General features: G+C 29.7%; 4 protein-coding genes and 1 long non-coding RNA gene across 8 annotated transcripts; 2 read left to right on the forward strand and 3 right to left on the reverse strand.

Annotated features, from left to right (window-relative positions):
- Nucleotides 1–955: 955 nt before the first annotated feature.
- LOC139425126 (uncharacterized) lies at nucleotides 956–54,519 on the reverse strand. The gene is made up of 2 exons (XM_087166180.1): nucleotides 54,264–54,519; nucleotides 956–2,062 (listed from the first exon to the last, which is right to left on the reverse strand). Exon 2 carries the CDS (start codon nucleotides 2,042–2,044, stop codon nucleotides 1,712–1,714), a length of 333 nt encoding a protein of 110 aa, XP_087022306.1. The 5' UTR covers nucleotides 2,045–2,062; nucleotides 54,264–54,519; the 3' UTR covers nucleotides 956–1,711.
- A 42,015-nt stretch (nucleotides 54,520–96,534) lies between these two features.
- LOC107449918 (CB1 cannabinoid receptor-interacting protein 1) lies at nucleotides 96,535–107,228 on the reverse strand. 2 transcript variants are annotated; one of them, XM_087166183.1, is made up of 5 exons: nucleotides 107,081–107,228; nucleotides 104,012–104,109; nucleotides 103,518–103,662; nucleotides 101,395–101,524; nucleotides 96,535–98,498 (listed from the first exon to the last, which is right to left on the reverse strand). In XM_087166183.1, exons 1-5 carry the CDS (start codon nucleotides 107,141–107,143, stop codon nucleotides 98,482–98,484), a joined length of 453 nt encoding a protein of 150 aa, XP_087022309.1. In that variant the 5' UTR covers nucleotides 107,144–107,228; the 3' UTR covers nucleotides 96,535–98,481. The 2 variants fall into 2 exon arrangements, with proteins under 2 accessions (XP_087022309.1, XP_015921081.1); XM_016065595.5 differs by lacking the exon at nucleotides 96,535–98,498 and having other exon boundaries at nucleotides 100,606–101,524.
- A 69-nt stretch (nucleotides 107,229–107,297) lies between these two features.
- On the forward strand, nucleotides 107,298–133,958 carry NC2alpha (negative cofactor 2 alpha). Of its 3 annotated transcripts, none has more exons than XM_087166182.1 (7): nucleotides 107,298–107,416; nucleotides 113,973–114,045; nucleotides 115,722–115,815; nucleotides 122,410–122,553; nucleotides 124,613–124,727; nucleotides 126,874–126,977; nucleotides 127,600–127,792. In XM_087166182.1, exons 2-7 carry the CDS (start codon nucleotides 113,991–113,993, stop codon nucleotides 127,775–127,777), a joined length of 690 nt encoding a protein of 229 aa, XP_087022308.1. In that variant the 5' UTR covers nucleotides 107,298–107,416; nucleotides 113,973–113,990; the 3' UTR covers nucleotides 127,778–127,792. The 3 variants fall into 3 exon arrangements, with proteins under 3 accessions (XP_087022308.1, XP_042905249.1, XP_087022307.1); XM_043049315.3 differs by lacking the exons at nucleotides 107,298–107,416; nucleotides 127,600–127,792 and adding exons at nucleotides 107,743–107,883; nucleotides 132,956–133,958; XM_087166181.1 differs by lacking the exon at nucleotides 107,298–107,416 and adding an exon at nucleotides 107,743–107,883.
- Nucleotides 133,959–157,814: 23,856 nt separating this feature from the next.
- Nucleotides 157,815–388,449, forward strand: LOC107456001 (leukocyte tyrosine kinase receptor). Its single transcript, XM_087166185.1, has 29 exons — nucleotides 157,815–158,512; nucleotides 213,393–213,603; nucleotides 231,446–231,579; nucleotides 232,922–233,050; nucleotides 237,591–237,746; nucleotides 239,479–239,612; nucleotides 240,779–240,951; nucleotides 243,750–243,841; nucleotides 243,958–243,990; nucleotides 252,972–253,013; nucleotides 254,496–254,655; nucleotides 262,069–262,216; nucleotides 263,906–264,025; nucleotides 270,484–270,649; nucleotides 298,116–298,289; nucleotides 327,172–327,423; nucleotides 332,085–332,183; nucleotides 334,179–334,374; nucleotides 337,851–337,938; nucleotides 343,500–343,564; nucleotides 346,230–346,359; nucleotides 350,890–350,987; nucleotides 363,287–363,379; nucleotides 364,997–365,098; nucleotides 365,451–365,585; nucleotides 371,197–371,287; nucleotides 378,883–378,993; nucleotides 381,326–381,655; nucleotides 384,704–388,449. The coding sequence occupies exons 1-29, from the start codon at nucleotides 158,314–158,316 to the stop codon at nucleotides 385,115–385,117; spliced, it is 4,275 nt and encodes a 1,424-aa protein (XP_087022311.1). The 5' UTR covers nucleotides 157,815–158,313; the 3' UTR covers nucleotides 385,118–388,449.
- Nucleotides 388,450–421,675: 33,226 nt separating this feature from the next.
- On the reverse strand, nucleotides 421,676–426,663 carry LOC122270225 (uncharacterized). Its single transcript, XR_015434958.1, has 3 exons — nucleotides 426,648–426,663; nucleotides 424,904–425,131; nucleotides 421,676–421,893 (listed from the first exon to the last, which is right to left on the reverse strand). It is a non-coding gene; the product is annotated as an uncharacterized LOC122270225 (long non-coding RNA).
- Between the last annotated feature and the right edge of the window lie 12,363 nt (nucleotides 426,664–439,026).

Here is a 439,026-nt window from a genome sequence, read left to right on the forward strand (position 1 = left end):
AAATATAATTCCAATAATCTATCAGATTTTTTTAATAACTATTAAAAAATATCAAAATATATTTTTGCTTCCAATTAGAACGTCAGAAAAAACATATATTAAAGGGACACCGGGGCCCCATCTGCGTCAAAGGGTATTTTCGTTTAATAAGTTGATTAAAATTAAGAAAAAAAAATAATCTGCTCGTATCAGCAGATAAAAAAGCTAACAAAATACTGTTTTTAACTCACTTAAAAAATTTATATAATAGAATTGCATTCAAATATATTTTTATTCTGTTAAATTGCAATATAATGTATAATTAGATTGCAATTTGATATATGTATATATATATATTGGTCGGGAAAGGGTCCTGATTTTGAGAAACGCCATAAAAATTAGTTTTCAGCTCAGGTTTTTGTGTTAAGTCCGTTTTCGTGAAGTTGTTCACATAATTTTACAATTATGTAAAAATAAGGAACTGTTTCTTTTAAAGGAAAAATAGCACAAAGAATATGTTTTTCAAGGAGTTTCAGTTTAAAAATTATGAATAAAAGATATCACTGACTCATTTTTCTTAAGTAAAAGTATCGTGAGTAGTTTATTTTACGTAAATTATTTTGTGAATGGTTCGTTTTAAGTTAAATTTTTTGTGAAGGGTCCGCTTTAACGATAAAAAATATTATTGAGGGTTCGTTTTAACAAAGATTATTGTTAGGGGTCCGTTTTAACGATAATAATTTTTGCGAATGGTTCGTTAAGGAACCTAAACTTCTCCCCTGCTTACGATAGCTATAATTGAAAAAAAGATTTTTTTTGTCATTTTCTGATTATTACTCTCAATGGACTAAAGCATTACCTAAAAGGGAGTTTTTGTCAGAGTTGTGTACGGAAAAGCATGATTTTCGTAAAACCTAGAACTTGCACTGTCTTCTGCTGAGAAAACTCTTTAGCCAGTGAAGCTTAATGGGTTAAGTTTTTAGTAGATATTTCATCTGCAGTTTTGCTCAAGTTGACTAAAAACTTCGAAAAAAAAATATTTTTGACTTGTTGGATTATAAGATAACAATTATTATTATTTTTTTAGTTTTCAAAGCCCAAATAACCATTTAATCTGTAGCTGAGATCAAAACTGAGCAGATATAATTTGAGTTGATTACTAAAATTGCAAAAATGCTTCTGTTCCTAACATATCTTCATTCTGGAGCGAATCTCAGACTGATGCCCTAACACTTTTTCAAATTTGTAAATAATCCGTTAGAAGAAATAAATTATCAACTAACCATTTGAATACTTTAAAAAAAAAAAATTCCACCTAATTTGGCTTGGAAATGAAGAGAATCGGATAAAATTACTGTTCAAAATAGGTGATAGGCGAAATTTATACAAGTGCTCTAATTTCAAAACTGTGACATATGAGTTTTTTGAGTAATTCCAATTTGGTTATTTATTTTTAAAACACGATTTGGAATACATATTAAGTTAGTTCTCAAAGAGTTAAAAGGGTTATTATATTGCATTTAAACAATACTTAATGCCAAACATAACTTAACTAAATCAAACTGAAACGCTACACAACATTCAATATTATTTTCTCATTGTCACCTCACAGAACATAGCTGGTCACTTAAGCGTGACATTAACATGAATAGACAAGCTTTCTCACGACATTGAATTGCACCAAAACATTGATCACGATTGGAATAACTTGATTGGTTGGATAAAAAAACAACTAAGACTTAGTGAAAGACGTGTTGAACTTCGACTTCGAAAAGCTGGATTGCTTTCCGCAATCGCCGAGTTTGAGCTTCTGAGGGCTGAAAGTGAGCAATCTTTCCTCTTCTCCAGGACCTCCTTTGACTGGTGGCTTCAGGGAGGGTATGACAGGAGCTGCCGATACCCTATCCGGATCTTTCTCAGAAGGAGTCATTGGGGGTGGACTGTCCCTAGAAGGTTGTTGAGCCTTTCTCGCACGTTGTTGACGCTGTCGGCTCACTTGATGAGCTGTCAAGTGACTTCCATGGTAAGAAGTGAGTGTCTTGAAAAAGGAGAAGACGCAGCCCATTTTTAAATGCAGAAGAACCTGCAAAACGCAAAAATATCCATTCAATAATACTTTTGCACAGGATGTTCTAGTAGGCGCACAGTAAACAATATATAAACATTTTTAGGAAAATTAGTACAACACTAAAACATTCCCGATCAAATTGCGGTAAAAAGTGTCTGCACTTAGTGCTGGTACTTTTCACCTTAAAATCCATTTTTACCAGAACATGTTATGGAACTAAAAATCTGATATATCGTTCTTTTTACAGTAATAGCTACCATAAAATCTCTGAATCTTTCTAATTAAATAAAAATTACTGTTTACAGTAAAAATTGATTTTATGGTAAAATGGATTTTACAAATGAGTACGAATATATGGAATGGATTTTACAAGTGCCGGTATTTTATACAGTAATTTGATGAGGATTTTTTTAGAGTGTGCACTGAACTCTAATATCGGTATCGTGATCCATAATACCGAACAAATTTGCTGTAACCATAACAAGAGATTCAATTGAACATCGTGCCACTCAAATAGAATGATAGCATAGTATAATTAAGTCTATGAAAAATAATGTACTCCTTCGCACGACATGGAAACGCATGAAGTCAGCTGTAAATTTAAAAATTATTATGGTTTAACAAATTAAAAAATTCTTAAAAGTGATATTCTTTATTTGATGAAATGAGTTTGGGTCCTGGGAGTTTTGGAACATTATTTTACAGGATAATAATGCTGTTAAAGATACCATGTTGTACCCTGAGCATGAACAAAATTGCTGCACCTATAATGAGTTGAGAAGTATTGTAGTGATAACTAACTTTTCAAAATTATTACACGATGATAATAATGTTTAACTTGAGACTTCATTAAGGGTTGGAGAAAATTTGCACAATTAAATAATTATAAGTATCAATTTTGATTATTAATCAAGGCGGAAGGACACAAGAGATAGAGTGGTCAGGATTCGAACCTAGGTTATCTGGGATCAATTGGAATACGGTCCAGGTTCGAATCCCGTCAATGAATGGTCAATTTGTCTACAGTTCATGGCCAAATCAATGATCAAATGCTGACCTAAATTATCTCCAATGGTAGATAAATAATATTTTAGAGCATATTTTCCATCGGGCCGCCATTTTCCATTTCCTGTAACGCAAATTTGTTTCAAAAGTTTCTCCACGATAGCAATCCTGTCCCAATGTTTGATCCATGAGTTCCCTCGTCTTCTGTGACTGGTTCAAAACTACTGAGCTGAGCTACAATTACTTATATGGGTAAAGTATTATGCAAATTCAAAATCAAATGAGGCTGTTTATGATAAATTGAGCTTCTTAAAATTGATTTTTGTATTTATATTTTCTATCATTTCATAGCCATTTTAAAATTTATAGGCCAAGCTTTTAGTTTGAAAATTTAAACGTTAAAAATAAAACTAATTATTCGAAATGAATAATTAAATTTAAATAAAGTATTTGAAAAACGCACTAATTCCATTTAGTAAATAAACGTGACCTGACTTGATAAATGACTTTTTCTTAAAGCACTTAACTCAGAAGTAGACACACCTGTAAGATTAAATTGAGTTTGCTATACTAACTAGAGTAATCTTCCAGATATGACAGCTAACTATATAATCAATGTATCTCTGAAAAGGCATTCGAATTCAAATCGGATTATATCTTCTAGTATACAAATAATCAATATTTAATGTTCACTCAGAATTTCTGAAATTACGACGAAATGTAAAGGAATTGAAAAAGAACATTACTGGTCAATGTTAGACTTATAGATGATTTATAAACATTCTAATATTTAGTTAATTTGTTAAATAACTGTGCTTGAGTATCATTTTAACACGAAACAATCTATGCTAGGCTGAATTCATTAACGCAAATAGAATAGAATGTTTGATACTCTTGTAATAAAGATGTTAAAACTTTATTTAAAATGCAATGTTATTAAAGTTTTGTATATAAGAGAAATGACAAACGATTTTATATTACATCATGCAGTAAAAGAGTATCATTAAAATTCTTGCTATGTTTTTTTAATATCTTGATGGAATTTTTAGTTTTTGTTTTCATCTATTCTATTTTTCTTCTGAAATAATTTTTAAATTATAATTGTGCTGCAATTGCAAAGAAAATTTAAAGAAATATTTAACTTCTAAAATTTAAATTTTATTCACTGCAAGTTTTAGGATGACAAAGAAATGTATTATAATCAATAAGATAACAATGTAAACTAATGTTTATCTATTGGGTCTATCACACGATGAAAATTATTGGCAACGAAATCAGCAAGTCAACCATTTTTAAATTAGTTGAAAGACCGTAAACATATTCCATCAACGACAAAAATGCTATGGTTCAATATTATTATTGTTTCTGAAATGTGAATGAAATTCTGTTTACACAGAAGTTTTTGTAAGCTTTTGTTTTGAGAAAAATAAAATCTCTATAATTGCAAAAAAAAACCTCTCAATTTCAGCTAGTAGAAAATAAAATCGCAAACTTCATTTTCGATTTACTGAAATTGCTTGTTATACATAAGATCGAAAAACAATAAATTATAAAAAGACCTAAAGCTGCAAGAAAGTATAAAAGTTATCAAAGCTAATCATTATTAATTTTAAGAACTGTCTTTATAATTAATTACATCACGAACATGTATTAAGAATAGAACTAAGGCGAACTTGAAATTTTAAATCACAAATCAAATTATAAAGATGCGAAGTATTCATATACAGCTTTCAAGTTCTTAAATAAACAATATCCTTCGCTTTGTACTTGTGACGTCAGCAACTTCATCTTTTGGGATTTTTGGGAGAAATACTTCGTGACGTCATAAATAAGAATTACCAGAAATGGAATTGTTAGACAAATTGGCTCACTACCTAAATATTTTATAAATAAAAGAATGATACGAAATATTAAAAACAAACACTTGATTAAGGAGTTTTGAAGAGATATCTAATTTTCTGTTGGTTATTATAAATTTATGTCTATTTTTGTATAGTTACGGCATTAAATTTCTAGTTAAGTTGGTATATAGTTAGAGTGTAAGAATAATTAGAAAGCAGAAAAATGCACGAGGTAATTACTAAAATTATAACATCTGGATTTATTTTTGATTAATAAATTGAATTCGATACTGCCTTGATTATTTTGAGTTCTTAATACACTGAAGGATTAATAAAATATTTTTGCAACAAAATTTAAAACAAAGTCTCGGATCTTTGAATTTTTTTTAAACTTTTCTAATTTTAAGCGTGATTATAAATTTAATCCAATATCACATATCTTATTCTATTAATTTTATTATTTAGTTTAAAAAATGCGAACCAAGATATATTATTTTACCTAATTATAGAAGAGCATTTTTTTCTTCAGAAAATGCCAGGAGTGCTCTCGTTTAAACATCAAAAATTATAAATTGTGTTAGAGAGAATCTTATGTGCAACGCAAACTACATTTATAATACCCAGACTGTTAAAGTTTAAGAAAATCGTTTGATAATTAAAAAAGTCATTTAGCTCGAGGTTCGCGAATATTAATGCTTTGCGATAACGCAATTGGGTATACTATAGCCTACGTCACAAGTTGTGTTATTCCTACTAAATTTAACCCATGAATGGCATTTTCTGCGAGCCTAACTTCAAGCCACAAATAAACAAACGAAGTGTTTGATCGTTTAAATAGCTGCTCGCCAGATTTTATTGCATTATAAAGAAAAGTAATTGATATTCGATTTTTGATTAATAATTGATTTATGTGGATAGTGGCATAGAATTTAGCATTGCGTCATGGTAAATGTTATTCCTACTAAGTGGAAGTAGTTGTGTTTTTTTTATATTATACCCAATTTAAATTTTGGAAATGATTCCAAAAACATGAGTATTAATGCAAAAGTTTAAATTCATTTTGAGGACGTAGAATTTTTAAAAGTATTTATTTTCATCTGACTTAAAACATAACGCATACTCATTATTTTTGAACGACATTTTTGTATTTGATGATACAATAAGTATTAAATTTAATTGCAGACGATTTCATACAACACTATACGATTTTTTGAAGTCATCTAGTAAAACTTAGGTGGCATTTACTTTCTCTAAAGCATTTAGCACTTATATAATTATTTCTCCCGTGTTATTATTATAAACTCAATGTAAATATTTCATTATAAATTATATTTCTATTTCAATTATAATCTTTATTTTATTTGTGTGCGAAATGATTTATTTTTTTTAACATTATAATCTATAAATGGCAACACATTCTTTCAAATGCAAGCGGTTCTGTCACCTCATTTTAAATTTTGAAAATAAATTTGTTCCACAATTTGCATTAAAATTAACGTTGCAAATATAAGTTATAGCTATTGATTTCATTTAAAGTTCTAATTCTGGTAAAGAAGAATTCTACACTGTCAAGATAAATCACAAACTCTGGTTTAATATTGTCAAATCATCATCTTAATTATGTAAGTAGAATAGTTTTAAAAAAATTTATTTGTTCTCGAGAGCAAAATGTACTGTTTTTAATTTTATTTCTTGTGGAGTTTAAAATTGTTCTTATTTAGAAAATACATATTTTAAATTGTCTTTTTTTTTTTTTTTTTTTTTTTTTTTTTTTTTTTTTTTTACATAACTTAAGTCATAATGATTAATTCAAAGTATAAAAACTTTAAAAAAAATATTATATCTATGATCTTAAAATCTATGATTTTAACAAAATTGCAGTTAATTTTACTTTTTAGATGGAAAAGCAAGGAAAAAGTATAAACATAAAATCTTAAAAGTATTTCGAAAAATTCATTACGTATTATTAGTGTTTTATATTTTAGTATTTTTTGTTGATTACTGCTGGTGATTATATGTTATATTAAACATATATGTTCAAGTAATAACAGAAAATAAAAGTGCAGACGGAATTTTCCTTACTAAGAAATTCATTTCACTTTTATTCAAAATTTAATTATAACTGAAGTTTTTTAAAACTTTTATAAAGATATATAAATTTTTAAATGAAAATCTGCTGGAATTAAAAAAAAGTATTTAAAAAAAATTCTGTTGCTTTATATTAATGTATCATATTTGACTGATGCATTAAAAGTTATGTGTTATATTATTAGGACGTTTTTCGATAATAAGGGGGATTTTCGAAGCTCTTTCGCAAAAGGAAAATAAACAAGATATAATTTAACCCTTTAATGGTCGCATAATTTTGATGAAATCAGTCATAAAAATTTTTATTTTTTATTTAAGAAAAGTAACAATATCTACATTCAGTTTTACTTTTTGGGTTAATTTTTAACTTACAAGTTTGATGGGTGCTGATATCTAGTTTAAAATAAACTAACACTCCAAACACGTGACAAATAGTCTGACACTATCATCTGGTGTATAGATAAAGAAATAAAGCATGATATCGGTCATAAGAAATAGTTTTCTTTAATAGTTGGAACACTCCAGCTCGGAAATATTACGGGCACGAGAAATAAAAGGCGAAACTTCACCCTGTCGTTTTGACGGGAGTAAGTGGGAAAAGGTTAAGTACCATAAACACGAAACAAAGCGTCGACAAACAACAGAAATATTTCAAACTCTTTAAAAAAATCGAAAAATAGCATCACACTAATAACAAATAGAAAGAGTATCTTCTAACTTCACACCTTACGGTACTTCAGACATGTTTCAAGACTACTAAAACTACTAAGACAACTCGAGACTGCTAACATCGCAGACTACTAAACTTTCTTTTTAATCATATTCATTACAGAAACATTATTAGAGGCTTTATAGAAGTTACATTAAGTTTTTGGAAAGTTAAAACTATTTCTAAAACTATAAGACTCTTAGGTTAATCTTGGTGGGAGTATCATTTTTTAAATCTTTGTGGTAAACCATTTTGTGAAATAAAAATTCTTGTGAAGTAAAACTTTTCGCAGTGTTTTCATTGAAACAAAATTCGGAGTGCAAGTTAAGTTAAGATCAGGATAGAGAGTTATAAAGTGAAATTGCATACCATTATGAGTTCCACATTACAAATCTTTAAAAACTTTTATATAGTGAATATACTTGCAAAGAAAATATTTTCAAAAAAATATTAAGATACGATTCACTACAAAATGAAGAAAATTGTGATCGCCGCAAGGGGATCACAGGTTACCCATTGACAAAATGGTTGTTGCCTAATTTTTTTTGGAAAAGAAACTGTATTGTTTTTTAATCTTGGACATCTTTAACTGTTAATCTTGAACTGCTCGGTACGCAATTTCGCAGACACATTTAAATGCAACTCAGACATATTCTGTGTAAATTTCAGATTGGTACAATGGTGTTTGATGGAGATTGTAAGCTGCATCCTACACCCGTTTCGGATTCACAAGTTCATATATGAAATATGATTTGAAAGCTAGGCTTCTTTTTCAATTTTACATGAATTCTACATTCATTTTTACAAAAATATAGTGAATTAATCATTTATATTGCGTGGAAGACAGTCTACGGTCCTGTGCAAGTTATTGGGTACGTTGACAATGCATGCTTTTATCCCTAACTGGTAATCGACACCCACTTCTCGTATTTGCATGAAAGGGATTCGGAGAGTTACCATTCGCTCTTCGGCAGGGTTCAATTTTCTCAACCACTTTGGTACTTTTGTGAGGGATGGGCTTCATGCTTGCGTTTGCGAACGGAATCCTTTCGTTTTTCCGTTTGTGTATAACGCTTAAGGTATTCCCGTCTAAGTTCTTTGGCTTTTTCAGTCTCGATAAGTTTAGGCCTTGACGTCGTTTTTTTCTTGGTTCAACTCTAACTTTTGGGACCGTGTCAATCAGTTTAGACCCTCTTTATTTATGATATTCACCTGAATTAGTATTGAAAACGATCCTTTTGAACTATAGGTTAGAATTTCTGATTCTTAATTAAGACAATAAAAACAAAAACATCGTTCAAGTGATGAAATTCTCTTTTATTCACTACTCAAGAAGTATTTTATGGGATCTCTCTGGTCCCATATCTGAAAAATAAACTTACCAACTTAATGCATAACAAAATTGAGGTGAAAAAAAGAAATCGAAAACAATTATCAAACAGCAGCGGTCGCCATAGCAACGCCTGCAATGACGACGCATGCGCACTGTTTACTATTGCTCTTGATTATTGTAGTTGAAAGTGAGGGCGCATGAAATCCAAACAAAGACCAATTTTACCGATGGGTAATAAAAGATTGATTATTCAATCTTCAAAAAACCATTTCCTACTTGCAATTTTACACATTGAATTTTAAACAATTATAATATTTTTTAATCACTGCAGGCTAGCGGTAAACATTTGTGTTCCATGCCAGTAAAGGGTAATTGTTAGATAAACAAGTTATGTTTGTGAAAAATATTTGATTCACTTCATTATTTTCGAAGAAAAGCAAAATACACAAAAAAGTAAAATGGACATTAAAGCGCCCACACTTTTGACATTTGACCTGCCTAAACTATTAAAACCACATTTTTCAGATTGCGGCTAATTTTCATATTTGAAGGTTAAAGAATACAAATCTATTGAAAAAAAAGGCAATTTTAATCAAAGAAAGTACGTACATATGTATGATTTTGTAGTTTAAAATATCGTATGTACAAATTTGCACATTTAAGTTTAGGACCTCAAATCATAAAGATTGAGACCTGGTACGTGAAAATGCAATCATTAGATCAAAAGTTATTTAGATTATTCGTTCTTTTCTCTTTTTTTAGGCGTACCGTAAATTTTTTAAATTCTAGCTACAACTTTAAAAAATTTTCGAGCTTACTATTTATTTATTTTTTGAAATATATCAGATTTAAAGAGGTTAAAGTAGATACTGGTTATAGATAAAGAAAAAAATATATTCCCCTATATCTTTGAAAATGTTGTGTACTCAAATCCAAATAACATTCGATGAACTTTAAATTGAAAGTTTTATTTTTTTTTCCATTATTTCTTCAAAACACGTTTACTTGGATGCTAAAAATAGAACTCAATTTATATAACTACATTTGAAAACTTCAATGGAAGTGTTCAAGAAGTACGAAGACATTTCGCTCCTCTTTGTTCACGGTTTGCTGGTTGGCAAAATAAACAAAACGGCCTTAGAGATGTTGACTTTAGGAAAGTATTTTTCGATGTAGCTTGTTTATTCTCACAAACGAAGAAGTTTTATTTTCTGTAGGAAAGTAAAATTAAATTTTGCGAAAAAGTCTTGCTCAATATTCGTCTTTCTATAATTTAGTTGTATGCCTGTCAGGTTAAAGATAAAAATAACTTGGAGCTATAAGATTTCATGAATTTTTAATGAAAAATGCTAGTCAAACAAAGAGTCCTCACGCAATTTTAATGCGTTATTTTTATCTTAGATTTTTCAAAAGTGAGTTAACGTTTCAGAACCAGCAGTGACTTATCCTGTTTAATAATGTTAATGCCTTTTTTTGGGCATTTTTTAAAAAAAAAAAAAATCTTTTTTGGGGGACAACGATGAGGTAGGTATTATTTGTTATGACTTTCATCGAAATAATACTGTTATGATGGAATAGTTCTCATTGACATGAATTTTTTAGGATGATTAAGATTTTTATTGTCACGTTAAATATTTCATTTTATAAATGGTGTTGAACAGCTGCCCCTTTCACCAGTAGTGTGGTAATTTTGAATTCAGCTCAGAAGACAAAAAAACTCCTAAAGTGAATAAGCTTTCATCCAGGAATTTTTGCTGAAACTAACTTTTATTTGCTTTGACATGGAGTGTAAAAGCACAAAAACTTTCAGCGGTCAACCCGATGGCAAGGGTATTGTAACCCAAGATCCATGAGCCACTGGGATGTTTTACTTCACTACTGTGGTCGGTAGGAGCTGGAAGTAGTATCCGAAAGGAACAGTTTCTGGATTCAAACCTAAGTCGTCTCAGTAGGAGGGAAACTATCTAGTTAAAATAAATAAATTAGGGGATTCACAAAAAGTATAAATCAGTAAACTGAAATTTGCATTGTTGAAAGCCTAACCTAAATCAACTTTTAAACATTTAGAGAAAATGAATATTTTTATGAAAGGCAATTTCTTTATTCCATAATTTACGTCATAGAAAAAAAAACATGAAATAACCAAATTTAGGAGAAGAAAAGAAAAAATTAAACTTGAAAATTTAGTTAAAAACTTCTATCACAGCTTTAAGCATTAAACTAAAAAAACTATAAAATAAATTAAGTTTTAAATAATTAAAACAGCGATACACTAAGAAAATTACATTATTTTAAATAACAATTTGATCAGAATTTATGACGCAGTTATCTAAAAAAAAAGGCGTTTAAATGTTTTTGAGGAAATCCTACTAAAAGTTGGAATTAATTAAAAATTATTTCTTAATTTAATTTGATGTTTTTAATTTTCGGAATTATACTTAGTTATTTACTTAGCTTTTTCTAATGGGAGGTAGTTTCTCTTTTTTCATCAATGTCATAACTTAATTATACCCCCATACTATGTTATTGACGTAAAAACGACAACATAAAATTCTATTTTGAGGTTAATTTAATTATTCTTTGCTAGAATAAACTACATAAGGTTTGCAATAAAATGCGTTTTGTTTCAGAATTTTGATAGCCGTTACGTACTTTTATGTTTGTTCGCTCACAAAGGAAGTCGATAATAAAATTAACTGTTTAGAGAGGGGAATGTTTTTGTTTTTATTATGTTATTTCTGATAGTACACTCTCGATTATCCGTGCGCGGATTATCCGGTTTGCGGATTATCCGTGCGGATTATCCATTCCGGAGTCACACAAAAAATATAAAGAGAAACATTTTCAAGATTAAAAAAATTTGATTCATGAAGTTATAACACTACCAAATTTTTGGAAGCAATATTCGTTATTGGATTGCAGTATATGGAACATCAGCAGAATGATCAAAGATAAAATCGTCTTCGTTATCGCGATCTTGGAGAAAGATGATACCGCTTGATGAACAATCCTCTTCAGATGTTCAAGAAAAATATGATAACAGTATTCTCGAACAAGCAAAAGAAATCGAAGGTTTTGAGATTCTTGATGAAGAAAATTTAGAAGATTGGTTTCAAAGTGATGCATGTGAGCCTGGCTTCCAGTATTTGACTGATGAAGGCATCGTTATGTTGTTAAATCAAATAGTGATGATAGTAATTGATGCAGAAGTTGTAGTAAATGAATGAAATACAATTTCTCATTCTGCTGCTCTGTTGAAACTTTATTAGATTATACGGGAGGATTTGATTACGGTGACATTACTGCGATTCGTAAAATATGTGCATCGATATATGGCGAAGACGCATTACACATTTTTTAATAAGGAAAATTCCTAGTTGGATGTTATGCATGCAAATGTCAGTAATTTTTATATTTTTTGTACTGATATTGAATTTTTCTTTAATAAAAGGAGTTTTCGGATTATCCGTGTTTTTCGATTGTCCGTGCGACCTGTCCCGGTGATTAACCCGGATAATCGGGAGTGCAATATATTATTCGTTATTGCAGCAACGGCTAAAATACCTAATAGGCTGTATTTAAATATATTTCATTAAAAAAATACAATGTAATCTATAAAAAGCAGAGATTCGATTTTCTTTAGGAGTTGCTTTATTTAACACTACTTCTAATAAATAATATGGTGCCAAATGCATTGAATAACGAATAAAATAAATACATAAATAATAATCAATTATTGTAAAAGATAAATAGTAATAAATGAGGTAAACAATAATAGCATGGAGTCTTAAGATATCTAAAAATATATAGCTGACACAACCATGAATTAAGAAAATATAAAACGAGATTAAAAAAAGTAAATAAATGAGACAATTTTTGAAATTAGTGGATTAGTTAGATTTTTGCTAAGAATAGTTTTTGTTTTTGTTCAAGGTTCATACCGAGTATTTGAATTTATTTTTGCAAAATTTATACTAACCCTTTACGGGTATTTGAATTTGTGTTGTTTTGTTACTGAGTGGTTGCGTCGAATAAATGTGTTTTTATATAAAAAAAAACTGTTTGTTCAATATCTTGATTCGTTACAATAGTAATAAATGAAATAAACAATAATATTACTAATAATCAGAGATGAAATGAATAATAATTCTGAGATGAATAATTAAAAAAAAAATAATGGAAGGATTTATTGTTAGACTAATAATATCGCATCCATATTCGCGACAATTATTGTAGCAATTTATTGCTAGAAAAAGTTGAAACTTCCTTCATATGGGTTTTTAAAATCGAAATGGTTGATAAAACTAGAAACTGTACACTTTGCTAATTTATTTGATACTAATTTAAATAATTATACCTATTTTTCACTAAACATATTTTCTTTTATTTCGTATGGTTTGTTTTTATTTCACAGTAAAATAATTAAATATTGATAAATATGAATTGTGGTTATAAACTGAATATATATATATATATATATATATATATATATATATATATATATATATATATATATATATATATATATATATATATATATATATATATATATATATATATATATATATATATATATATATATATATATATATATATATATATATATATATATATATATATATATATATATATATATATATATATATATATATATATATATATATATACACAAATTAACATGAAAAACATGAATAAAATAAATAGAGAAACAAGAATGGTAAAAGCAAATAGTCGTTATCAAGACACATCTATTGCTATAAATGCGATATTTCTGAATAAAGAATAATTATCCTAAGATAAAAATTATTCTTTATATGTGTCGATATCGCAAAAACCTTATGTTGTAAAAAATATCATGAAATAAAAGAAAAATGTAAAAAGAAATCAAACTTACCGGCGTGAATTAATATATATATATATATATATATATATATATATATATATATATATATATATATATATATATATATATATATATATATATATATATATATATATATATTTTGACATATGATGCACTATTTTATCAAAATTTTTTTTTTTTGTTCTGGACCATGTTTGTGATTAAGTTTCAATGTGTAAATAAAAAAAAATTAGTGCACATTTTCTTTAATTTCTTTTTTTATTTTCTACATTTGTACGCTACCAAATTAGATTCAGAAAACAGATCTTAACTTCTGGAAGACAGTGTAATGCACCTCAAATTCATTTATGCAACATGGCAAAAGTATTTACTCATAAAATTATTTAAGCAACTTTCACACAATGACACATAATGTAAATAAAAGTTCGATGAAAATGAATATCATCCATTTAAACTTGTAAGTTTTCACATACTTTCGTTGTAGCGCTCCTGCGGTTCGGTAAAACAGGATCATCACTTTGCTATTTCATGCTCGATTATTTATTGAATGTTTTAATTAAAAAAAAGTCTCTTTCTTACTAAGCCATATCCAAGAAACAGAACTAATCTTATTTATTCCATGTGTAATTAACAGTCAAAGTTGACATTAAAATTAATTTTCATTAACATTGTACTTTGGTAGCTTGTTAGTATATTTTTTTACTTGAAATGAACGACGTTTATTAAAATTAAAAGAGAATACTTAAATAATTTTTAATTATATACAGAGTTAAAACTTCATTTATTTTCAATTAGTTTTACTTCCGCTTAAAATTTTTTTAGTTCAGCCCTTCAAAAATTTTTTTCAGAAACAATTTCGTCCAGACGTTTGTTTACCAAACTAATTAATCCTCTCTAAGGGAAATTAATCTCTTTTAATTTCTTCTTCTTTTCTGTTTTAATCACTGTTTTTCCTTCGTTTCTTGAAAGGAGATAATTCTCTTACTTCACTCAGACAGGAAAAAAGATATTCTAAATAACAAAAGGATGTTTACATGTCTCAAAACAAAAGTATCTTAACTATCAGAAATTTTTTCAAACATTTTTAACGAATGAAACAAGGCATGATTAGAAAAAATTTATGAAGTATATTAAAAGGTACTGATAATTTAAGTACTCAAACTTCAATTTTTCAAAAATATTTTTTTTCTTGAATGAAGATTTAAATTTATACCGTCTCTATTTACTTAAACCACAGCACTTAATACGTATTTTAAGAATATTTTAATTAATATTTGTGTAACATTTAAGCTAGTGAAAACGATCTATAACGAAACCAGAAGAATTATTAGGATAAAAAACCAAGTTTTAAAGCTTCAAAACCTGAATGATAGCTGGAAGAAACTAAAAGGAGGTAAAAGACAATTATTAAACCCCTTATAATCCTACCTAAGAATTAGAATCATACAGCAGTCAAACTAGTTATGGTGTTTTTAATCTCGCCTTCCTGAACATTGATTCTTCGGAATATGAGAAAATTTTTTTTCTCGTTTTAAATTAGTACGATTTCTTAATGGGCATTTAACTATGTTTCTTAAAAGCATATCAAAAGTGATCATTACAGAACACCCTGTACATAAAATGGAAAGTCTGTCTCACTCTGAATAACGTGGCACTGATTTTCAATTGCGTTTTTGTTGTTATTATTCTTTTGCACTTTATAAATAGAAGGGCGTGTTGATGAAAAAAGTATGCAACGCAATTTTTTTTTTGTTGAGATGATTGACTTTAAAGTCCTTCAAACCGTAGCCAATTTACGGTACTACTTTTGTCAATCAAGTATTTACAGCGATTCCATAAATGTTTTAAAGCAGGGCTAATTCATATGGGAATAGGAATAATTATAAAGAAAATTAAATTGTTCCTACAATAAAAAAACTTTTTAAACTTTTTAAAAATCTTTTTTTAAAACTTTTTAAAATTTTTGTTAAAACTTTTTAATTTTCTTTGAGACGATTGAGTTTAAAGTCTTTCAAACCGTAACCAATTTACGGTACTATTTTTGTCAATCAACTGTTTTCAGCGATTCTATCAATATTTTAAAACAATTCATATTCTTTTTACCTAAATATAGCAAAAAATAAATTGTTCCTACAATAAAAAATGTTTATATCCATATAAGCCTCAAATATTCTAAGGATAATTTTTATACATCACCGTAGCATTCATAAGTTAGCATACATCTCAAAGTTTCGAGTTGAAAAATTAAACACCCAGTGGCGTAAACAATGCTCCAACCTACAAGATTTATAAGCGCGTCTTATCCTATATAAAAAAGAAATAGCAGAAAAAGTTTTGGAGAAATAGCCTCCTGTCTACATAAGTTAATTTTGAAATTATATGTTCAAATAATAAAAACATTGATTTGCAATTTATTTGCATAAAATTATTATTATAAATGTTTGCATACTATACATTGGTAAGTTATTAATTTGGATATTTAACTATTATATATAGGGTTAAAAGTTTTTAGATTAATCAAGCGTTCTTGGCTAGAAGAAGTCAATTAAATATTCAGAATGTAAACAAATTTTAAAATTCAAAAAAATAAATAGATAAATGAAAAATAAAATTAAAGTAAAAAAGTTGGTGAAAAAGTAAAAAAGTTAGAAGGACGAAATGTGTAAAAATACTCTCGTAAAGTTTTTAATGTTCCAATGCAACAGGATTCATAGTTTAAAAAAATTAAAGGCGCCATAAAATTAAAAAAAATGAGGGAGAATTAAATTTAGTTAAGAATGAAAAATATAATGCAAAGAAAAAAATAAAATAAAAGCTCGAAAGAGAATCTTCATCAATATAATACTTTTTTTTTTTCATTTTATTTTGTCATCTAAAAGTTATTCAACATATTTCTTAATGTGATTTAAAATGCTTTCGAATTTACTTAGATTTCAGATAAAACCTACATACATATTCAGTCCAATTTAACTATATGCTTAGTTCTCAAAATATTTTTGCCTAAATAATATTTAAAAAAATTCAAAAAATATAATAAAATGAGACGTCTTCTGGTACCAGCATCTTTTATATCGTCGTTCAATTCAAATACATGCAAGATTTTAAATTTGTTTATCATGTTGAATAAATACTCCAATGCTTAAATTCATAAGTCTTTTTTTAAAAAAAATAAAATAATGAATGAAGAATCGAATGAGTCGCATACGACAAATATTAGAAAATGATGAATAGTAAAACTAATAGGACTAAGTAAAATATCGATAGACCTATGCAAACATTCAGAATATTTTGAGTAATAATTTCCTTTATGCGCTTGAAAAATTTCATTATAAAATTTTCTTGAGTTCATAAATTTAACAAGGTTATTAAATATTATATTATATATTTAAATATCGTCATCACAGTAAATGGAAATTATTATATTTTTAGACAAAATATTTTCATTCATTAATAATTTCATTTATTTCTGGGAATTTAAAAAAAATAATAAGAACAATTTTTTCACATAGGCAATTTTAAAAATTGCAAAATTAATATTTTTACATATATTTTTAGTCACATTTGAAATATCTGAAATTGAAAACTGCAAGGAAAAGGATTAAAGCGTTATGAATATAATATATTCATAACGCTAAACAAAATAAAATACAATAGATAGTAATATATTATATTACTATCTATTGTATTTTATTTTGTTTTCTTGCAAACTGATAAATGATCAATGTATGCAATCTCAAATTTTAAGATTAATAAAAAAATAATAAATACTAGTCGAATAACGAATTAAAGAAAACAGTAGTAAATACAGAATTCGTAAAAATTACATTTGAGTAATCAAGAAAAAAATTATATTTTAATAGTGGAAGTAGCTTAATTTAGTTAAGCAGATAAGCCGATTATTTTATAACTGTCACTGAACAGCTAACTCAACTTTTGAGTGTACGATTATCAATTTTCAACTCCACTGTCTCGTAATTTTGAGCCAATCCCGAAGACAAGGGAACCCCTGGATCAAGTATTGGTAGAAATTCGTCTTCTTAAGGAGTTTTTCATGGAACTAACCCGCATTATTGTTACATTTAGAGGAAAACCTCCTACGGTTAGTCTGACAGCAAGAACACTCTAACTTTAGATCCGTCTACCACTAAGGATATTTTGCGTCTGCACTGCACTGTAATCGGTGCTAGCCAGGTGCAGAATTCGTATCGATCAGCCATCGTAGGGATTCGAGCCTGGATCACCTTAGTGGGAAATGAGCACTCTATTTCCTAAGCCAGCACGGCTCAACACATAAGGGTTGTCCAAGTGAAGAAGATTTACTTTGTGCTAACCTTGAATAAATCGAAGGAACGTGAATAAAGGATAAATATTGTCACAAAAATGAGCATACTGTAGATTCTGTTGTATGAGCAAAAATCTTTCTCGGAGTCGATAAAAAATTAAATAAATAGATAAATAATTTTTTTTTTGCCCTGAAGAAGGTTAATTGAAGCGAAACTATACCTCAGCAACAACAATTTTACTTTGACCCCAGTTGCGCTCAAAATTAGCTCAATATAGGTCCTATAAGAACATCCTCTAAATATTGTCCTATAGGATAATATATTCTAATAGGTAATATATCCCATAGGATAATATATCTAAATATTGGTCCTATAGGACCAATATTGGGACATCAATATTTTTTAATATTGATCCTAGATGGCTTTAAGTATTAGACAATAACAATTCTATAGGGCCGATATTGATGAAAAAGTGGCTGTAGTGAAATAGGGTGAAATGGACAATTCTATATAGGGCAGATATTGGCATGAATAATGGATATAAAATATTAGGCTAATCTACAATTCTATAAGAGGCCATTTCTGGAAAAATATCGGTGCTTTTTATCCTTATTGAGTCAAGATTATTGAATATTGGTCCAATGTTATTTTGCTGATGGGGTAGATTGTTCATTTTTGTGCTATTGTTTGTGTTTCATTCCAGCTGTTTCGATTTATGCACATAGGTACACGCAAAAGTTTTCTCACGTTTTGTAAGATAAGAAACAGGAATTTTCACGAACGAACTATTTATTCACTGAGCAATGTTGAGTGCATTTTATGATGTCATAATCTAATGTACAGCGTGTATAATTAATAATGAAGGTTAAATGACCTATTTATGGTGAAATTACCGTTTTGAAAGTGAATGTAAAAATTATATATTTTATATAATATGTTTTTCAGAGGTTTTCTATATTTTGAGATGCCTGAACTTTTCAAAGAAAGCATCAGTTTAATTTTCTTAAAAAAATAAATGAATTAAAAGGATTATATTATTAAAATATAAATATATAAGTATTTTTTCAAAATATGCAGAGCGACCAACACTTTAATTTGGATTTATTCTGGTGGTATGTATTTACTTAACGGTTAAATTGTAGAATTTGGCAAACATCTTTTTTAAAAAATTGAAAAATCTGTTTGAAAAATCTCTAAAATTAATACAGTACTTTTAATGAAAAATTAAATTTTTATATTTAACTATAAAATCAGACATATTAAAATATTAAAGAGTTTAAAGATGAGATGAGTTTTATATTTAATTAATTTAAGAAGATTCCTTTTAGATATGCTTTTGGAAAGTTTTGGCTTTCTGACAGATTTTTGGCAGAGAAAAAGAGAATAAATAAAATTTAAACTTATTAGACATATTTCGTAAGATTTTTAAAAATTTAAATTAATGAATTATCCGATTATGTTTTGATTTTGAGAGATGCTGTTGGATGTTTTTGAGCGGTTTCTGAGGGACCACTTGAAAGGGAAAAAGTGAACAAAAAATAAATATCAACTTATTACCAAACATTACCATTATACTGCGCATGATTTTTAAAAATTTTAATTAATAAATTATCGGAATACTCGAAAATTTATCTCGTTGATATTAATTTTCAATTCGCGATCGCAACGCTCGAGTACGCCGTCTAGCGGGAGCCTGTAAATATCAGACATTAATTTATCCCGTTTTCATTTAGTTCCATCGAAATCGTTGACAGAATCAGACGCCATTTTTTAGCAGCAAATAAGAAACAAAATTTCCCTAAGGAAAAGGCCGAAGAACTTGAAAAAAATCTCCAGAATATTAGTAAATCTTTCAGGAACAGAACACGCCAAACATTTGAAGAAAAATTCCTCAATAATTTTTAATTTCTATTATCAACAAACTTGCAACTGATGACTTCCGATTTCGGATACTGTTACAGATGTGTGTATTAAGGTAAAATGCATTTCTTCTGTCTTCAATTCATTACGAATTAAAGTGAAGTCAACATTGCTTTCGTCATTACAGTGAATAAATATGAATTCAGAACATACAGAATTGTAATAGTTATAGCATATTCTTCTTCGTTATAGAATAGTATATATTTCTGTATCCATATAATTCGGAAAACAACAATAAAAAATTATCCAAGTTACTTGAAATAGTGCCATTTGTGCTGATTCTTAATTAATTTTAATCGTTTTCTTGGTAAGTATTTTTTAGTTTTGAAAGAATAAGTTCAACTAGAATTCAGCTATTCTGTTTTTAGCTACATATTCAAATTCATATCAATTATAAAATTTTGCTGTGTAGTATGTTATCTAAAAGTAATGAAGAGATAAACTATGTATCTATTATTTGAGAATAAAGTTTTCAAACAAGGAACTTATCATTTTGGAATTCTCCGGGAATTATAAATCAGGTAAGTGCAATGATTTTAACAATAAAAAATTTGCTTGTAAATAATTTTTTTTCATTTGATGATGGTTGTCTACAGAATGGTTTTTTACGTCTGATTAAGAACTATAAGAATAATAAAAAAAGAAACAATATGAAAGTTTTTATTTAAATATAAAGAATTCTTAAAATCGTTTTTTTATCCTAAGAATTCTTTATTTTCCGTTTTTTAGTTTATAATTTTTTGATAAAAATTTTTCTCAAAATACTTTTTTTGAAAAATTAAATGGTATAACATTATGTGTTTATGTATACTTCTTGTATATTCCAATGTTTTAAGTAATATGATTCAGAAAAGTATGGAATAAAAATTCGGTACTTACGTATTAACGCCACCGCCGCTACAGATTTGGTGGTTTTTAAGTGCCGCCAATCTACACTTAAAATTTTTGCGACGATTCATAAAATAGAACACTTTATTTAAAATCAAAATAGTCAATCGGATTTCGCTGGAAAATGAACCGAGATAGAGTTTACCATAGATTCAAAACAATCATATCGCCATATGAACTCTGATAAATAAGATTCCAAATGAAATAACATTTCCAAAACGTACGTTTACCAAGATAAAGTTTCATGTTGTGGGAATTGGTACATTTTCGTTTTTTCGGTAAAATATTTCCCTCCTGAAAAAATAAAATTGCATCTTGTTTTGTTTTTGGCAAATCCCAAAGACGAATTTTCGTAGCACTAAAAATGGCGACAAAAAAGAATTGTTTTTTTGTTTTTGTTTCGTCAGCATTCTTTATTTTACGTTTCTTAGTTTCTAAATAATGATTTTTATTGAAACTTGAAATTTTTTGATAAAAATTGCTGTCAAAAAACTTTGTTTACAGAATTAAATTTCATAAAATTATGAGGCTTATGTATACTTTTTGTTCATTTTAATTTTTGAAGTAATATGATTCTTAAAACTATAGAATGTAAAGTTCAAATGGGCCTTTCATGTTATAGCATTAAAACTATTTCTCAGGCATTAGGTTTTAACTCTTATAAGAATATACATATTTTTTTCTGTTAATGTACAAATATTTTTCAGATGTGTTTTGGATATTCCTTCTCTAATAAAAAGAGATACCATTTTGTTTTCGTTTGCATAAGAAAGAATATCAAGCATTTTTCTTTTTTAAATTTAATTAGCCACAATAAAGAAGGAACGTTGCAATGCTACGTGCTACGTTAACGACGTCTCTAGAGTAACTGAATGACTGTTCATATTAGAAATCGCAGGTATTAGTCTCATACAAGAACGCCCCCTATAGTTCGTTGCGATCGCGAATATCAATATTATTTTATAAAAAAAAATAGTGATCCAAAAAATATACAAATATGAATTATGTCGTTATAGAAAAAAAAAAGAAATGTTCGAAATGATTTTAAGTAAAAAAATAAATGATACTAATTTAACTAATTATTATAGTCATGGTGTAGTGATTTTGAATTCAGGTTAATTTCAGATAAAAAAAAACTATGCGCAAAGGTGGGTTTATCAAATTTATATAAAAATAGGTTTTATAAATACACTCGTATTTTTTATTAAACAAACAACAGAGTTTAAAAGGTGAAAAAATCCCCAGCGAAATTTCTTTTTTTGGCTTGAACAATACAAATTTTCCAGTCTTATTGTGCTCATTTTTCAAGACATAAACTTTAAAAACATCCTAGAATTATTTTTATGGGTGTAAAAAAAAGAGGAAAATATAAAAACAAAAGTTAAGATCCAATTTTTATTTGTCGCCGATGATTTTAAAGCTTAATGACGTCAACAATGCGTTCTCGAGAGACACAATTTCATGACGTCATCAAGAAACAAAACTGAACACGAGAAGAAAATATGTGTCTGGTTAAAAGTCAGTACATGAATAAGTTATGTGGAAATTAAAAACTTTCATTAGTTCTTCGAATAAACTTTTAAAGTAATCAAGAAAAGTACAAAAAAATAGTTTTGGGGAAATTAACAATAAAATTATAAGTGTTGTAAGTAATACTTTATCATTTAAATGTAGATTTAAATAGGTTTAAATACACATTTTAATATTTTGGGCTATACCAAAAAAAGACATTTATTTGAAAAAAGATTATTGTCTTAGTTTACTAAGAGTTTCTCAAAAGAAAAAAAAAAAATTTTGGATTCATGAATAGCGTAGTTAATAGAAACATCTTTTTCGCCGTCTGTATAATTAAGAATATATATATAATGTATAAGACAATGAAGTAGCTAATAATTAATGCATAAAAATTTAAAGTATAAGTCAGATGGAAAATCAAATATTTAAGTGATTAAAAATATCATTGATCTTCTTGAATGTTTCAATAGAATTGTTTTCAATTAAATTATTTGTAAGAGTGTCTAAAAAATTGGTAACCATTCTACTTAATATTTTTAGCAATTGAATAACCAGTATGCTTGGACTTTTTTGCAATGTTTTTTAATATATTTCAGAATTGTAAAATTAAAGAATTTAAATATAATTTTAGAAAATCGGATTGTTTGAAAAAAAAGCCTCTGTAGGTATTTCTAAACATCTTTGTGTTCTGCGTATTGTATTCTACGTTTTTGGAATTATTTGTATTGTATGGTATATGATATACTAAAAAAATAATCATTTTGTTTCGTTTAAAGGAAACAAACATAATGTAAACTGTTATACTATCGCAAAATACATAAAACATGAAGGAAATATCACTGAAAGTTGTGTTTGCATAAACCCCGTGTTGAAAAAGTTTTTTTTTTTGTTTTTAAAGTAGGAGATGCGGAGAAAAAAAAAGTTTGAACTTCGTTCAGTTTCGAAGAAATTTTTGTCAAACTTCTTGAAAGAATAAATTTATTGAGAAATATAAGCAAAGTCTTTGAATATTTAACCATTAAATATTTTAAATCTTACTTCTTTCCGTTGCTTAAAATTTTCTTTGCAAAATAAACTAAATTAATCTTTTTTTTTTATAGAAAATTAATTTTCCTTTTAAAAAATTTAAAGAAACACTCATAATTAAATTTGTAACATAAAATTTTAAATGGTCTACTCTCTTTAAAATAGTTCTTAACTAAAAACAAATGTATAACTGTTGTTAAAATTGAAGGATTTATAAAATTAAATATAAAAAAATGTGTTTAAGTTTTTAAAAAATAAATCTCGTTCACCATTTCATAAAGGGAAAAGTGGGGTAAGACCGGATAGCTAGGATTTGAAAACCTGTTGAAGCTAAATTGTTCGACCTAGAAAAAGTCAGATTTTATCAAGATATTTACTATTTTGCTGTGTACAATATATCGTTATGTTGTGTTCAATATATAATGGGGTAGAACAGGCGCTCATGATAACTCTATGGGAAATTTAAAAATACTAGAATTTTAGTAAAAAGAGTAGCTGCCATTTCTATTTTCTATGACAATTTAAGAAAATTACGCATATAACTTACATGTGATGTAGTCAAAGCCGTACTCAAAGAAGGGGTGGGGAGAGGGACGAACGTCCCGGAGTCTGGCACTGCTGTAGGCTTGATAAAAATTTCTTCAGTGCTTAATTAATTGGTTTTATAAAAAAAAATTTCAGGGAATATCTTTATTTTTATATAAAAACTACAATATTATAAAAGAGATCTTCAAAAATTCTACAAAATATGAAAATAAGGCTCTGTTCTTTGAGGAAGGGGCCCGTAATAAATTTTGTCCTAGGGCTCGTAAAACCTTTATTGTCTTGTGTGTAGTATATTCTTCCTCTGCTGCACTGCAGCTTTTGTGAGTCCAGCAAGCCCAGTATCAACTCACATCAAGGGGATGGTGGCAAAACTAAGTAGTACACGGTACCCCGAGAGTAGAGGATATCAAAACGTAACAGTACAAGTTCTGCTATAGTACGAAATTTTTGTTTGTTAAGGAATGAGTCTGTAGTGAACACATAATAAGCTGGGCAAAAAATATTTTTTTGAAACTGTAATGACCAATAGACAGTAATGAATTCTAGAAAGTTTACTAAAATTATCTACTCAGACTCCGTAAATCAATCAAAAAAAGAAGCCAATATGGTAAGTCCTTCTTCTTGACTAGTAAAGCGTAATTCAGAGTTCGTAATTCAGAACTAATTTCGACACAATCGAGGTAGCAGGTCTCACACTACTATCCCGTTTCTACCTAACTAATATTTATGAGTTATACAATGCGGTAACATTTAAGTAATGTGGTTGTGGTCAATAACAACAAATTAATGACATTATTAATTAATTATCATATGAATAAATGTAACTAAAGAAATTAAAAGAAAAAAATTCATTTGTAACAAAATAGCAAGTCGAATAAAAATTTTGAAATTTACGCATTGCAAACTAAATGAATCAGAATGCATTAGAAACTTCTTCAATTTTTCATGGAATCTACAAGATATCAGTAAATTTAATTTAAGTTCTTTAAACAAATAGTAATGGTAGTTATTTTAAGTAAACAAATAGTAAACTAAATCATCTATAACAGGGTTGGATTTCTGGAGACTTCAAATACTCGATAAAATATTCAAATTTTCTACTATGATTTATTTCTGTAAAAAAATCTCCAAATTTAATAGAATAAAAGAGAATCTAATTATGTGGTTTCGTTAATGACACAAAATTAATTTTGTTAATCAACTATTAATAAATAAAATAATAAAACAATAAAAACATTCCTTTATTTATCGCTAAAATTACGATGAATCTATTGTTTTTTTTATATAGTTAAACAATTAGCTAAATATCAAAATCATGCATTAGGTGATAAAAGTCACTATGACAAAAATTAATATAGATAATTTTTTTTCTTGATTCCTTATCTTCTTCTTTTCTTTTCTTTCTTATTTATTTATTTTAACAAACATTCTTAAACTGTACCATTTCTAATATTTTAGCAATAATATCGTTATACAAATTGAAACTAGAGATTATTACTTCTTATTTTTTATCTTCAAGTTTGTGATATTGGGATGTCTAGACTTTTAATATTGATCCTAAAATGGCCTATATAGGGTCTGTATTGGCTGAATAATGAATATAAAGTATCGGGTGAGTCTGAGAGTTTTATATATGGCCAATATTGGTCGTAAAGGCGATGTAGAATATCGGGTGAATCTGAAAATGGCTGATATTGTTATATATAGGGCTGATATTGTTTATAAAGTGGCTGTAAAATATCGGGTGAATCTAAAAATGCTACATTGGGCTGCTATCTATATATATATTTCTCTTACACGGCGACAAAAAAAAGCCTCATTACAACTCCCCGAATGGCAACGGTATAGAAAATCGACTAATGATTGCCGCTAAAAATGTCACATGCCAAATCTAGCTGAGGTGGCTCAACGTATAGCGTTTTTAAGAACGGAAACTGAAATAACCTTAAGCTAGGAAGAAGTGAGTAGTCTTTGTCGATAGATCTCTATTTTAGTATTTGGTCGAAAACGATTTTTTTCACGAATTTATATATTACGAATTTATTTGACGATTTTTGATTTATATCACGAATTTATTTGTTTTATTATTGTTATTAGTTATTCATTGAATAATGAGTCTCAGTCATGCTGTTACGCTTTAAGATTTTATACTATAGCGCATTTCTAATAGGTTTAACGAATTACATGTCATTTATTTGAATTCAAATTTATTTTAATGACTTAGTATTTACTAAAAAGATGTAATTTTTTTTAAAAAAAAGTTTTAATATGGATTTAAATGATTGTTTTGAATTCTTAGAATTTTGTGTATTTGCAATGTACCTAAGTTAGTAGCGAGCGAAGCGAGCTTGGTTTGCGAAGCAAACTACATAGGGCTGATATTGTTTATAAAGTTTCTGTAAAATATCGGGTGAATCTGAAAATGCTACATAGGGCTGATATTGTTTATAAAGTGGCTGTAAAATATCGAATGAATCGGACAATTTTATATAGGGCTACTATTGGAAAAATAACGGCCCTTTGAACACTTATTGAGCCAAGATTCATGAATATTGGTACAATGAGTTCTAAAGTTACTTTGCTGATAAGGGTAGTTTTCTCTCTGTTCCATTGATTTGAAGTGAAGTGGATATATTAAATGGTAGAAAACTTTTACATAAAAAAAACTACAGGAAGTCAAGTGTTTTCCTTTTCACTGAGTTTTTAAAAAAAGTTTTTTAGATTAAAAAATCGCAAGGAAACCATTAATTTCAAACTGAAATCCATAAAAAATATAGTGTCCTTTTTTTAAAAAATCTTCCAAAAATTTGAAGAAAAAAAAAGAAAAGGTGAAAAAGAAAACGGCATTTTTGTTTTTTACTTAAATATGTATTACTTCAAATGATGTTAGCAACAACAGCCTTTCTGTTGTTAAACTTTACGTTGCATTTTGTTTTACTGCGCAGAAACTATAAAATTCAAAAGCTTAAAATTAAAACGTTGAGTATAAAATTTACAGGGAATACGATGGAAAAAAAAATTCGATTTATAATTATTCGAATTAATTTGTTCAAGAATTACTGACTATTAAACTTGTAGTAAAAATTACTTCGTAGACCACTCATCAGCTCACAGAAATGCAGAGGAGGAATTTAAGTTTGATTTTCTATAAAGGCAATTTTTATTCTTAAGCTTAACATGAACTTCTTTTATAATTCCAATTTACTCGAAAATTAATGAGATGAAATAATCAGTGAAATAATTTTAAAATTCCAATTTTTAACACTTTTTTTCAAATATTTTTTTAATTTCGTTTGATTTGCAGAACTTGACGTCACATTTTTTTTCCTGCGAAAACACTATAAGTCTCAAAAACTTAAATCTATATAGGATTGTTGAAATATCTATAGAAAGTATTATGAAATTTAAAAAAATTGAAAATTTGATAACTAGTTAAAGAACTATTAGCTGTTAAATTGTAGTAAAAAATACTGAGGATAATAGAAATAGGAATCCTTTACTAAATCTCTCCCGAAATCATTATTTTATAAACTCGTGCTTGTGATGAGTTGATCTAGGATATTGACTTAAGAGAGAGATTATATGTTGTATCCAAATGTAAATCTTAATAGGTATACTAATATATATGTATATAAAAAAATCTTAATTCATGACAGATGACTTCATTACTTAATTCATGACTTCGCATTTATTTCTCTTTCTTATGTTACACTTTTTGTAGATCTAAGTTTAAATTTTCTTCAAGTACAGTTGGTAATTTTTCAAACACAATCAATCATTCATTTAGTTACAATTAACGTATCAACAAAGCGCTGTAATGATTATATGTTTTATTAAGAAAATGTTCACTATTTTTGGGAAATAATCGACTTTTAAGGAAAAAAAATGAATACGAAGCAATCATACGGGGGTTGGTGAGCAAAACGAACAGGGGAGGAACACTCTAGCATATTAATTTTTTTTTAAATTTGTTATGGTAGTTATAAATACTTATTAAGCGTGAACTATTCCTTTGCTTTTTTTAAATTTATTTTTCAAGCACGCATATAATTTTAATTTACTTTAAAAACACAATGTTTCTAAAAATAACTAAGAACATACAAAATATTAATTAATTCTAACAAGCTCTAAATTCTATCATAATTTCTTAAAACGTGAAAATTATCTAAAAAACAAATTATAGTTTAAATACTTTAAACAGGGAACATACACTTTAAACTGTCAAATTTTTTTAATCATCGCCTACCAAATATTAAAAAAAACTGTTCTTAAACAATTTATTTTACTTTCATAAAACTAAATTTTTAAATAAATCAACGAGAATGATGTACTTGATGACGGTTGGCTGGATTATCAATGATTGGCACGAAATTTCAATTTTAAATCTCTTCGGAACTCCACATTCAATTTGTTTCTCTTTGTTAAATCAGAATTTACATAAATGAAGCCGAATTCAACCATATTTAAGCTTGGGAAGGCAATTACTAGGGAAGCGCTGCATTAAAAAGATTGTTATATTTGCATAATATATATATTCGCCCGAAATTTACTCACAGTTAAATTATTAAAGAGAATCTTCGCTTCAAGGTAAACTAATTCTAGGATGCCCATATTTTCAATATCTCAAAAACGTAATTTTAAATCATCGTTTTAACTTTTAGAGATGATTTGCATTTATTTTCAGTTCTTCGTCGGTTATGTCCAATCATCTTGAAATTGAAAAGTGCTTTACATACTTGTTTAATTTAACTAAAAATATGTGCTTGAATTAAGGCAATGTATGGATTGATATTCATTGTATTCATAGGTTTCTATTCATCCACCCTCAGATTGGATCGAGCCGTTATTATGCTAACTCCAATGAATCGATATAAATTACTTTGCCAGCCTCTGCTTTAAACTAAATAGTACTTTCATACCTCACTAATTGTGATGTTGCTACATCACACGTACGTTGTTATTCTACTCCTCAATAGTTTTTTCCGTTTTTGTTCATTTAACTACAATAGCCTTCCGCTAAATTCAACTTAATCAATTGATCAAGTTAAATTTAGTGGAAGGCTATTGTGGTTAAATGAACAAAAACTGAAAAAACTATTGAGGAGTAGAATAACAACGCTCGTGTGATGTAGCAGCATCACACTAATACTTTCACACATCTAGTTTTTTGTGACAAAGGAAGCATCACGCATTGAAGGATTAATAATATTTTAATGCCATAAAAAGTGTATTGAAAATTAATGAGAGTTTGAAAATAAATTCGATTGTAATTTTTTGAAATATTCAAGATTAATAGTAATTGTTTAATTGTGCATCACAAAGAAGCTATTTTATATCATAATATTTACGTTGCATTTAAATTGTTATGTTTCAATGTCGCAGACTCTGTTTGGGATATAACATAAAATTTACTGTCTGCAAAATATTTTTTAAATTTACACATAATGAAAATCAAAGACATCTAATTGGCTTAACTACACCTTTAAAGAAGCATTTTAATGTTTTTCAGATTAATTAAATACAAACAATGGAATTAGCATTCATTGCTTTTAAATACATATTTTCTTAAATAAACATTAAGTTTTATACATTTAGCAAAAAAGAAATTTCAAATTATTCTTTTATCTGAGATAGTAAGCATGTTTTTAGTTAAATACACATTTTATTGGTATATTTAGAATATTTTTTTGTACTACTATTAATGAAATATTAGCAACAAAATGAGAGATAACTTAGTACCTAATAAATAATGTATATTTTTCTTCTTTATTCTCATTTTTTTCTCATCGTGAAATGTCAAAGCAGTTTTTTTAAAAATTGCTGCAGTCCAAATTTTGAAAAAAATAAGCATTTATGCAAATGGCGAAAGTCTTACTCGAATGCTTGGAGGAAAATTTATTCTTTCCTTTTTTAGGCATGTTTTTATCTGAGAATGAGAAGGAAGCATTAAATTTAGTGTTTTTGAATGGATAGAATAAACAACTTCTGTGTCAACCTTTTTTTCACAAACTTCTTTTTTAAAAGAATGAATTTTATTTTTATGTGAAGTTGTTTTTGTGCATGCATTATTTTATTATAAAGTCACTAAAGAGATTTTAAACAATAGTATTTTATCACGTAATTTGCCCTTTTTCATTTGAAATTCAAAAAGACTTTATCCTCTTGAATTTCTGATTTGAATCTTCTGAGCTTTACACCATTTTAGAATTTTTCCATTTTACTTGGTTAGCAAATTTCAATATACTGTCTGCAGGCAATTTTCTATTCATCACGAACATATATGGTCAACAGTGGAAAACGATTGTGTTGCTATAATATTTATTTACAGAGATTTAGTGTAGGTCCTTGGAATTCAGCAATTCTGTAAGTAGTAAGTAGTAGTTCTGTAGTAGAGTTTTAAAGGAAAGCAAAGTTGATAATGAAAAAAAAAATGATACCGTAAACCGGGGCGAGTCTACCCATTTTTTCAGTTTGTCAACTTTCAAGTGGTCAAACTTTTGTAAAAATTAAAGAAAAAAGGCTTTTAATAGGTGTTTCGGAATCGCTATTTATCCCTCTTTAAAGCTGTGAAATTGATTTTAGAAAATATTAACAGTTACGCTGTTACTGTATATTTTTATAGAACTGTTGACAAATATCTCGTATGGGGCGAGTCTACCCATTCTACTAAAATGAATGTTAACATTGTAAATAATCAAATTTTACTATTAAATTGTTATTTTAGTTACTATATAGGATATTTATGAAGTAAAATTCATAACTTTATTATATATTCCACTTTTTTATTCATAAAATAACACAAATTGAGTATTTGATCGATTATCACATTTTGATCACAGTTTTGTTTTTATAATCATTAACATTATAAAATAACATTTTTTTCTGATTGTTGTTGATAAAAATAAATTTAAATTAATAAAAATTTACAATTATCTTGAATTGTTATTTGTTTGGCTTTTATCCTTTGGATAGCTTTTTCCATCTCAGGTGGTTTTTTTTGTAACATTTAAATCCATTTGTTTTGCGAATATAATTTCGAACCATCTGTAATAATAAATAATAATTTATTTAACTTGCATTAAATAAAAAAAGTTAATTTTGTAAAATAAAAATTGAAAAAATAGGTAAAATAAACATATTTTATATTTACATTTATATTTAACCTATAAATTTTCTCATTAATGATAAATTTATCAATGCAGAATTAAAATAATATACTCAAATTCATTTAAAATGACTTAATTTTAATATAAGCAAATTTCTAAATTATATTATTATGCTTTATTAAAACTAAATACGAATGGGTAGACTCGCCCCGCGAATTCTTGCTTTTTGTTTACAACAGCAAAACTTACATTCTTTTTGGGTTTTTTCATATAAAATTAATGTAATCTTAGTCTTAGATAAGTTTATCACTTAACCAAAGAGAAAATAGTAATAATAATAATATACTTAAGGAGCACCAACTAAAAGTTTGCTGATTTTCAAAACAAATCTCTCAAAAGACGTTTGAACAGGTCGGTTAAAAAGGCACCAAATAAATAAAAACGGATCAAACTACTACAGCGCCATCTTCCTTAGAGTCTGAACTAAGTCCTCCGTCGGTAAAAAAATTTTTATTTGCAATTTAAAATAGTGAAAATTAAATAAAACTTAAATGGGTAGACTCGCCTCTGGATGGGTAGACTCGCCCCGGTTTACGGTATAATACTCCTACTAATGATTTGAGCCTAGCATAATAATTAAAATCAATTTAAATATTGCAAGTAACAACTTTTGTATGACTATAAAAATAAATTCCACGTGCGAGATAATATACCATAAGTCTTATAAGCTATGAGTAAAGCTGCTCAAGAAATATTTGTGTTTCATATGTAACAGTTAAAAAAATTCAAAATTCCTGATTTTTTGTGAAAGCTTTGTTTTGGTGATATTGATGAAAATTCACTCATATTTTTGTGAAATTTGAGTCCTGATTTTGTGAGAAGTCTATTTATAATTTTCTGAATTAAGAACTTTCACACTGTAAAAAACCTCCGTGTATCTAAACTCTAAAAAGGATTGCAACTATACTTTACATTAAAATAGTGTTCCATTACACCAAAGCCCAAATATAGTTTCTGGTGCTATGAAACACCTTTAAACTCTAAAAATGATTGCAACTTCTTTATAACAAAATAGTGTATGACAAAATATCCTACTACACCAAAACCCAAGGATAAATCCTGATGCTGCAAAACACATAGAATGTTCTTTTACACTACTTGGAGTAAAATAGCAGCCACCATGTTTGCTATTTAGTAATACTATAATTTATAATTACATCAAAATATGGTACTCATGAGAATCAGTAAAGTTATTTAGTTATTATCATAACCAAAGGCCTTCTGTAAAAATTGCCGAGCTTTCTGGCATTCCCCTAGAGCAGGGGTCGCCAAACTTTTTTGATCATCGACCCCTATATAATTTTTTGAAGTGTCCATCGACCCCCACAAAAGTAATTTTCTGTTAATTAAAATAAAACTCTATTAGATACTGTGTTTGTACATTTATTTTATGATTTTAAACATTTATTAAAGTAATAGTACATTGTGTAACAATAGTTTTATGAAAAATATATTAATATTGAAATTTGAATACCTTATTATTAAATAATAAGTAATTATGCATAAGTAGATATAATAAGTAAAGTAACTAAAGATTTACTGCTTCTTGATCAATGAGATGGGTGTGCATGGTGTTTTTTTTGCAAGGTTTGCTATATCGGGTTCAAAATTGGTCAATTTTAATTTTCGTCAAAATTGGTCAATTTTGAAATTTTCGTAAAAAAATAATAAGTGTGCTATATTTTTGTCGCGGGCTGTACTAATCCATATTATTAATGCTTACCTTCTTTTTTGTGCATTGATAATTAAAATTGATATCTAAACTAAACGAATGGTTTTATCGAAACAATAACAAATTATCCAAAACTATAAAAGTTTTAATAATGGCACTGCAAATATTCAACACAGTTTGCAAAGATAGCTGAAACTGCGTATGATATTTGCATTTGTAACGTCAATGCTTGTCACACGTGACATTTGGACAAGCGCACATATGCATATGATTTATAAACTGCGCTGAGTTCGTGCCACTGCTCGGTGGTACGTAAATACTTGTTTCGCCCCAATAAATATAAGTTCATTAATTTATGTTTTATAAAGAAACTGATATTGTGTCGATTATAAAAAAAATTCACAAATTTTACATACTTAATTAGGTATATGTGATTTGCGTATTGAGAACTGTTTTTTTTTTCGACCCACAATCGACCCTTCCGATTCAGATCGACCCCCATTCGCCCCCCTGTCTCAGATCGACCCCCGCTTTTGTTAAATGGACCCCTGGGGGTCTATATAGACCACTTTGGCGACCTCTGCCCTAGAGCAAAACAACACAGTAAATTTTACCATATTCCAGTAGTTTTGACCATATTTTTTTTTTTTATTGTAAGAATATGTATGCTTTTACTATTAAGTGTATCTACGTAGACATAATGAATAATTTCATTTAAATATGTATAAGGATAAAACAGAGCTTGATAGCCGTTGTTGTATGTTTTGTAGCATGCAGCGGAAACATAAAGGATGATTTTTATGCAATGTTTCGGATTTTTGTTTATTATAATAGCTTTTTTCTTACCATTTGATATCACTTTAATACGTTTTAGTGATATAACGCACTTTAGATTTCAATTGTAAATAAAAAATATATTGGCACTGGATCGATCAACAAGTGAATTCCAGAAAAATGCAGAAAAGAATGATAAGTATACAAATTCAGAGAAATAAAATGGTGGTTCTCATAGCAACGCAGTGAAAACGATTTCTACGTAATGGTTTAAAATGATACATTTGCAATTATATCATTCTGTACATAAGGATTTTTTTATTTGACTTGAAAATTAAAAAGTATTCAAGTACTAGGTACTTCCGTTACAGGATCAAAAGACTTGGCTCCAGGCATGCCTAGAGAAAAAGAAATCGATCTGAATTAAATTAAATTTGAAAAGATTATGCTTTAACGTGAAATTTAAAAACAGTCAGTAAATACTGAGACCTATACGTTGATGTCGTATTATTTGAAAGTCGGCTTTAATCTTATCGAAAATTAAAATTTCAAGAAAATTATCTATATAAAGACAATTAGAAGTCACAAATATATTAGAAGTCGCAAATTAATGTTAAACGTGGAAAGATTAAAAAGTTATTTAAAATATGACGAATTACAACTAAAGAAAAAAAGATCACTAAGGCGATTATTCGAAACCTATTCAAATTTCCTCAGGCATTCAAACTGGTTTTGATGTTTTTATGCAAAATCATTCACCCCCATAAGAAACAATTGCTCAAAAGAGCTTTCTTATTCTTACTATGCGTATTAAATTAAAGTATAACATAATTGAAAACGCACGAAAAATTTTGTCCTTATTATTCATGCATAGTGTATCATAAAATTAAAATTTAGATTTCTTTTATTACTTTATTGTTCTCAGAATCTTCTTTATAATATTAGAAAAGACTTCAGCCATGGATACTTGCTTTAAAACAAACGAAAAAAGGAAAAGAGATCGTGCATCCGATACATAACGAACGTAACTACATCGTTATCTCGAAAGAAAGTTCGAATATCATTTTTCGTTAAAGGATCTATTATTTCTCAAGCGTTAAAATATCCAATTTCAAAAATTTTTATTTTTTAGCATTCTCTTTTCCGAATTCTTTAGGTATGCGAAAAAAGAAATTCTAAAGTTCCAGGATAAGAAATTTCTTCACTTCGTGAATAATGATGTGGTAAAAAAGAAAGTATTTTAAATTAGATTTTTCAAGGAGAACAAAAACTCAAATTTCAATGATAAATTTAAAATAACGGAGCGTCTACTTTAGAGAATAGTTGTAGCATTGTCAACAAAATTACATATTTTAACTGGCTTTTATATAATTTTTTGTCGAAGTGATAAAAATAATAACAAGTATAAATTGAATTTTGTAAAGAAAAAAACCCACCTTTAATAGTTAGTATTAACTTACTTAAATTCCCACTTACTTAAGAGCTAAAAATTATCAATGAACATCCACTTAAATATAAATGTATTATACTTTTTTTTTTTTAGCTAACCTTAATCTTTTTGTATCATATGAATCTTACATTTGTATCTTTCTTAAAAATTAAAAGTTCAATATTTGTAATTGCTCTGAGAAAAAAAATATGGTCTAAACTACCAGAATATGATATAATTTAATGAGTTTCCGGCTCAATGGGAACGCCAAAAATCTCGGTAATTTTTTCCGGGGGGTCTTTGGCTTTGATTTTTCTAAAATTAACAATAAAAGATGGCTTTACAATATGTGATAAGATTTGGTAAATATAGTAAAATGAGGTAGTTTTATCATGATACCTTAGATCATGGAATAAAAATCATTTATTGGGTTAAGTTTGCCTTCAGTTTTGTATTTTTTGTATGTAAAAATTAACAAATGAACGGTTTAACTATCGTACTTTTGATTTTATTAACCAGAATTATGTCTTTTTTTAATAGAGTATACTAATCATACAGTATACTAATTCTATCAGATTTGTTTCTCCGTGTGCTACACTTTCGATAATAAAGTGCCATTATTTGTTATTCTTTAATTTCAAAAGTTATCCTTTAAAAAACTGTATTCAATGAAGTACATAATTAGTAATTTTAAATAAAGAAAATAACTAATGTTTAGAAAAATGCAGAATGCTTTTAAAATTAATTCAGTAATAATAACAGACTTAATTTATAAATTAAAAAAACTTTTTTTTAAATTAGAAAGCTGAAGCTGCGAAACTCTACCGAAATAAAATAAAGTTTCAAAATATCAAATCTAAACTACTAATAATATCGACGTAGACTAACAATTTTTTCGTCATTTTTTTTAACAATTTTTACTTCATATTTTTTTAGCAATTAAAATTTTCGCATATAGAATTTTTTTAAAGTAAATTTTCCTCCTAAAAACATTTTCTACCTCTTTTGCTATTTAGAAGAAATATAAGATTTATATTTTCCTGTCTTCTTTACTAATCCCTTACAAAAAGGGGAAAAAAATCTCGTTTAATTTCCGCTTACATCGTTTTTTCTTTTTTTCCTTTTTTTTTAACATCTGCTAACATTATTTTATTTTAATTCTTTCTGCTGATAAGATGCTTTTCCGAAACTGCATGAGAAAAAATGAACAATAATGTTAAGAGTTCTTTATAAAGAAAGAAGTTCTTTAGAAGAGTTTAAGTGTGTATAATGCTAGCGACGATAAGAAGGAATAAAGAGCGTCGACTTTGTTTAAGAAAGTATAAATACTTTGAAAACAAATAAAGGAATCAAAATATTATCTACTGATGATCATTCAATAAATTGCAGATAAGAAAAAAATGTTTGCTAATAAATAGAAATAATTCAAGGACGTATATATTTGTATTATAACGCTAGCGTCACCTTTGGTGCGTTGTCTATCCACCCTCATGAACTCACAGCGTCGCAACTCCACATGATGTACTAGACAGGGGTTTGAATAGCAACTCTGAATGGCCATATTCAAGTTCACAAATTTAAGTATTGAATGCTATAGAACAAATATATAGTTTTGTCAATATATAAAAAAATCATACTCATAAAAAATTTATATGAGGTCCCCTAACACTGGAAATAACTTACCCATGACCAATTTTCTACAAACATAACTTTCATGCTAATCAATGCATACATAACTTTCATGGTCAAATCGTAAGTTGATATTTGAAAGTCTAATATTAACTAATAAGTCTATGAATTAATAAAAGCCTAATTATTATCTAGCTTTTATAAAAAAATTATTTTAATTATACATTATCAGAAAAGTGAAAAACAGTAAAATAGATTTTAAAATAGAAAAGTGTAGTCATCCACAACAAAACTGCTGATCACACTAACAGCATACAAACAGACTATTTTTTCTTCCTTATAGTGGAGATAGCAACACAAAGCAAAATAACCTATGTTTTTAATCTTCTTTTATTGATAGCAGCTAAGAAAAAAAATTTAATCCAAGACACCTCATTCGATAATGTTTGCATTCCGAATTTTTTAACTTTACAAAGCTTAAAGATTTCATTTTTAAATTTGTTTAAACATACCTGAATAGAGCTAAATTTACTCAAATAATTACCCATGACTACTCTTTTTTAATTTATCACAATTGTTTTTAATATTTGCAAAGCATGCGCAATGTATTTTTTTATTTGTTTTAATAATTGCTTTATTAAATAAATGCAATTAAAGGAATTTAATTAATTTTTAAAAGAACTTGAAAATAATCAGTTGGTGAAAGTGAGAAAATAATAGTGGAGAAAAAAAATCCTGAAAATAAGATTAATCTTGTTTTAATGACATTTAGGGTTTTATTTAGTTTATTTTAAATTTGCAAAGATCCAACGAATATAATTTAAATTCCATCAGTTTAACTTGACGTAAATGTAGTTAAACAAAAGAGTGAATTACCGTGCTTCATAGTGTAGAAAGAAAATGAAAATAAATTTTAAAAAAATCAAGTCTTTAGAATAGCGTGTTTGTTTAGAGTTTTATGTCATGCAATTTCATAGAGCATAACTAACTACACATCACGCTTTTGTCATGGAGCAGTTTCTTTATAGATTCAACACAAGATTTGCTTTCAAATTATTTCTAACTAAATTAAACAAACGGTAGGAAATGTATAGGTTGTTTCAAATATTTAAATTAACCCCCTAGATGAAAAGAAAGTGCATAGAGTTAAAAAAAAATTGCATTAAAAAGAAGACATTTATTTAAATAGTTTTCGAAAAAGTAATAAATTAATTTCATGAAATATTGCAAAAAAAATTTCATCCAGTCCGAGCTTAATAATAAGAGAGCCATTTCTATTAAGTTGCATGGGGATTCAATTTTAGCAGATTAAAATAATAGAGCTATCCCAAACATTTCAAATTAAAAGATTTAAGTTGCGCAATAATTTTATTATTGAATTGTGAAATGAAATAGAAAAATAATGAAATGGAATAGTAAAAGAATGAAAAAGATGTTAAAACTAAAAAAACCTTTTGAACTAAAATATAAATAAATAAATAATGAATAAATTAATTAATAAATAAATATAAAATAATTCTCAACGGAAAAATACGAACATTGCGTTTTCAGTTACAAAAATAAATTAACGAAATCAAATGCTTCCGAATAACAATAATAAATCCAAATAAACCACCATCTGCTTTCTATGAAAGTTTTACAGGTAATTTTTGTTTGCGCATTTTAAGATAAACTTAATTTAAAATGAACGTAATACTTGTAGAATTAAGAGAAACTATATTTAAACAGGGTTACAGCCAATATTTCGTTTATTACTTTTTCACTCAATCCCATAAAAAAGCTATTGTTTTTCAAAAATTTTAAGCTATTTTATTTATAAAAATATGTAGAAACCTATGTCTGAAGAGAGGAAGTAGTCAAACAATTCATTTTAACACTATATTTTCGATAAAAATACTCAAACAAATAATTTTTCTATGTGAACTCTTAAAAGGGATGCTATTAAAAGTGAAAACATCACTTGCAAACAATACTGAAAACAATTAAAGCGTTGTTTTGTGCGCAGGAACGTGTATCCTTGAAAACGTATTATAATCTCGTAGCGTCTAAAAAAACTATTAACACTAGAAAGACAGATGCGGCCAATTTTACATCTTTCGTTTTTTTTTTTGTTGCTCTATAATTCGAAAAATAACTTATTGTATGTACATGTCAGTATTTCTGACTTACCCATAATTTGATAAATTTTAAGAGCTTATATAAACATTCATGTTAGTCTTATAGAAACGAATAAATAGAATCATATGACAAGAATAACGGGAGGGCCAAAGTGATCCCTTAGGTATTTTGGTACTTATCTTTCAAACCAAGATAGCTTTAGATATCCTTTAGTAGGTAGCCCAGTTTTATTAAAAAACAAGTGTATTTCAACACAGAATTATTATTTTTAGAGAAAACGAAACTCGATTATCTAAGAAACTAATGTATACACCGGCAAAGTATGAAATCCGGCATTGTATAGAATGACTAGGCATTGTATAGAATACCTAAAATCAGCCGGCAAAGTATGAAATTATTTATATTTCACACATTAACTAGGCATTCTATAGAATGCCAAATGAGAAACCGGCAAAGTATAAAATACATCTCCGATTCGTCAAAATGTCATTCAAAAATGACGAATTTGAAACGTCATCCGATTTTATATTACTTTATTCGTTGATATAATTACATTTATTCGTTATTTTAATACTTATTGACGATAGATTACATTTATTCGATATTTTAATACTTACTGACGATAGATTAGAAGAAACATGAGTGTTTGGAGTATCGGGCAAATATATACCGGGCAAGGGCACTTGATCTTAAAAAAATATCAGTGTAGGGTATACCGGGCAAATCTATACAGGGCAGTGGCACTGAACCTTTAAAAAACCCTCAGTGTAGGGTAAAACGGGCAAATGTATACCGGGCAATTGCACTGAACCTTAAAAAAACATTCGTGTAAGGTATACCGAACAAATGTATACCGGGCAGTGACACTCGACCTTAAAAAAACATCAGTGTAGGGTATATCGGGCAGTGGCACTCAACTAGACCTAGTATATATTTCGGACATTTACCAAAGGCCTAGTCATACTAGGTCTAGTTAAGTGCCATTGCCCGGTATACATTTGCCCGGTATACCCTACACTGATGTTTTTTAAGATCAAGTGCCATTGGCCGGCCAAACATTGATGTTTCTTCTAATCTATCGTCAGTAAGTATTAAAATATCGAAAAAATGTAATTATATCCACGAATAAATTAATATGAAATCGGATGTAATAAATATTTCAGACATTCACCAAAGCGACTAAGCGATTGTCAACATTCACCGGTGAAAGTCAACAATCACAGATTTCGCTCATTCACAGTAACATGCACATCATTTACATAATAACCTCATCAGGACGTTTATTTCATACTTTGCCTAAATAGCATCCGGCATTGTATAGAATGCCTAGGCATTCTATATTCAATGCCTAGGCAGAGTATGTAATACTTCTCACATTTCATACTTTGCCTGAAAACGTCAGGCATTCTATACAATGCCTAGTCATTCGATACAATGCCGGCGTTTCATACTTTGCCGGTAACATATACATATAATGGAAAAGCTAGTGTTCTGTTTAATTAAATAGTATTTTTGCTAACCGAATGGATTACAGTACCATGGAATTTAGATGATCAAGTCTATATTATGTTTTTAATAAATTGATTATGACTGTATGCTAAGATTTTGGATGTCTAATTGATCCTTGTACATACAGTCTGGGAAGAGTTAAACAAGCCCTTTCAGTCTTTCTAGTGTAGTTAAGATAAACTTCATGCCATTTATAAAAGTAAAATATTCACCAATAGTTGGATTTTTTTTCTTCTCATAATGTAAGAGATGTAAAAAAATCGTAATGTAAGAAAAATTATTCAACAATTGGTGAATATTTATTTCAAAGAGAAATACAATTAAATACATTATAATTTTCTTTAACAGTTGTGTATGAATCTACTCTTTATTTACCTAATATTTTAAGCAATAGAAAAATAATATTTAAACTTAAAAAAGACCTGTAGGCTCATATCCAGAAATTATTAACATCATTTACGTTAAAGTTAGACATACTTTTAATCTTCTATTAAAAAACGATGTAAACCACAAAACAGTTTATTTTTAAATTCTTCTTATTTTTTTCTTTTCCAACAAATCCAATAGTAAATTAATACTATTGAATATATTGGAAAAGTTAAGATCTTTTAAAGAACTCAAGGGAGTTAAAAGTGCTTCTTTCCAGCTCCGATTTAACCTTAAATACTCGTAAATGGTATTTTTGTTCCAGTGAAAGCCACATTTCTCCTTTAGTTTCGAAAAGCCAGTTTCTATTAGCAATTAAATTACGAATGGGTTTGTTCAGAATTAAATAACCAGTTAGAAAATCGCAAATAAGAATCTTGTGGCAACTAAGTTTATTTCCGTTCCGCGTACTGCACCAAAATAAATGAAATTTAATTCTAGAGACGGTATTTAGTTCAGTGATTAACATTTTAAAATGTTTAAACTTCCTTTGATCTGGTATTTGAGTTACTAACTTTAATTTACAAATTATTGTGAAAGAATCAGTGAGGATTCATGCAATCTAGCTTTAATTATCATTTAGCGAGTTCAAATTTATAAAGCAATTTTTTACTTATTTTTCACAAATAATGCTTAATTTACTATAATGAACTTTAATTTCCAAATTGTTGTAACAGAATTAGTGGATATTTATACAATTCAGCTTCAGTTATAAAATGAAATTATATTTTGATTTTTTGATCATGTATTAATTCGTAATTTATTGTCGGTCTCTAAAATCTTTGAAAGCTTTAAACCTCACTGCTGAGCATGAAAAATCGCATTATTTAAACAATTCTTAAGTTACAAAATAATCCTTTAAGTATTTTTGAGAAATTTAGAAAAAAATGTCAAAAACTAAAAGTGCCTCTTCCATTATTGTAGGATAGTGTATATTCGATGTTTAACTTATCTACAATACACCCATAAAAGTAAATTTAAAGTTATAACGTTAACTTCCGCTTTCAACAGCTCAAACCCTTCTTTTGAAATGAGCAAAAGTATATGTCAGGGGTGGCCAACCTGCGGCTCGCGAGCCACATGCGGCTCTTTAAGGGATTATTTGTGGCTCTCGATAAATGTACCCGAGTTCCCTTTTCATTTCTGTGCTAAAATGTTTTAAGAAATTATTATTGTTCCGTATGTGTTTCAAAATGTTGTTTAAGTTACTGAGAATGAATATGAAAGACTAAGTGCAACGTTGTTCAATTCAAGGTGATTTTTCCATTTCCAATGACGCAAAAAGCATCTGGAGAATTAGAATTAATAGAGATGCAAGAAGATCAAGCTCTACAATTAAAATATAAGTCGACGTCGATTACTGAATTATAGAAATTTGTACCATAATCGAAGTATATCCTGAATTAAAAAAGGCTGCTTGTCGAATTATTTCAATATTCGGAATAACGTACTTATGTAAATCCTTTTATTCCACTTTAAAATTCGTAAAATCCAAGTACCGATCAGTATTAACTAACCAGCATTTCAAAGAATTACTGAGAAGTGCTGTCTCCAATCATTCACCAAATTTTAAAGAATTATCAAGAGCAGTAAAATAAATGTGTTTAATTTTTAATATTTAAATTCAGTACACATATTTTGTACTTTTACTTATATGTTCTCAATAAATATAATTTATGTAAAAAAAAATTTTAATACCTTTTTTGCATACCTTTTAAATACGTATTTAATTGCGGCTCGCTAAAAATTTCAAATTTTGAAAAATGGCTCGACTATCAAGGAGCTTGGCCACCCCTAGTATATGTTATTATAGTTTTCCTTTCTTTCAAATTTCTACGTTCATAAAGATATTTTGTTATATTTTATCGCTGAACACCTAATACGTTATCAAAAGTTCGAATCATAATATTCAACTTTTTGATCTTATGATACTGACCTAAGTAGGCAAAATAAAATTGTGCTTCTGAAAAGCTTGACTACCTCGGAAAATTCAAGCTTCGAATAAATGAGTAAAATCCCGTTAAATAGTAAGGTAAACTGCGAAACCTTTTTATTATTATCCTGGAAATAAACAATTCGTCAATCAATAAGTATATTTTTTGTTAGCACTACAAACACATTATAGAACATAACACATTCTTAAAAAAATCAACACATATATCAACAAGTCATTAACGCGGCTTCTTACAGAGTCACCTATGTTTTTTTTTTAATTATAATATTTGCTTAAGTTCGCAACGATGATAAATTTCAATATTTTTTTAAGAATCTGTTGAACGGTTAAATATTCGTGGGTCCCAGTGAAACTATTTGTATTCATTTGGGCAGCGAGACTGTTCTAATAAATCTCTAACTCAGTTCCCCTGCTACAAGAGTTATTGAGTTCTGTTTTATATATAGACAATATTTCATGTACCCTGTTATGCTAGTTTTACACATGTGGAAATTATTTGGATTGGAAAATGTCTTTTTTTAAATATGAATAAAAATATGATTATTATTTTTCAGTTTTGTTAATTTAATACGCGAAATTTTTGCAATACGTATAAATCGTCTTTAAGGTTATTTAGAACAAGTATTCATAGATCTGAGCTGATTGCAAACTGATTAAAATAAAATAGGCTTATTGGATAAAAAATTATACATTTTCTAATTAGCTTCAAGATATGTAGGCTCGATGCAATAATCATGAAAAGGAATAGATTTATGTATTAGAAAATACTGAGACTTTTTAAATCAGCCTGGAGCAATGAAAAATTATGTCGACTTTGTGCCGAATTATTAAAATGTTGTCAGCAATTATTACCGGCAATTTGCAAAGTGCTTTTTCGTAAAACAAAATTTTTATTTTAATTTTAATTAATGAACTATGTTACTTTTATTATTAAAAAGGATTTTATTACAAATTTTTGATAAATTTCATCGCAAAAAAATTTAATTAAAATAGGAATAGTAAGACTATTATATAAGGCTGTATTAATGCCGCACAGTTTCTATTGAACTTTCAAAATAATTTTTTAGACTATGAAATTAAAATAGCATTGTAAATCAACGTTTTCTTTGTAATAATTTTGCAATATATACCTTAATATATCATAAATTTTATCATAAAAGTTCTAAAAAAAATTTAATAATTAGCTGTATTCGCGAAATTTTGGAAACTTAAAATGTAAACAAAAAAACAACAAAAAGAATTCAGAAGAAATAAAATAAAAGAGAAATATAATATGCCAAGAAAACTTTTGTAAAGTTGAAAGAACACTTAAGGAATGCAATCTGACATTTGATTAATGCATTCCGATTTAACTATGACATGAATTATTTAATCGGGATATCACGTTTATTCGGTTACCTGGGTGACAAAACTAGGGCTTAAGTATTCACGGAATTTCAATTACATTTCCGACTCTTTGGACACGAAATCCGTTAAGTGTTAATTACGTAAATACTTTTTTATTCCTATACTTTCAAGAATGTGCGAGGAAATAAATACTTAATTGTCTCTAGTTGAACTTAAATGTAAGCGGATTGTTGGCATTTATTGAATTAATGTCTGATTTTGTTCTTTCCCAGTTCTTAGAATATATTTCGAGAAATTTTTTTTTGAAATGGCATTGACAGCATTAGAATAAAACCGGAAGAATTATTTGAGAGAAGTAGAAAGAATTTTAAAAACTGCAGAATCAAGTGAATTTTATTCGAATTTTATTTTTTGGTGCTGAGGTGTTGTGCATTTTTACATTTGAATATTATTCTAAAAAGTGTCGCAATAATTTTGCTTGGATCTATTTTGAAAATGTAAAAATTTATAAAAAAAATGCAAGTTGTCTGTATAAAAGTATTCCAAACTCAAAATTACTACTGCAAAGAGTAAAATTCAAGAACTGCCGACCTGGTGGCCGAGTGGTTAGCGTGCTTGACTGCGGAGCCGCTGGTCGCGGGTTCGAATCCTACTCAGGACATGGAAGTTTCTTTCTCTCTGTGTTCTATGTCCTTTGTGTGTGATTGTGAATGTGACCAGCCCTGTTGTGTGACGTGGGCGACGCTGCTCCACCGCCGTGGCTTCGCTACAGGTGCCCACTGGGTAACGAGAAGAGAGTAGCAGTTCAGACATTTCTGTGGCCAATGGGGCAACCCCCAAGTGCCTGCCATTAAAAAAAATATGCAAGAACCATTATTTATACCAAACAAATGATTCCTATAAGGTGATTTTTTTCATGTAAGAAAAAGATACCACCGATATTGGGAGCACGAATGTGATGTAAGCTATTTGGAGTTTCGCTTACTGATTTTGTACGGATCCATTTCTATTTGTATGTATTCATTGCTAAATTAGAACGCACGGATCAGAAAACGAACGAAAATATTTTACAGAAAATAATTATTCTTAAAACTAGCATAGTAGAAAAAAATCACAAAATCATGTCTAAAAAAATGAATGTACTGCCTCCAGGAAGTTTACTATTTGATAAATTACGAGTTGCAGTATCCAATCCATATTTAAGAAAATAAGCTATTTATTCAAACAAAAGATATTACATTTTAAAAATTAGCATCAGTTCCGCTACGTTATTTCAATTACTCAAATATAATTTAAGTAAAGAGAAAACTAAAATTATTTTTATTCAGTTACGACAAGGTGACAGGAAAGCTTAGCAGACGAGTTCACTTTTTCATAGATGGGGAAAGTTATAGAGCGCGAAATTTAAGTGTATTTCGTTTGTTGAAAATCCCATACCATTTCAATTCTTTTATTTCAGTGCGATAGAAAATTTCTTATATAAATTAGATTTCTATTCAAATCTTGCTTAAAATATGCGAAATACAGAGCCGTGGTGGCTCAAAAAATAGGGCACTCGCCTTCCAATAAAGTAGCCTAGTTCATATTCCAGCGATGGCCGGTAGATACGAATTCTGCTCTCAGCTTGCACCGACCACAGTGCTTACAGAAAATATACTCAGTGGTTGACGGATGATGAGGTATAGCCCCCTGGGCGTCGGGCTTACAAAGAGAGGTTTTCGTGGCTTTCTTCTCCATGTAACGCAAATGCAGGTCAGTTTCATCAAACAAGTCCTAATTTCTTCCTATACTTGATCCAGGACTACTCTCATCTTCTGGATTGAGTTCAAAATTACAAGGCTACGGATGATGTACATTAGTAGTCGCAAACACAAAATTGGGTACGCTGTTCAACTACGGTAATAAAATAAAATAGAGATTTTATGTTCCCTTTCCCCTGAAACTTCCGCTGAAGTCTCTTTCGCTTCGACTTTTTTTTACCTTTTTCTCTGAATTGCTGGAATAAACCCTACCGGTTCGCTTTAGTCTCACTTTGCACTCACCAATTTGTAATGGGATATCTATACGACATCATTAGCTTATTAAATAACTTCGTGAATTATTTGGGGGACATTAGTAAAATTTAGCTCACTAACTTAATTAACGTAATTTAGATAATAACTTAATTTAGATAATTTAGGTGAAGTCCTTCACTATTGCAATTTTAAGCATTTGAATATGAAACGTTGAGGAACGAAGTAATTTTGGTATATCTTGGAAACTGTGCACCAAGTTTTATAAAAATCGGAGCAGGTGATGGGGGAAGTACTAGCTTAGTTTTTGTAGTAAATGAATAATTTCCATTCAAAAGACCTTCTTAAAAATCTCTAAACAGCTTGCAACAGCTGCTAATTTGTAATTTACAAAATAAAACACTAAAAGAACAAAACTGCGAAATTTTCAAACATACGCTTTGTTTTAATGCATAAGCTCACCGGCCAAAGCTTTTGGTTAATGTGATGTTTTGGTTAATTGGTATTAGGTTATGTAAATAGGTTTCTTAATGGGTATTGGGCATGCTCACTAAGGTAATCACTGATATGAACCAGTATTTTTTATTTTAACATTTCAGTTGATTAAGTGCTTAATTTTCAGTTAGTATTTTCAGGATAAGTGTTCTGTTAATGCGCCATTTTCAAAACGTTAACAGGAGAGGAATAGAGTACGTTTACTGCATTTAACTTATCTTATTACACATCGATTGGTCAGCAAAATCACCGCACTTGAACCCCATAGAAATACTGAGGAACATATTTTAACTGTTTTGGTTTATCGGTTATGTTTGCCTCATAAGTAAGGCGATATCCGAATAGGTTCAATCGGACATAATGAGCTTTGTTTTGTGTATTCATGAGGAAGGGAAAAGCCTCTTCGAACGTTTCAAAACCTGCTTTCGTTTACATTCAGAGCGAAGAAGTGGCTCTTGTAAGGAAAATATTTAGCTTTAAGCTCGGTTAACAGTTAACTTAGCTACGTTACTCAATTAAAATTTAATTAGTTGTCCATTTGAGAGATTTGCGTGATGATTCCTTCAGAGAGTGGTTAGTTTGGAAACTTGTTGATCTACTTACTTGTTGATTCCCTTCCTAATCGAATCCAGGCGGTTATTAAGCTTAGAGGTGGAGTTACACGGTATAAAATGCTTTTCATGATTTCTGTCGGGGTGATTTATTTTTTGTCCATTTCGTAGTAGTAGCAGATTTACAAGTCTACGGAGTCGAACATAAATAGTCGTGAACCCCTCCAGAAAATTGGATCGGGTGTTCAACGACTGTTATAAAATAAAATAATAGCAGATAGAGCCGAGGTGACTCAGGGGACAGAGCATCCGTCGTCCAGTGAGGTGCACTGGGTTCGAATCCCAGCAATGGCTGATAGATATGAATTCCGATCCCGGATTGCATCGACCACAGTGCTGACATAAAAATATCCTCAGTGATAAACGGATCATGGGTTAGAGTCCCCTTGCAGTCAGACTAACCGTTTTTCTCTCCATGTAACGCAAGTGCGGGTAAGTTCCATCAAAAAGTCCTCCACGAAGGTAAATTTCTCCCAATACTTGATCCAGGAGTTCCCTTGTCTTCTGGATTGGAATAAAAATTACACAGCTACGGAGTTGAACATTGGTAGTCGTAAACCCAAAATCGGGTCGGCTGTTCACCGACGGTTCTGTTATAAAATGTAAAATAATAGCATATTTCAGAACTTAGTAGTATGAATGTAAGTTGAAATTCATATAAATATCCAATAACATATGTGTAATATGCATTCGGAAGCTTTGGTATGTCGTTCTTATAAAAATTGTCTTTGGTACTCACAGCCACGATGATCCCAATTTTCATTCGTTTACTTCAACTTTTAAAAAGTACACAAAACTAATGTGTGTTTCGTTGATCATAAGTTTGATTTTATTATCTTTAGTTTTTGATTATTTAAACAATAATCTCTAACTTTTATTTGATTGTTTAGTATAGCAGAGGGACTTTGAATACAATGGAAGTGGGAAGAGAAACAAGAACTTAAATACTGATTAAAAATTAATATAGCAATACATTTGATTACTGTCAATAAAATCAAAATTTACAGAACAAATTAAGTACGAAGAAACACTTTTTTGTAGAAAACTCGGATGCCCTTTTCAAAAATAATTTACCTTACAGGAATCACTATTTTTTTAACACTATGTATTTTATCTGGCTATGGAAACCTTTGAGCCTTATGATAATTCTTCTAAGTTAATCAGCAATTAATTATATTTCTTTCTTACTTTCCGCAAACAGGAAACTTGATTATTAATGCTTCGAATGACAGGAAATTGCTAATTATAAGCGTTTCTCTTTGTTATTTTCATTCATACCAATTTGAAAATGAAACAAACTTTCGGAACTTCTAAAAAGATTTATCAAATTCTGGGACTTCCTTTTGTAAAGGTTTAATAAAGTTTATTTTTTCGTTTAATGTTTTAATAATGTCTAGGATATTAAAAAAATTATCTTTTATTTTTGATAATTATGCGCCTTATGACATTCAACGTGTTAACCTTTGCTTACGGCTGGTACAACATGTGGACCGCATGTAATGGTATAACTGGTACACCGTAAGCAAAAGGTTACGTTGATAACTCAAACATTGAGGTTCACATGAGTACCAGGCAAGGAGGATTAACTCCAGGGCTCGAAAAACCGCCCGTCCTCGGGGTCAAAAATTCCCTGCTGACAACGAATTTCTCGAATCCGACATCCGCGCGGACAGCCATTTTCCCGTTAATGTTCGGGATGCATTTTCAATTTTTGTTATCTTACAAGATTCTAGCTCCTCAATTCTAAAATGACTCTTTAATCTAGAAATACAGCAACATACTGCGTATGGTGGAATTGATGTTTTTTCTATCTGGGAGTACTGTAGCGGTTGAAAGGGGCTTGAACTTACAAAACAATGAACTTACAAAAAAACACATTCCGTACTGGTCTTTAAGAAGCGTTAAACGCAATTATGAACATCTACCTAAATGCAAATCCCCTATCAAATTTCTGTGCAGAAACCTCTGTAAATCATTGGAACTGGCAAACGTCATATTTGATTCATTTAAAAAAACGCATTACCCTCGGATAAATTGACATTCCAGATAACTTGGCTTTTGTCATTTAAATTATTTCATAAAATAAATACTAGGTTACTAATAGTAACCTAGTATTTCTCTTATTACTGTATAATGTAATCCTAGTTACTACAAATTCATTGTGCAATTTATGCAATAAATGTTTGTAATAGATGTTTGTAATAAATAAGACAAAATTATTTTTTTATTTATTTAGAAGCTACGGGTTAGTTTCAAATGAGGACGGGTACATTGTTGTCCTCGGGGACGGGTAAAAGTTCTGAGTTTTTTCGAACCCTGATTAACTCTATATGACGTTTTACACGGAACACGTGATATTATTCGGTGCTTTAAAAAAAAAAAAGAAAATATACGCTTTGTTTTGGATTAAAAATGGGATACCTGCAAGTGACGTAGTGTGGGTATCTCGATCCTGATTGGTTACAGAAGAGTGGCATTTGTTTACGTTAGCAACTGTTCTTTCCATTCCATTTTGAGTAAGCCAAGCCCGTCAATTATCAATTATCTTAATTGACTCATTCTAAATTCTTCCACAAAGATTCTTTTTCAAAGCTTTCAATTCCTTCCACTCTATATTTACACGGAAACTTAACACAAAGACAGGCACGAGGCCACGTGGAACATAAAAAAACTAATTTTGCACCGAAGTTGAAATAATAAATGTCGTGTTGTGCTGCCTCCTAGCTATGCTCACTTCATTATGAATCACACAACATAAAATGTTTTGAAATAACGTGAAAAAGAAGAAAAATCGTATTACAACCTGACGTGAATTTTGTATCCAAAACAAAACGTATATTTTAATAGTTTATTTTTTTTCCTTTTCATTTTCTTAAAAAAAATATCGAACAATCTCTCGCATTTCATGCAAAATGTCAAATAAAGTTAATATTAATTATCTGGTACAAATGTGAGCCTCTATTTCTGGTTCTCAACACTCAGCATATCTTGTTCTTTTTACATATCTAAACTTTTGACCAGAACCTTTTTGTTTCTCTCGCCATTTTGGATAGTTTTAAAATTTATTTTAACTGGTAATAAAGCTTTTACACAACATAACCGGTTTTCTTAATTTATGCAATGGGCATGTTGTTTATAAAGGAAAATATTCCAATTAGGTTTGTTTAGATGTGTAACATGGAAATAAACATTTTGTAATGCTATAATCTTTGTAAGTAAAACAAAGCACTGAGATTTTCTCTTGAAAAAGCATCCCACAAGTGAAATAAGGAACTATTGAAAATGTTACCTCGAATCCTGATTTCTATTTTATTTCTATTCGATATCTAATTAAATTCCGGATATCTATTTGCAAAATTTTGCAGTTAGAATATTTTTTTTTGGTGCAAACTTCACAGCAGCTGCATGATTTGAGTATATGAAGTCGTTCACATTTAACGCTGAATAGTCGATTTCATCTTTTTTAATAATTAATTCTGCATTGAACTCAAGTTAGAAGTCAAGAACACTGATAGCAATCTTGACGATTGGCGAAGTGAGTGTTATTTTGTGAAAAATTTGTCTTCATTTACTGTAAAGCTATACGAAAAATAAAAGAATATCTTGAAAAAATTATATTCTAAATACAATAATAATCGTAAGTCACACTGTAATAAATTTTGACATCCACATCCAAACACCAGCCCACTAAAAATAATAATGGCAGGAGGAAAAAAGTGCCTGTGAGTACTATTTTAGGCAAAGTTATCAATAATATTATGTAATTAATCGACTTGCAACCATTTCGTACTGTCGTGCAATTGAAAAATCAAAGTAAGCGATAAGAAATTTGAAAGTGAGGTTCTTATATATTTGACACCCGTTGCACGGTAAGCTACCTATTAGCGCAAATTTTTTTTTCCAAAAATAAAATTTGTTTTTATCAGTTTTTTAAAATTCTATTTTAGCGTTTATTAGCAATAGAAGTAAAATAGTTGTCAAGCCTCTGTTCGTGGAATCAATCTTAAAGCACTTACGTTGTTTTTTTTTCCCAATTGAACGGCAATGCAACCTTTCAGGGAAAGCGAAAAAAGAATTTTCTGAAAATGGATTGAGACTAATGATTGTTTAATTACAATAAGCATCAGTGCAAATTATGCAAAAAACATAATTTTCCGAAGGAAAAAAAAACTATTTTTAGTTCATTTTTGTGTAATTAGCATTGATTTCTTATAAAATGTTTTTTTTCCCTTCACGAACGTCGGATTGTTGCAGTGGAAAATATTTCAGGGACAACCTGTTGAATCGATCAGAGAAATTTTAAGGGCACGCTAATGTTTTGATTTAATTCACAAAATTACCGTTCGTTTAAGTTATTAAACAGTTTTTCCTTAACCTCCCAGCGCGTAAGATAGAGATTATATTTTTAAGTTTTATACTTATATTTTTATACTAAGTTTTATATTTTTATACAAAGTTTTATATTTTTAATGATAATAAATTTCTTTAAACCCTTACATTGTGAAACATTTTTCTAATTATGAATGGCTATCTGAGAGTCTAGTACTACTGAAATTGATACTTTTTTTACTATATATTGATAAAAATGTTGTAATAAATCAAGATTTTATCCAAAACAATTTGATTGAGTCGCGATGGCTCTGGGGATAGAGCGTTCGTCTTCCAATGAGGTGAACCGGGTTCGAATCCCGGCGATGGCCGGTTGATATGAATTCCGCAGTACTGACGTAAAATATCTTCAGTGGTACACGGATAATGGGATAGAGATGTTTTGCCGTTAGGCTAACCGTGGAAGGTTCTCGTGATCTTCCTCTCCATGTAACGCAAATGTGGGTTAGAAACATCAAAAAGTCCTCCACGAAACCAAATTTATCCCAATACTTGATCTAGGAGTTCCCTTATCTTCTGGATTGGGTTCAAAATGACAAGACTACGGAGTTGAACATTAGTAAACGTAAACCCAAAAATTGGGTCAGCTGTTCAACGACGGTCATAAAATATTAAAAAAATTTAATTTGGGAGTAATTTTTACCTTGAAGTGAATATAAATTAGCATAACTTAAACAGATACTAAATTGGAAATGTAGTCTTATATTATTGTTTATTCAATTCTTTCTTATGTTCTCAAATTTTGTTTTTAGAGAATAACTTCCTATTAGGTCTAAGTAACCATATTTTTTATTATTTCGAGGAACATCATTACGCATAGCAAATAACAAAGTATATTAAACAAATAACTTCAAAAAAAAAATCCACGCGAAATATGTTACTATAGATTCTGTGTAAAAACAAAACTCAGAACTTCGAAATATTTTTTGGGCTGTAATAATATTTCTCGGAATAATAAAAAAATACTGTTACTAACATATGCTGAAAAAGAAAAGTATAGCCTAAAGAATATCGTAAAATTTACAGTTTTTCTTACTATATAGGCACACCAAAAAGCTCAGTAACTTTTACCGAAGCACTTTGGAAATGATTTTGGTAAAATTAACAATAAAATATGGCTTTATAATCTGTGATAAAATTTGCTGAATGGTGTAAAATTTGGTAATTTTATCATCATACTTTAAATCATGGCATGCAATTAATTTATTCGGTAATATTTACTTTTCATTTTTTTCTTCTTTACTATAAATGTGAAGAAATAAGAACTATAGTTTTGAAAGTTTCCAGTAAGTCGTTACCATATGAATGGAAAAATTACCAAATAAATGGTTTAATTACAATGTATTTTGGTTTTATCAAACAAAATTATAGTTTTTTTTATTTATTTATTTGAAATGTCATTACCATTCTGTACGGTAATTTTACGAGAATATTTCTCCTTATGAAGGTAATTGTTGACGAAATTATATTACTGATTTTTCTTTTTTGAAAAAAGTATGTATTTAAAATGAGGTTAGGTAAAAATTTGTTTAAATCAGTAGTAATCATTATGTATTCTAAGCTAATTATAATGAGGTTCAGATATTTATGCTCTTAAAGATTCATATTTGACAAGACAGTATGTAATTTGAATGAAAACTGAGCTTGCTGGAAGGCTAATGACAGAATTCTTTGTGTTGTGCTTTTAAAAGTTAATTTTATCTAATTGGAAAGTGAACGCGATATCAAGAATTTATGAATCTTTTTTAAACTCCCTGTATATTACGATTTCAAATACTATAAAATTACGCTTGACTGTTGACTTCAAGCAATTATTAATTTAAAAATTGAATAAATAATTTTATTGAAAAAAAGTGAAAAAAATACTATTAATTTGTCTATTATTTTTAAACATCTAGTTTATTTAAAGTTTCTAATTTGTACATTAAAATTTTTCTTTTAACGTTTTAAAAGATGTATAATATAAATAAAATCTTCACATTGTATCTAAACTTTCAAAGAGCTGTCAGAATTTATTTTATTTATTTGTTTGATTTTTTTCTAATTAAGTTCCGTTAAAATTAAGTTCTGTTAAAATAAATTGCATCATGAATCATATTTTAAAATCGCTTTTTTCTTTAAAAATACAACATTAATTTTTTATTCAAAATTTATTAATGCTACAAATTGTTTTAAATGCTTTATTTATATTAGAATATTATGGATATTCTAAAACCTTGCTTGTTCATTTTAAAGAATAATTTTTTTTTTAAAAAAGTTCCATTTATTAATAAAAAAATTTTACACTTTTAAAATAGATATGCTTTTAATTTTATTTCATGAAAGTGTCAATTTTAATTATGTAAAAACAGTTTTTTTTTACATTTAACATTATTTAAAGTATTATACTAAAAATAATTATTACTTTTTCCCGTTCTTCTAATCACTTTAAAAATAATTTTATGAAGAGAAAATACAAAGCTCATTGTTCATATTTCACATTTTACATTATTATATTTGTAGCATTTTTTATTCTTGTCAATTTCTTGCAAAAAATTGCAATTATACAAATAAGTTCAAAATAAAATTTAAGCACACTTGCATAAAAGTGAAACACATGCTTCCATAAATCAAAACTAATAAATTTTGCTAATAATACAATATCAAATTTCATAAACAATAACTTACCGTTAAACTGGTGTTTTAAAATGTTAATTTCTTTAACTTTCAGTTTGAAAATTGACGGAACATTAAAAAAATTGTGACATGCTTTAATTATTAGTGTTTATATTATTTACATATGTGCGTTAAAAATGAAATATAAGAAAACAAAGACGATAAGGAAGATCTCAAAACGTAATCGATTTCGTCACTACGTCTACCTTCCGCGCGCCTGGAACTCTTTTCTTCCGCGTGTTGTGCTGTGCAAGACCTGGATACTTGTGGGACAGATGTGTCAAAGGGATGTTGGGAGGGCTTCATATGCGGGCGCCTGCGCAGTAGAGTCCAGTATGCCTGTTGTGAAAATGAGCTTAGTCAAGGGTTAAATATTAACCAATGAAATAATTGATTATTGGTGTGCAGAAAATAATTAGTAAGACCCGGATTTGTTGCTTATTTTAGAAGTTTTATTTTTAAATTTTCCCTTAGAGGAAGATTAATGAATTTGGGGATTACTATACCGTATCGCTAAATGTAAAATCGTTTGGCTATAACTTGAATAATTGATGAGTTTAACTTTTAATAAACATATTTACAAAAGAACCCCCTCGCAAATTCGGGAGAAAATGTGATAAATGATTCTGTTTTGTACAACCATTTTAGCATGTTGTTAAAAATAAGTCAATAACGAGAAGAGAAAAAAGTTTCTCGTTCTTTTAAAAAGCATATTTTTAAAGAATTCAAATAAAGTTAAGCTTAGTAAATATATAGTGCTGCATGAAGTTACCTTCAAAAATTCTCTAATTTTTATTTAGTTTTAAATGAAAAAGTTTTACCGATATTTTCTATTTTAGATCTTTAATCTTTTACTGTTATGTGATTTTTTTTTTTTTTTTTTTTTTTTTTTTAATTTTTTTTTATTTATTTATTAATTTTTTTTTTTTAATTTTATAATCTCAGTTTGCGACTATCAATGTTCAACTCCGAAACGTTGTAATTTTGAACCAAATCCAGACGACTCCTGGATCAAGCACTGGGAAAATTTAACTTTAATAAAGGACTGTTTGGTAGAACTAACCCGCATTTGCGTTACATGGAGAGGAAAATCACGAAAACCACTCACGGATAGTCCTATAACAGGGAGATTCTTACCCATGATCTGTCCATCACTGAGAATATTTTACGTTAGTACAGTGGTCGATGCGAACCGAGAGCAGAATACGTATCAAACAGCCGTCGCTTGGATTCGAACTTAGGTCATCAGATTGAGAGATGAACGCGCTATCCCCTGAGCCACCGCGGCTCATTCATATATATTATAAGATCTAATAATATGTGTTTTGCGTTTTAAGTATATATTATGACAAATACAGTAAAGATGGGCCGGGATAGCCTGGTTGGTAGGGCACTGGGCCCATGTCTAAGAAGTCGTGTGTTCGACCCCCCCCCGGCCGATGACATCCGTATAGTAAGTGGTGACTGATGTACGCTAAATTTGTCAAGTCACAAAGTCCTCCATGTTCCCATAACAAATCTTACCTCTGGGGTACTGAACAAGGAGTTCCCTCGTCTTCTGGAGTGCTTCAAAATTACAAGGCTGCGGAGTTGAACATTAGTAGTCGTAAACCCAAAATTGGGTCGGCTGTTTCAACGATGGTTATAAAATAAAATACAGTAAAGTTATGAAAAAAAAGTAAAATATTCGTGCCACTAATTTAGCTTAACGCTCCTGTTCCTTTAAGATCTTGTTACTTTCGAGAAAACCATCATAAAAGTTCATATTTTTTATTAAAGAATATTACAATGAATAAGGTGCATGTACAACATGTGTAGCCATTTTTTATTCTTGGAATTTCTTTTTATCTTGGAATTTAAAATTCTATACATTTTCCATATATCCATATATTCCATATATCCATATATATTTTATCATCGAACACAAGACACGTATATTCACAAAGAGCATAAGTAACTGAACTAAGATTTCAAAATACATATCATAACTACATATATTTGGATAGTGTTGACATCTAGTTTAAAATAAACTGTCGCTAGTTACAGTAAAGATAGTCTGGTGCAGCCATCTAGTGCATAAAATAAGAAATAAAAAAGATATGAGAGGGATATATTGAAACCTTTTTGATGCATTTCCTTTGAACACTCTAGCCCGAAAACATCACGGGCACGAGTAATAGTATACAAAAGCTCATATTGTGATTTTGACGGGAGCGAGAGGGGAAGGGTTAAATGAGATAATTTTATTTTTTAATTTAAATAAAAGTTTAAATCATGACTCAAATCATATTTCCCTTGTTATGAATAAATTCAAAAGTGCAAATTAACATACTATAGACAAAATAAATTTTGTCTTCTTTCTTTAAGGAGTCTCAAGTTTCCTGAATGAATTGGTTGTGGGGATTTTCCTAAGACACTCGAAGAATAAAGTACCTGAAACATTTTCTATGGTCTGAAAATTTGGCCATGGATTTGAGTTATCCATCACTGTAAATTAATGAGCATTTTATCAATCTTTTGTACTGATTACATTGTTATTCCTAAATGTAAGTTGGTTATTTTTAGCAAAATCTTCTAGAAAAGTCTCACAGCGCTCAAAGATATTTTTAAACTATTAAAAATTACCAAGACTTGATGTCTTCCATTATAAATGTTTTAGATCTTAGATTTCTAAAAGCTTATATATATAAATATATATATATATATATATATATATATATATATATATATATATATATATATATATATATATATATATATATATATATATATATATATATATATATATATATATATATATATATATATATAATACAAAAATTATAAAAATATTTTTGTATTAATAAAAGCATTGAAACTCTTTCGTTTTCATATAATGCAGATATTCTATTTTAGGACTCCAAGGTTGAAAACATACCAATGAATAATAATTGGCCTCTTCTGGCAATGAATAATAATTGGCCTCTTCTGGCATTCTGACTGGCCTCTTCACGCATTTTAATTATCGTATAAAACAGAGGAGCAATGGTTTTTGCGTGGCTTTTTGGTGTTTCATACTTACCAACTAAACTCCGTCGGATCTGACTGAAACTGATCTGTCGGATCTGACTGAACTCTCTCCCCCTTTCCAGCTGGGAGAGCGGGGATGAGATTACTGCTTCACCATCGATTACTAAATAAAAGCTTGTGCACAACATGGCCTCATTATTCCTGTTATTTTGACTAATATCAGGGTTGTTGCCCTGATATTATATATACATATATATATTATTATATATACATATATATATTATTATATATACATATATATATTATTATATATTACATATATATATATATATATATATATATATATATATATATATATATATATATATATATATATATATATATATATATATATATATATATATATATATATATATTCAGCAGAATAAATAAATACAAAAAAAAACACGAAGAAAATAAAAAAAACAATAAATTTCATTAAGTGCGCATAAGTTGCAAGTAAACAGAACTCATAAAATAAATTCAAAATGAATGAAATTACAGCGTATGAAAAAAGGGAGAAAAATAAAATAAAAAATGACAAGCTACTGGGGTGAAAAAATTAAAAAATATAATAATAAAAAAATCCGAAAAAAAAAATTATAAATTTTTTTTAAAAAATCCGGAAAATAAAAGATATATTCCCTCCCCCCCCCTTCAGTTGTTTGTTATTTTTTATTTTATTTTTATTTTTCTCCCTTTTTTTCATATGTCGTAATTTTCCTTTGTTTTATCTGCATTTCTCTTTTCACCTTAAAAATAAAATCTTTCCATGAATAATGAAATTTGAGCTCATCTTAAAAGATATTTCGCATTGAACATGTTCATGTTAAAAGTGTTTTTGGATTTTATATCGGATAAAGATTCTCACTCTAAGCGTGTTTACGTAATTCGTTTCGGCTGTCTATTTACAAATATATATATATATATATATATATATATATATATATATATATATATATATATATATATATATATATATATATATATATATATATATATATATATATATATATATATATAAAATTTGATATATATATATATATATATATATATATATATATATATATATATATATATATATATATATATATATATATATATGTAAGGTTGTATGAATGAAGAATAAAACCTATAAACGGTTTTCTATTCCTGTATGCAGGCTCTGATTTTTAAATAAGTCACCCTATGAAAGATGGATATGTGTATTCTGTAATATTATATTCTGTTAGATTTTATGAATGAAGGATAAGTCTATAAACGGCTTTCTATCCTGACAGACTGACTTTTAAATTAATTTCCCTATTAATGATTTTTTTTTTTTTTTTTTTTTAAGACTGCTAATTTATTCAATCCGTTAAACATTTTTATTATTATTTCTATTTTATTACCTTTTTACCAATTGTTTCTCATAGATGGCAGCACTAATATTTTACCTAAACATTTTTTTTCTTCTTCTTCGATCAAATGTTTTTTTAATTTTATTATATTCGATTCAAGCTATAAGCAATATTTTTCATCTTCGCGACTTTTGTTAACTGTTTTATTATTGTACTTTTAAACCTAAACCGCGTTTTAATTCACGCCGGTAAGTTTGATTTCCTTTTACATTTTTCTTTTATTTCATGATTTTTCACTACATTAGGTTTTTGCGATATCGACACATATAAAGAATAATTTTTATCTTAGGATAATTATTCTTTATTCAGAAATATCGCATTATTCATGGCAATTAGATGTGTCTTGACAACGACTATTTGCCTTTACCATTCTTGTTTCTCTACCATTTAGTTTTTTATTTTTATTTTATTCATGTTTTTCATGTTAATTTGTGTTTATATATATATATATATATATATATATATATATATATATATATATATATATATATTTCGGTTTTGTTTATTTTTTTGTTTGGTTACTAGGTGATATTTCTAACTTATTTAGGAATTTGATGTTATAGTAACAGATTTGTTTGATGACAAAAATTATATATACCATAAAAAATTATATATACCAAAATACCATAAAATGCAATAAATTTTGAAAATATATTTTTAAACTCCTAAAATTCAAAAAAAATAATTAAATTTTTTTTTTTTAAATTTTCGAAGCTTAATTTTCTTTTTTCATATTTATCGATCGGTTAATCACATTTTTTACTAACTTGGCAGCAAAAAAGCAGCTAAAAAGCGTTATTTCGTTGACGATAGAGCCTTCAATAAACAGCAGTAATTAACATATTTAGGATCTACATCTTTAACCACAGCGATAAAAATGTTAGTATGTGCAAATCCGATCATTATATCACAAGTTAATCAAATTGCTCGTTTTTCCCCCGCCCATTTTACATTAAATAGAACAAAACTAAATCAGGGATATTGTGGAAGATCACTACAAAAATACTAATAATACTTAATTCGCTACTATTTTTTGTCTATCACTTTTTCATATTAGAATTTTATTTCTAAGAAAGTTATTAAAAGTAAAAAAATAAAAAGGTTTATTTCCTCTACTATGAATCCAATATTCTATAAAATGGAAGGAAAAAAAAAACTAATTTATCAGTAAAAAAAAAGTACATTTTTCGTTAACATGTGCTTACAAAAATTATTCGTACAATATTGAATAAAATTTCCAACCAATTTTGGATCATTCTTAATCTAAGAAGCTTATGTAAAGATTGTTCATGAAAGCTTAACAGCAATAAAAAGAGGATATAAATGAAAATTCGATTTGGAAAACCAAAATGGACAGTAAGATAGGTTTTGAGATTGCAAAATCAATTTAAAAAAAGAATCGTTCTTAAAGAAAGAGAATTAGATTTTTGAGCATGAATTGCGATGAGAACAAAGATGAGATAAAAGCGTTTTTCGAAATGCGATAGAAATCCCATTTCCCTTGCGGTTTAATCGCATCAAATATAAACTGATTTCATTTCTATTTGAAACATATGAATGTTATTCAAAAGACGAAACTGCAAAAATCTTTCAAAATTCATTGAAATTATTTTTATATTTACTTGCAAAAAACAATGCTTTGCATGCATAATTTAAATGTGAAGAATAAATTGAAAAGTTTAATATCAGTATTTTGTTAAACTTAGAAAATTAAAGGTTTAATAAACATTTAATATTCAGCAAAGCAAACTGTAATTCATTATAGATGAAGTTAAACTTGTTTGAAGATTATTAATATTTAAAGAAACACTAAAATAATGAAGCAAAAGCTTTCTAAAAAAACTAAACCAGGAAGATTAATTAAAACATGAAGTTAAATTTTTTTACATTGATTTAAGATAAAAATTATATTATAGAGAAAATTAATCATGGATTAGGAAGTCCTCGTAATGGCTATGTAAAGGTTTGAATTATTCTATTCTATAAGGGGGGGGGGCAAGCTTTGATGAGGGATTATTTGTTTACAAGGTACAAATAAATGATGAGCTGTAAGTAAACAAATAATCACAGAATAATGTTTAAATATTTGAAATGTTTAAGCTGACACAAATACAGAACTGAAACTAAATTTTGAGTATAGTTCTTAGAGCACAATTTCTTAAGATCTTAGTATTGAATTAATGCGAAGGGATTATTTTAAAAGTATGCCTATCGCGCAAACATTGAGATAAAGAATCTGACCATTAATTAGACACCCTTATGTTTTGCAAGCACACTGGAAGATTTATCATTTCTCGGATGAAAAATAAGGTTGCGTGTACATATGAAACCATGATTGCAGAAAATTGTTTTTCATTTAATTTATTAAGTAATGTGATAAAAATTGTTCTATTTCTGGTGTTAAACAATTCCTTTAGCGGAAACGTTCAACTTCATAACCTTTGGGTTTTTAATCGGATTCAGACTGGAGCAAGCATTGGTAAACGTCGTGGAACAAAGAGAAAATATGCAGTAAAAAAATTTTTTTGAAAAAAGTGGACTTCTGTTTCAAACGTTGGTAAATACTATAGAACAATAAGAAAAGATTTCGCAAAATAAAATTTCGTTAATACAATCCAGAAGAAAAGGGGACTTACTGGATTAAATATTGGTAAACACAATGGAATAGTAAGAAATAAGGTAGTGAAATAAAATAGAATTTTGCTTACACAATCCAGAAGACAAGGAGACTTCTAGAACTAATATTGATGCAAACCATGGAACAAAGAGAAAAGATGTAGTAAAATAAAAAAATTAAATCTTAAAATAATCGTTGACTCAGTTTAGAAAAAAGGCAACTTCTGGATAAAGCATATATGAAACAAAAATAAATATGTATTAAAAAAATAATAATCCAGAAGATAAGAGGACTTCTAGATCAAGTATTTATCGAACATGGAACAAAAAAGAAATTAATACGGTTAGCGGAGTGAATATATTCTTTGTAGAATAAAAATGAAAAGAAAGAAGAAAAAAAAAAGCGAGATATGCAGATATGTTTTAAAAGAAAAAAAAATTCACATAGGGGAGAGTAAATATTACTCTACGAGCCATGATAAATCTTTCTTCACAGGAATATTTCAGTTTTAGCAGTCGTAAATCTAAATCTTGTATTTCGAAATATTATGTGTATTCTGTTTGAACCATTTTAAATAATAGTTATAAAAAAGGCGAAAAATAATAATAAATATAAGAAAATACGGAATGCACTTAGGACATATTTTTGTGTCTTTCGCAGAGACGAATGGGCAAAACTTTATCTCAATTTTTCTGCTTTTGAAAACATTTGAAATAAATTCTTAGAATAAGAAAATGAAACAAAATCTTGATGTAGCATGGTTAGGGCTAAGTCAATGTAATGGAATTCAGTAAGACAATGAAATAAATCAAAATTAAATAGACAAAATTAAAAGACAATGAAGTAAAAAAAAAAAAATTATTATCGAACTAATCGCTATAAAGGAAGGCGGAATATAACTATAAAAAGCTTATTTGCCCAGAGAAGCAGAGAGAAACTGATAAATGATTATTAGAAACTGGTTTAGTCTTTTCCCTACGCCTTCTTCATTAGTGATTCGACAGGCTGAATACGAAGAATTGTTGCTGCAACAAATTGTGCTAACGACGAATTGTCTCATGATAAATTGTGGGCGATAAATTGTCTTACGACAAATTGTGGGCAACTAATTGAAGCAGAACCGTCTTCCATCACGAGATGACGGGAGTAAAATAAGAGTTATGATCACCAGTAGAGTTTATTCCTGCAATTAGTGATTGAGGGGAAGAAGATAAAGAATAATGGAGAGAAAGAGAAACGGAGAATCGGAGGAAAGTGACTCCTTATTTAGCGTATTAAAGATGAGAAATGTATAAAATCTCTCTTAATATTTAATTTCTTCCTTCTCGCTCCCATCAAAATGACGGGGGAAAAATTCGCCCTCTATTTCTCGTGCCCTTGATATTTCCGGGCTGGCAAGTTCATTAGAAAAGCTCAAATATATTAAAACAATCTATTTCTTGTTTCCATAATCATGTTTATTTATCACTCTATTCACCAGGTGGCAGTACTAGATTATTTGTAACGTGATTAGTGATACATAGTTTATTTTAAATAAGATTTCAGCATCAAACATGTATAATTACGAATAATTCGAAAATTAAAAATTAATACATATAGTTTACATACACTTAGTTTTACATAATTTTCTTAAAAAAAAAACGAAGAATTTTTATGAATATTTTCTTTAAAATTTAGCGATCATTAAGGAATTGAGATCGTAGAAAATCCAGTAATCGGAATAGTAGGCCAGTTTGGAATTTTATTTTTATTATATAACCGTTGTTGAACATCCGATCCAATTTTGAGCTTACGATTACCAATGTTCAACTCCGCGTTGCCTTGTAATTTTGACCCCTATTCAGAAGACAAGGAAGTTCCAAAATGAAGTATTGAGAGAAATTTTTCTTTCATTGAGAACTTTTTGGTGGACCTAACCCACATTAGCGCTACATGGAGATGAAAAACACGAAAATCTACCATGGCTGGTCTGACAGCAAGGGGACTCTAACCCATCATCCGTCTATCACTGAAGATATTTTACGTCAGCACTGTGGTCGGTGAGAGTCGGGTGCGGAAGTCGTATTGATCAGCCTTCACTGGGATTCGAACCCGGCTCATACTGCTCGAAAAAGGTAAGCTGCATCACCAATTATTGGTATGTAAGCATGCGTCATCATAGCACCGCTTACATCAAAAATTTCTATAGCCATTTTAAAAAGGATCAAATATAAATCTAAATAATTATTTTGTAACTAAGTTTTTTCCTGTACGCTAGTCGTTGAAAAGTCGAAAACCACAAGCACGAGTTGTTTAATTGTTATATTATGGTAAAAACTAAAATAAATATATATTAGCCCTAGGGCTTGGACGAAAAATGTAGAGCAACCCTATTTTTTAATAAACTTTTGAAAATGTTCCTGTCATCCGAAAGTGATGAGATCCTTGTTTCGAGTTTTAGGCCTAAATCTGACCTTTCTTTTTTCATTTTGAATATATTATTTCTAATAAATCCAAAATATCCTTAAATAATATTAACTCTCAGAGAAACATTGGCTGAAATATTTATTCAAATGAAGAAGCATACAATCATTTTAATAAACAAAGATTGAAAACATTCAGAATTTTAATTAAAAAAAATTAAAAACGACAGTAATTCTTCCAGCATTGTAACTAATCAAAACTAATTACGCATAGTTTTGATGTTCGTAGCTATTAGTCGGAAGAAATTAATTATTGATGTCAAAATAATGTCTTGCCAAGTTTGCGAAACAAGCAACTTTCGAAGAAACTGACATAGTTTATTCATAACTTTTATTTAATTTGCGATTTCGTAAACACGACGAAATTAGTTTTCTTTAAAAGCTTCGATGCTCCCATTTTTAAAGTTTTATTTTAAAAAAGACTGAACAACGAGGAAATATGCTTCTTTTAATATGTAAGAAATATTTTAATATTTGAATTTTCTTTTCTTATTTTTAATTTTTAAATTATCTCTGCAGTATTTATTCAAAATTTATTTGTTTTAACCCTTCCAGAATCCCCTCACACTTTTACCATAAAATGCTACATATTGAAATTCATATTTTTTGGTCAAAACAATTGCAAAATATTTCGTAAAAATTTTTGTCTGAAAATTTTTGGTAACATTAATAAATCTAAAAAATTATCGGAACCCGTGCATCAAAAAATGTTCCGTTAAGCACCCTCCTATTAGAAAAAGGTAAAAAGTAGCCCGACCAATCTCACGGGTCGGGCAATGGCGGGAGGGGGAAAGGGGAAGCAATGTAAATATTACCATTTACACTAATCTTGTATTGTTTCAAATTAAGTGTTTTACAACCAAACACGAGTTTAGAAATCATAAGGATTTTCGACACAAAAAAAAAAGTTTTTAGTTGTACCTATTTACGAGTAATAATAATCAAATGCTGAAAATATTTATGTAAATTTTCCTTTTTGGGGAAATATTATTGCAAATTTTGAGGGAAATAACAGGGAAATAACTTTACAGGGAAATAACTTTTACCACCTAATTTTTTTTCTGACTATCTTAAGTATAATACAATTCCGCGTGAATAAAAAATCAAGAGTTTTTTTTTTTTTTTTGTTCCCGTTCATTTAAAAAACAAAAAGTTATTTTTAGTCAAAATATTTCAAGATTTTTTATAGTACAATAACAAAATATCCTGTACACATTTTTTTTTCATCGCAATGTTAAATGTCATATTTCTCGATATAAAAAAAAATCAAAAAGGTGTTTCTTCTGTTTGGTCAATAAAAAAGTAAATAATTTGGTCAAGAAAAAGCAGTTTTTAATCAAAGCACTTCAAGATTTTCTTACGACAAAAAAAGTTCTCGAACTAAATTGTTTTTCTTCATGATATTAAATGTCATATTTTCCAATAACAAATCAAAAAGCTATCATAGGTGAATAAAAAATGGTGTTTTAGCCGAAATACTGCAAGATTTTTTTATAGCCCCAAAACAAAAGGCTTGTTTTTCAGGGATAATGTTAAATGTTATATTTTTCAATATTAAAAAAGAATAAGATGGAGTTTTTCCTTGTTTTTATCTTTAAAAAAATAAGAGTGGCTTTTAACCAAAATACTTCAAGATTTTTTTTATAGCATAAAAACAAACTTTCTTGACCTAAAAATTTTTTTGTATAATTTTAAATGTTACATTTTTAATCTAAAAGCTTAAAAAAGCTATTTTATTTTTCGCCAAAAAGTGGCTTCTAGCCAAAATTATTCAAGTTTATAGTTTTATAGAACAAAAACAAAGCTTATTAACTTTTTTTTTCTCCATATAACATTAAACGTCATATTTTTTGATACAAAAAATGGAAAAATTTTGTTGTGTTTTGGTTTTGGCCATGAAAAAAGTGGATTTTAGCCCAAATTCTTCAAGATTATTCATAATAAAAAAACAAGCTTGACGTCAATTTTTTTCACATAATGTTGAATGTTATACTTTTCAACATAAAAAACATGAAAAAAGCATTTTTTCGTTTTTGGTCATTGGAAAAAAAAAGATTTTTAGCCCATATATTTTGAAAAAAAAATTTGGTGAAATAACTAAATTCTTCGATTTCAATAAAAAAAAAAAAAATAGCTCTTTATATTGAAAAATATAGCATTTAATATTATTCGAAAATAATGAGGCTAAGTATTGATTAAAAACAATTTTTTTATTTTTTAATGACCAAAAACAAAAAACTTCGTTTTGAACTTTTATTTTTGCGTCGTATTGAGAATAGGAGGACTTAGTATTATAAGGAAAAAATTTACATTAAAAATCTTTTTTTACGTGATGCAAAAAATTCCGTGATGTATTTTGGCGAAAACCCACTTTTCACATTTTTAATGATTGAAAATTAAAGAAAAAAACCTCTTGATTTTTTTTAATATTGAAAAACACGACACTTAACAAAACAAGAAAAATAAATTTAGATCAGGAAATTTTGTTTATGTTCAATAAAACTGTTGAAGCATTTCGGCAAAAAACAACTTATTTACTTTTATTTTTTGATGACCAACAAACAAAATATCTTCTTGAATTTTTTTAATAAAAACTATATTTAACATTATGAGGCAAAAAATTTAAAAAGTAATGTATATATATATATATATATATATATATATATATATATATATATATATATATATATATATATATATATATATATATATATATATATATATATATATATATATATATATATATATATATATATATATATATATATATATATATATATATATATATATATATATATATATAGCACACAATAAAGACAAGAGGATTTTTAATAAGGAAAAGGAATTTAATAAACACTATTATGTTAGATTAATGAAAGATTTCGTTTTCTCCCTTAAGAATAATGTTGTATATAAGCTTCAAGATCTTATTAGTAACTCTTCTTTTATTAATTTAGCCTTCAAATTCTTTGTTTCGATCTCATAAAAGCTAAAATGAATAAAATTTCTCCAAATAAAAAAGAAAAATTTCGATAATTTATATTTCGCTATTAGCTTTCAAAATCCTATTTTTGATAAGCTTAAATTTCATAATATTTTTGGAAATTTAAAAAAAATTGTTTCCATTGAAAGATTTTAACATAATTAAGACCTTCAAATATAATAAATCTCTTGGTAGAACTATTTTTAATTATAGTGATATTAGCAAAAATTTAGGAAAAATAAATATATCCAATTATGAATGTCACTGTGAAGAAGAGAAGTATTTTGAGTTTGAGAGAGAAATATTTTGAATTTGTTAATAAACATCGTAAACATATTATTACTCATGCAATTTTATTAAATATTATAGAAAACTGAGAACTTAGGACTTAAATGATAAAGGACATAAAATTTAGGCACATATACCATGTATCAATTAATAAAATTCTAAAATACTTTCTTAATGATCTCAATAATATTTGCTTATTAATAGATTCTTTTAACCTTTAGGTATGCTAACAGAATGGAAAAGAACTGTTTATTACTGCTTTAAAAACTTTGTTTTCAATAATAAGAAAAATTATAATAACAGTAACAATTCAACAAATTTTTCTAAAATTGTTCGATCAATTAAACAACTACAGAATTTTTTTTTAATTACTCCCATAGACAAAGCTAACAACAATTACGCAATCTTCTGTAAAAATATTCTATGTTGAACTTTTAAATACGAAGTTAAAAAAATTTTAAAAATTTTAAGCATAGTAATTTAAATAATAATATTATCATTTAAAAGAATTAGCAAAATAGAATTAGCAAAATACAATTTCCTTACTCAATTATCAGTCCAAAATGTCATAAATGTCCTACAAAATTTAGAACAATCACATGTGGGTCTAATACTTACCTAATTAAACCTGGCGCCATTTTCTCTAATTAGTTAAATAAAATTACTAACAATATTATTCAAGAAAGTTTTTCTCGGATTATCACTAATAATCAACCGATTTTAAAATTTATAAAACAAAATAAAATTAATTCTATTACGACTTCTGATTTCCAGGATCTTTTCAATGGCATTTCCCTTTCTAAACTAAAAGATGTCCCTTTCAGTTATTACTATGATTTTAAAAATATCCTTAATTGCGATTTTGATTATTGGGAAATTCTAATTCATTTTTGGCTTTTTAATAATTATCTTTGCAACGGAAAACACATTTTTATTCAAATTGATGAAATACCACAAGGGTCTAATTTTTCATCTCTTTAAGCTAACTTATTTTTACACTATTATGAAAAAATGATACTCTTAATATTAAATTTGTTTTTTAGACTTTTTGATGATTTAATTGTCTTTAATTTTCAAGCTTATGCAATTTTATTAAATAATATTTATCGAGGAATTATGATGATAATTTAAATTTTTTTGGATTTGGGTATTAAAAAAGAAGAAAATATCTGCTTCGTCGATTTAAACGATAAAATAAATGAATTTTTATTTTAATATAAATAAACTAATTACTTGGAACTGTAATGCATCTAAAAACATCTATTTAAATACAATTTTTAATCAAATGAATAGAATTAAAAGAATATGTAGAAATGTTTATTTATCAAGGAAAAGAAAGAAAGAATATAGACAAACTCAACAAATAGAAATTTGATAAAAAACAAAACAAAAAAACAAAGGATACCCAACTAAAGTGATTAAATTCTATATAAAATTATTAAGTTAATTGTATGTTATTAATAATAAATTTACTAAAAACTTCTTTGTTAATTTATATTTTTACCATGTGGAAATCCAATTCAAGCAAATCCGTAACTAAAAATCTGCGAAGAACCGGCAAATCATGTTTCTTTCTCTCTCTCTCTCCCTCATTTTTAATTGTATAATTAAATATCAACCTTATTAATCATAAACTTCTTTAAATTATCCAGCACACATCCATTTTCCGGCCAATCCTTGGTAATTAACAAATCAAACGAGCTTCAGTACTGCAATAAGAACACGTCATAAAACAAAATCCTTCTATTCGCGCTTTTAATTCCATTCGCTCTTCTGCTTTCAGATTTTGTAATCTAGCAATCTTATTACGCAAATATTTTAAATCGTTCAAGAAAGATTCCCGTACATGTAAGTATATATATATATATATATATATATATATATATATATATATATATATATATATATATATATATATATATATATATATATATATATATATATATATATATATATATATATATATATATATATATATATATATCTTAATCTTCAGAAAATTTTTTAGATTTGACTCTTAATATTAATGCAGATAAAAATATTACATTTAAACTTTTTGACAAAAGAAATGATTTTAAATTTCCAGTTAAAAAATGCATAGATTTCAACTCTAACTTAGCCAATAAGGTTTTTTCTAATATTATTGCCAATCAAATTCATAGATTTTACAGGAATAATTCTAACTATAACGAGTTTTTATTAGATACTGATATGTATAAAAACGATTTAATTAATAGCCATTTTCCTAGTTCATTTCTTAATTTCTATTTTAAAAAAATCTTAAAAAACTTGGTACATTAATTTTTAATTTTTATTTAATTTTTCTGTTTTAAGAATAAGCTCTGATTTTTTCAAGGTAGGAACTAACTATGATAAACTATTCCTAAAGCCACTGGACGGAATAGTTTGGATGTATGACCTTTTATACTGGATTAGTTAAATATTTTTTAGTTACTTTTTAATATTTGTAGCCTCTTAAAATTAATTTAATTTTAATTGTCAAGTATAATAAACAGTTTATTTATTTATTTATTTATTTATTTATTTATTTATTTATTTATTTATTTATTTATTTAATTATTTATTATTTTTGTATAAGTGGAATGGGCTCTGGTTCGTAAAGAACCACCCCAAATGAATGCAGGTGATACGTGTATACTTTAAAATTATATAAGGTTGTATGAATGAAGAATAAAACCTATAAACGGTTTTCTATTCCTGTATGCAGGCTCTGATTCTTAAATAAGTCACCCTATGAAAGATGGATATGTGTATTCTGTAAAATTATGTTAGAATTTATGAATGAAGGATAAGTCTATAAACGGCTTTCTATCCTGACAGACTGACTTTTAAATTAATTTCCCTATAAATGATTTTTTTTTTAAGACTGCTAATTTATTCAATCCGTTAAACATTTTTATTATTATTTCAATTTTATTACCTTTTTACTAATTGTTTCTCATAGATGGCAGCACTAATATTTTACCTAAACATTTTTTTTCTTCTTCTTCGATCAAATGTTTTTTTAATTTTATTATATTCGATTCAAGCTATAAGCAATTTTTTACATCTTCGCTATTTTTGTTAACTGTTTTATTATTGTACTTTTAAACCTAAACCGCGTTTTAATTCACGCCGGTAAGTTTGATTTCCTTTAACATTTTTCTTTTATTTCATGATTTTTTACAACATAAGGTTTTTTGCGATATCGACACATATAAAGAATAATTTTTATCTTAGGATAATTATTCTTTATTCAGAAATATCGCATTTATAGCAATAGATGTGTCTTGACAACGACTATTTGCTTTTACCATTCTTGTTTCTCTACCATTTAGTTTTTTATTTTATTCATGTTTTTCATGTTAATTTGTGTTTATATATATATATATATATATATATATATATATATATATATATATATATATATATATATATATATATATATATATATATATATATATATATATATATATATATATATATATATATATATATATATATATGATTTATTTCCCCTCTGACAGGTAAGAAAGCTGATCATTCATAGTTCTATATCTAAAAGAGTAGGTGTTTTTAATGCTTTGTTTGATGTTTTCAATTGCAAAACTTGCAGCAATCAAATGAAAGTTCTCGCTTGAATTGTTGAGATGAGATGGGTATTGACAAATTAAAGATGCATTGGGATTTACGAAAACAGATATTTATTTAACAAATAATGAGCAACACCTGCATGGTAGGGTTATGCCACAGAATTAAAACTGTCCAGGGAAACAGAGTTAAAGGAAACAACCTTAACCCTTTACGTACTCTAATGTCTTTCACCTCATGGGCAGGCCCGTCCTCAACGGGGGGGGTGAGAGGGGTGTCTCACCCCCCCCCCCAGCGATATCACCCAGTCGGCAAATTCAGGTTGAGTCGGCATTTTTTTTTACAAGCCGAAATCCGGACTTTGCCGAAATTCCTCCCTAGTCGGTATTTTCATCGGTGATGAGATTTAAATGGATTTCAATGTTATCAGAATTTCGTTTCGGGATCCCAGACCCGACTCGGCAAATCTTGTTGTGAAATGTGTTTTTAAATTTAGTTTTTTTTTGTCCTCCTCCAAGAGTAACCATTTATGATAATTCAAAGCAAGATGACCGATAATCCAGCTCAAAATCCCGACTTTGCAGAAATTCTTTCATTATCGGATATTTCATCGGTGATGAGATTTAAACGGATTTCAATGTTATCTGAATTTCGTTTCGGGTTCCCAGAACCAACTCTGCAAATCTTGTTGTGAAATGTGTTTTTAAATTTAGTTTTTTTTTCCCTCCTCCAAGAGTAACCATTTATGATAATTCAAAGCAAGATGACCGATAATCCAGGCCAAAATCCCGACTTTGCATAAATTCTTTCATTATCGGTTATTTCATCGGTGATGAGATTTAAACGGATTTCAATGTTATCTGAATTTCGTTTCGGGATCCCAGACCCGACTCGGCAAATCTTGTTGTGAAATGTGTTTTTAAATGTAGTTTTTTTTTCCCTCCTCCAAGAGAAACCATTTATGATAATTCAAAGCAAGATGACCGATAATCCAGCTCAAAATCCCGACTTTGCAGAAATTCTTTCATTATCGGATATTTCATCGGTGATGAGATTTAAACGGATTTCAATGTTATCTGAATTTCGTTTCGGGATCCCAGACCCGACTCGGCAAATCTTGTTGTGAAATGTGTTTTTAAATTTAGTTTTTTTGTCCTCCTCCAAGAGTAACCATTTATGATAATTCAAAGCAAGATGACCGATAATCCAGCTCAAAATCCCGACTTTGCAGAAATTCTTTCATTATCGGATATTTCATCGGTGATGAGATTTAAACGGATTTCAATGTTATCTGAATTTCGTTTCGGGATCCCAGACCCGACTCGGCAAATCTTGTTGTGAAATGTGTTTTTAAATTTAGTTTTTTTTTGTCCTCCTCCAAGAGTAACCATTTATGATAATTCAAAGCAAGATGACCGATAATCCAGCTCAAAATCCCGACTTTGCAGAAATTCTTTCATTATCGGATATTTCATCGGTGATGAGATTTAAACGGATTTCAATGTTATCTGAATTTCGTTTCGGGATCCCAGACCCGACTCGGCAAATCTTGTTGTGAAATGTGTTTTTAAATTTAGTTTTTTTTTGTCCTCCTCCAAGAGTAACCATTTATGATAATTCAAAGCAAGATGACCGATAATCCAGCTCAAAATCCCGACTTTGCAGAAATTCTTTCATTATCGGATATTTCATCGGTGATGAGATTTAAACGGATTTCAATGTTATCTGAATTTCGTTTCGGGATCCCAGACCCGACTCGGCAAATCTTGTTGTGAAATGTGTTTTTAAATTTAGTTTTTTTTTGTCCTCCTCCAAGAGTAACCATTTATGATAATTCAAAGCAAGATGACCGATAATCCAGCTCAAAATCCCGACTTTGCAGAAATTCTTTCATTATCGGATATTTCATCGGTGATGAGATTTAAACGGATTTCAATGTTATCTGAATTTCGTTTCGGGATCCCAGACCCGACTCGGCAAATCTTGTTGTGAAATGTGTTTTTAAATTTAGTTTTTTTTTGTCCTCCTCCAAGAGTAACCATTTATGATAATTCAAAGCAAGATGACCGATAATCCAGCTCAAAATCCCGACTTTGCAGAAATTCTTTCATTATCGGATATTTCATCGGTGATGAGATTTAAACGGATTTCAATGTTATCTGAATTTCGTTTCGGGTTCCCAGACCCAACTCTGCAAATCTTGTTGTGAAATGTGTTTTTAAATTTAGTTTTTTTTTCCCTCCTCCAAGAGTAACCATTTATGATAATTCAAAGCAAGATGACCGATAATCCAGCTCAAAATCCCGACTTTGCAGAAATTCTTTCATTATCGGATATTTCATCGGTGATGAGATTTAAACGGATTTCAATGTTATCTGAATTTCGTTTCGGGATCCCAGACCCGACTCGGCAAATCTTGTTGTGAAATGTGTTTTTAAATTTAGTTTTTTTTTGTCCTCCTCCAAGAGTAACCATTTATGATAATTCAAAGCAAGATGACCGATAATCCAGCTCAAAATCCCGACTTTGCAGAAATTCTTTCATTATCGGATATTTCATCGGTGATGAGATTTAAACGGATTTCAATGTTATCTGAATTTCGTTTCGGGTTCCCAGACCCAACTCTGCAAATCTTGTTGTGAAATGTGTTTTTAAATTTAGTTTTTTTTTCCCTCCTCCAAGAGTAACCATTTATGATAATTCAAAGCAAGATGACCGATAATCCAGCTCAAAATCCCGACTTTGCAGAAATTCTTTCATTATCGGATATTTCATCGGTGATGAGATTTAAACGGATTTCAATGTTATCTGAATTTCGTTTCGGGATCCCAGACCCGACTCGGCAAATCTTGTTGTGAAATGTGTTTTTAAATTTAGTTTTTTTTTGTCCTCCTCCAAGAGTAACCATTTATGATAATTCAAAGCAAGATGACCGATAATCCAGCTCAAAATCCCGACTTTGCAGAAATTCTTTCATTATCGGATATTTCATCGGTGATGAGATTTAAACGGATTTCAATGTTATCTGAATTTCGTTTCGGGATCCCAGACCCGACTCGGCAAATCTTGTTGTGAAATGTGTTTTTAAATTTAGTTTTTTTTTGTCCTCCTCCAAGAGTAACCATTTATGATAATTCAAAGCAAGATGACCGATAATCCAGCTCAAAATCCCGACTTTGCAGAAATTCTTTCATTATCGGATATTTCATCGGTGATGAGATTTAAACGGATTTCAATGTTATCTGAATTTCGTTTCGGGATCCCAGACCCGACTCGGCAAATCTTGTTGTGAAATGTGTTTTTAAATTTAGTTTTTTTTTGTCCTCCTCCAAGAGTAACCATTTATGATAATTCAAAGCAAGATGACCGATAATCCAGCTCAAAATCCCGACTTTGCAGAAATTCTTTCATTATCGGATATTTCATCGGTGATGAGATTTAAACGGATTTCAATGTTATCTGAATTTCGTTTCGGGATCCCAGACCCAACTCTGCAAATCTTGTTGTGAAATGTGTTTTTAAATTTAGTTTTTTTTCCCCTCCTCCAAGAGAAACCATTTATGATAATTCAAAGCAAGATGACCGATAATCCAGCTCAAAATCCCGACTTTGCAGAAATTCTTTCATTATCGGATATTTCATCGGTGATGAGATTTAAACGGATTTCAATGTTATCTGAATTTCGTTTCGGGTTCCCAGACCCAACTCTGCAAATCTTGTTGTGAAATGTGTTTTTAAATTTAGTTTTTTTTTCCCTCCTCCAAGAGTAACCATTTATGATAATTCAAAGCAAGATGACCGATAATCCAGGCCAAAATCCCGACTTTGCATAAATTCTTTCATTATCGGTTATTTCATCGGTGATGAGATTTAAACGGATTTCAATGTTATCTGAATTTCGTTTCGGGATCCCAGACCCGACTCGGCAAATCTTGTTGTGAAATGTGTTTTTAAATGTAGTTTTTTTTTCCCTCCTCCAAGAGAAACCATTTATGATAATTCAAAGCAAGATGACCGATAATCCAGCTCAAAATCCCGACTTTGCAGAAATTCTTTCATTATCGGATATTTCATCGGTGATGAGATTTAAACGGATTTCAATGTTATCTGAATTTCGTTTCGGGTTCCCAGACCCAACTCTGCAAATCTTGTTGTGAAATGTGTTTTTAAATTTAGTTTTTTTTGTCCTCCTCCAAGAGTAACCATTTATGATAATTCAAAGCAAGATGACCGATAATCCAGCTCAAAATCCCGACTTTGCAGAAATTCTTTCATTATCGGATATTTCATCGGTGATGAGATTTAAACGGATTTCAATGTTATCTGAATTTCGTTTCGGGTTCCCAGACCCAACTCTGCAAATCTTGTTGTGAAATGTGTTTTTAAATTTAGTTTTTTTTTCCCTCCTCCAAGAGTAACCATTTATGATAATTCAAAGCAAGATGACCGATAATCCAGGCCAAAATCCCGACTTTGCATAAATTCTTTCATTATCGGTTATTTCATCGGTGATGAGATTTAAACGGATTTCAATGTTATCTGAATTTCGTTTCGGGATCCCAGACCCGACTCGGCAAATCTTGTTGTGAAATGTGTTTTTAAATGTAGTTTTTTTTTCCCTCCTCCAAGAGAAACCATTTATGATAATTCAAAGCAAGATGACCGATAATCCAGCTCAAAATCCCGACTTTGCAGAAATTCTTTCATTATCGGATATTTCATCGGTGATGAGATTTAAACGGATTTCAATGTTATCTGAATTTCGTTTCGGGATCCCAGACCCGACTCGGCAAATCTTGTTGTGAAATGTGATTTTGAATTTAGTTTTTTTTTCTCCTCCAAGAGTAACCATTTATGATAATTCAAAGCAAGATGTCCGACATTATATGCCAAAATCTCGGAAACCATTTCTCTTGTATTATTATTTCAACGACACATTCTTAAATTTAATAAAATTTTAGCGACCTTAATTTTTAGTTCGCTAATAATGTATCATAAAATTCAGATATTATTTATCTGAATTATTTTCACTCTTTATTAGAGGTTTAAGTAATTTTTTTTAAAGGAATTGATGAACTTACATGATTTTTTTTGCTGAAGAATTATAAATTTTATATGAAATAATCGTACCGGTGATGCAACCTATTATTTTTTTTTTTTTTACTTTCAAAATATAGGGAAAAAATTACAAATAAGAGTACCTATTACATAGGATACTTTATTATTCAAAATATCTTATTTAAATTGTTAAATTCTGTTTAAATAACACAAATTATTAAATAATTTATATTTTCATTTAGTAAACGCTATTTTTCTATCATGAAGAATTTTACTAACACCAAAGGACTCCTAACTCCAAAAAAGAAAATAAAAACATTTAATTTGTTAACTACCATTCAGTTCATAACTTTTAAAATTCTATGATGATTGGATTATTACTTGAGTTAAAAATTTTTTAACCTAAAATAAAGTGTTCAGGGACCAATTCATATCTTTAGAACAATTAATCATGACAACAAAATTTGATATTCTCTATGGAAAATAGTTAACATATATGTGATCCTCAATTCACCTTTATAAAAGTCTCTGTTTTGAAAATAAAATATTGTGTTTTGCTTTTAATATTTTTTTCAAGAATCCTAAGAATTCTGAAACATTAAATTGAGTTACACTCAATCGAATCGACACTTCGATCATTTCACACAATTTGAGAATGGTTGCCGAGTTCAAATTATTAAATGTTGTAATTTTGGATTGATTAATTATTTCAATAAAAATATGGTGAAAATAGAGAATTCCGAATATCCACGGAGAAGTGGCAATTCTGTTTGATCAAGCCGCTACGGGCACTATGAAAAGGCGCAAAGGAAGGATGGCTCCTGCGACTCCGATCTTGTGAAGCAGCAGACAAAACCCCGGATATTTCTGTCAACTTGAAAAATCGAGGGTCTTTTAAAAGTGGTTAGCTAGAAATGCCCTAAGCTATATTTTCTCTTACTCTTTCTGAGAATAAAGACAATATCTTTGTCCATGTGGTTAAGAAGGGGAAGGAGTTGGTTATTGCCCATGCACATGTGTTGGCTCAATGCATATGCAGCTGTGGTAGCAATTACTTCACTGACCTGTCTTTAACAGTCTAGTACGGATACTTAGTTACTCAAAGCGTATTTTATAAATTCATATTATTATTGAATAAAATAGAAAAAAACGCTCACATGCCAACGATCATCCTATCTACCACAGTCTAAGTTTTGAATGTAAGTATAATTTTTTTTATGAATACATATTTATTATTTGCAGTCTTATTGTTTAAATATTAAGTTTAATTAAATTGCATTAAATGTGTTATTACTTTCCAATTAAATTATTTAGGGTAAAAGTTGATTTTTATGAAGCAGATAAAATTATTTTTTTAATCTTTTTTGTGCAGTTAAATAATTAAAAGAAAGAAAAAAGAGCAATTAAAAATGCTATGTTATTTATATTCATTAGTAGGAGCTAGGGATAGAAAAAGATAAATCACATTTGAATTCTGAAAATTGGAATTCTTTTTCCGTTTTTTACTTTTTACTAAGATTCTATTTTGTGCTTGAAATAGTATTTTTTTTTTCTTCTATAGATTTTTTCAGCTGAAATTATTTTTCATAGATCTTATTTAATTGAAATTTCAAATTCTATATTTCTTCGTAGGCCTTGTTTTTATAAGTCCAAACTGCAATCCTTTATGAACAAAAATGTACTAATGCTAATTTTATTGAAAATATGACGTGTTTAAAAATAGAAAGTTTCAGTTTTTTTTATAAATAATTCTTTTTAGTTATTTTGTTGTACTGCCGTCCCCACTTAATCGCATATCGGATAATCGAATTACCCGCTTATACGAATAAAATTTAATGGAACCAAATCATTTTAGAGAAGAAACTAACTGTTTAAACGGTTATTTGTTTTTTGCCCCCGCCTAATTGCATAAAGAAGTGGTACTGAAATGAAAAAAATATTGTTTATTTTTGAGAAATGTTTCACCAGCTAAAATGGAATTTCCCTTTTTCAGTTAAGATAAAGATAAAATAGGTGGTCACTCCAATAGGGACTTCTTATTCATTAGTAGGTAGGTGTTTGGGGTAGGTAAAGTTGAAAAATTAATCAAATCTTGCTGCCAGTTTTATACATTGAAGTAAACGAAGAAGTTTTTACCCCTCTTTGACTTACCTCACACACACATCATTTAGAAAGTAAAAAAGGGATAGAGTGATTTGTCTTGTGATCCCCTGTTGATGCACTATTAACTTTGATAAGAAAAAGTTTCAAAAACCTAACACACTAGTGTATATAGAGTCTTTCTCTTAAATAGAATAATTGATGCTTAACCCAGTTAATGGCTTTGAGTTGAGTGCAAGTTGAGAGCGAAAAGGAATGATTTAAATTAATCGGAAAAAAGCAAAACAATGAATCTTAGAAGAAATAAAATTCCAGAAAACCCTTAACTAAAATAGCACATTAATTTAAATAGAGCATTAATTAAAATTTCTGAAGTTTCGAAGATTAAAAAAAAATAAATAAGTAAAAAAAAATTTCTGAATGTGTTTGAAAGGAATACACGCAAGTCATGAAATTTTTAGTAGAAACTAAAAGGGAATATCTAATTTTGATGAATTCAACGGGTATAAAAAACAGTCTTCAATTATCGATTTTTTCGGAAGGGATCAATTAATATTTTAGTACCTACATTATAATTTTTACGAATATTGATTTATTTTTATGTAATTTTAAATGACATTTATATTTTATGATACTAACGCATACATACAGTTTTAATTATAATTGTTTATTGATCATAAAACTGAGCTTATTTAATCAAAATGCTATACTATGCATTAAATACCATTAAAAAGTAAAATTTCGTAAAAATTCAGAATTTTGGATTAAATATTGTTTTCCCCTTTAAATCGAATAACCCGTTTAATTGCATAGATTTGGCTGGAACCGAAGGTATTCCTTTAAGCGGGGTTGACGTATTTCTTATGTATTTAATTATTTAATGTTTTTATATTATCTTCTTGACTAAAGTTAACAGTTTTTCATTTAAGTTAATTATTAGTAAAAAAAAACTTAATAATTTTGTAATTATGTAAAAATTCAATTCACAGTTTTGTATTAAAAATGCAGAATCATACATTTTAGCATAAATGCTTTCATAAGTTTTTATTGTTAAATCTATTAGCGTTAACTGCACCAATGACAGTTGCGACAAACAAATGAAAGAATTTTCAGCATGATGAAATTGATTAAAACTATCTTCGAACAACAATGACCACTGAACGCCTTTTCTTCATTTATAATTTAAATGGCAAATATTTTAAATGTTTTTCTACATTTTTTTCTTATTTTTAAAAATGAAAGGTCAATTTACTTTTGAATGAATTTTTTTTTGAATCAATATCTTATAGAAGTCTGTATTTGCTGATTATGACTTACTTTCTCATCTTCAAACAGTTGCTGTAATTAGCTTATGATAACAACGTTTAAATGAAACGAAAGATACATTTTAATTACTAAGTGATTTTTCAGAAAATATTTAAACATAAAGTAAAAAGTATTTCAAAGTTGCATTGAAAAACATTTAAATTTACAACTTAATTTTTTAAAATTGTTTCCCCAAATAATTATTGCTTAATATTACTGAAAACTTATTTTAATTGAATAAGTTTCAGTTTATTTAAAAATAGTTTTTTTTCTTTAATATTTTGTTACTATTTTAATAATTAAAATTAATAGAAATGTAAAAAGTATATTTTCTTTGCACTATTTTGAATAATTACTGGTACTATTTAGTTATCAATAATACCATTTTTTTCATCTATGGCTGTTACATTTTTAAGTGCTGTAAAAATTATTTCGATGAATAGCATTATGTTTATAACTAGTCGAAACGATTTCAAAATAAACTTTTTCAGCTCAAGTTTTTTGGCGCATTTGAACTCTTTTATTTGTTTTGTTTTACCTTTGATTATCAAGCTTTAGCCATATACAAATTGTGTGTGTATATATATATATATATATATATAATAAATAAATAAATACAGGAAAACACTAAGAAAGTTAAGAAAAACAATAAGTAACACCGATTCGAGAGGGGGGGTGTTGAAGTTTATTTTGCCGACTGTCATATATATATATATATATATATATATATATATATATATATATATATATATATATATATATATATATATATATATGTGACAGTCGGCAAAATAAACTTCAACACCCCCCCTCTCGAATCGGTTAGGGACGGGCCACGGGCCTGCTCATGGGAATGTCTCATTAGAGTGAATGTAATGAGAAGCACTTTTTTTTAAGAAATGATCATCCATATTGATCCTTTGTTCAATGATTTCTCCCACACTCTCTCAGGTTGTTCTATGAAATTGATAGAGCTGAATATCATTTCTACAGATAAAATCTTCGGAAGCTAAAATTTTTCTTAAATTTCACTAACGAAAACTTTGGTTTGCTTGGATGCTTACGAAGCAGTGAATTATTTTGTAATGCGGGAAAAAAATCGTATCATTTTTTGGATACGGTTGAAAAGTTAGAAATCTTTTTGGAAAGCATGTGAGAATAATAAACTAAACAGAAAGCTACTATCAATTATTTTGTTAATAATCCTCTTTAATTTGTGCAATAAATCAGTTTACTATGTTTAGTTAATTTTCACTAATTTTTATTTGCTTCTACAGATTTTAAAAAAAAATAGAGCAGAAAATAGATAGTCCACTTTTTAAACTTCGTGGGAGTTATATTTATTATTTCTTTACAACTTTTAATGGATATGGTTGAAAAGTTTGAAGACTTTTGGAAATCATGTGCGAATAAGAAACCAAACAGCAAGCTATTATCAATTATTTTGTTAGTAATCAATTCTAATTTGTGCAATTAATCAGATTACTCCCATTAGTTAATGTTCTCTAATTTTTCATTTGCTTCTACAGAATGAAAAAGAAAGAAATAGAAAAAAAAAAATTTAAAGTAAATCTACTTTTAAAGCTTCGTGTGAACTACATTTTTCTTTCATTATAACTTTTATTTTTTAAAGTAATTGATTGCATTTATTACGAGATGAATGAAGGTTATTAATTTAATATAAAGCGCAAAACAGAAACATTTATTGAAATAAAACATATATTAATTTACAGATTAATAATCGAAATTTAAAATAAGAAAACGTAGTGTATGATTTTCATCAATAAAAATTTTGAATTGATAACATGAACTATTTTTAACGTGAACAAATTTTCTGCACCCCCCCCCTCGAGTTAACAAGGTTCGTAAATAGCGTTTTCGTTATTTACGTTCAAAATGGGTCCGCTATTTAAATGGACACCTTGTAATTTTTTTTTTGTAGTTAAAAACTTGCTGTAATATTTTGATATATTTTAAACTTTATGAACTAAGCATAATATCAAATTAGGTTTTTTTAACCTTTTTTCTTCCTTTCGTAATAAGGATTAGAACCTCTGCTTCCTTTCCTGGTTCAAATAATCTAAATACACAAAACCTTTTTAGAGTCTTAAGATAATACAATTAGATGCATAAAGCTTTAAAAGCACCGAGTTTCGCAAGCTTACTTCTTTCTTTGTAGTAGTAAAAAGCTTCTGATAGAATTCTCGGCAATAAAGGAAGGGAAAAAAGATCAAAGATATTTTACGATAATTGAAAGGTTTTTCTTTGATGGGATTTCTTCGAAAAAAATTTCTTCTTTTCTCGATCTTCACTCAAAATTAGTAAATATTAGCATAATGAAAAAAAATAATTGAAACAAAACAGTGTTATTATTTTTAACAGTTCATACAGGTAAAGGAAGAAAAAAAATTTAATACGTAATTTGGTAAAACATGTTGAACTAAATTTTTATAAAAAAAATGATTAAATTCAGAAAATAATAAAACAAAAATAATTTAATGTAAAAAAATTACAATTAAATAAAAGAAAACATAGTTGCGTAAAAAAAAAACCTAGCAGCATAGCTTTTTCTGTTGTTTGTAAATGCCTAATTAATTTTGTTTGAATTAAAGGGTATGGAGCACTGTAGTGATAAGTCATACCTCAAAGTCAAAAGCGACATTTTTACACAAAACTGCTTCGGAATTTTTTTCTTCTTCTGATAAGTAGTTTAACAGTTCTTGGACAACTCCCTAGATAACAACACATTGCACAGAATATCATATAATTGTTAAAAGAGAAAAATGTTTTAAATAGTCTCTCCAGAACAAGTTTGAAAATGTGGCTTGTCAGTAAATTGTTTTATGCCCTTCAATTGAAAATGACAATATCATTATTTTTAGGGCGTTGAATGCTTGTTTAAACCAATAGCGAAAATTTAAGATTGTATAAATATGTATACAGTCAAAACCCTCTATAGTGAACTCCCGGATATAGTGAACGAAATGTTCGGTCACGTGCATTGCTATACACGTATAATGTTATTTTTTGTGGATATAGTGAACTAAAAAAGTGAGGAAGTTGGATATTATGAACTTTTTTCTGTCTTCGACTGATTTTTCTTCTTCATTTTTTTAAAAATAATTTTGAAATGGCTACTTCAAAATAATTACTTATACTGATTTTTAAAACCACCTATAGAGTGGAATAAGCATTTTCTCTTGTTTGCTTCTTTTATCACACTTTTCCACCCCTACCCAGGCAGATGTGTGAACAAATTTTTCCCTGCATCAGCTAAAGATTACAAGTTTTTTTTGTACGCAAGACGAAGAGTAATAAAAATAAAAGCAAATTAACACATTTTTTGTTACTACATATTATTTAAATAATGTGCAATAATAAGGAGTTTGGAATCATTAGTTACAATTGTTTGTGGAGCGGATATAGTGAACTACCGGTTATAGTGAACAGAAATTTCGGTCCCTTGAAGGTTCACTGTAGCGGGGTTTGAATGTATAAAGATGTGGGATGGCAATAGGCAAATATTCAAGTGTCATTAGTATCGCATGCAGAATGTATATATGTGTAATGCACTGACAGGACTTTTATTATATGTGTTAATGTTCATCTGAGAATATTTCTTACGTAATTATGACCGCACGACGAGAATTAACGAACTTTGAACACATCAATGTGGAACGGGAAATGGAAGTATCCGTTAGGACAGTGCGGCAAAATTTAGTAGCAATGGTATGGTGGATTGAAGAAGATCGAGTCGAGTTACTAACAGCACGTACAGTGTCTCTCGTGGGTTCGTGACCATATTGGTTGGATCCTAAACGACTGGTAAACTGTCGCTTGGTTAGATGAGTCACAATTTCAGCTGGTCAGAGCTGTGATTATTAATTAAAATAAAAAGATGTTGGATTTAAAAACTATATTTTTCCTATTCTTCGATTCGAATAGATTATTTTGAATTCCTCGTTTACTTTGGTAGAAAAATGTGGTCTTCTGAACGTGCGCAAAATTCGGGAATATCAAAGCAAAAGGCCAGGAAAAATCACGATAGATCTTATTTAGCAGAAAGTCTGGGATATCAGGATAACTACAAACCCTGCAATAGAGGAAGAATTTCATGCTAGGCACAATATTTTTTTCGGCGTTCTCGGAAAAAGTATAGTAAAAATGTATTTAAATTTGAAATTAACTAAAATCCAGGAGTTCGCACTTCAAAAATCTATTCATAACAATACATTACCCACTTAGGCACAATTATGGATCATATCTATTGTTATGACTTCAACCCCACCTGCCGGATGGAATTTTCATAAGGACAGGCTTGAACCCAAGTTCTCAACAAGGCATTGTGCAATCTAGTGGTGGCTCCATAGTTGTGTGGGTTGCTTTTTCATGACATGGACTGGGTCTTTTAGTCCGATTGCAGTAATCATGAATTGGAGACCGCTTGTATCCATGAATTTCATGTATTCAAACAATAGAATTATTCTTTGATGAGAATGCGCAATTTCACCAGGGCGTAATTGTTTACGATGGGGTTTGAAGAACATTCTGGATAGTTCCAGCAAACTATTTGGCCACCTAGATTGGCTGAATCCTATCGAACATTTAGGGGATACAATCGAGAGATCAGTACGTGCACAACATCTTGCATCCGCAACACTTTCAGAACTATGTACAGTCCGCAAAAAAAAAAAGATATCACCCTGAATAACTTTCGTTCTAATGATCCGATTTTCACGAACTAAGTGTCAATCTTAATGGTTCCTGGGAGTGACCTCAAATATGCTAATTAATTAGTGCTAACTATTAATTAAGTTACGAAATCAGACACAAAAACGTACTTTCTCTGAATAAACATATATTTTTTTTTACATATTTGGAATCTAGACACTTGAATTAGGGGGGGTAGACAAAATTTTAAAACAATTGGGTCGTAAATTGGGTTGCAATAAAGGTTTATATATTTGGCGATAGTCCAGAAAACCGCCAAAAAAAGTCGCCTGCGCAAATAAATATTTTAAGATAACCCTTGACTGATTCAAAAGAGAAACGCTTAATTTTACTAGGTTGCTAGGCAACCAATTTCTGACTGTAAAAAAATTGAAATAATGTTTTGTGATTGTTCTGAGAGGTTTAATTAATAGTTAATAGAAAACACCTCGAAGTTTCTAGGCAATAGACAATTTTTAAGTTCATTTATGTCCAAAAAGCAAAAAAAAATAAATAAATAAATAAAATAAAAAATTATTTTAATCTCCTTTGAAAAGAAAATTTGAATCGATTTATAAGTTTTCAGAATTTAAATACATGAACTTTTTATCTGATATTATTTAGATTATGCTATTTTTGCTATGTTTATTCGTGGATTTCATACTAAAATCAAATTAACATAACTTATAATAGCTATATACAAAATTTTAGGGATAATGATTTTTACAGCTTTAATCGAGTCTTCTAGGCATGAAAGTTTGAAGGAAAAAAAAGTGCATGAAAAATAAAATGTAGATTGTATAGTAATTCTAATGCACATTCACAAGGTTTTCTGTAATTTACGATTTCTTTTTTCTATAACTCAATGAATTGCTGAATGTTTAGTGGCATTTTAAAAACATTGAAATATGTTATGTTTAAGAATAAGATATAGAAATAATATGTTGCATATTGTATGATTCATTGTTTAAAAAATTGCTTCATTTTGCTAGATATTTACGTTACATGGTTTTCTTTGGATAAAGATGATTAGCAAATAGCATCCACATGTTTCGATACATTCTGAAACTTACGTTCGCAAATTCACCATAAAATGTCGCACAGCATATTCTTCAATTACGATAAGCTACATTTACCACCAAATACTGCTACTATGATTATTTTTGTTATATATATATCAGATATATATATATATATATATATATATATATATATATATATATATATATATATATATATATATATATATATATATATATATATATATATATATATATATATATATATATATATATATATATATAATATATATATATATATATATATATATAATATATATATATATATATATATATATATATATATATATATATATATATATATATATATATAATATATATATATATATATATATATATATATATATATATATATAATATATATATATATATATATATATATATATATATATATATATATATATATATATATATATATATATATATAACGTCGTTGCCGAGTGGAAGGATTAAAACAGGTCATAGGTCGGGAAGGAGGGTACAAAATTTATTTATTAATTATTAGACAAGAGCAGTCATGAGAATGAGTGAAAGAGCACATGAAAAGTTGCGCTCCTTGGTTATATGTTAGGGAAAATCTTGCAAAGTAAAATCCGTAATATGTCTTAATTTAGGGAAAGAGGGAACTCTTAGTAGTTGCTATTGGTTTATGAAATAGATCGAACGTTTCCCACACAAGAGCAAAGGGAAAAATGTCCTGCTCTTAATTAAATGCATACTTGAGCCAAAAATAGATTTAAGAACAGGATGTGGTTTTTAAAAGTGTGAGAAAGTATTTCGTTTAGAATAATTAATTAGGATGAAGTTTTATAGCAAAGAAACTAACATAAAAAGATTAATTGAAGCTTTTTATGTTACATATATATATATATATATATATATATATATATCTGATATGATACTCTCTTTTTAAACAGAGCTCGTAAGGCCCTTAAGATACTGAAATGGGGGCACGAAAACTTAAAAGATTTTTTTTTTCCTAATGCCCGCCTGTGTTAACATCAGTCAATTCAGGCATCTACAGGGCGACAGATATCTGTGTGGCCTAAGGATTCCTAACGAGCATCAAACATTCTCAAAATTAAGTGTTCATTCACTGGAAAATTTAGTGTTTATTCAATTTAAGAACTGTTCCTTCACTTGGTTATCTTACTACTTATTATTTAAACCACCAAAAGCTTAAAACAATATTATGTAAGTTATCAAAATTTTTTTTACATAATTTGCATTTAATAACAAATATGTCGACATGCATTTAATAACAAATACGTCATTTAGCTAAAATTACAAATTTTGAAATTTTTATGATTTTTTTAAAAGGCAAGCTAAGCTAAAGTATTCCTTCACTGGTTAGTTTACCCTATAAGATTTTGAGAAATTTGCGATGTTGTGAGAGATGCTTAAAAATGTTGACTGCGTATTTTTATTAATATTTATAAAATATATATTCAAGAAATTGATGAATATTTTATTCCAAATTTATTCATTCGTATGTATATTATTGAAATTTTATCAGTTATTGAGAAAAAAAAAATCACATTAAAGAAGCACAATCTGTTGTATAATCATATTCTATCAGAAGCATGCTTTTATAAAACTCCACATTCTCTGAATAAAATGTATTTTATTCAATAAAATGTTTTGTTCAAATTTCTTTACTAAATTGCAAATAGAATTTTAGACGACTAAAGAAGAAACATCGTATTTTATAGCTTAAAAAAATAAAAATGAAAAGATAAGCAAACGATTATTAGCGAAAAAAATATGAATGAAATTTTATGCTAAGCGCGCGAAGTCAAGTTCCTCGCAAGTTTATCACATTTTAATATTAATCGTCCCATTTAATCATTTCTTCATTGTCGCCAAATTATTTTTTTAAAAATAATTAATTTTAATTTTTCTCAGCTTCTAATAAATAAAAACAGTTGAAACTTTAGATTTTTCAATTGAAAAATATGTAGATTAATATGGTATAAAAAAATTCATACCTTATAATTCAAAAAGTTTTCATCCTTAATTTAATTAAATAATAAAAAATAATTAACAATTATTAAAAATTATTTTTTTCGTGAAATTATCTTTGGGTAAATGAGTTTTATAACTGGGTGAAATTTTCTTCGAATTGCTTTATTAGTTTTTAAAATATGACTAAAAACGTAAAAAGTGAAATTAACATTAAGGGGTACGAACTTTGAATCGCTCTCCTGACCAAACTATGGGGACCATATTTCCCGGATTGCGGCTACCCCCTATATTTTGAAGGTTAAGAATCCAAATATGTAAGAAAAAATATATGTTTATTCAGAGAAAGTACGTTTTTGTGTCTGATTTCGTAACTTAATTAATAGTTAGCACTAATTAATTAGCATATTTGAGGTCACCCCCAGGAACCATTAAGATTAACACTTAGTTCGTGAAAATCCGATCATTAGAACGAAAATTATTCAGGGTGATATCTTTTTTTTTTTGCCGACTGTACGTCTATTGAAGCTGCATAACTGAATATGCCTGCAAGAGATTTCAAATTACTTGTTGAGTCCAGGCCACGTCGAGTTACTGCTAGAGCTAGAGAAGGTCCGAAACGATATCAAGCGGTATACCATGACGTTTGTCACCCCATTGTATATCTATATCATTTGACGTAAAAATAGCAGTGGAAATAAATACTCAGCACTAGTCGGATTCGTTGACGATCAGCCTGCAGACGATTCTTAAAACTTACTTCAACAAAACGCGTGTCTCAGAAGAAAGACTATTGGACCATATCTAATTTTCTGAGTACAAACATTGAAAAAACGATGTTTTTAATTTTACCGTGGTGTCTTCCCGTAATGCGATTACGTAGTTTATATCAAATTATTTACACAAAGGACACCAGAACAAAAAATAATAAACTTTGTATTAGCTTTTATTTTCTTAGTATACACAGAACATTCATCAGAGAAAAAGAAAGTTAAATATATCACATAGTTAAATTGAAAACAAACACGGAATTAGTAATTCAATAGAGATGAATAAATAGAATCATTTACAGAATGTAATAAAGTTTTTAAATAGAAAAACATTAAATGATTGTTCAATTGAATAAAAAATATATTAATAATTCATACTCAATACATAAAGCGTATTTATTCCTTAAAATATTTGTAAATACTTGAGATAATTATAAAGAAATATGCTGGGTGTGCAAGAGAGTGATTTTTAAAATTTTAATCAAAGCATTTATTTGTTTGATTAATCTAACAGTAAATATTGTATAGTTTATCTATTGAAAGAACTCTCCTCGACACTAAGTCTAAGGCCGTCTGTTGCTATGGAAACAAGAAATAGAGTATTTCGAAGAGGGGAGCTCTCTCTAACCTCAACCTCATTGACTTAGATAGTTAAACCTCAAACATAGTCACCGACACTGCTCCAGACCGAAGGGAGTTCTTTCCTTAGACAGACTATACACTGAGGTAAGTATATCTGATTTTTACCCAGGCATGTATAGTAATTAAGTCAATATTAATAGCAATTAGGTCAATCTAAGCGTTATTGTAGCGGCCATATTGTCAATTTATTTATTAATGTATTTTATTTAAACACACATATAAAATAAAAGTTTGAAAATATAATGGAAAGAAAACGATCTTATTTTATTTCTAGACACAATATTCTGCTTAAACTAATTCAATAAGTTCCTACAACTATTTAGTTTTATCCAATTTCAAAACTTAATTTATAAATTATACTATGTTGGAGAAAAACGAAGAACAAAAAATTAAATAAGTATCTTTCTAGGTTAAAAATAAAAAGTTTGGTGCAGTTTTCGTTCAGAAAATTTTCGATGCGCTTTTTAAGTCATAATGCAAAAATGAATGGGAAAAAAACATGAAATAGATATGTTTCTAGAATACTCTACTATGAAAATAATAATGTTATAAGAACACCAGTTTTTGAGTTATTTTTATGTCTATATTTAATTTTTTTTTCCGTCACGTAATTCAATTATTTGAAAACTAAGAGCAACTCTATTTTGCAGATCGCTGTTCTTATGCACATAGACATTTAATTTGCTGCTAATAGCAAGATCAAATTATCCTGATTGATTACGATAAATCATAACTTAATTTCCCAAATGAAAAATAATATGCAGAAATGATCACAAAAATATCGTAAGATTTAAAAACTATAACAGTACATAATTTTTTTAATTCTAAAACAAACATACACGTATTTTCAGTTTCTAGAGTAACATTAAGTTCTAAACTAATCCATATTATATTTTTTTAAACACTCATGCTCTTTCACAAGTAAGCTAATCATTTTGTTAAAATTCTAAATTTCTTCTAACGCTTCAGCAGACGCAATAACAACAAACAATGTCGCTCTTAATTTTTTTTTTTTTTTTTACTTTATAAATTCGATGCTAAGATCAGAGATAATAACAATTGGCTTGCAACCCTTGAAGTAGTTCATAATTATGAAGTATAATAAAAATATTTAAGTTTTGTAATAGAGATTTCATTTCAGAATAAATTCAGATTTCGATAATTTTTTTCGGGAAAACTAATAAAAAAATTTTCTTATTTAGGCTTAGATTCATAAAATAAAATTTTACTAACCTTCTTTTGAAATAATAAGGCCACATTTTTTTGTTTAGGTACATAGTAGTTTTAAAGAAACTTTTAAAGTAACTATGCTGAACAAAATGTTATACTTTTTTGCTCTAAATAGAAGTCAATAAAATTTTATTTTAAGAATTTAAGCTTGAATAAAAGAGTATTAATTGATAAAAAAATATATCTATTAATTATTTTGGTAATTATAATTTTTTTCATTTTAACTATTCAAATAAAATTTATTCAAACTTAGATTGATAAAAAAAAATTTCAGTAACTTAATATAGAAATTCCATATCAAGTGAATTGTAATTTTAAAGAAACTATACTAAACAAAATATTATGCTTTTTATACTAAATACAGGTTAATAAAATTTTAAAGAATAACAGCGTGGATAAATTTGTTATATTTATGTTACTTGAATATGTTTAGTTTATATGAAAAACAAATTTTTTTAAAAAATTTATTTACCTATTAAATTTTAAATAATTTAGAAACTATTTTAGGAGTCAATTTATGAAATTAGGTTCAATAATAAGATTTTTTCCTATTAAATCCAGTATAAACATTTTACAGAAAAAAACTTTCTTTTTAAAGTAAATTGGTATTTTTTTCAAACATCTATTCAATAATCTACGCTTGAAATTAAAACTAACAATAATTTTTTTTATACATAAATATTGAGTTTCAAATATTTATTTTCCAAAGTTATATATTCTAAAACGTGACTAATTAACTACAGAAAAATATTTAGACACAAATTAAAAATTGATGGACAACTCTAAAAATACATTTAGTATTGCTATTAAAGAGTCCTAAAACTACAAATACACGTATTTTTTGGTACTTCTTTAAAGTAAGCAATACCAAAAGAAAACAATTTCTCACATTGATTTTAAATTATCTTAAATAGCATTATGGTATACAAATCTAATAGTATGTGCGATACACTTTATTTCATAATATCATTTTTTTATATAAATTTGTATTACGGCAATAAAAAATTTACAAACAATATCACATTTCTTCTATGTACATATTAATGCTTATTATTTTATAAATTTGTTGTATTATAAAAGCAGCAGGGATGTTTGTATTTTGCTCATTTCTCTGTCAAAGAACAAAAGCAGTTTAAGAATCCTCAATAAATAATGACTGGATAATGTTTGCAGCTTTTAATTTAAATAATAATTAAAAGAGACTGAAGATGTAACATTAATGTATTAACTGTAATAAATAATTCACAGATATATAAATTGGAGGATATTTTTGTTCGTTTAAATTTTGCTAGTGGAAGTCGCAATTGAAGAAAAAAAAAAAGATCAATTTTTTGACAACAAAAATCTATTGATGTGATCTTGAAAATGTATGAAGTTTCCTTTTGGTAACTTAATTTTTGATTTCTTTGAAACAAGCGTGCAAAGCAAAAAAGAATGGGCCAGAACAAAAGTTATATCTTCACAAGCTGAAACTGCATTTTGGATCTTAAAAGCCAGTTTCATTTGGTATTATTCATTCTCAATTTCAGCCCCCCCCCAAAAAAAAAATTTCATTTTCTCTATGTATTTGAAAAATAAATGATTTGATGTATGTCTACTAAGGATATCACAATTTACACGTGTCACCAACACGTGTCTTCACCAATCATGAATAACGAGCTAAGCCTTACTAGTGTGAGAAAAGGGAGTACATATACCTTCACGGTAAATTACAATATCAAACTGGAAAATCTGGGGATAAAATGGGATTAATTAATGGGGAAAAAAATATCTGAAGTAAAATGCTTACCATATCTGTATGGTAAGCAAAAGTTTGTGGAGGATAGCGGTTAAGATAATCTAAGTTCTTCTGTACTAACTTAAACATAAGTTGGAAGTAATTCATTTTTTCTAGGATGTGCTACAAATTAAATTTTTTTTTTTTTTTTAGAGTGTGATTAAAACCTCTGATATGAAAGATGTTGAATAGAATAAATACATCCTTCAGTTAGTAAAAAGCACAAAAAAATTCTAGAAATAATTCAAATATTTATAAATTATGTTTTGAATTTGATAAGTAACAAATAAATCTTTATAATTTTAGTAAAGGTAGGTATTTTATTTACGTGTCATTAAAGTTGCACACTGGGCTATTGGCGACGGTCTGGGAAACATCCCCAAGAACGATACGAAGAGGAAGACATGCCAGCACAATTTTGATCCTCTTCAGAGGGGATGGCTCCTCTGCTGAGAGTGAAGTTGGGAACTTTACGGTAGAACAGTTTAACGAGGACAGATGCCGCACATCCTCCGTCCCAATGTAGGCAGATCAAATCGGTCACCCACCCGCTTACGCTTGGCTTCAGTGTTCGACTGGGAAGTGTCCTTACAATCAGTCCACTGCGGGACTGATTTTAATAAAGATTTAATGGTTTAAAAGAAAAAGAATCAGAAAATAAATATGTAAACAGAAAGTATATAGTAATTTTTACTGGACAAATCGAAAAACAAGTAAACAAACAATACAATTACAGGAAAACAAAAATATATTAATTTAAAGTTAATTAATTTTTTTTATTTATTTATTCTTGCAAATTATAGGTTTTTAACTGGACTTAAAAACCACAAATCACGATGGATCCCTAATATTGACTATTTATTAACAAAGAAGGCCTTTTAAAAAGTTCACTTTAAGTTGCCTTCGGTAACACTTCACCAAATGCAAAAGTTAGCTTTCAAAACACTTGTTTCATACAGTTTAAAGCTTAGCTCAGATGGACTGGATCAGGTTTACAGCAATTTTTTTCTTAAAAAAAAGGCACGTTTTTCAGTAAAAAATGTAGAGGAAACAATTTGGAACGATCACAACACAGATCTCTTCATAACAGGGAAGTTTTTGTAAATGCAAGATAGGAAAAGAAAAAAAAAAAGACTTTTGAACTTTGGAAAATTAAAAAAATAATTTAGCGTTTAAGAAGAGTTACAATGATGCAAACAGCCCTGCAGCTTCATAAAAAAATGTCCCGAATAAAAGTACGAGCCAAAAAAGCTCGTTTTTTTAAGGCAATAAAAAGGTGACTAAGAGTCCTAAGGCAAAAAGGATCTATCATTAAATGCTTATCAAATAGACTCTACACACAAAAAATGTATACAAAAGTCGAATATATTTCTAAAATCACAAACAAGTTGCAGTAACAAGTACATTGAACTCTAACGTCGCTTTACACATTCAACTACGAACATGTAATCTAACATATTCTGACTAGTTTTCAATGTACTACAGTGGGTGATCGGTTAACGAACATAATCCGTTCCAAGACTATGTTCGCTATCCGAATTGTTCGTTAACTGATCATCGATTTACCATAGACTTCTATGTGAAATCGATTAATTCGTTCTGGAGACCCTAAAAATTAAATTTTAAAAAATGTATAATTTCTTAATAAGTTTTTAAAAAAATTATACATACATATAGTCTTGCATATTAATCAATCCATTTCATTTTATGCTTATGGGGCGGTCCAATGTCGATTGCTTTTCTCTCTTTTTTAGGATTTTTCCGGAAGTAACTAATAGCATTGTCGTTGTAAAGATCCCCAAACCTATTGACATCAGCTTGGTTTGGGTGCCATTCTAAGACCATTGCTCTGACATCCTCCCACTTTTTCAAAATATCTTTAATGGCAGATGTCGGCATTGGTCCTCTTTCATCATTAGTACATCAAGAGTAGGAGACACATTTCGCTGTGTTTCTTGGTGTTCTTCATTCAAAATTTCTTGGAGTTCTTCTGTCGTTAGTTCATCTTCTTTAAACATTTCTCCTCTCAGTGATCTTATTTCGTATGCAAAATGATCACAAATGTTTAATATAAATTTTTTTCAGGCCGAGAAGTGTTCGTTAGAATTCGTTTCGTTCATTAACCGAATATGTTTTCGTTGTCCGAACACAAAAAATCTTTTTTGAAATTGTTCGTTATCCGAATATGTGTTCGTTATCCGAACACAAAAATCTTTCGTGAAAGTGTTCGTTAACCGATTTGTTCGTTAACCGATCAGTTCGTTAACCGATCACCCACTGTATAGGAATGAATCAGTCACAATAATGTAGTATTATGTGACCTATAGTTGCCGTGCATGATGTTGGAAAATGTGCGAAGCATTTACAAGGTGTAGCAAAACAGCTTAGACATTTTCTATAAATATTTATACACAAAGAAATCTTCGATTGCGAAAATAATCTGTTTCAAAATCTTGCAAACATTTGCATACATCTAATTGTTTTATTGGGCAAGTTATTTTGCCAAACCTTGCAATGGTAAACAGTTTAATAGATTCAAAATTCACAAGATTGTAAAATTGGCAACCTTCATATATATATATTTATTTAATAAACAATTACTTGTAAGTATGTTAGCACAGATAATTAGTTATATTAAACTCTTATGAAATAATAATTTTCCAGTGAAATAGAAGAAACATCTATTTTGATTTAAGTGACATCTGTTAAATTAAGTTATTGATAATAAGAAGTACAGTACAGAACCAGTTATCCGGAAATCAGTAAACCGGAAAACCAAAAAACCAGAACGAAATTCGATAAATTTTCCCGCCATTTTTTTTAAAAAAAATGTTTTTTTCCTCATAAGATTTTAGGATTTTTCTTTCTTTTTTGAAAGATGTTTACCTTACCATCATTTTGGAAATAATCATTAGTGTATTACTTTGTTTTTTCAAGATTATTTCCAAATATTTCTTTTTTTAGTTGGGTTTAACAATAAAAAATACAGCTTTTTGTAGCGATTCAGAAAACCGGAAAAATCAGTTTTCCGGAATAGCGATGGTCCCGATCGTTCTGGATAATTGGTTTCCTACTGTATTTCAAAATTTTAATAAAAGGATCTTTAATTTTAAAACTTTAATAAATCGCAGTATTACTATCATATGTGTTATAATTTTGATTAAGTTCTAAACTTATGATTGATTACTTTTAAAAAAAATGTCAACGATCGAAAATTCATTGTATATTCCACATTTTGAACCAAAAAAAAAAAAACTTTTTTAGGCTATTGCAAAATGTTAAAATATTAGCAGAACAGAATGAAATATACTGCTATTAAAGTTTTAGATATGAGTTGATTGATTGAAAAATTCAGATAAGAATAATTATATAGCCTTAATACAGTACATAAATAAGCACTGCAAATGACAAAAGCAGTGAAATCATCAGAGCTTATATTTAATGTTTTTTTCTCCTAAAACAAAAAATTAGAAGAACGAATCCCTTTAACTATTTACTACTAATTTTTCAGTAGACACTGGTATACAATCAAACAATGTTTTCAAAATCTTCAACATTGTAATAATTTAAAACATTAAATAGAACTTTACTGACATCAAGATAAGTGTAAAAATATTTTAAATACTTTAAAATCAGAAACGTGAATTTTAAAGAGTATAAAAAAAATCATTCTTTAAAGTTTTAAATCAGATCATTGAAATAGATTTACAATTACAATAACACTGGCCAACTTGCTAAGCAAAATATTATAAAATAAATTAGAAAGTTTATTTATCTCAGCAAGTGAACTTTCGACATATGTAATGACAGGAACAAAGTTTGATACAATAACACTAGCAGCTTAACACCAAAAAAAAACCTAGTTCAAAGGCTATAGAATAAAATGAATTTTGGAGGAATTCATTTAAAATTTAGTCTAATGTAAATTTTGCTATTCTTATTAAAATTTAAAATAGGAAAAATCTTCAGATCAATAATTTCAGAAATATAAGGTAATGGTTTCAAAAGTTATAATAAAAAACTTATCTAACTTTTCTATAAATTATATATTCCCTTGAAAAGTATTTTTTAAGCATCTTGGTTATTAAGTCTTTTTAAATGAAGATGGAACAAATTTTGCTCACTGCTTCAATAAGGAAAATAATCAATATTAAATGCACTTACATCTGAATGCAATACTTAATACAAATTGAAATAATTGTTTTTATTAATGATACAGTAGAACTCCACTAATTTGAATTAAAATGAAACCATTGTTAGCTTAATAGGAAAAGATAAGATTATTCAAAAATTTTTACTCATAGAAAATAAATTCAACAGGAAAATTCATAAGGAAAATAATTGGTAACTCTTTGGCATAGAAGTCCTACAAACTTTTAAGTTTTTGACAACTTATCTCAAAATGTATTAAAATTATAATATTTAGCCAATCAGTGTGCGTAGCAAAGTTTTTCAGCAAAAAAATAAGTGCTTTTAAACACAAAAATATTTTCAAGAATTTCAGAAAAAAGTTATGCACCAATAAAAAAACTCTCCTATTTTTGAAAATTGTTCATATTTATACATAAATTAACAAATTGCAGAAACTTTTCAAAGTTTTTACATAATCATGATAATTAAACAACTTGTTTCCTGTAAGATGCTGTTTTTAATTTTAGTAACCCCATAAAAACATTTTATGCATAGTTTTAAAAATGTTCATTGTGGAATTACATACACTATTTTTTAAATTAATTAATTGAATAATTTTAATTTAAAATAATCAATTCCCCATTAATTTAAACAAAAATTATTTTTTAGAATTAAATAAAAATTATTTATAAATGTATACTAAACAAGAGAATTTATAAGATTAATATTTTTTATTATACAGAACTTATAATACGGATGCATAGACAGCTAACCAGACAAAGAAAACCTAATTGATAAAAAAATAAAGAATTGTGGTACTGATTTAAAAATAAGACAATGCAAGAACTTAATGAGTTTCTTATGACATAAACAATAAAGCCTAAAATTATTAAAAAAAAAAAAGAAAAAAAAGATAGCAAAATTTTAATTTGGTATAAGGGGAAATATTAAGTAATGTTATTCAAGAGATTTTCGGTGCGACTTCAAAGGCTAGGAAATGAAACCTGAAATCAGGAGTCTCTTGTGCAGTAAATTGCAGGTTTGAGTGCACAAATCCTTAAAAAAAAGTTTTGTTTATTGTGCACACAAGTGCATCTGCGAGTTATCAGTTTATTAAACATGTAATATGATTAGTGCTTTCGAATGATCCTTATGAAACGGAATAATAATAAAAGAAATAAGGATATAATGGATGGTAATTGAATGACACATCAAAAACCACACGTTTTACGTAATTCATGGTGATAATCATCATGCCAAAGAAATACTTTTTCTGGTAAAAAACTAAATACTTTTTTACTAACAATGAAAAATAAGCACCGATCAAAATGATTTAAACCCTATAAGCGAGAAACAAAGCTACATAGTCTGAAATTAAGACTATCATTTGCCATTTTGGGATTCAGACATAGAGTTTAAAAGTGGGATTTTTGACATATTATGATTAAAAAACAGATATCGCAATTTTCAATACATAAAAATAAGTGATCTTCAAATCATATATTTTGAAGTTTTTATTTTCAACGCTTTATCATTATACGGATTCTAGCTTATTGTCTTAGAAAGTTATAAATTTTTGGCATTACATTAGCCATTACATCTAAATATGGCTTATGTAATGCTCTAATGTAAAGTTCCTATTTACGATACAGATTACAGACCACATTGAATGTGAATTCTTGTGTTAACTATATCATAGTAATTTTGTGTTGAGTTTATACTATCAAAATTTTGTCACCAGTTGTTCAAACTAATCATGAATTAAACATTGGGACAATAGCTTTTGCATCATTACAATACAAATTCAATTTGAATTAGTTGAGTTCTACAGTACACTGTTGACTAGTGAGATTATAGAATACAAGACATTTGATTTTAATAAAACACATTTAAGACTAGAACATTAAACATTAATTTTTTACCACATGCTCATTAAAAAATACAGCACAACAACATTAAGAATGAAATGTTATCATAGCCAGTATACAAACCAAATTTTATATAAGCAAGTTCTAACAGCATATAACAATTGTGAATACAGATTAAAATAAAATTTTAAACCTCTATTACAAAAGTATCACAGAAAAATACTAGTGAAAAAATCACATAGCTATATGTCATGTTTTGTTGGATCAGTGAACACAAAAAACACAGTGAAAATATATTCTTAAAACACAAATATAGTGACACTATATAACAACATGCTGGAAAATGTATTTATACGCATTCACATGGTAAAAACATACAAAAGAGAAAAGAAAAAAATATATATAATTTTAAATAACTAATGAAAGATAATACTGTAACAGTTCATTTCATTTTTAAATTACAATATTTCTTTTAAAATCTCCTTAAAAATAAGGAAATTAAAAAGTTAAATAATACTAATCTTTTATAAATAACGTTAAGAATGGAAATACATTCATAAATATGGCACAGATTAAAATATTTTGATTTATTCTCAAAGAATTAAAAAGTAGGTGGTTTATATTATGGCATTTCAGCAAACACGTCTACTACACACTTAATAATTTTTTCTCATTGTAATCTGTTTAAAATAAGGATATATATCGAGAAGTAAACCAGACTTAAAGTAAAATAAGTTTTTTTTGGGGGGGAACCAAGAATACAATGACTAATGAAAAGAGTAAACTGTAAGTAATAAGAGGAGAATTAACTAATTTCGGAGTAAATGAAAGGAAAAGTGACTGGTATCTGGCAAACTTATTTGATGAGTTTGAAAATTTGCTTCTTTTAATTATAACAGTCTGAGTTTAACATCAGCCATTTCTTGTTTTCATTCACTTTGTATTAATTAAACCCCCAGGTGTTGAGCTCTCAGGCAAAATAATATGGAAACTTCCCTGCTATGCACTACTCATTCAGTCTTTCTCTCTTTTTCGTAGCAGAAAAGAAACCATTTTAACTTTAGAAAAAGTGTCGCGACTAGTGGTTAACCAAGTAATTTCCTGCCAAAAGCAGTTTTATGGTTGATTGCTCAACTTTCCCCTTTGTCTGCAAGGTTGTAATTACCAAAAATATGCAAATGCTACTTCTTTCTGCTGGTTCCACAGTTTTTAGCAAAATACAAGATCTTAAAAAAGAAAAGAAAAAAAGATTGATTCTCCTGAATTTTGAATTTTATTTCTTCTCATCTCTATATTATTGACTAAAATACATAAACAATTAATTTCAGCAAAATAGAAAAACTGCATATGATTGCTTACATTAGATATAATCGAAAGGAGTGTATAGCAGGGATATTAAATGAGGCATGTATATATAGTAAATTTTCAGAAATAGTGAAAATTAAATGAGGATTAATCAATCGAGATCCTTTTTCCAAAAAATAAAATAAAAATTACAAGGTGGAAGAAGGTATGTAAAAGGAATCTTAAAGTATTCTCTTATGTATTTCCTAAAACTTAAATGCAAAAATACAGAACCCTACTCTTCTAGCACCAGTAAGATGAGCTACTAAAGGACCAGCACCTAACATCTATATATTGAATTACAGTAATCTATATCAAGTTTTAAAAAAATGAAATTAGAATGTAAGTTTAGATAAAACAAGGTACTATACTGTTAAGTTCACCACAATTCTGATTCATTTAGATTTTTCTCTTATTTTTAAGATACTAGATATTCTGTTTGTAATATGACATAAAGTCTTTGATTGAAAATTAATGCATTTTTTTCTTCATTTAAATTCTGGTGTGAAAAAAATGACACTTAAACAACTTTGATGTAATGAGCAATGATGCTCAAAAAATACAAAATGTCTCAAAGTACAAATGTCTCAAAAACATGAACTCGGAAATTGCGTTTACGTGCAGATAAGGCAAGTTATTCCTCAAATTAGAATATTTTGTGTATAAAATTATTTAAGTTAAGGAATATGAAATAAGCATCCATTAAGATTTGAATGCAGAGTTTAATTGATGATTTTGACATATAACAAAGCTTTTATTTTTAAATATAAATTTACATTACATTGAAAACTTAACCTATGAATATAATTCTTATTAACAAAATCAATTTATATTGATATTTGAAGAAATATATGAAATCAGTATAAAATATTTTTGATTTAAACAAATTGAAGTTAGCAAAGCCATACTTTTCATTAAATATTAGATGAATTTTAATGAGGCAGTAGCTTTTCATTCCACGAAACATTAAAAAAGTTTCATGAAAATTGCATAACATTGGAGAAATGTGGTCGTGAGTTTTTATTAAAAAACAAATTGTATTCAACAAGTTACTAATAATTCAGTCTCAAAATGCGTTGAACATAATAAAATTTTAAAAATTTTATTTTGTCTAGAGTTAATAATCCTAAATCAGATGTCTCTCGATTTATTGATCGTTTTCAAAAAAACAGGATTTTTAAACTAAAAAATGAAAAAGAAATTGAGAGTTTTCTAGTTAAAATTTGCTTATTTATTAATTATTTTATAATAAATATATAAATTTTCATGCAAGTGAAACAGACAAAGTTTAGATGAAGATTCTAAAAAACACAAATTCTTACAAGTGCAAAATATAAATAAAATGCACAATTTTTGTACTAAGAAAATATAAGTATACATGATTTTTTTTTCATTAAGTGAAGCCATAAAAAATGGAGCATTTAACATAAAATGAATTGGTGTTCTATAAGTATAGATATTAAATATTAAAAAAAAGTTATGCAGCAAGATTTGAAGAAAAATAGATCAAACTTGAAAATGACTTAGATTATGAGATCCAAGTTACTTGAATTGGCAAGTAACTGATAAATAGAAGATAAACTTTGAAAAAAAGGTACAAGGCAGTGCAATATCATGAAAAATGTGAGTAAGCTTATTAAAAGTGTTGTGAAAGAAGTAGAATAAATTCTAAATTTAAGAAAAATCTCATGTAATTTACATATGATATTTTATATTTTAAAAACCTAAACACTAAGCTCAAGATTATATAAAATTTGAAGACTAAATGCAGATACTAATAAGTGCAAATATATAATAGTTATAGAAATAAAATAAAAAATGCTTGGATGCAAATATATGCTAGTAAATTAATATAGTGCTTACATAGTAAGAAAAAAAAAAGAAATTGTATACATATTATAAAATTAAGTGTAATGTCCATTAAAGAAATTTCATGAATTTGTACAAACAGCTCCACAAATAACTGTTATAAATCCAACCAATTTCACATTAGTGTTATATCTTTAGAAAATACAGCTATCGGAAAGACAAAACACATAAAGTAGGGGCCAATATAAAGAGTGATTAGTTTTCATACACTTCTATTAGCAGTTGAAGAACTTAACAATTCTTCAATAAATTTAAATCTTTAAAAAAAAAATTACTTAAGCATTAAGTGCTAAATTTTCATTTGCACTGTAAGTAAAGTAATATTTTTATTAAAAATCTGTAATTTAAAAACCAGCTTTGAATTATGCCCAAAACTTGCAAAATTACTGATAATAAAGTTTTTTCTTTCAAAAAACTAATTTCAATTCTAAGTATAGAAAAAAATAACAATGAAGAGATAAAACTATTAATTACTTTTAAAGATGCACACCCCTGTAATAGGGATCATAATATATCAATATTGACGATGCAAAATTTAGAGAAAAACAAAGCAATATCAATATAAAAATTTTAAGACATCCAAGGTAAGTTACTTGAAAAAGCAAGCAATTAATAAAGTGTTTACCCAGAATGTTTTAAATAGAAAATATATATAATTCTCTCTAAAATTGTGGATATAGATAATTACTGAAATATAAATGCAATTTTTCAATAAAATAATATTAACTAAAAAATAAATGATGTTGCAATGTAAATAAATGCAATTATCTAAAAAGGTTTAAGTTAAATAAAAAATTTCATATTGCTTGAATGCAGTGAAATGAATGAAAAATAATCTCAAACAAGCAGAAATATTTAGGAGGAAAAAAGCCAATCATCTGAAAACTTCTTTTCCTATTTCAAAGATACCACTTTCATCTTTATAACTGCATTCATATTCAATGTGATGTAAATCGTTGCCCCAAACTGAATGGCTCTTATCATTTGATTTATAAAACTTGAACTGCAATGGTATTTCCAAACTTCCCAAGCCTTGAATCTAAAAATAAATTAATTCATTAACGTGGTATAATAAATTATTTTATCAAAAAATAGAAAGGACAATAATTAAAAAAAATGTTTGTTTAAAAATTATTAAGTCAACTAGCCTAAGTATTAAAAGAATTAGCCCAGTAAAAAAAGAAAGAAAAGAGACCTTCATAGGATAATTTTTTTAATTGTGTAAGCTATAATTGTATTAGAATTGAGCTAACAACTCTGTCTTTTTTAAATAAATAATTCACTAATAATTCAATGAATTTTTGTATTTCAGTCTTAAAGCTTTTTTCATTAATTTCAAAATTTTTTTTTATTTATTTATCAGGCCATGTGATCTTCAATATTTTACTGATAATTTTTTTGCTACAGATATAAAGTCATCTGATCATTATTATAGAAAAAAAAAAAGCACCCAAGGTAGAATAAGAATAAAATTTTTGAATGCATTGGTCACATTTTGTTATTTTTCATTTAAAATAAATTTGACTTTTTTAGATAAAAAAAATATATTCACTTCAACATTAAGTGAAAATTTTAATTTTATTGTACATTCAATAAAATACTATTTCCTCTTTAATTTAAGCTTGAAAACCATTTAACTAATATTCTGATATTCAGTGCAGGGTTTGGTTTAACATCATTGCTCATTTGCATAATAATTTTTTTTATTATTCAACAGAGAAATTTTTATACAAAAATCTTTAAGTAGCTTTATAAAATTTCACAATTTAAAAAAAAAGAAGGAAAAAAAGTTTTTGATCAATGAATTTATTTTTGAAAGTTGTTGTAAGACTTCAATTACTATTAAAATAAATTAATCGGGTAAAAAATTGTTATACACAAAAGCAACCAAATTCTTAAGTAGTAATAGTTACAAATGAGAATCCTTATATAAATCTCTCTCTATATATATATATTCAAATTTTTAAAAAATTTAATTAGCATTGCATTTTTAGTTGAATGTTTTTTTAGTTTAATTTTCTTACATTAAAGCTCCTTTCTGAACTTTTTTAAAGGATTTTAACTTTAGTATCCAATTTTTTAGTGTTTTTTGGTATGTAAAAAAATATTAGAAGAAGTCATCATAAAATATTATTCTTATGTATTAAAGTCAAAAAGTAGAATTAGCAAGGTTTAATCACATTATCTACAGTTACACATTTTCCAATGAGGCTATCGACTTATTTTTGATAGTTTATTTTGTGTAGAGAAATAAAGCAACAAGCTTTAATCAAAAATGAAATTAAAAAAATACTGTTGATATGAAAAGATAAAATATGTTAATCAAATAAAATAATTTTATAGCTAAGTACAAGTTACATGAGTCACCCATCATATATATGTAATATTATATATATGCATATTGTATCTTCTAAAAATGCATTTTTATAAAATATTATCATGATCAATTAAAATCAAAATTACCAAGGTATAATCACATCAGCAACAATAAAGCATTTAGCTCCATTAGAATCAATAGTTTATTTAGTAAAATGAATTTAAGAAGCAAGTTTGAACGAAAGATAATAAATAAATTAAAATCATTAATAGATTAAATAAAAAAAACAAACATTGCTATGAAAGGATTATAAAAATATTAGTCGAATAAAACAATTTATTTTCTTAAAATTTTCAAAAATTAAAAAATTTAGAATACAGTGTATATGCATTATATACATAACATTAAATGACCATGATGACTATATGCTGGAGCAGTAAGACTTATAAAGCAAGGGACAACTCTCAAGATCTGGAAATTTTTACCATTTAACCAATTAGTTTTTTTCACAGTGTTTAATTAGAAAAAGTTGCATAGTGGAAAAACCAGGTATATTCTGCAGTAACGTTACAAATATATTCAGCAGTAACCTTTAAAAAGAGATGTTGAAATTTTTTTTTCATATTAAAAACTAAAACAATTTGTTTTAAAATATGAAGAACTATTAGCAAATAAACTAAATTGAAGGAAGGAACAATAAAATTCTCTTACTCACAGTAAGATTAAGAGAAAAATGATCTCGAACATTTTTCTTCGAAACACAGACATCATTAGTCGTCCATAACAGTGCATAAGTAGATGATTCTGGTGTAAATTCTTCTTCTCTTACATCTAATATAGAATTTTTTATAGTTGCAGACCTAAAAATGAAAAAAGACATTCAGCTTTGCTTAGCAATTTAAAAATCTTCATTATATTTTTAATAAATAGTAATTCTCTGATCATTAGTTAATAGACTTTTTCTGAACTAAAATCTGGTGTCTTTTCTGAATTTATTTTTCCTTGATATTATTCAACAGGAAAGTAGAGCTTAGGAATTAAATTTCAATACAGTTTTGCCTTAAGGTTGAAGAGTTAGTCTACAGCCAGGATAGGTAAGCATTTGAAAATTAAAATAGCACTGGCCATTTAAACAGGTCTAAAAAGATTATTTTTCAATTAACAAATTGCTGCATAATAAATTGATTTGTTAAAAAAATTGCACCTTACTTGACTTGAATAGGTGGGCGAAAGTTGACGGAAAATTTATAAGTAGTCTCTACATTCATCTTGATTGTACAATTGTATAAAAATCTCTGCCCATCTTGCTGCAATAAAGACGACAAGTTTAATTAAGATCACACCAATATTTTAAGTAAAAATTACTTTTCAGAAAGAACAAAAAATTTCTTTAATAAAATGGAAAGACATACGAAGGAGCGCATGAAAGACGTTAACGGCCCACGTGGATTAAACCAGAAACTTTTGGGTCCTTAGTTAAATGCACTATGAACAGGATGCACAGTTCTCACTAAAGATTGTTAGGATTGATGTTGTAAATTATTTACGTCGCACCAGAGTTGCACAATGGGCTATTGGGGACGGTCTGGGAAACATCCCTTAGGATGATCCGAAGACATGTCATCACAATTTAGGTCCTCTGCAGATGAGATGGCACTCCCGCTTCAGTAGCTGCCGACCTGCACGTGAAGTCGAGCTCATTACGGTAGAACAGTTTAACGAAGACCAATACCGCATACCCTCGGTCCCTACGTAGACTAATCCAACTGATCACCCACCAGCACACTGACCGCAGTCAGTGTGCTGGTGGGTGACCACTTGACTACGGTGATCTGCTGGGAACCGTGTCTTAACGATCAGTCCACTGCGGGACAAGAGTGCTAGGAAGTTTCTATGCAGATACCTCTGCAGGCATATAAAATTGGTCAAAACAAGATATTCACATTTTTCACACGTTATTCATTTGATATAAAAATCACAATCAGCCAATATGCACATCTGCCTCCATCATCATACAAACCTCTTCAAACCAAATATCTCAAAAAATAAACCTCCAAATCTTATTTCAATTTCAAAACTCAGTCTAAATCATTTTAATCTGATAGGCAAAATTTAGTTCTAACTGTAATTTCAAAGTGAAACTTTTCCTTCTTTATGTATAAGGACAGGCACAACACAGTTTTAGAAAGAAAAAAATCCCGATTCCCATATAAAATTTCAGATTTTTTATACAGTACAGAACCCGTTATCCGGAAATCAGAAAACCAAAAAACCGGAACGAAATTCAATACATTTTCCCGCCATTTAAAAAAAAAAATTTTTTTTTTCCTCATAAGATTTTAGGATTTTTCTTTCTTTTTGAAAGATGTTTACCTTACCATCATTTTGGAAATAATCATTAGTGTATTACTTTGTTTTTTCAAGATTATTTCCAAATATTTCTTTTTTTAGTTGGGTTTAACAATAAAAAATACAGCTTTTTGTAGCCATTTAGAAAATCGGAAAAATCAGTTATCCGGAATAGCGATGATCCCGATCGTTCTGGATAATCGGTTCCCCACTATATTATGCAAAAAACTTTATGCATAAAAATTAAGAAACAACATATCGGGTAGAATAGTTAAGATACCTTCAATTACTTTTACACAATTTGTGGATGAACCCTTGGTTCACCATACAAAATTTTTGCATTTTTAGAACTTTTAAGTTTGTAATGGAAATCAGGAAAGAAAAAAAAAACTAGAATTCCGCACATTTACAGAAAAGTGGCACACCTAAATAGTATAATTTAACTCAATTTTCAGGATTGATCAATGAAAATGAATGCTTAAAATAGATCATCCAAAATGTTCATTTTAATTATCTTATTTTATTTATTATTATAATAATATAACCCCAATCTACAATCTCATTTTAATTATTTAAATATTTTTGATTATCTTAAAACACTGCATTTTTTCCCCTTCATTTGTTCGCCACTAAACTAGATCTAAAAAGATCTGTCGGCTACAAGATTACAATTAACTCACATAGACTGCAAAACTGTAATAAATTGTGAAGTGTCAAGTGTAACTGAAAATTTAACTAACTATGAAATTGAATTATTAATGTCTTTTTTTAAAAATTGCTTTTATAAGATAAGAACTAACAAAATATAATTAACAGTAAAATATTTCAGAAGTTTTCGTTGAAAGAATATCATTTGAAAAACATTTTACAGAATTTTAATTTATTTTACTTTACATTTTCCCTTGGCCTCCACACACACTCACAAACCGGCAATAGTTGAAATTTTTAATACAATTAATTTAAATGACATAAAAGTTGAAAGTGGACAAAAAGTTCCATGTTATTTTAAAAATTACACCACTGATATAAAGGAACGTTAACAGAAATGAAATTGGAAACTTTTAAAAATATAAATTTTAATAACTCCTATGATTTATATATTCAAAGAAAAGTAAAAATATATTCAAAATTTAGCAAAGGTAAAGAAAAACTTGTAATAAAACTATAAATCAATCCAGAATTTTTGGCAGCCCAAGGCGGTCGCCCAGTTTACTTATCCTGTAATGTTTGTATTTTGATAGGTAATCGGAAACTGAGATATAATGAAAAAGAGAATTATTTTTGTGCTGGAGTACAAAAAGTATAAGGAGTCTGACTATAAGTATCTTTTGAGCTCATTACATTGCTTTCTAAATTAGGAGAAGCTGAAAGCTAGCATAATTTAAAAACTGTATAAATATTTTTTTCACACACAAATTATCAGCCATTCTAAACTAAATGTTTTTATTTACAAAGTTATATAGTTTAAAACAATATTTTTCTTGATTCAAACATGTTGCACTAAACAAATGATTGGCAGTGAGGCTGTTTGGTAAACAAAAACAATTTTATATCAAACAAAATATAAACCAGTATCACAAAATTTAATTTTACTAATTTCTTTTTAACCAAGTGCATTATTATCCTTCACTAATAGATATATTTTTAGAAATCAAATCACAAAGATTTTCATATTACTATCCCACACAAATATATTTATTTAATTTAAACTAAGTAAAAAAATTTACTAATATTCAAAATATTTTACAAACATTATTTTGATAATTAAAACACAAAAGATATTTTTGATCATTATAAATCTAGCTTTACAAGGGATATGTAACATAAATCTTAGCAGTGTCAACATTTGTATTAGTTACATAATTGTAATTTAAACTTCATAAGCAATAAAAAGTTCAAATTCTGTTAATAATAATAATAAAATCTCACTTTGTAATATACGACTGAGTTATCATCATCCCTTTTAACGCCTAGTGTCAAATTGTATTTCATGTTTGAAGCGGTCAGGATACACCCCCAAATTCAATCAATCAAATCAAAGTTATAAATCCCCTTCTTCACCGCTTTAGTGACACTTTCAAAGCATATTAACACGCTTTTACACACATATCAGGTTTCAATCACTTGTTTCTGCTTGATTCAATTTCGCGCACACTGTGGTAAAATCGGAAGCTTACTCAGATTCAAACAAATTTAAACTAACAAAAAGTTAGTAGGTTTTCTTCAAAGCATGTAATCAATATAGCAGCAGACAGATGAGAATTGGTAATTGCTTATACTCCTGTACATTTTTTTTGCTAATTGTGTTGATGTCACTAATAAGGTTTGAGTATAAAAGCAATGTGACACGTAACACAGCCCTCTAACAACTCAAAAGTGAAACAGTGAGCGCGCGCGGCACTTTCACCTCCTAATATATGCGTATTTTATTAATTAATCGAGTCACTGCATTTAATTTAATTGTTTTAACATAGTGATTATTATGGAATGAAGCTTTTAATTGAGATACATTTTATTTAAATATGTGTCTTTAATTTAGCATTCAGTACTTTTTAACGTGATTGATGTGTATAAAAGGATGGCGGAATATACAACGGAAATAAGTGTATAAAAGTGGATTAAGTCATTATAAAAACAAGCTACATTTGTGTTAAATAGCAACGTTTTGAGCTGATTAATTGGTGAAAATTATGCCTAGTAAAAAGAAGAAATATAATGCAAGATTTCCACCTGTAAGTAAAAAATAAACGTATTGTTTACTTTTCTTAATGATATTCTAATGTTTATTTTGCAAGTTATTTTTTTTTCGTATTATTTACCAGTAAAAAGTGTTTAGTATTTAATATAAAGGTGACTATTAGAATTATTTATCGAAGTGTTGGCTGATTTATTAATTAAAAAATTTATAACCCTAATCTCTTTCAAAGGTATTTGTTTTTATTCCACGTTGTAGTAAATTTTATTTTTTAATTCATTTTCGACATTGATTTTTCTTGTTATTCACTGTATTTATCGAGAATCTACTATCTATTAATTATACTATATAGTAATAAAGATTTTTATTTAAATGGAATATTAAGAGTCACGTTAATTGTTAGTTTTAAGATTTCGCAACACTGTATTGCTTATTTTACATACAACGATGTCTATGTATTATAACTGCTTAGTTTGAAGTTTATATTAAGGAATGAATTGCATAAACATAATACAATATTTAATTTTTTTTAATCCTTCATTCTTGATACCTAAAGAGAAGGGGGGGGGGCTTAAAAAATTTTATTGTGTTTTTTGCTATAGTTTTAATGTAGGAGTTTTACCAACTTGCCTTTTTTTTTAACTTATAAAAATTATTGTGATAATCAACTTTGTCATTGACTTTATACTTATTATTTCAATGTTTTTATCTTTATTTACAGTACTTTAGATTCACCATTACTTCTGAAATAAATGGCTAATAACAGTATACATTTCATATTTGACTTATCAAACATCACTAGTGAAAAAAAGTTGCCATTGTATTTGAAAAAATGGGGACATTTCTGTATTGGTATTTATTTACTCGAACTACAATCACCAAGGCAGGGGAAATTTGTGTATTGTGATCTGCAGCAGAATAGTCGCCAAGTCTTACCTACTTCCAGGCAGCAGCCCACACGAAAGTGAAAAAAAACCCCCCCATCAAATAAGGGGACATGTTCAAAGGGTATAACTCGTAGCCCCCCTCCCTTGGGCAAACTTCTGCATGTCTATTTCAAAACATTGCATGTTTAAAATCTTAGCGAGTATTAAGATTCACATATATATTGTTTACTTTATGGTTTTGCAACAATTTATTGCTTATTTTTATTTACAACGACGCTTATTTATTATAGCAGCTTAGCCTAAAGTTTATATTAGGAGTGAATTACATAATAGCAATATAATCTTAAAACTTTTTAATCCTTTATTTTTGATACTTAGAGAGATAGAGATGGGGGCTTAAGTATTATATTTATATGAATTATTTGCGGTAGTGGGGATCTTTCCGTATCGCGATCTGCCAAGCCAACTGCAATCGTCAAGGAGCCAAATTGATTTTAAAAGGAAGAATTGTTTTAAAAAATAGCATGTAGATGTTTACCTGGGGGAAGCTACGAGTTATACCTTTAGGGTTGGTCCCTTTCTGTGACGAGTTTTTTAGTTTCACGATTATTCTGTCGCAGATCACAATACGGAAATCTCTTTACAATGGGATTTTTTAATGTAAGAGTTTTACTGATTTTTTTGTGTATTTATTTTCATAATTATATACTATTGGCCTAAATATTTTGGTAATTATTTAAGCCTTTCAAAAATTAAATAGTACCTAAATCAGTGTCTTCACTACCGCGCGAGAATGTGAGAATCTTGCATTAAAAAATTATTACCACGAGAAATTCGCTCATTCTATAAATCAATTTCAAAATTCCCGAATTTCTCGCATTTTGAAAAAAGTTTAGAATAACGCCATTTAGATTAAAATCTGTTTCACTTTTCTTCCTGGATCTTTCATTATTTTCAACATCTGCCCCGTTATCTAGCTTCCCTATTTAAAAGTATTGTTCAGAACCTTTTCGAACAACAGAACACAACCCCTCCGAACCACGGAATCTCTTTCAGAACACATTTCTCTGCAACCACGTGTTTACCGTAGGTTTATTGCAGGGTTCGTTGATTTAAATCAGCTTGATTTAAATCTTGATTAAAATCAAATGATTTTTTTAAAAAAATCATTGATTTAAATCAACTGATTTATATATATATATTATATTGATTTTAAAAGTTAAAAAACGGTGCTTTAAATTATTGATACTTTTATTATTTTCTTTTCTTAGTTTTAAAATTTATTTTAAATAAATTGCTGCATTAATTAATTTTAGCTACCGAAATTACTTTCTTTCTTGGTGTGTGTTAAACACATTTGAAATTACATGTTTAAAAATCTTTTGATTCTTAACATTGAAAGTACAGATTAAAGTAAATATTTAATGCTGTCTTAATATAGACTTGCATAGCTGTAGAAAGTGATTTTTTTTCAAAAAGAAAAAAGAAAAACATGATTTTTTTTCAAAAAGAAAAAAAGCAAATGTTAATTAAAATTCTACCTTTTGATTAAAAAAGCATAGAATTCAAATCTACATTATAGTTTATTGATGGAAATTTCTATATTTCTGAAGCTTGAGGTTATATTAAAAAGAAATTACCTTAATATGCCAAAAATAGAAAGAAAAAAAAAAGCTGAGTATGAGATATTTTTTTCCTGATATAGTGTCATTCTTCCCTTTCAAAGCCTATTTGAAGCAGTAGGGTTATTAACTGGTATTTTTCTTCTTCTCATAATATGTTTACGGTATCTTTGAAATTATCAGATTTTCTTTTGTGGAAAAAAATTCCAATGAGTACATAGATTTTTTTAGAAATGTCTTTAGCTTTACTTATGTATTTTGATATAGGATTAAAAATGAATATTTTAACATAAAAATATCTAGATTGAATATTTATTTTTTGATGAATGACAACATTTATAAACACAATCTGTTGAATTTATTTTGCCATTTTATGAATCATGAGAAAAAAAAAGAGATCACAATTTTAAATTAAAATTATGGTGTGCTAATTGAAACTTTGTGTTACTAGTTAAAGTAGTATATTCTTTAAATTATCTATTTTATCTTGTCTTTTAATTTCAATCATGCCTTTGTATCAAAATGGTCGCTATGCATTATAATAAAAAATTATTTTAGTAAGTTAGAGCTTCTGAAATATTGTTATAATATAGTTTTAATATTAATTTAATTTTGATTAAACATTTATAAAGTTTTTTTAATCATAATTTAAAGCTCTTATAGTGTATTTGAATAAAAATCAAGAAAATCTGATTTAAATAAAAAAAATCCGATTTAAATAAAAATAATCAGATTTTTTTTTATTTTTTTAAAAAAAATCACGAACCCTGGTTTATTGTAAGACGTTCAAATTTTTTATGCACTAATGTAAGATGGACTAATACCTAGTAAAGGCAAAATCTTCTATGATGATGCACCAAAAATATTCAATGCTTTAAAAATTAGAAGACATTAAAAATGTATTATAATTAAAGAATTTTTTTTTCTTCAAGAGATTGTCTTTTTAGTTTTTAGAAATATCACTTAACTTTTTGAAATCTAACCCTGTTTTTGAGAAAGGGTGAGAAATCCTAACCCATTTTTTTTCTATGATGAAAACACTGTTAAATATTATATAATTGGGTTATTTTATAATAAAACTCCTAGTTTTTGATTAAAATATAAAGCATCAGATATTAAAATTATTAAACTTATAATTATTTTTATTGAGGTATTTACTTTTATTTGCTTTTTAAATTTATTTTTATGACTGGTTGTTATTAGTTGGTTGTTATTTTCTTTTTCATTAAAATAATATTTAAATAAGAAAGGTCATTATTTTTGCTTCAGTTGTTGAATCTTAATATTGCTATTTGTTCTCAGATACAGCGTAAAATTTTTTATACTATAAAGCAATTTTTTTTAAAAATTTATCTATTATCGCCAAAAGATTTTGCAAGGTTTTTTGCTGAAAAAAGTAGACCTTCTACAGGGTATGTGATTTTGTAACTTTCCACCATCTATACATTTGCATATTGTGAATTTCACCTACTTACTAATACACTCATTTATTCTTAATTAAATTTTAATAACCCCTTTATTCTCTAATTTGTTAGATTTTCCATGCTAATTCAGAAGAAAAGCTTTAAAAATAATGCTTGTAATCTTATTTCTTTTAGTGCAATAAAATATTCGTGGATGGCAGCACAAGAGAAATAAAATTTAAAAAAATATTATTTAATTTTTTTTGTAACATAATTTCTATAATTATTAGTATGCTAATAGGAAGCAATCAGATTAAAATAATATATTAATAAATAAATTAAAAGAATTTTTTAAAATTCCAATTAAGATTTTTTTTCTTAAATCAGATTTAAATATTTATTAATTGCTTAAACGAAATAATTTTACCATTAATATTTTAATTATTGCAATTTCATGTGATAAAAAATCTTGCTTAATAAAGAATAAATTTCTTTTTTCCTGTTGGTTCCTTTTTTTAAACAGCTAATTCTAATAATGAAATGTGTAATAGCATACCTGCCAACTCTCCTGTTTTTTAGGGAAGCAATTTAAAAAAAAAAAAAAAAGACTGATAATATATGCACTGATGGCAAAAATACTTCTCTTATTCCTCAACAGATGGTGCTAATGCCATCACTGCAGTATGTGGACTCTTAATTGCTTAACTCGAGCTGTGATGGCTCAGGGGATAGAGCGTTCACCTTCCAATGAAGTAAACCCAGGTTCAAATCCCAATGACGATTAGTCGATATGCATTCCGCATGCGGCTTGCATCAACCTCATTGTTGAAATGAAATATCCTCAGTGGTAGACGGATGACAGTTTAAGCCCCTTGTTGTCAAGCAAACCGTGGGAAGTTTTTGTGGTTTTCCTCTCTATGTAACTTAAATGTATATTAGCTCCAACAAAAGGGCCTCCATAAAGACAAATTTCTCTCAATACTTGGTCCAGGAGTTCCCTTGTCTTCTAGATTCGGTTTAAAATTACAAGGCTACGAAGTTGAACATTAGTAGTCTTAAACCCAAAATTGGGATGGTTTGTATCACTATTATTTTATTTCTCCAATCAGGGGTCTGTCCAGGCCGAATTTACTACCGTTTAGCGGTACCTTCACAAATTCAATTTTAGGTAAAACAGTAGTTTCACAAATTCAACTTTAAGAAAAACGGTAGTTTCACAAAATACTTTTTCTTAACATTTTATTTATTTATCCCTTAAGAAACGATAAATCTATATTTTAACCATGTTTTTGTATTGATTTTTTTAAAAGAATTTTTAATTTTTCACAAATTATGTTCAAATTTTCGCAAAATAGGTACCTTTCACAAAAACCTAGACAGACCCCTGCCAATGTTGCCAGGTATGTAATAGCGACAATATAGCTTTACTTTGTGTGAAATCATCTTGTAAATTGATATTTAAAATTAAGTAAAAAGTTAAGATATTAAATGAGTTCTTGCTCAGATTGCAAAGCTATCTGAAATTATTTCATACACAGCTTTGTAGAACATTGAGCAGGGAGGAAGGTTCCCTATCCTATTTAAATGATTAAGAGTTAAATCAAATGTTAACATTCAGAACATATCAGAGTTTTTATGTTCATTCTTGTAACTAATATTATCATCATAAATTTTCTGTCTCGTGAAAGATTAGATTTTATGATGCCCTTAAGTTTCTGGTAAGCGTAGATTTTGTGACTCGGTGCCCTAGTAATTTTTTATCCCTCTCTCTTTTTCTTCTTCATGAGACTAGATTTTATGCATGATTTGATGTCTATCGGGGAACTTCTTCCAAATTAAAAGTTGGCTACTGCTGAGTAAATGAGAGTAAAGCCATTTGTAATGATGAAGAATTAAATAAACAATATAACCAATGTAAAATCACTAACTTTATTCAAAGTTAAGTATCTTCGTTACCACAACAACTGCGAACATGCTGTTCCAATGTCTGGAGGTGTTTTCGTGATAGCCGAACAGTAAATTTGAGTTGATCATACCTCTTGTGCAATTTATTAATTTTTATATTTAATTAAATTAAATTTCTGATGTTTTAGGATGGATATTAAATAAATAAAAACAAAACAATTTTATGAGGTATATATATTTAAATTATACTGTGTAAAAAAACATTTAATCATTATTAAAATTTACTTAAGTGTTGTGTTTGTTTTGTAGGCTCGCATCAAAAAGATAATGCAAACAGATGAAGATATAGGAAAAGTTGCTGCTCCTGTCCCTGTGATCATTTGTATCCTTATTGTGTTCGATTATGGGATATATTTTTTTATTTTATTTGTGTAAGGTATTACTAAAAATTCCTTAAGAATTCTCTTATGAATAACAGGGATGAGATTCTTCCGCGGATTCGCGGATTTCCGCTTTTTTTAAGATTTTTCCATTTTTCCCGCTAATTTCCGCTGAAATTTTTTTTGCCCAAGTTAAAATGTTTTATGAGGAATTTATTTTTCCGCGGAGGGAAATTGTTGAAGTCCCTTTTCCTCCCTCTGAAGTTTCTCTAAAAATCATTTCCTTGGGATAAAACTGGTTGACCTTTATACGGGGATGAGATTTTTTTTGTCTTTCGAATTTCAGCCTTTTTATCAAAAACTCCGATTCTCTAAAAGTTTCGTTTTTTTAAAATAAATATCCCGTTTTTTTAAAATTCAGTCATTGAAGTAAAATAATTATATTTATTTACGATTTTCAAAGATAAACAGAAAATTCAATCTACGCCCTAGCTGCTAACCCTTCCGCATTTTTACTTATTTTAGCAATTTTCTCCGATTTCACGCACAGAAAATAAGATTTTCCGTATTTTTTATCCGTCGGCTGGATAGCTCGTATTTTCGTAATTCAGATCTCGATTTTTATTCACGCGATTTTAATATCTATCATCGATTTTCGTATTTACCTGATTTAAAAGTTGCACATTGCGATTCTTATTTACGCTATTTAAATATCGTATATTATGATTCTTATTTACGACATTTAAAAATCCAATATCGTGTTTTGTATTTATGCATTTTTAAAATCTCGATTTTATTATCAAATCTCGATTTTCGTATTTACCTGATTTAAAAGTTGAACGTTGCGATTCTTATTCAGGCGATTTAAATATTGTACAGTGCGATTCTTACTTACGAGATTTAAAAAATCAATATCGCGATTTGTATTTACGAGCTTTTAAAGCCCTATGTAGCAATTTGTATTCACGTGAGCTTAAAATCCAATATCGTGATTCGTTTTTGTGGTTGTAATATCGCACGATTTAAAAATTATGCATCGTGATCAAAAAATTAAAAAATCATGATTTGTATTTTCGCATTTTTTAAATTCGATGTAGAGTTTCATATTTACGTGATTTAAAAGTCTCATATCGGGATTTATATTCACATGGTTTACAAGCTTAAAAATCGCACTTTTTTGTCAAATTTTTGTTTATATATATATATATATATATATATATATATTTTTTTTCTTTCTTTTTTTTTGTTTTTTGGATTTCCTCTTTTTTACTTTCTGACTACTCTCATCCCTGGGATAAGAATTTACTGTTAGCCTTCTTACAAATTTTTTTTTACTTAAAATGTACTGTTTTGTGGCATTCAGTTCTTGCACGTGAATCTGCTGTCGTACACATATTTTACCTGTACATGGTACTTAGATTAGGATCTAAATGCAATTTGCTCCTGTTTTTTTTGCCTTTTTTGTTTTTACGTGAAATTTTTTATTTTTTGTAGCCTATCAAAAGAAAGTTGTTCATCCTTAATATAAGTGCATTGTTCTTAAAAATTCCTTTTCTTCTTGTAAAACTTATTCATTTCAATTGTTCTACTTTTGTAATAGATATAATTAATTATTTTTGTGATAAGTATTGAACTGAAGTTATTACAAGTTGGTGTATATCTCCTTAACTTAATATAGCTCGAGCTTTAGAGCTTTTTGTTGAATCATTGGTTACAAAGACAAGTCTTATAACTAAAAGTCGTAACGCCAAAACATTAACCTCATCTCATCTGTAAGTGTCTGGATTAACATTAATGTACCACATATTGCATGTTTATTACATTAACTTGTTTTAGTTTATGATGATTATGTTACAAGCTCTATTTATGCAAGGAGATTGTAATACAAACAAAAAATTGCTGAAACTTATTAGAACAAAATGTTTTTTTTCTCCTAGTTGTGCAATTTACTTGTTAAAACATTTCATCAGTTATCTTTTTTGTGATTTATTCTTTTGACAGTTTTCCTGAATGCAGTTGAAGTTTAATAAAAATTAAAGATCGTCTTCATTTTGAGCTTTAACTGGACTAATTAAATGAAGTTTAACTGAAATTTTCTTTTTAGATCTATGATAATTGAATATGTTAATGTTCTGATTATCAATTATAATTTGGAAATGGTATGCATGTGAATTTCTGTATGTTAAAGAATTACTAAATTACTCTACGCATTATATTATATAAACTCTAATATTTATAAATGTATGAATTCAGAAACATCCGAAATTTTTTTCTTTTTGCATTTGCAACAAAGGAGTTGAGAAAAATGGAAATATAAGTTGGATACATATGAAAAGTTTAAAGCAAATTGTACTACTAAATAATCTTCTTAACTTTTGTACTTCTATATATTTTTCTTAATTATGCTTCTTAATTTATACATGTTGTATTAATTTAACTAACAGTCTCGATGGAAATATTACATTAAAGTAAATGATTTTACTTGGATTTCAAAAATAATCTTATGATAATTCCTAATTTTTGACAACATATTAAAATTAGAAATATAACAATTATATTTAAATAACACATTATATTAAAATATAATATATCAGAGTAGATAACTTTAATCAGAGGTGATTGTGGCTTAATGAAAATTACTTGAAATTTTAGACAGAAAAAAATTATATGTAGGAATTATTCTGAGTTAAGAGTAAATTATAAATTTTCGTTATAATTATAATGAGAAGAAATTGATTTTTTTAAAACCCCATTTTATGAAATTTTAATACTTACGTATTAAAATATAAATGTATAAAAATCGTCAAAATTGTAAGCCATATTATTATTTTTTTTATTAAAAACTACATTTTATAACTAACTATTAAATTTGTTAGATACAGATTACTTGGACATGCAGATTTGTACAGTGGCGTACGCAGAATTTTTTTCAAGGGGGGTGTTCATAATTTTCTGAAATTACCAAAAGAAATTCGAGTATATAATAAAGCATTATTATTTCCCTAATTTAGACAGCTAACAATTGTAATTTTTTATTTCGACAGCATTGTTTAGTTAAATTTTGATTTGATTTTTCAGTTTAAGAACATAGTGTAATATCTTCTCGCATGTAACATATCTTCTGAAAAAAGTCCAATGTCCTATGGGTGGGAAGTAACACTTAGAGGACCACTTTCACATTCATCAGATTTTGTTATGCTAGAAACGTTTTCTTCAATGGATGTATAACATTTCTGTTCAATAGAAAAACTTACATTGGCACCAGATGCTGTCACCACACTAATTTCAGGTCGTGATTTTTTCTCAAAATGATTAAAAATTGTTTAATTCTTGCGTTTTGGCATCCTAAAGATCCAAGAACATCAAATATATACATATATTTATTGGCATAGAAATATCCGCTATGCTACGATCTCAAAGTTTCGAACTGGAATGAATAACTTCAACGAGCACAGTATCTCCAATGGTATTGTTACTGATTTCTTCACTAGTCAAAATAGTGGCGACAACGGGTTCGGCGATTGAATTAACTTTTAGTTAAGACAAAACGAAGCAGATTTAGCGATGAGCTCCGAAAGACAAGCGGCAGTGATAACTCTTAGTCTGACTAACTAACTCCACTGTACTCTGTTCCCCCTTTTATATAATTTTTCACCGCATCTCCAAAATTTTCGAATTGTCTCTAAGACGACAGAACGTCTAGGATTCCAGAATCATCGCATAAAGACCTCGCGAAAGACTGACTGCCAATCTCGAAAACTATCGCGACTGGCAGGACAGAAAGGAACCAGCCTGTAACAGTATCACGCAAATTTGGTTTCAAAAGTACAACTCTATTATAGTAAATGTTTTTTCAGTGAGAAATACCGTGAGAAAAAAAAATAAGCATAAGGCAAATAAAAAATATACTAGGAGGCTTCGCCCCCTGCTCGCTGGGGCTCTCCAACCCCCGGAACTGCTTTCGCAGTTCATTTCGGATTCCTTCCCAATCCGATTCTCGCTTTGCTCGCGCATTGGATACGTTCTTAACGTCAAGCTTTTGTATACTTTTTTGAACACTGAAATTCCGAAAACTTTAACTGTGGAAAATTGTAAACCTGTGCATTTCAATATTAATTTGAAATTGCAAACATATTTTTCTTAATCACACTATTCTAAATTTCAGTTGTTGAGAAAAGTAACAGTTGTAAGTTTTGTTTTAAAGTCTTTCCCACCAGAGGGCTAAAACCATGTGTTGTAAAACAATATGAAATAGTACTGAACACCGGATGTAAAGCATCGACTTCGATAAAGATAATTTTGTGAGAATTTTTTTGATAATTCGGTGAGAATTCACCCGATTAGACATGATATGCTCACTACGTACTCTTGCTCACCGAAGCCTATCAATTAAAAATGAAAACTGTTGCCAACGCGAGAAAAGAAATATTATCGGTTTTATTGATACATACGTATTAGCGTTTTATATAATATAGATAGTCTTAAAAAATAATAGCCCGCATAATTTCTACTAAAATTTTTATTTTTGCCATTTTGTCTGAGCTCAAGGGGGGTGTTTAAACCCCTAAACCCCTCCCTTGCATATGCCCCTGGATTTGTATCATTCTTGTAATAAAAATAACTTCATGAAAAGGTTTTTAAATTATTATTTGCTTGAACATAGAATTTATATGTTTTGAGTAAATGGGATACAAAATTTGAATTATAAGTAGGATACAAAACTTATTCTTTCTTTGCTTTTAATCAATAGAATTAGTTCGGTAAACTTTTAAAAGTGAGTTCATGAATACAAATTGAAATGATTGAATTTAAAATTGCTTGAATGCGAATCTGAATAATGGATTTTAAAAAGGTGTAAATACCAGTTGCAATGTGTAATTTTTAAACTGCATAAATAGGAATTGTAACGTTTGATTTTTTTAAAAATTGTGCGGTTTTTAATCGTAATTGGCGATTTTTAAACCTTGTGAATATGAATTTAATGCATGACTTTTATTCATGCAATTCCAAAAGTCAATGTTATAAAAATCTTATGAATTTGAATCGTGATGTTCAGGGATGAGATTTTTCCACTTTTTAGTTGATTTCCGCTTTTTTAACTTTTATCTCTTGAATTTCAGCTTTTTTTTATCAAAAATTCAGATTTTTCTAAAAATTTCACTTTTTTTTTATAAGTATTCCGCTTTTTCAGAAAATTCACCCATTTTCAAAGAGAAACACAAAATTCAAACTACATAGCTACCAATCCTTTCTCATTTTTACTTATTTTAGCTATTTTCTCCCCTTTTACTCGCAGCAAATAAGATTTTCGAATTTTTTACCCACCCTCCAGATAGATCCGATTTTTGTAGTTCAAACGACGCTGTTTCTGATAAGCCTTATAGAGGTCCCAAGCCTGGAGTCTGCCAATATCTCGATTCTAATTCACACGATTTTAATATCAAACATAGCTTTTCATATTTGCGTGTTGAGATTCTTATTCACGCGATTTGAATATTGTACGTTGTGCTTCGTATTTACGCCTTTTTAAAAACCTATGAAGCGATTCGTATTCCCGCAAGTTTAAAATTCAATGTCTTGATTTGCTCATGCTGTTTATAATATCAAACATTGATTTTCATTTATACGTGATTTTAAAATAAGGCATTGGGATTCGCATTCACGCATTCTAAAAATTATGCACCATAATTCTTATTTATGCAATCTAAAAATTACGCATCATGATTCGTATTTACGCGATCCAAAAATTATGAATCGTGATTTGTATTTACGCGTTTTAAAAATTCTATATCCCAGTTTGTATTTTCTCATTTTCAAAATCGTATATCTAGTTTAATATTCATGTGATTTCAAAATCCATAATTGTTATTCATATTCACGCAATTTTAAGATCAACTCTCGCGATTCCTGTAAGAAGTAAATTTTTTACAAAAATTAATTACTATAAAGGTGACTGTTTTTCTAACGACGATTATTAGTATGTATATGTAAGTGTTACAACATCAGAGAAACTGGAAGGGAATATATTCAAAACTTACATTCTGTGCTTGCAAAGAAGAAAAAATAGGATTTGTCACAAGATGTTTGAAAATGGACTAACGACTAAATATAGCAAACATAAAAGATATAGGAAACAAAAGCAATAACTTAAAAAGGGATTCAATTTAATTGTTTTTTTGTTGGAAAGAGTTAATTAACTCATCATCAAAATTTTATTTGTAATTGCTGTTATTTATGCTATAAAATGCAAAATTCTTATCAAATCAAAAACAATTATCTAAACAGTTGCTGGTTGTCATTAATTTTTCAAACTAAAATACCAATTTTTGTATGTTAAGGAGTTACTATATTTCTACTTCACTGTTATTGATATGTTTCAAAGGGCTGTAGTTAGATTAGACTCTAACATGAACATAACGATTTGGTCCATTGTTAAAGTTTTTTTTTCCCAATATAATTTAAAAAGTAATATTACTGATATATTTGCTATAAATCACAACAGTATTTATTAAAAAAAATGAAATATTAATGTATATTCTCAGTAGTTTTAATTTGCTAAACCAAGTAGTTTTTCAAGTAATAATTGTCTCTTATGTGAACTGAGGAAAAATATAATTTCCAGCTTTATTTTTTCAATTGGTGATTTTTATTTTCACTAAATGTTAAGTATCAATGTAGTAGTTTTTATTATAATAGGTTAGTACGCAATTGTATGTCAACACATTATTTATTACCTTAAACTGTCTGGAATTTATTAATAAAGGGCTGCGCTTGCGTAAAATTTACTATCGTGGAAATTCAGCTTTTTTGCCTTTTGGCTAATCTCATCCCTGGATGTTAAACTTTGAAAACTTACTGATACTTATAATGATATTTAATTTTTAAATCTTGTGCATACTAATTGCAGTATAAGATTTTTAAACTGCGTGAATACAAATCATGATGTTTGATTTTGAAATCATGTGAATTTTAATTGCAATTTTCAAATCAAGGGGATACAAATCTTGGTATTTGATGAATCAGGACTTGCAAATAGTGATAATTTGCCAACTGTAATTTGTAAATCAGTTGAATATGGATAGTGAAAGCATGATTCAAAAAATTTGGGTTGTGAATTACATGAGTTGAAGATTCCATCAGTGATTTAAATTACTTTAATGTTATATCTGTTTCATAAACTGCTTTACAGAAATCACGATGTCAATTTTATTAGTTATTTTACAATTTTACTCATCGTTGGCATCAAGAAATCTGGTTTGTCAAATATGAGAAAAATCTCTACTGAGGAGAAAGCTGAATTTATGATTTTTCATAAAAAGGCAGGAATTATGCAAAAGCACCATCTAGTAAATTTTGAAATATTATCCACAAAATTTGTGAATTTCTGTGGTTGTGTGTGAGTGCACAACATATTAACTCAGCCTTTGATCTTTTCTATTTTCTTCTGATTGCAATATGCTGACATTATCTATTCATATTTATTATCTATTTTTTTTCTTTTCAATAATTGTAGTAGAAAACTATTTTTGCCGTAATTCACAAAAAATTCACATTTTTATGTTTACAAAAATTCCCTTCGAGTTGTAACTGAAGGCATATTATTTAACATATCTTTATAGATCTTTGTGTAAAGTTTGTTTAAGCAGTTCTGAATTTTTGAAAAATCCGTTTTTTTTTTCAGAAAGAATTTTGTGAAGTGTCTGTTTTTAAGAATCTGAATTTTGTAAAAGGTCTATAAATGGATCTAATTTCTTCCTAAAGTGACCCCCTGTAAATCGAAATGTTTGCTATTCCAACTCTTTTGAATATTATATCAATTTTATCTGCATGCACAAGTTTAATCCATACCCTACATTGGCATTTATTATTGTAGATACTGGCAAGAAAAAAAACCTTGTAAAGCAGCGAAAACATAATAAGTCATAGATATATAATTCTTTTATTCATTTATCAGTTTTGCTGCATTTTTTTTTTACATTCCAAAATTTTAGTTAGAAAAGTCTGAACAATTAACTTACTAAAGATAAGTCTATCAGTTATTTTACTTTTCACTTAAGAAATTATTAATGAAATGGTTAGAAAAACATTTTTGTCTATTTTTTTTTAAATACTGCCTTTTATGTATTTTTTTGTTATTAGTTAATCAATTATTTAATTACTATTTTGTTGTTAAATTAAGTCATCAATATTAAAATGTGCAAACAATTAGTCCTTTTTTTAAGCAAAAAATTTAGCACAAAATATTTTCAATGAACCCTTTTAATGAAATACCATGTCTCTAAAATTTTATCTTTTCTATTGTTTCATTGTAATTTTAAAATTCAAAATATTATTTGTGAAAAATAATATTTAATGAACTTTTTTAGGAAAGCATGTGTTTTAGCTGATAACAACTTCAAATTCTTAAGGGATTTAGTATCATCGGTTCCTGATGTTCAAGGGGAAGAAGAGCAAATGAATCCTTGCATTACAGATGACAATATTCTCTCTGGCAATGATCATGAAGTTCGGTAAGTGTTTATGTATGATACTGTTGTTAATATGTTGTTATACATTGTTTTTCTTTAGTCCATAGTTGTTGTATAATTGGAAATATATTTTATATATTGTAGAGTTCTGAACATATATTATATAACATATGGTGTTTATTGAATAAGCATTGTCTCCTTGAAGCTCTGTGATTTATCAGACATGCTATCAAAAGTTAAATTTGGAACAGAATGGGGCAGAAACAGAACAGTGCATTTTATGGATCTGGAAAAGTCAGGGAAGTTCGTAAAATTATCAATGTGTGGGAAAAGTAGCAACAATAACATTTCATGCTAATCTTGACCCACTATTGGCGATTTTGAGCTATTTCTTTAATCCAAAGCTTGATGTTGATATGATGCTTGATGTTGCTATAAATAGCAGCCCACCTGAGAATAGGCAGACAAAGGTTTCAAGTTACATCAAGTCTAAAGAACAGTTCTCAATTCCTGCCTATTTTTTTCCGCATGTAAAAAAAAAATGCATATCAAAAAGAAGAAAGCAAGTTTTTCACTGGTGAAAATATTTACCAATCTGATTCTCTTTTGCATGGCGTACAAATTTTTTGCATGGACTGAGAACTGCCTCTAAGTCTTGAGACGAGACATGATTGCATTCATTTTTATTGCTTGCTGATACTTCTGAATGAAAAAATAAATGACTAAGCTTGTAGCAATTTAAATATAAAAATAGATACTCTATTTTTATATTCATAATGCAATATGTTATTTTAGTGCTATGCAACGAGCACTAATTAGTGAACTAATCTAATCCCATTCATTGCATTCATTTTTATTGCTTGCTGATACTTCTGAATGAAAAAAAAAAATGACTAAGCTTGTAGCAATTTAAATATAAAAATAGATACTCTATTTTTATATTCATAATGCAATATGTTATTTTAGTGCTATGCAACGAGCACTAATTAGTGAACTAATCTAATCCCGGCCGAGTGTTCAGTATGCTTGGCTTCGAAGCCAATGGTTGGGAGTTCGAATTCCGCTCAGGACATGGATGTTTCTCTTTATGTTGTTCTTTGTCGTGTGAATGTGGCCCACCCTATGAACATGGGCCTGTGGCAATGTGGCGTGGGTAATGCTGCTCTCCTCTGTGACTTAGGTTCTCGGGTACCCACCGGGTAAAGTTAAAGGGCAGCATCTTCTGAGGAGAAAAACAAGTCTTCAGTGCTTGCTATTAAAAAATAAAATTACTGAACTGCTTTAAAATTTTCAACAGAGTTTAAATTTCTGTTGCTTATTTTATAAGATTTTGTGTGTGTTTTTCGTATTTAAGACAGGTAATGCTCTCTTTTTATTATATTTTCTGTGTTTTAAGATTTAAAAAGTTAAATTTAAAAATAATTTAAATATTTTTTTAATTACTTGTTTTAATCAAATAACTAAACAAAGTTTTATAGACTTATGATTAGTGACCACTGTGAATCCAAAAAATTATAAGCATTGTCTGTACACAGTTTCTGCCACCATAAACTAAAAGTTGGCTAAGTTATTTTGAAAAAAAAAAAAAAATTCTGAATAATTTAAGCATGTTTGTAGATGTTTTTCTTATAAATGTTTATTTTAATTTAAACTCCTCAATGTTAACATTATATATAAGAACCAAGATTGAATTGCAACAAAGATTCAAAAGAAAATAAAGCTCATGTATGTGCAGGGCTGCCAACTTAGTATGCTTTTTTGAAAATGTTGTAGCGCAGACTAAATGTTGCAGCATATGATTCTTTGTTTTGTTAATTTTAATAAAGTTATTTTCCACATCTCTGCATGTAAATAATTTGAAAGTTTATATTAAACACCATTCTGTTCCAGCGGCGAAACTGTCAGAGGTAAATACTAACTTCATATTGGATTGTTTTCTTGTATAAAGCATGATTTTTATATAAAATTATTCATTTGTTCGATTAAAAATTCGAAACATCCTTTTTCCTAAGTGAAATTTTAATTTTTTTAATATTTTCTTTAAAATTTGAACTTTTGTAAAAATTTTCTTTTTATTCAATTTTTTAAACATATTTTGTAGCTCAGTTAGGGGAAGACGACCGAAAGATAAAGGCACAAGTGAAGATAGTGCGGGACCCAGCCATTCTACTGCTGATGAGTCTGAAACGTGGAGTGCAGAAGAAGATGGAGAAGAAGTAGATTTGCATTTTATAATCCTAGTTACTAATATATTAATTTCATTTGACTCATAACGAAAGTTTTTTTGTTACTAGAATTCTCACAGAACCACTTTTGTTTTATGGAAAGTATTTTTTAATGTTTTCTAACATTTTGATTAGAAATTTTGATTTTGGAGGAGATTTGCTATAAATAAACTAGATTGTAAAATGACTTTTTATGCTTAGTTACTAATTCTAAAGCAAAACATGCAATAACTATTTCCAATAATATTGCAATATGCTAAATTAGTATTTAAGTATTTTTTCAAAGATTTTAGATATAGTGAACCATAGTGGACTTGTTGCTGGTTCCACTGATGGTTCACTACAGCAGGGATGGTATTATTGTAACTATTATAAGTATTAGTCTTCTTGTATGCCTAAATTTAGTTCTTATTAATTTTATATTCATAATCAGTGTAATAACACGAACCAAGTTTGCATAGTTAAGCAGTCTGTATAAAACATTCCACTTGTCATAAATTTTTTATGTTTGGATTCTTGTAATTTTTATTAAAATGTTGCATATTCAATGTTGCCTCAACAGTTTTGACATATAAAATCAGGGGTCTGTCCAGGCCAAATTTACTACCGTTTAGCGGTACCTTCACAAATTCAACTTTAGAAAAAGCGGTAGTTTCGCAAATTCAATTTTAGGAAAACGATAGTTTCACAAAATACTTTTTCTCTAAAATTTTATTTTTGTATCCCTTAAGAAACGATAAATCCATATTTTTGTGTTGATTTTTTTAATATAATTTTTAATTTTTCTCAAATGATGTCTAAATTTTCACAAAATAAGTACCCCTCAGAAAATCCTAGACAGACCCCTGAAAATATACTGAAGAGGGTCAGAAAACCTTTCAAATGGCTGGAAGCATTGTGAATTGTGAAATTCTTATTTATGTAGTTCTGGTTGAAGTACAAATTAAAAAAGCTAAAAAAATAATTGTTAATGTAGGGATGATATTAAATGTTTTTTTGTTTTGTTATGTTGTTCTTTCTATTATAGAATTTCCATATATATTAGATCTGTTATAATCATTTTTTAATTTTTATAAAATTTAAAAATTTTCAAAGTTGATAAAATTTGGAGTACGTACAAAAGACAATAAGAGTTATTTAAAAACAAATACATTATTAAAACTACTTAATTTTTTTTTTTACTTGTGATTTATGCACTTTAAGTCTGCAAATATGACATACGTTTAAGGTGGTATTGCCCTGTAGTAGCATTTGTTCATCTCAGCAATAAAAAAAAAATTCAAATATTCAATTATTTGAAGCTCTTTATTAAAGAATTTTGTGAATTTGAGAAAAAATAAGCATTAAAAAGCTGCATGTATAATACATTTTGGACTGAATTTGCACTGTGCACATTTTTTTTTTTTTTTTTGCCATAACATTTTTGTCTTGAAAGGGTCAATAACACAGGGCTTGATCTAGATGGATTTAAATTCCTATCGATCCTTTGAAAAAGAGCAAAAATTAAATCCTTCACAAAAATCTTAACCCGAAAAAAAATATCCATTATAAAAGTTTAAATTTCAGCATGTAAAAGCCTTTATTTTGTAAAATGATTGATTTTTATATTTTTATTTCAGTTAACAAAAAAATTTTAAATCTTTGAAAAAAAAAAAGATTATTAATTTATATTTTGATTTCTGTACAAATAATGATTAAATCATTTTTATATACAGAAATCTGATTGCCAAAATATTTTTGCTTATAGTTTGTTTTCCTTTTAGATTTTACTTTTTTAGACTTGCTAAAACAAAACAAATTTGTTGTTTATCATTGGATTTGATGAATATTACATTATATTTTGAATAAAATGAAATATTTTTTTTAAAAAAAATACTATAAATAGCTTGCTTCTAATATTAAAAAATTTTATTTCTTATTTATATGTACTTTTTTCTAATGATCACAATTGCTAAAAGTCAAATATTTCATTCCACAACATTACATACTCCTGTTCAACAAAGTAGTTAATGTAATGCAAAGTGTAGATTGCACATGAAACTAATTTTGCAAACTCGATTGTGTAATTAATATAAATTTATTTATCATTATTATTTCTGCATTTATTTGTGTATTAATATCTGTTTTCTTTGTTTAGGATACTGACTGCAGTACAGATTCTGCTCCATCTCATTCTGTTATTTCTTCACTGCCATCAGCACCCATTCCTCCTTTACCTTGTAATGTCGCTTTTGCAGCAAGGTAAAGTATAATTTCTGATTCAAGTATTAATGTAATTAGGAAATAATTTCTGAAAAATTTCCTATTTGTATATATTTTGACATCTGTGGTAACTTTTTATACTAAATTCTTGTTTTTATAACAAATGTTGCACCGAGTGTTTTAGTTTTTCTTAGGTGTGAAAAATATAATTAACCAGCCCAGAAATGCCCGAGGTGCGTAGCGTTTTTAAAAAGTACTTAAAAGTGTCCATTTTTGGTTTTCAATTTTTAAAAGCCCTTAAAGGTGCTCTTTTCATTGGGTGTTTTTAAAAGGTCCTTAATAATGTTCCCTTTTCCGAATCGATATCTTTTTTTTAATCATGTTTGTTTTTGTCACAAATTAAAAGCATTGTTTTCATTCAATGTTCAAAAGCATTGTTTCTATTCAATATTTTCACAATGCATTCACAACCATAATAATATTATCAGGATATGCAGACCAATAAAAAAATTTTCTTCCTATTATTGAAAGTTCATATGTATGGATTTTTTAATGGATCTTAGAAACTTCTATATTGTTACTTTCCAAAACGTATGTGTTTAATATTTTATATATATCCTAATTATATTTGGGGTGATTTCCGTATCGTTATCTGCCTTAGAATAATCTCCAAGTCTTGCCAACTTCCGAGCAGCGACCAACGAGAAACTAAAAAAAAAAACCTCACAGAAACTCGAATCATGGCTACCACCAGGCAAACATCTACATATTTTTTAGTTTTTTTAAAAATATTTACAAGTTTAAAATCTATTTGTCACCTTGGCAATTTTAGTTGGTGAGATCATGATATGGAAGTATCCCTTTATATATTTTTTAAAAAACTAAAGAGTTAAAGAATATTTTTTGAGTGCTTGAAAAGTGCTTAAGAGGTTCGTATTTTTTGTTCAAAAATTTGGCTTGCACCCTGTTGCATTTTTAATGGTTTTGGTAAAAGTGAATATGGATAAAATCTACTTGATAAGAATACTCAAGACATAAAATGCACCCTATCCTTTCTTTTTATTTATTTCATATTCTTGTAAATCATTGGTTATATAAAACCTATTGTCAAGCCCTAAATAATAATGTTCTAAAATTCCTAACAAAATAAATTAATGCCAAACAGAATATATTCTGAATAAGCGACTTAATTTTTTCAGCGCTAATATTACAAGGGGGATATTCTCAGGGGAATATATTCAGTGGGAATTTTTCTAAATTACATTTTATGAAATTTTTAAAGATAGACATTCGAACTACTGGGGAAATTGCTGTCTATTTATCACTTTAAAGTAAAAATATTTTTAGAACACTGCTCTTAAATGATATAGTAAATTGTGATTTTAAATTTATTAAAATTTTTAACTCCTTCTGAAGTTCAAAGTTTTTTTTTTTTTAAATATCAAAATGTAGAATTTCTTGAATATAACCGTATGAGGTATTCAAATGAGTGAAGCTTCTGTAATCAAGTTCCATTCATGGTGCGTAGCATTTTTCAAAAGTGCTTATTTTCCATTTTCGTTTTTTAAAAGTCCTCAAAGGTGCTTTTTTCATTGGGTATTTTTAAAAGGTGCTTGCTTTTTCCTTTTCAAAAATGAGATTCTTTCCTTTACCATGTCGATTTTCGACGCTTATTATGCAAAAGCATGCTTTTCACATTGTTCTACTCAACTTTTTCACAATTCATTGAACCGCAACCCATTTCTGCTTTCCTTTGGTACATAGCGTATGAAAGAGACAATCATTTTACATGTTTGATGAAATACTTGCGAGCCAACATGTGCATCTACTGCGCTGAGTTCAGTGAGATTCTAGCACTCTCATGTGTAACTCTGCTGCATTTTGCAAGATATTCTCAATTTCAGGCTTCATTTTTCATCCCCCCCCCCCATTTTTCAAACTGAAAAATCTCTCTATTTTTTTATGGTGGCTAATATAATCAAGAACAGAGTTCTTTGTCAGAAACTAGTTATTTTATCTTGATCCTATAAAGTCTTTGAAAATTATTCTGCATTTTGTTAATGTATATAGTGCTTAAAATATTTTTTGAGTGCTTAAAAAGTACTTAAAAGGTGCTTATTTTTTGTTGAAAGATTTAGCCACGCACCCTGCTATTATATTAATCAAGATTTTGCCAACTTAATCCTTTGTGTGTGTCACTTAGAATATCAGGATAAAGCCTTCTATTTTGATCCATTTGTTGTACCAGCCATAAGCAGAAGGTAGACTTATTAAACAGCAGGAAGTTTTCAGTGAAATTGATTTCACTTTAATTTAACAAATGCCTTAAATTTTATCTAAAGCAGATTTCATCACTCAATTTTTTATAGTTATTAATTCTGTGATAAAGTTATAATGATGTGGGAAATACAATAATTAAAAAATACTTGGTATAGTAAATATAGGAAGTAGATGATTAAGATATTATTAAATGTGATTATATCCAGAAAATATTAGCTAATGGCTTTTGATATCTCAGTTATATGACTGATATTAATTAAGTCTAGGTTGCTATTCCATGCACACAATGTTATTTTTAAACCCATTAAAACTAAGTTATGACCAGAATTTAATTTCATTATTTTATATTTTGATTTCTATGAAAATCCTTTTACAAAAACATGCATTTACAATTTTTGTTTGTTTATTTGATAGCAATATGCTTCCATTTACAATCAGTCATTTGTGAGCTAAATTTTCTAAGAAATTATTTAAATGACTATTACTTTTGAATGTTAGTGTCTGTATTATGTTTGTTTGTGATTTTGATCTATAGTCATGGTGGGAATTCTAGCATTGAATTGAAAAATAACACTTTAAAACCTGAAATTTTGAGAGAAATTCATACTATTTCTGGAAATTCTTGGAGTATTGATGAAAAGCAGCATAATGATCGCATAAAATTTAATTGTTACTGTGCTTTAATCTTTCATTAAGCATTACAACTTTTTTTATACAATTAATCAGATCTTATGAAAACTTATTAGTTAATTCCATATGGAGGCGTATGTATGTAATGCATTAATAGCATTATGATAGATGTTGTAGTCGTGTAGAATTAGTCAATAAAACCAAAAAATTATTAATTAACAAATAACTATTAATACAGTTTTAAATATTGTAATGTAAGAAATAATTAATTCTCAAAAATTTAAAATATTAAGCATCATTATTTGAAAAGAAGTTATTTTTTACAAATATATTTTATTTCTAATTTGTAATCATGTACAAGTTTCTTCTCAGAAATGGTATATCATTCAATATAATTAATTCATGATTTATCATGGTTGGTATCAAGAAATTTAACGACTTTAAACTCTAATAAATTTTTCTTCTATTCTTATAAGACATTTAAAAGGGATTTATTTATCAGTTCTCAAGATTTTCTCTTTCAATTTTTGAACGTCCTAGTAAGATGCAACACCAAGCCTGGCTCCCGTCTTAATCTAAAATAAAACTGTATTTAATAGTTTTTCGTTTTTTATGATTTAACAAGACTACAAAATAGTCTCTAAATTTTAATATTTTGACTAAAATTGTATTATTAGTAATTGTATGTAGTATATATTAATAATTTTACAGGGTTCCCACGGTCCTTAAAAGTACTTAATTTTGGTTCAAGGCTTTTAAAAGTCCTTAGTTTTTTAACATCACTATGGTTGACAGGAACAATTTTCCAGCTCAATTTTTTCAATTTCAATGAAATCATTTAAAATGGAATGCATATTAGTTTCATACATTAACTTTTACAATCTGAATGGCTTTAGCTTTTAAATATCTGAAAATGTTTTAAATAAAACCCAACCTTGATTTGCAAAAATTGCCTGGTACTTCTTTGGTGAGCCATGTTAAATTCATACAATTATATCAGTGTTTACATTATAATAAAATTGTTTTTTATGATTTTTTTATTTATTGATTTTTTTAGAATGGTAAATAATTTGCACTGTCACTGGAGACATGTATATTCAATGAACAATCATACTATTTTTAAAGTCCTTAATTTTTCAAAAAAGTACTTAATTTTTTCAAAAAAAGTCCTTAAAAGTACTTAATTTTTGCTTCGTTGAAAGAGTGGGAACTCTGTTTTAGTGTTCTGTAGTAGGATATATTAATATTTATCGGTTCTAGAGATTAAATCTTTCTCTTAGAATCTTGACGTCCTAGTAAGATGCAACACCAAGTGGGGCTCCCATCACAATCTGAAATAAAACTGTATTTAATAATTTTTCGTTTTTATTGACGTAGCACAAATACAAATAATTCTAAATTTTTATATTATGACTGAAACTATACCAAATTAAATTAAGAAAATGCAGAATTTTTTTAATTTGAAAATGGAAATCTCATTAATTGGCTTTTGTCCAAAAAGTGGTTAAAATGAATAGTTCAAAAATTAATATTTTGGTTACTTTTACCTTATTAATATCACATGAAAAGAAATTTCACTGTTGTAAGAAAATTAACATGCATTTAGTAGGCCAAAAATAATGCATTAAAGTATAGCATAGTATATTTATTTATTAGTTATTGTACTTAGTATTTATTAATATTCTGTTATTTGTTGGGATAGTATTTTTATACTTATGACATTATTAGTTTAACGTAGATAAAAAGTTATTTTTTGAACTCCCAGTTCGAGTTTAATAGAGTTAGTTTTGAACTGGTGTAAGGTTTTGCTTAGAAGACAGGTAGTTATCTCGATTATCGAATGTACGTTACATTGTTCTTATAATGGCTTAGCAGAAAAAGAGAAAAAAAAACTTGTTTACATTCATTATTTATTGCAAAGATCTGCCTAGAAATTAAAAAAAAAAAGGTAGGGCGCTTTTTCAAAAACAAGGACCTCTTCTGTGTTGAAGAGCATTAATCTTGCTAAACATTTTAATTATATCTATCTAGATTAGTGCCCTTCAAAACAGAATCAAAAATACTGAAATATATATGAAAAATTAAAGTATTTTTGTGACTTAGCCTAAAAATAATTTCCACTGGTTATGGGAATCTGAAGTTCATGTTTTCTGCTACTATCTTTATTCTTAAAATTAAAAAAAGAACATTTTCTCATTTTAAAAAAAAGAGACAACATTTTTACAAAAAGGGTAAAGAGGATGCATTTACCTCTGTAAAAGGGCAAGCAGGGTGGGCTAAGTGAGAACACTGTGATAGATTAATGATGAAAAAAATTATCTTGTTTGCTTTTTATATTGTACATACATGGTGCACAGCGTTTTTAAAAAGTGCTTAAATGTGCTTATTTTCGATTTGCGTTTTTTAAAAGCCCTTAACGGTGCTTTTATCATTGGATGTGCTTGATTTTTCCCTTTTCGAAAATGAGATTTTTTTCTTTATCATGTCGATTTTTGACATATATTATGCAAAAGCGTGCTTTTTACATTGTTCTATTCAGCGTTTTTACAATTCATTCAACCACAATCTATTTCAATGTACCGTCGGTCCATAGTGTATGAAATCTCCAATCATTTTACAAGTTAGAGGAAATACTTGCGAGTCTGCATGTGCGTATAGTGAGCTGGCTTCGGTGCACTCTCATGTGCAATTCTGTTGCATTTTGCAAGATATTCTCAATTTCAAGTTTCATTTTCCACCCTCTGGAATAGAACTGAAAAATCTCTTGGTCATTTTTTAATGGCTAATATAATCAAGAAAAGGATACTTTGTCAAAAACTAGTTATTTTATCATGATAATATAAAGTCTTTGAAAATTATTTTGCATTTTGTTAATGTATATAGACTTAAAAATGTTTTTTGAGTGCTTAAAAAGTACTTAAAAGGTGCTTATTTTTTGTTGAAAGATTTGGCTACGCACCCTGAAGCTGGATTTACTGCTATGAAAGGGCAAGGAGGGTGGGCTACCCTGCTGAAAATTCTAAAGGGAAAACACTGTTATTGATTAATGATTGAAAAAATTATTTTGCTTGTTTGCTTTTTATTTTATAATTTGTATATTTTTTCAGTGCGTCTCATCATTATGTTCCTCACCTGCAACCTGTCTCTAATAACAGTACATCCAACAATATTGATGATGATTATGACTCTTGACATTCTTGAGCAGATTATTTTTATTTCTCTCTCTCTCTAGTAGCATTTGTAGAACCAACAACACAACTGCTGCCAGTCTGCCAACTGATTGAACTGACTTTGTTAGATTGAATTTAAAAGACATTTACATGCATACAATATGCATCACCCATTGTTTTAAAAATAATTCATTGTTCATGCACATTTTTTTAAAAAAAATATATTGTTTTCTTCTTGGAGAACCACAAATTATGCCTGAGAAACTATTTCTGTAAATATTTTGTTTCAGGCTTTTGCTTTTTGTTTTGTAATTGTTTAATTATTAATTTTTAACAATATAAGACAATCAGGTAAAATAATTATAAATCCTTGCATTTTTATGCATAGAGATATTTTATAAGTGATGATGCATGTTCTTAAATAAACCTGGTCAATTTTTATAGCTAGTATGCACTTAGATTTAAAACGAATTTTTTTTTTCATATTTTCATTTTTTTTTTCTTTTTTTTTTTTGAATAAAGCATTGGAAGTAATTTTTTTTTGTTGACACATTTTCAAAAAAAATATGCTATGCATTTTTAAATGATGCATAACCAATAAATTATCAGTCAATTTTAAATGTAATGTAAATGCTATTACATTACATTTTCATAATATCTGGGGATAAAAACTTAGTATTTTAGGGATTTCCACTTTTTTTTAATTTTTTTTAAATAATTCAAGACTGTGGGTTGAAAGAATGTTTTAAAATTAAAAAAGTAATAATTAATAATAGGAGCTCATAAAAAATGCTTATCAGCTTTAAAAAATTAGATATTTTATTAGATTAGAAAAATTAGATTATTTATTTAAAATTAGATAAAAAATAGATAAACAAAATATTTTTTTTCTTAGTTAAATGATAATTAAATTTTAAAAATTGAATGAGTTAAAAAAAAAGCTGAAACTTTAATCGGGGAGAAGCTCATATTGATAATTTAGGTTTCGTTTACATATATGTGTTGAAAGAGCAAACTAATGATAGGATATTTTGTTAAATAAAGTAAAGTTGTTTATAATTTTGCAATAGTTTTTAGTAAATCTATTTATTTTTCTGTTTTTAACCAGACTTAATACACTATTTTTTTAGATTGATTTTTGTTTTTAATATATTGTACGATCTCAATTTTATAACACTCTTTGAACTGTATTAAAACATCATAGTCGTTATAGTGGAGGCATAGAAAAGTCAGAGATCTGCTGTAATAAATATGCATCTGATTTTTTTGTGTTTATACATTCGAAAACTTCAAACACATCTTCTATTTACTTTTAAAATTTCAGTCTTTAGAACTTTTTCAGCTCTTACCCTGTATATATCCTTAAAATTATTTCATCGAAGAAGTGGAATTATTTAAAGGTCACTTAGCTATTCATTAGGCTTTTTTTCTGTGATATGATAGGCCTTTTTTATTTTGCATTATTAAAGTTGCCATTATCGTTTGCTCAATATATTTTTCACATTGATATTTTCTAGCATTATCTTTTTCGTTGCAACTGTATTGCAGCATCAGCTAGTTTTTGCTTTCTTATTACAATGTTGGAGCGCACTTGCCTTTATTTAAGTATTATGTTGTACTTAAAACAGTTTAGTTATTTCTTTCCTTGTTATTCTAAAATATATTGGAGTAATCATGTAAGATTTATATGGAAACACTTTGAAAAACAAATTTGGCATAATATTGTTCTTTTATGCATAATTAAAATATATTTATATTTGTGCTAGCAATATGTGTGATTCTTTGCACTATTGCATATGTGTAATCTATTTAATTTTTTTGTTGTTGCACTTTTGATTATATAAGCACCTTTTATATTTATTAATGAGGTATGATTAAAGTGAGCATTAGTTGTCAAAGTAGTTTTTTAGACTAAAATAAATTAAGTTGGATACTGATGATTGTCTTAGGCAATCTCTTTTGTATTGTCTTAAGACTAATTTTCTTGTGAAATATATTTTAGAACCTTAAAATTATTTTAAAAAGAATAATAAAACTTCTTAATTTTATTCGTTACAAAGCCCAGCTCTTTGCTTGCTTATTCCGAATGCTATGTTATTTTCGTGACATTTTTGAAAATTTTTGAATCAATTTGTTAAAATTTAACACAATAGAATTCTTGCTTTTAAACTTATGGATATATCGATAAGCATCTTTTTAAGATATATTTTTAGATATATTGATCGGCTTCATTTTATTTACATATTGGCAATTTTTAGCTAAAAATTAATTGTAAAAGTAACTATGTTTAAAAAAATGTTTGTACAAAGTAAGATGTTTTTACTTAAAAATTTTTTTTTTAAATTTAAATAATTTTTAATACCAAGAATTTACAAATTCTTTTTTTTTTCCTTCTATATTCTCAAATATTTGTATATAAATTTATCCAAAAGTTTTTCAATTAAAACAGATATCCAAAATAAATTACTAAAATCGTTATACCATTACATTATGTATATTAGGTAGTATTAAACTTACTATTGGAAGTTTTATTTGTATTTTGGGGGAACTCCACTTTTGGGGTAAGCCTCATTTTCAACTCTTATCTGTTTTAAAACTAGCCCACCTCCAGTTTTATTTCTGCTGCCTTTAAATATTTAAGCTAATTGTACATTTTAAAGTTGATGCAATTTTTTTCTCCATCGGTCAGGCATATATTGTTTAATATTAAAACTCTGCTTAAATTTAAAGTACTCAAACTTCAGCGTTTGTTACTGAACTTGTGTTTAGAGCTGGGAAAAATACCTTAAGGCTGAACACAACCACCTCTTTTAAGCTTGAAGTTTGCAGTTACAAATGTTATCTGACATAGCATTTTTTTTTATTAACTGTAAACAAATGACTAACTACCTTTTTCTGTTCTAATGTGCTTATTTAACAGGGTTGCCACTCCACAGAGAGAACAGGAAAACCTGGAAAATATAGAGAATTTAAAAATCTCTTGAAATAACAGGAAAAATGCAGGGAATTTTTATTTTTTCTTCACAAACTGGGAAAATACGGGAAATTTTGTTTCTTATTTTCGCCTTTTAAAAAATGGTGACCACTCTATGGGATATTTAAGGATGATATTTCAGTTACTCTAAAAATATTTCATTTACTGTAGCATTATTTATGTATGTTCAGCAGTTCCTTTTTTCTTCTATAGTTTTTCCTTCAATTTAAATTAGTTTAGTACCCCAATATAGCTGACACAAAATCACAATAATTGTGTTTCCTCTTAATATATTGTGTATAATATGTACAGGAAAAACATGGGGAACGTTTTTTCCAGTTTTGAGTTGCAACCCTGTTTAAGAAGCAGAACTCTGGTGCGTCCCAGGAAAGTTGAGACGGTTTATAATTTTGATACTATATGTCAGGTGATGTACACTTTTCAAAAAGAATAATTAAAAAAAAAAAGGCTCTTGTTTTTGGCCTCATGCATACTTTCTGTATGGCAGTTAATTTATAACTCAAGCTAATATTTGTAATTTGAGAAACTAGCCACCAAAATCATGATCGTTATTGTCGTATGATAACTTTATTCATCCCCATTTGTATATTGTAATTAGGAAACTAATTTATGTATTCATACAAAAATTAATGATAGTAAAAATTTCAAAGTGTGTTGAAGGATTTAGAGAAAAAAAAGTTTTTAGTTTTAAATGTGCCCTTGCATATTTAATGTAATTCTTGATTTGTGGTTCTCCTTGTCTGTACAAAAATTCCAAATGTGTTTCATTTGTCACAAATTTTAAATGTGACAAAAAAGTTTGTCACTATTACACTATGAGTAAGTTACATTTAAAAATCATTTAGCTGTAAAATTTATTCATTACATTTCATTTTTTGTAAAAAAAAAATATTAAAAAAAAGTGTGTAAATTTTTGTTTTAAGTAACTGTGCATTAGATTTCATTAATAAATTTTTCATTTTTTTTCATCTCTCTGTGTTCACTTTTATATCTTATTTAATAAATTTTCTTGCTGTGCAAAATGTTTCAATCCTCATAGAGAAATGGTTATGATATATTCTGTAAATTATGTATAGCTTTTATGTTTTGTTGTTATCCTAGGAATTATTTTTACAAATAAATTTTTTCAGGGGCAAATGTGTGAACTCGAATTTTGGGTTCACTAATTTATTTGAAATTATGATAGTGTTTTTAATCGTTGAAAGATTAGGTACTTTAACTCGTTAGTGGTAATAAGAAAGACCCAAAAAAATTCTGATGAATTCGGCACTTTGGAGCTGCTTTTTCAGGGTGAGTAGCGTTTTTGAAAAGTGCTTATTTTTGATGTACGTTTTTTAAAAGCCCTTATGGGTGCTTTTTTATTCAGTTTGTAAAAAGTCCTTAATTTTGTATCTTTTAAAAGAAATTTTTTTTCTTTGCCGCGTCAATTGTTGTTCTAAATTACAAAAAATGCATTCTTTTCATAATTTTCTTTGCAATATTTATCAGAAAGTCGTTATTTTATCATGATTATGTAAAGTTTTTCAAAATGTTTTTGAATTTAATGTTTATAAATTAAGAACTTAAAACAATAGAAAAAAATTATTTATAACTGCACAGATCGAAATAATGATTCTTTTTTGGAAAGTGATTAAAAATATTTTTTGAGTACTTAAAAGGTGCTTATTTTTTATTTTTTTTTTGAAAAATCTGGCTACGCACACCCTGTTCTTTCTTTTTTGCAAAACCATTCAAGATCTCTTCAAAACAGCACAAATAAAGAAGTTAAAAAACATCCTAATTTACAATTACAACATAAGGGTGCAAGCGTGATAATTACGTCAAATACAAGACGACTAAACACTAAATGTATCAAATAGTAACTGTACTGTTTTCCAGAATTCTCTTCGTAAACGATAGATGTGATTTTTAAAAAGAAACAATCTTTGTTTTAATTGTTTAAAGTATTATTATGTTAGAAGTTACTTCATATTGAGAATGGCAAACAAAATCGTCGTGATGATGCCAGATTCGAATCTAATTTCTCGAGTCCAGAAGTCTCCAAAACCGAAGTTAAAGTGCCAGCAAATCTTAACTCGAATGCAACCAGTTTTTAATCGTCTGGCGATCGGCATATTTCCACAGGTGCAGCTCTATCAGGTAATTTAGAAAAAAAGTCTCTTAAAAAAACAGCACTTCTTTCTACTGCGAACATTTTTATTAAAGCTTATTTTGGAGAGTTAGCTAGAGAGCATTAAACCAGCTAGATCATTATTAGTTGTAGAATCAATGTTTTCATTCATCACAACTGAGTTATATGATTTATTGAAAAATAAGACTGAGAAAATTTCTGTCGCGGTTTCTGGTTTGAACAAAGCAGAAAATAAATAAATTGTGGATTAAAAAAAATTATTCAATAGTTTCAAATAATGCTAATCTTTAAAAGCATATGTGTCTGGAATTTCAGATGCAATAGAAGTGCCAATTGAGTACTTTCCTCAAAATATCAAACTTGCTGATCCCCATTTTTATGAGCTTGGAAGAGTCAATTTCTTATTAGGGACGAGTATTTTACCAGCTCTTAAAATTTGGTTAGGTTGAAATAAAAAACTGAAAATTCTATAACTCAGTTTTTGTATTCATAGCCACTGGAAGTATCTAAAGTTCAATTCACCATTCTCAGCAGAAAGTTCATTGCGGATTAATTTATGATTGCTGTGAAATAGAAAAGTATATTTAAATTTCTTGCAATTAGTATCTCTCGGCACTGAAGATGACCACACTTACAATGAGACAGACCAAACTTTAGCACAGTTTGAAAATACTGTACACTACAAGATAACCGCTATGAAGTTAAAATGAAAACGACATTGGAGTGAGCTTAGTGATAATTATACAAAAAGCTAAAAAGAGATGAGATGCGTTAGTGCACAGATTCAACAGGGATCCAAATTTATTCTCAATATCGGGAAACATTAAAGGACTATGTAAATAAGAGCATAACAGTGTCTAATCCTAAAGAAAATCAAAGATAAACCGGTATTTTATTTACCACATCAACCAGTGTTTAAAGAAACTTTTGCTACAAAAATAAGGATAATGTTTGACGAAAGCTCAAGTCTTAATTTGCACCAGTCGAGCCTAAATGACTGTCTCTGGCAAGGGCCAAATCTGAATTCAAACATTTTTGATGTGTTTGTAAATTGTTGGCTCAACAAAATCGCTTTCATGCCTCTTGTAAAGTAAGCCTTCTCGCAGATATCAGTAGCTGAGAAAGACTGAGATGCTATGCATTTCTTATAGTAAGAAAATGGCGATACTCAAGTTAACAGTTTTAATCGAATGCCATCTAACTCAAGTTCACTGAAGTGTCGTTCAAAACCATCATCAAATCGGCTTCTTTATTATTAATTTATTTCCCAAAAATATTTTAAAAAAATAGTGCGTGGAGTCCCTCCGCGCGGAAGAAGTTAAACTTCGCAACCTGCGACGTTAATTGTAGAAGAATCAGCAGTCGTAGAAGGATCACTAGTTCTATTCAACGACTCTTTTTCCTGCTCCGCTCGTTTTCGTGCTCTGTAATCACGGTAATATTGTGCATTTTTCCCTCGTGGACCTCTTGAACCAGTGGAAGTGCTTGTGGTTGCCTCATCGTCTCGCCCTGGAAAATGTATTTGTATTAATAATGTATGTGAATGCGTCATAATGTAATTTCAGAACAGAAAACCTAACAATCAATTGATATTCACAGGAGACGTACCTTGACATAACCTTAAATCCGTCGCATTGTCCGTGGGATTGTTTTCACTCATTTTTTACAATTGTTATTCACTAAATTTGAAAATAAAAAATACTACCCTATTAAATTATATGTGTATCATAACAAACTAAAAAAATATTTATAGAAAAACAATACTTTTATTATTTTTATGCTAGTGAGAACCAAAACAATATGGAAATGAATGAGGGAAAACTGGATCCTACCACGTGATTTCCCGGCCAATAAAAATGTAGCGTTAAACGTTAAACGCAACCTTGTTGGAAGTCGACTAAGAAGTACAACTTCAAAAAATAAAAACTGATTTTTAAAATTGTATGACAAAAACTTTGATTCTTGCAAATAGAGTTCGAAGGTTAATGGTGAAATTCTCATCAGATGAAAATGATATGGGACGACACTAACTTGTGACCGTTCTTCTGACTGAAATATTGGAATCATACATATCAAATTATGTCTTTCTAACTCATTTTTTGGATCGAAAATTTGAATTTGTAAGAAAGAAAGTATGTTTATATCAGCGCCTTCCTGGCATTTTATTTTGCAACTTAGATTATCGTCTGCACAAGGATCAAAACCAGAAAAAGTAGAGGTATGCTCATTTTATTACGTTTACGTTACTTGATTTTGAAACTAAAAATATTCTCCTTTTGAGGAAACGAAACATAGGTTCAAGTAACTCTGCCTAATGGCTACTTAAAGTCAAAATATGGTGGTAAAAACAGTCATAAACTGAGAAGAGAATCGTTGAAGATAAAGGGGAAGAATGGATATGACTACCACATTGATTTTAGTTTTAAATAGAAACGCATCAGAACCTATAAAAAGTGGGTCAGGGTTTACAGTCCTTACATATTTATTTCTTGGTTTTTAGAGTAATTTTATTTAGATTTGTATATACACTTAGACAAAATAAAATGTAACTATATTATAAATTTTTGATACGACAAAAAATATATTTATTTATCTACACTTACATATGTAGGCTTATGTATTCACAATACGATCCCCTCCGCAGAGGAACAAAATTGTGATGGCATGTCTTCGGATCATCCCCAGGGATGTTTCCCAGACCGTCGCCAATAGTCCATAGTACATCTCTAGTACGACGTAAATGAACTACAACTACAACATTCACAATACGAAAAATAACTTTCTAAGCTGACAGGTCCCGCAGTGGACTGATCGTTAAGACGCGGTTTCCAGCAGATCACTGAAGTCAAGCATCACTGGCTGCGGTCAGCGTGCGGGCAGGTGACCACTTGGACCAGTCTGCGTAGGGACCGAGGGTGTGCGGTATTGGTCCTCGTTAAACTGTGCTACCGTAAAGTGCTCGACTTCGAGCGCAGGTCGTGGGGCTACCGAAGCGGGGGTGCCATCCCCTCCGCAGAGGATCAAAATTGTGATGGCATGTCTTCGGATCATCCTCCGGGATGTTTCCCAGACCGTCGCCAATGGTCCATTGTGCAGCTCTAGTGCGACGTAAATTAACAACAACAACAACTAAGCTGACAAATCCAAAAAAAAAATAGTAGCATAGGATAAAGGCGGGATTTTGAACCCGCTACCTACATGCCTCAGAGCGTTTAGCGGAAGCTAGGATAGGACCCTCTGCACGAAGCATCCCCCTGGAAATATTTATTTATTGTTACGCACATATGCAGGTTTGAGTGCCTATCGCAAAAACGACTAATAATAAGTTTTCGTCAAGCTGATGAGGAGATAGCATAAATTAGAAAAGAACATCACAAGGATATATCTAGTATTCGACCCCACTACCTCCACGTTACAGAGCGTTTGATGGAGCGGTGAGATTGCTCAGTCAGGATTGCTCATAAGTTCTGACCCAAAAATGAAAGTCAATGACTTGCAGAAGTAGTAAGTAGCACATTATTTACGTCGCACTCGAGCTTCGCAATGGGCTATTTCATTTATAACCGTCTTTAAACAGACGACCCAATTTTGAGTTTTTGGCTACTGATGTTCAACTCCGTAGCCTTGTAATTTCGAACCCAACCCAGAAGACAAGGGAACTCCTGGATCAAGTATTGGGAGAAATTTTGCTTCCGTGGAGGACTTGACGGAACTTACCCGCATCGATTTAGCACATTTCAAGTAGAGTTCGCGAAATTTGGTATCGTTATGATACCAAATTGGAATATTGGATACAAATTGGAATAATATCTACATAATATATTGGGAATAAAAAAGAATTGTACAACACATTCTAACACATATCACTAGAAAAAAATGCCAATTAGTTTAATAACGCTTTTAAAGTGTACCAGAACAAATAACGTTATGTTGATAATTTAAACGACCACTTGCAAGGCATCGAATCCCACAGTGGACTGATCATAAGACCCGATTTCCAGTAGATTACTTAACTACTTGTTAAGCATCACTTACTGCGGTCAATGAGTGGGTGGGTGACCATACTATTCTCATTAAACTCTTCTACCTTAAAGTACTGACTTCGCTCGCAGGATCGTCGGGCTACCAAAGCGGGGGAGACAACTCTTCCGCAGAGGATCAAAACTGTGATGGCATGTCTTCGATCATCTTCAACGATGTTTCCCAGTCCACCACCAATAGCCCATTGCTAGAGCCATGGTGGCTCAGGGGATAGAGCGTTTGCCTTCCAATAAGGTAAACCGGGTTCAAATCCCAGTGATGGCTGGTCGATACGAATACCACACCCAGCTCGCACCAACGACAGTGCTGACGTAATAATATCCTCAGTGGTAGACGGATCATGTGACAGAGTCCCGTTGCCGTCAGGCTAACGGTGGGAGGTTTTCCTGTTGAAATTTTCATTAGATTTTTTTGTGAAAATGTACAAGTTTAAAAACGTTATACATAGAAGCGCGTCGCACGAATGTTGCGAAAACTTCTAGGTATAATAAGGCACGTCATCAGGATTAAAAGTCCCGCAGTGGACTGATCGTTAAGACTCGGTTCCCAGCAGATCACCGAAGTCAAGCATTACTGGCTGCGGTCAGTGTGCGGGTGGGTGACCACTTGGATCAGTCTGTGTAGGGACCGAGGGTGTGCGGTATTGGTCTTCGTTAAACTGTTCAACCGTAAAGTGCTCAACTGCGCGTGTAGGTCGTCGGGTTACCGAATCAGGGGTGCCATCCCCTCTGCAGAGGATCAAAATTGTGATGGCATGTCTTCGGATCATCCTAAGGGATGTTTCCCAGACAGTCGCCAATAGCCCAATGTGCAACTCTAGTGTAACGTAAATAAACTACAACAACAACAACAGGATTAAAATATCACGGGAACCAATTTTTAAAAATGTCGTTGTACGCGGCTAGAGGCACGTTCCTTATTATGACCATTTGAGAAACATGCGAAAAAACAATTCATAATTACGTAGCATCCCTAGCAGCGTACAACGACATTTCCGGGCATGGATTCCTATGCAACTTGCATTCCGATAATATGCCCTTACTCTCTTTGAAGTTTGTCGCACCATTTAGCTTATTCCCTGTTATATATAGCGCTTTTAAACTTTTACATTTCGACAAAAAATGACTAAAAATGTTATTTAAAAAGAAACTTTAGCTTGGGGGAAAGAAACTAATTGCATATTTGAAATAAATCAGAGACGTGAAAATATCCAAGATCCGTTAAAAATATCTTATGCAACTGAAAACAAAAATAAAATTTGTACCCTCTATAACAGTTTAGTTAAGCTAAATATATGCTAAGAATTTTAAAAAATTATTCATTATGCATATATTTAGTTACTGGAGGAATTTTTTTTCCTATATTTGAAATTGTGAGAACTATTATTGTACATTTTAATTTCGTTCCCCTCAAAAATTGGATACTTAAGACGCTCTTGGTCTGACAATTATGACAGCAGGCAGTGTCATCCTCTTTAGTTGAGCTCCGAGAAGCGATTGACACCAAACTTAATCCACAGTACGTCATACGTAAAAAGATTTTCTCTTTATTATTAAACTACTTCCTGGAAAACGAATCTCTGCCTCCGCATCATACGGATCGATCCTAGGTAAGAATTCGATTGCTTTATTTGAAGTTTCTTTGAATTCTGCTGCTTTTTTATTTGAAACCTTATATTCTTCAGACACTGTAAGTAAGTTTTCAATGTAGCATTTCAAGATCGTGTTTGATTTCAATTTCATTCTCTGGGTTTTATACAAAATCTTCTCAAAGCATGAGATCAGATAATTTCAATCAGATAATTTATAAATGATCTGTTTTTTTTTCTCCTCTTGAATTTATTTTTTTAAGAAACTTTTCTAAGTTTAAAAAAAAATATTTAAAGTAAACTCTATTGGATTACTAAATTTCCAAGATAATACCTCGGAAGAGGAGAATATTGCCGTTTTGCATTTGAAGACGGCTACGCATTTTAGGTTTCAAATTTTCTCAATATTTAATGTTTTTTTTCCCCTTTCTTTTTTTTAATGTTTCTAGCTCATTTACAGCGAAGTACTCGCCAAGTTTTAGGCTACAGTTTTGCAGAGATTACAGATACGGATACGGAAATTTTTTCCCGGATTAGCACCTAGATTTTAAACTAAAGAGGATTACAGGGGATAGAGCGTTCGCTTTCCAATAAGGTGAACAGGGTTCGAATCCCAGCGATGGCTGGTCGATAAGAATTCCGCACCCGGCTTGCACCGACCACAATGCTGACGTGAAATGTCCTTAGTGGTAGACGGATCATGAGTTGGAGTCCTCTTGTTGTCAGGCTAACCATGGGAGGTTTTAGTGGATTTCCTCTTCATGTAAAGTAATGTTATTAAATATTTTTTCAAAATTATTATTAGAGTGCTCATTGCGACAAAATGTTTTAAATATATTTGATCTATGGTTGCTAAAAGTTGGGTGAGGTAAGGATAGTAGTAGCCAAATCCATAGATTGCGAAATTAAGCAAAAACTTTAAAATAGGATGATTTCAAACAAACATTTATACCCTATGTTATCTCCTTGAAAGTTGATTCTCCAAAAGTGTTGAACTACATATTTCTTTTTTTACTGACCGAAAAGTTAAATACCAGTTTTCAAAGTGATTACTTCAAAATAGGCGAATTTTCAAATAACTTTTCAACCTCTATTTAGATAGAATATATATATATATATATATATATATATATATATATATATATATATATATATATATATATATATATATATATATATATATATATATATATATATATATATATATATATATATAACTTTTATAGCCATACCTCAAAAGCTGATAATATCGCGGCAATATATGAAACTTTAACAATGTCTCGAATATAGACCTACTGTGGCTCAGGGGATTCCAATGAGGTGACCGGGTTAGAATCCCAGCGATGGCTGGTTGATGCGAATTCCGCAACCGGCTCGTACCGACCACAATGCTGATGTTAAATATCCCCTGTGGTGACGGATCATGGGTTGCCCTTTGCCATCAGGCTTCCCGTGAGAGTTTTTCATGGTCTTCCTCCCCATGTAGCGCAAATGCTGGTTAGTTCCACCTAAAAATGCTTCTACGATGGCAAAATTTCACACATACTTGATCCAGGAATTCTCTTGTCTTCTGGATTGGGTTCAAAATTACAAGGCTCCGGAGTTGAACATTGGTACTTGTAAACCCTAAAAATTGAGTTGGCGGTTATAAAATAAAATTATTTCGAATATCTCTTGAAAATTGCTCAAAATCAATCAAAGTACTTCTTCTTGGGCAAAGCAGCGGGCAACAGCTAGAAAAATCTATAATTGTTATAATTTTATGAAGGAAAGTTTTAATATGTTTATCATTATAACATGAATGCAAATGAATAGTTACAAAATGAATTGGCGACTGAACAAGAAGCAAAAAATGAGGATTAATTTCACTTGATAACAAGAATTATATTTTATAACAGTTCAAATAGGGAACGATTTTTATCCCTCGGTTTATAATTCTTGAACTAATTATCGAATGTTAAATTTTTTATACCACTGTAATCTTGTACTCCCTGTACAATTTTTTATGCACCGTAAATTTAGTTTCGAGCAGCGAACCTAAATGCTGCTTTCAGTTGAAGGCCTAAAACAGCAACAGGGGCTCATATGTGCTCCGTTAGATATTTAAAATCATAAGTCTACGAATATTTGAGCAACTTTCATCAAAGCCGATCTCGGTCTTATTTATTTGCTAATGGTTGTGGATTTGAGATGCAAATTAATTTATCAAAAACAATTCCTTTTTTTCTGATTAAAACATATTTGAAGTAGGTCTTCTTTATTGGAAATTACTTTTAGCTCTCTACAAATGATAATTTCTAGAAACAGATAAATCACGAGTAGTGTTAGTTTTAGGTAAACCATGCGAGGTGTTTGGTGTACCCTATCCCAGAGAGCATGTAACCTTGAGTGAATTTTCTTTTTATTGTACTGTAGGCCAGAAGACCATGATCTTTGGCCAAAAATCAAAAATTAAATTTTCAACTAAAATATGTGTAGGCAGTTTTAATATAGCCCAAATTAAGTATTCCTAATCATTCCAAACATTATAATTTACTTTTTGAACCGACGAGAGTACAATGTAATGAAATATATGTTAAAAAAAATTTTTTTTTTAAATGTACCTTTTAAATTTTTATTTCAGAAATATATATAGGAATTTCACCTTACTGTTACATTTTTATCAGAGTAATTAGTCTGAAATTATAGTAGTACAATTTTTCAATTTGTTGGATTAGTTAATACTCTTGAGAAACTTATAGTTTATATCTTATCATTTGGCATTTTACAATGTTTGAATGACTTTCGAAACTTAGTTCCAAAAAGTTCCACGAGGTAATTAGCAAAACTTTTTTTTGTTGTCTTCTTTGGTATTTCTTCTTTCGAAAAAACCTGCCCCATTTTGCCCGTATTGCAAAGGTGGACTAAATATAACGAAAAACAAAATTTTTTTTTCTTCATGCTTTCGCGTTATTTTGTAATGTTACTTCGGAAATATCATTTGCTTTTCATTTTTAATATAAAATTACGAAAATTATTATATTTTCATCGCTATATTTAATTATTTAAACGTACTATATTATTTTTTTTATTTTTGCTCGCCATATTTCAGCCGCCATTTTGGTTTCTTGTGTATTTTTAGTGTATTTTAAAATTTCAACTATGAATTCACTTTACCTGCACATAAAAACCCCTAAATAAAAACCTCCAAATTTAGAAACAAATTTTATAGAAATACTAATTTTGGCCACGAAACCTTAGATGCTGGTCCACTGTGTATTGTCACGAAAATGTTTCTTCTCAAAACCTTTTTTCAAGTAAAGCAAAAAATATTGCAGTTTCATACCTTTCATTGTGAAAGGATTAAAAATGATTTTTTAAAGCTTTTTTTTAAAAAGTATTGTCACTTACGTAAAATGGTCGCTTTGGTCCGTAATGACGTTTTAGATGACGTCACACTAGTCACTTTAGCTGACGTCATTTGACGTCACACGTTCAAATTGCATTGGCCATTAAAATTCCAAGACAAGGTGGATTTTAAGCTGAACATACAAGATGTTGTGATGGGAAACCTTATAATTACCTAGATTTAAGATTATTTCCACCTTGAGACTGCCTTTATTCAAGGATTTTCTCACGCTAAGACAACCTCGATGTAAGGTTTTCATATAGAAGGTTGTTTTCCAAGGTTTTGGATTAGGATAATGTGCGTAGAGTAGAGCAGATTGTGACCAATTTCGTTTTAAGATTAGAAGGTTTACACGTAAACCGCAGAGAAAACCTTTTTAGGTTTACATTTAAGGGTTTTTGCTGAGTGAAAATAAACGTTATTGCTGTCTGGGTAATGTGTTTTTTTCTCTCTGTGTAGGGGTTAAACTCACAAAGCTGCAGTGGTAAATGTTAAAATACACAAAATATTTCATGCAAATTTTCAAACTTTGTTTTACCTTTGAAACCCAGCAAATGAAAAACATACACCCTTGCGCAAATTAATTGAAACAAACTTTTTTTCTTCGTGGTTTTTAAAGAAGATGTTTTGGGGTTGTTACGGTTACAATGGGGTTGGACCTTTGCAGCCTATTGACGGTATGATGCGTTCTGAGCAGTACATTACTATTCTGGGTAAAAATGTTGTTCCAGAGTTGAAGAAACGATACCCTGATGGAACAGGGATTGTTCAACAGGATTTAGCTCCTTGCCATACGTCCAAAATTGTCAAGAAATTCATGTCTGAGAATCAAATTGAGACATTGGAATGGCCAGGGAACTCTCCGGATCTCAACCCAATTGAGAATCTCTGGGCCATATGCAAGAATCGCCTATTAAATATGGACTGTACAACTATGGAGAAGCTAATCACGGCGTTAATTCATGTGTGGTACAAGGACACAAATATTGTAAATGACTGTAAAAAATTAGTGGAATCCATGCCGAATAGTGTCCAAATGTAAATAAAGTGTCGTGGAGATCATATTATGTACTAAAAATTTTTGAGTTTGTATAAATTCAAATAAAATAGCAATTTCTCTTAGTTTTCTAAATTTATTGAGTTTGTTTCAATTAATTTGCACAAGGGTGTATATGCAATTAGGATAAGTTACAACCCTGGTGAAAGGAAGATCTTATTCCAAAAACAAATTAGCTTACGCCAAGAAAAAAAAAAAAAAATACGCGGCAACTTGTCTGATCTTTCCAACCAAAACAACTGTTGTTGTGTTTGATGCGGTAGGCAACAGTCCAAGGAAAAATCTACGTCAAACTTTCCTAGGTTGAAACCTTGCATCGAAGAAGCAACCACAGATGTTCCCAACATCTAATGAGGTTTCCTTCCCCCCTCCCCCCATTTTCCCTTCAAAAAGTACGGTTGGATCAGATCCAGGACTTTTTCTGGGGAAAGAGTTAAAAAGTCATACACCGCACACACACACATGTTCCCTAAATATTCATTCCCGTGACTTTGACAAACTGAGTCTGCAAAGTTCACTGGGTTGAAAGAAGTATTGGATGTTTCTTTGTAGAGAACTGGAGCTATAAAAACGCTTTCGTACGAATTTTTTGTTCGGAAGTTATCAATCGTAAGCATGTGCAATGAAACCTGTGTTAGTTGACAACTTACGGTGCATTGTTTTAGTGGTCAACTTATAGAAGAGTCATTGTTTTAAGTAATTTTAGGGTAATATATCTATATATATGTATATACAGAGATGCAAACTGCTCCGGACATGCCAAAATAATTAAAAAACGGTAAATAACTACCAAGTAAATTTTGCAAACATTTGGCTATTTTTGCTTGCGTTTTAAAAGGTATAGCATGACATATGTATTATAAAGTGGTGGATAAAAATCTACTAAATTGAATTTATTAAACCAAGAATCACAATTGATAAACTACCACTTTAAAATATATATTTGCTGTCCGGAGCAAGTTGGCATCTCTGTATATATATATAAATATACAGAGATACCAATAGCTCCGGACATGCCAAAATAATTTTAAAAAAAACGGTAAATAACTACAAAGTAAATTTTGCAAATATTTGACCATTTTTGCTTGCGTTTTAAAAGGTACATATGTATTATAAAGTGGTAGATTATATAAGCCTACGAGTTATTTAGAAATAGTGGTGGATAAAAATCTACCAAATTGAATTTATTAAACCAAGAATCATAATTGATAAACTACCACTTTCAAATATAAATTTGCTGTTCGGAGCAAGTTGGCATCTCTCTCTCTATATATAGAAGAAAAGCGGAATTCCTAATTTTCGAATATAAAATGACCTTCTTTTAAGTCGTATGCCTAAAGAATTATTGTTTCTCTATTTTCCTTTTATTATTATTTCCAATGCATTGATATTATCAATAATAATTAATAAGTATTTACCTTTTGTAGAATAAATTCATTATTTTTTGCATTTTCATTGCTGTTGAATAAAGCATTTTAATTTATAGTTATTTCAAAGATCTGTTGACCTCAGAAAAGAAAAAAGCTTTTGAATGTAGCCTACATCATAATACCAAATTTATATTTAATTGACTTGCATATCGATTATTTATTACGAGCTTCGGAAAGAAAGCCATAATGAAATTGAGAGAAATTCAAATTTTAAAGATACAAGAAGCAGTTTGAGAATTTTTAAAATTTTATGTTTTAGTATTTTTGCTCATTCTTTGAAGAAGGGTTGTATATATTCATCTGCTCGAACTCATCGTCTCTTGGATCCAAGCATGCTGACAGTCTGATAATTGATGTTGGTATATAAAGTGCAAATTGGAGAGTTAGCAATCTATCTTGAATTTGCCTGCTGTGGCTAGTTGATCCACTTAGAGAAACTCACCACTTCGCGATTTTTCGTGATCGCTCACTTGCACCAATTAAATTTTTCGTAGTTTAAAAACACAAAGGCCTGAACCAGGTATGTTGTCCCAAATACTTTGGTAGTAGTTCGTGGGAATATATGTTATTTAGCATTATTATAAATTAGGCTAATTACTCTGATGCTTATAAACTGGAAAATTGGAGTTATTTTTTTTCTTTCTTTCTCATAAAGATACACTGTCTAATCTTGGAACTTCGATCTTGATCAAAGCCTGAAATTTATCAATGCTATAAATTTTGAGCTTTCTATTTACCCCGATAATTAATAGTAAAATAAAACTTTTCTTTATTTAATTTGATAAGGTAACATGGCCAAAATTTGAGATTTCTATTTTGGTAAAAGCAATATTTAGTAAGACTGTCAATTTGGCTAACTATCCCCTATTGTCTTGGTAAACTTCGATAATTACAAAATATTGAACTGAAACGTTTTGATAAACTTCGATAGTTACAAAATATTGAAATGAAACTTTTTTAGTTTTACTTTTTTTTATCTTATAAAGAATGCAGGGCTCAAATTTGAGACTTCTGTTTTTGTAAAAACGCATTATTAAGCATAACTATATATAAGACTAATTATCCCGATGATTACAAAATATTGAAATGAAACCTTCTTAGTTTTATTTTTATCTCATAAAGAATACAGGGTTCAAATTTAAGACTTCTGTTTTCGTAAAAACGTGTCATTTAGCATAACTATTTACTAGACTAATTATTCCGATAATTGCAAAATACTGAAATGAAACCTTTTTAGTTTTACTTTTTATCTCATAAACAATACAGGGTTAAAATTTGAGACTTCTGTTTTGTAAGAACGTATTATTTAGCAGAACTATATATTGGACTAATTATCCCGATAATTACAAAATATTGAAATGAAACCTTTCTAGTTTTAGTTTTTATCCTATAAAGAATGCAGGGTTCAAATTAGAGGCTTCTGTTTCTGTAATAACGTATTATTTAGCATAACTCTATATTAGACTAATTATTCCGATAATTACAAAATACTGAAATTAAATCTTTTTAGTTTTATTTTTTATCTTATAAAGAATACAGGGTTGAAATTTGAGACTTCTTTTTTTGGTAAAAGCGTGTCAATTAGCAAAAATTATTTAGTAGACATATTATCCCGGTAATTACAAAATGTCGAAAATAAACTTTTTTAGCTTTTCTATTTTTTTTTATAAAGAATACATGGTTCAAATTTGAGACATCCATTTCGGAAATTTTTTTTTATTTAGCTTAACTATATATTAGACTAATTATCCCGATCATTACAAAAATCAAAATGTAACTTTTTTAGTTTTTCTTTTCATCTAATAGAGAAAAATGGTTTCAAATTTGAGATTTCTGTTTTTGTACAAACGTGAAACGTGTTATTTAGAACAACTATCAGACTAACTACCCAGATAATTACAAAATATATCGAAGTCAGACATTTTTAGTTTTTTCTGATTATTTCATAAAGATAACATGTCTCAAATTGTAGCTTTCTAACTTCATGGGAAATGGGAAAATTAGTGACGTGCTAGTGAGTGTGGGTTTTGTCTTTTACAAATAGAAATAAATTGAAAAAAAAAAGTAATTTTTTAAAAGAAAACAGCAAACTTTAACATTATTTAAAAATGCAGATTATTACTTTGCAAAATATTTTAATACTGCTTATTTAAAAAAAAAAATTAAATTAAATATTTATGGTAAATTCAGTTAATAAACATTATTTTAGACGTTTTATTTTATTTATAGAAATTTTTGTTTTAAATGAATGCTTAAATTGTCTAAAATTAATTTTTAAAATTTCATCAAACATAATTTATTCTTAGAAATTTCGATATCCATCTTATATTTCCTTTAAGGTTACCCGAGTTATCCTATTCAAAGAAAGAATTTACCTATTTTGCGTGGGCGGATAGTGATGTGCGTGGGTGTTGGAGTTTCCCACCTAAAATCCTCCTAATCTCAGTTTACAAAATTCAATCTTTGGTATTTCAGTCCAGCGGACAGCGGTGTTGATACATTTGTATGCATCGCTCGAAACCATAAATCCGATCAACCGTGCTTTGTGGTACGTCATTTTACGATTGCTTTGCTCAGAAGATTTGCAAACTTCACCCATGTATGACAATAGTTTAAAAAAGTAATTTCGGGAATGTCGATCCTTTTTAAAAAGTTTTGACTTTCTTCGAAAGATTTTATGGTTGTTGTTTACAAACAATTTGAACTTTCTTTTCTTCCTTTTGTAGTGTACGGGTTGATTGTTCCTTAAGAGTAGTTTTTTTTAACACGTTGATGTCATAAGAATGCAAAATAATTTTCTGAAAATCGTGACAAAAATTTCTAGTTTTTTTTTTTTTTTTTTTTTTTGTAGTTTATAGGTCGTTTGTTCCTAAAGAGTAGTTTTTTTTAACACGTTGACTTCATAAGAATGCGAAGTAATTTTCTGAAAATCGTGAAAAAAATTTCTGGTTTTTTTCAAAAAATTCTTTTTTACCTTTTGTAGTTTATAGGTCGTTCGTTCCTTAAGAGTAGTTTTTTTTAACACGTTGATGTTATAAGAATGCAAAGTAATTTCCTGAAAATCGTGACAAAAATTTCTAGTTTTTATTATTTATTTTTTTACCTTTTGTAGTTTATAGGTCGTTTGTTCCCTAAGAGTAGTTTTTTTTAACACGTTGACATCATGAGACTGCAAAATAACTTTCTGAAACTCGTGACAAAAATTTCAAGTTTTTTTAAAATTTTTTTTTGTTTACCTTTTGTAGTTTAAAAGTCGTTTGTTCCTTACGAGAAGTTTTTTTAACACGTTGACATCATAAGAATGCGAAGTAATTTTCAGAAAATCGTGATAAAAATTTCTAGTTTTTTAAACTTTTTTTCACTTTATAGGTCGTTTGTTCCTAAAGAGTAGTTTTTTTAAACACGTTGACATTATAAGAATGGAAAATAATTTTCTGAAAATTGTGATAAAAATTTCTAGTTTTTTTTTTAACCTTTTATAGTTTAAAGGTGACTTGTTCCTAAAGAGTAGTTTTTTATTACGTTGATATCATAAGAAACGTAAATAAACTGTAAGAAATAGTTACTGAACATAAGTGTTTAACGAAAAACTTTCTACCTATACTTAATCCGAAAACATGATCTTCGAAGGATTAAAACAAATTCAGTGAATAGAGAAATTGTAAAAAATAGTTACTGAACATACCTGTTTAGCGAAAAACCTTCTACCTATACTTAATCTGAAAACATGATCTTAAAAGGATTAAAATGACTAAGAAAAAAAATCAGTAAATAGAGAAACTGTAAGAAATAGTTACTGAACATAAGGTTTAACAAAAAACTTTTTACCTATATTTAATCCGAAAACATGATCTTCGAAGGATTAAAAAAAATCAGTGAATAGAGAAACTGTAAGAAATAATTAGTGAACATAAGTGTTTAACAAAAACTTTCTACCGATACTCGATCTGAAAACATGATCTACAAAGGATTAAAAAAAAAAAAATTCAGTGAATAGAGAAACTGTAAAAAATAGTTACTGAACATAAGTGTTTAACGAAAAACCTTCTACCTATACTTAATCTGAAAATATGATCTTCGAAGGATTAAAAAAAAATCAGTGAATACAGAAACTGTCAGAAGTAATTACTAAGCATAAGTGTTTAACAAAAACCTTCTACCTATACTCAATCTGAAAACATAATCTTCAAAGGATTAAAAAAAAAAAAAAGAAAAAGAAATTCAGTGAATAGAGAAACTGTAAAAAATAGTTACTGAACATAAGTGTTTAACGAAAAACCTTCTACCTATACTTAATCTGAAAATATGATCTTCGAAGGATTAAAAAAAAATCAGTGAATAGAGAAACTGTAAGAAATAATTACTAAGCATAAGTGTTTAACAAAAATTTTCTACCTATACTCAATCTGAAAACATAATCTTCAAAGGATTAAAAAAAAAAAAAGAAAAAGAAATTCAGTGAATAGAGAAACTGTAAAAAATAGTTACTGAACATAAGTGTTTAACGAAAAACCTTCTACCTATACTTAATCTGAAAATATGATCTTCGAAGGATTAAAAAAAAATCAGTGAATAGAGAAACTGTAAGAAATAATTATTAAACATAAGTGTTCAACAAAAACTTTCTACCTATACTCAATCTGAAAACATAATCTTCAAATGATTAAAAAGAAAGAAAAAAAAATAATTCAGTGAATAGAGAAACTGTAAAAAAAAATTACTGAACATAAGTGTTTAACGAAAAATTTTCTACCTATACTCAATCTGAAAACGTGATCTTCAAAGGATTAAAAAAAAAAAAAAATCAGTGTATAGAGAAACGAATTTCTTTTTAAAATATAAATGAAACTGTTTTATGTAGTAATAGTTTCAAGTGTATTACTGTAGTTAAATTTTAATAATGTTTCAATATTTATTTTTAAAGTTTAGCTTTTTGTAAACATAATTTCTTAAGTCTACTGTTCAATTTTTTTAAAAAAGCTTTTGATGATCACACGCTTCACTGTTTCCTACTGTTAAGTTTAATAAAAGCCAAGTTTGAAAGTTATATCGAACAGTAAAATCTATAGGGGAAAAATTTAAATTACTACACTGTCACCTTGCCCGCTGAAACGTTATTTGCTCGTTGTTGTGGTAAATAACATTTAAGTAATTCATAAATAATTTTAATGATTATAGTTTTTGTATCTTCATAAAGATAATTTCATATGTACTATAGTAAGAGAAAAATAACTCAAAAATATCGTTTTATATAATGTGTATATATTTATTTTGAGATAACCCGCAATGGGGCCCCTGAGTTTCTAAATCGGGCCCTGTCTTTTCTCTTAGGATTGAATAATCACATGTAACATAAATCCAAAACTCCATTAATGCTATTATCTCCTTTTAAATAGCAGGTTAATATTAAAGGAAAGGTATTAGACTAGATGTCTTAGACACATTGTAGCTCCTCTTGGCGATCTCCTTGGTTCCCGAGGGTGCCATTAGGCCTTTATCCTAAGCAAAATTAACTCCTTATGTATACGGAGAAAGTTAATTTTCGTAAATACGGTATAAAATTCTGAGAACAGTCGCCAAATTTTATAACTGTATGACGTAATTGAGTATTTCATATGTCTCTATTTTCAGAGAAACAAAACATGATTTCTAAGGAAAATTTTGTTCCAGCTATTGGGTCTTATATAGAGATCTTTTTATTTATCACGCTCATTATTAATTAAATTTATTATTAATTAAACTTATTATTAATTACTGTAATAAAAGATAATACTTTGTAAGTACAGCAAGAAAAATATTTTTTATATAGCAGAAATTTTTTGTTTTAAAAAAATGACGTTTTATTAACGTAATAGTTTAATTAACTTCATTCAAATATTAAGAATCAGTTCTCCAAAAATAAGCTCCTAGGTTTAGTAATATTTTCTCTCTATAGTTATTGTTAAATATTTTATTTAGTTATAATTTTAAATTGCCAAGAAAAAAAACAGTTGGGGGATTTTTTTATAGATAAAAATAAAACTACCATTTACAAAATCTAAATATCTTTTTATATTTTCGAAAGATAAAAAGAATAAACTTCTGAAAAAACTACGAGAAAAATAAATAAATAAAAGTGCATTAAATAAATAATATTGAAAAGAGAAAGTAGTCCATAGATTTCAGCTTATTAAGCGATGTTATCTCATGCAATTATTTAAAGTCAGGCAGTTCTTTTGTTGGCTACTTATGTTCAAACTTCTTTCTTTTAAATGTTCGAATCGTCTCCATACGGAAAATCGGCAGTAAAGTAACATAACGAGTTTTAAAAATGTTGTTTGCTTTCCCATTTTGCTAATATATCTTTTTGTGCCATTATAAATATACTTTTTTATTATTGCTTGAGATAGCCTTTATTTTTTTATGACTCTAAAACCACAAAAGTCACAACTATATCTTTGGATAAATGAATTTTTTAATTGTGTTCGAAAATTGTTCATTTTCAGGAATCCAAAACCTTCAGAAAAAAAGTTTGTTTATTCAGGAAAAAGTACGTTTTTGTGTATGATTTTGCAACTTAATATAATTTGTACAGCATATTTGAGGTCACCCCACAAGCGTGTTGTACAAGTAATTTTCAAAATATTATACAGCATTCATAGTAATTCCATATTTATTAAGAGAAATAGTAATAAAATGCTTATGGGGTGCTTTTTTGATGAAAAATGTGGCAACTTGCAGAAAATTTGCCGCAACTTTAGGAATATACCAGTTAGATTTTCCTATGAACTTCGGGCTAATTTTGTTATTTTTATTTTTAAAAAAAATACTCTCTTTATTAAAAGCGCAATTATTTATCCTAAAAATACGAGAACATCATAATGACTCGAGTCCTCTACAAAGGCTACTTTGTCCCAATGATTGACCCAGGAGTTCCCTTGTCTTCTGAGTAGGGCTCTAAATTACACGGTTACGGAGTTAAAAATTCCTAGTCGTAAATCAAGAATTGAGTCGGCTGTTCAACTTCGATTATAAAATAAAATAAAATACTTGACTCGAAAGTCACGGTAGCTCAAGGGATAGAGCATTCGCTTTCAAATGAGGTGACAGAAGTTCGAATCCCAGCGGTGACTCGCTGATACGAATTTTGCTCCTGGTTCGCACAGACCACAGTATTGAATTAAAATATTCTCAATATTAGAGGGATCATATCCCCTTGCCGTCGGGTTAACTGTATAATGTTTTTGTGTTTTTCTTCTACATGTAACGAAATGCGGGTGAATTCCATCAAAAAGTCCTCCACGAATGTGGTTTGTTCCAATGTTCGATCCAGGGGAGTTCTGTTTACTGGGTTAGATTCGACTAAGACTGCGGAGTTAAACATTGCTAGTCGTAAACTCAGAATTAAAAAATACATGACTAGAGCCTGTATGCCTCAGGGGATACAGTACTTGCCTACCAATTAAGCGACCGACCGAGGTTCGAATCATAGTAACAGCTGGTCAATTCATGTATTGCTTTCAGCGTGCACTGACCACAGTGCTAAAGTAAAATACCCCTAAGTAGTAATGATTAAAGGATGGAAGCGTAACAGAAGTGTCTGTGATTTTTATCTCACTGCAAACGCAAATGTATGTTAGTTTCCTCAAATCGTTCTTCAAGAAGGTAAGTTTGTTTCAATACTTGATTCGGGAGTTTCTTTTTTTTCCTGGACTGGGTTCAAATTTGTAAAGGAAGTCGAATATTACCTGTGGAAAATACGATGTTGATCGACTGCTCAATGTTCGTAATAAATAAATAATTAAGTTCCTTTGTCTTCTGAGTGGAGCCCAAAACTACAATGCTACAAAGTAAGGATTTAGTAAATTGATCTGTTGCTTAACGCGAGAAGTGAAATAAACTAAGCATAAAATTATGAAAAAAATATTTGCAAAAGTAAGATAGATAAAAAAAGATAAAAATAAGAGAGATAAATAATAAAGAGATTAAAAGCAACATAAAGTCGAAGTGGTTTTTCAAAGGCGAAGTTGAACAACAAAAATCAATAATTACTTTATTAATCCCCTTTTATTTACGACCAACTAAAAATTCAGCGAGAACGAAAAAAAAAAAAAAAAAAAGCTGTGAGTTATTAGCCATCACTCCAAAAAAGCTCTATGCATAGAGAGAAAACTTGTCAAATTTCTCATTCCCATTTGGCATTGAGCCTGAAACAGCTGCAGCGCCTTCTATCGCCGGCGCAACGCAATACCTCAACACTCTTTTGGAGCATCGGATACCGAGAGCTGCAAAGGAATGTTTTCACTGCCTCGCAAACATCCTCTGGAAGTTCGCAGATGATTAGCCGCAGTCCATCTTTTGCTCCCGGGCATCCTTTTTGCATGCACCCTAAGCATCTCCTCTATACCTTCGAGGCAAAAAGCATCATCAACCATTAGAAATTACTCAGTGCGTGTATGTTTTACTCCTCACCATCCTATCCTCGGTCCCGTTACCATGGATACGAACTGACATCACCCTAAAAAAGATGTGGAGATGGCGAAGGATCATGGTTGTTATTGCATCTCTACTTTATGAATCTGGAACTAAAGATTGAAGTTTCTTTTTTGATATTTTGATTCAACTACTTTGAGGTGCTCAGCCGGATTGACCAGTTTGACTTTATTGGCCATTTACCCACCGGACCATGGCCGTGGCGCCCGGCCGGATCCTGGTGCTGTTGCTCCTTGGGGTGGCCACGGGGGGTTCCATGGCGTTTGACTGTGAGTTTCCGGACAAGGAATGTGGGTGGTCCTGGTCCGAAGCATGGACACTACTTTCTGCCGAAAACAGGACGGTCCTGGGTCCGACAGCACCTCATGCAGATGCTGACAATAATGTCAAAGGTCAGTTACTATTTTATCTAATCTTATTCTTTCATTACATCAATGCATTATCTGTTGTTAATTAATTCAATCTGTTGATGTATTTTCTGGACGTTGATGTTATTTAAAAAAAAACTATTTTATAACATTAGATTTTCAAATAAATTACTGGATAACAACAATAATTTTAATTTGGTTTTAGGTTTTTATTACTAGCACTCAAATAACATTTTTTTTTATCCTAGAAATTTTGTGTTTTAAACTTTCAAAAAAGTATCATTAGATTTTTTTTGTTTACATAAACTTTGCATTTATAAATTGAAATATTTAGAAAATTTAATACAAATATAATTGAAAAATGTATAAATAGTTTTAAAATATTACTTCAGGTTTATTTTTTTATTGGGAAAACCTGTTTTTAAAAACTAAAACTGACTTTTGAAGTTGGTTATGGGCGATAATTTTAATTTGGATTTGAGTTTCTATAACTAGTACTTAATTTCAAAATTTAATTGACATAGTTTTAGATGCAAGACATTTGTATCGAAAATTTAAATTAATAATATAAAATAAAAATAATTATTGTACTTTTTTATCCGCAAAAATGTATACTTTTAATTCTAAATTTAAATAATTTGACACAAAAATAAACAATTGAGTATTTCTTTAAGTTTACTTCGTTGTTATCAGTGGCAATTTCGATAATTTAAATGCCTAGTTTGGAAACTGAAACTGACTTTTGAAATAAATAATTGGATATAAGCTATAATTTTGTTGAGGGTTTAACTTAAATACGTTTACACGTTTTTAATTTTTTATTCCAGAAATTTGGAATTTTTTTTTTTTTAAAATTCCTTATTATGCTTTTACTTTTAACATAATGTTTCGTATTATCTTATACTTTTCAGTTTAAAATATTTGAATAGCACAAAAAGAAATGATCATAAATTAATTCTTCAATTTTATTTGTATTGATCAAAGATTATTGTACCAAAATTTCGTTAATTATCTAACAAAAATTACACTTGCATGTACTTGAATTATTAAATATGAAGAATACACTTAGTAGATAAAAATGTTAATAAAGATGAGAATGTTTTTTTCTACTTCGTGAAACTATGTTTATTATTATTTATAAATGTTTATATGACTTTAACCAACAATTTGGGAATTCAGACTTACCTTGTTTTAACATCAAGCTGCTCAATCCTTAAAGTTTTATACAGAATTTAGCTTGATAATAAATTATGAATTAATAAATTTACCTTGAGGCGTGGTGGCTCAGGGGGTAGAGCTCTCTTCTTTCAATGAAGGTAACCAGGTTCGAATCTGAGTGACGGCTGGTCGTTAATAATTCCGCTCCCGGTTCGCACTGATTACAGTGCTGACGTAAAATATCCCCAGTGGTAGATGGATCAGAGTCCTTTGCCGTCAGGTTAACCATGGGAGGCCTTTATAGTTTGCTTCTCCATGTAACGCAAATGCGGATTAGTTCCATCAAAAAAGTGTTCCACGAAGGCGAATTTCTCCCAATACTTGATCCAAAAGTTCCCTCGCCTTCTGGATTGGATTCAAAATTACAAGGCTACGGAATTGAACATTAGTAGCCGCAGGTTAGCAGGGTTATAATATTATACTGGATAATTTAAAGCTTATAATTAATAAGGTTGATGCTTAATTTTTTTAACTTTAATGATTTAAAAAAAAAACATTTGTTTTTTAAAAAAAGAAATATGATTTGCCTGGTTTGCAGAAATATAAATTTATTTACAAGAAATGTTTAATAAATTTATTAATAATAATATCAAGTAACTCAATGATTTTATATCGAACTTAAAAATACATTAGTTGGGCGTCCATTGTTTTCTTTAATCAAATTTCGAAAGAGTTTGTCGATTTGTTATTTGGATAAATAAACATTATTATATATATTAATTTAATTCTATTCATTTGATTAAAAATGGTATTTAAATAAATGTTTTTAGAAGAATTAGAATTTTAAGTGATTAGTTTATTTATATTAAAACTGAAAGATTGTAGATTGTAGATATTTTCTTCTTTTTTAATTCCTAAATCCAAAAAATTTAAATTAATATTATTATCATGAATAAGAAGCAAGATTAATTTTTCGGGTTAAATATTATTTAGCAAAATTGTATAATCTTGAAAATTAAAGATGAAGTTTTCAATCATCAATAACTCTATAAACAGAGTTAATATTAAGAGTATAATTCTTTTCATAATAGTGTAAAAATGAGTTACCTAAGAGAGATAAAAAAAAAATTAGATCCTTGTGGTATTCCACAAATTTGAATAAAAATGTGTTTTCCATTGGAAAAATAATTATTAAAAAGACAAAAATTAATTAGAATTTTCCAATAATCATAATCGCAATTAAGGATATCTTTAAAGTCATAGTAATAACTCAAAAGAACATCTTTTAGTTTAGAAAGGATAAGGCTATTGAAGAGATTCCGGAAATCAAAAGTCGCGATAGAATTAATTTTATTTTGTTTAATAAATTCTAAAATCGGTTGATTATTAGTGATAATCCAAATAAAACTTTCTTCAGTAATATTGTTAACTATTTTATTTAAGTAGTTAGAGAAAATGGTGCCAGGTTTAGTTAGGTGAGTATTAGACCCACATGTGATCATTTGGAATTTTATAGGACTTTTATGAAATTTTGGACTGATGATTGAGTAAGGAAATTATATAATGCTAATTTTGAATTTTAACTTCTTATATAAGGCTAAATTTTTTTTTATTGACAATATTAATATTTAAATTACTAAGTTTAAAATTTTTAAAATTTTTTAACTCTTTATTTAAAAGTTGAAGATGGAATTTTTTTTTGCAGAAGATTGCATAATTATTGTTAGCTTTGTCTATGGGGGTAATAACAGTTAATAATAGTTGCTTAATTGATGGATCAATTTTAGAAAAATTCGTTGAATTGTTACTGTTATTTAAACTTTCCTTATTGAAAACAAAGTTTTCAAAGCAGTAATAAACAGCCCATTTCCATTCTGCTAACATACCTAATGGTAAAGAGAGTTTATTTGACATCTTTAAACAAAAATTATTGAGATCATTAAGAAAGTATTTTAGAATTTTATCAATTGATATATGGTAAGTGGGTTTAAAATTTCGTGTCTTTTATCATGAAATTTCTAAGTTTTCTGTAATATTTAAATTACTTGCAATAATATGTTTATGATGCTCATCAACAAAATCAAAATATTTCTCTTCTTCACAGTGACATTCATAATTGGATATATTTATTTTCCCTAAATTTTTGCTAATATCATTAAAATTAAAAGCTTTTAATTGTGTTAAAATCTTTTAATGGAAACAATTTTTTTAAGTTTTAAAAAATATTAAGAAATTTAATCTAATCGAAAATAGGGTTTCGAAAACTAATGACACAATATAAATTATCTAAATTTTTTTAATTACATTTTTCTTAAAATATTTTTAAAAAATATTTTTTAAAAATATTTTATTTTAATAATTTTTCTTCTTCTCTTTCCTAATCTTTATTATTTTCCATGTTTTCTTCATATTTTAAACTTATTTTATGAGTTCTATATACTTGCTTATATACTAGCTTATGCACAGTAAATAAAACTTAAGAGGGTCAACTGTGCCCATCTCAGTCTTCTTGACCTTGGGCCCTGGGGTGCAGGAGGAGATGTTCCGGTTAGGTGGTCAGCCGAAAGCGAAACCCCCTCCTGTGTTTAGCTCCCAAGCATTTGGTACTCTTTATCGACCCACGGAAGGGATGAATGGCTGAGTCAACCGTGCCCGACCCGAGGATCGAACCCAGGACCTGTGGCACGGGAGCGCGAAGCCACCGGGCTTCATATGGCTTAACAGCAGGTTTTAAAATTTTAAATTATTACTAAAATTCAACATATAAAGAGCTTGAACAATATCGACGACTATCCTTGAAAATAGTTAAAATTCAAATCAAAGTACTTCCACGCGGGAAACAGCTAGAGGGTGCAAAAAGTGAAACTCATATTTCTATCAGACGAAATGCAGGAAAGATTCAATCTTAATTAGTTAGAAAGTAATTGGAATTCGGATTGACGAAAATTGTGTTTGTGGCACTCAGGAAACAACTGAAACGTATGTTTCTATGAGACAAAGCCCAGATGTCGTTTAAGCACTCTAATTAGTCGGAAAGGGGTTGGAATTTTAATTAAAGAATTGTGTTTGTAGTGGCTAAAAAGCGATCTGATTTTAAGAGAGATCCAGATAAGATTTAAGCACTATAATTAGTCAGAAAGGGGTTGGAATTTTAATTAACAAAAATTGTGCTTGTAGTGGTCGAAAAACGATCATAATTTGAAAGAGATCTAGATTAGATTTAAGCACTATAGTTAGTCGAAAAGTGGTTAAAATTGTGATTGATGAAAATGCTGCTTGTAGCAGTCGAGAAACGGTTGCAGTTTATGTACATATTTGACCTAGAGCTTCAGATGAAGCATTTTAATTAATTAGAAAGTGGTTGAAGTTTGATTAAGGAAAATACTACGTGTGGCGGTCCAGAAGCAGTTGAAATTTATATTTCTGTTAGACATAGCGCTCCAGATGAGATTTAAGCACTTTAATTTATCAGAAAGCGGTTGGAGTTCGGATTGATGAAAATGCTGCTTGCAACAATCAAGAAACGATTGAAACTCTTATTATCATCAGTCACAGAACTCCATTAAAGATTTAAGTGACCATAATTTCAAAATGGTGAAACTTATTTTTCACTTTGTCTCCGGTTTTTTGTTTATTTTTAAAGCTTTTCTGATTTCTAAGTATGTGTGAAAAACTTTGTTGCATATTGAATCTATCAAAGTTTCTGCAACTCTGATAAAAAATGAATTTAAAAAAAAAAGACATTTTAAGTAACTTAAAACAACTTTAACGAAAAACCTCCCTAGCTATAGAACTGTTTCATTCATTTCTTTTTTTGGGTTTTTGAGCAAAACTTGAAACAAGAACAATGTTTTTAGAAATATTATCTTATTTCCTTTTTTACAATTCCAACTTCATCATGGATAATTTTAAATGTTATAACTCCCACCTGCTACCGTTATTTTACTCCATTCGAGCACATCATGTAGCTCATAGTTCATCCGCCCCCTTAATATAGTTGGGAGAAAGATGATGAACTCCTACAAGGGAATAGTAATGAAGTTTGATGGGGTATGTTTAACGCCCACTCTCGCTGTCTAATGGGATTTGTTTAAACAGAAGAAACAATGTTCCAACAATTAAAATTAGTACATGAGCACATTACATTAGAAATTTATAAATATTAATTTTTTGTGGGTGAGTTTTTTTTTTCTTCTCGTGCATATAACAAAATGCGTGACAGAGAAAATGAGCGCATCTGGAAATGCGTGTTTGTAAAAAAAAATGGAAGCAGCTCGAAATAAAGCCACCTTAATCCCTATATGCGAGATTTCGTTCTGTATCGATTATGGCACTGTTTATAAAAAAGAAAACGAAATTCCAAGTTAATTTGGATTAGCTGTTGAAATTTCTTAACTATCACAGGAATATTTTTTGTTGTCAACTTTTTTGCGCACGCATTTTGTACCGTGTCCCTTAGTTTAAACACGCATTTTGTTCTGAGTTCATTTTGTTTTATGTCCATTTCATAAACTCGTATTTTGTTCTGTATTCTATCTTTCAAACAAGAATTTTGTGCTATGTTGTTTTTTAGACTCGCATTTTGCTCTGTATTCTATCTATCAGACATGCCTTTTGCGCTATGTTCGTTTTTTAAATTAGCATTTTGTTCTGCATTCTATCCTTCAAACAGGACTTTTGTGCTTTGTCCATTTTTTAAACTCGCATTTTGTTCCGTAGTCTATCTTTAAAACGCGTATTTTGTGCTGTGCCCATATTTTAAATTGGCTCCATATAAGCAATGTCAAGCTCTATTCGATTCGATATCATTTCGACGATATTAGTTTAAAAAAATAATCGAATCACTCATTGTTTTTACAATAAATTGAAGATTCTAGTGCAGTATAGTGATAATGGACACTTTTTCCAGACTACATTCAACAAGGAAACCTTTTCTTAATATTGTCTCTAGATAGGTACTTAATTAATTTTCAGAATATTTACTAGGTAACAGAACAATAAACAGAAGATTAACAACATCTTTGAAAACAGTTATAAATGCGTTAGATAATTAATTGAATAATTTTACAAGGTCAAAATGTCAGCACGTAATAGTCTCTTAACACAAAAACCAAACAACACATTGTTATAGAAAATTTATGTATATATTTTTTCTCATCAATCAGCTAAAATGTCAGAGAAACATGGGAGGTTATTAGTTTTGCCATATTTATCTCTGCTTTTATATTATTTTTTAAAAAAAAACAATGAGATCCAAGTGGTTATTGTTTAATAGCTTCTAACGTCTGACATGGTTTTGCATTTTTATTTTTCACTCTCAGGGTATTCAGACGGAGCAAAATTTCTGTACTAGAGGGTACTTTTACCAATTTTGAGGGAAATTGGGCCAAAGGAAAAGAAATGATTTTGCCCATAGAGCAATAATGAAATGATTTAGAAATTTGTTACAGCCAATAATTCTATCTAAACAAATAAAAAAAATAAAAAACTAGTCATCCCCGTTCGATGACGTGCTCCAACTTCCGAAGTTGGCTACGCAGCCTTTGTAAACCTTGCTCTCTCACTAAGTTAAACCTATTTGAACTGCGTTCTTGCACAAAATATTAAGAATTTAAATTAATATTTATGAACTTTAAAACTAATTCAACTTTTAAAAATCAAACTTTGTAATCAATGCTAAGCTTAGAAAATTTTTTTTAAATAAATTAAATGACATACAATAGGAAAACTTGCAGATACAAAACGATAATTATGCTTTTAAAAAAACAAGTAATCTTTACAAATTTCTGACAACTGAAGCACTAATGCTCAATTTTCAATGAATAACAATAACGGAGCATGAAATTATTATCATCGATCTTGCAGAAGTATAATTAAAGCATATTTATTATAGAACCTCTTTGTTTGTCGGTATGAACTATTCACTTTTTACCTTTCTATTTATCTCAAGTTATATCACATTTTGTTTCAGTTTTTCGTTGTCCAAACGAGAAAAGAATTCTCAATCAGAAAATTGTAAAAATGTATAGTGAGCAAAAAAAAAAAGAAAAAAAAAATCTAAGAATCATTTTTAATGGTTCGTGGGGGTGACCTCAATTATGCTAAATAATTAGTACAGACGATATTTTAAGTTGCGAAATCAGGCACAAAAACGTACTTTGTCTGAATAAACATAGCCTTTTTTTCCAACGGATTCAGATTTCTGTTTCCCAAAATATAGGTGGTAGCCGTAATCTTGGAAGTATGGTCCCCATCGATTGATCAAGAGACAGGCTCAAAGTTTGAAGTTGCGTATTTCGTCATATCTCGAGAACTTTTTTAACGAATTAAAACATTTTGTACACACTTATAAAATTCGTTTACCCAAAGAACATTCTATGCAAAAAATGAATTTTACTATATATTTTTTATGTTTATTATTTTATTTAATAATAGTCGAGGAAATGTTTAACTGTATACACACAGTTTTTTTTACATCATTTTAAAATATCTAATTTTTACTTGGCAAAATATAAAATAAACTGAAAATTGATAACATCCTTAAAATTCTATTTCTCAGGAAGTATCTGACGATTTTTGCTCAAATTTTGTATTCTGCAATAAAAATTTATTTACATACTTTGAAATGATGTAAGAAATTATCTACCTTACCACTCAAAATTTTTTCAACTTAAATAAAAAAGTAAAAAATAATAATTGTATGCCAACATTTAATTTTTGCAATCTTCGGATAAACGAATTTTTAAGGTCATGCGAAAATTTTTCAATTCGCTTTTTTCACATAATATCAGCCTTTAAAATTAAATTTCCAACTTCTTCCAAATCATATTTCATAATACATTTAGATAAACACACAACTGAAAAAGGAAATTAAAACTTTACGCTGCTTTTTTGCTAATTAAATCATTTCCACTAATTCATTTAACACTACAAATAAAAATTAAGAACAACAAGATTTCTGGATTATTTTATCAGCTCGCGAACTCACGTCATTCGTAAATGTTCATTTTTACAAAAAATCCCATTATTCCAAATCTCAGTTTTTTCCCATATCAAAATGATAAATTACTCTCCCAAATATGTCTTAATGTTATATTCAAAGCGAGCATGCAAGCGAAATGCGAAATAGCGTATTAGTTTTTTCCCCTACCATCAGAAATACAGCAATTAGTGAAATTAAAAAGTAAAGTTGAGAAGTAACATTCCTGTTGCAGGAAACGCAAACGATTAAATTATTACTCACAGTATAATTCTCAGACGATTTTTCCAGGTATCTGTATTGAATACCGCAGAAACTAATTTACGCAAACTAATAGGTGATGGGAAATCCCCAGGTGTATAAACGTAGGCTAAGTTGCCACCAAATTCTTTCACTGAGTTAATGAAAAAATACTCTAGAAAGTTTCTTGGTTCAGTTTCCTTACTTCACTACTAATTTCAATCCTTAGGCAATTTATTTGGCAAGATATTAAAAGATCGTTTAATGCTTATGAGTTTGGTAAACGAGTTTGGTAGTTTAAAGCTAAGGTGTGTATAGTTAATGCGTGATATTAACTGAACTTTCCGCAATTTTTTGAGTTTAATTTTTTTATTTAATCAATGTATCAGAGATCGAAAGGCTTCGAGCACTAAGAGGTTAAGAGATTTTATTAATTTTCTTTCTAGAAGAGCGATTTTTAATAAAAGGCATAACGATTTATATCATTACAATATCTGTTTTTTTTTGTGGTGTTAACGGAATTATGAAAAAGTTTTAAAGCACTTATCTGGAAACAATACTGAGAAACAGTTTGTTGTAGAAGTTTATCTTTGAAAAAAGTGTTGCTAATCACTATATCGTGAACGGAGAAATGGTGAAAATATACAAAATGGTACTCTCCGCCGCGTTCATAAGACATGAGTTACAAAAAATAAATAAATAAAAAAATAAATAAATTAATAAAATTTTTTTTTAATAAAATGCATTGCGAAAATAAAAAACAAATCACCCTGATCGACTATTTGAGTTAATGATCGGATTTTTACACATCAGGTCTCAATCTTATTGGTTCGTTTGCTTGGTCTCAAATATATTAATTAATTACAGCAGACGACGTTTTGAGTTACGAAATCACAAGACACAAAAACGTACTTTCTTTGAATAAACATTCCTTTTTTTTCGACGTATTCGAATTTCTGAACTCTTAAAATATAAGGGGTGGGGTAGTCGCAACCAGGAGAATATGGTTCTAATTATTCTATCAGTAGGGCAGTTGAAAATTTGGAACCCTTAGTGTTAATTTTGCTTTTTGCTTTTGCATATCTCGAGAATACTTTGAGCGAACCGAAACATTTTTACTCACAATCATAAATTTATTTTTATCCAAAGGTAATTCTATGCAAAAAAGTATTTAGAATTTTTTAATAATTTGTTTCATTATAGTTCAAAAAATTTTCTACTGTATGGCACACAATTTTTTTACATCTTTATCAAATTTTAAATATTTGAGTGATTTTAAATTTTATAACTCATTTTACCAATTGTGCTCAAAATTTGTAGTTTTCCATTTAAAATTACATTCTTTAAAAATATGTTAAAGTTTTCTACCTTAAAATTTAAATGTTTTTGACCATAAAGCATCAAAAAAATTATAAATAATTATTAAAGAGTATTTCTTTGAATAAACGAAATTTGTAATTGCGTGCAAAAAGTTTTCCAATCGCTTAAAAAGTTCTCGAGATGCTTAAAAAGTAAAATTAGCTTTAAGAGTTCCAAAGTTTCATCGCTATCCTGACCAAGCTTTTGGGACTATATTTCACAGATTGCGGCTTATCCATACTTAAGATTAAAACTTGAATCAGTCGGGAAAAAAAGCATACGTTTACTAAAAGAAAGTACGTTTTTATGTCTGATTTTGTAACTTCATACCATCTGCACTAATCAATTCGCATATTTTAGGTCACCCCTTCAGACCATTAAGATTGAGTTCTAGAATTTGAAGAACAGATCATTAGATCAAAATCTACTTAAGGTGGTAATTTTTGCGCTCTGTATCATAATGAACTATTTGATAAATTAAAATAAATTTTGTTAAACAAGATTTCATGTTTCAAGAAAAATCGGGTAAAATTTCTTTTTCTCAGATTTGATTTGACCTGTTCACTACTGATGTACAAAGGAATATGGCAAAAAAATACTTCCAAATTTCTATTTTACTACTATAAGTCATAATAAGATAATAAAAATATGAATTATGCTACTGGGGGGCTAGTAGTTCTTAGTGCCCATGCGAGGACCTCGGGTTTTAACTAAGTAAAAGGATATAAATATGTCGAATGTCAAGTTGCATCAAGTGGGAACAGACATGCATATTGTTATATTATGGTCTATTTAAGTACAATGATCAATATATTAAGTAATTATTTAGAATAAATAAATAATTTTTTTAAAAAAAATACGAAGTTTTATTAAAGTACAATGCAATACTGCATTGAATCTCAGTTTCAAAACTATTTTAATTAAGCAAACCCTGCAAATGAAATAATTATTGAAAATTAGATAACATTAATTTATGAAAAAAATGTTTAATACTTGGTAAAATTTATGAAAAAAAAAACACAAAAAGTTGAAGTTATTAAATCGCTCATGGGCTGCAATAGAAGCTGCAATTCAAAAAATCATGTTTTGAGATAAGTGGGTTTAAAGTTTTCATTGCTAAGCAAAATGCATAAGAAATGCTTCAGTTTGCTTAAACGAAGATAACCTTTAAGTTGAATTAGGAGTTGTGCACGTACTGCTGCTGAAAAGAATGTTTATTTTCATATTTACACCTGTTCTTAGTCCAAAACGCGTGTTTTTTTAGTTATGCCACTATTGCAGCCCATGGGCAAAATGTATGTATCTACCTCAATGCGATACAATTAATTGATTTAATTTCTATGTAATTAAAATACGCTTAAAATATTATTAAATTGATATAAAATTACATACATATAATGCTATGAGATTTCACTTGACTACTACGCTGTCATACATTTCGCCATACGTACCAAGGTACACATACGTCGATCTGTATGTTCTTGACTGTATAATTTTTAAATATTAAGTAAATGTAAATTTAAAATATTAATACAGATCACAGAACTACCAAGTCCGAAGAACGAAACTTATTCTCAGAACAACTAAATTATATAATATTTGAAATTGCCTACTGTTTCGAGCACATTGATTTGTTGTCATTTTTCGAAAATCACTTCTGTGTGAGTGGAATTTTTCCTAAATAAATTACACGTTCTGCTTCCATTGAAATCTCCAGAAAACTTAAATGTCGATGAATGTATTCCGGTGAGGTACTGAGGTATTGAAGGGGTAGGTTAAAGCATGGGACTAAACACGACGGATTTGGAATTATTGAAAATGTACCAAATTGAAATATAGGCCTTTCCTAAATAGAACAATTTGAAAAAGGAATATAATCGGAATGTTATTCGATAGTACACAACTATGTAATATTTATTCAATATTTTATAGAGAACACTTCAGTAGCAAGATTTAAAGTCCCCCCCCCCCAAAAAAAAAATTTGGTTTAATCTGTTTCTCTAAGATTTAATTTAAAACCGTGAGACTGGGGAAACCTGGAAATAGGAATTATTGAAAATATATCAAATATTGAAAATATATCAAATTAAAATATAAGCTTTTTTATGTTAAAACACTTTGTAAAAATGAAGGCTATTTCAGTTTTTTCAATAATACACAACTAGGTAATACCAATTCAATATTTTATTGAGAACATTACTGTTGCAGTATTTCAGGTTTCCCAAAAATTCATGTATGATCTCTTTTGTTCATATTTGATTTAAAACTTGAAATTACGGACTGGAAATATTGAAAATATACAAAATTAAAATATAGTCCCTTTCTATGGTTGATTACTTTGCAAAATAAAGACACATTTTAATTTTTTCAATAATACGCAACTGTATGATTTTCAGTAAATATTTTATTGAGAATATTTCTGCGGCAGGATATCAGGTTTCACAAAAAATTATGTATCCTTCTCTCTTTAGAAATGTGATTTAATACATGAGACTATGGACATCCTGCAAATTGAGAAAAATTGAAAATACACTACTGTACGTGCTTTTCCCATGTTGAAGCCCTTTGCAAGAAAGAAGAATAATATATTTGTTTTCCCTTATAAACAGCAGCATGATATATATATATATATATATATATATATATATATATATATATATATATATATATATATATTATTATTTATATATATATATATATATAAATGTATACATACATATATATATATATATATATATATATATATATATATATATATATATATATATATATATATATATATATATATATATATATATATATATATATATATATATATATATATATATATATATATATATATATATATATATCAGGTTTCACTGGGTATATCATCAGGTATATGTATATATGTGCATGTAATATTATGTTGTACAACTGTGTGATGTAAAACAAAATGATATTGATGCAAATATTTTATTGTAAGCATTTTTGGAGTTATATTTTTGGTTTCCCCAAAACAAGGTGTAATCACTATCTTTAATTTTGATTTAAAGCTTGAAATTGTGGGTATGTGTGAATTGGAAATTTTGAAATCGTATAAAATTGTACAAGAAGCCTTTCCCCTGGTAAAATACATGCAAAAAAGATATAAGCTTAATTTTTTTCAACTATATGATTTACATGTAATGTGATATGCAACCACATGATATGCATGCAATATTACGATTTACAACTAGATGATATACAAGAAATGTTTTACTGAAAGCATTTCTGAAGCAAGAGTTTTGGCTTTCCGAAATTCGAGTATAATCTTTGTCTCTGAAATTTCATTCGAAGCTTGATGCCGTGAATATCTGAGAATTAGAAACATTGAAAGTATATCTAATTGTACAAGATGCCTTTCCTTGCATAAAATATTTAAAAAAAGGAAACATATTTTATTTTCCCCTACATTTTATACATGTAATCTTATGTCCTACAATTACAAATTTTTTTTTTTTATATACATGCAATATTTTAGTGAAAGCATTTCTGAAGCAAGAGTTTTGATTTTCCAAAAATCGAGTATAATCTTCATTAAAATATTCTTTCATTAAAATATTGCACATATGGCAAATATCATAACAACTATTTGCTATATATACAATATTTTTGGTATAGTATAAATTGATATATAATCTATAATTTTTTATTTTGATATATTATATATATTTGTAATTTGATACATTATATATAATTTTGATATACTATAGTTTCGATTTCCCAAAAATTGAATATAATCTTCATTAAAATATTGCATATATAGCAAATAGCATAAGAAACAACTATTTGCTATATATGCAATATTTTAGTGAAAGCATTTCTGAAGCAAGATTTCTGATTTCCCCCAAACAAGGTGCAATCTTTATCTTTAAAATTTGATTTGAAGCTTGAAATTGTGGGTATCTGAGAATTGAAAACATCGAAAGTACATATAATTGTACAAGATGTCTTTCTAAGAATAAAATATTCACAGAAAAGAAACGTATTTGATTTTTCCGCTATATGCTATACCTGCAATATTATGTCATGCAAACATAAGAAACAACCATTTAATATGCAATATTTTAATGAAAGCATTTCTGAAGCAAGATTTCTGATTTCCACAAACCAAGGTGTAATCTTTACCTTTAAAATTTGATTTGAAGCTTGAAATTTTGGGTATCTGAGAATTGAAAACATCGAAAGTACATATAATTGTACAAGATGTCTTTCCAAGGATAAAATATTCACAGAAAAGAAACGTATTTGATTTTTCCGCTATATGCTATACATGCAATATTATGTCATGCAAACATAAGAAACAACCATTTAATATGCATGCAATATTTTAATGAAAGCATTTCTGAAGCAAGATTTCTGCTTTCCCAAAAATAGAGTATAATCTCTATTTCTAAAATTTGAATTGAAGCTTGATACTATGGACAACTCCGAATCGGGCTATATAGAAAACATACAAAATTGTATTATCCGCCTTTTCTATGTTAAAAAAGGAAACATATTGGATATTTTTTTCAATAACCTGCGACTATAAAATATGGTATGTGATGCCCATAACCATATTTTATTGAGAAATATTGCTATGCCAGATTTCAGACTTAGCGAAAAATCGGGTATACATATTCCCCGTCTCTCTGAAATTGGACTTGAAGCGTGAGATTGTGGACATCTGCGAGTGAGGAGACGAAGAAACTGCCCGAGTTTTGTCTGTACCCGAGTATTTTTAGTTGTTCTCTCTCTCTTTAGTCGATCAATAAAAAGGGCAGAATTTCTGGCGTCTACCCCAATTCCGAGAAAGAGCCGTTCGTCAAGTTTAAAGCTAAAATTTAATAAACTGACGACAGTTTGGATGAGAATCGAATGTAGCTTTTTTTTCCTCTCCTTTTTCCCGGAAATTTCGAACTCAGCTGTAATGATGATGTAAGATGTGCAATTATTTGAGCAGGAAAAGGGTAGTTAAAAGCGCTTATTATGCATTTCGTTCGAAAAGTTTAAACAGTTTGATACGAAACTTTATTGTTTGAGAATTCCAAAAGTTTATTTTTTTCAAGCAAACAACGTTTTATGCATCTGTTATATTTTTTTTTATTACAATGAAATGCTCTATTGATAACTAAGCTTCATAGTGTCCTCTTATATAAAATATACAGTTCTCCAGTCCTATGAAATAAAAGTACTTGAGTTTAAGAGCACTTGAATTAAAGAATGTGTAATCTTCTTTACCTATGAATATTAGTACTTGATGCTACGAGCACTTAAATTCTAGAGTTTACTGTCTTTTTCTGTTTAACACTCTAATACTAAGATAGTTGAGGTCTTAAAATATGCGATCCTCTTAACCTATGAAATATTAGTACTTGATTTTAAGAGCACTTGATTCATAGAACATACGGTCTTCTTGTGCTTAACACTCTAAGAGGATTAAAGTCTTAGAATATGTAATCCTCTTAGCCTATTAAATATTAGTACTTGATTTCAAGAGCCCTTGAATTATAGAACATACGGTCTTCTTCTGCTTAACACTCTAAGATGATAAAATGTCATAGAATATGCAGTTTTCTTGATCTATTAAATATAAGTGCTCGTGTAGAAGAGTACTTGAATTATAGAATATACGGTCTTTTCTTGCTTAACACTCTAATACTAAGATAATTGCGGTCTTAAAATATGCGGTCCTCTTAACCTATGAAATATTAGTACTTGATTTTAAGAGTACTTGATTTATAGAACATACGGTCTTCTTCTGCTTAACACTCTAAGAGGATTAAAGTCTTAGAATATGTAATCCTCTTAACGTATTAAATATTAGTACTTGATTTCAAGAGCACTTGAATTATAGAACGTACGGTCTTCTTCTGCTTAACACTCTAAGATGATAAAGTGTCATAGAATATGCAGTTTTCTTGATCTATTAAATATAAGTGCTCGTGTTGAAGAGTACTTGAATTATAGAATATACGGTCTTGTTTTGCTTAACACTCTAATACTAAGATAGTTGAGGTCTTAAAATATGCGATCCTCTTAACCTATGAAATATTAGTACTTGATTTTAAGAGCACTTGATTCATAGAACATACGGTCTTCTTGTGCTTAACACTCTAAGAGGATTAAAGTCTTAGAATATGTAATCCTCTTAGCCTATTAAATATTAGTACTTGATTTCAAGAGCCCTTGAATTATAGAACATACGGTCTTCTTCTGCTTAACACTCTAAGATGATAAAATGTCATAGAATATGCAGTTTTCTTGATCTATTAAATATAAGTGCTCGTGTAGAAGAGTACTTGAATTATAGAATATACGGTCTTTTCTTGCTTAACACTCTAATACTAAGATAATTGCGGTCTTAAAATATGCGGTCCTCTTAACCTATGAAATATTAGTACTTGATTTTAAGAGTACTTGATTTATAGAACATACGGTCTTCTTCTGCTTAACACTCTAAGAGGATTAAAGTCTTAGAATATGCAGTCCTCTTAACCTATGAAATATTAGTACTTGATTTTAAGAGTACTTGAATTATAGAATATACGATCTTCTGCTTAACACTCTAATACTATGAGGATTAAAGTCATAGAATATGCAGTTCTCCTAAACAATGAAATATTTTAAAAGTTATAATAATTAAAGGCGTTCTTGTCACAGCACTTTAAGGCTGATTTTAGAATGCCCTGTCGTTGCATGAAGTAATGATTTTTTTTTGGAGAAAAATGTGTTAATTTTATTACTGCTGTGAAAATGTAACAGTTATTTTTGACAGTTAGGTTAAGTGTTGCTCATCTAATTATGAAAATGGCGTAAATGAAAAAAAAAAAGAAAAGCGAACGGAATCTAATTTTTAGTTTTATATTTGAATCTAATTTTTATTTTTATTTTTATATTGAAGTTACTTCAATGCTGTAACATCTAGGCTTATAAATATTTGCGAAATTGAGAATTATTTATTCATTTTAATTTTCATTTAGTTGGAAAAATATAGTTAAAGATGATTTTTAAAAAACTTTATAGCTTTTAATGATTAAAACTATTTGTCTACTTTAAATCCTAAATAAATCTTCAAGGCAAGATGACATTTATGTCGTAGGTTGATTTAAAAATATAACTCTTTGCAAAGTTCTAATTTTAATTTGCAATACCCTTGCAAGATCCACTGCAATAAGCCTGAGAAATGACGTCGGCAGTTTGCAAAGAGTCGAATTTTCCATCTGAACTATAGATGTTTCATTTACCTTGGCGAACGATCTTTGAAACTCCTTAATAACCACCCTTTTGATTGTACTGATATCATGGAATATATAGTCCTAACTATGTGTAACAATTTAAGGCCGAGATAAGTGCATATTCTGAAAGAAAGGTTAAATGTTCATCCCTCCTTTCACTTGTTTACTTTCTGTGTGTATGACCCGCGTCTTTTTGCGCAGCAACAGCTTTGCAAATTTCTGCCTAACTTTAGTTATTGCTTGTAAAATCTCATAACTCTGACTAATTGTTTTTTCAAATAAGAAAAAAAAAAGTCGTGACCTCAATTATGAAACTTTTGTATCCCAAAATGCTATGTTGAATACAAAAAAGTAATTTTTAATATTTTTCAAAAGTTATCTTATATTAATTACTACTAATATTATTATACAGTTATTTTATATTAATAATTAATATTATTAATTAATAATATAGTTATTTTATATTAATTAATATTTTATGTTATTATTATTTCCAAAACATCATGGTTTTCTTTTTATTTTTATAAATCTTAATGCCAAAAATCTAAAGAGGGAATAGTATTTGTTAATAGCTTCACAGAAATTTATAGTTTTAAAAAAATGCATTTTTAAGTTAACAGCTAAGCATAAAACGATCTTGAGACCTCTCCTCCTTGCGTTTAGTCACGTGCGTATTTTACTGGGTATTGTATGAAGAGCTGAATTCTACCCAAGTTTAAATTTCTGTTCAAAATGCTAAAATTTAAAGCCCCAATACTGAATACGAAAAATTCTAATCTTTAATGCTAAAATTTGATACAGAGCCAAAATTTCTTAACTGAAACAGAAAGTAACTTAAGTTAATTAATTTTAAATTAAAAAGTTCTCTTTGAAATACGCTATTATTTTACTTTCAACTTTCAGTAGCTCTTATATTTTCTTTTAAGGACATTTATGACCATTCCTTTTGATTCTTGAAATTTTTGTTTAATTACCTTTAATTATTCTCAAGATATTTTTTTTAAATAAATTAATGCAAAAGAAATTCGAGCGCATGTAACTGACTGGAATAATAATTATCTTTACCCCATGAACAAAAATTATTGAAATAATAATGAATAGTTATTTCAAGCCATGAATAAAACCTCAATAGCCTATTTCTCTCACATAGTTTCATAAAAATATAGTAACATTTTTTCTGATTCAGTAAAGAAATTTTGACCCAAAGCAAGAACTGATTATTTAGCAGTGCTTTATCAAACTTTAAAATACTGTCTAAATGCTTGAACTTAATAACAGAATAATATTTGAATAGTAAAAAAATATAAGTTAAAAAAGCTGCAACTTTTCAAATAAAAGTGAAATGTTTATAAGAAAGTATTCATCTACCCCGTTGTATTTAATCGTGTGTATAGGTGACTCTGATTCGTGTGTATAGGTGACGTGTGACTCTGAAAAAGGATACGAATTTGTATATACGAATTTGTTTGGCACGAATTTTTCACTTTAGCTACATTTTACCCAATTTTAAAATATTGTCCAAGAGTTCGGTTGTCCCCTGTATTTAGAAACTTTATGAAGTAATTAATTTGCTTAATAAACTTACTTTTAAATAACAAAGTCTTTTTATAGTTTAAAAAATAATATTATCACTTAAAGAGGTGCCAAGTGCAAAGATTTATAATAATGTATAGACATGGATAGCCGAAACAAAACTACTGAAAGCATTTTCGGAATACTTCTTTGTCTAAGTCTTAAAACAATACTTTTACTATTAATGGCCCGTGTTCTTCAAGAACTTGATTAGCTAAATTTCACATTCTTATTCATTAGACTCTTATGCTTCTATGTAAGATTTTTTAAAATTTTAAAATTTCTATACATATTTTAATAAAAATTAAGTCAATTATATTTTATAAATATTTGACATAGTTTGTGTTTTTTAAAGAGGTTTACAGAACACCTGAACTTCTCAGATAAAAATATAATTGTTCATGAATTTTCTCGTTTGAAATTATAGAATTCCTTGTTGCAAAATACAGTGCCAGCTGGATACGAAGCAGGGTACATGAAAAGCAATAAGGCAATTGAATTTTTTTTCTAGAAGAAACTCTTTCTTACCAGGATGCCGTATACAAACTATAGATTGTTTAAAAATCTTGTAAATATCAAATTATATGCACTAACTGCAATTTTTTAAATAAAAAAATTCTTGAAATTATTTTTAATTATAAAAAGAATACTGATAAAAAGAATAATGATAAAAAAATAACGATAAAAGGAACATGGATAGACGGAATAATGATAAAAAAGAATAATCATAAAAGGAATAACAATAAAAAGAATAATGATAAAAAGACTAACGATAAAAAGAATAATCATAAAAATAATTATTAAAAGAATATTTATAAAAAGAATGATGATAAAAGAAAAAAATGTTAAAGAGAAATGATGAAAAGAGAATAATTATTAAATAATTATAAAAAGGGTAATGGAAGGAATAGTCATAAAAATTATTGTAAAAAGAATATTTTCAAAAAGAATGATATTAAAATAAATAATGATAATAAAAAGAAAAATGATAAAAGAAATAATTATAAAAAGAATAATTACAGAAAGAAAAATAATAAAAAGAATAATTATTGAAAGAATAATTATAAAAGAGAATGATAAAGAGAGATGATAAAGAGTAATGATAAAGAGAATAATACGAAGAAACATCATAAAAAAACATATTTTAGCGTTAAAATGTAGATTCTTACAGTCATTGTATGCAAATTGGGCCTATTGAACGCTTTCTATATATAGCCTTGGCAAGTGAATTTATTTCTTCATATTATATGCATAATTTGTTATATTAAAGAAATGTAATCAAATGTTTGCATTCATATCTATAAATAAAAAGTCTATTGGTTTCAATGAAATAAAATAATGCATGGTTTGCCCGGAAAGCGGCGCAGCAGCTTCACGTGGTGTTTCTAATCTAAGGTCTAATGAAATAGCGTTCTACCAGCGATGTAGTAAATAGAGACAGTTGACAAGTTATTTTCGTGTGTTTGTTATTCATAATGAGGGTAAATTTAAAAGAAAAATTGAAATTCTTTACCCAAACATTTTGTTGACACCCTTTATTTTGTTTAGAGTCCAACTCTTATAACGTTTTAATTCTTTCAAGAATCAATTAAATTTAATCGTGCATCTTTCTTAAGGATCATACTTTAAAGGATCACGTAAAAAATCACATAAAATAACGTAGCTCTAAAAGTGTCTAAGTGAATAAATTAACATGTATTTAAAGTGTTTTGATCATAATTATAAATAAAAGAGATTGTAAATGGAGCTTTACGCATACTTGATTTTCTTTTATTAAAAAAAACAAACAAAAAAAAAAAAACGAAAAAGCATTCGAGCAACAGCCCGTTGTAGGACAGAGGGTCATGGAGGTTAAAGCTCCACAATTTTGTGACCAATGACATGATTGTGGCAATGGTTTCAGCCCTGCGCACAAACCGCCTTTACTCCCCAGACTGGTATTTTACTCATCGATCTGAAGCTGCATGGGGATCAAGCCGCAAATGGGATCGAACCTCAGTTCTTCATAATGATAGTTCAGTGCCTTAACTATTGAGCCACTGCGGCTCTTTTCTTTATTAATAGTTATTAATAACAGGCATAATTTCAGCGGACAGCAACGTTTCTGAATAATATATATCAGCAAGATATATTAATCAGATAGCTGTTACATAAGCAAGATATATTTATTCGTAAAGAATAGCATTTGTAGAAAAAATAAATGCAAAGTTGATTGATAGCTGACAGATGTAAGGAACTATTTTCCCCATCAAAGTATGCATCCATATTCCCATTATACTTCTGTTGTGAAAATAGCAGGCTGTTCAGGCAAGTGTCGAATATCAATGAATTCCTAGAAGTTCATATTTACAGCATTTTGGAAAATTATTTTCTTGTAAAATGCAAATTTAGTGAAGAGAGTGGGGGCTAGGTCTAGTGGATTTGCAAGATGAAGAGGTTACAATTCCTGTACCATAGTCATTTGTGTGGTTTTGATATGACATCCAATAAGACGATCTGTTAGGCTATTTCTCTTAAAGCTTTTGCAGCATTTCATCTAATTAGTTGCAGTATATTTCTAATGTGGCCAATATTTCATAAGGCCATTATGGATTGCTTGATCACAAAAATTCACAGCGCAAGCAATTTTTAGTAAATATTATACCTTGGTGATTCATCTTTGTTTAACCAACACTAAAGGTAAAAAACACTATTAATTTTTTGCATAGTCTGCGATTTTGTAGTTCCTAGTAAAAACTCCATACTTAATAGGACGAATTTTCAGCTGTTCCCTTTCCACTAAGATTAATTTAAAAGAAATGTTTTTAATAATGTTTTAAAGAGCTTTAAGGAAATGAGATCTGTAATTTTACAACTAAAGAAAAAAAACTGTGAAATATTTGACCAATGCAAAATAATAAGCTGTTGACAGATGCAACTTGTTGTTGTTGGATTTCATCCTTAACACGTTGAATGCCACGCTAATTTTACATGGCTTGCCCGTCTGGCCACAAAGGTAAATAACTACAAACTGAATTTGCAAATTTGACAGATTTTGCTAGTTTTTTAAAAGGTTTAGCGAGACATATCTGAAAAAAGTGGTGAATTATAGAATTGTTTAGAAATAATTGTGGATAAAAATACACTAAACTGAATTTATTAAACCAAGAATCACATTGAATAAACTAAAACTTGAAAAATATTTATTAGCTGTCCGGAACAAGTTGGCATCTCTGTGTACATAAATAAAACTATTTTTGCGTGTTCTATATTTCTTTAATTCTTCAAACCAAGTTAGTAACAATAATGATATAAAAAAATCGAATTATCTGTTTCTAATAATCTTGGTTTCGCCGATCACCGGTGACCTCCGTGGCACTACGAACAAACCCAGTACCGGTCACCGGTGACCTCAATGGCATTCAACGTGTTAAAAAGATGTTAAAATCGATACGATCGATAAAACCATAATAATATAAAAAAGATTAAAAATTTACTCGAATTATGTGTTTCTAATAATCTTGGCTTCGCCGGTCACCGGTGACCCCCATGGCACTACGAACAAACTCAGTGCCGACCACCAGTGACCCCCATGGCATTCAACGTGTTAACAATTTACTGTATTTTGATGAATAGCCTTTCTTTTTTCAGTAAAAAATTTCCTTGTCATTGCAGTTCCGTGTCATTCCACTTTTTAATATAAAACAGACCGTACTCAACCTACAAATAAACATTCTATATGGAAAATGCTTTTGGTGCAAGCAGGCACGCATCTCCATTTTATATGCTTACATATTCGGATTGTGAGGCACAAATCAACCGAGAAATGTTTTGCGGTAAACGGAAACTAAATATACTATAAATCTAGACGCGGAGTGACTAAAATATTGCTGGAGAAATCGTTGCAGAATAAGATTGCTATAAAAGTAAAATCGGCACCCTCGTGGGGAATAAAAGATGCATTACGCTTCCTATGCGTCTCCAGAAATTGGAAGGTGTTTATGCTTCCTCCGAGGCGATCACGTGATCTCGGATTATTTAAGAGTCGCAGCACCTAGCTATTTATATAGAAGAAAGGATTTGCACATTTAATGTAATATTTTGTTCGCACTTGTTTTGCAGAGCAGCGATCCGACGTTTAGGGATAATAAATTTGTTTTTAATTGGCAAATAGCGGAAAATTTTAATCTTTTTCAAGATAGATAGTTGCAGAGCTGAGTGGATGAAGGTTTAGAGTGGTCACCTTCAGGAATATAATTGAATAAGTTTCAAAGTTTATACGTTTAACTTTTTAGTTACACTGTGAATCTAGGTATAAAAAAGTATTTGTTTGTCTTTATTTGCAGAGTTGAAACTTCGATAGTTTGGGAAAATAGATTTTGTTAATTGGATAATCGCTGGGGCATTCGAACCCTTTTCAAAATAGATAGTAGAAAATCTGAGTGGATAAAGGTTCATAGTGGTCACCTTAAGGAACATGATTGAACAAGATTCAAAGTTTATACGTTAAACTTTTTAGTTACGCTGATGTGAATCTAGGTTTAAAATAAAATTTGCTTGTCTTTATTTGCAGAGTTGAAACTTCGATAGTTTGGGAAAATAGATTTTTTAAAAATTTTCTAATAGCTGGACATTTTAATCCTTTTCGAAATAGATAGTTGAAGATCTGAGTGGCTGAACGTTCTCAGTGGCATCGTAATGGCTTAGAGTGAATTAAATTTAAAGTTTATATTCTACTCCTTTTTTTTGTTGCATTGAAGTGGATCTATGTTTAAAATGATATTTATATGCCTTTTTTTAGCCGAGTTGAGATTCTGATTTTTTAAAATCAAAATAGAAGTTTTTTTTAATCGGCAAATAGCTGGACATTTAAATCCTTAACAAGATAGATAGTTACAGAGCTGAGTGGATGAAGGTTTTCAGTAACATCGTAATGAATTTGAGTGAATCAGATTGGATGTTTATATGCATCTTTTTTTGTTGCATTGATCTGAATCTAGGTTTAACGTTTCATTGCACCCTTTTGCAAAGCTAAGTTTGAATTTTATTTTCTCTGCTGGCCTCTACAATTTAACAATGAAAACAGCTTTGAACATCTGCAAAGGTACATTGCAGATGTACCGCAATTGACTTATTATGGGGCCGCAGAGTTGACCACTAGTCTCTGCTGGTTTCAACGTTGAAGGACATGCCGCGTTTTTACCCGCGTCTAGTTTCGTTAGTTTGACGCCTATTGACATTTCTGTAAGAGGCATAATTGCCGCTTGATGCTTTGGTGTTTATTATTATTGCAACTTGAATCTTCAGTCATTTCATTTCTTATATTTCAGTTTTTATTTGATTATTGACGATTTTGTCCCCATTATTACAGAGATTCCATTGTTTACGTTTACGTTGGATATCAGTGAATTTATAACACAGTAAACGCAACCTATATATCAGTGAATTTATAACACAGTAAACGCAACCTATATATCAGTGAATTTATTACACAGTAAACGCAACATATATATCAGTGAATTTATAATATAGTAAAAGCAAGTTTGCTGACATCCAAATCGACAAAAAATGTCCCCCTTTCAAAGAATTTTAACTGTTTTTTTTCCTGTATTCCTTGACTAATCCTGCATAAGAAAATTATTATTATTATTCACCTTTAAAAAAACATGGAGTGAAGACTTAAAGTGATATTTGTTTGTCTTATTTGGCAGAGCTGTGACGCCGAAGTTTTTTGAAAATCAGATTAAGCCTTAAGAAGGCAGATATTTAAAGAGCTGAGTAGATGAAGGTGCTCAGAGTCATCCTAAGGAATTTGATTGAATTAGATTTAAAATTTATATGCTGCTCTTTTTAGTTGCATTGTTGTAAATCTTGGTTTATAATTTTTTATGAGAACATCGACTCTATCATTTTTACTAAACTAGAATTAATTTTTTAATTGGGTATAATATAGCCTACGTCACAGGTTGTGTTGTTCCTACTAAATTTAACCCATGAACGGCGTTTTCTGCTAGCCTAACTTCAAGCCACAAATAAACAAACGAAGTGTTCGATCGTTTAAATAGCTGCTCGCCAGATTTTATTGCATTATAAAGAAAAGTTATTGAAACTAAATACAACTAAATAAACAACAACAACTGAAACAAATAACAACAACTACTAATAACAATAACTAAATAAACAACAACTAAATTCCATTCGTTTAGCATTGCGTCATATGTTGTTCCTACTAAATCGAAGTAGTTGTGTTTTTTTCATATTATACCCAATTGACAAACAACTGAACGTTTAATCCTTTGAATTGTAGATAGTTTGAAAAATTTAGTGCATGAAGTTTTTAAATGAATTCTTTATCAATTTAATTATCTTTAATTATTCTTTATCAACTAGTTTTAAAATTATTCCTTTTTTTTTTGAAGTGATACTTCATATGCGACTTACAACAAAGTTGCGTTAAACGTTTAACGCTAAATTTTTATTGGCCGGGAAATCACGTGGTAGGATCCAGTTTTCCCTAATTCATTTCCATGTTTCTCACTAGCATAAAAATAATAAAAAGTCATAAAAGTATTGTTTTTCTATAAATATTTTAGTTTGATTTGATACAAATATAATTTAATAGGGTAGTATTTCGTATTTTCAAACTTAGTGGATAACAATTGTAAAAAATGGGTGAAAACAATCCCACGGACAATGCGACGGATTTAAGGTTATGTCAAGGTACATCTCTTGTGAATATCAATTGATTGTTAGGTTTTCTCTTTTCTAATTGCCATTTATATTTCACCAAATGCAGCCATGAGGTATATTAAATTATTTATTGCAAAATCTTTATTGCCACTATCCACTGCAAGTTCACAAGCTCTGCCAGACGTTACTGATGGTGAAGAAATTGATTATTGTGAGCGGCCTGTGACCCTTGCAGGAGATTTTAATGTGAATTTCTCGTTACCTGAAGCTGAAACAATATTAACCTTCCTTAAAGACAAATTTGGATGGGAAATGATTAATGGTAGGAATGATCTTACAACCAAAGGGGTAACTACCATTGATGCAGTTTTTGCAAGAAATATTGAAAAAATAGAACTCAAACATTTCGTATCTTACTTTAGTTATCATAATCCCATTGTAAATGTTATAGATTTGGATATTTCTCCACTCGAAAATGATAATTAAAAGATGCGATCAATTGTGAATTGTAAGCAATGTTAATAAAGTTTGTCTTAAAGAAACAATATGATTTCACTAAAAATCAATTTCTACCCCTTCCTATTTTCATTTCCACATTACGAAGTTTCACTTCTTCCGCGCGGAGGGACTCCACGCACTATTTTTTTATTTTTATTACTTCATTGAATTTCTGTGTATTTTTTACGATTTAATTATAGGATCTTCATATATTGTGTTATACAGTACATGACATGATGCAACCACTAAATACATTTTAGTCAATTTGTGTTGCTCACTAATAGAAAATCTGTCACAGAACGATACATTGATAAAATAAATGCGCACATAATTTTCAAAAGTTCTGATTATCTTCCATATCGTTGGTTCAAAACTAAAACGACACATCTGCAAGCATAATACGTTTGCAGATGTGTCGGTTTAGTTTTGGACCAGCGATATGTGAACGAAAAAAAAAAAGATATTTTAAGAATTCCTCTTTGCGTTTTCTCAAACTGGAGCATGGGAAAATTCAAAAATTATACCACGTCAAAAAAGAAAAAAAAAAAAGAAACTGAGGCGATCTTTAATTTCTGACACTTGTTTAAACTGTTCGCGGCGTAGCTGTCATACCTTGTCTTGTCATCTTATACTGCCAAACGAGAGGCTTTCTTCGGCCGTTATGTACTGTTCTTTGTGTCAAATGTACTTCGAACCATGGGCATCGTTGGAGAGGGGGTATATGTCCCTCTCAATGGTTAGAAATCTTTTAAAGTCCCTCTCAATATTTCAGACCAATAAAGAAAACTTTCGTGAATTATCATCGATTTAAATTCTTTAAAGTGAAAAACACTAAAGATAAAAAAATGTTGTTGTTGCTGGTATTAAGAAATTTTAAGAATTTTGTTTCTTACGTGCGAGAACTAATACAACTGTTAAAATTAGTTTCTTCCTCCTCAAAAATTTGGGCCTTGAGACACTTATGTTTATTTCACTCACAAAATTTCAAAGATATCTTCTAAATTTCTTTAAAACTAAAGACTTGATAAAAAAATGAATGATCTTCAATCTTTCAATCTTTGGTACGCATTTCCACCAAATAAAGCAACACTATGGAAAAACATATTAAGTTATATTGGGACTTACGTATTATCGCAACCAGGTTGGCGGGATTTGTAAGTTTGAGTAAGAAAGTATGAATAGAAAGAAAATGTACATTTATTAATTACAGATAATTTTAAACGCAGTTTTTTATATTATTTTGTTTTAAAATTATTTAAAACAGAATTATTATTATTAAAACAAATTATCATTATTAAAACAAAATTATTATTAATTAATTATTATTAAAATTATCAAATTATTATTAAAACAAAATTATTATTAATTAATTATTATTAAAATTATCAAATTATTATTAAAACAAAATGATTTATTATTATTTTGTTTCTTTACGAAAAACCACGTATAACACGTAGGGTTGCCGTAAGTAGGGTCACCAAATTTGGCGTAAGTAGGGTCGCCAAATTTGGCGATTTATGCGAATTTTGGCCTGGTTGCGTTAATACGTAAGTACCGTTATATTTTAGTTAAATTTAACAGAATCAGGAAAGAATCACTATGAATCTGTTTATAATACAACTAGTTGCACTGAAGATTACCTAATTTGAAAGCAAAAAATATTATTGTTATACAAAAGGTGTTTCATAAGTACCACCCTTAATTTGTAATTTAAGTGTCCTTGTCATAAATGAGCTAAAAAAACTGAGTTAACTACGGGTTTTAGATTATCATTAAGCAGAGAAAGAAAACCAACAACGATATTCAAATCAAACGAATCGCTGAAATCAAACGAATCGAGGAAAGTGGAATTGAAATCATCAGAACCTGTTAAATTGATAGAAGAAAGTTTTCTGTTAGTTTTATCTCTCTTATAAAGTTTAAATTGATTACTAAAAGCATATTTCTTGTTATGCTTACTTATTTCAATTTGTACTCAGATTTAAAACACAAAACTTAGAACGTTTGGACAGTAAAAAAAATTTCCTTGATTTTCATTTGTTGCATTTACCAACTTTTGATTTTATTTTTAACACGAAGAAATGAACTTTAGTGAACGTTTGAATAGTAACAAGAATTTACTTGATTTCCAAATGTGTTTACCTATTTTAATTTGCATTCAATTAATCACGCACAAAAATATTAGCATTAGAAGATATTTCAATTATAACGAGAGTTTACTTGATTTCCAAAAGTTATGTTTACTTATTTTAAGTTGTACTCTATTTAATCACACACAAAAAGATTAGTTTCTGGAAACGTCTGAATTGTAGCAAGAGTTTACTTAATTTCCAATTGCCATGTTTACCTGTTTTAATTTGCATTCCATTTAATTACGCACAAACAGATTACCTTTGGAAGACGTTTGAATTATATCAGTTTACTTGATTTTCAGTCGCCATGTTTACTTATTTTAAATTGTATTATAATGAATCATGCAAAAAAGGATTAGCTTTAGAAGAAGTTTGAATTTTAACAAGGGTTTGCATAATTTTCATTGGCTGCATACTTTAATTTTTATTACAATTAACAATATACAAAATAATAGCTTTAGTGAATTAAAGTACAATAGAGTAAAAATAATAGAATTAACATTAAGCCACCTCATAAGAAATTTCAATACTTTATAACCGCCATTGAGCAGCCGACCCAATTTTCGGGTTTACGACTACCTCCGAACACTCTTAATTTAGAAACCAATCCAGAAGACAAGGGAACTCCTGGATCAAGCATTGAAAGAAATTTGCCTTCGTAGAGTATTTTTTGATGGAACTAACCCGCATTTGTGTTACATGGCGAGAAAAACCACGAATACCACCCGCGGTTAGCCCGATGGCAAAAGGAACTTTAACCCATGATCCATCTACCATTGAGGATATTTTACGTCAGCACTGTGGTATGTGCAAGCCGGATGCAGAATTCTTATCAACTGGGATCCTAACCCGGTTCGCCTCATTGGAAGGCGAACACTTTATCCACTGAGCATGGCTCCCCTTAAGGCATTTTATTTTATAACCGTCGTTGAACAATCAACCCAATTTAATGGGTTAACGACTACTAATGTTCAACTCCGTGCCTTGTAATTTTGAACCCAATCCAGAAGACAAAGGAACTCCTGGATCGAGTATTGGGAGACATTTGTCTTCGTGGAGGACTTTTTGAAGGAGCTAACCCGCATTTGTGTTACATGGAGAGGAAGATCACAAAAACCTCCCACGGTTAGCCTGACGGCAAGGGGACTCTAACCCATGATCCGTCCACCACTGAGGATATTTCACGTCAGCGCTGTTATCGGTGCAAGCCGGATACGGAATTCGTATCGACTGGGATTCAAAACCGGTTCTCCTCATTGGAAGGCGAGCGTTCTATCCCCTGAGCCATCGCTGCTTCTCCTTAAGACATTGAAAAAAAATCTGATCACATAAAAGAATGAGTTTGTTTCAGAACCAAACACCTTAAATTTATTATAAAACAATATGGGCGTAAGAATGCCAGAAAAATGGCGAAAAGAAGCAGCATCTCAGCGAACATAAAATTTCCTTTTACTAGCTGCAAGCATAGAATATGTATCCAAACAAATCGGGTGTACAACAGTATTCCTATAAATAGAACACATTATTTTGTTCTTTTTTATCACTATTGCGTAGAAAGGTGAAACGAAAATGGCAACATGGCGTAATGAAAAGGTAGTTGGCTGAAAAAGGAATAGAGAAACAATCATTTCATATTACCGCTTTACTTGCCTCATGTCTGCTTCAATCATTCGAGCGGAAATTCGCGAGGAAAATGTTCGAGGCTCCCGAAAATACTGTTTTAAGTCACGAAAATTGTAACTTATTTCTCCATTCACGAGAATTGTAACTTAAGAAGATTTTTGTTTTCGTTTATTTTATTTTTCAAATATTTTTTATATGTTAGGTTTCGAAATAAAAAATATTCTATGCTGTTCCATACAATGTATCGTGCACAAAAAAATAAACAAACCATCATGAGATTTAATGATCGGATCTTCGCGTTTTAGGACTCAATCTTAATAGTTCGAGGGGGTGACTTCGAATCTGCTAATTAATTAGTGCAGAGGATATTTAAAAGTACGAAATCAGACATAAAAACGTACTTTCTTTGAATAAACATGCCTTTTTTTCTACTGATTCAAATTTCTGACCCCCAAAGACTCAGGAGAAGTTTGGATTCATTAATGTTAATTTCAAATTTTTCGCATTTCACCATATATCGAGAAATTTTTGAGTGAGTTGAAAAATTTTTGCACACAATTCTAAATTTTGTTGATCTAAAATTTGTTGATTTTCTAAAATTGAAAGATGATTCCATACAAAAAATAACTTTTAGTATATATCTGTTATTTTATTTAATAATGGTCGAAAATTTTATTTAATAATGGTTGAATTATAAGGTAAGCACTTTTTTTACATCATTTTAAAAAGGGTAATTTTATATCGCAAAATACAAAATTCATGCAAAACTGGTCAAATAGCTCCGGAGAACTCGAATTTTAAAAATATGCCTTTATCAAAATTTCGATCTCTTAAGAACGATCGATCTATTGGATCGATTTCGTTCGCATTTTGTATTTTGCCGTTTAAAATTACATTTTTTTTGAAATAATGTAAAAATCCTTGCATATAGTAATTTTTCGACTATTATTGGAAAATAATAAATTGTAATAAATATTTACTAAAAGTTATGTTTTTCATGGAATTCTATTTGGATAAACGAATTTTATAATTGTGTGAAAATGCTTTTTAATTTGCTTAATAAGTTTTCAAGATATGGTGAAATACACAAAAAATAAAATTAACATTAAGGGTCCCAAACATTGAACCATTCTCCTGATCAAACTATTGGAACCATATTTCCCACATTGCGGCTACTCCCTACATTTTGAGAGGTCAGAAATCCGAATTCTTCGAAAAAAAGTATGTTTATTCAGTGAAAGTGCATTTTGTATCTGATTTCGTAACTTAAAATAAAATCTGCACTAATTAATTAGCGTGTTTGCGGTCACCTCTTTAAATCATTAAAATTGAGTTCTAGAACATGAAAATCCGACCATAAGATCAGAAGTTATTCAGTGTGATCCGTTTTTTTTTGCGGCGCAGCACAATGTTTTTAAGAAGTTTTTTAATAGACCAACATAAATTTATAGAAAAAAATATGTATGTACCGTACACAAAAAAATAACACCCTTAGTTACTTTTGATCTAATGATCAGGTTTTCACTTACTAAGACTCCTTCTTAAAATGTGCCAATTAATTAGTGTAGACGATATTAAAATTTACGATACAAAACTATTGATGATTACGATACTATTTATGATTGACCTCGTGTCGTTCGATGGGCTGGCTTTGTTTTCAATTCCAACCAGTATACGTTTGTTAGGACATCACAAAACTCTCATCCATCTTCAGTATTCATATTTATGTTAAAATCGCCGGTTAAGACCGCGTTGTATTCTTCACAATTGTCTCCTACAGCCTCGTCTACAGCGTTTATGAACAGAATCCTTTAGTTTTTCCGTTTGTGTGTAACGCTTAATGTATTCCCGTCTACGTTTTTTAACTTTTTCAGCCTCCGTAAGTTTAGACCTTGCAGTCGTTTTTTTTCCTTGCTGGCAACTCTAACCTTTGGGACCTGGTCAATCAGTTTGGGACCCTCTTTATGTGTGATATTCACCTGAATTAGTATTCAAAACGACCCAGATTTAACTGTAGGTTAGAATTTCTGATTATTAATTAAAACAATAAAAACAAAAGTATCGTTCCAATGATGAAATTCTCTTTTATTCCCAACTCAAGAAGTATTTATTGGATCTCTCTGGTCTCATATCTGAAAAATAAACTCATCAACTTAAAATAACAAAATTAAAAATGAAAAAAAGAATTCTAAAAAAATTATCAATATGCAGCGGTCGCCATAGCAACGCATGCTATGACGACGCATGCGCACTGTTTACTATTACTCTTGAACACAGTTGGAAAGTGTGATGACGTCCAAATAAGGTGCGCACTCTATCAAACCCAAAACATCACTCATTTTGCCAATGGGTAAAAAGGACTGTTTAAAATATTGAACGTCCAAATTTAGTTCAAGACAACATTCGCAAAACTTTTGAGGCTTTCTTCACATCTTTACCATTTCCTTTCTTTTTCCTTCCTTTCACCTTGGTAATACTTTTTATGGCTTCATATGTTAGAGAAATTAAAATTAAAAAAAAAAGAAAAGAAAAAAAAAAAGAAAAAATAAGCATCTGTCTCAATTTTATTACTTTATTTATAGATTTGATTAAATGTATAAATAGAACGAAGAGTGAGGCATGTTTGTAAATGGAATAGTTGCCGTTTTGACTTTAGTGCCAACACATGGTTACGTGGGTGCTGCGGATATATGATAATAAATTTTTTCTGTAGTAATGTGAATCAATTACCAACGCATAAATTACTGTACTATTTATTTACGAAATTGGATTTATTTTGTAAAGTTATTCATTAATTTACAATAGGGTAATGTGTAAACTAAAACTGTGCGCAAACTAAAAAATAATTTTTTAAAAATAATGATCGGATTCTTACTCAATCTTAAAAGTTCGAAAAGGTGACCTCAGATATGCTAATTAATTAGTGCAGACTATATTTTAAGTTAAATCAGACCCAAAAATGTAATTTCTCTGAAAAAACACACCTTTTACCGACGGATTCAAATTTCCGATTATCAGTAGCCACACTCTGGGAAATATAGTCCTAATAGTTTTGTCAAATCCAATAGTTTTGCTATTCCTAATTTTGGACTCATTAATGTTAATTTATACTTTTTGAGTATTTTACTATATCTTGAGATTTTTTAAGCAAACTGAAAATATTTTACGCATAATTATGAAATTCGTTTAGTCAAATACAATTTCATGCAAAACATAACTTTTAGTAAATATTTCTTATTTTTTTATTACTTTATTTAATATTAATTGAAAAACTTTTGAAATATAAGGTATACAATGTTTTACATCACTTTAAAGAATTCAATTGTAAATGACAAGCTGCAAAATTTGAGCAAAATCAGTCGAATAGTTTTTGGGAAACCAAATTTTAAAAATACAACTTTTTAACAAAAAAATTAATCAAAAACTATTTGACTGATTTTGCTCAAATTTAATTTACAATGGGCCAAAATTTCAGAAACCAAATTTTAAAAATACAAGTAACGCAAAAGATCTCTAATAAATCATATGGATCACAAGTATATTAAATAAACGAGATTTGCCTCATATTCGCTTTACTTCTCAAATTTTCAAAGACACCTTGATTACGCTTTCTGTGACACAGTGGGTTAAGTAGTACTTATTATATACACCAGTTATTTGAGTGTTTATTTACGAAAATATTTAATTTATTTATTCCTTCTTAATAATGTTTTGAATTGAGGAAATTGTTAAATTGCTTCAGTTTCTTACTGGATATTGGATACAGAATTTTCAAACAATTCTACGAAACATGCACCAAATGCACATTTAACTGATAAAAAAAATTTATTCCATGAAATAAATATTAAAAATATTTGTTTAATGCTGTTACCTGTCTTCGAAAGATTTTTTTACAACGTTGAAATATAGTTTAACAATGAATTATAAATTAATATTTACACTTTATATTATTTTCTTTGCATGGAAAAGAAAACCTCTCACGATTAGTCCGATTTCTAGGGGATTCTAACTCATGATTCGTCTACCACAGATGATATTTTTACGTCGGCACTGTGGTCGGTGAGAGTAAGGTTTTATTTCATTTTATAACCGGTGTTGAACAGCCGACTCTTTTTAGGGCTTACGACTATCGAATGCTCAACTTCGTAACCTTGTAATTTCGAACCTAACCCATAAGACAAGGGAACTTCTGGATCAAGGACAGCCTTCGTAGAAAACTTTTTGATGAATCTAATCCGCACTTGTGTTGCATGGAGAGGAAGACATCGAAACTCATATACGTTTATTCCGATGGCAAGGGGACTCCAACCCGCGGTCCATCTACCACTGAAGATATTTTGCTGCAGTTTTGTGGTCAGTGCGAATCGGGAGCAAAATTCAAATAAACTAGCCATCGCTGGAATTTGGACCTAGGTCAGTTGATTGGAAGGTGAGAGCTTTATTCCTGAAGCCACGAACATGCCTACAGTACTTAAAATGATCGACTAAAAACAAAGTAAGCTAAGTTTTTTTTAAATTTTGCCAGTAAGGCTTCACCGAATAAAATCATTGTTTATGAAATTTATTAATTTAAAATCAAATGGTAATCCTTTTAAAGATTCAAAAAATAACTAAATGAATAAAATTTGAAAAAAAAAAATCTCTTATTTAAACGGAAGAATTTATTTCTTGATTCATTTCAGAAAATAGATTTATTTTGTAAAACTTAGGAAATAATAACACATAGATTTTCTGTACCAGAATCTTCTGAACCACAGGGAGAATATAATTCAAAGAAAAAATAAATAAAAACAGGAAAATCATTCCATCCGACAAATGGATTTTATAACGAATTGCAGCCATTACTTCCCGCCCATTTCCCTAGCTCACTGTGATTGGTTGCGGGAAAATCCTGAAATATCCTTTTATCCTGCTGAGAGAGTCCAGAAGGAAAAATTAAAACAGCTTTACGAACCGAATTATTAAAAAACGAAATGATCGTTAATCAAAATGTTTATAATCCAAAGAATACATAAGTAATTTAAACAGATTGTAAAATAATCGAATTTAATCAATGAAATAAATACTTAAAGAGCTAAAAGATGTATTTAAACAGATGTTTACAAAGCAAGATGGTTCACGGCAAATTAAGCTATTAGGAAACACTGTTCCTTAGACATTAATGGACGGAGTAATATATTGCTATAAGTGTTAGAGATTGCCTTCATTTTTCATTGAAGATATATTTAAAATTTAATTTTGTTTACAGTTGAATTTGTGTTTGTTTATAGTGGAAGAAGGTTATTGGCGTTCTTTTTTTCAATGATATTTTTCTGGAAAAGAGCTTGCAACACCATTCAACATGCCGTATCAGATTATTTTATAATATATAAGTTCCGTATTATTTTCTATTATAATAAGGAGCTGAAATACTTATTTAAACAGATGTCAACAAAGCAAGACTGTTATTGGCTATTAGGAAACACTTCATTAGCAATCGGGGAAGATATTAGAGATTAGTTTCATCTTACCTTTATATTTGTAGTGTCTAGATTTAAAATTCACACTTGTTTACAATTGAAGTGTGTGTTTGTTTATAGTGGAAGAAGGTTATTAGTGGCGTTTTTGAGAAACTTGATATTTGCCTGAGAAAGATCTCTTTTTTATTCAACTAAACACTATTGGATTATTTTTTAATAAATATGCACTATATTAATTTCTATTATAATAAAGAGTTGAAATACATATTTAAAAGATGTAAACAAAGCAAGACAGCTATTGGCTAATTAAGCTATTAAGTAACACTGTTCATTAACAATCAGGGAAGAGATTAATTTCATTTTTTGTAATAGATAGATTTAAAATTAATGTTTGCTTAGAATTGAAGTGTTTACTTACAGTGGATGAAGGCTCTGTGTGGCGCTCATGAAAAAATTGAGATTTCTCTGGAAAAGATTTTTTTTCTAGTCAGATTTAGCAGTGCAATATTAATTTATTTCGCAAAGTGTTTGAATTCCGCTTGTTTTTGAGGATGAAGGTTTAAATGTTAGAGTTTTTGTTGGTTGAAGGTTCCAAGTGTATTTGGCAACTAAAAATCGATGTGAATTCTTAGAAAAAATACTAATTTTAATGAAATTGAGTAAATATTAATTTACTCGTTTTCATTAAAATTAATTAGCTTTTATCCACTTAACACTACAATTAAAGAGCTGGGGAAATGAAGGTTCTAAGCAACATTTTAATAAATTTGTGTTAGTTATGTTAGTAAATTTGTGTTGGAACGCTATAACACTATCAGTTTAAATCAGTTTTAAGGATTTATATATTTCACTATTTAGAAAATTGCAGAGAATAAATAAAAGTAAGGCAGACTATTTAATTCCTATTAATGACGAAAGATTTTAAATTGAACAAACACAAATTTACTAAAATGTTGCTTAGAGCCTTCATCCACCCAGATCTTTAATTGTAGTGTTAAGTGGATAAAAGTTAATTAATTTAAAGAAATTGAGTAAATTAGTATTACAGTTTAAACATTTTTTATTTTTTGTTATTCTATAAAATCTTCGCGTACTTGGTATACTTGTGAAGGGGTAGCATACGAAGTTCTGAATGTATAATGATTCGAGCCAAACTCCATTAACTAGAAGGGAGCATATTATTTTATATAATATATTCGTATATTTACCTAACGGTAATCTAACGATTTTTTCAGTGTGTTAAGCGCAATTTTGATATCTACCATCGACAAAATACAAACCACACAGCCTGAATCATTTATTTATCCACATATCGTAATTTTGACCTTAGCTAGGAAACGATCATCTCCAAATCAGTACCCCCAGAGGTATTGATTTGTTATGGGATCTTGGAGGATTCTTTGACCCAGACAGATTTAACGTGAAACAGTCATTATTTAATACATGGGAATTCTTCGGTCGGCAGAATTCAAACTCACGATCTCGAGAACATGAGCCAAGCGTCCGACCACCCAGGCAATCCTAGGCAAGATATTTTTTTCCCAGTTCTTTATCAAATTGCATATTTGACAGAAAATCTTTTTCACCATAATCTAATAGCGCGAATCTATTTGTTTTAAATCGAGGTTTTTTAAATCGAGGTTTTGAATTATCGATTCTTTGATGCAGAGATTATTCAGCTAAGCTAATTTATGTATTTAATGAAATGAGCTTTTAAATGATCACAGTTCGGTGACAAATCTCAAAAGTCACAGGAAAATCTCCGTAACGCGTTCTTCCGATTGTTAATTGACACGCAAGCTGGAACATGTTCACAAAGAAATCTATAAGCAAGTTCTTTCGACCAGCGATTCTTAATTTGTTTCAGCTATGGAATCGGCTGTGGTTTACGAATCTAGTAAGTCGAGAGAAACTCATCGATACGCTTTCTTTTTTTTTTGTTTTTGTTTATTGAATCGAAAGCTGGAGCATGTTCACAAAATGTATAAGCACATTCTTTCGACCAGCGGTTCTTAATTTGCTTCAGCTATGGAATCGGCTATGGTTTACGAATCTCGTAAGTCGAGAGAAATTCATCGATACGCTTTCTTTTTTTTTTGTTTATTGAATCGAAAGCTGGAGCATGTTCACAAAGAAATGTATAAGCACATTCTTTCGACCAGCGGTTCTTAATTTGTTTCAGCTATGGAATCATGGAATCGGCTATGGTTTACGAATCTCGTAAGTCGAGAGAAATTCATCAATACGCTCTCTTTTTTTTGTTTATTGAATCGCAAGATAGAATATTGCTCAAAAAGAAATGTACAAGCACATTCTTTCGACCAGCGGTTCTTAATTTGTTTCAGCTATGGAATCGACTATGGTTTACGAATCTCGTAAGTCGAGAGAAATTTATCGATACGCTTTCTTTTTTTAATTGTTTGTTGAATAGCAAAATAGAATATTATTCAACAAGAAATGTATAAGCACAGTCTTAGAACTGATGTTCCTAATTCTTTCAGTTATCGCGTATGAATCTCGTAAGTCGAAAGAAATTCAATGTTATACATTCTTCGCGAACTAGAAAACATTCTTGAAGAAATAAGCAAATTCTTTGGACCAGCAGTTACTAATCTTTTTCAGCTATGGAATCGGTAATGGCTTACGAATCTCTTAAGTTGAGAGAAATTCACCGCTGCACGTTCTTCTTTTCATTGTTTTTTAAATCGCTAGAACAATATCAAAAAAGAAATGTATACGCTAGTTCTTTAGATTAGCGTTTTCCAATTTTTTTCTCCTAAGGAACCCTTTATGATCATAACCCTTTGTACCCTTTTTAGCTGAAGTTCATACTTCTAACCTATTACCAGTTCAGAATACATTAATCAAATGTTCTACAAACTAGTTTAAAGGAACTACTGATTATTTTGATAATACAGTCGAACCCCGCTATAGTGAACCGTCTGCGGACTCAGTAATGTGCCCACTATAACCGATGGTTCACTATATCCAAATTTTTTGAAAAATATTTTTTGCATAAGACAGTTGAATGATTGAAAATTGGCTTTGCAATTTTGCATAAGTTATTTAAAAAATTATTAACTAATTAACAGATAATAAAGCAAAAATTGATGGAAAAAGTAATTACGTCGCTAAATATTAGTTTTATTTTCACTTTTTATGAAAAAAATTTGTGATTTTTGATTGAACACAATTTGATTTTAAATTGAGTTCATCAATTTTCTTATCTACAATGTGCAAAGAATGTAAGATTTTTACATTTTGAACAAGATTTCGAACCATCCTAACAAAGCATCTTCTACGTTTTCTCTTTTAGCTCCACGCAGTTTTTTCGATGAAACCATGTTTTTGTCGTATGCCGCAAGAATTGCACTTCGATTTTTCCAAATGTTTGAAACTGTAGATTTTGACAAGGAGAATTCCTTACACAGTGTCAATTGATTGGTTCCATCATCAATACGCTTTACAATTTTAACTTTGTCGTCTATCGAAAACGCTTTTCTCTTTAGAGAATTTGCCATTTTCACTGCTTTTGAAATAAAAATCTTGTCTCAAATAGATAATGTAAGAATATGAAGAGAGCAGCTGTAGAATGAGTTAAATTGTTCCCCTTTTTGATTGTCAAGGGGTGATTTGTAAAGAATATGGTTTGAACATATAAGAAAATTCCAAAAATTCAGCAGGTGGCCAAGTTAACTAGTTGTAGAGCAAGCTTGGGGAAAAGAGAGAAAGCGAGACTTGTCAGGGAGGGGGGAGTATAAGATAAATGATCTGTTTGACATTTATTACAGTATAGTTAAAAGTGATAAGCATAAAGGAGAGTAATATGACACATTTTATAGGAATGCATTCATTTTCAGTCCCAACACCTACAAGTTTAAAGATGGAGGACTGAAAAAGATATTTAAAGAAATGAAATTTGAGTCCACTATAACCGAGTTTCTAAGTTCTAAGCTGTTCACTATAAGCGTTAAAAATAACATTATTTAAATAGGAATACGGGCGGGACCGCTAAAAAAGTTCACTACATCCGAGTGTTCACTATATCCCAGGTTCACTATAGCGGGGTTCGACTGTATTTAATTGGAAGAAATGAGTTTTTTCGTCGTTTTATCAATTTTTTCGTCAGACAATTAAATTTGCACGGCTTAAGCTTCATCTCGTCTAGTTCAGAATTAGTATTTTCGTATATGCATGAACTGAAAATGAATAAACAAACTGGATTATGGTTTCTATTGCAATGACTACAAAAAGAACAGGTATAAACGTTGATAATGGGATACCTGCAAGTGACGTAACGTGTGTATCTCGATCCTGATTGGTTGTTGAAACGTGGCATTTGCTTACGTTAACAACTGCTCTTTTCATTCTATTTCAAGTAAGCCAAGCACTTCAAGTATCAATTCCCACAAGAAGTGGCACATTCTAGATTCTTTCTGAAATATTTCAATTCCTTCACTCTATGTTTAACAACACAGAGACTTAACACAAAGACTGTCACGAAGCCTTGTGGAACATAAACAAACTAATTTTGCATCGAAGTTGCCTGGCACACAAAACAAAAGTACATCACGGTTACAGTTAAAAACAGAAAGAAATAATAAATCTAAGTTAAGTAAAAGACGTAGACGAGACAGAACTATGTTTCAACTAATTCGATGCGTGATACGGCTCTATATTTAATTAACTTATTGTTAATTAATATTCTAACTTATGTAAAGAAACTTAGCTCAACTTTAATACCCCATTTTGATGATAAACATTAGCTGGCGCTGACATCACAGGTCACGTGTGTGGGTATGGGAGGTCTTCTTCCATTTCTTAAAGTGCAAGTACCCAATTGTTATCAGGAAAACATATTTCTAATATGTTGATATTGATGAATTTAGATGATTTATTTTGAGTTGAAAAGTTTAAAGGGAAATATTATTGCAATTTTTCACAAATGCATATCTTTTTCATAATTCTATTGCTTCTCCTTTCTTTTCTTTTCTATTATTCTTTTATTTTTTTTCTTCCCTTTTTTGAAATGAAATTTTAATTATTTCTTTCATTTTGATGCAATTAAATTTTGATCTTAAATCGGTTTCTTTCGTACTCACTGTCAAGTGATGCGAACACATTAAATTGGTATCCCGTTCAGAAAATAATTGAAATCAATGAAAAATCTCTTTTCCAAAAGTTATTAGGTTAATTAACTTTGTTCGCAGACTCAAAGTCATTTTCGTATGTCAAAAAGAAACTTTTTTTTTTAAACGAAAAGAACAAATCGATTATGGTTTGTTCTATTTCATCGATTATCGTTACTTGAGAAACCAATGTATCGTGAAATTTATTTAATCTCTTCTGCAGTGGAAAGTTTCTTCTATTTTTTAATATTAGGAAATACAGAGAAAATATTTTTTTATGAGATATTATTTATTAATTTAGTTAAAAAAATTTTGACTCACTTTTAATTTCGTAAAAAGTATTCACGTGAATTCAACGTTAATAATAGTACAAATAGTTTTTGTAGTTTTCAATTTCATTTAAGGTTTTTCATATTATTCAAAATGTGTTGTTCTGAAAATATTTCTTCATAATATAAGTAAGTATATTATCCCAAGTAGCAGAGAAAAACCAAAACTTATATTTAAAAAATTCTCCAAATTCTTGTGCCAGGGTACAACACATGCATAGTTTTTAATAGTTTAAATATATTTTTTGCTGTAAAACGAGGCGTCTTTATTTGTCACTGTTTTTTAATACTCTAAACGTTATATCCTATAAGTATATCTTAGTTAAAGGCATTATTAAAAATTTATTTTAATATATTTATTTAGCTGAATACCTGTTCTTTCTTAAAAAGGTTTTACAAAAAGTAAATAATCAAAAAGGGGCAAAATTTGCAAGCATATACCGACTAAATTGTTAAAGCTAAAATAATTTCAGGAATTTCAAAGCTGGAATAATGTTTCTTTTATATTTGCTATGTGTTACTCTTCCTAGTGACTTTACGTCATTGGATTAAACAAATAACCGTTTTTAGAAGTTCATCCCCTCAAAATGATAGTTATCTGTGTTCATTATTATTTGGCATGATGTTATTGCTCAAAACTAACTCGTGATAGTCGTAATTTACCTCTATTGAGCAGTTTTCACCAGGAGATCCTAAAAATCCTATTACCATTGTACCTATAATTGGTACTAGGGTACCAGTATTAAATATCTCTATTACATCCGATACCTACTAAAACCGCGTCTATTACCACAATACCATTAGTGTCTATAGCCAAAATTAAGTACCAATTACAGTATGGTGAGTTTTTACAAAAAATAACCGGATCGCATAAAGCTTCATGGTGGGGAAGTATATTTTATGGTTTAGCCCGAGTCCCTTAGTTCCTGTGGTTGGAATTTCAAGATGTGGCTATTCTGGACAAGGCTACTCGCACAACTCTATGGTAGTAATAATTTTGGGGAGACCCATTACTCTTTAAGCGGGATAACTGCTCCATTGATTGGACACTTGCACAGCCATGTCCGAACCATGTTGACCACCATGGTTTGACGAAAGGATTGTTTAAAAACAGGTCAGGCTCTTTCAGAGCCCGGATTTAAATCGCATAAGTTACCTTTGCGAAGAACTAGAACGCAGTATCCTACCAAATAGACCATCTTCACAGCCAGTAGTCGTTTAAGCTGTGATGGGTGCCTTGAGATCAATTCCTATATAGTCACCTATCAAAAAAATTCCGGAAACTTTCCCCCAGAAATGTGCAGGCTGTTATCGACGCCAAAGAAAGACCCATATCATATGAATACAGGTCTGTGGTATTCATGCCGCTAGGTGTACGGATAATGTACATGCTTTCTTATATTATGAGTTCTGCATGCCCATTTTATCCCATTTATTGCTATTCTACAAAGGTTGATTTTTTTTAAATTCTAGATTTTAACTGGGAACCTCCATGAAGAAATCCAAGCCAGAGGCTGAACTGTATACTTGAGTAGAATATTGACTTAATTTTGTGGTTGTGAATGGCAATCAAGTAATCAATTGACTTAAGTAATTAAATCAATAATCAATTGATTAAGTAATCAATTGACTTAATTTTGTGGTTGTGAATGGCAACCAGTTGCTTGCACTATTCCCATTGGATCATTCCTATTTCAATAGAAACGTACTCGTTGCTGATTGATCATTGATGAATTTCCGGTGGACAGGTATATGAAGTGACGACAGCTTAGACATCTCCGATCTTCGTATAATAATACATCCGTACATAATAATATGAAATTTTTTTTTTAGTTTAGAGCCTCAAAAAATAACTGCTTGCTTATTAGTTAGAGTATAATGATTCAGATGTATTTTTGTTTCAAGTATGAAGTATGTCACAAAATAAAAATTTCCGCTATGAGTGCTGATGTAAAGTATCTTCAGTGGTAGAAAAATCATGGGCTGGAACCCCCGTGCCATCGGACTAACTGTGGGAGTTCTTCGTGGTTTCCCACTCCATGTAACGCAAATATGTGTTAGTTACATCAAAAAAATCCTCCACGAAGGCTGGTTAGTCCCAAAGCCTGATCCGAAAATTCCCTCGTCTTAAGGGCTAGGTTCAAAATTACAGGGCTACGGAGTTGAACATGCAAAATGTATTAGAGAAAAAAAACTTTTTTTTTGCTTTAAGTTTTTCTCTTGATGTTGATTTGTAGTATTTAAATGTTTAAATCTGACTGTCAATTATTAGAGTTTAAAGCAGAGGAGGGAAAACTGCTCCAGATACATTATCTCCGTTATATTAAAATATTAGAAATATAAAGAAAAATACTTTAAATAATTTCCATTCATGTCCTCTAAACTTAAAAAGAACAGTAATTTATTTTTAATTGTTACAAAATGTGCATTAAGTCCTTCATAAATATTATTTAAAACTTCCAGTGAAGTCTGAAACCTCTATAAGCATAACCATATACATACCCTTTTGCGAATGTAAATTAATTATTAAAATCCCACGTAAGCTTGCAACTTATTTTTACTAACTGATAGATTCCTAAGTTCAGCCGAGTAATATTTTACATTGTACTTAATGAACAAACTTATTTGCGTTAAGTTAAGCAAAGAAAAATATTATTTCAAACGAGAAAACTTTGTGTAATGTTTTAAATACATATAGTTATAGCATTAGCTTAAATGGGCAAACGCAAGACAGATGCTAATTGCTAAAATTTCACATAAACTTTAATTTAAAACAACTCATTTTCACTAACATGAAGATTCTTTATTTCGAGTGAGTAATATTTTAAAATAAAAGATAAACTTGTTTCAAATTATGTAAATAATAAGTAAAGATCTTATTACGTACGAGAGAAGTTAGCATGAAGCTTTAAAAATATATGCATAACAAAGGATATAGTATTCTGTTAGAAAAGAAGTTAATTGGTAATAAAGAAAAATCTTACGCATGTAAACATGCAGCTTATTTTTATTAACAGGAACATTCTTTAGTACGAGCGAGTAACATTTTAAACTAAAAGAGCAAATTTTTCTGATCAAATTATGCAAATAATAACTAAAAAATTTTCATTACGTGCGAGAGAAGTAAGTTAATTGGTAAAAAAAAAACGTAAGCATGTAGCATATTTTTACTAACTGGAACATTCTTTACTACGAGCGAGTAACATTTTAAATAACAAACTTAATTGTATCAAAATAATACGTGAAAATCTTATTTCGTACGCGATAAAATAGCATGAAGTTTTAGAAATATATGCGTAAGATTGAATATAGTATTTGGCAAACTTAAGACAGAATTTAATTGGTAAAAAATGACGTACAGAATCTAAACATGTAACTTACATTTACTAACAATATGAAATTCTCTTCTACGAGCGAGTAACATTTTGCACTAAAAAATTAATCTTATCTGCATCTTATGCAAATGACAAATAAAAATCTTATTTCGTAAGCGATAAGTTAGCGTGAAGTTTTAGTAATTTATGCATAAAAATGGAAATAGCATTCGGTAAAAGTAAAACGGAAGTTAATTGTTAAAAAAATCACGAGCAGCATCTAAACATGTAAACTTATTTTTACAGACAGGAAAATTGTTCACTGCGGTCGAGTATCATCTTTATACTTACTATAAGAGCAAACTTATTTCTCCCCAAAGAAACTTCTCCGTACCGTTCTGCTCCGGAACGGAACGGATCAATGTTTGGTGGTAGTGCTCCTCGATTCGTCAAGTTTCCCCGGGAATTCCTCGACTAGACGACCTTGCTGCCTTGACCTTTACCTCATTTCTCGCCCCTTCTCTCTTTCTCTGTTGCAAAAATATTATATCTTTATGTGCAACAATATTATGCGCGATGACAGATATTACTAAAATTACATCACAAATGGGAGAATTGATCTAATTATTTGGTGAAAAAAGCTTTTCTGAAATTTTTTTCTTTTGCATTCAAATCAGATACCCTTGCATAATTTTTATTTATTATTATAATCAATAATATTATTTTTTTTAAATTTAAATTTAATATTATAATTAATAATAATAATTTTAACACTATAAACATATCAGAAATTTAATCAAAGTATTTTTTAAAAAAAAATTTCGTAAAAATCGTAAAAATTCTTGGAAAAACCTGTAATTCCTCCTTTTACCATCAAATTAGGTATTTTACATAAACTTAATTTACTATTAAAATTAACAATATAAATAATTAATCAGTGATTATAATTTAAATTAAAAATATTTATTATTAATTAATTATTAATGATTATAATTATTAATTATAATTAATTAATAATTTAATACTATTAATGCTTAAAGAATGAATGATATTAGAAATTTAAGTAATATATAGAATTAAAATATTTTTTAAAATATGTATGTGATGTATGTATGTATGAAATTAAAATATGTATGTATGTATGAAAATAAATGCGATAATTTTTAAGAATTCGCAAAGATAAAAATTTGTGCCTTACATGCTCTAGGGTAAAGAAATTCTTGCAATAACACTTAAGACTCTTTTGATTCAAAAAATAATATTAATGATTATGATTTGTTTCTATATGCTATATTTTATATCATATATGTGTCACATGTATGTGTAAGATACATTTTTCTTCCCCTTTGAGGTTTCGAGCTTATAATTTTAAAAATATTATTTTATCTTAGTAAACTAATTTAATAATTTTAATTTTTTAAATGATTTTTACATTTTAATTAATTTAATTTTTTTTAATCAATTTTTTGAAATTCATTTTGAATTCAATTCATTGAATTAACAGATATACATTATGAATGAAATTGTATAAATCTGAAAGTAATTTTAATTGCTACAATTTTTCTCATTTGGTATTAAATTATATAATTTAGCGAAATATTTTTAAAATAGCGAAATATTTTATTTTCTCTTAAAAATACATTGCAAATCAATCTTATTAATTACCTAAAATCAGTTATATAACATTATTTATTGTACACAATTAAATAATTTTCAATTATCTCTGTATCAAATAATCGCAAGAGTCAAAGAATCTTAACATTGTAAATCAATCTTATTAATTATATGAAATTATTTATAGGATACTATTTATTGTGTACAATTAAATAATTTTTAATTATCTCTGAATTAAAAAGTCGTAAGGGCCACCGAATCTTGAAAATACATTGTAAATCAATCTTATATAATATATGAAATTAATTATATGATATTATTTATTGTATCCAATTAAATAACATTCACTTTTCTCTGAATTAAATGTTCGCAAGGGCCGCCGAATCTTAAAAATACATTGAATAGCAATCTTATTAATTATATATTATTTGTTGTGTATAATTAAAAAATCATTTTTAATTTTCTCGGTATTAAATATTCGTAAGGGCCACCAAACCTGCTGTTAGGTCTTTTTTTTTTTTTTTTTTTTTTTTTTTTTTTTTTTTTTTTGGTGTTCAAGTTCATCTTAATATTACATTTTAGTTTGCTTCGCAAAAACTGTAAAAACTCGCAAATTATTAGAAAATTGAAATTATGAAGGTGTGTTGAGAAAATTGTACAGGGAGTACAGTGGAATAAAAAATATTCAACTGTAAATAATTAGTCCAAAAATTATTAACTGTAAGATTTGCAACAAAAAATAACATTCGGGACACTCTACAGGCTGTAGAAATGTTGAGATCTGATATGAAGAAGATCTCATTTCTACAGAGTTGAAATCTGATATGCTGAAAGGTCCATATTTGTTTATGAGCTTAATACAGAGATTTTTTTCGAAATTCTAATTCTTTTTCTAACGATATTGCTGTTTTAAATGCTTTTTGCGAGATTTTGTTTTACTTTTTTTTACGTTACTCTATGCTTTGCTACACAAAATCTATATAATTTAGAGACTTGAAAAGACGGAAGTAGGTAGAAAATACGATTAAAAATTAGTTCGATAATTATTATTGTTTAAACTTGTAGGAATTATTTTAGAAAGTTCGCAAATATATGCTTGACTTCATTCTTTTAAAATTGTTATTCCAAATATGTTTTGACAAGGATTCTGTGAAGGTGGATATGGAACGCTCAGTTAAATGTAAAAAAAAGTTCAAATTCAAATTTATAGCTGCAAAATAAGAAATATATTTTTGTACGATACTTATTTTGGTGAAATAAAGGAAGGTTTAAATTAATAAAACCGGCTTGACGCATTAAATTTGATGCTTTCTCCTCATTTACTATTAATTAAGTCAATCATCATTTATCATTCTCGAGTGTGTAAAGCCATGATGGAGTTTCTTCGAAAACTTTTTTAGCACAAGAAAGAACAAAAATTTCAATCTAGAACTTATACATTATGTTTCAGTATTCATTAAATATGTTACATTTTAATATATTGGGTGCTCCGTATAGACCACCTTTAATATGTATTTTCAGAAACTTTATCGAAACGGAAAACTAAGAAGATAAATAAAGATTTCAAATTATTGATAAATAAAGATAAATCAAATAAAGATTTCATTGAGGAAAAAACAAAAACGCTATAAAATCTGAATTATAAAATGCAGTTGAAATAACAATAAAAACAAGTATAATTGAAGGTTAAAACTTTTAATTTATTTCTAATAATCGTCCTTCAATTGCTTTCTATTTTCATCCGCCATCAAACCTGTCCTGTTGTTTATTAAACTCGCCTTCTTGTACTGCGATCAGGGTTCGTGATATTTCCGATTTTTTTAAAAAAAATAAAAAAAATCAGATCTTTTTGATTTAAATCGGATTTTTTTAAATTTAAATCAGATTTGTTTGATTTTTATTCAAACACATTGTAAGAACTTTAGTTTATGATTAAAAATACTTTATAAATGTTTAATCGAAATTAAATTAATATTAAACAATATTATAATAATATTTTAGAAGCTCTAACTTACTAATATAATTTTTCATTACAATACATAGCTTTGAATGCATAGCAACCATTTTGAAGCAAATGCATAAATGAAATTTGAAGATTAGCTTACTAATATAATTTTTCATTACAATACATAGCTTTGAATGCATAGAAACCATTTTGAAACAAATGCATAATTGAAATTTGAGGACTAGAAGAAATAGTGAATTAAATGAAAGTGGTCTGTCTAGGTTTTTCTGAAAGGTATTTATTTTGTGAAAATTTAGACATAATTTGTGAAAATTAAAAATAATATTAAAAAATCAACATAAAAATATGGATTTATTCATTTCTTACGAAACACAGAAATAAAATTTAAAAGAAAAGTTCTTTGTTTCCTTTGTTGATTTCCAAAGTTGAATTTGTGAATTTACCCTAAGCAGTAGAAAATTTGGCTTGGACAGACTCTTTAACTATTAAATTAAAGTTTCAATTAGCAAACCATAATTTTAATTTAAAATTGTGTTTTTTTTCTCTTGATTTTTAATATGACAAAATAAATGTAACAGATTGTGTTTATAAATGAAGTCATTCATTAAAAAATAAATAAATATTTAATCTATGTATTTTTACATTAAAATATTCATTTTTAATTCTATATCAAAATAGATCAGCTAAAAAAATTTTTAAAAAAAATCTATGCACTCATTGGAATTTTTTTTCACAAAATTTCTTAATAGAAAATCTGATAATGTCAAAGATACTGTAAGCATATGAGAAAAAATACCAGTTACCAGTTAATAACTCTACTGCCTCAAATAGACTTTGAAAGTAAAGAATGACACTATATCAGGAAAAAATATCTGAATTCATTAGCCTTTTTTTTTCTCTTTAATATAAACTCAAGCTTTAAAAATATACATTTCTCACTAATGAAATATAATGCAGATTTTAATTCCATGCTGTTTCAATCAAAAGGTAGAATTTTAATTAGGATTATTTGAATTTTTTTTTCGAAATTCATGTCTATTAATTACTTTCTACAGCTATGCAAGTCTATAATAAGACAGCATTAAATGTGTACTTTAATCTGTACTTTCAATCTCAAGAATCAAAAGATTTTTAAAAATGTAATTTCAAATGTGTTGGAATTTAACACACAACAAGAAAGAAAGTAATTTTGCTAACTGAAATTAATTAACACAGCAATTTTTTTAAAATAAATTTTAAAACAAAGAAAAGAAAATAATAAAAGTATCAATAATTTAAAACACTGTTTTTTAACTTTTAAAATCAATATATATATATATATATTGATTTTAAAATTGATATAAATCAGTTGGTTTAAATCAATTAATTTAAAAAAAATCATTTGATTTAAATCAATGAATTTTTAAAAAAAATCATTTCATTTAAATCATTTAAATCATGATTTAAATTGTGATTTAAAACAAGCTGATTTAAATCAACGAACCCTGACTGTGATTGGTCAGTTTTCGAGAACGTTTTAGTTTTTTTCCCATTACTTAAATATTTATACGTGACCTGCAATGCGCATACTTTTTAATAGGATTCTAAAAATACATAATTAGGGTGGTCTTTAAGGACATCCTGTGTTACAAAAATTGTAGCCTTTGAATCATAAAGTCGGGTAATTAAAATATAATATCTTTATAATTTATAACAGATTTTGAAGTGAAATCTTAAATGAAGGGAAATAAAAACAATGATTCTGACACAAACGCAATTTCTATCTATTTGAAATCTCGACTTCTTAAGCATTTCATTCCCGTTTGAATTAAGTTAATGTTGAGGAAATTAAAAAAAAACTAGAGTATGTGACTTTTGAATAAATTATTATTTGTGTATTTGTTAGAGATGCAAAAAGAGTAATAAAATAAACAGTTCAGCAAATAAAAAGCGAAACATCTTCATAAAATAATTTTTTTAATACTATATCTGCCAAGGTATACAGAAAATCATTTCAGTTACGGTTTTGTTTAAAGCATAATGCGTTAAAAAACATTTCACAGAAACATTTCAATGGTTTTCGAGACTGTACAGCAATAAAATTTTTATAGTTTTTTGGAGGATAATTTTGCTGCTGACTTATAAGCTCGTGAGTTTATGTTTAAAATTTTTGCATTGCGTTTTTTTTTAAAGATTACAAAATTTTTTTTAAATATACAATTGGGTATAATATGAAAAAAAACACAACTACTTCGATTTAGTAGGAACAACATATGACGCAATGCTAAACGAATGGAATTCAGTTGTTGTTTATTTAGTTATTGTTATTAGTAGTTGTTGTTATTTGTTTTAGTTGTTGTTGTTTATTTAGTTGTATTTAGTTTCAATAACTTTTCTTTATAATGCAATAAAATCTGGCGAGCAGCTATTTAAACGATCGAACACTTCGTTTGTTTATTTGTGGCTTGAAGTTAGGCTCGCAGAAAATGCCGTTCATGGGTTAAATTTAGTAGGAACAACACAACCTGTGACGTAGGCTATATTATACCCAATTATGTTTTAAGAAATAAACTGTGATTATTAGAATGCCATCTATCGTTAACATTATTCATAATTTTTAGATTTAATAAATTTTAACAATTACTCAAAATTGTTTAGAGAAAATGAAATTCCCAGCTTTAGATAGATTTATCGGAATTTTCCAATGTATACAAATCTATATTCTGAAATATTTTGTGTATATATATATATATATATATATATGTATATATGTATATATATATATATATATTTTATGTATATATATATATATATTTTATGTATATATATATATATATATATATATATATATATATATATATACAGTGATACCTCGAGATACGAGTTTAATTCGTTCCGTAACCTTGCTCGTATGTCAATTTGCTCGTATCTCAAAGCAATTTTCCCCATTGAAATTAATTGAAATGCCATTAATCCGTTCCAGCCCCAAAAATGCTACCCCCAATTGTTTTTGTTACGTGTTTTTGAATAAGAAAAATGTATTTATAAATGACAAATATTGTATAAAAACATAATAAAAGAAAATGTAAAGCAAAAAAAAAAAAAAAAACTGGTTTTATAAAGTGTGCATACATATTTGTATTTTGATCACTTAAATGCAAGTTTCACACATCTTAAATGCTACTGTATGCTTAATTTTAGTCACTGCTTTTCTCTTCACCGGTCTTTGCTTTTTTAGCTGGATTAAAAAAAAATTTTCCAAGGAGGTTTGTTTCTTCCTCCTTCTCAGAATGCTGCAGAAATGAGTTAGGCGAGTGTCATGAAATAGTTCCGATGCACGACCAGATGCAACTTTTTCGGGATGTTTCCTTGCACGAACTGTGAAATTCTTGCCCACATTCCCAAGAACACTTTTATCTCACTTGTAGAGATAACCTCCTCCACCTCTGGCTCTTCCTCGAAACCAATTTCTTGCAGAACCCCCGAATGCTGCTGCGACGGTAACTCTTGTAATTCCTCTGTCGTCAGTTCCTAAGAGTACTCCTCGATGAGCTCGTTCACGTCTCTCTCACCCATCACCAGGTCCATGGATTTTCCCAGAGACCCAATATCCTCCTCCACTGGCACTTTGGGTTCGAATCCTTCGAAGCTATAGACTCAGGTCACAGCACAATTTTCGGCTACAGACTCACTCTGGCCACAGCTTCTTCCATGCAGAGGTCAAGGTCCTCGTTGCAACGCTCAGCCAGGCCTGATCAATAATTCTGAGGCATATCACGATGTTAAAGTTGTCCTCCCAGTACTCTCGAAGGGTGAGGTTTCTGTTTTCTGTCACCTCAAAGCAGCGCCGGAACAGGTGCTTAGTGTACAGCTTTTTAAAATTAGAAATCACCTGCTGATCCATGGGCTGCAGGATAGGAGTGGTGGTAGATAGAGAACCTTTATAAACTTGAACTCTTCGAGGATGTCATGTTCGAGGTTCGGTGGGTGAGCAGGAGCATTGTCGAGGATGAGAAGGACTTGCCTGGCCGTTCCTCGTATCTCAAATGTCACTCGTATCTCAAAACAAAACTTCGCTCGCTCGACAGCTCGTATCTCAAATAACTCGTATGTTAGGGCACTCGTATCTCGAGGTACCACTGTATATATCTATAGAAAGATTTCAAATCGGAAAATATTGGAACGTATGTTTACTGCAAAAATAAATAAGAAAGTAAAATAGTTAAATTGAAAAATGAAGTAAATTCTGATCGATACAAAAAATAAATAAACAATTAAAGTTGAAATATGAAGTTAAATATAATTAATAAATGAAATGAACGAAAAAATGAATATGTAAAACAAAATAAAACGCGCTCCCACAACATTAAGTTGTTGATCACTTCGAGACTAACAGCATGAATGGCGGCACTGTTGACGCATTGCGCGTGGAGCACTTTTACTTCACAAACAAGATGATACCCAGGAATTATAAGTTGAATTGGAATGAAACATATATTTCTGTTTTTATTAATTGTAATTTTAAAGTTATATCTAATGAAAACACGGGGAAAGAAATTTTTTGTCGCAATGATATGAATACTTGATCTTGCCCAATTCAGGTGTGGGGATTTTAAATCTGAAATTAGTTTTGCTCTTGAAGCTACAGAGTTTCTTTTAAATGTCAATTTTAATGTATTTTTTTCAAAACGTAAAAGTTTAAAAACGTTGTATGAAACAGAGGGTCGCATGAATGATGTGCCAAACTTTTAGGGGAGTTAAGGCACATCATCAGGATTGGAAATGCATAGGGGCCAATGCCTGGAAATGTAGCCGTAACTGCTAGGGTCATCCTCCTATTATGAGCTTTTCAGAAAAATACGGAGAAACAGTTCCTAGCAATTAAGTGCCTCCTAGCGGCGTATGACGACATTTCCGGGCTTGAGCTGCTAGGCAGTTTTAATTCTGATAGAGTACCCTAACTCCCCTAGAAGTTTTTCACAACATTTACGTGACCTCCTGTTATTTATAACGTTTTTAAACTTGTACATTTCTAAAAATGCCATTTTAAAAAATAAATAAATAAATAAATAGTTACTCATTGTAATCATTTAAGGGGATCATCTTCTTTCAAAAATGGATTTTACAAGTTCGTAGTTTTAAGCCTTCTATTTGTCCTCCCGCTTTTGTTTCGCGTCATACTTAGTTCATAACACCACTTAATATCGTTACATTGGTTACAACATCTAATATCGTTTATATTTGGCACAGCTGCGCTGATTCCAAATATTAAGCCGATTCTATCGAACCCGTCAATTCATTCAATCCCAATGATAACATTATTAACGATAGACTTAGTAACATAATTTGATGGATGAAATGAATTATTAGTTTTTCGAATGGATTAATGAAGTAATAGTGATTCAGGATAATAAAGATTCAGAAGTAGTTTTACTATTTTTATTATATTTATTTATTTTCTTTTACGGAAATGTACAGATAATTTAAATTTTTTCTAACAATTCTATGGAACATTTTCAAATAATTTAAATTTTATCTAAACATTACCTTATAAGCCTTATAACATTTCTAACATTCCTTCTAAACATTTAATAATTTTTGATATTTTTAAAGTAAATTTTTTAGTAGTTCATTTTTAATAAAAGTGTGTCGGTCTTATAGCTATTACTTTAATAAAATCTAAAAAAAAATCGTGAACCAACAATAACATAGATGTAATACGCAAGTCAGAATTTTCATGTTGTGATTTTACGATTACTGATTGCATGATTGCCGTTACACAAGTTTAAGAAGTTAGTTATTTAAAGAAACATCATAATTTAATTCATTATTCATAAATGATCAGAAAAATTATAATTCAATGGTTTATTTCAAAACAAATTTATCTCAAGTTTAAGATAGTTTAAGCTCTACAATGCTCAAAATAAAATAAAATAAAATAAAAACACCCTCAATAAGTTTTGAGCTAATGATTGGATTTTCACGTCATTTTACCCAGAAAATATTCGACCGATTTCGTTTGAATTTCATATTTTGTTAATTATAAAATAATATATTAAAATGATGTAAAAATTTGTACATCTTACAATTTGAAAAAAAATGCCAACCGTTACTAAATAAAATTATGGAAAACAATAAAAAATTATGAAATTTTTTTTTGCGTGCAATTATTTTATATAAACTAATTTTATAGTTGTGTGCAAACGTTTTTGGATTCGCTGAAAAATTTCGCGATATTTTCTCGGAGAAAGAGCTTCGTAAGACATTTTGAAAGATGCTATTTATTTTCACCTTTTAATTTAGATGTTAAACGTCGATATTTTATGAGAATTCCAACGAATTCAATTAATTCCTTTTCTTTTTAGCGAAACATACATTTTCATAAGTCTTTTCCAGCGCATTTTATGTAGTTAAATGCCTTAACATTAGAAAGACTGAATCTTGCTATATACCTAAAAAGTTTGAAGGGGCGATTAATGTGATTCTTCCCAGATTGTTTGTAATCAATTAGACATCCGAAATCTTAAAATATAATTATAATTAATTTAATAAAATATATATTAGAAACTTGATCATCGAAATTTATGGTATTTGAATTAATTTGATTAGCAAAAGTATTTGGTTAAACGGAAGACTTTTCAACTATACGTTAGTTTGTTTGATATTGGGATACCGGCAAGTGACGTAGTGAGGGTATCTCGATCCTGATTGGCTGTTGAAAGGTGGCATTTGTTTACGCTAGCAAATGCTTTTTCCATTGTATTTCGAGGAAACCAAGCCCGTCAAGTATCAATTCTCTTAAGTGACACATTCTATATTCTTACACAAAGATTCTTTCAGAAGGATTTCAATTCTTTAATGATATATTTCTTACTTAACACAGCTGCAAGCACGAAGACACGTAGAACATAAAAAATTAATTATTCATCAAAGTTGTCAGGTGCACAAAGCAAAAATATATATATCACGGTTACAATAAATACATAAACAAATAATAAATCTAAGTTAAATAAAGGAAGTGGGCGAGACAGAATTACATTTCAAAAAATTTGATGTGCGATACGGCACTGTACTTAATTAACTTCACGTTAATTAACATTCTAACTTATGTGGAGAAATTTAGCACGCCATTTTGCTTATAAATGATCAGCTGACTCTTACGTCATAGGTCACATGTGATCTTCTTCTTCTTGAAGTGCAGGGGCGTATAAATATATTGATATGAATTGCAAGTACATATAGTCTTTGATATAGATAATGATTATAAATATGCTAAAATAAACTCATTTTTAATGCAACTAGGGTACCGTATACCTACTAAAGAGTACCTTATTCCCAAACCTACCTGGGGTTATGGGGTACCTACCAAAATGCCTAACGGGTCGCTCTGGCATCAACCGTCATTCTTGGTATAAGGTTCTATAGATATATATGTTACTATAAGACTAACAGATGAATGATTACATAAGGACTAAAATTGGATCAAATTATGAAAAGTCAGAAATACTCAATACTATTATTTTTTTAATTTCAGAGCAACAAAAAAAGTGAGTGAGGTCAAAAAGTCCCCCTTCGTCTTTCTAGTATTAAATGTTAACTATTTCATGACACTTTAAATAAAGTACATGTATTGTGTTTTACAGGTCTGATGCTGTATTACAGCGTGGATGTATCGACAGAAGAACCACTTATAAAAGTAGTGAGTCCAGTGTTTGAGCCCAATACTTTGCCAACGTGTGCTATTCAGTTTGCCCTGCATATGTACCAAATGGATCCGGCCAGCTTCAAAATGGTCATAAAAACGAACAGTACAACATGGGAAAGTGCTTCATTCAAAGGAAACAGTGCTCATAAGTAAGTACTACTGTAATGCATTCCACGAGACATAATAGAAAAAGAGTCTAGTGGAAATTTTAATTGAGACTCATTTAAATTAACATTTATTTTGAAACTTATTGAATTTGGAATCTATTGGTTATTGGATCCCTCTTTAGGCGATTGCTCTTTCTGAGTTGTCGCCAACACGAATATTGGACCCAATAATTGATTGAGTTGTCGCCAACATAAGTATCTGTCCCAATGGTTCATTGAGTTGTCTCCAACACGAATATTAGTTCCAATAATTGATTGAGTTATCGCCAACACGAATATTGGTCCCAATAATTGATTGAGTTGTCGCCAACATAAGTATCTGTCCCAATAATTGATTGAGTTGTCTCCAACGCGAATAATTAGTTCCAATAATTGATTGAGTTATCGCCAACACGAATATTGGTCCCAATAATTGATTGAGTTGTCGCCAACATAAATATCTGTCCCAATAAAAGTATTTTAAATATTGCAATATATTTTAAAAAGTATCCACATTTAACTATATTTCGCGATTTTTTTTCCCGAATCAACTCATTTATATTATTATATTCTTTTGGTAAATATTTTCATCACCCCAATAAAATTAATCAACACTCATAATAATGTAGTATTCCATAATAAACGTTATGCGTTACAATCGTGATAAAAGCATTTTGGTATGTTTTATTATCGATTTAAATGTCTCAGAAAAAGGAATTTGTTGTGATATATAATTTTGCAACTCACTTTTTGGTGACTAAGTATTTCTATCAGTCATGAAAACATTTTCATTACTTCTCTGGAGAAAAAATATATAATTTAAAACGAAGGGGTAATCCATATTGTAAGCCACAAAGTGAAAGGCAAGTCAAAAACTACATTATATTTAACACTCTGATCGAGTAATCGTGAAACATAATGTCATGTGATCGTGAACTATTACACGATAAGTTCGCAGAAATTTTAAATTGAGCAGAGTTTCCTATCAAGTTGAACCCTGATATTGTGTTATGGAAGCTTAAAATGTACAATAAACTTGCTCAGTTAGCAACATATTACTGTTGTAACAAATTTGAACCTTATTTTGATGGCCAAAATTGCTCTAAAGTTTTGAACAACGCACTTTGGTTTACTGAGCTTGTTAAAAGTTAAATTACGAATAAAACTTTTACCTTAGTTGTTTTAAATAAACAATTAAGAGATATCTATTATAAAAAAGAAATATATATTATGGATATAAACAAAAGCTGACATTGAAGGCGATGTAAAACAAAATGAAAGCTCACCTTGTGTGCGGTAGAACAAAATAAAAACTGAGCTAAATCCATTTTTTTATCTAGAATTCCATGAAAGATAAAATAAAAAAAATAATGCAAACGATTTGATAATCGATATAAAAAATGCTAAAGAATAATTATGTTTAAAATGTGCAAACGTTAGCTTTCTGATTCAAAACTTCACAGAGCTTATCTTCGCTGTAAGAAATTTCAAAGCGTGTTGAATGGTAAAAGTTTTTCTACGAACTTAAGATGGTTTTAAGTTGAATTAGGGTAAACTAACCAGTGAAGGAACACTTAAGCTTCGCTCGCTTTTTAAAAATTCATATTAATTTCAAAATTCGTAATTTTAGTTAAATGACAGTGACAACATATTTGTTACTAATTGCAAATTATGTAAAAAAATTTTTAGAGAACTTACATAACATTGATTTAAAGTTTTGGAGGTTCAAATAACAAGTAGTAAGAAGACCAAGTGAAGGAACAGCTCTTACCAGTGAATGAACATCCAGTAAAGGAACACTTAATTTTCGTTATTTTTTAATGCTCTTTATGAATTTTTAAGCCATACAAATATTTGAAAACAAGCCTATTCTTGAAATTATAACATATAAATACTTGGAAAATTTTAACTTTTTTTTGTAATCATGAATTGAAAATTAAAGTGTCAACATATTAAAGAAGTTGTTAGAAGTTGTTTGTCTGGTTAGAAGTTGTTTTTCGTATTTTTAACATACTTTTGATGTGGAACATCACTAAAGGTCCAAGAAAATTAAAGTTTATCTTTTATTTTCATTAACGTAGAAAAAAAGCCAGTAAAGGAACACTTGTTCCTTCACTGGTTTTTCATCGTTTGGTGATCCAGTGAATAAACGCCCCCTTATCTCAGTACTTTATTATGCTATGATGCTTAAAAAAATAAAACGTAACTTCAATAACTATATTTTGAATTCACTTTTTCAAAGTGAGAAAAATAAAACTATTACATGCAATTAATTCCTCTTCAAACATATAAATACAAACACTCATCTTATAATTTTTTCAAAGAAACAAGGTGTTGCAGAGATAATAACAAAATCAAAATTTTTTCCAGAGAAGTGTATGTGACCAGGTAATCCAAAACATTGCTAGATGACTTCCTATTGTTTGGCAGTAAGCTATTTTTACCAATCAATCTAAAGAAAAACTTTCAAACTCTTATTTTTAATCAATATATATGAAATGTTCCTTCACTGGGTAGTGTTCCTTCACTGGTTGGTTTACCCTACATTATTGTACTTTATGAAGCTTCTTACATGATAGTATGGTCCAACTTGAACCAGAAACTTGATTCAATTTTGCACCTTACTAACGTTGCAGAAAATTTGCACCATGGTGAACTGATATTTCTAGGCATATATTATGAATGCACGCTGTGTGTGTGTGCGCGCTACAGTTAAACTAATGAATAAAGACTGTGTAAGTGACGTTTTAGGAAAAGAAATTGAGATTTATCGGGGAAGTTTTTATTTTTGACTTATTTAGCTACATAATTTCCCTGTGTATCTCTACTCCGAAGATCTTAAAGTATAAATTATCTAAATGACAGCCTCTAAGTTAATTAAAAGTTCGAAAATAATAGTTTGAATTTTGAAAAGAAAAAAAAAGTCATCTCAAACTTCCTAGAGTAAAACTTTTTTGTATGAAACATCATGCTAAGCTTCGTGTTCATACTAAAATTGGTTGGTAGTTTTTCCCTCAATAAATTGCTGAATTAATAAGTACTTTAATAACATGTAATTTATAAAGAGTTTAATAAGAATTGGTTTTTCAATGCAAAATAAAATTTAATTTTTATGTGTACTCGATATTTAAACTTTTCCTCTATATGTAAATTCTTACACTTCCTATAGAAAATCTCACCGCCCTCCAATAAGTTTTCAACTGCCCACTGGGGGGGGGGGGGGCAATGGAGCCCGCATTGGGAACCTATGAGGTTTAGCAGTGGCTCCCAAATGTTGTTCCGTGGAACCCTAGGGTTTCGCGAAAGGGTAGCAGAGGTTCCGAGAGTCAAGAATTGTTTTTAACTAGTAATGTTTTTCGAAATTTATTATTAAATTTATGCCCATTTAATAACCCGTTACTTATTTAATATTTCCGTTATTTTTATGTAATTATTTAATTGAAATTCTTACGAAGAAAGAACTTCAACAAAATATTTTTTCTAATAACAATCTAATTATGAATCTGAATTATGAAAAGGATATTCATCTATGAAAAATTTCATTGGTGTTTCAAATTGAATAAAAATACCCAAATTCGACAAAGAAAAAGTATGTTTCTTTCATAACCATTCTCAACGTTCATTTTCTTCTTTTTTCAATTTTATGTTATATAAACCATATTTCAGCTAATTTCTCTTTCAGTTTATGCATGCATCAAAATAATATTAGGAACTCAACTAGATGCCGCTCCAGATCTGTGAATTCTGGACACAGATCTGAGAATGACATAAAAACCAATTTTAAGACTAATTTTGATGAAATGATAGAATGGAAAATTTTAAATTTTCTCTCATTCACCAAACATTTTCAAAATTTAGATCAATACATATTTTCAAAATAATTAATGCTCTTTTGTTAATTAATATATTCACATTTGCTAATGAAGATTATTCATCAAGTCTCGAAGCTCCGCTAAAAGTAACTCGATCATTTAGGGCTCCACAGCAGCAAAAAATTGGGAACAGCTGATCTATATGGAAAAATATCACGATATTCGATGAAACATCTTGATATCAGATAAAATATCACGATTTTTCTTTGAAAAATTTAACTTCTTTTTTATATGCATACTTGAGCTATTTGTTCATTTTAAAAACCATACATTTCTAATCAACAAGATCTTCTTCCTCTTCTTCTTATTCAGCACGACAGCTCCTTACAGGTCTTGGCTGCCTCAACCACGCGTAGCCTCCTATCCATGGCGACTTTTTTCCAGTTGTTAATCTTTATTACTTTGAGATCTTTAGTAGTGTCGTCCAGCCATCTAGTTGGAGGTCTTCCTCTGGCCCGAGATCCAGAAGGATTTTTAAAGGTGGCTATTCGGACTGCATTGTTTTCTGGATCTCTCCAGATATGGCCAAGCCATCTTAATCTATTGCTTCGGATGAGCTGCACTATCTGTGGCTGTCCATAGAGTCTATATAATTCAAAGTTATACCTGATTCGCCAACGGCCTCTTTCCTGTACTAGGCCAAAAATATTTCTAAGGATTTTCCTTTCAAAAACACCAAGAGTACACTGAGTGTCTGCGTTTAGTGTCCATGTTTCACTTGCATAGAGCAATACAGGTAGAATAAGAGTCTTATAAATTATCCAAAAATCAAAAAAAAACCTTAAAAAAAACTATAATAGTGTGTTTGAAATAAATTTAATTCATTTTAGTTTCAAATCAATTTAGTGGGCTTTATTTTAAACTAAAACTTATCGTGGAACTTAATAGAATATCAGGGTTTTTTTATTTGCTTTTCTTGGAAAAAAAACTTCAAATCAAGTTTTCAATAACAAATTATTCACGCTTTTTATATCATGTGTTTTTATTCATTAACAGAGAGTTTGATACACGCAGGCGATAACAGCTAGTGCCTAACACCATCTTAAATTTCAAGAAATTCTTCTCTATTTTTAGTTTAAACCAAATAAAGGGGAAAAGATTAACGTGTAATGAAGAACGTGATGAAGTCTCATTAAAGCATTTTGACAAGTTTCGGTGATGATTACATCAGCTTGCACGCAAAGAGCTTGATTATTAAACTGCAAATGATGCAAGGAATTGCGATATTAAATAAAGAAAAAGAATTAAAATTTATCACCCAATCAGAGGAATTAAAATTTATGCCAACGCGATGTATAAAACACGCTGCGAATTAATTAAAATTGACCGGAAAATCAGCAGTTAATTTCGTCTTTCAGAAAGAGTTTATGATGGAGCCATTTTTTAGAATTTGAGTTAAATTTCTTTTTTTCTTGTTAAAATTTGTTTTCCGTGTTCCTACATATTTTCTGAAATGTCAAATGATCTCGGTCATTGTTTTTAATGGAAAAAAAATGAAATTCTGGTATACGAGATATTTCAGGACATATTTAAATGTAAAAATACTAAATTATTTTAAAAACTGAAGCTGAAATAATTTAAATGATAAAATTAAATTTTAAAATATTTATTCATTTAAAAACTACATTTTTTAATAAAAATTTTAAAGAAGAAAAGATTATTATTAATTTTGTTTCGCCCAAAAGTCGTGCTAGAATTTTCGATACACATTTATAACGAAATTGAAGCCCGTACGCTGGTATGAGCAACAATGTAATTTTTTTCTTCTTTTTAGTCTTTTTGAGAAACGTAGCTTTTTAAATTTTGCTATTTCTATTCATTATCTACTTCCTTTCCTTTTTGTGTCTGTTAATTTGTTAATGTCGGTAAGTGTTCCGAAATTCGGTTACGGAGAAATCAAAGATACATTTTTGCTGTAAAATTTACGAAATTTTTTAACTTGCATTGTCATTAGAAACAGCATTTTGAAATTTGGGTTCTCTAACTGGCCAGAAAGTGGGCACAATTTTAACCGACGATAAATTGAATTTAGAGATAAGTATGCCTGGTCGATAGGGCCTTGGGCCCATGTCCAAAAGATCGTGAGTATGTTCCCCATTTGCTAAAGACTCCCCGAGTTATAAATGCTGACTGGAGTGCTTTAAATCTGCCGGGTCACAAAGTCCTCTATGTTCCAATAACAAACCAATACCTCTCGGGGTACTGAATTGGAGATCGATCGTGCCTTAGTTGAGATCCAAGTTACGATTAATGGGTTTACCATATAAAAGGGCTATGACGTATGTGTGTGGCTTAAGTCGTATTCTTGGCCATAGATGGCGCCTCTGAAAAACAAGAAATGCACCCTCTGCCTTAAATTTGCTTGGTTTCACCAAGCAGACTTGCTGATATGGGCAAGAGGCATTAGAAGCAACAGCAACAGAGATAAGTTCCCCTCGTAGCGGTCAGGAAATGATTGAAACTTACATTTTCAGTAATGGGGGGGGGCGGGCTTTATTAGACTTGTAAATTTTCTTGCTAACTAGAAAATCATAAAAATTTCGTTAACAAGATTCCATCTTCGCAAGCATAAAAGCGAGTATTGCATGAAAACGTAATTTTATATATATATATATATATATATTTTGTATACATAACGAATGGTCAAAAATGCCGAAATTTTTATTTTTATAACACTATAGTGCGGTAACGAAAAAAAATTTTTATAAAATGAATAAAACTAATTCATATTTTCTGGTCGCCCAACTCACTTGAAATTTTTAAAAACTGAAAAAAAATTAACATTACGGACTTATAACTTCGTAATGACCGCAGTTAGCCATCTATAAAGCAGCAGCCAATGATTATTTAGTACAGATGATTGGAATCGCTTGCTCTTTTGAATCAATTTATTTTTCTTACTTTATAAATGCAGTTTTGAGTTAATTACAAGTGGTAAAAAAATTTAGTGTACATCATCCCTAAAAATGGTGGCAACTACTTTAAGCCAAAATTGTGTAGGGGAATGCCGTACATAACTATTCGATCTAGTGCTTCTCTACACCGACCATGATCTTTTACAATATTTACTGTTAGGTACACGCCGTCATTTTTGTTATTCCGTAATATTAAAATTTATAATTACTAGGAGGCTTCGCCCCCTGCTCACTTGCGCTCGCCAACCCCCGGAACTGCTTTCGCAGCTCATTTCGGATTGCTTCGCAATCCGATGCTCGCTTTGCTCGCTCATTGGATACGTTCTTAACGTCTAGCTTTTGTATACTTTTTTGAACACTGAAGTTCCGAAAACCTTTCACTGTTTCACTGTAGAAAATTCTAAACCTGTGCATTTCAATATTAATTTGAAATTGCAAACAGTTCACATATTTTTCTTAATCACACTATTCTAAATTTCAGTTGTTGAGAAAAGTAACTGTTGTAAGTTTTGTTTTAAAGTCTTTCCCACCAGAGGGCTAAAACCATGTGCTGTAAAACAACATGAAATAGTACTGAACGCCGGATGTAAAGCATCGGCTTCGATGAAGATAATTTTGTAAGAATTGTTTTGATAATTCGGTGAGAATTCACCCGATTAGACACATGATGCTCACTACGTGCTCTTGCGCGCCGAATCCTATCAATTAAAAATGAAAACTGTTGCCAACGCGAGAAAAGAACTATCATCGGTTTTATTGGAATCGGAAATATCAAATCGGAAATATCAAATAATCGGTTTTCTTGAACGTACGTATTAGTGTTTTATATAATACAGATAGATAGTTGGGTACGATACACATAAGTGTCAGTAAAGTTAGTATGAAGTAAGAGTCATTAATTTAGGATGCAAATATACATGTATTCCTAAAATAAAATTAGTTAGTAAATCAAATATCATAGCATCATATGGAGATTCTAAAGACGAAGTCGAATTAGGCTTAACAGAACTAAACGGACCGAAATTATACTTTATAATTGTAATTATATTTATAATCAATCATAATTATACTTAAATTTTTTTTTACACTTAAAAATATATTAGAAACATTTAAAAAAAGATAAATGAGCTTGCTTGCTTTAAATATTTTTAAAGGATACATCAATTTGACTATTTATATTACAACATTGACTAAGCCACCCAGAGTTAACGGTTTTAGCTCGTATTTTTTTGATATTTGATAGAAATAATTGGATAAATTCTGAATAATTGAACTTCAAAGAATTTAAGACAAAAATGCTCAGATTTTGAAATTATTGTTAGTATCCAGTAGCCATGAATTTACATCGTACACTGAGAAAAAACAATTGGTCGAAATTAGCAAAATATGGCAAATTTACCGTGTTTCAAGCCCTTTTGGAAAACAAAAACAGCTTGTGATTTTTAATGAAGCGCTTTGGCATGACTTTGGTAAAATTAACTATAAAATATAGTTTAATAATGTGTGATAAAATTTGGTAAATGTGGTAAAATTGGCTAAGTTTATTATGTATATATATATATATATATATATATATATATATATATATATATATATATATATATATATATATATATATAGAGAGAGAGAGAGAGAGAGAGAGCATAATATATCATTCTACTTATGTTTATATCATTTCCAGTATTACACCTTACACCTACCGATCATATCATGTTCATATATTCAAAAGAAATTGGAAACTGGTTGCAAAGGGTTAAAGACAATATTGATCATATTTTGAAGACATTCTCAGTATTCTTGTGTGCTTTAATATACATCGAAAATTAAGACTAATGCATTGCTAGGGATTTTTATTTTTTAATCAGATTTCGTAAATCAATATAAAGTTTGAACTAATAAGAACTGCCTTACGTTGATTGGAATTCAAATTAATTAGAATAATAAACAATTAGTATTATTTTTTATTTTGGAGTTTCCCTTATCTTTAATAATTGAAAGCTATTTAAGAAAATTGAATTAATTAAAATTCCCTTATTTAGTTCAACATTATTAGTGAGCTGTACTGTACTGTACAGTTCAGTTCACGGTACAGTATTTCCTTAACTGTATAATGCATAAATGAAATATAAAATTCATAACGTTAACAAATTTCAAAATTTACATTGAAAAAAAAAATTAAAAAGGATGACATACCTCTTTTTTTTATTATCAAAAAAAAATTACCGAAATGCTTGTTTTAAATGCATTTATTTTTAACCCCAAATGTTTTCAATATTAACGAGACATTTTTAAAGATAACATTTAAAAATTTTTAAATTTTTACTACAATTATTATCATTTCTGTAGATTTCCACTGCGTTGTTCATGTTCAATTAACAGCTAAATTTTCCAACAAATTCTGGCTCAAGGAATTAACAATTCGTAGCCAAACTGAAGAGATGAGTTATTAACACGAATTTGATGAAAATTTAATTATGAGTGCGAATCGATATATCGACAATCTTCCGACGTCGTTGTTAAAATTAAGTCAAAAGCTTGCCACCGATGTATTAAATAGTGGTTGGCGGCTTTAATTTCGAATCCACGGATAACTTGAACATCTACAACAAATTTTCCATCAGATCCATGGAAAGAAAATTAAAACAATTAATCAGGCTGCTCAAAATATGTCATTAGAATTTTTAAATCTGAAGGAATGCGCCGGAAATATTTAACTGCAAACCGTAAATGTGGGGTGATTTATTTCCCTTTTAATCATGGTGAAGTTTTTCACTTAGTATTCAAACTCTTTAAAATTTTGAGTATTAAAACATTATTTGTGGAGTTAAAAATGATGTTAATTAAAGTAATATTTTGTTCTTTGCATTATTAATCACTAACTTTAAAAAAGGAATATATCAAAAATATAAAAGTTATCCAAATTATTTAAATAAGTAAGGAGAAATTAATCATGTGCAGTTATAGCAGCGTCAAAGTATCATGAAATAATTTGTTCAAAATTAATTTTGATTTATGTGATGTAGAATTTTCAGAGAGGAAAGTTGAATTATGTGACTTTGAATTTTATTAAAAAGATCTAGCAGCAGGCATGCCATATATACCCACGGGAAAGGTAAAGCACGAATTTAATAGTTATGTTACAGTAAGATATTAAAATTTAGAGAATGTCGACTTTCGTTTGTGAATGTCAACAATCATAAAGTCGCTCTGGTGTTATGTCTGATTTGATGCTGATTATTCATTGCTATTTTAATTTTTTTTCGATATTTCAATTTCAGATTAGGAAAAACTTGTTGTTGAGATGACTGGACAAATATATATCGGACAGTGGTAGTTAACCTTAAAAAAACATCAGTGTAGGGAATATCGGACAATGAAACTTAGCATTAATAAAAACTAGTGTAGGGAATACCGAACAAGTGTATACCGGGAGAAATGCTTAATTTAAAACATAAGATGGGGTTGAATAATTGTATTATTCCTAAATATGTCTAGTATTCCCTACATCGATGTTTTTCTTAATGTATCCTAATTGTGTATTAAAATATTGAATAAATATTTAAATATCGATGAATTAAGTATTATCAAATTAAATCTAGCATAGATTTCGGACATTTACTGGTGAAAGTCAACAGATCAATTTCGTTCTTTCACAATTGCACGAATATTATTTTCAAGTTCTAAGAGTGTGAATGTTAAATTGTTTATTTAATTGCGTGAGTTGTAATCAACTTAAGGTTAATAATTAGTTTGACTGGTAAGATGTATGCATACATCTCAACAACAATATATTTATTACTGATATTTGCTGAAATGATTTCAATAAATGAAATTGCGGATATTTTGACTGAAATGCGGTCATTGATAATCATACATGGCAGTACTTTTACTTTCGTTACTTGTACCGCCGGTACAAGTAAAAAGTACGTACTTTTACTTGTACTTCGTTACTTTTTAAATTTAGTACTTTTACTTGAACTTTCGTTACTTTTTTAGGGAAAAGTAAAAGTATTTGTAACGGAAATATCGAATGAAATCGTTACTTTTTTCTAAAACTCGGTAAGCATTCGTAAAAAAAAAAAAAAAATTGTGATTGCAATATATATGCATTTACAGCTTACTTCGTGTTTAAATACCTTCTGTTTCAACTTATACTGCACATTCAATTATTTTTTACTAGCTCAAAGATCACAAAGCTATCTGAAACCCCGTGTTTGCTTTGTTTATGCTTTGTTAAAACGCGTTTCTAAAGAGTAAAACAATTTTAAATCAATGGTAATTTAAATAATAAACTGAAAATTAAAAACAATAGATAAAATTCCTTTTTCGTGCAAATCCATAAAAAGTTTAATATAAAATTATATTTGATTTTAAAATTATATTATACGATTATATTATTAAATTATCCTATGATATTCTTCCGAATTTAAAAATAAATTAATGTCCATAACTTTCAAAATTAAAAATAATTAAATAAATAACAACAATTTTGCAAAAACATTAAAGAACATAAGAATATTATTCAATAAAATTTTAGGTTACTTTGAATTTTCGATTTCCTAGAAATGTACTTTTAAATCGTTCCTTTTTTTGTTTAGTACTTGTACTTTTGTTTGTACTTTTTACTCGTTACTTTTTAAAATAAGAACTTTTTACTTTTTACTCATTACTTTTTTTAAAAATACTTGTACTTTTACTCGTTACTTTTTAAAAGTAACGTTGCCATATATGTTGATAATATTGGATTAATGTGCAAATGGAAATACTTCAACAAAAGTATAATTAAACATATAGCAAGAAAGAATATTTTTTAAGAAAGTTAATTTTTTCAATAGTTGTAAAATTTCTAATCGGCGTAAAAGTGTTTACAGTAATTTGGAGGAATAGCAAAAAACAACTAATTTCAGCCATACATTAATTTCCAAATAAGCAGCAAAGTTTAAATTCTTATTAACTGGGAACATTACAGAAGCTAAATTTAATTTATTGTTATGGATTTCAACAGTATGCAGATTTTAAAACAGTGTTTCAAAAATATAAAATTAAGCTTATGTAAATCAGAAAGATACTGTGCTATCAACGTGAATGGATGAAATAAGCTTTTGTAAGTTTTAAAATGACGTTCTTTAAATTTTTTTCTTCCTGTTTTTAACTTTTATGAGATTTGCTTAAAATTTTAACAAAATTCATATTGCTAATGTAGTTTCTGATGTACATTAAACTATTTGATTAATATTACAAAATTCAATAATATTCAAAGTAGCAAGAGTCTAAGAAATATTCAAATTTTTCGCTGCGGATTTGTTTCCCTTTTCTCAGGCGATTTAACTGTTACTAGTTATTATAACCAAGCACTTCTCAATATCACAAAATTTGTAGATATACTCAATTCTTTTCTTAGGGAAACTACTCTTAACTATTTTAAGCTTTTTTATACGTTTATTTCTTCCATTTTTTGTGTTTCTTATTTAATTCTGCTTGCAATTTGAAAGAAATTCCATTTCGCTTTTTAAAAATATTGCCGAGTAAGAACTATCGACTTCCCAGACAGAAAATATAGAAGAATAATCCTACAAAACTTTTAAATATTTCGCAGAAAATATTGCAAACGAAACAATTTTCGAATCTCTTGTAAATGTTGTTTCTGTGTTTGCAAACTTCAATATAATCCTGAGAGAAATTTGTAGCAAAAAGTTTAAAAAGTTGTAAAAGTTTTAAATGAAGATAGACTTCTTCTTTGTTTTATCATGTTACTGAGAGTATAGGTTTATTGCTGCAAATAGTTTTAAAAAAGTTCTTTTTAAGTAATTAGGATTTTAAAAGGCATCTATTAAAATCTTCCCTTGGGTTTTCATGAGGTGAGTTAGCTCATGGGATACAGCGTTCGCCTCTCAAAGAAATTCGAATACCGACGGTGGTTGATTTATTTAAAGACTGCTCCTAGCAGTACACTAACCACAGTGCTGACAGTAATGTGTACCGAATGAAAGACAGATTGTAAGTTAGAATTCTCGTAGGAGTAGTCGTGGAAGAATTTCTTCCAACGATTTCTTCCATGAAGCTTGTTCCCTTGTCTTTGTTCGCCTGTGTTGTCTTCAATAGTGCAGGAATAGTGCAACTTACTCAATGAATTGAGGCATTATTAATTCAGTTAAAAATTAAGATTGCCTTTTAAAATACGAGTTCAGCATCACATAAACGTAATTAATAAAATATAAGTGAGTGAGCTAGTACTTTTAAAAAGATGGTGGATAGATGTATCGCGAAGTAACAGCGCCATCCAGTGGCTGAAACAACAAACAGTGAATCACTGAAATGGAAGATAGTGAAGAAATATCTATTTTATAACATTTTCAGAGTATAACTGACTTCAAATAAATCAGCAAAATTTTCAATAGCATCCAAATTTAAAAGAAAAAAATACTTTTTTTTTCTCTGACAATACTCTTCTTGAGAAATGGAAAAATAGCCAAAAACTCCCGACAAACAACACGCTTGGAATCTTTTGATGTGGAACTAAACACATTTTAATATTAATGATCCAGAAGTACGCCATTATCTGTACCTAATTGGAGTATAATAGCCCTGAAGAGCTGTAAATGCTGCTGAGAAAGTAAAGCTCCATAGTTTCATGCAGAAAACGCCCTCCAGTTGGCAATGTGACAGCGAAATGGTAGAAAATGAGGTACAAGAGCATAACACTGATGAAAATGTTTTCGAATCTGAGTTATTCTTTAAAAAGAACGATCATCATCATTTAACTAATTACGCCATAACCTTAATTAATGGTTAATACTTGAAAAGCATGCTGCAGCCAAAATAATGCATTTAAGTTATTAACGAATTATTTAGTGAGCTTTTACGTCTCAATTATTAGTCATGGTACTGATTGCTAATTTCGATCCTAAAGCGCTTCGTTGGGTTCAGTTACGGATAAACATACTAATTAGATTCTTAGCATGCATGTAATTTTAGTTTAAAAAAATCCGAATCCTGTTTTTTATGTTTGTTTTTTTCTAGTTAATTTTTATTTTAAATAACTGTATCAATTTTGATTGCATATTGAACTAAAACACCTTCACGTTATTAAAGCATTTGTAAAAGAAATAATATGTAAAACTTAATGGCTAAAAGTTTGTATTCTGCTCCAAACTTCAGAGATTTAATTTACTGTATAGTTAAGAGTAGGACTGGGCTATAAATCGATATATCGCGACATATCGATTTAATGCCTGTATCGCAGGCCGATACAGCGACTTTCGTTCCAGGCGATGCATCAGAAATCTGATTTAAGCCGTCGAGTAAAGAAGACGAACGATATAGCGATATACGATATAGCGATACAAGACACGCAAGGATTTCTTACGTTCCGATGCCAACTCGCGCTGGGGAAGACGATGTTCGTATCGTTATATTGAAACGGCCTTGATTGATGAGCGGTAGAATCAGAATCAGTTTTGAGAACATATATCGTGTTCCGCCATCTCTTAGTTTTTTTTTTTTCTTCCTTGTCGCGACTTGATATCGTTCCTTGTAGATTATTTTCAGTGGGACTGACTTTGTGAACGCCGCCGTTACCTTGTTCTGAACGTAATCTATTATTGAAAAGAATATATAATGAAGTGTTTCTTATTTAATGAGTAAATTTTTTTTTTGAAACAAAACTTTCTTTTTTATTTTTAAATGAGGTACGAACTTGCTTTTTAAATTTTCTTTCCACATTGTTAGGTAAATATATGGATAAATTTCAATTTTATTTATTTTTTTATTATATATTTTTAAACTAAGAAATCTTTCGTTATTTGAAAGATCATTTTTAGTAAATATAACATTAATATCTTTCTTAAGCAAAACATATACATCAAATTCATAAATTGATTTAAATCAATCTGAGTATGAAGTTTTGATAGATATCCGACTTTCTGCGCCTTACAAATAAATGAATTTCAAAAATACTATATCGCGATACATCGCTATATCGCGATGCAAAACTGACGATACATCACGATATAAAATTTCTTATATCGCCCAGTCCTAAAGAGACACAAGAGCCAGAATGAGCTATACTGCGATAAGTGAAAAGTGGTTAAATTTTGATTGCTTATTGAACTAAAAACGTCTTCCCAATTTTAAATCATTTGTAAGGGAGAGAAGATGTAGACTTTAATGATAAAAACGTTGGATTCTTCTCTAAACTTAAGAGATTTAATTGTCTGTAGTTAAAAGACACATGAGCCAGAAGAGACACTACAATAAATGTAAAGTGGTTCAATTTTGATCGCATATTGAAGTAAACACACCCTCTCGTTATTAAAGCATTTGTAAAGGAAAGAATATGCAGAACTTAAGGGCTAAAATGTTGGATTCTTCTCCAAACTTTAGAGATTCAATTTACTGTAGTTAAAAGACACAAGATCCAGGATAGGCTATTCTGCGTTAAATGTAAAGTGGTTAAATTATGATTGTTTATTGAACTAAAAACGTAAAATTTTTTTGACATTTGGCGAAAATCAGGCACGACATAAACCATTGTTGTTTATTTAATATCTTTTTTAAATTTTACTTATAACTTGTATAAAGTTACTGTAAAATAAAATAATTCACAACATTTGTAGAATGATAAATTACATGATAAACGCATGATGAACTATTTAGTAGTTCATCATGTATTGTGTTTCTCTTGAATTAGAGAAAATTCGTTCACTATTTAACCTTTTTGAAATTAAAAAAAGTTCATTATGAATTATAAATTAACTCAACCTTTAACAAAACCTTTTTGATTTAATGTTTAATTTAATGTCCTGTATCACACCAGCATTTTCTACAGATTTTTTGAGGATAGGATTGCGATTGTGATTGACTTGATGGGTTCTTTGCAAATAATTTTCATCTGTGATATACCTATTACTCACCATATTTAAACAATTGATCGCCAATATCGAGCTGGACAGAGTAGAAATTTCATGCACTCATTTAATCTGTTACAAAAATAAACTTTTGCTCATTTAATTATTGTTCGCACACATTTAGCTACATATTTTATAATATAATTGTACTGTAGCTAGTTGCATATTATTTGTCATTACAAGTGGGAAAACATGTTCATCTTTTGTTCATTTTATTATTTTTCACAAACTTTTAGCCACATATTTTATAATATAAAGGTTTTGTAGCTGCGTAATTTTTCTCATTGCAAGCATTAAAACATGTTTATCTTTTGTTCATTTTATTATTTTTCACAAACTTTTTGCCACATATTTTATAATATAAAGGTTTTGTAGCTGCGTAATTTTTCTCATTGCAAGCATTAAAACATGTTTATCTTTTGTTCATTTTATTATTTTTCACAAACTTTTAGCTATATATTTCAAGATATAATAGTCGGGTAGATGCATATTATTTCTCATTGCAAGTTGGAAAACGTGTTTTTGTTCATTTTATTATTTTTCAAAAACATTTAGCTACATATTTCATAATATAATTATCTCGTAGCTGTATATTATACCTTATTAAAAATGGGAAAACATTTTTTTTGATTATTTAATTATTTTTCTCAAGCTTTCAGCTGCATATTTTATAATATAATTGTCTTGTAGCTGCATATTATTTCTCATTACAGGTTGGACAACATGTTTTTTTGTTCATTCAATTATTTTTCACAAACTCTTAGCCACATATTTCATAGTATAATTGTCTTGTAGCTGCATATTATTTCTCGTTGCAAGTGGGAAAATATGATTTTTCTTCATTTAATTATTTTTTACAAGCTTTTAACTACATATATCATTATATAATTGTCTTGTAGCTGCATATTATTTCTCATTACAGGTTGGAAATCATGCTTTCTGTTCTTTTAGTTGTTTTTCACCAACTTTTAGTTACATATTTCACAATATAATTGTCTTGCAGCTGCATATTATTTCTTATTTCAAGTCGGAAAACATGTTTTTTGTTCATTTAATTATTTTTCCCAATCTTTTAAATACATATTTCATAATATAATTGTCCTGTAGCTGCATATTATTTTTCATTACAGGTTCGAAAATATGTTTTTTTTTTTGTTGTATTTTCACAAACTTTTAGCTGCGTATTTCATAATATAATTGTCTTGTAGTTGCATATTATTTCTCATTACAGGTTGGAAATCATGTTTTCTGTTCTTTTAATTGCTCTTTGCAAACTTTTAGCTACATATTTTACAATATAATTGTCTTGTAGCTGCATATTATTTATCAATACAAATGGGAAAACATGTTTTTTTGATTATTTAATTATTTTTCACGAACATTAAGCTGCGTATTTCATAATATAATTGTCTTGTAGTGGCATATTATTTCTCATTAAAGGTTGGAAATTATGTTTTTGTTCATTTAATTATTTTGTACAAACTTTTAGTTACATATTTCACAATATAATTATCTTGCAGTTGCATATTGTTTCTCATTACAGGTTGGAAATCACGTTTTCTGCTCTTTTAATTATTTTTCCCAATCTTTTAAATACATATTTCATAATATAATTGTCTTGTAGCTGCATATTATTTTTCATTACTGGTTCGAAAACATGTTTTTTTTTTGTATTTTTTACAAACTTTTAGCTGCGTATTTTATAATATAATTGTCTTGTAGTAGCATATTATTTCTCATTGCAGGCTGGAAATCATGTTTTCTGTTCTTTCAATTGCTTTTTACAAACTTTTAGCTACATATTTCACAATACAATTGTCTTGTAGCGCTGCATATTATTTCTTACTTCAAGTCGGAAAACATGTTTCTTGTTCATTTAATTATTTTCCCCAAACTTTCAGCTACATATTTCATAATATAATTGTCTTATTGCTGCATATTACTCCTCATTACAGGTTGGAAAACATATTTTTTGTTCATTTAATTGTTTTTCAAAAACATTTAGCTACATATTTCATGGTATAATGATTTTGCAGCCGTTATTTTATTTCTTATTACAAATGGAAAAGCATGTTTTTTGATCATTTAATCATTTTTCACAAAAATTAAGCTGCGTATTTCATAACATAATTGATGCCACTTCTCTTTTCAGGTGGGAAAACGTGTCTCAACCGATTGGAAGGCTTACCCAGCCTTTCCGAGTCGTACTGGAGATTCTCAATCCTGATCCTGTCATACCATCCCACGTAGCCATCGACAATATCCGGCCTTTTGACTGTTATGACAGTAAGTAATTGATGCCACAATCCACCTCATCACTCAATGAGCTTTTCTGAAAAGTAATATTTTGCATGATATCGGGTGAAAAGTTTGTGAAATTGTCAATAACATCTCCAGTGATAAATTGCACTTGTAAAACAGTGAGAGTTTACTTTGGGAGAGTATTGATTACTTTTAGGGTTCTATCGAGTGTTTTAATAAGTTTTGATAGATATCTGATGTTTAATTTGCATTGTTCGTTGCCGGTTTGGTCATGCATTGATTGCATTAGATTTACAGAGATATTTATAATTAATAACATAAAACTTACGAATGCCCGTTTCGTATTTTTAACATCGATGATTGAATGAAACAATATTTATAGTTTAATTCTTAGAGTGATAGTATGTTTAAAGTTGGGATAAATTTATTTTCGAAAATTTAATATTAATGAGTTTATTGAAGGAATGAAACTGCCATTCCGTTATTCATGGAGTGTACTTGATAGATATTTGATGTGGTGTTTTTTACAAATGCGGAAACAGTGTTAAATTAAAATTGATTTTAAGAATTTCAAAAAATTATTTATAAAAATATGCTTGTAAATTGTCAATTAAAACAAATAAGGTATTTAATAAAAAACACAATTTATAAATTATTCTCTTAAATATATAACATATATATTTTTACGCATTTTTTTTAAGTACATAATTTTTAAACTATTATATTACATAAATTATACCGGGGAACACTTTTTTGGGGGGGGGTTTCTGTTGCATTTTTTTTTATGTAAAGAAAAAACAAATCTTAGATACTTTCGTATCACTGTTTCTAAATCTGCAGCCTGTTTCTCTTTGCAGTCAACTTTTTTTAAATAACATTTTTATTGTTGGAAGATACAAGTTTAACAAACTGATGCGTCAAACTACTGGGAGATGTAAAGTACGTGATCAGAATTAAAATTGTACAGGAATTTATGCCAGGAAATGGCGTCATACGCCACTAGAGGCATTTCCCCTATTATGAACGGTTTCTTCTCGTTCTTCTGAATATGTCTTAATATAGAATCGCTTTTAGCCGCTTACGGTAACTGTTCCTGTTCAATTTTAATCCTGACGATGCAGATCTCTAGAAGTTTGTCACAACCCTTAGTTATGAATAACATTTTCAAACTTGTACATTTCTACGGAAAATAGACTAAAAATTTTGCGAAACAAATTTCAAATATGAAATCCCTACACCAGAATTAGAAAAGATCGAGTATTTCTATTAATGCAACAAAATATTTATTCCCATGTGTTATTTACAAGCTATATATTCTTTTGTATACACAAATTATTTCACATTCTTTTTTTCTTTTTTAAATCAGAGAGATCAGTATCAACAGACTGTGGTCCACGCCAATTCCAGTGTTATGATCTGATTTGCATAGATGCTTCTCAAGTGTGTGATACGGTTAGTGATTGTATAGATGGTGAGGATGAAGATCAAGGATGCGGTGAGATACATTTCAATATCATCCTCATTATGTACTTACCTGTTTTAAGGGGGGAGTGTATAAAATGAGCGCCACTTATGCCTAATTAATTGTGGAAATGGGATACCTGTAAGTGACGTAGTTTGGGTATTTTGATCCTGATTGGTTGTTGAAACGTGTCATTTGTTTACGTTAGCAACTGTTCTTTCCATTCTGTTTCGAGTAAGCCAAGCCCGTCAAGTATCAATTCTCTTAAGTGTCGCGTTCTATATTCTGTCACAAAGATTCTTTCACAAAAATTTTCTTTACTATATGTTTACATAGAGACTTAACACAAAGACAGGCACGGGGCCACGTGGAACATGAAGAAACTAATTATGCATCGAAGTTGCCAGGTTCACAAAACAAAAATATATCACGGTAACTATAAAATACATAAACAAATAATAATTGTAAGTTAAGTTAAAGACGTATACGAGAAAGAATTATATTTCAACTAATATCTATGGATTAAGGAACGCGTCCGCTCTAGAGACGGGCAGTGACGTGTTTGTGGATAAAGTTATATTCTTTGTCATATATATCGTCACCGAAAAACAAGAAACGCACCCTCTGCATTAAATTAGATTGGTTTCACCAAACAGGCTTTCTAGCTATGGCAAGCGACATTAGAAACAACAGCACAAGAACTGTGATTTTTCTTTGTTCTGTATTACATCTTTTTTTCTCTCTCGATTTCTGCGGCTTTACTAGTTTTGTTTCGCATCTTTATTTTTCCTTTTTGAGCTGTCAACTTGACATTTATTTATTTCAAATCATTTTTGTTTTCCTTATTTTCACGTCTGGCAAGTCTTGAAAATGCGCGCCTATTTTTGAAATGCTTGAAATTTGACGAATATTATATCTTATTTGTGTTTAATTTTGAAGCGAATGAAATTTCCAATCAGGTAAGAACCAAACCTAATTCGAGACAGTGTCTTTAGTATTGAAAAATTAGCACTAAGAAAATGCTGGTCGAATAGAAATAAATACAAAAAGATATGTAACAGCATCCCTTTCAATGGCCTCATTTCATAGAATTTACCTTTTATTAATTTCATTTCAATTGAAATGCTTCTAATAAGTTTAGTCAATAAGTTAGTAAATAAATTGCCAAAAGAATTCTTGCAATGGCAAAACTATCGTTAGGTTCATGGAGATGAAATAGCTTAATTTCTACTATCTCGATTTAGAAGCAACATAATTTAGAGCAATTAAACAGAGTCATCAAACTTACAAAACGTAAACACGTACTTTCTTTCAATAAACATATCACATAGTTTTTGTATGATGAATTTGGATGCATCAAGTTAAAAGAAAGAGGTATTCTTTAATAAATAGATGAAACACTGGGGCAATTCCACCATTTACGGATGTCATATTTGTGGACTTTAAATGTAGTAATTCAGTTGGAAAAGAAATCTAGCAGTTCTAAGAGTTTTCGCTAAAAACAACTCTTGGTGTAACATTTACTCCAATTTTTATTACATTTTAAAAATTTTTTAACATTTTTCTAAAACAATTGAAAATGTTGTTGTTTTGAAAATAATATACTGTTATACATCCATTACACCTCATTTTTTGTTTTTAAATTTTTTTTTAAATCCATGAAAGTTATTAAAAATTGCTATGAATTCAAATGAAACCAAGAGTGACTTTAGCAAAATCATTAAACGGTTTAACAATTTCTAATTGAGTTACATGTTTTTAAAGCCTGTAAATATGACAATTGTAAATGATGGAATTGCCCATTAACATCATGAAATTGCGCAAAATAGTTTCTTTTCTTAAAATTATTTTTCAAGCATATGAACGATACTCAATGAATACTTAATTTATTTTATAAAACTCATTATGCCTTTCTACTAACGCTTTTAATTGTTTTTTGTAAATTTTACATTTTAAATGCATATTAAAGTTGGCAAAAACCACAAATAACGAAAAACTGTTACCTTTAAGGGTTTGTCGCATTTCAAAAAGGTATTTTTTGCTATTTTATTTTCCTTAAAATCGAACTTTTAAAATATAATCATACACTTTTAATACATTAAATACCAGTTTTTTTATGTTTTTATAACATTTTTAAACCAGACTTCTTTTCTTTTTTTTTTAAAAAAAAAGAAAGAAATTCTTCCTCTAAGCACTTTTTGGATCTTCAAGGATTTTTTCTTTTAAATCCTTGGTGAAGATACGAGTTAATCATCATACTCACCTCCGAGCGATATTATTGGACGATCTCTTGGAAAGCATTAGCACTATCATAATAGTAACAAAACTGTTTGAAAAAGATTAGAAACATCTGTCACAAATACGATTTTGATCATTTTGCTACGCTTTTATCTCATCTTGCTTGAGATCGTAAAAAGTATAATGTTTGGCAAGACATTGTAATGCGAGCTGTAGACATTTGTAAAAAATGTAATCTCTTGCAAATGCTGTTTCTTCAAAACATATGGAACTACTTTTGATTCTATAGTTTGATCAAAAACTAATATCTATAATAAAAAAATTAAGAGTTTGACCGTCTTATGACACCAGAACCGTTTGTGCTGGTGGGGATAGCCGAGTCGGTTGGACGCTGGACTTGCGTTCGTGAGAACTGGATTTCGAATACAGCTGGCCAAAGGGCAGTAAATGGTGACTGGTGCACGTTAAACCAGTTGGGTCACAATTTCTTCTCTGTTTCCATAACAAATCATACTTCTGGGGGTACTGGATTGAAGATTGATCGTTTTGTGTTTCAGGTCACGATCTGTGGATGAATGAATAGATGTATGAATGGGCCCGCTTTACAAACGGGTATGACGTAAGGGTGTGGCAAAAGTCGAATTCTTGGCCATAGGAGAAAAACAAGAACATGCACCCCCAGTGCATTGATGGTCGACGACAACAACAACAACCGATTGTGCTAGCGCTCTGAAATGTGGACAGTGGACGAAAAGGGCTATTTTAATCCCCGATCCTAAAAATCGTTCGAAAATTTCATTTAGATCACACAGTTGAGACGTTTGAAAACGAAATTTTTTCGTTGATTTTGCCATTGATATTAATTAAACTGCAGGCGATTCTGTTTTATTAAATAGTTTAAAGATAACATCAGTAATGGCTGCTGTTTATAGCTATCATTAAACAAAAAAATGAGATCATTGAATGTTCTATTTTAAATATTGCATGTTTATATTTAATTATTTTTAATTCGTTATGTAAGGTAAACTTAAAGGTCAAAGAGAACGCGTGATGGCACATGCAACGTCATGCGTATGATAGCTACGTCTCCAAATTAGTATTCCAAAAATTATCTGAAACCACCTTTTATTTTGCTTAAAGTTATGCTTTTAAACCAAGCTTCTATCAAACTAAATAATTTAAAGTCAACGATAGTTGAAATAAAAAAGAATTTATATCCTGATAGGCAAAATTAATGTTGAAATAGTACTAATTCGTTCAGGAGAAACTTTAGAAAATCGTCATACTGACGCGAATGATGTTCGATTAATTTTGATAATATTTTCTAATCGAAACTATAAAAAAAAAGTTAGATATTAACTAGCAAAATTAATGGAGAAATGCTTTCTTGATTTACCAAAAGAATTATTTTTAAAGAGATGTTTTAAGGAAAGAAACTTAAATATTTGGTTTTTATGGAAAATTGCAGTTGAGTTGGACTTGAAAATTAGAAAGACCTTATTGTTAACTGAACTCCAAGTAAATGGCAGCTTTGACACTATATAAAAGTAAAAAAATACTCTTGAATAAATCGTGTCAAAGTGTTTCAAAGTATTTTTGTGTGTGTTGTCAGGAGTTTTAAGGACCGTTTTCAAAAACATTCCGTTTCAAATTTTCGTGATGAGATGCTGTTGTAGTGTACTAAACGCATTTAAGTGACTTTTATAGACTTTAATTGATTAGAAAAAAAATAATTAAAATATAATAACATATTCTAGAGACTAAAGTTTTTTTAGAAAGTTAGAACTATAGAATAAGTTTAGCTTTTTAGAATAAAAACTAAGTCTTTAAAAGTGTTACTCTAAAGAAAATTTACAGCCAGTAAATGGTGCTCCATTTTTAAAATCCATTCTAAAAAGTAAAATATATACATCTCGAATCAAAAATTAGTATTTCAATAAAATAAAAATGCAAAAATGTTATCAAAATCCAACGAATAATTATTGAGGAACGTAGGATTTAAATCATTCAAATTAATTCAATTGATGGGAGAAACTGAAAGAGAGCTAAACGTAATTATTAGAAAAACTACAATTTCGCAGGCAATAGAAAAGGTTTTGATGATTTTTGTTTCAATTCCCCATTCCCTATAATGATTTGTCAGCCATATTTTTTTATGAAACATATTTTTCTTAATCAAATATGAATTTGCACCACAAATTTTTACTTAATGATTGAAAGATATTCTATGAAAGATATTCCAGTATGAGATATTTTATATAAATTATTGCATACAGTATCAATTTCCTCAATAAAGTTATTGAAAATCGTTTACTTCTTGTATTTTTTCCTGTAGATAAAATTCCGAAGAGTGGTTATTGTACTTTTGAAAATGATATGTGTGGGTGGACTACTACTTATACAGAAAACAGTGAATGGATTAGAAGAAAAGGTGAATCACCCAGTGACAGAACAGGACCCTCTTTTGATCATACTTTTCAAAATTCTACAGGTGAGACGCACAAATAATCTTATCTCGAAATTAAAAGTTTCATGTAAAATATACAATCAATTCCTTAACGTGAAAAATAGTACCTTCTTGTGATCATAATTTTCAAAAATCAACAGGTGAGACGCACAAATAATCCTATCTCGAAATTAAAAGTTTCATGTAAAATATACAATCAATTCCTTAACGTGAAAAATAGTACCTTCTTATGATCATACTTTTCAAAAATCAACAGGTGAGACGCACAAATAATCCTATTTCAAAATTAGAAGTTTCATGTAAATATAAATCAATTCCTTAATTCCAATGAAAAATAGTACCTTCTTATGATGATACCTTTCAAAATTCAACAGGTGAGGTACAAAAATAATCCTATCTCGAAATTAAAAGTTTCATGTAAAATATAAAATCAATTCCTAAACATGAAAAATAGTACCTTCTTATGATTTAATTTTCAAAAATCAACAGGTGAGACGCACAAATAATCCTATCTCAAAATAAGAAGTTTCATGTAAAGTATAAAATCAATTCCTTAACGTGAAAAATAGTACCTTCTTGTGATCATACTTTTCAAAAATCAACAGGTGAGACGCACAAATAATCCTATCTCAAAATTAGAAGTTTCATGTAAAGTATAAAATCAATCCCTAACGTGAAAAATAGTTCCTTCTTATGATCATACTTTTCAAAATTCAACAGGTGAGGCTTACAAATAATCCTATCTCAATATTAGAAGTTTCATGCAAAATATAAAAAATATATAAAATCAACTCCTTAATATGAAAAATGATGCCTTCTTATGATCACACTTTACAAAATTCAACAGGTGAAGCGCCCAACTTATCCAATCTCAGAAATAACAATTTCAAATAAAGTTTTAAATTAATTCATTAACATTAAAAATAGTTATTAATAATATTTTTATTGATCACAATTTTTTAAGTAAATTAAAAAAATAAAATAAAAAATTTAATCGGATAAAAATTAATTTGGATTTCAGAAGGACTTTTTTAATAGCATATTTTATGTACTATAAGGATTAAAATTAAAAAATAAAATTTAAAATCTGAAAGAAAACTACGGTGTTACAGTTTCGCTGCATTGTTTTTAAAAATAAGATTTAATTAGGATTTCCTAACTTTTTTTTAAGTCACTTAAAAAAATCAAAATAAAACTTAATAAACAACCAACTTTTTTAAGTTGGTTGTTTATTAAGTTTTATTTTGAGCAGGTCAAATAATTTTTAAAGAATAGACAGTTGAAAATTTTTTAATTTAATATAAAATGCTATTTATCATAATTATTTTGAAACCATTCAAGCTTACATATGAAAGTTAAAATTAATCAAACTGATTAAAAAGGATAATTTTTAGATTAAGAGAATTCTCAAATTTCTCAACTTATGAAATAAGTTAGAAGAAGGAAAATAAAAAAATAAATCACATAAAATTGAGAGTTCCAAATGTCTTTTTTAAAATAGTTAAACTTTAATTAAACCATTTTTGTAGTTCTTCTTCAAAAGGGACTATTCTTCATAATTTAGTGTCCATGGAGATTGTATTTTGTCATTTCATGGAAATAAATCTTAAAAAAATCTAAATTTAATTGGGATATGTTGCCTTTTTTTATTTGATTTAACTTAATAATTCTAACTAACTTAAAAAGTAGTTTAAATAAGCGGAAAAAAATCAAAAATATTATTTGAAATAACGCATAATTTGTTATTCTTTTGCAGGCACATATCTTGTCAGCAAATTTCCCGCAGGAAAAACAGAATTTGGTGCTCAAACAACACTTCAAAGTCCATGGTTTTCGCCACCACCATACTATCATCGAAATGTACATTCTCAATTCTACAACAGTTGTCAAGTGAGTATTCGGATTATGATAATAACAATAAATTATGATTAAAATAAAATACAATAATAATAAGAGAATATTATGATAATAACAAATAGGGATTATAATGAAATGATAATAATTAGTGAGGATTATGGTAATAACTATAAATGAGAATTAGAATAAAATATGATAAAAATAAGTGAAGATTATGATAATAAATAATAACTGAAGATTATGATAGTAAGTGAGGATTATGATTATAATAAGCGAGAATTATGAAAATAACAGATGAGTATTACAATAAAATATGATAATAAAAAGAGAGGATTATGACAGTAGCAATAATAAATAGTTGAATAGTAAATTTTAATTATTATAAGTGGATAGACAAAAGAAAATATCGAAGTTCATAGTTTTCTGAAAAAAAAAGGTTAAAGATTCAGTTGAAAACACATTAATTTATCGATATGAAACAAAACCAACTTTTACTCGTGAACTAAACTTTAAGTGATTGACAAGATATTTTTATCTGGTAGAATCTCAAAATTATATGTTTGTATACTTATATTTTGCTTATTTTTAAATTAATCTTAACTATTAATTGTATCTATTACACACAAATATAATGCCAAAAATCTCTTATTTTTTTGAAATATTTAAATTTAACGAAATATTTAAAGGTTATTGAATAATATGAAGGTAATTGAATGAAATATTTAGAGGTTTTTTAAATTAAATGAAATATTTAAAAAAATCTCTTATTTTTTGATATACTTAAATTTGAAAAATTATTATGACTCTACTTCTAACTTTCATCAAATTATTTACGTTTTGATTATCCGAATAAATGGTTAGTTTTTTGAGTGAAAAAAGTTATTTTTCGTGCTAAGATATTATTTCTAGTTTTAAATAAACTAAAAATAATTTTTAAAAAAATAAGAAATAAATTTATGTTCTTATATTTGAAGAACTTAATCTGTAAAACAACAATTTGGTTGGGAAAAGAACTTTTGGTTGGGAAAAGAAAAACATGACGTAACAAAGTATTGGATAAATACCGGGAACTCTAAATCCTTAAGCTTTTAATTATCAAAGCTAAGCTAAAGATGCCATGTTTTGTATTCCCTTTAATTGAGAAAAAAGACACAATTAAATAGAATTGATTTCTTTAATCACAATTCTTTCCAATTTAGGTTCGATTTTTCTTTCACAAATTTGGCAACAACATTGGACAACTGAGAGTTTTTGCCGAAGAAGCTTACCCCAGCAAAACAGCGACAAGGAGTACTGAAATACTTAGAAGTTACGGCAACAAAGGCAACCTTTGGAAAAAAGCCAATGTTTTTTTACCCAACATATCGAACGAGTAAGAAATTATTTTATGGCTTGAATTAATATTGAATTTAAGAGTAAGCTAGTTCAAAATAAAACTTTGCCCAAGTTCAAATTTAAGAAATAAATGAGTCATATCTCAACAACAATTATTTTGCTCTGAATAAAATCAATGATACAAATATATGGTACATTAAAAAATATAAAAAAACTTATAAACTCAAACAATCATTTTATCTTATCAATTTGTCTTATCTAAGTAGTAGACATGAGGAAATGCGAAAGAAAAACTAAGGTTAAGGTTTGGGAGCAACCCTTCTTCATTGAGAAATCAGTTAAAGATACTACATTGATTAAAAACTTTATTCCTTTCAAAACTATACAACTTGGAAAAAACAGTCGATATGTTTCAAGTGCTCAAAAATGGGCGCAAATTTTCATGACATGATTTGCCAGTTGTAAATGAGAGGAAAAAGTGATTTAAAATAAGTGATTTGAAATGTAAAACTTAAAGTTGGCAAACAAAGAATTGAAAAGTAAAGGTGAGAAACAATTCTGGAAAAACGAAGCCAAAAGAGAAAAAAAAGATGAGGTTGTTGTAGCTGTAGTTGATTTACGTCGCGCTAGAGCTGCACAATGGGCTATTGGCGACGGTCTGGGAAACATCCCTGAGGATGATCCGAAGACATGCCATCACAATTTTGATCCTCTGCAGAAGGGATGGCACCCCTGCTACGGTAGTCTGATGACCTGCACGCGAAGTCGAGCCCATTACAGTAGAACGGTTTAACGAAGACCAATACCGCACACCTTCGGTCCCTACGCAGACTGATCTAAATGGTCACCCTCCCGCACACTGACCGCAACCAGTGATGCTTGACTTCGGTGATCTGCTGGGAACCGTGTCTCAACTATCAGTCCACTGCAGGATAGAAAAAAGATGAAAAGCAGAACAAGAATAACCACAAAGGCCGAGAGGGTAAACTGCATTTTCCCACTCAATGGAGAATATGAATGTTCATTCCCGTATTAGCGACATTAGATCCACGCTCCATAACGCGTAGAAAGGCATTTTACCCTGATTTGACCTTCTCTGCCGCTATGGTTTCTCTTGTTCTATTTTCATCTTTCTTTCCTTCGGTTATGGCGATTTTTCTAGTTTTGTTTCTCACATTCATTTTTCAATTTTTCATTGGCAACTTTACGATTTTCATTCTAAATTGTTTTGTATCTTCACTTTCACGTCTGGCAAGTCTTGATAATGGTTGCCTATTTCTGAAGTACTTGAAACATGTTGACTAAAGTTTCACTCTTATATATGACATATGACAATAAATGCTGTTGGAATCAGGCCAGTTAAACAGTTCCTTGAGAAATATTCTTAGAAAATAAGTTCATTGAGAATAATAATAATAATAACAACAGCGTGAAAAACAATCTTAACACTTATTACTTCCAAAAAAAATTATTTTATTTTAATTTTCAATTCTTGGAAATTAGAAACCGATATTTTATTCGAATTGAGTGTTGTAGAAAGAAATTGGAGTAGCTGAATTGATTGTTGAAAGTTTTGTAAAGTAATGTTTTATTGTTATGTATTAATTTTAAGCAGTAAACAAGATAATGGAAAAGGCAATATAATTTTCTACTTTCACGGTATGTAGAAATGGAATCCGGCCAATTATACCCAGACACCCAGTGATATTTATTTCTAATGTCCTGAGGCGTGTATTAATATGTTGATCTCCCTTTTATATTGATGATAGCCTGCATCCACCTGATCAGACCGTACAACTGTTTTGGAAGTGTGAACATAGGAGTTAGCTTCCAGGCATCCTGCACAGGTAAAGTGAGTGCTGTAAGTGAGAATGGTCGATTTAGCTGACAACGTAATTTTCGTTCCAATTCGTTCTAAATGTGCTCTATGAAATTTAGATCGGGACTCTGAGAAAGCTTGCCCAGTTTTTCAACATCCATACTTCCGACAATGACTGCACAAGTCTCCGTGCATGAATGGATCAGTTATACAACTTGAAAGGAAAGTTTGTAGAATTCATATCGGGGCTCTCATCATAAATTTCTTCAAACCATGGCTGAGAAAGTCTCGTTGCTTGAATGAGGCTGTAGTTTATTTACGTCGTACTAGAGCTACACAATGACTACAGGCGACGGTCTGGGAAACATCCCTCAGCATGTTCCGAAGACATGCCATCACAATTTCGATCCTCTGCAGAGGAGATGGTACCCCCGCTTCGGTAGCCCGACGACTAGCGCGCGAAGTCGAGCACTTTACGGTGGAACAGTTTAATGAGAACCAATGCCGTACACCCTCGGTCCCTGCGTAGACTGAGCCAAGTGATCCCCCCACACACACGCACTGACCGCAGTCAGTAATACTTCGGCATTCTACTGTGAATCATATCTTAATTATCAGTCCACTGCTGGACTGATCGTCTGTGTTTGAATAAAGCAGATATCCTGTCTTGAAAGGAAGTTGGGATTCAAATCGGGACTCTGAGAGGACCAGTCCAGTTTTAAGCACCTATTTCATCAAACCACAGCTACAATACGCAAGTCTGAATGTGAGAATGAAGCAGATGTCTTGCTTTGAAGTAGATGTCTTGCTTTGAAGACACACCATGATGTTTTAGCTGGGTGTCCATATACTATTGGTCAAATAATGTATGCTTGTGTAACATGAATCGTAAAAAAATTAAAACACTTCGTATGAAGGCTTTTCCAAATTTTGTAAAGATTTAAAATGCAACTAAAACACTTTTCAAGTATTTTGTGAAATGCTCATTTCAACGAATGTATCTTATTTACTTTCAGATTTCAACTACAATTTGTTGCCAGTCGTGGCATTGGAAATGGCGATATAGCTATTGATGATATTACACTGAGTCCTGAATGTTTTGGAATCGGTAAGAGTTTTTATTTAACGTTAAAGCAAGTGTCCTCCTTTGCTTTACAAAATGCTATCATTATTCGCTCTTATAATAAAGATGGAAACTCATTGCATTTAAAATTTTTGTTTCAGGAGTTCCAGAAAACGAATCAATCGTCCCATCCAGTAAGTACCATTTTAGTTTTTTTATGCATTAAAAAAAGGATAACTATTGTTTTTCCATATTAAAAATTCGTACAGCGGTTGCTCAACTTTAGTCAACACGTTGTTTTGCTTGACAAAAACTATAACGGTTGGAATCGTGGAGAAGGTGTACAGAAACGTACGAAGCATTACATTAAAGGATTTTGAACTTGTATAATTAGCTTAAGAATAATTAAACCAAAAGCTTGTAGTAAGAATGATACTACGATGGCCATTCTTCAATCTCGAAAAATGAAGCCACAAAGTAAAAATTCAACGTGATAAAAAAGCAATTTTAGAGGAGGATTTTGATGCCAAGTATTTAAAATATTTCGATTTGTTCAAAAGTTACTGCATAAGTTGATTCTTTCTCATCATTTACTTTAAACCATTGTTTATTAAGTCGATTTACTCGAAGGACCAGAGAAACATTTCAGTGTTTTATCGCGAACCGGTAAGATTAGTTATTTGGACTATTGGCACAATTTTTATCTATGCAAAATTGTAGCACTTAAACAATTTCCTGACTCGTTTGTTTCTGATCATATTTCCCACATTCTCTACAGGGAAAAATATTTTGTGCCCATACTTATTTAAATATGAATAAAATTTATACTTATCTAACTTATACTTATCTAACACAAATATTAATCCACGGATCGGCACTGGTTTAAAAAATAACAATAGATCCGGTGTATATAGAGCCGCGATGGCTCAGGGGATAGAGCGTTAGGCGAACCGGGTGCAGATCCCAGTCGATGCGAATTCCGCACCATACTTAAACCGACCACAGTGCTGACGTGAGATATCCTCAGTGGTAGACGGATCATGGGTTAGAGTCCCCTTGCCGTCAGGCTAACCGTGGGAGGTTCTCGTAGTCTTCCTCTCCATGTAACGCAAATGCTGGTTAGATCCTTCCTCCACGAAGGCAAATTTCTCCCAATACTCAATCCAGGAGTTCCCTTGTCTTCTGGATTGGGTTCAAAATTACAAGGCTACGGAGTTGAATATTAGTAGTCGTGAACCCATAAAATTGGGTCGGCTGTTCAATGACGGTTATAAAATTAAATAGATCCAGTGTTACTACAGATGTTGGTAAAATCTATTTTTTTAAGTTATATATTTTTTATCTAATTATATAATTTCCTATCTACTATTATTTTATCAACTTTTATCTTGTCTTATTACTTATTTAATTATATATTTTTTTTCTTATGTGGCACAATAAACTCAGATATCTCTCATTCTATTGGAGCAATTATTGTTATTATTAAATTTGGTTAGCTTGTTTTAAGTATTAATTTAATTAGTATTAGAATAGTTAGTGATACGTTAAGTATTTATTTAGATAAATTTTTTTTAGGTTGTCTTAAATGATAATTTAATAAGTTTCTGAATAGTCAGTTACTTGTTTAATTTTCTAGACACATTTTGTATTTTTATAGAGATAAAAACTTAGTTGCGAAGTAATTCATATTTATTTTTGGTTCTTTTTTAAAATGGCTATAGAAATTTTAAACATTAATGGTGGTATGGTAACTCGTCATACCAATTATTGGTGACGAAGCTTGCCTTTTTCGAGCATTTGTACCTCACTCAAGTTATTGATCGAGAGGTGGGTGAGGAAGTAGTACAGCACGTAATGGAACATTGAGATGAGTTTTTTTATCTTATCTCATGACAGAGATGAAAATAATTTAATTATTTCTCGTGCATATTATACAGAAATGTCCCTAACTCATACTTATTGTGGGTTGCGTAATTTAATAACTGCGGGATTGATTTAAAATTGTTATTAAAATTCAATACATAAAGAACTTAGACAATATCACGGACATCTCTTGAAAATAGTTGAAATTAAAATTAAAGCATTTCCGTAAAGGCAAAATAGCGGGCAACAACCAGACGTTGAAAATGCTTGATTATGCTTAAAACTAATTAAGGAGTTAGGAGAAGGGGTTGAAGAATTAAAATATCTAAAAAGCATAGACCAGCATAGCCTGGGTACTGGGCCCATGTCCAAAAATTCGTGGGTTCGATCACCGCCTGCCGAAGACTCCCCGTGTAGTTAATGGTGACTGATGCACGTTAAATCTGTCGAGTCGCTAAGTCCTCCATGTTCCCATAACAAATACCTCTGGGGGTACTGATCCAGGAGTGGTCATCTGGATTGGGTTCAAAATGGCTACTGAGTTGAACATTAGTAGTCGTAAACACAAAATTGGGTCGGGCGTTCAAGATAATTTTGAAAGGTGGTCAATCTGGTCTCCAAAAGCCACTAAAACGATTATAATTATATCTAATTGAAAAAAAAAGAACTTAATTCATAATGGCTCTATATTTGATAATAATAAATATTTAAGTGATTAGTTTATTAAGTTTGCAGTATGATAATCTGTTAATCTAAAATAGCCCTATTTAAAAAAAATATCAATATTTAATTTTAATTAAATATGAATAATCTTACAATTATTTTGCTAGAAGTAAACACACTAGAAATTTTAAATAAATAAGTGTATTTTTAAAAACAAATTTTAAATCCTCCCAATATACTATTTCAATTAAATTGAATTAATTTTACATTCATTCTGCAAAATAATATAAATAAATAATATGAAAACTTTTTTAAAAACTCCATTTTAAAACTTTCGAGTTTTCGAAAGTAAATGTTTGCAAATAATTCTATTCTGTAATAATTCGATTTCTTACTTGTAAAATTTATACAAAATAGTTACAATCTCAACTCTTTACACAAATTTTTCTCTTACATTTTTACAGTAATAACCAAAGATAGGTTTCTGCTAGTTAATGATAATTCCTCGAATCACCAATATTCCTTTTTTTTGAAAACTAATTAAACAAATGATTAAACTATGTTTGCAAAGATTAATATATGCCTTGATTGTTCGCATTTAACTAATTTTTTCAGATTGTTTAAAATGCATTGTTTTATTATATTTTTATTCAGTTACTTTCTTTCGCTCAACTAGCATCAATTAATAGAACATCTACATTTATTGCATTTTCAATTTAAAGTGAGTAAATATGCAACTAAAATATTTGTGCTATAAGTGAAATAATTAATACAATATCAGAGTAACATATGTTTTTATGAGAGATTCTAATATATATCTTTGTCAAATGAATATGAATGACAGAACATGTGCTTGCATTCCGTTTTGGAATATTTTCTATATTTTTCTAGAATCAACGTAATAATATGACAGAAAACTAAAACCATGCCTCAAACTTTCTCGTAAAATAAAGCACACGTGTTTAAATGTTTAATTGACGATTAATTCGTTTTTAACTTAAAAAAATATTTATATAATTTTATCAGTTTGTGTTTCATATTTTGGATTTTTTTTTTTTTAGAAATTTCATTACTGAGTGATTTTCAATGTAACCATTACATTTCCTAATTTTGTTTTCCTTGAAACTTCTTAATAGGTATATTAAAGTTATGTGCTAAACAGGTAGACCAAAACTTCTCTCAGATTTGACTGTTTTTCGAGTAATATGATTAGTAATATAAGATCAAAATAATTTATTAAATTAAAGAAGAAGGGATGAACTTTATGCTAATTAAATATGCACATTTAATTAGAAAGTGTGGTGTATAATTAATTGAATGATATGCAATAGCACCAAGTAGCACCTATATTGTAATCTGTTGTAAAATATCAATTTTTATGGCTGGGGATCACAAGCATTTCTATGCATATAATTAAATTTCTTTTTAATGTTTATAGTGGCAAAAAGAATAATTTACAAAATCAAAACAACGACTAACGTAAAGTGAAAAGATTTTTTCTTTGAAAACATTGTAAGTAAAAGAAGTAGGGATGAAATTTATGCTATTAAGTTAAGGACATTGATTTATGGACTGTGGTGCATAATTGAATGATATATCATAACACTAAGTAGTTTACTTATTTTATTTTATAAATGTCCTTATTTAATTATATTTTATAACAGCCGACCCAATTTTTGAGTTTACGGCTACCAATATTCAATTCCCTAGCCTTTAATTTCGAAATAAATCCAGAAAACAAAGGGTCACCTTAATCAAGTATTAGTAGAAATTAGCCTTCGTGGATGACTTTTTGATGGAATTAACCCTCATTTGCTTTCATTGTTGAGGAGAACCACGGTCAGCCTGACGGCAAACGGACTCAATCCTATGATCCGTCTAAAACTGAGGATATTTTACGTAAGCACCGTGGTAGGTGCGAACCGGGATTGGAATTCGTATCGACAGCCATCGCTGAGATTCAAACCTAGTTCACCCAATTGGACAGCAAGCGCTCTATCCCCGGAGCCACCATGGCTTCTCTAGCTTATATATTTTATTTTATAAACGGCGTTGCACAGCGGCCTGATTCAGACTTTACGACAACTCCACCGCCTTTTAATTTTGAACCCAATCCAGAAGACAAGGGAACTCCTGAATCAAGTATTGCGAGAAACTTTCGTGGAGGATTTTTTGATGGAACTAATTCGCATTTGCTTTACGTAGAGAGGAAAACCCTGAAAATTTCCTGTAATAATCTTTACGGCAATGGAACTCTAACCCTTGATCTGTCTACTACTGAGGACAGTTTACGTCAGCACTGTGGTCGGTGCGAGCCGGGTGCGGAACTCGTATTGACCAGTCATCGCTGGGATCGAACACGGTTCACCTCATTGGAAGGTGAATGCTCTATCCCCTGAGCCACTTATTATATTGCAAAATATTAATTTTGACAGCTGGAAAGCACAAGGATTTTTACGCATTTTTGAAAAACATTTTTCGGTGGCACAACGAATCTTTACAAAATTAATACAATAACTAGCGTAAAGTGTAAAGATTATTTTTTACAACACTGTAAGTAAAAGAAGAAGGAATGAACTTTGTGTTGCTTTAAATAAACGCAATAATTTATGGACTTCGCATAATTGAATGATGTACCATAGCATTAAAGTAGCTTAATTTCAAACACCACAACAGAAGTGGGAATCATAAATCAGGTGATTATTCAATATGGCTATCGAATCATATTTAGCCAACTGAAACCGCCAATCCCGATAACTAATGCACGGGTAATCTCTTGTCTATAAAATAATGAATTGCTGCTGGATGCCGATTTCATCACTAGATATGAAACACATCAAAATTTAGACTCGATTTTAAATGTTTTGAAATTCCTAGACATAGATTTCAAGCAACATGGGATTTCATAAACACATTCGATAATATCTTTGATACTATATTCGATACTATCTGTATTATCAATTCAATATAGAATTCCATGTATTCATTAAAACAGTTTTGAGTAATGGTATTACATTATGAAAGATGATCCGATTGCATGATTAAGTACGGGAGTCAGGTTACCTAGGATTCGACAAAGGATATGAAACGAATTCTGCTCTTAACCACAATGGTAGGCAAATCAGTGGTCAGAATCCCCTTGCCGTCGAGATAACCGAGGGAAGTTTTCGGAGTTTTTCATTCCATGTAACGCAAATGCGGTTAGTTCAATAAAAAAAGTTCTCCTTGAAGCCTAGTTTGTCATAATGTTTGATACAGGAGTTCCTTTAACTTCAGGATTGGGTTCAAAATTATAAGCACACGGAGTTGAACATTGATAGTCATTAACTCAAAATTTGCCCAGCTGTTCTACACCGTTTATAAAATAAAACTCTATATTTCAAGCTGAGATAAATTTTACTAATTATGTAGAAAGTATGAAAAACTATGACTAACTATATATATATATAGCCGACCAGTCTGTGTAGGGGGCAGAGAACTGTCCTTGCATCGGAAGGGTTCTGGGTTCGAATCCCGGGCAAGGCATGGATGTTTCTTTCTCTCTATCTATGTTCTATGTCCTTTCTTCTTTGTGTGTGAATGTGTGAATGTGACCCGCCCTATAAACGGGTTGTGGTAGTGAGACGTGGGCGACGCTGTTCCACCGCCGTGGCTTCGCCTCAGGTGCCCACTGGGTAACGAAAAGAGAATTAGCAGGCACTTTCTGTGGCCAATGGACAATAGCTCCAAGTGCCCGCCATTTAAAATATATATATATATATATATATATATATATATATATATATATATATATATATACAATATTCGTCGCAAATTCCTCAAAAGTATTGGTTGTTTCGTAATCATCGTTAATATCTACGATATCACAAATGTTTTTAAATTATAAAAAAAATGAAGCAAAGAAACTAAACACTTAACATGATCGCAAATTTATATTTAAGTGAGTTAAAAAAACAAAAATACTCTTTGCGTCGTCAGTAATTAGCAGGGAATAGAGCACATGTAGCGTGCACATGGTCACAGTGGGCTTGTGTGATGTTTTCCGACGAGTCCAGATTATCTTGCAGTCTGATTCACTTTGGACTTTCATATGGAAAACGCCAGATACCCATTACAAGCAAGACATCATTCAAATTTATCGGGCTTCATTCTTCGGCAACGTGTGTGTTTGCTTAGGGGAGTCATGAACGCAGAATTTGTATTTATGGATGACAACACACACTAATTGTAAACGAAAATCTTCTATCTGAAGATATCACCCTTATGGAATGGCCAGCAGTCTCACCTGACTTGAATCCGATAGAGGATATCTAGTACATGCTTGATCAGTTTGATAATTTGATATTCAGAATGACTAGGCGTTACATGAACTTATACACTCATGGACAAAAAAATTAGCGCACCAAGAAGGAGTCATCAGAATGAAACGAAATTTTACAAACGTAATGACTACTTTGATATAACTAAATGATTAGAAAATCAAAGAAAAAGGATAATTTGCTATAGAGAAAAAGGCAAAAGAACGGAGGAGTTAATACCCCGTTGGACCCTTTCTAGCACGAATGCACGATGCGATGCGATCGTTCATTGAGGCATACAAGTTCTCTATGATGTCTTGAGACATTTCGTTCCATATTTGCTGCAACCTTGCCTCTAGTTCGTTCAAACTCGTGGGATGCCTAACTCGCCGTCCCAAATGATCCCAGATATGCTCGACTGGAGACAAATCTGGGGATTGGGCAGGCCAAGGAAGGGCAGTAACAGTACGGAGACAGTCTTGTGACACCCTTGCCGTATAAGGCCTAGCATTGTCTTGTTGAAAAATGGCTCCTGGGAGCTGTTGCATGAGTGGCAACACATGTGGTTGCAGGATTCCATGGACATAACGCTGGGCTGGCATGGTGTCACGGAACAATACTAGGGGTGACCGTGTATTGCAGGCAATGGCACCCCATACCATCACACCAGCTGTGGGGGCGATGTGTCGCTGTGCAGCAAAAGCAGGATTGAGGCGTTCAGCACGGGGTCTCCACACTGGAACACAATTGTCATCACTGCTTAGATTGAATCTGGATTCGTCGCTAAAGACGACCTGGTTCCATTCCGCTGCAGTCCAGGTTCCTCGTGCACGGTAAAACTCCAAACGGAGGCATCGATGGGTGGGCGTCATGGGCAGCACACGTAATGAGCGCAGCGATACCAACTGTTCTTCAGACAGTCGCCTTCGTATGGTTCGAGAAGACACAGGGGCCTCTAGTGAAGGTGATACCTGTGCCTGGATGGCGGCCGATGAAGCACTTAGCTGAACGCGTGCATTTCATACGATGTGGCGGTCTTCTCGACGACTGGTCTGTCGAGGGCGTCCTGAACCTGGTCTTCGTGTACATGAGATCTCTCGGATCCACTGATCCCAACACCTCCTCACAACACAATCAGAGCGGCCTAATTGGCGAGCTACTCGCCTAGCTGACCACCCAGCTTCCATCATCCCGACGATTCTTCCCCTCTCAAACTGCGACAACTGCCCATATTGTATTCGAACACGGCGTCTACCTCAGCTCTTCATTTGTAAATGATTCAGCACACTCTAATAAGCTTTGGTTACCTGTTTTATACTCCACAGAGTACGACGTTCAACGCCCTCTACCGGCTATATGCATTGCGCAATCACGCTGCTTTTCTAATCATTTGCATATCTCCCCGACATGTACCTTCATTGCAAGTTTCGTTACGATCCCGCAATTATTTCTTGGTGCACTAATTTTTTTGTCCACGAGTGTATTTCATCGCATAAGTAACATTGCATTATCATATCAACCATGTAGTATAAAGTTTTTGTAAGGAGAATGTTTTTTAAAATTACTCCAGGGTGAAAAAGTCATAGTTTTTATGAATATTATCACTCATACACCTTTTTTTTGTTCTTTATCTTTTGTTTAATAAGTGAGCTTTATGCATAAGTCACGTTTGTTTTGTTTCTGAACCTTTTTTTGTCAGAGCTGTCTTTTTGAACATGAATTTAAAAGGCATGAATTTATGAACATGAACTTAAAAGGCAAAAAATGAAGTCTAAATAACAAATAATTTTTTTTTTGTAAAATTTTAGTATTAAGGTAAACTAAATGCATTTTATAGTACAAAATTTTAATTATTAGGCAAAAAATTATATGAAATTTACAAAATAACAATTGTTTGAAAGAATTAACACGAATATTTTACTAAAACTCCGTTTTTAAATTACATAAAATTTACGTACTTAAGCATCTTAATTGACCTTTTAATTATTTAAAATTGACTACTTAATTATGAAAAATTTACAAAAAATTAATTGTTTAAAAGAATTAATGTGAATATTTTACTAAAACTTTGCTTTCTTTTTAAGCGAAACGCTTTTGCATTGAAGCCATTAAATTTATTCTAATGTGCTTTTATTAATAGCTATTAAAATTTGTGTTGTTAATAAACAAGCAAACAAACAAAAAATGAATGAATGCACTGTAAGAAATATTAGTTTACTTCAACACCAAAAGTAGTGGCAACTACGCACCAGAATTTTTTACAGTGTAGTTAAAGACAAAAAATAAATAATAAAGAATTGATTTTACTACATGTTTTTTGCTACAACATGTATTTTTTGTTTTAATTTCAGCTACGATGGAAAGTTCTACAAAAGAAGCTTTCTACGTCAGAAGTAAGTACTTTTCCTGTTTACGGCAATCTTTTAAAAAAAGTTATTATCACTTGCAAACTCCTACTTTATAAATCCTTTGAGACGAGTAGAGAATCTTTGCTTTATATATTTGTTTGCTATACTTTTTGATAAAACAAAAGTATTTCCACCACTGATTTCTTCTTTATTTTTTGTAGTAAAAGTTGCGAGACTTGGAAATATTTGAAAAAAAGTTTATCCTGAAGCTTTAATCCTACTAAAAAAAAGGAAACAAATGAAATATTACTGCTAAAACCACGTCTCTTAAAATTGACGGAAATGATTGAGCATAAGGGAATTTTTATAGGCATTATTTGTTCTCTCAAATGTATTTCGCTAATAAAAAGTTTTCGCCAAACTCATTTTTCAGAAAAATCTTTTGATTATTGTTTGATGTATTCGAATGTTATTAATTGCATGGTTTGTATAAATTTGAAGGGAACATTTAAAATGTGCTACATTGTTAATATTGATAATACGTTATTAAAACACATTGTTAATACGAAAACGTGATTGGCTGTTAAAAATGTGTCAAATTGTAACATTGTTATGAGGCAGCTAAAAGAATATTTGATAAAGCCATGGCTATATTTTGAAAAATGCAAATGATTTAGAATATGTTAGCGGTGGCTTTAGGAACAACTTGTATTATGAATTAAAACGATTTAGAAAAGGCGAGTTTTGTGACACGGAGACAGAGGAGCACTCACCAACTTTTAAAATGAAAATAATCTTTTGATTTTCTACTTATATTAAACGATTTATTTCATGATTTTCAAGCATTATTTCCACCTAATATTCTTAATAAATAATTCAGCATGAAAAGAAGTTATATAACATAAAAGATTTAAAATCTTACCAAAAAATCAGATTCGTTCATGATTACCCAGAACTTAGGGAACGTTCTTGCTGTATTTGGTTTGATCGTTTTGCCTACATTTCACCAATCAGATTCTCATGTTCCAAATGCATGCTTAATAAAAAATTTCATTTAAATGAAGAAGTTATAGTAAAAAGAACAGTTCGCCAAAGCGCTAGAAAATAATTTAAAATTTATTCTTAAAACATTTTCCTACACATCTAATCATTTGTTTACAAAAATATATAAATTAAATTAAATTAAAACTAAAAGGAAAATTTTAAATATCGTCATTTTCCTGTCTAAGAATAAACTGATTAAACTTTTTAACTCTTTTTAAGCACGATAATTGTTGTGACTGTATCAACAATTTGGAGCTCTCTCCTTTAGTTTCGTGTTAGGGAACTCGTCTAATATATTTCCCTTATTAAGGAATTTTTTTAATGCGTTCAGCGTGCATATGAATGTAAATTACAAAATTAGTTCTGCACAATATGCTTCGATATATAGATGAATAAAATTTTCACTTGGCCAATGTTTCTAAGAATTTTTATCCCTTATGTGAACATCATTTAATGAGCGTTACATAACACTTCAATTCTTAGAATATATGTTGAACACTTGTGGAGCACAGGGACGATTAGGACCAAATGAAACACTCTGCTTGAACGCCTATCACAGATCAACGACTAAAGTAACAGTGATGTCAGAAACAACGCTGGACGGTATTCAGAAATGGATTGTGCCTGAAAGTGGAATATATACGTAAGCAAACTTTAGAATTTATTTTTGTTTAGTTTTTTTCGTATTATTTTAATAAGTTGAAGGAACTATAACTTTGAAAGGTATAATTAAGCCTTATATAAGGTATCAAATGATATTTTTTTTTTAAAAATCACGTTTTTGAAGAGATCCAAAAAGAAGAAATTAATTATATTTTTTTGTCACTCCTCAAACAAACGACTTCTCAGAATGAAATATATGCGTAAACAATCTTTAGAATATATTTTCGTTCAGTTTCATTAAAGCTCTTTTAATAAGCCTGAAAACTATATTTTTGAAAGGCACTATTGAGCCTAATATAAATTAGGAAATAAAAAATAATTACGTTTTTTAATTGGATAAAGAAGAGAAAATAATTACTTTTTTGTCACTCTTCAAACGAAAATTTCCTGATAATAGAATATATACGTAAGCAATCTTTAGAATTCGTTATTCTCTAGTTTCATTTGTATTTTTTAATGAGTTTACGAAACAATCACTTTGAGCGACATAATTAAGCCTTATATAAATCATCAAATGAAATTAAAAATAAATAAAAATAAATAAAATAGCGTTTTAGAAGTAGACCAAGTAGGAAAAAATAATTTTATTTTTGTTATTTCTCAAACGAAAATCTCCTGACATTGGAATATATACGGAAACATTCTTTAGAAATTATTTTTGCTTAGTATCATGCTAGTTCTTCTAATGAGTTTAAAAAACTGTAACTTTGAGATCCGTAACTAAGCATTATATAAATTATCAAATGAAACTAAAAGTGAAGAAATATTTTAAAAATTATCGATTATTATAAAATATTATTTTATTATTAAATATTATTTTATTATTAAATATTATTTTATTATTAAATATTATTTTATTATTAAATATTATTTTATTATTAAGCATTAATAAATTTTATCAAATACAATTAAAAGTAAATAAATAAAATCATGTTTCTAAAGTCGACCAAAAACAAATAATTATATTTTTATCACTCCCTAAACAAAACAACTCTTGAGAATGGAATATAGACGTAAGCAATCTTTATAACATGCGTTTGTTTAGTTTCATTCGGATTATTTTAAGGAGTTTAAAAAAACATTCATTTTGAGAGGCATAAATAAGACTTAAATAAATTATCAAATATAATTACAAGCAAATAAATAAAATTACGTTTTTGAAGTGGACTAAAATGAAGAAAATAATTACATTTTAGTCATTCCTCAAATAAAAATTCCTGAGATAGGATTATATACGTAAGCAATCTTTAGAAATTATTTCTGATTAGTATCATTCGAATTCTTTTCATGACTTTAAAAAAAAACGATTAGTTTGAGTGGGATATTTAATTCTTATATACGTTACCAACTAAAATTAGAAGAAAATAAATAAACGAAATTACGTTTTTGAAGTGGACCAAAAGGAAGAAAATAATTACATTTTTGTCGTTCCTCAACCGAAAAATTCTTGAGTTAAGATTATGATTATGTACGTATGCAATCTTTAGAAACTATTTTTGATTAGTATCAGTCAAATTCTTTTATAATGAGTTTAAGAAACTAGAACTTCGATATCCATAATTATGCCTTAAATAAATTATCAAATAAAATTGAAATTAAATAAATTAATTAATTAATAAGCGTTTTTTAAAGTAGACTCAAAAGGAATAAAAGGAACAAAAATATAATTATATTTTTGTTATAGCTCAAACAAAAAACGAAGTTTGAAGCGTGGTAGGAATTTTATGTATACTGATAGCAGATAATGTCAGAAAGTAGTCGGAATTTTGATTTGCGATACTGTGAAATCTGCTAGCAGGTGTCTTGAAACAATTCAAGCTTGCATTGTCACACCTCCGGATCGAGCTCCCTGTACAGGAGATATCAGTAAATATTAACAATAGCAAAGCAAAATCTATACTTATGAATAACTAATCCATTTTTTTAAATAATATAATTTGTTCATAAGTTGACTTACAACATAGAAAAACAAAATCTGTACTTAAATGTAATCATTTAAGTTTGAAAAATAATCTTAGCTTATAAGATAATTAACAGAAGGTCATTTTCAAATCATTGTATAAACACCATTGTAAGCTTTTCGAAAAGTTTTACGGAAATAAATTTTCCGAAAGTCATGAGCAGAAAAAATCAGATTTAAGGACAATTTATCCGTATTTAAAAAATTATTTTGCTTATAAAATAATTAGCAGTAAGACTATTTATAAATCATCACTTAAAATAATATGTAATAATAATTCAAAGTAATAAGCATTCAAAATAATTTATAATTATCATACGAACACAATTGTTATAGTTTTTGTGAGTTTTAATGAAATTTAATTTCATTAAGATAATAGAAAAAAAATATACAAAACAAACTCTACTTAAAAGTAGTTTTTTTATTAATTGTTTTTTATTTTCTTATAAAATTATTAACCGTAAGGTTATTTTTAAATTTTCAAACGAAATTATTAATAATGTTACTGCGTCAATTTGTCATAGTGACAATTCGTAGTGCATAATTTTTCGTGGGGCAATCTGCCGTGAGCACAATTTATCGTAGCAGCAATTTTTCGTGGGCCCAATTCATTGCAACAATAATTCATCGCAAGCACAATTGTGTTCACGATGAATTATCGTTGGACGAATTGTTGGATAGCTTGGGACAAATTGTTCTCAAGACGAATTGTACTTGGAACGAATTGTTCCCACGACCGATTGGAACTGAATTGTCGTCACGACGAATTGTGTCTACGACGAACCCGATAAATTGTGCGCAACGAGTTGCCCCGCGACGAATTGACACGATACGGTTGATAATCGTCATGCAAAGTATTCAACATACGAAATCATTCACCATTATCATTCAAATACCATTGTGAATTTTTAACGAAATAATCAACATTTAAAATCATTTATAATTATCATACAAACAATATATAAAGTTTTAGTTAGTTTTAATGAAATCGATAATAAAATTACCGAATTAAAACCAATACTTAAAAATATTTAATCCATATTTTAAAAAAAATAGTGATTGCTTAAAGGCTGATTAACTGTAAAGTTATTTTTTACTTTGATAGAATTTAAATATTTTTATATAAAATGTATGTTTTTAATCTTCTAGTCAAAGGAAAAGGAAAATACATTTTTATTTTCTCCTTTTTTGCTCTATTGTAAATATTTAAAAAAAGCAATATTTTATTCATGGTTGTATGCGCTTATCTTTAAACAAATATAAACAAAACCATGTGTATATATTTATGAAAAGAAACAGTTTTTAAGTCGAAACGTATCTCAGAGGATTTGCTTTTACGGAAAGTTTCGAGGAAAATTACTAATGGCTAGTTTTTATTCTTATAATCCTAAATAAATTAATTATGATTTAATTTATTTTAAAAGAAAAAATTAAATAGACCTTTCCGCAACCTTTGTCTAATTCGTTATAATTAACGATAGATTTTTTTGTTTTTGAACTGAAAATTAATAATAAATAATGGACAATGATAATTACTGTTGTATTATTTATTTAAGCTAGAGAATGACTTTGTTATTTTATTATTTTTCTTTTTCGTTTAAAATTTTTCTGCTTGATTATTTTTTTTTGATGAATTTTCATGAGACATTAAATAGCATAAAAAATGCAAAGTTTTAATGCAATATTGAGTAAATAAATACAATATTTATTTGAATTATAAAAATGTTAAAAGCATAGTCTATATAAATGAAACCAAGAAGATTATGACACTAAAAACTTTGATAATGAAACTAAATTTCCATAATAATAAGACTGAACTTAAGTTAACTAAATACTGATGACAATAAAACAGTTATTTTCTAAACTAAATACTCCAAACAAAGAAAATGTAACTTCAATTAAGATAAATAACTACAAAAACTAAATTTTTTATTTAAAAACTTGATAATCAAAGCAAAAATTTTCATTCGCAAAACTAAATAACCATAACAATGACATCCTTATTTAAAAAACTAAATAACCATAACAATGAAATTTTGATTTAGAAAGCTTAATAAAGATAGATATAACATTTTAATTAGCAAAACCAAATAATCATAACAATGAAGCAATTAATACTTAAACCAATTAAACAATTGCAGGTCAAAAAACAATACAACTTTAACTTATCTAATTGAATACATATAACAATTAAACTATCGTTTGTTTAACTAAAAAATAAATATAACTAGTTCTACTTTTAAAAAAATACGCATCAATTAACAATGTTTTATATTTGTCAAAATGCTTAACGTTAATTAAATTTTTATTTGCTGAACTAAATAACCACAACAATGAAGCAATTAATACTTAAAACAATGAAATTATTCAGCTCAAACAACGATGCAAATACAACTTTAACTTGTTTAATTGAATAAATATAACAATATAACTATAGTTTAGGTAACTAAAAAATAAATTTAAATAGTTCTACTTTTAAAAAATTACGTATTAATTACCATTGCTTTATATTAGTCAAATTGCTTAACGTTATTCAAATTTTTATTTGCTAAACTAAATAATCGCAGCAATGAAACAATTAATACTTAAAACAATGAAACAATTGCAGCTTAAAAAACAATACAACTTGAACTTGTCTAATTGAATGCATATAACAATTAAATTATCGTTTGTTAAACTAAAAAATAAATGTAATTAGTTCTACTTTAAGAAACTACGTATCAATTAACAATGCTTTATTCTAGTCAAAATGCTTAACGTTAATTAAATTTTTATTTGCTGAACTAAATAATCGCAACAATGAAACAATTAATACTTAAAACAATGAAACTATTGCAGCTCAAAAAACAATATAACTTTAACTTGTTAAATTGAATACATATTACAATAAAACTATCGTTTGATTAACTAAAAAATAAACTTAAATAGTTCTACTTTTAAAAAAAATTACATATTAATTACCATTGCTTTACATTAGTCAAAATGCTTAACGTTAGTCAAATTTTTATTTGCTAAACTAAATTACCACATCAATGAAGAAATTAAAACTCAAAACAATGAAACTATTGCAGCTCAAAAAACTATACAACTTTAGCTTATTTAATTGAATACATATAACAATAAAACTATCGTTTGGTTAACGGAAAAATAAATGTGACTTGTTCTACTTTAAAGAAACTACGCATTAATTACCATTGCTTTACAAAATAATAAAGCTATCAGAATATAAAAGCACGAATTGCCCAGTGGTTTTTATTGAATTTAATATTGCAAGAAATAAAAAAAAACTATATCATTCTTAACGAATTATTATAAAAAATATGGCGGAAATAATAATTTATGAAGTATTTCTCTCCTTAAATTTCGAAATTTTTTGTAACACGTTTTATTATGCTAATTTAAGTTTTTGTTACATACATCTTAAGGAGAAAGTCTAATTCCTAATTATTTCTTCCTTCTTATAACCAACCACCTCTTCCCAACTACAGTTACATACCCTCGAGACATTCGAAAGAGGTGGTTTCTGTGAATTTTAATTAGCTTATAGCTTCAAAGTTTCGTGGGTGAGGCGCTTTTAAATTCGAAGGGAAAATGCTATATACTATGATAACAGATGAGTTATTAAGGTCATTAAAATGCGAGGAAGTGTACTTTCACTTCCTCCTTTTCACATTTATTTCCCATTTAAAATTTTTCTCTTTTCTCTGCGTCTCTTCACAGCTTTCTCCTTTGGGTTATGTAGTCGAAATCACAATTCGACAGGGGAAAATGTATTTGAAAAGGATGGTAATGAGATAACTGCATAATGTACATACAATTGCTGTTAATAGTTTATATTTTAGTTGCATGATAGCTATTAATAATTTAGTTAATTAATTTTTTTTCTGTTGCGCTATTTGATTAGGATTGATAACGGATAGGATTGAAAATGAGAAACTAAATTAATTAGCATAGTTCCAATAAATGTAATTCCGAGTTTCTAGCATTAATGGTTGAAAAGAAATTGTAAATTTTCTAAATTACCCTTACAAACATTTATGGCGTTTTTGAGGTTTATTTGAGTTCGTTTTGAAATGTCAAGGTTGATTTAAGGTTTATTTAAAGTTGACTTTAAAAATAACCTTAAAAGATCTACCTCTAAAGGTGAATAATCAAGGTGTATGAAGTTGTTTTATTCACTCTTGAGGTAGTTGGAAATCTAGTTTATAAAAACCAGCTTAGAGAGATTATTTCTGAGGTGGACAGGCTACCTTTTCTACATTTCAAGAGAATAAGTATTTTTGAGGAGTGAAAACTTTTCCTCAATCTCAACTAACAGTATTGCCGAGTTATATATGAGGATAATTTTATGAGGTGTAAATGAGTGTGAAATTGAGGTTTATTAATGAGGCTATTTTTGGTTCAAAACATTACCTCATTTTCTTCCATACGTGTATTTTCTTACCTCTGTCTACCTCTAAACACCTTATTTTTATGTAAGGGTACAGCACTATCTACACATTGCAACTTTAGTATGGTTTAACCTCTTCAAATCTGTGACCATCATATGTGATCGCATAATCATCCTTTCATGGCCCACGATATCATAGATAAAACAAGGCTTCCTGACTCTTGCGGCTCATGTGATCTCAATGCTGGTTGATCACACAGATGAGATCTCAATACGGTACTCTAGTATACTATAGTACTATGTATTCTTTAGTACGTACATACTTGCGGTGTATGCGGGCCTGGGAAAGCATTTCTTTCTTAATCTGCCGGTCGTGAAGGTGTTCACCCTTACAAAAAAGTAAGGTGTTATTGAGGTTGTTTTGATGCGTTAAAGTTGATTTCAGATTTATTTGAAGTTGACTTAAAAATCAACCTCCCAATGTTTATCATCAATGAAATTGTTTTATTCACATATGAGGTTGTTTTGAGGTTGATAGAAATCTTCCTTAGAGCAACCAGCTTAGAGAGGTTGTTTTCGCTGACAGTGATGGAAAGGTTTTTCTTTTTTCGATTGTTCTACTCTTCCCACCAGTAAGTACAGTATATGAGGTGTGAATAATTTCACCCGATTTCCATTGAAAGTATTATTGAGATACATATGAAATTGATTTTATGAAGTACAAACGAGTTTGTGGTTTATTGATGAAGTTAATTTATCAACCAAAGAGAACCTCATTTTCTATCTACCTCAGTTGTATTCTTTTACATCCGAAAACAGCAGAAACGCCTTATTTTCTTCTAAGGAAAATTATTTACTTTCTTTCAGAATTATTTTTTAGTAATTCATGTAAAATATTAGTTAGTGTAATAATGTCTGTTTGTTGAGAATTAACATTCACCCCGTGTTTTTATAAACCGCTTCTGCGTTAAAAATTACTCATCTTATTATTACTTAATATGAAATTTCAGTAAGATTATATTTATTTTTTATAAAATTTTTAGGCTGTTTGTCAGAGGGGCAGGTGGAGGTCAAGGCATTGCCAACTCAGGTAAGAGCCTAGGCGCTTCGTTAAGAGCTGGATTTGATTGGGAGAAAGGAGATCTCATCTACTTTCTTGTAGGCCAAAAAGGAATCGATGCTTGTGGAAATGTAAGTGTAGTTTAGATTCTTCACAAACACATATGACGATGTAACTTGTGTATCGCCTAATTAGTTATTACAGGGGATAGAACGTTCGCCTTCCAATAAGGGGAACCGGGTTCGAATCCCAGTGATGACTGGTCGAAACGAATTCCGCATCCGGCTTACACCGACCACAGTGCTGACGGAAAGTATCATCAGTGGTAGACAGATCATGGGTTATAGTTTCCTTGCAGTCAGACTAACCGTGGGAGGTTCTCGTGGTCTTCCTTTCCATGTAACATTTGCCCCAGCATTTGTGCTTGATTGAGATAAAAACCACGAAAACCTCCAACAGTTAGCCTGATGACAAGGGGACTCTAACCCGTGATCTGTCTACCTCTGAGGATATTTTACGTCAGCACTGTGATCGGTGCGAGCCGGGTGCAAAATTCGAATCAACCAGCCATTGCCGGGATTCGAACCTAGTTCACCTCATTGGGAGGAGAGTGTTCTATGTCATAAGTATAGACCAAAAATATCCAGTATTGCTTACTTGGCCCTTTTTCTCTCCCTTTCTTCGTTGCACACTCGTATACGATATTAAACACCACGTCTATGATGTGTAATAAAAGGAACTATAGTGGTAGATAAGAGTAATAGTAGAAGATATAATGATAGCTATACAGTGGGAGTAATATTTGGAGTTATAGTTGCAGCTAAAGTAGAAGTTATAGTGGGAGCAATAGTAGGATTACAGTGTTAACTATAGTGGGGCTATAGAGTGATTAATAGCCTGAGCTATAGTGGTAACTATAGTGGGAGTTATAGAAGAAGCTATATAGGGAATAAAAGACGCTAAAATGGAAATTATGTGGAAGATTATATAACATACTTAAAATTTGTAAAACGAGCTATATTCTTTAAAATAGATGGACACCTATGTCCCTTTATATATATATATATATATATATATATATATATATATATATATATATATATATATATATATATATATATATATATATATATATATATATATATATATATATATATATATATATATATATATATATATATATATATATATATATATATATATATATATATATATATATATATTGGCATTTTAATTGCAGGCAAAAGTATTTTTTAGTATTTTTCAATTGTATAAGACCGTCGAATAGTTACTACAAATTCTGTTTAATCGTCGGTATTATATTTGTATTAAAATATGAAATCCAAATAGAGTAGTTTGAATTTTTTTTTCGTTCATATTCAAAACTTTATCAATAATTGATTTTTAAAATTAAAAAAAAAGTTAATGATAGATAACTGCTTCTCTTATATCTTAATAATGGCAAATAAGTACAAATTTGTGAAGTTATTGTTGAGAAGTGAGACATGTTAGGAAGAGTTTACTTTTAACGCAGAAAAATACACCCGTGTTCCAGGCTGTATTTCGTGACCATAAATTATTAGAATGGAAAATATAATATTTTATAATTATTTTGAGCTAAATTAATATAAAATATGAAAAAAATTTGAAAAATATGTTTAATTAAAGTTTTTTCATCTTTCTCAAGAGCATAAACAATTTAATAATAACCGCAAAAGTTTGTTATCAGTTGTAAAATATACCCCGTGTTTCTATGCATCCTTTTTTTCATTTGTAATTTGTGTTTACCAATACTTATTAGCAAATATTTTTATTTTCAGGTTCGAGGAGGTTGTGACACAAGGTTAATGAGGAGAAGTATTTCCAAACTGAGGGACATGAACAATAAGAGAAGAGAGGGAGGTGGGGGTGGTGGAGGTGGCGCCACCTACATTTTTAAGGTTAGTTATTTTAATAGAACTTTAACTACTGTTGGTTTTGGTTTCTATTATATCGTCTGAAGATGCCATACCACCTACTGTAGTTTTAATGTGATGGCATCTTCCAAAGTAAAATGGCAACAAAATTTGTGATTTCCTGCCATTTGAAAAGCAATTTTTAATTTATTTAGTTTATAGAAGTTGTGTTATTCTGTGAAACCATAAACAAATTAAAGCGTCTTAGAAACAAAATTCAGTGATTCAGCTTGGCACTGAACTTACATATAGTTGGTACATATAGATCATCGGTACATATAGTTGTTACATCGTTGTTACATCGGTACATATAGTTGTTATCGACAATCATCGATTATTAACGGAAATTATAATCTGAAAATTTTTTTATGTGAAACCGTTTTCCTCTCAGTGTAATTCCATAGGGTTATCAAGTATATTTTATTAAATTTTAAAACTGTTCGTATCATGTGAAAGAATGGTATATGGGTTCATTTGTCAAGCCCAAATTCAATTCTGCTTAATTTAATTTCTGAGGATATTTACACTTCTTTTGTTCTGAAATTTTTAAAATCAATTGTGTCAATTGTCACATAGTAGTAAGTTAAGCTTCTTATAAAATTCGTATTCTGTATTGGGCCGATATTGGCTGAATAATAGTTATAAAATACCGGGTGAATCTGGCAATAGGGTCAAAAATGCGAGTTCTCAATCATTTGATTTTGATTAAAAGGCCGCCTCACCCGTGTGTTTTTTAAAGTGTTGATCTGTTTTAAAACTGTTTGCACAGTATGATGGAATGGTACAGGGGTTAGTGCATTCTAAGATTAAGTGCTACTTTTTGAATCCGAATTTTGGTGATGATAGAAAACTCTTTCGTTTATACTTATTATGCTTTAATTTAAATTTGCTAAATAATTATGTTAATTGACATATAGCATTTATGCTAATACTTCGTACACTTAAACTTCTAATTTCCTCAATTTAACAAAATATTACCCCGGAGATTTTGAACGAAGCAGTTTCGTCAAAAACTGAAGAAAATTTCGAAATTTTTTTTTCTTTACAGTATAGATTACACTAGGGAGCACATCTTGCAAAAACTTGATATTGTTTTATTCGGGAGAAGAGATTTCAAATCTGAAACTAATTTCGCTCTTAAAGCTGCAGATTAGAATGATATTTTTAGTCTATTTCTTGTCTAAATGTACAAATTTAAAAACGTAGTATATAACAAGAGATTACGTAAATGTCACGACAAATTTCCAGGAGAGTTGGGGCACATCATGTGGATAAAAACTGCATAGGAAATCATGTGCCAGGAAATATCTTCGTAGGCGACAAGGGATCTTTCTTCTTATGACCTGTTCAAAAAAGCACACGAAAAACAATTAAGAATAGGGAAACGTCCTTATCTAGCGACGTGTGACGACATTTCCAAGCAAATACATGCACACACACACACACACATATATATATATATATACCGCAGAGCCATTGCGTTATGACCACCCTCCATCTATAACAATGAGCTCTCCCAGGAACAATGTTTTCATGAGGCACATTAGCACCCATAATCCTCATAGAACAATCCCTGACGTCTGTAAGCTACTTGGACATTGTTGCAGACCAGGTTCACCCATTCATGGCAACAGTTTCTCCTGCGGGGGATGGTGTTTACCAACAGGATAATGGAACAGGAGTCATAAGGATCGAATCGTCGAGGAACATTCCAGTGACTTTCAAGTCATGTCTTGGCCCCCAAATTCACCTGACCTTAATCCAATAGAGCATTTGTGGTCCTACTTGGAAAACCAAATTCGTGCTGCCACGCTACCCCCTCGCAATGTGAGGGAATTGCAGGACCAGTTGGTGAGCGCTTGGTACCAGATACCTCAGACTACCTACAGCACCTTGTGGAATCAATGCCACGGCGGGTGCTAGCAGTTTTGAGGGCTAAAGGTGGTCCTACATGTTATTAGCAGGGTGGTCATAATGTAATGGCTCTTCGGTGTATATATATGATAACGTTTTTAAACTCGTACATTTTGACAAAAAAAAAACGAGTAAAAATGCCATTAAGAAGAAAAGAAGCTGGAGCTTAAAGAGAGAAAACGATTTCAAATTTGAAATTAACGATACAAAAGTTTTTAAGATCTGTAAAAAAAACTCAAGCAACAGAATGCAAAGGAACTTTTCTGAGTGTAATTCATATTTGTTTTATTAATGAAAGAAACTAAAACCAATGCTAGCTAATTCTGTTTTTATTTAGATAAACCTATCATTCTCCAATGTAAAACGCATACGTTTTTTATAAAAGAAAAATAATTACACGCACATTTTATAAATGAAAGATAAATTGACGTTAGATTCGGTAATTGAATTCTATAAAGTGAATGAAATCTAATGAAGCTAAGCATCGTCTCTGAAATTGCGTACAGTTGTAATTTACATCTTTCAAGCAACAAATTAAGAGTATGAAATAATACGAGGAAATAATAGTCAAAGAGAACGAAAGGAAATAGTTGTAAAAGTGCCAAATGAAATATATGAAACGAAATCGTTTTCTATTGTCGCGCTAATAGCTTATTCGGTTATTAAATCTTGTAGAACTAGTAAATAAACCTAATTGCATATTTCGCTCTGGAGTTATTATAATGAGTATTGATTTCTCATTTAGAGTTTGATAAAGTCACTTGTATTTACAATTTAATTTAATTATTTAACAAATGGTAATAACGTTCCTTTCTCCGATAGTTGGCTTAGCCATTTTGGCATCTTTTTAAGTATTTTTTTTTTCACGTAATAAATTTGTTAACTGTATGGAAGATTGATTGTAAAAGTGTAAGTTTTTTGTGATGCGTCTTTTTCCGGTACTTAATTCTATTTTAATCTTTTCCTTGGCAACCGGGATTATAAATGCAAAGTCAGATTAGAGGAACTTAAGTCGAAGGCAATTTTGTGGGGAGTCTAATTTTGGAAAAAACTTTCTTTGGTTCTTATTTCGGTTTGTGTTCTAGGTTCTTTGGCTTGTGTTTTGTTAAGAGAAGTCTTTGATTTTATAAAAATTATTTGGACAAATATTTATAATTATGTGAACAAAAATTATTATTTGTACGGATACTATTACATTCATACAAACAACAACTTATTACAAAATTAATTTATTAAATTTAACATTTTTGATTGCTTGTTTGATTTAAACCATTGAAAAATCGTCGTTAATTAATGAATTACATTGGAGAACAAAATTTTCATTGCATTAATACAAATGCTTATCTAATTCGGGTATGAGAATTTCCAATCTGAAATTAGTTTTGCTACAAAAGCCACAGATCATCTGTTAAATTACATGTTTCGTCTTTTTTTTTCTGTCGGAAAGTACAAGTTTAAAAAAGTTCTATTTCACCGGGGATTGTCTAAATCTTGCGAATAACTTCTAGGAGAGTTAGAATACATCATCAGGATCCAAATTGCGCATGAATTCATGCCCAAAAATGTCGTCATACGCCACTAGAGACACTTCTCTATTATGAACTGTCCCTTCGTTTGCTTCTGAACAGGTCAAAATAGTAAGTGCCCATAGCCTCATACGAGGACATTTCAGGAAATGAGTTCTTATGTAATTTTAATCCTGATAACGTGCCTTTACTACCCTAGAAGTTTATTGCAGCATTTATGCGACTCTCTGTTGTATACAACGTTCTTAAACTTGTTCATTTTGTCAAAAAATTTGACTAAAAATGTCCTTTTGAAACAAAACTGTAGCATGGAAGTAGATACTGATTGCAGATTTGAAATCGGTGACGTCAAAATATCCAAGATCTGTTACAAAATCTCACGCAAGAGAAAATAAAACAAAGAGAGTTTTGTTCTTCTGTGTTATCAAATTATATTTTGAGCGAAAGCGAAATGATTTAGCTAAGATGATTTTGACGGAACGATTTTTTTTTGGAAAAGTGAAAAGTAAATTGAAAAAATAACGCAAAAGTATGTAATTTATCAATTGCAATAGTTCCCTATAGTTCGTGAGTACTAATTTTAAAAAAAAATCCCGTATTTAGAGGTTTATGAACGAGGGTGCGTGTTGTATTTTGATATCTAATGAATTATTAAGTGATTATGCTAACTTTGAGCATTTTGTAGCCATATATAAATGTTGAATTTTTTTCTTTAACTTTTATGTTTTAATATAAAACTTTTTAGTACTTATAAAATACTTTAAAATATCCACGGATTTTAAAAAAGAAGTAATAATATTAACTAGGAGGCTCCGCCCCCTGCTCGCTAACGCTCGCCAACCCCCGATAATTGCTACGCAATCCTATGTGGTTCACGCCGTGAACCATGGCTCGCTGCGCTCGCTCGCCAATGAACACAATGTTCTAGCACAAAGACATAGTATATTATCATCAAAGACATAGTATTGTACTTATGTAGAAGAATTCTATCAATGTTCTTGTTGGCTTTTAAAAAAGTATATTAGCTATTTCGATTGTGCATGGTGAAAAAACCAAAGCATTTGCTAAATGAAAAACAGATTAGCAAAATAAATTATCAAATATTGCAGTTACTCACCTAAATTCAACTAAATGTGTATAATAAATTAGTTAATGCTAGAAATTCTGAAAGTTTTAGAAAAAAATTTATTATTTAAAAATATAAACTTCAAACACTAACTTTTCCTTGTGAGATAATAACCCTCAAAAAGTCTTTCATTTTCAAGAACACAAAAATTTGTTTTATCGCCAAATGAAATATTTTTTGGTGATCAGCATTATTGAAATCAATTTCTGTATTAATTAACATTTGTGATAAAGTACATAACATTTAAGAACAAAATAAGGATGTTTTACATACAATAAATTAAAATGCATGCCTTTTAGCATTACCCGAGAAATACCACGTGGAGGTCGCCATGTTGCATTTCTAATCGGGGAGTTTTGATTTTGGCAGTTCCCCTTGCCTACTGCCAATAGAAGTTTCAATTAAATTTTTTCCAAAAAACATTTTTTTCTGCAAAGCTCTAAGAAATTAACACTAAGCATTTAGAATTTCTTTGAAAACACAATTATAGATTTGGCATCTTTAAGCAATTAAAAACTTGTTTAGTCAATACTAAACTGATTTTCTCAAAAGTCTGACCTTGTGACTTATTTATAGTCATGGAGAAGGCCAGCCTAATTAATTCCTAATTGAGTTTAAATTAAATATTATCATGTTTTTAGGGCAGGAATCTGAATTGAACAACCTGATAATGCTCACTCTGGTTATTGTTTCCGTTTTTAAAAGCGCTATATGTTGAGCCACCTCATGTGACCTTTGCCATGTGACATTTTTAACAGCAATCATTGGTCGATTTTCTAACGTTGCCATTCGGGGAGTTGTAATGAGGCTTTTTTTTGGTGCCGTGTAAGAGAAATATATATATAGATGCTTTTGGGATTCGGTGGAAAGTTCAATAGATTATGAGGAGTCATAGCTGGGCTTTACAAAAATCCAGAGTCGGAGTTGAATGTGGAATCAATCTAATAAAAAATAGAGTGACGTGGAGTTTGTGTCCATGGCTCTGTTTGCAATACTAAAATAAAATAATTTGTGTTTGTTGTAGTGTTTTAACATTTAATAACGAATGCACGAAAATTTATACCGAATAAATTTGAAAGGTGTCAGTTTTAATACCTTCATATGTTTATAAAAAGAAATAATTCAAACAAAGCATCTTACACTCTTTGAAAGTTTAAATTCAGATTTCAGAGGAAATTCGAAATTAATATTCAGTATTACAACATGGCCCTATATCTCACCGTAATATTGACCCATAGTATTCTAACTGGGCCAAGTATTATAATACCGGGAACTAGTGTACCCTACCAAAGGAAATAATTATAGGCTTAATGGAGGGCTCACAATGAGGCACTATAGGTTACTATGTATGTATATATATAATAGTGAGTTGAATAGTGTTAAAATGAGGAAATTTGAAGTCAATATTCTGTGCTACAATATAGCTCTATATCTCCCCCTAATATTGTCCCATAATATTTAAACTGGACTACGTATTATATTACCGGGCAGTTGTGTACCCTATCGGAGGAAATAATTGTAGGCCTAATAGGGGTCATACAATGTGGCTATTAGTTTTATCTAAGTTTATTTTAGTTTATTAAAATATAATTAACTATTAGTCTATTATTTAATTTATTATGTTATTTAATTTATTATAACTCTAGAAACGAAATACTTATTTTTAAGATGAATTTGAGTAGCAACAATGTTTACCTTATAGGAATATACGAAACGAAAAAAAGTAGTACATACCAGTTATTAATTAATTTTTTTAAAACATCGTTTTAAGTAACATCTCTCCAACTAGATTAAGTGATATTTTTAAGTGAAGTTATATGGCAACTCATAAATTATGTTTTCCTCCATACAATATTTCAATCATGTAATGTTTTCAGATTGACGATATGACAAATCAGAGAATTCCATTGGCCATTGCTGCAGGGGGTGGAGGCTTGTCTTCTAAATTGCCAATGGATGATAATACTGCAAATATCTCACCACATGGTCTGATGCCCAATAGTTCTATTTTACCCATCAACGGCTATACTGGATCAGGAGCGGGTAAATTTATCATTTTTATTTTAAAATTTGCTACATTTTTACAAGTGTTATTCGATTATACGTAAATGGACCACAACCTTAAGACTGACTTTCAAAAGGCCCCGTCGTCATTTGAAATTATACTTTTTGCGATTATGCTTTTTTTTAATAACTGCTGTGAGTTTGCAACTGTTACTCATGTCCGTTAGGTAAATTTTAGCCTATCGAAGGAGCGCAAAACGTTAATATGGAGAAAAGCCACAGTTTTGAGAAAATGAAAAACGTTTGTGGTATATTTTTTTCGAATATTTTTTATAAACTTACCCTAATATTACCCCAATTAGGATCTAAGCCATTACACAAGATCTAATTTATAGAGAAACTTTAGCCTACTTTTCATTAGGATGTAAGCTTTGAGTACATAAGCAATACATGCGATTATCCAATTTTCTGAAAAATTTCAGCCATGGTTCGAGTAGAACTTTTAAAATGAAATTTAAAGCTTATATCCTAATTTTTTGCAAGGTAAAGAGAACAATTCTTACGAAATATTACTTTAATTCCTGCGTTTAAACTCAACGAAATCTTCTTTTTATGAAACAAAATGTTTAGCTTAATCTTTTTTACGGTAAAAAGAGTTCTGTTTTTAAAAAAGAAATGGAGTGAGCTTTAATAAAACAAATTCTTTGAAATAAAATTTAAAGTAACTTTCATCTTAGAACAAGAAAACATTCTCAAAATTCCACTTAAATAAATGTGCATTTAAATTTTTGCGTTGCGATTACTTTAAAAGTGTAAAGAAAACTACTTTACGAACTAGTTCCACTAGAAGTGTGAAAGAAAAAATATCTGCGCATATCTAAATGAACACAACGGAAGCGTTTTTTAAAAAACAAGAATTTTAACTGCCCCGCTGACTGTAACTTGAAATAAACTGAAACAGAATCAAAAATTTGTTTCCAAATGTAAATGTGTTCATTTCATCGTAAGTGGAGATGCTTTTGTTATAATTTTAGAACGAAAATACAAAAAATGAAATGTTTTATAAAGGCCTGTTGGGTTTTTCGTTCGAAACTGATTTTAAAAAAGAGTTAACATATTTTAACTGTATTGGATACTTCAATTTTGGTTACATAAAAGTTTTTGTTTTTTCTATTTTCAAAATTTATTTATGATTTTTTTTTCCTCTAAAAGCTTTATTTTGTCGAAGCATTTTTTAACTATTACAAGAACAATTTTATTTTATATTAACTAATTGGAATAATAATTGTTGATTGCAAATTTTGGAAACACCTGGCATTATTTTTGTTTTATTTGAACAGTTTTTAACTATTACAAAAACGATTTCATTTTATATGAACTAATTAGAATAATAATTGTAGATTACAATTGGCGTTATTTTTGTTTTATTTGAACAGTTTACAAGAACAATTTCATTTTATATTAACTAATTAGAATAATGATTGTTGATTTGAAATTTTGAAAACACTTGGCATTATTTTCGTTTCATTTGATTATTTATTATTTAATAACTTAAGTAAATAAACTATTTAGTTTTTTAAAGAGCGGCTAAGCAAGTAAATTTAACTGAAAAATAAAATAAAATGTTTAAAGACCATTTTTTTCTAGTACAATAAAATGGAGAAAATAATTCAATTTTCGCTTAACCAAATAAACGGGGCGTATAATGATATATATCATGACAAATGTGGTCCCATTTTAGATATTACTTTTTTTATGTACATCATATATCATATATATGTGGTCCCATATAGGTATCATATACTTCAATTATTTCATAAATTTATAATTATTTCTAATCATTCCAAATTCTGTTCTAATTAAATTAAATTAGCTATTGAATTTTCATCCCATTTCATAGAAAACAAATAATAAATACTTCAATTCTTTTAACAATAAAGGCAACATTAACTTTTTATTCAATACAAGTTTATAATTAATTGTGATTCAATGCCACGGCAAAACGAACATCAAAATCTATTTTTAATCTTACATTTTTTTCTCTGCTATATATTTTTAACCACAAAAATATTATGCTTGCAGGGTTATATTAAATCCAAATTATCTTTTTTTGATTAATTTGTAAGCCAGATAATTTAAAATTTAATGTTAGGAATGCGGTGTTGGCTTAATTTTTGGCAGTATAAATTCTCGATAATTCGCCAATAATGGATCGCTTTTCACGCTTCTAAATGTTGGTTTGGAATCACACATGAACTTGGATTTTAAAAATGTTGGCGAAGGGATTTGGGGTTTCTGAATTTCTCATGATCCTTCAGTCCGACAGTTAAAAATGTTACAAAATTAATAAGAATGAATGTTAGGAACTGTCTTCCTCTCCCTAAGAAGAATTGCCTGATGATTTACTAGCATAATATTTTTTAAGTTTGCAGCTGTGGCCATATTTATGATCTTTTAAAATAATTTCTTTATATTTTGATCATCTCTCATCTATATAATGCCAAAGCAATGCATGGGATTACGTTATCTGACACAATAGAATGGCTCCTTCATATTTGGTTTGACAAAAATCAAATATTTTGCTCTTCTTTAGTTTAGAAAATGTTATTTTATTTAATTATTTTCTTTCCTTAGTTTATGGAAAGTATGGAATTTCGATAGGAGATAAAAATAGCTAAATAATTTGCTTGGAACATATAAAAAAAAACAAATGTAACTTCTATTGGCACTTGTTAAAATTTGATCACTTAATCGAAATAGATCTGAATCGATCGAAAAAAGTCATAATTTTCCTATAATGAAAATATCTAGATGGCGATAATATAGTCAGAAATCTCTTCTGTACCTGTCACAAAACGGTAGAAGCTTTTATACTCGGAAAAAAACAGAAGTGTTATTTGGACATATTTGTTACTTAGCAAGTTTGACGGAATGCCGATTAGCAATAAATTCCTTTTGGCGATAATAATGTGATAAATTCTGCTAGTAGCGATCAGGAAATTTAGGAAACTAGTATCGTCTTGCAGAACAAAGCTGTAGTTGAAATTTGAGAGCTATGGCTCATCTTAAAGCTCTCGGAATAAATAATTGATTATAAGTTGATTTGGTGACGAAAGAACGATAAAATTTTCTTGTATCGCTCAGGGAAAGATTGAAGCATGCATTTTCATAAAGGCACAGAGCACAAAAAAGATTTAAGTGCCTTAGCTAATTGAAAAGTAATCGAAATTTCTGTTTCAAGATTCCATAGATACAAACTCAAAAGCGGGGTAATAAAACTGTTAAATGAGTGAACAAGAGCAACATTTGCCGAAAATGTTGAAATAGAAGTACTGTTTTCTTTTTTATTTTTATAAACCAAGGCTGAACTTGATTGTAACAGATTGTATACAGGCTTGCTCATTATCTAAATTTAAACTGGCGACTGATCCAGTGGCCGCTACTAACCTAAGAAATCAACCTAATTGTTTGCGCCACACAACATATAAAATATTGACATTTCAGAGATGTTTTCTTGTTGCCTTGGCAACAAAAGAATAAAAGAAATCATATTTAGTAGTTTAACTTAATTGGTACATTAATGCTCTGAAGACTTGTTTTTATTGTACGAGTCAGTGGAAAAAAAAAAGGTCTGTTATTTATTTTGGAAGTACGATATACTGGATAGTATCAAAATTATAAATTAAGCATCAGTAGGCTTGGAATGATAAACAGGATTTTGATGATGTAAAACAGCAGTTCCCAAATGGTATTCCGTGCAGCCCTAGCATTCCGTGGGATGATGTAGAGTTAAAGGAGTTCGGAGAGATAGAATTTTTAACAGTTTTTTTCAAAGTAATTAAACCTTAAATTATATTTAAATTCAATAAATTTATTATTTACTTAATATTTTGGTTGTCTTTAAAAAATTATTTGAAGTAAAAAGAAAATGCAAAAGTAAAGAGTTTTTTTTTTTTTCAGAAAATATAATTTTTCTAACAACAATGTATTGAATAAATTATGAAAAGGACTTCCATTTATAAAAAAAAAATGCATAAGCAATTCCTGTCGCGCTTTTATTATCAAAATAAGATAACTAAATATAATAGTAACGAAATGTATTAATAACGAAATATTATGTTTCCCTATAATAACTATGTTTAACGTTTATAGCAGTTTTTCTTTTTTCTTTCTTTTTTTCAACAAAAACCTAAATTCGGCTTTTTATATTAATTTTCTGGTCATGTTTATACACCAAAAACAAATTCATAAATAGACTATATTCAGCTCCAGAACTGCGAATTCAAATGTCGGACATAACAACCAATTTAAGATCATTAATGATAAAACGATGAAAAAACTATATTTCTCTTATTTTTATTTTTTCACGTTTTTTCACGTTTTTCAAACATTTTATGTATAATAGAACTGCCGACAAGATTCTGAGTTTAAGACTATTAACCAACTCCGTAGGCTTGTAGTTTTGAATCTAACCCAGAAGACAGGCGAACTCCTAGATCAAGCGTTGGGACAAACTAGCCTTTGTGGAGAGGAGAACCACGAAAACTTAGACCGACGGCAGCTGGGATTCGAACCTAGTGCACCTCATTGGGAAGCAATCGCCCTTTCGCATGAATAAGTTTTTCATACTTTATTTATAAAGTCGGGGTTCCACAGGAAGAAGGTATTTTGTGGCTTTGGAATTATACGATGTATCAATTGCTATTAAATAAAACAATATTTCTTTCAAACTATCGGCATTACTTTAGATATTTTCATTAATTATTTTACTACAATATAAAAAAGAAATAAAGCTGCATAAGTAAATAAAGACATATCTTACTAATTTTAGTATGCTTTAGGCTTTAAATTTTTCCTTGGATTTTTAAAGTTGAATTGAAAGAGACTAATCCCTACGTTTTGTACGATTTCCTTGCTATTTATAGATAATACAACAAAAGTACCTTGAGTTTGTGAATAAGCACTTTTAAAGATAAATAAATTTTCAAAATTTATAGCCGTAAGTGGATTGTGATTAAATCAATTTTATTGAAAAAGTAGTATAATACTTTGAAAATAAATAAATAAAGGAGAAATTGAAAATTTTTTAGTTCTTCGGAAACACAAAGATTATATACCTTAACTATTCTCTCGTTTTAGAAAATAGCTTTTTAGGAAAAAAGTATTAAGAATCAAAAAGGTTTATTTTTAGAAGAGTAAGTCATTAAAAATTCACAAAGAAAGATTAAAATTTTCGAAAATTGGATTTTTTTTAGCACCTACGCAAATTTCTCCGTAATGGGAACTCTTCCTAAAGAAAAGCGCTGTTCTTGTATGTCATTATTAAAATTAAGGATTTGTTCTTTCTAAGAAAACTTTAATTCCAAGAAAAGTTTTTAAAAAAATTTCAAGCTATGAATAAAATATTACTGCTTTAATTGAAAAGTGTAATGTTTTGCGAACGAAATAGGAGACCAAGTAAACATAATTTTGGAAATTAGTTTGGAGCACCTTATTTATTTATTTTTATATCGATTAATGTATTTTTGGCTTGTAAGTACGTTTTTCAATTATCGTTTCTATTGAATTGATTATTTGGGCATTTTTAATTTAAAGAAATGTTAACTCGAAATTTAAAAATATAAAAAAGAAATTATTCATTTGATAGGAAATAAAAAATTAATTAATTAATAATTTTAATAAGGGACTCGAGCTAAAAATTCCAACTTTTCTTTGCTCCAAAAAGAATTATATATTTAATGCAGCTAATAACTTCTGTTAATAAAAAATATCCTTTCATTACATCAGGGACAGATATAGGCATTTTGAGATTTTTCGTTTCTATAATAAATTTGCAATTCGATAATTGAAATTTCAACATATTTTCTCATCTTTATAATGATTTTTTTTAAAAATTTTTCTCATAAAGCATGATTTCAGAGAACGTATAGAATATGCGAAAGTTTAAGTTATCTTTTACCTGAGTAAATGGAGTAATAAGAATTTAACATTTTGTTTAAATGTAAATAAAACTGATAATAACTGAAGTCGAAAGTTTCTTAAAAAATTTAACAAAAATAGTAGCTCACGATAATCTTAACTGCATTTAAAAAACATTTTAGTGTTATTGATAATAAAATCATAACAAATACAATATTAATAATAATGAATAATATTATTTATGAAGTTCTCTGATAAAGGTAGTGCTTTGCCCATAACTACGATGAATCTACATTTATGTACAATATTTAAATAAATGCGGGTGACTTAATGAACTTAATAAAAAAATTACAATGCTTTATAACTAACTTACTTATACAGAACTACAGCCCGCTGTGAGTATTGGTATGCCGAACAATACCGTTCCAGACTTTCCAATTTTTGGCTTTAACTTCCAGTTTTTCACATTCAATCTTTGGTGGTATTTTCCAACTATCTCTTTTTGGGGCTTCCTCTTGGTCACGAGCTCAAAGATTTTCCAATGCAAATGTTTTCTTAGATTTTTATTAACATTTAAATTTTCAGTGCGTCCCGACTAAATCAAATGAAATCTTGAATCGTAAAGTATGGATTTTTTAGATGATTATAAAGAATGTAATTTTAAATGACGAAATACAAAATTTGAACGAAATCGGCCAAATCGTTCCTGAGATATTGAATTTAAAAAAGGCCGTATTTCAAAAATTGAATTCCTCAGGAACTATTCAACCGATTTCGCTCTAAATTTATATTTTTTCACGTAAAATTACGTCCTTCAAATGATGTAAAAAATGTATGCCTTACAATTTTTTAGGATATATAAATTTTATAATTATATATAAAAAATTTCAATTCGCTTAAAAAAATCTCGAGTAATGGAGAAATACGCAAAAAATAAAATTAACATTAAGGGGCTCGAACTTTGGACCGCTCTCCTCACCAAACTGTTGGGACCGTATTTCCCAGATAGCGACTACCCTCAATAATTTTGGGGTTAAAAATAAGAATTCCTCGAGAAAAAAAGGCATGTTTATTCAGAGAAAATACATTTTTTTGTCTGATTTCGTAACTTAATTAGCATTTTGAGGTCACTTTTGAGGCCCTTGAATCATTGAGTTCTAGAACGTGAAAATCCGATTATTAGATCAAAGGTTATTCAGGGTGGTCCGTTTTTTATTTCGCACACTGTACATGCACTTTTTTGAAGCTTACTTGAAAAAAAAAATAGGCACTTTTATGACATTTTTCTTGAAAATAATAAGATCGTTAGGGGGTTAAGTACATATTTAAAATTGGACTTTTTGTACATAGATTTATCCTTGTAACTTCTGAAACGTAGTTTGATAGTCTAAGAATAGGTGTCGTTAGATTCAGCGTCGGAAAATATGTAGGAAAAACAATGCCTCATTTGTAGTATGTAAGCTTCTCCCACCTCTATTTCTTTTTTCTATTTTAAAGAGAAACTTTTGCCTACTGTGGTATGCCGATATCTTTTGAACAAATTTGAAGCTGCTTGCTGTAACCATATGGGTCATTCTCACGAAAACTGTCATTTTTTCAGTTCATAAAATCCCAAAAAAGTAAAGTGAATAAAAAGCTATGAAACTTTTTATATTAATAGAAATATGTAATGGCATTATAAAGAAAGTATATATCCTATAAATTATACTTAATATTTAAATTAGTTAATTTTTTAAATAATTAATTTATAATTAATTAATTTATAATAATCAATAATTAATTTATAATAATCAATAATTAATTTAATAAATAATTTAATTAATTTAATAAATAATTTAATTAATTTAATAAATAATTTAATTAATTTAATAAATTAATTTATTAATTTTTTAATTTATTTTTCAAGTTAATTAATAAGTATATTAATTATTTTCACTATTTAAAAAGTGAGGGAATGACGCTAATAGTGAGGGAATGATATTTTATTTTAATACATGTTTTTATCTAAGTTACATCTACCTAAAGTTTGAAAATGATAACATACTAAGTATATCTAATATTTATTATAATTTAGTCTTATATATTTAATAGTTTTTACAGGTTTGGGAAATAAAATAGGCTGGCACGATTGAACAAAAAAAAATTGATAATATACTCATCTTGAATCATTCCCTCACTTCAGCGTCATTCCCTCACTTTATACACTAGTGAGGGAATGACGAATTCAATAAAATTTAAAAATAACAGTTAGGACTAATTAATTTCTGAAGTCAATCACATACAATTATATTCATACAAGAAAGCAGCATATAATTATCCACTTTCTCGATGAAGTTGTATTTTATTTTACTCTAAAAAATGACATGAGGGAATGACGAATGTAAAAATTTTTACCTGGTTTGATTCATTCAAATTTATTCCACAGCAAAGCTTCTTTAAGTTGAAGATGGAAACATACTGCAATTTTGTTATTCTAAGAAGATTGCAGGTGATTAGAACGTTGTTGTGAGGGAATGACGCGAAACACTGGGGACAAAGTTTAAAATAGTGCTGTGTTAATATTTTTATCAGAAATTAAATTTAAAATTGATTTTCTGAATTCTATATTTCAGTATACTGAAATAAAAAACACGAATTTGTAAAAAAAAAAGAAAATTTATTTCAGAAACAATTTTTTTCTTTTTTTAATTCAGCAGTGGGGACAAGTGAGGGAATGACATATTGGTATATTTTAATTACCTAAAATAAATAAAAAATAAAAATTGATAATTTTATTTTTATTCTTTTGTTAGCTTGCATTCTGAAGGACACTTTCCCTGAATTTTTTTTTTCGTAAGCTGTAAAACAAACATAAAATATACTGGGGACATGAAAATGACTGTTTTTGTGAGAATGACCCATATAGAGACAGTGATTAAGATCTCGTTAATTAAAGTGTTAATTTAATTACCACTTTAATTACTCTCGTTAATTAAAGTTGAAGTAGCACTAGTTGAGGATAGTAGATGTAATAATATTACAGATATAAAAACACAACTATGTTAGATTGGGATTATGAGCTGGCAAAAATTCGAATGCAATTACGGCAATGGATAGATTACTATGCTTTTAGGTTTCACTATTTACAGTGCTAGCGTGAACTATATCATCATCTCATCACTGTTTGACCTGCCGTAAGAAATTTTCATTAGCATCATAATGAGCACAACAGCTCAGTGTGGGTCATGGCCTTCTCCAGAACATTTCCCTATGTAGTTCTCTTTGTCGCCAGATCTTGAAATTTCAATACTCAAATGGCTGTAAACGTTGGCTTAATGGATCGAAAGATTTAAACGCTCTTCTGCTCAGCTATCAATTGGTTAATATTCGAAAATTTTACGTTTTGGGCTAGCAGTATCTAAATGGAGCACCCCGGTGACTCGGTCGAATCAGACGTCGCTTGTACCCTTGGTGGAGAGCTGGGGCTCGTGAGATCGAGTCTGTCGGCCAACAAACAACCTGCGTGTATCCGCAATAAGGTGCAAGCTAAATTTATTGCCGCTGAATGTCCTCTCATTGCTTGTGGAGTAGAAGTTTGGCGAGAAGGGTAACAGCCAAGGCGTTGTTAATGTCATCTGACCAGGGTCGAAACTATATGGCACTTCCATAATGCCCGTGAACAAAGATAGAGCCACCCTGAGAACTAGGCTCAATACTTGACCGTGCATGGGCTATGCCACCTGCATCTAAATGGAAGTGCTCCTGTGCCCCAAGCGGTTAAGGCTTCACTTACTCCACTGGTAGAGAAATGGAGGTCGTGAGTTCGATCCTGACAGCCGATTAAACAACTTCTGTGGGTATGCAACAAGGTGCGTACTAAATCTGTCGTGGTTAAAAGTCTTCTGGTTTGTTACGATGCAGAAGTTAGGAGAGAGGGATACTAAATCAGATACAGTCAACGTCGTCTGAGATGAGAATCATTTTGTAAACTTCTCATAATTATGTAAACTTTTGTATTAATAGGAGATTTTCATGGTCATATTTCTCGTGAATTTCCAATTCCAGCAAATTTACAAAAGTGGATTCGAATATTACTTTTAAAGGAAAAAAATATTCGAACATTTCAACTCAACCGTTCATAAAATATTCATTAAGTACAGCATCCCGTTGTTCTCCAAAGGGATCATGGACATTAAGGCTCCGCAATATCCAAGTAGCGGCACGGATGGCAATGTGGTCAGCATTGTTAAGCCTGCGTCAGGAACCACAGCTTTAACCACTGTGTCATTTAAAATGTTAAAAAAAAAATTTCAAAGGATTTCTATTTTTAAGTTTAAACAAATCAGCATCTTACATAAATATTCAATAAACTGAGTCTTCACGTTTTAAAGCTCGTCGAATGCCCTCCAGATTTATTTTAAGCCAAAGTAAACAACGATAATTAGTACGTAAGTAAAAGGAGTTATATTTTTCGTCAGTAACTATAATTATCTTAACTCTAAAACAATAAGCGTTAAAAAGCAGTTGTTGTTTTTTTTAAGAAAAAATATCTAAGTTCTTAAAATTATTTAATTTGTAATGCATTTTGAGGATAGGTATATAAATAATAAAACAAAACTTGTCTCTTATTTATTTCTGAGAAGTGAAATTACATAACAAGTAAAAAATTAGTAATTCAGCAAGGGAATCTTGAATCAAAAGAATAAGTAACTACAATTATCTCCTAAAATCACTATTGGAACAAAAATGAAGCAAGGTTAACTAAAGAAATAGCATTTACTTTTCTCTAGACAGCCTTAGGCAACTCATTTTAAGCAACTTATATTTAAAAGTTAAACTATTCAAAATAATTGGGATTAACCTAAAAGATATTATTTGAACTAAAATTAGTTCAAATTATAAGTATAGTGTTAAATTGCTTTTTGCCTTCTTTTCTTTTGCGTAAAAAATAAAATTCACGTTAAATTTTACTTTCTAAAACAATTAACTAGGTTATAAATTTATTATTCCTATCACTACGCAGGTTTTTCTAAAGCTATATGATACAAACAAAATTGTGAAACATTTTTCTTACAGAAAATAAATGTTTTTCTCAATCAATAAATTTATTTTTAGGATAAAAAAATCAATGCCATAAGTACATTGTGAAAATCTAAGTACAAGGCACAAGATAAGAAAAGAACACTTAATAACTTCTGAACTAGGGATCGGATTTTCATGTACAATTTAAATACTAATTCTAAAAACGCAAATTAGTTCAGGATGGCAATTTTAAGCTATGAAGCCGCTTTCTCTTTAACAACAATTTTTTTCTTCATTATTGACCCTTCAAAACATGAGAAATAGTCACAATCTTAACAATGAACAAGCTAACATTTAAATGTCTAATTATTTGTATTAAATAAAACAGAGACCAAACAAGAAAAGTAAGAAAAACAATAATCAGTATTATTTACTGCGCTTAAGCGGCAAGTGCGTAGAACTCACAAAATGAGTTAAAAAGATAGAAAAAACAAGGAAAATGATGCAAAATTATCTTAAAGGAGACGAAAAAAAATATTAAAAAGTGTTTTTAAAAAGTATTTACTAATTTAAAAAGTTTTTAAATTAAAAAAAAAAGAAAAATAAAATAAAATCAGGAAAAATATAATTTTGTCATCAGCTCACACGATTATATCGGAAAAAAATAGTGCTATCTGATATTCTATTAATATAGCCAAACTAAAATATATCAATACAATAGTGTAAAGGGCACCAAAAAAATGAAACGAAAATAAAACTTATTGAGCAAAAAATGTACAATAAAAATAAATAATGCAAAATAAAACAATCAAGCAAGTAAACTAAAAATTCAAGAAAATAAAGAATAATACTCTTAATGTAATATGTAAAGTTAGTAGCTAATTCAAATGTACTTACACTTTCAAATATTTTTCAAAATTGACTTTTATTTATTATACTATGCAATATTAAGCACTATTTTTTCGGATGTAATCGAGAGAGCTGATGACTAGATTATAACTTTTCCTTATTTTGTCTTATGTTCCAATGATATTTGAATTTCAAAAAAAAAATTAATTTTTGAATATTGCTTTCTTCTTCTTTAAAAAATCTTATATATATATATATATATATATATATATATATATATATATATATATATATATATATATATATATATATATATATATATATATATATATATATATATATATATATATATATATATATATATATATATATATATATATATATATATATATATATATATATATATATATATATACTGTTCGAATTAATTGGGACAAATGAAAAAAAAGTGATTTATTGAAGCTTTAGCTTTTAATCATTACATACCTTAAGTTACATTGATACATGTCTGTATTAATATGAAGTATGTCCTCCTTTATCAGATATGACTTCAAGAACACGTTTTGGCATTGATTCCACTAGTGTAGCGTACATGTTCTTGACTTCATCGTCGTAGAACCATACTTGAATAGCACTTTTTATCATTTGTTCTGCTGTCGTGCAATTCATCTTGGCTAAGCGATTTTTTAGAATATGCCACAGGTTCTGAATGGGATTTAGGTCTGGTGAATTACCAGGCCAATCAAGCACTTTTATTTTGTTTTCTCGCATAAAATTCTGGACCAGTTTGGAATTGTGACAAGGGGCCAAATCATGTTGAAATGTTCCGTCGAATGTTTCTATGAATGGAACAATCCTACTATGTAATATATCGATGTATTTGGCAGAATTCATCATGCCTTTTAGAGGCACTAAGCTTCCAGTGCTATTTGTTGTGAAGAAACCCCAAAACATTTGTTTAGAAGGGTGTTTTACAGTCTGTTGGATATGATCTGGTCTCAGACTTTCGCCTTCACTTCGTCTAACTACCCTTGATTTGTGTCCCTGCACAAATAAATGTGTTTCATCACTGAAAACCACTTTCTTCCAGTCATTTACAGTCCATTTTTGGTATTTTCTGGCCCATGCTAAACGTTTTTTCATCATTTTCTGAGTTAGAAATTGTTTTTTCCTTGGTCTTCTTGCTTTACGTCCAACTTCTTGAAACTTTTTTCGTACTGTTGAAGTACTCACATCAACACCACAATCCAATAAATCCCTTCAGAGGTCTGTGCTTGTCTTTCTTGGATTAATTTTACTATTTCTTATTAGACTTTTATCAGTTCTTGGAGTAGTTTTCCGTTTGCGTCCACATTTTCCTTCTCTTTTTGGAGAGGATGAGCCGGAATCTTCAAATGTTCTAAGAATTCTGGGAACACTAGATTTCCCTACACCAACTGCTGTAGCGATGTCTCTTACAGTCATAGAAGTGTGTTCATTAAGAGCGATAATTTTAGAGCGCTTCCTCGGACTAATATCAGTCTTTTATAAGCACATAACTTGTGTTAGACTAAACTCAAAATTATAACCACCAGTTTCCACACTGAAATGCTCACAACTGAACTTCAAATACACTAAAACCAATCAGACGAGTAAATTATAGTGAAGGTCTATCCGTCACCGCAGCTCAAGGCAGATATAACTGGTTTGAAGCTGTTCGGGACATCACTTTCAATCCCATACCAACTCGAATGAGAAAATCTTGCTTGTCCCAATTAATTCGAACACTATAGTATATATATATATATATATATATATATATATATATATATATATATATATATATACTAGCTGACCCGGCAAACGTTGTTTTGCCATATGATTTATTTCTAGAGTATGAAAATATATCTTATTTATTGTAAGTGTGTGCGTATGTGGTATGTGAGTGGCAGTGGCATGGAGCGCTGTGAACGATGACGGAAGGTGAAAATAACAACACACCAAATAATAATTTTTTAAATTTATTGTAACTTTTTTTTTATAAATTATATATACAACTAATTCTGAAAATATTAGTAAACAATATTAATCTCTTAGTGCAATGGAGTGTACAATATTTTTTGTCATTCCGTCTTTTGCTAACACAAATAAACTGGATGGTTTACCCACTCGAGAGCATGCCACGTATAATTGTCCGTGTGAAAAACATGGTGTGCTCAAATCTAAGCCACAAACAGACATTGTTTGGCCTTGAGATTTATTAATAGTCATTGCAAATGCCAATCTAATGGGGAATTGAATGCGTTTAAATTGAATTGGCACATCTGTGGGTATAATAGGGATTCGTGGAAGTAATACACTTTCACCCCGGAATTTTCCATTTAAAATAATGACTTCGATAACGTTGTTCATTAATTTTTTAACGACCAATCGCGTGCCGTTGCACAGCTGTGGTGGGTTCAAATTACGAAGCAAAATAACAGGAGATCCAACTTTAAGTACTAAATTATGCGGTGGCATGCCTGGTAAATCCAATGAATTTAAAAACTCTGTTGGAAAATATGCAGCTTCCATAGGATCGCAAACTGCATCAACGGATTTGTATGTCACCATGTTACCTGGCAATAACTGTTGTATTTTCAGATTCAATTCGTTGACGTCCACATTTTTTGCTGCTAAAATCGCCCTTTCTGCAAGCCACTCATGATTAATGTATTGCGTGTGTAAATCGGGAAATATAAGGTTAATGAGAGCATCTTTTGAATCAATGATTGTGCAGAAATCCTCCGGTAATTTTATGCATCCTGTCTCATCCTTGGTAACTTTTCCATCACCGATATCTAGCAATTGTTTTGAGAATGTTTCAGCAGATGGATCCTGAAGCATTTGGACTCGCATATTTACTGTTAGTTGAACTTTTTCAACATTATACCACAGTGGAGATGATTTCAAGCAAGCATTGATCTCATCAGCGTACGTTGAACGCGGAATGACGGGAAGTGTTTGCCTGAAATCACCTGAAAGGAGTAGAAGAGTTCCGCCAAATAATTTGTCATTGTTCTTTATATCTTTCAATGTCCTATTCAACGCCTCAAGCGAATGTTTGTGTGCAATTGTGCATTCATCCCAGATGATAATTTTACAGTTTTTCAACACTGTGGCCATAGACGATTGCTTTTTTATGCTACACGCTGCTTCCGGGTTGTTTTGAATATTTAGTGGCAGCTTAAATACTGAATGAGCTGTTCTGCCTCCATCCAATAAAGTTGCCGCAATGCCAGATGATGCAACAGCCAACGCGATGCCATTATTTGATCGTATTTCAGCGAGAATTAGCGAAATAATAAATGTTTTGCCAGTTCCACCTGGTGTTTCCAAAAAAAAATCCACCTTGACCTGCCGAAACTGCGAGCATAATGCGGTCATATATGTTCCTTTGTTCCTCATTCATCAGTGGAACATTGCGAGTCACAATAGCTGCCATTTCTACTGTATTGTAATGAAGTTCACGATTCATGTCATTGTTTAAAAAATCAGATGCACTTCGATTTGGCGAAAGCATACCGAAATGACTGAGAGGCAAGTTGGCAATAGTAATGCAAAGATCCTCAATAGCAATCAGTGCTTCATTGTACATAGCATCGCTGAATGCTATCGTTAGATCGTTACAACGTGTGCGATGGTGATACAGTATATCATCAGTCATCGAATCTTTGTGATTATCCCATAAAGTTTCTATTCTGCCCGGGAAACATGTAGTTAATACTATAGCGAATAGTACACGAATTTGCTTAGCAGTGCAGTTCAATGCTGCTTCAGCAAGCATACATTCCCACTGGTTGTCATCTTCCAGCAAGCCGAGTGCAAAGCATGCATCGTTATACGTTGGATGCTGATGCCCATCGACTTTACGTATATCGCGAAATGACAATGAGCCGGTGACATTAACCAACAACAGTCGAAGATAAAAGCACTCAGTCTGCCTTGGATTGACTGTAAATACTCTCCCCAAGGCGTTTGATTTGAATAAACCGGGACATGCTTCAACCGGTGTGCCTTGCTTACGGGGTATCCATTTTTTTGTTTGAGACCATATGAAATAGTGCGGTACTTCTGAGTAAAGTAATGTCCGAGCAAAAGCACCAAAAGCATCAGCACGATTACACAATTCAAAAAATTCGGTGAGTGTAGTTCTTGGTGGATTTATAGCTCTGTCAATCGCTGTCTCGTTCGTGAAATATACGCGCTGACCGTTTTCAAGATGGACGGCTAAATGAATAACGGTTGGATCCCGTTCATGAATTGGGAAACCAAAGATACGCCAAACTGCTTCATTGGAGCTGATGTACCGGCCAATTTGGTACAGCGTTATTTCATCGTTGTTATTCACTGGAGGGGCAGTCACATTGGTATTTTCAACTCGAAATACTGCCATATCACTGCCTTTATTCACATACTTGCAAATATATTTGATGCTCTTCACTGAACTACAAAACTCTACATTAATATGAGCTTGGAATGTTTTGCTCAGTAGAGGTGAATAAGGCACCACCCAACGATTGTCAATGTCAATGTCGATGTTGCTGATATTTTTAATAAACGATTGTCCGCCATTATCGGAATTTCTTCGACGATATATTGGATATCCGTCAACATTTGTGATCGTATCGTTAGTGAAATTTTTAGGAAACCCTTTGGTACATTTTCCATTTGCCATACACGGCGATAAACGATTAAAATTGCCGCATGGGCCATGAATCATGTTAACTGTAACAATATCAAACAGCAATTGATCAGTAGACGGATTTGGAATTTCCGCAGAAATTACACTATCGATTTCTTCAGGACGTATTTTGTTGATTAACCAAATCAAAATGTGCGCATGAGGTAATCCCCTCTTTTGCCATTCAACCGAATACATCCAGCAACGTGTAGGACCAAATACTTGTAATTTCGTGATGAAACATATTAAAGACTTTAACTTTTGTCTGAATACACGTGCTGTAATGTCATGACGATGTATTGCATTTTGGCCGGGAAAAAGCAATGATGTAATCTCTGGCCATTTAGGATTACACGTGAACGTGATAAACAAACACGGTCGTCCGTACTCGCGCACGTAAGCCAGAGCATCTTGGATATATTCTTGCATATGACGTGGACTGCCTATATACGATGATGGTAGAATGACCGAGTTACCAATTTCGGCGGCATCGGCGCTGCTGACAATAGCGTCTCGCAAGTGAATGTATTCTTCAGCACGCAGCTGTTGTTGATTATATCGCAAGTATCGTAGTCGTTCACTCTCTATCTTCACGTACATGTCGACCATGAATTGTTGACAAAGCTCACGATATCGTAGAATGATGATGAATGACCGCGTCTATTCATCAACTGATACGCATAATAATCCTTCGCACTAACATTCTTGTTTGTTTCGGCTCCTGTAATAATATATACTAATAAATATAATTATAAATAAATAATAAAAATATAATTATAAATAAATAATAAAAATTCAATTATAAATAATTCATGAATAATTATAAATCATTAATAAATATAATTGAAATTAATTAACATTAGTTTAGTTTGATAAATTGAAATTAATTAAGTTCTTTGTTAAATGAGTAATGTTCAAGTCCACAATGAATGAAGTACCTGTTGCGGGATCACGTTGTTTAATATTTACGCAATATCCATCTTGTCCCTTCCAAAAAATTAGCGGATATTGGAGAGCGTCATATGAACGGTGTGTTTCAGCAATGAACTGGAGATTATTATTTCTTCTACGAATCACGATTTGTCGTGCAGTTGTTCGATCGCCAACCATGATTCCAGCAACGTCGTCAACAACAGGTGCATTGAATCTACGAATATGCTCTCCAACAGGTGTTTTATCAGGGCTGATGACAATAGCGTGATGATCACTTTGTAATTTAGGCAAGTGTGATTTGAATATTTTCAATAATTCATTGTGCTCATTCAATAGAGCGTCCAGCTCACCAACGATGCGTTTGGCAAAAAATGAATTGAGGTGATTGTATTCACAACGTGCGTCTACGCGCGCATCTTTGCCGCCCATGAAATAGATTTGCAAAAATTTATGCGCTTCGTTTGGCATTGGCAGCAATGAGCCCACTTTGTGATAAATTTGACCTTTGACTTTAAATGTTGAATTGAATTGTTGACCATATACCGTATTATTTTTAACTATTTCTGTTGCTCCGAATGATGTCATTTGGAAACAGGAATTGAATGTCCGAATTGATTTCAGGAACACATTTGAATCTGGATTCGTGCCAAACAGTAAACCCTTTAATGGTTCAGGTGGTGTATCAATTACATGTAGTTGTACCTTTCCTGATGAGCAACACATCCCGGCTGGCTCATTTTTGAACTTAAGAGCATTGCAATGCAGGCATTCCTTGTCCATAGCACCAATTATGACTTTTGAATGAGCATAATATTCAACATTAGGCTCATACTCGAATGCTAGGCGCAGGAAAGACTGAGAGTTAAAAGATCCTGCTGGCGTTGTTGTTCATTTACTCTTAGTCTGTTAAATGTGAGTCGGCGCGATCGTCTTTGTTCCAATCTTCTTTCTTCATTTCGGTCAGCTCGTACATCTTCTGATTCTACTTGATGCAATCGTGCCATGCTCTCACGTGCATCAGTATTGTCTTGCTGGACTTGTTCTGCGTTTCTTTCGGCTCTTGCATTCTGCATGAATGTAGCTTGACATGTTTTACGGCCCAAAGAAGCCCCTCTACGTCGTTTTGGCATTGTTTGCTGTTAAAAAAAAATTAAATTACTTAATGATGAAAAAAAGTATTATGTATTTATTTATATTTTATTTAAGTTATAATTCTTTTGCAGCGTTTGGATGAGAGTAAACTTTGTGAGCTGCGCGCGCAGAAAACGACAGGATAAAGTTAGCCATAGAAGGAAATTAATTAAAAATATATATTTTTACTTAAATAATACCTTTTTGATTGATTTTAATATTTATATTTCATCATTACAGCATTTTTATTATTTTAAATTTTATTCCATGCGCCAAAAAAGTATAACTTTTAACGCATATACATAAGTACACACACACTTTTTTAATTTAACATACTTTTCATGATATTTCTCTTTTGAAATAACAGAGCAGAATTACTCTTAAAATCAATAATTGTAACAATTATTTATAAAATAGGAATGAATAATGACAGCTCTGCAGATTAATAAATTAATAAAAATTTACTTGAGAATAACACTTAAATAGTAAAATGATATTTGTAAACGTATGATGAAAAACAGCATAGTAGTAATGTGTTTATTTATCTTTTATTACTTAACCTACCTTTCACAATATTTTTCCTTCAGAATAATACAGTAGAAATACTCTTAATATTAATAATTATTATTAATATTTACAGCACTGCAAATTAATAATAATTACACGGAAATGATAATTGTAAACGTCACAACGGCGTTCGATGTACAAACAATAATAATGGCCGAAATTTTTCCGAAAACTGCGTGAGAAGTGAGATACTGCTTATTGCAAACCTGCCAACTTTTAATCCTTTTGAGGATGATTTTATCCTGCGGTAGTTAAGCGGAATTTAAATTATAATTTTAGACAGAAATATTCGCTGTATTTAAATCAAGCTTATGCGTACTTCTACAATAGTCTTACATATTAATATATATGCTTAATTTTTTTAAAAATAGTAGTGGATCAAAAAGATAATAAATTAAGTTTATAAATGCAAGGAATATATAGAAAGCATACATTTTGCTACTAATTGAAATAGAGAAATAAAATTCTACCTGGTTGTCGTCTTCCAGCAAGCCGAGTGCAAGGCATGCATCTTTATACGTTGGATGCTGATGTCCATCGACTTTACGTATATCTTGAAATGACAATGAGCCGGTGACATTAACCAACAACATTCGAAGATAAAAGCACTAAGTCTGCCTTGGATTGACTGTAAATGCTCTCCCCAAGGCGTTTGATTTGAATAAACCGGGACAACGGCCTTCATCGGTGTGCCTTGCTTGCGGGAAGTCCATTTCTTTTTGTTTGAGCCCATGTGAAATAGTGTGGTACTTCTGAACAGAGTAATGTCTGTGCAAAGGCATCCGCACGATTACACAATTCAAAAAAATTCGGTGAGTGTAGTTCTTGGTGGATTTATAGCTCTGTCAATCGCTGTCTCGTTCGTGAAATATACGCGCTGACCGTTTTCAAGATGGACGGCTAAATGACTAACGGTAGGATCATGAATAGGGAATCCAAAGTTGCGACAAACAGCTTCATTGGAGCTGATGTACCGGCCAATTTGGTAGAGCGTTATTTCGTCGTTGTTATTCACTGGAAGAGCGGTCACATTGGTATTTTCAACTCGAAATACTGCCATATCACTGCCTTTATTCACATACTTGCAAATATATTTGATGCTCTTCTTTTAAGGGCGAGCATAAGTATTAGAGTTTAAAGTGAATTGTTGCAACGTGCGTGAATATTACTTTTTGATTTATCAGGTTTCTATGTCTAGTTTGGATTGGAATATGATTAAATAAAGATATATTTAAAATATACGTTAAATCTGTCCAAAAAATGAAAAAAAAATTAGTTATAAACCTATTCTCAGACCTACTGAATATACATATAAAATTTCATCAAAATCGATCCAGCCGTTTAGGAGGAGTTTAACCACTAAAACTGTGACAAGAGATTTTTATATATATAGACTAGCTGACCCGGCAAACGTTGTTTTGCCACATGAATTATTTCTATAGTATGAAAATATAGCTTATTTATTGTAAGTGTGTGCGTATGTGGTATATGAGTGGAAGAGGCATGGAGCGCTATGAACGATGACGGAATGTGAAAATAACAACACACCAAATAATTTTTTTTTAAATTTATTGTAACTTTTTTTAATAAATTATATATACAACGAATTCTGAAAATATTAGTCAACAATATTAATCTCTTAGTGCAATGGAGCATACAATATTTTTTGTCATTCCATCTTTAGCTAACACAATTAAACTGGGTGGTTTGCCATCTCGAGAGCATGCCACGTATAATTGTCTGTGTGAAAAACATGGTGTGCTCAAATCTAAGACACAAACAGACATTGCTTGGCCTTGTCATTGCAAATGTCAGTCTTATATGGAAGTGAATGCGTTTAAATTGAATTGGCACATCTGTGGGTATCATAGGGATTCGTGGAAGTAATATACTTTCATCCCGGAATTTGTCATTTAAAATAATGACTTCGATGACGTTGTTCATTAATTTTTTAACGACTAATCGCGTGCCGTTGCACAGCCGTGGTGGGTTCAAATTACGAAGCAAAATAACTGGAGATCCAACTTTGAGTACTAAATTATGCGGTGATATGCCAGGTAAATTCAATGAGTTTAAAAGCTCTGTTGGAAAATTTGCAGCTTCAATGGGATTGCAAACTGCATCAACGGATTTATATGTCACCAAGTTACCTGGCAATAACTGTTGCATCTACAGATTCAATTCGTTGGTTCGTTCAATAAAGTTGCAGCAATGCCAGATGATGCAACGGCCAACGCGATGCCATTATTTGATCGTATTTCACCGAGAATTAGCGAAATAATTAATGTTTTGCCAGTTCCACCTGGTGCATCAGGAAAAAAAATCCACCTTGTCTTGCCGAAACTGCGAGCATAATGCGGTCATAAATGTTCCTTTGTTCCTCATTCATTAGTGGAACATTGCGAGTAACGATCGCTGCTATTTCTATCGTATTGCATTGAAGTTCACGATTCATGTCAGTGTTTAATAAATCAGATGCACTTCGATTTGGCGAAGGCATACCGAAATGACTGAGTGGCATGTTGGCAATAATAATGCAAAGATCCCCAATAGCAATCAGTGCTTCATTGTACATGGCATCGCTGAATGTTATCGTTAGATCGTTGCAACGTGTGCGATGTTGATACCGTATATCAGTCATCGAATCTTTGTGATTATCCCATAACGTTTCTATACGGGCCGGGAAACATGCAGTTAATACTATAGCGAATAGTAGACGAATTTGCTTTGCAGTACAGTTCAATGCTGTTTCAGCAAGCATACATGCTGTTTCATTATTCCCACTGGTTGTCGTCTTCCAGCAAGATGAGTGCAAGGCATGCATCTTTATACGTTGGATGCTGATGTTCATCGAATTTACGTATATCTTGAAATGACAATGAGCCGGTGTAATTAACCAACAACAGTCGAAAATAAAAGCACTCAGTCTGCCTTGGATTGACTGTAAATATTCTCCCCAAGGCGTTTGATTTGAATAAACCGGGACATGCATCAACCGGTGTGCCTTGCTTGTGGGGTGTCCATTTTTTTGAACCCATGTGAAATAGGGTGGTACTTCTGAGTAGAGTAATGCCCGTGCAAAGACGCCAAAAGCATCTGTACGATTACCCAATTCAAAAAATTTGGCGAGTGTAGTTTTCGGTGGATTTGTAGCTCGGTCAATCGCTGTCTCGTTCGTGAAATGTGCGCTCTGACCGTTTTCAAGATGAACGGCTAAAATGACTAACGGTTGGATCCCGTTCATGAATTGGGAATCCAAAGATACGCCAAACAGCTTCACTGGAGCTGATGCACCGGCCTATTTGGTACAGCGTTATTTCGTCGTTGTTATTGGGTATACTATAGCCTACGTCACAGGTTGTGTTATGCCTACTAAATTTAACCCATGAACGGCATTTTCTGCGAGCCTAACTTCAAGCCACAAATAAACAAACGAAGTGTTTGATCGTTTAAATAGCGGCTCGCCAGATTTTATTGCATTATAAAGAAAAGTAATTGATATTCGATTTTTGATTAATAATTGATTTATGTGGATAGTGGCATTTATGTGGATAATGGCATAGAATTTAGCATTGCGTCATGGTAAATGTTATTCCTACTAAGTGGAAGTAGTTGTGTTTTTTTTATATTATACCCAATTCACTGGAAGAGCTGTCACATTGGTATTTTCAACTCGAAATACTGCTATATCACTGCCTTTATACACATACTTGCAAATATATTTGATGCTCTTCCTTTAAGGGCGTGCATAAGTATTAGAGTTTAATATGACTTGTTGCAACGTGCTTGAATATTGTTTCTTAATTGTTATGTTTCCACGTCTAGTTTGGATCCGAATACGATTAAATAAAGATATATTTAAAATATACGTTAAATCTGTCCGAAAAATGAAAAAAAATTAGTTATAAACCTATTCTCAGACCTACTGAATATACATATAAAATTTCATCAAAATCGGTCAAGCCGTTTAGGAGGAGTTTAACCACTAAAACTGTGACAAGAGATTTTTATATATATAGATAAAGAGAGAGAGGAAGTTGGATATTATGAACTTTTTTCAGTCTTCGACTGATTTATTTTCTTCATTTTTTTGCAATAATTTTGAAATTTCTACTTCAAATTAAATACATATACGATTTTTAAAACCATCTATAGCATAGAATGTAGCAATAAGCATTTTTTCTTGTTTGCTTCATTATTGAATAGCATTATTGAATTGGTTGAGCATTCAAAGAAGCCGCAATCTTACAATATCTAGATAAATGCTTCAAGTCAAAACCGATGAAATTTCTAAGCTATTTGGTACTACTACTTTTGTGTGCTCGAATGGTTGATTAGACAGATTTAAAAAGCGGAATGACATAAATTCAGGAAAAATTATTGGAGAATCGGAAAGTGTTTCCATACCTGATGTTGAGAATTGCTCATCAGCTAAAGATTACTATTTATTTTTGTACGCAAGACGAAGAGTACTCTTCGTCTTTTTTTTTTATTACGTAACTTTCATTTTGTATTACATAATAAAAATAAAAGTTAACACATTTTTTTGTTACTACGTACTATGTTTCTGTCCTTTTTGCATTTCATTTTATTAGTCATTGATTTAAATAATTTGAAATAAAAGGGGAGAGTTAGGAACTATTAGTTAAAATTGTTTGCGAAACGGATATAGTGAAGTCCCGGTTATATTGAACCGAAACTTCGGTCCCTTGAAGGTTCACTATAGCGAGGTTTGACTGCACATATATATGAAAAAACTGAAAAACTAATCGATGGGAATAGGGATGAGGAGAATTTCAATAAAGACTATCATTAATCACTCAAGAAGGAAAAAAAAGGCAACATCAGCTGAGTAATAGAAATATCCTTTCGTTTGCGGAATAATAAAAGCAAAAATCTATTTTCAATGGGAAAAGATGTATCCAAAAAAAACTTTCTTTTCAACAAAAAAAAATGGAATTTTCCCTTTTTATTGGTTTCTGAGATTAATATTAGCATTATTCCGCACGATTCATATTAGTCATCTTTTGTATTCTATTTTTCTTTTGTTAACCTATCCATTGTTTTGCTTTTTGTCTATTATCTTTGGTACGTTATTTATAACAAAAACCTTACAAAGCTGTTTTCTAGATGTATTGTTTTTATAATTGGATTGATTGTGATGGTAAAGGCAAAATCATGCTAAGCGCTATAAATGAATTCCGTTTGTTAATTTTGAAAATAAATTTTTATAAGACTTGTAAATCTATTGAAATAGTTTTTAAAATTTTTTTATAAGGAGCAATTGAAGAGTGTATGAGAATGAAAACTCTACATATGGAACTGGAGGAGATATTGTGGTGTCCATACTGGGAGTCGAACCCTAGTCCTAGTTTTCTTGATTAAAGTATTTTCTCTGCTTGAGAAAGTTGAGTTTCTTTGAAAGGCTTTCACAAGCTACAATAAATTACAAACTAGAATAATCATGCATCTTAAACTTATTTCTAGTGATATGATATAAATAATTGCAATTAGTTACATTTGTGTTTCATAAATTTAGAAATATAAAATTTGTAAGCATATATACAAATTCGTAATTTAAACTCATTCAAAATCTTTAAACACATACAATACCCTTTCGAATGATGTATTTTTAAATTCGATATCAAGTTAAAAAATGCTGACGGTATGCATAACGAATAATTTTTGTTCGCATTATTCAGATTTAGAAGTAAAATAAATGAAAAAAAAAATATTTTATAAAATATGTTCCCAATTGAAGCGAATGAAAGAAGTATCCTCAGTAAACTACAATTTTAGCAAATATATTCTTTTATTTCAAACCTATTCAGAAGAAATGTTGAATAAAAAGTTCGAATGAGTATGAAATGAAAAAAAAAGTACAGAAAAAGAATTGAAGAAAATCCTTTATGCATTGAAAAAAAATTCAACGAAAACTAGAGTTAGGTTAATTTATAAAGAATAATCAGAAATATATTTTAATACTCGTTCGTTTTTGAAAAGGCATTTGAATATTTCTTCTCTTTGCAAATAATGGAAATACATATCACGCTATTCAGAAAAAGAGAAGTTTTTAGGATTCGCAAATATCAAAGATAATCAGTAATAGTTACATTGAAATTAGTATTTGCAGTTTGACGTTCGTAATCCTTATTAAAAATGGTTGTTTGATTTAGAACATCAGCTTACTAAGTTTGTTTGATTTTAATTAATTTCAAGAGTGGAATCTTTTGTAGGCGAGAGCATATATTTATCTTTGAAATTTAGTTATCGTTTGTTCAGGATAAAATTTCTTAGGAATATATTCTTAAAATGTAACATTTCTTTGATATTTCGACATTTAAAGGAAGTGTTTTAGTTAAGTTGAATATCAACAGTTTCCTATTAATTAATTTATATAATGATTTCACAAAAGACAAATTATTCAATGTATATATATAACTATATTAGGCAGAGTAAATGCATAAATAATAAATTTCTCTATACTAAAACTATATGTGGAAAATAATAAATATTAATGAAAAGAAAAGAAAGAATATATAAAAATGAAATATTTTTAAGAATTATTTTTAAAAATATGTAAAAAAATATATAATTTAAAAAGCCGGGAATCAAAAAAATGAAAAGATATAATTTCTTCATCAGTTCACACGGTTATATCAGCAATAAGGAGTGCTTTCTAATTTTGTATCAATATGTATATAACAGCGTATATATAAAATACAATGCCTTCACACTCTCAGACGGATCAATGATTTAAATCAGGTCAGAACGCAACTACACTCACAAGACTACTACTCTGCTCTGAAAGTCACATCCCTATTTATATAGGCTTAGCGACTAAAGCCAGTAACACGTTTCAACACGTTTCTCGCATAGCTCTGTAAATATTGTCCTATCTTCTAAAACTCGAAGTTTAAAAAAAAAATCAATTTATCGTAAAATGGTTGCCGAGAATCTTGCTAAGCTTTCCAAATTGTCATCACACCGAGTCTTAAATTAAAAAAAATACATTAAGCGTTATTTTTCCTCAAAATTATGTTACAATTCCGCGGGCAGGACTGTGTAGGGGTCAGGAAACTGACCTTGCATCAGAAAGGTTCCGTGTTCGAATCACGGGCAAGGCATATATATATATATATATATATATATATATATATATATATATATATATATATATATATATATATATATATATATATATATATATATATATATATATATATATATATATATATATATATATATATATAGTTCAAATTGTAGAGAAAACATGGAACAAATTACAGAACAATGAAAAAAGGGAGAAAAAAAGATAATAATAAAAATCCGGAAATATATACACCGAAGAGCCATTACACTATCACCACCCTCCATGTATAACAATGGGCTCGCCCAGGAACAATGTTCTCATGGGGCACATTAGGACCCATAATCCTCATAGAACAATCCCTGACGCCTGTAAGCTACTTGAGCATGATCCTGCGGGGGATGGTGATTACCAACAGGATAACGCACCATGTCATAAGGGTCGAATCGTCACGGATTGGTTCGAGGAATATTCCAGTGACTTTCAAGTCATGTCTTGACTCTCAAACTCGCCTGATCTTAATCCAATAGAGCATTTGCAGTCCTACTTGAAAAACCAAATTCTTGCTGCCACGCTACCCACTCGAAATGTGAGGGAATTGCAGGACCAGTTGGTGAGCGCTTAGTACCAGATACCTCAGACTACCTATCAGCACCTTGTGGAATCAATGCCACGGCGGGTGCTAGCAGTTTTGAGGGCTAAAGGTGGTGCTACATGTTATTAGCAGAGTGGTCATAATGTAATGGCTCTTCGGTATATATATATATATATATATATATATATATATATATATATATATATATATATATATATATATATACAGTTATATTTTATTTTGCTGCCAGAGTTGAACTTTGTTGGTTTACGACTAGCAATGTTCAACTCCGTAGCCATGTAATTTTGAGCCAAACCCAGAATACAGGGCACATGGGTTAAGCATTTTTCAAACTAGCCTCCATGGAAGATTTTTTTTTTGGAACAAACCAGCATTTGTGCTACAGGGAGGGGAAATGTGGATTTTTTACTACTGTTAGTCGGACGGCAGAGGGAAGTTTTTAAGAACCCGTGATCCGTCTACTCGACAACTATAGTAGGACTTACTATTGTTGTGGCCAGAGAAATAAATCAGTTTTTAACAACCAATACCATAACAACGGACTACAATAATTTCAAAACAAGGGTTAAGTTTGCATTAATTGTTCTGAAAGAAAGAAAAAAAAACAATCCACATATGTATAGGCGATGGTGTGAACAATACAATTCATTTAAAGAAACTATTTACAAAATAATAACTACTTTAATTCCAATTTCAGGTGGGGGTGGAGGTTGGGATGATAATACTGGTCATCCAACCAGTGGTGAATCTTTGAGAGAAGGTGGCCGTGGTGGTATGGTCTGCATGGTTGCCAGTGCATGGGGGACGGATGGTGGATTTGGTGGTGGTGGAGGCGGCTGCACATCTGGAGGAGGTGGGGGAGGACACAGAGGTAAGATTCTATATTTATATTTAACTAAACATTTCCAACATTTATGCATAAAAAAGTGAAAAACATAAAATTTGGCAAGTTTTGAGAATGGGCACCTGTTTTTGAGTGCTTGAAACTTGTCGACTGCTATCTTCTATTTATATATTTTTAAAGCGAATGAAAATTTTAAAGTAATGAAGTTAAAGTATTCAATGTAAACAATTATCGTCAAAATCAAAAGAGTCCGTAAATGAAATCTTGAAGATTTAATGGTTTAACATCTTTTGAATTTTTATTTTTCTTTTATCATCATACATCATATTAAATACCTATATGGTTTGGACGCATTTGATGGTAAGAATGGTATAAGAATTATATTCTTTTTAATGTTTGGTCCAATAGTAGGCCTATGTGTACCTTTTCGAATTGTTCTTTCATGTACTATCTTTCGCAAGATGGAAAGTATCATTGTTATCTCTACTCTCACGTAAGGGTGTCTATGAGGAAAAAAGAGAATAAATATATTTCAATAAGCAATCTGTATGTTTTTTTAAGTCTGGGAAGTTTCTTTTAAATATGAATTAAAATCGGTAGCATAGTTCAAAATTTTGATTAATTTGTATGGAAGTTAAATGTATTTGTGGATTTTGTGAAATTCTTGAAAAATTATGAGCGGTATACAAGTAACTGTAAGAGAGAGTTCATGTATTAACAGTTTGTCAAAGCCTATAACAGATATTTTTTCTATGAGGTTTCTTAATGCCTTAGGTACTGTGGAATTGTATAATACATCGCCGTCAGCCAAATGACTTTCAATTTATTAATTACAGTAAATTATAGGATTTAATTAACATGAATGTTTCAAAATTATTCTATATTTAAGAAATAACGTAAATCACGGGCTTTCAGAAAGTGTCCCTTATGAATCATTGCATATAAAAAGATATTATAGTATCTCTAAGAGATACTCACACCGTTGTATAAGTATTTTCTGTAGTTCAAAATATTACAACATGTCAACAAGTATTACCAGATTCTGAAAAACAGCAATTTCCAGCTTGTTTAAAAAGAAGGTTTCGTGAATACTTCAAGGAATATATTTGTATGAAAGATCTGGTGAATATTGTGGATGTTTGTTGTAATAAGGAAAGTTTTTTCAAGACATTGCAGTATTCAAAGTGCTCTTTCGCTTTCAAACGAAAAGTAATTCATGATGCGAGTCATGAGTTTGTTTGCAGATACTAAAGAAAAATAAAGTCATGTACATATATATACATAAGTCCAAAAGTCAGGTGGGAATCAAAACTTCATAAAAAAAGTTATGAAAATAACACGCTGGTTTTGTAGCCAATAATTTTACACAACCTACACCAAATGAAAAATCTACCAACCTGGACTTCTGGGAATCATTTCATGTTCTACAATCTCATATTTTTGGAAATCCATTCTAATTTATATTTCCACATCATAGAGCCTAGGGTTCCCACCTAACCTTTCACACCTCTTTCTTACCTTCCTTCGTTTATTATCTTATTTAAGTTCGTTCTTCTTCTTCTACTGGTTAAGTCACTTATTTTTTTTCTTTGTTGCATCATGTTTGTACCTTTCTTCTGTCATTTTGTGTTCAGACACTGAGGGAGATTCTTGTTTATAAAACCGAAAATATAGTATATCCATTTTGAGCTTTTATCTGTGCTATATTTGCATTGTTTTGCTTTATTCCTGTTATACATAGTATTTATACACATTTAAAAACAGTTTACTATTTATTGGTGATAAAGTAAAAAACTATGTAATATTTGTGACAAAAATAAGTTTAGACTTATCTTACATTTTCTTTTATGAAATTAATTGGAAATATAGTTATGTTTTCCAAATGCTGAACTCTAAATCTAATTAATTTGCATAAAATATCTTCTCAAAAACACGTCTTATACATAAATATATTTTTATAATATCTTATATGTATATTAATTTATAAGAAAAATATGTATTACGGTATCAAAATATTTTTCAAACTTAAATATTTTTAAACATTTACATAAATTTTGTATAAAATTATTTATCCTGAAATTAGATACTACTTGCTGTAAAATACCAAGTTTACATTAATTTTAAGCTTCTTATAAAATGATGTAAAAGTTTATTCTTTCTATCTGAGACCTCTTAGAAAATAATTAACTGTCTAAAACATGTTCTCGAAATCTTGTTACGCATTTCGCTATATCTAGCATACTTTTTCTTACTTAACTAATTAAGTCTCGTCGAGAAAATAAGAAAGCAGTCTTATTTAATTACTTCTTGAGAAATTCGAATTATATTTCTCTTTTTTCTTGCCACCTTTGCAATGCTGAAAAACGATGATTTAAATACAATCTTACCCTCAGAAGCAATGTTGACATTTTAATGTTAGGAATTTAAGCCGTATATTTTGCCTCTCCTTGAAAATAAATTTAATTAAAATACTTTTTTTTGCAAAAACTTGCCATTTTTTTGTGTTAAATTCAATTTCAGGATTAGGTTTTTCTCCGGTGAAGACTTAATTATTACATCACTTGTAATCTCACCTACTACTTGTTTGAATTTTCATCAAGTGTTTCGAAACTCTAGAGGTACTAATTTTTTTTTTTCACTATTGGAGATAAAGATTTTGTCTCTATGGTTCCATTTCGCATAATCGTTTTCTTAATTTGAAATTTAAGTTATCAATTTATCTGTTTGACAAGCTGAAAGCCTAATTAAAGAATAAAAGAGAAATTTTTAATTGTATAGTTTAGACCTAATTGAAAAAGAAACTTCATATTTTACTTATTTTCTCCTCTGTGTTTATTTTAAAATTGAAACTTAATCAACATGTAATGAAACAAGGAGATGACTTCATGTTTGCAGTTTTATTATTGCTTTAAAACGCTATGAAAGTTTTAGGTATTTAAAGATATATTTTTATTAAATTGGTTGATTTATTGATTATTGAAGCGATGGAAAAAATAATTAAATTTATATTTGAAACGTTTGGAGACCATGTATACTGAGTACCCAAAACATCAATGTCTACACGTTTATACAGATGGCTCTTACTCTGACTCGCAAATGGCTGCTAGATCTGGTGTTTTCTCTGATCTCTTTTCTTTCTACGCATCTGCCGGGAAATTCAAAACGGCCTTCGATGTCGAAGTACATGCTATATATACGATACTATATATGCTATATATGCTCGTATTGCATTAAACCAACTGTTGGCCATCCATTCAAAATTTGGAAAAGTTGTATTGCTGTCAGATTCCCAGGCTGCAGTTCAGGCGATCGGCTCACAGGGAGACACTTTGTCGGATGAAGTGCTTCAGTGTCGGAGACTTATCAGACTTTTGCACCTCAGTGGTAGACGGATCATGGGTTAGAGTCCCCTTGCCGTCAGGCTAACCATGGGAGGTTCTCGTGGTCTTCCTCTCCATGCAACGCAAATGCGGATTAGTTCCATCAAAAAGTCACTCCACGAAGGCAAATTTCTCCCAATGCTTGATCCAGGAGTTCCCTTGTCTTCTGGATTGGGTTCAAAATTACAAGGCTACGGAGTTGAACATTAGTAGTCGTAAACCCAAAAATTAGGTCGGTTGTTTAACGACGGTTATAAAATAAAATAAAATAAAATAAAATAAAATAAAATAAAGACTATTTATGGATTGCCTGTTGATTTACTCAAATCGACATAATTTCCTTAGGGTTATTGCTATAAATCTTCAGCATGATTATTTACAATACACTTTCGCTTCAAACTACTGAAATAAATGGAGCTGAAAGTACACGAATGAATAATATATTTCCTAATTAGCCGTAAGACACGCGGGCTCACTGCAGTAGGGTTAAGGAGTATCAGGATGATTCCAAATAGCCTAACGTAGAATAGCGGAGACTGTTTCCGAAAAGTCAGATTATTCAATTAGCCTACGATATATACAAACAAATTTTTTGTTTAAATTTTCTTTGTTAACTAACAGGACAACAACAGGATAACTTAATTGAAATTACAAGTGGTTTGAGGCACTGTTTAATTCTGTGTTGGAGTAAGAACCACGAGCAATAAAAATACCAAACTTTAACTCCTCCAAAAAGTTCGCTTAGAAGAAAAAATCTATAAATATTATGAATTTTACCAATTCAGTGTTCGAAATAAATCCAACAAGAAACAAGCACGATGTATAAAATGAAATCTGAGACGACATCCCTTAGAATTTCTAGTAACCACCGTCCCATTTTAGGGCCGTCCTAAATTGTATCAAAAGCTTACATGAATTATTTTTTTGACACAGATATTAAAAAAACAAACATCTAAGTGTTACTTTTTTTAAAGTTTTATAGATGAGATCTCTTAACAGGCTTTTTTTCTGCTGTCGTTACCATCGTTTAGAGCTTATTTACTGAATTAAAAACATAAAATTTCTGTACAAGTTTTAAAGATAATAGAAACAGAAGTAAAAAACTCAATTGTTAAAGCAAATAAAAAAAGGAAAAATAACAACAAAAAAAACTTAAAAGCTTTTTGATTAATTTTTATAAACCCATTCTTTCTTTTTTTTTTTGTATACATCAGATTTTTTGCATACATTTATTACATAAACATCTAAGTTAGAAAAAGAGAAACAAATCTAATTTCTCTAGAGGCAGATGCCTAGATTTGAGTTTTCAAAAAACGTTCTAATCCTTTAAGCAAAACTAATGTAAAACATTAGCATAATTATTTTTCTTTGTTATATACTCAGAAGCTTCAATTTTAAAAGCTATTTTTAGAAAAATTAATCTGACAAATTTTATATTTTCAAACAACATTATAATAAAGAATTCGAATTCTCAAGGTGACATTCGCCCACGCATTTTCATGCTTTATGCAAACGCGCGTTCTCATTTTTAATTAATATATCTATGTTATACAAATTAAGAATGTTACAACAAAATCTTATTTGTTTTAAAAATGGCTTTTCAAACAAGCATTTACATTTTAAATATGAAGAGCTTTTTCTTATTTGTTCATGAGACTAGCTTTAAAAACGTAATTTAAAATGTCATCATAAAAGCTTTTGACGGAAGTTTTCATTTCGGAATTAGCTTTTAAAATATTTAGATACTTGAAGCATTTTTAATAGTTGAACAAAATTTTTGAGTGTAACCTAAGAGTTCGGTAGATTTGAACTGTGCATTAATATTTCACTGACTGTTTAGAAATGTAGCGAAGGAAGAAAAAAACAAGATTTATTTAAAAGACTTTTATTTCGATGTTAGTGAATTTTAATTAGCTCAACAGGGGTATTTTAGAATAAATATTGGCTTAACACAATCATTTAAAAAATAATTTTTTTTAAAATTAAAATCAGAGCACTTTCTGTTGTTTAATTTTAATTAATGTAGAGTCTCTAATGTTTTTCCAAGTTGGTAATTTTCGAAGTTTCATTACGTAACGGCCCTTGAAGTTCAGTTACATTGAACTAAATTAATTAAACTCCTGAACTAAGTGACACGATAAAGTCACGGGACTCAAACCCGTGATCTGTCAAATTCGATAGATATTTCATATCATCATAAAACAAGTGCAAACTTAGGATTTTTTATAGGCCGTAGTAAATGTTCTTTCAGAGTTTTAAAAAGATGCTTGTAAGGAAATCAAAACCAAGAGGTTTTAAAGGGGATAAAGCATTTGCCTTCCATTGAGGTGACCCAGGGTTCAAATCCCAGCGATGGCAGTTTATATGAATTCCTCAACCGGGTCGCACCGACCATAGTGCAGACGTAAAATATCCTCAGGGGTAGACATATCATGGGTTAGAGTCCCCTTACAGTTGGGAAAACTGAGGGAGGTTTTCGTGGTTTTCCTCCATGTACCGAGAATGCGAGGTAGTTCCATCAAAAAGTCCTCCTCGTAAGCAAATTCTCCCAATACTTGATCCAGGAGTTCCTTTGACTTCTGAATTGGGTTCAAAATAACAGGGCTACGGAGCGTAAATCCAGAATAGGGTCAGCTGTATAACGACGGGTATAATATAAAATCTTATAAAGTTGCTGCACCCGAGTCGTTGTGACTCAGTGGATAGAACGCTCACCTTCCAAGAAGGTAACCTGGGTTCGAATCCCAGCGATGGTTGGTCGATACGAATTCAGCACCCGACTCGCACTAAACGCATTGCTGACATAAAAGTATCTCAATGATTGATGGATCATGGATTAGAGTGCCCTTGCCGTCAGGCTATCAGTAGTCAGTTTCGTGGTTTTCCTTTCCATGTAACGCAAATGCTGGTTAGTTCCATCAAAAAGTCCTACCAATCCAGGCAAATATCTGCCAATCCAAAAGTTCCCTTGTTTTCTTCATTGGGCTTAAAATTACAAGGGTACGGAGTTGAACATTGTTGGTCTAAACTCAGAATTGGATCGGCTGTTCAACAACAGTTATAAAATAAAATATATAAACTACAGAACCCATTCAAGATTTGAAATTGTGTCACGGAAAGAAGAAAAAATTTAAAAAAAGATGATAAATTCGCTTTATTTGGTGTATAATTTATATGAACTAGTGGGCTGCTCCCCCTGCTCGCTGACGCTCGCCAACCTCCGAAAATTGCTACGCAATCTTACATGGTTTGCTTCGCAAACAAAGTTCGCTTCGCTCGCTACTAACTTAGGTACATTGCAAATGCTCAAAATTCTAAGAATTCAAAACAATCATTCAAATCCATATAACAACTTTTTTTTAAAAAAAATTACTTCTTTTTAGTAAATACTAAGTCATTAAAATAAATATGAATTCAAAAAAATTACATGTAATTCGTTAAACGTATTAGAAATGTGCTATAGTATAAAATCTTAAAGCGTAACAGCACGATTGAGACTCATTTTTCAATGAATAACTAATAACAATAATGAAATAAATAAATTCGTGATATAAATCAGAAATCGTCAAATAAATTCGTAATATATAAATTCGTGAAAAAAGCGCTTTCGACAAAATACTAAAATAGAGATCTATCGACAAAGACTCACTTCTGCCTAGCTTAACAGTATGAGATTGCCGCAGCTGATGCTCTCTCAGGTTATTTCAGTTTCCGTTTTTAAAAGCGCTATATGTTGCTAGATTTGGCATGTGACATTTTTAGCGGCAATCATTAGTCGATTTTCTAGCTTTGCCATTCGGGGAGCTGTAATGAGGCATTTTTTTGTCTCCGTGTAAGAGAAATATATATTTAGATGGTTTACTATCGACACTTAAGGCTATTGAAAATTCGTTTAAAGCCATGTGAGATTTTAATGAAGGTTTTATCTATAACAATCAAAAAAAATTCAAAACATTTTTAAGAATAGGATTCTAATATCTTACTAAACTCCATTTCTTTTACTTTGAAATATTTTCCATCGCAACAGCGTGCATGGGAAACCCTGATATAAATAATTCTACCTCATTTAAACTACTAAAAGGATCCTCCCCCTGATAACTTGGCTCACCAACCCCGTGGTTGCTTCGCATCACTAAACAACTGTTTATGCCCATGTTTTTGGATTGCCATCTATTGCATTATAAGGATGATTAAAACTTAGCAAATCAGTAACATGAAAAATAGGTTATCCCACCTCAACGAGAGTTATTACTCAGTGAATATGTGGCGTACTGTGAAAAAAAACAGTCCAAGCCTGTATATAAATTCGTTAATGGACATTAACCGATTTTCTTTCTCGATCTTCTTTAATTTTTTTTTATTTTTTAAAGTCGATAAAAAGATCATTTTGTTAAGAAAATATATAAGTATCATAATTTTATGCAAGAACAATTTATTGATATGTTAACTTTAATGAAATGAAAAGATAACTGGTTTCGAAAAATAATTAGATGTTTTAGAAAAAAAATTACTTAGGAACACATAATATGCGACACAATAAGCAGTGGTAAATGAAAAGTAATTTTACTTGTTAACAATATCTAGCAATAACCTTATATTATGTAACATTTCACCTAGAAAACAGTTTTTAACTAACTTTAGTTTATGTATTTTTAAAAATGTCAATATAAATGTTAAGATTTATATCCAGTAACGTCTTTCTCTTAATTTTAATTCATTAATTATTTTCTGTTACCTTTGACATTAAGTTAATCGCGAGTTTATAAGATTAAATTATCGAAACTGATAAATTTTTCTACACAGCAATGGATAAATAATTATCATTTAGAAAGAAAAAAAACTTTTGCAAAAAACCCCCACTTAAAATTGCAAAAACATTCGAATTAATAGGAATTTCGAAAAAGAAATCAAAATGATTCTGTCACTGTGGTTTGCGCTTCAAATTTCCATTCTGCAGTTGCGTTTCAGCGAGCAGTAGATCGACCAACATGTTTTTTTACAACAAATTTAACATTTAATAAGTCTCGAACTAATAATCGAATCATTTTTTTATTTCTTCGAAAACTTTTTGTCTTATTTTTCCGCACATCGTAATTTCGAATTTCTCAGTCTTACAGATCTTAAGCAGCAAAGCAAAACGTAATATAAGCAAACATTATCAAGGCAAAATTAGCAACAAAAAAAAAACACATTTAAAATTGCATTACCTTTCGCGGAAATTGAAATTTCAAAAAACAAAACAAATATAGTCCTTTTCGCATGCTAAATTTTAACTCTGAAGTTTTCTCCCAGTAGAGTGGCCCGTATGGTATTTCTTCCAAAAAGTTTAACAGATAATAATCATCGAGCTCATTTTTTATTCCATAATAATCCCTGTACACTTTTCTATTCACCTTAGTAAATTCAAATATCTAAGTCCTATAATTTTCACGCTGTAAAACAGAATGCAACATTAAGGAGAACACCCAAAACAATAATGCCTGCATACCACGCAAAGAGAGATATTTTACTAAGTTTAGAAGCTTATAAGCCAAGCGAAATTACTTTCTCAAATCCTTTCATAGCAAAATCAAAATGCAACGTAAACATCTCTGTCACTACATAAAGAAATCAAAAGCTAAAGATTCCACTTTCAACTTCCTCGCTACTGAAAATAATTGCTGGTGCAGAATAGTTCTATTTCGCTCAACATTACTAAGATATGAAATGGCAACAAACGAAGAATGGGATCCCTACGGATATTTGAAATAATCCCCATGACTGCCAGAAATAATCCCTCTATCGGGAAAACGAGTGACATGGCCATGCATTCATGATTAATGCCTCCAGGATATCAAGGGTTGAGCACGACAGCTCTATTTTCTCACCAACCATGCTAAATAAAAGAGGCATTCGACTATATACTGACACATTTTGTTGTTGACAGAGAAAATCAGTTACGTTCATGATCCATCCCATGGAAGATTGTTATCTAATAAATCCACTTTTGCAAACGTGCTGAATTTGAATGAAATAAATATGTGTATTCTAGGTTTTGTGAATAGCTAATAATCATATAAAATGAGAGCCATCTTCAAATCAGAATATAAAGGATGTCCGTGTTGGTATTGTTTAGAAAGTTTGTTTTAGAAAGTTAGTTTTAGAAAGTCTTTTAAATATATTTTTAAATACTTTTTCCATGGAAGTTGTAGGCCTTTTGAGCTCAATGTTTTTTTTTCTACTATTGCAATTTTTTTAAAATTTTTTAAAGGGGACATAAAGGATTTACGAAGTGTTAAAAATCTTTTTTTAATTATTTTTTAATCAGAATGTTATTATATCATCTTCAATCTATCGTAACGACGTCATTATATTCATAACATATCATATTTCCTAGCTTTACAACTTCTTTTATTTCATAGATTTAATCATTCCTAATCTCGCTTTAAATAAATAAATCGGTTAATTAATTTTAATTTTATTTTATGAAGAGCGAATGCAGTTGTTTCCTTTCTCAATAAATGTAATATCGAACTTTTTAATTCAGTACAGGTGTATAACTAATTATTATTCAATGTCACAACTGAGCATCAAAATCTGCTTTTAACCTTTTTTTCTACAGCCACATTAAACAATAACATATTAGGTTTACTTTAATTTCCAGCGAACTTTTTCGCCTTAAATCTTCAGCCAACTTATTTAAATATTAACATTAGATATCTTTAGGTTGGCTGAATTGGCTTTACTTTTGGCAGTGTCTTTTTTCGATAATGAGCCAACAATGGATCTCTCCTGTACAGTCTGCAAAAAAAAAAAGATATCACCCTGAATAACTTTTGTTCTAATGATCGGATTTTCACGATCTAAGCGTCGATCTTAATGGTTCCCGGGGGTGACCTCAAATATGCTAATTAATTAGTGCTAACTATTAATTAAGTTACGAAATTAGACACAAAAACGTACTTTCTCTGAATAAACATGTATTTTTTTTTACATATTTGGATTTCTAAGCTTCAAAATATAGGGGGTAGCCGCAATCTGGGAAATATGGTCCCCATAGTTTGGTCAGGAGAGCGATCCAAAGTTCGTACCCGTTAATGTTAATTTCACTTTTTAAGTTTTTAGTCATATTTTCAAAACTAATGAAGCAATTTGAAGAAAATTGCGCCCACTCATAAAACTCATTTACCCAAAGATAATTTCATGAAAAAAATAATTTTTAGTAATTATTAATTATTTTTTATTATTTAATTAAATTGAGGATGAAAAAATTTTGAATTATAAGGTATGAATTTTTTTATACCATAATAATCTACATATTTTTCAATACAAAAATCTAAAGTTTCAACTGTTTTTATTTATTAGAAGCTGAAAAAAATTAAAATTAATTATTTTTGAAAAAATAATTTGGCGACAATAAAAAAATGATTAAATGGGGCGATTAATATTAAAATGTGATAAACTTGCGAGGAACTTGACTTCTCGCGCGTAGTGTAAAATTTCATTCATATTTTTTTCGCTAATAATCGTTTGCTAATCCTTTTATTTTTATTTCTTTCAAACTATAAAATACGATGTTTCTTTTTAGTCATTTAATAATTTATTTGTAATTTAGTAAAGAAATTATAAATAAAGCATTTTGAATAAAAAACACTTTATTCAACGAATGTCTAGTTTTATAAAGGCGTGCTTCTGATAGAATATGATTATGCACCAGATTGTGCTTACTTAATGTGATTATTTTTTAATTTTTGATTTTCTTTTTCAATAACTGATACAATTTCAATAATATACATACGTATGCATAGATTTGGAATAATATACTATTTATCAATTTCTTGAATATATATTTTATAATTATTAATACGAATGCGTACTCAACATTTTTAATCATCTTAAAACTTCGCCCGGTGGCTGAGCGGTAGCGCTTCGCGCTGTCGTTCCTCGGGCCGGGGAAGGCTGACTCAGCCTTTCATCCCTTCAGTGGGTCGATAAATAAGTACCAAGCATGATTGGGAACTAAACACTGGGGGTTCCGCGTTCGGCTGACCACCTGAACGGAACATCTGTTCCTGCACCCCAGAGCCCTAGGTCCAGAAAACTGAGATGGGCACAGTAGGCCTTGGCCCTCCATGGGCTGTCGTGCAGCTGAGTTTAGAGTAGAGTTTTTTAAAACTTCTTTACATCTTATATATCGCCTTAATCTTAAAATAAATTTGTAAATTACCTGTCTGTGCGTGTTTCGCAGAATTATTTTTCTAACTTTTTTATTGAATTTTAATGCAATTTTTTTAAAATTCTATTATGTATATTTTTGTCCAATTATATATTAATCAATCGTTTAAGTACTTTAATTTATGTTTTTCTTTAAAATAAAATTACTTTTTAAATTATTGCTAAGTTCTTATTGAAAGAAAACTTAGAATTATTGCCAGCTATCTGAGAATTAAATCTTGTTAAGAAATTAAAAATATTCTACTGATCACACACAATATCATTCGAAGCAGAACAGCTGACTATTTACTAAAAATACTATTGTTTACGAAAAATGAAGATAAATTATTAATTTTATTTTTTTTATTGCTTCTTATTTATTCGAGTAATGAAAAGTAAATGCGTATGTGCGCACAGGGGAAAAATTTAACAGATTGTTTTGTTTTTTAAATGAACAAAAAAACTATGGGCATGCAATTTTAATTCAACATTCAAAGAAAATCTTGTGCGCTAACCCTTTTGTCTTAAAAAGTTGAAAATATTTGCTTTAAAAGTTGTTTGTATGATTTCTCAACTTTTGCACAGTTCAAAAAAATATTACTATATCAGGAAAATGTTTGATATGCCTTGTTTTGTTAAACAACTACTAAAATAAAAAATTGTAAAAAGATTAGAAAAACGTGCTATTTTTAGAATCATCATCTCAAAAATTGTTCTTTTACTCCATTTGACTTTCTTCTTCTTAAATAACTTATAATCATAGTTTTAACACACGTTTTGAAGAAATTATGTAAACAAATTCCTAATATTTCGTAATAAAAAAACAAGAATATTAATGATTTATTTATACAGTGAAACCTGCCAAGTTGACCACACTTGTAAGTTTTACATCTGAATAAGTTGACCTCAATTATCAAGAACGGAAATTTTCCTACATAATAAAGAAGCAAAACCTTTGTAACTTGACCACCTGTCTATCTTGTATGTTGACCACTGAAATAAGTTAATTTTGTCTAGGAGTATTATGAAATTCTATTCTAAAACCCTCATAAGTTGACCATAAAAAAAAATTCAGAAAAGTTTCTGTCATTTTGCAATGTATGTTAATATTTCACTTGTTTGGTGAAATAGTGTAAAAAGCTAATCTAAACCCTTTTGTGAGTTGACCATCTGGGGAAACTGTAGGGACTCAGCTTTTGACCATTCATTGAAAACAGGTGTGTTAGTTGAAAAGTTGCTCTTCCAGTTGCAATAGTGAGCAAATAGGCTTATATGTGTAGTAATAACAGAATAAATTTTGAAGTGTTAAAATAATTTTGTTTTGTTAAAGTTTTCAATGTTTTCGTGTTCTGATATTTTAAGAAATTATTTTTATTAAACACTTCACATGCATAACTAACAAAATAATTTTTTTAAAAAAGTTAGTTAAATATTAAAATTATTTCTGTGTAACAAATTGAAGTTCGTTTAGGTTTAAACACATTTCTTGAGATATTCATTTGGCCATTTGCTAAATCAAATTTTTAAGTCAAGTAAAAAAAAAATTTAAATGTATAGCAACATGTAGAAAACGAAAAAGTAAACAATGTCCCACCCCTTCTATAAGTTGACCACTTGTCTACGTTGGCCACTAAAACAATGCACATGAAGTGATCAACTTACACAAGTTTTACTGTAATTGTTTCATTGAACCAGAGTAGTTAATTGTTTTCGTAATAATCGGCCTTACAACTATTTAACTTAGATTCTTTGGACTAGGCGTCACTTCATGCATGTCTTTCGAGATTGAAATTTCAAAGATAAAATGTAAAAATTACAAGAATGCGTAAGCTGGTTTCAATTAACCAAAAAAAAGGGACAAAATCGTTGGCAAAGGAAGTTATCTCATGAAAAGAGTGTCAGAGTTGAAAAAGTATTGTAAAAACTGTAACAATTGTTACTCTTGTTTAATTAAGGGTATTATAAACCTAATTTTCTTTTAATCATGTTTTTTAAAGAACTAACGAAAGGAGTGTGTAAATAACATCAACTCGTAATTTTCTTCGTGTTTTTTTTTTGTTTTTATTTATTATAATATATATATATATATATATATATATATATATATATATATATATATATATATATATATATATATATATATATATATATATATATATATATATATATATATCAAAATACTTTTAAAATGCCATATAAACTTTATTAAGTTTTACAATTTTATCGAAAATAAATACCGTGATTTCTATAAAATTTTGCGATTATGCATCAGAATAGCTATCTTTTTTCAGGTCCACCTTTGCTTGATCACTTTTTTTTCCTTTCCTAAGAAACTCGAAGTGATGGGCAAAAGCATTTAACCCTACAACTCTTCATAAATTTATGATAACTTATGAAAATTGGTTTTAATTCAAAACTGTCCTACAAATTACATTAAAACAGCTTTAAAAAAATAAATAATGTCAGATAAAAAGTCAAAGATTCTATAATCTTGGAGAATCAAAAATAATTTATTAATTTATTTAAATTTCCTTTTTAAAGGAGATTTAAAAAAAAAAAAAAAAAGCCCAGAAAGCAACGCGAAAAATTCTTTTGGTTGCTTAGCAACGAGAAGCACTATCTTTTCCCATCTTGTCATTCATTCAGTTTCTTTATGGTTGTTATAAATTATTTCCCCTTCTATGGCGAGGTAATTTGGCATATTTTTAAACCATCGCCAGATATATAAATCCTTATTGCGACCTAATTTACAACCCATTTTTTTCGAAATTTTGTCTACCCCCCCTATTTTAAGGGTCAGGATTCCAAATATGTAAAAAAAAATGCATGTTTATTCAGAGAAAGTACGTTTTTGTGTCTGATTTCGTAACTTAATTAATAGTTAGCACTAATTAATTAGCATATTTGAGGTCACTCCCAGGAACCATTAAGATTGACACTTAAATCGTGAAAATCCGATCATTAGAACAAAAGTTATTCAGGGTGATATCTTTTTTTTTTTGCCGACTGTACTCCAAAAGCATTGATTAACCCCTTGACACACGAAGACGTCTGGGAGGCGTCATTTGTTTCTTATGTCAAAACAATTGACGTATCCTAGACGTCTTCAACACAGAGATGCCAACTTTTCTCCGGACAGCAAATAAATATTTTAAAGTGGTAGTTAATCAATTGTGATTCTTGGTTTAGTAGATTTTTTATCCACCAATATTTCTAAATATTTCGTAAGCTTATATAATTCTCCACTTATAGCAGTTATGTCATGCTAAACCTTTTAAAAAACAAGCAAAACTGGTCAAATATTTGCAAAATTTAGTTCGTAGTTATTTACCTTTTCTCTTAATTATTCTGGCATGTCCGGAGCAGTTGGCATCACTGTCAACATTCCGTTGTGAGTTGTTGTTTACAGTACAATCAAAAATTATTTCTACATCAAAAAATTTATAATTCAGCACGGTTTAGAGTTTAAATGTTTAGTGCTATGTCAAGGAGTTAAATATCACTTTTGAATTGACTTAAGATCAGGTACTTATGGGGAATTTCTCTTCCATGGCTTTTCCTCATTTAATTATTTTACTATTAATTTACTATGAGTCTAAATTTATTATTTCACTCAAAAAGTCATTTAGATAAAATATTCTTCGAATTTTGTATCCAACTGCTTTCGAATAAAATTTTATTATGATTATTATCCTTCATCATCTACCGAAGTTGGACATCTGTACCAATTGCCACACATTCTCCGTCACAAAACAATCACATTTTCCATTATAGTAACAAAGATATATATCATTGTTACTAATATACATTAATTAAATTTTAATACTAGAAATATAAATCTTTTTAAATCACAATTAATTTGCAGAAAAAATAAATCCTTGTTTTCGCTGTCCTATTTTGGTCTGTAGCTATGGGTCATAGACATAGAGAAGGTGCGTAGCGTTTTTAAAAAGTGCTTAAAGGTGCTTAATTTTTGATTTACGTGTTTTAAAAGCCCTTAAAAGTGCTTTTTTTATTCAGGGTTTGTAAAAAGTGCTTCATTTTCTATCTTTTAGAAAGAGATTTTTTCTTTGCCCTATCGATTGTCGTTCTAAATTACAGAAAAAAAGCATGATTTTCACAAGTTTCTCTGCAATATTTATCAGAAATTAGTTATTTTATCATGATTATGTAACATTTGTAAAAATGTTTCTAAATTTTAATGATTTTATGTTTATAAAATAAGAACTATTTAAACGATAGAAGAAAAAAAATTTATTACTGCACAGTTCCTAATTATGAATTTTTTTTTTTTTTTTTGGAAAGTGATTAAAAATATTTTTTGAGTGCTTAAAAAGAAATTAAAAGGAGCTTATTTTTTGTTGAAAAATTTGGCTACGCACTCTGATAGACAATTTGTAATGAGTCTCATATTTCAGCGAAGGATTTTAAAAGATATTCTAGGAAGCAAAAAAAAGACAATTATTTTTAAAGAAATTTTTTTTAAATAAGATGATTTTTTTCTATGAAAAGTATTTTAAAAAAGCGCATAGGATTTGTTTCTCAAAAATAATTAAATCAAAAAAATTTCAAAATTTGAAATATAATACATTTTTAAACTATAGGGGAGAGTAGGGTCTATTGTAACAGGGTACGATTGTAACAGAGCAATGTTTTCGAGTGTCGGATTCTAGATTTGGTTCCCAGGTGGCGCACAAGGTGTATTTAATAAATCTACATGTACACCCCTGCTGGCAACCATTTTTATGTACTTTTGAAAGAGCTGCATCACAAAAGATATTTTCATGCTACGTAAGTACTTTTCTTCGGTATTAGAATATTATATTATAACAAAGTAATTTTATTTAAACAAATAAAAACTATTAACCGAATATGTAAGTGGACACCTTAATTAACATTTCAAAAAAAAAAAGATTAGTTTTGTTAATTAACTAGCATTGTTTTTAACAAATGAAGCTGAAATGGCGTCTTGGGGACGATTGTAACAATAAGTAAAGGGACGATTGTAACAGCTGAAAATAAATAATCTTATGTTTACAAACCATTACTTAACTCAACTCTTTAAGAACCACCAATAGTTTCCTTTATGATTTATATTATGTTGCATGTGCATTATTTTATTTGTCACCTTTCACAGCATAAATTAAAATTTTTAACCCCTTAAAGTTAAAAGTTTAACCCTTTAGGCCTCTGCTCATTATTATTTTTACTCCTAAAATATCACTACTATTTTGATCAATAGAAAAATATATCACAACTATGATAATATGTATAATTAACTATGTTTTAGCTGAATTTATGAACTGTTACAATTGACCCCGTAAGTGGGGACAATTGTAGCAAGTGCACGGCTGTCAAAAATTGTCAACAACTAATTTAATAACATTTAAAATAGGGTATTAATTTTTTTTCCAGTAGAGGATAGTCTACTTTACTCGTCTGTCAATTAATACTAATAATATATTGGATTTTTTGTTAGTTAAAAATAGTTAAGTAAAAAATTTTACAATTGACCCCACTCTCCCCTACATATGTTAGATTAAGTTCTTTACTTCCCATGAAATTATTTACAACAAAGTTCTAGTAATGTAGCATTTGTTCTATGCTAATAAATTATAAAGTCCTTACTCTAATGGTTTCTGTAGTTTTTGAGAATCGATCTAAAAAAATTTCTTCTCGGAACATAGAAGTTTCTTTGCTAAGAGTCAGCAATCTACTTAAAGATTTAAAATTCACAAACAAGTCGGAAAAACTAAAGCTTAGTCATCAATATTCTTCATATTTATTTTAAAAAAATTATAATGAACTTGTTTGGATGGTTCAGTGAAACTACTTACAAGTTTAAAAAAAAAGAAAATTGTTTAAAGAAAAGAATATCCTACAAAAAAGATTAGTTCAAATACAAACCTTTCAATTTTTTTTTTAAAGTTTTAAAATCTTTTTCTCATGCCGCAGTACCAGTTTCATTAAAAGTTGAATAAACATCATTTAGGTAATTCTTGTTAGCCAAACAAAGGAACTTCTTTCCGAATATCTTTCTTTTTAACTCATTCGCAGTTTTCTTGAAGAAAAAAAAGGGAATTTTTATTTTTGAAGTTTAAATTTGTATTTCGAATGTTTGAAAACTTACTGTGAAATATAAAAGATAAAAAAGAGAAAATATATTCTTGTCATTTATGTGTTTTTAGAACTATTTATATCGAAAGTTGTTATATAGGAGTGAGCAAATCTATAAATCAACTGATCGCACAAGTTCAATGGATTTATTTTATTTTTATAACCATCGTTGAACAGCCCACCCAATTTTTGGGTTTACGACATCTAATGTTCAACTCCGTAACCTTGTAATTTTGAACCCAATCCAGAAGACAAGGGAACTCATGGATCGAGTATTTGCCTTCGTGGAGAACTTTTTGATGGAGCTAACACGCATTTGCGTTACATGGAGAGGAGGACCACGAGAACCTCCCACGGCTAACCTGACGGTAAGGGGACTTTAACTCATTATCCGTCTACCCCTGAGGATATTTCACGTCAGCACTGTGGTCGGTGAAAGCTAAATGTGGAATTCATATCGACTGGGATTCGAACCCGGTTCGCCTCATTGGAAAACGAACGCTCTATATTTAGGTCACAGCGCGACGAACAACGCGCTGGACGCGTTATGCTGTAACTTATACATTTTTACGAAACTCATTTCAATATTTTCGTACAATAATCTTAAAAAGATAAACTATTGAAAAATGCAATTTTTTTGTTTTATTTTTGAAAAATTTGCAGCGTTGTCCCTTCTTAATTAAAAAAAAATACAAAAATAGTTGAGTAAAAAAATTTGTACCAAAGTTTTAAAGCTTTTAAAGCAAGCATTTATTTATACAAAAAATATTGTAATGGTATAATTAAAATCTAACTAAATTGTTCTGAGAGAAATGTTAATAAAACTCAAAACAAAATCATTATATTTCAACAAAGCAGTTTTTAACTAAGCTTTCTCGCGATATTTCAAAAATTCACATTTAATTAATAAATCAGATGCTATTTGTTTGTTTTTTTACTATACGAAAGTAAGAGTTTTCCACGTTTTTATTAAAAGAGCATTTTTAATTAGAACAGTTCAATTACAACTCTAATTTTATTTCATTATATCCGAGAGCTTGAATTATAGATAAGGTCTGTATACTTCGGTATTTATAAATTAAAACCTTGTTACCAAAATCCTAATGCTTTTAAAATAATTTACTTTTATTTTGATTACGCTTAGCAATAAATATTCTTCAGCATTGAATTTTCATTACTTTGTAAATTAATAAAAAATGTAATTTACTTTGCTAGTTTGAGTAATCTGAATTACAGGGTTTCGTGTTTATAAGCTCTTGATTATGTAAACAATTTTAAAAATTAAGGAATTAATGTTTTAAATATAAAATGCGAATGGAATCTGCAACAGAACTCAAACACAAACAAACACAACTGCTCACAACAGAACTCAAAAAATATTTGAGATAGATCCACAAGAATTATTATGTAAGAAAATTCAAAACCTCGCTTTTAATTTTTTTTTGTGAGAAAAAAAATATTTTAATTTATTTTCCAAAGCATCAAACCTAATTACATGAATTATATTTTTATTTATTTTTTTTATGATTATATATTATAATTACATATTATAATTATAATAATTATATATTATAATTATATATTATAATTATATATTATAATTATATATTATAATTATATATTATAATTATATATTATAATTATATATTATAATTATATATTATAGTTATATATTATATATTTCATAATTTATCATTTTTTAAACATTTAAAGTTCTCCAGCTTTTTACTCCACAGTATTAAAATTACTTTTCCTTGTAATGTAGACTGGTAAGTACTTTATTTACGTCGCACTAGAGCTGCGCAATGGGCTATTGGCGACGGTCTGGGAAACATCCCTGAGGATGATCCTTATACATGTCATCGCAATTTCGATCCTCTGCAGAGGGGATGACTCTCCTGATTTGGTATCCCGATGAGCTTCGTGCGAAGTCGAGCACCTTACGGAAGAACAGTTTAACGAGGACCAATACCGCACATCCTCGGTCTCTACGCAGGTTGCTCCAAGTAGTCAGCCACCCACTTACTGACCACAGCCAGTGATGCTTGACTTCGGTGTTCTACTGGAAACCGTGTTTTTCTGATGAGTTTACTGTGGGACTCCTTCTAATGTAACACAATTCCTTCGAATGTCAATGAATTAAAAAGATTTTCATGATCAATCAATCGTTTCAAGCAATCGTTTTCTAAGGGAGATCGGGATGAACTGTCACGTGGTTTGTGTTGTCACAAGACCCCGTTCCTCGAGTTATATAAATATTGTCAACTCAAATATCTAAGAGTAAGGGTTATTATTTCTGTGTTTACAACAAGTGTTTTCTACGAGTGAAAAATAATTATTTTTGATTTGTACTTGCATACACATTTGAATTTTCTGTTCAGTGGCAGTAAAATGTATTTAATTCATTTTACTGACTTGTACTCAGTAAAGCACCTTACTAGCACACACTAAACTTGATAGCAATGCCAAAAATATTAAAAAAAAACAATACATACATAAATATAATGTATACATACTAGTGGGCTGCGCCCCCTGCTCGCTAAATCCTCCAACCCACAAAAATTGCTACGCAATCTTATATGGTTTGCTTCGCAAACCAAGCTCGCTTCGCTCGCTACTATCTTAGGTACATTGCAAATGCACAAAATTCTAAGAATTCAAAACAATCATTCAAATCCATATAATAACTATTTTTTTTTAAAAAAAATTAAATCTTTTTAGTAAATACTAAGTCATTACAATAAATTTGAATTCAAATAAATGACCTGTAATTCGTTAAACCTATTAGAAATGTGCTATAGTATAACATCTTAAAGCGTAACAGCTCGACTCTGACTCATTTTTCAATGAATAACTAATAACAATAATAAAACAAATAAATTCGTGATATAAATCAAAAATCGTCAAATAAATTCGTAATATATAAATTCGTGAAAAAAAGCGCTTTCGACAAAATACTAAAATAGAGATGTATCGACAAAATCTACTCACTTCTGCCTAGCTTAATAGTATGAGATTGCCGCAGCTGATAGGGTAAATTTCGGAAGAGATCACGTTTGGCGAGAATGCTCTCTCTGGTTATTTCAGTCTCCGTTTTTAAAAGCGCTATATGTTGAGCCACCTCAACTAGAATTGACATGAGACATTTTTAGCGGCAATCATTGGTCGATTTTCTAGCGTTGCCACTCGAGGAGTTGTAATGAGGCCTTTTTCTGTCGCCGTGTAAGAGAAATATATATATATATAGATGGGGAAGGAATGCATAAAGAATGTATAAAATTAAAAAATCTTTATTTTGTCCGATCGAATTGAATTTATTATTCGATTCCGTGTTAAAAAAAAATACTAAAAAGGAAATAAGACACCTTGTTTGTTAAGACAGCAATCTTAAAATATTACCCACCTCCTTTTTTACCCCTCCATTCTTTATTCATTTACCACTCACTTGGGAAAGGATACATAACAGTTTGGTGCTAGGTGTAACAGTGTGTTTTGTAAATATCTGCGTTAAACCTTTTTTTTGTGAAAAATATACGTCAGAATTAAATTTTGCGCCAAGAAGTTGTTGGCTGCTGGGCAGTTGTTCGAAAAATAAAGGACTTCATTCGGTTAAGTACCTTTTCAGTTGGCAAAAATCTTTAACTTAATAGATTAAAGATCTTTTTTTAATAGAACACAAATTTCATGGTGTTGTTCCAATATGCGATCTACCTATGTAGCGCTTCTACGCAGTAGAATCGTAGGGTACACATACCAGATAATAGCGTTTATCCTTAAAAAACGTTAATGTATTGTATGCAGAGAATTGACACTTAACGGTGAAACAAAATCAGTGTAGGGTATACAGGGCACATGTATACCGGGCGGTTTCAGTAAAAGAGCAAAACTTTAAAACTCAACTATAAAAAAAATTAGCGTCTGATACACAGGTAGAGAGCATATTGGAATGATACCAATTTCCCTTTAACGGGCTTATTTGGTTATTATTAATAATCAATGGTTATCATTACATATATAACAATATCCAATTAGGGTACATTAGAACAAACATCGGTGATGAGTATGAAAGACAAAAGGAAATATCGAGCTAAGCTTTTAATCTTTAAAAAATAAGCAATAAATAGAAAAGTAATTTAAAAAATATCGCTGTATGAAATACCGGTGATAGCACTTAACCATGAAAAAACATGGTTGTTGGGAATATCGGCAAACTAGGCAATGGATTATAGTTTAGAAAAATGATCGGTGTATAAAAACAAGCAAGTGTAAACCAGGTAACAGCCTTTTATCTTTCCTAAAGCCTTTTATCTTTATCTAAAAAAGGTAGGAAATACCGGGCAATAGACAAACACTCCTGCGGGTTATGAATCTGAAAAATGTTATCAATGATTGCGTCACTAATAACCCGTACTAGTGCTTTCTATAATCATTCCTTAAACTATCAATAGAACAAAAATGAGAAGGAAAAAAATGTGAAAACACTTTACTAAAAAAGAATATTTTAGTATAAAATATTATTTAGTGTTGTGTTAGGTGCATGAATTATACTTTTAAGTTTGATTTTGAAGTCTAGCTAGTTGGAATCGCCAAGTAGGAAATAACCCCCTCAAGCGAGAAAACTAAGCAAGCCGTTCCTTTCCAACAGCCTAAAATGACATAATTTTGGCCAACTGACTTAACTAGAAACGCCTAAATTGAGATATTATCATTGGCTCAACCGTTGTGAATACATTCTGTTCAAAACACTTTGTGTAAAACGCTACGATGATAAACAACAGCAAGTCGAAAACCAGGGAATAAAGCAAAAAGCCAGTGTTGCTCAATTGTGTTGCCAAAACACAAAAATAATATTTCTCCATCTATACGCAGTGTATCTTTAAAAAATATATGTTTTTCGCACAAACTATGTTTAAAAGTTATAATATCTCGAAAACTTAATTGACCTTATCACGTATCTACATTTTATTTACTTTTAATATTAAATAGTTTTTCAATCTATATTTAGCATCATTAACTCTTCAAACAAAATCTAGAGTTTCTTTTTTATTTTTATAATTTCTTCAAACATTTTTTTTCAACATTTTGTTAGGGACTATCATTTACAAGTGAATAGTATATTGTTGGACTATTTTTCATCTAAAACATTTAGTAAACATCTATACCGTGTAATAAAAAGGGAAACTACGTATTCAGCAATAAAAATACCTTTTTCAATTTTGTTGAAGTTAAAATTTATACTTCCCTGCGAAATGGATTGCAGTTCATGTTTTGAGAGAGAAAAATAAAAAAAATAAAAAATGCTTTTTCTTCCGTATATGGAAAACCTTGAACATAAAATTCTTGCCAAAATTGACTTAAGAAAGTTCATAAATTTTCATTTTAAATTGAAAAGGAGAATGCTTGAAGAATTTTTCGCTGTCGCTGGAGTGTTATTTGAGAAGAATCTGGAAGAAATGTAAGGCTTCAAATTACAACTTGCAACAAAATTCTTTTTTTAGAAAACTTCACATTGAAAATGAAATACTTTTGACTGCGATGTAAGTAAAAGTTGGGACAAAAATAAGAAGAAAAAAAAGTGTGACAGATCGAGATTTCAATTTTATAAACATTTTATTCAAAGTTTTCGAAAGCTTGTTAATCTTAATTGATAATAATTTTATTGATAAGAGCATTAAAAAATTATGCCTGGACGGAGAAAAAAAATTCTGGTAAAAATACCGTACTGTATTGCAATTATATTTCTGGTGAAAAATAATAATTCTTGTAATAAAAATTAAATGTATGGAATTCACTTAACATTCATTTGGTAATTATTCAGTTCATATGGTAACTGTTTACCGGAAATCCTTGTTTTCAAAATTATAGTTCTTATTACCAAACGTTTAATAAAAAATACAAAAATGAAATGTAAATTCACCCGAATAAATGGTTTCTATGCCATGCTCTAAGACATCATAATAAAATTACCAAATTTTACCACGTTTACCGAATTTAATAACTTATTATAGCACTATTTTTTGCAGTTATTTTTACCAAAATTATTACCAAAGGGTTTCTTTAAAAATTCTCAAGCTTTATGGTGTTCCCATAGAGCCAGAAACTCGGTAAATTTTACCATATTCTGGTAGTTTTGACCATACTTTTTTTCTCAGCGTGTGAGAGTATCAATAAAATGTTTATTTTATACAAAAAAAATAGATAATTTGTAAAATATAGTTCGCTTCTTTATGCCCATAAAATTCTGTCACTAACTGAAAGGTTTGGTGGAACATAATCAGAAGAATCGTTTTCATATTAACCAGGAAAACTTTTTGATAAAAAAAAGACAGTTTCGTTACTTTTGTGATATAACGGGAGACGATATTTTGTAATAACTTTATTTTTAATTTTGAGACAACTGCTTTTTAAAACCCTATTTGAAAGAAAAATTATAATTTGTACACTGACTGAAAAATCAGAACAAAATTAAACTATTTCATGGTGAAAAACTATAAAATGATGCACCATTTAATGGCGGTTTGGATATTTTATATGTTCGATTTAGAATTTACATTTAATTTAAATACTTACTTATTAATATATTTATTTTAGTACAATAAACCGAAGTCAGATTAGCAAAATATTATTTTTGTTTATTCACTAATTCTGGAATGGAATAATATCTTTTAAATTGGAACTAAGAAAGTTTTATTAAAATATATTAAAATTTTAGATGACATCTTATTGAAGACTTGAAAGTGTTTCCTCGATTGTTAACTGTATTTTAAACCCACAAACATTTATGAATAATTTCTCATTAACTAAACCAGAATGATTTTTCTAGATTTTTAAAACATGATTTGTTATGACTCGACGATTTTGTGATGCTATAATAGGCATTACACATTTCCTAGCATTTAAAATTTCTTTTAATTTCCTTAATTTAATTTTTTTGATCATTTTTAATCTAATTTAAATTTAATTATACCAATTGTTTATATTTTGTTACATTTTATAAAAAGCAAATATAAATATTTTATTTTCTTCTTAACAATCATTATAACGGCTAACTTTTTAATTCAATACAAATATGAAACTCGCTAATTCCATGTCGCTACTAAATCGAACATCAAAATCTCTATTTATAACTCTTTATTCCTCTCACCTCAAAAGTATTTCTGTTACAGGGTTATATTAATTATCACGATCTTTTTTTTTTGACGATTAGTCTATAGTTCAATTATTTTAAAATTTAATATTAATTACACGGAGTTAGCTTTTCTTGGCTCTTTTATTTTTCGACTATGGAATCACCAACTATGGATCTCTTCCCATGCTCCTAACTGTCTGCTGGGAACAATTCAATCACTTTTTCTTTTGGCTTTTGATTAGGCTGGTCATGGGAGATTGATCTCCCATGGCCTGTCCTTAGTGATATTACTATGTTAAATTTATTATTTCACTTTATTTTGGATTAAATATTCTTTTCATTTTGTACCTCAAGCTCTACAAATGCTACTGAATAAAAATTTGATTATGATCCAGTTTTCGTCATCAACTGTCATTTTCATGATCATGATTTCATCACAGTCTTCAATTAGTCAATTATACCACGCTCCTCCAGCACCATAGTTCGTCATTATACATCTATACAATAGCAAATCAAACTGTGACTTTAAAAATGATCACATTGAAATAAATGTAAACTTTTAACGATCGAAATCCTAATAGTTTACTTCAAAAAACTACATTTTCTATTGTTTATTTATATTCAACTCTATCACAAACAATTAAAAATATATTTCTAGGAAACTTTTACGCACCGTATCTGGTTCTTAAAATATAGTTTTTAACATAGGACAGCATTGCCAAAACTGAGGGTTGAGGAGACGAATTAGGTGGTCACGAAATAATAAATAGCACGCACATAAATATAAACATTCAAATAACTCAAATAAATTACAATAAATTAGAACTCAAATAAATTACAGTGTAAATAATTGCTATATAATTGATTACAACTTGCATTGTTATCAGTATATAATTAATGGGATTATTGAGATTGATTTCCCATTAAAAGTTTGTCCATACGTGATAAGACATTAGAAACAAGCAAAACATTTGTCCATTTCTTAACGGCTTAGGGTAGGGGGTCGTAAAATATTCATGTTTACTTCTTTTTAATTATCGGAAGGTCGCAAGATAAGGTAGAGAAACTCTACCCAAACATTTCTCTTGAAGGAACAGTTGAAAATCTAATTAAAAAACTATTAACAATCTCCTATTAAAAATCACTTTAATTGAAAAATTAAAAAGAGGTTTGTATTTTAATAAACTTATCTACAACAAACTTACATAAGAAACTGTAAAATTTATTATTCGGTTCAGAAACTTGTCTGGGCTTCATGAGCCATGTTCTATAAACCAAATTACACTATCCTGGTTAACAAGACATGAGTTTTTTCTTTTATACATTTTTGTGATGATAGTATAAATAAGTGTTAAAAATATTCTTGTTTATTCTATTTCCCATTTAATTGCAAATAAGTAATCTAAGCAATAAACTTGTAGCCAATTCTCATTTTCAATATACATTCGGAACTAAATGTGACTTTTAAAAATCTAATGTTTATTTTGTTTTTTTAATAAAAAAAAATATACACTGTATTGAAGTTTAAATAAAACTTTACTGTATAAACTGTAAAAAAAGGTTTTACGCATAAAAAAAAGAATTGTATTACTTTTCTACGAACAAACTTCTTCAATATGTTCTCAAGTTACCAAAATACAAAACTGAAAGAAAAAAGAAGAAATGATATTTATTTGAGGAACACTTTAGCCCATGAAATGTTAAAAGTTGCAATGAAAATGGAACAAACTGACCACATACGACGGATTTTTATGTGTACTAAGGTAGCCTAGAGAAATCGCTTTAAAACATATTGCGAAATATAGTCTCTTAAAATGTCTTCCTTTGAGATGATGATCAATAAAATTCGCCCACTTCTCCCGCGCCAACGCCATATTCTTTCCTCGCAGAAAAGTCAAACGATAAAAAAATAAATAAAATAAAAAGATTTTTTCTCAATCGCACAGAAATATCGTCTGATTAAATTTTTATGTTTTTCACGCTCACATTATTTTAGTTTTTTAAGCTTTCGAATTTTTTGTGAAACTGGAGTTTTGTTTTTCTAAAAAAATAGTAATAAAAAAATTCTTGATATCATTTTTTTTTCTAAAAAAATTCTTGCCATCATATTTCAAATATTGCCTCATCCATCAAATTTAGAACTCAAAAAGTTTATTTTCGATTTCTTTCGTACAACTAATACCAGTGTAACGTATCGAGGAGCAGCAAGTTGCAGTAGTAAAGATGGAATTTTTCTTTTCGAAAAGATATGATAAATTGAAGTAAGAGATTTAATCCGACAAATCTGGCAACGTGAGATATCTATAAAAAGTAGAAATATAGTTGCTCTATATTCTGTGATAGATTTTTCGAGTAAAACCCTACTTAAGGTTTTTTTTAAGAAGAAGATAATATTTTACATTAAAACTACACATGAAAGTTATTGTTCCAAGAAAGTTGAAAACACCTCAAAATCTGAAATATTCTTTAAACGTATGTAAGATAGAACGATGGCATGTAAGATTTAAAAAAATGTCGGAAAAGAATTCTTTAAAAAATATTTTTACGAATATTTATTTATTTGTAACAATATTTAAAATTTTAATACATTATTAAAGTATAAAGATTTTATAAAGTTATATTAATTTATTTTTTTAATTTATTTGCATTTAAATGAAAATATGCATAAATTTTTATGGCGTAATTTTATTTTCGTTTATATAAATTGAAAAGAATGGGCTTTTTAATTTCCAGATATTCTTTAGAGTAAGAATAGTTTTAGAGAGCTATGTAATTAGTCAAATTTCCATAGCTTTTTTATCCTCGTGTTCCATGGCGTGTTATCCTCGCTTAAACATCAATTTGTGACTTTCCCAAGCATTAGTTTTTAACAAAAAAAAAGGATTCTAAAAATACATATTAAGGGCTGTCTATACATACCATTCTGTGCCATTCATAATAGTCAGACTAGTTAAAGATTTTGCAACATAAGATAACTAACTTCAAATGATATCCGAGAGTCATTTTAATAATTTATGCTATAATTATTTTATTTTGATAGTTGTTTTCACTGTTTTTACAAGCAGCACTTAAGTTTGCTAAACTTTGATTAAAGTCTGCTATGACGGACTAAGCATGAAATATATTTTTTGTAAATTCATCATATAATATCTTTTTACACGTATCCAATATAACATTAAATGAGTTGGGAATAACGAGGCAAATAAATTGAATTGCTCCCTGAATAAAAAGTAATTCACTTTGCTCGGGCACTGAGAATGTTCTAAGCAAATGGAAGAAAATATATTCTGAGGGTATTTGCAAGCCGATCGATTGAACAATAATCGAAGCTTCTGGGACGAATTCTTTGTTGGGGAAGAATTAGCTAAACTCAATATAGGTAATGTATACTCATTAATAAAAGGGAAACTTCAGACAAAAAGATTTATAGATAGTTGATATGTCTAAGATACAGCTTAATTTGCCTTAAGTATTTGTGCATGGAATTTATTATTAAGATAAAAGCTATATCAATACATTAAAACTGTCGTTTTATTTACAAGTAAGTTTAAAGTCGAATTGAATGTATTATTTATCCAGTTTTTGATTTATATCATAAAAGAATGTTTTAAGGTTAAAAGGCGATTGTGGCAAAATTATGCACAGTGTTCAAAAAAAGAGGAATGGGTCACACAGTATTACTTTTGATCTAATGATCGGATCTTCACGTTCTAGTACTCAATCTTAACGGTTTGAGGGGGTGACCTCGGTAATAGAACAATAGGCTTGATAATAAGAACTATAATTTTGAAAACCAGAATTTCTGGTGAACCGTTACCATATGAACGGAAAAATTACCAAATGAATGGTTTAAATACAACATATTTTCGTTTTATTAACCAGAATTATACCTTTTTTACTTACCAGAAATTTCATGAACAGTATGTTAATTTTAACAGTATTTCTTTCAGTTGACGAACTAAATAAAATAGCAATCAGTTTTATTCACTTCTTAAAATTAAAATATTTATTTATTCATGTGTAACATAATGATGCTAAAATTTAAAAATATGTATTTATTTTTATTTTTTTATTATTATTTTTGTTTTAGGAGGTGATGCAGCCGAGATAGAGAGTCCATACTACAACGGTCAAGGTGGAACATCATATATAATGCCAAATGCGATTCGGACATTAGTGGAACCCGGTTCAAATTCTGGTGATGGCTCTGTTGTGATAGTGCCAGCTCAAGCATGTCCTGGCTGTCAATATCTTTGCGTGTTTCTCGATGTGGAAAACATGTCTTACTACTGCATATGTCCAGCTCATCTGACCATCAGTATCGATGGCGTCTCCTGCAACGGTAAGGATCCTCAAATTTTTGTGTTAAATAACTTTTGATCAAATATTCGGATTTCCGAGAGTTAAGTATTGTTTTAATCACTTCAGAATTGATTAATTTGCGCATACAAGTTAAGTAACGAAATGCACTTTCTTTGAAACACTTAAGGTTTTTTTTCGTCGAGGAACTTGAATTTTTGACCCTCAAAATATGAGGACTAGCTGCAATTTTATTTTAGATATTACAACGGTCGTTGAACAACCAACCCATCAATTTTTGGGTTTACGACTATTAATATTCCACTACGTATCCTTGTAATTTTGAACGCAATCCAGAAGACAAGGGAACTTCTGGATTAAGTATTGGGAGAAATTTGCCTTCGCGGAGAACTTTTTGATGGAACTAACCAGCATTTGTGTTACATGGAGAGGAAGACCACGAGAATCTTCCACGGTTAGCTTGACGGCAGGTGGACTCTAACCCATGATCCGTCTACCACTGGGAATTCGTATCGACCGGGATTTGAACCCGGGGTTCACCTCATTGGAAGCGAACGCTCCATTCTCTGAGCCCTCGCCGTCCAAATAGTTAATTTAGAACAGTGGTCAAAATTTTAAGTACCTAAATGTTAAGTTTACCCTTTGTGTGATCCGCCAATTTAAGCATTATATATATATATATATAATTAAAATTATTTCTAAGCATACTGTAAAACTTTAATATTGATAACAATAAAATAACACTGTTATAAAAGTACTAAATGTAAACAATCTACTAATGTTTACATAAGTACGCAAAGTGTTGTTGTTTCTTATGACACTTGGAAAAACCATGAACGTCAGCCATTGGCCTTTGGAAAGTGCGCCTTTCGTTTGACAGGAGAACACCACAACGGTGAAAGTTCGTCGTAGCCTGAAACATCAAGGATGGATGTCAGCACCACTTACTTGTGAGGTCACAATTTTGACATAGAAGGGGAAAGAAATTTTTTCCAGATCCCTGAACCCATGGTCCAGCTCAGCGATCGACCATAGGACTTTCGATACCACAGATTTCACGTATATCACACGTACTCAGTGAGTCTTAGTGGAGTCGAGGATCGAACCCTGTTCGATTCTCTAAGTTCTGGGCCACCACGACATCTATGTTGCAAAGTTAAACACTCATTTGATTTGGTAAAATAGGATGTTGTTAATCCATTTCATCATCGTTTTGGTTTTGAAAGAAAATATAAAATTTGCCTACTTTGAAAGATGATTGATTTTTTAATCGTTCTTGAATCGATATTTGTTGAGATCATTAGAAATTAAATTTTGTTGCTTCACTAATGATAGTTCGATCCTTGTATCGTTATATTTTCACAACTATCACATTATATTATAATAAACTATAAATGAGATAAAAGAAAAATAAATCCTTTTCTCAATAGCAAATATTCAATGTGTTGGATGTGTTTTGCTACGCGACAAAAACATGATCTCTAATGAACTTCGTTCCGCACATTTTGTAGTTTTGCTCTTTTATCGGTTCCTGATGCCTGTTCACAAAATGTATACTTTAAATTTTTGTGAAGTTTTTGGCATTATAAAGAGTGCTTTGATCTCATCTCTCATCTTTCTTGAAAAAATCGCATGGTGTAAGGTCAGGGGATCTTGGTGGCCCTATGATAAGAAATAAATCACTTGTCACCCACTTTCCTTTGAAACTGTTTATGAACCACCTATATAACACTGCAAGAATTTAAACAATCTATTTGAGCTGCATTATAAGCTATTGAAGGTACGGAACTACAAAACGTGTGGAATGAACTTTATTATCGATTAGACATTTGCCGTACTGCAAAAGAGTTACACATAGAACATTCTTAACAGAGGAAAACATCATATATTTTTCTTTTATCTCATATTCCATTAATTGTAATGTGTGTAACAATTTTGTAGAATTTGGTTACTCTTTTGTGGTAACCACAATTGTTCAAACTCGAGAGCCGCTTTCTTTCAATCACTTAAATTATTTTATAATAATACAAAAAAATTAAGAAAGCTCTTTTACATAATAAAATATTTTTTAAATGCGCATTCGTACACCAATGATGATGAAAATCTTATAAACCTGACTTATAATAGGTTTAACTGCGCTTAAAATGGAACGCAAAATATAAAAAAAAAATTATTTTTTATTGAAGTTGCCAGATTTTCAAACTCCAAAAATGTAATTCAAAATATTAACGGGAAGCAGACTAACCGGAAGTGCAAAACTTAAAGTGAGTGGCAACACCTTTTTTCAAACGAAAAAAAAATCGCTGTTGAGTAATTTATTTAACGTTGTTTAAACAAATATTGAAACGATATTGATTTATAATTATAATATATAATTTATTTATAATATTGATATATAACAAAATGGATTTCATTCATTAATAATTATGAAATTATAATGAGTTATTGTTTTATTAATTTCTATTGAAACGTTATATGTATGCTAGAAAAATTTTATGCTTTTTCTATAGATAACTTATCTAACATAGTCTATTTATAAACACAAATAAATCTTGATAAACTTAGTAAAAAAAGGAAAAGGGAATTTAATTTTGTCTATCATTAAAAGATTATAAATTGTTGTAAAATGACCTTTAAAACCTAGATTAAATTTAATGTAAATTTAATTCCCATTCAAAAGCTTAGAAAGGGTCCTTACCGCAAAGTAATTCTATATTAACGTTTGAGAGCTTTAAGTAAGGCGAAATAGGCTTAATTACTTAAAAGATATAACATTAGTGATTCTTAAGAATTTTATTTCAGGTAAAGTAAGTCTTCCAACTATTTTATGCATTTTCAAGTAGAATTAAATAGAAATATAAAAGTAAGAAATTCTAAAACTTCTTTCAAATGCTTATTACTAATCTTAATTAAATTAAAAAATTTCTTCTATTATCATATATTTTAACGCTGATTTCTTCTGATTTTTAATTCGTAGAATGCGTGTATGATTTTCAATACGTATGCTTTTTAATTCGTGTGTAATAGGTTCTCAGCAATTCTCAGACGAGAATTTCTAAGAAAGGTGTACGCAATATGCGAAGGAGCATCATCTTTCTGATAGCAATAAAACTAGTCCCCGTACATGGTTTTGAAACTTGGCAAAGGAGCTTTCTCAAAAATCTCCAATGTTCTTTGAATTTAGCACATATTGTAATTTCTTGGACGAAAACCAACGAAATGAAAATTATAAATAATTTTCTCTTCTTTGAAAACGCTTTTCTACCAATTATTAAAGATGTGCCTTGATATCCAGGCATGTCTTGTGGTATGCCTTGAATCGATGCTGACCATAATTAATTCACCTCCACTCTAGCCTTACTTGGGAGGGAAAAATTTTTAAGTTTTTTAAAAATATTTGAAAAATGCGCTCTTCAGAAGTAAAGCCGCTACTACTAACAGCTACTTAATCCAAAATGTTTAAGTATAACATTGGCGGCAAAGGGGATAGAGCGTTTAAGAATGAGGCGAACCGGGTTCGAATCTCAACTATGGCTAGTCGATACAAATTCCGCACCCGACTCGCACAGACCACAGTGCTGGCGTAAAATATGCTCAGTGGTAGACGGATCATGTGTTAGAGTACTCTTGCAATTAGGCTAACCGTGGAAGGCTCTTGTGGTTTTTCTCTCCATGTAACACAAATGCGGGGTAGTTCCATTAAAAAGTCTTCCGCGAAGGCAAATATCTCCCATTCCAAGAGTTCCCTTGTCTTCTGTATTGGGTTCAAAATTACAAGGCTACGTTGTTGAACATTAGTAGTCGTAAACTTAAAATTGGGTCGATTTTTCTACGACGGTTGTAAAATAAAATGTAAAATGTTTAGGTATGATTTGAAATATTATTTACGAAGTTGCGTGCAATTTACCTATCTCTGAAGGAAAATAACATTAAACATCAACATTATCCCAGATTTTTAATTCTACCACAGACTGAAGCTGCTGGCTCATTTTCTTAGGAATAGACATTAGAAAAAACACTAGACGGTTTTATGACTTGCACCCTATTATCCAAAACCTATCTGTTCAAAGATTTTGGAACCTAAATAGGGACACTGTTGTCTGGGAGAATTCTACTTGGGACACCAATTCTCTCTGCAAATGGCAGTAAATTTGTCTCCAAAATTATTTGGTAATCAGTAGCCTCCATGCGGCGTGGAGGGGGCAAACAAGGTTATATTTACCACAGCTGAAGCCTTTCCACATAATTAATGAGCTTCCAACTTGCTGCATAATGTTGAAGTTGTTGTTGTTGTTGTTAATTTACGTCGCACTAGAGCTGCACAATGGGCTATTGGCGACGGTCTGGAAAACATCCCGGAGGATGATCCGAAGACATGTCATCACAATTTTAATCCTCTGCGGAGGGGAACATAATGTTGAAGAAATCCTCTCCGTTTCTCATGGCATTGAAATAGCACACAAAATTGTCTGGGATGTCCGAATTATTTTCATTTATACTGTCTTTTGTTTGTGGTTAACTGTAGCTTTAAACGCAGTCTACTGCTTAATTCTTGATAGGCCAATACGAAAAAAAAAATTAAAAAATAAATAGTGTACGAGTAATAAAAATTTTCCCATGATTGTGAATTTGATTTAATTTTGAAATTTGCTTTTCTTTTTAAAATGTGTTCAATGTTTTCAGGCCCGAATGGCATGAGTGTTTCACCCAAAATGCTGGTTGGAATCATACTAGGAGTGGTTATATTTCTGTCAGTTCTCATCATCGGCATTTTCTTTGCAAGTAAGTCGTTTAATTAATTTCTTAGTAGTTGTTTCTAAAAGGAAATTAGATTCCTATTCATTTAATTAACCCAATAACGCCTAAATCGGGAGGAAATTTTTCGCTTATTATTATCAAATGCCGGTTTCTGGACAGTTTCTGAAGCAAATTCTGACAGGAAATATTTCGTTTTATTTGAAAAAGTTTCAAGAAAACGTAGGATTCCGGTTAAACAATGCACCAGGGTAATTGGAACGGTCTTTAGTAATTACTAATCGTCTTATATTGCACAATCAGGCCGACCGGCCTGTGTAGGGGCCAAGGAACTGGCTTTACATCAGAAAGGTTCTGGGTTCGAATCCCGGACAAGGCATGGATGTTCTTTCATTCTCTGTATTATCTGTCCTTACAGTGGGAGCAACATTGGCCCACCTAATATGGTGCCCCTGAGAGAGTGGCCATCAAATCTGCCTTTCAGATGCCTGCATGACGAAAGGTCATTGTCCATTTGGGCATTGGGAAAAAAATATTGCTCAATCAGCCCTTATGGTTTTAGGGTAATGAGAAAATGAAAAAAGATTTACTCAATCAGAATAAATTTGCTTTCCCTTATAGCTATAAACCTTTAATTAGGCTATATTTACACTAGGTCATCACTATTACTCTAGGCTTATTGCAAGATACCTAAAATAATTCTGTAATCTATCTGTATCTATCTAATCGAGCGCAGAATGATATATTTTCGATAGAAAATACTTGAAAATTTCCTAATTAACGTTGAAAGATAATGACAATTGTTTGAAAAGAATAGGGTTTATTCAATTAGGTTATAAATATCAAAAGACACCCGGTGGCTGAGTGGTAGCACTACCCGCTATCGTGCCACGGGTCCTTGGTTCAATCTTCGGGCCGGGCAAGGTTGACTCATCCTTTCAACCCTTCAGTGAAAATGAGTACCAAGTGTACCTTCAAATTGAGTACGAAGCGTGTTTGAGAACTAAACTCTGGGTTTCCACGTTGGGCTGACCACCCAACCGGAGCATCTTCTCTAACACCCCAGAGCCCAAAGGTCATGAAAACTGATATGAGCGCAGTAGGCCTTGCCCTTCTATGGGCTACCGCGCCACTGAGTTTAGTTTACAAATATCAAAATCAAAAACTATGCAAGATTTCAAGGAAAAAAAGTATTCTTAATAAAAGTAAAAAATCTGGGCAATACAGTGACCAGATCCACTTTTTCCAAAAATAATATCATATAAAATTAAACATTAGTATGCTTTCAGATAGTTGATTTACACTTTTAAATAATTTCCACTTGATAACAGTATAATACGCAAAGAAATATTATCAACTACATGAAAAACGTGCTGTTTATGTCAGAGTGAACTTAATCGCTGCTATGAACAATTTATGCATGTTCAATGGATTAAGATAACCTAATAAAGTAAAGGATGTAGTTACGATGCTTATTTTTCTGAATTTTTCTAAAAAATAGTTCGCACACAAGCAAAAAAAAAAAAAAAGGAAATATTATTAAATTTTTAAAACTTACAAATAGTAGGGCGCTGGGCCCATGTCCGAGATTTCGTGGGTTCTAACCCCGTCGACCAAAGACTATCTGTGTAGTAAATGGTGACTGATGCACGTAAATCTGTTCAGTCGCAAAGTCCTCCATGTTCCCATAACAAATTAATACCTCTGGGGGTACTGAATTGGAGATTGATCGTTATCTAATTTAGGTCAAAATTACGATCTATGGATGAATGTATGAATGGGTGCGCCCTATAAGCGGGTGTGACGTATGGTGTGACAGAAGTCGAATTCTTGGCCATAGATGGCGCCACTGGAAAACAAGAACAATCGCCCCCCTGTGCCTTAACAGGAATATCAGAGAGAAAGAGAGCTTAAATGAGGAGATAATAGTGGTCTGAAGTAAACAAAAAATGAATTTAAGTTAAATCAAGCTTAGCTCATCGTGAAGAAAAAGAGCATCATGCACAGTATCTCTGTTTTCAGCTACCAAATATAGGAAAATGCAGCGATCGAGAGATGTCAGCAATCAGCCACTGAACAGTCCTGATGAACAGTTGAATCGTTTAAGAAATATCGGAGGCATGGTATCCGAGAACAACCCTAACTACGAATTCGGAGGAAACACTTTTACTGAACAGGATTTGAAGAAGGTGCCACGAGAAAACTTAAATCTATTTAAGTAAGTGTAAATTTTTTTACGAAATTACAAAATTTTTACCTCTTAAACCATTAGTTATAAGTCACTTAACAAGGCAGGTTTCTCGTTTTAGCTACAGAAACTTTTAAATGCAAAGTGCGTGAAATTAAAGGCATGAAATATTTTACCATTTTGAAAGCTTTCGAAAAGATAATGCATCACTTGGGAAATTTTTGCGTGTATAGTGTCATTAACTACATTTTTCACTCTTTTTGTAAGAGATAATACATTTCGGAGTTAAAATGCGTGGTATTATTATTCGCATTTTTTTTTTATTTTAATTTTGCTCGTTATCAGAACGTATGTTATGCAGTGAAAATGGTTGCTCCTAACGAGTGTAATGCTTAATTAACCAGCTTAATTAACCAGTGCAATGCTTAGAGCGGAAATTAAAAATTTTAGAGGAAGTGGATAACACAAATTGCTAAATTATTCAAGATTGCGAAAAGCACTTTGCTTACAATAATTAAAAATCGCAGCGTAATGGGATACCTGCAAGTGACGTAGTGTGGGTATCTCGATCCAGATTGGCTGTTGAAACGTGACATTTGTTTACGTTAGCAACCATTCTTTTCACTCTACTTAGAGTAAGTCAAACTCACCAAGTATCAATTCTCCTAAGTGATACATTATATATTCTTGCACAAAGAATCTTTCACAAAGATTTCCTATATATTTCTTACTTAAAACAAAGACAGGCACGAAGTTATGTAGAACATAAACAAACAAATTATACACAAATATAACGCGGTTACAATAAAATAATAAATCAAAGTAAGTAAGAAACTTAGGCGAGAAAGTATTTGAATAAATTCGATGTGCGATAACGCCCTGTATTTAATTAACTTCACGTTAATTAACATTATAACTTACGTGGAGGAACTTAGTTCAAATTTAACAGGCCATTTTGCTTATAAAGGATCTGCTGGCGTCATAGGTCACATGTGTGGGTACACGTGATTTCTACTTCTTGAAGTGCAAGTACCCATCAATTCGAAAGGTGGAAGAGCAAAATGTTCTAATTTCATGACATTCTTCTCCTGAAGCAAAATTCCAAAATCTAGAATAAAGCACTGAATGTGTGTCTAAAGTTTAAGAGCAATATTAAAAGAAGTCCGTTTTTTTAAAAAATAATTTATGTATTTTTTACCTTTAATGTTAATATTAAATAGTGTTTTTATTTTATTGACATAAAATGCGTTTTAGTCAGTTTCTGACATGTTTTTGCCAAAATAACGCCAATTTTCGTTTGGACCATAGGGGTTATTGCATCGACTGTGTTAATAAGCAAATAACGATGCTTATAATTGCTTATAACGATGTTAATAAGCAAAATGGTTGCATTAAAACTGTTTTATATTCTATGATATTTCTTTGAACAGTTATAAAATCGAGTTCACTTTATTCAAAAACGGTATTATGCTTGTTCAAAAACGGTATGGCACTTACTGTATAACAAATTCACCGTGTTATAGACTTTGCTTTTGCTCAAATATGTGAAGTTGGAATATTCACTTCTTCAGGTAGTTGACTCAATAGTTTCAATCGACGTCGCACGCTTTTCCCAAAAGTTTAAACGACGTGCCTCGTTCGGTGAAATAAAAAAAAAATCTTACACGTCTTCAATCTATCAGAACACTGAACATCTTTGGAACATTGGTAGTCACAATCAAACTTCAGTTACGGAGGATACTCAATTTCTTTCAACCCTGTCTCATCATCAATTACCGACTCTAGATAGAAGGAAAACGCAAAGAGTTATAATCCTATTTTCACCACACTTAAACCAATTTCCTAAGCTGCTGATAATGATAATGTTTTTTGTGCTAGCCAAAAATGTTGTTCTGCGCGGCTTCGCAAATGTTGCAAAGTTAAGTTATACTGCAATAACTTTCTGTTCTTTTTGTTTAGTACAAACTCCAAAAAAGATGATTAAACGACCAGCGTAATTACCAAAAGAATTCCTGAGTACACTGTTAGATATTTCTCTGAAAAAATAATTAAATAACAATTTATTGAATAGTTTTTTTACCATATTTAATCAAAACAGTCAAAGAGCCATAAATAAAATGGTAATCAAACTGTTAAGTTTGAGAAAAGCCGTTTATTAACTGCTTTTACCTAGTGTGGTTAAACAACCAGGATTTAATCGCACTAAGGCTCCTATACTATCAGAGCTGACCTATCAAGCAATATTGGAGCAAACAAGTTCGTAAGTTAACGTTATGTTAGTATTAGTTATGTTACGTGCTTATGTTAGCTCTTTGCTTCAAAAATAAATGATAAGTTGGCTTGTCTAAATCAGGGGCTCTGAATCGCACCAGCTAGAACCACCTAATGAAGCTACTTAGTCCTTAGCAACTGAGTACATATCATAGCCAAGCGGGCTTATCAGTCATTCTCATGACCGGCAGAACTGGAGTTCGAGTCCTAGTGTTGACACCACAATATTTCCTTCATTCCCTTCAACACATGAAGAATTTCCAGTGCCCGGCCCTCTACAATGCCCATTACCTTACGAAAAGCCGAGCTCCTATGTCTAGTTAAATAATTAAAAGAAAATTTACTCTTTTGAAAAATGCTAGTTGTAAATGGTTAAAAAAACGTATAGTTTTGTATTCATGGTCTTATAACCATACTTTTTGTAAATGGTTTCAAAATCATAAAGGAAAAAAAAAATTTCCTCACCGTAAATTTTACAGTTAATCGGATGGAAAGACAGCTGCCAGTTATTTTCCATAATTTCATAATGAAAATTTAAACAGTGTACTGTAATAATTTAGGATTACTATAAAAGTATAAATAAAAGAATGTAAGAATAATATAAATGTGAATTATGAATACTATAAATTCATTTGTATTCCTATCGGCTAACGTAATCGATCTACTCGTGCAATTTATTAATTTTTTTCATTCAACAGCTGTGCATTTTACTTTAATTCCTTAGATCAAACACCAAACTAAGGGACAAAATTCAAATAACAGCAAAAAGCACTATAAATAGAAAAATAACGTTTATGCAGCATCAAAAACAACTTCATAAATTAATAATATCCACATCTAAAAACAATCACACGAAATAATTTTCAAGGTATTTCCCGAACCAAAAATGGTTAAACAGCTCTATGAACAGTCTGTACTAATTATTATTATATTCTTCTGCAAAATGAACAGTATAATTATAATTGGCTTTTATTAAAAAAAATGGTCATAGAAGTTGAAATAGTGTAATATTGAGGAAACATCCGCCATTTTGAATTCTGAGCAGTAGGCCAAGATTTGGGAGTGTTCATCAAAATTCGTGTTCAAAATGTCCAAATTAGTAAAATAGCTCTTTTGGTCAAACGTCAGCCAAAATGCCTCTAAAGCAAAAAATGTCAAAAAAAGAGCCAGACAAATGAATTAATTGTGAGTTTTATTTCAAACATGCAGATTTTTATTATCTATTTATATTTTAGTGCTCTAGGAAATGGTGCATTTGGCGAAGTGTATCAAGGTACACTTCGAAATCCTGTCGACAATATAGAAATGCCAGTCGCTGTTAAGGTAAGTTTCAATTAACTAATTATCAATTTTGTTAATTGCGTATGAGTAAGTGTAGGAATATTTAAAAAAACTATTTAGGAAAGCTTTTAATCTTATTTTTATAAGTTCTTTATGCATACTGAAAATATATCAGTAAATACGATGAAACAAAACAAAATTTATTAAATGCTGACCACTAGAAATACGCCGTCAATACTACGCCACACATTAATTTCTAGGTACGTTGCAGTTTAGTTTAACTTAAAACATCTTAACTTTTACATGCTTAGCGACACACGCGATACTTTTCAACTTAGTTAAGAAAATAGCAATGTAACACATAGACCCCGCGGAAACATTTGTGATATTAAATTCAAACTTTAAAATGAAAAGTAAACAGCATGCATGTCGGAAAAACTTTTAGTAAATCATCATTGATCAAGATGCATTCAAAACCATCTTTGAAATTTTAAATGTATAATTTAACAAGAGTTTTAATATTAAACTATATCTAAGTCTTCTAGCAGCTATGTAAATTCGTAAAAATTTCAATCTAATTTAACTAGTGTATTTCAATAAATAATCCAGCAAAATATTAAACATGCTCGACGCTTTTATTAATGCATTACTTTAACGTGTATTATTTATTCAAAGTTTGTTAAATACATGTTCCTACTTAGAAAATGTATTGAATGAGACGTTTTGATTTAATTAAAACCGAAGAATAATTTACATTTAAACAAGGTTTGTGATAAAGCAAATCTTAGGTTCTTACTAAATCACTTTAATCTATTTACTACATTAACATGGCACAGACTTCGCCGAAAAGATTGTTTATTCAAGAAAAGATACTAATTTAATTTAGTACAGCTTACACCTAGTAAACCAGAGGGCGTCTCTGTTCCACCATTCCATCGATTACTTTAGATTTATTATCGTTTGCGAATGTATAGCTCGCGAAAAGAATTAAAGTTATAGTGAAGTACTGCAAATAAATATTCCTTATTTTTAAAAAATAAATTTTTTTTGAAACTGTCATTTTGCTTTAAATTATTTCATATTAAATTTACGAGATAGGTAATATTTGCTCTGGGAAATATATTTAGAAAATAAAACCTTGTATCGAATTACTTGTAATAATGCCTATAATTTAAATTTTATTATCGTTTGCGAATATATTTTTCGAGACAATTTAATGTTGATGTGAATTACTGCTGATAAATAATATTATTTTTAAAAAAAACATATTTGAATTTATCTTTCTGCTTTAAACATATTTTTCCTAAATTAACTGAGCAGTTCATATATGGAAAAATAAGATCTTTAAACTAATTACGTATTCGCGATCGCAACGAACTATAGGGGGCGTTGTTGTATGAGACGCTTACCTGCGATTTCTATATGAACCGTCATTCAGTTACTCTGGAGACGTCGTTAATGTAGCGTGTAGCATTGCAACGTTCCTTCTTTAATGTGGCTTATTAAATTTAAAAAAGAAAAATGCTTGATCTTCTTTCTTGTACAACCGAAAACAAAATGGTATCTCTTTTTATTAGAGAAGGAACAATCAAAACACATCGGAAAAATATTTGTACATTAACAGAAAAAAATATGTATATTCTTATAAGAGTTAAAACCTAATGCCCGAGAAATAGTATTACTAAATTTAATGATATAACATGAAAGGCCCATTTAAACCTTACATGCTATAGTTTTAAGAATCATATTAGTTCAAAAATTAAAATGAACAAAAAGTATACATAAGCCTCATAATTTTATGAAATTTAATTTTGTAAACAGTTTTTTGACAACAATTTTTATCAAAAAATTTCAAGTTTCAATAAAAATCATTATTTAGAAACTAAGAAACGTAAAATAAAGAATGCTGACGAAACAAAAACAAAAAAAAAAGACAATTCTTTTTTGTCGCCATTTTTAGTGCTACGAATATTCGTCTTTGGGATTTGCCAAAAACAAAACAAGATGCAATTTTATTTTTTCAGGAGGGAAATATTTTACCGAAAAAACGAAAATGTACCAATTCCCACAACATAAAACTTTATCCTGGTAAACGTACGTTTTGGAAATGTTATTTCATTTGGAATCTTATTCATCAGAGTTCATATGGCGATATGATTGTTTTGAATCTATGCTAAACTCTATATCGGCTCATTTTCCCCCGAAATCCAATTAACTATTTTGATTTTAAATAAAGTGTTTTATTTTATGAATTGTCGCAAAAATTTTAAGTGTAGATTAGCGGCTCTTAAAAACCGCCAAATCTGTAGCGGCGGTGGCGTTAATACGTTAGTACCGAATTTTTATTCCATACTTTTCTGAATCATATTACTTCAAACATTGGAATATACAAGAAGTATACATAAACACATAATGTTATACCATTTAATTTTTCAAAAAAAGTATTTTAAGAACAATTTTTATCAAAAAATTATAAACTAAAAAACGGAAAATAAAGAATTCTTAGGATAAAAAAACGATTTTAAGAATTCTTTACATTGAAATAAAAACTTTCATATTGTTTCTTTTTTTATTATTCTTATAGTTCTTAATCAGACGTAAAAACCCATTCTGTAGTGTAGAGAACCATCATCAAATGAAAAAAAAATATTTACAAGCAAATTTTTTATTGTAAAAATCATTGCACTTACCTGATTTATGATTCCCGGAGAATTCCAAAATGATAAGTTCCTTGTTTGAAAACTTTATTCTCAAATAATAGATACATAGTTTATACCTTCATTACTTTTAGATAACATACTACACAGCAAAATTTTATAATTGATATGAATTTGAATATGTAGCTAAAAACAGAATAGCTGAATTCTAGTTGAACTTATTCTTACAAAATTAAAAAAAACTTACCAAGAAAACGATTTAAATTAATTAAGAATCAGCAGAAACGGCACTATTTCAAGTAACTTGGATAATTTTTTATTGTTGTTTTCCGAATTATATGGATACAGAAATATATACTATTCTATAACTATTACAATTCTGTATGTTCTGAATTCATATTTATTCACTGGAATGACGAAAGCAATGTTGACTTCACTTTAATTCGTAATGAATTGAAGACAGAAGAAATGCATTTTACCTTAATACACACATCTGTAACAGTATCCGAAATCGGAAGTCATCAGTTGCAAGTTTGTTGATAATAGAAATAAAAAATTATTGAAGAATTTTTCTTCAAATGTTTGGCGTGTTCTGTTCCTGAAAGATTTACTAATATTCTGGAGATTTTTTTCAAGTTCTTCGGCCTTTTCCTTAGGGAAATTTTGTTTCCTATTTGCTGCTAAAAAATGGCGTCTGATTCAGTCAATGACTTTGATGGAACTAAATGAAAACGTGATAAATTAATGTCCGATATTTACAGGCTCCCGCTAGACGGCGTACTCGAGCGTTGCGATCGCGAATAACAATTTGTTTAATGTAATATGACATACAATAAATTTTTCTTGGTTTTTAATATCAGGTTAAATAGTTACATGATTAATCTATTTGCTTAACATTAATATTATTTGTAATATTTTAATAAATTATTTAAAAATGTGTATAATAATAACAATTTTTATTAAATACACTGGTTATCATAAATTAAGGAAAATTCACAAAAATCGCGATAACTCAAGAAATTACACATGGAATTTTATGAAACTTACCCACAATATACAACACATAGTAAGGTATTAAACAACATAAAAAGAAATTATCAGACATTAATAGTAGTATAGAAATTAGCACATGTATAAAATAAACAAATTGGAAGTATCGGTTTGCAATAGAAAAAGTACCTTTAATATGGAATATGATTGCCTCTAGAAGCAATACAGCACAAACAGCGATGTGTGATGCTTTCAATTATGCGGTCTATCAGTTCAATAGGAAGTGAGAGCCATTGCTCTTGTAAAGCAGTTGCAAGCGTGGCAAGGGTCTGAGGGGGCGGATTGATGGCAGATACACGCCTCCCTAGAGCATCCCAAACGTGCTCGATAGGATTCAAGTCCGGGGATCGAGCTGGCCACTCCATGCGAGTAATTGTTTCCTGTTGAAGATAATCATCAACAATGCGAGCTCTGTGTGGTCTTGCATTATCGTCCTGTAACAGGAAGCAATCACCAATTGCCCCGGCATATGGGCGCACATAAGCATCAAGGATGTTGTCTCGATAAACCTGAGCATTCACGGTTCCCCTTGGAAAGACATGGAGGTATGTGCGCCCTCCTAAGGATATGCCTCCCCAAACACAGACACTGCCTCTTCCGTATGCATCTCTTTCACGGATGTTTGATGGATGATAACGGGTCCCAGGTTCTCTCCATATCAAATAACGTCTACTGTCACTTTCTAGACTAAACCTGGACTCATAAGACTCAGAGAACAGGCCTCCATTGATCTGACGTCCAGTGGACATGTTGTCGGGCCCACTGCAAACGGTCTCTCCTATGGCGTGATGAGAGCGGCACGCAAATGGCTGGTCGTCTCACATACAGACCACCTTCGTGGAGCCTTCTGCGCACAGTTGACGTTGACACCAACCTTCCGGTGGCTGCAGCAAGAGAGGATCTAAGATGTGTCGGAGTAGCGGTTCTATTCCTGCGTGCACTTAATGTCAAATATCGGTCATCGGCACTGGTCGTAACAGTTGGCCGTCCTTGACTGAACCTCCTAGATGCCGAATCTGTGGTTTGAAATTGCCTCCAAAGTCTATGAACCACAGATGGACTCACATTTAGCCATCTGGCCACTTCTGATTGACTCTGCCCTGCCTCTAGTCTCCCGATGGCTCTCCATCGTAGTTCTTCAGGCAAATGATGCCTAGAGGTCATTATTACGAATTGGCTATCTCAGATTTTCAATGTCGCAATCACAGTAAAATTTGTGTGCTTTCTCTCAAACTTGGACTTTTATGCTCCAGGCAGATGACGTAAGCCGAGTGCAGCGCCACTAATTTGCATATTGCAATTTTACTCAGCTACTCTTAGTGGACAACATATGCAAATTTTGCACGGTTTGGCTTACTTTTGAAAGAGTTATCGCTATTTTTGTGATTTTTCCTTAATTTATGATAACCAGTGTATTTAATTAATTAGTTTATCAAATTAAGAAGTTAATCATTTCATTTTCAATTGTACATATAACTATGCATTTTACTCTCGCTCTAATCAGGTTACATACCCATCAAATACAAAGCAATTCTTATTTCTTATTAGTCTCCACTGTAAGTTTTACCGAATTAATATGCTATAACTAATAAATTATATCAAAATATTATGCTAAATGATATACAAGGTATTTAAAACTGAAATTATAAGTAGTTTATCACTATCAATTGGTTTCTTTGTTTATTTTGGAACTAGTCAAAAAATGCATCAAATTTTAGAACGGTGCTCATTAAATATTTAGTCTTACTGCATCACTAGTATTAGTATTATAAATTTGTTTTTATATAAATATTGCTTCAAACAGCAAATGAAAATTATTAAGACAATGTGAATGTTTGTACTGCAGACAGTATTAAACCTATTTTGTTCTAATTGAATAGTATTTTATTCCAATAGACTCTCCCAGAACTATCTTCAAACCAATCGGTATTCGATTTCCTAATGGAAGCTTTGATCATGAGGTAAGTTAAAAATGTTTTTTTTTCCAGCATTAGATTGGAAATAAAATTTTAACCAAATGGTTTTAAGACTATTTTCTCTTACTAAATTGCAATTCGTTAAAATTTCGTTAAGAATAAATTTTACAGCCAGTGTGTCCTTAACTAAATTTTAGTCCTCAGTTTGTTAAAATTATCATTTTGATATTCTAACTTTTTAAAAATGGGAAATATTTTTCTTCCATCATAAGAGTGTTCTGTCTGCTAGAAAAGAGTTGTCCGGAACAAGCAGCTTAAATAGTATAAAATATTTTTAAGAAATTGCAATTCAATTTTCTCCTTTTTTTTGATCAGCAATTAATTCAACGTCAGAGTAACTTTTCAAATATTAATCTTTTGTGGTTGGATAATTGCTCTCAGCCACAAAAACGTGTTTACTGTTCCAGTCGTATGTGTGCTAACGGTCACCAAATCTTTTTTTTTCTTTTTTACTGACACTGGTGTCTTTTCTCAGTCGCAATTTTTTACTGTTCTATTCGTTTGTCTGATCTCAGCCACCAAAGATTATTTCACTGATCCAGTCATACGTCTGATCTCAGCGAAATAGCTTTTACTGTTCCAGTCGTACATCTGATCTCAACCCCCAAAGATTTTTTACTGATCCAGTCGTATGTCTGATCTCAACCACAAGAACGTGTTTACTGTTCCAGTCGTATGTGTGCGCACGGTCACCAAATCTTTTTTTTTTTACTGATCGTGGTGTCTTTTCTCTGCCACAAATTTTCTTTACTGTTCTAGTCTAATGTCTGATCCTAGCCACCAAAGATTATTTCACTGATCCAGTCACATATCTGATCTCAGCCAAAAAGCTTTTTTACTGCTCAAGTCAAATATCTGACCTCGGCTTCGAAAGCTTTTTTTCTCTTTTCAGCCACAAAGTCTTTTTCTACTCTTCCAGTCGCATGTCTGCTCGCGGTCACCAAATCTTTTTTTTAACTGATCCAGTTGTCGTTTTTCATCTGCAAAAGTTTTCTTGCTGTTCCAGTCGTATGTCTGCTCTGTATCACCAAAACTTTTTTACTGATCCAGTCGTATGTCTGATCTCATCCAAAAAGTTCTTTTATTGCTTAAATCGAATGTCTGCTCTCGACCATCAAAGTTGTTTTTACTGTTTCAGTTATATGTCTGATCTCAGCCACAACAGAAAAGAATTGTACTTGTAACATTGCTACTGTTTACTTAGGTTGATAAGCTTTAAAAATATATATAACTCACAATAGAGTTTGACAAGTTTTGTTTAAGTTGGATGGTATTTTTTCCCTTTCTTTCATAATTGCACAGCATATCGTGTTTCTCCAACAAAATTATAGTTTAAACTAGCATGGCTACTTAATTTTGCTTCAAAGGATTGAAAAAAATAAATAACAATCATTAATCATTTTCTTAAAATTGCGGCTGTACGTCATAGGGACATTCCGAACTATATTCATACATCAGCAATAGAGAGCACTGTCAAAAGTGGGATAAAACTTAACCTAATAGTCATAAATAATTCTAACAAACTCACAGACGTTAAAACAGAACAGTGATATTAACCTAACTGTCATGAATAATTGTTGCAAGCCTACATACGTTATTAAATTATATATATTCCTTAGTAAAAAAATGTAATTCCATATAACAATGAAGCTTTCGAAGAACAGCCGTTGGAAACTTTTCTGAACTTCACTAATTATAACAATCACATGCATACATGGCAGTAATTTTACTATCGTTACTTGTACCGCCGGTACAAGTAAAAAGTACGTACTTTTACTTGTACCTCGTTACTTTTTAAATTTAGTACTTTCGTTACTTTTTTAGGGAAAAAGTAAAAATATTTGTAACGGAAATATCCAATGAAATCGTTACTTTTTTCTAAAAGTCGGTAAGCTTTCTTTAAAAAAAAATGTGATTGCAATATATATGCATTCACAGCTTACTTCGTGTTTAAATACCTTCTGTTTCAACTTATACTGCGCATTCAATTATTTTTTACTAGCTCAAAGATCACAAAGCTATCTGAAACCCCGTGTTTGCTTTGTTTATGTTTGCGTTTTTAAAACGCGTTTCTAAAGAGTAAAACAATTTTAAATCAATGGTAATTTAAATAATAAACTAAAAATTAAAATCAATAGATAAAATTTCTTTTTCGTGCAAATCCATAAAAAGTTTAATATTAAAATTATATTTGATTTTGAAATTATATTATACGATTATATTATGAAATTATACTATGATATTCTTCCGAATTTAAAAATAAATTGATGTCCATAACTTTCAAAATTAAAAATAATTAAATAAATAACAGCAATTTTGCAAAAACATTAAAGAACATAAGAATATTACTCAATAAAATTTTAGGTTACTTTGAATTTTCGATTTCCTAGAAATGTACTTTTAAATCGTTACTTTTTTTGTTTAGTACTTGTACTTTTTACTCGTTACTTTTTAAAATAAGAACTTCTTACTTTTTACTCGTTACTTTTTTTAAAAATACTTGTACTTTTACTCGTTACTTTTTAAAAGTAACGTTGCCATATATGATCACATGTCTTAGAAATTATGTTTCCAATCTAAGAATATGCTGATTTAGAATGTTGATTAACGTTTCAAAGTCACTAATCTGCCTTAATCTCTTTCATGTCAGCAAGTTCAGTCATCCTAACATTGTCAGCTTTATCGGTGTCTGTTTCGACAAAATGCCGCGCTATATCGTCTTGGAACTTCTTCCTGGTGGAGACCTCAAATCATTCCTCAGGGAGTGTCGTCCAAGGCCAGTAAGTCCTCTCTCTTTTAATGACTCCATTTTATAGTCCATGTCCAAGAGTAACAGGTCTCCTGTTTTACGACAGACCGCAAAATGCCGTGTTGTACAACTTTCTGATTAAGCTTTTAATAGAGTTTCCTTCATTAGATAGTTAAAAGCTTGTGTTAATTAAAATGTTCCATTAAGAGAGTTACTTGAATATCTTTAGTTTTAAAATTTGTCGGATGATCTGACGAGCGTGCAAATGGCTAGCTTCGATGTAATTTTTTTCCTAAATATTCAGAAAAATCGTTTTTTTTTTCTATTTATATTTGTACCGCTGAGTTTTTAGAAGTTCGTTCAGTTAACATTTTATTTTCATTTAAAAAAGTTTTTTGACAAAAAAATTTCTTAAACTTTTTTCAAAACTCGAAATTCCACCCATCCACTTTGTGGCCAACAGCAATCGAAAATATAAAATCATTTGCATACAGTTTATATAGAAAGAAAATAACGAAATCATTATTTAAAAGGTGGGAATTTGATTCAAACCGCACATTTTGAGTAGAATTCTTCTGTTCTAACCACTGAATTGTGGGAGCACTTTTGTGTGAGATATTATTTAGTTAAGTATTAAAAACATGAATTGGATTAAACTGTCTCAAAATTTTTGATTTCATTGTTTACAATTCCAGATTCGTATTTCTTAAATTAAGAATTTTCAAATCTATTATTAGTTACCACAAATGTTGAATGACTAAAGCTACAAATTTCTATTTTAAATCAATTACATATTTTGTATACAGATAAGATATTAAGTAAAATATAGCTAAGTTATGTCATTGCACATACATTGAAAACAAATAGATTTTTATTGAAGATCAATAAAAAAGAACTATTTGTATTTTTTGTCAGTTAATTTTTTTCGCAAATATACTAAGGGTTTTTAGTAATTTCGGCGTACAAACTGGCATTTTTACTCACAGATTAATGAAGAGAAAAATCATAGGTGAGCTCAATGGATAAGCATAAAGAACTTCATTTCATTGTGAAGCATATAGAAACAACAGAACTTCACTATTTTATTTGTTTTATGCGTAAGGACAAGTCAAAATTACAAAATCCTTGACTCACACAAATCCAATTAGTTTTAATCTTTTATTAACTTAACTAACTATTATAGACACTGGTATAAACGAACGATACCGTATAACATGATCTTTGTCACCAATGCTAAGTTTTAGACAAAAATGATTACAAGAGATCTCAGTAAGTAAGTTGGTTGCTTGTTTTAGTTAATAAATCACTTCCGCAAACAAACAGTTGTTTGCCAAAAAAAACCGTGGAGGTTAGGATCGAATCCAACTGCATTATAAGGTCAGAACTGTGCAACGGCTGCCTTTATTTTTCAGCCAAACTGGAACTCAGATTATAAAACTCGCCACCAACATTGTCAGAATCTCAGGTATAGCTCGTTCACCAGGAGTTGGCACTTGGCTCCGCCTTCATCACATGGTATGCGACGATACTATTTCGCTATTTTTGGGAGAAAGTTGAGAGCAATTCTGAACAAGGTTGCTACTTGGTGATCGTATGGCAAAAATATTTATTTCGCAAACTTTATCTGCATTTTTTTTAACATTAAATATTGCATAAATTTGATGATATTTCGCACCGTGATATTTCTCCCTGTTGAGTGAATAGTTTGTCCTTTTTGAGACATTTTGCTGAGAAAACAGCAGTTTTTAAATTTAAAACATATTTAATTAGCTAGAGAAACGAAAGGTATAACAGCAAATGATAAAGTGAAGTAAGTGACTGAAAAAGAAGTCACTGTTTGTGTTCGGCGTCCGAGGAGGACACCAAACACAAACAGTGCTCTTCTGCGTCTGAGGCGGTGGAGTCAAGTTCCAACTCCTGGTCAACGAACTATAATTCTCAGTATAAGCTAAGTGTAATCTTGTTGGAAGAAATAAATTCTCGCAACACTTTCAATTGCAAAATTTTATTGTGAGCGATTTATAAAGTTAATTAGCTCCTTGAAAAAATGTAGACGCTTTTGTTGAGAAAACTAAACCTGATGACCGACTATTTGGAGTATTGTCTTCATCGTCGATACAATAGCAATGCTTCCATTTCTCTTCGAAGTGGTGTTTATCTGCTTTTTCCCGTAACCTTTTAGAAGACCTATTTGCTGAAAATCAAATACATCTTAACTATCGTACTTCTTTTCAAAAATGGAAACAAAATTATTGCCAGGAAATTTCCTGGAAGTATTAATAATAGAACATGAACGATTAGCAACAAGAATGATTAACAACGTAACTGTTTCTATAACTACTATCCTCTCTTAAACTTCTGTTTAATGATGGATTATTCTTCGAACTTAAAATTGATTTCTAAGTTTGGTTCTTGGAAGCCCGCTTTCAAATTCGATAGTTTTAATCGATATTATTTCCTTTCAAGCTCAAAATCGATTTTCTGAACTTCCTTACTGTTTTAAGAAAAATAAGATATGTCATTAGAGCCATCTGTATTGTTGCTTTCTATTCATACATTCTGAACCTAATAGAGTTTAGTCCACTACATTTACCTAAATTTCAGATAGAACTATAGTTGTTAAATATTTGAGTAGTCTTAAATGCTTGATTTTAATTTAAATGCAATAGTTTATTTATTTATTAAAAATCTAGCGTATTTTTTAATTTTTGGTTTTTAGAAAGATTGGGAATTAGAAAAATGCATTTAAAGGAAAGTTACCTTATTTAAAGTTCCACTTTTAAAGTTTACACTTTTATCTGCAACAATTCAAAGGCAATTACATTTGAAAAATTTACTTTATTTAAAAATCGTAAGTTCCACCCACGTTGTTTTCAGTGTCGTTGTTTACGTCGTTTGTTACGTCGCATTTTGTTTCTCATTCATCATCTTCAATGATGAATGAGAAATGACTGTAACAAAGTAAAATAACAAGATGAAATTGATACATTGCTGTCAACTCGTACAGGTACTATTTAGGACTGCAGACGCGGCACGATTTAGGCAACTATGTAAAGCTTTAAACAATGTAAACAATGAAACTATGTAAAACTTTATTCCAAGTCTCAAACAATAGTTAGCAAGCAAGTAGAACATGATAAAATAAGTAGCTTATGAATTGCATGATGCTTTGTATAATTTGTACATTACTTTAGTTCTGCTATATTATAACATAGGATGTTCAAAAATTACATTATAAACTGGCTCACTTAAATTAAAACATGATGCAAGTACACAGCGAATTGTTTCTTCTGCACGAATCTCCATGTGGGAAAAAAAAAACTTCCTAGTTTATCCACTATAGCATTCGCTATGCAATGCTTCTTTAGAAATCAAAGATAGTACGATTTTCTGGAGCTACGATTTAGGCAACTCTACTCTATGGCAAAAAACTTTCATTTTCTTACTTTAAAATATAGAACTATTAACAAAACACCCTACTGTTTCAAGAAAGAAAAGAAATATCGTTAGGGCCGTAAGCAATATTACTCTTTTTTTTAATTGATTTTAATCTTACGTTTAGTTCAATTATTTTTAAGCGAATGAATTTTATAGTTGTGTGCAAAATTTTTTTAATTCGTTTGGATCGCTCTCTTTACCAACTATGGGGACCATATTTTTTAGGTTGCTGCTACCCCTATATTCTGAAGGTCAGAAATCCGTATCCGTCATAAAAAGGGTATTCAGAGAAAGGGCGTTTTTGTGTCTAATTTCGAAACTCAAAAAATCGTTTACATTTATTAATTAGCATATTTTAGGCCACTCCCTCCAATCATTAAGAGTAAGTCCTAGAACGTGAAAATCCGATCATTGGGTCAAAAGTTATTCTGCGTGGTCCGTTTCTTTTGGCTCAATGTACATACGTAAAAATATATATGTGTGATCTTATTTACTGTGTGATCGACAAACTCACATTGAAAAGCATTTTCTTTGATAAACCATCTTTAGTTGAGCCGCAATGGCTCAGAGGATAGAGCGTTCGCCTTCCAATGCGGCGAACCGGGTTCGAATCCCATTGGATACGAGCTCCGCATCCGGGCTTGCACCGGCCACAGTGCTAACGTGAAATACTTTCAGTGGTAGACGGATCATGGGTTAAAGTCCCCTTGCCGTCAGGCTAACCCTGAGAGGTTATCGTGGTTTTCCTCTCCATGTAACGCAAATGCGTGTTAGCTCCGTCAAAAAGTCATCCACGAAGGCATATTTCTCCCGATACTTGATCCAGGAGTTCCCTTATCTTCGGGATTGGGTTCAAAATTACAAAGCTATGAAGTTGAACATTAATAGTCGTAAACCCTTAAAATTGGGACGGCTGTTCAACTACGGTTATTAAATATAAAACATTATTTAAAAAGAACTATCTTTAGTTTCTTCACATAATATCCACTTTATCTAATTTAAGTTTCTTTAGACTTAAAGTGCTGATGTACTTTAAGTACTGATTAAAGGATTAATCGAATCTCCAAAAACAATAATTTAGGACTTGTAAGGAGTAATACTTTTAACCTTCCGCTCTTTGCAGAATAAACAGTCAACACTGACCATCAGTGATTTACTGAAAATGGCTTTAGATGTTGCCACTGGTTGCCAATACTTAGAAGAAAACCATTTTATCCACAGGTAAATATAGAGTCGCTTTTATAACCATGCATCGTAAAAATATAACAAGGAAATATTTTATTGCCTAAGTATACGCTGCCTCTTATCATAATGGAAACTTTTAGAAGATTTGGTTTTATAGCACTTTACAGATTATGACATATCCAGAAGCTCTATATATTATGAAAAAGTACAGCATTTGCGAGCAAAACAATTTTTAGCTAAAGCTGCCTTTGATTATATCTCATAAAATACCACAAAATAGAATCATTTTATACCAATATCCTTAGAACGCAGTATTCAAAGTTAAAGAAATTAAAAATTTTAAATTACTAAGTTTTTAAACACTTTGACGTAGATGGGACACCGGTGTTCTTTTTATGTATATTTTTATTTCGGCGCTTCAATTACAAAAAATATATATATCTTGGTATTTTTTAATTATAGAAAAGCAGGTTAATAGTTATGATAAAAATTTGTTAGGTTATCGGAATTATAATTTGTATTAAAACTCAAAATCCAGAAAAAGTAGTTTGAAATTTTTTTTCATTCATTTTAAAAGATTTATCAATTCTTGATTTCGTAAATTAAAGAAATGTCAAAGGTAGTTTTCTTTAGATCTAAATAAATGCAAATCAGTGCAAAATTTAAAGATTCAAAATTTTCTAAATTACTAAGTTTTTTAAATCTTTGACGCAAATGGGACACCGGTGACCTTTTTATGCATATTTTTATTCCGACGCTTCAATTACAAATAAAAATATATATTTTGGTATTTTTTAATTATAGAAAAGCAGGTTAATAGTTATGATAAAAATTTGTTAGGTTATCGGAATTATAATTTGTATTAAAACTCAAAATCCAGAAAAAGTAGTTTGAAATTTTTTTTCATTCATTTTAAAAGATTTATCAATTCTTGATTTCGTAAATTAAAGAAATGTCAAAGGTAGTTTTCTTTAGATCTAAATAAATGCAAATAAGTGCAAAATTTAAAGATTCAAAATTTTCTAAATTACTAAGTTTTTTAAATCTTTGACGCAAATGGGACACCGGTGTCCTTTTTATGCATATTTTTATTCCGACGCTTCAATTACAAATAAAAATATATATTTTGGTATTTTTTAATTATAGAAAAGCAGGTTAATAGTTATGATAAAAATTTGTTAGGTTATCGGAATTATAATTTGTATTAAAACTCAAAATCCAGAAAAAGTAGTTTGAAATTTTTTTTCATTCATTTTAAAAGATTTATCAATTCTTGATTTCGTAAATTAAAGAAATGTCAAAGGTAGTTTTCTTTAGATCTAAATAAATGCAAATAAGTGCAAAATTTAAAGATTCAAAATTTTCTAAATTACTAAGTTTTTTAAATCTTTGACGCAAATGGGACACCGGTGTCCTTTTTATGCATATTTTTATTCCGACGCTTCAATTACAAATAAAAATATATATTTTGGTATTTTTTAATTATAGAAAAGCAGGTTAATAGTTATGATAAAAATTTGTTAGGTTATCGGAATTATAATTTGTATTAAAACTCAAAATCCAGAAAAAGTAGTTTGAAATTTTTTTTCATTCATTTTAAAAGATTTATCAATTCTTGATTTCGTAAATTAAAGAAATGTCAAAGGTAGTTTTCTTTAGATCTAAATAAATGCAAATAAGTGCAAAATTTAAAGATTCAAAATTTTCTAAATTACTAAGTTTTTTAAATCTTTGACGCAAATGGGACACCGGTGTCCTTTTTATGCATATTTTTATTCCGACGCTTCAATTACAAATAAAAATATATATTTTGGTATTTTTTAATTATAGAAAAGCAGGTTAATAGTTATGATAAAAATTTGTTAGGTTATCGGAATTATAATTTGTATTAAAACTCAAAATCCAGAAAAAGTAGTTTGAAATTTTTTTTCATTCATTTTAAAAGATTTATCAATTCTTGATTTCGTAAATTAAAGAAATGTCAAAGGTAGTTTTCTTTAGATCTAAATAAATGCAAATAAGTGCAAAATTTAAAGATTCAAAATTTTCTAAATTACTAAGTTTTTTAAATCTTTGACGCAAATGGGACACCGGTGACCTTTTTATGCATATTTTTATTCCGACGCTTCAATTACAAATAAAAATATATATTTTGGTATTTTTTAATTATAGAAAAGCAGGTTAATAGTTATGATAAAAATTTGTTAGGTTATCGGAATTATAATTTGTATTAAAACTCAAAATCCAGAAAAAGTAGTTTGAAATTTTTTTTCATTCATTTTAAAAGATTTATCAATTCTTGATTTCGTAAATTAAAGAAATGTCAAAGGTAGTTTTCTTTAGATCTAAATAAATGCAAATAAGTGCAAAATTTAAAGATTCAAAATTTTCTAAATTACTAAGTTTTTTAAATCTTTGACGCAAATGGGACACCGGTGTCCTTTTTATGCATATTTTTATTCCGACGCTTCAATTACAAATAAAAATATATATTTTGGTATTTTTTAATTATAGAAAAGCAGGTTAATAGTTATGATAAAAATTTGTTAGGTTATCCGAATTATAATTTGTATTAAAACTCAAAATCCAGAAAAAGTAGTTTGAAATTTTTTTTCATTCATTTTAAAAGATTTATCAATTCTTGATTTCGTAAATTAAAGAAATGTCAAAGGTAGTTTTCTTTAGATCTAAATAAATGCAAATAAGTGCAAAATTTAAAGATTCAAAATTTTCTAAATTACTAAGTTTTTTAAATCTTTGACGCAAATGGGACACCGGTGTCCTTTTTATGCATATTTTTATTCCGACGCTTCAATTACAAATAAAAATATATATTTTGGTATTTTTTAATTATAGAAAAGCAGGTTAATAGTTATGATAAAAATTTGTTAGGTTATCGGAATTATAATTTGTATTAAAACTCAAAATCCAGAAAAAGTAGTTTGAAATTTTTTTTCATTCATTTTAAAAGATTTATCAATTCTTGATTTCGTAAATTAAAGAAATGTCAAAGGTAGTTTTCTTTAGATCTAAATAAATGCAAATAAGTGCAAAATTTAAAGATTCAAAATTTTCTAAATTACTAAGTTTTTTAAATCTTTGACGCAAATGGGACACCGGTGTCCTTTTTATGCATATTTTTATTCCGACGCTTCAATTACAAATAAAAATATATATTTTGGTATTTTTTAATTATAGAAAAGCAGGTTAATAGTTATGATAAAAATTTGTTAGGTTATCGGAATTATAATTTGTATTAAAACTCAAAATCCAGAAAAAGTAGTTTGAAATTTTTTTTCATTCATTTTAAAAGATTTATCAATTCTTGATTTCGTAAATTAAAGAAATGTCAAAGGTAGTTTTCTTTAGATCTAAATAAATGCAAATAAGTGCAAAATTTAAAGATTCAAAATTTTCTAAATTACTAAGTTTTTTAAATCTTTGACGCAAATGGGACACCGGTGTCCTTTTTATGCATATTTTTATTCCGACGCTTCAATTACAAATAAAAATATATATTTTGGTATTTTTTAATTATAGAAAAGCAGGTTAATAGTTATGATAAAAATTTGTTAGGTTATCGGAATTATAATTTGTATTAAAACTCAAAATCCAGAAAAAGTAGTTTGAAATTTTTTTTCATTCATTTTAAAAGATTTATCAATTCTTGATTTCGTAAATTAAAGAAATGTCAAAGGTAGTTTTCTTTAGATCTAAATAAATGCAAATAAGTGCAAAATTTAAAGATTCAAAATTTTCTAAATTACTAAGTTTTTTAAATCTTTGACGCAAATGGGACACCGGTGTCCTTTTTATGCATATTTTTATTCCGACGCTTCAATTACAAATAAAAATATATATTTTGGTATTTTTTAATTATAGAAAAGCAGGTTAATAGTTATGATAAAAATTTGTTAGGTTATCGGAATTATAATTTGTATTAAAACTCAAAATCCAGAAAAAGTAGTTTGAAATTTTTTTTCATTCACTTTAAAAGATTTATCAATTCTTGATTTCGTAAATTAAAGAAATGTCAAAGGTAGTTTTCTTTAGATCTAAATAAATGCAAATAAGTGCAAAATTTAAAGATTCAAAATTTTCTAAATTACTAAGTTTTTTAAATCTTTGACGCAAATGGGACACCGGTGTCCTTTTTATGCATATTTTTATTCCGACGCTTCAATTACAAATAAAAATATATATTTTGGTATTTTTTAATTATAGAAAAGCAGGTTAATAGTTATGATAAAAATTTGTTAGGTTATCCGAATTATAATTTGTATTAAAACTCAAAATCCAGAAAAAGTAGTTTGAAATTTTTTTTCATTCATTTTAAAAGATTTATCAATTCTTGATTTCGTAAATTAAAGAAATGTCAAAGGTAGTTTTCTTTAGATCTAAATAAATGCAAATAAGTGCAAAATTTAAAGATTCAAAATTTTCTAAATTACTAAGTTTTTTAAATCTTTGACGCAAATGGGACACCGGTGTCCTTTTTATGCATATTTTTATTCCGACGCTTCAATTACAAATAAAAATATATATTTTGGTATTTTTTAATTATAGAAAAGCAGGTTAATAGTTATGATAAAAATTTGTTAGGTTATCGGAATTATAATTTGTATTAAAACTCAAAATCCAGAAAAAGTAGTTTGAAATTTTTTTTCATTCATTTTAAAAGATTTATCAATTCTTGATTTCGTAAATTAAAGAAATGTCAAAGGTAGTTTTCTTTAGATCTAAATAAATGCAAATAAGTGCAAAATTTAAAGATTCAAAATTTTCTAAATTGCTAAGTTTTTTAAATCTTTGACGCAAATGGGACACCGGTGTCCTTTTTATGCATATTTTTATTCCGACGCTTCAATTACAAATAAAAATATATATTTTGGTATTTTTTAATTATAGAAAAGCAGGTTAATAGTTATGATAAAAATTTGTTAGGTTATCGGAATTATAATTTGTATTAAAACTCAAAATCCAGAAAAAGTAGTTTGAAATTTTTTTTCATTCATTTTAAAAGATTTATCAATTCTTGATTTCGTAAATTAAGGAAATGTCAAAGGTAGTTTTCTTTAGATCTAAATAAATGCAAATAAGTGCAAAATTTAAAGATTCAAAATTTTCTAAATTACTAAGTTTTTTAAATCTTTGACGCAAATGGGACACCGGTGTCCTTTTTATGCATATTTTTATTCCGACGCTTCAATTACAAATAAAAATATATATTTTGGTATTTTTTAATTATAGAAAAGCAGGTTAATAGTTATGATAAAAATTTGTTAGGTTATCGGAATTATAATTTGTATTAAAACTCAAAATCCAGAAAAAGTAGTTTGAAATTTTTTTTCATTCATTTTAAAAGATTTATCAATTCTTGATTTCGTAAATTAAAGAAATGTCAAAGGTAGTTTTCTTTAGATCTAAATAAATGCAAATAAGTGCAAAATTTAAAGATTCAAAATTTTCTAAATTACTAAGTTTTTTAAATCTTTGACGCAAATGGGACACCGGTGTCCTTTTTATGCATATTTTTATTCCGACGCTTCAATTACAAATAAAAATATATATTTTGGTATTTTTTAATTATAGAAAAGCAGGTTAATAGTTATGATAAAAATTTGTTAGGTTATCGGAATTATAATTTGTATTAAAACTCAAAATCCAGAAAAAGTAGTTTGAAATTTTTTTTCATTCATTTTAAAAGATTTATCAATTCTTGATTTCGTAAATTAAAGAAATGTCAAAGGTAGTTTTCTTTAGATCTAAATAAATGCAAATAAGTGCAAAATTTAAAGATTCAAAATTTTCTAAATTAAAAAGTTTTTTAAATCTTTGACGCAAATGGGACACCGGTGTCCTTTTTATGCATATTTTTATTCCGACGCTTCAATTACAAATAAAAATATATATTTTGGTATTTTTTAATTATAGAAAAGCAGGTTAATAGTTATGATAAAAATTTGTTAGGTTATCGGAATTATAATTTGTATTAAAACTCAAAATCCAGAAAAAGTAGTTTGAAATTTTTTTTCATTCATTTTAAAAGATTTATCAATTCTTGATTTCGTAAATTAAAGAAATGTCAAAGGTAGTTTTCTTTAGATCTAAATAAATGCAAATAAGTGCAAAATTTAAAGATTCAAAATTTTCTAAATTACTAAGTTTTTTAAATCTTTGACGCAAATGGGACACCGGTGTCCTTTTTATGCATATTTTTATTCCGACGCTTCAATTACAAATAAAAATATATATTTTGGTATTTTTTAATTATAGAAAAGCAGGTTAATAGTTATGATAAAAATTTGTTAGGTTATCGGAATTATAATTTGTATTAAAACTCAAAATCCAGAAAAAGTAGTTTGAAATTTTTTTTCATTCATTTTAAAAGATTTATCAATTCTTGATTTCGTAAATTAAAGAAATGTCAAAGGTAGTTTTCTTTAGATCTAAATAAATGCAAATAAGTGCAAAATTTAAAGATTCAAAATTTTCTAAATTACTAAGTTTTTTAAATCTTTGACGCAAATGGGACACCGGTGTCCTTTTTATGCATATTTTTATTCCGACGCTTCAATTACAAATAAAAATATATATTTTGGTATTTTTTAATTATAGAAAAGCAGGTTAATAGTTATGATAAAAATTTGTTAGGTTATCGGAATTATAATTTGTATTAAAATTTAAAATCCAGAGAAAGTAGTTTGAAATTGTTTTTCATTCATTTTAAAAGATTTATCAATTCTTGATTTCGTAAATTAAAGAAATGTCAAAGGTAGTTTTCTTTAGATCTAAATAAATGCAAATAAGTGCAAAATTTAAAGATTCAAAATTTTCTAAATTACTAAGTTTTTTAAATCTTTGACGCAGATGGGACACCGGTGTCCTTTTTATGTATATTTTTATTCCGGCGCTTCAATTACAAATAAAAATATATATTTTGGTATTTTTTAATTATAGAAAAACAGGTTAATAGTTATGATAAAAATTTGCTAGGTTATCGGAATTATAATTTGTATTAAATCTCAAAATCCAGAAAAAGTAGTTTGAAATTTTTTTTCATTCATTTTAAAAGATTTATCAATTCTTGATTTCGTAAATTAAAGAAATGTCAAAGGTAGTTTTCTTTAGATCTAAATAAATGCAAATAAGTGCAAAATTTAAAGATTCAAAATTTTCTAAATTACTAAGTTTTTTAAATCTTTGACGCAGATGGGACACCGGTGTCCTTTTTATGTATATTTTTATTCCGGCGCTTCAATTACAAATAAAAATATATTTTGGTATTTTTTAATTATCGAAAAACAGTTTGATAGTTATTATAAAAAGTTGTTAGGTTATCGGAATTATAATTTGTATTAAAATTTAAAATCCAGAGAAAGTAGTTTGAAATTGTTTTTCCTTCATTTTAAAAGATTTATCAATTATTGATTTCGTAAATTAAAGAAATGTCAATGGTAGTTTTCTTTAGATCTAAATAAGTGCAAATAAGTGCAAAATTTAAAAATTCAAAATTAAGAAAATTCAAATTTCTAAAATACTAAGTTTTTTAAATCTTTGACGCAGATGGGACACCGGTGTCCTTTTTATGTATATTTATTTTCTGGCTCTTCAATTACAAATAAAAATATATTTTGGTACTTTTTTAATTATAGTAAAACAGTTTAATGGTTGTTATAAAAATTTGTTAGGTTATCGGAATTATAATTCGCATTAAAATAAAATTTAAAATCCAGAAAAAGTAGTTTGAAATTTTTTTTCATTCATATTAAAAGATTTATCAATTGTTGATTTCGTAAATTAAAGAAATTTCAATGATAAATAGCTGTTTCTTTATATCTAAATAACTGCAAATAAGTGCGTAATTTAAAAATTATTGTTTGGAAGTGATCCAAGTTTTTAACGCAGAAAAGGACACCGGTGTCTCATGCTGTATTTCATAAGCATAACTATATATAATATTGTTTCTTTATTTTGGCGCAAATTAATACAAAATAATAAAAATAACTATTAAAAGTATGTTTAATGAAAATTCTGCATCATCGGGTTAAAGGAGACAACATAATATTTTGTTAAAAGCTTAATCTTAAGTATTCATATGAAGCCAAAAATAAACATTTAATTACATGGAAAAAATAAACATGGTCTTTAGAAAACGAATTTGGGTAGAATGCAAAAAACTAAAATTAATTTAACTGTTCGAATTATTATCATACTATAAAATTATGTGATTTGAAGTAAAGTTAAAATATAATATTTGAAATGTCCTCCCAAAATAACTATTTACCTGCTAAATTATAATATTCTTAAAAAACAACTATAACCCAAAATAACTATATTATGCTTAAGTATGTAATATAGTTGAAATACAAATAGGGGTTAATGTCGGGTTTCTTTTTAAAAATGAGACAAGAAAGCCTACGTATTGTAAGTCACACTTTTAGAAGTAGGCAAAGAAAGCACGAAAGGCTTTCAAAATCCGAGAAATCCCTATTGAGGAAAGCGAGCGTACATAGAATCGAAACCTATTTGATAACTGGAGAAAACAGAGAAGAGTTAAAGGACAATTATTGAAAACATCTTCACATTTCAATCAATCAGGTTTTGATATTTTGTACACGCATTTTCCTAATGGTGAATTTGATAGAGTTTGATAATTCCAAGGGTGTATACCTTTTAATAGAATTTATTTTTATTTTAACTTTTAATATATTGTATTTTTTATTTTATTTTTTGCAACTCCCGATGTGTATGCTTTTTTACACCATTTTTGACAAAGACTCTAAAATTATAATTCAAGGTGGTCAATACAGAACACCATGTCTAGAAGCTGTACATTTGTGTCTGATAAACAAAATTTAAAACAGAATTATTTCCTTTTTGTTAAACTCATTTATTTTAAATAATTGTTTTTTAGCACAGCAATTTTTATCATTAAATAAACTTAATATTTAACATTAGTTAATATTATCACATTAATATTAACACTGTTATACTTATTTAAAAGCATTTGAGACTTATTAAAAAATAGTTTTTTTTTATTTATTAACAAAGCTCGTGCAATAACATCGTTGACCGAACTAATTATCGGTTTAAATAGTTAAGGAGCTTAATTTAAATAAGCCTTTTAACTATTCAGTATTTCATAATTAATTCTTAAAAATAGACGGTATTAAGAATGTTTTTTATCTATCGTTACTGGAATGCAATCTTTTATCTTCTTTTTCAAGTTTTAAACACAAAAGCTTTTTTTTAAATTGATTTTATTTCCTGCAGATTTTCTATTATTAATTAAAAAAGCAATGCTTAAAATTATTTAGAAAGAATTACATAACGAAAATCGATTACGAAAAGAAAGATTCTACATTTTTATGAAGGGAAAAAAGTTATTTCACTATATTAAAAAATCAATATCTGGGAAAAAGTAAGATTAAAACATACTTTTTTATGGAATTAATAGCAAATAAAATCCTAACTTCAAAAAAAAAAAATATTTACTTATCTTAGAAATTTCGCTTTCCTTGGATTTTTAAACTTTTAAGATAACACTTAACTTCTTGAAGGATTTCGGTTAAAAAAAATTTTTAAAAACTGCTTCTGTTTATCTTAGTCAAATTCTCTTTTATACATTCCTCAAAAATTATTTTTTTTCTACAATTTCAAGCAGTTAAAGAGAATTGAATTATGTTTATTAATTTTTTAACTTCTTAATTATTTCAAATAAATCTTTAGTAATTAACACTTCTTGTTAATTTATAAGTTTTTCGAAGAGGCAAAAATCATACCTGCTACAGTTTGAATTCTTCCTACAAAAATCAATATGGCTGGGTTTTTTATATATATATATATATATATATATATATATATATATATATATATATATATATATATATATATATATATATATATATATATATATATATATATATATATATATATATATATATATATATATATATATAATATAAAGAGAGAGAGAAATAATCCACCAGTTACATTAATTAATCTAATCAGCACAGATCAATGCGGGACATGCAGAAAGTAACCTGGAAAATACTCGTAATTATGTAAAGCCATTTCTGTCTATGGTAGCCAGTCTGCCTATGGTACAGCCAGGTCTGTCTGTAGTATAGTATGTCTATGGAAAGAACACCACCTCGTTATTCACCTGGAGCAGTGACAGGGACTACGGTTTCGAGGTTTAACTATTTCAAGTTGAGAAGAGAGAGATCTCTTTGAAATGGGCTCTCTCTTGTCTCCATAACAGCAGACCTTAGATTTTGAGGTGAGGGGAGTTCTTTCTATTGACAAACTATATTATGGCCATCTGTACAAGATTGATAAATTGAGAAGCAGTTTACAGAATAAGCCCATAGGTGTAGTTCTACACATTCTTGAATATAAGTCTGAGGAATTCGGGGGTAAGTGGTAGTAACGTTCCTCAGACCGGGTAAGGTTGACACAGATTTTCATTCCCTCAGTGGGTCGATAAAATAAGTACCAAGCATGATTTGGACCCAAACACTAGAAGTTGCGTGCTCGACTGACCACACAACCGGAACATCTGTTCTTGCACCCCAAGAACCTAAAGTCTAGAAAACTGGAGAGCACTGTAGACCTCGCCACAGTTTAGTTTGGTGATATTGAGAATAAACACATTCTAGTGCTCTTTAAGCCAGGTCTTGTTCATTTCAGCGGCAATCACTTTATCGTCAGGTTGTTTCATCAACACCACTTCGTCGAGAAAGCATTTTATCGACTAAGTCGTATCGTCGGCTTAACTACATGCAAGTTTTTTTTTAACTATTATGGGTATATAACAATTATTCCTACCTTAAGTAGGCAAAATTATTTTACACTTTTAACAAGCGCGTTTGGGCTAATCATAAAAATGTCAAGATGAGAAACAGTTTCATAGAAATGGGAAGTGTTTGAAACATATAGTTCTTTTTTTAATACTTAAAATATTGTTCCAACATTGAATTGTTTGGTCTTTTATAGGCACAAATGGAAAATTATTTCTTGATTTTAAGGGTGGTTTTCATCTTTGGGAGGGGACCTCATGGAATTGGCGATTTTTCAAAGAAAGAATTTAAGTATTTGTCCATTAAAAAAAAAGGAAAAAGAATGAAAAAAGACAATTCCTTTAGCTCGTTAGTGCATATAGGTTGGAACTAAAACTTTCCTTCTAGTTAAAAGCACTTAAACTGTGGAATTTTCATTTCTTTGATGAAAAATATTTTTTGATAAAAAAATTTAATCGTTACACGAGCGCTGTAAGAATCACCGCTTTTTTTACAGTCCTTTCCCATAAATTTGACGATTTAAAGCTGTTTTTCACAAAGATTTTTTTCTCCGTTTTTCTTCCTCATTATAAACTCATTAAACGGTCACCCTCATTAAGACTGTCGATTCCTATTCTACTCTGTTTTGCTTACCGTAAGAAAACTTTTATCTTTTCTCAAATCATTTTGCGATTATTTTCTATACTTGCTCTTACTTTTCAGAAATTATTTTATGGCCTTGAAACATCGCATAAATAAAATTGCGATTCGACTTCACTGTCGGATTGATACTCTACTTGATTATTTTCTGATTTTAGATACAATTTTCGGTACGTTAAATGCCAGACATTCTTATAAGAGTAAGCCAATATAGCTTTAAACGTTTTTACACTTAAGTATGATTTAGTAAGACTTTTAAGATAAAGACATTTCCTCGTAACCAATCACAAGAGCTACAATGTCTCATGAGACAGAGTGCTTGCCTCTCAAGGAGATGCCCTGGGTTCGAATCCCAGCGCTGACTGGGCATGTGAACTCTGCTTTCGGTCCGCGCCGACCATAATGTTGACATAGTTTTTTTTATATAGTTTTTTTTGTTAAAAAAGGCAATTTTTTTGTTAAACTAATAGAATTTATTTGCTAAAATAACAGTACTTATCCACCCAAAAACTCATGTCATTTTTAAATAACAGTATTTTTCCATGAAATTAACTGTTTCATACTGGCACACGAGCTGACAGTTTTTTTTGACAGTTTTTCACTGTATAAGGATAACTATAAGTAATTAAAGTATATGACGATAGAAGTGACGTTTTAACAAATTTGAAAAAAATTAATTTTCAAATGTATAGAAACATCAGGAAGATAATAAAAAAAACATTTGTTTTCAGAAACAGCCTTAACTGAAGATTTATCAATATAACAGCGTAGTCAGTTTTATATTATATGAGTAGTAAGGTATGAAACCTTAAAAATATGAGTAGTTTAAAATTTATTGTATCATCCGTGAGTTGAGAAATAGTGCAATGAATTCTCTTTATTAATTTGTAGAGACATTGCTGCGAGAAACTGTCTTCTAACGACAAAAGACGCGAACAGAGTGGTTAAAATCGCTGATTTCGGTATGGCACGAGACATCTATAGGTAAGTCATTTTTTGCACTTAAAAATACTTTTTATATAATTATTACAGAATGTTAAGTTTTTTATATTTCGGCCCCTAAGTATATTTTTCATGTTTTGTTTGGTTTCAAAGCTTTCTTCAAATGATTCTAACTTTTTTTTTTAAATTTTTTTATCAGGTAAAACTCAACAATGAGGCTTAAACGTTCAACAATGTTTAACTTTCTATCGACTATATTCGATAGAACTGCATTCTATACCGACTATATCTATAACCGTATTTCAGTGTTGATTGCGTACCAAATAATGGGAGATCAATGTTCATAAAAGGAATAAATTAATCAAAAAGGAGCCAAAAGCATAAAGAAAAAGCTGTAACACGTTCATTCTGAATTATCTGTTGTTATTTCCTACTAAAAATTTGCATCAACTGACCACATATTAATTCTATATATGTTAATGTTGAACGTTTTAAAAATTATCTTAAAATTCCTTAGATTGGCACGGTTTGATAAGTTCCATTTAAGAAAAATTGCCCTATATCTTAGTACTTGTATCTGAAAAATGCACTACATCGTAGCACTTACATCTGAAAAATCGCTCTACATCTTAGTACTTATATCTGAAAATCACACTAAATCTTAGTACTTGGATCTGAAAAATCGCACTTAATCTTAAAATTGCACTACATCTTAGTACTTGGATCTGAAAAATCGCACTTAATCTTAAAATTGCACTACATCTTAGTACTTGCATCTGAAAATCGCACTACATCTTAGTACTTGGATCTGAAAAATCGCACTTAATCTTAAAATTGCACTACATCTTAGTACTTACATTTGAAAATCGCACTACATATTAGTACTTGGATCTGAAAATCGCACTACATCTTAGTACTTGGATCTGAAAAATCGCACTTAATCTTAGTACTTGGATCTGAAAAATCGCCCTTAATCTTAAAATTGCACTACATCTTAGTACTTACATCTGAAAATCGCACTACATCTTAGTACTTGTACCTGAAACATCGCACTACGTCTTAGTACTTGGATCTGAAAAATCGCACTTAATCTTAAAATTGCACTACAAATTAGTACTTGGATCTGAAAATTGCACTACATCTTAGTACTTACATCTGAAAATCGCACTACATCTTAGTACATGTATCTGAAAAATTGCACTTAATCTGAAATGACATCTTAATGCTTGTTTATTATTCCACGCGTGATTTATTAACAAATTTTGTAAGTGTATAAACATATGTGATTATTTTTCGCACTACATCTTAGTACTTGGATCTGAAAAATCGCACTTAATCTTAAAATTGCACTACATCTTAGTACTTACATCTGAAAATCGCACTACATCTTAGTACTTGTACCTGAAACATCGCACTACGTCTTAGTACTTGGATCTGAAAAATCGCACTTAATCTTAAAATTGCACTACAAATTAGTACTTGGATCTGAAAATTGCACTACATCTTAGTACTTACATCTGAAAATCGCACTACATCTTAGTACATGTATCTGAAAAATTGCACTTAATCTGAAATGACATCTTAATGCTTGTTTATTATTCCACGCGTGATTTATTAACAAATTTTGTAAGTGTATAAACATATGTGATTATTTTTCAGAGCTGATTACTACAGGAAAGGCGGAAAAGCCGTTCTACCTGTAAAATGGATGCCACCTGAAGCATTTTTAGATGGAGTATTCACATCGAAGACCGATGTATGGTAAGAATCATTATACAGTCATTTGTTGTTGTTGATTAACTTTGCCAGGTGTAAGATTTGTTTAATATAGTCAGCGCGATATAATTTGAACTCACTGTTTTTTTTTTTTTAAATCTTGTTTTTGCCTTAAAAAGAGTACATGCCCCGTACATGTTAGATCAAGGTAAATTAATTTAGTTGCGCCAAAAAATGTATTTCAGTACATGCAGGGTGTTTCTTAACTACTATGATGTAGTATAATGCTCATATCCGAATATTAGAATACGAAAAAAATAACAAAAATAAAACGTGGATTTTATGTACTATAAATCTTATTTACCTGATAAATATTCAAACTTTTATTTGTTTTTAGGTCTTTTGGAGTACTCCTTTGGGAAGTTATATCCTTAGGATACATGCCATATCCTGGAAGAGGAAATCAAGAAGTCATGCAGCTAGTGACTTCTGGCGGCCGTTTAGAGCCTCCCACTAACTGCCCTGCACCAATGTAAGTAACGCTTAAAATCACTATTTTTTATTACTTTTTTTTTCAACAAGTATCAGAATAAAAATAAGTATTTTTTTTTTAAATAAATGAAAATAAAAAGTAACTTAATATATTAGGTAAATTTATATGATTTATGTAAACAATTTCTGGTGTTGAAAATGCCTTAAAAAGAAAGCACCAAAGTGAATAAATAAAACTGAATTAATAAGATTATTTATATCTTAAACTTGTAAAGAGAAAAAATCTCTCTTTATACATACACCGAAGAGCCATTACATTATTACCACCCTGCTAATAACATGTAGGACCACCTTTAGCCCTCAAAACTGCTAGCACCCGCCGTGGCATTGATTCCACAAGATGCTGATAGGTAGTCGGAGGTATCTGGTACAAAGCGCTCACCAACTGGTCCTGCAATTTCCTCACATTGCGAGGGGGTAGCGTGGCAGCACGAATTTGGTTTTCCAAGTAGGACCACAAATGCTCTATTGGATTAAGGTCAGGTGAATTTGGAGGCCAAGACATGACTTGAAAGTCACTGGAATGTTCTTCGAACCAATCCATGACGATTCGACCCTTATGACATGCATTATCCTGTTGGTAAACACCATCCTCCGCAGGAAAAACTGTTACCATGAATGGGTGAACCTGGTCTGCAACTATGTTCAAGTAGCTTACAGACGGCAGGGATTGTTCTATGAGGATTATGGGTCCTAATGTGTCCCATGAAAACATTGTTCCTGGGCGGGAAACCATGAAAACCTGGGCGAGCCCATTGTTATAGATGGAGGGTGGTCATCAGTGTATATATATATATATATATATATATATATATATATATATATATATATATATATATATATATATATATATATATATATATATATATATATATATATATATATATATATATATATATATATATATATATATATATATATATATATATATATAGATAGATAAGATAACGATTATACAAAGAAAACGACAAATTAAAGCATTTACTGATGAAATTATCTTATTTAATTTATATTTTTAGCAAATAAGCTTTCAAAATAAATCATTGAAAAAAAAAGAAATTATTGCTAATTTTGTGTAATTAGTTTCTAATAAATGTATAGAGAATGTCCGAAGATTATGGGAATGATTTAATATCTCAAAAATATTCAGATCCGATAAAAAAAAAAAAATCTCTAAATACCGATGTCAAATGTTAAACTCGTTAAATTTCACCACTATTTAAGGATGGGATATCGGGATCGGATATGGGTCTAAGATTAGATATGTATTTTCAAAACATCAACAACTATTTATTTTGAACTTTTTCGATTACATCACCTTTATTGAATCAATATAAGAAATTTCGTTTATCACATTGGATTAGTTTTATGTAGAATATAAGCCAGCAATAAGAAATGGTAGTTCTCATTTAAAATTTAGAATTTGGTCCCTACGCTATCACCAAAGTTGCATTTAATCGTCTACTTATAAAAACTGCTCGTGATTATGTTATAATATTGTTTATTTTGTCACATAGTTATTAAATTATTATTTAATCATGTTCTTATTAAATTATTATTTAATTATATACTTACTTAAATTATAGCATCGTATATTTCATTATCTGCTTTTTAAATCTATTTATTGAATTAAAATTCTAGTTACACATTGTAATTTAAATTTACCATTTTCATTACAATAGCCTGTATTATAGTCTATGTAGTGAATATTGCTACGTATTCGCAACAAAAGCTTAATTGTGTTCAAAGTAAACAAATCTTGCAAAATCAATTGTGATTCTTAGAACTATTGAGGCTTTTTCCCCTGAAAAGAAAAAAAAACACTATCTGAAATTAAATTCAGGCTTTTCAATAAATTATTTTCCTTTAGTTTAAAGAACTAGCTAGTCAAAAAAAACTAATTAGTTTTTTGAACTATCATTAGTCTAATAAAGTATTTTTGTCCAAATTAATTTCACTATAATATAAAAGCTTTATAAAAAGTTAGATTGAATAAAAGTTTTTTCATTAAAATTATTTGTTCAGAATGATTATTATGTTGGCTGTCTTTATTTCAAGATTTAAATGAAAAATCAGTCAGTGATAAAAAAAGTTTGGCTTTGAAAATAAATTATAAATTTTAATTATTTTAATAATAGAAATTTGATGAAATTATTTAGTGTGTAAAACTACAAAAGTTCTTTGTAATTAGTTTTGTGTTATAAAAGAAATTTAATTTAACAAATATATTGATTTGTCTCAGTTTCTATTTGCCAAAAACACCTAGTTAAATAAAAATTTGTAATGTACGTTTTTTTTTAAAAAAATTATGGCATTAAATTTTCTAATGAAATACAATTTAATTAGAGAATAAGAAGTTATTAAATCTTTGAGCTATTGTTTTCCTTTATTCTTGCAAGAAATAAATGTCAAATGTAAATGTTTTTATTAAGTCTTTAAATGTCAGCATAATTTATCGTTGAAAAAGGATTTATTATCAAAAAATAATAGTTTTGGTCTAGACTTAAATTTTATTAAATATTTTTAGTCTTTTTCTTTAATATTGCATTTATTTTTCAGAGTAGTTTAGAATTATTTTCAAAGTTTCCTTTACGCTGAAATTATTCTCTAAACGTCAAAGACTTTCGCGAAGAATGACTTCAAAAGAAACTCTTTAGACTCCAAAAAATTCAGCCAACCGAAAAACATGCTTACCTTAACTCAGTAAATTTAAGAAAATTACTTGTAGAATGCATAGAAACATCAAGAGTTTCAAAACATGTTTTTAGTTTGAAATCTTACTATTTAAGGACAAACCCAATTGATGCAAGTTTATTTTTCAAACGATTTCATACATTTCGCGTTGCTTAAAAACCAATAAAAATTTGGCTACGTTTTGATGGTTGCAAAAATTGATTGTTTTATAATTATTTAACCTTATTTAAAAATCATTACCAACTCATAAATTGGAAAAGAAAAAAATCCTATTTCTTTATTAACATCGCATAGGCCTGATTTAGCTAAACGTATTTTTTAATATATCCATTTAATTAATTAAGGTTAAATTTTATCCTCATTTTTAATAAATCACATTTTTTTTCATTAATCACCTGAAGGCCTGGTTTCTTAAGACAAGAGCCTCATCTGGGCTTCAGGGGGACGTTGGCGTACCGCTGACGCCAACCTGTCCCAACAAACCAGGCCCTAGTTAGCTCAGCGTCAGCAGTCGGTCCAACGCACACATTATCTCACATTGCGCATGCGTTAATAACGTAAACAAATATTTATTTTGAATTTGTATTGATTTTGTTATCGTCGACTGGTGATTTAGAGAACAAATAATGACTTTGCCCAAGAAAAAACACATTATAGCATAGCTAAATGAAGTTTAATGTTAATGACAATGTTTAATGTTAAAATCGAAATCTTGGCTGATTTCAATGCTCTGTTGGATTTTGTCCGCCATTGCTTCCGTCGTTAACGCTACGTTGTAATCCAACAGCAGTTGATTCGGACGTCAGTCGTTGTTCAAGCTGAGCGTTCGATGACGTCTGCTGTATAGCTCACAAACTGACCAATCAGGTGTTAGCGCTGATTTCCAGCTGACGTTGTGTAACGCCGACCTGTCCTAAGAAACCAGACCTTTAGGATATGGTTAATTGTTCAAAGCTAAACGTTAAGTTAACAACTGGATTATTTTTAAAAATATAGTAAAACAAGTCATTTACATTCGTATTAAATTATTGACCATTGTATGCTTATTTACTTATTTATTTTTGCAGGCAAGGTTAAAATGCATATCTTGCACATTTATAAATTCTTCCAATGAAATGCAGTTTAACGTTGTTGTTGTTACTCATGCGACTTGCCACTACTTACAACCCTGCTTGACATTAAGCAAATTTTTAAAGTAGAGGGTGCGTTTCTTGTGTTTCAGAGCCGCCATCCATGAGCAATATTACGACTTTAGTCACACATATATCACAGCCCATTTTATGGGGAGGACCCAATCATACTCCATCCATTCATACATTGTGACCTGAACAAAAGGGGTCCTGACCATTGTTATCCATTGCGACCTGAACGATCAATCTCGAATTTATTACCACCAAAAGTATCAATTTGTTATGGAAACTTGGAGAACTTTGTGACCCCAACCGATTTAACGAGGACTAGCCATCATTTAATACACGACGATTCCTCGGCCGGCAGGATTCAAACTCACGTTCTCACGAACACCAGCCCAACGTCCTACCAGCCAGGCTATCCCGTCCTCGAAGTTCAACGTAGAATTCCTCATTATTAATTAATTAGAAAAGATATCGATTTTTTTTTAATTCTTAGAAACTGATCTCTGTGTTTTACAAATTTTAATCTTGAATTAAAACAAGCTATTTTCAAATTTCAAAGCATGTTTGAAAACTTATATTCATCCCTATTTTCAAAAGAGTTTATTTTTAAAGGAATGAAAAAAGATTTTTCTTCAGTCCTCGAGGAGAAAATCCAAGATAAACTTGTGAAAATATTTTTATCGATTTAGTGAAAGAAATAAAGTTTTCAGAAAGATAACGAAGAGTGATTCTCCCTATAGAGTTCATATTTCAAAATTTTAACGACTCATTTGGGTTCTTTAAAAGATATAATGTCTAGAAGTTTCTCAGAGAAGAAAAAAAAAGAAATGCGTAGGTAATATACTAATCATGTTAATACATATTTCATTTCAAAACAGTTAAAAACTAACTTCGCATAATCGATAAATGAATTAAAAAAGTAATAAAACGAATATTTTTTAAATGACGCTTTTTACACTGAGATGAATTGGCGAGTTTGGCAAGGAAGTGATGCATAAAAACTCGTTTTTATTATTCATTTACAAATCCTTATCATGATATTATAGTTCTTTCATGATTTATTCAAATATAATGCAGAAATGAAAAACAAAATTATTGAAAAACTAAATAATTGAATGATAACGACTTTCGTAGTAATTACTTACGATTCCGTAAAGCTTACGATTATGAAGATTCTTTTAAAAAAAAAACTAAATTTTCGATACCGTTTTTACTTTTTTTATATTGTAATTTTTTTAATTTGTGAATGACCCCTTTTGTTATTAATCTGATTATATTTTGATGCCAAAGCCTTATTTTTCTCAATACGGAAGAACTTAAATCGCTGGAAAATTTAATGCTTGGCACTCATCCAGATACTTTTGTTATTCTAGAAAACTGTTTAATTCTGGAAAATGTAACAGTGTTTCATTTTGCATTTCAATGTTACTACTAAAAGTACTAAGGACGGAAAACTACTTGATTTCCAAATACTGAACTATAAAAATTTTCGTTTCAAATTACTAACGAAAGTACCGGCACTCTTGGCAACGGTAATTTTTACCAAAAACTCCAATTTTACCAAACCTGTTACGGAACAAAAAATCTGATATGTTGTTATACTGTCATTTTTACAGAAATATTTACAGTAAATTTTACAGTAATGATTACAATAATTTTAACGGTAATAATTACAGCAAAATCACTTAATCACTCGAATTAAGTACTACTCGAAGGTGTACTATTATGATGTGTTATATTAATAGTAGTTTTTTTTAACAGATATCACATAATGATGCAGTGTTGGCACCCACATCCTGATCAGCGACCAAATTTCTCAACCATTATTGAAAGGCTTGGATATTGTTTGCAGGTAACGTCGCCAACAATGTTTTGCTTCATTTTTTAGTTTTATATCATCTTCGGAGTTGAATACCGCAGAACTCCCATTATTCGAACTCCCATTATTCGACCTCCCATTATATTTAACTCCGAAATACCTAAAAGCTTGGCGACACAGGTTTCATTATACTACTAAACCTTATCCTGCCCCGATTGCTGTTCTATGTTTGAACCTGCTACCAATAAATCCCAAATTCAATCCAGTTTAATAAAACTGCTGCTGTGAGGAGGATTTTGAAATCGGACAGCTAGAAATTTAACAGAAGAAATATTTATCCACGATTTTGCATCGTTATTAATCAAAGAAAAGTACGAAAGTGAAGTTTTTTCATTGTTTTTTTATTATTGCGACTGCTACCAATTACTTAGAGTGATTTTGCTCCTAGTTTTAATTTTAATTGTTCATAAATAAACTTGAAAAGGCTTATTCCGGCGATTTCAATTTTTCGACACAACTCTGGTCCCACCTATGTTGGATAATCGGGATCCTACTGTATCTTATATTATAGACGCAATATATGATAGTCTATCTTATGGCATATGCAGATGCATAGCTGATATTGAACGCCGTAACTTTTTAGCTTTGAATTTAACTCAAAAATTAAAAAGAAAAGTGTTAGCCAAATATTATGATTAAGTTGTCTTACGGATAAGATTTGAGTAAAACTAATGCTCATTTGCTTAGCACGTTTACGAAATATACGAAACTTACCCACAAATGCTTGTATATTATCTTCGAATGGAAGTTTCTTATGTCAGCATAGTAATCGATACGAACTGGAAGTAATATCGATATTAAGCAAAACTAACTTTTTGCTAAACCGTGTGTAAAACCTGTGTATTTAATTATAGTTTCCCCAAATGTAATTTGTCTATAGTTACGTTAGGATCAGTTTCCTTACGCTACAAAGTTGATTAATTTCACTCAAAATCTTTATTTTACTCTTATGCAACCCTCCTTAATGCTGAGTCTTTTTAATAACTCTAATAGGAATACCACTTGAATACTAGTTCATAAGTACCATCTTACATCTTAAAAATACAGAGAAATAAATATATATTAGCACGTTTACTGAAATTTACAAAATTTTAATAATTTATTGTGAAAGCGAAAACCGAATCATTCAGTTTTGAGTTCTTAATCTATAAATGGAAAAAAACTAATAGCATAGCACTAATAATTACGCAATATACTCTAATGAATACATAAAAGTAATACATTAATCCTGCATAGTCACTAATTTCTTTGATAGTTTCTGTTTAAAGCGGTTTGAGCTAAAGCTAAGGAGGGTATCTTTTTTTTCTGATAAAATCTTTACCTCCATAATCTACATCATTTAGAGTATGTTTGTCTGGCAGTTGTACAGAAAATTATTTGCAATTTACGCACAATAACACATTTATAAACTGCAGCAGCACAGCACGCTCTTTCAGAATCTAAACTCGCTGCCTCTATATGATTTAGAAACAGCCTACAGTAATAAGAATTTCTCTATAGACTTCAGATTCAGTTAATGATTTAATAATAGAGTTTGAATCAAAATAGAAAGGTTAAGAGTAGTTTAGAAACAGTCAGGAAATCTACATCTAATCGAAAAAAGGAAAATGGACGCATTGAATATTTTTTAAAAAGCTATCCAAAGATAAGCTAGATGTTCCACTCTTAGAGGGCAGGTTAGGGACAATTTCTAAATACTAAACATAAACCCTTATTTTTTATTGTAGCAAAAATAATAAAAAAATCAAGGTATTTCGGAAATTGTTTTTCAAAAAAAAAATTAAAAATCGATTTAAAAAACGTGAAACATTTTGTTTTCAATTTGATGGATCTCGAAATTTGCCACTTTAAATAGTTTGTACGCTATTTATTCTCGGTTACAGCGCCGACTGTATAGCAAAATGCATAAACCTGAAAGTCAAATAGGGTTACTTTTTCTGGAGATTCCGAATCCGCAATAAAAAATTGTGGTTCATACTTGAGGTTTCAAAGTCCCCGCTTTTCCTCTTTCAAGTGGTGGGGTGGAAGATCGAGTTTGGTATTATGGGGTAGCTTTTCATAAAATATTTCATGCATCTTATGTCCGTTTTTCGATCCAAACATATTTCTCAAAATATTTTATCGTTTTCAAACTTTTTTCGAACCCGTATAATAACTAAAAGCTTGCTATTTAATTACTGATTCGTCAATAACTTATGGATAATAACTTCTTTTCCAAGATAAAGTTTTATCTGCTTTGCAAGCTTCACTAACTCTTTCACAGCAGGGGCTGGTGCAGGATTGTTTGCTATGAATTGTTTGCTGCCAATTGGAATTTTTCAAAACTCAAATTTTTTTATCTGTCACGATTTTCTTCTCCGTTTCGTATAGGTTTGTGTATGAATTTTTGACAATCTCAATTTTGATCGATGCGAAACTCATTGGATCGTCGATAACACATGCGTATGATTCATGCAGCACGAGTTTGAGATGCCGTGGCATCAACTAAAAAAGCAAGCAGAGAAAGCCTGTCCTCCATCATTAATGACTTTTGGTGAATATAATCACCGTCTTTCACTGGCGGCCGTTAATCATTGTCTTTCGCCGAACTGTAACTCTCATCGGAGGAAGAAAGTGACAGTCCATCGTGGTCATTTAAGGACTTGTAACTCTCATCAGATGAAAATGATGACGGTTCTGTCATTGCCAAGTGATAGACATCCATATTACTTGGTTTAGCCAACAATTTTTTATCATTTGAGTCTCTACGATTCTCATTAACGGTAAAGCTGGAGGACGTAGAGCTGGTTGAGGAATTATTTCCAATTGTTAGCTGTTGTATTAGGAGCCTATCTTTAGTTTCTTTTAATAACAGATCAGCCTCCTCCGTATCTCCGTCATACTCATTATAGTCCAAGCTGTGGAGTACTACTTTGTGTTGCCTTTTAGCTTTTTTAGATTTCGTCTTTTTGGTTCGCATCTTTTGCAGTTTCTTACTACTTTTCCTTTTAGAAATAAAGCGCCGATATAGCAAGAAAACTATTGGTCCTAAAATTAACAAAACTACAACGGGAATGGCGTACATATAATACGAAATTTCATAGTCAGATGAGGAATTAGATCCTCCATCTTGAATTTCGTAATGAGACGAATGCTTCCTATCTGATATTCTAATGTCAGTTAAATCTGTCGAACCAGATCTTCTATTTAAAATTTCATAAACACGCGGATCAGTGGAATCAGATCCTCTGTTTGAAATTTCTTTGTCAGATGAATCAGATCTCTTATTTGATATTCCAAAGCCAGATAAATCAATGGAATGAAATCTTCTATTTGAAGTTTCATACTGAGGTGAATTGGTAGAATCAAATTTCCTATTTGAAATTTCATAGTCAAGAGAATCCTTAAAATCAGATTTTATATTTGAAATTCCATAGTTAGTTGAATCAATGGAATGAAACCTTCCATCTGCAATTCCATAAATGGGTGTATCAGTTGAATCAGATCTCTTGCTTTCAATCATGTTGCTGTGAGAGATATCTTTTTCTTTATATCTGAGCATGTCTTTTCTATTGGGCATATCATTTCGAATCATTGATGCATAACTTTGATGTTTTAGATTCATCTTCTGCTTCAATCTTATAGGTTTTCTGGCTTTTCGAAATTCTTGTAAGGATAAAGGATCGAAGTGTTTTCTATAAAAATTCCTTGGAGGCTTTTTAGTATTTTTTAAGTACATTAGGTACTTGGTGAAATTCTTGGCTTTAAACTCATTTGTCAACATTTACTACATGTTCTTTCTTTATTTATTTTTAAAGCTTTTTTAAGTTAAAGTATTTCTTTTCAGCAGCTCCTTTTTCTAAGAATGCTAATGCTAACCTATACAATTTTAGATTAGTCAAAAAATTAAGAAAAAAAATTTTTTATATGCTTTTTGTTGCTGTTGTTGTCGTTTGACAAGTGCAAAAAAGTTAAAGTACAAGTCAAATGGGACAGAAGGCATGGAGCACAGCCCTGGTCACATCTCCGACTTTTTGCTTTTTTTTCGTGCTAAACTATAGTATTTTTTTGCATTTCGCATTAAGAAATAGTATGAAGAAAAAGGTTTTACTTTATAGTAAGAAAAAGCATAAGAGAGCAATAAGAAAAACACTTATCCAAACAATAATCCAAAGTCATTTTTCTTTCCAAAATAAACATACTCAGTTGCTAAAATGCTTTATTTTTTTGAAAATGTATGGGAGTTTTGGAGCTAAAATTTCTGGCAAAGTTAAAAAAAAAAAAAAAGCGGTATATTTCAGCAGAATTCTTAGTAACTGCTAAACCCATTTAATTCGCGATCGCAACGCTCGAGTACGCCGTCTAGCGGGAGCCTGTAAATATCGGACATTAATTTATCACGTTTTCATTTAGTTCCATCAAAGTCATTGACTGAATCAGACGCCATTTTTTAGCAGCAAATAAGAAACAAAATTTCCCTAAGGAAAAGGCCGAAGAACTTGAAAAAAAATCTCCAAAATATTAATAAATCTTTCAGGAACAGAACACGCCAAACATTTGAAGAAAAATTCCTCAATAATTTTTAATTTCTATTATCAACAAACTTGCAACTGATGACTTCCGATTTCGGATACTGTTACAGATGTGTGTATTAAGGTAAAATGCATTTCTTCTGTCTTCAATTCATTACGAATTAAAGTGAAGTCAACATTGCTTTCGTCATTCCAGTGAATAAATATGAATTCAGAACATACAGAATTGTAATAGTTATAGCATATTCTTCTTCGTTATAGAATAGTATATATTTCTGTATCCATATAATTCGGAAAACAACAATAAAAAATTATCCAAGTTACTTGAAATAGTGCCATTTGTGCTGATTCTTAATTAATTTAAATCGTTTTCTTGGTAAGTTTTTTTTAATTTTGAAAGAATAAGTTCAACTAGAATTCAGCTATTCTGTTTTTAGCTACATATTCAAATTCATATCAATTATAAAATTTTGCTGTGTAGTATGTTATCTAAAAGTAATGAAGGTATAAACTATGTATCTATTATTTGAGAATAAAGTTTTCAAACAAGGAACTTATCATTTTGGAATTCTCCGGGAATCATAAATCAGGTAAGTGCAATGATTTTTACAATAAAAAATTTGCTTGTAAATATTTTTTTTCATTTGATGATGGTTCTCTACAGAATGGTTTTTTACGTCTGATTAAGAACTATAAGAATAATAAAAAAAGAAACAATATGAAAGTTTTTATTTCAATGTTAAGAATTCTTAAAATCGTTTTTTTTATCCTAAGAATTCTTTATTTTCCGTTTTTTAGTTTATAATTTTTTGATAAAAATTGTTCTCAAAATACTTTTGAAAAATTAAATGGTATAACATTATGTGTTTATGTATACTTCTTGTATATTCCAATGTTTGAAATAATATGATTCAGAAAAGTATGGAATAAAAATTCGGTACTTACTTATTAACGCCACCGCCGCTACAGATTTGGCGGTTTTTAAGTGCCCCCAATCTACACTTAAAATTTTTGCGACAATTCATAAAATAAAACACTTTATTTAAAATCAAAATAGTTAATCGGATTTCGGTGGAAAATGAGCCGATATAGAGTTTAGCATAGATTCAAAACAATCATATCGCCATATGAACTCTGATGAATAAGATTCCAAATGAAATAACATTTCCAAAACGTACGTTTACCAAGATAAAGTTTTATGTTGTGGGAATTGGTACATTTTCGTTTTTTCGGTAAAATATTTCCCTCCTGAAAAAATAAAATTGCATCTTGTTTTGTTTTTGGCAAATCCCAAAGACGAATATTCGTAGCACTAAAAATGGCGACAAAAAAGAATTGTTTTTTTTTTTTTTTTTTTTTGTTCTTTTTGTTTCGTCAGCATTCTTTATTTTACGTTTCTTAGTTTCTAAATAATGATTTTTATTGAAACTTGAAATTTTTTGATAAAAATTGTTGTCAAAAAACGTTGTTTACAAAATTAAATTTCATAAAATTATGAGGCTTATGTATACTTTTTGTTCATTTTAATTTTTGAACTAATATGATTCTTAAAACTATAGAATGTAAAGTTTAAATGGGCCTTTCATGTTATATCATTAAATTTAGTAATACTATTTCTCGGGCATTAGGTTTTAACTCTTATAAGAATATACATATTTTTTTCTGTTAATGTACAAATATTTTTCCGATGTGTTTTGGATGTTCCTTCTCTAATAAAAAGAGATACCATTTTGTTTTCGGTTGTACAAGAAAGAAGATCAAGCATTTTTCTTTTTTAAATTTAATAAGCCACATTAAAGAAGGAACGTTGCAATGCTACACGCTACATTAACGACGTCTCCAGAGTAACTGAATGACGGTTCATATAGAAATCGCAGGTATGCGTCTCATACAACAACGCCCCCTATAGTTCGTTGCGATCGCGACTAATTTTTTTTAAATCAACTGCATCTTAAGGCCTGGTTTCTTAGGACAGGACGCCGTCAGCTGGAAATCAGCGCTAACCTCTGATTGGTCCATTTGTAAGTTTGATAGTATACGTCATCGAACGCTCATCTTGAACTACAATTGCCGTCCAACTCAACTGCAGTTCAGTTGGATTACAACGTGACGTTAACCACAGAAGCAATAGCGGACAACATCCAACAGCACATTGAAATCAGCCAAGATTCTGATTTTGACATTAAACATAGCTTCTTCATTAAACATAGCACTCTTCATTTAGCTCAGCTATAATATGTTTTTTCTTGGACAAAGTCATTATTTGTTCTCCAAAACACTGGTCGACAATAACAAAATCAATACAAATTCAAAATAAATATTTGTTTACGTTATTAACGCATGCGCAATGAGAGATAATGTCTGCTTTGGACCGACTGCTCACGCTGAGCTAACAAAAAAGTATTTTTTTGGCGTCAGCTCTACGTCAACTTTCCGCTGACGCTCAGATAAGGCGCTTGTCCTAAGAAACCAGACCTTTACATTTACATAAGCTCTCTTTGTTTTGTCAAAAAAAACTTGTGCATCGATAAAAGTCCAATGTAAATATTAAAATAATCTAAACACAGGGAAACCTATCAGCAGTCATTCAGAAACAGATTGACTATTGAGTTCAAAAGCCAGAATGGCTGTTCCATAACAAATTTAAGCAATATTTTTTATTTGATGTAATCCAATAAATGGTGTTATAAACTAAGTTTGTTGCACTTTCGGGATAAAAAAAGGAGGAATGCACACTAGGGTGCCACTGCATAATGACATATTGTTCATTCCAAGACGAAAGAAAATTTAAAAAAAATATCAGCTGGGAAAGAGTAAATATGAAAGGGGCTTTCATACAAAATTTTAATTATAATTTTAAATTATTAGAGGAAAACGACTTAAGTTCCATGACAGAAGCTTAGGAGAGGAGATATTGAAAAGTGGAAACAAAATATCAAACAAATATTTTTGTTCAAATTCATAATAATCGCCCAATACCAAAAGTTTATTTCACGGGGAAAAGCTGATCTACTTTTGGATGATATGATATTTACTTATTTATGATATTTTTTATAGGATCCTGACGTCATCAACGCGGTTTTACCCATCTTCAAGCGGGCACCATCTATGGAGAGAGATACGACAGTTATGCGTCCCGTGGAAGATGGAAACGACAGCTGTTTGCACGTAAGCACCTTAAAAGAAATATTCTTTTAAAGAGCGTTAATAAGTCCCTTGATTTTAAGAGGCATCCCTAAATTCTTCCTGTAAATTCTTTGAAGTATAGAATTTGAAAAAAAAAATTACGTTTAAAATTGGAACGACTAACATGACATGCAATTTATAAACAGCTTCTAATGGATAGTATTGCTTCAGATTATGAATCGATATCCTTTTTTTTTTCAATTTAGATCATATAATTAGACCCAAATTAAATTTTTTACCTAAAGCAATAAAAATAAATATATTTATAAAGAAAGCTTTAATATTGCTTGTTATAAATTACAATATTCATTGAATACTAATTATATTCAAATCAATCGTGCTGACGGGAATTGCAAGTTCTTCGTTTTTAGAAGGACTCACTTATAGAACATATATATTATTGTGGGATTTCCTCCAAAATTCGATTTGTGTTTTAAAGTTGCCGGTGTTTTACTATTCATTAACTGATTCAGTACAGCATTCACAAACACTATGGAAGATTTAGGGTGAATCGTATCGATTGAAAATTGCAAAAAGCCCATGTCAGAAAATGACATCGTACGCCACTAGGGGCGTCTTCCTGTAATGAGCTGGATGTTATAGCGCATTTCAAAAATTCTTTTATTTATCCAAATTATTCGAATTTTAATTAAATTTTTCGTTTTTTAGAAATTATAGTTGAAAACAGCATTCGAATGGGTCCATAACTAGCTGCTTTGTTGTAATTAAATTATTTGGCGAACGGCTTATTGTGTTTAACGAATTTTTTTACCAAATTATTAAATTACGCAAAATAGCCACTTCTATTTCCGATAGGTAACTGAAAATACCGCTTCCAATTGGTAGAAACTAGCAGCGAATGGTCAGAGGGATAGAGTGTTCGTCCCTTAATGAGGCTAGCTAGGTTCGAATTTCAGCATTGGCTGGTTGATTTGAATTTTGTTCCCGTCTCACAAAGACAGCAGTGCTGACGTAAAATATCCTCAGTGGGTTATAATTAAGTCGGGTAATTAAGATTCGAAGCCCCTCTTGGAGCTAAACTGTTTGACCTAGAATTTTTCAGATTTAATGGATGATTAGACAATATATCATTTCTGAAAAGTACTACTTTTACTAGTACTAGAAGGAGTACCACTACTTAAAAAAAATTTCTAAAAAAAACTAATCAATGAAAAACTTACTACTCTATGAAAAACTTAGAAATGAAAGAATTTCAATTGAAAAAGTAGCAGATAATTTCTTATATGTTAATTTAAGAATATTATGCGTGTAAGTTTTCAATGCAAGTGCAATTCAGAGTTTGCCTGCTGGAAAACATAATAAATAATTTCGACACATTAGAGGTAACCCGATCTCTCCCCCCCCCCACTCTCCCATACAAATGTGACAGCGTCAAAAATGCAGTAATTATAGCAGCAAGATCAGATGGATAATTCGAAAACAAAACAATGCGAAATAAATGTTTAGTAGTAAACGGTATGGTTGTATTCCTTTAGTCACGTCAGACAAAGTCAGACTTTCTGATACCGCGAGTCGTACATCTTCAATTTCCATTTCCTCAATCAAAGCAATAAATTATTAGGAGATAATGGCATTTGCTTTCGTTAAATCTTGGAAGATATCATTTTGATGCACGCCTTTTTGTTAGCAGTCTTCGTCACAAACCATAATAATTCGAGATGCATTACCCTCCTCTACTATCACTAAACATTATAATACACTGTTCAAACTGCATCTATGATAGCACAACATTGCATTCACTTCGAATGCTCTCATACGAACTGGTTAATTTGCAATGTTATTGCAATTATTTTGGTTTATGACAAGAGAATGTCATAAACCAAAATAATAGGAGATGCATTACGCTCCTTTTCCATCACTAAACATTATAATACAACACTTTGTTCCGTTTAAACTGCATCCATCATAGCACAACATTGCATTCACTTTGAATGCTCTCATACGAACCTGTTAATTTGGGGCTCTTACCTTAATTTATAGCCCTGAAAGGTAGTGCTGATATTGCTACCGTTTTTCTAAAGCAAACACGGGTGAACACTTTTCATCTGGCCACTCCTTAAATGTCTAATGCATGTTTAAGCATAAATCCATTAATTTTAAATTCCTAAATTTGTTTGGTGTAAAATATTTTAGTTACTTTTACTCGTTTGTGATATAATAGCGAAATTTAAACACACGTCTGTATTTTTCTTCCAAACATTAAACACTAAGTCTCTATTATAATAATAAAGAACACCCTATATATTTATGTTAAAACAGGAATTATAACTCTCATACATTTTTTTTTAACCAGGTGCAGGCTCCACGACCAGATCCAGGCCTACTTTTATCTCCGGGATCAGAAGATTACTTGATACCGACTCCACGATCTTCATACAGTTTGAACACAGAAGGTATGTCTAGTCCTAGTCGCACTTCGGCCGATCAACTCCTGGAGCTGGAGCAACGGGGACAAACTCCTTCCTCCCCGAGGCCAGCTGTTTGGGAGACAAACTTTATGACTCCAGAAACACCCACTGAACCAAAGTGGATGTCCCCGACAGAAGATCAGAATGATCTCGGAGTGAGTCACTCTCCCATGAGAAGACAAGGAGGATACTCACAAGAAAATCAGGTTAACATTGTAAGTAACATTATTGTTGGTGGATTCTAATATTCATTAATCTAAAATAGAGTTCCTGTATCTAACGTAGTTAGAGAGATGTTAAAAGTGGCATCAAGTCGGTCCAAAGGCGACAAATTACAGAGTCGGTCACTACACTACCATATATGGCAACGTTACTTTTAAAAAGTAACGAGTAAAAGTACAAGTATTTTTAAAAAAAGTAACGAGTAAAAAGTAAAAAGTTCTTATTTTAAAAAGTAACGAGTAAAAAGTACAAGCAAAAGTACAAGTACTAAACAAAAAAAGTAGTGATTTAAAAGTACATTTCTAGGAAATCGAAAATTCAAAGTAACCTAAAATTTTATTGAATAATATTCTTATGTTCTTTAATGTTTTTGCAAAATTGTTGTTATTTATTTAATTATTTTTAATTTTGAAAGTTATGGACATCAATTTATTTTTAAATTCGGAAGAATATCATAGTATAATTTTATAATATAATCGTATAATATAATTATAAAATCAAATATAATTTTAGTATTAAACTTTTTATGGATTTGCACGAAAAAGAAATTTAATCTATTGATTTTAATTTTTAGTTTATTATTTAAATTACCATTGATTTAAAATTGTTTTACTCTTTAGAAACGCGTTTTAAAAACAAAAACATAAACAAAGCAAACACGGGGTTTCAGATAGCTTTGTGATCTTTGAGCTAGTAAAAATTAATTGAATGTGCAGTATAAGTTGAAACAGAAGGTATTTAAACACGAAGTAAGCTGTGAATGCATATATATTGCAATCACAATTTTTTTTTTTTTTTTTAAGAAAGTTTACCGAGTTTTAGAAAAAAGTAACGATTTCATTCGATATTTCCGTTACAAATACTTTTACTTTCTCCCTAAAAAAGTAACGAAAGTACAAGTTAAAGTACTAAATTTAAAAAGTAACGAAGTACAAATAAAAGTACGTACTTTTTACTAGCACCGGCGGTACAAGTAACGAAAGTAAAAGTACTGCCATGTATGGTCACTACACTTCACACGGTTTTCCTAGAATCGTAGTTTTTTTTTTAATTTCAAGTAAAAATCGTGTTATTACTTTCCGTTTTGATTCTTCATTTACCAAAGGACACGCAACTGTGCCACAGCTGCGTAAATTATTGTTTAGCTGATTAATCTCTTTAAATCGAGAAACAAAAGTCTATTTTCAGTTCATTTGAAAAAAAAAATTCTAAATCTAACTTCCTTGCAAGAAATAAAAAATTGTCAGTTTATTTAGCATTCAATTGCAACTACAACTTTAACACAGCCAGTAGGTATACTTTATGATACTTTAGTCTTAAATTGAGCCCTTTTATCTAACGTAGATAAAGAGTTGCGAAAAGCATTTGCAAAATAGTACAGAAGCGAAAAAACGCAGTGTCGGTTATCATGTTTGACTAAATTCTTAATTTATTAAATCTGTAATTTTACAAAACACATCATCTTCACTTTAACGGACATATTTGACTATAATAAATTTAAAAGGTTTATTATTCGGTATAAAAATACCTGAATAAAGTTTTTTTTTAGAAAACACCAGTGTAAGGAATACCGAGCAACTGTGTACCAGAAAATGCCCCTTAATTTAAAAAAAAACAATAATGGAATAACAGGCAATGACATTTAATCTTTAAAAAACATTAGTGTGAAGAATACCGGTTGATAAAAAATGATCAGGTGAATTTGAAAAAGAAAATTGACATTAACCATACTACCCGGCGTATAACTTATGTTTTGGAATTAATTTTAAAACCGAACTAGGTTGTATCAAGAAATATTAAATCATCGCCTCAAAAGGAGAAAACAAAGCTAGACCTTACCCCAACACCTGAAATTAAACAATGTTTTTCTACCGCCTTAACTGCGAACGCCTAAATCGAAACATCACCACTCTCTCCTCCTAAACGAGCATTTTTTAAAGAAAAAGAAGAGAATTATTCTGGTTGATTTTACCCTCCTTAGATACTTCTATGCTGACTTATCTATCTGCCGCTCTATAGAATGGCAGAGAATAATTATATATCCGAGAATATTTTTTCTCGATTGGCTAACATTAATAAAAACAGTTTTCTATGTAGGAAACATGCGGGTAACGTACATGCATGAACGTAATACATGTGCTTAGCAGTCTGAATTTCAAGAACATTTTAAGGATTGAGATAATGCAAAAGCAGCTTATTATTTTGATTTTTTTTTTCTACTTAAATTTTAAAAGCTAGATCTCAAAGAAAGCGAAAACTTGCAACGTAATTATTTCATGAATTTTTTTTTTAGAAGTTGATCCTTAACATTCAAATTGGACCACGTATTATATTACCGGGCACTAGTGTACCCCACCAGGGGAAATACTCATAGGCTTCTTAGGGGGTGCACAATGTGGTGCTATAGGTTACTATCAATGTATATGTACAATAGCTTTAAAATGAGAAAATTTGCAGACAATATTAGGTATTACAACATGGCCCTATATCTCCTCTTAATATTGACCCATGATATTCAAATTGGACCACATATTATATTACCGAGTACTAGTGTACCCCACGAAAGGAAATCATTATAGGCTTATTAGGGGGAACATAATGTTGTCCTATAGGTTACTATGCATGTATATATACAATTGTATTACAGTAGGGAACCGATTATCCGGAACGATCGGGACCATCGCTATTCCGGATAACTGATTTTTCCGGTTTTCTGAATCGCTACAAAAAGCCGTTTTTTTATTGTTAAACCCAACTAAAAAAAATTTTCTTTTTGGAAATAATCTTAAAAAGAAAAAAAGATGAAGTAATACACTAATGATTATTTCCAAAATGATGGTAAGGTGAACATCTTTCAAAAAAGAAAGAAAAATCCTAAAATCTTATGAGGAAAAAAAAAATTTTTTTTTTAAATGGCGGGAAAATGTATCGAATTTCGTTCCGGTTTTTTGGTTTTCCGGTTTTCTGATTTCCGGATAACGGGTTCTGTACTGTACTATGTATGTATATAATAATTATAAAACACACTTTTCCATTTGCAGGCTCCCAACGAAGACCGTAAAGGTGATCGTGTTGATGCCAATAGAAAATATCAGCCCAACGGATCTATTAGTGGTAGTGGATCACATAAACCATCAGTTCGAACGGAAAGTATAAGGTCGATCGATGATCTCCCTTTGGCTCCAAGTATTGGCGAGAATGTTAACAAAATGAAAGCCAACACCAAGCAAAAGTCAAATCTATCTCTGGATCCAAGTGAGTTGGTCAGGCAGATGGCTGGGGAATCGAACAGCCGAACATCTGGACGTTACCTTGGCAACATGGCTGATCAAGTCTGCGTTGATGTCAACTGCAACACGGGCAGCAATTCTTCGCTCTCTAGAACCGGTTTAGCAAACCAAAACCGAGTTTCTGGGCCATTTGACGGCTTCTCCGGTGTCAACCCGGTAGCCTGATGTAGGAGGTACACGTTCTAAAGGAAGCAGCTTTCTTTTGAACGAAATACAATTGACATTTTTAACAAAAGGTGCAAATTCAATGTCGAGATTTAATTTTTTTTTCTTCTTCAAAGCCAAAATAATTCTTTCTTGAAGATTGTCTTCAGAATACCTTCAGGATGGAAAGATTCTGTCTTCATGAGACTTAACTAGTTGCCAGATGCTGATAATGAAATCTATTCTCTTAAAAAGACTTTTAAAATAAAAATGTAACGGACGTTAAACACATGAAGTAATAGTGAGACATTTTTAAACGCTTTCATATGCCACAGAAAGTTTTATGAAGAGTTTAGATTGTAAAAAAAAAAGAAATGTCTTCTTGATACTTGAAAGACATACATATGATTTTACGAACTCAAACTGTGCTGTAAGAGTATGTATTATTTTAGAAAAATCGAAAAATATATTCTTGGCGAAGATTGCAAGTTTGATATGCATCACCAAAGAGTTGTAAAGGTAACCCAGAGTATTATTATATAATTCATTTTTGTGACCTATATCATGTGTATAAATTTCCATGTTTAAAAATGATTCAAAATCAAGAAGAAAGTTGTATAGTTAAAAAAAACTATACACGGTCTTTGTTTTAGGTTGTACATATCTAGTTCTGTTGATTTTGTTCTAGAGCTTAAATCCACTCAACGAAAGAGGATAATGGATGAAAAAAGGAACTATTAAAAGAATATAGTAATGGGATATTTTTGAAAGTTCACCAATCAGAAATTAATTAAGAAACATTCATTAAGTGAATAACTATCAATCGAGTAAAATTTATTACGTAAAGTTCGAGCGCCACTTATAGATAAAAAATTATATATTTTTACTTTTCATTATTATTTTTTTTCACACCTTATTATACATTTACAGATTTTTCTGTAATTGCCTTAAAATATGATTATTTTTAGAATCCTTGTCAAAAATAAAGCACATTCGTAAATAAAATAAAATAAAGCACATTAAATATGCATATTTGGAGTAACAAATGGATACTAAATCAAGAAAAAAGGAGCTATCAAACTTAAACGAAGTATTACTAAGGAAAGCGGAATTAAAAACATCAAAAAAATTTAATTTTTAAGTGAAACTTGAAAGTGTTTTCGAATAAACGTCTTTCACTTTTGTTGTAATTTACTCTGACACTCAAACAGACTTTATATTTTTGAAATCCGACTTAGTCATTGAAGCCTCGTCATACAATTATGCATTTTTCTCTTTTATTCACTTAAATATTAATATGCGACCCCATAATGCGCGTTCTGAAAAACCCATACAGCAAAGGATACGTTCTGAACGAACTCATAACAGTTGGTATTTTCAATTAATTATAAGTATAATTAATAACCTTTTCACTCAGAACAGTTTTCGAATTTGAATTCTGATAGGTATAATATCTCCAAGATTCTTAAAGGAAATGTCTATTTCCTCGAAACTCCAAATGTCTAAAATGAATATGTATTTTCTTCGTTTCAAAAGAGATAAGTTTTTCCTAGATTTCAAAAGGAATAAACATTTCCTAGTTTCCCAACAAAATAGACGTCTCCTAGGTACCGAAGAGTACTGTCTATTCACGTCAGACTATGAATGTCTCAAGGAGATCTATATTTCCTAGGTTCCGAAAGAGACAGGATTTTCCTAGAAGGGGATTAACATTTCCTAGTTTCCCAACAAGATAGACGTCTCCTAGGTACCGAAGAGTAATGTCTATTCACATCAGACTATGAATGTCTCAAGGAGATATATATTTCCTAGGTTCCGAAAGAGACTGGATTTTCCTAGAAGGGGATTAACATTTCCTAGTTTCCCAAAAAGATAGACATCTTCAAGGTACCAAAGAGTAATGTCTAGTCACGTCAGACTATGAATGTCTCAAGGAGATATATATTTCCTAGGTTCCTAAAGAGACAGGCTTTTTCTAAAAGGGAACTAACATTTCCCAGTTTCCCAAAAAGACAGATGTCTCCTAGGTACCGAAGAGTAATGTCTATTCACGTCAGACTATGAATATCTTAAGGAAATACGTATTTCCTAGGTTCCGAAAGAGACAGGCTTTTCCTAGATTTCAATGAGCATAAATATTTTCCAATTTCTCAACAAGATAGACATATCTTAGGTTCCGAAAAGTAATGTCTATTCTCTTCAGGCTTTAAATGTCTAATAAGGGAATAAGTATTTAAGTACCGAAATAGATCTACCTTTCCTGGATTTCAAAAGTAATAGACATTTTCCAGGTTTCAGAGGCGGAAAGGTTTCTAAGTTCTCAAGAGGACACCTTATTCTATCTTTCGAAACCGATATAAGTTTCTTTAACATGTTTTTTTTTCTGAATTCAAATCACAATGCTATCTGTTTGTTTGTTTTTAAAGGCGCGCTGTTCTTTTCGCCATTTTAATATTATTAGTATCAATGATTGAATGAGGGGATAAAGAAAAAAGAATATTGCTTTGTTCACAATTTTTAGATATATTCTAATAGATATATTCTTTAGATATAAACAACCCCTAACAGTTTTTTACCCAAATACTTGTAACGTTCAAACTGTTTAATGGTATGTTAAGAAAGTTGTTTAAAATCTCAGCACGTGTTATTTTTTCACAACGAGTAGTTTTGTCATTATTCATGTTGCACATTCCAATATCATCTTTCGAAGAGCAAGTTGCTGCTGTTACATAGAATAATCAAATGCAGAGTATATTCAGAGCTTTGGAGGTTACAGAAATATTTTATAAAACTGCAAGTTCTACGGTTAAGACTGTAAGACTTCGTTTACGGTTAATATTAACAAGAATGTTTCGAAATATGAATTTTAAATATACAATAAAGGTCTCAGACACTTTGAATCCATAATTAGATATTCAGATCCCCTCCATAGTTAAGTGATGTGTTTCGGTAAAACCTCTCAAAAACCTCGTTTTTGTATTATGAAGGAGTTTATTTATTTTTATTGATAAAAGATGTCTAAACTATTTGGAGGATCTGGCTTAATATTATTATAAAAAATCAAAAACTAATTTAATTTACCTCTGTAGATCTTTCTACCCGAAACAAAGAATAATAAAAGAATGGAGAATATAAAATCTGATTACATACGACATGAAAAAAAAGACCTTAGCTCCTTAAATATTCCTTTAATGTTTTAATAATTCTCAGATTTCGTAATTCTCAGATTTGAAGATTGGAAAATAGTCATATACAATCTTCAATTCATGAAAATTAAGGTACTTTATGTTTACGAGTAATCAAATTATTTTTTAAGCCGGCCCCAATTTTTTTTCTTTCTTACTAAAATAAAATTTTATTTTCAATTAACTTTTGAGTTAATAAAGCTTTTATAAATCAATCATTCAAGTCATTTGGCATAGTTCTGTATTAAATTTGCAAGTTAATTTACTTATAATGAACTTCAAGTAATCTTGTGCGGAGTCCAAATCAATATTATAAACATAATTTTCTTAAACAAATAATATAAGAAACGTTCAATGCTTTTTGATAATGAAACTTTCAATTCTTTGTGATAATGAACGTTCAATTCATCATTACAATAGAGATGTCGAAGCTGACGTCACTTTTACTTGTTCACTGGCAATCGAGCAGTGAGTTAAAGATTGCTACCAATAGGAATACGTTTCTATTGAGATGCGTATATGAATCGCCCAATAGGAATGGTGCAAACGACAATTTATTTATTTCACTCAGTGATATATCGTTCAGCTTTTAGCTTGGACATTTCTATAAAACGTTCTCTTTATGATAATGAAACTTTCAATTCTTTAATGATAATAAAACATTCAATTCTTTTTGTTAATGAAAAGTTCATTTCTATATATGATAATAAAACATTCAATTCTTTATGATAGTGAAACGATCAATCCTTTATGATAATGTTCATTTCATGAGGATTATGAAGTGTTCTGCAAAAAAAAAAAAAAGAGAAGTTTCTAGGAGAAAGATTCTACTGCAAGTTTATAACAGTGGAACCATTTATTTTTCTTTCTCTTGTTTAACGATCTCTTTATTTGGCAAAAGTAATGATTTTAGATCTCCCAAAAGAGTGTTAAAAGATATAATACTCTTGCATTGTATAATATGTGTATTGTATATAAAGAGAAGTATATATTCATGTTGCTAGAAATGTTTTGCATTTATGAGGAAATGTTGATCATATTTATGAAACTAAATGTATTTGTATAATGAAATCTTTACGTGAGGCACGGGCTCAATATAAATAACTGCTACAGGGTGTCCGAAAATTTACGCAGGAAGTAATTTCGATTGAAAGCACGGGTTTTTAATTAAAAAAATAGTGAATTTATTTTAAATCATTAAGTATATGGTATATTATGGATCAATATAACAGGTAAATGGCCTCCACTATTTTGTCGGTACATACGCACTTTCTGTCGAAGTTTTCAGTGACCATTTTGCATAAATGTTGTTTAATTTCTTTGATACAACTTTAAGGTTCGGATGGTTATGGGCTTGTTAGCATAAACGTTGTACCATTAAAAAAATAATTTGCGTGATCTGGGCGGCCAATTATAGTCCCCAAAACGAGAAATTACATGACCATGGAATAAGTCAACAGTAAATATTGCTCAACAATAAAATAATTGTGTTCTTTGGTGTAGTGCTCCCTTTTTGGTATCCCTGAACTGTAGGCTGTCTCTTTGTCTTTTTCTTTTGGCAACATTGTTTGCACAAATGGTGCAAAATTCAACCCGTGCGTGAATTTCAGGACATCCTTTATAATATACTTTTGTGCATAAGTAATTTATTTCTGTTAAGTAACGGGATATGTGTTACACATAGATGAAATGAAAGCTCAGTCGGTTTTAATTAGAATACGCATTATAAACTACATAAATATTTTTTATTCCAAAAAAAATATAATTTACCACGTTTAAAGTGGAAATAATATGGGTAATGCAGTCACAAAGACTGTATCCATATCGTTCAGTTTTTCTTAAACGAATATAGTTATAATCCTAAAACTGCTGTCTAAGTATAGTAAAGTGGTTATGCTGTACCAGATAACACCGGATAGAAAAACACCTCCTGATTAGAGCAAGAATCTTCTGTCTCGTAGCATAAAAAATAAAAGAAATTTTATTTTCATTTTGTAACCGTAGTTGAACAGCCGACCCGATTTTGGGTTTACTACCACTAATGTTAAACTCCATAACCTTGTAATTTTGAACCCAATCCAGAAGACAGGAGAACTGCTGAAATTTGCCCTTTCGGGGACTTTGTGAGGGAACTAACCCGCATTTGCGCTACATGGAGGGGAAAACCACGAAAATCTCGCATGGTTATCCCAACGGCAGGGGGGCTCTGACCCATGATCTGCCTACCACTGAGAATATTTTACGTCAGCACTGATGTCGATGCGAGCCAGGTGCAGAATTCGTTTCGACCAGCCATCGCTGGGATTCGAACCCGGTTCACCTCATTGGAAGGCTGGCTGTCTATCCCCTGAGCCACCACGGCTCAAAGAAAAAAAATTGTAAAGCAAGCTTTTCAAATTTTGGAGCTTGTTTTAAACATAAACCTGATAACCCGCACATTCAATCACATTACCGACATAGCAAATTCATGTATTTAGAACACCTAACTGGCATATCTGCTTTACTTAAGATAGACACCATTTCTATGATTATAGCTATCGCCATGCATGGGGATGATTGTGAGCTCCATAAATATTTCGACTAACTTAAATCAACTGTTTTTTTTTTTTTGTTTTTTTTTTCTTTTTAACCGGTAAAAAGCGAAAATAAATCTTATGGTGATATAAATTGATCATAACATGAATAGATTTTTTTTTAAGTGATTTTTGATATTGTGAAATAAAGAAAGCTTTTGTTCATTGCAATATTTTAATTTGTAATACTGGATAGATTGTTAATTTCATTAGTATAACGTACTATAAAAATTATTGTTTAACTACAGCTATAGGTTTTCAACAGAAATATACAATATTTTTTTTTTGTTATTTTTTAAAATGGAAAATAATTATACAACTTATTGCGTAGGATATTTTTTCTATTTTTAATATTCACTTTTTCTCTTTGACTATTGTTAAAATTTATTTCGCATTGAGTGTATTTAAATGCAATACAAACATTTAAAGGGAATTATTAAAATTGACGATTTAATAAGTATTAATACGTTAACTTAAAGCAAAATTCTAAGTCTTAGTTGACCGTCAAAAAAAATTTTTCGCGTTACAAAATAGAATATTTAAAAAAAAAACTATTGTTATATTGTTACTTGTAAGAAATTTCACAGGATGTCAACTCGCTTTAATGCTATTTTGTTCATAAATACTTTCTAGTATAGAATAAATGTGCATGAAAAAAATATAACCATTGTTTTGTTTCGGTTGGTAATGAAATATATTACCTAAGTTATTATTTTTTGCATGAAAAAAAGTGCTGTTGATTCTATTTATCACAGGTGACCATCCTTAAATCACAGGCATTGACCTAATTGAGGCGTATTCAGTTGAGGTAGACAAATCTTATTTTATTTCAGGTGGTGAGGGTAAAGACTTGCTTAGCATTCCCCTTTGAGGCTGTGATTTTAAACAAATGGTTTGGTTTCAAAATAAACTTCAAAATATACTTTTTACGCCAAACGGAATGCCAAATAATATGTTCTGTTGTGTAAAAATTTCCATCCTTCTTTTGGGGGGGGGATAAGTTTTAATAATTATTTTTAAGTTTTGTTATTTTTTTTTCTTACCGCAGATTAAAATTACATGGAATATTAATACATAGTGAATGAATATGGTGTTAATAGCGGCGCAGATATAATTAATAATTGTTGTTTACTATTAAATTTAATCAACAAATGGATTTTAAACAAATGGTTTGGCTTCAAAATAAATTTCAAAATATACTTTTTACGCCAAACGGAATGCCAAATAATATGTTCTGTTGTGTAAAAATTTCCATCCTTCTTTTGGGGGGAGAGGGATAAGTTTTAATAATTATTTTTAAGTTTTGTTATTTTTTTTCTTACCGCAGATTAAAATTACATGGAATATTAATACATAGTGAATGGATATGGTGTTAATAGCGACGCAGATATAATTAATAATTGTTGTTTACTATTAAAATTAATCAAATTAATCCGGATAATAGCAAGACGGAAATGAGTGTGCCATTGCACAGTTTGCACTTACCCGATATACCCCACTCTGGTGGGTTTTTTTTAAGGTTTAATGCCATTTCCTGATTTACTCTTGTCCAGTATTCCTTACACTGATGCCTTTTTTCTAATAATCGGGTATTGTTATGATAATAACAGTCGATTAATAATTAAAACATAATTTGCATTTCATAAAAAAAATTATTTATTAAAAAAAGAGCATCTTTTAATTATGAGAATCTTAAAATCCAACTTCTTAACAGAACAAACTAACAACCCTTTTCACCCGCACTACCTGAAATGATACTATTTTCCATAACCGCCTCAATAGGTATTGAGCCAAATGATGTTTTTAAGTTTTACTGGTCATATGCAGCTTTTATCTAATCCGTTTTGTCTCATTTTTTTTATCCGTTTTTGCAATTTTCGACAATAATAAGCTTTAAGCCTGAACTTTTTACCTGATATATGAAAATGGCCTATAATCATAATTTACATTTCCGAATTAAACTTGAAAACTGCATTCATTAAATTTTGATGAAAGACATAAACTTTTTTTATATGATTCTTGCTTCTACGCAAAATAAGTGTTTAAATTTTCTAGTTTCTATTATTTCGTTGGAACTATACGACGTTTTGTAGCGACGCAGTAATTTCTAGAACTTGAATGAGTTTTGTAGTCGTTAATGGCAGTTTTTTTAGCAGATAAAACAAACTCAATTTCGCTTTAATTTACTCGTATAGTAATAAACTCCGTTTTCATTTCCTGTCTCTTACAAAACGTTTAGAAGTACCACATTTTTATTGTATTTATGATTCTTAACTACAAAAATTAAGTTGTGCTTTTCATTTTCCTTTATTAGAAAGACAAATTCAGTTTCTTTGTTAATATACAATTTAATGCTTCTTTTTTATCAGTGCTAAAATGTTATTTTATCTAAATATATATTTTAAGAAGAACAAAAACTAAATATATCATTGTTGAACAAATAAGAGAGTGCCAAGCTTTATGTAACGCATGCTAAATATTTTTTTTCTGTGTGAAAACTCTATATATGCTCAATATTCTGCGCTAGTCATTTATAACATTTGTTTCTGCTTATACACGAATTTTTAACTTTATTATTTACATTATCGCCACTATACACATCAGATTTAAAATACAATTTTACTCTTAGTGAAGTAAGTGATGAATTAACACATTATAATCTCATTTGTTGCTTGTTTTATAATTTAAGTCTATTAAATGTTTGATATGGTGCTCTTGTAAATTTACTTTGTTTCAAAAAAATGCTGCTGTACTTAATTATTTTACATTTGTTATTGAAATTGTTAACAATGAAACTTTTATGTTCAATTAATTACCTATGTTTAAAAATATTGTGTCAATTACATGTTTTGAGTTCACGCCATACTATTTGTAAGAATTCTGAAACTGTGCCAAACAAATTAAAATGTAACACAGTTTAACATTCCAATAAATGTTTGTATCTTGTTGAATTTGTGGTAACTGTATTTTTTTACGTGTTTACATTTATTTTCAGTAATTATTCAATAATTTCAATGCAAAATAAGATTTCAAGCCTTTGCCAAGTTAACACAGGTTAGAGAAGTACATTACGAATATAGATCAAATTTTTAGGTCAAATTCAATCCCGCTACCTAAACTCTACAGAAAGTTTAGTGGAACGGCGAAACCAGTTGGCCAAGGAAGAATCATTGGTAATGTTTTTTACTCACTTGAAACCAAAATTTTTAATATCCCCCATCACAAAATAGAACCTTCGACATTTGGCCGCCCTTGTTTTGGTTTTAATTTAATTTGATTGCTAACGTTCTATTTGAGTTTCATTAAAGAGCCATTGGTAAAGTTGTTGTTGTTGTTGTAGTTCATTTACGTTGCACTACAGCTGCACAATGGGCTATTGGCGACGGTCTGGGAAACATCCCTGAGGATGATGCGAAGACATGCCATCACAATTTTGATCCTCTGCAGAGAGAATGGAACCCCCGCTTCGATAGCCCGACGACCTGCACGCGAAATCGAGAACTTTGAGACAGTTTAACGAGGACCAATACCGTACACCTACGGTCCCTACGCAGACTAATTCAAGTGGTCACCCACCCGCGCACTGACCGCAGCCAGTGATGCTTGACTTCGGTGATCTGCTAGGAACCGTGTCTTAACGATCAGTCCACTGCTGGACTATTGGTAAAGTTCAAGATTTCATCTAAGGATGAACGATTGAAACGATAAAGGATTGGTGTTCCAAAGAGCGTGCATAAATATACTACAATGCCACAATTTATATTTATATTGATTACTACCATCAGATGGTCGTAGTAATCTCTCACGCTTCCCAAACGCCGAACCAAACTTGCATTTTTACAGCTCTGAAAACGCAAAGGACCTTAGAGTAGGTTCTAAACCTGTAGAACACAATTAGAGAGAGAAAGCAGTCCAGACATACGCCATGTCTTCAGCACAGAAAATCGAATCCTGGTCAAATGGATAATAGAAGTAGACTCTACACATTATACGAACTAGGTGGTTTGTTCTGGTTCTATTCTAGAGGTTTCTGAGCCTCTAAGACACGATTGGAGAGAGACAGCATTCCGATCATACACCTATTCTTCAGCACAGGGAATTAAATCATAGTTAAAGCAATGGTTGAAGTAGACTCTATCCACGATACCAAATTGGTGACTTATTCTGGTCCAACAGGAGCTTTTATGTTGTTTAGTGTTGCTACTATGTTGTTAGAGCAATTAACTAATTAAACATACATTGAGTTATAAATCTGGCTGAATTAGTTTGGAGAAGAGTTTCATTCATTTGACCAATTTTAAATTTAGCTTTCATGTTTGCTGTTTTCTTTAGTTTGGGAATCAAATAAGAACCTAAGAACTGTGATTTTCGGTAATTGGTATGGAGCTCCTACCGACGATTTAAGATTTATCCTTAATGATGATCTGTACACTATATTGGCAAGCGCGTATACTACCCTACCGCAGTTTAGATTGGAGGAGGGATATGTGTACCGTAAGTAAAAATTTTGGTACAATTAGTTAGAGTTTAGGCCGAAACAACAAAAAAAAACATAAAGATCTTATAGTTTTAACAATATTAACATTAGTACACAAAAGAAAAAAAAATAATAAATTAACCTAAATTTGCCAAAAGGTTCGATTCAAAAAAAAGATTTATTTATAAAAAAAAATCACTTACCTAAAGCTTTAGAATACACATGCTGAAAAGAAAATACTACCCCCCCCCCCTTTATTTATCTATAACATATTAAGTAAAATAGAAAAAAGGAAAACCAACATTTTATTGAGAAATGACTCCAATCATTAAGATAAAAAAAAATTATTTATTATAATAGCATGGTTATCAGGATATATTTTCAGGATTATAAAATATAATTTTAGGTTTTAAGGTTTTAAAATGCACGGTAGTTGGCAAGGTTTGCAATTTGTTAAATTAAAAGTTCACTAGATGAAAAATGGAAAATAACTGTCCGGTAGCTGCATTCACACTATTACTATTGCAATTATAAAAGAAACGAAATCATACCACGTGCCCCCTGGCACGGACTTGATGGCACTTCCTCATGAAGTTAAATGAACAAGATCTTGATCACCATTTCATCTTCCTTTCATACTAATCTGCATATAAGCTTCTGTGCCGCATGGCACGCGTTTCTTTCGAATTCCACATGGCTTTCTTTCTTCAGCCAAAACCTCGTGGAGTACGACGTCTAACAGGTAGGAGAGCGAGAGAGAGCAAGCTTTTTCGCACACCGCGCACACTTCCTTTTATATACTTTCCAAAAACGCCACCATTGCCAACACCTCAAAACTCACAAAAAAAAATAATTTTTCAAAAATAAAATTATTTTAACAAAAATTGAAAGATAATTACAAAATAAAAATACCTTGCATATGTTGTGAAATAACTTAATCATTTAACTATTTAACCAGATTTAAAAATTTAATTACAAAAACATATCAAATCAGCAGAAGAAAAAAAACTTAAACTGAATAAACTGAAAGTAACCTTAAAAACTTGGATCATTACAATCCAGTAGTAACTGATGCTGCCACCTGTCTGCTTAAAAAGAAATTAACTGAACAAATGTTTTAAAAAAAAACAAACCTGTTCACTATTATTCAAAGAAACAGTTAAATAAATTTTTAAAAAGAAAAAGTTATTAGTCTAAAATTTAAATTAAATTAAATACCTAAAAAAACTGAACTCTTATAAGTAAAAATAATAAAGTTTACCAAAAATAAAAGAAATTTAAAAAGTTAAAGGTAAATAAAACATGTAGAATTTTTGAATTCTACAATACCCCTCCCTTAAAATTTAAAAAAAAAATTTGACAAAAATTTTTTTTTTTTTTTGTAAAAAAAGATTAATTTAATCAATAATCTAAGCACCACATAAGAAAAATTAAAACTTCTCTTAAACTCAAATCATTTAACTAACTACTCTTAAAAAAAGAAAACCCAAGTTTGTTAGGTGCGCGCAAACCTATCAAACAAAAGCTCCTGAATGAAAGCAAAGTAAAAAAAAATAGAAACGTTTATAGCCAACGATTAACTTAAGGTAATCTAGTGAAGCATGAAACATAATGGCAGCTTACAAAATGAAATTGGACAAATTTGGAAAAGGGGTGCCAGGTATGCCACAAAAGGGAAAAAACAAAGAAAAAAAAAATTTTTTTTTTCTTTCCTTCTTTGCTTTTTAAAAAGTTATTCATATAAAACAAAAAAAGTAAAAATACATCCTCCCCCCAAAATTGACATAATATAAAACAATTTACTCAGAAGTTAAACACAAATTTTGATCAAAAGTTATACCTTAACACAGTATTGTGATACTAAAAATTAAAAGAAATACAACTTTCATATTCCTCAACAAGAAAGGAAAATTGAACGTAACCTCTAAATCAAATACATTCAACTTTGGCAAAAGATCCACAATGGCTGGATTTTCATGTAACAATTATATATCAATTTCTGGAATACATATTGAACAATACAAACAACATAATATAAACAAACGTGCACATTTTTCTGATAGCTATCATTAACAAAAAATTTTGAGTGAAATAAAAATTTCAAATAATTATGAATTACATATTGGTTCACTTAATTTACAAGAAAATGTAACTCATTAGACATATCCGGGAAATCGGGAACAAAATTTTGAACTGAATGGTAATTCCTATAAGCAACAAAAAAAATTTTATTCTTTAATTTTTAAATTAGAGGGAAAAAAATTATCGCTGCACTCGCCCATTATGTCTGGGTCTTAAATTGTAAGGTGGAGGGAAAGTTACAGTCCCCTGGACTTCCAAAGAATCCAGAACCTGCCTTAAAAGGATATCCTCGTCAGGAATGCCTTCAATATTTTCATTAACTGGACTATCCTCAACCTTATCATTACCTGAATCTACCTGATCAGCAATTAGTTCCCTACTGTCACTTGTATCGTGTTGAATTCTGTCACTAATTTTAGTTAAATCTTCAATATGTACTATTCTAGTACAATCTTGCCTTGTCTCATGTTTAATTTGTACAGACACAGGTGAAAAAAATTTAGTAATAACAAAGGACCTTCATTTAGTTTTGCAAATTTTTTGCATTGATTCCTTTTTATGGAAGGATTGAACCAGAAAACCCTGTCATTAACCTTAAGATTTGGATCCCTAGCAACTTTCAATCTCCTGTTCCGTCTGTCGAAAGAAGCCTGCTCAAATTTAATTTTTGCCTCCTTATAAATTACCTTAAATTTATTCAATAAGTCGTCAGTGTAATTAATAGTGTCAGAATAAGAAAATTTAACTGGTGTATTGAGTAATTGTCGTGGTAAATTAAATTCCCTACCAAAAGTTAAAAGTGCTGGTGAAAAATTAGTAGTATCATGAGTAGAAGTACGATAAGCAAGTAGAGCATAAGGTAACTTACTATCCCAATCGGTGTGTGAAGAATTAACTAAGTGTGTAAGAAAGTTAGCTATTGTTTTATGTGTTCTCTCAACTACGTTACTTTGTGGTCTGAAGGCAGTAATATTAATTTTCTTAACCCCTAAAGCCGAATAAATTTTTCCCATCCCTTGACTAATTAAGTTAGATCCCCTATCTGAAAACAATTTAGTGGGTGTACCATATCTACAAATAAATTCCATTAAAACCCGAGCTATGGTCTCACTCTCGACAGAAGGCACAGGGAAAGCCTCTAACCATTTTGTAAAATTGTCAGTAAAAGTTACTATATATCTATTGCCTGACTCTGTAATTGGCAAGGGACCAACAACATCAAAATATATATGTTCAAAAGGACCATTAGGCATTTGCACACTTTGAAATGGAACAGGGTGTTTAGGTTGGTGTGCTCTTCGACCCAAGCAACTCTCACAAGATTTAACCCAATTAGTTATATGTTTAACCATTTTAGGCCAGAAAAAGGATTTTTTAATTCTCTGAATTGATTTATGAATGCCCTGGTGGCAAACTGCTGCACTATCATGGTAAATTTCTAAAACATTATTAATTAAGGATTTTGGAATAACAAATTTACTTTCATCTTGTTCATTACTATCTTTAAATTTACACATTAGTATACCTTGATTTAAATAAAATTTATATCTTTTTGACTTAGAATTACTGGATTTTAAATCTTCTTTAATTTGTTTGCAAAAACTATCCTCATTCTGCTTTTCTAAAAGCTCTTCGAAAGAAATATCTGGTAAAATGGTAATTGTTTCTGTCATAAATAAATTAGTTTTAACTGTTTGAGCCTCAGAAATATTTCTAGATAAAAAATCAGCGATTCCATTGGCTTTTCCTGGGAGATAAAAAATTTCATAGTTAAATCGAGATAAGGATAAAGCCCATCTAGCAATCCTACAAAATGAGTCCTTTAATTTTAAAGATCCAGTGAGAGGAGCATGGTCCGTAAAAATTTTGAATTTTTTACCCAATAAATATTGTCGAAAATAATTAGTGAAATACACTATGGAAAGAGCCTCTCTTTCTGTCACCGAATACCTGGTTTCGGGAGACGTTAGTTTTCTACTGCCGAATGCAACAGGTCGAGGGAAATTATCTTGCATTTGGCATAAAACCGCACCCATGGCAACTGAGCTAGCATCAGTATACAGTACAAATTCCTTTTCCATGTCAGGGAGAAGTAAAAAAGGGTCACTTTTCAAAGACTTTTTTAAATCATCAAACTCATTCTGAGCTTCAACTGACCACTTGAAGACAGATTTCTTTTTAGTTAAATTTGTTACGTGTAAAGAACGGTTACTAATATTAGAAATAAATTTACGATAATAATTAATTGAGCCTAAAAATTTTTGAACATCAACTCTATTTTTTGGTATAGGAAAATTATTAATTATTTCAATGTTACGTTGATCAGGAAAAACTTTACCTTTATTAATGACAAATCCTAAATAATTAATAGTCTCAGTAAGAAATTTACATTTTGAAGGTTTAATTTTTAAATTATGCTGTAACAACCTTTGGAACACAGCCTTTAACTTAGGAAAATGGTCATCTATTGTTTGACTTGAAACAATAATATCGTCAATATAAGTACCTTACATTAAGTGGTTCTAACCCTGACAAAACAATGTTCATGAGTCGTTGAAAAGAATTGGCACTAGTGCGAAGCCCAAAAGGTGTTCTGGTATATTGATATAACCCCTGGTGAGTAGTAATTGCTAGCTTATGGCGGTCTGCCGGATCCACACACATTTGATGGAACCCACTAGTTAAATCAATAGACGAGAAGATTTTTCCACTCGACAAGTTATCAACGGCTTCAGTTATGTTTGGGATAGGATAGGCATCAGGTATAACCTTAGTATTTAATGCTCGAAAATCTGTCACAAATCTATATTCACCATTACTTTTCTTAACTAACATAACTGGAGAGCTATATGGAGAAGTTGAGGGCTCTAAAATTCCAGCTTCTAACAAAATATTTAATTGGTCATTCATTTCTTGCCTTAAATGGTAAGGTACCTTATAGGGTCTCTTACGAACAGGGATATCATCCCTAAGAGGAATTTTATGCATTAAAGTAGTACAGCCGGGCAAATCTTTAACAGATTTTGCAAAAACAGCCTTATTCTCTTCTAAAAATTTTAAAAGTTTATCTTTAGTTGGTTCCTCTAAATGATCAATTTTGAAATCCTGTTTAAATTCTAACTCCACCTCCTCTAAATCACCTATTTCCTCTTCATTAACATTAAAAAGTTCCTTATTACAATCATTTGAAGAAATAGCACCGGTAAAATTAACTAAATTACAATTTTTATTTACATTTACATCAAAATTATTTGTATTCATTAACAAAACAGGAATCTTATTTTTATCTTTTAAATTTACAACTGAACGAGCAATAAAAAAGTTAAATTCTCTTGTAACAGGTTCGGCTAAGAACAAACCGGGTTGGAAATTTCCTCTTATATTTACAAAAACAAGTTTTTGTGACAAAGGTGGTAACTGAGTCTTTTTATTCAAATATCCTTTAACTTCAGCCATATCTGATGCTTTTTGTTTACATTCTTCCTTTTTTACATTAACCCAATCTATTTTTTCACCCTTAATACATAAAACCTTCTCCCCATAATCAAGATTTGCTTTATTGTCAATAAAAAATTGATGACCCAAAATGACATTAAAATTTTTAGAAATAGTAGTAGGTGAAATCAAAATTGTAAATTACATTTAATTTTCCCTATAATGATTTTAAGTTTAACTTGTTTAGAAATTTTAATAGTATTACTTAAAGTTTTAAGTTCAGTACAGCATGGAAAAGTCTTAACCTCTTTCGGTAAAAGAGATTCCTCTATTATATTTACAGAAGCACCTGAATCACATAAAGCCAAAGCATGTTGTCCGAGGACCTCAATTTTAATTTTAGGTAAAATACTAAATTCAGACAAGAAAATTTGTGCCTTTTGGGGTATTTTCACCTGAGTCTGCACAACAGGACAGGCCCCCCCCCTACTAGTTTAAAGCAGCTGGTTGAGGATCATCAATTCTAACCCGACAGAATTTTCTAATGTGGCCCATTCTTCCGCAGCGGAAACATTTTATGTTTCTCCTAGAGGTAGAGCTTCTATTTGCATCAGATTCTAATTTGCTAACTTTAGCAGTTAGCTGCTCAACCTGATCAGCAAGCTTAGTACAAATTGCAACTAGCTCATTTGTAGGAGTCGCAGGAGCCGGAGTGGCCTCAGCCCTGTATACCTCAGTTAAAGGGGCTGCAAATGGGTTGTGCACATTTTTTATTGCCAAAAAGGCTTGTTCCTCAATCCTGGCAGCTGATTTAACCTCTTCTAAAGTTAGGGGATTTTTTGAAAGGACCCCTCTTAAAATTTGGGGATGAAGATTTGTCTTTAACATATTAATTAGCATTTTTTCCTGTTGGATTTTTGCCATAGCAGGGTCACATCCTAAATCTAATTTTTTAACTTTCTCAAATACTTGGGCAATAAATCTATCAACAGGAGTATCAATATCATGTTTAAATGCCATAAAGTCAAACAATGCTTGAGAGGGAGAGATTTTCTCCCCAAAAGCTTTCAAAAGAGCTGTTTTTAAATCTTTATATGATTTAACCGATTCCCTAATTTCCTCACTGAGCTCTCTGGCTTCATCGAATAATCGATCTCTTAATGCAAACAATTTGTCACTTTCTGACCAGTTGAACTGAACTGCATAATCCTCCAAACGTGCCAAAAATTCCTTAATTTTCATACCACTGTTCCCACCCCTAAAAATTGGCAATGACATAAGCGATGAAGCAGTTAAAGCCACTGGGATGATATTGGCAATTACGTTTGGAAGACCAGGCGAGTCAGTATTCTCATCAGAATCCATGATTCAAAACAATAATATAATACAATAAAAAACAATATAAATACAATAAAATTAACCTGGCATAACCTGGTCACCCCTCACAAATTGAGTCACCTCTCAATAAAAATACATGTGTATATCAAAGGCTGAAAGTAAATTTTAAAAAAAGAAAAGTCATGTCACCAATTTTGTACCGTGAGTAAAAATTTTGGTACAATTAGTTAGAGTTTAGGCCGAAACAACAAAAAAAAACATAAAGATCGTATAGTTTTAACAATATTAACAGTAGTACACAAAAGAAAAAAAAATAATAAATTAAACTAAATTTGCCAAAAGGTTCGATTCAAAAAAAAGATTTATTTATAAAAAAAAAATCCCTTACCTAAAGCTTTAGAATACACATGCTGAAAAGAAAATACTACCCCCCCCCCCCCTTTATTTATCTATAACATATTAAGTAAAATAGAAAAAAGGAAAACCAACATTTTATTGAGAAATGACTCCAATCATTAAGATAAAAAAAATTATTTATTATAATAGCATGGTTATCAGGATATATTTTCAGGATTATAAAATATAATTTTAGGTTTTAAGGTTTTAAAATGCACGGTAGTTGGCAAGGTTTGCAATTTGTTAAATTAAAAGTTCACTAGATGAAAAATGGAAAATAACTGTTCGGTAGCTGCATTCACACTATTACTATTGCAATTATAAAAGAAACGAAATCATACCACGTGCCTCCTGGCACGGACTTGATGGCACTTCCTCATGAAGTTAAATGAACAAGATCTTGATCACCATTTCATCTTCCTTTCATACTAATCTGCATATAAGCTTCTGTGCCGCATGGCACGCGTTTCTTTCGAATTCCACATGGCTTTCTTTCTTCAGCCAAAACCTCGTGGAGCACGACGTCTAACAGGTAGGAGAGCGAGAGAGAGCAAGCTTTTTCGCACACCGCGCACACTTCCTTTTATATACTTTCCAAAAACGCCACCATTGCCAACACCTCAAAACTCACAAAAAGAAATAATTTTTCAAAAATAAAATTATTTTAACAAAAATTGAAAGATAATTACAAAATAAAAATACCTTGCATATGTTGTGAAATAACTTAATCATTTAACTATTTAACCAGATTTAAAAATTTAATTACAAAAACATATCAAATCAGCAGAAGAAAAAAAACTTAAACTGAATAAACTGAAAGTAACCTTAAAAACTTGGATCATTACAATCCAGTAGTAACTGATGCTGCCACCTGTCTGCTTAAAAAGAAATTAACTGAACAAATGTTTTAAAAAAAACAAACCTGTTCACTATTATTCAAAGAAACAGTTAAATAAATTTTTAAAAAGAAAAAGTTATTAGTCTAAAATTTAAATTAAATTAAATACCTAAAAAAACTGAACTCTTACAAGTAAAAATAATAAAGTTTACCAAAAATAAAAGAAATTTAAAAAGTTAAAGGTAAATAAAACATGTAGAATTTTTGAATTCTACATATGGTGGTATTAATAACCGGGCCTCCATACCATGCTCCCCCACTGTCAAACCATTCGTGGACTTTTCCGGTTCCACGGACATCACGTTAAGATGGATACCAAACCATAATATATGTTCGGAGAAAGTACAGCTCAACCGTCTTTTAGCGCACAGAGAAACGAAACCCAATCAATCCATAACTGGCAAAGTCTTGATCCACCACATCAACAGACTGGCGTTGCGTGATAGTCATTACGACACTAAATAGCAAACTTTGAAAACATATAAACAAACATGTAAGCAATATCACTTTAATGTAGCAGCACATAAAAGAGTAAAAACAAATATACATTCAAATATACTGTACTACAAAAATGGCCATACTTTAATTTTGACACTTGCATTCTGGTAAGATTCTTCAGTGACTTCGTAAAACACGAAATTATCACCTGCTCTTTTGCAGTACCGTGAATTGTAAAATTCTCCCGGAAGCACAGCTTAAAAAATTATCATTCCAGTCGGAATTGATGCATTTAAATTAGTTTGTCAGTAGTACCTTACGTTTTTCTCGGTCCTTTATCGACTATTTCATTTATTTATTCATTGTAAGATTCATTCATTGCAAAGATTTGCCTTTTTTTAGTTGTTTTTAAGCGGTACTCGAGTTCTGCGAAATTATGCCTTCGAGCACTTTCCGTGCAAACATACACTTAAGTGTTTATGGACGCCTTCCTGGCCGAGCGGTATCTCTCGCCTAATGCTGTGTCTAGCTTGGAGGTAGCGGGTTCGAATCCGACTGTCGCCCTGGGTGTATCTTCGTGCTGCCTTGACGAAGGTTTATAAGCCTTAATTGAGCTCGCAAGCCAGCAGAAGTACGTTGTATCAATGAACCAAGTGTTTGTGTTATTAAGTGTTATCACAGGTGCTGGACTATCATATGTTTGTATCAGTGAAAATGTTATGCATAGTTACTCAAACTAAAACACAACTTATTAGTTGTATTTACTAAAATAGATTCTCTCTTAAAAATTATTAATCGAACAGAAATTTGGTTGATATTTGATAAAACTTTAAACTGAGATTGATTTGCAAAATGAACTATAATCGTGGCTGGTAGTCTAACAAAGCTTCCTTACTTCAATGGAAAATAAAATGTAAGTACACTTACTCGGTATTTATTGTATTAATTAGCAACGTAACAATAATTATAATAATTTTCTTATTGAAATCATACATTCACACACCATGATCTTTTTTGTAAATACTCTGTCAAACTGCTATCTTTGTAAATTTTATAAAAATATAGTTACAGCATCATTTTGCAGTTTATAACAATGGTAGTAAACATACAGATATAACTAGATCCACGTTACTTACATCCAAGCTTGTGTAAATAATACATAAGATATACAAAAGAAAACTACATCCAAAGCTGAACAAAGGTTTTACGGGCCCAAGAAAAAAATTTATTGCGATCACCTTCCCTCAAAGCAGAAATGACTTTATACAAGAAGTCATTCGGTATTGCAATCAATGGGCTATTGGCGACGGTCTGGGAAACACCACTGAGGATGATCCGAGAACATGCCATCACAATTTCGATCCTCTGCAGAGGGGATGGCACCCCCGCTTCGGTAGCCCGACGATCTGCATGGGAAGTCGAGCACTTTACGGTCCAACAGTTTAACGAGGACCAATACCGCACACCCTCGGTCCCTACGCAAACTGATCCAAGTAGTCACCCATCCGCACACTCACCGCAGTCAGTGATGCTTGACTTCGGTGATGTGCTGGAAACCGTGTCTTAACAATCAGTCCACTGCGGATCAGGGAACTGGCATTACATCAGAAAGGTTCTGGGTTCGAATTCCGGGGGAGGCATGGATGTTCTTTTATTCTCTGCACTATTTGTCTTTACTGAGGGAGCAACATAGGCCCACCTAATATGGTCCCCCTGAAAGCTGAAAGAGTGGCCAGCAAATCAACGAAATGATAACACAGGTGAGCAATTGAAATTTTAAAAAATAAAAAATAGTTTCAAGTATTTAAAATTTGTTTATTGATTTTCAGATTTTAGTTTCAAATGCATTAATTAGTATTTTAACCTTTGAAAAACATGATTTTGTTACGTCTGTGGATACAACCCCATTTAAAACACTGAAGCCACTTTTCGCCGAACTTGAGCCCTTAAATTTTAACTGGAGTGCTCAAGTAAAGGAGAATACACGCTTTAATCGTTTTTTGACGTTTTCTAAAAACAAATTTTAACGTTTTCTTTTCTCCAAATAGAATTTATCGCCAATCGAAATTTATTTCTTAAACTGATCAGCTAGAGTGATCAAATCCTAAATGGAACTCTTTGCTAGCTAAAAATGAAAATTACATTTCAATTGTTTTCAAAACGTTAAAAGTATAAATCAATCGTTAAACTCGATGTTGAACACTTTTCGTTTTGCTAGAGTGCTCAAAATTCAACTGGAGTTTGATGCCTGGTGTCCATAAAAATTGTAAAAATTTCTGAAAACCGCAAGCTAACTTTAACCTAGTTGTGTCGGGTATAATTTTGTCCATTTTCCAATATAAACTATCAGACACAAAATAAAACAAAAAATTATAAAAAAACTACTAAAATGTAAAGTATCGGGCACGTTATTTTCTTAATATGCAACTTCAAAATCCTCCCAACGTCCCTTGAAAGAAACGCGCAACGTTTTGAGTGACAAAAATAAAATTATTCTCTGTTCTTTGGTCCACTTAAAATTTGCAGTTTTCAATTTTTTTTTCCTTTTATTTACATTTAAAAATTTTAAAAATACATTTATAACGTAATTCCAAATAACTATGTCTATTTATGCATAATATTTTTTTCACATTTATGTTTAATTAAACACTAAAAAAGACGTAAAGAATAAATTGCAATTTCTATCTGTAAAGGTGTCTGCTTCATATCTGTGGAAATATAGACACGTCTCTATTTATATTTTATTTTAATAACTTAACGATTTAATGTATACGATCTAAATAATCTGTAATTATGAACTTCCTGTATTTTTAGAACTAAAAAATTAAAAAGAAAATTCTTTTTAACTTATATTACAATGGGATACCTGCAAGTGACGTAATGTGGGTATCTAGAACCTGAGTGGTTGCTGAAACATGGCATATGTTTACGTTAGCAACTGTTCTTTCCATTCCATTTTGAGTAAAGCAAGCTCAACAAGCTCTTAAGTGACACATTCTAAATTCTTTCACGAAGATTTCAACTCTTTCACTATATATTTACACAGACGAAGCCATATGGAACGTAAACAAACTAATTATGCATCGAAGTTGCTAGGTACATAAACAAAAATAGATCACGGTTACAATAAAATACATGAATAATGAATCTAAGTTAAGTAAAAGAAGTAGACGAGAGCGAATTAAATTTCAACTAATTCGATGTGCAATACGGCTCTATATTTAATTAACATCATTAATTAACATTCTAACTTATGTAGAGAAACTTGGCTCAACTTTAATGCGCCATTTTGCTGATAACGATTAGCTGACGCTGATGTCATCGATCACATCATAGGTCATGCATCACAAATTAACATTTTAACTTATGTAGAGAACTTAGCTCATTTTTAATACTCCATTTTGCTGATAAAGATTAGCTGACGTCATAGGTCAAATGTGTGGGTATGCGATGTCTTCTTCTTCTTGACCCAATTTCGAATTAATCAGGTGAAATGATGATTGGAAGATGACAGACTGTGCAAAATAAGTGTAAAAACAGTAATTACAAAAACCTTTTGCAAATAATCACTTTTACTAATAAAAATATAAAAAAACGCTGTATGTATAAAAGCTTTTAAATTAGTTACCGTTAGGAACTGCTTTCTTCATTAGGAAGCGGAAAATAATAAATTGACGAAGAAAAGAAGTTTCTTTTATAACCCTTATTTGTCTGGCAGACAAAATATCTAGTTTTAGAGATTGTGGAAGAAATAGTAACTAACATTTAAGGCTGACATTTAAGGCGAAAGTATTTAGTAACACAAAAGAATGTTATGAAAGTTACTAGTTTTTGTGAAGTCTGAGACTGTTTTACGGATGATATAAAAAATTTTATTCAAAAACTTAACAGCGTGTATGCAACTAATGCTTGCGTAGGAGGTTATTGTTTGGCTTTTTTTTTTCGATTCCTTGTGTGTATGATACTTTTTAAAGTTCGTGTATTTTCTTCAATATAGAATTCTAAGAATGGAAAAATTTACAAAATAGTTTTATATTTATTTCTGCTTCATTTTTACAGTGTTTTGATCAGAAACTTCACCTCACTTGTTCCCACTCCTATGCCTCCGTGGAAGCATTTAGCGGTGATTGGTGGAGACTTGTTTTGATCGATTTCGTCTACAGTACCGACAGAAGTTTTTTTTTTCTAGTAACCAAACTTTTTTTTTATGTCAAATATAAATCGACGAAACACTTTATGAGCAAAGGTTCATAATATGATATTTGGAGCCGCGATGGCTCAGGGGGTAGAGCGTTCGCCTTCCAATGAGACGAACCGGGTTCGAATCCCAGCGATACGAATTCCGCATCCGGCTTGCACCGACCACAGTGCTGACGTGAAATATCCTCAGTGTTAGACGGATCATGGGTTAGAGTTCCCTTGCCGTCAGGCTAACCGTGGGAGGTCATCGTGGTCTTCCTCTCCATCTAATGCAAATACGGGTTAGTTCCATCAAAAAGTCCTTAACGAAGACAAATTTGTCTCAATACTTGATCCAGGAGTTCCCTTGTCTTCTGGATTGGGTACAAAATTACAAGGCTACGGCGCTGAACATTAGTAGTCATAAACCCAAAAATTAAAACCCAGGATGTTCAACGACGGTTATAAAATGAAATATAAAATAATAATATTGTATTTATTGATCTACTAAGTCATATCATGAACAGAAAATACACACGAGGGCGTTATACAGCGTTTATACAAATAAGCAAACCGCAAACCTCCTCCCCCCCTTTAACTGCTGACGCAATTGTTAAATAGCTCCTTAGAATACATAATTGCCAATTAAGTTTTCAACCATTTGGTTTTCAGCAGACGTACACTCCCTCAAAAAAAATGAACAGATCAACCTAAATAACTTCTGATCAAATGATCGGATCTTCACGTTCTAAGACTCAATCTTAATGGTTCGGAGGGAGTGACCTCAAATATGCAAATTAATTAGTGCAGACGATATTTTAAGTGACGAAATCATACAGACAAACGTACTTTCTCTGAATAAACATGACTTTTTTCAAGGAATTTCAAATTCTAACCCTTGAAATAGGTATAGCAGCTGTAGTCTGGGAAACATGGTCGCAATAGTTTGTTCAGGAGAGAGGTCTAAAGTTGAACTTCTTAATATTAATTTTACCATTTTGCGTATTTTGCTATATCTCAAGAGCTTTTAAAACAAATTGAAAAAAATGTGCACATAATTATAAAAGTCGGTTATCCAAAGTTAATTCCATACAAAATAGAACTTTTAATAAATTTTTATTATTTTATTTAACAATAATCAACAAATTTTGAATTGCAAGAATTTTGAATTACAATTTTTTGTGTAATTTTAAAGAATGTAGTTTGAAAATGGGGGGAGGAGTTAGCAGTTTCGTATTGGTTTAGTTTAGGTTGGTCATCATTTCTTCAATTCTCCCTCTTGAGAAATGGTTTTATTCTTACTACAATGGCAACAGTAAGTTTAAGACTTTTAATCGGGAGTTCTCGTTGAAAGTTGAACAATAAATGGACCAGACACATAAAAATGGGTACTATCAAGGTCACTACATCAGTAGTCAGATTAGAATGGCTAATGCAAACGATAAACTGCAATTTTCAAACTGGCATTATGTCTTTCAAATGGAAATTAGGAAAGAAGCATCTCCGACAAGGAGAATAATTATTATAGGTCTTACTAACGATTTGGAATATCGAGTTTGATAGAACAGGGAAAAGGATTTTAAAAAAAGAAAAGTTGACGGAGGCTAAATTTGAAGAGGAAATGAAACAAGGCAGCAAGTGGTTCAACAAACTATAAGAAATTGGTATTTAGATAAATCACCAAAGCACTGAAAATAATTTTCAAAAAATTTGTGAAGCCCAAGGGGGAAAATGTCATGAAAGAAACATTCCAGGAATGAATTCTTGCACGCATATTTTGACAATGAAGAAACTAATGGGAAAAAATATCATGGAAGAAACATTCCAGGAATCAATTCTTGCACCCAAATTTTGAAAATGAGGAAACTAATGGGAAAAAATATCATGGAAGAAGCATTCCTGGAATGAATTCTTGAACCCTAATTTTGAAAACGAAAAAACTAATTCACAAAAGATTATCTATTGAAAAAAAAACGTAGAACAAGTGAAAAGATAATTACAAAGATATTAGGGTAGATTTTCGCTAAATTGTTGCAGCTTTGATTCACTAGTTTTAAAGTTATTTTGCATGAATATTTTAAGAAACTAATTTCCAAGAATAAGTACGTAGATTGTATTAGTAGAATGGCCTTTAAACTTAAATTAATGAAGTTGATAGTTTGAAAGTAGTCCAAGTATTGTATGCTGGTAATAACTCTTTATATAATATAGATAACATATAATAACTCTGATAACTCCACCGATAATAACTATTTGTTCAATATATTACTTTTAGCTAGGATTCTAACCGTCTTTGAACAGCCGACCCATTTTTTACGACTACTAATGTTCAACTCCGTAGACTTGTAATTTTGAACCCAATGCAGAAGACAAGGGAACTTCTCAGGGCTCGAAAAAACTCAGAAATTTTACCCGTCCCCGAGGACGGCTTGTCCAACAATGTACCCGTCCTCCTTTGAAACTAACCCGTCGCTTCTAAATAAATAAAAATTTAATTTTCTTTTATTCATTACAAACATTTATATAAATTGCACAATGAATTAGTAGTTACTAGGATTACATTATACAGTAATACGCATTACATTAGTATATACTAGGTTACTAATAGCAACCTAGTATTTCTTTTATGAAATAATTTATTTCTTTTATGAAATAATTTAAATGACAAAGGTCAAGTTATCTGGAATGTCAATTTATCCGAGGGTACTGCGTTTATTAAAAGAAGCAAATATGACGTTTGCCAGTTCCACAATCAAGCCAATGATTTACTGAGGTTTCTTCACAGAAATCTGAAAGGGGTTTTCCATTTAGGTAGATGTTCATAATTGCGTTTATAACGCTACTTGTTTAAGGTACGTAATGTGTTTTTTTGTAAGTTCATTGCTGAAAAGCCCCTTTCAACCACTGCAGTACTCCCAGACAGAGAAAACATCAATTCTTCTATACGCAGTATGTTGCTGTGTATCTAGATTAGAGGGTCATTTTAGAAGTGAGGAGCTAGACTTTTGTAGGATAACAAAAATTGAGAATGTATCACGAACGTTAGCGGGAAAATGGCGTCGGATTCGAGAAATTCGTTGTCCGCGGGGAATTTTTGACCGCCGAGGACGGGCGGACGGGCGGTTTTTCGAGCCCTGGACCTTCTGGATCAAATATTGGGAGACATTTCCCTTCGCGGTGGAGTTCTTGATGGAACTAACCCGCACTTGCGTTGCCTGGAGAGAAAAACCTCCCAGTCTTAGCCTGGTGGCAAAAGGACTCTAACGCATGATCCGTCTACCACTGAGGATATTTCACGTTGATACTGTGGTCGGTGCGAGCAGGGTGTGGAACTCGCATCGACCAGTCATAGCTAGGATTCGAACCCGGTTCACTCATTGAAAGGTGAACGCTCCATCTCCTGGGTCACCTCGGTTTCAAGGTTAACTCTTTGATTATTTTGGAAACATAAGCTTTTATTTCATTTGAATATTTTGGAAATTTTCTACCGTTTAAAATTTTCATTTAAAAGTTGACCAACAAAACATTAATGAGGATCAGAGGGAAATTTCTCGAAGTATGAAAAAATGACCCAGACTAACGAATATGAAAATTGACCAAGAAAGCTTAGGGAATTTAAAAAAATAATAGTGTAGTCCTAGTGCTAACGCAATAGCTATTGATTTGTAGATAACGTAAAAATAAGATTTAGCTGTTATTGAACGTAGTTGAGATTAGAAACATTTAGATTCAGTGACTTTCCTTTTATTTCAGGGATAAGGAGATTTTTGGTTGGTTATTTATCTTTATTACCTTGTATTGCGAAATTTTTTTGGATATGGAAAAACTTGATAAACTACTTATCATCGTTTGAAATGGTAGTTGTAGAAAAAGCTTACTTCATATTGAAGGAGAAAATTGAGGCATAAACAGAAAGCAAAATTTTCTCTGTCTGAAGGAGTTTCGGGACTTTAAGAAGCGAGATTTTATTTTTTTTTTAATTAGACAGAACTGCATCAGAGAATTGGATTGATCTGTTTCTTTCATAAAAAATTTTTTAGCTTTTATGTTTCTTAAATGCACTAAATAAATTTTTTGAGCGGCAATTCGATTACTTTGGAACTATTTCCCTTAGTTTTTCGCAGACAATTTCAATATAAAAAGTAAGTAAAAAGAGTAAAAGATTTTGGTGGAGCCTGAAACAATATTTTTTGCTGAAGCCAAACAGCTCCATTATTAAAATGGAAGAGTTCAAATAATTATTTCAAAAATGTATGATTTGAAAATGGATGGAGAAAAAAGACCTTGATGTAGCCAGAAGCAATAATTTTGGTGGAAAGGGGAAAATAGACTTCCGTTATAGAAATGGAAGCTCTCAAATAACTCCTGCAAAGATGTATGATTTGAAGAAAAGATAAAGAAAAAGGTTTTGATAGAAAACAGTAATTTTGGCGGAAGGGAGGAAAAAAAACTCTGTTATAGAATTCAAAGAGCTCAAAAAATTCGGATGGAGAGGGAAAAAGAAACTTTTGATGGAGTCTATGTGACAGCGGATCACCGAGTTGCAACTTGCAATCAGTACAATTTCCCTCATTGTGAACCGCATTGGAATTTCCATTATCCAGTTGTTGTTTTTAGAATATAAATTTTCTAACAAAAATAGGCAATTTTCGTGGCACAATGTATTTGGGTTTTTAGTCATAGTCTAAATTTATTTTGTATGTATTAACAATCAAAAAAAGAATGACTCTTATATAATTTTAAAAACAAAATCTTATAAGGCATTTCTGAATTTCTTAATAGCCTAATAGTTCATTTTTTAAAATTCTAATTAATTTCTTAATAATAGCAACAGTAATGGCAACAATCATTTTGGCGAAAAGGAGAAAACGGAGCTCCATCATAGAATTAGAATTGCTAAATAATTCTTTCAGACATGTATGATTTGAAAATAGATAAGAAAAGGAGCCAGAAACTATGATTTTGGCGGAGAGATAGTAGCAGAGCTCTAATATAGCTCAAATAACTCTTCAATGATTGCTCCTTCAATTTGAAAATGGAGGAAGGAAAAAGGATTTAATGAAGCCAGGAGGACTTATTTTGGATGAAAGGAGAAAACATATCTCCATTACTGAATTAAAAAAGCTCAAGTAATTACTTTAAAGATGTATGATTTGTAAATGGATCGAGAAAATATTTAGATAGAACTAGAAACTATGATTTTTGTCAGAGAGAAGGTTTATTATAGAGAGCCCGATTATAGCATTGGAATCGCTCAAATTACTCCTTCAAAGATGTAGTAGAATTTGAAAATTACTGGAGAAAAAGATTTTGATACAGCAAAAATACAATGATTTTGAAAGAAAAAAGAATTTTAAAATTTTACATATAAGGTACTCAATAATCTAAATTAAAATATTTTGATAAATCTTTAAGTTAATTAGTCAAATCTAACCCACATTTTGATTTAAAAATTATACTTTTTTATACACCTATTTCCGTTTCAAAAAATGTCAGAAAAAATATCGTTAAAGAAATTCTAACATACGTATTCAAAATTAAAATGATTTTTCCAATATTTTTCGATGCCAAACAAACACTATATAGGGTAAACCAACCAATGAAGGAACACTACCCAGTGAAGGAACATTTCATATATATTGATTAAAAATAAGAATTTGAAAGTTTTTCTTTAGATTGATTGGTAACAATAGCTTACTGCCAAACAATAGGAAGTCATCTAGCAATGTTTTGAATTACCTGGTCAAATAGACTTGTCTGGAAAAATTTTTGAATTTTTAATTATCTCTGACACACCTTGTTTCTTTGAAAAAATTATAAGGTGAGTGTTTGCATATATATGTTTGAAGTGGAATTAATTGCATGTAATAGTTTTATTTTTTTCACTGTGAAAAAGAAAATTCAAAATATAGTAATTGAAGTTACGTTTTATTTTTTAAAGCATAATAAAGTACTGAGATAAGGGGTGTTTATTCACTGAATCACCAAACGATGAAAAACCAGAGAAGGAACAAGTGTTCCTTTACTGTTTTTTTTTCTAAGTTAATGAAAATAAAAGATAAACTTTAATTTTCTTGTACCTTTAGTGATGTTCCGCATCAAAAGTATGTTAAAAATACGAAAAACAACTTCTAACCTGTGAGGTAACAGACATGTTCCTTTACTGGGCATAGATTTCCCAGTGAATTAACAGTATGTATTAATATGTTGACACTTTAATTTTCAATTAATGATTACAAAAAAAAGTTAACATTTTCCAAGTATTTATATGTTATAATTTCAAGAATAGGCTTGTTTTTAAATATTTGTACGGCTTATAAATTCATAAAGAGCATTAAAAAATAACCAAAATTAAGTGTTCCTTTACTGGGTGTTCATTCACTGGTAAAAGCTGTTCCTTTACTGGGTCTTCTTACTACTTTTTATTTGAACCTCCAAATCTTTAAAACAATATAATGTAAGTTCTCTACAATTTTTTTTACATAATTTGCAATTAGTAACAAATATGTTGACACTGCCATTTAACTAAAATTACGAATTTTGAAATTAATATGATTTTTTAAAAGGCAAGCGAAGCTTAAGTGTTCCTTCACTGGTTAGTTTACCCTACAATATTTTTAAATTCTGATTCTAAGCTAACAAAAAGTTTCTGTAATCTTGGAATGAATATTTCCAATATTTTCAAAGTAACTACTGTTTCAATTTTCCTATTGTCAATTCCATATACGAATTTTCAATTTTTAATAGAAAAGAACCTGAGACGCTCTATAACATTATTTTTATGGGGAAAAAATGCATCCTAGACTACAAATATCATATGATCTACAAACCGATTTTACATTTAGTGAAAAATTTGTTTTATTCTGCCTATTGTCGAAAGTTTTGATAAAAACTTGTTTGAACTTGTTTTGAAAAAAATATATTTTGAAAATTCATACCTTATTTTTCCATAAACAATAAGTTTATGGAAGTATAAGAATGTGGTTAAGAGGAACGGCTTCTGAATATGGGCCTGTGTTAATTTTCCAAAAAAAAAAGGCAAAAAATAAGTAACTGTAGAATACTCTAAAGAAAAAAAATGCTCCAAATACGTACACTTTTCAAACTTTTCTAAGCAAAATGATTGATTTAAAATGTTCTAAAGGAATGCGAGTGGTTTTTCAAAAAATTAAAATTGAATTACTCATCTCAAAAATAAATTGAACTTAATTAATCAATTTTAAGTTTGATAATATAAATAACTTTAAGTGCAGCATAATTAAGCAGATTTTATTAGGTAACTGAGGTGAAATATATTATTCTAAGTTGACATAAGAGAATATTTAGATGGTTTTTATTCATATTTCACTTCATTTTACAAATGAAAAACAACATAAGAGATGGAAATTGAGGAAAATAAAAGTAATGAAAAGCAGTGGTGTCAGACTTAAATAGTGTCGGACGTAAAAATAGTTAATTATTAATTTACAATGAAAATATTTATGTTTTTCAAAATCAAAATAATAGAATATACAAGTTAAACTTAGAATCTTGGTACAAACAGAAACAAAAAAAAATAGTGCGTGGAGTCCCTCCTCGTGGAAGAAGTTAAACTTTGTAACCTGCGACGTTAATTGTAGAAGAATCAGCAGTCGTGGAAGGATCACTAGTTCTATTCAACGACTCTTTTTCCTTCTCCGCTCGCTTCCGTGCTCTGTAATAACTCTAACATTGTGCATTTTCCCCGCGTGAACCTGTCAAACCAGTGGAAGTGCTTGTGGTTGCCTCATCGTCTCGCCATGGAAAATGTATTTGTATTAATAATGTATGTGAATGCGTCATCATGTAATTTCAAAAGAGAAAACCTAACAATCAAGTGATATTCACGAGAGACGTACCTTGACATAACCTTCAATCCGTCGCATTGTCCGTGGGATTGTTTTCACTCATTTTTTACAATTTTTATCCACTAAATTTGAAAATAAAAAATACTACCCTATTAAATTATATGTGTATCAAAACAAACTAAAAAAATATTTATGGAAAAACAATACTTTTATGACTTTTATTATTTTTATGCTAGCGAGAACCAAAACAATATGGAAATGAATGAGGGAAAACTGGATCCTACCACGTGATTTCTCGGACAATAAAAATGTAGCTTTAAACGTTTAACGCAACTTTGTTGGAAGTCGCATTAAGAAGTATAACTTCAAAAATTTAATTCTGTTAAATTTTTGTTGCGCAGTACAATTAGTCATGTATTTTGGTGTCGGACATAAAATATCAAAAGCGCATTTTGGGAATTTTTTTTGGGAAGTGTGAAATACTGTTACTGTTTACTTTAATCATTACTTATTTCATTTTCTATCATTGGTGTGAATTTTTCAAAAAAAAATATATATATATTGGGAGAATTTTAAATGATGTTACCCTTTATTCGATAGCCTATAGCTTATTAAAAACTGGTATTGATAAGTTAAAAGTAATTATTTCTAAATTTTCAATTTTTTATTTTGAAAATGAAACCTTGTTCGCTTAAAAATTTTAAATTTAACATTTTTGTCCTCTGGTTTACCTTACCATGGAATTTTTTTTTTTCGAAATTTATATTTCTTCGAAAGTTATTGCGAATTAAAGCGCTTTTCCGTGATTTTTTTCAGTTTTTTTGCTTAAAAGTTTGACTACAGTTATTCATTGTGGTCGAAATTTTATTTTTTCCCTTGTAACATCTTTATTTCATTTTATATCTGAAAGTCGATAGAGGAAATTGTAAAAGTTGTCAACAAAACCTTCCTTAAAAAGCGTGTAAAACCTTAAAACCTTTTACTAATATCCTTTTTTATCTTGCTTTAATATACCTAAAGAGTTGCAAAAGTTTAAACTAAAAAAAAAATCTTAAAATTAAATAAAAAATTGTACATTTTATTAATCAGCTTGCTATAGCGCTTAAAATTTGTTTCTGAATATTCCGGGTGCACCAGATATGGGTGTACTCTGGGATACAAGAATAAAATCAACTAATTTTTATTTAAAACGAGCATTAGAAGTAAGAGAAACAAAATTAACGAATGAAGAGTTTGAAACTTTTTTTAAACCGTGTTTAAATTCTAAGACTTTAACAGTTTTATCCAAAAACCCAATTGATTCAACAGTCCTAAGAGCAGGTCATTTCAATATTGGAGGAACGTTAAATATTCTTGAACAAAATGATATTGATACAAATATTTCTTATCTAAATAGCAACAAATACAAAGATGAGTTCATAAAAGAGTACCTCATAAAAAAAAGATACCTTGCCTCTGACTAAATGGAAAATAGGTAGAACCATACAATTACAATTGCAACCTAGTTTTGATAAAATAGTTAGGGTAGTAACTAAAGGTGTCTATAAACGCAATGTTCCAAATCTATATTTATTGCCAATGTAAATGTCATTTATCTTTTGTTATCTGAAATAATGTTTTTTTTTTTTGCATGTTAAATTATTTGCATTCTTAAAAGGCTTAATTTTTTACGATATGAATGATTAAAAAATTTTTATATTGTTACTTAAATTAACATTGCAATGTTTTTTCATGGTGAAATTCATGTTCCGTATCATATAAAGTTTAACTAACGACACCTGATTTAACTAAAGACACTAGTATATACCTTTTGTGTTTAATTTCCGGCCTTACTTTCTCAATAAATTTCATTAAAAAGACTGTTTTGTTAATATTATAGCGTCCTTCTAATGTCTTAACACTAATAAATTGTTAAACAAAATTTTAGAAGTACAACTTAATATCTACTTATCGTCTTAACTGACTTGGATATGATGTTTGGATTTATTTCTTGAGAAGGAAGAATTAAATCTTTTAAATTGATATTGCAGTGCGATTCGGTGCTGATGAAATGGCTGAAAATATTAAGTTATAATTCTAATCTCGTTAAGAAAGGACAACTTTTAAGCTCTCTACCACAAGACAAAAGACAATCAATAAAATACACAAATTTTTGAGTTTTAAGCATTCATGTCTTTAATAAGATTTTGCTATCTTCCTAAGAAATGGCTGTTGACTACTTTCTTATACTACCGCTAAAAGATTTAAGGTAATTCTGCCTTATCACCTTCTCTAATGAACACCAGAAGGATATACTACTAATACACCAAATTTTACCCCTAAGTAAATTTGCCATGTCGTACCCACCCATGTCAAACAAATCGTTCTGAAAAATTTAATATAGTTCTCTATAATATCCAATATCTCAAAGTCTTTACTAAACCACTCTTTTTCTTTAAATATATAGAGATTTTTCATAATACTAGGAAAAATATTTGTTTAAGACAAGAAAATATACAACAGTATTAAATCAGAAGAGAAAACAAACTCTAAAATTTCAGAAACCGTGTTCTATTTCTATAAACTAATACTTTCAATATATCACAACGAATGTAATATTTATCTTCTATCTTCTTTATCACTTACTGAATTTCTAAGAAAAATAAGTAAAGTATATCCTTCGGATATATTTTATTTCGCAAAATTTATTTTTCTAACCAAACATTTTAACCTTGTTCAACTAAGTTTAGTGCAAAATAAATTTCATTAAGAGAACAACTGTCTTGCGAATGTCATTGCGTTCTTCCAATTTCTCAACATGAATAGTTGTACAAAATTTTAGAATTATAACTTAATATCTTCTTATATTCTCCACTGAACAGATGTTTGGATTGATTTACAAGGATGGAAGAATTGAATCATCGGAATTGTTATCTCAGTGTTCCAATCTCATTAGGTGCTGTTGAAGCGTCAGAAAATATTAAGTTATAATTCTAAAATCTTTCTAAAACTTATCTCGTTAAGAAATGGCAACTTCAGGCTACTGCAAGCCAATCGATAAAATCTTTAATTCTAAGGATTAACGCTTTTTAATAAGATTTTTTAATCTTAATAATAGTTGTTGGCAATTTTCTCAGACTACCACTAAAAGATTTTTTTTATATACATTTTTTCTCAACCGTTGTTAAACCGCCGACCCAATTTTGAGTTTACAACTACCAATGTTCGACTCAGTAATTTTTAACCCAATCCAAAACATAAGAAAACTCCTAGATCAAGAATTGGGAGAAATTCGCCATCGTGAAGAATCTTCTGATGGAACTAACCCTCATTTGCGTTACATGGAGAGGTAAACCACGAGAATCTGCGGTTTGTCTGACAACAAGGAGATTCCAACCCATGATCCGTCTACCACTAAGGATATTTTGCATCCGAAATGCGGTCTGTGCTAACCGGGTGCGGAATTTGCGTTGACCAGTCATCGCTGGGATTCGAACCCGGGTCATCTACTTGGGAGGCGAGAGCTCTATCCTCTAAGCCACCACTGTTTCGTTAAAAAATTTAAAATACTTCAGCTTTTATCAATCCTTAATGAATAAGTTAAAGCTATACTGCTAATACACTGAATTTTAATGCAAAGTTAATTAGCCAACAAATCGTTCTGCAAACTTTAAGGTATTTCACTATAATATTTGCACAGAAAATATTTCCTAAGCCACTACTTTTCTTTAAATATGTAGAGATTTTTCATAATACTAAGGAAAATATTTGTCGAGGAGAGGAAAATATACTACAGCGGTATTAAATCAGAAGAGAAAACATACTCCAAAATTTCAGAAAGCGTGTTCTATTTCTATAAACTAATACTTTCAATATATCAAAACGCAAGTAATATGACTCTTCCATCTTCCTTATCCCTTACTGAATTTCTTCAGGAAAAATAAATAAAGAATATCCCTTCAAATATATTTTTATTTCGAAAAATTTATTTTTCTAACCAAACATTTTAACCGAGTTCAACTAAGTTTAATGTAAAATATTTTACTTTATATACTCGAAATCTTTTCGAATAATACTACATACTTCTTTTTTTTTTTGAAATTTAAATAAAAGTAAAAAATTTAGCAATATATTCGTTTCTGACACCAAAAGTTTTGGTTGTTTTTCTGTTCTTTACATGCTTAAAGTTCGTGTTTCTAGGTGTGTGTCGTATTGTATTTATGCAGATTTCATTTCCAATACATTTCAAGTTTATCGAAATACGACAATCAATGCGCTATGTTAATTTTTTCACGTAGTTTTTTATTTCCATAAATTAAGATAAAATAAATTGCAATAAGTATTTGTTCCCTCTTTAAAATACATAAAACTTGCAAGGATGGTGCAAATTATGTTTTCTCTCAGACACGCAATAAATAATTAAAAATTAAAGTAAATAAAAATAGTAGTTATTTATTAGAATTCTATCTAAATTTCTATTTAAAAATCTATCTAATTTCTATCTAATTCTAAATTCTATCTAATCTCTATCGGAAAACTGGAAAAAATATCCACGAAGAATTAAAATTATTTTTTTACTAAAAAACAACTTTAAAAAAAAGCATCTTTTCTTACAATTTTAGGCAACTAATTAGAGAATTTTAGAAAATTTTCAATTAGTTAGAGAAACGTGATAAAAGCTGGCATTTTTGACTAATTTCGAAACTTAATTTAAGGTTGAAACTAATAAATTTTAATATCTGAGATCAACCCTTTATACTATAACAATTGGTAATTAATCTATGATAATCCGATCTCAAACAAAAGTTATTCACAGTGATGTTTTTCCTTTCATTCGATGTTTGCTAAAAATTATTAAAATATTCAAATTTGCAACTTTTATGACGATGAAAGATTGCCAATAGCAGCGTCCATTAAGATTTGTTATTCTGATAATTTTTTTGGCAAATCAGCTTAAAGCAAAAACTTTATAAAAATTTCTTATTGTTCAAGGATTGTTTGGATCGCTGACTCTTCCGAAATTAGATAACATAAGATAAGAATTGATAACATAAAGTACGTGGAATTCATTGAACTTGCAATATATATTGCGTCGACAAATATTGTTCCACCCAAATATCAACTTCTCTGCAATTTTCGCCTTACATTTGCTTGCATTCTCACTGATGTACTTAAGGCGATTGACTACAAAATTACAGAGAAACTTATTTTACTGAGCGAAGTTTTCTGTTAATTCTAAATTATTGGAGAAATGTACAATTGGGTATAATATAGCCTACGTCACAGGTTGTGTTGTTCCTACTAAATTTAACCCATGAACGGCATTTTCTGCGAGCCTAACTTCAAGCCACAAATAAACAAACGAAGTGTTCGATCGTTTTAATAGCTGCTCGCCAGATTTTATTGCATTATAAAGAAAAGTTATTGAAACTAAATACAACTAAATAAACAACAACTAAAACAAATAACAACAACTACTAATAACAATAACTAAATAAACAACAACTAAATTCCATTCGTTTAGCATTGCGTCATATGTTGTTCCTACTAAATCGAAGTAGTTGTGTTTTTTTCATATTATACCCAATTATAATTTTTTATAAAAAATATAAAACTTTTTAGCTCTTAATTATGTAAAAAAATTTATAATCCTAAAAGTGTCATGATATTTTTAATTAGATGTAAAATAAGACCTTGAGTGTGAAAAGGAATAGCAAACGATTAAACGATTTGAGCAAACGGTTCAAGTAATGGAAATTTTTTTCAATCGTTTTCCAATTCTTTTATTTTTGAGTAGTATAAAAAAAATAAAAAAGGTATCAAGCTCTAAAATATGAATACAGAATGAAAGGAATATAATTTTTCATGTTGTAGAACATATTCCAGAAGAAACAATAAAAAAGAATTATCATTCTGATGAAATTGAAGTTCGGAATCATTTTTCATCACACATCCAGCACTCAAACCCCATTCGTGCGCAAATATGATCGCCTGCAAAAGATAACAGGAAAAAAAAGCCATCAATGTAAACAAAAAAGAACACCTCAATTTCAGAAAATCTCATTCATCAATTAGATACCTACGAAATTAGATGCATTCATTTTTGGCTCTTTTCTGGCATTAATAAAGAACAGCGATGTCGTTTTTTGTGAATATCCGTAGGCTATTAATTAAGTAAATGAAATGCGTTCATTAGCATGAGACAATAAGCTTTCTGATGTGTAACTTGCAGGCATATTTATTCTATTACCATAATTTTCTATTAATTATGGACGGTTTTAATCTGGTTACAGATGCAATGTTCTAATTTATTTTGATTTCGTGTACTACTGTATTGCGTTCTAGCGCTATTATTCTTTGTTCCTGTTCTCTTGCGACTAATTTTGATGTATTACAGTTCGTTAAGAGAAATCTTTTAACTCGCTGAACAAAATGGCATAAATTAATTATATTTCTATGTTTATTAGGAAGTCATATTCGATTTAGTTTAACAGGAATAGATTTTGAAGTATGTTGAAGAATACACATTAGCTAAAGAATTATGTCAGAAACTGAAACCTTATCTTTATAGAGCTTTGGTTGGAATTTTTAATTTCTGTTTAAGTAATTTTTATTTTTGTATAAACGTTTTCTTTGTACTTACTTGAAAAGAGAAATTCTATTAGTGATTGTTTTCCATAAAGTCAGAAATTAAAAAGGCGTGTTGTCTAATTAGCAATAATATAAATCAGCGGTTCTCAAATGGTGTTCAGCGGAACCCAAGGGTTCCGAGATTTGGGAAATTTGATTCAACTAGTAATCTTTTCGAAATCTGTAATTATATCTAATTAATAATCCGTTATTTATTTAATATTTCTGCAATTCTTTGAAATTATTTAATTGAAATGCTTGTGAAGAAAGAAACTTTCAAAGAATGTTTTTTTTTTCTAATAACAATCAAATAAATGAATTAAGAAAAGGATATTCATTTCTAAAAAATTTCATTGGTGTTTCAAATCGAATAAAAATACCCAAATTCGACAAAAAAGTATATTTTTCTGATAATCATTCTAATCTTTTATTTTCTTCCCTTTTCGTTAATGTAAACCATATTTCAGTTCATTCATTTTAAATTTATGCACACATTAAAATCAAATTAAGAACTGAATACCACTCTAGATCTGTGAATTCAACTATCTGACTTAAAAATCAATTGTAAGACTAATATTGATAAAACGATAGAACAAAAAAATTTCATTCTTCACTCATTCACTACATATTTTCAAACAAATAAAATTTAGATCATTACATATTTTCGAAATTATTAATAATCTTTCGCTAATTAATGTATTCACAATTGCTGATAAAACTTATACATTTAGTCTCGGGGTTCTGCCAAAAGAAGCTCGTTCATTTTGGATTCCACAGACGGGAAAAAAATTGGGAGCCGTTGATATAAACATACGTTCAATATAAATAACAATTTTAAAGAACAAAATTATTGTACAGAAACATTTAGGTTAAACTTTTTTTTATTTAACTCATTCGTGCTTAACATACTTTTAAAATCGAAATAATTTTTTTCTATAGGCTGAAAAAACTAAAAATGTTTAAAAAAAACTTTTTTATTAACATTTATCAAAAACTATCAACCTTAGCTACCGACTTATGTCTTAAGGCTAATCAAAGAACCGGGATCGTTGCGAAATATCGCCATGGATAAACATATCAACATACCTTGTTGAAAACAAACAATAACATACAGGGTGTTTCGTAACGGCCGCCTTTATTATATATTTTTAGAATTTTTGTCAGAAAGGAATTTAAAAATCTCATTAAGGATCGTAGTTCAATATTTGAACGAAAAATAATTTTAAAATACGCTTATCATTGAAAAAATAAAAAAAAATTTAAGTTCACTTGTTAATATGTTAAGATGATTTACTTAAAACTGTATTTTCATGTTAAAATCAGTTCCATTTTGATTATAACAACAACAGTCAACTCTTTTTAAAAGCAGCAATAGGTTAAATAATCAGTTTATTACTTTTCTCAATTGCACCTATTATACTCTAGATCAAAAATTTAAAATGTACGCATCATGTCATGAAAGTTCAAAAGATCATGTCATGACCATTAAACAATCATGTTTTTTTTTTCAAATTCTTTACATTAAAACTTAATCATTTACTTGGATTCTTTTTCCAAATGTTTTTTTTTATGCTTTTTTTCTAAATACTTTTTTGCGCTTTTTTCCGTATTTTTTTTTCAATAGTTCTTAATTTGCGACCCCTTATTTGCATAGGCTTTTTTTAATTTCATATTTTAGTTAGTATTCTAAAGAGTAGTACATTTAGTGAAAAGTATTCCGCCCTGTTAGCAAATTTACCTATCAGAACTCTATATTAGCATACTTAACTTCTATGCAATTGCTGCAACCACTAATTTGCATTGCAATGTAGGAAGGATTCGTCATTTTGATTGCGTAAAATAATGAAGACTGCAATCGAACTTTCTATCTCCTTAAATTCAGTGCCAAGCCAACGGTTAAATTTCAGAATAAAATTATGTTTAGTTTTAAACATAACTATGCATAAGATTTAATTGAGAGCCTTAAATCTTCCATTTCTATTTGGAATATTTTCTTTTATCCTTAAAATTCAACTACGGCGTATAAATTTACGACAAAATTTCATCAAAACATTCTCGCGACTCTGTTACGAAAACAACCATTAAACAAAGCAGACTATAGTTATTATACTACTTACAAATAAATTCATAATTAAGCTATTTTTAAGATGCAGCTTAACTGTAGGATTTAATTGCTTCGAACCTTCCATTTCGATTTGGAATATTTTCTTTAATCCTTAAAATTCACCAACGGCATTTAATTTTACGACCGAATTCCATCAAAATTTCCAAGCGATTCTCTGTTACGAAAGCAACAGTCAAACAAAGCAGACGATAGTTATTATTCTACCTGCGTTTGAATATGTAGTGAAGAGAAGTGAAGAATTCTTACATTTTGGTGGAAACTTCAGAGTTCTGAAACACGGGGAGGCATTCCGGAATTCCCCTTCGTCTTTTAAGATATCGTCATTTGTGGAATGCACTTTATGGCCGGCTTCTGCCTTTGAATATTGATCAGGGCTTGCAGTTTCTTCCATTAAGCCCCTCCCATTTCCGTTGATAGTGGGTGGATTTACGACAACTGATGTGTTGCCTTCTTTACTACAGCTGCAAACTTTACCTGTAGGGATTTATAAAAATCAAAAATGAAAATAAAATAGCCATTTACCTATCTTAATAAAATGTCTTTTGTGGGGAAAGTTAAGGAAAGTGCAGCTAAATTTGCGTGTTGATGAATATTTTTTAAAGCAAATGCAAAAACTTTTGGGGTAAAATCATTCTTCCTATTTTATTATTGATTATAATTACTTATTTTATGTTGTAATTATTGAGCAAAGTAATTTTTGCGCCATTTTAAGATTTGTATTAAATAAAAAACGTATAATGACGGAATCCGTGGAATATTCCTTGAGAAGGGAGAATTTAGTAATTCGAATTTTTTAAAACATTTTAATTCAGACACAATTTGACCGTTTTCACTCAAATTGTGTATTTTGTCATTTAAAATTACGCAGTTAAAAGACTTTACACTTTACAAGTCAAAAAATGCTTTCGATTATTAATAAATAACATACTAGAAAACAATAATTATTAAAATCCGTTTTTTGGAATTAATTATGCTTGGATAAACGAGTTCAACAATTTTGACAACAATGTTTTAACTAAATTGAAATTGAATAACTAAATAAATTAAGTCATTTTGCAAAGGAATCAGTGAATTAAAAAATTCTTTAACAAACTGTAATACATCAACAAAAGGAACATCTCACTAATCAACACTTATTAGTACTGGAATATAAAAGAAATTAGAGCATTGTATATGAAACCATATTATAGTGCCTGTTCCATCTATAATTAATTGATAATTATGGCATCGTTTTACGTTTCCGAAATATAGGGAAATACACAAAAAGTTAAATTGACTTTACGTTGCCCACACTTTTAGTAAAACTAATGATACAGTATTTTAAAGATTGCTACTATTCCTCCTTCCTCATAGTCAAAAATTCTAATTTGTCGAAAACAAAATAAGTTTATTCGATAATAGTGCTTTTTTTTTGTTTAAGTTCGTAACTAAATCGTGATCACTTTTTATGAGCATTACATTCTTGATACATTACCCGTTTTAAGGGCCATAATAAAACCTATTGCCACAATACCTATGTAACTAAAATTAACTGAGAATCACTTTTTATTATTATCATATCATATATTCGTATCGTATCATACATAATAATATCATGTATTTCATATTTGTTAGCATGATATCATATATTAGGTGAGATCTTCAACCCTCAAAAATTCCCTATCTTAGTATTTATAATTAACGAAATATTAAATCAAAATTTGCTCATTTTATTTAACGTTTCTTATTTTGATCACTCAGTAGATTGTACATCATTCCACCGCTGTTTGTTCCAAATTTAATGCCATACTTTGTAAGTTAAACATTTAATCTGTTAATTCCAGATTGTATTAATTATTTTAAGATTGTGCTTTTCTAAAGCAGATATCCATGTTAATTTAATTCGTTTTTAAAAACGCAAGTTTTTTTCTTTTTGTTGAACTATTTATTTAAAAACATTTCTACTCGCACTTTTATCTCAATATTTCATCTAAAATCATTTCATAATTACCGAGAGCTTTTGCCATTTTAAAGAACTGAAATCACCTATAAGTTATTAAATTATATAATCACAACTAATCTTAAAAACATAAATGACTTAGAGAATGAATGAAAACATAAATGACTTATGGAAGTATTTCAACAACAGTAGGTTCATTTTAGTTCTATGTCGTTGAGATAATTTTTAAGAATAATTTTGTTCCATCAGAAGACAGGTAAAATGAATATATTTTATAATAATACGAAATCGAGATCGAAATAAGAGTTCGAAGATTTTCTAATGAAAAATTTATAGACAGCAAAAGCTCTAAGGTACAGTACCCAATCCAAGGATCACATGCAGCCATAATACAGATAGGTTCATCAAATAATGCAATATCGTCATCATTAGTGACATCAGTACGTATTGTATAAGGAAATATGGGGATTATTATTGATAACAATAATTATCAAATATGATATTATTGCGATCATTATAGATAACGAATCGCATCAAAAAGACAACATAGAGAATATTATACTTAGCAATATTGATTAAATATGATATTGTGAGAATTGATAAATTTTGATCAACGTAAACATTGATCAATGTAAAAATAAATTGGAAATCCATCGTGGTATATTGGGTACTTGCGTACTAACAGCACCGCAGCATAAGTTGCTCTAACGCGCTAATAAAGAGCAATCTTGTTGTTCGCACACAGCAACCTCGTTGTGCGCACGCAGTTATCTTTTGGATTCCTTGCTGCCTTGTTGTTTGCTGATTTTGACGCCATTTTTTAGTGCTACGTAAATGAGTCTATGAGACTTTCCAAAAACAGAACATATTTTATTTTTTCACGAGCGAAATATTTTACCAAAAAAAAACGAAAATGTACCAATTCCCATGACATGAAACTTTATTTTGGTTTCTGCATGGAGACAGCATCAGGTGAAAGAAAATAGAGACTGTTTTGAATGTATGATAAACTCTATATCGGCCCGATTTCCACTGAAATCCGATTGACTACTTTGATTTTAAATTTTGAAAGTGTTTTGATTTTGAATGAAGTGTTTTATTTTATGATTTGTCACAAAAATTTTAGGTGTAGATTGGCGGCACTTAAAAACGGCCAAATCTGTAGCTGCGGTGGCTTTAATACGTAAGTACCTTATCCTTATACTGTTAAATATCCATAACTTTGACTGCACATTACGATATTAAAATTTCGCACTTATCGGTTACTGGGATCATAGTTCGTACAACTTGGAAAACCAATCGCTAATACATGAGCACTAATATTCGTCTAACACCCACATAATTCAATTTATTCATAATTTTATTAAATGTTGCATTCCTCTGCTTCGTTCTTATTTGACTTAAAATAAAAAAATCATAACATGTTTGTTATACTATGATCAGCGTCCACATCTGACGTATTTTGCCAGTACAGATGTGCTATTTTTCCATACATATCTTCCCATTTCTTTCGTATACGATGCTCCCTATATATGGCATCTTGTTGAATTTGGCAGCTGTGTAAGTCAAAGGGTATTACACGAGGATATTCATGCCATTTTTTAATCCGAGACATGATATTTAGTCTTAGAATTTCAGTTTTTTTTTTCCGTTTGAAATTTACGAGAAATTTAATGACAATCAAAACAAATAGTAATTCTTGAAAATTTAACTTTTTTTTTTTCAACGTTGCCAATCAGGAAAAGAAATATAATTTCTCAAGGGTTGTAACCTTTGACAAGGCTGAACTAGATCAGTAATTTAACATATGTATCATGCTGTCTCATTATACTAAAATGAATTGTTCCAAAAACAAAGCTTCTTCTGTTTGACGGGCAACGCCCTCTATGTAAATAATGGTTGAAATTGTCTGCTTTGCCTTAGCATCAGTTCTGGTTATATCTGGACAAAGCCAAATTATAATTTGGGCAAGGAAAATAGATATTTTCTTTAAATTATAAAATATAACACGTTTAAATTTTTTTTCCACCTTAGTTTCAAAAAATCAAATAAGTTAAACAGAAACCATGAATAGTTTCATAAGTTAGAGATATTTTTAATAATTATTTATGCATCTCTAACTTCTGTTATTAATAGCCTTTAAATAATAGATAGAATAAATAATAAATAGAATTTAAAACAAATATTGTAATATTTAAAAATAGTAATTGCAAAGTATTGAATCATTTCAAAGGCACGATATCCTTTTTTACAGCATGAAAATCCAATTTACAGTTCCAGGGCTGATAATGTTGCTTATTATCTAATCTTAATAAAGTCTATCGTACGATTCGTACAAAGGAAGAGGTAGATTTTTTTTATTTTTTTCCCCACAAGAAAGCATTCCTAAGACACAGTAAAAGTTGCGCTCTTCAGAACATTAAAGTTCTTAAATATGATTGTTCTTATTCTTTTGTTGCCTAAGCAGCAATTAGACATTTCTTAATGTCGAAATTTACTAAGTTAATACAAATGATTTATTATGTTAGTAGCACTCTCTAGATCACCAATGAATTACCTAACCAATGTTATATAAACAATTCATTTTAGTTAAGAATAGTTCCTGTCTATTTTGATAATAAATAGCGTACAATACTAACTTAAACGAAGTTTTTATTAGGCTAAGACCTTTTTCGATGTACCTTTCTCAGCTTTTAAATAAGATATTGCTTCAGTTTTTTCTCTCCACAGAATACTTACATATACATGTTTACACTGTGATAATTGTTAATACAAATCTATGTTAGAATTTTTTTTTAAAAAATTATGAACTCAGGAGGAAATGAATTTTTTTAAAGTTTCATCATCTTTGAGCGAAAATCTTTCATAACTCAAAAAGTATTCCTGTTAACGCTAAAAATTTATCGCAGCATATAACTGATATAATCTCAAATATTCCTCAAAAAAATTTAAAAGCGATAACGTAAGTAGTTTCTTAGAAAAGGTACATCGAAAAAAGTCAGTTTTAGTATTATTGATACATGCCTTACAGATTCCCCTTAAGACACTTAACTGTGTCTTATAAACTTTCAATGAACAGGATAATATAAAGATGCCGAGTTCTGAAAATCGAGATTTGAAGAGTGAGGTTAGATAAAATGGTAGCAAGTGCATTTTTTAGATCTCCGAGGGTTCAAACTGCAACCGCAACTACTCTGGGAATATTTGAAGTGTATTAGATATATCAGTAGAATAAGTCGAAGTCATGCGTGGGAAATGATTTAATTTGAATAACAATGGATCCGAAATTTTGGAATAACTAATTGAAATAATGCCCCGAGTTAGGATTTGATGAATATTTCATAATATGAACGATTTTATAGCTTACAGCTCTAATCAACCGACGTCATATTTTGTAAGGTATATCAAACAACGTGTTTCTTATATTGATACTTACGCTTTTAAAGCATGTTTGTATTAACTTAATTATGGAACTAATAAGTGTAATAATGTAGTATGTATAGTAGGGGAGAGTGGGGTCAAATGTAAAATTTTTTACTTAACTATTTTCAACTAACGAAAAATCCAATATATTATTAGTATTAATTGACAGACGAGTAAAGTAGATTATCCTCTACTAGGAAAAAAAACACCTTATTTTAAATGTTATTAAATTAGCTATTAACAATTTTTGACAGTCGTGCACTTGTTACAATTGTCCCCACTTATGGGGTCAATTGTAACAGTTCATAAATTCAACTAAATCATAGTTAATTATACATATTATCATAGTTGTGATATATTTTTCTATTGATCAAAATAGTAGTGATATTTTAGGAGTAAAAATAATAATGAGCAGAGACCTAAAGGGTTAAACTTTTAACTTTAAGGGGTTAAAAATTTTAATTTATGCTGTGAAAGGTGACAAATAAAATAATGCACATACAACATAATATAAATAATGTAGGAAACTATTGGTGGTTTTTAAAGAGTTAAGTAATGGTTTGTAAACATAAGATTATTTATTTTCAGCTGTTAATATCGTCCCTTTACTTATTGTTGCAATCGGCCCCAAGACCTTATTTCAGCTTCATTTGTTAAAAACAATTCTAGTTAATTAACAAAACAAATTTTTTTATTGAAATGTTAATTAAGGTGTTCACTTACATATCCGGTTAATAATTTTTATTTGTTTAAATAAAATTACTTTGTTACAATATAATATTCTAATACCAAAAAAAGTACTTACGTAGCGTGAAAATATCTTTTGTGATGTAACTCTTTCAAAAGTACATAAAAATGGTTGCCAGCAGGGGTGTACATATAGATTTATTAAATACACCTTGTGCGCCACCTAGGAACCAAATCTAGTACACGACACTCGAAATTTTTGCTCTGCTACAATCGTACCCTGTTACAATTGACCCCACTATCCCCTATAGTAACTAATGTAAATGTATAGTAACTAATAAATGTAGAAATGTAAGTTATTCGCTAAAAATGTTTAATTAAATATTAGTGATGTCTTTACTAATTATTTCAGAGAAAAAATTTTTTTAATAAAATGCTAAATTAATGAAGAAAAGGTACTTATTTATGTATCTAATCAGCAAGAAATTGCCAAGTTGTTATTGACGACGATGATGCTTAATTAATTTTGGTAATACGTACATACTCAAATGAAAAAATAAGTTTTGCACTAAAAAGCTAAACTAATAGAGAAAAAATATTTCTTCATCTAGAGAAACCATAACAAATCGCCTTATTATTATTGATGCAAATGATGCTTAATTAATTTTAGCAATAGGTTCTACTACTATTATCTTAATTGGGGCTTTTTAATTATAAGTACATACTGTACTAATATTTTTTTTGTGATACCTGTATGGAAATAAGTTTTTGTGCCTCACCGAAAGAGATGTGTACGGGAGAAAATTGTTGATTATGGTAATTTTTGACTATTGGGATTTTGTCTCGAGCACTATTATTATGCTAAAAGACACAGCGTATAATTATCTTCATTTTATTTTGCTTTTAAAAGCATGATTTGCTTCATCTGATAACATAGAACCACTGGAAAAAGAAACAAATAAAAAAATAGGAATTGTTTAACTTTATTAGTTGTGTTGGTACATGTGTTTGTCTTGTTCGTGATTTCGTAGTGTTAATTAATATTCATTTATTAAGCCTTTACTTTAATTTTCAAGGGTATTCAGCTGGAGGTAAATATTTTGAATACATCAACATGACAAAACACATTTCACTGTCTAATTTTAAATAGGATTTTCAAATACAATCGTTAGTTCATTTCAATTTTGTTTGAATTATTCATTAGTCGTAACATAAACTTAGATCCATTTAGGCATAGTTTCATTTGCATTTGACACCAAATTAATAAGTTACCATCATATGATACAGAAATGGTAATACTTAATAATTATGATATTTCCGTATTTGAAGTTATTAGTCCCTTGAATTGATAAATTATTTGACTAAAGTTGTACATCCTGCCTTCAACTATTCTATAACTGCATTTTTGATTTCATAAGCTGATTGAATGAAGCAAAAAAATGTGAATATAGCGCACATACAAGTAGCGAAGTAGAAATAAAGTATAGCTTTGGGCTGATTATGAATAAAGCAGAGCAATGTAAATGAAGCTCAAATTAAATTACAGAATTAGACAAGAAGATTGGGTATAACTTTGTGTTACGTATAAATAAAGCAAAACAGCGTGAATAAAACCTAATTAAAATTGCAGAAATGAACCGTTCATTTCTGAACTTTTTATTTGTGCTTTATTCAGGTTGCTGTGATTTTTTCAGGTTGCTATGCTTTATTCAGGTTGCTGTGCTTTATTCAGGTTGTTGTGCTTTATTCAGGTTGTTGTGATTTTTTCAGGCTGTTGTGTTTTATTCAGGTTATTTTGATTTATTCAAGGTATACACTATCTTTATTCATAATCTAATTTTTATATTTACTTTCTCTGTACAACACAAAAAAATACCGATTTAATACCATTTTTAATGCTGTTACGAAATTTTTATTGGACAGAAAATCATACGTAAGGTTCTTTAACTATCAAAATAGATCCAGTTTTCTTTGATTACAATTAACTTCAAGTCTTAGAGATATTTTTTATTACAGTTTTGCAATTCGTGAACGCAGTGACCTATAGATGGCGCTGTTATTTGAGACGAATGACTGCTAGCAGAACAACACGTTCAGTTCAGTTGCTCTTGAAGTTTCCTCAGTGCAGCATGGTTATGTTTCTTCTTTATTGCAACATATTAAATTTGAAGAAAAAAGATGTTTGCTGTTCCTTCTTATGCAGGGGACAATATAGAATATAGATCTCGAAATAGAAACTTTTTTTTAAAGAAAGACTATCTAAAACACATTGAAAAATATTTATAAATAAGCAAGAATAATGTGTATCTATGTTCTTATAAGAGAAAAATCCTAATTAGGCACTTCAGGAAGATTGTTGTTGTAGTTCATTTACGTCGCACTACAGCTGCTCAATGGGCTATTGGCAACGATCTAGGAAACATCATTGAGGATGATCCGAAGACATACCATCACAATTTTTGATCCTCTGCAGAGGGGATGGCATCCCCGCTTCGGTAGCCCGACGACCTGCACGCGAAGTCGAGCACTTTACGGTAGAACAGTTTAACGAGAACCAATACCGCATAACCTCGGTCCCTACACAGACTGATCCAAGTGTCTACCCACCCGCACACTGACCACAGCCAGTGATGCTTGACTTCGGCGAGCTGCTGGGAACTGCGTCTTAGCGATCAGTCCACTGTGGGACTCACACTTCAAGAAGAAGATCATCACATATACCCACACATGTGAGCTATGACGTCAGCACCAGCTGATCGTTTATTAGCAAAATGACATGTTGAAGTAGAGCTAAGTTTCACTACATAAGTTAGAATGTTAATTAACGTGAAGTCAATTGCATACAGAGGCGTATCGCACATCGAATTTACTGAAATATTATTCGTTTTCGTCTACGTTTTTTACTTAACTTAGATTTATTACTTTTTATGCATTTAATTGTAATCGTGATATATTTTTGTTTTGGGCACCTAGCAACTTCGATGCATAATTAGTTTATGTTTGTTCTACATTACTTCATTGTTGTCTTGGTGTTAAGTAAGAAATATATAGTGTAAGAATTGAAATCTTTGTGTTAGAATATAGAATGTGTCACTTAAGAGAATTGTTCCTATCGAGCTTGGCTTACTGGAAATACAAAGGAAAGAACACTTGTTAATGTAAACAAATGCCACGTTTCAACAACCAATCAGGATCAAGGTGCTCACACTACGTCACTTCCAGCGATTCTATTCTCGATAAATTGCTCTACTAAACTTAATGATGAGTAGTCAATTCAAACATTACGTCCCATAATTTTCTAAATCAAATTACTTCAAACATTAAAGTATACAGAAGCATATAATATTATGTAGTTTAAATTTGAAAAACAAGTTTTTTGCCAACAATTTTTAAAGAAAAGTTTAATTTCAATAAAAAAATGAATATTTATAAGCTAAAAAACAAAAAATAAAGAATGTTTATAATTAAAAATTTATAATTCATTTTAAAACGAAAATTTTTATATATAGTTGATTTTTTTTCCTTTTATCTTAAAGTTCTTAATCAGGCATAGCAAACCATTCTGTAGAAAACTATCATCAAATTAGAAAAAAAATTATTTTCAAGTAAATTTTTTATTATAAAATCATAACACTTACCTGCTTTATAAGTTCGGAGAATCCCAAACTAAAATAATCTTTGATTTAAAAATTTTATTCTCAAATAATGTATACATAAACTATCACTTCATAACTTTAAAATTTTACATTTGTAAGGTCTCGATATAAAATTCAATATGTAACTTGAAAACAGTAAAGCTGAATTCTAGTTGAAATTGATCACTCAAAATTAAAAAAAAAATATTTACCAAGAAAACATTTAAATCTTATTAGTAATCAACACAAATGTACTAATTCAAGTAAGTCTGATGATCCCTTACTGTTGTTTTCCAAATTATATATATCCAGAAATATATACTATTCTATAAAGAAGAATGTGCAAGAACTGTTACAGTTCTTCAACCTCATTTATTTATTGAAATGAAGTAGGCAAGGGACTTACAAGGGAAACTAGGAAAGTTTGACTCGCCAATTTTGAAATAAACTAGCCTTATGAGGAAAAATTTTAGGGGGAAACGTTCGTTTCGGCCCATAGAAGGTCCTGTGGGAGATGTGTTTCGTTTGGTTGTCGGAATGTATTTTTGAAATGTTCTAAACACGATTGAGGGGTGGGCTCAAATTCTCTTATTACGATTGATTTTACTTTAGAATAATCATTTAACTCGTTATCTTTTATATAAGTAATCACGTTTGTAGCCTTTTCTCCTAATAAATTTAACAGAATTTCTGCCTTGTATTTCTCGGGTACACTTTTAGAGTTAAATGCCCTTTCTAAGGATGAGAAAAAATAACTCCAACCTTCAGGTCTACTAGGAACTTTAACTGTTAGAGTCCGGACACTTTTGACGAGTGAATCCAGCGATTCAGTACTTTCGGAGTTCTCAGTTTTGTTTTCGTTTCGCAGTTTAGCAAGTTCTAATTCTGCTTTTGTTCTCTCAAACTTAAATTTTTCTAACTGTAACAACGATTCCTTTTCTGCTTTTCTATCATTAATTATAGTATTTGCTATGTCAGTAGCAAGTTCTGGCTCTTTAACAAATGTTTCGTTGTTTTTTATTAAGTTCGTTAGCTCAATAATAGTCATAGTCTCAGTAACATTTTCACCTAACTCAATGGCAATTTGCCTTAAATCCTCTTTTTTCGCTCCTTTAAACATAGTTTATATTTATATATAGTCAATATAAAGTCAATGCACAGTTTATCTCAATCAAATTTCAAAACTGGTACATACCTTTTAAGTGACGAAATTCGTATTTTAATCCATAGGTCGCTGGTTCGACTCCGGCTCGACGGACCATTTGACCAGTTTGGTCAGATCAATAGCTCACACACAATAATTGGACTGTATTTATTTTATACTCTTTTATTTTGTACCAGCATTACGGACTCGCTCGTGAGCCCGTTACTCATACACATGACACATACACATACACTGCTGCTTCCAGCACTCAGTTCTTCAATTAAATTCAATTTACGCTTACAGCGCCATCTATATGTTTAATGGGAATTAACACCATGTTAGTAAGATCTGAGACGTTACTTTTGTACTTATTTTGTTTAATGAAATTTGTTTTTAAATGTTGTTTAACCCGTCTAATTATTATTTACATCAAAATCCTTAGTGACTCAAATATCTTCATTTTAATTTACAATGAACTGAACATTAAAAAATTCGTTTTACCGTAATATAACATCCGCAATAGTATGCGATCACGAAATCGAAAGTTCTCAGTTCACCGAAATGATGTTGGAAGTTCGTTGATAAGGCAAACATGAATGAAAAAATGTTCTTGAAATTATGCTTCACTCCTGTTTCAAAATTAGACTTACTGATGCGTTCTAGATTGCTTTGTCAAGTTCCTCAGCTTTTCTCTTTGAGAAATTTTGTTTTGTATAAGGTTAAGGAAAATACACGTCCTACCTATGCTGTTGTTCTGTTGGAACTGAATGAAAACTTAATGAAGTAGCCTGAAAAAGTTTCGCCTCGATAGCGAATATATTTTGTTATCCTTTATTAAACGGTATTTGCGTGTAATTTTTATTTGTCATCTTTTCTTAAAACCATTCTCAGCAAATTATGAAGTTTAATTTTTTTTTAATTAAAGGATTGAAATGGAAATTTGTGTTTCCAGAAATAAGATTTCTTATTATAAGCTTTATGCAAAAATGTGTCCAATTTAAAAATTCTATTAAGATTATGCATAAGAAATTATAAAACGCCAATATGAAGATATGAATTAAATTTTTACTTTATTACCAAGTGTGTTTAAAAAAATATAGCGTACTTTAAATACACCACTTTGGATAAGTATATTAAACGCATTTTTATAATAACCAACAATTAAAAAGGTATTTGAAAAAACAAATATGATGAAGTTTCACGTGAAACTACAATGATCACTGAGAAAATTTATTAGATTTAACTTTAATCATCGGTAAAATAGGGAACTAAATTAGTGGAACCAATTGAAAAATTTTAGAATATTTCAATTTTTAAGTAGCAATCTGTTAATCATTGAGAAATAAAGTATTATTTAGTAGCTATCATGGAATTCGGAGAGCGAAGCGAGAAGGGATTGGTTACCCCTAGTCTCTAATCCCCCTCTTTTTGGTGCTTATAAACCATTCCCCGAAACTATTTCTGCTTTTTTCTTAATTTAAGTAGGATTATTTTATCACTAGAGTTTTTAAAAATAAGTTAGACTTTAGTTGAACAAAATCTATAACTTCATTTAAAAATTAATCTGTGATGTTATGACCATCGCATAGATATTGAATGAAATTTTAATAAGCATTATTTAATCTTATGTTGTGCTGTGCTCAAAAGAAAAAAAAATGAACCACCCTGAATAACTTTTGATCTAATTAATGATTGTTGATTAATGATTGATTTGGGGGGGATCTCAAATATGCTAATTAATAATTGTATGCAAAAATTATTCAATTCGCTTAAAAAGTTCTCGAGATATGGCGAAATACGCAGAAAAGAAAAATTAACAGTAAAGGGTTCAAACTTTGGATCGCTCTCCTAATCAAGGTATAGGGACCATATTTCCAAGATTGCGGTTATCATTTATAGTTTGGGAGCAAGAAATCCAAAGGTTTTATTTATTTATTTATTTTGTGCACTGTACATTTGACAATAAAGATCTTTCTTCATGCTTTAACGAATCTATAAAAAAATACTTCATTTAAAATAACAAAAGATAATTGTGCTGGATAAAATAATAATAAGAGAATGAACAATAATATAATGTACTAGAATGAATGATAATAAAATATAATTATACAAGAATAACTTTTACTTTTGTTTGATTTTATATCGTGCGCATGAACTTAATTGATTGCTTAAAAAATTTAATAATGCCAAATAAAAGATGTGAAATATCCATAAATAAAAAATATCACACAAAAAAAAAATACAAAACAAAGAAACTGATTGGGTGAAGTTTTTATTTAGTTCGTTTGGAATCTTTGAAAAAATATAACTTTTATCCATCATATAAAGATAAAAACGAGAGCTTCTTATATGCATAATAAATTTTGCACTGAAATGTTTTTTTCACAATCCTCTAAACCACTACGATTTTCATTAAATTCATGTCAACAAGACATAATGAAATAGATTTTTGTCAGTTCTGACATAATCAAAGCAGAGACTTTTTCAATTTGCCCAAATTAAGACAGTAAAAAAAGTTGGAATTTAATTAGCCATCTCTCTTCGATTTTTTTTCCCTGCGAGAGAGAAGAGTTCGATTAGAACTCTGAAATGTTATTAGTCACATATAATATTCAAAAACATAAAACCTTTTTCAGGACGTACTTTTTTCTCAAAAACAATTATCATAATACTAAAATTAATCTGCAGTCAGCTTTGATTATCATGAAATGTACTTTGGCAGCACTCTTAGCACATATTTAATGAAGCAATAAATTTTTATATTAATTAAAGGAAGAGAAAGTATTTAAAACACATATTAAAGAAGTGCAGCAGTAACAGGGAGAAAGTGTCAAAATCTTGCAGCGAAGCATTTAGTCTTAACCTACATACACTCTATTACAAAAAAAATCGACGCACCAAGAAGGAGTTGTCCGATTGAAACGAAAATTAGTGGATAGGAAGACAATGTACAGAATAGTAAATGATTAAAATTTCAGAACAATTGAATAATTTATTGCAGAGTTACAGTAACAAGTTCAATAAAGTGTTGACCTGCCTCTAGCCTGGATACAAGCTGCCACATAGATCTGGCATAGATCGATAAAGCTGGCATAGATCGATAAAGCTCTCGGATGGTCTCTTGCGGTATTTCCTGCCAAATTCGATTCAATTGTCGAATGAGGTCATCAACATTCCGTGCCAGATACAATCACCTTCCCATCATATCCCAAACATGCTCAATGGGAGAGAGATCTGGTTATCTGGCAGGCCAAGGAAGACAGTTCATAGCAACACAGTATGTGGTCTGGCATTGTCCTGCCGAAAAACCAGCCCAGGGCGCTGCAAAAGAAACGGTCGCAAAACACGTCTTAGGATGTCGTCGACGTACCGCTGTGCAGTAAGTGTACCTCTAATGACGACCAAAGAGGTTCGGCTGTCAAAGGAAAAGGCACCCCAGACCGTAATACCTTGTTCAGGGCCGGTGTGGCGTGCAATAGTGAAGGCAGGATCCCCCTCTGACCTGTGCGTCAACAAACACGTCTTCGATGATCGTCAGGAC

This window comes from Parasteatoda tepidariorum, chromosome 6 (assembly GCF_982258835.1).
Source record: "Parasteatoda tepidariorum strain Cologne lab strain chromosome 6, Ptep-v5.0, whole genome shotgun sequence".
NCBI classification, from domain to species: Eukaryota; Metazoa; Arthropoda; class Arachnida; order Araneae; family Theridiidae; genus Parasteatoda; species Parasteatoda tepidariorum.

Bases quoted from the DNA above. Each gene is read 5' to 3' on its own strand.
- LOC139425126 (XM_087166180.1), bottom strand. From the start codon at position 2,044: ATGGGCTGCGTCTTCTCCTTTTTCAAGACACTCACTTCTTACCATGGA.
- LOC107449918 (XM_016065595.5), bottom strand. From the start codon at position 107,143: ATGAAATACAATTTGACACTAGGCGTTAAAAGGGATGATGATAACTCA. The intron at 104,110-107,080 runs GTGAGATTTTAT...TCTTTATTGCAG, and splicing joins ACTCAGTCGTATATTACAAA to CAAGATGGGCAGAGATTTTT. The intron at 101,525-103,517 runs GTGAGTAAGAGA...ATTTATTTTTAG, and splicing joins ATTTTTCTCTTAATCTTACT to ATTCAAGGCTTGGGAAGTTT.
- NC2alpha (XM_087166181.1), top strand. From the start codon at position 107,842: ATGCCTAGTAAAAAGAAGAAATATAATGCAAGATTTCCACCT. The intron at 107,884-113,972 runs GTAAGTAAAAAA...TTTGTTTTGTAG, and splicing joins ATAATGCAAGATTTCCACCT to GCTCGCATCAAAAAGATAAT. The intron at 124,728-126,873 runs GTAGATTTGCAT...TTCTTTGTTTAG, and splicing joins CAGAAGAAGATGGAGAAGAA to GATACTGACTGCAGTACAGA.
- LOC107456001 (XM_087166185.1), top strand. From the start codon at position 158,314: ATGGCCGTGGCGCCCGGCCGGATCCTGGTGCTGTTGCTCCTTGGGGTG. The intron at 346,360-350,889 runs GTAAGTCCTCTC...CGCTCTTTGCAG, and splicing joins GGGAGTGTCGTCCAAGGCCA to AATAAACAGTCAACACTGAC. The intron at 378,994-381,325 runs GTAAGCACCTTA...TTTTTTAACCAG, and splicing joins GAAACGACAGCTGTTTGCAC to GTGCAGGCTCCACGACCAGA.